Raw genomic sequence first — 502,766 nt, forward strand, 5'->3', positions numbered from 1 at the left:
CAGATGATAACATCGAATTTGTGACAAAAATTGCTTTGGAAAACTGTTGAATTACCATATGAGAAGTTGCTGAAGATGTTGACATATCAGTCAGTGCTACTGACAAGGGATTTCAAATTGATTCCGTATTTCTGGCACACAAGCAGCTTGTAGTGAAATTGTGTGCTTATGGAATATCATCTCAGTTATGTGACTGGCTTCGCGATTTCATGTCAGAGGTCACAGTTCGTAGTAACTGACCGAAAGTCATCAAGTAAACCAGTGTTCCCCAACGTAGCGTTATATGCCCTCGGCTGTTCCTTATCTATATAAACGATTTAGGAGACAATCTGAGCAGCCATCTTAGGTTGTTTGCTGATGATGCTTGTCGCATATCATCTAGTAAACTAATTGGATGATCAAAAAAAATTGCAAAATGATTTAGAAAAGATATCTGAATGGTGAAAAAATTGGCAATTGACCCTAAATGATGAAAAGTGAGAGATCATCCACATCAGTGATAAAAGGCATCCGTTAAACTTCAATTATGCAATAAATCAATCTAAAAATCTAAAGGCCATAAGTTCAACTAAATTCCTAGGAATTACAATTACCAACAGCTTAAATTGGAAAGGACACACAGAAAATGTTGTGGGGAGGGCAAACCAAAAATTGTGTTTTATTAGCAGAACATTTAGAAAATGTGACAGACGAATGGAAAAACTGGTGTAAGTCGAGCTCGGGGAAGATCAGTTTGGATTCCATAGAAATGTTGGAATGCGTGAGACAATACTGACCTTACGGCTTATCTTAGAAGAAAGATTCAGGAAAGGCAAACCTACGTTTTTAGCATTTGTAGACTTAGAGAAAGCTTTTGACAATGTTGACTGGAATACTCTCTTTCAAATTCTAAAGGCAGCAGGGGTAAAATACAGGGAGCGAAAGGCTATTTACAATTTGTACAGAAACCAGATGGCAGTTATAAGAGTCGAGGGACATGAAAGGGAAGCAGTGGTTGGGAAGGGAGTGAGACATTGTTGTGGCCTCTCCCCGATGTTATTCAATCTGTATATTGAGCAAGCAGTAAAGGGAACAAAAGAAAAATTCGGTGTAGGTATTAAAATCCATGGAGAAGAAATAAAAACTTTGAGGATCGCCGATGACATTGTAATTCTGTCAGAGACAGCAAAGGACCTGGAAGAGCTGCTGAACGGAATGGACAGTGTCTTGAAAGGAGGATATAAGATGAACACACAACATAATTCTTCTTGTATAAAATGAAATTTACTTTGAAAGCAATGCTTTTCATACCACCATTCACACTATTTCCTACGACCTGTTAGATTTCATTCCAGTAGTTGCCAGTGAGCGGCAGAAAACAGGTGTTACTTCGCCTGCACAGCTATGACGATGTAGGCAATCCACACGTTCACTCTCATATAGCATTAACCCGGCATTGAGCATTGAGGAAGTGAGAAATTGTTACACCAGTTGTGACGTGGTTATGAGATGCCCGAAACTCTGATGACAAATTTTTGATACAATAATTGTGTATTAAGTAATTTTTTACTTGTGATATTAATAATGGTGTCTGTTAAATAATATGAATACGTAACATACTGTGTTTATGATACAAAACCTTTTTTTTGGGGGGGGGGGGGGGGGATTAAATAATGAAGTGCCTTTTTCTCAGGAAAAGTACAAGTTTTAGAAGTTAAACATTTTTTCATACAAAATCCAAATAAAATTACAGTTTCTTTGATTAATTAACATAAAAATATTATCTTCTAATCATAAAACAGAAAATAAAAGGTCTTGTGAGATCAATTACCTCAAAACCAACATTACACCTACATATCAGTACACAAAAATCGTGTGCTCCATAAGTATTGGCTTCTCACACTTCGAACAACAATGTATTGTTTTCCTGTCTTTCTTTCTTTTTTTCTTTCTGTCGCCACACCTGACATACCAGTCATTTTCTTTGGAACTGGCGATGAAGTTTCTCCCAACCAATCAGCAATCCTCTTTCGAATTTCCCTTGGAAGACATATGTTTTCTTGTCTAATGCGAAGGCTATCATTTATCAGATTCAAACCTAAATTACAAATGAAATCTCGAGACTTCATACGTGTTTTGTCTGTTATTTTCTCTGTAGACTCTGCTGGCATTTATGGCAGCCATATTCAGTATACCATAAAAAATTGTCATAGACCAATGTTTGCTGTTGCGTACCCGCGAAAGGCAAAGGTACCAAGTTCGAGTATTGGTTCGGCACACAGTTTTAATCTGCCAGGAAGTTTCAAGTCAGGCTTCATTTGAATAATTTTACACCTGTTGCATCTATTTCCCATCCTTCTTTTCGATCCGAGCTCTGGACCGGCACTGGCGAAGATAAAAAGAGATTTACATTTTTTTTTTACATTTTTTAGTAAGTCATTCAGAAGTGTCAGTACATTTTCTCAGATTTAGTTCCCAATGATTAGTAATGATTCTTTGTATGGTAAGTCTCAAAGCAGGGTACAGCACATAATGGAACATTGCAAGTTTTGCATTGGTATCCAGCTTCCCGGTGCACTTTTCTGTTTCGTGCAAACCGTGCACCTGCGCATTAGCATACTTTTCTATGAATGTTCACTCACAATAACAGCCGCAAAATGTCTCTCAGTGAATCGCAGAGGATTCTCGTCATTGTAGCACCTTCCCCTACCAGCTTTTTTGTGTTCTGTAGCATATTTTTCTACAATCTCTATTACGAGAGAAAGGTGAAACTCTGCGAGTGCCATTTTTTGTCCTGTGACCGACCGGTGGAGAGCATGAGCATTTAGAATGCACAAATCCAGAATGTGAAAAAAATATTTCTTGTACCATTTCACAGTCTTGCGCACTGATCCCTTTGAGCTCAGTAACATGTCACAATAGTCAACTGCACCCATACTAGAATTGTAATCTACAACACATTGTGGTTTCTTTATTTTTTCGCCAGTATGTCTGTCAGTCTTCTCTGTTTCGACCATTTGTGTTGTGTGACTTGTGGTCAACATGCACACCTCTCTCTTATCGCACCACTTGATAGCAAGGACCTTGTCAGTGGACTTAAACTCAGCTTTTCCTCATTTTAATTTCTTCTGCAGTTTTGGCATGTTGCGCCTGTTCTTACAAACAGTGCCACATGCGGCTGTTCCATGGTTGTGAAGCGAGAGGAACAGGTACGGCCTGGAGTACCAGTTATCGACATACAGAATATGATCCTGTTCCAAATACAGTACCGTAAGAGTTGCCACTATGTCGCCACATTTTCCCAAATTGTGGAACCCAATTTCTGTTGTTACGCCTGTGTATGTATATACAATAAAATTCAAAATATACCCACTCTGACAGTCACACAGTACAAATGTCTTTATTCCGAATCTGCTTCGCTTTGTTGGAATAAATTGCTTAAAAGATAATTGTCCTTTGAACGGCAAGAGACTTTCATCTAAACAAGGCTTGTGATGTGGGCAAAATGAATTATGAAATGTCTTATCAACTTTGTCATCAATTGTCCTAATTTTAAATAGACTGTCGCCTCTAGTACTCGCAGAGTTATCACTGAAGTGTAACATTCTCAGAAGTAGAGAAAAACGGTCTCAGGACATAATATTGCTGACTGGTGTGTTCAAAAGTGTATCTCCGGACAAATAATAACTTAATTTTAACTTCTTAACTTGCGCCATTAGAAGGCAAATAGCAACAAAACAATACATTTCCTCAAATACAGTGTCTTTCCACTTTGACAGTCGAGAATTCACAGATTCTGTAGTATTTCCTCTGGTGTAAAAGTAAAAATGGTTTGTTTCGTCTGCAATTAATTGCAGCAGTTCTTGAGACATAAATATCACAAAAAATGAAAGAATGCTTTGGTCAGTATCTTTTAGTATCTAATTGACATTTGCGTCCTGAACTCGAGTCATCGAAGTAATGGTGTAACGGCTGGAAATCGGTTTCTTTCCAGCCAAATGTGTCACTTAAGCACGATCTTTTCCAAACCGTTTCACTATCACTTTCTGATTCCTCGGATTCAGAGGAACCGATGACTGTGTAGGGGTAATTTCACTACATAAAGGAAAACGCTTGCGTGGATTCTATACTGGGAATAATCACTTTTATTGTACCACACAAACACAATACATACATACGTGAACGCGGGAAGCGAATACACTGTTTCCTCCAAAGAACCTCACCCGCTAAAGAATGTTTCAGTGTCCTGTCGACTATCGACTTGTCACTCCCACAACTGTATTTCTTGCTCTCCCTTCTGATGTAAAGGGCTGAGGACTACAGCTTAAAGATTCTGTTGAAGACTCATCACTGCTACCAACTGCTGAAGACTCATCAATGCTACCAATGTCAGATAACTCCCACTCACTGTTGCTCTTAGTGAGCATATCCAGGATTTCTTTATCTGTGCAACCACGGTGACGTGACAATTCTCACATAGAAAACTGAAAAAAAAAACACAGGAATCGAATTCTGAAAAGAGGAAACACAGCAACAAACATATACGGACTCTTGAACTATACAGTCAGACCACTGAACAGCTACTGGAAAAGCGGGGCAGAAAGACCGCTCTGCATGTTTAAACATCTGTAGCACTCAGCCAGCTGTGACTCAGCGCGCCTAAACTCGTCCCTAGTGGTGGAAAGGCTGGTGGAGCAGCACGCGTCAACACGTTCTTAGTGCTGTAGGGAAGACCCGAGGGCAGCGCTTATGCATGTCAGGCACACCAGGGGAACGGCGAGGCATGGCGAGTTAACACGTCCCCAGCAGTCAGAGGGTTAAAGAATCAATTGAAAAGTGCCCGTTTCCCTATGAAACACGCACAGTCACAGAGTTAGCCACTTTTTTTGACCCACGCTTCAAGAAGTTAGTGTTCCAATCTTCCCTGTGTGCTGGAGACGCGAGAACTATGGTGATGTCAGAAATACAGTGCATCTTGAAGAAGCAGGAAGAGAAAGTTGCACAGACTGTGCAACCAGTTGCTGGCTGTAGTTCCTGGGGTGCAGGATTACTAGATTTTATGGCAGACAAATTATAGACCCAGAGGCCATCATCAGCTGCAGTTCATGCCACAATTTGTGTATATCAGTACGTCGAGAATCCATGTATGCCTCAGACGACAAATCCTGTGGAATACTGGTGCTGGGAAATCGCACAACAGGGCTAAGCGACAATGCCAAGTGGTACTTGAGCATTCCAGCCTCAACTGTACCAGCGGAAAAGGTATTTTCAAAAGCTGGAAAAAATTATTTCTGACAAGTGTAATTCCCTTCACCCAGAAACAGCCAGAAAACTATTTTTCTGAGCGGAAACAATAAGTATTTATAACTTATTTGGAGTTTAATCAATTAAACATTATTATTTAATGTAATTACTGTTAGATAAAACAAAATTATTTTTCCTTTTATATGAAAAAATATATTGGCCTTTCTTCGTTATTCTCATTTTCCCTTGCTGCCTCCCATCACTCCAGACTCCACTTCTTAATAATGATTGATAATTCTGAATAGAGGAAAGGATAATAATTACATGTAGGGATAGCTGCAACGCTTTCTTTAGAAATTGTTTGATGTAACTAGAACAAACAGAGCAACAAGAAATGATGAGGAAACAGAACACTAACAACACCCCCTTGTTTCCCACATATATACAGTTTTTGGAATCACTGCTGTGGACAGACTAATCAACAATGTAATAGAAGGTCTAAAGTAGCTTTGAATGTGCTATTTTCGTATTTAATGTTGTGATGTGGATACGCTTGTCTCCGGTTAGACTTCCTTCACACAGGCCTGCTACACTGTCTGTGTTCCCTATCCTCAATTGAGTTCACAAAACAAGTGACAAATTTAAATCAGGATGGGACACTGTGCAGACAGTAACTTGATAGTTTCTAACAGAAAGCTATAAGGACAGCCCTTGGTAAAAGGTATAAAACATGTGCAATAAAGCTTTACAAATATGTTACCTTCTAGAGGGGAAATAAAAGAAAAAAAAGCCACCCTTTTGTAGTAGAAGTTTGAAAGAAAAAGACATTTTAAACATTTGTGGAGAATGTTTCCCATTGGGTGGAATCAAACTCGGAACCTTTCACTCCACGATCTACAACTCTACCAATAACACTACGATGCAAGCCGCTTTATAAGGTCCAATATTTGAACGTCACTCTCCGTATAAGGCTGTTGTACAACTTTTATCAATAAATGTGCAGTTTCACAACAAACTCCTATTAGAAAACTTCAATCATTGTTTGTGCTCATAGAATTTATGCCCGGAAACAGCGCGTTTTCATGCTATGCAAATTCTACTGTAAAATCAAACAAATACGGCAAGATTCATCTGCAATATGGCGTCTCCTCAATTTGACTTGTCGAAGCGGAGGAAGCCAGAGGCTCCGAATGGTATGGTGTGAAATCTCCATCTCCAAAACAACCGCTCCATTACCAGCACTACGTGTTGGTCATCTTTTTTTTTCGTCCAATCTGAAATACTTGCATCTCGTAATTATAAAATTCGTAGTCATCCCTTACGAATAATGTATGTCTTCATGTTTCTAATTACACAGTCCACACAAAATTCCTGTTTCCATTTCATATATAAATTCTTAATTATTGTTATTTTATGAAAGATTGTTAATAAAGGTTGCTTCAAGTTAACGGATTTATCGTCAGGAATTATAACAATGTTAAGCTGCCACACGTACTGGAACTAACGCACGCAGCTTTTACACACGTCACTGCTGAACGCTGGTGGGATATAGAATGGCTCGTCATAAAGAAGAGGAGAAAATGCGACACCTGTGTGGCTTCTGTTGTTGATCAACTAGTTATCAACGTAGCAGATGACTTGAACTCAAATGTATAAAGAGCCAAGAGATTACCGGACGACTGACTGTAATTAATACCTTCAGCGGCTTCAGTAATCAACAATACAGTGAAATCTGCAGTATGCTGCTGCACCACGCACAGCTCGCTCAGAAAAATTACCGCATACTTAAGACAGGAATTTTCACTACTTGTTTGCAATTACAATACTGCATTACGTGAGAACGGGAGCATTTTATGCTTTCCATCTTGTCACCTAAGAGGTGTGTGGTAGTGCTGGGGTTTGCAGATTATTATTTCATTCTCTTTAAAAAATAAATGTCATTCGAAGCTATAGTCTTGGCTCATCCCTTTTACGTCTGAATGCAACTGCTGACATCACTGCTGGTTGGTTGGACCAGCTGGCCGGACAAAGTCGTCCAAGTTAAATGCGCTGGTAAGGCAGTTGTCCTGCATTATGCCTCAGTCTATGTGCGTGTAACACAGCATAAAACATGTACTTACAATTGTACTTGATTACACTTGACACAGCTTGGCTTTTGCTCCACGTGAAACGAAATCCAGTGAGTTTCAACCAAATGCAGAACAACACACGCTGTGATGTTTACATCAGGTTTATTCTTATGATGGTCACAGTATGGTAAATTTCGTAAAATCGATTGATAGTACCAAACAAAACTTCCAAAAAATAAAGTTTACAGTATTGAAAACATGATGAACTAACAATTCAAAAGCCAAAAATTAATCGATAGTAAATAACATACTGCCAATGCAGCAAAATACGAACTTCCACAATTCCAGTAACACTCAGTCCAATACCACACCAACATCAAACAATTTAGAAACAGACAACCCTACACGCCCTTCGCAAACAATCCATTTCACACGCCGCACCTCAATGACATCACAGTTGTCACGGGTAAAAGCAGACGAGTGAAATCGGACCCTTCCATTGACCATACATGCCCATTCAAAACAGATGTTCATCCACATCTCTTCCTTCAAATCAGAACTGAAACAGATTTGTCAGAAAATGTTGCCCTTACAGATTGGTACACATGCTGTAGAAGTTGCTTGCTGCAGCCACCACCTGAACATATGTGCTACGGATGTTTGTAATCATATGGCCTGCAGTGACATAGATAAATGTGGGTGAATTGCAAATACAACAATGTTGTCTTGATTTAGAGTCTAATTATTTCTGAATTGATACTCATATGACTCTTAGTATCATAAATTCCCCAGGCTGCTCAGTTTAAGGTAAGCCAACTTCCGTCTAAATTTAACTTTCTTCCATGAAAAATCACACAAGTAGACCATAAATTAGTGAACATAAATGTGGTTTCTGTGAGTCCCTGCAGAACAGTTATCTGTGGTTTTTTATCGCTCCATTTTTCTTATTGCTGTTCATTTGAGTTCTACTACTACTTTTTTAAATAACATTATGATTCAAAATGTAATAACTCTGTTAGATAGTTGTTCATTTACAGAAAACCAATCAATAATTTTATAGAACATTCCATGTTTGTTTGAAAACTTGATGTTCTCCATTGTGTAATAATTTTATTGTTTATATCCTGTGTTTAGTACATGACAAAGTGATTAGGAACCGGCTAAGCATCAAGCTAACCAACTGTGAAGAGCAATTTTTCAACTACACCACTGTTTGTTAATACAGCACGTGGATTCAATCTGGTTCTAATGCATCACTCTCTTGCAAGCTAACACTTTGCTAGACCTCATATCACTCTAAAAAAATTCAAAATATTAAAGTCAAATCAAACAGTGGAAAGCAAACCAATACACACAATTCATTTGGATATAACTGAGTGGCTTTAGATGCACCCAGTTTCTAAAAATAAACATTTAGTCCTCACATGTCAATCTCGCTTACAACAGCTTCATCCCATGGACCATATATGTTATCCTTGTGGCACTGCCATTTCACAAAACATAATGGACACACTGCAGTGATAAATATCACAGAACAGATAAACAGGAAAGTCAAAATTGATGACACAGTAAATAAAAAATAAACAGTTACAGTGACCATGCTACCTACAGTGATCAGAGATCCTCTCACATTTGACAATAACATTGGAAGGAGTGCGTATAATTCAACTGCAACTGTTAACAGCACAAAGGCATGGAATGGTGAAGGCAGTCGTGACGCTAAGCATATTGAACCAAATATAGCAGCATTCAGAGACAAGGCGCTAGATACAACTGCTGCAGGCACACCATAATCGAAAAATATCAAGTGAACACAACTCATTATCGTAGTCATCGCATATATTGTGTCTGTACTAATTGTCTCGGTAAGTGTTTTCAGAATAGGGGACAGCACGTAGCCAAAGGAAAGAAATATTAGAACTGTGTGCAAATCTCCCCAAAACACTGTGCTATAATTTACACTCGTATGTACTGCTCTGAACAGCAGGTAACCTATTCCTGTCAGTATGCTGCTGCACACGAATACTTTCTCCGGTGTAATCCATTCGTTGTTGACGTACACGAATATTAGAGCAAACCATACAACGATGCATAACTGGCGTGCAACTAGTCCACCCCCTCTGATCGCCTCTCCATACGACACACCTCGAGAATGTACATTTTTCTTCAATTCTTCCAGAAACGATGCATCTGTGTAATTGTCTGGATAGCCTTTGTTTTCATACAAATTCTTCTTCCACGCAGATCTTGTTGAACTTTTCTTAATAGTCATCGAATGTCGTTCAGATAAAACGCATTTTAGTCAATGACCTCACAAAACACCAACTTCCCACCCATGACTTGTCAACACAACACACTACTGACTACACAGTTAGCTAAACGCGCATCCAAAGACCTGCTTTACACTTACCACACGCTACGTATTCATTTGTTACGACGAGCTTGTTATCTTTCGTATGAACTTCTTTGTTGTGAACTTCTGCCTGTGTGTCACATGGACTCATGGAATATTTGTAAGGGTTTGAAAGTTTGGTGGTTATTCTTGTGGAACTACTAGTAGTATATGAAATGAAATGTCTTTCTCCGTGACCAAGTGCTAATAACAGTACATAAAAAAGTGTCCCTGATATCGCAACATACCAGTAGAACAACTGTTCGGAGACACCGGCGTAAACCTTATTTTTGCAACAGTTTTAACGCAAACTTGAAGGTTTGTAAATGTGATGTAGGGAGCCTTCTGTTTGGGATAGTGTGATGTGTTACAGGTAACCAGAGATGCAAAATACAAAGGAAATGGGTTGCTGTGCTCTGAACTTTCTGCCACATACTAGCACTGAATATATGTAGTAGCAATGATAATGTTACTAACGTGTGTAGAGCCACGTAACTGTTCAGAAACCAGAATCTATAGTTCATTATATTTGAGATAACGATGCTGATTATTATAGACAAAATTGTTAATATAAACATTCTCGTATAGACAACTACAGTATGTAAACTTTTCTTGGTTGCTTATAGGAGGAATTGGGATGGATGGAGAAGAGTAGTTCTAACTACAATCTAGACTACTACTGGGAGAGGACGTTTTGTCTCAGGTTCAGCAGTCACTGCAGCCATGCTTTGTGCTACAAACAGAACATCTGCCCTCAGGGTGGGCCCTGAGCCTACTTTTTCTGTGTAGAACCGTAAACGGGGAAAACTTTGCCACAATTTTTTTTCATCCTACCGGCTTTCATAATGCAAAAGACGTATTTCAAACTAACCTAAAAGATAGGTCTTCGTCGCTAGTGTCATATTATGGTTACAGACAACAATTTAGGTATGTACTTATACACAAAACCCGTTTGGCAAAGTAATCTGACAAGTCGGTCAACTTTGTCAGCTGTTAAAATAAATGGAAATCATCAAAACACTACAGAAAAAGAAATTTAAAGCATTGAAAGCAATTTATACATTAGTAAGAAACACTTTAATGCAAAGATAATTACAGAGAAGGTTATACAGAAAGGTACACATAAAAATTCAAATCTTAAAAATTAAGTTTGACTTTTCATCAGAAAAGAAAGTTTTGCCCTATAGAAGAAGTAGATAGACTCATCACTGCTGTAATGGCAGTTGCTGTGCGTGTTCTGCTTCCCAGTCAAATCCAAGAGGTTTTTCATGATGAGCTGTAGATCAAGAGGCATTCCCCAATCTGTACAAATGAAGATTTGTTCAAGGATCTCTTCTTCTTCTTCTTCTTCACTGCACTGTGCAGTCTGACACCGTGGTCTCTTTAAATGGAAACACTGTACTTTTTTTTCAATTGTTCTTCAGGAGATATTGAACTCTTTCTGCTGCTGTTCCACTGCTCATTTCTTTATTAATCACTACAGATATAGCTGTTTTTCCCTGTTTGGGTCTAATGAGGCTTGTTATTTTAAGAACCTGTACAGAGACACAAAAATGCTAGGGGGAAAAAGAAAAAAAAGTGAAAGAGGCAAGAAAAAGGCAAAATTCTAAATTGGCAAAGTTGACCCATTTTCACCAAGCTTCCTGCTGCAACATTGCCAAGTTATATTACTATTCTACATACACCACACAATTTTATTTCTCGCAGTGATTCTGAAATGTAATTATATACTGCACGGAACAGAAGAAATAGTTTTCACTTAAATTAGAATGGATAGACAGGACAAGACACTTCTGTAGACTACAAGAAAATGCACGGTCCACAAACTGAAAGGAAGGCACCGACAAAGTACAGGAAACAATGAATAAACCTAAAATGTGCACCAGATCTGTTGTTCGTTGTTTCCCCTGTGCAATGAAAGCATTGGCACCTTTACTGGAAGTTTAAAGAACTTGGTGGGGTGCCCAGTATAATCTTGTTCTAAAAGTGACAAAATTTCTCTGCTTTGCAAAGTTGTTCCAGCTTACAGTAGTTGTTGGTTTCACCCACAATGGATTTAGTACTACCTCATTGCTCTTTCTAGCATTGAACACAACAAACTGGAATGAAACATGTATCTCGGTACTCAATAGCTCTGTGATACAGCACACAGTATTGTTTGATCATTAATGTTGTCAATGGGCAGAAACAAAATGCTATTGGTCTGAAGTCTTCTTGCTTCAGAAATTGGGAGCCCAATGCTCCAGAAAAGTTGTACAATTAGTATCCATAATAAAGTTAAAATTATACATGTATTATCTCAATACAAAGCGTAGACCATCCCATGACGCCATGAACAAAGTACGCCAATACGTCATTTTCTATGGTATGTAGCGAGGTGAGACTGAACAGGCAAACAGCCAGTGACAACTATATCCCACATAAATTAACCATGTTAGGCAACTGCCTTAGTAAAGGGTCATTCCATGTCAAAACACGAAATAATTCAAGGATTTGTAACCCTCTACCTCAGATTTACACAAAACTTTGCATATTTGCTTATACTTACAACGTAAGAACTTTATTTTATATTGAATTTTAAATGTAGTGATATTCTGATAACTGGGCTCTTCAAGAATATCAATGCAAAATGGCACTTATCTACATAAATGCCCAGATGTTTATCAAGCTTTTGATATGGATTATTCCTTTTTTTTTTAAGTTAAGTATGGCATATAGTTAACTGATATCCAGTTATTGAAGCAATAAAGTTACAAGGAATGTTTAAAAAAATATTAATGAATGTCAGTTTTCAATTTCAGGTTAATTGCGACAATGTGGAAAAATGCTTATATCACGTTTATCCAACCTGTTGGGAACCTGATTTTGGTCTTAAATAATCCCCTAGATTGTAGGTTTTCAAATAAAATAAAAATTTTAATGGGTCTTCAGCTAATTGACACACACATCTGAAATCAAAATACATTTGGCTGTGATGGAAAAGGGTCATTTTAAGTAAGTTCATCCACTCACTGCCTCAGATGCAAGGGTATTAAATTAGAATATTTAAGTATAACTCATTCTAGGCAGGCAAGTTAACTTTAAATGTGAAAATTTATTTCCTTTCATTTGACTAATTCAGTAATTTGTTAAGGACCATAATATATATATGATTTACATGGTCAGCTAGTCACCTGCTCACAGTGACCAAAAAAAAAATAAATCCTTAGACAGCAGTAGCTTTTATAGGCATAAAAAACAATGCAACAATTGCTGAAATTCGTTGTTGAGAATAACTGGCTTACAATAATTAGTCTATTTGGCCTCAGTTGCTCTTTGTCTTTCTGTGAGACAGGTCATATCTGTTTGTGGTGCGCCCCTTTCATTCCACTTGTATAAAGCATGTTTTAAGTGAATTAGTGCTCATTTAATTGCAACATAAAATGTGAATTCATGCACTGTTGAAAAATTAATAAAAACACCATGTCATTTGGCAATCTATACCTTAGTAAAAACTCTACAAAAGACAGAAGCGTTGCGTGAAAGCCAATGAGATTTGATAATTCTGCGATCCAGTATAAGCTATCCACAAGATCAAGAAACTGCTACTATATGTAGACATCAAAGATACTATTACTTAAAAGTTTTTGTAAGTCATCAAATAACTTTTTGTGATCCTTTCAAAAAACAGACAAACAGTTAAAAAGTCTTTGAGGTCAGTTTTCTTGTTGTCTAAAACATTAAGTGCTAAAAGAATCTATGTAAAACCAGGTCAAAAACTGTGCACAGCATGTCGTAAGATTTGTGAACAGAAAACTGACATCAGTGACAGAAACAGAAGTTATGCAGGTGACTTGGATGTGACATTTCACGAATCAGTACTAAAATGTCAAAGTATTGAGGGTGCAAATAAAACTTTACATGATTTGGGGTATTCTCACTTAAAACTTCTCTCCATCCCAAATCACAGGAAGGCTATTGCAAAAAGAAGTTAGAAAAAGAGAAGCATGTGTCTGCATTAGATTGCAGTATTGAAGATTCAGACTGCGGAGGAGAAAAATTTGATGATGAAATTGTTAAACAAAGGCAAAGATTCTGATGCCATGATATTGTTAATGAAAGAAAAAGTGACTAGTGTAAGAGTACCAGAAAAAATTCAAATTTTAACTTTAGCTCCACCCTCTTGGTCAGAAGAAAACATAATGTCAGAATTTAGTGTTAGTGAGAATGTGGTTTGACAAGCAAGGAAACTGAAAACAGAAATGGGTACAGAATGAGATTTTCACTCTGCAGCGGAGTGTGCGCTGATATGAAACTTCCTGGCAGATTAAAACTGTGTGCCGGACCGAGACTCGAACTTGTGACCTTTGCAAAGGTCCCGAGTTCGAGTCTCGGTCTGGCACACAGTTTTAATCTGCCAGGAAGTTTCAGAAATGGGTATTTTATCAATTCCTAAACCAGAAAGGGGGAACACTATTGCCCATGAAGTGGCAAAGATGTGACTGATTTCCACCAAAATGATGCATATACTCAAATGTTACCAGGAGCAAAAGGCAAAGTTAGCATTCAGAAGAATGTGCATATGCAAAAAAAGACTCATCCTTTGCAACTTGAGAGAGGGTACTCTTGTTTTAAATAGGAGAATCCAAACATTAACATTTTATATGCTGTTGGTGTACTTAAATCAACATCATTAAGCAGAATGTATTGCTTTAATGAAAAAGATATAATTCGTCACAGTGGGTTAAAAACAGAGATTCTCTTAAGAAGTTTCATTGATAGTTTCAGGGATCTTCACTGCTGAATATGTACTTTTTAAATTAATATTAGTGTGGCTAGAATAATTGCTGTTTAAAGATGCTAATTTGACATCCTGAATAAAGTTAACCTGTTTAATGAAATTTTTCAATTGAATTTATAACTTCTGGCTCTTTACTTTCATGAGGCAGTCTTACTGTAGGTTGTCAGTTTACATAATCTGATTTGAATGATCTTCTGAACAATGATGTGATGTATGTTAAATGAACATCAAATACCTATCAAAACTCGTGGTGCTTCTTCTTTTTTCTTTTCCTTTTAAATAATCTCAGAGTTTCGATATAAATACATCTTGTTTCAGCTGTCAGAAAGTGTTTTACAATTTGAAAAATCATTCTTTGGTCCAAAACAGCTTAAGTTTATTTTTTATATTCCCATATGTCAAGAATAGTTATTAATTTTTTTCCGTTAAAGAAACATCCCTTCTGTGACATCTGGGGAAATATGACAGTGACACATTGTAAATAAGATACTTCCTATTATTATTATTAATATTATTATTATTATTATTTTGTTGGAAGTAATGCAATCCAAATGTCAAACTTTAGTTATCATTTACGTTTGTGAAAAATTTCCATTTTTTTTCCCCCCTCAAAGTACATGAAGTAAGTACGTGGAGAAATTTTGCATTGATTGTTGCCATGCAAAAGTAACAAGTAGAAAAAGTTGTCAAAGTCAGGAGCAGTGAGTGTCAGGTGTGGATGATGCCCCCCCCCCCCCCCCCCATTTTTGCGTCCATTTGTAGAAAACCCATTAATAGTTTTATTTTTATGACAATGGGTACTGTATTGGGAAGTATTTAAGATCAATTATAAGTTCCCACTAGGTTGGATAAATTTGATATACGCATTTTACAATATGTCTGTACTTTTTCCAGAAATTGAAAAGTGACACACATTAATTTTTTTTTTTATTTTATTTTATTTTTTTTTTTTTAACTTTATGGCTTAAATAATTACATGTCTGTTAAGTATGTGCTTCTCTTAACTTATGGGAAAAAAAATTCAAGCCGGAAGCTTCATGAAAACCTGTGTTATGGGCATTTATGTAGATAAATACCATTTCGAGTTGACATTCATATAAAATATCACTAAATTTAAAATTTGATATAAAAAAAAGTTTTAGTCTGAGAGCAAAGAGAGTTTGCTCAAGTCTTATAAGTATAAGCAAATGTGCAAAATTTCATGAACTTCTGAGATGATGGGTGACTCGTCCTGTGTGATTTTATGTGAAAAAGCTAAAGGTATGAAATTTATTTTCAAGTTGGGAATGCATTTGATATTAAGATATTACCATTGGTAACACATGAAATTTGTGCCAGGCTGGGACTCGATCCCAGACTCCATGCTCTCGAGTGGTCACCTTAACCACTTCAGCTATTCGAGCATGCTTCCAGGTCCGACCCAAACTTCCGTATGTCATACTCTATAATCCCATTGCTTGAAACTTTACTTGAGTTCCCGCTACAGTGTTTCAAGGAGACAAACTTATTCAATGTTAGTATTACAATTGTCATTTTGCCTATCGAGGCTTACGCTGATAACCTCACCGTTGGGGTCCATAAGATCCCTACCGCTATCGAGGGTTGTAATTCTTATATGGAGGGTTGTAATACTTATCTTTAACAATATCTGAAGAAACAGACATTGGTTACAATCTTACAGCTGGACTAAATTTATTAAATTTATTCACAATTGTGGGATCTTTCTGACATCAGCTGTGTTAGGTATCAAGGTATTACCTATTGGTGACATAAAAATGTATGCCAGACTGGGACTTGAACCTGGATTCCCCACTTGCCACAAGCAGTCACCTTAGCCACTTCAGCAATCAGAGCAGGCTTACAGGACTGACTCAACTGATGACTGTAACACTAATGTTGAATACACTTGTCTCCTTCAAACCCCATGGCGGAATCCAAGTAAAGTTGCAAGCAATGAAGTCATAGACAGTATGACATGAGGAATATCGGGTCAGTCCTGGAAGTGTGCTCAGATAGCCCAAGTGGTCAAGGTGACCGCTTGTAACCAGCAGGAAACCTGGGTTCGAATCATGGCCTGAGACAAATTTTTACATATCACCAACAGGTAGTATCTTTATACCTAATCTTCATACCTAAACATATGAGCTATTATTACTTAGTTTTTCTGGAATTAGATGAACCACAGCTATTTGCTCGAGGGGCAAGTCACGGTGTGTAGTTTGTGGAATCTGGTAATAAAAATCATTAAACAGAAGGGACTGTTCAGGTGATATAAACATACAAATGTTAAATTAAACTAAGGCTAGGATCTGTCCAGAATAAAAGGTATCTCCCAGAAAGGCGCCTTTCAAGTGAAATTAGTACATTTGAAGATTGATGTTTTCATTCCCTATACAAAGCCTATCGAAAATGGAATACTAAACACATTTTGGTTTGAGTGCAGTGGTGTTCCCATTGAAATCTTGGCTGTTGTAACACTGATCTGTGATAACCAAGCCCTAGGCCTTGGTTATGTTGTAAGGTGAGAGTGGTGAGTTGACAAAGCCCAACAAATATAAAGGAAAGGTTATGGTAACAGATTGATCTGTAGCCTGATTTCCACATTTGTGCCATAGAAGTCATAGACAGTATGACATGAGGAATATCGGGTCAGTCCAGGAAGTGTGCTGTGCTCAGATAGCCCAAGTGGTCAAGGTGACCGCTTGTAACCAGCAGGAAACCTGGGTTCAAATCATGGCCTGAGACAAATTTTTACATGTCACCAACAGGTAGTATCTTTATACCTAATCTTCTTCTTGTGAGGTGAATTGTGAAAAACTGTAGCACATAATAGACAAATCTCTGAGTATTTTGGTGCATATCATTTACGTACATTGTGTATTGACTGGGAAAATTCAAGGGGGCACATGGTACTTTATACTGACAGTTTGTTTGTAAATAGGTGAAGACAACAAAAGTGAATACGATATAATAGTTTTCGTAACAGATATATCTGTAGCATAGCCTGAGAGGTTTGTTTTTACACTATGTTGAAGAAACTTTGTTAAATGACTGACAACTCCCCTGCAGGTGCTTTGGTTCATTTTACATGCATGGTGATTATAATTAAAGTTAAACTTTCAAACCACTGTAGGAATAACATCAGTGGTCAGAATGACATCAAATTGCAAAGGAATATTACCAGAGAAGGGGGGAAAGCATACGGCATAAGAAACCACTACCACAAATGACAAATGAGTCATACAACAATGCCTGAGATGTATGCTTAACGTTAAGCAAACTACTACTGAGGGTGCATAGGTGTGCAGGTGTGATACTGTTAGTTACGTAAGCCCATCCACCAAGGCAAGGTCATATCACATTGGATGGGAAAATAGGTTTTCAGTTGTCCTGAGGCCAAAAACTGCATAAAAAGCATCAATCACATTGGTTTTAAATTGTTCTGAGGCCTAAAACCATATAAAAAGCACCAGTCAAAATCAAATCAGATTATTAATTTCCATGTGACTGGCGCAAAATATGTTCAGTATGCTGTCCACCATTTTCTGCAACAAGTTGAAATCGAGAAACAGCATGTTGCATGACTGATCGAAGTGCTTCTGGGGTCACATTCAGAATCATTTGCACAGATCGTGCCTTCAATGCAGCTAAGTTTGCAATCGGAACACTAAACACAACATCGTTGAGATAGCCCCACAGATTAAATGGCAGCTGATAATTCTAGAATTTCTGAATGGCGGTTCAGCAGTTGCTTAACTTGATTTGCAATGTGCAGATGTGTGCCACCTTGCATTAAAATGATATCATCCACACATCCAAGCTATTGAGAGCTGGAAAGACGTGGTTGTGCAAAAGACGCTCATAGTGCTTACCAGTGATAGTACATTAACAGGACCGGAAGCACCTCTTTCGAAAAATATGGTCCTACGGTACGTGACGCCGTAAACCTGCATCACACAGCGACCTTTTCAGGATGGATTGCTATAGGTTGAATTGGGTGTGCATTTTCTGTTGCCCATATTCAAAAATTCTGTGTATTGACATATCCTGTCAGATGGAAGTGGGCTTCATCTGTCCACAAAATCTTCCATGGCCAATCATTATCCACTGCCATGCGAGCAAGAAATTCTGAAGCAAGGTTGTCTCTTGCTGGCAGGTCAACATTAGGCAAATCATGCCCACGGGTTATTTTGAATGAATAGAAAAGAAGGATGTTTCGTAGGATCTTACGCTCTGTGCTCATGGGTGTGTCCAATGTTTGGGCAATTCTTCGTGCACTACATGTTTGCACACCACCACTCGTCTCCCCCTGCATTGCTGTGGCCACTGCTTCCACTGACGCGAAACAATCTGTTTCCTCCCTCTACCAGGTTGCACACTAAAAGAACCTGTCTTTTCGAATTTCCGAATCATTTTCTCCAGACCCCATGGCAGTCATCGGACCAACGCCTTTTCTCACACCCTTCAGTGTCTGGAACTTCTGCAGAGCGATTTGTGCACAATCATCATTCTTGTAATACAGCTTTACAAGCAGAGCGCGATCCTGCATTGAGACAGTCATGGCAAACATCACGGACATGAAAGGAGGAAAAGCCGTGTATCCAGCATGTTTATACCAACTTCAGTGGTTCGTGTGCATGTCAAGTGTTTCCATTTACATGTTCTGACAAATACAGTGCCATCTCTTGATCAATTTTCACACTATTTTTTTTTCCCTTCTGCCGTACATTTTCACCTTTATCTGATAATATTCCATTTCAATTTGATGTCATTCTGACCAGTGGTGTTATTTCTACAGCATTTTGAAAGTTTAATTATAATCACCTTGTGCATATCATATATCAACTATAAAAAATGCAAGGGGAAATTGTGGTTGTTGTGGTCTTCAGTCCTGAGACTGGTTTGATGCATCTCTCAATGCTACTCTATCCTTTACAAGCTTCTTCATCTCCCAGTACCTACTGCAACCTACATCCTTCTGAATGTGCTTAGTGTATTCATCTCTTGGTCTCCCTCTACTATTTTTACCCTCCACGCTGCCCTCCATTACTAAATTCGTGATCCCTCGATGTCTCAGAACATTGTTATGAAAGTTAAAAAGTGCATCAGAAAAGCTGTGTTACGTAATATATAAACGTATCAAACAAATACTATGGTGCATATTTTGTACATACATTTACTTAAACTACAAAAAATACAGGAGCATGGAGCTGCATAACTTTTGTCCCATTTTATGTACTGCAGCACCCATGTTTTGTGTGTGAGTACTCTAAACGCAGTGCTAGAATTTCTAGATTTTAGAATTTCTTGAGGTGTCAGAAGTGTACAGTACAAAATCTGCAAATCAATGCTGGATATTGTTCTTACAAGCCTTCTCTTGGACTAATATATACTTTGGTGATACAGTTGTATCAAAATATGGGATAAACCAGGGGGCCTGCTGCCATAAGTCAGCTTTGACAAATGACATCATGCCAAACACCAAGTTGGAACACAGATATGATTTCAAAATGGCGACCAATAGCCTCAAACTTTTCCATGGCATAAAAATATAACTATCGATTACAAAATAGTATAAATTCATTATAATTAATATTGAAGCTAACTGCACTACTGCTAGAAAGTGGGTATATTGGACGAAGACATACTAAAATCTAACAAAACAACCTTTGTCGAAAAAATTGTTCATCTTTTGAAACGATCCATGAATTGATCCAATTTGTGACTTCTTCATGAGATTGGAAGTGTTGGTCAGCCATTGATTTAAACAGGTGATTGTCAGAGGTAGCAATGTCTGGAAAATATGGCGGGTGGGGTAGGGCTTCCCATTTTAACATTTCCAAGTACATTTTGACCTCTTATGCAACGTGGGGTCGAGTGTTGTCATGCTGCAAAATCACTTTATCATGCCTCTCACTGTATTGCGGCCATTTGTCTTTCAATGCTCTGCTCAAGCGCATTACTTGTGTTGGATAACGAGCACCTGTGATTTTTTTCACTTGGTTTTAACACCTCATAGTACACATCGCTGAGCTGGTCCCACCAAATTCAGAGCATGATCTTGGAGCCGTGAATATTCGGTTTGGCCATCATGTGGAAGCATGGCCGGGATATCCCCATGATTTTTTGCGTTTAGGGTTATCGTAATGAACCCATTTTTCGCCCCCGGTCACAATGCAATGCAGAAATCCCTTCTGTTTTTGCCTCTGAAGCAGCTGTTCACAAAAACACAAACAACCATTCAACGTCTCTTGGTTTTAGCTCACATGGGACCCAAGTTCCTTCTTTCTCAATCGTGCCCATAGTCTTGAGACGTTTTGAAATGGCTTGCTGTGTCACTCCCACTAATCGTGCCAGTTCTTCTTGAGTTTGACACGTGTCTTCACCCAGCAATGTCTCCAATTCTGCATCTTCGAAAACATTCTCTCTTCCACCACTATGCTGGTGTATGAGGTTAAAATCACCATTCTTGAAGGATTGAAATTACTCACGACACGTTCTTTCACTAATAGCGTCCTTACCATACGTACTTGAGAGCATTCGATGAGACTCAGCCGCTGTTTTCTTCACATTGAAATGAAACAGTAACACCTCCCTCAAATGACGAGAATTAGGCTCGTAAACTGACATTTTCAATCAAGAACAACTTTATGATGCAGACACAAATCAACTAATGTTTGAATGAGGATATGTTGACCGAGGTCCAAGCTCACGGCCTGTCGTCTGCGATCTGTTTCTTTCGACCGCTACTTACCATTGTCGCCTCCTATCGGCAAATGGTGGAAGCAAAGTTGTACACCTTACAACCAACAACGCAACACAGAAACCATAAAAATTTGCAGTAACATCAATTTCAATACACAAGATTACTTCATTGTCACAATAACTAACAAACACCAAAACATAAATTTAAATCTCCAACCATAAAAAACACACAACACTAAAAATTCTAAACCATAAAAAGAACCTATTGCCTATAAGTGCCAACACCAAAATAACTCACTAAGCAACCACCACAACCTCTTCCAGGATTACTATAACAAATAGCTTTCAAGGTGTTGAATATCAATAACAACACTCACAATTTAGAAACACAAACTTCCTGCACTAGAGTTCACCACCACTTACTTCAACAAGTCCTCTGTAATCATGATACATTATAAATACACAGTGCCACTATGACTTCACTGTTATGTCACAGGTCAAAGTAAACAAGTGGTACTGAAGTCCCAGTTGACCTAAAATAAGATCCTGACGACATGAAAACACACAACATAGCACATTATCAACTGAGTTATGTAGCTAAAGTGTATAATGTAATATGGATGATATAATAATATTGGTGATGAAAGTGCTATATTGCTAATGTCACGTAATCTATTTTGGAGAAGTGTAGAATACAATACATTTCAAATTAACTGCTAAATAATCACATCCCAACCTAACTACAGCCCTCCTCATCTGCTACATTATGAAAATAAGCTTTAGACACGGCATTTAAAAAGATGGTCCACGAATTTAACTACATCCAATAATCTATACCGCATACTGATCAAACCATCAATTCTTGATGTATTAGTTATTGTAAGCAAATTCAATCATACAGACTGTTTTCCTTTCAAAATATTTTTGCATGCCACAGTGTACATCTCACCTATTTAGCTGAAGTGAAGTTGGCAAAGCAGTTTTCGATTGTATTTAAGCGATGCATTTTCTTTACTGAATTTTTTTCATCCTTCCTTCAATTTTGATGCAATCACATTCAATACTTTCGCCATATAACTCAAGCAAATAGGGTTTATATTATTGCATATGTTTTTTACCTCGTGGCACCATTTGAGTGCATTCTCAACTGAAGCATGGAATACAATGCAGGGTGTCTTGTTACTGGCTCTAAAATCCAGGGTGGAATAATGACATCATTATGAAAAGGATAGTTGCTACTCACCATATAGCGGAGATGCCGAATCACAGATAGGCACAACAAAAAGACTGTCACAAAATAAGATTTCTCTGGCAGCTGAAGTCTGGCTTCAGCTGCCAGACTGTGGTCATCCATGTGTGAGTTGCGTTTGTGTGTGTGTGTGTGTGTGTGTGTGTGTGTGTGTGTGTATTTTGACAAAGGCCTAGTGTGCCGGAAGCTTATTTTGTGACAGTCTTTTGTTGTGCCTATCTGCGATTCAGCATCTCTGCTGTATTGTGAGTAGAAACTATACTTTTCATAATATTGTTACTTTCCATCATGGATTTTCCACTGTTAGTACTATGAAAAGGATATATTGCTACTCACCATATAGTGAGGATGTTGAGTCAGGCAGGCACATCACATTTCTTTTCGAAGAATTTCATTAGTTTGATACACTTAGGATGGAGGCACCAGTAGCCCAGTAGCCTGGTCCCTTAAACCCATCAATCCAACCCAACCATTCTTTGGCTTTACATGTACCATGTATTGTTACTTTTGTATCCAAACTTAGTCTAGTAAATAAAAGCACCCACAAAAGCGAATTTTACTATGTTTTGCATCATGCATTGCATTAGGGGGATACATAAGTGACTCCATGACAGACAGCATAAAGCAGTCTAGACCATGCTGGGCATTTCATCTGCCGTGTAGACAGGGGAGGTAGTACCAGTGACATGTTACACTCTTATCATACCATCAGATATTCCTTTGGAGCCACTTAAGAGTTCTTCATCCACAGAAGGTACTAATATATGCCAGGAGAATGTCAATATGTGTAACATTAGGGCTGAAGTAGAACTTTGAATAAATTATGTAAAATTAAGAACATTTTTCTGTATTAGCAAAATGGCTTATTATTATTATTATTATCATCTTTCCTTTCTCAGACCTTAGGTCTGGTTCGGAATGAAAGTGACGCGGACCTTGATCAAGCGTCACTTCCTTTTAACTGTACGGTATATGTTACATTGCGTTTAAGAACTTTCGGGTAATTGAACATGTATCAATAATTACGGATTTCTGAAGTTGTATATATAAGTTTGGATGTAGCTGTATTGCATTGATGTACTGGTGGATATTGCGTGGTATGACTCCTGTAGTTGAAAGTATAATTGGTATAATGTCCACTTTATCCTGATGCCACATGTCCTTGACTTCCTCAGCCAGTTGGATGTATTTTTCAATTTTTTCTCCTGTTTTCTTCTGTATATTTGCTGTATTGGGTATGGATATTTCAATTAGTTGTGTTAATTTCTTCTTTTTATTGGTGAGTATGATGTCAGGTTTTTTTATCTGTTTTAATGGTTCTGTTCCAGTATAATTTGTATTCATCATTCTCCAGTACATTTTGTGGTGTATACTTGTATGTAGGAACGTGTTGTTTTAAAAGTTTATGTTGTAAGGCAAGCTGTTGATGTATTATTTTTGCGACGTTGTCATGTCTTCTGGGGTATTCTGTATTTGCTAGTATTGTACATCCGCTTGTGATGTGATCTACTGTTGTTGTTTGCAAAGTCTGCATTTATCTGTTGTGGTATTGGGATCTTTAATAATATGCTTGCTGTAATATCTGGTGTTTATTGTTTGATCCTGTATTGCAGTCATGAATCCTTCTGTCTCACTGTATATATTGCCTCTTCTTAGCCATGTGTTGGATGCGTCTTGATCGATGTGTGGCTGTGTTAGATGATACGGGTGCTTGCCATGTAGTGTTTTCTTTTTCCAATTTACTTTCTTCGTATCTGTTGATGTTATGTGATCTAAAGGGTTGTAGAGGTGGTTATGAAATTGTAGTGGTGTAGCCAATGTATTTATGTGGGTGATTGCTTTGTGTATTTTGCTAGTTTCTGCTCGTTCTAGAAAGAATTTTCTTAAATTGTCTACCTGTCCATAATGTAGACACACAAACAAACACAAACACACACACAAAATTCAAGCTTTCGCAACAAACTGTTGCCTCATCAGGAAAGAGGGAAGGAGAGGGGAAGACGAAAGGAAGTGGGTTTTAAGGGAGAGGGTAAGGAGTCATTCCAATCCCGGGAGCGGAAAGACTTACCTTAGGGGGAAAAAAGGACAGGTATACACTCGCACACACGCACATATCCATCCACACATACAGACACAAGCAGACATATTTAAAGGGGCTTTAAATATGTCTGCTTGTGTCTGTATGTGTGGATGGATATGTGCGTGTGTGCGAGTGTATACCTGTCCTTTTTTCCCCCTAAGGTAAGTCTTTCCGCTCCCGGGATTGGAATGACTCCTTACCCTCTCCCTTAAAACCCACTTCGTTTCGTCTTCCCCTCTCCTTCCCTCTTTCCTGATGAGGCAACAGTTTGTTGCGAAAGCTTGAATTTTGTGTGTGTGTTTGTGTTTGTTTGTGTGTCTATCGACCTGCCAGCGCTTTTGTTCGGTAAGTCACCTCATCTTTGTTTTTATATATAATTTTTCCCATGTGGAATGTTTCCTTCCATTATATTGTCCATAATGTAGGTTTTTTATGTCGATAAATCCCCTTCCTCCTTCCTTTCTGCTTAATGTGAATCTTTCGGTTGCTGAATGTATGTGATGTATTCTATATTTGTGGCATTGTGATCGTGTAAGTGTATTGAGTGCTTCTAGGTCTGTGTTACTCCATTTCACTACTCCAAATGAGTATTATTATTATTATTATTATTATTATTGTTATTATTATGTGCGATTGGACCCATACGGATCACGCAAAGCTTTTCCGATTAAATTTTTTAATTCTCCAAACTTCTCTCGTTCTTTCCCCATGAATTCTCTTTCTTTCCTCTGTCCATTTTGTCCCCTGTCTCTTGCAAACTTCATTCTCGGGTTGTACTTTCCAACTATTGATTTTTTGCCTGTATACATTTCTGTTTATAACTTCTGAAGAATTTATTTGTGCATTTGCTAGATCTGTTTTGGTTTCTTGTATCCAGGGTATGGTTTTCAATTTTTCAATGTATATTAAAATTTTGTGGGAGAGTCTGGGTGTTGGGAGTCTGTGGATATGACCGTAAAATTTTAGTCTTCTTTTCCGGATGTCTGCGGCGAGGTTAGATAATTTTTCTGTAGTTTTCCGAGACTGTAACCTGTATCCATCTTCCGTTCTTTTTGGGCCAAGAATCTTTCTGATAATTTTGCGTTCCTCTTTCAGGATGCCTTCCAGTTCGCCTTTTCTATGGAGTGTGAGTGTTTCGCTGGCATATAGTGCTTCGGGCTTGATTACTGTATTGTAGTGTCGTATTTTTGAGTGAATGGAGAGACACTTTTTATTGTAGATGTTGTGGGATTTCCAGTATGCTCTTTTCAGTTTTTGCAGTCGAACTTTTAGTGCAGTTTTCTCTCCCCCTGTGGGTTCTAGGACCTCGCCTAAGTATTTAAAGAATGGAACTCTCTCAATTTGTCCATATTTTGTAGTCAGTTTTTGAGTTTCAAATTTTGAGCAGATAAATTTGGTTTTTTGGAAGGAAATTTGTAGCCCAACTTTTTCGGCGCATTCTTTGAGAATGTCTATCTGTTTAATTGCTGTGGTCTCGTTTTCTGCTAGAATGGCCACGTCATCTGCAAATGCCAAGCATGAAATTTTAATACCATCTTTAGATCTTCCTAGTTGTATAAGCTTCCAGTAATTTTGATTCTTCAGTTCTTTTTCCCATTCTCGGATGACTTTGTCTAAGACAAGGTTGAAGAGGAGTGGAGACAAGCCGTCACCTTGTCTGACGCCGGTTTTGATCAGGAAGGGCTCTGATATTTCACCCAGGAATTTTATCTTAGAAGTTGTGTTTGTGAGCGTTTCTTTGATAAGGTTTATGGTTTTCGGATCGAGTCCTAGCTCCTCAAGGATAATAAAGAGAGATTGCCTATCGATTGAATCATAAGCCTTTGCGAAATCAACAAAGGAACAAATGATCGGACTGTTTCTGACTGCTTTGTATTTTAGTGTTGTCTTCAAATTGAAAATTTGTTCTGCACAGGATCGGTGAGGGCGAAAGCCAGCTTGGTATTCACCAATACTGTGTTCGAGTTGTTCTTGTGTTCGTTGAAGAAGACAAGCTGAGAGGATTTTATAAGTGACTTGGAGAAGGGAGATTCCTCGATAGTTGTTTATATCTGCCATGTCTCCCTTTTTATGCAGTGGATGAATTAGGGCGCATTTCCAATCTTCTGGTAGTTTTTCTGTCTGCCAAATGTCTGTGATGATTTGAGTGAGTTCTTTGAGGGAATTTGGTCCAAGATTTTTAAGTAGTTCTGCAGTGATATTATCTTCTCCGGATGCCTTGTCGTTTTTCAGTCTATGAATATGTCTTTGGATCTCCTCTAATGTAGGTGGTGGGGATTCTGGATTTGTGTAGATAGCAAGTTTCTTGAGGGAATCTTGAAGAAGGTTCAGGGCAATTGAGGAGTCCGGAAAAGTATCTTGCCAGCTCCTCACAATTTTCCCACTTTGTGAGCGCTAGTTTTCCGTCTGGTTTTCTGAAACATAGATTTCGTGAGCCGCATCCATTGATTCTCCCAGCAAAGGTCTTATAGAAGTGTCGTACATTATAGTTACGGAAATTTTCTTCAATAGACTCACACTGTTCCTTGAGGTACTTCCTCTTGACTTGTCTGATTGTTTTTGCCACTTGTCTTCTAGTGTTGTGGAAGTGATCTAGATTTTCTGGGGATTTTTTACTGTTATACTTCAGAAAGGCTTTCTTTCTTTCTTCCAGCGCTTTTTCACATCCAGAGTCCCACCAGGGGTGTTTTGTGTTCTTTTTCAATGGGATCAGTTCTTTTGCCTTCTTTGTAATTTTTGTTCGAAATTTTTCCCAAGAGTCAGCTGGTTCCTTTTCCCACTCCTTCTTCAGATTGGTTTCTTTGATTGTTCGTGTGTCAAATTTCATCATGTGTGTTTTCTTTGGATAGAATTTTTTTGGGGTGAATTTCACTTTAATGCGTGTTAAGTAGTGGTCTGAGTCAATGTTCGCCCCTCTGCGGACTTGGACATCATGGATCTCTTTCTGTATGAAATAGGAGATGGCAATGTGGTCAAACTGATATTCGCCGGTCTCTTGTATGGGGGACCTCCAGGTCTTTTGTTTTCTAGGTTTTTTTCTGAAAGATGTAGACATTATTTTTAGATTATTTTGTTGGCATAGTTCAATAAATCTCAGTCCGTTTCTGTTGGTGAATCTGTGTGCTGGATATTTTCCTACAGTTTTTTGGTGTTTTTATTATTATTATTATTATTATTATCATCATCATTAAATAAATTCAGTAAAAGCTTGCTGCAAACAAAATTCATTTTTGTGATATTGATAACTGACTAGCAGACAGTCATTTCTTTGCAAATGAATAATGCGTGTCACATAAAGATAATTATGTTCTCAACCTGATGATCAGCTTGAACACTGCAGTGGGCATGGTCCTATTGGATGTGGTAAACCCTTTTAATCATCCTATCTCTCACGTGACTTACCCAACCAGTTACCTAGGAACCAGCAGGTTAATGTGGATTTGAGCCACAATGCAACACGATATTTTTCACGTATACAAATTATTTCTCGAGGTGAAATATGTTGTAAGTGACAAAATCCTAAGACCTATTGACAGTTTAATGCTGAACCTGTGGATTTCTTGTCTGACATTTGTCCACTTAGCAACTGACATAGGCACACTTAAAAAATCAGAAATTCACACAAGGTCCTGAGCTTAAGATTTGATATTGGTTGAAGTTTCGCATGTTCATGGTACCTCTTGGCTCTGATGCAATGCTTAGCAGCCATTCAGACTGTTTGTGGAGGAAATGGTAGAATCTCCATTGCCAATGTTTCAAGGGCTCTTCGAATACAGTCAGAGTCCCTTTAGTCAGCCATAGTGCCAGTAGAGTCAGTGTCGTCGTAACTGCCGTCTGCTTCACGTCTGCTGTGCAGCGAGCTACCTTAATTTAAGTATTAACTGTATTTTTCTTACTTGTCACTTCTTCTTCCGTGTGTATTTGCTTTTAGGAAGCTTTAATTGTCGAGTGCTATTAATAGTTCCATAGATTTCGTGTTTGTTTTGAATACAGTCAGAGAGAGTCCCTTTAGTCAACCATAGTGCCAGTAGTGCTAGTGTTTGTTTGCAATACAGTCCAGAGACAGGTAGTGCTATTTTCATTGTTTTCTACAAGAAGTGCCTAGCAATCACAGTTTAGTGAATAAACAGCCGCCTTTAGTGAATTAGCAGTCTAGTTAAAGGTTGATTAACTCTCTTCAGTAAATTGATTCCTTAGGATGGATAGGATGTGTGACTGCTGTGTACGGACGCAGGAGGAGCTGGCCACTGTTCGCGAACAGCTGAGCGTGTTGATGGCCGCGGTCAGCCGTCTTCAGGCTGCTGCCTCGGAGTGTAGCGGCAGTGGGGAGTCTGGTGCGTCGCAAGGTACACCCCAGGTGTTACATGCTTCACCCACTGTCCCTGCTGTCGAGACATCTTCGCGTGTACTGGGCACGGTTGGGCCACCCTCTCCCCAAGGGGAGTGGCGGGTTCAGTGGCATTCGTGGCGCACGAGGCGGAGGGTCAATGTGGAGGCTGGCCGTGTGGCATCGCCCGCTCTGCCTGTGAGTGGACATGTGGCCGCTCCTTCAGCAAGGTCCGAGCAGGCACACGGGGGGAGGGGTTTATTAGTTATTGGGAGCTCCAACGTTAGGCGGGTGATGGAGCCCCTTAGGGAAATAGCGGGAAGGTCGGGGAAGAAGGCCAGTGTTCACTCTGTCTGCTTGCCGGGGGGTCTCATCCGAGATGTGGAGGAGGCCCTACCGGCGGCGATAGAGAGCACTGGGTGCACCCGACTGCAAATTGTTGCTCATGTCGGCACCAATGACTCCTGCCGTCTGGGTTCAGAGGTCATCCTCAGTTCGTACAGGCGGTTGGCGGAATTGGTGAAGGCGGAAAGCCTCGCTCGCGGGGTGAAATCAGAGCTAACTATTTGTAGTATCGTTCCCAGAACCGATCGCGGTCCTCTGGTTTGGAGCCGAGTGGAAGGCTTAAACCAGAGGCTCAGACGATTCTGCGGAGATCTGAGGTGCAAATTTCTCGACCTCCGCTATCGGGTGGAGAAATGTAGGGTCCCCCTGAATAGGTCAGGCGTGCACTACACGCTGGAAGCGGCTACAAGGGTAGCGGAGTACATGTGGAGTGCACATGGGGGTTTTTTAGGTTAGAGAATCCCCTCCCTAGGCCCGACAAGACGCCTCCTGAGACGCAGCAAGGTAGGAGTAGGCAAAATGCAACAGGGAATAACAATATTAATGTGCTAATAGTAAACTGCAGGAGCGTCTACAGAAAGGTCCCTGAACTGCTCTCATTAATAAACAGTCACAACGCCCATGTAGTACTAGCGACATACAGTTGGCTGAAACCAGACGTAAATAGTAATGAAATCCTAAACTCAGATTGGAATGTATACCGCAGAGACAGGCTGGACAGTGAAGGGGGAGGTGTGTTTATAGCGATAAGAAGTGCAATAGTATCGAAGGAAATTGACGGAGATCCGAAATGTGAAATGATTTGGGTGAAGGTCACGGTTAAAGCAGGCTCAGACATGGTAATTGGATGTCTCTATAGGCCCCCTGGCTCAGCAGCTGTTGTGGCTGAGCACCTGAAGGATAATTTGGAAAATATTTCGAGTTGATTTCCCCACCATGTTATAGTTCTGGGTGGAGATTTTAATTTGCCGGATATAGACTGGGAGACTCAGACGTTCATAACGGGTGGCAGGGACAAAGAATCCATTGAAATTTTTTTAAGTGCTTTATCTGAAAACTACCTTGAGCAGTTAAACAGAGAACCGACTCGTGGCGATAACATATTAGACCTTCTGGTGACAAACAGACCCGAACTATTTGAAAAAGTTAACGCAGAACAGGGAATCAGCGATCATAAAGCGGTTACGGCATCGATGATTTCAGCCGTAAATAGGAATATTAAAAAGGATAGGAAGATTTTTCTGTTTAGAAAAAGTGACAAAAAGCAGATTCAGAGTACCTGTTGGCTCAACACAAAAGTTTTGTCTCAAGTACAGATAGTGTTGAGGATCAGTGGACAAAGTTCAAAACCGTCGTACATAATGCATTAGATGAGTATGTGCCAAGCAAGATCGTAAGAGATGGAAAAGAGCCACCGTGGTACAACAACCGAGTTAGAAAACTGCTGCGGAAGGAAAGGGAACTTCACAGCAAACATAAACATAGCCAAAGCCTTGCAGACAAACAAAAATTACGCGAAGCGAAATGTAGTGTGAGGAGGGCTATGCGAGAGGCGTTCAATGAATTCGAAAGTAAAGTTCTATGTACTGACTTGGCAGAAAATCCTAAGAAATTTTGGTCTTATGTCAAAGCGGTAGGTGGATCAAAACAAAATGTCCAGACACTCTGTGACGAAAATGGTACTGAAACAGAGGATGACAGACTAAAGGCCGAAATACTAAATGTCTTTTTCCAAAGTTGTTTCACAGAGGAAGATTGCACTGTAGTTCCTTCTCTAGATTGTCGCACAGATGACAAAATGGTAGATATCGAAATAGACGACAGAGGGATAGAGAAACAATTAAAATCACTCAAAAGAGGAAAGGCCTCTGGACCTGATGGGATACCAGTTCAATTTTACACAGAGTACGCGAAGGAACTTGCCCCCCTTCTTGCAGCGGTGTACCGTAGGTCTCTAGAAGAGCGTAGCGTTCCAAAGGATTGGAAAACGGCACAGGTCATCCCCGTTTTCAAGAAGGGACGTCGAGCAGATGTGCAGAACTATAGACCTATATCTCTAACGTCGATCAGTTGTAGAATTTTGGAACACGTATTGTGTTCGAGTATAATGACTTTTCTGGAGACTAGAAATCTACTCTGTAGGAATCAGCATGTGTTTCGAAAAAGACGGTCATGTGAAATCCAGCTCGCGCTATTCGTCCACGAGACTCAGAGGGCCATAGACACGGGTTCACAGGTAGATGCCGTGTTTCTTGACTTCCGCAAGACGTTCGATACAGTTCCCCACAGTCGTTTAATGAGCAAAGTAAGAGCATATGGACTATCAGACCAATTGTGTGATTGGATTGAGGAGTTCCTAGATAACAGGACGCAGCATGTCATTCTCAATGGAGAGAAGTCTTCCGAAGTAAGAGTGATTTCAGGTGTGCCGCAGGGGAGTGTCATAGGACCGTTGCTATTCACAATATACATAAATGACCTTGTGGATGACATCGGAAGTTCACTGAGGCTTTTTGCAGATGATGCTGTGGTGTATCGAGAGGTTGTAACAATGGAAAATTGTACTGAAATGCAGGAGGATCTGCAGCGAATTGACGCATGGTGCAAGGAATGGCAATTGAATCTCAATGTAGACAAGTGTAATGTGCTGCGAATACACAGAAAGATAGATCCTTTATCATTTAGCTACAAAATAGCAGGTCAGCAACTGGAAGCAGTTAATACCATAAATTATCTGGGAGTACGCATTAGGAGTGATTTAAAATGGAATGATCATATAATGTTGATCGTCGGTAAAGCAGATGCCAGACTGAGATTCATTGGAAGAATCCTAAGGAAATGCAATCCGAAAACAAAGGAAGTAGGTTACAGTACGCTTGTTCGCCCACTGCTTGAATACTGCTCAGCAGTGTGGGATCCGTACCAGATAGGGTTGATAGAAGATATAGAGAAGATCCAACGGAGAGCAGCGCGCTTCGTTACAGGATCATTTAGAAATCGCGAAAGCGTTATGGAGATGATAGATAAACTCCAGTGGAAGACTTTGCAAGAGAGGCGCTCAGTAGCTCGGTACGGGCTTTTGTCAAAGTTTCGAGAACATACCTTCACCGAGGAGTCAAGCAGTATATTGCTTCCTCGTACGTATATCTCGCGAAGAGACCATGAGGATAAAATCAGAGAGATTAGAGCCCACAAAGAGGCATACCGACAATCCTTCTCTCCACGAACAATACGAGACTGGAATAGAAGGGAGAACCGATAGAGGTACTCAAGGTACCCTCCGCCACACACCGTCGGGTGGCTTGCGGAGTATGGATGTAGATGTAGATGTAGAATGTTGCTCCCTGGTGATGGTTGGCAACCAGATTTATTTATTACTAGGCGTTACTCGCATATCAGTAGTTTTGTTGTGGTGAGTGATGGTGACCAAGTAAGCTGCTGTATGTGCAATAACATCAGCTGCCCTCGTGTGTCTGCCTGTTTGGGTAAGCACAGCGCATGACGTGCTGAGCAGTGTGTACAGAGGGGCAGGGCCAGGAGTGCACATCTATGCATCCCTGCTATTGAAGTAGTGTGAACGTATAGATTAAACACACTGAAGATTGTATTCATTACTTGGATAAGTTTCATGTAGCACATATGAACCCAAAAAAAACATTTTCACAAATATGATGAAATTCAAAAGTAAAGAGTAAATTTTTTCCCCTAATTCACGTAATATTCTTCAAGCCAATAAGTATCGTGTACTACAAACTTCCCAAAGTAGGCTGTGTTCTTCCTCAGGGTTCGAAATCGTATGTGTCATACAGTGGCATGATTTTGCAGGTACAGTACAATGACATAATTTTTCAATCACATTCAGTGATATATGTGAACATTCGTCTGCAAAATGTCATGAATACAGTTAGTAATGAAAAAAATGTCAGGTAGTTGTACTACATGAACACTGAAAATGTAAGTGATTAACTTCTTTCCCTTTCAAAATTTTGTGGCGGGTGTCAGCAGGAAAAAGTTTCGTAGGTTTGAAGTTACGTGTAAACTTTGTAGCAAGTCACCAATTGCTCTCTTTCTCAAATACTGGATGAATAAATTATGGGTATTTGTGTATCTTGTCCTACACTTCTTTTTCACCCTCCCCCCCCCCCCCCCCACCCCTTTGATAGGTAGGTAGTTCTTACCCCTACAGTTGACTTTTTCCTAACAGCAAGCGAAGTTTGTACTAAGTTTGGTTGAAATTAGCACAGGGGTTTCAGAGGAGATGTGGAACATACACTGCTGGCCACCATAAATGCAACACCCTGAAGGAAGCATCCGAATCAAGTGAAATTTACACCATGCGTTTGCAGTGATGAGATATGCAACTGATTAGAATTTCAGCGCAGACGCACATCACGCGCGCCTGTGGTGCCACCTCATAGTGCCATTTAAGGCTTGGCGATTTCGACGAGTGTACGTTCGGCACGTGTGTTTACCTTGTGGTTGTTTCACAAGACGATCAGTTATGCCTCGTAGACAACAGCGAACATCGTTTGATCAAGTATCCGAGTTCGACAGAGGAAGGATAGTGGCTTACCGAGATTGTGGATTATCATACAGAGAAATCGCTAGTCGTGTTGGACGAAACCAAACAACTGTAATGCGGATATGTGACCGTTGGATGCAGGAGGGTACAACGGACCGACGTGGTCGACCACGATCGTCGGATTCGAGTGTGGAGACACCGTGGAGAGAGGATGCTGGACAGCTGCATTATGCACCGCCGCACTGGTTTTGCACCGGGTATTATGGTATGGGGCGGTATTGGATATTACTCTCGCACGCCTCTAGTACGCATTGCCGGTACTTTAAATAGCCGGCGCTACATATCCAAGGTGCTGGAGCCAGTTGTCCTTCCTTACCTTCAGGGCTCGGCCACAGCCATATTTCAACAGGATAATGCGCGACCACACGTGGCACGCATTGTCCAGAGGTTCTTCGTCAATAACCAGATTGAATTGCTTCCCTGGCCGGCTCGCTCTCCGGATCTTTCGCCGATAGAAAACATGTGGTCCATGGTTGCTCAACGAGTGACCCAGATTACATCCCCAGCTGCCACACCAGATGGTCTTTGGCAACGTGTGGAAGCTGCTTGGGCTGCTGTACCCCAGGAACACATCCAACGTCTCTTTGACTCAATGCCGAGACGTGTGGCAGCGGTGATCTCCAACAATGGCGGCTACTCTGGCTACTGATTCTGGCAGGAACCACATGTCACAGACGTCTGTAAACGTAATCATTTGATACTTGGTCAACATGTTATCTACAAAATAAATTTTGTTGTGCTACCTCTTGTCTTTCTTAGTGTTGCATTTACGGTGGCCAGCAGTGTATATAAATTTTTATAATATGTATGGATATCTTTTTTCTGTTACCCAGTTTGATGAAGTAAAGCCTATACATTGCCCAAAGCTGTATTCAAGTTACCTGCAAAAACTGTAGTAGCTTTGGAGATAAGCATGTTCAAAGACAGACACACATTTACGAGTGTTACAGATCTGTTATTAGCATGGATATGCATTATCATAATAACTTGAAATACTGTTTATACAGTAACGTGTTATAAATTTTGTTGTGAACAAGCCCTTACGTAGCTTCATGTAAAGTTGTGTTTGTGTGACCTATATAGATAAATGATATCGCGTGACCTCACTGTTCTCTATAGACAAATTAATATATGACTTGACCATTTTTTGGCCTCATCCTAAATGGAATTTTATTCTTTATGTGGAAAATCTGTGAAGATTAGAGAGCAATACCTAATCATCCAGCTTTCAAATTAAAAATACTGTAGCCATCTGTTGTAGTAATGTGTATATTTTAATTTATAGTATATTTCTCTTTTGTTTCAGGAGACTGGTATAAGGAGGGACACATGTAAACAATTTCACATCAAGAATGATTGATCAAAATAAATTAATTGAAACTTTTGTATCTCTGGGGCTCAGTGAGCAGAAAGCAAAGGAAACAATAAAGAATGAAACAATAACGCAAAACTTGAAACAAGCAGTTGATGAAGCAGAGAAATTGGGTGGTGTACCAGATGAAAGTAAAATGCTCCTCTACCAGCTAGCTAGTAAAATTAAAAAACAAACTGCTCACCATATACCCATGATTGTGAATTACATTTACTCCAGAAAAATTGATTCGAATGAGAGACTTGATGCAGCATTAGAGTATTTACTGTCTCATCTCAAAGATGAATTAAACCTGTCTTCCTTTGAAGAAGCCTGTGGCGTCGGTGTGGTCGTAACTCCAGAAGAAATTGAAAATTCAGTTGAAGAAATCATTGCTGCTCATAAAAATGAATTATTAGAAAAGAGGTATCAGTTCAATTTAGGAATTATTATGCAAGAGGTGAGGAAACGCTTAAAATGGGCTGACGGAAAAGCACTTAGAAATGAAGTGGACATTCAGATTTTAGATTTATTAGGCCCTAAAACAGAAGCTGACTTGTTAAGCCACAATAAATCAGATAAGAAAGTTAAAAGCGCAAAAAAGGGAAGCAATTTGGTGAAGATGAAAGAAATTGAGAAGACTGCTGATGCAAAAAATGAAATTGAAAGTGCTTCTATAGGAGATATTATGAAAAAATTAAATTTCCACAAACCTGGAGAAAATTACAAAACAGAAGGCTATGTCATTACACCAAACACTTTCAACATTCTCAAAGATCATCTGAAGGTTACCGGTGGACAAGTGAGGACAAGGTTTCCACCAGAGCCTAATGGAATTTTACATATTGGTCACGCAAAAGCTATCAACATTAATTTTGGTTATGCTGCAGCTCACGAGGGTGTTTGCTTCTTGCGATATGACGACACAAATCCAGAAAAGGAAGAGGAGAAATTCTTTGTGGGCATCAGAGAAATGGTGAACTGGCTAGGATACAAGCCATTTCAGATTACTCATTCGTCCGATTACTTTGATCAGTTATACAAGTGGGCAATAGAACTTATAAAAAAGGATTTAGCATATGTTTGTCACCAGAGTTCAGATGAGATCAAAGGCATTAACGCCCCACTTTCTCCGTGGAGAAATCGGCCAGTTGAAGAAAGTCTTAAACTGTTTGAGGATATGCGTAAAGGAAAAATAGATGAGGGCAAAGCGACACTTAGAATGAAAGTGACATTGGAAGAAGGGAAACAAGACCCAGTCGCATACAGAATTAAGTTTTTGCCTCACCATAGAACAGGAGACAAATGGTGCATATATCCGACATACGACTACACTCACTGTTTATGCGACTCTATCGAAAACATAACTCATTCTTTATGTACAAAAGAATTTCAGAATCGCCGTTCCTCGTATTACTGGCTTTGCAATGCGCTGGACATTTACTGCCCTGTGCAGTGGGAATACGGACGCTTGAATCTGAATTACACCGTAGTATCCAAACGTAAAATTGCAAAGCTAATTGAGGAGGGTATTGTAAACGATTGGGACGATCCACGTCTCTTTACTTTAACTGCACTGAGAAGACGAGGGTTCCCACCGGAAGCTATAAACAATTTTTGTGCTCAGGTAGGAGTTACAGGTGCGACATCTGTAGTCGATCCTCAGATGCTCGAGGCATGTGTCAGAGATTCTTTAAATACTACTGCTCCACGAGCTATGGTAGTTCTGGAACCGTTGAAAGTGAAGATCCTCAACTTTCCATATTCTGAGAGTACTCAAGTTACAGTTCCCAATTTCCCCAGTGAACCAGACCGAGGAAGCCATTTTGTTCCATTTGATAAGGAAGTGTTTATTGAGAGAAGTGACTACAGAGAAGAGGACGAGAAAGGATACAGAAGACTGACAAATTCTCAACCGGTCGGCCTGCGACATGCCGGTTACGTTATTTCTGTGGTAAGGGCCATTAAAAATAGTGTCGGCAATGTAACTGAATTGGAAGTACAGTGTCAACCTTCGACAGAATTTAAACCGAAGGCGTTTATTCATTGGGTGTCGCATCATATTCCTGTGCAAGTTCGTTTGTATGACATGCTGTTTAAACATAAAAATCCAGAAGACCCCAATGAGGTGCCAGGAGGGTTCCTATCGGACTGTAACAAAGATTCGCTGAAGATACTGAATGCATATGCAGATGTTTCTGTGTCAAAAGCTAGAGTTTTTGACAAATTCCAGTTTGAGAGATTGGGTTTCTTTTCTGTTGACCCAGATACAAAAGATGGTTCTTTAGTTTTTAATAGGACTGTTAGTTTAAAGGAGGATGCTAATAAATCATAGGTACCATTCATCTAAATTCAATAATCTTGATGTGTTTGCAGAGTCAGTTGAAGAAGAAATAGTGACTGTACGGTACAGAGTGGGAGGTCTTTCGGGTGGAAGCAGTATGACAGATACGTGGAATGTGCGAGTGTTTACCCTTGAGTGGAGCCTCTGTCAAGCATAACTGGTGTGAATGTATTTTTGTGAATGCATGCTGGAGAGGTTAGAGATGTGGCCTGTTTGAGGAGAGGTGAGCTGACGTATAGCTCCATGGAAGAGTGGTAGAATGAAAAGCCAGCATAACAGAATTGTTAGATCAATTAAGACAAAACCAGAAACTTCCTGTAATCCGAAAGATTTCAGAAAAGGAGGAGGTAAGTTTCTTTGTCCTGTGGCTGCCTTTTGAGGACTTCACAATGGGTGTTGTGAATTCCTCCAAAAATGGGAGCTGGAGAAAAGATAGCCAATTGTGGTGAATGAAATTGATCAGCAAACCCTTGACGTGTGATCCATATTGGTCCTGATCTGTTATTACCTTTCCATATCTCAAGGTCTTTAAATCATTCACCCTTACCTTCTTTTCTGTGATCTTCTGTATTAATTACAGTTGCATATTTTAACTGACCTACCAGTTCCACTTAATTTTCTTTTGGTTCCACGCCGCTTCTCCAGAGTTCATAAGTCACCTATCCCGTCCCCTCCCCTCCCCTCCCCTCCCCTCAAACAGGCTGCAGCCGTAACCCCTCCAGCAGGCATGTTGAGTCCACTACAGTATAACTTGCGGCAGTATGGCACACGGCACTGGACACAACAGTTATGCTTGACAAACGCTCCCGAAGATCCGCCCAAGACCATACCAGTTTCGCACTCACTTAGTCCCACGTATCTGTCATACTGCTTCCACCCGGAAGAACTTGCATTCCGTACCATAAAGTCAATCCAAACACAGGTCTGCTGCAGTCACTTGGCTTAGTCCACATATCAGCTTGGCAATGCTGTTGAACAATGGCGCCAACCCTTTGGGGCACAGTAAAATCGCTCAGGCTTGGAACTGATTATTTTTGATGAAGTGGTCTGACATACGTACTGAAATAATGGAGCAGGTGATGTTTAGAACAAGTAATAAAGCACTGAAAATGAATTCTTAAATGACTTGTAATAAAAGACTAGCATTGACATAGCAGCTACTGATGACGACGGCGACACACTCACTCACAAGTGTGTTCAAATTCATACCTTGTAGAAATATAAAAAATATTTATTTGGGTTGCCTCGTGGCATAAACTGCTTGAGAAATTAAGCACCAGTGACTGGGTGTGTCATCTGTTGATCGTATATGAAAGTGGATTTTTATGCAAAAGCACCTTCTCGTCTGTTAAATAAAAAATGGTTGTTATTTAGAACAATTATTACATAAAATAAACAATTTCTTGTATGGTTTTTGTCAAGAGTGAAAATGTTTTTATAGAAACTAAAATTCCATTATTCTTGAAATTAACTGGAAAGTTATGGATGCAATAACTTTTGTAGGTGTGTCACTTATGAATGAAGCAATAAAAATCAGGCAAAATTAAAATAATATAAACTTGACATGCATTCAGTTTTATACTTTGCTTTTGGTAAATTTTATCAATTATATATATCTCTCTCTCTCTCTCTCTCTCTGTGTGTGTGTGTGTGTGTGTGTGTGTGTGTGTGTGTGTGTGTGTGTGTGTGTGTGTGTGTTTCCCAGAAAACCATGATCATTATTTATAATGCCCCAGAAGTGTGATGTAATTTATTTGTAATTGTTGTCTAATTAACATACTGAAATATATTTTTAATATGTGAAATTAAAAGATTGTAAAAGAAAACTGCCTTTGTTTTTCTATGTGGTAGAATTTTCTAGTCAATGTTAAATTTTTCTTCGCATAAAAAAGCACTTATAGTTGTTATTAAGGATGGCAAATGCAGGCACTTAGTTCGAGAATATAATCAAATACTATATCACAGTTCTGTGAAACAGTCTTGCTCCGTGGGGCAACAAACTCGACAGCAAACAAATATCTGATGAATCATAGTGAGTAATATGTTTTGTCTAAAACACTAATCATCATAGGAGAGAAAACTGTTATTACATTTTAGCTTGACTCAGATTATGATAATACAAAAGATCCATACTGAGTTGTGTGAATGCCTCTGCAGTTTGAACAATATTATGAATGTCTTAAGTCCAGTCTGCTGCTTCTTATTTTCATGCCATACAAAATTTAAGAATGAAACCCTCTGCACTTTGGAAGGCAAAAGGAGTATCTGTTTAGGAAAATAAAGCAGCAAAATTGAAATGACAGTTGCTGAAATGTCAATGCTGGCACTGTGCAATTGTGTTAGAGCATACTGTTGCTTGGCAAGAGAAAACTGAAGACCTTGGCGTGTTTCATGGATTTCCTTGGAAATGATGTTTTTGTTAGGAGCTGCATTTTCAGTGTATACTGTTTGTCTTATACTTAACAGAGGAACAGAGAAACACACAATCACACTTTGAAAGATTAAAGTTTGTTGTAAATTTTTTAGCAGCACTCAGTGTTTTTCCTTTGTCAGCAAAATTCTTCAAGGTGTGTGACCGCATTGTGTATGTATAAAATTCTCCGATGTACTAGACCCTGTTGCAAATGGCCTTCCTCATCTACATCTACACACTGCAAACCTTTGTGAAGTGCATGTCCCATTATATCACCTATTAGGGTTTCTTCATGTTCCATTCATGTATGGTGTGTGGGAAGAATGATTGTTTAAATGTGTCTGTGTATGCTGTGATTGGTTTAATCCTGTCCTCACGGGCCATATGTGAGTGATAATAGGGGTTTTAGTAAATTCCTAGCGTCAGTCATATACAGCTGGTTCTTGAAACTTTGTAAAGTAGGTTTTCTCAGAGTAGTTTACTTCTATCATCCAGTCTGTCAGCTCACTTCCAATTTCCCATGGATCGAACAAACCTGTGACCATTCCTGCTGCCTTTCTCTGTATACATTCAGTCCTGTTTGGCACCCATGTCACACACTTCAGCAATATTCTAGAATAGGTCACAAAAGGTGCTTTTAAGCAATCTTCTTTGTAGACTAATTGCATTTCCCTAGTATTTTACAATAAACCGAATTCTGCCACTTGCTTTACTCACAACTGAGCCTATGTGATCATTCCATTTCATATCCCTACAAAGTGTTACATCCAGATATTTTTATGAGTTGGCAGATTCCAATTGTGACTCATTAACATTATAATTATAGGATATTACATAATAATAATAATAATAATAATAATAATAAACTAGCAAAATACACAAAGCAATCACTCATATAAATACATCGGCTACACCATTGCAATTTCATAACCGCTTCTACAACCCTTTAGATTACATAACATCAACAGATACAAAGAAAGTAAATTGATACATGTTCAATTACCCGAAAGTTCCTAAATGCAATGTAACATATACCATACAGTTAAAAGGAAGTTGTGCTTCATCAAGGTCCGTGTCACTTTCCATTTTTAACCAGACATGTTGTTGTTGTTGTTGTTGTTGTTGTTGTTGTGGTCTTCAGTCCTGAGACTGGTTTGATGCAGCTCTCCATGCTACTCTATCCTGTGCAAGCTTCTTCATCTCCCAGTACTTACTGCAACCTACATCCTTCTGAATCTGCTTAGTGTATTCATCTCTTGGTCTCCCTCTACGATTTTTACCCTCCACGCTGCCCTCCAATGCTAAATTTGTGATCCCTTGATGCCTCAGAGCATGTCCTACCAACCGATCCCTTCTTCTAGTCAAGGTGTGCGACAAACTTCTCTTCTCCCCAATCCTATTCAATACCTCCTCATTAGTTACGTGATCTACCCACCTTATATTCAGCATTCTTCTGTAATGTCTGAGAAAGGAAAGAAATAATAATAATTAACCCTGTGGAGGCCTGGGAAAAGAATAGGCCTCTGGTATATTCTGCCAGTCTTAAAAGGTGACAAAAAAGAACAAACCACTAATAGGGCTAACCCCCCTTTTAGTGTGATTAGTTGGTTCAGGACAGAACTAATGAAGCCTCGGACAAGCGCTGTCATGTTCGGGGACGACGCTTGAACCCTATGCCCGTCCACAATGGTAACAACACTGCTAGCAACACGGAAAATGATTTAAATCCAAATAGAGGTGTTTTGCAGGATATGCTTCCTGCAACCACTCTAGAAGGAAAACAAAGACAGAGGATGAGATGGTCATATGAAGTTAACCGACACCTCCTGTTATGTTATTACCAAGCAACAAACTTAGGAACCAACACAACTGGATACAGATCACAAGTATACACAACATTTATTACCAGACACCCAGAATTAAAATTTTTAACAGAACAACGACTGGCTGATCAGATCCCTGCAATAATCAAAAATAACAGGATACCCCCAGTCAGAATTAGAAACCATCAAACAACAAGTACAACAAATACTGGAACAAAATAATGTGCAATCAGAAGAAGAAGAAAATACAGTAATGGACTCAAACATCCCAGAGCAAACAAACAAAGAACAACACGCATCAGTTAAACAATCAGAGGAAAACGAAATCTTAAGACAGCCACCAGAACAAGCACAAATAGAACATGAAGTGACACACATGTTAGGTATAGAAGAAAAATTTCAGCTGACATATATAGAATACAAAGACACAAATACAGACATTAGACCATTCTTGCATAGACCCCCAAATAACCCACAAGTCGAAACAACAATAATAACTATCAACACAATCATAAACAACAAAATAAATGAAAATACAACTATGGAACAGTTACAACTACTGGTTTATACAGGAGCACTCACTATACTAAATACACACACTAGGCGGAGATCAGAACCAACCAACACAGAAGAAACCCACAAAACCAGCATGGCAACACAGGCTACAGATCAGAATAGAAAAACTGAGAAAAGACATCGGACAGCTAACACAATTTATAAGAAATGAAATGTCAGACAAAAAACGAAAAAGGTTAGGTAAAATCTAACAACAAGAAGCGATAGAGCAATTAGATGAAAAGAAGCAGAAATTACAAGCATTGGTCAAATGACTTAGAAGGAAACAAAACCAAACATTCAACACAAACCAAAAGAAATTTTATCAGAAAATGGATAACACACACATTAAAATAGACAATCCACTAAACATAACAGGCATGGAACACTTCTGGAGCAACATATAGTCAAACCCGGTACAACATAACAGGCATGCACGGTGGATACAAGCAGAAACAGACACATACAAGATGATACCACAAATGCCTGAAGTGATAATTTTGCAACATGAAGTCACCCGAGCAATTAATTCTACACACAATTGGAAAGCACCTGGAAAAGATTAAATAGCAAGTTTCTGGCTGAAGAAGTTCACCTAAACACATTCACATCTAACTAAATTATTTAACAGTTACATTGCAGACCCATACACCGCCCCTGACACACTTACACAAGGAATAACTTATCTGAAACCTAAAGATCAAGCAGACACAGCAAACCCAGCAAAATATCGCCCCATAACATGACTACCAACAATACACAAAATATTACCTTCAGTCATTACACAGAAATTAATGACACATGCAACACAGAACAAAATTATAAATGAAGAACAAAAAGGCTGCTGCAAAGGAGCACGAGGATGTAAAGAGCAACTGATAATAGATGCAGAGGTGACATATCATGCTAAAACTAAACAAAGGTCGCTACACTATGCATACATTGATTACCGAAAAGCTTTTGATAGTGTACCCCACTCATGGTAACTACAAATATTGGAAATATACAAAGTAGATCCTAAATTGATACAGTTCCTAAACATAGTAATGAAAAATTGGAAAACCACACTTCATATCCGAACAAATTCAAATAATATCACATCACAACCAATACAGATTAAGCGTGGAATTTACCAAGGAGACTCATTAAGTCCTTTCTGGTTCTGCCTTGCTCTGAACCCACTATCCAACATGCTAAATAATACAAATTATGGATATAATATGGATATGGATATTGTACAGAAACCAGATGGCAGTTATAAGAGTTGAGGGACATGAAAGGGAAGCAGTGGTTGGGAAGGGAGTAAGACAGGGTTGTAGCCTCTCCCCGATGTTATTCAATCTCTATATTGAGCAAGCAGTAAAGGAAACAAAAGAAAAATTTGGAGTAGGTATTAAAATCCATGGAGAAGAAATAAAAACTTTGAGGTTCGCCGATGACACTGTAATTCTGTCAGAGACAGCAAAGGGCTTGGAAGAGCAGTTGAACGGAATGGATGGTGTCTTGAAGGGAGGATATAAAATGAACATCAACAAAAGCAAAACGAGGATAATGGAATGTAGTCGAGTTAAGTCGGGTGATGCTGAGGGTATTAGATTAGGAAATGAGACACTTAGAGTAGTAAAGGAGTTTTGCTATTTGGGGAGCAAAATAACTGATGATGGACGAAGTAGAGAGGATATAAAATGTAGACTGGCAATGGCAAGGAAAGCGTTTCTGAAGAAGAGAAATTTGTTAACATCGAGTATAGATTTAAGTGTCAGGAAGTTATTTCTGAAAGTATTTGTATGGAGTGTAGCCATGTATGGAAGTGAAACATGGACGGTAAATAGTTTGGACAAGAAGAGAATAGAAGCTTTTGAAATGTGGTGCTACAGAAGAATGCTGAAGATTAGGTGGGTAGATCACATAACTAATGAGGAAGTATTGAATAGGATTGGGGAGAAGAGAAGTTTGTGGCACAACTTGACCAGAAGAAGGGATCGGTTGGTAGGACATGTTCTGAGGCATCAAGGGATCACCAATTTAGTATTTGAGGGCAGCGTGGAGGGTAAAAATCATAGAGGGAGACCAAGAGATGAATACACTAAGCAGATTCAGAAGGATGTAGGTTGCAGTAGGTACTGGGAGATGAAGAAGCTTGCACAGGATAGAGTAGCATGGAGAGCTGCATCAAACCAGTCTCAGGACTGAAGACCACAACAACAACATGGATATAATATTACTGGAACATACCAACACAAAATCACACATTTGCTATACATGGATGATCTACAACTACTGGCAGCAACAACTCAACCAATTACTAAAGACAACAGAAGTATTCAGCAATGATATAAATATGGCTTTTGGAACAGGCAAATGTAAGAAAAATGGCATTATCAAGGGAAAACACACTAAACAAGATCATTTATTGGATAACCACAGCGGCTGCATAGAAGCGATGGAAAAACAGATGCCTATAAATATCTAGGATACAGACAAAAAATAGGAATAGATAATACAAATATTAAAGAAGAACTAAAAGAAAAATATAGACAAAGACTAACAAAAATACTGAAAACAGAATTGACAGCAAGAAACAAGACAAAAGCTATAAATACTTATGCTATACCAATATTGACCTACTCATTTGGAGTAGTGAAATGGAGTAACACAGACCTAGAAGCACTCAATACACTTACACGATCACAATGCCACAAATATAGAATACATCGCATACATTCAGCAACTGAAAGATTCACATTAAGCAGAAAGGAAGGAGGAAGGGGATTTATCGACATAAAAAACCTACATTATGGACAGGTAGACAATTTAAGAAAATTCTTTCTAGAACGAACAGAAACTAGCAAAATACACAAAGCAATCACTCATATAAATACATCGGCTACACCATTGCAATTTCATAACCACTTCTACAACCCTTTAGATCACATAACATCAGCAGATACAAAGAAAGTAAATTGGAAACAGAAAACACTACAGCAAGCACCCATATCATCTAACACAGCCACACATCGATCAAGACGCATGGCTAAGAAAAGGCAATATATACAGTGAGACGGAAGGATTCATGATTGCAATACAGGATCAAACAATAAACACCAGATATTACAGCAAGCATTTTATTAAAGATCCCAATACCACAACAGATAAATGCAGACTTTGCAAACAACAAAAAGAAACAGTAGATCACATCACAAGCGGATGTACAATACTAGCAAATACAGAATACACCAGAAGACATGACAATGTAGGAAAAATAATACATCAACAACTTGCCATACAACATAAACTAATAAAACAACACGTTCCCACATACAAGTATGCACCACAAAATGTACTGGAGAATGATGAATACAAATTATACTGGAACAGAACCATTATAACAGATAAAACACCACCACATAACAAACCTGACGTCACGCTCACCAATAAAAAGAAGAAATTAGCACAACTAATCGAAATATCCATACCCAATGCAACAAATATACAGAAGACATCAGGAGAAAAAATTGAAAAATACATCCAACTGGCTGAGGAAGTCAAGGACATGTGGCATCAGGATAAAGCTGACACTATACCAATTATACTATCAACTACAGGAGTCGTACCACACAATATCCACCAGTACATCAACGCAATACAGCTACATCCAAACGTATATATACAACTAGAGAAATCTGTAATTATTGATACATGTTCAATTACCCGAAAGTTCCTAAATGCAATGTAACAATACCATACAGTTAAAAGGAAGTCACGCTTGATCAAGGTCTGCATCACTTTCCATTTTTAACCAGACATAATGTCTGAGAAAGGAAAGAAATAATAATAAATTTTACATTTCTGAACATTCAAAGCAAACTGTCAATCTGGGCATCACTTTGAAATCTTACGCAGCTTCTTTCAGACAGTACTTCATTATAGGAAACTGCATCACCTGAAAAAAGGTTTAGGTTACTATTAGTACTGAGTGCAAGTTCATTCATTCATATACAACACGAACAACAAGGCTCACAGCACATTTCCCTGAGGTACATCCGGAAATACTTCTACATCTTTCCATACTGTGCTACATCCTCCTTACCGAAAAATCCTCAATCAACTCACAAATTTCACTTGATACCCCATATTACAGTACTTTTGATAATAAGCATAGATGTGGTAATGAGCCAAACATTTTTTTGGAAATCAAGAAATACTGCATCTACCTGACTGCCTGATCCGAAGTTTCAGTATGTCAAGTGAGAAAAGTGAGAGTTTGGTTTCGCATGATTGATGTTTTTGGAATCCATGCTGATTGGCATGGAGGTTATTTTGTTCCAGACATCTCACTATGTTTGAGCTCAGGACATATTCTGTGATTCTACAACAAATTAATGTCAAGGATTTTGGATGGTAGTATTGTGGATCATTCTATTACCCTTCTTGCAACAAGTGTGACACTTCCTTTCTTCCAACTACTGGACACAAGTTTTTGTTTGAGGTATATATGATAGATTACTAGGCTGCCAGTTCAGTATGGAATCTGATAAGAGATTAATTATTCCATCAGGACCTGGAACTTTGTTCACTTTTAACAATTTCATCTGCTTCTCAACACCGCTGATACTAATACTTATTTTCACTCATCTTTTCAGTGGTACAGGAAGTAAATTGGGGTAGTTCTCCAGAGTTTTCTTTTGTAAAGGAACATTTGAAAACAGAGTCAAGCATTTCATCTTTTGTTTTGCTATCCACAGATTCAGTCCCTGTCTCATTCATAAGTGACTGGACACTTAACTTTGATGCCAGCAACAGCTTTTTCATATGACTAGAATTTCTTCAGGTTTTGAGAAAAATCATTTGGCAGTATTCTGCTAGAGGATCACTGAAGGCTTCATGCATTGCTCTCTTGGCAGCCAAACACATTTCATTCGCCATCTCTTTGTCTATAGCTCTCTGTTTGTTTAGAAGTCTATTTACAGTGATTATACCAAGGATGGTGCCTCCCATTATGAACTGTTCTACTGGATATGTATCTATTCAGTGCATAGTCAACTATTCTTTTAAGCTTGAGCTATAGTTGTGTCCTGATCTAAATCAAATCTAGATCAAGTTTACTTAACAAATAAATCTTTCTACCACTTTTAGTTGTCCTTTGTACTTAGGTAAATATTGCTGCCACAACTGCCTCATAGTCATTGAGACCAGTTTCAGTGATGACATCCTCAAAGAGCTCAGGTCTACTTGTTGCCATTACATCCAATATATTTTGATCATGAGTGGGATTCTGAACTATCTGTTCTAGGTAGTTTTACAGAAGTCTCCACTGATGATTACAGTATGATAGGGGAACTTAAGTACATGCAAGCTGAGATTTTCTCTGAAGATTTTGGTTACGCCAGCAGATGAGTCCGGTGGCCGATAGAAGGATCCAGTTACAGTTTTATGGCCATCCTTGATACGGTCTTGCCCAAATAATGTCGTATGCAGGTTCAACATTTTAATGTCTCATTTCCTATGACAAATACACCATGCCAGTTACCACCAGCTTATATGTGAAATTAAATTTTCCCCAGAAATCTCACTGCCATCAATCAGCTTTTTGTGCCTACTATTATGTGAGCTTCTGGTGTTCAGGAACACTTCAAACTCTGGCATTTTGTTGCAAATGCTTTGGCAGTTAACTAGTAGCAGGATTTCATTGCTCAAATCTGGGGGGGGGGGGGGGGGATCATTCTTTTGGATCTTCCACTTACACTTCTGGATCTCGTACAGCTCTTGTTATCTGGACTGCATGCAGAGTTGCGTAATCTAAAAAGCCCTTTAGTGTACCCCACCTGGGTGGCAACCTCTCATGCGTAGTACATCCCTGACTGATTTTGGGGACCCTGCAATTCTCAAGTTCAGGATGTTGCAGCCTATCTTGGTACATGAAGCAACCTGAGAAAGGCCATTTGCAACAGTGGCTGAAACTTGGAGCATTTTATATTCTGACAATACAGTCACATACCTAGCTGTGGAAGCTAGAGTGCATAAAAATAGTGACAGACCATGAGAAGGCATAATGGTTTTATCTGATATTTAGAATGCACATTTGTGACAACAGAATTATTGACACCAGTGTGGGAAGTTACATTAAGGTGATATGCCCATTTTTTTGTCACAGAGGAAACCTTACCTAAACATGTCTGAACAGTTCCCGCTACCACAGATCAAAGAGCTGCCTCCATCCATCATCTTCCTACATGTTGGTGCACCCCCACATTGAAGTCTGCACATGTGGGACATACTGAATGACACATTTCTTGTGAAGTGTGTTTCTTTTTGCCCCCCAATGCTGGTGGGAAATATGTCGAGGATTTCGTGTACACGCCACCAGCCAGTGATGTTGCTACCCTTCGGGCACATATCAGTAAAGCAGTCAGAATTGTTGACGTTATAATGCTGATCTGTACAAGAGCAGAACTCTTTAATATCACCTTCATGCTCTGTGGTCAATGAGTGGGACATCTACTGAAATTCTGATAAACGGGGGGTGGGGAGGAACAACAAATTTGAGAACTGCTAAACATTTAACAGCAAACCATGATGCTCTCTTTCTCTAATAGTTTCCAATTTATCAAACAATGGAAAATCCAAGATGGAATGTAACAATATTATGGATGGAAAGTTACTACTCACCATATAGCAGATATGCTGAGTCGCAGATACGCACAACAAATAGACTCTCACAAGTCGAAAGCTATAATTGTGAGAGTCTTTTTGTTGTGCCTATATCTGACTCAGTTTCCAAGTTATGTTTTTTGAAAAGGTAGTGGGACTCTGTGGACACCTTGTATAAGCTGAGATATTCCCAGCAATAAGCGTCAAATATTCCTCCTCCTCGACATTGTCACCAGTCATTATGAGTGCATAGGCACAAGGGCTGTTCAATAGGTACGGTGACTTTCAAATTGCGCAGCCAATGTACATTTGATCATCGATTTTTTTTGGTACACATGTCCTGAACGTATGTTGACAGTTTCAAGTGTACAGCATACTTCATTTGTTTTTGACAGATAGAAGGGTTAGATGTGTCTTAGTGTGCTCAGCAATTTTTGATTATTACAAAAAAAATGGAGCAAAGAATTTGCATCAAATTTTGTGTGAAAAATGGAATCAAAGTGATCTAAAACACTTGAAATGTGAATCTGCTCTAACTAAAAAAAAAGTTTACGAGTGGTACAAGCTCTTCCAAGATGGCCGAGAAGATGCCAATGACTATCCTTGCTCTGGATGCCCCAGCACATCAACAACAGATGATAAACATCAAAGCTGTGAAGAAAATTGTTTTGGAAAATTGGCAAATTACCGTAAGAGAAGTTGCTGAGGATGTTGGCATCTCGGTAAGATTGTGTCGTGCAATTTTTCAGGTGCTTCGGGCACGATATGTTTGCCAGCAAAGTTTGTTCCAAAACTTCTCACTTTTGATCAGAACTGTCAGATGAACATCACTCAGGAGCTGTTGAATGACATCAATGAAGATCCTGCTTTGCTCAAAAGGGTCATAACTGCTGATGAAACATGGGTTTATGGTTATGACGTCAAAACCAAAGCTCAATCATTCCAATGGAAGCATCCCAGAGAGCCAAGACCGGAAAAAGCACACCAAGTTCGATCAAATGTCAAAGTTTTGCTCACTTTTTTTTCCATTACCGTGGCATAGTGCAGCATGAATTTTTGCATCAAGGTCGTACAGTCAATAAGGAGTATTACCTTGAAGTTATGTGCCACTTGTAAGAAGCAATCTGCAAAAAAAAAAAAGTCCAGAATTGTGGGGAAAAAAAAAACAATTCTTTCAACAACTGACTACTTTAAACAAACAATACTCTGAAGGGGACAACATGAATATTCGTCACTTTTTGCACACACAACAATGTACCCACTCAATCATCGTCACTTGAGAGATTTTTTTGCCCAAAAACGACACGACAATCATGTCTCAGCCACCGTATTTACCAGATTTGGTCTCCTGTGACTTTTTTCTTGTTCCCAAAACTGAAGAGACCTATGAAAGGACGAAGATTTTCAGCAATTGAGGAAATAAAAACTGCATCGCTGGAAGTACTACAGGTTGTACCAAAAAGTGCTTATGAGAAGTGCTTCAAGGATTGGAAGATGTGTTGGCATAAGTGTATTGTACTTGAGGGGGATTACTTTGGAGGGGACAACATGAACACTGATGAATAAATAAATATTTTTTCATAAAAATATAGTAACCTAACTTTCTTGCACACACCTCGTATGTTAGTAAACACTTCTGTCTCAATGAGTGTCCAATCCACTTCTCATACCTTTCAGTTACAACCTACAGTCGTCTCTCGCCGACCCTTTCTAACTCTCTTTCATCACTCACTCTTTCCATCCAGATTATCCTCTCCATTCTCATTCACTTCTCAAATGCTTCTACAGTTCACCCAACAGGGAAGGGGGAGTATACCAGGAGGCACAACCATTTTCCAATAATATACTATGTAAAGGAGCAAGAAGTAGTAGTCACCATGATGACAGCTACCTGTGATGATAGTCTAAACATTGGTATTTTCATCACTTATGAGATGGTTAGACATGCATTGAAACTGAAGTTTGTTCTGTGAATAAGCTATTTTGTTCATATTAACCTATTAGCTGTATTGGGCCACACTTTGCTGTGACCAAGTCTCCTTAAATAGAGAAGAAGAAAAAAAAAGAGAAAGCACACGTCTCTAAAACATATGAGAAATGGATATACATTCTTATCTCCCCTGTTTTTGTCCATCAGTCTGCCACCTTCCAGCTGGTCGGCGATGACAGAACCAAGGTGCACGCCCTGCAGTCTTTCTCAAACAACTTTACATAAATTATTCAGTAAAAATGTCATTTTTACTTTACTTATAGTTTTTTTATATGCCATTACTTGTAGATTTATATGTCAGGTTCATTACAATAAGCCATTATTTTGTCAATGGTCATAGTTATTGTGATGTTTATCTGGAAGTAAGACACAGCATGAAATTCGAAAAAGTTTGCAACGAAAAATAGGGGTCACGGTGATTTTGCATTTGGTGCATATTACATAGAATGTTACTGCGTATGAAATTTAGCTAACATATTGAATTTTCTTTAGATTTGGGTTGAGGTCTCTATGTGCCCCCAATGTTGAGCAAATTGCTCTGACATTGCACATTCATTAGCAGTCATGCCGCACCAGCAATAAAGCCAGAATGAAATATCCGCAACATTCCTGATCTTACTTTTCCTCAGTTCTCATTAATAAACCACTGTTTCAGAATTCTCTCGCAGTTGCGTCTGTGCAGCATGTTTGTGAGGTGACACTGTGTAAATTACCCACTGTATTTTGGAAAAAGAAGCAAATTTTAACATGGCAACAAGAGAAATTTGTAGATTTTTCTCAAAATTCACCACTCCTGAAACTTCTCTGAAAGTTATAAATGGTTAACAAGAAAGATGAAAATAAATTACCGCATTTTCGGTAGTCTTTAGATCTTAACCAAAGCAGGGATGACAGATAGTTTAGAATGGTCACCATCCAAGTATGGGCGTGGAGGGCCACCCCTCAATAATTTAAAAAAAAAAAAAAAAAAAAAAAAAAAAAAAAAAAAAAAAAAAAAAAAAAAAAAAAAAAAAGTGTAGGCTTCAGTTTAGAAAGGCACTTCCCCTTCAGCATTTGGCATTTCCCCTACAGCGCCTGCCCACAGACCTCATGCTTGCCCTGCTGTCTGCGAATCTACCGATCATGGTAGACACTTATTCGGGGCCACAAATTGTTGGCCAATAAACATATTGTAATAATACTTGTAAAGTGTATTTTTTGTGTAAATGTACACATTCTTAAATGGAAAATGCCTATTGACATTAACAGACTTAAAATGAGGGTAAATTAGAAAGTCAGTGGTGTTCATTGCAGAAGTCTTAGAGTCATTTGCGAGGTATTATACACTGAAAAAGTTTCCATACTGACACTTGTTGGTGCCAATCAACCTGCATAGTTGTGATGTACAATAGTACGTTTGCTTACAGTGTGCTTGTGTTTTCCTTGAGTGCATTGCTACTTTCTAGTCAGTTAATGTGTTGGACAATGGGGTTTACCAGTACATAAAAAGCTGAAATGCTCTTGGTGTATGGAGAGTTTAGGAAGCATGCGTATACAGCAAGATATCCCAGTAGACGTCAACCATCTCAGCAATTATTTATCAATTTCTTTAACCACAGACATGAAAGTAGTAGTGCAACACCTAGACAACAGAACAGAAGGAAACAAGTGACGACAGAAGAGGTAGAAATTAATGTTCTAGCTGCTGTTGCAGTTCATCCACACATTAGCTCCCACAATCACACGAGGAAGTGGCACGAGTCAGGCAAGTGTCCTACACATTCTCCATCAACATAGGTTCCACACCAACCACATCTCTCTCTCTCTCTCTCTCTCTCTCTCTCTCTCTTGCTCCCTCCCTCCATCACCAGCTGCATGGAAACAATTATGAGGATCATGTTAACTTTTGTACATGGGCATTTAGACAGGATAGTCCAGATGCGTCATTTATCTTGTTTAGTGATGAAGCCACATTTACCAAGCATGACCAGGTAAATTGCCAAAACATGCACCACTGATCTGCTGACAATCCGCATTGGCCTTGCCAGGTGCAACGTCAGTGTCCATGTAGTGTAAATGTGTGATGTAGGATAATGAGCCTTCAGCTCATAGGCCTATTTCTCACAGACGGAACACTGAACGTGCACAAGTATCTCGGCCTCCTAACAGACCATCTTCCATGGATGCTAGAAGATGTTCCTCTGCAGACTAGGAGGAACCTGTGGTGCCAGCATGATGGCTGTCCAGCCCCTAGTGCATGAAGTACTATAGCATGTCTAGTGCATGGAGTACTATAGCATGTCTTCCTGAATTGTTACCAAATCGTTCGATTGGATGCAGAGGATATGTACCTCGGCTAGCCCATTCCACGGATTTGACGCCTGTAGATTTCTTTCTGTAGTGAATGCTGAAAGATGCTGTTCCAGTGTCATACCAACTGCACCCGATGATATGCAATGACATACTACTGCAGCCTGCTCAGACAGCTCCACTGAAATGCTAGCAGCTGTGCTGCAGGCATTCAATACCAGACTGAAAGCATGTATTGCCACTGCTGGTGGTCATTTTGACCACAACAAGTGTTGGTGTGGGAACTTTTCAAAATAAGATATGTTGTAAATGACTCTCACTAGAATCCTGCAACAAACACCACTGACATTGCAATTTATCGTACTTTTAGCTTGGTAATGTCAGTAGGCATTTTTCCATTTAAAAAAGTGTATGTTTGCACAAAAAATACAGGAAGTATTATTACAATCTGTTGACTGGCTACCAATCCATTCTGCGAAAACCGTTTGCACTGGAACTTTCCATTTCTGTAATATTTGTGGTGCACATTTTAGGTGAACAAACAAACATTAAAATTTTTATTTAAAAACATGAAAAGGACAGCTGCTACTCACCAAATAGGAGAGATGCTGAGTCACAGATAGGCACTAGAAAAAGACTGTCAGAAAATGATCTTTTGACAAACAAGATCTTTGGCAGAGAGAGAATGCGCGCGCCCACACACACACACACACACACACACACACACACACACACACACACACAACCGCCATTGGCACTACCAGAGAATGTGAGCGCGTGTGTGTGTGTGTGTGTGTGTGTGTGTGTGTGTGTGTGTGTGTGTGTGTGTGTGTGGGCGCGCGCGCTTCTGACAAAGGCCCTGGTGGTCGGAAGCTTATTTTCTGACAGTATTTTTGTTGTGCCTATCTGCAACTCAGCACCTCTGTTATATAGTGAGTAGCAGCTATCTTTTTCATAATACTGTTACAGTCCATCCTGGATTTTCCATTGTTAAATTTTTATTTATACATATAAAGTTCATATGGTATTGGGAAGTCCTGACAGACATTCAAATAATGGAAGGAAAATAGGTAACCACTTACCGTAAAGTTGAGTTCCGTAAACGCTGTTGAGTCTTCGGCCTGATGTTCATAAGGAGTTATGTTGGCTAAAGTAGCTCAGCAATGTTTTCAATCTTCATCTTTCCTGTTGACCACTTGTGCCTACATTATATAGTGAGTAGTTAACTTCATTCGTTTAGTCAATATAGCTATGCTGCATTCACCACTCAGTCTCCTATTCGCCGATTTACACCAATGTCAAGCAATAAAGGAAACTCCAATGGAAAGCGCCTATTTCCACCAATGACAACACTCAATGCAAAGACCAATAAAAGAACACCAAATACCCTTCCTCCTCACCTTCATATCCAATGACTGCACTCCTCCATAGTATATATGTAACCAAATTAGTGCTCATTCAGCAGTTAGCAGTACACCCTGAGGAAGGGATCTTGCAACAGTCGTCGGAATTTTATAGTTGACAATGCGGCCTCAAACCCAGAAGAATTTTATTGACTGACAATGGCCGCAGTAGCCTACGTTTACATTTATATTCATTCCTTTAGTTACTTAACTTAAAGCTCTCCACACCCTACAGTAAATGGAGACCTTGACTTTTGTGCTTTAAGCAAGCATTTTACAGGGTGATGTGCATTGTACCTACCAATGCATTTGGCAACCCTGACTGAATACACATTGGATGCTGCGCATGTGTCAGTTGCTGAATAGGAGAGAACTATGTAATTAATGTGCCACAGAGCAGTGGCCTGTGTAGTCACAAGTGGTAGTGGCAGAAAGCTTTATCTGAACTGGTTCTGAGATGAAGGATCAGCAGCCATTGTGACAGAGCAGTAATGATAGCCACCTGGCTGTACCCAAAAGTCACAGTGTTTTCAGGAGGCTGAGAAAGAGGAGGGACAGACCAGGAAATAAGTGTGAGAAGCTGGAATGAGTTTGCATATCAGTTGAATACAGTCATAGACATTCAGCACAGCGACATATGCATACATTACAAGTGTCGTGATGTTAATTAGGCCATGTACTTAATGATTTGAAGCTTCAACCGCATAAGCTACAGGTGGTTCAGGAGTTGACACACAACAATAGAATAAACAGGCTTATGAACTGCCCTGACAGTGTTGCAGTGAATAACCGAGAGCCACTGTTTCTCCAGTGATGCAAACTTTCTCCTGACTGGGTACATTAACACATTCCAGTGGGTATGTTAACACATTCCAGCCAGCACTCTAAGAACCTCCGAGGCAGATTTCCAGGCTCTTACTTCACGATGTGTTATTTCTGAGCACTGACGGCTCGAAGTCAGTTGTTCGCTCTTTTAATACTTGAGAGAGCCGCTGAATGGATGCTCTTGCTTCCACAAAATGCCACGTCATTCAAAAAATATTACAAGCCCGATCAGTTCCTGTACTGTTGTCACTGCAGTGTGCTGTTGTAGTTGTCTCCATTGCAAAAGTTCATCGTAAAATGAAGGACAGTTTGACTGGTGAAGTTCTAGGGCTGCTCGAAGAATCTGGTTCCGAATTTGTGACGACAATTTTAAAATTGATGACAGTATTTCTGAAACAGATGGCAATATGCTTTTCTCCTTCATGTTATAAGCACAAGCCAAGCAAAGAAGCCAAGAAAGTTTACAACTTCTGGGGAACTGCAGCTGTCACTGTGGCCTGACTCGTAATGTGTTAATAAGCATAACTTCCAGTACTGGGTTTTCCTAAGACAAAGATATTTACACGAAAAGCTTCAGGTGAATCCAAAACTTGTGACACGGTGTGCAGTTGATATCCGAGATAATGCCGTCGCTCTCCCCCTTTTCAGGGACGGCACCAGACACATAGTAACAATGTGCTGCAGAATGCAGACTTTCCTCGTTGCAGGTAAGAGGACTGCTGGAAATTGTCTGGTTTCAGCAGGATGGAGCAAGAGCTCAGACAGCACGGCAGAGTACGGCTACACTCTGAAATGTTTCCAAACCATGTGATACCCCACTTTGGCAACATTACTTGACCATCCCATTCCAGAGATTTTATGGCTCCAGATTACTTCCTTTGGGGTTATGTGATGGAAAGGGTCTTTGCCAGTCACTTGCAGTCAGTCATTCCACAGGATACGTTAAGGAGTGTCAAGGAAGCCTTCCCATGGCTCCACAGCAGTGCTTCCCGATAAGTGAGGGAAGTTATTTTCAAGGTGTAATGATGTTGCCAATTGTAATCCCCAAGTATTTATTTGATTTATCATGTAATTGAAATTTAGAAGTTTCCTTCTCGTATTCCTGTGTATGGCTTCACACTTTCAATTATTTAGAGACACTTGCCACTTTTGCCCTATACAGATATCTTGTCTAAAATCATCATGTGTGTTACATATTGTAGATTAGATTAGATTAGTTTTTCGTTCCATAGATCCGTGCTGAGGAGATCCTCATGGATGTGGAACATGTTTTTTTCTTTGTTAGCTGAAATAACAATACTAATAGTATGAATACATACAATACATCATTTGTTTCTATTGAAAAATTCGTCAATGGAGGAGGAGGAGTTCGCCGCTAGTAAGTCTTTCAGGCTCCTTTTAAACTGATCTGTATCTGTAACTAAATTTTTTATGTTTGCTGGAAAATTATTGAAGATGAGTGTTCCTGAGTAGTGGACCCCTTTTTGAACTAAAGTAAGTGCTTTTAAGTCCTTCTGCAGATCATTTTTGTTCCTGGTATTGTATGTATGAACTGAGCTGTTTGTTGGAGAAAAAGATATATTATTTAGAACAAATTTCATTAAGGAGTAAATATATTGAGAGACAGTAGTTAGTATACCCAGTTCTTTGAAGAGGTTTCTACAGGACGTCCATGAATTTACTCCACAAATAATACGTATTACACGCTTTTCTTGAAGAGTTACCCCAAAATATTATACCATATGATATTATGGAATGAAAGTAGGCAAAGTATGAAAGCTTTTTCATTTTTATGTCGCCTATGTCAGCTAACACTCGAATTGCAAATACAGATTTGTTAAGATGTTTCTGCAGTTCTGTGGTGTGCTCCTCCCAATTGAATTTATTATAAAGTTGTAATCCCAGGAATTTAAGACTGTCAACCTCTTCTATCTGCTCTTCTTCATACTTTATGCCCATGCTGTACGGAAACCTCTTACAGGTTCTGAATAGCATATAGTGACTCTTTTCGAAGTTTAATATCAGTGAGTTGGCTTTAAACCATTTATTAATATCCACGAAAATATCATTAGCAGATCTTTCTAGAACTACAGTCGACATACTATTTATTGCAATACTTGTGCCATCTGCAAACAAAACAAACTTTGCTCCTGGCAGTGTAACTGATGAGAGATCATTAATGTACACAAGAAAAAGCAATGGCCCCAAGATGGATCCCTGTGGGACACCACATGTAATTTCTTCCCATTCTGATGACTTAATTCACTAGTCCCTTGCACTGAAACCCTTTGTTTCCTGTTAGCGAGGTATGACTTGAACCATTTTGCAGCTCTGCCCGTGACACCATAGAATTCTAATTTATTTAAAAGGATGTTGTTCACACAATCAAATGCCTTTGACAAATCACAGAAAATACCTGCTGCTTGTAACTTGTTATTTAACGAAGTAAGTACATTTCACTGTAGGTGTAAATAGCCTTCTCGATATCGGAACCCTACAGAAATCCAAACTGTGTTCTTGATAATATGTTATTTGTGGTCAGATGGTTGAGATGCTGCCTGTACATTACTTTTTCTAAAATTTTTGAGAATACTGGCAAAAGTGAAATCGGTCTGTACTTTGATGGTATCTCTTTATGACATTTCTTGAATAGGGGCTTAACATCTGCATATTTTAGCCAGTCAGGAAATGTCCCAGTTATAATTGACTGATTACACAGGTAACTTAGAATTGTACTAAATTCACAAGAACATGCCTTAATTAACTTTGCTGATATTTCATCGTAACCACTAAAATGCTTTGTTTTTAAAGATTTTAGTATGGAAGTTATTTCTTTTGGTGAAGTGAGCGATATATTCATGTACCTGAAGGTATTTGTAAAGGCTGGTTTCAGATAGTCAAGGGCATTATTTACTGATCTTGACAATTCCATTCTATCAGTAATGGATATAAAGTACTTGTTAAATAGATTTGCCACACTATGCCCATCAGTTACTAATGTGTCATCTACCCTTAATGCTGTTTGCTCCTGTTCCTTTCTGGTTCTACCAGTCTCCTCTTTCACTATATCCCATATTGTTTTTATTTTGTTCCCTGACATTGCTATCTTCTTCTTATAGAGCATTTGTTTAGATGTCTGAATTACTTTTTTAAATATTTTACAGTACTCCTTGTATTTAGCTAAATCGTCAGCATTGGAGCTATTTTTGGTCGACAGATACATTTTCTTTTTTGTCTTACAGGAAATCTTTATTCCTTGTATAATCCATGGTTTTATTAGACTTCTGTTTAATTTGAGTAACTTTTAGAGGAAAGCAGTTTTCAAACATAGTACTGACATTGTTCATGAATATGTTATATTTTTCAATCATGTCATGAGCACTATAAACATCTTTCCAGTTCATATCTTTGAGCAGTTTTCTAAAACACTCAATTTTTGGCTGATTGACTACTCTCCTGTACTCAGATTTAGCAGTCTTGATAATCTGCTTAGAATTTACATCTAAAACAAGGAGCTGCATGTCATGATCTGAAAGTCCATTTATTACAGGTTTTATGATATGATTTTGTTCCTTTGATTTGTCTATAAAAATGTTATCAATGGCTGCCCTTGAGGATTTAGTGATCCTAGTTGGAAAGTTTACAGTGCGAGTTAGATTGAAAGACAACATTAACAATTGCAGTGAATGTTTACTGGAAGATTGCATTAGAAAACCTGTATTAAACTCACCAGCAATCAAAATTTATTTGTTTCTTCCTGTTAAATAACCCAAAAGAGCTTCTAGATGATTTATGAATAGATTATAATTTCCTGCAGGTGCTCGGTAAATAATTACTATTATATAGGATCTGTTATGGAACTCTACTTCTGTTGCACGTGCTTCTAGATGCTGCTCTAAACAGAATTTATTAATGTCAATGTTCTTGAATTTATGGCAGTTTTTAAGAAATGTGGCAACTCTTCCATCCATATCTACTATGCAGAAGTATGAAGCTAGCTTAAATCCTGAAATGTCTAACATATCTATACCAGTGGTCACTTGATGTTCAGAGAGGCAGATTATGTCAATTTGGTTAGATGAACTCATTTCATCGATACAAATGCGTAGTTCATCAACTTTATTTCTGAGTCCTGGAATGTTCTGGTGTAATAAAGATAACTGATACTGCATACTAATGGGATTATAATTGCTTTGGCGAAGATGAACTGGCAGCTTCTGATTACTTGCTGTTAAACATTGTTTAAATGGAGGCTGTATGCTAAAATCTGACTCCTGTTCATCTGTTTTCTCAAACTGAGTGTCTGCCAATCTCTCTTAAAACTCGTTTCCTTTCCCCCTTCCTTACCCTAAACAAGGCATACCTCTGACACCTGTGACCATTGGTATTTTACCACTTGTGACAGTGTCCCCCTTACGTTTTCTGCAATCAACCCAGACAGTTTTCCCTTCCCTTTCCTATTGAGGTGAAGGCCATGCCTAGTGTAGTCCCACCTATTGATAGCATCCACAGGAATCAAACCAATATGGGACCCTATATGCGTCCTAAGCAGCCACTACAACTTCAAGTTCATCCTCCCGATGGAAGAGATCAAATAAGGCCGATCGTGGCATCTCAACACAGACACAAATCCCACACTCGTATGCTTTGTTGCTGATGCTATCTTCACCAGGTCACTCTCTATGGAATATTCAGAGTCTCTGTCAATGCTATTTCCCGGACCACCCACTAAAACCACGGCATCCTCCTCTGTGAAATCCTTGCATAAAGAACCTACATCCTATGTTACCTGACCCCGATCTGCACTAGGCTTGAAAAAGTTTGTGACCTGGGACGTAGATTTTCCTGCATTAATTTTCCAACACCGCTACCATAGGAGCTACCTAACAACAGAACTTTCTTTCTCTTTACAAATTTCCCTACCTTTTTCAAGTCCTTGAAAGCTTGTTGTGCCCTTTCTACAGCTTCAGCTACATGAGGGTCATCCGATTCTGACTGAGGCAACAGGTCAAATCTATTTTCAACATTTATGACAAAGCTGTCTGATGCTCTCCTTTGCCTGTTCCCCCTATTACCTGTTGCCACTTCCCACCTCTGTTCACCCTTCTCCCTCTTTAACCTGTCCAGATCCTCCCTTGCCTTGTCTAAGTCAGGTTGAAGAGCTGCAATTTTCCCTTTCTGTCCCAGTATTTTCCTGTCTCTACTGCAAATCCTACAATACCACTGGTGAGCCTCATTTATGTCCCCATTTCCCACGCCACTACATTCGTACCAATGAAAGAAACTACAGCACCCATCACACCATTCCCGGAACTAGCGATCCTACGGCATGTCACACACTTCTCACTCATGGTAAAAACAGAAATCGTATAAACTGATTTAAGTAGTGACTAAAACGTAAACAAAGGACCGTAGAAACTATTCAGGCATATATAAATAAATTGAAAGAGTACTGAATAAAAAAAACTGGTGATTACATATAAGTTTAAGTCACTGTTTACTTATGATACACGTGCGTGAAATTAAGCCTAAAATCCATTCTACAGGTGTGAGAAGGTAAATAAACTTCTTATCCCGTTTAATCTTCTTTAACACTTCACTAATTGCGTAATTGCCACTAATTGTGCAATCGCCAATTTATGTACTCTTGTTTCACAACACCATTAAAGCACTGCTAGCAGTCAAGATTTTCCTGTTACCACTTGAAGTTGGCAGATAGTATTACAGGATGGCACAGTATACTACGATTCGTATATCAAGATAGTACAGCCCTGTTCATTTTCCGTCGAAATTTGAACAGATTCTCAAGTGAGATATTCTCTTACCCTGTTAGAGAAAACAAACATTTTGACAGTCTCATAGTCACTTAACAGTTTCGGTGATATAGTAGTAGGTTTCATATTGGGCACATGCAATAATTTGAAATTATTTTTGTGTGTGGCCCTGTTTTGAGACATGCCCTCCAGTTTAATTAGAGGAAAATCCTTGATACAAATTGAAAGTTAACAATTGTTCGATTGCAACAGGAGTTGCATGGAGAGGGAGAGAGGGGGGGGGGGAGAGGGAGAGAGGGGGGGGGAGAGGGAGAGAGGGGGGGGAAGAGGGAGGGAGGGGGGGGGGGGAGGGAGAGAGGGAGAGGGAGAGAGAGAGAGAGGGAGAGGGAGAGAGAGAGAGAGAGAGAGAGAGAGAGAGAGAGAGAGAGAGAGAGAGAGAGAGAGGGAGAGAGAGGGGGGGGGGGGGATGAAAGGATGTCATAGAAGACCCTGTATTTGTGTGTGATTAATACTAAGGTTCTAAAATGAAATTGTTTACTTTTTCATAATGCTGAAATTTTAAATACGAGGGTATTTCGGAAAGTAAAGATACACCGTATGGCAGAGGAAGAGTAGAGTTTTGGCGAGCAAGTTGGCAACACTTGTGTTAACCTTGAACCGTTGGCTTTCTCCTCGCGGTCGTTCGGCAGTTGAACGTTGCTTCTGGTTGGAGTAGGTCGCGTTTAAAATGGCTGCGCCGATTCAGAATCCCGCCAAATGGGAAGTGCGCTCCGTCATACGTTTTCTTCATGCAAAAGGTCAGCAACCAGCAGATATTCACGAAGAGATTGTTTTTGTTTATGGGAACATTATGAATCGACAAAATGTAACGAAATGGTGTCGTCATTTCTCTGAAGGTAGGACCGATGTTCATGACAAACAAAGAACAGGTCGGCCATCTGTGATCTCTGATGCCCTTCTTCGGAGAACGGAGGAAGCGAATAGACATCTCACATTGAAAGAATTGCATCAGATCATACCGGACGTGTCAATGACAACTCTTTATGACGTTGTGACTGTCAAATTAGGGTACAGGAAATTGTGTGTGTGCTGGGTTCCAAAACTGTTAACGGAAGAACACAAAAAGAAAAGGATGGGCTTTGCACTCGACTTCCTCATATGCTATGCTGAAGCAGGTGATGAGTTCCTTGATCACATTGTGACAGGTGACGAGACGTGGGTTTATCACCATACACCTGAATCCAAGCAACAATCAATGCAACGGCGCCATTCGAATTCACCAAAAGCCAAGAAATGCCAAACGTCGATTTCAGCGAAGAAAATCATGGGTTCTGTTTTTTGAAAGAGACAAGGCATTCTTCTGTTGGAATTTATGCCTCCTGGAATGACAATTAATGCTGCTGCATATTGCCAGACTTTGAAACGTCTTCGAAGGGCAATTCAAAACAAACGCAGGGGAATGCTGACAAGTGGAGTCCGCTTGCTTCATGACAACGCTCGGCCTCACACAGCGCTCGTAACCAAAGCACTACTCAAACAATTCAAACGGGACGTATTGGACCATCCGCCATACAGCCCGGACCTTGCGCCCACTGACTTCCATTTCTTCAGTTACCTAAAGTCACATCTTGGTGGAAAATCATTCGATGAAGAGATCAAAGATGAAGTTGAAATGTGGTTCCGACAACAGGCGGCAACCTTCTATGACTGTGGGATACAAAAGCTTATGCACCGACTTAACAAATGTTTGGATAACGGGGGTGATTATGTCGAAAAATAACAAATAATCCAGTTAATAAGATGTAACTGATGTTTTCTAAATTAATGTTCTATTTAAGGACTGCGAGCCATTGTATCTTTACTTTTCAAAATGCCCACGTATATATAATGTACAAAAAAATTATGAATGCAAGATCAAATAAAATAGCTGTCAAGTTGACAAACTAGTAAGTGGTCACAGATACTCTTGGTGAAGAGTTTTATTTCGTATTATGTTTTTCTTAGCCACGAAAACCACTTGCAGTACGTTATTACAATGGAATCGGCCCACCTACTTAAATTAATGTCAGAATAAGTTACATTACTGATAACATTTCCCTGTCCCAGGCAAAAATTCCTTTCCCATTCACAATACCAAAAACTATTATTTTTGGATAAAAGTTTCCATGATGCTAACATGCAAAAGATTACAGGGGTAATTGTGGGGTTTTCCTTTTTCCACTTATGAAGTCAAGACACAGAAGTAATTTAAAAGCTGGTTTGAAAATAGTGTAGAAATCATCAACATTTTTATTTAAAAAATTACAAAACAATGTACATTACTAATCACAAGAAAGTTACATTACTAACAAGCACTCTGTGAAATGATACAAATCTTTCTTATCCCGCAACATTACTTAACTGGTGCAAACTGTATCAGTCTCTTAATTCTTCTAAGCATTGCTTCTACAAATCCCCTCTCTATGGCAGAATGATCCTAAGGAGAAAAAAAATAATTTTCAAATTATAAATGTTTAAGATATAAAACATACTATAAACAGCCATACTTTATTGTTTTACTAGGTCTACAACTTTGCTTCCACCGTTTTTTCTCAAAGTTCGGGGCTTTATTGTGAAAAACTTACAACAAAATTATGATTCATAGTATCACCCATCGCTGGCCACTACATTCTCCCATCTTTCAGATAGCATACGAATCCCGTGGCAGAAGAACTGGGTGTCTTTTGGAGGGGGGGGGGGGGGGGGGGGGGGTCCATGAATAAATTTAATTTTTCACTTGTTCATATGATCGTAAGTGTTGGTCAGCCAGACTGTATGCCTCTGATCGAAAAAGGTGGTAGAGAGCAACGTATGGAGAATACAGCGGGAGGGATAGGACTTCTCATTTCAATGTTTCCATTTATATCTTGACGGGTTTTGTGACATGGGATCGAGCACTGACCTGCTGCAAAATTGCCTTTACGTGTCTATCACTGTATTGTGGCCATTTGCGTTTCAGTGCTGGGCTCCAACGCATCAACTGCTTTCGATAATGATGTCCTGTGACTGTCTTTGCCTGTTTCAGTAGCTACGAAAACGTTCTGTCTTCCACCGCCATGACGGACTTCAATATCAAAATCACTGTTTTTAAGGCATTGAAAAAATTCCCTGCCATTCTTCCACTAATAGTTCCCTGACCATTTGTCTTGCCCAGCATTTTAAGAGCCACAGTCGCAGATTTCTTCATGTTAAAGCAGAAAATTAAAACTCCCCGCTACACAATCAAGAATAACCTTATGACGTAAACACTAATATTTTTATGGCATTATGTTTACAGATGCCTAAGCTTATTGTATTACACCTATGACCAACCACCTGAACACCACTTGCCGTTACCGCTGTCTATTGCAAAACAGTGGAAGCAAAGTTGTAGACCTAATAACTTAAACATTGATCAGTTATCTCAAACGAGCCATCACTCCACTCAAGATACACCTTCAACACAGATATATATGAACAAAATTCCACATTTAAGAAATCTTGCCTTTACTCTTACCTCAAAAGCCAATCTACATCCCTCTTAACAAAAGTGGTAACGTTGTGATGACACTGATACTGATGATGATTACCACCTTTGACACTGACTCTCATCCCTTCCTGTTATAGCTTTTGCACTCTCTCACTCTCTCTCTAAAACACACACACACACACACACACACACACACACACACACACACACACACACGTATCGTCTGATATTACCAGGGTTGTGTGCATAGAAAGTAGGTTGATGAATGATGTGCAGCAGCAAGAGGCAGAGAGAGAGTATCTTTTTCACAAGTAGGGATGAGCCAGCAGAGTCACTCTACGGCATCTGTCTGTAGAGTAAGCTGCGAGGTGTACATTGAACAATTCACAATGCGACATCACCCACTGAATGACAACTGCTTACCATCCTCACAAACTGTTTCACAGGACACTTTAATAAAATGCTGACAGATATGCTGTCAATGTATGTTCACATCTAACGAAGATATTGAGATACAATACCACATGTCACGACATTTGCATACGATGCAGCAAAGCGAGACACTACGGGCTTCACTCCATTCTTTCAGCTCACGAGACTGAAATGACAATGGATATTCGAACTGACAATAGATATACTCTCCCAGTTTCAACTGCACAATACTCAGGTGCACTATGTGAGACAGCTTGTCACCAGAAACAAAGAAGCAAGGCAACTGGCTCACATATGGACCGTGTGTGCCCTGGTGGCCAAACACAGGCCAATGAGATACAGCCCACGAGACCTTCCTGTTTGGAAAGTGGGACTACTAGAAAAGTTAAAATTAGAAGGAAGGTTCAGCGTTGGCCGTAATATTGATGTTTTATTGATAGCAGAATCGACTTTTGATCACATAGTGATCATCTTAAGTGCTGGAAGCTGTGGTGTACAAATTAAACTCTGACACTGTTATCATGTTATCAATAACCAAATCTGAGAATCGATCACAATAACTCAATTGTTCGCTTGTTGTAATCGCTTCTCAGTTTTGGTTATTGATAACATGATACCAGTGTCAGAGTTTAATTTGTACACCACAGCTTCCAGCACTGAAGATGATCAATACGTGATCGAAAGTTGATTCTGCTATCAATAAAACATCAATATTACGGACAACACCGAACCTTCCGTTTAATTTAACATATATGGTCGCCGTGCGCACAGCACTCCATGGCGTCACCAATCAATATTAGAAAAATTATTACAGCACTACACTGGGTAGTATTGGATCCTTCATCGCTTGTCAGACTTCAAATACGAAATTGAGGATTACCATCCTTTACTGAGAAGATAAAAGTGCACGTCTTCTGTATGAAGTCTTGCTTTGCAGATTGACAATGGGAAGTCCAAGTAAACTGAAAACCCACTCGGTGATCACAAAACTTCAACAGGACGGGCCACTCTGGTGTTCATCATAGTGAAGGAGAGTTAACAGTGTGACCGGAGTGTGAGGATGAGGATCCGCCAGCACTGCCATACACAGGACTCTTGACAAAATCTAGATCCAGTTTGCTAGTGTGGGAGGTGTAACAGTTAGCACCGCTGTCTGGCATGCTGCAGGTTGGCATTTCAAACCTAACCTGCAACAATTGCTTGTTATTTCGTATTTGATAGTTCTGGTAGGTTCTTGATATATCTCACATTTGTATATCTGCTAACTCAATCTTTGCAAAAATAATTGAACTCTCCACACAGATAATCGTTTCTGTTCTGGATGTACATTGGTGTCAGGAATAAATGTGCTTTCAGTTATTGTTGTACTTCATCGATAACATTCCCTTCAGATAAGAACTCAGTCGTGCTTTCAATGTGACAATATAATGTGCTACTAAAGCATGGTCCTTTCCCAAAAGCATCACCATCTCTTTCAGATTCTGATGAACTATCAACCAGATCTGTTGTATGACAAATAGAGTTACGTGCTATACCATCCAGTAACGTGTAACACATATATCGATTAGAAGTAGGTTTATATTATGTAACTGTGTATCTGCAACTATGGAGTGCGTATTCTTTGTAATTTAAAGTCATAGATTTGTGACAGGAAATTAGAGTTTCGTAATGTATACATGGAAAAAGCAAAATAATTTGTTAAAATAATAAATTTTTGTAATATATGTACGTTTATAAAAAACACAATGTTTATTGAAAGCTGGTTCATGCTTAGGGCACTTGTATTTGTTATATATAAAAGATGTAGTGAAGTCTCTCTGCGACAGAAGTGGCACGGTACGATGTAAAAGGTGGTTTTGGCGGTCGAACTTGGTGGTGTGAACGGTACGCAGTATGTGGCTACCCATAGCACAGTACACTTCGACGGTGCCAAGAAAGGCAATTGGAAGCTGTTTTGCAAAGGAATTTTGCCTTGTATGTGGATCAGGCTAATATTTGTTATTCTCGGCAAAAAGGAATTACTCTAATATGTTGAAAATGTGATGCCAAGAAGAGATCTTATAGAGCATTCGAACAACAAGAGCCGTGAGTACAGTTAGCCGCCATGTCGCTTGCCACCAAAACTTTGCCACTGCTTTACTAACTTCATACATCCAGCTATGTATATGGGCATGGACCAGTTAATTTGTGTGTGTGTGGTTTTAATAATAATCCAAATGTTGTAAATCTGTGTCCGGAACAATATTTTCTACCCTGAACACAAACCTATGCAGGGTCCTCACCTAAGTGCTACTAAAACAGAGTATCCTGTTTTAAATGAACAATTCTTGTATTCAAGTGTTCCGAAGTGAATTTATTTATTTATTTTTTGTCAAATGTAAAAGGAGTAGCAAAAGTTAAAGTTAAAACCACAAAAGTGAAATTTAATAGGATTTTGCTAATGTACTCTTAGTTTATTGCAAAGTTTAGTTTTGCAGGAATACAGTGTCAGATTCTGTAAATGTTACTGTCTAACATACCCGCTTCACATGTGGCAAAACAAGCTAAATAAGTTAAGCTCATTTTAAAAATAGTGGAGTTTTGATTTCTATCATGAATGGCTTCTTTTTTGAAATTAATTTAGCTCAGTGTTGAATTTTTTTGTCTTGCAAAGTAAATTATGAACTACTCCAAGTGAAGTGAAGGATTAGCTTTGTTTGAATTAGTCTTTTTTTTGCTGGAATAGTCATAAAGTATGACTGGTGACACTATACTAGTTTATGGGTCCCCACCATATTCTCCACATATTAGAAAGATAATTGGACTATTACTGCTCTTAAGGAAAATTGACATATGCAGAGGAGTATAAACAGTTTATTTATGATATTATATATCTTTATGTGTGCGTGTGCGCGCGCGCGCGTGTGATTGATAACTGCTGCTACACACACAGCTCAGAGTGCCCTGTGTCAGTTTATATCCTGTGTGTTATTCAAAGGGAAACGCCAACGAACCTAACTTTAATAACCAAAGTTCAATTTTCTTAAAAATATATTTCCAAATTATGTGCCTAATTGGGCTGGCGACCATTCATTTTTTCACTCACATATGAATTTTACCACTTTCATTAATTCCCAAGGTTAAAGTCCATTTAGTTCTTCTGTTAATTTCACTATATTCAAAATTACAGTCGATACCCTCGTCCATTAGATACACGTGCGGTCAAAATTCAAAATCCTCTCAGAGCTTGTTTCGTGCTATGCTTGTGCATTATACGTGGCAAGATAGTGTTATACGTGGCTTTTCCCGTGACAGGACTAAAGGTTCGGTGGGGAAGGATGACACGTAACAGGCTAGTGTTATAACTATTTTAAATACTGACAATTCTCATTGTCACTGTCACTATCACTATCTCCACAATACCTTCCCCTGGCCAAGCATATTAAACTGTAAATTTCTTAATAAAACTGAAATGTGCTCCACCCTTGTAGAGGGATGCAATATAAAAAAACAACTTCCAAATGCCAATCATAAAGAAGAGAGAGCAAGATAAAGTAAAAAATACCAAGATGGCATTGCAACAGCATACATCCAAAAGTACTCTAACTGAACAACCAGAACTTCAAAGATCTACAGGGCGAATTGGACAGAAGCAGGCATCCGCGCAACACACCAGTATACGAATGGCACTGTGTCAACACAACTCGAGGGTTTAGCAGGTAGCACAAGTACACACTATGGGAAAGACCGACGGGGATACGTCAAAGGCAGCCACAGCATACACGGAAAGGAACGGCAGATCCTTAAACCTTAACCTCGGACAGCAATATTTTCCAGTCAAGATTAAGCTCTGTAAAATTATTTATTGATCTGTCTGCTCTCACACAGTGTCTAAAATTGTGTATGTCTTACATTACTTTCTGCAATGAAACATATTATTATTACCATCATCATCATCATCATCATCATCATCATCATCATCATCATCATCATCATTATTTCTGAAAGAGATAAAGTAAGAAAGTTCTTACTGCTAGTTTCTCTGTCAATATATTTTTTGTTACAACTAATGACAAGCACTTTTACTGTCAGAAAAGGTAATTGGTAATTTCCCCATGCATACAAAATGTACCCAGACAGAACCTTCAAAACTCTTGGGAATGGTTTCTACAGAATTAATTGAAGCTGCTGAGGTGTTACATACCTTCTTTGTTTCAATCAGCTGTTTGCTGAAGCTGTCATTGAATACCGAGACCAAACTCTGTTTCAGGTTGCTTACATCATCGGCAGAAATTTGCCACGACATTTCACTAAGAGTTGACAGCACACCTGCAAATGTCAATGTGATAAAACATTTTCTAATTTAATTAAATTAGCTTTGGAGTGTATGCTGTTGTTCATAGCATTACCAGATGTAGAATCTCCAAAACGTGACCGAGGTATAGCACGCAACATATAGTAATCCAGGTGGCACCACACGAGGTAGAGACTGTTGTCCAACAGAAAAGCGATTAGTTTCATCTCCCATTTTTTGCGTCTAATTCGTTTCTCCAGCTCTTGAGCTGCGATGGATCGGCGTGTGGGAAGTGCCTTCACGTGACTCGCACCTTCTGGAAGAAACTGAAGCAAACGAGAATTACCTGTGAGGTAGCTGACTGGTATCTTGGTAACAAACAATTAGTGTAACACTAATTAATGCAGCCCTGGTACACACATACATTTGAAAAAAAGAAGTTTTGCTGAGAACTATGTGCATACAAACAAACAAACAAACAAACAATGCAGCTAACATAAAAACAGTAGTTACGATTGCAGTAGAGGGGCCACTAACAATGTGTGTCAGTCAATAAAATTGTCTGAGTGTCATAAAACTATCACAACCTAACAATTACAAATGACACAGAGTGACCTTTAAGAAATTAAATGTATGCAATTAAAGGTCAAGGAGAAGCTATGAAAACTTTGTAATTCTATCAGATGTAGCAGATGACTTGGAACAGCAGTTGAATAGATTGGGTAGTGCCTCGAAGACAGGTTAAAAGATGAACAACGCACACATAAAGAAAAAAAGTGTTCCCACATTTTCTGTTATCCAATCCCTGGATAAGACATGGCTTGTTTTTTCACCATATATCATATCACTCTTAGTGTTATGGAATAATTCATTTGTATCAGATATTATTACGACGCCATAAAAAGGCTGCAATGTAAACATGAGATAAATTTTCTATAAATTAAATGTATACGATTGTAAAGAAAACAATTTTGCTATTGTGAAGTAGATAGTGCGATAGGAAAAGCTGATGCTTCATGCATGAAAATGCAACAATGGAAAATCCAGGATGGAATGTAAGAATATTACGAAAAGGATAGTTGCTCGTCACCATATGGCAGATATGCTGGGTAGCAGATAGGCACAACAAAAACACTCTCAGAAAATGAGCTTTCAGCTAACGAGGCCTTCGTCGGATATAGAAAAAACACACACACACTCACACAAATGCAAGTGTCACACACACTACTGCAGACTCTGGCTGCTGGGGCTTTAATAAAAATAGACATTTAGGCAAGTTTAAGGCATGTGACAATGTACAAAGAAGGGATAACAATGAAAAGAGTGAAGTGATGATGTACAGCATCCATGTTATGAGCTCAGTACTCACAATTGCTTGGTGGTACTAAATTACACACACACACACACACACACACACACTCACACTTCCTTGTGACTCAAGTCTTTTTATTAGTTAAAACTGTGTCAAAATCGCTATAGTAGTTCCTGAGATGACCAAGTACGTACAGCCAGACACCATTACAAAGAATGTATATAAGGCACCAAAAAAAGTCGGTTCACACTTATTAAACTTATGTTAATTTTTGATAATTTGAACATGATACAGGCCCACCAACAAATTACAGTACACATCACTGCTTTTTATGCAAACTATCTGCCATCTCCATTAGTACACTGTTCAAATCTAGCTAGAACACTCTGACACATATGCACACACAGCTGAATGTTGTCCAGAGCGTGGAAAGCATAGTCAATGTAACCAGTCGTCTCTTAAAGAGTTCGAGGTTTCTTCCCAAAGACTTCACCTTTAGCCATACCTGAAAGGAAGAAATCCTTTGGGGTGATATCAGAGGATTATGATGGGAATTCAACTGAGTGCCCAAACATCCTTCCTTTCAAAACGTTATTGAGGTATGTCCTATGAGCTAATGTATACTGTCTACATGCTCCATCATGCTGGGAGTAGAATTGGTAACAGTTGTCCATATGCATGATGATACCTGGTGTAACACACACTAAGTACAGTCAAGAACAGTCTTCAGAGAGATATCTGTCAATAAAGTACAGGCTCCCAATTATACCACATTGCACCCCACACATTTATACCAGGTTAAATAGTGGCTGCTCCAAAACAAGAAGACTGTTTTCTGTGTACAAGTAAGTACAGTTACATCAGTTTACATGTTGTGATAACTTGAGTGTGGTCTCATTCAACTACAAAATGTTATGAAAGAAATTCTGGTCAACTCAGTACTGATTGAGCATAATTCCACAAAATTTTAGCCCCGGATCATCTCCCAGCAACTTGTTTATCAGATGTAGAATGTACCTTTTGCAGTTCTGCTGATGCAATATCCTTTAGAACGATCGATGTGTTATTTCTGGGAACTCTTTCATTAATTGTCTTGTGATCCTCTTTGGACTAATCATAACAGCCTCACTGACATTGATTTCATTATTGACAGAGCGTCCTTCCTATGTTGCTCACAGTAAGGTGCATCCAAACCAGAACCTTCAGTTTCAAATTCATGAATTAAATTGTAGAGCAGCCTTATATGCTGGTGGGTTTGACTCATAATGTTCTCTCCATTCCCTCAGTGCAGAACTGACACATTTCTGATAGACAGTCTTCATAGCAAAAACTCTTTCTTTTGTCATTAATATCTATAAAAACTGTCATTGTGTTGGCAAGACTACGTTACTATGGTTACGATTCTTCTGTTAACACTAAGTGTAATTTCCTGTTTTGCACCAGCCATACTGACTTACACAGTGCCAACCTGCACACATTAGAGAGAGAGAGAGAGAGAGAGAGAGAGAGAGAGAGAGAGAGACGAGCTTTGAACTTATTCACTACATTTTGCAGCACTGCCTCTGGGATTTGAATCATCTATCATCTCCTGCCCGATGTGTTCTTTCAGCGCAACTGAGTGAGGTGGGTGTTCCAATACATTTTACTCTTCAAGTAACCCCACAAGAAAAAGTCACACTTATTAAGCCTGGTGAGCATGTGATATCTCTGTTTCAGGAGATCATGTGACTTGGCAATAAAGCACTGACAATATTTATGCATACTCTTTGTGTGTAGGAGGTTGCTCCATTTTGTTGAAAAAATGTCTCCTTGTTAACTTTGTGCTCAGGAAATCATGGAATAAAATAGTCTTCCAACATGTCTGTGTATCTCTGTGAACTCACTTTCACAGCTTTGCTTGGATCACCTTCAAAAAAGTAGGGCCCCATATCTGATGAAGACATAGCATACCTCAAATAACGTTTGTGGCTTGGAGAGGTTGCTGATGCTGTTGTCTAGGATTCATGTCACTCCAAACCTTCAAGTTCTACTTGTTGATTTAATCAAACAAATGGATGAGAGTCTTGCCATTCATCCATAAATTGTAAACAATACCTTCATCTTCAGTAACTAAATTCAATATTTCTCCACAGAACCATCTTTGACTCACATAATCTGTTTTTCTAACAGCCTGAACAATTTCACTTTTGTAAGGACAATAATGTGCATTGTTGTGTACAATCTGTCTACCGATTCTGTTAGAAATCTCAAGTGTAGTGCCATGCTAATGAGATGAGTGACACTAACTTCTCTTGATTACGATGCTTTTGAGAAAACTTACTGTCTTTTGTTTCCCCATTTCTTTAGTATTTCTGATGAAGTCTCTTCAAAGTTCTTAACCAACTTTTTAAACAGCATAGGCAGACAGCACCAACAGATTCCGATTACTTTGAAAAAGGGTGCAGAAAACACGACATGTCTGCATGTATGAACTACAATCTTTGTAAACCGTTTGGACAGTATACAGGCAATGCTGAGATGTCCACTTCTGCACTGCTACTGAATGCTAACTTGTCAGAAACATGGCTGACTGCCTCCCCATCACCCTCCATCAGCTGAGCATCATTCCCTCAATTTTCAAAATCACTCTTTACAACCTTACTTCCAGCATGCTGGTTGGCAGCAATACAGCAACTTGACAAGATTCGACAAAATTCTAAAAACGGTCAGAGTTGCACAGAAGTTTGCCCATTTTAAAAAAAAAAAAAAAAAAAAAAAGACAAAAGTCATACGCCAACATCCATTACTTGTGAACGCTGGCCACATTATTTCACTGCATGCAGCACAGTATGGTCATTTTGTAAATAAAACATTGCCAGCATTCAATTTGTTTGTGTGTGTGTGTGTGTGTGTGTGTGTGTGTGTAATGGTTTCAGGGTGCAAAACTGCTACGGTTATTGGAAATTAGCAGCAATGGGAGCAAAACTAAAAAACATAAGGAAAGCTTAGAAAACCACTATAGAAGGGGGGGTTGTTTTCCCCAAAAAGAGCTTCAAATGACAGACGTCATCTCACTGACACTAATAAACTCGAGGACACGATCGGCTGAGCGTGTGTCATCTGCTAAAATGGAAGATATATCAGGCGACAGCTGTAGGCGGGCGCGTAGCACAGTAAAATAGGGGCACTGAAGTAGACGGTGTTTCGCCGTCCACAGTTGAGAGCAGTGGGGACAAAGTGTCACTGAAAAGATGTCTATGGCCAAAAAGACACTGCCCTATCCGGAGTCTAGTTAAAATTACCTCACAACGAGTTCGGGAGGAATAGGTCCAAGCACAGGGAAGAGCTTTCATGTCCCGCAATTTATTATTGGGAAGCGTAGACCAATGTGTGTGCCATAAAAGAGCAACATGACGACATAAAACACTCTGTAGGTTGGCGAAGGGAACCATGCAAACAGCGGGCTGAGGAAGAGAGACTGCAGCCTTTTCCGCTATATCGGCCACCTCGTTTCCACGGATACCAATGTGTCCTGGGATCCAGAGGAACGCCACAGAGACACCCCCCCCCCCCCAAGTGGAGGTAGCCCTGAATCTGGTGGACCAGAGGAGGGACAGGGTAAAGAGCTTGGAGACTAAGGAGAGCGCTGGGTGAATTTGAGCATATAATATACTGTCTCCGCTGATGGCGACGGATGTATTGGACAACCTGGAGAACAGCGTAAAGCTCTGCAGTAAAAACCAAACACTGGACGGGAAGCCGAAATCTATTAGGGGTGTCGCCAACAATATAGGCACTCCCAAGACCAAATTATGTGTTTCAGCCTACAGTGTAAATAAATGTGGTATCCTTCATTTGTGCGCATAGGGCAGCAAATGCCTGACGATAAACGGACGAAGGGGTACCATCCTTGGGAAGCTGACAAAGGTCACGGAGTAGCCAAGTTCGGGGGCGGAGCCAAGGCGGTGCTGTAACCCCAGTTGTCAAGAAAGGTTTAGGAAAGTGGAAGGAAAGAGAATGTAGCAGTTGACAGAAGCGGACTCCCAATGGTAGTAGAGAGGAAGGGCGGCCTGCATACCCTAAATCCAAGGAGGTGTCTCAAAAAAAGGGTCCTGGACCGGATTAGCAGGCAAGGAAGACAGATGGCTAGCATTACTGCTCAGTAGGACGGCTCGCCGATTGGGTAGAAGAGGGTCAGCAGTCTCAGCATAAAGGCTTTCCACAGGGCTGGTGTAAAAAGCTCCAGATGCTAAACGCAATCTATGGTGGTGGACAGAGTCGAGACGCCAAAGAATAGACGGTGAAGCAGAGTAGTAAACCATGCTTCCATAGTCCAATTTCGAACGCACTAAGGCGTGATAGAGGCGGAGAAGGACCACTCAGTCTGCTCCCCTGGAGGTATCATTCAGAACACGGAGGGTGTTGACGGAACACAGATGCGAACGGAAGGTCAACAGGGCCTAGATGTAGGGAAGGTGGAAGAAACTCTGTATGACGCCAAAAACTGACACAAACAGTCTTACTGGGAGAAATTGGAAGCCGGTTTTGATGCTCCAACAGTGGAGGCAATCGAGACATCCTTGAAGGCGTCGTTCAAGAAGGCTGGTCCATTGAGAGCTGTAATAGATTGCAAAATCGTCCACAAAGAGGGAGCCTGAGACATGGGGAAGGAGACAATCTATAATTGGATTTATGGCAATAGCAAACAGTACAACACTTAACATGGAGCCCTGGGCCACCCCGTTTTCTTGGGAGAAAGTACTGGAGAGAGTAGTGTTCACTCACACTTTAAATGTGCGCTCTGCCATAAATTCAAGAATCCCCAAGAGAACAGTGTGCGGAAGATGCCTGTCCTCCAACAGGTATCGTATGCTCTCTCCAGATCAAAAAATATTGCTACCATTTGGCGTTCCCTGAGAAAACTGTTCATGATATAAGTGGAGAGAGCAACAAGATGGTCAACTGCAGAACGATGCTTTCGGAAACAGCATTGGGCGGGTGTTAAAAGGCTTTGGGACTACAGCCACCAGGCTAAACAGCAGTTCACCATACGTTCCAAAACCTTACATACACTACTCGTGAGAGAAATGGGGCGATAGCTAAAGGGGAGATGTTTGTCCTTCCCAGGTTTCGGAACAGGAATGACGATAGCTTCCCGCCATCTTCTGGGAAAAGTACTGTCGGTCCAAATTCGATTATAAAAGCAAAGGTGGTAACGCAGACTATGGGTTGATAAATGCAGCAACATTTGGATGTGGATACCATCCTGTCCTAGGGCGGAAGAGCGAGAAGATGGGAGTGCATGTTGGAGCTCCCACATAGAGAAAACAGTATTATAGCTTTCACTATTTTGAGAGGAGAAAGCAAGAGGTCACAATTCCACTGAACATTTCTTCGGGAGAAAGACTGGCGGTTAATCTGAAGAGCTCGAAATCTCAGCAAAGTGTTGACCCAATGAGTTAGAAACTGCAAATGGGTCCACTAAGGTATCATGCGCAACAGTGAGCCCAGAGATCGGGGAGAAACTAGGCATGCCAGATAACCGTCGAATTCGACTCCAAACTTCTGAGGAGGGAGTGAAAGTGTTAAAAGAGCTAGTAAAGAAGTCTCAGCTTGCCTTCTTGCTAACAAGGATGACATGATGGCATCGTGCACATAACTGCTTATAGCAGATACAGTTGGCCAAAGTAGGATGGTGGTGGAAAAAACTAAGAGCACGTCGCCGCTCACGAATTGCGTCACGGCACGCCTCGTTCCACCAAGGAACTGGGGGGTCTGGGCAAATCGGAGGCGCAAGGTATTGAACATTCCATGGCTGTAAGAATAACTTCTGTAACATGAGTGACCTGATCGTCGACGCTAGGAAAGTGACAGTCATCGAATGTCACTAGAGATGAAAAAAGTGTCCAATTGGCTTGGGCAACCTTCCAGTGTCTCGGGCGCATAGATGGCAGTTGTAGCTGCAATCGAAGGACACATGCAAAATGGTCACTCGAGTGTGTATCAGCAAGAGTGAACCATTCAAAGCGCCGAGCTAGCTGAACAGTATCGACTGAAAGGTCCAAATGAGAGAAATTCGTCATGGAGGAAGACAAAAATGTAGGTTCCCCAGTGTTAAGGCAAACAAGATCCGCTTGGTGGAAGACGTCAATCAATAGGGAATCATTCAAAGCGCCGAGCTAGCTGAACAGTATCGACAGAAAGGTCCAAATGAGAGAAATTTGTCATGGAGGCAGACAAAAATGTAGGTTCCCCAGTGTTGAGGCAAACAAGATCCGCTTGGTGGAAGACGTCAATCAATAGGGAGCCTCGCGGACAAGGACGCGGAGATCCCCAAAGCGGGTGGTGGGCACTGAAGTCCCAATCCAGCAAATAGGGTGGGCAGGAGCTGACCACGGAGATGAAGGAGATCAGCTTTTTCCATCGGTGTGGACGATGGAATGTATACAGTACAAAGAGAGAAGGTGTATCCAGAAAGGGAAAGACGGACAGCAACAGCTTGGAAGGAACTGTTTAAGGGGATTGGGTGATAATGGACAGTATCATGGAGGAGAATCATAAGTCCCCCACGTGCTGGAGTGCCATCAGCAGAGGGGAGATCAAACCGGACTGACTGAAAATGAGGGAAAACAAAGCGATCGTGGGGATGCAGCTTTGTTTCCTGAAGACAGAAGATGATCGGCGAGTAGGACCGTAAGAGGATTGATAATTCATCCCGATTGGCTCTAATGCTGCGGATATTCCAATGGATAATTGAGATAGGGTGGACAGAAAAGGGAAGAATCTTACCACGGTTGCTCTCAACTCAACGACTGCGGAGAGCCGGTGGCCGACTCCATGAAACAGCATTCGGCCAAAGGTAGAAGATCCTGATCTATAAGTTGTTCGGGGGCAGCTCCTGCCACCAGCGGTCGGCCAGTTGATCGGCCGCCAGCAGTGCGCCTCGGCGACACAGAAGACGGCCTCGGACAGTTACCGCCAGGTGGTGCTGTAGATGAGACACGCCGTGGCAGAGAAGGAGAGGAACTGGGTTTCTTATTAGCCTTCTTGGAAACAGGACATTGAGATGAAGGAGCAATCGATGGTTGTGAAGGTGGGGTACGTAGAAAGTCTTCACGAGTAGGCTCTTTTTTGGAAGTCCGGGTGTCTGATTCTGGGGCTCGAGATTTAGCAGAACCCGAAGAAGGGTCAGCCATAGAGTGAGCAGGTGAGAGTGAGGACATTGAACGGGCGATCTCTGCGCTGGCCGATCTGACGACCATGGCACTAAAGATGAGATCACAAGTCTGCGTGGCTGCCTCCTTAGTAGGCCGAGGAGAGGCAAGGACAGTGCTGTATTTACCTGTGTGAGGCACAGTGGGCTTGTCGACTGGCGAATAACTTTTGAGCAGCAAAGGTCGACACCATTTCCTTCACTCTGAATGAGCCGTTCGTCTTTAAAAATGCGGCAATCTCTAGAGGAAGCAGCATGGTCACCCATACAGTTGATGCAACGAGGGGATGGAGGTGGACAAGCACCCTCATGGGCATCCTTGCACACGTAACACATTTGACCTGATTGGAAAATGACTGGCTGGTATGATTAAACCGCTGACACCGATAGCAACGCGTAGGGTTGGGGATGTAAGGGCAAACTGAAATCATCTCATAGCCCGCTTTAATGTCAAGAAGATAGTAAAGGTTGGAACCAAGTCCTTGTCAACCCTTTTCATGACTCGATGTACAACCGTTACGCCCTGGTCAGACAGGTAGTTTTGAATTTCCTCGTTGGACAATTTGACGAGCAAGTGTGCATAAACCACCCTGCGTGATGAATTTAAAGTGCAGCGCACTTCCACCCGTACAGGGAAGGTGTTTAGTAGTAAAGTTCGCATCAATTTTTGTGCCTGGAGGGCACTGACTGTTTCTAACAAGAAGGTGCCATTTTGTAATCGGGAACAAGACTTTACAGGACCTGCGATTGGGTCGACACCTTTCTGAATAATGAAAGGGTTGACTGTGGAGAAGTCTTGACCTTCGTCTGACCGAGAAACAACAAGGAACTGTGGCAACGATGGAAGAACTGTCCGTGGCTGAGACTCATTGAACTTACGCCTGTGAGCAGACATAGTAGATGATGAGGAAACCATTGCGGAAGTATCCCCCACGATTACCGGCATCTCCCATGGCGCACTCCTTCCTTGTGGGGGGGCCCACCTTAGGTGATTGTTCACACCTCAGGCCACACTTGCGAAGAACGGGCAGAGGGACCAAACGGCACATTCAGAAGGTACCAGCTCGGGTGATCACCCCTCCCTGGGCCTGGCCATTACCAGGGGGTACGTACGTGTCCTATCCGTCTACCCGGCACGGGGAATTACGCGTTACCTCGTAACCAGCTGTGCGTGGGAACGCGTGGGTCGGCCTTCAGACACGCACACGGAGGAAAGAAAGAGAAAGGGAGAAACTAAGAAAAGGAAAGAAGAGAGGTCTCAAATACCGCAGCAGAGAAGAGAGTAAAGAGAAGAGGCAAGGAAAAGATAAGGACAAAGGGAGGACAGAGACTTGCCAGCATAGAAAGCAAAGAAGAGAGACTGTCTTACAGTTACAAGCATCTGTCTCCGGATGTAGGCACGAAACATACTCCCATAGGGGGAGAAGGGGAAGGGAAGAGGCAGAGTTGGAAGGTATGCAGCCCGGAAAGGAAAGAGAGCCGCACTAGCTTGGAGTCCCGTGCTCGCCACGCACATATTCACAGAAGAGATGTGGACCCCGGTGGGGTGGGGGGTGGGCATTCACTCATGATGGATATTGTTAAACAACTTATGTGGATGGTTTAAAAACGAATGAAATAGTCATCAGTTACTAAAGACAAACTTCTGTGGAATTTTCATGGTTTTTGACAATTCTGTTGACTCTTTACTCTGCCTCACCCTGTATCTATAGTTTTAACATGCATTATTGTAACTGTGATTTTAATTTTTTGTCAGTTGTTCATGCATCTGTCATAATTTTGAGTTACAAAGATGAAATAATTCAAATAAATGTTCCTAGGTGTTGTCATTACTGTTACTTTTTATCAACATAACATAACAACAGGACTAGGTGATTCTGTGATTGATCCCTGTACTGATAACAGGATAGTAATAGTAAGCTGATATTTGAGTTATGTTAAGAGTCTGGCTGCTGCACAAGGAATTAAAAATCTTTACTGCCAATGGATGAAATTATAAGACAGATTATACAACAGTGGCAGAATGGCACCCATGAATTTTCCGATAGTCTCAAATTTTTTTGATCATTTTAAGAGATGTCATTTGCAAGAATTTCACATAGTATGTAAAATGACATTTTGGAAAATAGCTTGTAAGTGCATGCATGAAGACTTTGGTACTAAACCGAGTAATAAGTACCTACTCACCACACAGAGAAGGTACTGAGTTGGAGACGGGCACGTGAGAAAGAATGCTAGATCTATTCAGCTGCCGGCCTAAGTCCTCTCTCGGACGTAGAAAAAGACAGGACACACACACACACACACACACACACACACACACACACACACACACTTTTCAGTCAATTTTTTATACCTGGAGTAAATGTATTTCTATTCATAACAACAATCACTCAATCATGTTTATGACAGTAGATGACTTTCTACTTGCCTTTTGTTGAGACAAGGATAAGAAAAGCTGAGCTGATAGATACACAAATATAAATACAGTACTTCTTGATATCAAAATTTTCTGAAGTCCCTTAGCATGATGAAAACAGGGGTATCAAAGGGAAAGTGTAAATACACAGACACTACGGGGGAGAACAATAAAAACAATCCAGTTTTTTTCCAGCCTACCTGTTTAAGTTCAGCACCACTCATACTAGACAAAGAATTTTTTTGCCGAACCAGAAGTTCCAGTGCAGCAGCTTCCTTCTGTTGGTACGACACTGTCTGCACGAGCTGGTACACCATAACACCCAGTGATGGTGAACCTCCTTCTCCAATGTTTTGCAACTCTGAAAAGGAAATAGATGCATGTAAGCAATGCTTAAACACAATCACATGAAATTAACTAGAAAGTATGTAAGTCTTCTACCAACTAAGGTTCACATTTCTTGCATTATCATATATTTACCCTAAGAACCAGTCTATAACAATACTACTTTGACCATTCATTTAACAGGAAGATGAGACTAATGGAAGAGGTAGGTCTGACTAAAACACTACCTGCAACGTAATCAGATGGAGACATTCTCATTATAGTGAAAAATAGTTAATTATATTAAATTTACCACAAACATAACCAGTCATGCTAAAACGTTTTCTCAGCACCTGAAAACAGCTACACCTTAAGCGATTACTTCCACATACCAGATCATCTACATCTACAGCCTCACAACTACTCTGCAATTCACAATTAAGGGCTCACAGAGGGTTCTACTTTCTACAGTTCCAGTCTCGAATAGTGCACAGGAAGAATGAACACTTAAATGTTCCCGTGCAAACTTTGAATTATTTTATTATAATGATCATTTCTCCTTATGTAGGTGGATGTTAAAAAAACATTTCCACATTCAGAGGAGAATGTTGAACAGTGAGATTTCATGAAAAGATCTCACCACAATGAAAAACAGCTCTGTTTGAATGATTGGTATCCCAAATCACATATCATGTCCATGACACACTTTCCCCCTATTTCACAATAATGCAAAACAAGCTGTTGTTCTTTGAACTTTTTCAATGTTCTCCATCAATTATATCTGGTCAGGATCCCATTCTGCTGAGCAATACTCTAGCAGAGGACAGACAAGCATAGGGTAGGCACACTCTTAGTAACCCTGTAGTATCTTTCAAGTTTTCCGCCAGTAAAACACAGTCTTTGGTTTGCCTTTACCACAAAGTTATCTATGTGACTGCTCCAATTTAAGTTATTCATAATTGTAATTCCTATGTATTTAGTTGTAAAAGAATAGATTAAAAAATCTGCTCACTAAGTGGTGGCAGGACACACACGTAATAGAAGGTAATAATAAGGCAAGCTTTCGGAGCACGTGGCTCCTTCTTCAGGCAGAAGAGTTGAAGGGGAAGGAAGATGGGCGAAGGAAAAGAACTGGAGAGGTCTAGGAAAAGGGGTAGATTTCGGGAAAGCTACCCAGAACCACAGGCCTTGGGAGACTTACTGGGTGAGATGAGGCTTCGAGTCAAACTGAGCTCAGACAACAGATAAAGGTTTGTCAGGGGATACCTGATACTTCAGCTCTGTGTGAGAGTTTGTCAGCCATACAGGCTGACGAGCGGTGGTACAGCAGTCTCTCGACAACACACGACCAGATGTTTTCGAGAATTGGGAGATCCGGAGAACGTTCTGGCAATGGCAATGAGTAAGGTCAGAATGGCACTTACAACAAACAATGAAAAATCCAGGATGGAATGTAACAATACCAGAAAAGGAAAGTTGCTACTCACCATATAGCGAAGATGCTGAGTCACGATAGGCACAACAAAAAGATTCACACAATTAAAGCTTTTCGGCCATTAAGGCCTTTGTCAGCAGTAGACACACATACACATACACGCACACACACATTCACATAAACGCAACTTGCACACATGTCTGCAGCCTCAGAGAGCTGAGACCACACTGCGAACAGCAGCACCAGTGCATGAGGGGAGTGGCGACTGGGAGGGGGTAAGGAGATGGGTGGGTGGGGAGGGGGAGGGATAGTATGGTGCGAGTGGTGGACAGTCAAGTGTTGCAGCTTAGATGGAGGGCAGGAGAGAAGGTGTGGAGGGGGGAGGGGTTAAGTAGCTTGAAAGGAGAGAAATAAAAAGAAATTAAAAGACTGAGTGTGGTGGTGAAATGACGGCTGTGTAGTGCTGGAATAGGAACAGGGAGGGGGCTGAATGGGTGAGGACAGTGACTAATGAAGGTTGAGGCCAGGAGGGTTACGGGAACGTAGGATGTATTGCAGGGAAAGTTCCCACCTACGCAATTCAGAAACAGTGTTAGTCAATGAAATTGGAAACTGACCGGGGAATCTATAAAATCCAACAGGCTCTAATAGCCAGAGTGATCAGAAATGAGAAAGAAAAACATAAAAAAATCATTTATTGACAAATTAGACAAAAACATTACGAGAAATGAAAGTGGGAAGTTTTACAACTCTTAAAAGAAAACTTGTGGACTATAAACTATGTTATCGCCAAAAGGATGGAACAATGGCAACTTCAGATGAAGAAAGCTGCAACACTGTAGCAGATTATATTAAAAGACTCCTAAACTGTGATAACTCAAAAGCACAATTTACTCCAATGAACCCTTTGTCTGGTACCTACAGCGCAGACCACTTGACAAAAGATGAAATGAGGGGCATCATCAGATATTGTACTCTAAGGTATAAACAATATGTGATGGTCTTAGTGGACTTAGGAAAGCCTACTATTCAATATACCACATAGTCCTTAATGAATTTGGGGTTAACTTTAAACTGCTGGCATAACTACAGCCACCCGAACAGATACAAATTTCCAGATAAAGTTCCTATAATGCCTCTCACATCCCTACAAGAGCAAAATTGAAGTCAAACAATGCAACAAACTGTCTCTGAAGCTTTTCAACTGTGTTCTTGGAGGGGAAAAAAAAAAAAAACCATCATCCGGATCTGCGGAAAAAAACTGATGGAAACCGACTACAGCCCAATGAGAATGGGAACAAAGTCCAACGAAACCACGGTAGACTGACTGGCTTTTAATGATAAATAGCCATTCAGTCCCACAACTCAAAAACTGCTATGACTGCTACTCCCATCAAATGCAGTTGGTTACAAGCAGTCCAGCCTCGGCGGCCAGAGACACTGGTCACGTTTGTGTCAGTTGCGCATGTGTGAATGTGTACATGTTTTCTATGATAGAAAAATGCCTTTTGGCCGAAAGCTCAAATGTGCAGCAGTCTTTTGTTGTGCCTGTCCATGACTCAAATGTCTCCTCTATATGGCAAGCAGCAATATACCCTTTTCATAATACTGTCTTTTCACAAAATACTAATATACATCACTACGAAACAGTCCTGAAACCAGTAATTTTGTATGCAGCTGAAAACCTATCCCTAAATCTTTAGGGAAATCATGGCATCCAGTAACAAGAATGGCTTGCACCAGAAAAGGTCCAACAATATAGAAGCAGTGGCACTGGAACTGCCTGAAATTATCAAGCCTCGGACGGAAAAATTTACAATCTCTTTGAAAACGCTGATCTTTAAGGGGAAAAAAGATGCATTATGCCTGTCTCCATCATCCATTCCAATCTGTTAAACTCTACTAGAAATGACACTGTGCACGCAAAAGAAAATAAAATTTGTTGTGCTGCTGTTTCAACTGGTCCGCACTGACTGCTAGTCTCATCTCGTGTGAAAATAATTTAAATGAAGACAATAAAAAGAAATAAAAGTAAACCAAGAAAGGTATACACAAGGAAGAGTAAATGTAAAGCAAACGTAAGGAACGGGCGAGACAGCATAGGGATATTGGTTGTAGATGGGGACAGGAATAAAGATAAGCTGAAGAGTACAGAAGAATAGTTAGTGCAGTTCATTTTAGCGTCAGTTCTTTTCATCGTAAGCCAAATAGCAAAACATGTACTGGCCATATATTGCTCAACTTCCTTAATACTCCTAGACTTAGTTATCACCAGTGTACATTCCAAGTAGATGTAAAGATATTTGCATTAACCTATTTGGAGTGTTCTACAGCAAATTTCACTTTTTATTTAGACCAGTTTATTGTTGAATACAGATGTATAACCTGTTTGAAAACTAGAAAATTCATCAATAATACTTCTGGTGCACATCACAGAGTATAATTTTAGTAATACATGTATGCCCTCCAAGTGGTCTCTTTTCATATATACAAATATGTAGATTCAAATAAAACCATATGTTTCAACAACAAAAAATCAAATAAATGCACAATAAAGTAACTATGGGAAAGTGATGTGGAGTAAGAGGAATCAAACAGTTATTTTATGAGCAGTCAAAATAAGACAACAAACCAAAAACAATTTACCTCTTGCATGATGATGATCAAATGGAGTGAATCGATCCCCAAGGCTTGGTCGCAGAACTACAACTGTTGCTCTAGGATCCACACCACGGCTTGCCACCAAGTTACGAGTGTGCAGAGCTAAATGGCAAGCGGTCTGGAGGAAATGTGTTACTGCCTCTTGACTGCCCAAATCTTTTAAAACTTTTTCAGTAACAACAAATCGGGGCAGAAGTGTCAGCATTAGCTTCTGTATCCTCTGCATCTGACCAGATACTTCAACATCACTGAAATCACGTGTACCCCGAAAATCTGTTGACACAAATTTGAGATAACAAAATGGAATTAATAATCATAATGTGTATTACAAAAACAATATATTAAAAACTGATTCAGTGAATCTGATCATTTTATCTAAATTTTTCATTTGTTTTTGTAACAAATCTTTCAGTAACACTGTCTTAAAAATACAGTCACCATAAACATAAAGCTTTGGTTCGTTTAAGCTGTAACTAGATACATTAACTGTGTTCCAGCTGCTACCAAAAAGGAAAATCGCTGCATGTTTGAAAGCGAAAATTTTGTGCATGTGAAAGATCAATTTTGTGTGAAATCTGAAAGTGAATAAAAGCTGGGGAACTAAATTTGAAGGTAATGACATGGGCGAAAAAGGTGATTAGGAAAAGGGAGAAAGATGACATATGCACAGAAAAAGAGAAAGTAACTGAAGTTATCCAATTTCCACATAGCACCATGTATGAAGTTTTCAATAAACAAATCTTCTGTAATGAACGAACACACATTTGCTGACAAAAAGGTAGCTATCTTACAAACTGAAAGTTGAAAACTATTAAATGAGTTTAAATAAAAGCCACTACAGCATTCCGAATTAAAAACAGTTACATTCTTCACAATTTGCTTCGAAAGCAGATACTACAGTTCATCAGTATACAATGTGTAGTATGAAGATCTGGATAAATTTTAAGGATGTCATGGCAGACATTGCCCTGGTTTGTGCAACATACACATAAAAACTGTTTGTGCCACATTTATTAACGCAAAAATTGGAACAACAAAAAGCAAAATAGAAAGGCAGCTGAAGAATCAAAATTGCAGTCGATGTTTAACAATGTGTTAACTGAGGATTAAATATGTGTAACAGCAACTGAATAGGGGCAAAAGTGCAAAATGCCTACTGACATAAGTAAAATTATGTAAAAGAGTGACTGCTTTCCATATTTCTTAAAATAATACTTGATTACTGCTTCTCTGTCTGAAACACTTACCGTACAGAACTGATAGAAGAAATAGAGAAAATCCAAAGAAGAGTAACATATTCTATCACTGGTTCATTAGTAAGGCTAACTGTCAAGAAAAATGGCTGTCCAGCTCCAATATCAGATGCTACAAAAGAGCCATGTGTCATGGTGTGGTTTACTGATAAAATTCCAAGAAATTATGATCCTAGAATTACAATTCATTTAGTAAAATTATTTAATTGGGTAGATAAAAAATCTACTTGCCAAGCAGCAGCAGAACACACACATTAAAGACTGTTGTTGTGATTGGCAAACTTTCGGAGCCATTGGCTCCTTCAGGCAGAAGGGTTGAAGGGGAAGGAAGAAGAGTGAAGGAAAAGGATTGGAGAGGTGTAAGAAAAGGGGTAGATTTTGGGAAAGTCGCCCAGAACCGCAGGTCAGGGGAGACTTACTGTACAGGATGAGAAGGAAAGACTGATTGTTCTAGACCCTGGTGTAGGATAGGACTGCATCCAGAAACACGGAATTTCAATGTCAGGCCTTTTGGAGTAACTCCAAGGGACAAGAAGGTTTCAAGAAACAGAATGTGAGACCTTAGTTTTGACAGTGCGAAGTTTTTGTAAGGAACGGATGCAATATGGGATGGGTTCATCAAGGCAAGAGAAGACAGTTTGGAGAGTTAAAAATCAGGAGAGTTGCAAAAAATAAATAAGCAGAGGGTGAAAAAGATTGGGGGCGGGGGGGCAGGGATGGAAAGAAAAGCGATTAAAAAAGTTGGAAGAATTTGTGCAGAAACCATTAATAAGAGGTAATGAGTAAGCAATCTATACTAATAAAGAAAAATGATAAAAGGAAAAAATCAATCAGGAAAGTCGTGAAAACAGACGAAATTTTAGAAGCTGGATAAACAGAAAGTGAAAGTCAGGGGGGAAAATGTAAACTACCTAGCTTGGCAATTAATGTGACGTCAGAGATGGCAATAAAAGTCGATCACATCGATTTGCCGAAAAACAAACGCACAAAAACATGGATGAATTGCATATAAACAAGATAAGTGGATGGTGGAAAAGAAAATAGCTGTCAAATTTGTGAATAAATAAGTGAAAGACGATCGGGAGAAGACCATGCAGTGTAATGAACCATAAATTGTTGTATGCAAGATTAGATTAGAGATTAGATTTACTTTCATTCCAATTGATCCGTAGTGAGGAGGTCCTCCAGGATGTGGAACATGTCAGAAAAACAACAATACACGACAAATATTTAAACTAAAACAAATAAGCTAATGTACCATTCCACAGGTCCCAAGTGGAATGATCGTCATTTTTTAATGAACACTAAGAGTCATTTTACAAATACTATTGCACTGAATTTAAAATAAAAAAGTTTTATATTTATTTATAAGGTAAGAAACATGTAATACAACTACTGTAATACTTATTTACAATGAACACATTACTGCACTGAAATGGTGCAGAAGTTAGATTATACTTACACACACACACACACACACACACACACACACACACACACACAAATTTTCAGTGAACACATTACTGCACTGAAATTGTGCAGAAGTTATGTTGTACTTATATACAAATCAGTTGGTTTTCCTCAGAAATTCATCAATGGAGTAGAAGGAGTTGGCCACCAATAAATCCTTTAGGCTTCTCTTAAACTGAATTTCATTGGTTGTTAAGCTTTTTATGGCTGCTGGCAAGTTATTGAAAATGTGTGTTCCTGAATAATGCACACCTTTTTGTACAAGACTAAGTGACTTTAAATCCTTGTGAAGATTATTCTTATTTCTAGTATTGATTCCATGAATTGAGCTGTTGGTTTGAAAAAGTGATATATTTTTAATGACAAATTTCATTAAGGAATAAATATATTGGGAAGCTGTAGTTAGTATCCCTAGTTCCCTAAACAGGCTTCTGCAGGATGTTCTTGAGTTCACACCACATATAATTCTTACTGCACGTTTTTGTGCCCGGAAAACTTTAGCTTGGCTTGATGAATTACCCCAGAAAATAATCCCATATGACATTATGGAATGAAAGTAAGCATAGTATGCCAGCTTTTTCATTTTTATATCCCCTATGTCTGACAAAATTCGCATTGCAAACAGAGATTTGTTAAGACGCTTCAGCAGTTCTGTGGTGTGCTCCTCCCAGTTGAATTTATTATCAAGCTGTAATCCCAAGAATTTAACACCGTCCACTTCTTCTATCTTCTTGTCATCATATGTTAGACATATACTCTTGGGACACCCCTTACAAGTTCTGAACTGCATGTAGTGTGTTTTTTCAAAGTTTAGTGACAAAGAATTGGCTAGGAACCAGTGATTAATGTCTACAAATATTTTATTGGCTGATCTTTCAAAGACTACACTTGATTTGCTATTTATTGCAATGTTTGTATCATCAGCAAACAAAACAAACTTGGCATCTGGTAATGTTACTGATGAAAGGTCATTGATATACACAAGAAAAAGTAAGGGGCCCAAAATGGAACCTCTGGAATTGTTATGTACAACACGAGCAAGGAAATCGGTATTAGAAAAGACATAGGGGCAGAGTGCTGATTAATCTTGGTGATACAGATAAACAAACAAATGGGTTAGCACATAAGGTTGAAAACAGACGACCGTTTGAACAGGACAGACGACAACAAAGTCTCCCCAGAGCCACGGTTCTGGGTGACTTTCCCAAAATCTACCCCTTTTCCTAGACCTCTCCAGTCCTTTTCCTTCACCCTTCTTCCTTCCCCTTCAACCCTTCTGCCTGAAGGAGCCACTGGCTCCAAACACTTGCCAGTCACAACAGTCTTATGTGTGTGTTCTGCTGCCGCTTGGTGAGTACAGTTTTTATCTATTCAATTAAATCATTTGAATATAATAGAGGGAAACATTCCACGTGGGAAAAATATATCTAAAAACATGATGTGACTTACCGAACGAAAGTGCTGGCAGGTCGATAGACACACAAAAAAACACAAACATACACACGAAATTCAAGCTTTCGCAACAAACTGTTGCCTCATCAGGACAGAGGGAAGGAGAGGGAAAGACGAAAGGATGTGGGTTTTAAGGGAGAGGGTAAGGAGTCATTCCAATCCCGGAAGCGGAAAGACTTGCCTTAGGGGGAAAAAAGGACAGGTATACACTTGCACACACACACACATATCCATCCACACATACACAGACACAAGCAGGATGGGTGTGTGTGTGTGTGTGTGTGTGTGTGTGTGTGTGTGTGTGTGTGTGTATACCTGTCCTTTTTTCCCCCTAAGGTAAGTCTTTCCGCTCCCAGGATTGGAATGACTCCTTACCCTCTCCCTTAAAACCCACATTCTTTCGTCTTTCCCTCTCCTTCCCTCTTTCCTGATGAGGCAACAGTTTGTTGTGAAAGCTTGAATTTCGTGTGTATGTTTGTTTGTGTGTCTATCGACCTGCCAGCACTTTCGTTCGGTAAGTCACATCATCTGTGTTTTTAGATACAATTAAATCATTTTATCAATAATTGATTGAATTCATTTAGTAAGTTCAACTGTCAAGAGAAATGCTCAACTAGCTCCAGCATTAGATGCTACACAAGAGCAACATGTCATGGTGTGGTGTGGTTTACCGTTAACATTCCACGAGCTTACGGTCCTAGAAGTGTCAACCAACATATTTGTTCCTCGAATGCAGGGCTTCCCAACGTGTGGTCCGCGGACCCATTATGGGTCTGCCGGCTCTTTCTAGGGGGTCCGCGGCCACCTTTCACTAAATCGTGTAAAATAATGAGTAAAACTATTGAATAAAAATGTGAAAATCAAATTCATCATTTTTTTTTTTCGTGTGAAAAACGTGTACTGTTACTTCAGGTTGTATTCCCAAGCAGCCTTTCGGGTTCCTAAGTGAGCACGCATACACAGTTTAGTGCTGGAGAATGCTGCTTCTCTGACCGACTGTTTTGCAACAATACTGGGGTCGTTTGTGTGCCGGCTCACGGCGCTACATGCACTGAAACCTTTTACGCATGCGCGGAGCGAGTTTTGTCGACCCATCACAGTGCTCGCTGGCACGTACGCGGCCCGGCCCCAGGCATCATTAAATGTTAAACTTGCTTAGTCAGTGCACTACCTATTTCATAAGTCGATTTTTGACCAGTTTATTACTTCTAACATGGATCGGTGGCTGAAGTCAGGCATTGAAGAAAGGTGCAGTTTCTCCATTGCCTTCAAAACAAGGGAAGTTTCCAGTTGAAATGAATGAGGAGGGAGGACGACCAAAGGAAGAACAATCACAAGAAGCTCCACAGCCAGAATTATTATGTGAAAACGCTGCAAGTACTCCATTAGTTGCAATATCCTGTGTAAGTGGAATAACCAAGAATCGTAAGCACAATGAAAGCTATTTAGAAATGGGCTTTACAGAGACAAAGGAGAGTAAAGCTCAGTGTGTAATTTGTGCATGAGTCCTTCCGAACAGTTCAATGGTTCCAGTTAAATTGCGCCGTCGTTTTGCAGGTACTCACCCGGATTTCCAGGCTAAAGACATCAATTTTTTCAAAAGGAGGAGCGCTGAACTAGCTGCTTCTCAGCATTGCATGAAAACTCATGCAAAAGCAATTAATGAAAATTCATTAAAAGCCTCTTTCTTGGTTAGTTATCGAGTGGTAAAAACAGGCAAAGCTCATATCATTGCAGAAAGCCTCATAAAGCCATGTTTTAATGACATTGTTTCTTGCTTGCTAGACGAAAACGCAGTAAAGCTGGTAACTTTGGTGCCATTATCAAACAATACTGTCAAGAGTCGCATTGTTGACATGTCAAATGATGTGAAAGACACTCTTGTTTCTCGCATCCAACACAATTCATTTTCTCTGCAAATAGATGAATCCACTGATGTTGCAGGATTTGCGATTTTATTGGCTTTTCTCCGTTATGAATATTCTGGATGTTTTGAGGAGGACTTCTTATTGTGCAGACCACTACCTGTCAACACAACAGGTGCTGAAATATTCCATCTGTTGGATGATTTTTTAAGGACTAACGAAGTTTCATGGTCTAATTGCATAGATGTGTGCACAGATGGTGCAAAAGCTATGACGGGTCCTACAGTCGGAGCAATAACAAAAATAAAATAAAATGCCAAAAATTGCAACAGCAGTCATTGTGCTCTCCACAGATACGCTTTAGCTATGAAACAAATGCCTGTTTCGCTCACACCAATTGCTCCATCGCAATCGTGACAAAATGTTAGAAAAATTATTCAGCACTGAGTTTGTTATCAGCATAGAGGCACCTTATGGAAAAACAAACTATTCTCAGTTGTATAATCCTTACACTTACTTCAGGACAACATCTTAACAAGCAACAAACAGGGTGTTGGACACTAAGCAATGGAAGCGTTGTTATTATCGTCAATGCACGAAAGGCAGTTAAAAATGCAAAAACAAACACCATTCAGCTTACCAAAGTTTGTGCAGCGGGCAATAATTCCAGTAATACGAGCCACTTCACTAAGGAATGGCATTGGCAATGATGGTCCAGCAGCACGCAGAACCGTACACACCATAACACTGTGACTCAGGAGAAAATGATGGATCTGTAACAAACATTACAATGGGATTACCTACACTGAGTAACAGGTGAGTACTCTATTCAAACCATACCCAGCTCAGGTAATGTTGTGTGACTAACCTGAGAACAGCAAGACTGGTTATCTGGTGTCAAAGATGTCAGTACAGAATCGCACAAGTCGAGGGCTGGGAACAGAATCTGAAGGAAGCGTTGTGTAACAGATGGTAAAATATTTACATCTAGGTTTGGGACACTGAAACACAAAATATAAATCATTAGAAGAGATGAAGTTAAAGAAGTATCACTATGAAAGAAGTATGAGAATTGTTTCATTCTTAAAATTTTAAAACAACTTCCCCTTCACTCTACAAATTAAGATTTATATTTCCAAAGGAATTTTTTTTATTAAGGTCATTATTTATCAACAGTATTGCCAAAACTAGAAAAACATACAAGCAGACAGCAACAATATCACAAAGTTATTATTATCAATGTAGTGGTAATTGTATTTCATTATTGATTTGTACTAAAAATTCATAACAGTTCTACTAGTGTGCAATGATGAATGGTGCCAACATAGGATACAAGCACCATAAGCAAACTGTACCAGCAAAATTTCAAATTACTTGGAAATGATGAGTGGTATTACAAATAATTAACTCAATACTGCGTGATGCAGGGATGGCTATCTGTCATTGCACATACCCAGATCTGTATTACTTGACTGCTTGGGAAATTGTTTAGTTACTTCCATGCTGTAACATGACTTCGTAGCAATGAGTCTAATATTTGGTTTCTTTACTAACAATGTACTACTTATTCTACCACTGTTCTTTGTGACTGGGCAGTGTACCCATGACAAATGGGGGACATCATCTCAGGAGCTGCAACTACATATTAAATTATTCTTACAATAAGGATGAGCTAACAGTATGTAACACTATGTATCAAATTGTAGAAATCTTCCTTGTATGGAGCACTGGCACAGATATATTGTTCTACTGGATTCTCTCTTCCACTATTTCTTTCCCTCCACCCTCCTTTCCCAGTTCATTTCACTGGCTTTATCCTATTGGTGAGCCTGCTGCAAATATTTCCCTTTACAACATTAAGTGCATGTGACCTAATCGGCTGCCCAGTGTCGATAGGAGGTAAAATGAAATTGTTGTACGGCAGAAAGCTAGCGGGCCCAGGGCTCGAGGCACGCTGCAGCAGGTCCGGCCAGGTGGGGAGTCCAGGTACGAGCAGCGGCGCCGGAAATGGGTAAATACCAAAGCTGGGAATTTGGAGAGCTGTCATTCGCATGGCCTTTGTGCAAGAGATGTACCAAAAATGTCAGAGTGTCCGACAAGTCGGTTGGCTTGTGGGATTGAAGGGACCAGACTACTAGGGCCGTCGGTCCTTTTTTCCACGAACTTTAAACACGCACAAAGAATAAAAACAAACAATGGAGATGACACAAGAGACGACACAGGACAAGAAAGACAGAGACAGAGACCAGACAAAAGGAATTAAAATCACACAGACTGTGACAGTGGTTGGCCGACATAGAAACAAAAAAGGAAAAGCCAACCACCAAGAGACGCACTAAAAACCCCAGTCTAAACATCGTAGGCCAAAGGCCAGACTCAACACAAAAAAGGGACAAACACTTAGATGAAGCGATAAAAAACCCCTGCACGAATAAAACTCAAAACTAAATCTGCCATTGCAACATCATCTGATAAAAGTGCAGCAAGCATATCAGGCAGCGCGAACGACTGCCCGAGCAGAGTTAAAAGCGGGCATTCCGACAAGATGTGGACCACCGTCAAAGCTGACCCGCAGTGACATAAAGGTGGGTCCTCGTGGTGCAACAAATAACTGTGCGTCACCCAGGTGTGGCCACTGCGCAGCCGGCAGAGGACAGCAGAGTCCTTGCGGGAGGCTCGCCAGGAGGAGCGCCACACACCAGTAGCCTCCTCAATGGCCCGAAGTTTGTTGGGTGAAGGAAGGGTGCGCCATTCTTCACCCCAGGTGCAAAGAACCTCCTGCCGCAAAACTGACCTGCAGTCACTCTCCGAAAGGCCAGTCTCCGAGGCCGGTGCACCGACAGCCTGTTTGGCCAGTGTGTCAACCCGTTCTCTTTTCCCGGGATGCCGTCGTGACCAGGGGTCCACACAAAGACCACACACTGGCCGCAATGGGCAAGAGTACGGAGGGACTCCCAGATAGCCATCACCAGACGAAAGCGAGGGAAACACTGGTCGATAGCTCGTAAACTGCTCAGGGATTCACTACAGATAACGAAGGACTCACCCAAGCAGGAGCGGATATACTCTAGGGCACGAGAGATGGTGACCAGCTCGGCAGTGAAAACACTGCAGCCAGCCGGCAATGAGTGTTGTTCGTAACGATCCCCTAGAGTAAGAGCATAACCGACACGACCGGCAACCATCGAACCGTCAGTATAGACGTCAGAGCCTTGAAACGCAGCAAGGATTTAAAGAAAGCGGCGGCGGAGAGCTTCGGGAGGGACGGAGTGCTTCGGGCCCTGTGCCAAATCGAGCCGAAGGCACGGGCGGGGCACACACCACTGGGGAATACGCAGAAGGGCCCGGAAAAGAGGTGGAAGAGAGAAAACCTCAAGCCCAGAGAGAAGAGTTCTGACGCAAATCGCGACCGTACACCCTGACTGGGGCCGTCGTTCCGGAAGACGGACGATCGACTGAGGGAATGGGAGACGATAATTGGGATGCCCGGGCAAGCTACAAACATGTGTGGTATAAGCGGCCAGTAATTGCTGGCGTCGGAAACACAATGGAGGGACACCTGCCTCCACAAGTACGCTGCTGATAGGTCTTGTCTGGAAAGCTCCAGTGGCGAGTCGGATCCCGCTGTGAAGGATGGGGATGCCAAACTGTAAGCCAGGCTCCCATAATTTAGACAGGACTGAATTAAAGCCTGGTACAGCTGTAGAAGGGTAGACCGATCGGCACCTCAGCTGGTGTGAGTCAAGCAATGAAGAGCGTTAAGATGCCGCCAGCACGTCTGTTTAAGCTGTCGAATATGGAGGGAGCCAAGTCAACTAGGTATCAAAAACCAATTCCAAAAGCCGATGCATCTCCACCACAGCAAGAGGTGGGTCGTCGAGATAAAGCTGTGGCTCAGGGTGAACTGTGCGTCACTGGCAGAAATGCATAACGCAGGTCTTGGCAGCTGAAAACTGGAAGCCATGCGCTACAGCCCAAGACTGCGCCTTGCAGATAGTGCCCTACAGCTGTTGTTCAGCAGCTGCAATGCCAGTGGAGCTATAGTATAGGCATAAGTCGTCAGTATACAAGGAAGTTGAGACAGACGTTCCCACCACTGCAGCGAGCCAATTAATTGCAATTAAAAAGAGGCAGACACTTAAGACAGATCCTTGTGGGACCCCATTCTCCTGAACTCGGGAGGAACTATGGGAGGCCGCAACTTGCATATGGAAGGAACGAAGCGACAGAAAAATTTGTATGAAAATCAGGGGCGGACCCCGAAGACCCCAACCATGAAGTGTAGAGAGGATGTGATGTCGCCATGTCGTATTGTATGCCTTCCGCATGTCAAAAAAGACGGCGACCAGATGCTGATGGTGGGCAAAGGCCATACGGATGGCAGACTCCAGGCACACCAGATTATCAGTGGCACAGCGGCCCTTACGGAACCCAAACTGAGACGGAGCCAGAAGGCCCCGAGAGTCAAGTAGCCAACTCAACCTCCGGCTCACCGTGCACTCGAGCAACTTGCTCAGAACGTTGGTGAGGCTAATGGGGCGGTAGATGTCCACCTCCAGTGGGATCTTGCCAGATTTCAGCACGAGGATTACGATGCTTTCCCGCCATTGTGACGGGAACTCATCCTCAACCTAGATAAGGTTGGAAAGGTCTAGGAGGCATCGCTGGCAGTCAAATGGCTCTGAGCACTATGGGACTCAACTGCTGGGGTCATAAGTCCCCTAGAACTTAGAACTACTTAAACCTAACTAACCTAAGGACAGCACACAACACCCAGCCATCACGAGGCAGAGAAAATCCCTGGCCCCGCCGGGAATCGAACCCGGGAACCCGGGCGTGGGAAGCGAGAACGCTACCGCACGACCACGAGATGCGGGCATCGCTGGCAGTCAACCGAGAGGTGTTCGAGCACCTGACAGTGGATGTGATCTGACCCAGGAGCCGTATCAGGGCAAGTGGCTAGGGCTCTTTGGAATTCCCACTCACTGAATGGAGCATTGTACGATTCAGGGTGGCGTGTGTGAAATAAAAGGCTCCGATGTTCCAACCACTCTTTCAGGGAGTGGAAGGCCAGTGGGTAATTCGCAGAAGTGGAACTCCTAGCAAAATGCTCCGCTAAGCTGTTTGCAATTGTGTCGGAGTCAGTACAGACTGCTCCATTCGTGAAACTGCAAGTACGCTGAGGGGGATCCGATGGCCATAGAGTCGCCTAATCTTGGCCCAAACCTGCGATGGAGAGGTACAGAGACAAATGGTGGAGATACCGTTCCCAGAATTCCTGCTTGTGCTGGCGAATGAGGCGGTGGGCTCACGCACAGAGCTGTCTAAAGGCGGTGTTCCAATGAGGGATGCTGCTTGTGACACGGGAGTGCCCACCTGTGATCTTTTTTCGCTTCAGCGATCTCGGGCGATCACCAAGGCACAGCCCACCGCCGAGGAGACCCAGAAGAACAGGGAACGGTAACTTCTGCGGCAGTAATGATGCTGGTGGTGACCGAGTGAACCACCGCACCAATGGCGTCACTGGAAAGATGCTCAATAGTGGCAATGGAGGTGAACAAGTCCCAGTCAGCCTTATTCATAGCCAATCTGAAGGGGCACTCCGAAGAGTGACACTGTGGCAGTGACAGAAAGATCAGAAAGTGGTCACTACCGCACAAGTCGTCGTGCACACTCCATTGGACAGATGGTAATAGGCTAGGGCTGCAGATCAAAAGGTCGATGGCTGAGTACATGCCATGAGCCACACTAAAATGTGTGAAGGCACCATTATTTAGAAGAGAAAGGTCAAGCTGTGCCAGTACTTGGTCAACGATGCTGCCTCAGCCTGTTGCCACTGATCCACCCCATAGATGGTTATGGGCATTGAAGTCGCCCAGTAACAGTAAAGGTGGCGGCAACTGGGCTATCAGTGCAGCCAGGACTTGCTGCGGGACATCACCATCCGGTGAAAGATAGAGACTGCAGACAGTAACAGGCTGAGTTGTCCACACCCGAACAGTGACAGCCTCTAAAGGTGTTTGTAAAGGGACAGACTCACTGTAAAGAGAGAGAAGGACGTAGATGCAGACGCCACCAGACAACCTCTGATACGCTGCCCGCTTCTTATAATAACCCTGATAGCCACAGAGCATCACCAGAACCCAAGTTTCCTGAAGAGAAATGCAGAGGAAAGTGTGAAGGCTGAGAAGTTGTCAAAGCTCAGCACGGTGGTGGAAAACACCACTGCAGTTCCACTGGAGGATGACATTGTCCATAGCAGAGAAGGGCGTGAAGGGACCGAGGGGGTAGATTACGCCGCTGGGTCACCTGCTGCCACCGATTGAGTACCTACGGGAGCGAAATCCATCGTGTCTGAGGGACCAGAAAGATCTAGATCCTCAGCGGATGCCATAATCTCCACCTCATCCTCAGACGCGGAGCTGGTAGGTAACGACAATGGTGGGGGTACCACTGCAATTTCTTTCTTCTTAGAGGTCTTCGGTTTTGATTTCTCGCGCTGTTCCTCGGGTTGATCTAGCTGGGAGAGCTTCTTTGATTCAGTCTCCGGGACTGAAGAGGACCGCGAAACCCTACGACCAGCTACCTGGGGCTTCTTCAGCCACTGGCGGATGTCTGGTTTGCCACTGATAGGAATCTGGGAAGGGAGAGACCCGGACCCCTTCCTAGCAAGAGAAGCCAAAGAAAACAAGATTCTTTGGCTTCGAAGTGGGGATGGATGTCCCCGATGGTTGGGGGGTTGCTGCTCCCAAGTTAGGCGGTGTGAGAGCAACAGAGAGGGAAGTGCCCCCACCGTCAAGGGGGCAGGTGTGGTCTTCTGGCTCTGAGAGCTGACTGCATGGGGAGCAATGGATGGAGTTGTAACAGGAGTGACAGTGGCAGCGTAAGATGTCGTTTAGCCTCAGTGTAGGTCATTCAGTCCAGGGTCTTGTATTCTATTATTTTCCTTTCCTTCTGCAGAATCTTACAGTCCGGCAAACAAGGTGGATGGTGCTCTCCGCAGTTAACATATGTAGGAGATAGGGCTCATGGACTATCGGGATGGGATGGACGATCACAATCTCGACATATAAGGCTGGAAGCACAGCGGGAAGACATATGTCCAAACTTCCAACACTTGAAGAACCGCATTGGGGGAGGGATATATGGCTTGACGTCACATCGGTAGACCATCATCTTCACCTTCTCGGGTAATGTGTCACCTTCGAAGGCCAAGATGAAGGCACCGGTGGCAACCTGATTGTCCCTTGAAGCCCGGTGGACGTGCCAGACAAAATGGAGCATGTGCACGGATTGACACTATGAAGCTATTCTTTTTAGACAGAACCGAGCACAGTCCAAGTACCTAAGAGTACGAGTAACTATGGGTAAAGATGCAACTGGTTTGCTCATATGGGATGCTGTTTAGAAGAGCAACTCAGCAGCAGAGAACCATTACACCTTTCACTGTATCCTTGAATAACTGCTTTTTCTGCCATTTCTAACTTCCTAGCTTCAGAAATCTTCAGTAGACTCATTTACTTGATATATTATTTCAAGTCCTTTAAACAGCTTTTCTTCATTCGTAAGTTTTTCTATATTTGAGTGGTAACTGACAAACTAGTAAACATGTAAGTAGACTGTCTGTATGGAATTTCGGTTTGTTAACTTCAAATCCTTATTTCCCTGCAAACCAGCTTCCAAGTAACAGCAGACTACTCGTTAGATAATTTGAGACACAACTTCATAGGCCACATGCAGAGTATTTTACTAAGAGTAGTCGTGCCTCAGAACCCAGTGGATTAAGTGAAAGTTCCATGCTCTTGAATCAAAAGTCACAGTGTCAAAATCTATTATGTACCAGAATACGTAACAGCAGACATTTTGGAATACTAATATTGCAGAAGAACAAAGAATGTCATCAACAAGCTGAGAGACACTAATATGACACCCATATAGATTAAGATCCAAGAATAATTCATTCGAACATATACATCACAATTGCAGACAGAAAGTGTATCCTTTCTCAGAATATAAACAGGCCAATGAATTACATGACGAGAAGTACTTATTTAAAATTAAATACTCTTATTATTTTACAGTTGATGATTTTCACGTGCCAGAAGGATATTCACTGTAATGACAGGGGAAGCACTCATTTTCTGATCTGATTTTTTACAATTATATGGGGTTTTAAAGTTTTTGTAGAAAAACAAATCTAATGTAGAATGGAATGTGTTTTGCTGCAGTCTTCTCCGAGGTAAAAATGAAACTAATGGAATACAGAGTCTTGTGTGCTTTAATTACAATCCCTTCTTGGAAAGTGATCTGCAGAGTCCTCATGAATGCTGTACGTACAGTTTTTTCTTGAAATTTATTTGCCATCACAAACATTCCTTAACCATTCCTTTCATGCCTCTTATGAAAATATTAATAAATACAATTTATTGGGCATTCTTTTGGTTTCTTTACAGTGTAAGTAGTTTAAAGATGGAAAAAGCTACTGCGTACATACTCAACCGCACAACTCTTGGCTTACCACTCTGTAATCTTTCTGCCACACCAACCGCTACCTGGACACTGTAGTAACAAACGGTTCACGTCTCGTACAACCTGCGCCAAAAGTACTATTTCCTCTATATGCCTGGGGCTGATGCTTCTGTCACCTTCATTTCTGGCCAAGCCCTGCATACCCCACAAATCTGGAGAAGTTGGTGGCGAAGACTACGCACAGACTCCTTGTTTGCCTTCCTGCTCATATCAAATGCACAGTCAGAAACAGCATCTCCATTCTGACATTTCTCACTTTTTTCATGTCAAAAATAGCTCCCACATTGCCTTGCCACTCAGGATGACCTATGTGAAGTTCCAACACAGTACGGAGGGGAGGGCACCAGAAATATTTTACTAACAGTATTCACATCTTTACACATATCTATGTACCAATTTTGTCCGCTAACTTTCAGAGAATAAAACAGCTTGGAAACCAAGAGTCTGTCATAAATGGGAATTTTTGCCTCTGTTGAGTTATACAATCTTTGCCTTTAATTTCCATGTATATTGTTTATTCTTGTTCACAGGCAGGTGTTCTGAATATTAAATGCGTGCATTGGTGCAATATAAGGTTTCTTGTGTGCTACTTCAAACTGTGATAGCTTTACTGAATATTAAAGAAAAAAAAAAAAAAAAACAGATCGTGGGCCCAGTCTACCTACTCTGTGCAGTAAACACAGTTTGCTTAATATATAGACGTAAGTTCAGCAGTCTATTTGAAGCTAGAATTATGGCATTATATTTTATCATCATTTATAGAGAAAAACTGAAAGGAAGACAGAGCTACAATATGTGTCAGTCTGCAAATGGAAACTCTTCTTCACTATAAAAAGCTGCAAGGGTGCACCTCAAGTGAAGTGAGTGACATGTTGAAAATGTGTGATGCTAGAGCAAAAATAATATTGTCAGTCGATCCAGGAATTTATGTGTATGACAACAGCAAAAGAAAACTCTGATAAATTAAAATGGTTATATGAAGACTCACGACTTTACAAGAGAAATGATTTGCTGACTACATACTTAACAACTCGACTGAAAAACAGTACATCAGTAGAAGAATATCCACCCAAAATAATTTCCGCTTCTAATAAGTTAAATGGTCTGAATTTTGAAGTTAAAGATGGAAAGGTAGGACGCATTTTATTGGCAGCGTTACAGGACGGCTACAAATCAATGATTATGAGCCTAAATAATTTCAATATACCAGTAACTAGAGACACTGTTACAAGTAAGTTGTTGCAGGGAGTGGAGGACAAAAAGCACTGCTACTCTATAAATAGTGATGCAGTTTTTCAACTGAACAAGATGCTATAATTGTAATAAGTATGGTTATATTGCAAGAAACTGTTGCAGCAAAAACAAAGGAAGCAACAAGTCATCAGAAGGGACTTCAAATTATAAGACATTCTTCATTACAGCAGGTAAGCCATAAATAATAACTGGTAAACTGACTCTGATGCTTCAGCACGTGTCTAAACTCCTGTGTGGAATGAATTCATGGAAATCAATGTTAACTCCACAATCGATAGCAGGGAATAATTACAATTTACCCACTAGAGGAATTGGTGAGACACACACTGATGGACATATTGGTAGAAAAAAGACAGAACTTGAAGTAACAGATCATTCAAAATAATGACGATATAACGGTGCTTTAAAAGGGAAGCCCAAAATTAAACAAGACAAATCAGAAATAGCTTAATCTGAACCTACTGTTGACGACGATTCAAGATGTATTTTACCTGATCAAAGAAGCTCAGAAGATTCAAATTCAAAAGTCACAAAAACTGTGCTCCTCACAGCAAAGTCAAACATTTAGAAAATTATCAAGATTTCCAAAACCAATGAAGATGAATGATTATGTGATCTGTTACTCTACAGACAGAGAATTCAGATTGGTTTACAAAATAACTGATCGCACAGTTAGCTTCAGATCACATAGTTAGCTTCAGACAATTACAGAAGAATTATAGTCACATGTTGAAAATCGGACATTGGAAAAGGCAATAGGCACACCAAACAGATATTCACGACCAAAATGAATTTTCAAGAACATATTTTCAGATACAAAGAACAGCTAATGGTTAAATGATGTGCACAAAGGTTTTAAACTATGAAGAGACACATGCCTTAGTAATCCGCAATAATTCATTGCAGTGTCTGCTTGTTTGGCTACCACATATGACCTAGACATAAATCACTTAAACTCTAAAACAGCATTCCTACAAGGTGATTTGAAGGAGGAGATTTATATCAAAATCCCAGATTGATGTTAACACTTGAACTGTGAAGGACAACTGTATCATGTTTACGGATCAAAACATGGCAGTCGCAACAGATTCATTAAGATAAACAAAAAAACTCTTAAATTTGAACTTTACGAGAAGTACAGCAGATTCGTGTGTTTATCAAAAGAATAATAGAAATACCATATTAAGTGTTACCATTTATGACGGCGACATGTGAATTTCAGTAAGATCCCAAAAGAGAAGGAAAGCTTCAAAAAAGAAACTCAAAGAGGAATTTAAACCAAAAATGCTAGGAGAAGTGTTAAATTGCTTGTGCATCTGAATCACAGGAAAGCACAAAAGGAGACTATTACAGGTGGTTCAGTCTAGAATACAAATATTAAATAAATACAACATGAAGGATTGTAATCCAGCAATGCATGTACACAACAACCAAGTACTTACCCAAGATATGAGCCCTGAGACAGACAAAGAGAGAAAATTCATGAGAAATGTTCACGACAGAGAAGCTATAAACAGTTTCATGTATGTGAAGTTGGGAACCAGACTTGACTTCACGTGTGCAGTCACAGTTGTAAGACACTTCAAGTACGATCCGGGCATGCCTTACTTGCAGGCAGTTAAAAAATCCGTGAGGTACTCGAACAGGACTATGGATTTGAAGCTGCCGTTTTCTGGGGAAGAGAACTGGAATGTCACAGGATATAGTGATGCAGACCGGGCAGGAGACAAGGAGGACAGGCAGTCAGTCATAGGTTTTCTTTTTAAATCACAAGGCGCTGTTATTTCCTGGAGCACCAACAAACAGCTCAAAATAGCTTTATCAATTACTGAAGCTGAATATATGGCCCTATGGCCCTGGCCACAGCGTGACAAAAGAGACTCTGGCTGAAGAGGTCAAAACTGGAAATCTTTCCATGCACCAAAAATGAGCCCATTAAACTTTATTGTGATAACAAAGGTGCTTTTGATTTGTCCAAAAGAGGTTTGCATTTGCTGGTATGTTAACTCAGTCACTCACAAGTATAAGCCATCAGCAAGTGATAAAGGAATGTGGACTGATAGTACGAGGTTTTTTTTTCTTTTTTTCTATTTTTTTATTTTATTTTATTTATGTAATTTTTTTTTTTTTTTTTTAAGTGGGAGTGTTATAAATGAGAATCTATGCTTTTGCTAAGATATATGTTCTTTGTGATTAATTTCTATTTATGTTCTTTATTCTTGTTCATATGTATGTGTTCTGAGTGTTACGTGTGAATTAGTTGCAATAAAATGTTTATTCTGTGCTGCTTAAAACTATGGTCGCTTTTCTTAACCAAGTCTCAAACGTGGGAAGGAATTCTAGAAAATTACAAGCTATGTTTAACAGTTTCCCACTGGTTACCCTGTTTGTGAAAGGAAACTGTTCAACAAAGTCCTTTATTTGAATGGGCAACACAAGAAACAAGTCTCTTGATAGAATCCAAATCCAAATAAAGTTATAACAAATAAACAAACACTGTGTGGAACACTTCTGCACTTTTCAGTGTTACACCTGAAGATAATCTGCAGTGCAGATTGAAGACGGTAGTCAGTAATAAAAGAAGTGATCCAGGTGGGGTTTGTTTATTTGTTATAACAACAGAGATTACTGTGTCAATTAACAAATAAAACTGTCAACAGCACACAACATTTAAAATAAGCACTCTACACTGTGTCAATTCATTACATATGTGTTGAAATAATGATCTCTTCATTTGTTAAACAGTAACCTTAATGAAATGTTGTGGTAATGTTTACTGCACAATCAATTTCCATGTGTGTTGCATACATTAAGAGGCAATTACTTACCTCTGTCTAATATCTGGGTGCCTATCAAATATACTCATGGATGACAGACAGCCCATTAAACCGTGTTCCAACAGCATCTCTGCTCCAGAATGTGAAGCAGCAACACGGCATAGCATGGCCTGAACCAGATGTAAATGATATCATTAGGACACAATGAAAATTAACCATGTGAACTATTTAACAATAATTACTAGCTCAATAGAGTAATGAAGTCTTACCATTTTAGATTCATAAACATACAATGCTGAAACTGAGCGAGGAACTGGCTCTAAAACAGCCACAAGTTTTTCATCTGCATCAAGAAGGCTATCTATAATATACTTCAGGTAACCACGAGATGACAAATATGCAATCCAATTAGTGTGAGGGTCTAACTCAATCAGAAGCCCAATGCAAGACAATGCCAGCATCTAAAATTAGAAAGGGCAGTTTGTCAATATACATGAAACATTCATTAAATAATATATAATTACAAGAAAGCATCTAACCTTGCAAATATCATGTCCTCCAGTGCAGTCGTGGCATAGTACATCAATCAGACTTTCACCAAAACTTCTAACAATGTTAAGGCATGATGCATGCTGTGGTCCAGCATCTGTGCCAAAGGAACGATATTTTGAGCTGTCCAATCTGCTTATAAACATGCTTCCTTCAGACGGTTCTTCATCATAACTTTCAACACCATTCTGACATGTCATATGAAGGAAGTTCAACAGAGCAGCATATAAATTAGCTCTCAGCCCTTGTAATTTTGCACCTGAATGAAGAACAAAAACATCTCAAAATCACATTAATAAGGCAGTTAATTCTAATACTATGTACACTAACAATTGTGAAAATTGTAAAAACAGAACTGATGTGTAATATAAAAGAACTTTATACCATAAATTAGCTACATAAAACACATTTTATTAGGACTGCAGAACTGTACATGTGCTGTGGTAATACAACTTCATTTTGGTATGAAGCTCTCTCGTGCAGTTATTATAATTTACAGGCAGTCTATATACAAGAAAACAAAGAACAAACGGAGGTCACTCGAGAACAGTGACAAGTAAGTTTCCAGACAACCATATCACAGACATGTAGATTGAGCAACATGTGGATGTACAGGATAGGGAAGCAGTAGAAGCTTCGTTCTTTGAAGAATGCTCATACATTACTCGACCCAAGTTACTGGAGCTTGTTCTGATGAAATATGACATTGAGTTCCCTGAAAGAAGAACCACAGGCTCTAAATTCACCTCTGTTTCAGAGTTGTTGCTGAGACTGTCACCAATATGTGGGAAGATAGTGATGATGATGATTTTGGTTGGGGGGGTGCTTGACATTATGGTCATCAGCACCCTGATGAAAAGTCAGCATGCAAATCTCATGGGTGGGGACGAAGCTTGTCCCCACATGCGGAGCAGTTTATAATGTATTAAAGTCTGCCGCCCTTCCCCACCAATTTGGGCTGAGGCCTGACAGTTCACAAAATTTCACCACCCGTGTAACACTGATATCGGTATCTGAGAGGATGGTGGGCAGATGTCCATGGAGACTGAGCACTGTCCTAATCTCAGTATGTAGGGCACACATAGTTACAATATGCTGAACTGAAAGCGACATACCACAAACTTCAAACTTCACAGAGTGGTGGATCCTCCTGCCAGAGGATATTACATAGATTTTTTTTAAATGTCATAAAACTTATTTATTAAAGATGGAGTCACATTTCGTAATATTTCTAGTTGGAACACGTATGTACTCTTTTGTTCAGAAAATCATAGGACCCAGTTGTATCCATGGCAGAAATGTACCTTAAAAACAGTACGTAAATATTAATTTTAAACTTCCAACTAGAAATATTACGAAATATGACTCCATTTTTAATAAATCAGTTTTATGACATTTTTAAAAATCTACGTAATATCATACCACTCTGCAGCTGATCATTCCATAATCACATGTATATCCAGTGCCAAATAAAGTTAATTTAAGACAGACAGGCTGAATCTGGCATAGATGTATACTTGCAATCGAGTCACAACTCACATATCGATATGATGCCGCAATGCCAAAGACCTCCACAACATCGTTGACTTTGAAACCATTGTGGTAGTGCCACCTTAGCCCATAGAGGGAACACTGAGTATACATCGTCTGTAGAGTTATTTTAAAGCTTTTAATAGATATTTTATACAATATCCTGTGGTTGTAAAGAGATATTTTATAGATAACTATTTTTATATTATTACTGTACTTTGTTACATTTTGACGATTATGTGAACCCATTTTATACGGATTGGTTGACGTGATGTGGAGGGAGAAGAGGTAGGCGGAGCATCTTCGTACTTAAGCATATGCTCGTCACTTGCTGTCACCACTTGGTATCACAGCGGCTGAGAAGAGTGCTCCACCTACCATCTTCGAAGGATGCCACGGGTATAACACGTCCTATTGTATTTTGTCCTTATAACCATTTTGTCATATTTTATTGCCAATCTAGTAAGGTTTCTATTACTTTCTAAATTAAATTACATGATGGTCATGTGATATGACCGAAACCGGTCACCTATTTTCTTGTAACATACGTGGTGTGATCAAGACTGAATTTTAAAAAGAAAAATTTTAAAATATGGTTCAATTGTTACAGCTTGGGCCTCGTGTGAAAAAAGCAGGTACAAGAGATAACTTAACAGCAAGGTTACTGAAAGAGGAGCACTGTTCTGCATTTGGTGCTGTTAAAGGTAATCATGAAAAAGAAATGTCAGGATCAGTGTTTACAAAGCAATTTAAGCAAAAGTTCTGTGAATAAGAAAAATGCTGAGTGCTATTATTGTCACAAAAAGACAATTGTAATGCTGAGTACAAGAGAAGGCTGATGAAATTGTCAAGAGAAAATCAAGAACATAAACATCAAGTTCTTGAGTGCAGAAATCAGGAACATTCTGGCTCCTAAGTATGATAATGTCACACAAGGAATGGTTTTTAATGCTTAAACCACTATAGAAGTTTGAAGTTCCCCAGAGTTCAAAGTGACATGTTTTTGTGGGAAAGTAAAGCAACTAACAAATTCCCAGGACTGGGTAAAAACAACTGGCCAAGCCAGCTAGTTAAAACAACAGAAGCTGTAGCATCAACTGCAGACTCTTCAGCATCACTTACTCAATCAAATGTGGTGCAGTATACAACTCCAGTTACTGCAACACCAGGCAGTTCGGCAACTCCTCTGACTGTACGGAGCAAGAAGGCACCTCAACAGCTACCTTGACAACTAGACAGACAGAAGCCGGGTTGGGTAGTAGATCGAGAAATGCAAGATCGCCAAAGAACGGGAACACTTTTAATGCCTGGATCCAGAACTTATGTAAGTGAACCAACTCAGTGCATTTTAAAGGAAGATAATCAGAGTGACCAGTTAAAAATACCACTAAGGCTCATGCACCTAAACATACAGTACCAATATAATGGAAGGAAACATTCCACGTGGGAAAAATTATATATAAAAACAAAGATGAGGTGACTTACCGAACAAAAGCGCTGGCAGGTCGATAGACACACAAACAAACACAAACATACACACAAAATTCAAGCTTTCGCAACAAACTGTTGCCTCATCAGGAAAGAGGGAAGGAGAGGGGAAGACGAAAGGAAGTGGGTTTTAAGGGAGAGGGTAAGGAGTCATTCCAATCCCGGGAGCGGAAAGACTTATCTTAGGGGGAAAAAAAGGGAAAAAAGGACAGGTATACACTCGCACACACGCACATATCCATCCACACATACAGACACAAGCAGACGTATTTAAAGACAAAGAGTTTGGGCAGAGATGTCAGTCGATGACTTCTGCCTCGACTGACATCTCTGCCCAAACTCTTTGTCTTTAAATACGTCTGCTTGTGTCTGTATGTGTGGATGGATATGTGCGTGTGTGCGAGTGTATACCTGTCCTTTTTTCCCTTTTTTCCCCCTAAGGTAAGTCTTTCCGCTCCCGGGATTGGAATGACTCCTTACCCTCTCCCTTAAAACCCACTTCCTTTCGTCTTCCCCTCTCCTTCCCTCTTTCCTGATGAGGTAACAGCTTGTTGCGAAAGCTTGAATTTTGTGTGTATGTTTGTGTTTGTTTGTGTGTCTATCGACCTGCCAGCGCTTTTGTTCGGTAAGTCACCTCATCTTTGTTTTTATATATAAACATACAGTACCTTAGAAATAAGCTTCATATATTACAGGTTTTTGTAAATGAACAGTCACCTCATTTAGTAGTGTTAAATGAGCATGGATTAAAATCTGATGAAATTATTTACTGTAAACCAGAGGGCTACTCCTTAGCAAATAGTTATTGTAGACAGCAACATAAGGGTGGTGGTGTGGCAGTTTACATTAGTGAGAATCCCGAGTACAAGAAAATAAACTATCTAGACCAGTACAACAAAGAAGGCTTGATTGAAGTGACAGGCATTGAAGTCCACACCAAAGAGTGTAGAGAGGTTATGAGAAAGCATAAAGTTATTGGGATTTACCATCCACCAAAGGCTGATGTTGTTAGCTTCATAGACATATTTAGTAGAGTAGTGGGACATTGTGGTCCCAGTGACCTAACTATACTTGGTGATCTGAATATTGAGGCAAAATCTTCCAGTTTGTGTAATATGAGGTTAATAGATACTCTTAACTCATATAATCTCGTAAATGTAGTAAATAGTGATACCAGGGTAACAAAGTCCACATCTAGCAGAATTGATTACGTTATACTATGTAAACATATTAAAAACAGTGTTAGGGGCTGGAATATGGATTTTCACTACTCTGACCACAAATGCCAGCTTGTAGAGTATGTAAACACAAGCATCCCAAAAATAACAAAAGTTATCGAAAATAAAAGAATCCTAAACGAGGGTAACATCCTTGCCCTAAGAAATAAATTAGCTATAGAGGACTGGGATCTGGTTTACCAGACTGAAGGATCTGAAAACAAATGGGCCAAATTCTATGATACTATGCTAAGACACTTTGACAGATGCTGCCCTGATAAGAAAATACGAAGAGTGTTCACCCATAACCAAAGTGGAAAAACCAACAGACTGATACTTCCAGCAAATATGATAAAAGTCAGGCAAAACATCCAGGACCTGGATGTGTTACACAAGTCAACAAACCTGTAGGTTTTTACGGCGAAGTACAACAAAGACAAGAAAATCTTTAAGAAAGAGCTTTCAAATCTAAGAAAACAGGCTTACAGCAGTGAAATAGCTCAATCAGACAATATAGCCAAGACCTCATGGAGAATTGTAAATCAATTTCGCAAAGCCACACTGAAGCCAGAAACTGAAATTGTAAATATAAGACATGAAGGAAACACAATTAAAGATCCTAATAAAGTCTGCAATGTTTTCAATAAATACTTTATATCTGCAGCTGTTAGTCCAATTAATAACACAATTGTGAGTAGTGAGGTAAAGCTCTGCCCCTTTGAAGAGCCACCTTTTGAATTCAAACAAGTAAGTGAAAAAGAAATAGGCAGGATAATAAATAACCTAAAGAATAAGTTCTCATCTGGATGGGATGGTTTGAGTAGTATCGTGATTAAAAAATGTAATAAGGAATTAGTTAAAATAATCACCCACCTGGTAAACTGCAGTATCAGAGAACATACATTTCCAAATGTATTGAAATGGAGTACAGTTAAACCAGTGCATAAAAAAGGATCCAAGGAAGAGGTTTCAAATTTCAGGCCCATAGCAGTAATACCTGTCTTCAGCAGAGTATTTGAAGTTGTGCTGCTGACACAACTTAGTGACTATTTCTTGAAAAATAAGTTCCTGACAGAGACACAACACGGATTCCGGAAAGATCATAGTACTATCACAGCAATTACGGAATTTCTTCACAAAACGTATGGTGCCCTTGATCAAGGAATACAAACAGCTGGCATATTAAAGCCTTTGACTCGGTAAACCATGAGTTACTTTTAAGTAAACTTGAGTCATACAATGTAAATGCTGCATCCATGCCATTGCTGGCTACATATTTATTTAACCGCAAGCAGTGTACAAAGCTGACTTACAAAATCAATAATCAGATCATTAATTTCCAGTCCAAAGATGAGACAGTCACACAAGGTGTACCCCAGGGCTCAATTTTGGGCCCTTTCCTTTTCCTAGTGTACATAAATGATATAGAGCAACCTTTCAACTCCCAATTGGTAACCTATGCAGACGATACCTCACTGTTATTTCTTGGTAAACAAAATGATGAGTTAACGTTGGTAGCAACTGAGGGACTACGGCAAATAACTACTTATTTCCAAGATCAAGGTTTGAAAGTTAATATCAGTAAATCTCAGTTATTGCCATTTAAACTTACAAACTCACACCAAACCTCTATCAGTAACATAGGTGGAATTGAAGTAGTGGACACACAAGGCTGTAGATTTCTAGGTATTCACCTAGATGAAAATCTAAGATGGGTAAACCATATCAAATTTTTATGCAATAAAATCAGCAGTTCATTACATCTAATCAGCCAGTTATCAAAAGTAGTTCCACATCAGACATTAAAAACAATTTATTATGGAATCATTTTAGCACAGATTAATTACGGGATAGAGATATGGGGTTGTGCTGCCGACATACATATGAACAGAATATTAACCCTACAGAAAAGAGCAATCAGAATTATCCATGGATAAGGGTATAGAGATTCATGCAGGGAAATCTTTGCTCATCATTAATACCTCACAGTCTACTCACTGTATCTTTACAAATTAATTATATTTTTTGTGACACATCAAAACAAAGCAACAAAGTGCTCTGATATGCATGCCTATAATACAAGAAATAAAGACTGCTACTACAGACAAAGAACAAAATTAAAAACAACAGACCATAGTCCATGCATTAGTGGTCAAATATGGTACAACAGATTACCGAGCTCTACAAGGTGCCACAAAGGGAACTTATTCAAAGTGAAACTGAAATATTTCTAGATTGACAAGTGTTTATACCCTTTAAGTGAATATTAATATTAAACTAAAATAAAGTGTAAAATCTGAATATTTGTAATAGGTACGATGTAACACCCAATATTGTGCCTTATTAGGTACAATGGTACATTTGTATAATGTATATGTAATCACACATGTATATATGACTGTACTAAACTTGTAAAAAAAATCTATGACGTTTGCAAAAGACACCAGTTGGTGTCTCCATGAAAAAAAAAAAAAAAAAAAAAAAAAAAAAATATATATATATATATATATATATATATATATATATATATATATATATATATCTTTCCGCTCCCGGGATTGGAATGACTCCTTACCCTCTCCCTTAGAAGCAGACATATTTAAAGATAAAGAGTTTGGGCAGAGATGGGACATCTCTGCCCAAACTCTTTGTCTTTAAATATGTCTGCTTGTGTCTGTATGTGTGGATGGATATGTGCGTGTGTGCTAGTGTATACCTGTCCTTTTTTCCCCCTAAGGTAAGTCTTTCCGCTCCCGGGATTGGAATGACTCCTTACCCTCTCCCTTAAAACCCACTTCCTTTCGTCTTCCCCTCTCCTTCCCTCTTTCCTGATGAGGCAACAGTTTGTTGCGAAAGCTTGAATTTTGTGTGTATATTTGTGTTTGTTTGTGTATCTATCGACCTGCCAGCACTTTTGTTCGGTAAGTCACCTCATCTTTGTTTTTATATATAATTTTTCCCACGTGGAATGTTTCCTTCCATTATATATATATATATATATATATATATATATATAATGGAAGGAAACATTCCACGTGGGAAAAATTATATATACCTCAGATACTGGTATAGTACGGTAAGCTAAGATCTCTCTAGTTTCAAAGGATTCCAAACCAGCTCTCCCTGCACTACTACATGCAACGAAAGCAACAGTAATCCACCCATTTCCTAAACTTGAAGATGTAGAACTCTTCATTAAAGAGAAATTAAACCTCGCGCCACAAAACAAGGTAGGTCCATTAATAAGAGTAAATTGAGTAGTTTTACCTACTCCCCGTACTTCGTTCTTTTTACCCTTGGAGGAAGATGTCGAAGCACCAAGAGTGCCGTCCACATTTACAAGTGTTTTGTAAACAAGCAATCGTCGGCGACGACGATAACACCGTTTACGAACCATTGTAAGAAGCAGTGCCTCAGTGGCTATTCACTCACACAAGAGTGAATGCGCTGGCAGTACAGTGTGCTCCTTATATAGCATCAGTCCTGGCGCACGCAGCGGATGTGGACTTCCGGGCGCCCATTCATAAGAGCGCCCCACGTGGAATGTTTCCTTCCATTATATATATATATATATATATAATGGAAGGAAACATTCCACGTGGGAAAAATTATATATAAAAACAAAGATGAGGTGACTTACCGAACAAAAGCGCTGGCAGGTCGATAGATACACAAACAAACACAAACATACACACAAAATTCAAGCTTTCGCAACAAACTGTTGCCTCATCAGGAAAGAGGGAAGGAGAGCGGAAGACGAAAGGAAGTGGGTTTTAAGGGAGAGGGTAAGGAGTCATTCCAATCCCGGGAGCGGAAAGACTTACCTTAGGGGGAAAAAAGGACAGGTATACACTAGCTCACACGCACATATCCATCCACACATACAGACACAAGCAGACATATTTAAAGACAAAGAGTTTAAAGAGTTTGGGCAGAGATGGGACATCTCTGCCCAAACTCTTTGTCTTTAAATATGTCTGCTTGTGTCTGTATGTGTGGATGGATATGTGCGTGTGTGCTAGTGTATACCTGTCCTTTTTTCCCCCTAAGGTAAGTCTTTCCGCTCCCGGGATTGGAATGACTCCTTACCCTCTCCCTTAAAACCCACTTCCTTTCGTCTTCCCCTCTCCTTCCCTCTTTCCTGATGAGGCAACAGTTTGTTGCGAAAGCTTGAATTTTGTGTGTATGTTTGTGTTTGTTTGGTTGGTTGGTTGTTTTGGGGAAGGAGACCAGACAGCGTGGTCATCGGTCTCATCGGATTAGGGAAGGATTGGGAAGGAAGTCGGCCGTGCCCTTTCAGAGGAACCATCCCGGCATCTGCCTGGAGTGATATAGGGAAATCACGGAAAACCTAAATCAGGATGGCCGGACGCGGGATTGAACCGTCGTCCTCCCGAATGCGAGTCCAGTGTCTAACCACTGCGCCACCTCGCTCGGTTGTGTTTGTTTGTGTATCTATCGACCTGCCAGCGCTTTTGTTCGGTAAGTCACCTCATCTTTGTTTTTATATATATATATATATATATATATATATATATATATATATATATATATATATATATATATATATATATATATAATACGAGTTGTCTATGCTGAAGGTATTGAATCAGTCAAGTTAAATGCACTAGTAGATGGTGTATGGGAACCTCATGCACTGGAGGATACACTGTACATACCTGGTCTAGAGAAAAAAGAAATCTTTTTTTCAGTTGGAGCAGTACCAAGTCAAGGTTTGAAAGTCACATTTAACAATAAATGTGACTGACATATTTAGTGAGAGGCTAGTGGAAAATGGTGTAAAGGCTGTAAATCAATATTACAGAATTTTATTTTGTATGGACAATGTGAACAAGCAAATCGTGCATCATCTGACTTATCATTGCACAAGAGGTTGGGACACACAAATTTTGAAAATATGAAAAAAATGGCCAACCTTGGTTTGATTCCAGAAATAATATCAAATGCTTTAAATAAGTTTTTCTGTGAATCATGTCAGTACAGTAAACTGTATAGGAAAGGATTTAGATCAAGATTCCAGACCTTTGCCTGTGCTCCTCAAGAATTTATTCATACTAATATGTGCAAAGATGCCACACACCTTGTTAGGTGGAGCTAACTATTTTGTTGTATTTAAAGATGACTGCACTTCATATATTTTCTCAATGACAAAAGTGATGCTGCTTCTGTGTCCTTACGAGTTTCGGCAGTTATTGGAATGGCAGACAAGGAATAAGTTTAAACTTATTAGGACTGATAATGGGAGAGAGTTTATTACTGATCAACTTCATAATCATTTCAAGAAGACTGGTATCACGCATGAAACCAGATCATCATATACACCACAGCAGAATGGTAAAGTTGAATATGAAATTACACGTATAGTGGAAAGTGCTTGCACGGTGCTAATCGATTCTGATCTTCCAAATACACTTTGGTTAGAAGCTGTCAACACGGCAGTCTACACATTAAACCTAAATGTGATGAGGTGCCTTAGAGAGAAATGGTTGAGGAAGAAAACACCATTAAAGCATATAATGAGATTTGGTGCTGAATACTTTACGCATACCCCCAAAAAGTTTCAATCCACATTTCAAAGCAAAGAAGATGGTAATAGCTGGCTACAGTCATTACAGTAACAGTTATATGCTGCATGATGCTACAACAAAGATACAAGTATGCTTGTGACTTTGGTAGTGGTGTATGATAGGAACATGAAGCAATTTGATGTGAAAACTGCTATTCATATAACAGCCTGAGGATTTCATTAGTGAAAATACCATATTAGACTGCAAATTAAACTAAAGTCTTTATGGTCTGCAGCAGTCTCCTTGATGTTGGAATAAAATATTTATTTAGTTTATTAAGTGTTTCGATTTCAAAGTTTTATTTTTACATAACCATGTATTTTATGCTCAAATTTATCGCCAAGAAGTATTTTTGGCTATTTTTGTTCATGACAGTTTAATTATAAGTAAATCAACAGCAACTATAAATAAAATATTGCTACTGGTAAACTTCTTAGGGTACAAGGTTCTGGTCCACAAAACTCTTGTGTTTGTAACATTTCCCCTAGAAGTGCAGTTGACATCTTTAGAGGGATTGCCCCACTTACAAGTGCACAACAGAGAGGTTATCAGTACCTTTACACACATTAAAAGAAACTAATGGGGGAAAAATTATTAAAATGTGATCCGACACGCTAAGACAATGGAAAAGAATAAAATATGCTATAAATGAGACTAAAACAAAAGTAAAATGACAAAAGAGATTAAAGGAGGGCATCAGAAAATGTCACTAGCTAGCCACTTGCGTAAAATACGGGCGAGCCAGTCAACCTGTGAACATATTAAAACCATCTCCCTAAAATCTTGGTAAAAATGTTGGACAATTCACAAAACTTTAAAACTCTAACCATATTTGTTTGATCATTACATAAAATAGATTGCTAGTCTGTCGGACAACAAAACGCAGTCCAATAAAATGTGGCACACAGTGGTCTACACGCCACAAGCACTGCACATCGGAGGGTCCTCACACCGGAGTAAGAATCCGTGTATCACAGGGCTGCTGCCTAAGCAAAGACAAGTAACGAGGACCTCGTCCAATCAATGTGACTGGAAAGAAGTATGCCACGGACGAGTTGTGCCCTTTACGACACAGAGCTTGTTGTCAGTCACTTCCAACCACTCATCTTCCCATCGACGCACGACTTTGCACCTCGACAGCGAGGTGATAGCATGCAGGGGGATGGCACACTGAAATACCTGAGGATCGAGACACACCTCCTCAGCAGCTAGATCTGCCCTTTCGTTCCCTGCAATAACCGTGTGCCCCGGTACCCAGCAGAAAAACACCACCTTCGCCCGTCGTCGTAGTTGGAGGAGGGCATCGCGGATATTCTGGGTAACTTTACCTGCTGGGTAAAAACATTGGAGAGAGATAAGGGTACTAAGAGAATTGGAACAGATGAGATATCTAGCACTGGAAGAACATCGGATCTGCTCCAGTGCCCACAAATCGCATATAATTCTGCATCAAAGATCGTAAATTCTAGAGGCATTCAAATCTTGGGAACACGATCCAGAAAAACAACACAGCAACCAAAGGAGTCTCCCTGCTTGGACCCAACTGTAAAGACAGCTACGTAGTTGTGGTGCTCATATAAAATGTCAGAAAATATAGAATTAAAAACAGAAGGAGAACAATCTCTTCTGTACCGCACCAAATCTGTCACTCAGGGCCTCTCCAGTAATCATGATGGCAGCAGGTTAAAACCCTGGGATTATACTTGCTTGACACCAGTGACCCCAGTACATGTTACATGCAGATCCTAAACAGCATTGTGGTTCTCTGACAGTTTCATTCCAGAGATGGACGAGCAACAGAATGGTGCACGGGTGAAGTCGGCTGATGCACCACGAGGATCTGCCGCCGTACGGTGAGTGGCAGTTCCCCTGCCTCGGTACAGAGGCCAGCCAAATCCCCTCACGGTTGACAGCATAAATGATCTTGAAATAAGAAAGCCTCACTGATCCGTACACCGTGCATCTGTAGTCCACCTGCGAATGCATGAAAGTCCTATAAAGCTGGAGGACATGCACCCTGTCTGCTCCCCAAAACCTGTGGCTAAGGTACTTTAAGACATTCAGTGCCTTCAGGGATCTGGCTTTAAGGTCTCTCAGGTGTTGTAACCATGACCATTCTCTAAAACGTAGGACGGCGTCCCTCATATGCAAGTCAGGTAAATTTAAAATACGACAAGAATGATTAAAATGAACGAGCACACACGCACACACACACACACACACACACACACACACACACACACAAAGTCTTTGCAGCCCTCTCCTCTAACCTCTGCACTGGAAGTTTCAACTGACAGTTCACTATTGCTACACCGGGAGAGGAACAGAAAACAACAAAATCGTCCACAAATAACGAGCACTGTACAGGACTCCTCACCCTGGACGTGATACTGTTTACGCCTATGGCAAAGAGGGTAACACTTAAAACATTTGCTCTGAGGGACACCATTTTCCTGCTCAAAACGATCTGACAGCGAGTCACCAACTCGCGTCCTAGAAAAGCGCTGCAACAGAAAAGACCGTATGAAGATGGTAATGTGGTCACAATAGCCCCATTAATGCAGTTGTGCGAGAATACAGTATCTCCAAGTAGTACTGTATGCCTTACTGATATCAAGGAATATAGTGATACAGTGATGTTTCTGTAGGAAAGACTGCTGAATAGCCACTCTAACGGTGTCAGGTTATTGACAGTGGACCAAAATCTCTGTAATCCACACTGGGAGTGGCTAAAGAACTGCCTGGTCTCTAACAACCAGATCAGATGACGGTTAACAACTTTCTCCAGGACCTTTCCAACACAGCTCGTCAAGGCAATACTCCGATAACTGCTGGGACATGTGCGGTCCTTTCCTGTTTTGAGGAGAGGTAAGAAAAGTGCCTCTCTGTACGACGTGGGGAAGCTACCTGTCTTCGAGGAGGATTTTCTCTGATGCTGCTGCCAATGTCAAAGCATGCAGAACCGGATTTGGTCGTAACCAGGTGCAGTATCACGAGTCATACACAGGGCTGATTCTGGCTCCCACATGGAGAAAGTGTAGTTGTAAGTCTCAGAATTGTTGGACCTGAAGTCAGAGGTAGATACAGCGAGCAATCCACGATCCTCCAACGCCCACGAATTTCGATAGCAACTGCTTGCTGGTCAGTTGCCAGGGGGAGAGCAGAGGAGTGATGCGCGTTACTGACAAACAAAGCAACCCCACCCTTCGTTCTTTCCCCAGTCAGGTCATCCCCACAGCACAGAATGGTACGTCGCTTTAAAACGTGTTTCTTGTAAACGCAGGTAGAGGGGGCGTTCCTGCACTAGCAATTTCAGTTCCTCTACTTGGGTCATGAACCGGTTAACTTTCCCCTGCAATAAAGGAACCGTGTACCGTGGGGGTTGCACTTTCATCCCGTCTTCCCACCGGGGAGGGGAGCCCATAATGGGTCGGGGCTCAGTTTCAGGTCAAAACGATTGTTCCTGTCTGATATCGAGTTCCGTTATCTCTGCCAATGAGTCACGAGTGATGTAAGATAGTACGACATCGACATCGTCTAACTGTTTACTTTCCGATTCTGTTGGTGGGGAGCACTTTGTCTACGACTTTTTGTCCTGGGCAGGCTTCGGAGTGACACCCGGGCCAGTGGTAGTGGCAGCACCGGGCAACAGACCAGACTAAACCTTGGAGATAGCAGGAAGCTCCACAACATTAGTGACCACAGTCTTTTCCAACGGTTTCGGAGTACTCGGAGACTGTAAAGCAACTGCACCAGCACAAGTACATTGACAAATGCAGGTACTAGTGCTAACCATAGCTACCTCCGTTTGTATAACAGCATCAATTTCCTATACTGACTGTTTAACAACTGACACAAAGGAGGCAGCAAACATTAGGTGTCCGCATTGTCTTATCAATCTTCTTGGCCTCACCACAGGGGAACAGTTGTGTGGTTTTTGTATCGTGTACCTTCCATTCTTCAAGGAACACGGAGCAGTCCCTACTTCAGATAGGGTGAGCCACAGAGCAATTCACACACTTTGGAGGAGATGAACATCCGACTGTGTCATGGGCGGACTTTCCACATTTGCCACAAGTGGCTTCTCCCTACATCCAAGTGTGGTGTGGCCAAATCGCTGGCATTTGAAACAGAGGGACACAGGGCCATACAATTAAGCGAAGAAAATCTGCCTTAATATGTTCCAGGAGTATTGTGCTATTGAAAGTGAGGAGGAACGAGTCAGATTTAATCAGATCGCCTTCCACCCTTTTCATAATATTCTGCAACTCTACAATGCCTTCTTGGGGCCCTTCAACTTTCAGATCTTCTTTGGGTATGTCCACCAGTTTTATGCAGGTCGCAACACTTTTACTATAGTTTAATGTGGCGTGGAGGTCAGCCTCAGTGCCATATTCCTCAAGGATTTTGGCCTTCTACAGGTTTGTTACTTGTTGGGAACTTGATATTTCCGCCAACAGTGTCCCATTTCATAATCGCTTTACTGATTTTAAAGTATCTGCAATCCACTATAAACCTTTTTGTGTGGAGAAAGGTGACACCTTTTCAAAACTCCCCTCCTCCTGTTCAACCAATAAAAACACACACTGGCCAGCAGCATGCATTTTGATACTAACCCATTTGAATTCTTTAGTGTCCCTGAGTCTTATTTGATTGGGTATTAGCAACTACCAGCGGCCCACCCATTCTGCTGGGAGGTAGAGAGAAGACTTCGAAGGGTCATGTTGGCCCCACGAGCAGGTAGGGAAATAAAAAGTCCACCTAGACAGAGCCCCACATGCCTAGGCAAGCCCTGTACAACTGATGTGCGCCAAGTTCCTCACAGGTTGCTCGCTAACGACTGTTCCGCCTCAACAGCCATGCCTCCCATCAGCGCACAGCGCACCCTGAGACTGAGGTTTTTTTATATATATATATATATTTTTACCATCCCCGAGATCCAGGCGGTCAAGCCAAGATCCCCATTCCACATTTCACTGCCACACCATACAGTGGTCATTGAAGCATGCCCAGAGCTTACGGTGACAGGAGACTGGCGGCACTTACCAGTCCCTAGCTCAGGAACCCCGGAGTCACCGAGCCCGTACTCGGCAAACAAATGCTGAGCCCCTAAGGGCACCACAAATGTGTTACCAGATCTACGACAGGAGAGTACGTTGCAGCATCTGATACGGATGTCCAGAATGAACTTTCCACTCTGCAGCAAAGTGTGCGCTGATACGAAACTTCCTGGCAGATTAAAACTGTGTGCCAGACCAACACTCAAAGGTCTAAAATTCAAGTCTCGGTTCGGCACGCAGTTTTAATCTGCCAGGAAGTTTCATCTGATACAGCTGTTGAAATTACCTGGCTTAATACAGTCTACGAGGGGCTTAGTGTTAACATGGAGTAACCAGTACCACTCTTTGTGGACAACCAAAGTGCATTATAGTCAATGAGACACAACAAACATCAAAAATGACTAACATACTGATATATATATAATTGCACAGGCTTCCGCAGCCAGAGTCAGTCAACATAAAAGTTTTCTGGTTTTAGTACCGCGTCATAATGTAAAAACTACTGCTGCTATAGAAAAGTCAACGTTTCGGCCACGATTGCAGCGGCCGTCTTCCGGGTCTAATGGTGACCCAGAAGAAGGCCGCTGCAGTCGTGGCCAAAACGTTGGCTTTTCTACAGCAGCAGTAGTTTTTACATTATGACGTGGTACCAAACCCAGTATACTGATATATAGTTCCAACTCATCCATGAAAAAGTCAATGACTGTTCTATTCTTGTTTCTTGCGTTAAGCCAAAAGATCAATTGGCAGACACGTTCACACCCAGTACTGTCAAAAGAAAAGTTTCCAACTAACTGTAAATCATGATCAATTGTGTCTTTGAAGTCGGCAAACCAGAATGGGAGGGTTGCATAGTATAGCTTGTCGTATACTGATATAATGTCTCTGGATGCCTGGTGTTTTACTATCTTTGCCGTTTCCGACCAACACGCGGTCTATTATTCCTTTGCATATGCTTTCTAGGAAATGTTCTGTGTTTTGATTTTTTACGTACCTTCATTTTATTCAAGAAATACAACTTGTTCATCATACGCTGTTATAATTTAGCAACGCCCAGTTCAACACTGTGGTTTCTGGACAATGGAATTTGACACAACGGCACATGTACCTCCCGTCCAGTCTGCTGCAGGCTGCACCAGGACTGTCAAAGCAAGGCAAGTCCACATCTGTTGCAGTCCTCCCAGTCACAAGCCAACACTGTGGAAGAACCTGTGCAGTCTGTCAGAACCATGCAGACAACGTGGGATTCATCTAATGTCTTTTCACATTGCACAGTCCAGAACATGTTGTTGATGCACAGAATCCTATTCTGACTATTATTTTCACATCACTTCACTATCATAACAGCATGTGTTGTACAAATCAAAATGTTACAGTACAATAAAACTATTTTCTATTTTCTAGCATTTGAACTGTGTTACAAACTGAATAAACATTCTGATATTGATGAGGCATACCAACACTTCCTATCAGGTTACCACTTCCTTTGGTAGCTCCTCACAGAAAGCTTTATGCGAAACTGTCCTTCGCAGTCACACTAGAGAAAATGTTGCTCTATCTGTACGTGTGCATTCTCTCTGCCCTTGTAACCACTTACTGCTGCTACTTTGTTCTACACATTCTCCACATTGTAATTCATCCAATTCACTCTTCGGTGATGGTGCACGTTTCATACATATTAGTGTCTATCTGCAACCAATGTTAATTTAGGTCACAAATTTACTAAAGCTCTTTTACAATTTGATACACTTCATCTACTGGCATCAAGAGAACCTATGATAACACAACAACAAAGTTACATGAGGAGCATTTACTCAGTGTATGTGCAATCTGGCAAGACACACTTTAAGGACCTATTACAAAAAATATTTCACAGCTGACATCACTGGAGCCCTGGTCATCATCCCTATTATGACTACCCCACAGCAATTCAACACTCGGGATGCTGAGTCACCATTGCATCAACATCCCTACACGACATCATCCTCATCAGCGGCCCCACCCTCCTCGTCACACCAGAGATGCTATTTACACACACTTTTCCAGCCACCGAGGCATTGAGCCAGTGGCCACGGTAACCAGCCAGCCACCGTGCACCGTCTGGTTGAGGAGACAGCCAATCGTTCATCACTGACTGCCATGTGAAACTGTGGTTAATAAAGAGTTCACCCTACCTATTGTCATCACGCTAATTATTTCCTGCTCACACCTGATACATCTGGGTAAAGAGCTCCAGTCTCTTCCTGGTAGCAAAAGAACAGCTCCTAACCACACAAGTAGTGGCTGTACAAAAACAGAGCTCTGCAAAACCTACATATATGGAAGAGACGTTCGTTTTGAAGTCTCAAGTCTCTGCCTACTCTCATCCTCACGACAGGCAGGTACCTCTCATCTTGGGATCTACATCTAGATCTACATTTATACTCCGCAAGCCACCCAACGGTGTGTGGCGGAGGGCACTTTATGTGCCGCTGTCATTACCTCCCTTTCCTGTTCCAGTCGCGTATGGTTCGCGGGAAGAACGACTGTCTGAAAGCCTCCGTGCGCACTCGAATCTCTCTAATTTTACATTCGTGGTCTCCTCGGGAGGTATAAGTAGGGGGAAACAATATATTCGATACCTCATCCAGAAACGCACCCTCTCGAAACCTGGACAGCAAGCTACACCGCAATGCAGAGCGCCTCTCTTGCAGAGTCTGCCACTTGAGTTTGCTAAACATCTCCGTAACGCTATCATGGTTACCAAATAACCCTGTGACGAAACGCGCGTCTCTTCTTTGGATCTTCTCTATCTCCTCCGTCAACCCGATCTGGTACGGATCCCACACTGATGAGCAATACTGAAGTATAGGTCGAACGAGTGTTTTGTAAGCCACCTCCTTTGTTGATGGACTACATTTTCTAAGGACTCTCCCAATGAATCTCAACCTGGTACCCCGCCTTACCAACAATTAATTTTATATGATCATTCCACTTCAAATCGTTCCGCATGCATACTCCCAGATATTTTACAGAAGTAATTGCTACCAGTGTTTGTTCCGCTATCATATAATCATACAATAAAGGATCCTTCTTTCTATCTGAGTGGCCTGCCCTTCATTTTCAATCACACACAACTTATCCACCTCTCCTCTCCAAGGAATAAACAATTAGTTCCTAAAGCTATAGCAGAGTCAGCGAAAGAAGATTTCTGAGTGTTGAAGTGGATTCGGCATGGCCGCTTCACGCGTCTGCCTCTGACAACCACATAACACAATTTTATATACATCTCTATGGCAATGTCTCAGTGTTGTCACATCTCTACAGACAATTTGTTTTCACCTGCAGCCCTTTTGTGCTTCACATTCGGAAGCTCTCAACAGGGCTGTTGGGGATCTTCTCTCCCCAACTGTACAATAGGAAATGTGTAACTTTTACTTTCACACTTCTTTGAGCAGTATTACGTATTTTGCTTCTTGGAGGTGAGCAGCAGCTGGCAATTTTGTTATACAGATTGAATTTTGCTTTGATACAGTAACATTATATCCACACATCTTCACTTTTGACATAACATCGAAAACCAATGTCATGAAACAAAACTAACATCACAATGAAAAAATGAGGCATTAGAAAATAACACCAACATTTGGGGGGGCGGGTATCTGGAAATAACAAACCCAAACTGATCAAGAAAAAGAACTGTTTTACCTGTCCCAAGCAATAACTCAACCTGCTGCCTTTTGTCAAAAGCTTTACTTTAAAAAAGTACTTTATTTTTTGAATGATTATGATTTTCATTTATTAATATTAACAGTGGAAAACTGCTCCTATCAGAGCTCCTTCCTAAAAGACTGACTGAAAACTGCAGTACCAGTTGCCTCATTCTGCCTTCCTCAGAACCCTTAAAATTTTTTGCAAAAATATTGGTAATTGAAACATATTTACATTTTTTTAACGTTCAACTCACCTCTCTCCCCTTCACCCTAACTATAAGTTGCACACACCCACTATTTCATCGCTGTAAGTCTCTCATACGCATCCATTCCAAATTGCCCACTCTCGCTCACTCATTCGGCCAAATCATTGTCATTATCTCTTTGTGGTTCTCCAACTGTCACTATCTCCTGTCTCACACCTATAGTCATGTTTGTTCTGTCCTACAACTACTCTCTCCTCTCATTGTCACTTGTCTCCCTTTTCTTCTCACTCACTGCTACCCGCCTCATTCATTCCTTCCCATTGCCGCTGTCTCTTCTCATTGTCACTATCTCTCTCTTCCTCGTTGTCATTGTTATACACTTCTCTCTCTCATTATCACTGGTTCTCACCCACTTCCATTTTCTCCTTCTCTTTATTCCTCTCCCACTGGCACTGTCTCCTTCACTCTATTCCTAGCACTGCTCTCCCTCTGTCTACTATGTTCCACTGCCACTTTGTCCCTCTCTCTCACACACAATGCCATTGTCCCCTTCACTTTTTCTATGCCACACCCACTATCTACTGTCTTCCAGTACTTATTACTTCTCCGCCTCTTTCCTGCTGCTGCTTTGTCCTCCTCTCCGGCACGAAAAAACACAAATTAAGGTACTGAGGAAGGTAGAATGGGGCAGCTGGTACCCTACTTTCCAGTCAGAGTCTTAATAAAGAGGAGCATATTCACCTTTTTTTGTGCTCCAATACAAGCATTTTTCCACTGTTTCCCTTCTTTTCCTATGTCACACATATGAAAAGAACTTTATGGCTCAGCAAAATTTTGATAGACTGTGTATGTGAAATTGAAACAATACACAGCTAATTTTACAGACTGGATTTTATGATCATAAAAGTTTTGCGCGTGTTTTAGTACTACAATCTGAAGTTCCCAGAACCTTTCTGATGATAATGGAGGCACTTTACATAATACTTTTCTCTGTTATGGCATTTATAAACTACGTTTTCACATCACACCGCATTTTGTGGGTGTATTTTACATGCACAAGTACAGTAACTTTGAACCGCTTTATTTCAGAAACAGACAAAGATATCCAGAAAATTTTCAAAGGGTTTGAGACTGGAATCTTAGGAATATATCATAAACATTACAGCAATTTGTTGTGCATAGCCGTCTTGGAATCTGCGATTGGTATTTGGTCTGCTGTTGACAGCGAAAAAATAATGAAAAACACTTTTTCCCCCCTCAGGAACCACCCATAAATGTATGCAAATCTGCCATCCATTCATTCGTTTGTTCACGGGTATACCTGCCAGTTTAACTAAATCATTGGTTTCTCATGGGGATACTCATCGTCAATCAATTTATTTAACTTTTACATGCACATTTTACATGTATGTGTAGGGTTTCTTTGAACCTCTGTATCTGGGAAAAAGATAAGGATACCATGAAGATTTTCACAGTTCTTTCAGAGTGTGAAAATATATCATAAAAAGTTTACCCATTTGCTGTGCACAGCATCTTGAATTCCTCAGCTGTGTTTTGATCTGCTGGTGACAGTGAAAATACGATAAAAATGCCCTTTTCTGTGGTTTTCTGAGGAGCAGCCTATGAACTAATGGTGTCTCTTTAAGTCATGTCAAGCCCACGGTTGTTTGTTGTTGTGGTCTTCAGTCCTGAGACTGGTTTGATGCAGCTCTCCATGCTACTCTATCCTGTGCAAGCTTTTTCATCTCCCAGTACCTACTGCAACCTACATCCTTCTGAATCTGCTTAGTGTATTCATCTCTTGGTCTCCCTCTACGATTTTTACCCTCCACGCTGCCCTCCAATACTAAATTGGTGATCCCTTGATGCCTCAGAACATGTCCTACCAACCGATCCCTTCTTCTGGTCAAGTTGTGCCACAAACTTCTCTTCTCCCCAATCCTATTCAATACTTCCTCATTAGTTATGTGATCTACCCATCTAATCTTCAGCATTCTTCTGTAGCACCACATTTCGAAAGCTTCTATTCTCTTCTTGTCCAAACTATTTATCGTCCATGTTTCACTTCCATACATGGCTACACTCCATACGAATACTTTCAGAAATGACTTCCTGACATTTAAATCAATACTGGATGTTAACAAATTTCTCTTCTTCAGAAACGCTTTCCTTGCCATTGCCAGCCTATATTTTATATCCTCTCTACTTCGACCATCATCAGTTATTTTGCTCCCCAAATAGCAAAACTCCTTTACTACTTTAAGTGCCTCATTTCCTAATCTAATTCCCTCAGCATCACCCGACTTAATTAGACTACATTCCATTATCCTTGTTTTGCTTTTGTTGATGTTCATCTTATATCCTCCTTTCAAGACACTGTCCATTCCATTCAACTGCTCTTCCAAGTCCTTTGCTGTCTCTGACAGAATTACAATGTCATCGGCGAACCTCAAAGTTTTTATTTCTTCTCCATGAATTTTAATACCTACCCCGAATTTTTCTTTTGTTTCCTTTACTGCTTGCTCAATATACAGATTGAACAACATCGGGGAGAGGCTACAACCCTGTCTTACTCCCTTCCCAACCACTGCTTCCCTTTCATGTCCCTCGACTCTTATAACTGCCATCTGGTTTCTGTACAAATTGTAAATAGCCTTTCGCTCCCTGTATTTTACCCCTGCCACCTTTAGAATTTGAAAGAGAGTATTCCAGTCAACATTGTCAAAAGCTTTCTCTAAGTCTACAAATGCTAGAAACGTAGGTTTGCCTTTCCTTAATCTTTCTTCTAAGATAAGTCGTAAGGTCAGTATTGCCTCACGTGTTCCAGTGTTTCTACGGAATCCAAACTGATCTTCCCCGAGGTTGGCTTCTACTAGTTTTTCCATTCGTCTGTAAAGAATTCGTGTTAGTATTTTGCAGCTGTGACTTATTAAGCTGATAGTTCGGTAATTTTCACATCTGTCAACACCTGCTTTCTTCGGGATTGGAATTATTATATTCTTCTTGAAGTCTGAGGGTATTTCGCCTGTTTCATACATCTTGCTCACCAGATGGTAGAGTTTTGTCAGGACTGGCTCTCCCACGGCCGTCAGTAGTTCCAATGGAATATTGTCTACTCCGGGGGCCTTGTTTCGACTCAGGTCTTTCAGTGCTCTGTCAAACTCTTCACGCAGTATCGTATCTCCCATTTCATCTTCATCTACATCCTCTTCCATTTCCATAATATTGTCCTCAAGTACATCGCCCTTGTATAGACCCTCTATATACTCCTTCCACCTTTCTGCTTTCCCTTCTTTGCTTAGAACTGGGTTTCCATCTGAGCTCTTGATATTCATACAAGTCGTTCTCTGATCTCCAAAGGTCTCTTTAATTTTCCTGTAGGCGGTATCTATCTTACCCCTAGTGAGATAGGCCTCTACATCCTTACATTTGTCCTCTAGCCATCCCTGCTTAGCCATTTTGCACTTCCTGGCGATCTCATTTTTGAGACGTTTGTATTCCTTTTTGCCTGTTTCACTTACTGCATTTTTATATTTTCTCCTTTCATCAATTAAATTCAATATTTCTTCTGTTACCCAAGGATTTCTACTAGCCCTCGTCTTTTTACCTACTTGATCCTCTGCTGCCTTCACTACTTCATCCCTCAAAGCTACCCATTCTTCTTCTACTGTATTTATTTCCCCCATTCCTGTCAATTGCTCCCTTATGCTCTCCCTGAATCTCTGTACAACCTCTGGTTCTTTCAGTTTATCCAGGTCCCATCTCCTTAAATTCCCACCTTTTTGCAGTTTCTTCAGTTTTAATCTACAGGTCATAACCAATAGATTGTGGTCAGAGTCCACATCTGCCCCTGGAAATGTCTTACAATTTAAAACCTGGTTCCTAAATCTCTGTCTTACCATTATATAATCTATCTGATACCTTTTAGTATCTCCAGGGTTCTTCAGCCCACGGTAGACCACAGAAAATATAAAAAGAACTAACCAGTTTGCTCCATTTGCCTAAGTAGGAGGAAGTGTGTAATATTCATACTTTGACCCTGTCACTGTAGGATAGTGACACAACGATGATCCTCCTGTTGAGTACTGGAAAGGCTATCCAAAATGTTTGACCTGACCTTTTTACCACCAACAGAACCGAGTTACAAGCACTGGAAAATCCCATTTTTATGCACTGCATTTTTGGAACGTACTGCTAAGCGTGCTGTTGTATGCGTACCATATTCAAGAATTTTCTTGCGTTATGCTATTACAAATTGGAGTAAATTTATCCTACCGATGCTTAATTTGTGACACATTTATGTAAAGGCATAACATTATGTTCAGAGTTTTGAATTTAAACAACATGAATTGTGAGCATGTCTCCTTGATACTACTGTTACTGAGTGGTGCAACAGACAGCAACTGGAATACACACCTTACAATAACAACTGTTTGTTTATTAATTAAGAACTAAGCTCATTACAGTTTCTGATGACAAATGTCCACACAACACAATTATAACTGAAATGTTAGTCCTTGATAATACCTGAAAAGTGTTCACTACGATTAAATCCACAAATATCACGATGGCAATAAGCAGGGAGGCGCCCAGGGTAAGCAGCGACACACTCTCACGAGGTGGCGGCTCAACAGCACTCGAGAAGCAGGTCCAGAGGTGTGCGGCTCTCGTGAGAACCTGACAGGCATCCAGAGGCTCGAGAACGCAACAAGGGTAACAGCACTATCTGGTGGGCAGTGGAAGCAGCAGGCATCAGATCTGTAGCGTACACTGGAGCCCGGAACGGAAATGCTCTCTGAGGGGCCAAATGCTGATCTCAGTACCTATCAGTGCAGGAATAGTGGCGCAGCATCACGGGGACACGTGAATGTGCAGAAGCGAACTGGTGTCTGCAACTGCAATGCTGTTTACCATGATATGTGCATCGCATCTCTGCGTGGCACATGCTTCCTGAAGCTGTACCAGCTGTGGAATTCTCAGAGGAAAACATCCCAGTGAGTATCAATCTCCCGAACTAAACCAGGGATCACACCAGGGTATGTAAAGCAGATACCAGGCTGAGATTAATACAAAGAATCTTATGGAAATTTCGTTCTACAGTGAAAGAACTGACTTACAAACAAATGTGACAAATTCTTGATTATTGCTCATCACTCTGGGACCCTTACCTGGTTGGACAAATAGAGGGGGCAGTGTGTGTGTGTGTGTGTGTGTGTGTGTGTGTGTGTGTGAGAGAGAGAGAGAGAGAGAGAGAGAGAGAGAGAGAGACGAGTGGTGTGCTTGGTAGTCAGACAATTTAGTCGTTGGAACAGTGTTACGACAATGCTCAAAAAACTACTACACTCACTACAAGAGAGGTGTTGTGCATCACTGTCTGTGTTTACTACTGAAATTTCAAGAGGGTATGTTCCGGAAAGTCAAGCAACACATTACTTCCTTTCATGTACATCTCACAAAGTGATCACAAAGGGAAAACCCAAGGTTTACCAACAATCTATCTCCCCAGGTGCCATTCGTGATTCAGACTACGAGGTCATCGATCCCTCGTTCTGAAGGAAACAATGCCACAAGGGAGAGAATACGACAATGAGACTTACAACACAAAACAGAATGAAAGGAAAAACCACAACAGCGACTGAAGGGCAACAAACAGTTAACTGGACAAAAGGGGACAAGAAAACCACAAAGATGCAAGAAACAGGTAGAAGAGGTTAAAACAAGAAAGCAGGTTGCCATGGCTGGCTGACCATGAGGATGAAAAGGAAAAGCCAGCCACTCTGCAACACATTTAAACCTCCACCCTGAAAGCACTAGGGTGGAGGGCACAGAGCAGGAGATTATAATCTATTCATAAACCATCTAGAAGCTCTTTTGGGTTATTTAACAGGAAGAAACAAATAAATTTTGATTGCTGGTGACTTTAATACAGGTTTTCTAATGCAATCTTCCAGTAAACATTCACTGCAATTAGTAATGTTGTCTTTCAATCTAACTCACACTGTAAACTTTCCAACTAGGATCACTAAATCCTCAAGGACAGCCATTGATAACATTTTTATAGACAAATCAAAGGAACAAAATCATATCATAAAACCTGTAATAAATGGACTTTCAGATCATGACATGCAGCTCCATGTTTTAGATGTAAATTCTAAGCAGATTATCAAGACTGCTAAATCTGAGTACAGGAGAGTAGTCAATCAGCCAAAAATTGAGTGTTTTAGAAAACTGCTCAAAGATATGAACTGGAAAGATGTTTATAGTGCTCATGACATGATTGAAAAATATAACACATTCATGAACAATGTCAGTACTATGTTTGAAAACTGTTTTCCTCTAAAAGTTACTCAAATTAAACCGAAGTCAATAATAAAGCCATGGATTACACAAGGAATAAAGATTTCCTGTAAGACAAAAAGGAAAATGTATCTGTCGACCAAGAATAGCTCCAATGTTGATGATTCAGTTAAATACTAGGAATACTGTAAAATACTAAAAAAAGTAATTCAGACATCTAAACAAATGCACTACAAGAAGAAGATAGCAATGTCAGGGAACAAAATAAAAATAATATGGGATATAGTGAAAGAGGAGACTGGTAGAACCAGAAAGGAACAGGAGCAAATAGCACTAAGGGTAGATGACACATTAGTAACCGATGGGCATAGTGTGGCAAATCTATTTAACAAGTACTTTATATCCATTACTGATAGAATGGAATTGTCAGGATCAGTAAATAATGCCCTTGAATATCTGAAACTAGCCTTTACAAATACCTTCAGGTACATGAATATGTCACTCACTTCACCAAAAGAAATAACTTCCATAATAAAATCTTTAAAAACAAACCCTTCTAGTGGTTACGATGAAATATCAACAAAGTTAATTAAGGCATGTTCTTGTGAGTTTAGTACAATTCTAAGTTACTTGCGTAACCAGTCAATTATAACTGGGACATTTCTTGACTGGCTAAAATATGTAGATGTTAAGCCACTATTCAAGAAAGGGGATAAAGAGATACCATCAAACTACAGACCGATTTCACTTTTGCCAGCATTCTCAAAAATTTTAGAAAAAGTAATGTACAGGCAGCTTCTCAACCATCTGAACACAAATAACATATTATCAAGAACACAGTTTGGATTTCTGAAGGGTTCTGATATCAAGAAGGCAATTTACACCTACAGTGAAAATGTACTCAATTCATTAAATAACAAGTTACAAGCAGCAGGTATTTTCTGTGGTTTGTCAAAGGCATTTGATTGTGTGACCCACAACATCCTTTTAAATAAATTAGAATTCTATGGTGTCACGGGCAGAGCTGCAAAATGGTTCAAGTCATACCTCGCTAACAGGAAACAAAGGGTGTCAATGCAAGGGACTAGTCAATTAAGTCATCAGTCATCATCAGAATGGGAAGAAATTACATGTGGTGTCCCACAAGGATCCATCTTAGGGCCATTGCTTTTTCTTGTGTACATTAATGATCTCTCATCAGTTACACTGCCAGAAGCAGAGTTCGTTTTGTTTGCAGATGACACAAGTATTGCAATAAATAGTATATCACGTGTAGTTCTAGAAAGATCTGCTAATGATATTTTCGTGGATATTAATAAATGGTTTAAAGCCAACTCACTGACAAACTTCGAAAACATTCACTATATGCAATCAGAATCTATAAGAGGTTTCCACCCAGCATATGCATAAAGTATGAAGAAGAGCAGATAGAAGAGGTTGAGAGTCTTAAACTCCTGGGATTACAACTTGATAATAAATTCAATTGGGAGCAGCACACCACAGAACTGCAGAAACATCTTAACAAATCTGTATTTGCAATTCGAGTGTTAGCAGACATAGGTGACATAAAAATGAAAGAGCTTGCATACTTTGCCTACTTTCATTCCATGATGTCATATGGTATAATATTTTGGGGTAACTCTTCAAGTCAAACAAAAGTTTTCAGAGTCCAAAAGCGTGTAATACGTATTATTTGTGGAGTAAATTCACAGACGTCCTGTAGAAACCTTTTCAAAGAACTGGGTATACTAACTACTGCCTCTCAGTATATTTACTGCTTAATGAAATTTGTCCTAAATAATATATCTCTTTTTCCAACAAACAGCTCAGTTCATACATACAATACCAGGAACAAAACTGATCTGCACAAGGACTTAAAAGCATATGCTAGTTCAAAAAGGGGTCCACTACTTATCTTCAACAATTTGCCAGCAAACATAAAAAATTAAGTTAAAATAAAGGTCAGTTTAAAAGGAGCCTGAAAGTCTTACTAATGGACAACTCCTCCTACTCCATTGACAAATTTTTTAATAGAAACAAATGATGTATTGTATATATTCATACTATTAGTATTGTTATTTCAGCTTATAATAAAAAAAATTAAAAAACATATTGACATGAAACTTCTTGGCAGATTAAAACTGTGTGCTGGACCGAGACTCGAACTCGGGACCTTTGCCTTTCGCGGGCAAGTGCTCTACCGACTGAGCTACCCAAGCACGACTCATGCCCCGTCCTCACAGCTTTACTTCTGCCAGTATCTCGTCTCCTACCTCCCAAACTTTACAAAAGCTCTCCTGCGAACCATGCAGAACTAGCACTCCTGAAAGAAAGGATATTGCGGAGACATGGCTTAGCCACAGCCTGGGGTATGTTTCCAGAATGATATTTTCACTCTGCAGCAGAGTGTGTGCTGATGTGAAAGAAGTTTCATATCAGCGCACACTCCGCTGCAGAGTGAACATATCATTCTGGAAACATATTGACATGTTCCAAATCCATGAGGATCTCCTCAGCACGGATCTATGGAACAAAAAACTAATCTAATCTAAACCTGGTCTGCAAAATACATACTAAGTGTCATGGACACGAATGGAGGGATGCAGACCTGCATACACCATGTATAGTGTTTCCATTTCATTATCTACTTTTTCTAATTGTATTCTCATTTTATCAAAAATAACTTTCTTTTTCTCTACAGGAATATAAAAGAAGAGATGAGTCATTTTCTTATTCAGATATTATGCTTAGTGATGTTCCCTCACATTTAATTTCAGTTTTGTTTTTGAAGAGGAACTACAGTTTGCATCCATGTTTTCCTTATAACGAGCCTTATAAGAGTTTGTTATTGTAATTGTTGACACATCGGAGAAGTATTATTCCTGATCTGGTACAGAGCCATTATACTGTGATTGGATACATGATCCACACTGCAGTCTTATTTCTTGGTTGCAGCATCAGCAGTTTCTGCTAAGAAAATTCATTCTCTACAATTTTTTTTTTTTTTTAAATCACACCTCATATATTGCTTCTATATGCATACCCGGCTGCATTAAGTGGGACAACATGCATTGTATCACTATGAACTGCACAAACACAGTGATTCCTACTGGGTAAACTGTGAACTGTGCACTGTGCTTTCATTTCTGGATATACTAAGGCAGTTTTCGCAAGTGCAAGAGATGCATATTGATGGGTCACTGAGCAAAACCGTGTGTGTGCACGATATCAAATTTGAACATTATGAGGACTGTGCTTTCATGTGAATAAGCCTGTAACTGTAACACATCACTCAAACAAACTGTTTCGCAGATGCCACAGAGTAGGACAATGCGTACACAAATATACTCCTTAAATACATCAATTCCACATGTTTCAAACTGTGCACACTCAAACTGCAATCTGACAACATCAGAACCCCGAACATAGCTGTGTCAGTATGAGAGACTTATCATTATCTGGAACAGGTTATGTAATGGAACAGCAGACATTATTTTCAACACAGAATCATCAAATATCAGCACAGAATCATCAAATATCAGCACCGCACATTATCACCACCACATTATCTTGAAATCTTGCAACGACACGGGATGCAGTCAAGGTAGAGAATTTTGACACAGACTGCTACATTCGATCAGGCTCTAAATTGCAAAAAATGCGTTACTTATCACTACAGAAAAGTGATATGTAACTCTGTGTCTAATTTGCCAATGAATGGTCTTCGCGAACTATATGACGACTTAAAATTTTAATGCTTAGAAGAGATCAACTGCTGTACAAGTATTTGGTATGTTTACAAATGGCAAGTAATCTGGAGAGATGATACGTGTCTTTGAAGTGGGATGACGATTGCGTTAACTACACCAGTTGCAGTACCTGTAGGGCCATTTGTGCAAACTCCATTAATCGTCATCCCAGGTGAGAAAAGCTCATTGGCTGTGGGCCAAGACAAGGAAACATGCCTAAAATGAATAATTCATTTAAAATGTGTGTCCATTCTGTTGTTGTACATCAATCTACCAACTTGACATCTATGTTGAGACAGAGTCAAATATTTATAGTTTATTGGAGAAGTGTATTATTTATTTACGAAAGTGCAAATTTAAGTGCTATATAATCAGCATCTACTGTAGAATTGGAAGAAGCAGTACGATCTTTCCAGTATCCACAGTCAGGAAGAAATGACAAGGTGAGCTAAATAATATCAAGTAATCACAGCCCACACACAAATTAGTCACCACCACCACCACCACCACCACCACCCTATCTCAGAATCCTACAATGAGGTTATGTCCAGAAAAAGCAGATAGACTTGAAACATACTGCTAAATAGGACCCGGCTCTCAAATGAAAAAGGTGTGTATTGCTTTCTCTTTAAAATATAATATCATTGGACTTGTAATACTGTCTCAGATCAACAGTAATTTAGATTAGATTTACTTTCATTCCAATTGATACATAGTGACAAGGTCAGAAAAACAGAAATACATGACAAACATTTCCACCTAAAACAAATAAGCTAAGGCACCTTCCACAGGTCCCAAGTGGAATGATCGTCTTTTTTTTTATTATTTATTTATTTTTAATGAACACTTTATGAAAGGATCATTTTACAACACTCATTTACTATCACATTAATGCACTGAATTTAAAATAACAAAAAATGTTTTTCTATTTATAAGGTAATAAACATATAATAGAAAATTCTACTGAGAAATTCATCAATGGAGTAGAAGGAGCTGGCCACCAATAAATCCTTTAGGCTTCTCTCAAACTGAATTTCATTGGTTGTTAAGCTTTTTATGGCTGCTGGCAAGTTATTAAAAATGTATTTTCCTTAATAATGCACACCTTTTTGTACAAGAGTAAGTGACTTTAAATCCTTGTGAAGATTATTCTTATTTCTAGTACTGAGTCCATGAATTGAGCCATTGGTTGGAAAAAGTGATACACTTTTAATGACAAATTTCACTAAGGAATAAATATATTGGGAAGGAGTAGTTTGTATCCCTAGTTTCCTAAACAGGCCTCTGCAGGATATTGTAGAGTTCACACAACATATAACTCTTACTGCAAGTTTTTGTGCCGGGAAAACTTTAGCTAGGCTTGATGAATTACCCCAAAAAATAATCCCTTAATACATTATGGAGTGAAAGTAAGCATAGTATGCTAGCTTTTTCATTTTTATATCCCCTATGCCTGAGAGAATTCGCATTGCAAATAGCAGCTTCAGCAGTTCTGTGGTGTGATTTACACAGTCTAATGAATTAAGTACATTTTCACTGTCAGTGTAGATAGCCTTCTCAATATCAGAACCCTTTAGAAATCCGAACTGCGACTTTGACAGTATGTTATTTGAGATAAGATGGTTATTAAGCAGATAGTACATTACTTTTTCTAAAATTTTTGAGAATGCTGGCAAAAGTGAAATTGGACATAAATTTAATGCTATTTCTTTATCTCCTGTCTTAACAGTGGCTTAACTTCAGCATATTTCAACCATCCAGGAAATATTCCACTGATAAACGACTGGTTACACAGATAGCTTAATATGTTACTTAACTCAGAATCACATTGTGTAACTAACTTTGTTGATACTTCATCATACCCACTAGATGTTTTTGATTTTAAAGCTTTTATGGTGGACATTACTTCTGCTAGGATAGAGGGGGTCAAATTCATATTATGGAAGTTACTTGAAATGTCTGGTCTGAGGTATCCCATGGCAGCGTCTACAGAACCTGACAACCCCATCTTTTCAGTAACAGATATAAAATGTTTGTTAAAAAGTTCTGTAACCAATGTATCATTTACTCTTAATGCCATTTGCCCCTCTTCATATCTGGTTCTACCAGTCTTCTCCTTCACTATATTCCATATTGTCTTTATTTTGTTATCTGATATGACTATCTTTTCCTCGTAATATATTTGCTCTGATGTCCGTATTACAGTCTTCAATATTTTGCAATATTTCTTGTAATGTGCTATAGCATCAACATCAGAACTGTTTCGGATTGACAGATACAGTTTTCTTTTTGTTTTAAAAGATACCCCTATTCCTTGAGTAATCCATGGCTTCTTTGTAGACTTTGCTCTAACCTTGAGGGAAACATTCCACATGGGAAAAATATATCTAAAAACAAAGATGATGTAATTTACCAAACGAAAGCGTTGGTATGTTGATAGAGACACTAACAAACACAAACACACACACAAAATTCAAGCTTTCGCAGCCCACGGTTGCTTCATCACGAAAGAGGGAAAGACGAAAGGATATGGGTTTCGAGTTTTAAGGGAGAGGGTAAGGAGTCATTCCAATCCCGTAAAACCCATATCCTTTCGTCTTTCCCTCTCCTTCCCTCTTTCCTGATGAAGCAACCGTGAGTTGCGAAAGCTTGAATTGTGTGTGTGTGTTTGTGTTTGTTAGTGTCTCTATCAACATACCAACACTTTCGTTTGGTAAGTTACATTATCTTTGTTTTTAGATATATTGCTCTAACTTTGGTTAGTTTTGGGAGAAACAGTGTTCAAATAAGGTAAACACTTTATTAACAAAAGTGTTATATTTTTCATTCACGTCATGAGCACTGTAAACTTCACGCCAGTGAATGTCTCTGAGGTGTGTCCTAAAATAATCAATTTTTGGCTAATTTATTACCCTCTTGAGTTCAGATTTAACAGATTTTATAGCCTGTTCAGTATTAACATTTAACAGAAGGAACTGCATGTCATGGTCTGACAGGCCATTGACTACTGATTTCGTAATATAGTTTTGTTCATTGAACTTTTCTACAAAGATATTATCAATGGCTGTTTCTGAGCAATTGGCTACCCTAGTGGGGAACTTTACAGTGGGAATTAAGGTGGATGATAGTGTTACTAACTCAAATACATTCTTACTGGGAGAGTCTTTAAGGATATCTACACTGAAGTCACCAGCAACCACTATTTCTTAGTTTTTGGTTGTTAAATGGGCCAGTACAGCTTCAAGGTGGTTTATGAACAAATTAAAGTTACCTGCAGGTGCTAAGGGTTGTTTACGAAATTCTACTTCTGTTGCACTTGCTTCCATATGCTAAGTTCTATACAAGTAGTCACATGATGTTCAGAGAGACAGATTATGTCAGCTGGGTTTGAGGACTCGAATTTATCTATACAGATAATAAATTCACTAATTTTATTTCTTAGTCCTCGAATATTTTGATGCAATGAATATAGCCGACATTTAACACTGACTGAGTTAAAATTGGGTAGAGTTGAAATTTCTGCTGATTGTTGAAAATTCTTAACCAAGAGCTGTTTATGCTGAAGTAATAAGCTAGAACTATGTTTTTTTGTTTCTTTCTCAAACTGAAGGTTTTTAGTTTCTTTCTGTCCTCCCTACCCTAAAAAAGGGTCTTTTCTGAATCCTATAACCAGTTATTTTATCACTCATGACAATGCCTCCCCCCTTTAACTTTCCTGTCCCACAATGTGCCACACTATTAACATACAAAATGTAGTGTTTCTTCCTCGTCCCTTCCTACGACTTTTCTGAGAATTTGTAACACAGCAGTCACACATTCTCTCATCCATTCACTGCATTTAACAAGTTTCGCAGATTCTGATTACTCATGCAATAATTTAAATTTCGAAGTGGGCAGATTTGGAAACCACTATTATACAGCATGCACACAAACCTATCAAAAACGTACTTCATGGCCAGAGTCCACATCTGCCCCCGAAATGTCTCTCAGCTTAAAATGTGGTTCTGAAATTCCTGTCTTGCCATTATAGAATCAATCTTCCAGTGTCTCAAGGTCTTTTCCATGTATACAACCTTCTTAGACCAAGTTTTAGTGATGATTAAATTATGCTCTGCAAAAAATTCTACTAGGCAGCTCCCTCTTCATCCCCCCCCCCCCCCCCAAATACTCTCCAACTATTTTTCATTCTCTTCCTTTCTCAGTTATTGAATTCCAGTCCCCCATCACAATTAAATGTTCCCCTCCCTTAACTAAGTGAATAATTTCTTTTATCTTGTCATATATTCTTTAAATCTGTTAATCATCTGCAGAGCTAGTTGGCATACAAACATTTACTGTTATGTGGGTGTTGGCTTTGTGTCTATCTTGGCTACAGTAATTCATTCACTATTTTATTCATAGTAGGTAATTTCTTATCTGTTATTAGACTTACTCATCTCTGCCCCTACTTGGTTTACTAGCCTTTACTCACCTGACGGATGTCCTTGTCTTCCTGCCACTGCACTTCAATAATTCCCACTATACCTAATTTTGACCAATCCATTTCACTTTTGAAACCCACCTACCCAATTAAAGGAGCTATCATTCTACACTCCAATCTGTACAACGTAATTTTCATTGATATGATATTCTCCTGGGTATTCCTTGCCCCGAAGATCTAAATGGGGACTATTTTACCTCCAGAATATTTTACCCAAAAGGATACCGTCATCAATTAAGCACATAGAAGAGTTTCATGCCCTCTGAAAAATTAACGGTTGTAGATTCCCCTCACTTTCAACTGTACCAACATAACAAGTCCATGTTGCAAAGCCAGTCCAGTGAGTCATCCACGAGGCACTCAACCCCCCCCCCCCCCCCCCCTTGACGTAAATAACCTAAGTTGGTTTGTGTTTCTTTCCTTAGCTAAAATAAGACTGAGATGCATAAATAACCAGAAAACGCCGAATAATCAGTTAATTATTCTTTATCAAACTTTTATAATAAAATAAAATCCTGTATGTGTGGATGGATATGTGCGTGTGTGCGAGTGTATACCTGTCCTTTTTTCCCCCTAAGGTAAGTCTTTCCGCTCCCGGGATTGGAATGACTCCTTACCCTCTCCTTTAAAACCCACTTCCTTTCGTCTTCCCCTCTCCTTCCCTCTTTCCTGATGAGGCAACAGTTTGTTGCGAAAGCTTGAATTTTGTGTGTATGTTTGTGTTTGTTTGTGTGTCTATCGACCTGCCAGCGCTTTTGTTCGGTAAGTCACCTCATCTTTGTTTTTATATATAATTTTTCCCACGTGGAATGTTTCCTTCCATTATATAAAAATAAAATCTAACTTAGCCTTATTTTTACAGTCAAGTTTACCTGCTCTGAGAATCCATTCTATGATATTTGTAAGAATTAGGTCTAGCACAGCAGATTTGGTCTGCAAAGTCATTGACAGTTCATTTTGTTTTGCTGCTGTATGGTCCTCTTTCTTCTGCATTTTGTAACAACTGCGAAGATTGACTAGCAGTAACATCAAAGTCCCTGAGCTAAGGTTTGCTAGTTTTGCTGTTGGTTGAGAAGAAGTAACCTGTGGAAAATTCAGATGCCAAAGATGAAATGTAAGATTAAGCCTCTCCAAAATACAAATTTGTTTGCCTACATATTACCTACTTCATACACATATGGACTAGTGGAGACTCTCATCCCTAAATGTAAGAAAGCAGCTCATACGACCAAGTGCGTATCATTAGTTTCCAGGAGCAGTGTACTACAACTGATTAAATGAACTAACATAATAAAATATCACACCACCTGTTAGTGTAGTGCACCAACAAAAAATAATGAACAGGGTAGAAAGGTCTACGTTCTTGGATGTGCATACCAAAGCAAACTTAAAATGTGAAAAAGCCTCCTAAAACATTTACTTTTGGCATAAGAATAAGTACCACCTTGGGACATATAAACACACACACACACACACACACACACACACACACACACACACACACACACACACACACCTACCATGTGGACGGGACTATATTTTGGCAGGTGGACTGGGATGAGAGGCTGTGTTGGATGTGGTGGATAAAAAGAAAAAGAGCCAGGAAGAGGGAGAAGGGATTTACAGAATCGGTATATGCTGAGAGGATTTTAAATTATCAAATTTCAGAGAATGTATAGCTTTGCATTACACAGTACTTGAACAATGATAAGTACCCGCACATCTCCTGTGGCTTCTTGGAACATGTTAAACAGATGGTTTAAAGAACCAGTAACAGAGATAGATTTAAACTGCAACTGAAATTCACCAAGGGAAAAATTTATATAGAATGCATCAGAAAACTGCATTAGTTGAGGCAGGTTTAGTTTTCTTCAATTCTACTTAAATATTGCTTTCCAATATCTCTTACCATTCTCAAAATGTTTCAAATAACTTACCTCCACCCTGTGAACTTCCTACATGCCCCTCTCTCATTAATAGCAACAAAATAATTACAAAGCACAAACTTAACTTATAATGAAGTATTAGTTTTATGAATACAAATGTTTTGGTGACCAAATACATTCTACGTACAGGGTGTATATGCGGAGAAGGAAAAAAAATTCCCGGATTTCCCAGTTAAAAATACAATTTCTCCCGGGTTAAAACACGCTTTTTCCATTTTAAGTGACAGTATACTTTTCCTTATCAATCCTTTGAATGGTTATGGTTTCACATACGGGTGTAGAATTTTGCGGCACTTTAGAAAACGAAACTCAGAGAAAAAGACACGTTTTGGCAATGTTTTTGATGTGCAGCAACATGTACGCTGTGTATTTTCGTATTACAAAAGTATACATTGGAATTCCACCAAACACCTCATGTTACTTTGAGAACGATTGAAATAGAGGTTGCGATGCGCTTTTGTAAGCCAGTTATAGCTCATGTCACTTGATCTCGCCAGCAGATGACAGCGGATATTCAGAGCATAGGAGACGTGATATAGTCAGCCAACAGCAACATCACTGTTAAGTAGCACAAACACACAAACAGGGAAAGTTAATAGCTTAAATTAATATACATAGTGTTGCTACAAGAAAAGAAAAGCTTTCACATATAATATTGGTCCCTAAAGTTATAAAGCAGCAAGAGAAGCTAAGCTTTCGCATATAATGTTAATCTTTTTAGCATGTGTTACACTTTTAAGATATATCTCACAAATGTGCCAGTAAAATTACTAAGTAATGACATAAATGTCTGTTCTTCAGGGTTCAAAATTCTTCTGAATGGCTCGACATCAAGGAGTTGATTTTTAAATGAGAGTCAAACGCTCTGTGATTTTTAGAAATTCATGGTACATACTCGCACATAGTTCAACTTACGTAAAAGGATATTTTCAAACCACCATTCGCAATATTTTCCCGCAACCTGTTAGAAATAAGTTCGTTCCAGCAGTTGCCAGAGAGCGCAGATAACAGGCGACACCGCGCTTATGCAGCTATCATGACGTAGGAAGCCCGTATGTACATATGTGTAAGACATTGAAAGATCATACGTTATGTCCTAAATGAAATAAGACATCAAAGGATACTCAAAAGAAGTAAGACATCAGAGGATACTACAAGAGCATCGGAATTTCGTTAACCATACTAAAATGTGCGCATTTAAAGTGCATACTTAAAGTGCACATTCATGTGTCCAGATTCCCAATGAAGTAGACCTCGACCTGATATTAGGCTTTTCAGTGTGGATACAGGATGTAAATTTTCTTGGAGCACCAGTACTGTATTATATCATGTTTGGTTCATTATTATGGCATAATGGCATATGTGCTAGGAGACGAAAACGGACACTTGGAATGCAGTGAACAGTTGAAACTAGCCATTAATGTGAAATTAAACATTTCGTTTCAAATACACTGACTGCCTCTGCGGAAAATGGCAATAAAAGTCAAATTTCTTTAGCAAACAGACAAAAATAACTTCATTGTTCCACAAGGCGATTAATGCTTGGCTGTCAGAAAGGTGGAAATAAAATAAAATCTGAAACTAATGATAGTTTGGCCTTCCGTAATTATGTGAATGTATTTAACTCGCTTCATAGTTTCCGGCCACAGATATCCATTTTGTTTTCATTTGACGTGAGAATAAACGAAGGGGAAACAGCGAAATCACTAAATGTAAACACGAGTCACGTGGAGACTACCCACTATAACTCAGACTGCTCTGCACATCAGCCCCGGATCTACGATATTTGCGAACTGGGTCAATACTAAAAAAAAAATCGAATTTTCAAAAGTATGTTCATGTTGTAGCGCACATCTTTCTGAAAAGTCTGAAACATAAAACATGTGTGTTAGAGGAAATGTAAGACATATTATTTGGTCTTAAGTGTGCCAAAGTGCAGTGCCACGCCTCTTCATAAAGCATTCTTCTACTGCACGTCACTGTAAAGAAAGGACACATATCTTCAATCCTTAGCTCCTTTCGTCTCTAATCTTGCTACAGCTTTACATGGCGTGCTTTCCTTTCTGCGAAAGAATCTATTACATCAAATTTCGTCAAACTTTTGCTACATGAGAAATCGAAATGTTGTTATCTAATACTGAAAAAGCTGTTAACACAAATAATACCTGAGACTGGTGTGGTTTCTCGATCTGATTATGTCTATTTTGTCACTGTCTGCTAGATAAAACAAAATAAGCCTTTCTAATATTGCAGCAATTTTGTAACACACACCAAATAAACGAGACTGTTTTGGCACAAATGGCCATTTTTATAACACGGCAGAATATAATTCACGAAGTACCAATACCAAATGCCTATTAGGCCTACTACAAGCAAAAAGCTTCATGTTAGGCAATAGTTTCACATTTCATTCATACGCACCAGTTTCTCAAGCATGAGATGGAAAAGTAGTATTACGAAATTTTTATATAAATTTGGAATCGTCTTATTCTTCCATAATTCGTGTGATGTCCCCGGTTTTTCTTCTTCCTCGTTCTAACAATCTTGTCATCACCAATTCTGTAGCTATTCCTGCTTTTGTCAAAATTTGTTCGCCGATAAACTTCACTAACCCTGCCAGAATCAGAGGTTTAGTTATCCCGCGACTGTTTCCCGGTTAGGCGTTATTACGTGTTCGTCACACGGTTTCCGCGTTACTTCCAGAATAGAACTGAAGCGGCTGCTAGCCGGGGACTGTACAACTGGCCCTTACTAGTGTAGCTGGCAGACGTTTGCATGAGCACTGTGTGTCGTCGTTATATATGGCGCATTTCCTTTGCAATTTAAGTTATTTTCGTTTTTTTCTCTCTTTTATGTTTTATTGTTGAAGTATTATTCTGCAGTAGTGGGATATAGTAATACCCTTTGTTAGAGTATCGGTTCTTACCAGTAAAAACGACAAAAATTTAACCGAAAACTAAAACACTGAAAAATTCCCGGAATTCTCCCAGTTTTCTCCCGGATGAAAAAATTCCCGGGTTTTTCCTGGATCTCCCGGTTGTCCCGGGTCGTATACACCCTGAAGTACCTCCACACAGATTTGCTATCCTCTGAACATTCCTATGCCAGAAATAAGGAAAATTCCAATAGCAATAAAGGATGCTCCTGGATGGAAAATAAGGAAAAGCAACCCACTCACCCACAGTGCGCCAATGTGTGGAGCACAGATACACACAAAAGAGGCAGCGATCACACTAGCTTTTAAGCTCTTTGTCTATTTCTAGTAAAACACACACACACACACACACACACACACACACACACGCGCGCGCGCTGTGAGACTCAACATTATTCAAATGATATCTCATTTCATTATATTTGATCAACACAGGCAGGGGGCGGGGGGGTTTACATAGTGGAGTGCCTCCAACATCAATACATTTATGGAGGAAACATCTGTTTTAAAGCTTACTATAAACAGTTTTCTAATCAGTAGAACACAATAATTACAATTTAAAAAGTGCCTACATCTAATACATCTAACATTAGGGAATGACTGGCAAGAGCAGGGGAAAGAAATGCAGTAAAAGAAGAAGGGGTAGCATTGACAGATGAATTACTGAAGGCAGCAGAGCATAAAGTTGGTAAAAAGATGAGGGCTAGTAGAAATCGTTGGGTAACAGAAGAGATATTGATTTTAATTGATGAAAGAAGAAAATAAAAAAATGCAGTAAATAAAGCAGGTGAAAAGGAATGAAAACGTCTCAAAAATGAGACTGACAGAAATTGCAAAATGGCTAAGCTGGGATGGCTAGAGGACAAATGTAAGTTTATAGAAGCATGTATCCCTAGGGGGTAACATAGATACTGCCTACTGGAAAATTAGAGAGGCCTTTGGAGAAAAGAGAACCACCTGTATGAATATCAAGAGCTGACGGAAAACCCATCCTAAGTAAAGAAGGGAAAGCAGAAAGGTGGAAGGAGTATATAGTGGGTCTACACAAGAATGATGTACTTGAGGGCAAGAGGATGTAGATGAAGCTGAAATGGGAGATATGATACTGTGTGAAGGATCTGACAGAGCACTTGAAAGACCTAAGTCAAAACAAGGCCCCAGGAGTAGACAACATTTCATTAGAACTACTAATAGCCTTGGGAGAGCCAGCCGTGACAAAACTCTTCCATCTGGTGAGCAAGATGTATGAGATAGGTGAAATACCCTCAGACTTCAAGAAGAATATAATTATTCCAGTCCCAAAGAAAGCAGGTGTTGACAGGTGTGAAAATTACTGAACTATCAGTTTAATAAATCATGGTTGCCAAATACTAATACTAATTTTTTACAGACGAATGGAAAAACTGGTAGAAGCCAACCTCAGGCTAAGTCATTTTGGATTCCGAAAAATGTTGCAACACACGAGGCAATACTGATCCTACGACTTATCTTAGAAGATATACAGGGCTATTACAAATGATTGAAGCGATTTCATAAATTCACTGTAGCTCCATTCATTGACATATGGTCGCGACACACTACGGATACGTAGAAAAACTCAAAGTTTTGTTCGGCTGAAGCCACACTTCAGGTTTCTGCCGCCAGAGCGCTCAAGAGCGCAGTGAGACAAAATGGCGACATGAGCCGAGAAAGTGTATGTCGTGCTTGAAATGCACTCTCATCAGTCAGTCATAACAGTGCAACGATACTTCAGGACGAAGTTCAACAAAGATCCATGAACTGCTAACTCCATTCGGCGATGGTATGTGCAGTTTAAAGCTTCTGGATGCCTCTGCAAGGGGAAATCAACGGGTCGGCCTGCAGTGAGCGAAGAAACGGTTGAACGCATGCGGGCAAGTTTCACGCGTAGCCCGCGGAAGTCGACGAATAAAGCAAGCAGGGAGCTAAACGTACCACAGCCGACGGTTTGGAAAATCTTACGGAAAAGGCTAAAGCAGAAGCCTTACCGTTTACAATTGCTACAAGCCCTGACACCCGATGACAAAGTCAAACGCTTTGAATTTTCGGCGCGGTTGCAACAGCTCATGGAAGAGGATGCGTTCAGTGCGAAACTTGTTTTCAGTGATGAAGCAACATTTTTTCTTAATGATGAAGTGAACAGACACAATGCGCGAATCTGGCCGGTAGAGAATCCTCACGCATTCGTGCAGCAAATTCGCAATTCACCAAAAGTTAACATGTTTAAAGTTTACGGCCCCTTTTTCTTCGGCGAAAAAAACGTTACAGGACACATGTATCTGGACATGCTGGAAAATTGGCTCATGCCACAACTGGAGACCGACAGCGCCGACTTCATCTTTCAACAGGATGGTGCTCCACCGCATTTCCATCATGATGTTCGGCATTTCTTAAACAGGAGATTGGAAAACCGATGGATCGGTCGTGGTGGAGATCATGATCAGCAATTCATGTCATGGCCTCCACGCTCTCCCGACTTAACCCCATGCGATTTCTTTCTGTGAGGTTATGTGAAAGATTCAGTGTTTAAACCTCCTCTACCAAGAAACGTGCCAGAACTGCGAGCTCGCATCAACGATGCTTTCGAACTCACTGATGGGGACATGCTGCGCCGAGTGTGGGAGGAACTTGATTATCAGCTTGATGTCTAAAGAGGCACATATCGAACATTTGTGAATGCCTAAAAAAACTTTTTGAGTTTTTGTATGTGTGTGCAAAGCATTGTGAAAATATCTCAAATAAGAAAGTTATTGTAGAGCTGTGAAATCGCTTCAATCATTTGTAATAACCCTGTATTAAGGATACGCAAACATATGTTTTTAGCATTTGTAGACGTTGAGAAAGCTTTTGACAATTTCGACTGGAACACTCTCAAATTCTGAAGGTGGCAGGGGTCAAATACAGGGAGCGAAAGGCTATTTACAATTTGAACAGAAACCAGACGGCATTTATAAGGGTCGAGGGGCATGAACGGAAGCAGTGGTTGGGAAGGGAGTGCGACAGGGTTGTAGCCTATCCCTGATGTTATTCAATCTGTATATTGAGCAAGCAGTGAAGGAAACAAAAGAAAAATTGAAAGCAGGAATTAAAATCCATGGAGAAGAAATAAAAATTTTTGATGTTTGCCAATGACATTGTAATTCTGTCAGAGACAGCAAAGGACCTAGAAGAGCAGTTGAATGGAATGGATGGTGTCTTGAAAAGAGGATATAAGAAAAACATCAACAAAAACGAAACGAGGATAATGGCACATAGTCGCATTAAATCAGGTGATGCTGAGAGAATTTGATTAGGAAATGACACACTTAGAGTAGTAAATGAGTTCTGTTATTTGGGGAGCAAAGTAACTGATGATGATGGAAATAGAGAGGATATAAAATGTAGACTGGCAATGGCATGAAAAGCGTTTGTGAAGAAGAGAAATTTGTTAACATTGAGAATAAATTTAAGTGTCAGGAAGTCTTTTCTGAAAGTATTTGTAGAGTGTAGCCATGTACGGAAGTGAAACATGACAATAAACAGTTTAGACTAGAAAAGAATAGAAGCTTTTGAAATGTGGTGCTACAGAAGAAAGCTAAAGATTAGATGTATAGATCATGTAACTAATGAGGAGGTACTGAACAGAATTGAGGAGAAGAGGAATTTATGGCACAACTTGATAGAAGAAGGGAACGGTTGGTAGGACACAATCTGAGGCATCAAGGGATCACTAATTTAGTACTGGAGGGAAACGTGGAGGATAAAAATCAGAGGGAGACCAAGGCCTGAATACACTAAATAGATTCAGAAGGATGTAGGTTGCAGTAGTTATTCGAAGATGAAGCAGCTTGCACAGGATAGAGCAGCATGGAGAGCATCATCAAACGAGTCTCTGGACTGAAGACCACCACCACCACCACCACCACCACCACCACAACAACAACAACAACAACAACAACAACTAACAGAGCATATAGTGGTGTAAGCCACCAAATTTCTCTTAAATGTGCCTACATGTTAGACCATTGTCCTGTCAAAGGCCAAAAATATGTGAATTTTGTACAAAGTCAATGGAGTAAAGCACTTATTGGAGTATAAACCCTACCAGCTATTTCCTTCTACTTTTTCATAAAACATTTATATCAAAGTAAGCAATTTTTTCATTTGGCATTGAAGAATGCTCTTCTAATATTCATTTAATTATTTAAATCAATGGTTGCCCAAGCAGTATAATTAATGTAATTGGCAGCCACCTCCCACATTCCCTACCAAGGACACTGCATTGGAACAAACAATAACACACTATTAGATAGTTACTAATAAACTTTTCAATATAGTGTTCCCATGTGCATTAATGGACGCCTGAGTGAGATCATACATACAGTAGAGTTTTTTCAGACAGCTGTGTTTCCATATTCAAATGAGATACTGTGAACAAAAACTCAAAAAATGAAACCTTTGTTATACAGCTGCACAAACCATTTTGTAAAGACCTTTCCTTGGTGTGAATGAATGGAACAAATAAGCTAACTAGGACTAGCTGGAATATGCTACCGACTTTAGTCCAATTTCAGTACATCAAACAGGTTACAAGATACTAACCATTCACTAATTTGTAATGTTTAAAAATGCAAAATCCAGGATGGAATGTAACAATATTATGATGGGGATAGTTGCTACTCACCATATAGCAGAGGTGCCGAGTCGCAGATACGCATAACAAAATGACTGTCAGAAAATGAGCTTTCGTCCAGCAAGGCCTTCAGATAGAAAACACACACACGCGCGCACACACACACACACACACACACACACACACACACACACACACAGAGTCTGCCTACTGAGGCCACACCTGTGCTGTAGCCTCAGCAGCTAGGGACTGCAGTCATCTGTGTGTGTGTGTGTGTGTGTGTGTGTGTGTGTTCTATCTCTGATGAAGACCTCGTTGGACGAAAGCCCATTTTCTGACTGTCTTTTTGTTATGCATATCTGTGACCCAGCACCTCTGCTATATAGTGGGTAGCAACAATCCTTTTCACAATATTGCTAATCTGTAATGTTTTTAGTAGATTCTGCTACAAACTAATTCTGCTTGCTAGAAAGTAGCACAGCCTCATGGCTACAACACAACGAAAACATTTTAACCTTTTATGTGGACACCAATAAATGGCAAACAAGCTTCTACTCTTGGAACTCACTCTCAGTAAAAAGCAATTCAATATAATACTGTGTGTGAATCCAATAAGCACAGCAAACCAATGCCCACTACTACTACTACTACTACTACTACTACTACTACTACACACTATATTTTACACTTTTCTTAGGCATAAGGAACTAATAGTATTCACAAACCAATTACAGAATAAAATTAGAACTACTGATAATTGTCTTCACTGAATTTAAGCAAATTAGACAGTTTTCATTATACCTTCCACAGAAGGAGCTGCACAGCGTCCAATAAAACATCTTGTCTTGTTTCATATGGCAACACATCTAATGGTGCCGTAATGAACATCACCTCTATAACTTGCCGCCATGCGTCAACATAGTGAACTGTAGCACTACTCCTTTGTCGTTGCTTGTTTATTCTAATTGCGTATTTCAAGACCTCCTACAAGGAAAATAAAAGCATTATTTGTAGTATGTTGCTAGTATTAAAAGAAATTGTTCATTAGAGAGGAAGGTGGAATAAACTTCATTTTCAACATCCTTATGTAGATTCTAGAAACAGAGAAAAAAAATTAAGCAAATTCAACTAATATGTTAACATTAATATCTTAATCATACAAAAATTTAGAAACTGTTTGATTTCAAAATTTTCTACGTGTAATGCCAAAAACTCAACATTTTTTTTAACAAATTAATTTCATTCTCTTAGATTTTTCAAGCCTTTATCATCTGTACAAGAAACAATGGTGAAAGACTGATTACAGATGAACAGACAAAGAGAGGCCAAGAGGAATGGGTTTCTCAGAGAAAGGGTTGTTTGTACACGATTTCTCTTTCCCCATTACTTCGCCCTCATTTCTCTGCCTTCCTTTCCATTCCTTCACTCCTTCCTTCCTGCTGCTCTCAAATTCTTCAGAGAACCAACTGTACGCATTGTAAAGGTGTGAAATTATAAACATGACTTAGAACAAGCAGTGTAGTGCCAAGGCAGAATCGGGCCAAGGCAAAACTGAGCACTGGCCAGTGGAGTGCGCAGTCAGTGGCTTCGCAGCTGCCTCTGTGTTGACAGACCTGGTGTCAACATGATGTGTAATCTTCTTAATAAATACTTTCATACATACTCCGCAAGCCACTGTATCTTGCACGGTGGAGGTTACAATTTACCACCACTAATCACTTCCTATTCCAGTTGTCATCGTCATCGTCATCCAACATAAGGTGCTACTTGGGCGCCAGGCTGAGAGGGGCTCCACATGCAGCACAACTGTAAGATTTCTAAACAGAGTGTGTCACAGTTATTGATGGCCACTCGGAAGGACAAGCAGAGGGGCACCTGAGCGCAATATTTTTATCACAATTAGTAGCAAAAACTGACACACATTAAACTGTATGAGGGGAAAGGGGAGGAGAGTCCAAATGACAAGACGCTCGTGCAGAGAAACGACGTCGAAACGACTCTGCACAGTCATCTACATTACACAGATCCACACTATATACGTGGTCACCTACACTATACAGATCCACATTATACGCAGTCACTTACACTATACAGATACACTTGAAACCCTCCACAAAGTAAGGGGACCGTTGTGCGCAGAGGAACAAAACGAATTCAGATTGAACAGTCAGTTCTACGCCTCGAAGTCTCACAGCCGACGATGCCGTACAAATCTTTCTTTTTGTAATATTGATCACAATATTAGCACATACATCCTAAAACAGTAAATATGTTTTGAAAAAGGTTTCAGTCACGATCAAACACAGTTTTTTGCTCATAAACGGTTTGGTGAAATTTCACCATCGTCAAGGGGTTCACTTTATTTTCTGTCAAAGACAGGGTAAAAACTTGCATGATAAACATAAAATAAAATGATACCCACTTGTAACTTACCAACTCTTTTCGTACGCTCTGTCTTGTCGAATTTCTTCTCTGCTTTATTCCACACAGATTTTTAGGAACTTCAGCGTAAAATAACTGTACACAGTCTAGTCGGAATTTACTTTCACCTCATTTGTGTTTGTTGTTCGTAACTACCTCAGATGATCAGTTTGCTGGTCTTGTATTACACTTAATTATCAATACAGATTGGCAAGCTACATAGGCTGTAAGCCTTCAAACAAAACCAGTAAACTAAAAAACGAAACAATAATAGGTACTATTTTATGTGAGTGCAGTTTTAACATGTGTGGGGGATTTGTAGCTGGACTAGTTAATAAACTAACCAAATGTAACTGGCTCATCCAGTGCAGTCCCCAATAACCAGTCTTTCCTTCTCATCCCATGTGTTAAGTCTCCCCTGACCCAGGGTTCTGGGCAACTTTTCCAAACTCCACCCCTTTTCCTAAAGCTCTCCAGTTCCTTCCCTTTCACCCCTTTTCCTTCTGCTGGAAGAAGGAGCTACTGGTTCCGAAAGCTTACATAAGTAAAACCTTTTTTATATGTGTGTTCTGCTGCAGCTACTGGTGAGTAGATTTTTCGTCTATCAAATTACATTATATTGTGAAAAATTGATTATATTCATTGTTACAAGAAACTAACCTTCTATTTTAGTATAGTATACGCTTTTGGAAATAGAATAATTGGGGCAACAAAGCTGTAACACTGTATTTCGGAAAGTATTCCATTTTAAGAATGGGACATTCTACAAGACAAAAATTTTCAATACAAATTACTTTCGAAATATTAACTTTTGGACAAAGTAAAATGTTTCTTTGAATGATGGAAGGGGAGGGAGCTTTCAAATAAGCTATTGTATATCAAACTTCAAGCAAACAATTATGAGCAGGTTTGAATTTTAACTCAAACATAGTTCACAGTAACATAAATTATGAATATTTATTTAAGTAAAATGTTTACATATGAACTAAATATATTATTGTCATCAGCAGTCGATAAAGTAGACTATGAATAATGAAGCTTAGTGAACATCTTGCTTAGACAATGGCCAACAGCATGTACAAATTTTTATAAAATATGGAACACTTTGCTATCTGTGCTACCAGTTCTGGTTCTGAACCATCATTAATGGCAGGAAAACTATCACAGATGTATCACATGCCATACAAGTATGCTCAACAGGAATAGTACACTGAATAGGAGGGTGTCTAGGACATTATACATGACACTGATTAGACCGCTGATGACATACGAAGCTCCTGTCTGGGGATACGCAGCGTCCACACACCTGGACCGCCTTCAGAAAATACAGAACAAGGTATTACGTATCATAAGCAATGCTCCTCGATATACATGGACAGCAGACCTTCAGCAAGAATACTGACTGGAGATTCTCCAGGAGGTATTCAAAAAAACTCGCCACACGACTGTACAAGAAATCAAGTCACTCTAACAATCCTCACATCCTACACCTGGGCAACTACGATCACAACCATAGATGGAAACACAAGCGCCCAAAGACACTCCTTAGGGACTAACCATCTATGGTAACTTCGTAACTACGCAAACGACACAATGAGGCGAGCCCCTGCACATCAGCCACTGACTAGCTTGCTAGCTGAGCCTCTGCCATGAGAACTGGCAATAGCAGGGAAGCCAAACACGACTCACAAACAAACTCCCAACACATATCACACTGCCAGTTCTTTTGAGGACCATCGAACTGACAAGCCTACGACGACATAGCTATGTTACAGGAGGAGGAGCAGCAGCAGCAGCAGCTGCCCCAGGAGACATCGTCGGCCTAGCAGCAGCAGCGCTCACCTCCTCGACAGGACTGATCATTCCATGACAATCTGGCATCGCTTCTATGGTACTGATGCATGACACCCAACAGCTAACATAACCTTACCTTGCACGATCTATCGCAGATAGCAAGAAACCGCTACTGCCCTTACTACCCAACCTGACACTGTCGCAGAGGTTTTTTTCCCTTGGCACTTTTTTCCCTCTGCCCTTCAAACCGCTCTTCTATCAAGCTTGACTCTGTCGAGCTTTTCGACCACTTCTATCACCCAGATGCGCCCGTATTAATGGGTAACCCTACCCAGACGTACGGATAACATCGCAGTTCTTCGCTCCTGTGATCTCCTCGATTCTAAACACTAACAATGCAGAGGTGACAGTAGACCTTTCGAGTTGGTCACAATGTTTGTGTGAGTGTGGAGAAAAAAAACACGTGACTATTAGAGGCAGCACAGTGTTACTTCTCTCTCTCTCTCTCTCTCTCTCACACTCTCTCTCTCTCTCTCTCTTTTAATATGTAAGTTAAGTGAAATGCTATATGAATGAAAATTTGACAGTTCTGTACACAAGCTACGTAAATTGTGTGTACAGCGAAGGAAACGAACTAAATAAGTTAATAAATAAACAAAACATTGAAATTTCTTGGCAGAGTAAAATTGTGTGCCGGACCAAGACTCGGACTCGGGACCTTTGCCTTTCGCGGGCAAGTGCTCTACCTCTCAGCTACCCGAGCACGACTCATGACCCGTCCTCAGAGCTTTACTTCTACCAATACCTACTCTCCCACCTTCCTAACTTCACAGAAGCTCTCCTGAGCGCTTCTGTGAAGTTAAAAAGGTAGGACACAAGGTACAGGTGGAAGTAAAGCTGTGAAGATGGGTCGTGAGTTGTGCTTGGGTAGCTAAGATGGTACAGCACTTGCCCGTTAAAGACGGAGATCTCAAGTTCGAGTCTCGGTCTCGCACACAGTTTCAATCTGCTATGAAGTTTCATATCAGCGCACATTCCACTACAGAGTGAAAAATCTCATTCTGGAAATAAAACATTATTTAAAGAGTAGAGCTGCAGCAAATTGAGCTATTCCAAATTGCTGTCTCGCACACTAACAATGGTGAAACTTCACCGTAACACGTACGGGTGAAAAGAAGAGAGAAAAACTGTGTTTGCTCACAGCAGCATCCTTCTTCAAAACATATTTATTTGAAAACAAACAAGCACAAAGAGTGAGCTTTAATTTTGAGATACATATCCTTGTAAGGTTAGCAGTAAGGTAACGCTACAAAAGATGGTATGAAACAGTAATCAGCAATTTTTTTCAGCTTCATGCCTTACTCTGCTGTTTTACAATTCAGAAAATGCAGATGAATGATGTGATAAGATTCGTTAAAAATCAAAAAAAGGTTTTTCCTACCTGTATTTCTCCCATGACAAGTGGTCGCTGTGCTGTGTTTGATGTATTTTGAAGTATTTGCAATTGTTCCATTAACCTTTTGTGCAACTTTTTCACATCCACAAGATTTCCATTAACTGATGATATCTGACACTTTGCAATTAGCTGTTATGGGAGATAAATAAAAGAATACATTAATGGAAAAGACATTGCTGAAATTAATACAGGAAAATTCCCTCTTTTTTATTTGTTGGAATTTTACCTGTGATATCTGTGCAGGTTCAAAAAATTCCCACGCTGGCTGTGATATTCCTGGCACTTGGAAATCAAGAAAATGGAGCAGTACCAGTAACGTCTGACGACTTTTAGGCTTCTGCGTGATACCTACAATAAAAATTGTAAAACTGAAGGCTGTATGATGTAACTCAAAAGTACTGGAAATATCAAATTTTTTAACACATTTGATACATGCATGAAATGTAAAAGCAATATGTCAAAGATTATGTAAAATAAGGGAAAAGCAACTACTCGTTTATAGTGGACTGATGTGTGGAGCACAGAAACACACAACAGGAAAATGTATTCACACTAACTTTTCTGTTATGTGTATAATGCTCCACACATCATTCTGCTATACCCAAGTGGTTTCGCTTTCTTTATTTTATGTATTGTACCTTCCAGGAATATCCAATTATTATTGTATGTCAAACATGGCACACCACAACACAGCATACTACCAACCTAAGACACACTGATGACAACTGGAGGTTGGAGCAATGACACATTAGTGCCTGCTTCTGTGAACTTCAACCATCATGGCATCTTACAATGTCTTCACTGCAGTTTCAAAATGGCAACACCCACTGTTTTCTACTCCCAGTGTTTCTCAGTCCATTCTATTTTTAGAGTAATTTATTTTACATTGGTGTCTCATTAGCAACCTATACTCTTATTTATGGATTTCCCAGGTGATATATGCAGACTTATATTCTACTCCAGTTAGGCTTTCCCTGAATATAAAGTAAAGGTTTTTTTCGATGACACACACTAAGGCAATTACCATCCATATCAGCACTCTGGTAGGGTCATCTTTAGGCATAAATCACAAGAGTCTGTGAACAAGACCTTTCTGAATTCTATATAGTCCTCTACACATTTTCTAACTCCTAATTAAGAGTTTAGAGAAATTTTTCCTTGCACGACGCCTGTCCCTCTTACTGTTCTGTTTTATTGTTATTTATATTTCACTTTATCAGTCAGTCCTGATCCAGTTTCGCGCAGTGTGGCCATAGAAAGGTTGACATCTGCCATGATGCATGCTGCAAGTTGCAGTCTAACAAAATGCAAATACCAACACAATTTAGAGAGCTGGAAACGTCCTTAGGATATGTAAACATTTAAAATAGCCAATAAAAGAGACTTTTATTAATAAAAAAGGGTGCTTTCAACAGTCCAATGCAAATGGACCTATCTGTCAAAAGAATACACCATAAGAGGAGCCAAGATGCTGGTTGAAGTTCACAGAAGTAATGACATGGTATAAATACCAAGCCACTTTTAGGGTAACATACAGAACTTCAGTATGCCTGGTGAACTGGATGAACTTTCTGGCTTGTCCTTCCACATGAAAAGGGCTAAATTAGTATTTCAATGCAGAGACTGGTCATTCTACTTTTTTCCTTTGAGAGAGTGCCAATGTAGCTGTAGTGCTCTCATCCTGGGATTAAGTACGCAATCAATGTGCGGTACTGTCTTCTAGTATATACTAACCATTACCAAACTTCTGAAAATAACTTATTTGTCATAAAACAAGTATTCCTCACTAAAAAATGAATTAATGTCTCCAAATACATTCTATATAGTTACCATAGTTCATAAAACCAAAGCTTTTTTTCTCAGGCACGGGAGGGGGTCCAAAGTGACTATCTACAACAATTTTATATTTTGTTCAAAGTAATTAAATAAAACTGAAAAATAAAATTAAAATAATAAATAGATCACAGTGAAGTAACCACAATAAAATTTGTCAGTCTTCACCAGTGAGTTGATGCATTACACAGTATTTACATACCAAGTCCTTTGGGCCTGAAGAGGTATTGCTCATTTTCAATTAGCTTGTATGTTCTCACAGGCTCCTGTGTGCTTTCTTGAGGGCTACTTGGCTCACGAACTAGAAGGTCAACCAGACTGGTAAGGTGAGGGATCTGCTTGCTTGCTGCTGTCTCTCTTAATTCAATAGCTATTATTTTCAGTAGCCATGCTACTTGATTCAGCTCTGATGCTATAAAAAAATAATGAGAAATACAACATTCATAATAAATCACTAATGTTTCTGGACGAGGGTTTTCTGAAATGTAGCCTTTATAAGGCTATGAATAAAATACAGCAAACTTAAAGGAATATTAAAAAAATAAACCTATACCTTAATATAACTTCTTTACACAAACACTCTCCAGATTTAATCAGTTAAAATATCTCACAATTACTGCTACTCGCCAGCAGAAACCAGCAGATACAATCCGATAATGTCTAGCAGTTGCCCCGAGGAAATATTGTGGAAAACACAAAATGTGATCCAGCAGCAGGCCTAAGTGCCACACTGGCTGGTATCTTGACTGGCTGAAAACTTATCTCTGCATAAAATTCTGCTGCCTCATATTGCAGCCAGCTCATGACAATTTTTCAAGCATGTGCTTCAAGAGTGAGATACCTCTTGTAGCTTTACTTTGGCTACACTTTCATTATTCAGTACTATCTGCTTCAAATGATGCAACAATTCTTTTGTTTTCCTGACAGAGTGCTGTGGAAGATTGTCAAGCAACAGCTCAACATCAACAGTTAGATTAAGAGGTTCAATACAGATGTCTTGCCAAATTTATTTCATTATTTTAAAAGTATCTCACATTAGACTTCACAACTGTAATTTTATAATCCATAAAATTCAAAACTAAGTTCCTTTAGTGTCTCTAAAAAACAAGAGACATTGCTAGCTAATAGTTTTTTTATGTCTAATATGTACAAAACCTACCAAACACTGTACTTGTGATATCCATATAATGTAATGTCAGTTTTTTATTCTTATTTGGCAGTTTTAATGTGATAACTGGAAAGTACTGCAATCCAACACTGAGAACGGGGACCACAGAAGTCCTCTTTCTAAACATGCTCTTGTTAAGACCACTCTTTACGAATGATAAGGGCAAACAAATTCCAGAAATTTTTTTACAACTTCTTGGTAATCAATTCATAATCTGCTGCATCTCATGTACAAGTAGACTATCAGAATAAAATCCAACATGTTTACATGAATAAAATATATGATACAGTTACTACATGGAAACATGTCTAAAAGTAAGACACTTACAACTGTATTCTGGACCAAAACGAACAGCTGCAAGATGTCGAGCCAAGAAATTGCTGCAGGTGCGCAGGTAGTTCAGCACAGGTTCCCTGGTGTTGTTGTTGGCGCACAGGTAATAAAGCATACTGTAACAGGTTTCCAGTAAGCTTGGATGAGGAGGTACCATGTACAATGTAGTTTTTGATGTCACAGCTGCATCCATGATAGATAACATCACATGAAGGCATGTGCGTGGCGTTCCCTTCACACCTGTAATACAATTATGTCGTCGTGCCACAGGCAACAAATATAAGTTAAGCTTAATAAATAAATCAAATGGAACAAATGGGCTACATAGTCTAAATACGACCAACTATTATGCTTTTTAACCCGATATTCATTTAAGTAATACCTGTAGCAAAATATAATTTCTTCTCAACACATTTGCTGTTAGTTTATTTGCTAGCATAAATTTCTCAAAGGAAAAGGAAGATTAGAGTTTAACCTCTTGTCAATGAAAAGGTCATTAGAGATGGAGCTCGAGCTCGAAACAGACAAAAATAATCAGAAAACACTTTGACAATGACCTATGGTAAAAAGTCATCTGTCAGCAGGAAGAAGAAATGAAGGAAGATACCACTTACAATAAACTAATTAGAGACAAAGGATAAGCACAGATAGGTAAATGAAGGAGAAAGAAATTAGCAATGTCTTTTTCTTACTAATCATCTCTTAACTGTTTTAGAGAAACAATGGAAAACCTAAATTTGGATGGTACAGACAGAGATTTCAAATATGCCCCTCCCAATCTCAATTCATTGTTTCAAATGAAGAGTGCAGTTTTTCTTTTGTGTGTGTCCTCATAACAAATCATCTTATGTTCTAAATTAACTGTTAACCACAAACAACCAATCAAACATATAGTTGCAATGGCAACTATGTAAACATACTTTTAGCAACTTGTTTAAATCCAGAATGAGATCATTCTGGAAACATCCCCCAGGCTGTGGCTAAGCCATGTCTCCGCAGTATCCTTTCTTTCAGGAGTGCTAGTTCTGCAAGGTTTGCAGGAGAGCTTCTGTAAAGTTTGGAAGGTAGGAGACGAGATACTAGCAGAAGTAAAGCTGTGGGGACCGGGCGTGAGTCGTACTTCGGTAGCTCAGATGGTAGACCACTTGCCTGCGAAAGGCAAAGGTCCCGAGTTCGAGTCTCGGTCGGGCACACAGTTTTAATCTGCCAGGAAGTTTCAACTTGTTTAAATGTTCTTCAAACAACGTTTCAATATCATAGCACTCATCATGAATATGACATATAAAACTTGTGTGTAAACAACTGGGATTCTCATGTCCAGTAGATGCTGCCGTGGAATAGGTCAGATCAGTCATTACAAATAACCTCATTAACACAAACATATAGATAGATAGATAATTATTCCTACGTGGAATGTTTCCCTCTATTATAATCATAGATAGATAATTAGTTAGATAGTTACATGTTCCACACATCATTTGCGTGATCCTTTGATTAAAATTACTTGGGATTAGTTTACAGGATATGTATACCTGATTTGTGTTAACATTAATGAACAGGTTATTTTTTGTCCTACTCACACAACTATACTTAAAAACTAGTTGTTCCATAGCCTTCCAGTTTTTAAATATAAATTTGTCCATGCAATAGAAAGGAGTTGTCCAGGAGACATGACTTTCGGTTATATTTAAAACTTGTTTTGCTACTTCTCAGGCATTTTATTTTATTGCGCAACCGAAATTTTTGTTACTGCATCCTGAACTCCTTTTTGAAGCACTGGCAGCTTTAATATTGGGTAATAAAAGTAATTTTTTCCTCTAACATTGTAGGTATGGACTACTTATGACAAATTTCATAACTGAATGTATAGGGTGTAACTGAATTCCCTTTACAGATATAGAGGACATATACAAGGGGGAAACCAAAAGTAACTGGAATCGTAATGCTGCACACCGTGTACTTGTAGTAGCAGGTTGCATCGCCAGAGGGTTGTAGTAGGACCTTTGCTGAGTCATTCTGCCACGCGGTGTCACCCAACAGTGAGAAGTGTGGTTTCTTTGGCAGTTCTTTGTGCGTGCGTACAGTGCAGACGTGACACGAGGAAATGGCTAGTTCTTACGAACAACGTGCGGCAGTGAAGTTTTGTTTCTTGCTCGGCAAGAACGCAGCAGAAAATGTTGCGATGATTCAGACAGCCTACAAAGACCATGCTCTTAGTAAAATGAAAGTGTACGAATGGTTTTCTCAGATTAAAAAGGGAGAAATGGTGGTTGAAGATCAGCCCCGTTCCAGTCGACCTCCAACTGCTCGAAGCGAAGACAACATCGACAAAATCCGTGATCTCATCAGTGAAGACCAACGCAGGACAATTGACCAACTTGAGAACTTGTCCAGGTTGTCCTGGAGCTCAATTCAGCACATCTTGACCATCGATTTGGGGATGTGAAGACTGGCAGCAAAATTCGTGCCGAAGCTTCTTACCGGAGATCAAAGGGATTGTCGCGTTCAAGCCTGTCTCGAAATGAAGGACGCGTTCAAAGATGATCCACATTTTTTCAACAAAATCATTACAGGTGATGAGTCATGGTGCTATGGGTACGACCCAGAAAGTAAACAACAGTCATCACAATGGAAGTCACCTGGCTCACCTTGACCAAAACGAGCTCGACAAGTGAAATCGAATGAGAAAACGATGTTGATCTGTTTATTTGACATTAAAGGGAATGTACACTCTGAATTTGTTCCTGAATACCAGACAGTAAACCAACAATTCCACTTGGAGGTTTTGAAACGACTTCGCAGAAGTTTGTCATGAAAACGTCTGGTTTTGTGGGATTCTGGCATGTGGTTCCTGCATCACGACAACACTCCCACGCACATGGCTCTCAGCGATTGCCAGTTTTTGGCCTCAACGAAGATGACTATCTTGACCCACGCACCCTATTCGCCAGGTTTAGCACCCTCAGACTTCTTCCTATTCCCGAGGATGAAAAGAAGCTTGAGAGGAAAGCGTTTTAAGGATGTGGAAGACGTAAAACGCAATGTCATGAAAGTGCTAGCAGGTATCAAAAAGGACGAATTTAAAAGGTGTTTCGAACACTGGAATGAATGTTTGGACAAGTGTATTACTGCTAATGGAGAGTACTTCGAAGGAGATTAAGGTTGTATTTGAAAACTATAAAGTATATGCTTTCTAGAAATAAATTCCGGTTATTTTTGGGTCCCCCCCCCCCCCCTCCCCCTCTCATAGTAGGACCAAGATTGTTTATCTTAGCATTGGAACTAGTGTCTGGAAACATACAGTTTTCCTGCCACAGGCAAAATACTACAATGTGCTCAAATATCCCACACTTTTGGAGCCACTGACTAAGATATTACCAATTTCATTCACCAAGCGCCTGATGTCCAGTGCCCACCACAAGTTTGCTTACATGTCATTCAGTTGTGTTTGTGATCTGCTCAGAGAGGTTTGTACCTGCTGTTATTCTTGTGGGCTTCGTTCATATTGTACTTGTGTACAGTAGTAATAATTCAATTGGACAGATAAAAAAAATCTACTCACCAAGAAGCGACACACATAAAAGAAGGTTGTAATTAGGCAAGCTTTCAGAGCCAGTTGCTCCTCCTATGGACAGAAGGGTTGAAGGGTAGGGAAGAGCGATGAAGGGAAAGGACCAGAGAGGTCTAGGAAAAGGAGTAGATTTCTGGAAAGTCACCCAGAACCATGGTTCAGGGGAGACTTACCGCACGGGATGAGAAGGAAAGACAGATTGTTGGAGACTACATTGGGCAAGATTTGAAAACCCAAGAGCTTAAAGGTGGAAGACCGGGTAATATGCAAGGTAAAGGTTACTGCTCAAACATCATGCACGAGTTAATAACAGTGAAAAGCTAAACGCATTGTACGTAACAAAGGTGGGACAGGAGTGGTGAAAAATGGGCAGGTAAGACAATGAAAAATGCAAAAAACTAAAACGGAGTGAAGAAAAGAGTAATTACTGTGAAGAAATGCTGAGACAGAAGAAATTAATGTAAATTTATGTTTATTTCTTCATTAGTGTAAACATAGACTTGGAATAATACTGTCAGTGCACTGTTAATTGTCCTGTAGGTGTTTGATGAAACAGCGTTTGAAAATCTGAACGATGTCAAGCAGTAGTTATGATAAATATTCCACTAGAAAATCGGGAACCAGTTCAAATAAGAGGACGGTTAATGGTTGAGCTGTAGGCGTTTCAAAATCCATTCGAGCTAAGAGTCACAACATCGGTGTTGACTATAAGTGTTCACACTTAAAATGTTTCATAATTACAACTAGCACAGAAAGAAATGCTTTGATTAAAGGGTTTAATGAAATAGCATCTTATGATAAACAAAATGCACATCTATCTGGTCTAATCACTGAAGCCTATATTGCTGTTGGAGACGGGGTGCCGACTTAAAGTTTTTAAGCATTTTATAGTCCTGTGATCAACATTAAAACTTAAAAAACTGGCCTCTTGGTACCTCGAGACTCCGGTAAACTCGACAAAAGCCCAACACATTTTTTGGCTTTGAAAAAAGAAACAAAACATAAACACATACGGTATTTTCGTAAAAAGCAAATTTAATTTAGAGTAATAATCGTGCTTACAGACTATTACACAGCATTAAACATATAGCTTTGAAAAGACAAATTATATTAAATCATTAAAAGAATAAAACATACAATATTGCTGTCGCACAGTAATAGCACTTTGATTAATAAGTGAAATAGCTAATTTAAGCTTACTTTGAATAAGGCTCAGGGGTCATTAAATAAAAACAATACCTCAAAGTTGATGCTTTAACACAGTTAATAAAGTTAATATAGTATGCCCAATATTGTCAGTCAAAAAATATGTAAATAGCGGGTTTTAATTGGGTCTTACACCCTAAAAATATTTAAGTATTTGAAAATAACTATTACAGTACTATAGTAATATAGTAATACAGTATTAAACTAGTACTAATATTTCGAAACTGAAAATTTAACATCATGTATGTATTTAATTCTCTATTTTATAAAGCATTTTAATATTGCTCTAAATGCCATTATTAGGGCTAGAGTGTCTTTAGAAAGGTGCAAATGTTGACCATCTGACTGGATTACTGAATATGAAATCGCTGATGACTGGTCGGATATCCAATTCATCCAAAACATCTCGGTGGGCATGAAGAACAGCCAAGTTGTTCAAACGTTTCTGTCCCACTGTTGATAATAAGGTATGACTTCAGATGTCTAAGGGCGCTAAATGAACGTTCTGCTGTTGCTGTCATGATTGAAACTACTGTGAGAAGCTTAATGCACTTCACTACTTCACATAACATTTCTCCAACTGCAGCCTCTTGTGTAATGTACTTCTTATTTCCAAATTTGTTTCACCTCTGTCTACTAAAAGCAAGCACTCTTGTTGAACTGCAATGACCTGTGCAAGTCCAGTTGAATCAAATCGCTCAGTAATGCAAGATTGCACCGTTTCACAAACTTCAATGTAAATGGCTTTGTAGTATACCTTTGGGGTTTTGAAAATGTGCGCTGAGCTGGCTTCATCGTTTTCATACTTCTTTGGTATACTTTGATTCCGAGGAAGCGAATGGTCATTAACTTATGAAGATTTTCTTTTAAACACAATTCCCAAAAGTATCACGCCTTCCATTCAATATACAAATCAAGCTCTCGTACATTTTTTCCAGATCAGCAACACTTACATGAGGGCATTGAATTTTTTCACTGACATCCTCTACTGGGTTAAATGCATGGTGATAAAGATGTAAAAAGAAATAAGTCTTGAACATTGACTCAAGGTAGCCTGCACATTTGTAACCTGCCTCTGTTTTGTCCTCTGCAGAAAATGTTTCAAAAAACTGTAGAAGTTCTTCAAAGTTTTTCAATATTCTTAAGATACTAGAAGCTTGCATAGTCCATTGAGATGGGCAAAGGGGTTGTAGACCAGCTTGGTCATTGGCGCTCTCACAGTGTATGCTTCTGATAAGTCCCATCCTTTTGTTGGATTTCCTTACGGAGTTTATTAAGTCCTTGGCTAAAGCCATAATATAATAGACGTAAGATGGTTGAGACTGTCTACAACTGCCAAGCCTACACTGTGAGCAGTGCAGTGCACAATAACATGCTTTTGGTCGTGTATCCAAAACTAACTTTTTTAGTTCTTTGACCTAAACTCTCATATTTGAGGCACCATAATAGCACTGTCCTCTTATGTTATCCATTGACAAATCAAGACGAGCAAAAACGTCTTTTAAATTACTAAACAGAGTTTGTGATTCTGTGTTGAGGGTCTCGTATAAGCCAATAAAGTATTCGTTGATGATTAAGGAATCATCGACAGTATGAATTCAATAGGACACTTGTTCATGAATCGAAGAACCACTTGTTTCGTCAACCATAATACAAAAATGTTCAGTCTTCTTGACCTAAGCCAATACCTTTCGCAATGCAGACTTTCCTAGTAAATCAATGATTTCGTTTTGAATATCGTGGGACGTCCACTTATAACCCGATATTCTAACCAATCTTTAAACTCAAGTAAGTCATTCATTCGGAGTTCCAACAATTAAAAAAAAAATTGAGTTTACATCTTTGTGCCTGGTGAAACGTTGTGATGCCTCATGTAAGGGGGAGAAATGCGTACCATCATGTTTCCAACTTTGATAAAAGTCAGATTGTAGCCTATCACGACTGCGGTTTATCGTATCGCGACATTGGTGCTCACGTTGGTCAAGATTCAATGTCTGTTAGCAGAATATGGAATCGGTGGGTTCAGGAGGGTAATACGGAATGCTGTGCTGGATCACAACGGCCTCGTATCACTACCAGTCAAGATGACAGGCATCTTATCTGCATGGCTGTAAAGGATCGTGCAGCCACATCTCGATCCCTGGGTCAACAGATGGGGACGTTTGCAAGACAACAACCATCTGCACGAACAGATCAACGACATTTGCAGCAGAATGGAGTATCAGCTCGGAGACCATGGCTGTGGTTACCCTTGACGCTGCATCACAGACAGGAGAGCCTGCGATGGTGTACTCAACGACGAACCTGGGTGCACGAATGGCAAAACGTAATTGTTTCGGATGAATCCAGGTTCTGTTTACAGCATCATGATGGTCGCATCCTTGTTTGGCAACATCAGAGTGAACGCACATTGGAAGCGTGTATTCGCCATCGCCATACTGGCGTACCACCCGACATGATGGTATGGTGTGCTATTCGTTACACGTCTCTGTCACCTCTTGTTCGCATTGACGGCACTTTGAACAGTGGACATTACATTTCAGATGTGTTACGACCCGTGGCTCTATCCTTCATCCGATCCCTGTGAAACCCTTCATTTCAGCAGGATAATTCATGACCACATGTTGCAGGTCCTGTACGGGCCTTTCTGGATACAGAAAATGTTCAACTGCTGCCCTGTCCAGCACATCTCCAGATCTCTCACCAATTGAAAACATCTGGTCAATGGTGGACGAGCAACTGGCTCGACACAACAGGCCAGTCACTACTCTTGATGACCTGTGGTATCGTGTTGAAGTTGCATGGGCAGCTGTACCTGTACATGTCATCCAAGCTCTGTTTGACTCAATGCCCAGGCATATCTAGGCCGTTATTATGGCCAGAGGTGGTTGTTCTGTGTACTGATTTCTCAGGATCTATGCACCCAAATTGCGTGAAAATATAATCACATGTCAGTTCTAGTATAATATATTTGTCCAATGAATACCCGTTTATCATCTGCATTTCTTCTTGGTGTAGCAATTTTAATGACCAGTAGTGTATAAGGGCTGGGAAGTTTTGCCTTCTAGAAATTTCTACATTTCAGAACAATTGAGAATATTCAAGAGCATTCCACAACTTTCCAGAATGTTACACAATGGTCCAGGATGTTCTGGAATGTTGGGGAATAGTTGGGAAGATTCGAGAACGTTAGGAAACATCCCAGAACAACCCAGACCATTGTGGAACATTCCAGAAAACTCTTGAATGTTGTGGAATGTTCTGGAATACTGTTCTGATATGTCTGCCTGTGTGTGTATATGTGCCAGATGGGTGTGTATATCTGCCTTTTTTTCCCTCTAAGGTAAGTCTTTACACTCCCAGGATCGAAATGACTCCTTACCCTCTCCCTTAAAACCCACATCCTTTCGTCTTTCCCTCTCCTTCCCTCTTTCCTGATGAAGCAACCTTGGGTTGCGAAAGCTTGAAATTTGTTTGTGTTTTTTTATTGTTTATATTGTCTCTATCAACATTCCAACGCTTTCGTTTGCTAAGTTACAGCAACATGGTGTTTGCCACATCATGGCTCCTCCTTTCCATCCTCAATCAAATGGGAAGCAGACAACTAGCACAAAATTTAAGACCGAGGAAAAAAAAAAAATACATTTTGGATGTGTCACTGGAAATACGTCTTCACTGGTTCCTCAGTTCTTATAGGTTCACCATTGTTGGCAATATTAGTGTGGCAGAGTTCTTGCACGGTTATCACCATGGACTCTGCTACAGCTGCTTTGACTGACATCAGGCAGTCTGCTGGAACTGGCCAGACAATGCTCTGACCTGGCACAGCTGTTTGGACTCGTGGGTTTTGCCACCGGCCGAATGGTTGCCGGCAATAATCAAGAAAACCCACAGTTGACACATCCGTGCCATCTGCACAGCTCAGGGGAGATACTGCAACGTGTCGACTAGCCACAACCTCGAGGGGGCGGCTGTGCACCCGGTGTGCCTCCACCATCCCCACCCCATCCGTCTGCCTGGCCGTCTCCAACAGCGTGGCCAGTGTCTGGTCTTTTTCCCCGCAGCTGCCGACATTTTCACAACTGTGTCCTCTGCTGTGGGTGCCCCCTTTAGCTGTCGGAGACCCAGAGGGATCACGGTGTGGGATCACAACTCACTTGCCACTGCAGCCGACAATTCCTCCACTGCCACCTTCATCACAGCTGGCGCCACCTGTTCCACTGCCTTCACTGCAACCTCCTTCCCTGGGGTTGGACTCAAGATTTGAAATGGATCTGCGTCAGCATCACCTGTCATACCATATGGCCTCTGACCGGGGGGTGTTACGGGCTCCACACCTGTCCGCACTCCTCCGACCCTACACACTGATGGCAGTGTTCCACGACTCAATAACATACATCAACCACACGCAGAAGAAATGGATGTGAGCACAGTGCTCACTTCTCCACAAGAACACTGTTTTTTTTTTTTTTTTTTTTTTTTTTTTTTTTTTTTTTTTTTTTTGTAAAATGCATAATTTTACATTTCTGAACACTTACAGCAAGTTGAACATCATCTGCAAAAACAATGAGGTCACTACTAATATCGTCTGCAAGGCCATTAATGTATGACATGAACACTTCTCTAGAGCACACCTACAATTCCTTCCATGTTTGTTGATGATTCTCCATTCTAAATAATATGCTACAGTCTCCCTACCAGAAAATCCTCAATCTAGTCACAAATTTCACTTGGTATCCCATACACCATACACCATACTCTCGATAAGAAAGTGTAAGTGTTGTACTGAGACAAATGCCTTACAGAAATCAAGAAATATTGCACATACCTCATTGTCTTGATCCACAACTTTCAGTATATGATGTGAGAAAAGTGAGAGTTAGGTTTTGCATGATAGATGTTTTTGGAAGCTATCCTGCTTTCGTAGAGATCATTCTATTCAAGATACTTTATTTGTTTGAGCTCAGGATATGTTCCAAGTTCTACAACAAATTGATGTCAAATGATATTGGACAGTAGTTTTCCGGATCACTTCTACTACCCTTCTTGTAGACAGATATGACCTGTGCTGTCTTCCAACCACTGAGCATTTGAGGGATTTTTTTTTTTTGGTCATCAGTCTGCTGACTGGTTTGATGCGGCCCTCCACGAATTCCTTTCCTGCGCTAACCTCTTCATCTCAGAGTAGCACTTGTAACCTACATTCTCAATTATTTGCTTGACGTATTCCAATCTCTGTCTTCCTCTACAGTTTTTGCCCTCTACAGCTCCCTCTAGTACCATGGAAGTCATTCCCTCATGTCTTAGCAGATGTCCTATCATCCTGTCCCTTCTCCTTATCAGTGTTTTCCACATATTCCTTCCCTCTCCGATTCTGTGTAGAATCTCCTCATTCCTTACCTTATCAGCCCACCTAATTTTCAACATTCGTCTATAGCACTACATCTCAAATGCTTCGATTCTCTTCTGTTCTGGTTTTCCCACAGTCCACGTTTCACTACCATACAATGCTGTACTCCAGACATACATCCTCAGAAATTTCTTCCTCAAATTAAGGCCAATATTGGCCAGAAATGCCTTTTTTGCCATAGCGAGTCTGCTTTTGATGTCCTCTTTGCTCCGTCCGTCATTGGTTATTTTACTGCCTAGGTAGCAGAATTCCTTAACTTCATTGACTTCGTGACCATCAATCCTGATGTTAAGTTTCTCACTGTTCTCATTTCTACTACTTCTCATTACCTTCGTCTTTCTCCGATTTACTCTCAAACCATACTGTGCACTCATTGGACTGTTCATTCCGTTCAGCAGATCATTTAATTCTTCTTCACTTTCACTCAGGATAGCAATGTCATCAGCGAATCGTATCATTGATATCCTTTCACCTTGTATTTTAATTCCACTCCTGAACCTTTCTTTTATTTCCATCATTGCTTCCTCGATGTACAGATTGAAGAGTAGGGGCGAAAGGCTACAGCCTTGTCTTACACCCTTCTTAATACGAGCACTTCGTTCTTGATCATCCGCTCTTATTATTCCCTCTTGGTTGTTGTACATATTGTATACGACCCGTCTCTCCCTATAGCTTACCCCTACTTTTTTCAGAATCTCGAACAGCTTGCACCATTTTATATTGTTGAACGCTTTTTCCAGGTCGACAAATCCTATGAAAGTGTCTTGATTTTTCTTTAGCCTTGCTTCCATTATTAGCCGTAACGTCAGAATTGCATCTCTCGTCCCTTGTTTGAGGGATCTACGATGGATTATAGTTAGAAGAGGGGCTAGCTCAGGTGCAAATTCAGCACAGAATCTGATAGGGATTGCATTGGGCACTGGAGTTTTGTTCAATTTTAGCAATTCCAGATTTTTTTTTAAACCATCAACACTAATATCTATCTCACTCATCTTCATTGCGGTGTGACAAGTATTTGGGGCAAAACCTATGATTTTCCTTTGTAGAAGATCATCTGAAAACAGAGGTCAGCATTTCTGATTTTGGTTTGGTACCTTCAATTTTAGTTTCTGTCTCGTCCATGAGTGTCTGAACTCTGCCTTTGGTACCACTACAGCCTCTACACATGACCATAATTCCTTTGGGTTTTGTGAGAAATCCTTTAATAATATTCTACTCGCCAAACGGTGGCAGAACACACACGTAAAAGACTGTTGTGACTGGCAAGCTTTCTGAGCCAGTGGCTCTTTCTTCAGGCACAAGGGCTGAAGAGGAAAGAAGAAGAGTGAAGGGAAAGGGCCGCAGAGTCTAGGAAAAGGGGTACATTTCGGGAAATTCACCCAGAACCGTGGGTCAGGGGAGACTTACCGTATGGGATGAGAAGGAAAGATATTGCTGGGGAGTGCTCTCAGGTTTTCAAATCTCATCTGATGCACTCCCCAACAATCAGTCTTTCCTTTTCATCCCGTACAGTAAGTCTCCCTTGACCCGTGGTTCTGGGTGACTTTCCCGAAATGTACCCCTTTTCCTAGACTCTGCGGTCCTTTTCCTTCACCTTTCTTTCTTCCCCTTCAACCTGTCTGCCTGAAGAAGGAGCCACTGGCTCCGAAAACTTGCCCGTCACAACAATCTCTTATGTGTGTGTGCTGCCACTGCTTGGTGAGTGGATTTTTTTATCTATATTTTTGTTGTTATACTTTTAATAATATTCTGCTATAGATGTCATGGAAGGCTTCTGACATTGCCCCCTTGGTAGCAAAATGCGTGTCATTCAGCATTTGCCTATCTTAGACCTATGGTTTGTTTTACATCTATTATGCTGTAGTCTGTTTCTACAGATGTTTCTTCAAAGTGACTATATACCACAAAATGCCTCTCTAATCATGAACTGTTCTGCTAGGTATGCAACTATCAAGTGCATGGTCAACCATTCTTCTAAACCTGAACCACAGTTCTTCTACATGCTTCTCTCTGTGGCTAAATATTTTGAGTTCTTTATTCAGATAAGCCAATCCTGTCTCTTTATCCAGTTTGCTTAACATATAAATCACTGTAGTCCCCAGAGAAGGCATTTAGTGATGTTTTGCAGACTCTCACCAGGCCCACTACTTACAAAACAGCAACTTTCAGAACTGATTGTTGGAAGATTAAAATCTCCTCTGACGATGATAGTACGAGTGGAGAACTTACGTACAAGTAATTTTCTCTGAATTTTTTGGTTGTTTTTATGTATGAGTCTGATAGTCAATAGAAGAATTCTGTTACAAATTTACACTTGATACTGCGTCTTGCCCAGACAACCTTGCATGCGTATTTGATTTTTACCTCAGTGGATTTGAGTTTCTTATCAACTGCAGCAAATACACTACCTCCAGTTAATACATAAACATTAGCCTATCCTTTTAATACATATACTTAGATTTTCCCCAAATAGCTCACAACTATCTGTTTCAGGTTTTAATCAGCTTTGAGCACTGCTTTTTAGGAGTACTTCAATTTTAGGAGTACTTTAAACTCTGTCACTTTGTTATAAATGCTTGTGCAGTTAATCTCTAAAACTTTAATACTATCATCTGTAGGCAGCTCTTCTTTGGATCTTATACTGACTCTTCCAGGTCCCCTACAGCTACTGTTATCTAGACTGGATGGAGAGTCACTTAATCTAAAACACCTTTTGTTTTCCCACACAGTCAGTTGCCTGGGTAGCAGCCTCTGATGTGTAGTGCACATCCCCCTTTCAGGGGGACCCTATAATTCTCAAGCATATGACTCAAGCCTACGAAGTCACAGCCTCACTTGTTTCAGAACCTTCTTAGTCTCTGGTTTAAGTCTTCCACTCAACTCAGAACCAGGGGGCCATGATCTGTTCTGGAGACAATGCTGCAGATCATGAGCTTTGTTGAAACTTCCTGAGGGTTGCTGGTCTTCTCAACCTTCTCTGCCAGTCACTGGAATGATATGCAGATGACTGGTACGATTTGTTCCAACGTGCACCACAATCTACTGTTGGTTGCACCCTGTTTCCTCAATGGCTGCCAGAATAGCCTCTTCCACATGGTGAATAAGGCCTACTGGCATACACACTGAGTGTACTTGGTGTTCCTTCGTATCCCTTCTGCCATTTCAATAAGTGGTACCAATATTTCCAGGACATCTGAACTGCTGACAGTGCTACATTAAGAAAGGTTATTAAAAGGTCCAGAAACATGTGCATCATGTTTGAGATTAATACCTCTGATAACAAAATCAAAACAATTTGGAGTATTATTACAAGGGAGACAGGGTAACCAAGAGTACAGGATGACAGCATCACCATCAAAGCAAATGTAAACTTGATAAACAACAAGCCGGAAGTTGAAAACATTTTGAATAATAATTTTTTAAATGTTGTAGAGAAAATAGGATCTAAATGTTCATTGGAAGAAGCAAGGCAGATAATAGAAGAGGCCTTACCCACACCATTTGATACAATTGAAATTCCACCCACCTCTCCCTCTGAAATTAGGAAGATAATAAACTCTCTCAGGAATAAAAGCTCACATGGAATTAATCGCATTTTCAGCAGGATAATAAAAGCTTGTTCCCAAGAAATAAGTGGGATTCTTAGCCACATACGTAACAGCCCTCTGAAGCACGGTATTTTCCCAGATAGACTGAAGTATGCCATTGTTAAACCACTTCATAAAAGAGGGGATACATCTGATGTCAACAACTACCGCCCAATCTCTCTTCTGACTGCCATATCCAAAATTCTTGAAAAAGTAATGTATTGTAGAGTAGCTCCACACCTTTGTAAAAATAAAGTTTTAACAAAACGTCAGTTTGGTTTCAAGAAGGGTTTCTCAATGGAAAATGCTATATATACTTTCACTAATGAAATATTAAATGCTCTGAGTAACCGAAACTCACCTGTTGGGATTTTTTGTGATCTATCAAAGGCTATTGATTGTGTAAATCATGGAATACTTCTAGATAAGCTCAAGTACTGTGGTATGAATGGGACAATGCTCAAATGGTTTAAATCATACCTAACTGGAAGAGTGCAGAAAGTTGAAGTAAGCAGTTCACATAATATGCAAAAAACTAGTGATTTCTCAAACTGGGCAACAATCAAGAATGGGGTGCCGCAAGGTTCGGTCTTTGGTCCTCTGCTGTTCTTTATATATATTAACGACTTGCCGTTCTATATTCACGAAGATGCAAAGCTGGTACTTTTTGCCAATGATACAAGTATAGCTATTACACCCAACAGACAAGAATTACCTGGTGAAATTGTAAACGATGTTTCTGAGAAGATCATTAAGTGGTTCTCTGCAAATGGGCTCTCATTAAACTTTGACAAAACACAGCATATACAGTTCCACACAGTAAATTGAATGACACCATTAATAAATATAGACTTCAATCAGAAATCAGTAGCTAAGGTAGAATATTCAAAATTTCTAGGTGTATGCAGTGATGAGGGGTTGAAATGGGAAAAAAAACCACACTGAGGATCTGCTGAAACGTTTGAGTTCAGCTACTTATGCTATTAGGGTCATTGCAAATTTTGGCGATAAACATCTGAGTAAATTAGCCTACCACGCCTATTTTCATTCTCTGCTTTCGAATGGCATCATATTTTGGGGTAACTCATCATTGAGTAAAAGAGTGTTCACTGCACAAAAGCTTCTAATCAGAATAATTGCTGGAGCTCATCCAAGATCATCCTGCAGACACTTATTTAAAGAGCTAGAGATCTTCACTGTATATATATATTCACTTATGAAATTTGTTATTAACAATCCGAACGAATTCAAAAGTAATAGCAGTGTACATGGCTACAACACTAGGAGAAAGGATGATCTTCACTACTCAAGGTTAAATCTAACTTTGGCTCAGAAGGGGGTAAATTATGCTGCCACAAAAGTCTTTGGTCACTTCCCTAATAGCATCAAAAGTCTGACAGATAGCCACATAGCATTTAAAAGGAAATTAAAAGAATTTCTGAATGGCAACTCCATCTACTCATTAGATGAATTTTTGGATATCGTAAGTGGGTAATCCCCTCCCACCCCACCCCCCCCCCCCCCCCCCACCCCAAAAAAAATTACTATTAAGTGTCATGTAATATTTTGTGTAATATAATACCTTGTATAGACACCTGACATGTTCCACATCATTACGAAGTGCCGTATTCATGATCTATGGAACAAGTACTAATTTAATCTAATCTAGACCACTACTCTGTTGCATTTGCCTCCTGTTGACACACAAAACAGGACGATTCCCTGCGGATGAAGTCTCTCTCATTGGCTCAGTTTCAGTTTATGACAGCACCTCAATCTCGTTGGCTTGGGGCATCGGTACACCACCTTGAGTCATTCCCGGTCCTCGTCCATCCCGTGCAGGCGCCTAGCCCTAACATTGATGACACGACACTCATAGCCAAGTGGACAAGTAGTGAGAGATCTCATACTTCCTGTACAGGAGACAGGATCCACAGAAGAGGACAGTACTTGAGGCAGCACTGGTACTTCTCGTACGCGAGTTTTGACAGCCCTCTAAACATTACCATTCACAGCAGATTCCAATCCTTTGGCTAGTCAAGACAATTTCCAGCTACTTGTGAATGTCAACTAGCTCATTCTGTGTTTAAGAACAGCAAGTCAGACAGCGTTGTAGCTCAAGTGAGGCTTGTCAATTTTCTCGGGACAAACTGAAGATTGAAGGTGATTTTCATCAAAATATGAAAACTACAATGTCATCTGCTATGAATGTAGAGAGGGGACATACTAGAAGGATATACCCAAATAAAGTGCTAGTGTATGCTTCAGAAGTACAGCTAAAGAATTGTATCCGATTTCTTGTCCAATTCGCATCTGAACTACAATTTTTATCAGACATGTGGTTCCAGGTTTTCACTAATACATAATATCCACCAGCAGATTGTTTTCTGGAAGGATACTGGAACCTCACACTCGACACACACTGCACTTTCATTTATGCTGTCGACGTACTGAACAAAAATGTGCAGCATGGAGTATTTTGAGTGAGATTAGGCTAATTTCATTTCTTTCCACCTTCGTCATTACATGCACACTGTAGTGATTCGAGAATTTGTGTGTTAATTCTAGAACCACTCAGCCTTCTACTGTCTCAAACACACGATATTCTGGATATGGTGAGGGATGGTACAATTCTACCTACTGCACGTCACATGTTTGTGTGTGCAGGTTTAAAATCAGTCGCGGGAAGAAAGACGCGGTGGTCGGACGGCACCGGCAGTTACCTGTCGGGCAATCCCTAGATGTTTTAGTGAGTGTCTAAGGAAGAACCATGGAGTTTATATGCAGCTCCGTGCTTATTGTGTCATTGACTATTGTTATTAAAACAAAAACAGTTGAAAAAAGGTACTCTTGCAGTCTCTTCACACAACCTTGTTAGAGGCAACACTCATTTTATGATTCATGTTAAGAAAGGTCATGGTATCCAAGCCAACTTTCTTTCAACTGTAACTCAATTTGTTACAAACGTCCAACTGTACGAGAGACTTGCAGGAAGTTACCTATTCATGTGGAAAGTGAGATTTTTGTTGTGTATGGAGGTCAAATACACCGTAGTCGACGAAAAGTAAAGTTTGTATGCCTACTTATGTCATAAGTAGAAAGAGTCTAAAAATTACTGTACCTAGCGTTAGTCGACGGAGAAGAAGTCAAGAGGGTTTCCAGCAGCCGGCTATTCGGTAAAGAAAAGTGGCTTCAAATTCCAAATTAAGTCACCTCGTAAAGAAGTGGAAGGTGGTTTGGAGGAATAAGCTGATATTACCCAGATCCATACTCACACTAAATTATCAGAACATTAGAACATGACGACCTGTGTGAAAGGATCGAGAAAACAGGAATTTTCAGTCAAAAACGAGAGAAGAAGCTGTTATGTGTTGCCACAGTGACCAAACATCATAAGGCACGGGAATTACTCCGAGACATTGGAATATGTTCAAGTACCCAATGGAGCAAAATTTAAATGGAAAAACATGGAAGAAATGAAAAATTCACAATGATAAAAATAGCAAAGAAACATATTTGTCAAAGAAGAAGTACGCATAGAATGCTTCAGCTAATAACATCCAGTGCAGGGAGTGTACTGCTCTCTCTCACATCGCGAGGACGCAGACGCGGAAACCAACAAACATCCGACGCCGCCGGCACCAGCTGCTGTTCACCAGTGCTGACCTGCCTCCACATACACTCACCTACGCAACAAGAATTCTACTTGATTACTTTAGTACAAAGTGGTACAAGATACTGTTGAGTGAACTGTTGTTGTGTAATTATCATATTTAAAGTTAGTTTTAAATTCTTGCAAGAGCTAAGGCATATAAAAGTATGGAAAGTATACAACAAGTTGGGGAAACTCAAGACCCAGCTATGGCAATGAAGATTAGCAAAGAAGTGCCTGACTGAGCTGAGTTGATAAATTTAATCAAAGCTCAGAGTCTTAAGTTAAACTCATTAAATTCTCAATTAATTGCTCAAAGTGTGACTAAGTAAAGAATTAGACTTGGTAAATTCTCAATTAAATACTCAAATGATAATTTAGGTCTGTTAAACACCAAAGTCGACTCTCAAAGCAAGGAATTTAGTAATCTATGCGAAGGCATGGGTGCTTTGAAGACTGACTTCAACGCCATAAGTAATAAAGTAGAGAATTTAAAAGTAGATTTAAAGAACGAGTTGACAAATTCTTTGACTACACAAATAAATTATATGTTTACTGACCTAAATGATCCAATTTTCAGAGCTTTTCCAAAATTTTCCAGGAAAAAAACTCTATACGCCTCAACTAAAGAGTAAAATGAGATTCAATGACAGCACCGAAGTGTGTGCACTGCCCCATGTTTACAGTGCACATGTGTTGAATGTTAAGTCCTGTTCTTAAATCACAGAGACATCTTTTTACTTATTACCAACATGTTAAGGTAATGATGATCACACACAAACAACAATAATTCATGGTTTTTATTAAATTGTGCCTATCATATAGCTTTAACTTTGCCTGACTCATTCAATTAATAAACTTCAGCCTACAACTCATTTTAAAAAGTAGTACATAACAATTTACTCAAAATATACAAAAACTGCAATACGTTACTATATGATACTAATATAAACCAGAATACGTCGAAAACACAACCATGGGCAGAATCAATTAAGCACACTAAATGAACAGTTACAGCTATTAATAAAATGTAATATCTGTATGTGACACACAAACTTATATACTGTGTTTAAGTAAAGTGGCTTGAGTAGCATTAAGAAATTTACAAATGTCATTCATAATAAACAAATAGAACAAACCTGCATGATGAAATATTGTTTTCTTAACATTCTTCTTAAGGTCGAATCCAAAAAGATAATGTGCTAGGTTGGGCTGAGGATGACAAAGGCACTGTTGCAATAATTTAATAATTGTCAGTTTTGTCTGTGCTTGTACACTCAAAACCTCTTCACCATCCACATTCTGTGGAACAAAGAAAATATGACATTCAGCAAAAAAGTATACATGATATTTTTAATGTATGGGAGATTCTACCATATGCATTTTTGAACCTCTACAACTCAAAAGTAGAAATTAATGAGACTGTAGTAGCACTTTTCTGTTTCTGTGGAGGTGGAGGGAAGAACAAAGTTGGAGGAGGGCAGATGAAGTAGGGGGAAGAAAAGAAGAAGAAGGAGACTAAAATGGAAAAGTGGCAGAGATGAAGGGAAGAAAATCATCAGCAGATTCTTACTGGACTGTGCTGAGCAACAAGTCCACAAGATCTCTCTCTTACCAATATGGAGATACTTATTCTCGTTTTCTGTTATTAAATGGAGCCAGCCTCATTATGCCAAAATAGCCAAAGCAACAAAAGTGTAAATAATATATTTTGTATTTGTTATGGCTTTTGCAATGATCAACAATGAAACAACAAATGAAGAATCATTACTGTTCCAAGCAATGAACTGCACCATACAAAAAGGAATTACTGAAATGTGTAACTTTTTCTTTGCTCTAAAGTCTTGTTAATCTCAATAAACTGGTGAAGTAGCAATACTGATTACACAAAACAATGGGTGGTAGAGGGAAGGGGGAGGGGGAAGGTGCAAGCAAAGTCCAAGTCCAGTTACTCTACTTGTGCTTCTAGCAACTTCAGCTTTACACAGCTTTGTGATGTGCGCCAGGGAACAGTCATTATGTGTGCACACACGTGGGTAGTAACCGATACAAGTCAAATGTGTCTACTTAAAGATAGTTTGAATGCCTGTGTAACATTACAGTAAAAAGAAGCCGTAGATAAGTTCACGATCGAAACCCTTCGAGACAAGTGAAGTCGGGAAAAAACTAAAAGCAGTTCTTCACTTGTCACTGGACTGACACTTCTGAATGTCAGACGCTAGCTGTCACACTGCTTTGCATGTGAAACATGCTCACCATTCAGTGCAACTGTACACACGATGTACTCCCATAACCAATAAACTAAACTAACTACGCCCCATCTGAACAGGCCTGAAGATCCAACAGTTTGACCAACCGCTGTGCCATCCTCAGCCAATAGGTGTCACTGGATGCAGATACAGAGGGACACGCGGTCAGTGCATCGCTCTCCTGGCCGTTGTCAGCTTTCGACTGGCCTCACAGGGGCCGAGTGTGCCCCGCTTGCCGACAGCACTCTGCGTACCCAGACAGCCCCCCAGCCAAGTGCTAGCCAAGGCAGACAGTGCGTAATTTCGGTGCTCTGGCGAGAACCAGCGTCGTCACTGTAGCCAGGTGGTTGGCCCCGTAAATTATACTGAACGAAAAATTGTTTGCTAGCTTTCGGGAACTGAGAGGCACGGGGTCCCGTTCTTTTTATCTTCCTACAGTTATTGGGAAGTCATCAAGACTGCTTACAAAATGCTTATTAAAATACATGTTGCTGTGTATTCTTCTCAGGTGCAGCATTTGTTAAGTGTATTCATTCCCGGACTGGTGACGTTCGACAGCCATCGCCATCCTCACAGAGGAGATCTGCCCCTCAGTCAGCAAGTAGCCACACCTTGAAATATTTTTTTGAATGTCCTCTCTTCTTTTAATAACCACTGAAACATTGCATAAACTGTTAATCTTTCAAGTCTTCAACTGGAATCCAGTCCAGTCAGATGCCATCTTCTTTCAGCCCTGGATTATGTCAGTCTGTTAATCAATCGAACCTGATTGTATATTTGGGAATGTAAATTTAGTGTCTATTTCATTATAGACAAATTACAGATTAAATGTCCATGTCTGCCCAAGAGGGTCGCTAACGCTTCGGCAGGACTGTTAAACTACGAGATGGTAGAAGTTTAACTATATACGCTATTGCATTTCTCTGGCATTTTTCAGCTTAAATTTGAGAAGCTTCTTTATGTGTGTGTTGTGGTCTTCAGTCCACAGACTGGTTTGATGCAGCCCTCCATGCTACTCTATCCAGCGCAAGCTTCTTCATCTACAAGTAACTATTGAAACCTAAATCCTTCTCAATCTGCTTAGTGTATTCACCTCTTGGTCTCTCTCTACAATTTTTACCCTCCACGCTGCCTTATAATACTAAATTGATGATCCCTTGATGCCTCAGAACATGTCCTACCAATCGATCCCTTCTTCTAAGTCCAGCTGTGCCACATATCCTTCTTCTCCCCAATTTTATTCAGTAACTCCTCATTAGTCACGTGATCTACCCATCTAATCTTCAGCATTCTTCTGTAGCACCACATTTCGAAAGCTTCTGTTCTCTTCTTGTCTAAACTAGTTATCGTCCATGTTTCACTTCCATACATGGCTACACTCCACACAAATACTTTCAGAAAGCTTCTTAATATGTGATAAAATCTTGCCCAGAATCCAGGTACCGAACTCATTAACTACTCTGTTTGAACACACAATGCTTTATCATTACATTTAATAAATCTGAAATGCACATAAAAATCCATGCCAACAAGCTTACTTGTCACACATCTGATTCACAAAATCGAAACTCTGGCAGAGTTCGATAAGGTGTTTGTCATTTACCTCTGCCAGGGACGATGAGAAGAGGCAGGTTACAGTTTAACTTGTAATAGCAGTTGAAGACAGGGAGTAGTTGCTTGTTTTTGATGAGAAAGAGGCATAAAATCAGCTATACCTTGTTGGAGTGCCTTTTCTAGCACTTATCTGAGGTGACTGAGGACACGAATGTTGGACGTTAATCAGGAAGACCCGGCAGAGATTTGAACATTGGTTCAAATGGCTCTGAGCACTATGGGACTCAACTGCTGAGGTCATTAGTCCCCTAGAACTTAGAACTGGTTAAACCTAACTAACCTAAGGACATCACAAACATCCATGCCCGAGGCAGGATTCGAACCTGCGACCGTAGCGGTCTTGCGGTTCCAGACTGCAGCGCCTTTAACCGCACGGCCACTTCGGCCGGCTTTGAACATTGCTGACGCAAATACCAGTCCAGTGTTTCTTCCTAACTTGGTGGAAGGCAGCAGTTATGTACAGCCTAAGGAAAGCTGCACAGACAGTGAGCTAATTATAAGGTTCTGGTCTGTAAATGAGAGCTCATTTTCTTTGGCACTGTCTTCCTTGTAACTAGGTGAAAATGAAATAGCCTCTATACTTAATAACTAGATAAAACAGACTTACAAGAAGTAATAAATAATGCTTAAACTAACTGTTTAATGGTGAATGACAATTTTATGTAACTGAACTCAAAAATAAAAGTATTATTAGAACTCTCACTGAGGCAACTATGATTAAGATGATGTGCAATGAAGGAGAAGAAAGATAAGAAAAAAGTAAAATGTCGATTACCAAACTTTCCTCTTCATTCGCTTCCAGGCATTCAACAAATCCTTGTCGTATTTCTGCTGTCATCGCAGCTGTTGAAGTAAACTGGGTTACCATTTGATTTTGTGAAGACGGTTGAGAAGTCATCGCCAAAAGAATCTTCACAGCAGTGTTTGCATGTTGAGGTAGCCAGCTGTTATATGTGACATACCTGAAAATTGTACATACAAAAGTATCAGAAACTGCTGTTGGTTGTAATATAAAGGATGAATACAAATTACTGGTAATTTGGTAAGACTATATGCCAATTTTCCATTAGGTCCCCATAAAAACTCTCCCCCTTCCAACCTTGTTTGAAGTGAAACAGATTAACTGAGGATTTTCAACCTAAAATCTTGATTACTATTAGAGATGTATCATCAGTCAGCTCCTTATTAACTCTCAGACTATTTTGATTTCATTGTTAGATTTATTAAAGTAGAGAAACAAATTTTCAGATTTCTCAAGAAGTGTACTTAATATTTGACACTGTTCTTTGTAGTGGGTAGGATAATCTGCATTTTTGATACAATATCCAGCTCTCAACTACCTGTCTGAAGATTTTATCAGTGACGATACGCATGTTTTCGGTGGATTCTTTGATCTGTGCACCAGTTCCGTACAAGTGCTTTCAAACATTATTGCTACTTCATTACTAAGCAACCTGCCCTTCCAAGTTGACTTTGTCTACGTAGTGGCAAGGCGGGCTCCAATCTGCTTCTTGGAGACACAACTCAATGGCCAGGCTCGTTTCCTCATGTACTGTTGTACAGTAACCACTTTCCAAAAGAATTTGGACTCACTAATACTTACACTGTTAACTGTAAGACTGTCATTCACTGTCAGAGAGAACACTCAGAACTTTCATAATAATGACATCATCTATTTTAGGATTGTGTAGAAATGCGTGTTTTTGAACAGTAAATTAGTCTAGTGAGGAAACCAACTACGTGAGCATGGTTATACATGGCTGGCACAAAAGTTTGTCTAAGCATTTTCTGTAGCAATATCACTTTCTCTCTCTCATGACTGTTCTTTTCACATATAGCAACAATATATATGGTTCGTTGCCTTACAACAAAATGATGCTGCTAAACTGCAATTATTTATCAACTTGGTGCTTAGTAACACAAAAAACAAGGGTACAATCTGCAACCTTTCATTCACACATACTGAGCATACTGCAGAATGCTACAATAGTGTTATTTTTGACAGTTTTTTTAAATTAAAAAAGCACTTTCGCAGTTTTCTAAAAAAAAAAAAAAAAAGTACTTCTGAATTACGATCTGGGAGAGGCATCTTTATTTTATGCCCAGTAAGAATTGGCCCCGAGTGGCCTACTCGCACTGAGTGAGTGGTAAGAAGCAGCCCTGTCATGCTTCTTGCTAGCCATTTGTGTAGAATGCATTGCAAGAGTTCACTGTCTTTACATTATTTTCCTATGTTTATGAGGCCAGTCTATTCAAGCACATTGGATTTTTTAGGGTACGTACTCTGGCCACTACAAGAAACGAAGTCACTGACTCACTCATTAGGCACGGACTTCACGTTACGATTTTCTACTACATCTGCGCACTTCAATAATGTGCAAATATTCCAAAAACTATTGCTGATTGTTGCATAATGCATATTTGTAGTTCTGTTGTTTCATTAACACTGCAAAATTAAACTGCACACTTGGGGAATCTTTCACTTGGTTCAGAGCTATTCTTAAGGCATTACCAGCACGCAAATCTTGTTTGAATCATTACAGATCGTAATGTAGTTTACCTTCACTGGGTAATGCAAAATACTGTTTACTTTAGGGAACACTTTATCAATGTGAGCACCCAAGGTCGAATAACCTACTAAACTTCATTTAATTACTGATATTTCTTATTCCTCGAGCAGCCAGGCTAATGAACAATGTAAAGTAAATCTTACATACTGCATCCTTCTACTTCTCTCAACGGAAGTGAAAATTGTGCATCGAGGACAGTGCCCTATTCCACATCTGCTACAAATAACTTCTTCGTGTATTTGTAGTTGCAGAGTGGATGCTCTAGCCATGATGTGGAATTACACTGCAATTTGCTTTTTGTCTCCTACCAATGCAGGACATTTCAACAATTATATTAAAAAGTGAGGAGGAATAGTGCAGTTACACATCAAGAATTATATTCTTACAGTGTACTTCCTGCCTGCACATAAATGACAACTGCTCTTTTGATTTCACTATGGTACGACCGCACTGTATTTTGCACCAGATTATCCTGCACGTTTCAAACCGATTCCTCTGACGGGTACAGCTGCTGAATGGCTTGTAAACTACGTGATGAATCTGAGCAGATGAATTCTTCCTCTGACAGCATCTATCATCCTTTCTGGAGCCACACTCCTGCAATTGGATACAGTTCAGAATCCAACAAAACTCGCTGATTAAGTAAGACAATCTTGCAGGCACTGTTTGGGAAAAATAGCCAAGTAACAAAACCTGTTGCCATGCTGGGATCCACAGTATACACCACCTTAGAACTGTAATATTTGCTTAAAATTCCACTAACTTTCATCTATATAAAGCAGTCAACAGTGCAGGTGTACCGGAACAATACCTGCGAGTTACACAGTGCAGAAAGCTAGATCAGAGTCAGAACTCTACCACGATTCCATGATGAAATGTACCATTTCTTCTGTGATTGGAAGAAAATTGTACTCTGTTTATGAGAGTATCACAATCACACAAGGAGATACAATCTGGGAATTTAGTTGACAAACTTTACAAGATCCTTAATCTGTGGGGTTCAGTCAGTATTACTAAACACATGCTCTAAAAAGGCTCTCAATGAGGTGACCAATGGAAGGTGTCAAATTGATAGAAATTGAGTGACAGGGAGCACTCCTGGTTGTTTTCTGGTCAATGTCAACCTTAGCCAGCAGAAAACACTGTGCCAAATGCATCTACCTCTACAAAAGCAAAAGTGATGAACAGAGTTAATAGCTGGTGAAATGTTATATGTAACTTGAGTTTGAAACAATCTAACATTTTAGACCAATTAAACAGCCTTGCCTGTTACTTAAAGTTGGTAAACAAATGGAAAAGAGCCAATACTGGTGGAAAGCACACAACTCTCATGGATTCAGCTCCTCCCATCAACCACCTCACTGAGGGCCTCCTTAGTGTGTCAGTTTTGTAGGTATAAAGAATTAACTAATGCAAAACTGGTCCACTGAAGGCAGTGACAACAGCAAAAACTATTGTCATCAATAAATCAAGCAATTACTGGGAAGAGTATTTTAAAAGTACAAGGATCCCACCTTCCACTCTTTTGCCACTGCAGTTGTCTTCTCTACAGATTGCATTAGACGAGCCTTTCTTGCAATCGCAGTATCACATTCTCCAGGTGAACATTGAGGTCACTTACATTCCAGTGAAGAAAGGCACTGCTGTAATGGTGAAGATTTTATCAGTTTCATTATTACATTCAGTGGTTGATTTTATAACGTTATTGCTGGGATGACTTGCTGTATCCTCCAGATGTAAACTTAGTTCATCTCTTGTTCAGGCATAGTTTCAGTTCTATGGCAGAACAATATTCAATGGAGATGACCACAGTTTGACTTTCAAACATACTGTACTCACAGTTTTTTTATTTCGATATTTTTGTACTGGTCTTCCCCAATGCTGAGAATATTTTGGTTCTACTGCTGGAGATATTTCAGTTGTCTACTCTTCTGTCTTCCTATTATGAGCTTTGTTCTCATGTTTTGTAATCAATTTGCACTTACTTTAGTAGTCATTGCCCGAATCTGTCTGTCTGACCAGGTAAGTTTACAACGCACACCTGTTTTGTTAAAAGTTCAAGACTACCAGTGCACTTAAATATTCTGGTGTTGGCGTTGGTATCAGATAGCACATGGAGCACACACAAATTTCTTACATTTCTTACTTTCAGCAAATTGGAGGGACTTGAATCCAAGCTCGATAGTTATCTGAGCACACTTTCTGTAAATCATCCATCATTTTCGCAGTCAGTTGTTGTGGCCAAACTATGATACTGTATTCACAACATGAAAATAGTTTTCTGTGAAAAGTCTTTTTCAAGCTGAGTGAACTGTCCTTAAGCTCTTCAGGTGAAATTGGCATGATAAAATTTACTATGAAGGAAGTTATTTTTCTCTCCAAGGCACTACCTACCATTCTAATTATATTTGTACCATCATCGAGTGCTCCTTGCACCCCCTTCCCTTCCCCTTTTCACAGCACTGCTGTATCTATATCCATAATACCAATAATGCATACAATACAGGAATGCTCTATCTAAAACCATAATACCAACAAGTCGCACCTCGTGTCTACCAAAATAGCTGTTTGTGGCACACAAGGTAAACACATAATAGGAGTAAAAACAGTTTCATGCTCTCTTTTGCCAGGAAAAACGCCAAAAAATCACTAGAAATTTAAATGATACTATAATATATTATTCTACAAACCTTTCACTTTACCTAAATTTTTTTTTTGAGATTTCAGTGATGATGATGTTTGGTTTGTGGGGTACTCAACTGCACAGTCATCAGCACCTGTACAAGTCCCAATTTTTTCACATTCCAATTCTGTTCACTGTCGCGAATGATGAGGATGCTGATGATGATGATGATGATGACAACACAAACACCCAGTCACAGAGTTCAGTGTTGCAGTTAAATACTACAAATCTTTATATGAATATAAATGAGATGCTTTTCAAAGGATTCTCCCTCTTGTTTTATAGCAACAAATGCCACCTGCACTAGTGCACTACTCCGATACCACTACTAAGTGAAACCTGATCAGGAGCACAAGCCATCCATTCTCACTTGGGTAACTGGTTGTGATCACAACCCAATAATCCTGTGTCCTGGACAGAGAGTAACTGAGCCATACAGCCCAGCAGGGTGCATGGTTGGTTGGTTGTTTGGGGTTTAAGGGACCAAACAGCAAGGTCATCAGTCCCTTGTTTCAAATGTGGTCCATTCCGCTAATGTGACATCTCAGGAAAGTCAGGACAATAAAAGGAAAAAGGCTAAAAACATAAAAGGGCAGTCATGTTGTCAATGGTAAACACAAAACGAGGGAAGCCAGCAAGAGAACGAACCCAACGCTATGCTGAAGCAGCATAGGCAAGACCACCTGCGACTTAAAAGGTGCAACCACTAGAATGTAGAAGTACGTATGGGAAAAGGAGACTAAACAATCCTTAAAAAAAGGGTAAAAACAGAGTAAAAGGGGAAGAAAAGAGTATCTCGGTCAGGGAGGTGAGTCAGGAATCTCCAAACACGGCTTACAGTGGGAGACACCCAAACACTCACCGCCCTGCCCCAACACCAGAGAGAGATTAAAAACCTTAAAACTGAGAATAAAAACCACTTTCCCGGAGGAAACCGAGAACCAAAGAGACCATCCGGGAATCGTCAGCCAACATCAAACGTAAAGTGTGGGGGAGTCTGTACTTAGCACGCAGAGCCAAAAGAAGGGGGCATCAACCAAAATGTGGGCTACTGACTGGAAGGCTCCACAATCACAAAGTGGGGGTATCTCATCACGCAAAAGAAAACCACGGGTCAGCCTGTTATGGCCAATGCAGAGACGACACAGTGTGGTCGAGTCCTTTTGGGAGAGGTGAAAGGAAGAACGCCACGGGCCTGGTGTCACCTTAATCGCACGAAGTTTAATAGACATGGGGGGTAGCCTCCAAAGAATTGGCCCATGACTGTGCGAAGTGGGATTTGATGTGAAGCCATAAATCCGCTGCAGGAGGGGTTACAGAAAACGGGGGGTAAGTGACTGCTCCCCCAGCCAAACGATCAGCGAGCTCATTACCCGGGATACATGGCCAGGGACCCAAAGGAAGTCAATGGAACAAGCAGCACGGTGAATATCAGCGAGATGGTCATGGATGGCAGAAACCAAGGGATGGCACGAAAAACATCGGTCAATAGCAAGAAGGCCACTCATCGAGTCCGTACATAACAAAACGCGGTTGTGTTGGGACTGTTTAATAAAGGTAAGGGCCTGGGAAATTGCCATCAATTCCGCAGTAAACACCCCACATGTAGGTGGCAGCAGATGATTTTCCGCTCCAACAGAGGATGTGAAGGCATACCCCACATGATCAGCAGATTTAGAGCCATCAGTGTAAAAAATAACAGCATCCCGAAACTCCCATAAAATTTGGCGGAAAAAGGAACGGAACACCATGGGGGGGATGGAATCTTTCGGACCTCGGCGGAGATCCATCCAAATTCGAGGCCGAGGAACTAACCAAGGGGGGATGGAGGGGAGGGAGCGAGGAAGACAGGACAAAGAAGGAAGCTGAAAATCACGGCAAAGAGACGCAAGGCGGAGCCCAACCAGTAAACCCGCCCGAGGGCAGGAGTTGGGTGGGCAACGTCCATGGTCTGGGAACAGGATAGAATAGGAAGGATGAGTGGGAGAGGAACGAATAGCGAGTCCATAAGACACCAGAAGCTGGGACCACGGAGCAGAAGGGGGGGGGGGGGGGGGGGGGGAATCCCAGCTTCAACCAGGAGACTATCAACAGGGCTAGTAGGGAAGGCACCGGTGGCCAAACGGATACCACAATGGTGGACTGGATCCAGCACGTGCAGTATGGAAGGAGCAGCTGAACCATAAACTTGACAACCGTAGTCCAAGCGAGACAGAACTAGAGCACGATAAAGACGGAGGAGGAGGGAACGGTCCGCACCCCAAGAGGAGTGGGCAAGAAAGCGAAGGACATTGAGTTTACAGAAACATCCTACCTTCAGAAGTCTAATATGGGGCAGCCAAGTGAGCTTGTTGTCGAAAAGAAGACCCAGGAAACGAAACTGTGGGACCCCAGGCAATCGTTGTCCATCGAGATAGAGCTCTGGATCAGGGTGGATCGTACTACGGTGACAGAAGTGGACCACCCGCGATTTTGAAGGAGAGAATTGAAACTCGTGTGAGAGGGTCCATGCAGAGGCATGCCGTATAGCTCCCTGGAGCTGCCGTTCTGCAGAGGCCATCGAAGAGGAATTAACCCAAATGCAGAAATCATCCACATACAGGGCAGGGGCGACCAAAGCACTGACAGAGGCCACAAGTCCATCGATAGCAATGAGGAAAAGAAGGACACTCAAGACAGAACCCTGTGGGATGCCCGTCTCCTGGGTCTGTGGAGAACTAAAAACAGTACGAACTCGAACTCTGAACGACCGATGGAACAGGAACTGGCGGATAAAAATCGAGAGTGGACCCCGAAGACCCCACTGATGAAGGGTAAGTAAGATGTGATGGCACCAGGCTGTGTCATAGGCCTTGCGAAGGTCAAAAAACACTGCAACCAAATGGTGGCGCTGCGAAAAAGCCTGCCGCACTGCGCATTCCAAGCGAAGTAAATGATCGATTGAAGAGCGTCCCTCTCGAAAGCAACACTGGTAAGGGGAAAATAGATCCCGAGATTCGAGGACCCAATTGAGCTGATGGGCTACCATCCGTTCAAGTAACTTACAAACAACATTGGTCAAACTAATCGCCCGATAGCTGTCAACAGATAGGGGATTCTTACCAGGCTTATGGACAGGAACCACGATGCTATCCCTCCACTGAGAAGGGAAGTCACCCTGGAGCCAGATACGGTTAAACACCCGAAGAAGATGTTGCTGTTGTGGAGCACTGAGATGTTTAAGCAGTTGGTTATGAATGGAATCTGGGCCAGGGGCCGTATCATGAGAAGCTGGCCGTATCATGAGAACAAGGTGTAAGCTTCAGCCCGCTGTTTCTGGCAAAGGAAAGCAGCTGGATAGGAGGCTGTTGCTGATGTCACTACAAAATGGGTCGCAAGATGTTCTGCACGAACTAATGGGTCCGTACAAAGGCCATCTGGGAGGTGAAGGGCTGGGAGGGTGGACTGCTGATGGTAACCTTGGAGAGAGCGAAGTGTAGCCCATACCCATGACAGAGGGACAGTGGAACCAAGGGAAGAAACAAATCGTTCCCAACATATCCGCTTGCACTGTTTGATTAAATAACGGGCTTTAGCACGGAGGCGTTTAAAGGTAGTAAGGCTGGCTACAGATGGGTGCCTCTTAAAGTGTTGCAAAGCTCGACAGCGATCATGGATGGCAATGGCAATGGCCGTACTCCACCACGGAACTTGCCGGCGATGAAATGGTCCAGATGAGCGCGGGACAGCAAGGCTAGCAGCGCGAACAATCGCGTCAGACACGTCACGTAGGACGTCATCAATACAACCCGACAAAGAGGGAGAAAACACGACCTGTGCAGTGTATAGAGGCCAATCGACGCGTTGGAAAGACCAACGAGGTAACCTGTCCATCGGGGAGCGGGAAGGGAGCGAGATAATCAACGGGAAATGGTCACTATCACAAAGGTCGTCGTGTGGCGACCAGTGTAATGAAGGGAGGAGAGAGGGAGAAGAAAGAGAAAGATCAATGGCAGAAAAGGTGCCATGACCGGCACTGAAATGAGTAGGGGAGCCATCATTAAGAAGGCACAGGTCGTGGTCTGCAATAAATTGGTCTATAAGAAGACCTCGTCGAGATGGAAAGGCACTGCCCCACAAAGGATGATGAGCATTAAAATCCCCAAGGACGAGGAAGGGAGGAGGAAGTTGCTGAAGAAGGGCAGTTAAGGCAGCAGGTGTAAGAGTCCTGTCAGGAGGGAGATAAAGATTGCAAACCGTCACCTCAGAGTCTAGGTGGACCCTAACAGCAACCGCTTCCAATGTAGTTTGAAGAGGAATCCATGTGCTAGCGATGTCTGTACGGACCTACGTACAAACGCCCCCAGAAGACCGCAGGGATCCGACCCGATTTCGACAGAAAACACGGAACCCACGGAGGCTCAGTGAGTGAGCATCAGTAAAATGAGATTCCTGGAGAACCACAAAAGCTGCAGAGTAAGACGAAAGAAGGGATTTCAATTCCGGAAGGTGACGATAGTATCCATTACAGTTCCATTGGAGAACCACAGAACGATGATTTAAATGGGGGCTGAACACGCTAAAGCCAGTCATACCGCCGGGTCCCCACCCGTCACTGACAAGGAGGGGGCGACATCCATGAACGACAGGTCAGAATCCGGTTGTGAAGTCGGGGATGGGACCTCCGGTGACACCAGAGGCTCTTTGTCCCGGGACTTATGTTTCTTCTTCTTTTCAGGCTGAGATCGAGGAGGGCATAAAGGAGCCAGCTGCAGCAAGATCAGGAACAGAAAGAGACCGGGCGACCTGGGGGCCGACAGACCACGGCTCTCGTGCTCGTTACGTGGCAGCAGACCTTTGGCCTGGAAGGTGCCGGGAACGGGCATCCCGGGAGAGGCGCCCTCGACCGGCAGATGCCGAAGCAGTGGGACACTTCTCCGGCTGGGGAGGGGGAGCAGCGCCCAGAGGAGAAGGTGTGGGAGCTGCAGGGGTGGGGGGGAGGAGAGGGGTCCAGGATGGGGGTAAGGAAGGGGGAGGAAGGGGTGAAGATGTAACCAAAGCGTAACTAGATGTCATGGACACAGGTTGAAGACGTGTATACTTCTTATGGGCCTCTGTGTAGGTTAAACGATCGAGGGACTTATACTCCTGCATCTTCTTTTCCTTCTTATATACTGGGCAATCTGGTGAACGTGTAGAATGACTGCCATGACAATTTACACACACAGGAGGGGCAACACATGGATTTCCCTCATGGAGTGGATGACCACAGTCACCACAGAGAGGGGCCTGTGAACAGCGGGAAGACGTGTCCAAAACGCAAGCACTTAAAACACCTCATAGGAGGTGGGATGCACGGCTTCACATCACATCGATTAACCATAATCTTAACTTTCTCAGGGAGGATATCCCCTTCACAGGCCAGGATAAAGGCACCAGTATCAATGCGATTGCCTTTAGGACCCTTCTGAACACGCCAAACAAAGTGAACACCCCGCCATCCGAGATTGTCCCAAAGTTCCTCATCAGTTTGAAGGATGAGGTCCCTAAGAAAAATCACACCTTGAACCATATTTAGAGACTGGTGGGGGAGGGGGGGGGGGGGTAATGGACACAGGAATTGTGCCAAGATGGGTACAGGCACGAAGGGCCGCAGACTAGGCAGCTGAAGCAGTATTGATCAGCAACGAACCCGACCGCATCTTGCTCAGGGAGTCCACTTCGCCAAACTTGTCTTCAATGTGTTCCACAAAGAATAAAGGTTTGGTATTGGTGAAAGTATCTCCATCAGTCCTGGTGTAAAGTAGATAACGGGGGAAAGGTTTCGCCCCTAGCCGACGGGCCTGACCCTCTTCCCAGGGGGTAGCCACGGAAGGGAAGGCCGAAGGGGCAAGAGAAGCAGCACTCTAAGAATCAGTTCCGCGCAGAGAGACGGCCGCAGAAGAACGGCCAGAGTTCTGGACCCGTATGCGTTTCATTTGCATAGCATCCGCCCCGATACCACCCACTCCGATCAGGGGCTCTCCTCACGGGCACCACCCAGCCACAGCGAGGGCCGTCTGGCACGGCGGCCATTGCCAGGAGTTCCGATGCTCCAGGATGACGAGCAACCACTCCGAGGCATGCATGAGGAAGTCACAGCTCAGGTATCAGAAGTGTGATCCCTGTGTTTCCAGGGGGCTCAACCAAAAGGGTACATAGCGACCCCACCACACGGGCTGGCTACCGTGCTGGCTATGCACCGTAGCATCAGACGACGACGTGAAAGAAAAGGTGGAATGTACTAGGAGGGCACACGTTGGAGACACTAGGTAAGGTGCTCTTCCCCTAATGGCTCACACTAAAGAGGAGAAATTTAGGAATGGAGGTCAAATCCCAGGGGGGAGCAGGGAATGCAAAAAGGAGGAGATGATTACGCAACAAAGCCGAATTGTAAAACCAACAGAACCAGGAGGATAGCAGGGACCAACACAAGCAAGGACACCAAGAGGGGGAGAGGAGGGGGAGAGGAGAGGGCGAGGGGAAACAATCAAGGAGGGGAAAGGAGGGGAAGGGGAAGGAAATGCAGCCCCAGAGAGAAAGAAGGCTGCAATAGGTCGGGGCCCCGTGCTCGCCACGCACGTATCCACGAAAGAGTTGTGGACCCCATGGGGGGCACGGTGCACGGAGTAACAGTTCCCACTGAACTCCAGTTTGTTGTTCTGCAGTAACTCCGTTTAGCTACACAAGTAAGCAGTCCTCACAAGGAACTTGATAATGTGGACATGGGCACAATTTCTGCGGAACAGCTGACCCATTCGTCTACAGCACACAGCTATGAGAGAAATGGCAACTTTAAACCTCCACCTGCGAGAAGACAGGCGAGATTGCTCTCCACCGAACACTGCTGTCTGTGGGGTGGCTCCGTGCATACGTGCCAACGGAAGATGCTAAATTCACTTGACCTCACTGCCCGTGACCATTACTGACTGGTTCGCCTTTTAAACAGCCGGACTCATACTTTACCCCCACCCCCTCTGTTCAGTGCATCTAAGATTTATCATCATTACTATAGAAAATTGTGGTGAGAACAATGCACTGATCTAGCCAAACGCTGTTAAATATTACTAATATTCAGAAACTATCAAAGTGTATCAGTATTAAAGAGTACTTGTTTCCATCAAGAACATTACTCTCATTGTACATAACACAGCACCACAGAACGACCTAGACCATTCAAAGTTAGTGTGCATAGCGTAAATAAACTTATTAATGTGTTATCTTTTTGGAGATGCCTGACTGTCTTTATTAGCCACCTCTACTGTTGACACATCAGTTTCTATAGTCCGATCCACGAACGATGGCAGTTCGCGCATGTCAAGGCACGGACAGGGATTACACTGTTGACGATTCCGAGCGTGCGTTGCGGTACGTGCATCCACGTGCTTTCTGCTTGAAGAAAGCGTACATCCCATAAATTATGTCTCTCTCTTACTTACGCAGACTTTATCACTTACCACCACAATCAGTAATGACAACTCACAACAAATGGAATCTTATTTCACTAACAACAATTACGATCACGTTTAATGCTCGAGTTAGCTACAGCATTCACAGCAGACCGCTCAGAATGTACGAAACGTTCATTGGCTGTCAGCACGCATGACATAGGTGCGCAGAACAAGCCTTAACTCTACTGCCATCGGTCAAGGCTCCCACTACAACATCGATGGCGAGTGCTCAGAAACAATCACAGCTGATTTGCCACCATAACACACTGTTGGGAGTTGTTGGCAACATCTGGAATAGCAGTCATAAATAATTTGTTTGAAAAAGTTTGTGCATTTCAAATGTCCGAGTTAAATTCATTAGCAACTCCAAAAAATGTGTGGAGAAAATTGTAAAGAAGACTGTGGAACTATCAAAGGATTCAGAGGTGCTTACCATATTTAAAACAGAGCTTTAAAATTTTTTAATTTCCTCGAAGACAAAATGTGTCTGATAATATATCTGAAAAAGCAAACTGAAGTTTCAAAAATAGTGAAGAACTACAATTTTATCTCTGTGTGGATACCGAAGAAATCTAGAAGGCTATATACTATCAAATATGTCGTGTGTGCACGTAACACAAATATCATTAAATTTTGTATTTCTAATTTGTTTGCATCCATAACTACCAAATTCATCTGAAAATTTTATTTCCATATCACGAGTGCCGTGCAAAATCTTGAGATGTCGACATTCCCAACCTATATCTTTGATCTTAAGAGGTATGGTAACACTTTTAATCACAGACAATGTTTCTTGAAATTATACAGGGTGTTACAAAAATGTACGGCCAAACTTTCAGGAAACATTCCTCACAAATAAATAAAGAAAAGATGTTATGTGGACATGTGTCCGGAAACGCTTAATTTCCATGTGAGAGCTCATTTTAGTTTCGTCCACCTACGCTCAGTGGAGCACGTTATCATGATTTCATACGGGATACTCTACCTGTGCTACTAGAACATGTGCCTTTAGAAGTACGACACAACATGTGGTTCATGCACGATGGAGCTCCTGCGCATTTCAGTCGAAGTGTTCGTACGCTTCTCAACAACAGATTCGGTGACCGATGGATTGGTAGAGGAGGACCAATTCCATGGCCTCCACGCTCTCCTGACCTCAACCCTCTTGACTTTCATTTATGGGGGCATTTGAAAGCTCTTGTCTACGCAACCCCGGTACCAAATGTAGAGACTCGTCGTGCTAGTATTGTGGACAACTGTGATACAATACGCCATTCTCCAGGGCTGCATCAGCGCATCAGGAATTCCATGCGACGGAGGGTGGAGGCGTGTATCCTCGCTAACGGAGGACGTTTTGAACATTTCCTGCAACAAAGTGTTTGAAGTCACGCTGGTACATTCTGTTGCTCTGTGTTTCCATTCCATGATTAATGTGATTTGAAGAGAAGTAATAAAATGATCTCTAACATGGAAAGTAAGCGTTTCCGGACACATGTCCATATAACATATTTTCTTTCTTTGTGTGTGAGGAATGTCTGGCCGTACCTTTTTGTAACACCCTGTGTATTATAATGAACTGTACAAAAACATGTTTTTGATGTGTCTTTAAAGTGAGAGTGCCCTCAAAGAACATATTTGTACAATTTTCAAGTTCTAACTATTTACCACCATAAACAACACTTAAAGCTTTGTAAGCTGCTCCCTGGTATGATGCCTGTGGGTTCAGCATGTGATGAAGAAAGTAATCTTGCAACTTGTCGGTTTACGTTCCCATAGCCTGTTGCTGGAATCCAAAGACTTACTGCATTTTTTTTTGTTTAGATTTATTTGCATGAATGCTTTTCAATGTGCAATTCAACGTTGTAACATCATAAAACTCGCCACATTGCACACTTTCACATTAGCTTTCCCATCTCTGTGAGGACTTCTGATCTGATGGGACAATTGAGACAGTACTGTATTGTGCTGGTAAGGATACTTTAGACTTAACCAAACTCCTACTGTCATGATAACCCTCTCTTATAATAAGCTGGGTTCCTTTGATCATTTTGTCAGTTGTTACTATCATCTGCCATGTTGTGGACTGTTGCACCATGCAAATATCATACTGTGTAGTATCAGATAGAGAAGACAATCCACATGGACCAATAACAGTGTTTGTTTCACACTTTGTTGGTACTATTGAAATTCCATGACATGGTAAAGAAAGTATGGTTGTACAGAGTTTCTCTTCACTGAGCATGTCCCACAAAACTGCACAACACACATTTCCAATTAAATGTTCCATTTATACAGCCCTTCAGCATGCAGTTTACTTAAGAGGGAGTCTATCCCTGTAAGAGCAGTTTGTACCATCCTTGCAAGCTGTTTTAGCAGGTGTTACAGCATCCCCATCTGGATGGACATACTAAATAATGTTAAACAACGAAAATAATCAATTTTTGGCAATATAATGTAATCAGTAAAATTACAAAAATTTAACTGAAAACTAAAACAATAAAAATCCTCAGAAATCTAAAATATTTCAGGCTTCTCCTGGATGAAATAATTACCAGGTTTTTTCCAGATTTCCTGGTTGTCCCGGGGTGTATAAACCACGATGATGCATTTTATCTTACACGCAATCCATGAGAATTGTTGAGAAATAGGAAATTTATCCATGACGAGAACAAATATTTAATACAAACAACACTAAGAAGAGGCTTGCAGATTTTTTGGAAAATAATAATAACAACAGGGAAGAATATTGAAAATGATATGTAAATAAGGTAAGGTCAACAGTACCTGCACTCATTTTTGCATATGATCTGAGAAGCGATAGTGCATCAGATTACTTGTGGTGAATAATAAATTTTCGAGGTATTTTGCATTTAAGTCCACTATAACACCTTACAGACATCTTAAATACATGAAAGCTAGAGCTTTTACTATCTTGTATAGGCAAGCAAGTTGGAATGTTTTTGCTGAGATTCTACAGTTAAACATCCATTCATTTTGCAAGTAGTGGCTGTTCCCTTATTCATGTGATCATAATTTTTGTGCAACAGTTAAATACCCATTACATTTTGCAGACAGTGACTGTGCTCTTACTCAAATGATTTTAATTTTTGTGCATGTGTACAGTGAGAAATATTTCAACATATAGTCAGATATGGTACAGCTAGGCAGAAAAAAGGAATACACAGCTATTTCAGCCATGCTGTCACAAAGGAATACTCCTGATTAAGCAATGACGAAAATGACAGTGCAGCCTCTGCTACAGCAAATGTATTGCTGTGAGCAGTTGGCATGAGCACAGTGGAGACAGTTTCAACCATTGATAGTCAAAGAATGGAAGAAACAGATCCCGTAGAACGCACGTCAGTGAATGTTGAGCTGCATACCGACACGATAGAGACTGTGCCTATATGTTCATCTATATCACATCCATTTGCAGAATCTTTAAGGCAGATGGGACATAAACTAGCAGAACAGGTGGGAGAACATGAACAAAGACAAGTAGAACGAGATAGACAATCAGAGCACAAGTAAGCCAAAAGTGAGCAAACCTTAGGTATTCAAATAAAAGAACTAGAAAAGATTCAAAAGGAAGTAGCTGAAACGAAAAAGGCGTAGAACGTTATGCCAGCACACATGTAATGAAGGGTGATGTGCAGGCATTAACAAACCAGTTAGAGAACTTTATCATATCTAATATCCAAGGAGACACAGCACTGTGTGCAACAGAATGCCGACAGTTGTTACACTTGTGAACAATTTCAGAAGGTATTTTTGTCGAAATACTGGTCGCGTTGCATACAGGAGCATCTTAGAAAAGAGTTACACAGTCTCAAAGCGTAAAATGCCAAGCAAACGAGCCTATACAAATACGTTAAAAGATATATAAACAAGACTGGGTAATGAGACAAACTGATCTACTGAAGGCACAATTGCCGAATGATATGGAAGTAAAACTGATCAATGTACTCAAACATGACTTAGAACACTTTTTATCCATGTGAAGACTCAATAGGTCTAGTACATGAGGATACAAAACAAAGCAAACGGAAATAGTCATTCATTTCCGCATAGGAACCATTCACCCAACTAAAACAACAACAATAATAATAATAATAATAATAATAATAATAATGAACCCACTATCCAACATGCTAAATAATACAAATTATGGATACAATATTACTGGAACATAACCAGACAAAATCACACATTTGCAATACATGGATGATCTAAAACTACTGGCAGCAACAAATCAACAACTCAACCAATTACTAAAGATAACAGAAGTATTCAGCAAGGATATATATATGGCTTTTGGAACAGGCAAATGCAAGAAAAATAGCATCGTCAAGGGAAAACACACTAAACAAGAGGATTACATATTGGATAACCACAGCGACTGCATAGAAGAGATGGAAAAAACAGATGCCTATAAATATCTAGGATACAGACAAAAAATAGGAATAGATAATACAAATATTAATGAAGAACTAAAAGAAAAATATAGACAAAGACTAACAAAAATGCTGAGAACAGAATTGACAGCAAGAAACAAGACAAAAGCTATAAATACTTATGCTATACCAATACTGACCTACTCATTTGGAGTAGTGATATGGAGTAACACAGACCTACACTTACACGATCACAATGCCACAAATATAGAATACATCGCATACATTCAGCAACTGAAAGATTCACATTAAGCAGAAAGGGAGGAGGAAGGGGATTTATCGACATAAAAAACCTACATTATGGACAGGTAGACAATTTAAGAAAATTCTTTATAGAACGAGCAGAAACTAGCAACATACACAAAGCAATCACTCATATAAATACATCGGCTACACCACTGCAATTTCATAACCACTTCTACAACCCTTTAGATCACATAACATCAATAGATACGAAGAAAGTAAATTGGAAAAAGAAAACACTACATGGCAAGCACCCGTGGATGAGAAAAGGCAATATATACAGTGAGACGGAAGGATTCATGATTGCAATACAGGATCAAACAATAAACACCAGATATTACAGCAAGCATATTATTAAAGATCCCAATACCACAACAAATAACTGCAGACTTTGCAAACAACAAATAGAAACAGTAGATCACATCACAAGCGGATGTACAATACTAGCAAATACAGAATACCCCAGAAGACATGACAATGTAGCAAAAATAATACATCAACACTTGCCATACAACATAAACTAATAAAACAAAACGTTCCCACATACAAGTATGCACCACAAAGTGTACTGGAGAATGATGAATACAAATTATACTGGAACAGAACCATTATAACAGATAAAACAACACCACATAACAAACCTGACGTCACACTCACCAATAAAAAGAAGAAATTAACACAACTAATCGAAATATCCATACCCAATGCAACAAATATACAGAAGAAATCAGGAGAACAAAATTGAAAAATACATTCAACTGGCTGAGGAAGTCAAGGACATGTAGCATCAGGATAAAGCTGACATTATACCAATTATACTATCAACTACAGGAGTCGTACCACACAATATCCACCAGTACATCAATGCAATACAGATACATCCAAACTTATATACACAACTACAGAAATCTGTAATTATTGACACTTGTTCAATTACCCAAAAGTTCCTAAATGCAATGTAACATATACCGTACAATTAAAAGGAAGTCACGCTTGATCATGGTCCACATCACTTTCAATTTTTGACCAGACATAACGTCGGAGAAAAGAAAGAATAATAATAATAGTAGTAGTAGAAAGAACAATTATAGCCAGAATAATGGAAGACAACGTTCCATTAGAACCACTGACAGCCTTGGGAGAGCCAGCCATGACAAAACTACCATCTGGTGAGCACGATGTATGAGACAAGCAAAAAACCCTCAGACTTGAAGAAGAATATATTAATTCCAATCTCAAAGAAAGCAAGTGCTGACAGGTGTGAAAATTACCAAACTATCAGTTTAACAAGCCATGGCTGCAAAATACTAACACTAATTCTTTACAGACGAATGGAAATGCTGTAAGAAGCAACCTCGGGAAAAATCAGTTTGGATTCCGTAGGATGTTGGAACATGTGAGGAAATACTGACCCTACGACTTTTCTTAGAAGGCAGATAAGGGAAAGGTAAACCTACGTTTCTAGCATTTGTAGACTTAGAGAAAGCTTTTGACAATATTGACTGGAATACTCTCTTTAAAATTCTGAAGGTGGCAGGGGTAAAATACAGGGAGCGAAAAGCTATTTACAATTTGTACAGATACCAGGTGGCAGTTGTAAGAGTCGAGGGGCATGAAAGGGAAGCAGTGGTTGGGAAGGGAGCGAGACAGGGTTGTAGCCTCTCCCCGATGTTATTCAATCGGTATATTGAGCAAGCAGCAAAGGAAACAAGAGAAAAATCTGGAGTAGGAATTAAAACTGTGGAGAAGAAATACAAACTCTGAGATTTGCTGGTGACTTTGTAATTCTGTCAGAGACAGCAAAGGAATTGGAAAAAACATTTCAACAGAATGGACAGTGTCTTGAAAGAAGGATAGAAGATGAATATCAACAAAAGCAGAACAAGGATATTGGAATGTAGTCGAATTAAATCAGGTGATGCTGAAGGAACTAGATTAGGAAATGAGACACTTAAAGTACTAGATGAGTTTTGCTATTTGGGCAGCAAAAGAACTGATGATGGTCGAAGTAGAGAGGATATAAAATGTAGACTGGCTATCACGAGGAAAGTGTTTCTGAAGAAGACAAATTTGTTAATATCAAGGACAGATTTAAGTGTCAGGAAGTCTTTTCTGAAAGTATTTGTATGAAGTGTAGCCATGTATGGAAGTGAAACATGGATGAGAAGTAGTTTAGAAAAGAAGAGAGTAGAAGCTTTTGAAATGTGGTGCTACAGAAGAATGCTGAAGATTAGAAGGGTAGATCACATAACTAATGAGGAGGTACTGAACAGAATTTGGTAGAAGAGAAATTTGTGGCACAACTTGACTAGAAGAAGGGATCAGTTGGTAGGACACGTTCTGAGGCATCAAGGGATCATCAATTTAGTACTGGAGGGAAGCACGGAGGGTAAAAATCAGAGAGGGAGACCGAGGTATGAATAAACTAAACAGATTCAGAAGGATGTAGGTTGCAGTAGTTACTCAGAGATGAAGAAGCTTGCACAAGATGGAGTAGCATGGAGAGCTGTACCAAACCAGTCTTTGGACTGAAGTCTACAACAACAACAACAACAATGGTCACCCTCAGTTTAACAGTGAACATAGGCATGATGACAGGTTCAATGCAAGTTACAATGGTAACACTAAATGGATACACCAATAGTAGAGTGGATATCCCATGCAGTGAAACCAAAATCAGGGGTCACCTGTAAATAACAAGGGTATGACTAGGAATGACAACAGTAACCAAGCACAAGTTAAAAACTAAAATGCTCAAACTTGGCAGAATCAGGGTAATAGAGGTGACAGACGATAGCCTTCCAAGTTTCTGGCATTCAACAAACTAGACCGACCACAATAAATTCTTTATTGTCGGTCATGGGACACTTAATAACTCCAATGAACTTACAGATACGGTGAGGGTCAATGAGGGCACCGGTACAGAACAAGAACTGTTGGTCAGAAGTGGAACATGTAAAAAACACGATGCTGTATTAGAGCCAGCTGTAGCCGAGGCAAAAAATATTAGCCATACCTGGGACTACAATTATTGATGCAAGGGCATCCGTTACTGTGTTAAGTTATGATTTTTTTCAAAAAGGTAAGTCAGGCCCACAAACTACTCACATTTCCAGGGCAAAATTGTAAGGTGACAGACTATTGGTGCTTAGTCTCAAATAATAAAGAACCAAGTGAAAACTAAGGTAATAATTCAAAAAGAAGCTCTATTGTGCACTTTTCTGGTAGTGAAAGGGGCTGGCAATAACCTGCATCCTGGGGCGTGAATTCCTGTGGGAGGGAGAGGGTAAGATATACCTCTCAAGCAGAGAATTCAGGACTGAGAATAGAGGAAAAAGAACAGTACTGGAGACGGTCAAAAAAAACAAAGGAGATACATGGCAAATACAGTCAACGTGTCCAGGTGAGATGCAAGTCAACAAATATACTGAAAATTAGCAGCGACTTATCAAACAGAGATTATCATTACCCGAAAACAGAATATGAAGACTACCTAGAGAGCTCAACTTCGTTAGCTCCAAGGTGAAAGAATGTGACCACTTAGCCATGAAGCAGCAAAGTGAACTAACTCTGTTGTTAACTGGACAGATTAACGTGTTTCCTGAACTTTCAGGAATAATAAAAGGGTATATGTGTGATATTAAGGTAGCACCACACAAGACATTGTCATGCTACTTACTCCATCCTGTGACTACAAGGATTTACAAAAATACATCCAATGATCAACAAGACACTACCCAAAAGCAAATGTTATCTGTAAACAGATCTTTTAATTTTTCTTGTATTTTTAAAATTAATAACAACTGTGTAAAGAGGTTAGAGAGAGAGTCATTTTTTAAATTGATACTGCACATAAGCACTACGCACAACACTACTTGTCTAAGGATTTAGAAGCACTGAGTCATCTCATGTACTGTCGTAGAAAAAAAAGGATGTGATAAACAGAGAGTCATGCCTTTAGGAGCATGCTAAGCTTTCAATTTTTGAGGATGAAATAAAAACATTCTCAAGGGATAAGAACAGTAATGTGATTAGAATATGTAGTGAAAACATGCACTGCAGTCCTATAAAGTAATATTACTTAGAAACAAAAAATATATTTTATTCTAATTGTTAATTAAATCATAAGACTATTGTAAAAGAAGGCCAGAGGCTGAGTGACAAGTCCTGAGGATCAGTTGCTTCAAAACTGTGACATGGAGTGCTGTGCAGGAAGGAAGTAATGTACACACAGAAGATATACCATAATGTAGATGAGATTATGTAAAAAGGAATTTTTAGTTTGACAAGTAACAGGAAATAAAATTATGTGCTAACATGAACTTTGTACAAAATGTGATAGTGACATAGTGAACAAGGAAATTTTGTTGTAACTGCAACTGTTTATGAACAGTGGTTAGTAACAGCAATGTGTGATATTGAATTTTCATCAGTATGTCAATATAATCACAAAAGGAATGACCGTGAAAAGCAGTGAAGGTTTAAAAACAGTATCCACTGACACTTCTGCTTAAATCTGGGACACGAAAGGTGTAATATAAGAGTGTAATTAAAACAAATTAAACATAAAAGGCAGTGGTATTATGGACAAAAATCCACAGTCAGTACTTTTGGAATAGACACGAGTTGCTATGCGAGCAACAATGTAAATTCCTGCTTCACGACAGATGTTAAAAGGATGAGCAAAGTGCAAAGACGGTGAAAGATACATTCAGAACAGTGTATAGCGTGCAGTCATTCACCCGTACTTGGTCACTAATGCAGTGGCTACCAGTGACAAAACTGTATACTGCTGAATAGGAATGATGAACATATGGGTACACGGCAAACTGTGTAAGCATTGTCATAGCGAGTGATCACAAGCAACAGTACCATGGACTAAAGAGGAAAGTAAAAAGACATGAAATGTGACCAAATACCAACAGGACTGGCACTGTACTTAACAATAACAACTAACAGTTATGTGTTTTTATTCCCTTGCAAGAAAATATCTGTATTTTGCCAGAATTTAATACTGCCATGTTAATTCAATTACACGTATGTATTGGGAGAAGCTGTCCTACCGAGCAGGACACCATCGAGGGAAAGGACGTCTAAATGGCTAGGGCTTTTAGCACCCTGGTTAAGCAGCTACACGTCTGACAGTCCTGACATCACCACTCAATACTGTGTTCCAGCCAGGCGTACCTTGACTCTGTAGCGACGTGTTCCAGACAACGCAGACAAATCGGCAGCAAACAGCGATAAACAGCTGTTGTATACGCTGACAAAAACCATCTGCCATTTAAACTCAAAATTTCTTTTGTGTAAATGATCAAAGATCAAATACCTGTTTCGAATGAGAAAAATAGTATTTTATATGACACGAAGTATTGATTCGAAGATTTATCACTCCGGGCATGAGAAAACGTCTTTAAACATTTCTCTACAAACAAATAATGAACCCTAACATCTTAACTCCTACCAAAACTCATTACTAAAGCAGCAAAACTGCTAGAAATATGTTTCTTCTAAAGCACTGACTTAGTCACTGTTTCAGGTATTTACAAATGACAAAAGGTTTGAAATATTTCCTTTTTTGTATATTTGAAACGTATGAAGTATAAAAATTAAATTGGGATAGTCTGTTGCTCTGTCCTGGCTTTTTCCTTGGGCTTTCCAGTGACCTTGCTCACATGGGAGAACAGAAAGCCAATATTAAGCCCAAGAAAATGTATAATGATACATACTATACCCACAATTGCAATAAAGTAAAGATAAACTGCAAATAAAAGCAACCAGTATGCAGTCACAGTGTCGAGTAAATACGATGCAAAGACTTATAAACGTATATTTCTTGTAATGGCACCATTACCTATGTGTAAGCTAACAATATGTGAATGAACATTCTAAAATGTGAACACTAGTACAGAAATGAACTATGAATCAAAGTGTAACAGGTACTCTAGTATAGAATGCGAGTCACAAACATGAGAAACATAGAATCCTACCATTCCACATGGCATTTATTTATTTATTTATTTATTTTGAATTTACAAAGGGAGATGATCTGGCTAGTACTTACTCTGACAGGACACAAATTACAATACAACTATTGAAACACCCAAAATAACATTTCTTTGTCCATTTCACTGGTTGCTGAGCTTTGTGGCTGTAAATTATATTACTTTAAGGATACATGGTACTTATAAATGGTGGAAAAAATCGAAATTTTTTATGACTTTATTAAATTCTATAGTCTTTCCTGATTTCATTGGTATATACATTTATACCAAATTTTAAAGTTACGGTCGTGTATGCTGCCACAACCCCTTTATTTCTGTAACAGAAACCAGTATTATTTCGAAAAGAACTGTGAACTTTCTGTTTCCGGTGATTATACGTATGATATATTGTATATGTTGGTAACAGTGCAAGTTTCTAGTGTCTGTAAACAATGTTCACGTGTTACTGAATGACACTGTTTGCAGAGGATTTTTTGTTGTTGATGTGGGCATCTTATCTTCTTTGATAAAGGAAGTGGCGAAATCAAACAATGTGATGGTGTAGACTGTCTGGAAATAACTGAATAAGTAGCAGGAAGGGTTTAGCGTCAAAATTAGTAGTTCTGTGTAGATCCTGCAATAAATCTACCTCGAAAATGACTTCGAACACTATGTATAATTCATATGATGTGAATTTGAAGTTAATGCATGCAATGCACACAATATGAAAAAAAGGAAAAAAAGGCTGCTCAAACGTTTTTTGGTTTGATGGACCTTCTTCCTCCTCCCAGTAGGTTCAGGAAGTACATAAAAATATTTTTAGTTGCCTTGAAGGTTGTGTCTAAAGCATCTATGAAATGTGCAGTAGAAGAAACTGTAAATATTAGTGGAATCAGGGACATCACTGTTGCACTTGATGGGACATGGCAACGTTGAGGACATTGTTGCTTGAATGGTGTAGTAAGTGCTACTTCTTTCTCTGGAGAATGGAAAAGTAGTTGATGTTGAGTGCTTATCTAAGTACTACCACACCTGCCATGGTAACACTGAAGGACATATTGAAGGACAGATTGGACATCAGTGTTCTAAGATATGATTGTTACAGTGGAGGTATGGAGTGTGATGGAGCTCTAAAAATATTTCAGAGGTTGGCGCCCATTTATAACGTTAGATATATGAAGCACCTAGGCGATGGGGACTCCAAAGCTTTCAAAAAAATTAATGAGTTCAATGTTTATGGTGATGCCTTGGTAACAAAACTAGAGTGTTGTGGACATGTTCAAAAGACGACGGGTGCTGGACTGAGGAAGCTACAAAGAGAAATGAAAGGAACGTGGCTATCTGATGGAAAATCTCTGTCTGGCTGAGGCAGATTGACAGAAACTGAAATATACCTTCATCAGAGTAATTATGGACTGGCCATTAGATGAACTGCACCTCTGAACGATGTTACAGCAATGAGGAAAGCTGTATGGGCCACCTACTTTCATAAGTTGTCCACAGATGACCATCCTGTTCATGGACCTTGCCCTAAAGAAGCAGATTCTTGGTGTGGCTACCAAAAAGCAAAAGAAAGTGGTCAAATATACCATCATAAGCATTCTCTTTCTGAGCTTACTATGAATGAAATAAAAGCAATTTTTAGATACCTGAGTGACCCTGTTTTGCTTAGTACATGTCTTCATGGGGGGCAATCAGAATACAAATGAAAGTTTTAACCACTGCATATGGGGAAGATTACCCACGAATGTTTTTGTAGGACTAACTACATTAAAAGTTGGTGTACTAGATGCAGTTATATATTTCAATGGCCGAAGTCCTGAGAAATTTAGGCATAAAACGTGGCTCTAATATGGAATATCAATTGCTTGCATATGACAGACAATGGGTGCCTGAAGCTGAAGATTAGCTCTTCAAGTTACCAAAGAAGCAAGAAGTGCTAACTGGAATCCCAAGAGGAAGATATGCTGCAGGATGATGACTATGGTTCAGGAATGTTCTGAGGCACAGTTTAATTGGACTCATATCTTCATTCGCAATTTCTCGCAAGTTGTATTTTTCAGGATTCAGGTACAAATATTTGCTGAAGTTCATAATGCATTGCTCTAATTTTTTTCTGTAGCTTGTAATAGTCCATACTTGTGTAGTAGACCTAAGCTTTATTGCAGAATCAAATAAATTATAGAAACAATAACATTTTCATTAGTAAAAAAATATAAAAATTAAAATGTAAGATGTGATATTTTTTATCGTTGTAAAATACATAATAGGTGGAATTAAATAGGTCTAGTACCTCAGCCATCATGTCATGCATATCTGGTAAAAATTTGGTCTCCTTCAAATGTACAACATTGGATTAAATGGTACCTCAATTTGAGGAAGCATTTTGGAAAAAAAACTGCATCAATTTCTTTGTATTTTTTTTTAATAACCTTAAGCAGGTTCAAAAATACTCAAAATACTTTTAATTTCTTTACAAAGTGTGCTGCATTACCTGATATCAACAAAAAATCTGTAAAACAGACATTATAAACGGTGCATGAAAGAAATAGGGGTTGATTTTTACATAATATCGAGCCGGAAAAGTACCCTGCATCCTTAAGAAATACAGCAACCAATCACTTTTTTAAGTGTCTTTCCATTTATTCCAATGTGTGTCTCAGGCTTTCACCCACCTTCAGTTGGTATGATTCATTTAAATCTGCAATTAGCACACTGTTAAAAACTGTGATGCAGCACGTGAATTGCAGCCAACGTTTTTAACAATGTATTAAATTAAGTTTTAAATATGTATTACATCAACTGCAGATAGACAAAATCCCAAAATGGCTATCAGTATGAATAAAAGTACATAAAAAAGTGATTGGTGGTTTTAATTCTTAAAGTAACATACAAAATCAATAAAAAGCAGCACTCCTAAAACATTTTCTGTTGTTAAAGCTGTGTACCAGAATGGGGCTTAAACTTGGACCCATGTGTTTCACAGGCAGTTTGTTTCAGACAGCATTACCACAATCGTGTTTTACAGACTGACTCAAAGAAGCTATCTTTCAGTAGCTCCTGCCCAAGTGTTTCAAGCAGGTGAACTACCCACGATCACGTGACACCTTTTTCTCTAGGTTTCTGTCTCTTCCTTCTCATAACCCACCACCCCCTTAACCTAGATTCTGAGTAATGTGCCTCCTACCCCAAAGGTTAACTCTTTTCTCTCTGATGAACTAACATGTGGTCCTGAAAGTAGGAGTACTTTTAACAATATTATGAAAAGGAAAGTAGTACTCACGATATAGCGGAGATGCTGAGTCACAGATAGGCACAACAAAAAGACTGTCACATATAAAGCTTTCAACCAGTAATGCCTTAGTAAAAAACAGACGACACACACACACACACACACACACACACACACACACACACGAGCGAGCGCAAATGCAAATCACACATGCAAATGCAGTCTTGGGCAAATAAAACCACACTATGAACAGCAGGACCAGTGCACAATGGGATTGGCGACTCGGTGGGGGTAAGGAGGAGGCTGGGGAGGGGAGGGGGAGGGATAGTAGCGTACAGGTGGCGGACAGTGAAGTGCTGCCGGTTAGACAGAGGGCAGGGGAGATGTGGGGCGCGGGGGGGGGGGGGGGGGGGGTAGCAGAAATGGAGAGAGGTAATAAGACTGGGAGCGGTGGTGGAATGAGAGCAGTATAGTGCTGGAATGGGAACAGGGAAGGAGTTGGAGGGGTGAGGACAATGACCGTCACTCCCAGTCGTTTTACTTCTCTCCTTTTCCGCTAAGCCCCCTCCCCACCTCTCCGCTGCCCTCCGTCTAATCTGCAGCACTTCACTGTCCACCACCCCTACCCTACTATCCCTCCCCCCTCCCTGCCCCAGCCTCTTCCTTACCCCCATCCAGTCACCAATCCCATCATGCACTGGTGCTGCTGCTCGGAATGTGGTTTCAGTTGCCTGAGACTGCAGACGTGGTGTGTGTGTGTGTGTGTGTGTGTGTGTGTGTGTGTGTGTGTGTGTGTGTGTGTGTGTGTGTTTTTGTTGTTGTTGTTAACGAAGGCCTCGCTGGCCGAAAGCTTTATGTGCGACAGTCTTTTTGTTGTGCCTATCTGTGATTCAGCATCTCCGCTATATGGTGAGCAGCAACTTTCCTTTTCATAATATTGTTACATTCAATCATGGATTTTTCATTATTTGATAGGAATACTTTTATCTATTTACATTAGCTGTAATGGAAAATGTGTCTCATAAAAATAAATTGAAAGCTTGTACTCACTACAACATTCAAACTTAACACACCACATTTCTAGAAAATTTTTTATGACTCACTTGGTTATCAGCAACAAATAGTCAGTCTGTCCACTGCGTGGATTCACATCCAGAAGTAAACGGCTTAGACCAGGAATAAGAAGAGGAGTACATGCTGTACTCAGTAATGCTGAGAAAGCAGGTTGCAAAACCAAAGTTCGATCAAGTAAAGCTAAACAGCTTTCCAGGCTTGCTTCCAATGCTTCTTTTCCAGGGAATGGTATGAATGAATCCAACATTTGTACTCCCTCTTCAATCAGAAACAGTATCTGCGGACAAGAGCAAAGCCCTGCAAATAAATGCCTTGAAAAACATTGTTGTAAACTAACAAACAATATTCCTTACTGTCGTTTTCTTGAAACCAAAAAAATTAAAATTATCAAAGTAATGAGCTCACACATGTTATCTGTAAAGTACAGCTGTTTACATATGAGAGGGGGAAAATAATAAAAACATCTCCAAATCAAAATCATACAAACAACTAAAACAAAAGTGAATTACATTGTTGACATGGTAGCACTGCACAGAACTCCCATATGCAAATAAGATCCTTAGCAACCCAGCAGCGTGATCTGTAAAAAGTAAACAAATTATGTTTGGCAGTGGGACTGGAGTTAGTATTGTGGAAGTGAGAAAGATATACAAGCGTAGGCCTCCGCAGGAAGGGGCACTGGCAAACCGCCCCCCCCACCCTCCCCCCAATTATTGATTACAGAATATTCATAAACTTCTAGAAGTGAGTGGACAATCAACAATTCTGTGGGATATAATACATTTTTCTGGCACCTACAAAATTTATTTCTTGTGGCATCACATGTATTGGAACTGACCAACTCATTTATATAAAAAATGGCAATTTTACTGGTATTTCAATGAACAGCAGTTCAAAGACATACTGACATGCTGCTTACTGTAGACTACACAGTGCCCAGGCAATCCACACAGAGCAATGACCAGTGTGATTTATTACATGTTTTTATGTGTACATATATATGTGTCACTACGACAGTAACAGTAATTTAAAGAATCAACAAGTACGGAGAGTTGTTCTGATTCGTGTCTACTGCAATAGGGGTTCCATATTACAGAGAGAGAGAGAGAGAGAGAGAGAGAGAGAGAGAGAGAGAGAGAGAGAGAGAGAAGTTTCCACCACTTCTCATCAAGTACTTACTCGCTGTAGCAACTCAGTCTTGGAATTCAAATTAACCATTAGGTGATATCCAGGGGGCGGATTAACTTGTGATGAGCCTCCAGACTGAAGGTCTACATATTGTGGCGAGAAATCTTCTTCTTGTGGTTCATACTGGGATAAGAGTTTCACAAATAATTTCACACATCCTTTAGCCACTTCCCACTGAAATAAAAGAACGTGTATAAAATAGAGAGAACAGAAATATTTCTTCGAACTAGTAGCTACTGTAAAAAGAATTGGCAGAGCATTTGTACAACTCACCTTCTCTTTCGGATTTTTATATATGCGAGTATTGAACCTCAGAAATACAGAGTTGATGACAAAATTCAAGTACGGGTCAAAGCCTGGAGCCCTAGTTCCTAAGCCAAGGAGCCGAGGGATGGGCACGTCGGTCAACACGTCCAGAAGACTTAGAAGGGCCCGTGTCAGAGGGTATTCTTCATTACGGGACTCGATCTCCTCCAGTTCAGTCTGAAAAACAAATTCCACAATATTCAGTTTTTGCCAAGCAAGAAAGCAACTGTCTTTGTTTTTGACATTATTTGTCATTATCAGTCGTGCAAGATAATTGAAAAATCAACGCTGAAAGGCAACACTTCACATAAATGTCGAAGTCACCATTCGTGCTACTACACATTCAATCTACATAAGACTCTCACAGCACTGTGGCTGAAGAAAGCAACCAAGTCAACAGAAATTCAACAGTCTTAATTGGTGTTGATTGTTTTCCAATTGCTACCGATTTTTAAGTCAACACTACGTTTAATGGGTCTAACAGGTCAACACACAGGACAATTTTGGACCCAGTTGTATGCAACGTTTCAGTGATCATTAACTCAGTTTGCCAACTCTGATTCTGTAGATGCAGATGCACTGAACACAGAGTTATCTGCTAAATCAAATCAGGAGCTGTCAGGAATCACTCAATATCGGTCAATGTCATTCAGTTTCTGTCAAGTAAAGTGTTCCCATCAGCCATCTCACAACCTTCTTATACTGCACATACAGCGCACTGACTAGCCAGAATGCAGTAATTGTATCACCTGTTACTCAACCACAACATTTCGATTCTACAACAAACTATGTATTCTTCTTCTATTTGTTGATTGTTACTTGGAAACAAATGTCAGATTCAAAGAAATTGATAACATTTATAGCTTCTCTTAAAACTGAACAAAATCTCATACTTCTTGGCAATCATTCAATTTCTTGTATGAACGCACGGTCTTGCAGTGATGCGAATTTTTAAAATCTCCTCATGTTTCCAACAAAGCCCAAGGAGGTTTTTTAAATTTAATTTCTCGGTTCAACAATTCTTTGTTAAGAAGAGAAGAAACTGTCATGCTGAAGACAGGCTGAAACGTACAAAAATAAAGCTGAAATGAGAAGACTCGAAGAAAGCAAACTCGCTAATTAGTGAAGAATACTATTTCATCAGTGAATTCTTAACAGAAGCATTCAAATTACACTGAGGTGAAAAAAATCATGGGGCAGCGATATGCACACATATTGGTGGCAGTAGTAGCATTCACACAAGGTGTGACAGGGAAGAGCATTGGTGCAACTGTCATTTGTACTCAGGTGATTCATGTAAATAGGTTTCCAATGTGTTTATGGCCGCACGATGGAAAATAACAGACTCTGAACACGAAACACTAGTTGGACTTGGGGACATGGGACATTCTGTTTCAGAAACCATTACGGAATCCAATATTCCGAGCGAGATCCACAGTGTCGAGAGTGTGCAGAGAATACCAAATATCATGCATTACCTCTCACCACGGGCAACGCAGTAGGCGGCAGACTTCATTCGACAAGCAAAAGCAGTGGCATTTTTGCAGAGTCGTCAGTGCTGACGGACAAACAACACTGCGTGAAATAACCACAGAATTCAATGTGGGATGTACGAGGAACATGGCCGTTAGAACAGTGAGATTCAATTTGACATTAATGGGCTCGGCAGCACACAACCGGTGCGAGTGTCATCGCTAACAGCACGACGTCGCCTGCAGTTCCTCTCCTGGCCTGGTCAGATGAGTCCAGATTTCCTTTGGTAGGTTCTAAGCATACTGCAGACCCCATGAAGCCACGGACCCAAGCTGTCAACATAGCACTGTGCAAGTTTGTGGTGGCTCCATAATGGGGTCGGCTGTGTTTACATGGAACAAACTGGGTCCTCTGGTCCAAATGAATTGATCACTGACTGGAAAGGTTATGTGTGGCTGCTTGAAGACCATTTGCTGCCATTCGTGGACTTTATGTTCCCAAACAACGATAGAATTTTTGTAGGTGACAGTGCGCCATGTCACCGGGCCACATTTTTCACGATCGGTTTGAAGAACACTCTGGACAGTTCAAGCAAATGATTTGGCCACCCAGATCACACGACATGAATGCCCTTGAACAGTTAAGGGACGTAATCGAGAGGTCAGTTTGTGTACAAAATCCTGCACTGGCAACACTTTCACAATTATGAATGGTTACACAGGCAGCATGGCTCAATATTTCTGCAAGTGGTTTCCAACAATTTATTGAGTCCATTCCATCTCGAATTGCTACACTATGCAAGGCAAAAAGAGGACCAACACGATATTACATTAAATTATATTGTATGAATGGTCCAACAAACACAGAAAGGATTGTTAGGAACTGCACAATAACTACAAAATATGATGAACAATGAAATTAAGATTGCTTTTAGTTTCTGCCATACCCCCCCTTCAAAATTTTGTCTTCTGTAGCTCTCCTAAGCAATGCACGATCTTCAGGGGACCACACCGTCGTACAGGTTGAAAATAATCGATTTTCGGTTTTCATCATATTTCAATAGATTATGGTTTCATTTAAGTACTCTAAAAGAATTTTGCTGGAAAATTTTTTTTTCGAGCATTCAAAGAGCATTTTCCTACCACGTGTGTTTATGTGCCACACCCACTTTTCTGCATATATTTTAGATCTTTATATACCCTACATTGCACGTTAGTTTTTTTTTACTCCCGAGTGTGTTGGCTATCCTTGGAATGCAACGGTCGGTATTCTTTTGTTTCTGCTGTTTGTAAACAACACGCTTTCAAACACGTGGTTAGTTTTGTTCAAGTGAGATTGCAAATAGTTGTTATACTTACGTTTGCACTGCTTGTTTACGTGTGTTTTGTTGTGTTTATTGAAGATGATGGAACGTAAAGGCATTTTCAAGAAACGACAATTTAGAGGAAACAAGTTTAGAAAGCTTTCTGTACAAGAGGTTATGTTGCCTGGCAACAATGTTTCTAATTCTAATTCTTCAACAAGTGCATCATCAAAGAAGCTCTCACCATTTCAAGAGAGTTACAACTAATTTACCGTAAGCAACAAGGGTTGCAGTAACATTATCATAAATTTGAGAATATTATCAGATGTAATTTCCAAATTTGTACAAGTAGACAGTGTGGCGAGTCATAGAGTGTGAAAATTTGTGAGAGTGCCAGTGGGAGAAAAGGCCTAGCAATTGCCTTGGATTTAATTTGCACTAAATGCTCTGCTGTGATTTTTTTTTGAGTTCTTCAAAACCAGATGCAAGTGGCCCTCATGAAATCAATACTAGATTAGTTTATGCCTTATTGGGAAGGGCATGGCTGCAGGGAGAACATTTTGTTCAGTGATGAACATACATCAATCACCAAATAAATTTAAAAAACTTACAGCAATATTAGAAAAAGCTGTATGTGAGGTCAGTGAGGAAAGCATGAAACTGTCTGCTAGAGAAGCAGTGGAAGAAAATGATGGATGTTCGGATATTGCAGTTGCACTTGATGTAAGTTGGCAGAAAAGAGGACATACTTCTCTGAATGGAGTAGTGACTGCCACGAGTGTAGACACCAGTAAAGTGTTAGATGTCGAGATAATGTCAAAATATTGCAAATGTCGTAAAGTCAATGAACATGAAGGACACAACTGTGTGGCTAATTTTAGAGGAACACGTGGCGGTATGGAAGTTCATGGAGCATAACAAATATTTCATCGCACCATAGAAACAAAGAGGTATACGGTACACCAAATATTTGCGTGATGGTGACAGTAAGGCATACAATAATGTGGTGAACTCTAAGCCATATAGAGATGCCATTATTAGCAAAATCGAATGTCTAGGCCATGTTCAAAAACGTTTGGGAACAAGGCTGAGAAAACTAACTGTTGATATGAGAGGAAAAAAATTAGACGATGGAAAATTTTTGACCGGACCGGGTCGGTTAACTAAAACTGAAATAGAAAACTTGCAGGTATACTATGGGCAGGCAAATGCGAGAAATAAAGAAAATTTGGAAGCAATGAAGAGAGATGTTTGGGCCATATTCTTCCATAAGTCCTCTATTGATGATAAGCCTTGTCATGGATTGTGTCAGGAGAAAAGTTGTGGTGCAAATACAATAGGGCTCAGGCAACTGGAGAATCTTATTCTCACCAGCATTCTCTTCCTGCTACTGTTATTACAGCAATTAAACCTATTTTCAGAGACTTGGCTCATCCTGACCTTCTAAGGAAATGTCTGCATGGGCAGACACAGAACCCAAATGAATGTTTCAACAGCATAATTTGGAACCGCCTTCCTAAAACTGTATTTGTAGGCATGCATACAATGGAACTAGGAGTTCATGATGCTGTTAGTACATTCAATTGTGGTAATATTGGAATGTGTTGGGTTCTGAAAAAGCTGGGAACTAATCCTGGCGAAAATATGAGCACTGGGTTGCAACACTGTGATAAAATGAGGATAGTCGATGCAGACAGGTCTGTATCAAATATGGTCAAGAAAGCAAGAGAAACATCCAGGAAGGTAAAAAAAGAAGAAAAGAAGCTGGAAGACCTGCTAGAGGCCAAAGAAGGGCCATCATATGCAGCAGGACAGTTTTAATTAACTGTAAGTAACAAATTTTTAAAGTTTTTTCTTTAAAGTCAATTTCCCGCAAACTAAAATTTTCAGTACACATGCCTCATTATATCAGAAACTATCATAGATAAATGAATGAAATTTTCAGAGACTCTGCATAACATAAAAAGCCACCTCTGGTACTACACTCATTAATATTCCCCCATTAGGAAGTTTTAAAAAAAATATTTTCTGCAGAAAAAAATTAATATATTTTGTTAATCAATTTAAAAAAGCATTTCTTAAAAACTATAAAATGGATAAAGTAGATTTTAGTACAGTTGACTATTAGAATGATGTAACATACAGTAAAACTATTAAGGTCTGCATCAGTTTTTTTCAGAAATGGGTCAAATACTTGCCTAAATTAACATGGGTTAGATATGCAGGGTGTGGTCCCCTTAACACAATTTTCCAAGATGCCAAATATGACCTCCCTCCCCACCACAATTTCATCACTGATGGATTGATCTAGAATCGATGACAAGTGAGGAGTTACATCTTTAGTAACAACAAACTTAAGCAAAAGGCTTCTCTGTTTCATGCATTCACTAACTACAAAATTCGTGAACAAAGAAATGAATTCTTCTGTATTTATACCACTGTTGTTGGTTGCAGTTATATTTGCCTTTTATTAATTTGGTTTTTTTTTAAAAACTCTGCATTATGCAAACACAATGTATTTCTTTTTATGCACCTAGACTCATTTTGACACCTACGTGTCACTTCTGTGTGACAAATTTATTTCTGTAAAATGTAATACAAAATTTATGGTCATTTATCTACTGAAAGCCAAAAAATTTTGACATGTGCATTTTGTCTGTTTATTTTGATTGTTCGCCTGAAGATTACATTGCTAGTGAAAATGCATTTTTACAGGTCTTTTTTGTGCCCCTTACTTATTATTCTGACAGCATGTCATCTGCCAAAAAATTATGAAACAACTAGTGTATTTTTGAAATGTTTTTTCATGGGTAGTGGTTATGTACGTTACTGTACTTGTACCTTCTCTCGATATCATTTTCTACTGCTATTGCATAAGCTGTTTTCACACAGCTTTTTATTTTTCTTATTTTTTCATTTTTATGCAATTTCACTCACACCTTTACTTCATATAATTTCACTCACACCTTTCCTTCATACACATTTTCCACATTACAAGATTTGAGCAGACACTTACATATTCACGCTCACTGAGAGGTGCTAAGATATTGTCACTGCTCACTTGTTGTCTTATGTTTAGTGTGGCACTAATTTTGAATGTTTCATGAGAACTACTGTGGTGTGTGTATGGTGAAAGATACAGGGGCAGGGGAGGGGGATTGAGAAACAGATGTTTTTGGATATTTGAGGGTGTTTGGATACTATGTTTTAATGTGGAGAAGTGTCTTTGTATACTGCCTGAGAAAATGGGAGGTAGGAAACAGGGGCGGTAAGAAAAAACAAAGTTTCACGTGGCGATTACAAATGTACAGAGAATGTGGTAAAAATTTCTTTATGGGACTACCTTCAGCTACATTCAGGCTGTCTATGACTCCTTTGCAGCATAAAAGGACTTCTTCCTGGCCTACCCATTGCACTGGATACATCACTAGATAGACATGTATGAATAACAATAACAGGAAATTTGTCTCCTACTACACTGCCACTAACTACTTAGCAAATGTGATTTTTCATCCTTGAACTTCTACTCTGGCCCATAAAAAATGAATACCCTCAAGGAGCCATCTATGAGCCAGTATTTTCAGGTGTAGACATTTTTGAGATCTTAGAATATGTTCTGGAAGTAATTGGTATTGTAGCATATGCTGACATCCCAATGTTAAGAGTTTCAGTAGTCTCCGTAGCCCAATTGGAAAAGAAGTTTATCAACTGCCTCAGTTTAAAGAAGACAAAATCTGACCATCAGACAATTAGAGCAGTTCTTCTCAGGTCGCTACTGTGACAAAGCCTTCAAAAATGTGTTACCACCTAAAAAGACAATGCATAAAAAATACATACAATGCTATGCCAATTAACATCATTAAAAAAAGTTTTTTAAAATCATTTTATTTAACAGGCTACCAGTTTTTGAATGGAAATCCATCCATGAGATAGAAGGTGTCATCCACGAGAAATGATTTTAGTTTAGATTTAAAACTTGCTTTGCTACTTGTCAGACATTTTATGTTATTGAGCAAATGATCACACACTTTTTCTGCTGCATACTGAAATCCTTTCTGAGACACTAGCACCTTTAATAATGGGTAATAAAGGTATTTTTTTCCTCTAGTGTTGTATGTGTGGCCATTACTAATCATCTCAAATTGTGATGGTTTATTTGTGAATTTCATTAGCGAATTTACATATTGTGATAGTGCAGTTACAATGCTTTGAAGAGGTATCTACATGACAACCACAGGTGAACACCACAGATTATTTTTATTGCTCATTTTTGTGCAATCAATACTTTCTTTCTAAGTGGAGTTACTGCAAAAAAAAATTTCCATAATTCGTTATAGAGTGGAAATATGCAAAATATGTCAGAAGGTTACTTCATCTGTTTCCAAGACTAGCAATTATACAAATAGCAAACACAGCTGAACTGTTTCAGGAGCTCAGTAACATGCCCTTTCCAGTTCAAGTTTTCACCAAAATGTGTACAGAAAAGTCTGGAGCACATTACCCTATTTACTGACTCCCTTTCATATATTACATCAATTGTCAATATGACTATTTGTTGTACAGAATTGAATTAAGGGAGTACATTTTTAGAGGACAATTTAATAAATCTGTGGATATCACCATTAACAATCTCTTCTGTTATTTTCTCACTAATGGTATTTATTGTATTAGTATCACCTGCAGAAAGTACCATTCCTGCTTGCTAAATGTCGAGAGAATCTGAATGTTGCGTGCAAGATCATTCGCATAAATGAGGGTTCGGAGTGAACCCAAAATTGAACCCTGTGAAACTCTCTTTGTGACTTCTCCCCAGTCACTAAAATTTTCTGTCTTTCCAATATTGTTTGAATTATCCAGCTCAACTTTTTTGCATCCTGTTTGTTATTTGTGAATCAAACAAGCTGCATCTAAGGTGATCAATTCCATAAAATGCAAGTTTTCCGAAGTGTGTAACATGATCTACAAAATCAAATGCTTTGGAAAAATTCCAAAAAATACAAACTGGCAACTTTCATTATTTAAACCTTGTAATACTTGGTGGGTGAATGTATAAATAGCATTCTCAGTCAAGCAATCCTCCTGGAATCCAAACTGATATACTGCATTTTTTGAGAACATTTTTTGTGCAGAACAGTGGTTATTCTTAGTGCTTTAAAATTAACAGAAACAGTCTCGCCCACAAGAAACCTTTATTTTTGTGGTTACCGGTTTCGGTTTGTTACTGACCGTCTTCAGACCTCATACCATAAGGTAGGCAGTGGCGGTGAATGAAGCAGGTGTTGGCATTCGTGGAGTTTGTAACACCTGCTCCATTCACCACCACCATTCTACCAGCATGGTATGAGGTCTGAAGATGGTCAGTTGAGACTGTCTATGTTCATTTTAAAAAATAAAATGAGATATGCTAAGCAAATTGTTTCTACTTAAATGTCAGGCTACCCTCTGCATACAACACTTTTTCAAATATTTTGGAAAAATATGTCAATAAGGGAACTGACAATAATTATCTATGTCTGTCATGTCATGTCACCTTTCTTATGAAGCTGTTTGACAACTGCACATTTTAACATGTGTGGAAAAATTCCCTGTGCCAGTGATGCATTACATACATCACTGAGGGCATTAATTGTAAGTTACAACTACTTTTAAGAATTCTGTTTGAAATTCTATCAACTTCAAGTGCATTTTTTTAAAATAATTTTATTAATTTCAGTGAAAGATGTTGGTGCTACTTCTAGTTGCTTGAAGTTTCATGGTACGACATCTTTCTAAATATATTCTCCTTCTTCTTGGACTGAACTATTTAATTCTCTTTGATACCACATTTATAAATAGATTGTTAAATGCACCTCTAACATGCGAATTATCGGTCACAATACTGTCATGTAGTTTAATTTTTATCGTCTTGTACGCTCACTAGCATATTCCTGTCTCCTATTTGACAATATCTCAATTAATTTTAATCTTATTATTTCTATTATTTCTTCCATTCAGAGCATCCTTCCTTCTCGACACTTTAATGACTTCCTTTAAAATAGCACAGGATTTTTTGTAGTATGCAAATAACACCAGATCTTTACTTATTCTGGACTGTGTATAAATTTCCTTCTTTCCCTTACATGAGATTTTAATTCTCTTAGGTAGCCTACGCTTACTTGCTGTTTAAATGGATTTCTTTAGCAACTTTTTAGGAAAGCTACTTTCAAATATAAACACAAAGCCACCGTGGAATAAACTGAATCTGACATTAGCACTTCTTTCTATACACACATCCACCCATTCCACTTCTTAACATACTCTTGAAACACTGTAGCCTGTTCTCATTAATACGCCTCACTGTTTTATATGAACCTGCCTCAGGGCTGGAAGGTGGTGTATTGTTTATTTCCATAAATTGTGCATCATGGTCAGATAGTCCATTAACAATTGGATACAAGTTATTGATTCAGCCTGAGCACTATCTATAAATGTTATTAAACACGTACGAGGTTGGAGAAAATGATATCCCTTATTGTGTAGGGGCTCATATGGCATTCAAAACTGCTTGAATTGCCCTGACAACACATGTTTATAAATCATGACTAATTATTCCATTCCTAGCAAAGAAACTTCCCAATTCCTTGAGGGCACTAGAGAAGAATGATGACTATTGATTGTTTATCCAATAAAGACCTCATAAGTCAGTGCTGAGATGCACCGATTGTTGAAACCAGCAAAGACACATTATTTCATGCTCAATTCAGAAAAGCCATATTGGACATTTCTAGCCATGTGACGGGGACATTAGAACTGTGAAAGATGCAATTTCCTGATGGAAATAATGAGAGCACCCATTCAATGAATATGGTCACCTAAAATGATTCGCTGATTTATCAGTTATGTTCCTTTATAGTATGTAGAAAGTATCCTGTGAAACCATAATGACCATCCAAACCATTACACAGTCTACAGTGTTTCATATACAGAGAAACTTCATCTGGCGTTCTGCAACCACATACATTCTTGACATTTTTAAATTGGAGAAATCTCAAGCTGACATCTTTAAATTTATCACCCAAAATAGAGGACAAGAGTACACACCAATGGCACAAGATTCCTCTCATTGATAATGATATTATTATTATTATTATTATTATTATTATTATTTCTTTCTTGTCTCAGACGTTATGTCTGGTTAAAAATGGAAGGTGCCACGGACCTTGATCAAGCGTGACTTCCTTTTAATTGTACGGTATACGTTACATTGCATTTAGGAACTTTAGGGTAATTGAACAAGTGTCAATAATTACAGATTTCTGTAGTTGTATATATAAGTTTGGATGTAGCTGTATTGCATTCATGTACTGGTGGATATTGTGTGGTACGACTCCTGTAGTTGATAGTATAATTGGTATAATGTCAACTTTATCCTGATGCCACATGTCCTTGACTTCCTCAGCCAGTTGGATGTATTTTTCAATTTTTTCTCCTGTTTTCTTTTGTATATTTGTTGTATTGGGTATGGATATTTCGATTAGTTGTGTTAATTTCTTCTTTTTAATGGTGAGTATGATGTCAGGTTTGTTATGTGGTGTTGTTTTATCTGTTATAATGGTTCTGTTCCAGTATAATTTGTATTCATCGTTTTCCAGTACATTTTGTGGTGCATACTTGTATGTGGGAACGTGTTGTTTTATAAGTTTATGTTGTAAGGCAAGCTGTTGATGTATTATTTTTGCTACATTGTCATGTCTTCTGGGGTATTCTGTATTTGCTAGTATTGTACATCCGCTTGTGATGTGATCTACTGTTTCTATTTGTTGTTTGCAAAGTCTGCATTTACCTGTTGTGGTATTGGGATCTTTAATAATATGCTTGCTGTAATATCTGGTGTTTATTGTTTGACCCTGTATTGCAATCATGAATCCTTCCGTCTCACTGTATATATTGCCTTTTCTTAGCCATGCGTCTTGATCGATGTGTGGCTGTGTTAGATGATATGGGTGCTTGCTGTAGTGTTTTCTTTTTCCAATTTACTTTCTTTGTATCTATTGATGTTATGTGATCTAAAGGGTTGTAGAAGTGGTTATGAAGTTGCAGTGGTGTAGCTGATGTATTTATATGAGTGATTGCTTTGTGTATTTTGCTAGTTTCTGCTCGTTCTATAAAGAATTTTCTTAAATTGTCTACCTGTCCATAATGTAGGTTTTTTATGTCGATAAATCCCCTTCCTACTTCCTTTCTGCTTAATGTGAATCTTTCAGTTGCTGAATGTATGTGATGTATTCTATATTTGTGGCATTGTGATCGTGTAAGTGTATTGAGTGCTTCTAGGTCTGTGTTACTCCATTTCACTACTCCAAATGAGTAGGTCAATATTGGTATAGCATAAGTATTTATAGCTTTTGTCTTGTTTCTTGCTGTCAATTCTGTTTTCAGTATTTTTGTTAGTCTTCGTCTATATTTTTCTTTTAGTTCTTCTTTAATATTTGTATTATCTATTCCCATTTTTTGTCTGTATCCTAGATATTTATAGGCATCTGTTTTTTCCATCTCTTCTATGCAGTCGCTGTGGTTATCCAATACGTAATCTTCTTGTTTAGTGTGTTTTCCCTTGACTATGCTATTTTTCTTACATTTGTCTGTTCCAAAAGACATATTTATATCATTGCTGAATACTTCTGTTATCTTTAGTAATTGGTTGAGTTGTTGATTTGTTGCTGCCAGTAGTTTTAGATCATCCATGTATAGCAGATGTGTGATTTTGTGTGGGTATGTTCCAGTAATATTGTATCCATAATTTGTATTATTTAGCATGTTGGATAGTGGGTTCACAGCAAGGCAGAACCAGAAAGGAATTAATGAGTCTCCTTGGTATATTCCACGCTTAATCTGTATTGGTTGTGATGTGACATTATTTGAATTTGTTTGGATATGAAGTGTGGTTTTCCAATTTTTCATTACTATGTTTAGGAACTGTATCAATTTAGGATCTACTTTGTATATTTCCAATATTTGTAGTTACCATGAGTGGGGTACACTATCAAAAGCTTTTTGGTAATCAATGTATGCATAGTGTAGCGACCTTTGTTTAGTTTTAGCTTGATATGTCACCTCTGCATCTATTATCAGTTGCTCTTTACATCCTCGTGCTCCTTTGCAACAGCCTTTTTGTTCTTCATTTATAATTTTGTTCTGTGTTGTATGTGTCATTAATTTCTGTGTAATGACTGAAGTTAATATTTTGTATATTGTTGGTAGGCATGTTATGGGGCGATATTTAGCTGGGTTTGCTGTGTCTGCTTGATCTTTAGGTTTCAGATAAGTTATTCGATGAGTAAGTGTATCAGGGAATGTCTATGGGTCTGCAGTGTAACTGTTAAATAATATATATAAAAACAAAGATGAGGTGACTTACCGAACGAAAGCGCTGGCAGGTCGATAGACACACAAACAAACACAAACATACACACAAAATTCAAGCTTTCGCAACAAACTATTGCCTCATCAGGAAAGAGAGAAGGAGAGGGAAAGACGAAAGGATGTGGGTTTTAAGGGAGAGGGTAAGGAGTCATTCCAATCCCGGGAGCGGAAAGACTTACCTTAGGGGGGAAAAAAGGACGGGTATACACTCGCACACACACACATATCCATCCATACATATACAGACACAAGCAGACATATTTAAAGACAAAAAGTTTGGGCAGAGATGTCAGTCGAGGCAGAAGTGCAGAGGCAAAGATGTTGTTGAATGACAAGTGAGGTATGAGTGGCGGCAACTTGAAATTAGCGGAGATTGAGGCCTGGTGGATAACGGGAAGAGAGGATATACTGAAGAGCAAGTTCCCATCTCCGGAGTTCGGATACGTTGGTGTTAGTGGGAAGTATCCAGATAACCCGGACGGTGTAACACTGTACCAAGATGTGCTGGCCGTGCACCAAGGCATGTTTAGCCACAGGGTGATCCTCATTACCAACAAACACCGTCTGCCTGTGTCCATTCATGCGAATGGACAGTTTGTTGCTGGTCATTCCCACATAGAATGCGTCACAGTGTGGGCAGGTCAGTTGGTAGATCACGTGGGTGCTTTCACACGTGGCTCTGCCTTTGATCGTGTACACCTTCCGGGTTACAGGACTGGAGTAGGTGGTGGTGGGAGGGTGCATGGGACAGGTTTTACACTGGGGGCTGTTACAAGGGTAGGAGCCAGAGGGTAGGGAAGGTGGTTTGGGGATTTCATAGGGATGAACTAAGAGGTTACGAAGGTTAGGTGGACGGTGGAAAGACACTCTTGGTGGAGTGGGGAGGATTTCATGAAGGATGGATCTCATTTCAGGGCAGGATTTGAGGAAGTTGTATCCCTGCTGGAGAGCCACATTCAGAATCTGATCCAGTCCCGGAAAGTATCCTGTCACAAGTGGGGCACTTTTGTCGTTCTTCTGTGGGAGGTTCTGGGTTTGAGAGGATGAGGAAGTGGCTCTGGTTATTTGCTTCTGTACCAGGTCGGGAGGGTAGTTGCGGGATGCGAAATCTGTTGTCAGGTTGTTGGTGTAATGGTTCAGGGATTCCGGACTGGAGCAGATTCGTTTGCCACGAAGACCTAGGCTGTAGGGAAGGGACCGTTTGATGTGGAATGGGTGGTAGCTGTCATAATGGAGGTACTGTTGCTTGTTGGTGGTTTTGATGTGGACGGACGTGTGAAGTTGGCCATTGGACAAGTGGAGGTCAACGTCAAGGAAAGTGGCATGGGATTTGGAGTAGGACCAGGTGAATCTGATGGAACCAAAGGAGTTGAGATTGGAGAGGAAATTCTGGAGTTCTTCTTCACTGTGAGTCCAGATCATGAAGATGTCATCAATAAATCTGTACCAAACTTTGGGTTGGCAGGCCTGGGTAACCAAGAAGGCTTCCTCTAAGCGACCCATGAATAGGTTGGCGTACGAGGGGGCCATCTTGGTATCCATGGCTGTTCCCTTTAATTGTTGGTATGTGTGGCCTTCAAAAGTGAAGTAGTTGTGGGTCAGGATGAAGCTGGCTAAGGTAATGAGGAAAGAGGTTTTAGGTAGGGTGGCAGGTGATCGGCGTGAAAGGAAATGCTCCATCGCAGCGAGGCCCTGGACGTGCGGAATATTTGTGTATAAGGAAGTGGCATCAATGGTTACAAGGATGGTTTCCGGGGGTAACAGATTGGGTAAGGATTCCAGGCGTTCAAGGAAGTGGTTGGTGTCTTTGATGAAGGATGGGAGACTGCATGTAATGGGTTGAAGGTGTTGATCTACGTAGGCAGAGATACGTTCTGTGGGGGCTTGGTAACCAGCTACAATGGGGCGGCCGGGATGATTGGGTTTATGGATTTTAGGAAGAAGGTATAAGGTAGGGGTGCGGGGTGTCGATGGGGTCAGGAGGTTGATGGTGTCAGGTGAAAGGTTTTGCAGGGGGCCTAAGGTTCTGAGGATTCCTTGAAGCTCCGCCTGGACATCGGGAATGGGGTTACCTTGGCAAACTTTGTATGTGGTGTTGTCTGAAAGCTGACGCAGTCCCTCAGCCACATACTCCCGACGATCAACTACCACAGTCGTGGAACCCTTGTCCGCCGGAAGAATGACGATGGATCGGTCAGCCTTCAGATCACGGATAGCCTGGGCTTCAGCAGTGGTGATATTGGGCGTAGGATTAAGGTTTTTTAAGAAGGATTGAGATGCAAGGCTGGAAGTCAGAAATTCCTGGAAGGTTTGGAGAGGGTGATTTTGAGGAAGAGGAGGTGGGTCCCGCTGTGACGGAGGATGGAACTGTTCCAGGCAGGGTTCAATTTGGATGGTGTCTTGGGGAGTTGGATCATTAGGAGTAGGATTAGGATTATTTTTCTTCATGGCAAAGTGATATTTCCAGCAGAGTGTACGAGTGTAGGACAGTAAATCTTTGACGAGGGCTGTTTGGTTGAATCTGGGAGTGGGGCTGAAGGTGAGGCCTTTGGATAGGACAGAGGTTTCGGATTGGGAGAGAGGTTAGGAGGAAAGGTTAACTACTGAATTAGGGTGTTGTGGTTCCAGATTGTGTTGATCGGAATTTTGAGGTTTTGGAGGGAGTGGAGCTGGAAGTGGGAGATTGAGTAGATGGGAGAGACTGGGTTTGTGTGCAATGAGAGGAGGTTGAGGTTTGCTGGAAAGGTTGTGAAGGGTGAGTGAGTTGCCTTTCCGGAGGTGGGAAACCAGAAGATTGGATAGTTTTTTGAGGTGGAGGGTGGCATGCTATTCTGATTTACGGTTGGCCTGTAGGAGGATGCTCTGAACAGCCGGTGTGGATGTGGGAGAGGAAAGATTAAGGACTTTTATTAAGTATAGGATTTGACGGGTTCGTTCATTGGCTGAGTTGATGTGTAGGTGAAGGATTAGGTGGGTGAGGGCAATGGATTGTTCAGTTTGGAACTGGTATAGGGACTGATGGAAGGAAGGGTTGCAGCCAGAGATGGGAACTTTAAGTGTGAGGCGTTTGGGGGTAATGCCAAATGTCAGACAAGCCTGATAAAATAGAATATGGGAGCGCATGTTTGCGGAGGGAATGTAAATAAAACTTAATGGGGTTGTTGTGGGGGTGTTGTGAGGGTGACATGGTATTAGAAGGTGGAAAGTGTAACATAAGGTGAAATGAAAATGAAAATAAAAATATATGGGGAGAGATAAAGGTGAACCGGAAAGTAACTGGAGATCTGGAATGAAAAAAGGCGAAAAGGTGTTGGTTACAGCTGGGCTATGTTGGACTTGGGTTGGTAGACAACGATGTGCATAAAGGTTAGGTGGTTGTGTTGCCGCCAAAACACGTTAAAGGACGGAGAAATTCGGGAAAATTTCGAAAAAACTGCGTGTAGTATATTAAAAGGAGTGGTTTTGTGGTGGCAGATTATGAAAATGAGGCTAACAATGGTCTGACGAAGAAATAATGACGTAAAAACCTGTGGGAAGCGGCTAAAAATTATAAGTGATGTGAGAAAAACGGAAATGGAAATAAAGCGAAAGTTATTAGAACTGGCTGAAATGGTTGTTTAAAAATTGAAAGGAACTGTTTGTGAACTAGAAACGGTGGATATTATAGTGGCGGTAGTGCTGAAAGCGGCAAAAAATTTTTTTTTTTTTTATGGTTAGGAAGTGGGTTACGTATTATTGAGTATATATAGGCAGGCTAAAATAGTATAGCAGATTACGGTAAAAAGGAGAAGGTAAATACAAAGTGAAACTACTGGCAAAAACAGAAAGAGGAAAATAAGACGACAGAAAAGATTTCGAAATGCAACAGTGACAATAACAAACGTAATTGTTGGATTCAAATTAATGATATCAATATAATAGAAGGAAACATTCCACGTGGGAAAAATTATATATAAAAACAAAGATGAGGTGACTTACCGAACGAAAGCGCTGGCAGGTCGATAGACACACAAACAAACACAAACATACACACAAAATTCAAGCTTTCGCAACAAACTGTCCTTTCTCAGTTTTTCTATTCTGATCTGTAGCCCGTGTTGCCATGCTGGTTTTGTGGGTTTCTTCTGTGTGTTGATTGGTTCTGATCTCTGCCTAGTGTGTATATTTAGTGTAGTGAGTGCTCCTATATAAACCAGTAGTTGTAACTCTTCCATAGTTGTGTTTTCATTTATTTTGTTGTGTATGATTGTGTTGATAGTTTTTATTGTTGTTTCGACTTGTGGGTTATTTGGGGGGTCTATGCAAGAATGGTCTAATGTCTGTATTTGTGTCTTTGTATTCTATATATGTCAGCTGAAATTTTTTTTCTATATCTAACGTGTGTCACTTCGTGTTCTATTTGTGCTTGTTCTGGTGGCTGTCTTAAGATTTCGTTTTCCTCTGACTGTTTAACTGATGCGTGTTGTTCTTTGTTTGTTTGCTCTGGGATGTTTGAGTCCATTACTGTATTTTCTTCTTCTTCTTCTTCTTCTTCTTCTTCTTCTTCTTCTGATTGCACATTATTTTGTTCCAGTCTTTGTTGTACTTGTTTGATGTTTTCTAATTCTGACTGGAGTATCCTGTTATTTTTGATTATTACACGGATCTGATCAGCTAGTCGTTGTTCTGTTAAAAATTTTAATTCTGGGTATCTGGTAATAAATTTTGTGTATACTTGTGATCTGTATCCAGTTGTGTTGGTTCCTATTATTATTATTATTTTTATTTACTGTATAAACAGGCCTTTAAGGCCTACATCAGAAAACAAAGTAAAAACTACACCGCAAACGAAAATCAAAAACTGCACACTATAAAAAATTTATGAAGGAACAAATTACTACAAGCACAATAAAAAGGAGGCCAGTCAGTCACAATGGAGGAAATGTCTACTGCAGATGGTGGTCCACCGTCGCCAGTCTCTAGCTTCATGTTCCACCGCTGCCGGGTCCACTTGTTTAAGTATTCTTAGTAATAAAATACTTTCAAGCAAAATGCAGTGGGTAGGCTTGCTTATAGCAATGGTGGATCCTAAGTGCATCAATGGCCTATGCCTTATTTAGAGCCCACTTCATCTTAATTGAACAGCTGAAAGGATTTACATACAACCATGTCCTGATATTGTGCTTCACCAGTTTTGGCTTGGTAAGCTCCACTTCAAGTCGCTCATATTCCCAATGCTACAGGATCCTACACCTCAACAATGTCATTAATATATAGGATGACAATTAATGAACTATATGAAATAAAATCATCATACCTTCTGAACAGTTTGCTTTAGGGTGCTCAAACTGCACGGTTGGCCACGGGGCATAATAGGAAATATTGATGTAAATATGGTTTGGTTAAGTGACAATGCCCACTTTCATTTGGATGGATTCATCAATAAGCAAAATGGGCACATTTGGGGAACTGAGAATCCGCATTTCGTGATTGAGAAGTCTCTTCACCCTCAACAGCCAACTATGTGGTGTGCAATGTCCAGTCACAGAATAATCGGTGCAATATTCCTTGATGGCATGGTGACTACCAAACAGTATGGGAAGGTTTCGGAAGATGATTTTGTCCGCATTATTCAAAGCCCTGATTTCACCAAAATGTGGTTCATGTAAGACGCAGCTTGGCTCTATCGAAGCAGGAGAATGTTTGATGTCCTGGAGGAGCACTTTGGGGACCGCATTCTGGAATGGGCCTCAAATGGCTAACATATTCTCCTGCTATGAACACACGGGGCACCTTTCTGTGGGGCTATATTAAAGCCAAGGTCCACAGAAATAACTCCAAAACCATTGGTGAACCGAAAACAGAAATTCTGAAGGTCATCTGTAGTATCAATGTTCCAACACTTCAGCAGGTCATGCAGAATTTCAGTATTCACCTGTGATACATCATTCCCAATTATGGCAAGCGTATCGAACATGTCATAACCTAAATCTGAATATCTGTAGTGACATTTACACATTGTATAAAGTGTGTGCACACCGTAATTAGTAACTAATTTACTTTTTTTTCCATACAGTTCAATAATTGTGACCAGGTATGAAGTGGGATGGAACACTTTTGTTATGGCACTTCCAAGCAGCTGCAAAACTAACTATGTGTGTTTCACTGAATTCCTACTTTCCAGCAGAATGGTACTTACAAGCAGGCCACATGCAACTGGATTTTGTAATTTTTTTTATACTTGTGGTATGTGTACTCCAGAGCTCAGAAATCAATATCCCAAGGCGGTTTGAAACAATTCCCAAAAATTCTCAAGAAAATTGCCTGTGAAGTTTTCCGAGTGTCTTTAACTCTCGAAAGCTAAAACAATACCTTGATGGGATGCATGGTTCTGTCGTAGCATGTTTTCCTGTCCTACAGGCAATTCAGGTTTGATTTCCAGCAGATGCAAATTTTTAATCAAAGATGCACATTCTAAGATCATATCTGTGAAGTGTAAAATAGTTCACGACTGGTAATCACTAGTTCTAGTCTCGTTTTGGTCATTACTTTTTTCATTTCTTTCTGCCAATTAGAATACCTACACCATTTAAATACAAAATTCATTGAATATATGCTAATTAATGCATCTAATTACCATTTTTGTGAAAATTCCATGAGAATTGAGGGGAAATGCAATAAAAAAATGTAACATCTGTATGTTGTGCTCAATGTCATGAAAAATCATTGTTCTCCATATTTTTATGGTGCTTATCACTCTGGTTCCTGTAAGACCACATCTGTGATACTCAACAACACACACAGTCCAAGCAAAGAGCATCTGATTTTTAATTTTTTTTCATGTTTATGTATTTTATGCTTCACAAAAATGCTCATAGGACATGCACCTTTGTTTAAAAATTTGTGGCGAATCGAACCCAAGCTGCCCACATGACACGCAAGCATTTTACCACAGAACCGTGCAGCCCACAGAAAACAGTTTAAATTTTTGTGAATTAGCACACTCAGAAAAATTCAAAGTCAATTTTCTAGAGAATTTTTGAGATTTGTACTCAAGGAATAGAGATGGGTTGATTGATTGAAATGTGAGGGTAATCTACCCTGGTGACATGAGAGAGAAACTATACCTCTGAGTTGCAGGCACTGACTTCATCTGGTTCAAAGATCTTGAGGAATACAATGTGGAAAAATGAGCATGACAGCATAAATCATTCTCCTCCCTACAGCTACTAGTGTTTACAGCTACTCATTTCTGTTGTCAGAAAAGAGTTATTTCAAAACATAATTTATGTGAGTCTTCCTAATACAGCAGCAAATGTAAAATTATGCCGGGCCACTCACACAACCAAAGTGTCAGTCAATTCCAAATACTTACAACACATCAAGAGTTGCCAGATCAGAGTACCATGTCTACCCATGTTATATGTGATAGCAGTTCTATAATGAGCCTTCCAACAATACAGACTACAGGTGACTGTGATACAGATACAACTCTACGATGCCTGCTGTGAATGTGTGTTAAGTGGCAGCATCAAGTTCAGAGGCCGGTCACAAAGCCCTCACATTGTAGTAGAGGAAACTGCCTATCTTCATATAGACAGGTCTTTGCAATTTGTACGTTATCTACTATAATCCACCAACGATAGCACAAAAACGACTTTAAAATGTTTATTCGCTTCAGGTAACCTGCTTTCAAAAAACTCAGGTCCAGCAAAAAAAACATCTTATAATCAATGAATCTGTTAAACAAAGAATTACATCTCACATTTTCAAGCCAAGTGAAAACCCGAAAGTATTTACCAGTTGTTAATTTGTAAAATTGTGGCAGCAAATGGGTCCACTGACTGTAACAATGAAACTGAAAATAAGCTGCTTAATTCCAGTGACCACTGATTATAAAAAAAATCAGTGAAATGAAGCAACATGAAAAAACATTTGTGCTCTAGAATGAAACAAGTAGTGGTAAATACAATTTATCTACTTCGGATCGTAACCCACGCGAAAAATGTACTGCAATTTACCAAAAATTACTGCAAATAAACATAGTGTGTTCAATAATATAGCCACAACTACTTAGCTGATAACATTGGGAAAAGAAGCTGTGACTTGTTTTCACACAGAAAGTAAAATTCTCCGAATATTATTAAAAATCACAATCCTTCAGAAATTAGGTAACTGTCATTAATAATTTTATCCCAAATAATTAAATACGTGGAGGAGATACTTGCAGCCTCCTATTCAGACCATTATTCACAATCACCATCATAAATATTTGTTGCTACCTACAAGTGCTGTAGTACATTTAAATCTGCCTTCATATCTCAAAGGAATGGGAAGGAAAAAAAAAAAAAAAACACAAAGTAAGTTGGAAATGTTTCTCATGAGCCTCTTCCTCTACTTTACAAATTAACTTTCCGCCAAAAAAATAAATAAAATTAAATGCGCACATGCCCCCCGCCCCTACACACACACACACACACACACACACACTTCTGTTTCATCATCAATCTCCTAAGATGGCGTATAACTCATATTTTGGATTTTTCAAATTTACAGAGCCATGGCATGCAGTAGCCATAGATGATACTTTAGAAAATATCAAAATGAACCCACAATTCGTCCTTCCCTTATCTCAGGTGATGTTGCCCGCAGCTGGCAACGAAACGTCAGGGAGAAGTATTTCTACTATTGGACCATGGCCTCTTAGCCCAGAAGTTTTAATTACTGAAGACGCCGGCCGTGAAAGCCTACACGCTATGAAAACCCTACTTGGTTGTGTTACCTACCAAATAATAACTGTAAGTGTGGTACCACAGAGCGATACCACTCTCACCAGCGTCCCACGGTTGGCAGCAGAAACGCACATTTCCGACACACGCTGATAGCAGCCACGCGGGGCCCACGGGGTCCAATGACTTGTGCCTGCTGAGCCACGGCTTCAGTGGCCCCGACTAAGAGTGACATCTGCCGCTGCGATGTAAGCTGGCCGGCAGCAACTACAACCCCAGCCTCAGTCACAGTCTTCCAGTCAGTCTTTTGACAGTTTGTTCGTGCATTAGTTGCAGGAGCCTCACATTGCATGATGCTCATTAGTTGTTTCTTGTAATATTTGGACCTTCTGTTTGTTTTTTTGTAAAGTTTCTTTGAAACACTTGGAGAAACCTACACTTAAGTAAAACTTCTGTTTACTGTATTTGCGTGTTCACTAATTATTTCTGCTCCCGTTCAGCTTCGCTACGACGACAGCAGCTGCACCACTCCATAGCCCATTTCTCCTTACTATTCTGTATAAGGTAGTACATAACAATAAGGACTGGAGTCCCGTGTTCATTTACTTCTGCCTTTACTCAACTATCCACATTCTCTCAGCATAACATCTAATTCCAAAAAGACCTCAAGATATAATACCGGGTTTCTTAATATCAAACTGTGCTCCAGCTTCAGCTTTTAATTACTTGTCATGCCCTTTCTTACAGAATAAAACACAAGGTACGGAAGTAGTACTTACTTGGACCCCTCGTGGCTGATAACTGCTTGCACTTGGAATTGTGGACAGAATCTGTGATGTTTCAAAGTTAAACCACAAAGTAATAGCAGTATCTGGTGAACGAGCTAGTGCTGCCAACGTTCGAAGCAAATCTGCTTTCAAAGGTATTGGTACAGAGCAAGTAACCAAACCAAGTAAAATGCTCAACGGTTGCCACTGTGTGTTCTCACACAGTGCTACTCGAGAGACACTGTCATTTTCTGAAATAACAAACCAATACAAATTGATTACTATTAATTCTTACTGTCATTTTTGGCATTAAACCAAATTCTTGAGCATACTATTTTGAAGATTAGTTTCAAATAAGTAAATATCACACAACACCTATTAAACATAAACGTGATTGTTTTCTTACCAGCTACTGTTCTAACAATATCCAGCACAGCTTGCAGACCGTGTATTTCCTGAGGAGAAATTCCACGAGGGTAGCTACGTGACTGATAGACAGTGTCAGTTGTAGGTGGCAACTCTTGTCTTAAGTTGCTATAATATCTAGAACAACAATAAACATAATGACCCATACTATATTAATATCAAAATTCACAAAACACTTTTTGAGATGGGGAAAAAGGAGTAGTTAGTTTGTGTGTGTGTGTGTGTGTGTGTGTGTGTGTGTGTGTGTGTGTGTCAGATCCTTAGGATTTAGGTAGCAAGACCAAGGTAAACTACATTCAAGTAGGAGGAGGACTGAAAAAGTAAAAAGAAATGTATTACAGTCATTACACTATGGAGCTGTGGCTTAATAATGTGAATAATTATTTATTTTTGCACATCTATTGAGTTTATAAGTCTGAGGCTAGCTCTCAAGTTTGACAGGACAGCCTCAATTAAAATATGTTTACAAATAGTATTATAATCAGCTGAAGGTTAGAACCAATTAAAGTGTAGAAATCAATCTGACAAGCATCCATGGGTTGGTTCGAGCTGTTCTCAACATTTGTGCAATGTTCAACTACTTCACACAACGAGATATTTGGCAGAAAAACTGACTGTACAAATATTTATTTTTGCGAGTAGTGTAACTGCTTTCTTTTAATTATAATTGACTATACAATAGCAAACAGATTTCCTGTACGCTGAAACTATTTTGTTCCCTGACTTTAACAAAGTTTCAAAAGATAGAAATGATCTTATGGCTATTTGTGCAACATACAACCTGCTCTCAATTATAAAGTACCCTAGCAGCGTTACAAGTGTATCCATCACCACTATTGATATGATACTGATAAATATGGAAAGCCATCAATATGCAGCTAGAAACTTCAACACAGGTTTCAGTGACCACTTGCACAGCTTCTTGAAATATCTTCAATGCTGAACTTAAGTAAACTAACAGAAACAATGAAAATAGGAAGAACCTTCAGCCATCAAAACACTGAATACTTTAGGAATTTACTACAGAAGGAAACACAGACTGAAATGTACAAATACGAAAACACAGACGAGAAGTTCAACATATTTATGGATACATTTACACATTATTTTAACATGTCATTTCCAGCTAAAAATCGAAAAATCAAGTGTAGTAGGCTGAACAGAAAAAATTGCTGGTTGACAACAGGTATAAAAAAGTCATGTGCTGAAAAACGAAGATTATATGAAATGTCCAAGTCTTCCATAGTATCCAACGAATTCCTCGCAATTTCAAGAATTATAAAATGATACTTAAAAAAGTGATCAAAGAAGCTAAAGTAATGGCAAATGCCTGCTATTAAAATAACTCCAATAACAAAATGAAAGCCATATGGAATATAGTGAAACAGCAAACTGACAATGTTTCTCCTCAAAATTCCAATATCAAATTGAATTGTAACGGCAAAGAAATTAATGATCCTAAAAAAATAGCAAATGTGTTCAATACTTATTTTAGCAATATAAGTGAGCAATTAATAGCTGAAATCAAACCTTGCATAACAAACTGCCCAGTATCATCTGTAAATACCAACATAAATCCTACTTCACCGTTTCTCTTTTCAACAACCCAGAAAGAAGTCCTGTCAGTTATCAGAACTTTAAAAGTGAATCATTCCACTGGAATAGATGATATCCCAGACAGACTTATTAAAAAATGTGGAGATCTCATTATTGAACCATTAGTTCCTTTCAAACCGGAATTTTCCCATCATGCCTAAAAACAGCCAAGCTCAAACCACTATTCAAAAAAGGTGAAATGGATGAAGTGAATAACTACAGGCCCATTACTCTACTATCTGTATTTTCAAAAATCACAGAAAAAGTTTTCAAAGAGTAATAGATTTTCTGGAAGAGCACAAAATACAACCCAGAGCACAACATGGTTTCAGGAAAGGCCAATCAAATGATACAGCAATTTTTGAACTATTAAGTGAAGTACTTCAGAAACTAGATAACGGCGAAAATGTCATTGGAATACGTCTAGATCTCTCTAAGGCTTTTGATATTATAGATCACACAAAATTACTGCCTAAGATTACAGGGGATTAGAGGAACATCTAACAACTGGATAAAGTCATACCTAAGCGGTTGGAAACAAGTGCTTGAAGTGCAACATCAAAATTTCATCAAACTCACTCACCACTATTCAAACTATGGAACCATTAAATATGGCGTGCCACAAGGTTCAGTTCTGGGACCTTTTATATTTCTGTTATACGTGAATGACATAAACAAATTCTGCGAGATCATCATCCAGTTTGCTGACGATACAAGTGAGCACATGAGTGGGAAAGAAATGGAAATGCTTCAGAAGTCTACAACAGAAACACTGAACAATATTGAAAACTGGTTCAGTCACAACAAATTGGTAATAAATGCAAGTAAGAAAGTGACACTCAATTTCTATAATGTGAAAAAAGGTGAGCAAACTGTTCAGATTCAGATATCTGACAAAGACCTTCAGAATGTAGACAACATTACGTTCTTGGGAGTATGGCTCCAAGATAATCTTAAATGGGGGCCGCATATTGATAAAGACTGTAAGAAATTAAGCACTACATACTACTTAATGAGAACATTGGAAGGATGCTACAACAAAAATTATCTGAAAACTGTATTATGCTATATATACTCAACTGAAATATGAAATTCTTTCTGGGGTAACTCTTCACTTAGCCAATAGCTCTTTAGGCTACAAAAAAGAATTATAAGAATAATGGAAGGTGTAAAATTAAACAAAACCTGTAGACCGCTCTTTGAAAAGCTATAAATCCTCCCACTTCCATGTATATATGTGTATGAGATAACAGAGTTTGTGGAAAAATATTCAATGGAAAATCCCACTCTCTTCCAGAAAAATGAAAATATCCACTCCTATAACACCAGGAAAAAAGGAAATTTTTATTTAGAGCCCACCATCACCACCATGAATAAAAAAGGAACCCTGTATTATGGGAAAGTTATTTATTATAACCTTCCCCCACAAATTAAATCAATAAATGACCTGGCAAATTTCAAGTCAACTGCTAAGGCATATTTGACTCCTCACTGCTTCTATAGCCTCCAAGAGTTCCTTCAGGAAGCTCACAAACGATTTGTGTCTTTGCCTTAGTGATGTATCACATAGAAGTTATTAGTACTTTAATGATTTACCATGTAAATGTTGCTGTAATACAAACATTAATCTGTCAGTACAGTACATGCTCTTTCTGCTTTAAAATATCTACTCTTTACCAATATTTGCTATGTATATTGTAATTCAGTGATCATTTAATGTAGAACTAATTAAATTAATGCAAATGTAATATTATATTTTGTTATACATTGACTTATTCTACATCAGAATGTACTATCTGTGTACTATACGATTACCAGGGCCAAAAAAACTCTACTCTACTCTATTCTACTCTACTCCACTACCATTCATAAGTATAGTCAGAGCTTTTACTGGATTTTAGGCTGTAAAATCCTGATCTTCCTTCCTACCTCCAGGCTGAGAATTAGGTTTTGCACCTAACTTGATACTGCTTATATGTAATCATTCATTCATGACATCTTTGAAAAACAGAATCCTAAGCACTAAGCTCAACCTGAACACATAAAGTGCATTCTTTCAAGATGACTCCTCATTTTCAAACTAAACCACTTTTCTCTCTTTTAAAGGTAACTATCTGCACTGATTAAAAAATGCAACTTTCTTATGTTTAAAAAGAAGTCAACAGTATCCAGTGTCTTGATGAAGTTAACCCAGATGAAGTGAACCTAGATGAAAGCGGTCTCTCTGAATCCAGTGTCTAATCTTCAGTTGCTCTCATTACCACACTTATCAGAGTCAATGAGAGTCAACTAACAGTTGTTCTGCCTCTAATGACCTTACCACTTGTAGAACACTAAGTGCCAATCTTTCTTTTTCAATGTTTATCATTTAAATAAGTAACTGAACTTTGCCTCTATGCCTAAGTGGCTAAAGTTCAAGCTGCAAATACAAAAGCCCAAAGGTACAATGCTTTGTCAGTCTGAGAATTTTTTTTCCTCACCCTTATCAATTCCTTCAACTCTAGTAATGATCTGTTAATGTGCAAAATACCAAGACGCAAAATGTCCCAAAGTTTGCAATGAGCTGTAGTTTTCCCTGTAGCTAAATACTTTTGTATTAAAGAAAACCACTCACCAAAAAGAAGCAGTGTGAGATGTAAACAAGCGGGCGCAACCCCCCCCCCCCCCCCCCCCCCCACACACACACACACACACACAGAAAGAAAGAAAACTTGCTAGCTCTCAGTGTAATCCTTTCCCAAGCTAGAGGACACACACGCACAAACACACGCCTGCACCCTCACACACACATACATGCCCCTACACGACGCCCTCTGGACGCACAAGCTGCATTTTGGGAGGTGAACTACGTTGTGGTGCAGATTGTGTCAGGTGGGGTGGGTAGAGACAGAGAGAGTTGGGAGGCAGGGAGAAGGGTTCGGTATGTGGGTGGCTCACGGCTCAGAGGGTGGCAGCCGGTCTGAAGGCTACGAGTGCAGGAGTAAGGGGAGGCAGGTGCGCAGGCTAGGCACGTGACGAACGGTTGTCTGGGCCAACAGGGAGCAATGCACGTCGAAGGTGACGTGAACTCAGAGGGGGTGACAGTACTGAGGAAGGAGAAACTTTTGGAGGAAGGGCGTGGGGACAGAGGGTTACCGGAGGTCAAAGCCGGGGCGATCGCAGTAACGAAGGAAGTGTAGCGAGGATAACCCAGACCCGCACAGTTCGGAGGATCTGGAGATGGAGGGAAGGATCGAGATGGCTCACGTTGTGAGGAAGCCACTGGTGGTGGCCATTCATCCTGGTGGACATATGGTCCGTAATCGTACCAACATAAAAAGCTGTGCAGTGTCTGCAGCTGGGTTTGTGTACGACACAGCTGCTTTCGCAGGTGGCCAACCACAAGCAAGTCCACCTGCCAAAATGCTGCACTGTGCATCCAGCTGGCACCCTGTAGGGACATAGCAAAGTGTGTGTGTGTGTGTGTGTGTGTGTGTGTGTGTGTGTGTGTGCGCGCGCACGCGCGGGTTACTCCAAAACTAGCAAGTTTCCTATCTTTCTGTGTGTGCCTGCTGATGACTCAACACTTCTGCTTTTCAGCCCACAACTATAGTTCAAACGTCAGAGAAAGGCGAGGACCCGCATCCTCCAATAGTGTCATGCCTGGTGAAGCACTGCAGTGTTATAGCCAACCTTTGGGCAGAAAAAGGCTTTACTCAATTAATTCATTAACTAGCCACAACCAGTAAATGTAATCAGTTAGAAATCACAGGGATATAATTATCTAGTCATTTATTTTGCTGTTACTGTTGGAAATGTATATCACTAAGCTTATTTTCATTCAATGGGATGTGTGACAGAAGAAAAGTTTCCATCATGACCGTGAGCAAACTTTTACCAACACTACCACTTCACTTCATAAGATATACTTTTGCCATTGTGATAAAGAAACATGACTACTTCAGATATGTGGCGACTGATTATTTCTGAATAATGCATTCCTCTCCTAATAGGGTTACTACTTCATTCACTTTTTTATTGGGTTCTGAATAATCACTGTCTCGATATCTCAAAATAATATTTTAACCTGTACCCGTTGCTGTAGCTGTCACTGTTTCATAATCTCTTTTCCCTCATCATAGTTTTTTATTATCGAACATCTTGATCCACTCCAAAAACCTTTTAAATTATTCAAGCTGGATGGATGTCAGGTTCTCTCTCAGAACTTTCTCTAAAGGTATGTTTACATCTGGGATTTGTATTGCCACAAATATGTGCGACATGTACACACATATCCAGGACATTTATCACAACTTGTACGAGCGCAGTTCATGTACGATCATGCATTTACATCTGGCAATTTGTATTTGTGTTGTTGGTGGTGCAGAGCTGTTTGTAACTTGTGATGGATTCCCATAATGATGTAAAAGACTTTATATTTTTATGTGCTGGTGCATTTGCCCTATTGGACAAAGAAAGAAAACGCATAAAACCCAAAGAATACAACAGACTCCAAAGAACACTCAAAAACAAATTGGCACTCATAAACAAATATGGTGGCATGGCACTAAGGAAGAGTGATATCGAGCGTGTGAAAGTTCTGTGACTTGTATGCATAGGAAGGTCTGCAAACGATTGGGTGAACTTTTGTACGAGGTGGTGTATTGCGACATGTCAAATTGACATGAAGCTCATACAAGCTGTGATACATGTATCTCAGTGTAAATGTACACTTTGATCACAGAGACTGAGAAAGTCACTTACTGAGTCTTTTATCTTCTTTTCCTGCCTCTTAAACAGTCAACACAAAATCTGAACCCCTACCTGTTAATGCTTCACAGTATTTCCGCTAAAGGATATTGCAACTTCCCTCCCATTTCATCCAACAGTCAAAATAATGATCTGCAATCAGTGTATCAGAAGATAATTATGGAAGTACATTAGTTTACCATACCCCACCAGATTATGCAAGGCACATTTTACCTACAACCCGTTTTTTTAATACCAGTTATAAAGTTAAAATTTGAGAAAGGGTGCTATACTTGTTAGTGGCAACTAGCTTTGGAAATTGGAGGAATACCTACAAAATATGACATCGTGAGTGTAATTCATCCACCACCCCTTCCTACATGAAAGCTTTGTTGAGGTCTGTCAATGACAGCCTAGGATTCATGAAACCAAGAGTCTACCACATCCCAAGCCAGTGTAGGAAAATGTATGTAAGGCAGACTATCTGGATGATACAGGATAGATGCACTTACTTTAAGCATCACATAGATAAAGAACAAGTAACAAAGTCAGAAGTTGTAGAGTAGCAGAACTCAAAAGGACATATCAGAATAATAGTTGCACTACCCAGTTACAACAGACTAACACACTTTACAATTCTCTCTAGAATACAAGCTACACAATGAATACATATCTAGTTTCCAACTAAGTCAGTCCAGAGTCCAAGCCCTGAGATGCTCAAAACGCAATTAAAGTGTTTGTGGGCAGATCCACTTATGTCACGTGAAGTGAAGAGCTAAGACCACATGGAGTAATTGTATCCCCTCTGCTCCTCTAGCATCCCTGTGGTAACAATTCTGAGACTTGGAGCTGTGGCTCGTGCCCCAACAACATGTCCCCTCACTGCTTCAACAGTGTCGGTATACCCAGTGTTGGCAGCGGATATACGGGAAATACACAGCGGAAGGCAACTGGAGGTCATCAGGACTGCCCGAGGATTGCAACTAGTCAGACTGATGAAATCTAGTAGCATCTGAGCAGCACCACCCAGTTGACTACCCAAGAACAGCTCAAGAGGACCACACCGTAGTTCAGGTAAAAAATAAATAAATAAATAAAAAATAAATAAAAATAAAAAAATCGATTTTTGGTTTTCATCATATTTCAATAGATTAAGGTTTTATTTAAGTACTCTGAAAAGGATTTTGCAGAAAAAAAATTTTTTTTCAAGCTTTTAAAGAGCATTTTCCTACCACGTGTGTTTATGTGCCACACCCACTTTTCTGCATATATTTTAGATCTTTATATACCCTACATTGCACGTTAGTTTTTTTTTACTCCCGAGTGTGTTGGCTATCCTTGGAATGCAACGGTCGGTATTCTTTTGTTTCTGCTGTTTGTAAACAACACGCTTTCAAACACGTGGTTAGTTTTGTTCAAGTGAGATTGCAAATAGTTGTTATACTTACGTTTGCACTGCTTGTTTACGTGTGTTTTGTTGTGTTTATTGAAGATGATGGAACGTAAAGGCATTTTCAAGAAACGACAATTTAGAGGAAACAAGTTTAGAAAGCTTTCTGTACAAGAGGTTATGTTGCCTGGCAACAATGTTTCTAATTCTAATTCTTCAACAAGTGCATCATCAAAGAAGCTCTCACCATTTCAAGAGAGTTACAACTAATTTACCGTAAGCAACAAGGGTTGCAGTAACATTATCATAAATTTGAGAATATTATCAGATGTAATTTCCAAATTTGTACAAGTAGACAGTGTGGCGAGTCATAGAGTGTGAAAATTTGTGAGAGTGCCAGTGGGAGAAAAGGCCTAGCAATTGCCTTGGATTTAATTTGCACTAAATGCTCTGCTGTGATTTTTTTTTGAGTTCTTCAAAACCAGATGCAAGTGGCCCTCATGAAATCAATACTAGATTAGTTTATGCCTTATTGGGAAGGGCATGGCTGCAGGGAGAACATTTTGTTCAGTGATGAACATACATCAATCACCAAATAAATTTAAAAAACTTACAGCAATATTAGAAAAAGCTGTATGTGAGGTCAGTGAGGAAAGCATGAAACTGTCTGCTAGAGAAGCAGTGGAAGAAAATGATGGATGTTCGGATATTGCAGTTGCACTTGATGTAAGTTGGCAGAAAAGAGGACATACTTCTCTGAATGGAGTAGTGACTGCCACGAGTGTAGACACCAGTAAAGTGTTAGATGTCGAGATAATGTCAAAATATTGCAAATGTCGTAAAGTCAATGAACATGAAGGACACAACTGTGTGGCTAATTTTAGAGGAACACGTGGCGGTATGGAAGTTCATGGAGCATAACAAATATTTCATCGCACCATAGAAACAAAGAGGTATACGGTACACCAAATATTTGCGTGATGGTGACAGTAAGGCATACAATAATGTGGTGAACTCTAAGCCATATAGAGATGCCATTATTAGCAAAATCGAATGTCTAGGCCATGTTCAAAAACGTTTGGGAACAAGGCTGAGAAAACTAACTGTTGATATGAGAAGAAAAAAATTAGACGATGGAAAATTTTTGACCGGACCGGGTCGGTTAACTAAAACTGAAATAGAAAACTTGCAGGTATACTATGGGCAGGCAAATGCGAGAAATAAAGAAAATTTGGAAGCAATGAAGAGAGATGTTTGGGCCATATTCTTCCATAAGTCCTCTATTGATGATAAGCCTTGTCATGGATTGTGTCAGGAGAAAAGTTGTGGTGCAAATACAATAGGGCTCAGGCAACTGGAGAATCTTATTCTCACCAGCATTCTCTTCCTGCTACTGTTATTACAGCAATTAAACCTATTTTCAGAGACTTGGCTCATCCTGACCTTCTAAGGAAATGTCTGCATGGGCAGACACAGAACCCAAATGAATGTTTCAACAGCATAATTTGGAACCGCCTTCCTAAAACTGTATTTGTAGGCATGCATACAATGGAACTAGGAGTTCATGATGCTGTTAGTACATTCAATTGTGGTAATATTGGAATGTGTTGGGTTCTGAAAAAGCTGGGAATTAATCCTGGCGAAAATATGAGCACTGGGTTGCAACACTGTGATAAAATGAGGATAGTCGATGCAGACAGGTCTGTATCAAATACGGTCAAGAAAGCAAGAGAAACATCCAGGAAGGTAAAAAAAGAAGAAAAGAAGCTGGAAGACCTGCTAGAGGCCAAAGAAGGGCCATCATATGCAGCAGGACAGTTTTAATTAACTGTAAGTAACAAATTTTTAAAGTTTTTTCTTTAAAGTCAATTTCCCGCAAACTAAAATTTTCAGTACACATGCCTCATTATATCAGAAACTATCATAGATAAATGAATGAAATTTTCAGAGACTCTGCATAACATAAAAAGCCACCTCTGGTACTACACTCATTAATATTCCCCCATTAGGAAGTTTAAAAAAAATATTTTCTGCAGAAAAAAATTAATATATTTTGTTAATCAATTTAAAAAAGCATTTCTTAAAAACTATAAAATGGATAAAGTAGGTTTTAGTACAGTTGACTATTAGAATGATGTAACATACAGTAAAAATATTAAGGTCTGCATCAGTTTTTTTCAGAAATGGGTCAAATACTTGCCTAAATTAACATGGGTTAGATAGGCAGGGTGTGGTCCCCTTAAAATCATTATACGTCAGGAAAATAAGAAATCAAATCTCCCAGAAGTACCTGGCGAAAGAAAATTTATGCAATAACACATCTCTGTAATGAACTAAAGACACAACAGATGTGCTTCACCATAAAGCTTACAAATCTCTTCAACTGCCAGAGGCATTCAATATTTTTACACCAGTTTCAGTATAAAAAAGAAAACCAAGCCACTTGAGGCTGTGTTATCTGGGGATGGGGCACACACTCATACTGACAAGAACAAATGACATCACATCTAAGACACCAACTCAAATCACATACTTTCTTGCGCTTGCTGCTAAACATAGCTGCAAACAAAGATCAACACTGTGGAAGGACAGTAAATGCAATGAATAATCCTCAGGGCACTAAAGAAGACTCCAACAGTACTCTGCTTCCTTCAGTCTCTGTAGTGATTATTACTTTGTGCCCAGATAAACTCAATCTATGCAGCAACCGAACCAAAAAGTAAAGTCATTGCAAACCTTGTCATGAAACTCTTGACAAATTTCTAAGCTCTCCTGATTCTGGTCAACATTCCAAGTGAAGCCACAAACTGAGCAGAACTTTTAAAATATTCAAGTAAATTCTACAGATAAAAGTTTATTTTGAAACCTCCTATATGTCATCCCGTATTATTATCAAAATAAATATCATAACAAGTTACCTGAAAACACATTATAATAATGGCACAAAAAGGAAAAAACAAAGTAGGAAAAGTAACATGTGGGTGTCAGAGATGATTTATTCCTGTCTGGTGCTTTAATTTTCAGGGTTTCTAATTACAGATATGAGTACAATTACTAGCTGTGCATGCAAATCCATCACCATTATTCAGCAAGTACAAACCTTTCAAGGGATTTGAAAAAGTGATTCCATGACACATTGCTCGCAGAATTATTTTTCAAGTAACTGAACGCATAGCGGGCTGCTTTTGGTGTCGATGCCAGACTGCAGAGCATCTTCATGTGTGGAACAAATAATGATGGCAACAACTCGGTTCCACCTTCGTACACAAATTTTGAAAGCAGCATCTGTAAATCAAAACATTACAAAAAACGTGAATTTTAAAAAATTAAATAAAAATGCAATATCTGTTAAGCACTGCAGTAATGTGCATTACTGTCCACATGAACAGAATTTCATTATTCAGTCTCATTTGCGTTCATGTTGGTACATAAACTTAAGAACTATCACAAATCAGTCATTTTTTTATCACAAACATATACACTAAGGTGATGTACGGAATTTAATAAACACAAAATTAAAAAAAATTCAGGCAGTGGCATTGGGAACAGGCAGGCGGTAGGATAGCTAGCAGGGGGGGAGCATGCAGTCTGACAGTTTTGTGTTGTCCATCAGCAACAGATTCCAGCTGGGGGAGCTGACGGGAAGGAGACTCAAGTTAAAGAGTAGCAGTAAGAAATATGTAGAAGACTCTGACCATGACTAGCAGGAATAGGAAGAGCAACAATGTCAGGAAGAAGAGAGTACTTCTGCTCAGTTGCAGTCATTGCAGACGTGTAGACCCTCATTCACAGACGTTAGGGGAGGGGTATCAGGTCACAAGCATTCTCAATCTTAGTGCTGAGCTAAATCAAGGCAACTGAGGGTTTACGGCCTTTGTGCGAGTACTTCACAAAAGACGATCAGGTTGTGACAGTGGGTGGGGCAGGGAACATCTTGGGTAGGGACGAGGCATACATCATATGTAGTTACTTGAGTAAGACAGACTCCCTAACTTATGGCACCAACTTGAACACGGTCGAGCTCCTCTGGCGGCACAATCGGCCTCATCTTGGCAGCGACGTACAGTGAATCTACGCAGAGCTGGAGATAGCAATAGCACTGACGACTGCTGGCTAGGTGTACACTGAACTGGTGCCCACGGGGACTATCAGGAGCTGGGCTACACTCTGTACGGTCGTCGCCAACAGTTCTGGGAAAGGGAGGTCGGTGGAGTTCGTAAGTGACGGTATAGGAGGTGGGTGTGGAGCCACACACGGTCAAACACCTGTTGTCACGGATAGGACGACGAGGCCTTTTTTAGGATAAACCGTGACAACACTCTAAAAGAAACAATTCCTCTAAATTTTTCTATACTGCAGTATGCTGCTGATATGTGCTTATACCGATCTGATTCCATAGAGGATTCTACAGTCAGCAATCTGATAGCAGGTAGTAATAGAAGAGGACAATTTTACAAATGCAAATGGCCCTGAAATATCTTCTGTGAAGTCTTCGGTTATTATTTGTTCGAGACAAAATGTGAACCATAATGAAATTCACACAAGGAATTAGTCATTCCGTGCTAAACCATCAGGCAAATTCTTGGGAATGTGGTTCAATTCCAGGATAAGCTGGACTTCTTACATCAATTCCATTCCTAACACTTTCTTCTAATTGTTAACTTTACAATACAGCTGCATCTGGACTTGCCTTGGGGCAATGAGATCAAATCCTACAAACACACTATAAGTAGGGGCACTGGAAATGCCTCTCATTTTATGCAGCAATGAGCTTGCAGGCAAATATATACAGGGAAGTACAGTGCCAACAATTGATCCAGTAATTAAGAAATGTGGAATACTACAAGCTCTTTTCGATAACAAAACATTACAGTGATCCCCAGAATTTTTTAGTACTTTTCATATGTTGAAAAATCTATCCAAAAGTATCATAACAATGTGAAGACTTCCTACATATGAACTGCCTTTTCGCCTCTACACATCCTCTGCTCCGGTATTTTATTTGAAATTTAGTGTACACGCTTGGAGCAACCTTAACCTGACAGCCAGTTCTTACCTCTGTGAAAAAGGTAACATTGGGTGTGCTCTCTGGTGTCCAAAAACAGGTAACTACAATCAGCATAAGCTTCCATTATCAAACTTTTCTTGTGCAACAGAAGCAGTGGCAACCACGGAGACCTCCACATACTTTAACAAACGACAAAAGAATTTTGATTATTTCTGATTCAAAAAGCATTCTCAGGGTCACAGGGAGCAAGAACTGGCATAAACAAAGCAATAAACTTGTTAATGACACAGTTCAGAAAATAACAAAATGCTCTCGAGGATAAAAGCTGAAGCAGGTATTTTGCAAAGCGAAATTGTAGACCAGTTGGACTGGAAAACTGCTGCTTGTACACCTGGAGCTTACGTAGATTTTCAGATACCAATCACGGACCTCTTACATCAAGTAGAAATGGAAGTCAGATTCTAGTGGGAAGAGGAATGGCAAACATCAGTTGTAAATAAAAGAAAATATTATGGTTGGATACAGCCCCATATACCCTGCTTCTTAAGGTTTCATAACATGTTGGTACATCACAGAGCCATCTGTATAATCACTCAGTTTGGAAGGCAGGAGACGAGGTACTGGTAGAAGTAAAGCTGTGAGTACCGGGCGTGAGTCGTGCTTCGGTAGCCTACTTGGTAGAGCACTTGCCCGCGAAAGGCAAAGGTCCCGAGTTTGAGTCTCGGTCGGGCACACAGTTTTAATCTGCCAGGAAGTTTCACTCAGATGGGATTTAACCATGGCAGCTTTCCATCTCATTTGTTTCATCTACAGCTCAGAAATTAGACATGTGTGGCTACAACAACCAACCATTATGTCTTCACTTGTCCCAAGTTCTATCAAAACAGACAACACTTTCAATAATACATCATTTTTTGGGAGTGCATCCGGAATGTTATTAACTGGTGTACCAATAATTTGGCTGACAACCTTTCAGCCATTCTCAAGGGGAGTCAATTGCAAGAATTTTAACACACTTTACTCTGCAGAGTAAACATGCACGCATAAAAGATAATAATATTGGTAACAAGAGCGTCAGTCACAGACAAGACTTCACTTCTCCAAGAGTAATAGAAAGCAAGTGCAGAGTCGATGAAGCCACAGTGCTTACAAAGTGTGTGTTGTTTTGGCCATCCATAATAATCAACCAAATATTTTGTAAGCACTGCAAATCTGCATCTACATCTACGCGATTACTCTGCTATTCACAATTAAGTGTCTGGCAGAGGGTTCAACGAACCACCTTCAAGCTGTCTCTACCGTTCCACTCTCGAATGGTGCACGGGAAAATAAGCACTTAAATTTTCCTGTGTGAGGCCCGATTTCTCTAATTTTATCGTGATGATCATTTCTCCCTCTGTAGGTAGGTGCCAACAGAATGTTTTCGCAATCGGAGGAGAAAACTGGTGATTGAAATTTTATGAGAAGATCCCTTCCCAATTAAAAAAGACGTTCCCAATGATTTCCACATATCATGTCTGTGACACTATGTCCCCTATTTAGTGATAATACAAAACGAGCCACCCTTCTTTGAACTTTTTCAATGCCATCTGTCAGTCCCACCTGATGCTGATCCCATGCCACACAGCAATACTCAATGAATACAATTGTGAACTGAATTGGTGGGGGGGGGGGGGGGGGGGGGGGGAGGGGGGGGGGGGGGGGGACGACAGGTGTGGCACAAGCAGTTTCTTTAGTAGATCTGTTGCACCTTCTAAGTGTTCTGCCAATGATTTGCAGTCTTTGATTTGCTCTAGCCACAACATTATCAATGTGATCATTCCAATTTAGGATACTTGTAATTATAATCCCTAAGTAGCCTTCAGATTTGTGTGATTTGTTGCCCAATCGAAATTTAATGGATTTCTTTTAGTACTCATGTGAATACCTTCACACTTTTCTTTATTGAGGGTCAATTGAAACTTTTCGCACCGCACAGATATCTTATCTAAATCATTTTGCAATTCATTTTGGTCATCTAGTGACTTTACAAGACGGTAAATGACAGCATCATCTGCAAATAATCTAAGAGGGCTACTCAGATTGTCTCCTATGTCATTAATATATATCAGGAACAATAGAGGGCCTATAAAACTTCCCTGGGGAATGGCAGATATTATGTCTGTTTTACTCGATGACTTTTCATGTATTACTGCGAATTGTGACCTTTCTGACAGGAAATCACGAATCCAGTCGCACAACTGAGGCGATATCCCATAAGCACGCAGTTTAGTTAGAAGATGCTTGTGAGGAATGGTGTTGAAAGCCTCCTGGAAATTTAAAAATATGGGATCAATTTGACATCGCCTGTTAATAGCGCTCATTACATCACGAGTATAAATATCTAGTTGTGTTTCACAAGAACAGTGTTTCCTGAATCAGTGCTGACTGTGTGTCAATAAATTGTTTCCTTCGAGGTAATTCATAATGTTCGAATACAGTATATCTTCCAGAACCCTACTGCAAATCGATGTTAATGACATGGGCCTGTAATTCAGTGAATTACTCCTATTTCCCGTTTTGGGTATTGGTGTGACTTGAGTAATTTTCCAGTCTTTAGGTACAGAACTTTCCACGAGTGAGTAGTTGTATATAATTGCTAAATATCAAGCTATCGCATCACCATACTCTGAAACGAACATGGCTGGTATACAATCTGGAATGGCAGTGAAAGCAAATGGCCAACAGCCGGTGAAAGCGCATAGAAGAAAGCAAAGACCATTTGTCACCTGGTAAAGTTATAGCAACTATCTTTTGGGATTCCCAAGGAACATTCCTTATGGATTACCTAGAAAAAGACACAACCATTACTGGACCACATTATGCTTCATTGTTGGTTCATTTGAAATGTGCACTGGCTGAATAAAGACCTAGGTTGGCATGCAAAAAAGTGCTCTTTCATCTGGCTAATGCACCACCCCATACATTAGCGATCTTTCTTTCTTTCTTTCTTTCTTTCTTTTGCTTGCGCCTTTTTTCCCGCAGATATGCAGGGTCGGCATGGTTAATCGGATGTGGCAATGTTAGTGTAAGGGGTAGCCAAGTGCCCTTCCTGCCACCACCCCGTACCTCCAGGGATGGAATTAGTGTACCCCAACTGTCTGCAACGAGTGTAATCCATGAAACAGTGCGAAAGTGTTCAGATGTCTGCGAGCCGTGTAACTGAGGCGGGACATGGGGACCAGCCTGGTATTCACCTAGGGGGATGTGGAAAACTGCCTAAAAAACACATTCAGGCTGGCCAGCACACCGGCCCCCATCGTTAATACGCTAGGCGGATTCAATCCGGGGCTGGCATGCCTACCCGAGTCCAGGGAGCAGCGCGTTAGTGCTCTCGGCTAACCTGGCGGGTCCCATACATCAGCGATAACAATGGCAAAAGTGCTTGAGTTGGGCTTTGAACTGGTTCCTCATCTGCCCTATTCAACTCACTTCTTCCCGTTCCTTGACTTGAAATAATGGCTTGCTGGGAAGAAAGTTTCAATTAATGAGGCAGTGATAGTTGCAGTCAACAAGTATTTTGCAGAGTTTGACATAATCTATTTCTCCAATGGGATGAAATACCTGGGGGATCACTAGACCAACAGCATATCTCATATAACAACATTTTTTTCTCACTTTTTACCAGACTTATCAAACCACCCTTGCGTCTAAAAACTGGCCATCCTTCCTGCACCGAGTGAGTACCTCTATCTACCAATCTGCAGCACTTATCAGGGAAAACACTACCAAGTATTTCACTAGTGGTTCAATACATAATCATGGAACAAGAGCCAGTTTGGGCTAACATTTGCCAAGGAAAAAGAAACAAAAAACTTAAAACAACATTTTCTGTTATGGAATAGGATTGCGTAATACACTGCCCAAGGAAATGAACGAGATTACTAATATATATATCTGTTCAAGAAGGCAGCTAGATTACTAGTATGTATCTCTTCAAGAAGGCAGCTAAGACATTTTTCATAAGTAATTCATACTACACAAATATAGACTACTTGGAAGACTGAGATAAGTGGTTGATAATGAAAGGGGATAACTACAACACCCTGTTTCATTTCAATACATATTCACAGTTCATTGCTTCCACAAGAAAATCAAATGTCAAGTTCTAAATTGCATGATAGTAATGTACCATCATTCTCCTGAGTACATCATCACTCATCCTGGGGTGGATGCGGACTCAGTTATTCAGATGGTAAAATGAAATGTCATGTGGCTAGGCCCTCCCGTCGGGTAGACCTGACACCTGGTACAAGTCTTTTGAGTTGACGCCAATTTGGCGAGTTGCATGTTGGTGGGGACGATATGATGATGATGATGATGATGATGATGAAGACAACACAACGTCCCTGAGAGGAGAAAACCTCCAACCCAGCCGGAATCGAATCCGGGCCCCATTGCATGGCACTTGCGTTGTGCTGACCGCTCGGCTAATGAGGTGAGGCGAACATTCAGGTGGTCAAGGAAAGGACAGGAAGATTTACATGGAGCGTAGTTGGATGTTTGCAGCCCTTGTGTTAGTTTCCCGAACAGATTGAAGTTAGTGCAAGGGGCACAGCAGCATCTTCATTGCCAGAAGACATCAGTGGGTATCCTAACTGTGTGCGGCGATAATGTGAATCAATATATATTATTTCTCAAGTCAATACCCCTTTTTCTCACCACATACTAATCATACAGGGATGTATCATGTATCGCTAGAAAGGTTTTCTAACCGGCTTCTGATATCACATATCGATTTTGCACTAAAACTTACTATTTGTGGAAAATTGTAACATAAAAGAGACTTTTAACTTACCACAGGCAAAAGGGCATCATACCTGTACTTCATGAAGCTCAGTGATTATTCATGAATAACTGACTCCTTTTTCATATTACCTTATTACAAGTAGTATTTTATTTGAAACTTCCTGGAAGATTAAAATTGTGTGCCAGACCGAGACTCTCGAACTCGGGACCTTTGCCTTTTGCAGGCAAGTGCTCTACTGAAGAGAAAGGATACTGTGGAGACATGGCTTGGCCACAGCCTGGGGGAAGGACTGATTTGTTTTTTTGACACTTGGGATATGATGCATAAAGAATTTGTTCATCCAGGACACACTGTCAACCAATTGTTTTACAAAAATGTCCTTGAGAGACTCAGAAAAAGGGTGAATTTGATTCTGGATTATTTTATTTGTTTTAAAATACTTCTTAACTGGACAATTTGCATACAGCACTGTCAGACAATAACCATGACCACTATCATAGTCCATCTCTGCCAAACATACAAACTGACTTTTCTAAACGAACATATTTTCCAAAATGACAAACGTCCTGTAGAATTCTTACACTGATTAGATCCATCAGGATTACCACCACATTAACTTATACTAAAGAAAAACACTATTGCGCTGCTGATAAGAAACCTGAACACTAGACAGGGCTTAGTCAATGGATCACACATGGTTGTAAAACAACTCAACTTATTTCCGATTAATATTCAGCTCATTGACACTGGGAAAACTGTTGTAATACCACGGATAAATTTCACACAAACAAACATGCCTTTTCAACTGACAAGTAGACAGTTGTCTATTAAAACTGCATTTGCGATCGCTACAAACAAATCACAGGGGCAAACACTTCAAATACTGGGACTGTATTTACCAAATCCCGTCTTGGGTTGTGATCAATTGTATGCAGCCTTTTCACTGGTGACTAAATCAACTAACTTTTTTATATCCTTTAAAAAAATAAAAAACAAAAAGTACACGAACATTACATTCTGACGTGAAGTATTGTTCACAACAAGGAAGTGTAGTGCTCTGTAAAGAATTTTGTTTAAAATTATGTGTATGGAAATGTGTGAGAGAAAAGTAATAAGACTGACGACACCGTGTGCGATCTGACAATGCTTTGCTGTTCTTCTAGTGCAGACCAGTGTGTTCATCCCTTCCAGATACTCAGTATGGGTTTCAGCTCCATACAGCCATCACATGATTTTCGAAAGGGCCATCACTCAAGTTGTTTTTATTGTGTGCTACGAGAATGGAACAGCAGAATTTAGAGGAACATTATGCCATCAATTTTTGTGCTAAATTCGGCGAATCTGTGAGTGTGAGCTTTGAAAAATTGAGAAACAGGCCTATGGGGAACATTCCTTATATCAAGAGCGCAAGTGTTTCACTGGCACAAATCATTTTTGGAAGGCAGAGAACATAGTGAAGATGAGCCTCTCTCAGGGAGACTTCAAACTTCAAAAAACAACAAACAGGTGTATGCTCTTGTGAGATCACACTGATGTTTAACAATAAGCACGGTGGATGACCTGTTAAACACTTTCACTGTACATCAAATTTTGACCACAGTTTTGGCCAAAATTATGCCGCAAAACCTCACAACCGAGCAGAAAGGCAATCAATGAAACATGTGTTGATAATCTTGAGAGGATTGACAATGAGCACGAGTGGTTCATTCATGTGACCACAGGTGATGAATGCTGCATTTTTTATTACGATCCTGAGATAAGGTGGCAAAGTGAGAAGTGGCACAATCAGACATCATCTCAGGCAAAGCAAGCTCGAATGAGCAAATCAAAGATCAAAACAATGCCGATTTGCTTTTTTGACAGTCGGGGTATCATGCATAAATAATTTATTCCCACAGGACAAATGCCAGCCAAGTGTTTTGCAAAGACATCCACGTGAGACTCAGGGAATTTTTGACCGCGAAAGATATTCCTGTTGTTCCACACCCCCCATTCAATGATTTGAGACCTCGTGACGTTTTCTTTTCCCAAAATTGACAAATGTCTTAAACGGATATATTTTGGGACTCTCGAGAACATTCAAAAGAATGCGAGTGACATGTTAAAGACCCTACCACGGGAAGCCTCTCATCACTACTATCAAGACTGGGATTGACGACTCCACCAGTCTACAGCTGCTGAAGGGAAGAAGAGAAATACTTTCAAGGGGACAATATTGTTGTTTGAAAAAATAAAAACTCTGATAGATAAAAAAACAGTCATTACTTTCCTCACACCCCTTGAATCATAAATTCTTGATTTAAAACTATAAAAGTGCGAAAGTTTCCCATGGGTCCCCTGGTTGTATGCAAATCTAAAAACATTGTACACAGGTACCAACTGTATGAGGTACTTCAGCTTGTAGCGGTTCACCTACTTTTATTTCTTCGTTTGTTGTCCTCAGTGTCAATGTACTGCGTTGCTACACTGGCTGAAAAATAGGGTTTGTAATTTGAACAATGACTACAGTAAATAATGTAGTCGACAGGTGCACAGATACGTTTCACAGATGTTTACTTTCATTTTTCACAACCTCTCATATACACATTTAATATGGCCAATGCATTATTGTTTAACTTTCCATAAGCCTCATTAATAGTTTGCAGGTGAACATCCACATACTGCTACAATAGTTTACTGTTGAACATTAATGAGCAGTAAAAACATAACCACAAATTCACAGTTTTTTCGGAATAATCAAGTATGTATGGAATAGATGCTGTCATTGCTTTAACACATGGCCTATTAGTGTAACATTTATTTCGCTGTTAAGTTGATGCACTGTCGTCGTTCTAACCAACACACAATCCTCGTCTGAAACTTGGTCATGGACTGACTGTCTTGGGACCAAAAATTGGGCCCTTACATATCATCACAATAATAGGTACTGAAACTATGCAATGTTTAAAGTTAAATTTACAGAAATTACAATTAAAACTTAACTTATTAAATTAACTCAATGCATCAAAAAATTACGGCTTTTTAACAGTTTCTTCTACTTCAAGAGTTAGGCCAAATTATTTGTTTAAATGATGAAATTAACAAGTATAGTTACTTAAACAATACTTCTGACAAAACTGTTAATTACTTTGGAATTAATAAAGGTCTGGCTTTGCTAACATGTTTTTGAACAGAGCCAAATAAATACTTTAAGAATACTTTTAGTTGTTCCTCCAAATGCTTATAACTAGTACAGAATCTATATTTGTTAATAAGTCAACAATAGAATTTAAGTTACAAAACGATTACTGATTTCACCCAATAACAGAAGATACTAACTAGAAATAGTTAAAATTAGAAAATCAATCATTAGAAAATCAATTATATACATAAAACTAAGCTTGAAATTAGACCTGGTGTTATCTTCTTTAAAACTGAGGGGCCAACATTTCTCTTTTATGGAAATGCAGATAATATTCACGTATGTTAATGTTAACTTGTTAAAATTGAAGAATGAATTTTTAATTTGTCAGATGGCAAAACAAGAGGGGAAGTAAAAATATCCCAGCTTGCTTCGTCACAAGCTGTAAAGACATTAACCTCATATTCAGGAGGTTGAAGTTCACTGTGCAAAGCCATTCTCATTTTGGTTTTCTCTTGTTTTTCCTACAACACTTCAGGCAAATGCCAGGACAGTAGCTTCCTCAAGGCTACCATCAATCACCTGTCCTATCCTCCGAGAGCTTGTATTCTGTGTATACTGAGCTTCTTAGTTTTGTTGTATTACCACAACAAGTACTATATCATTGTTAGATGATCTCTGGGTGAATAAAAATGAATAAAATAACTCAAAATAATTACCAGAAATGTCTACTCCCCAAGACACTCCAATACACGGTATGTCACATGGAAAAGAAATCGCTCTTTGCTGTCACAAGATTTTTCCGACGTGAATTTCAAAGGGAGCCACCAGGCATTACGACAATTAAGGCTCGGTATGACAAGTTCCCAGCCCCTGGGAGTGTAAGCAGATAGTCATGTTATGGCAGAAAATGAGCATCTGATAAAATGGCAGAGCACACCAGAGAGACCTTCCAAAGAAGCCAATCACAGTCAGTTTGCAGAGCATCACAAGAGTGAAACATCCCTCATTCACCAATTTACAAGATGCTGCATCAATGACTTCACTTTTAGCCTTTCAGATTCCAAATTGTGCAAGAATTGAACCAAGATGACTTTCACCTTTGCCATGTATTTGCTATTAAGGTGCTGAATCGGGTTAGGCAAAGCCAACTGTATACAAAATGTTTCATCCTCTGATGAAGCAACCTTCCACACACGTGGGAAGGTTAATAGGCACAGCACTTGCATCTGGGGTTCAGAAAACCCACACTGTTTTCAGGAACTTATCGGAGATAGTGTAAAAGTGAATGTGTGGCGTGCACTGATGAAAGGTAGCACAGATGAGACCATATTTCTTAATCAAGCACACGTTAACAGAAACTGACTATCTGAACTTTGTTGTCCCTCAGCTGCTTCTTCTCCAGCCAAATGTGATCTACCACCAGGACTGCATCACATTACTGGAGGATACATGTTCATGGCTTCCTGGACTGAACATATCCACAGCAATAGACAGGATGTGATGGATCAACTGCAATCTCCAGACGTATCCCCTCCAGATTTCTTCCTCTGGGGCTATGTGGAACATACTGTGTATGACTCATCTGTATGTGACCTTGGCATAAGAACTGTGGCTGCAACAGTCTGCATCACTGCAGAGGTGTTTGTGCGCACACAGGTAGAGACTGACAACCATCTACACAAGTTATGGGTTATGAAAAGAGACCAAGTAGAAGTGTATTAATTTTTTTAGTTACATGAGGCTGCAAACTGCAACAACCTAAATCTCATAATTACTTTTTAATTGCCTTTGGTAATCAAGGAGACTTCATGTGGATATCTGTACATCACATTTGTTTCAGTGTCTCCACAGAGTGAAAGATCTCTATTTCTTCTACATATGAGGGTCATTTCACCCAAGTTCTGCACACTGAAATATAGAATTGAAGAAAATAATTTATTTTACAAAATACATTTACAGGCCTTCAATATAATCTCCATTTCATTGTTGAGCTGTCTGATTACTTCAGTCACCTCACTGGAGGCTTCATCAGCTGCATCAAAATGTTTTCCATGGAGTTGTTCCTTCAATTTGGAAAACAAATCAAAGTCTGGTGGGCTCATATCAGGACTGTATGGTGGATGAGGAAGTATTTCCCATCCATATTTGTCAAGCATTTCTCTTGCTGGTAGGGCAATATGTGGTCTTGCATGAGGACACCAGCTGCTAGAACGTAGGCCTTCTTTGATGAATTTTTGGGAGCAAAACCTTTTGCAAAAACACCTTGTAGTACATGCCTATTACAGACATCCCCTGGGGTACTATTTGTAGCTATGGCCCCATTATGTCATATGCAAAAACTTATCAGTTTCACCTTTGACTGTTGGTGGTGGATTTTTTTTTTTTTTTTTTTCCAGGCGTGGAGGGTCAGGACCTTTCCATTGTGGCAACAACTTCAGTTCTGGTTCAAAATCTTGTATTCCAGGTTTCATCAAATGCAACAATCCTTTTCAAAATATTTTCTCCTTCTGTTCAATGAAGCTGAAGAATTCTTCTGCAACCTCCTTACTGCTCTTCACTCAGATCATGGGGAAACCTTCTGGCAGCAACGTTTCTGGATAAAATCGTCTCGGTTTTCAATGTGTGTCAATTCAAATAAAATTCTTGAGCTTTCAATGACTAGCTCCACCATTGTCAACAGGAGTAAAACTTCTGACTGCTGGGGTTGGCACTATTTCCCGCTTATATACCTACGATTACAGCCACTGGCACTGATCATAGAGGGCCAAAACAATGTGTGCGTTGAAGCCAAGTTGGGCAGCACACAGCAACTCTGGCCCATCGTGCGATCGAGTGACCGGCAGGTGGCGTGAGGGGCTGGCACCACGTTTGAAACTGCTGCCCCAGCCTCCCTACAAGTGTTAAGCATCCACCATTGCTTCCTTTCAATTTCCAAAGCCTTCCTCCATCCTCTACTCAGTGTGTAGCCCTGGTCTCGGTTGAAATTGTTACTGTTCATTTTAATCTCAATCACCTCTTTTATAACGGAGTCTCAGTATGTTGATGCATGAGCCCAGACTCTTGTGTCCTTAAATTTAGTTGTGTGTCAATTTTCGAGGCAATGCTCCGCTATGGCCAACTTGTCAAGCTCCCTTTGCTTAAAATGTCTCTTGTGTTCAGTACAATGCTCTGCAACTGTGTGAATTGTCTGGTGTATATAGATGCTGCTGCACTCGCCAGGGACACGAAGAGCTATGTTGTCTTTAACGGGGAGCAACATATCTCTTAGCTAGAACACTGGTCTCAAGCCACATGTCATGAAAAACACGTCCTAACTTGCCGCTCGTTGCCCCACAGTACGGCAGGAAAGCCAGTGCTTAGAACGAAGGTGGCATTTCCTTTGTCGGCTACTGAAGACTACCACCTGAAGATGCTAAATTTATCAGTAGATGAAGGGTACCAGAAGGTTAGTCGTGATCCGAAACAGGCCATAGTCAGGAAGATAGGGAAGTTATTAAAAGAATCTGGTTTACCATATGAAGTGGTGAAGAAATTAATGCCTCATGTCACCAGACCTCCCAGACTTTATAGCCTGCCGAAGATACATAAGAAACACACTCTTCTTAGGCCTACAGTTAATGCAATCTGCTCGCCTACTACAGACTGGCAAAACATCTTGCAGAATTATTAGTGCCAAAACAGGGTCACTGTGAACATCATGTTGTAAACACGCTGACATATGTTGAAATGCTCAAGAAAAATGAAAATACATCGAAATGACGTAACAGTTATTCTGGACATGGTGTCACTTTTTACAAGGAGGCCAGTACAAGACATGCTGGATCTTTTGGCTCAACAGTTTCCACCTGGAATTGTCACGTTGTTCTGTCATGTTCTAACAACAACGTACTTCTTGTACCCTGACAAATATTATGAAATGACAGATGGCACAGCAATGGGCTCGCTACTGTCTCATGCAGTCGCAAATTCCTCCAAGGAGCACTTTGATGATGATGATGATGATGAAGGAAAGAGATCAATAAACTGGAAAACTACGTTTGATCCTATCACAGGAATCAAAGCAACCCCAACAAGGTGAGCTTCAGAAAAGCCCATAATAAAATACCAGCAAGACACAGTGGGATAACTAAATAAAATCATGGATAAAATACCTGTAAAGATACTGTTAAAAAAGGGGCAAATAACTGTGGCTGGATGATGACTTAGAAATAATATGTGACCCAGCAACTCAGTGACACATTAAGATCTCATACCCAGTATTTTTGGGAAGAATTCCAGACACAACACAAAATCTTAAGACACGAACAAGACTCGTCTCGTTATCAATTAAAATAGAGGGAAAATCCTGTGGGAGACCCAGTTCAACCCTCAGGTCACCATATAAAACACATTCAGTTAAAATATGTCATACTGACACCCGAGTCCTGCATCTCTGACATGCTGTGGGCTCCTCCCAACGTAAGAGGAATCTATGCGTCAATGGCCAATGTCCCACTCTGAGCTGAGAAAGGGCTACTTCTTCACATCGTCACCAGCAGAAGGAGCTAATCCACGGTTGCACTAAAGACTTAATGGAATACAGTTCATTATTTCTCACTTCCAGCCACTGAGACTCCGACCAACATATGGCCTTCCTGGCCACAAATGAAGTGACAGCCCACAGAGGCACTGAACAGCGAGCAGGAGGAGGAAGGGAGCAAGCGTCCTCGGCAGCAGCATCAGCGAGTTCGTTTCCCTGGAAGCCTATGTGCCCTGGAACCCAGCAAACGGCCCAGGATTTCCCAGTTAAAAATACATTTTCTACCAGGTGAAAATACCCTTTTCCCATGTCAAATGACAGTATACTTTTCATCGTAACTGTAAAACTTATCAATCATTTGAATGGTTATGGTTTTATACACCGGCGTAGAATTTCATGGCCCTTTAGAAAACCAAACTCATTATAAAAAAAAAGAGGTTTGCAAAGATCTTTGATGTGCAGCAAAATGTACACTGCATATTTTCGTATTACGAAAGTATAAATTTGAATTCCACCGAACACTGCACGTTACTTTCCGAAGCACTGAAATCGAGATTTAAATGTGCTTTTGTAAATCAGTCATAGCTCATGTCATGTGATCTCGCCTGCCGATGATAGCCAATAGCAATATCACTGTTAAGTAGCGCTTATACCCAAATTGGAAAAGTTAATATACATATACATAGTGTTGCTACAAGAAAATCAAAGCTTTTCACATATAATAGTGGTCTCAAATATCTATAAGTTGCAAGAGAAGCTAAGCTTCCATATATAATATTGATCTTTTTTGTGCATGTTACACTTTAAGATACATCACACAAATGAGACAGTAAGATTTTTAATAACAACATAAATGTCAGATCTTCTGGGTTCAAACTTTTCTAAATGGTCATCCTCAAAGAGTTGATTTTTAAATGAGAGTCAAATGCTCTGTGATTTAAGAAATTCATCGTACATTGTTACACATCGTTCAGCTTGCATAAAAGGAAATTTACTTTGAAAGTAACGCTCTTCAAACAACCATTTGCAATATTTTCCCACGATCTGTTAGAAATACGTTACTTCAGCAATTGCCAAAGAGTGCCAGATAACAGGCGTCACCGCGCTTGCGCAGCTACGATGACACAGGAAGCCCATATGTTCGCACATGTAAAACATTAAAAGATCTTACATTGTGTCATAAAAGAAACAAGACATCAGAGGACACTCCAAGAGCATCGGAATTTCATGAACCATACTAAAATGCATAATTCGGCTTACAGTGCATATTCATATGTCCAGATTCGGATGTAAATTTTCTTGGAGTACTGTAACACCATAGCTCTAATGCTGTATGGATTTATTTTGCCTTTTGCTTTGGTTTAATGTTATAACACTGAGTATCTGTAAATGTGTTTGAATCGATAACATAAAATTGTATACTCCTTTCTTTGTTAAAACTTTGATGTCGTGGTTTGATTCTATGCAATGTAGTATATCTGTCATTTAAATTCTTTGTCTCATTTGGAGGGAGCAAAACTTACTGTGTATAATTGTAATTTCTGTGTGAATAATTTTATTGTAGAAATGTCAATATGTGCAAATGTTCTGTTTTATTTAATGTGTTTGGTTGCTGTTATGTAAACTGCTGATCCTCACTTAGGGTTCTTAGTTATTTAGTATGTAAAACGTCTTGTAGTTTCCCTCGGGAAAAGAACTGTGTAGCGCGCGCTAATTGTGGTTGGCCTAGGTAGAAAAGGTGGAACCAAGAGTCAGTCGAGGACAAGCTACTAAACTGTGCACTGCCAAGTAAAAGTTGTATATTGTGCTGGTTCCAAGAGAGGCTTTTTCTGCCACTTTCCACTGCCTCAGATGGATGGATAAATAGCTGGAACAATTCTGGAATTGGTATCCATCATTGCCACCAAGAAGGGACAGAGTCCAGCAATTCTGCCTGCAAATCCACCTACCAACATGCAGTTGCCACCACATTGCGCAATCACTGTATCGGAATGCTATAATAATGTACAGTGAAGGATCAGCTTTTTAGATGTTTTACTGTGCAAAAATATAAGGTAACTTATAACTGAATTCATGTACCTACCTTGAATTTTTCCTTATCACAACACCTCTCAGGTTCCTCTCCATTTGAATTATGATTACCGAGTGTCCTAGTTTGTGGAAAAAATGAAAGCCTCAAAGCCAAATAATTTGTTGTTTGATCTTTGGTAAGAAGGGAATATTCAGATTTACAGTGGATTCAGTGAAATTAGGGGAGGTAGCAAATGTAGTTCTGTGAAATTTCAGAGACACCTATTTAATCATTTATTTGAAGGCAGAAGACTGTAGTAATAAAGACAATTTGCTGTAGAAAGATTAAAAGTTCTTAAAACTGAGGCTCGTAAAGTTTTGCTTAGTTAATGATCATAGTGCTGCCTGTAACAAATTTCAAAAGGTGAGTCAGTTTCTTGTAAATTTGTCAACATTGTGTCTCACTGCAGTAAAAGTGGAAAACTGCAATAGTGGATAGTTATATATTCATATTTGCTAAATGTTTGTCTCTCTTGTGTATTGGAAGTGCATATTAATAGTATAACAGGATCCACAGTTTGTCTACTGTGCTAATGCTAGATAACAAATAGAAAGACCACTATTTATGAGAAAAATAATTTCTTTATTCAAAAGACAGTGAGAAGTAGCCTGCTAGTGAATTCCAATTAACTTTCTTTTTTAAATAATAGTCAATAACTGAGAGAGACTTAAACTGTGACCAATTGATAATTTTGCAGTGAACTACATTTATAATTTTATGTCAACTAGGAAAGTGTTTGAAAAATAATCCTTAACCTGTGTCCAATTTATGATTCTGCAGTGAATATTAATAGTAATGTTATAAAACTTATTCAGTTTGAATAAGTCCTGAAAGTAATATTGTGTTCCGTTATCTGTTATATTTATGCAAATAGTCTGCCCTGCTCTGTCAGCTTCCCATCTTAACCGTGAACATATGCAGGTGTCAGAGTTCATTGCACTCGCGTGTGGCAAAGTATAGGTTGTATATCTAAAAACACAGATGTCAATATAATAGAGGGAAACATTCCATGTGGAAAAAATATATCTAAAAACAAAGATGATGTGACTTACCGAACGAAAGCGCTGGCAGGTCAATAGACACACAAACAAACACAAACACACACACAAAATTCAAGCTTTCGCAAGCTTTCCGCTCCCGGGATTGGAATGACTCCTTACCCTCTCCCTTAAAACCCACATCCTTTCGTCTTTCCCTCTCCTTCCCTCTTCCCGATGAGGCAACAGTTTGTTGCGAAAGCTTGAATTTTGTGTGTGTGTTTGTGTTTGTTTGTGTGTCTATCGACCTGCCAGCGCTTTCGTTCGGTAAGTCACATCATCTTTGTTTTTAGATATAAAAACACAGATGATGTGACTTACCGAACGAAAGTGCTGGCAGGTCGATAGACACACAAACAAACACAAACATACACACGAAATTCAAGCTTTCGCAACAAACTGTTGCCTCATCAGGAAAAAGGGAAGGAGAGGGAAAGACGAAAGGATGTGGGTTTTAAGGGAGAGGGTAAGGAGTCATTCCAATCCCGGGAGCGGAAAGACTTACCTTAGGGGGAAAAAAGGACAGTTATACACTCGCACACACACACACATATATCCATCCGCACATACACAGAGACAAGCAGACAGGTTGTGTTTGTCTGTTGAAGTTACTCAGATCTAATTTCTTTAACAAGAATGTTAATCATTCTCTTGCCTAATTAGGCTGGCGACCGTTTTTCTTTACTGTCTAAACAGTGTAGGTAGGTAAAATACTATTTGTTACTGTTTAAATGTTTACGTAATTCTGACTTTCACTTCTGATAAGCCACCTCCATTAGGTACAACACGGTCAACATAACAAAATTCCTCTCAGAGGGTAACACTGCTCTGTTGCGTTATACCATAATTGCTTTAACAAGATAGTTTTATTTAACAACCTGCCTTCAACTTTAAGGTTATGGTATAGTAGTAGCAGGCAGGTAGTGTTGTGGTACCAGTACTGTGTTATCTCATGTTTGGTTCTTTATTATGGCATAATGCCGTAAATGCTAGAAGATGAAAAGATGACCTTTTGGAATGCAGTGAACAGTTGAAACTAGCCAATAGTGCAGAATTAAACACTTCATTTCGAATAAATTGACTGCCTCAGTGGAAAAGATTAATAAAAGCCAAATTTCTTTAGCAAACTGGCAAAAATAACTTCATTGTTCTGCAAGGCAATTAATGCTTGACTGTCAGAAAGTGGAAATAAAATAAAATTTTAATCTAATAACATATTTTAGCCTTCCATAATTACGTGCATGTATTTTAATTCACTTGATAGCTCCCGGCCGCAGAAATCCGTTTTATTTTCATGTGACGTGAGAGCAATAAACGAAGAGGAAACAGCAAAATCACTAAATGTAAACACGGGTCATCACACGGAGACTATCCACCTTCCCACTACAACTCAGACTGCTCTGCGCATCAGCACCGGATAGTGGTGCCCCACCCCCCACCCCCTCCTCCCTCGAGCATTTGAGATAGATAGGATGCCAAAAATTTTAAAAAATAGACTTTTCAAAAATATGTTCATTTTGTAGTGCACATCTTTCTGAAAAGTCTGATACAGAAAACGTGTGTTTGGAGAAATGTAAAACATGTTATTTGGTCTTAAGTGTGCCAAAGAGCAGTGCCACACCTCTTACACAGCATTCTCCTATCGCAACGTCATTGTATTTCGCTCTGTGGAATTCAAACGTATAATATTTTGTAATGTAATGGATGCCACCAAACTATATTCAGAGCAGTGGAAATTAAAATGTCCTGTGGTGCCTCTCCTGCACCCAGTTGGCCAATTTGACATTCAGCCCCCCCCCCCCCCCTTTTTTTTAATAAAAAAAACCTCACATGTAATATTGGATGGAATTATTTGTAACTTGGAGAACATGAACTCATAGGAAAATTTGCACTCTTTATTGTCTATTAGCTAACAACTTGCTTTTTTTGTGTAATATAAAATTCAATATAGGATACAAGAAACCAATAAAGACAAGTTAAAAGCAAGACAATACACATTTCTTCAATCCTTAAGTCCTAGCATTTTTCCCCCTCTCTAACCATGCTACAGCTTTACATGGCATGCTTTCCTTTCTGCAAAAGAATCTATTACCTCATCATACTTCTTCAAACGTTTTGCTACATGAAAAAACAAAATGTTGTAGTCTAATACTGAAATAGCTGTTAATACAAATAGTACCCAAATCTGGTGTGGTTTCTTGATCTGATTACGTGGATTTTGTCATGGTCTGCAAGATAAAACGAAATAGGCCTGCCTAATATTGCAGCTAATAAATGAGACTGTTTTGGCAAAAACGGTCACTTTTTTTTTAATACAACAGAATATAATTCACGAAGTATCAATATCAAATGCATGTTCGGCCTGCTACAAGCAAAAAGTTTTTGTTAGGAAATAGTTTCACATTTCATTTATACGCTCCAGTTTCTCAAGCATGAGATCAAAAAGTAGTAGTACGAAATTTTTATATTAATTTGGAATGGTCATATTCTTCCATAATTTGTCTCATGTCTCCGCTGCTTCTCCTTCTTCATTCTAACAAACAATCTTTATTATCAGGAGGACTAGCCTCCCTCATTCTTTTTGATGATTGGGTGTGAGTACTCCCCGATAGTACACCCTTCCCGCCGGGAGGAGAAGAAGAAGATTTCAAAGGTTCCATCTCCGTCCCATGAGCAGGTAGGGAAATAAGGGTCCACTCAAGACAGAGCCCCGTGTGACTGACTAAGCCTCATACAACTGGCGTGCGGCAGGTTCCCCAGAGGTTGCCCACTAATGACTGTTCCACCTCAACAGCCACGCATCTAATCAGCACGCAGAAAACCTCGAGACTGAGGTTTTCTTTATAGAGGTTTATTCCATCCTTGCGATCCAGGCAGTCGAGCCAAGATCCCCATGCCCTGTGACTCACAACGTTCCACTGCCACGCTACACGGTTGTCGCTGAAGCGTGCCCAGAGCTTACGGTGGCAGAGGACCGGCGGCTCTTACCGTTCCCCAGCTCAAGAATGTCAGGATAGCCTAGCCCGTACTCGGCAAAAAAAATGGTGAGCCCCTGAGGGTTGGTGCTCTTTGAGGAGCGGGCTCTGAACTCTGTGGTGTCGCATACATCTTGCTTCCTTAGGTAAGAGAGTCATTCAGAAAGTATGGAACATTCTGGTATTAAAAAAAATTAAGTACAAGAAATACATTTTATTATATGCATCTGAAAGAGTGACCGACATACTACTTTTCCACATAGTTACCAAACACATTGAGGCACTTATCACAGCAATGGACAAGATTTGAAATACTTTCGTCGTAAAATTCTGCCGCCTGAGACTTCAGTCAGTGAGTGGACGTCAGCTTTCCTCAGCGTTTGTTTTGAACTGCTCTTCTAAGGCTGTGCAGAGTTTGACAGTACTGGACAGAATTTATTGTTTCTCCTTGTTCGAGAAAATCAACAAGAAGCACACCTTGCCTATCCCAAAACACTGTTGCCATCAACTTCCTTGCTAACAAGGTTTGCAAACATTTTCTTGTTTTTTTGGGGGGGACCTTTTGTGCCCCCACTCCACGGAGGGTAATGTTGTCTCGCAACTGACGTGTTTCACCCAAGTCTCATCACCAGTCGCGATTCGATCCAGTAATGAATCACGAGGTTTGTGGTAGGCCTCCAGAAATGTCAACATTGCCCCCATTCGCTGTTCTTTATGATACTCTTTAAGCATTTTGGGCACCCATCGTGCACAAAATTTGTGGTAGCCTAGCTTTTGAGTGACAATTTCAAACAACAAAGTCTGTGAAACTTGTGAAAAAGAAAGCGAAATCTCCATTATTGTGAAGCGACGGTTTTTAAGAATCGTTTTGTCAACTTTAGCGACCAGATCGTCAGTCACAGAGCTCAGGCGTCCACTATTCTCTTCATCGTGTTCGTTGGTTCGGCCATTTTTAAATCGAATGCACCATTTCCCGGCAGAACATTCATTCATTACGTTCTTTCCGTACACTTCGCACAGTTCACGATAAATTTCTATACTTTTTAGGTTTTTGCCAACAAAAGCCATGTCACAGGCCACATCTCACAACTGGAGGGATTTTAGATTGCAGCGCACATTTCAAATTCGAATATCGAAAAAACCAGATGCACAGACGTTCCTGCTGTCACAGATGGATGCCGACTGAGCTGCCGAACAGGCACATGCCAAAATATATGTGATCAGTGTGCACCTAGCGGCACCAGACGGAAACATTCCCTACTTTCTGAATAGGTCTTGTACACTGATGACACCTTCCTGATATAACCTCACGGTGAAAATACACAGCAGCAGTTCGTGTATCACATAAACTGTGTCCATCCCAACATTAAATTTACCATCGAGATGGTGAAGGATAGCAAGCTACCGCTCTTAGATGTTTTAGTTGAGCGGAAGGCAGGAGGCCAGCTTTGTCGTTCAGTGTAAAGGAAACCAATGCACAACAATTGATATTTGCACTCCAGTAGCTTTCTCCACCCTGTACACAAGAAAGCGGTCCTGAACATGTTAATACACAGAGCCAAAGTTATTTCTGATGACTACCACCTACAATCTGAGTTGCAGCACTTGAGGTACATGTTAAGGGGAATCGCTACAGCAGAAGAGAAATTGCAAATGCTATCAGGTGTCACTGAAGCAGGACGCCTCGTGAATCAGTAGAAGAAGCAAAGTCAGCAGTTTTCCTGCCATACTATAGGGCAGGCTCGTCCAAACTGTGCCCCTGTGGCGTTAGCGCCCGCGATCGCCTGCGGCCAGCGCCCCGGGCGAATTCGTACGTTGCTGCAGTAGCTGAGCCCTGCCACTTAGCTGGCCGTGCGGACCGCCCGAACGCCAGCCGATAGATATATTTGTTCGCCCGTTTTCCCTTCGGCCAGTGGACGTCTCACAAGTGCTTGAACTAGAGCTGATTGACCTACAGTGCCATATCAGCCTGAAGGACCGCTTTCTTATGTGTAAAACTTTGGATGACTTTTACAGCTGTCTTCCACGAGAGAAATATCCTCTTTTGCACAAGCACGCGGCCAAAGTTCTCTCAATGTTTTGTTCCACGTATATTTGTCAGCGCTTTTTCTCTCTTTTGAAGCTTGCTAAAACTAATAACCGTTCATTCTATGGTGATAAAAATTTAATCAATTCTTTGAGGTTAGCAGTCTCACGGAATATTGTACCGAGCCTAGACAAAATCGTTTCCTCGAAAAAGACAAAGTGTAAAATGTTAATTGTCTTCTTTAACAATGTTGACTGTAAGAATTAAAGAGTTTTATAACCTTAATTCTATTTTAGTTAGTTTTCAAACTTGGTCAGTTAAAATTATTACGTACAAAACAGAAAACTAAGGATCCGATTTCTAAACTCTGAAAAGGGATACAAAAAATTGTAGCACGAAGTATAACAAAAAATACTTACTTGTAACTACAAACAGTAACAAGGAAGCTCTATATCCCTTACATAAAATTAATTCTAAAATAGAATACTTTGTTTAGGTTAGATCTGACCGCAGGACAGTCCAGCGCAGAGCAGTGCTGTGCAGTCTCTCTCTCTCTCTCTCTCTCTCTCTCTCTCTCTCTCTCTTGCTCCTATGCCAACACTAGCGACACACGGTCGCGGACGGGGCGCTGAACTACACTGTCTTGCGCCCGCGGGGTGCGGGAGCGCCCGCCGGGCACAATTCTTGGATGAGCCTGCTATAGGGCAACCAGCACCAAGTCAGGACGTGTACTTCAGAGACATGGATTGAGACCAGTATTCCAGCCCGCCGCCAAGATACAAGATACGTCGCGCCCTGTTAAAGACGACACAGCTCTTTGTGTGCCCGACATGTACGGTGTCCCTTGCAAGTGCAGCAGCATCAACATAGGCCAGATAATTTGCACATTTGCGGAGTGCTGTACCAAGCACAAGAGACACATCAAGCAAAGGAAACCTGACAAGATGGGCACAGCTGAGCATTGCCTCAAAAACAGGTACAAAATACAATTTGAGAACACGAGAGTCTTGGCTTATGCATCAACATACTGGAACTCCGTTATAAATGAGGCGACTGAGATTGGAATGAACAGCAACAATTTCAACAGAAACCAGGGCTACACACTGAGTAGGGCATGGGGACGGGCTTTGGAAGTCAAACGAAGCAACGGAGGATGTTCAACACTTGTAGGGAGGCAGGAGTGGCAGTTTCAAACGTGGTGCTGGCCCACTCGGTCTGCTGAGGAGCTTCCCGACCTGCCTCCTGCGCACGCATCATTTCGGCCCCCTCCGACTGGTACCAGCGGCCATAATCGTGGGTGTACAAGTGGGAAATAGTGCCGGCCCCAGCAGTCAGTAGTTTTACCCCTGACAATGATGGCAGAACTAGTCATCAAAAGCTCAAGACTTTTACTGGAATTGACGCGGCTTGAAAACCGAGAAGATTTTATCCAGTCGTGCCGCCACAAAAAACTCCGAGGACACGTAGCAATTTTTCTCGTCTAACTTTTCAGTTACGATTCAGTAAACTGATATGAGTGATACTGACATTCTTACTTCATACGCAATTTCCTCATGTTTTACATCAATCGTCTCTCATAATGTCATTAATAGTAATGTGAAAGGCATAGTCCATTGCAGCTGATGCCTTCCACTTCTTCGGTTGTCCTCAGTGCTTAACCGACCTTCACAGAAATGAACAGCCCACCATGATACTGTGCTACAATTCACTGCACTCTTCCCACACACCTCCCTCAAAGCATTGTAAATTTCTGTCGGATTCTATGCGTGTAGCGAATCAATTTTGATGTAGGAACATTGACATTACACGTAATGCGACCTGACCCCATTTTACCTTCCATTTTAAAACTGAATTACTCTTGACACAGCCAGACAAATCAGTAATCACATACACAACCGTCACACCCCCAACGTCTCACTCACAACTGACATGAATTTCACAATGATCATGCAGCAGAAACGGTTGCACATGCACAGTGTGCAGGGCTTTTGACCTGAACCGCATACCTTCTGAGCATAGCTCTGGATCCCCCAAAATCTAAACAAATATTCAGTATCTTAGAATGTACAACACTATGATTATTAGTATCCTATGGCGCCCAACAAGCAGGGACATAAATGTGTAAGAGGTTCACTTTTATACAGTAGCAAATTTTTCTTTCATCTCTTCATTCCTATTAAATAATATTAAACAGAAACTTCAACCCTCTGTTTCACCCTTCTTAACACACAGCTCAATTATTTCTTATTTCAGTTACTAAACAATGGAAAATATGACAATATTATGAAAAGGATAGTTGCTACTTATCATATATCGGAGATGCTGAGTCACAGGTATGCACAAGAACTAGACTGCCAGAAAATAAACTTTCGGCCATAAAGATCTTTATCGGCAACACACACACACACACACACACACAATATGACAGTCTCTGGCTGCTGAGGCCAGACTGTGAGCAGCAATTTTAATTATTCCCACTAAGCCTCCGTAAACACAGAAAGTCCCTATTACTCTCTTCATAATATAGAGATTGTATTAAAACGGCTTTTCCTGTATCTAAAAATGGTAGCATGTATTCCCTCAATTATTTATGTTATCACCAAGTTTTTACTTACCCAATGTATTTACCTTTTCTGAAACATAAAAATTGTTTCCTCTATAGCTTCAGTTGTTATTCTAAACCACTCAAAAAAATGTTTTCCATCGCCTGCATTCCTTCAAATTTATGTAGATTTGAATTAAAGGGGAGCAGGGAAATAAGCCTTGTGTAAACTTTAAAAAATAGCCTTACTGCAAAATAAAAACAAAATAATAGCCAAAATATAAAGGCAGTTCTTCAAAAGTGCACATCCGTGAAACAAATGTGCTGATAGGTAACATTCAATATTGAATCAATACAGGTCCCCCCCTTCACATTGCACCATGTTATGATCCTCGTCCACATGATCTACAGAAACACTTTGCTACTCAGGCCTGTTCCACGCTCCAACTGCACTCCATTAATCATCCAGTATGTGAGGAGGGTTCCTGAAATAATGCAATGCAAGTTTCAACTGGTCATAAGTATGCTCAGTTGGATTATGTCAGCAGATACTGCAACCCGTTCATTCAGTCAACTCCTGCCTGTAGGAGGAGGCTGTTCACATGGTGGACATAGCTTGTTCTTGCTTTTGTCATTTTTAAAGACTAAGCATAACTGAAAGGTTAGCTTTAGAGCGAATCAAAAGACAAACCTACATTACACCCAATGGCGTCAGTACATGATAAAGATCCAAATTGTGACTGGCTACTTCCCTGTTGGACCCATGGGACTACACATCAATTTACCAGGGCCTTTTTAATAATAATAATAATAAAAAAAAAAAAAAAAAAAAAAAAAAAAAAAAAAAAAAAAAAAAAAAAAAAGGTTCCATTCTGGCTGTTCCCTTGTCCACCTTCTTCACCGACAGTTGTGTGCTGTCTGGGTGTGTGTTGGCTGCGTCAAAACAACTCAATCAATGGTCTCCACAACGAAAGCACACAATTCTGTGCATTCTCCTCAGGATACTTGTGAATCATAATTTGTAAGCAATGTTCACCAGCTGGTGGTGTTGACTGCAGGCAATCATTAGGAGGGAGATCATCAATTTTTAGTCTCTCACAAACGGCTGTTGAAAAACCAAATAACGTCACAGTGGTTTGTAGGCACCTTCCCATGCTGATACCACTTCTGATGTGAAGTGACAATGAGCACACAGTCTGAGCCTGAAATGAGTCTCTGAGATATGCTGATAGACATAACAGTGTACATAAGCTGCACTCTCCTGTTCATGACAGGAGGGGGAGACAACGTACTCAACTGAACTAAGAGTTTGCTTTTCATTTCATGTGCTCAAGAGAGTATTGATACAGAGGTTTACAACAACAAAAAATGCAAGTTGTGAAAGTGTTGTAAAACGTTTGATCAGTTTTATATGTATATAAAAGCCATTATTTGCCAATTTCATAGCTTCACTGGTTCAGAATCTTTTGAATCTTCTTGTTATATTTTACCTTAAGAATTTAACAATCTACACAATCCTTTCATTTTGTGTATGGCAACCTGTTCCTTGTGGTTTACAATTGCCCTATTAACTATTTTTTTTCCTTTCCTCCCCCCCCCCCCCCCCTCCCTCCTCATCCTCCTCCTCCTCCTCCTCCTCCTCCTCCATGTGACAATTTTGGAATAATCCTACTAGTTCAGGGTCTGCATATAACACAATCCTCTTTTAAAGTAACAAATCAGTTAATATTCTACAGTTACCAACCTTTCGAGGGGTACTACGGAATGGAAGGATATTCCCTCTGTTTTCTTCTGGAGGATTCCAGTATTCGAGGACAAGTTCCTGTTGTAATCTATCACAATGATACAAACGAGCCATGGCTAGTAACATATGCTCATAATGATGTGGAAGTCTTGCTGGAGGCTCTAAACCTTCCTGCAATAAGAATATGAGAAAGGCAAATTAAAACACTGTTTATTTGAAAATTGCAAAGCAAAAATACAGTAAAAAACCTTAAATATTTATATACTTATTTTTGTCTATCAAAGTAACTTTATATAAATGTTAACACGGTACACAGTCTAAAACAAAAGCTTTAGAAGACAGTGAGTAGACGGGAAGCAACGTGTCACAATCCCAACATGCACATATATGTTCCACAGTAATAACTTCAGATATGTAATACTTGTATTGGCATTTGAAGAACTAAACTGATTATCATTATCATTTACTTCATTTTCAAACTCATCAAGACATGAGAAAGAGTGTTCAAACAGAAACTGCAATAATTTTGTTTTGAAAATGGGTTTCCAATTCCATTCTTAGCTTTTTATAATCACTGAGACGTAAGTTTAATAGTAATCAAAACTCCTTTGTACTAACTAATGAGAGAAACGGGAGGGGGGGGGGGGGGGGTAGATGCTCGACAACAGGGTTTTTAGTGCCTTTACTAACATGATTAGAGACAAATAACGTTAAAATGTGTAAATCAAAATAATTGTATTAAATACAATTTTCATTGATTGAAATTACACTCTGACTGTCCAATCTCTCTCACAGCCAAAGCAGAGAAATAAAAAGACTGAGTGTAGTGGTGGAATGACGGCTGTGTAGTGGTGGAACGGGAACGGTGAAGGGGCTGGATGGGCGAGGACAGTGACTAACGAAGGTTGAGGCCAGGAGGATTTTGGGAATGTAGGACGTATTGCAGGAAAAGTTCCCAGCTGCGCAATTCAGAAAAGCTGGTGTTGGCAGGAAGGATCCTTATGGCACAGGCTGTGAAGCAGTCTTTGAGACGAGGGATATCATGTTTGGCACCGTGTTCAGCAACAGGGTGGTCCACTTTTTTTTTGGACACAGTTTGTTAGTGGCCATTCATGTGGACAGACAGCTTGCTGGTTGTCATGCCTACATAGAATGCAGCACAGTGGTTGCAGCTTAGCTTGTAGATCACATGACTGGTTTCACAGGTAGCCCAGCCTTTGATGGGATGGGTGATGTTAGTGACTGGAGTGGAGTAGGTGGTGGTAGGAGGATGTGTGGGACAGGTCTTGCATCTAGGTCTATTACAGGGGTATGAGCCATGAGGTAAGGGATTGGGAGCAGGGGTTGTGTAAGGATGGACAAGTATATTGTGTAGGGTCGGTGCACGGCGGAATACCACGATAGGAGTGGTGGGAAGGATAGTGGGCAGGACATTTCTCATTTCAGGGCACGACGAGAGGTAATCGAAACCCTGGCAGAGAATGTAATTCAGTTGCTCCAGTCCCAGATGGTACTGAGTTACGAGGGGAATGCTCCTCTGTGGCCAGACTGTGGGACTTTGGGAGGTGGTGGGAGACTGGAAAGATAAGGCACGGTAGATTTGTTTTTGTACAAGGATGGGAGGATAATTAGGGTCAGTGAAGGCTTCAGTGAGACCCTCGGTATATTTTGAGAGGGACTGCTCGTCACTGCAGATGCGACAACCACGGGTGACTAGGCTGTACAGAAGGGACTTGGTATGGAACGGATGGCAGTTGTCGAAATGGAGGTATTGCTGGTGGTTAGTAGGTTTGATATGGATGGAGTTACTGATGTAGCCATCTCTGAGGTGAAGGTCAACATCTAGGAAGGTGGCTTGTTGAGTTGAGTAGGACCAGGTGAAGCAAATGGACAAGAAGTTGTTGAGGTTCTGGAGGAACGTGAATAAGGTGTCCTCGCCTTCAATCCAGATATCAAAAATGTCATCAATGAATCTGAACCCGGTGAGGGGTTTAGGATTCTGGGTTTTTAGGAAGGATTCCTGTAGATGGCCCATGAATAGGTTAGCATAGGATGGTGCCATGTGGGTGCACACAGCCGTATCGCAGATTTGTTTGTAGGTAATGCCTTCAAACGAGAAGTAATTGCGGGTGAGGATATAGTTGGTCATGGAGACTTATCCTCCTACCACCACCTACTCCAGTCTGGTCACTAACATTACATATCACATCAAAGGCAGGGCTACCTGTGAAACCAGTCATGTGATCTACAAGCTAAGCTGCAATCACTGTGCTGCATTCTATGTAGGTATGATAACCAACAAGCCGTCTGTCCGCATGAACGACCACTGACAAACTGTGGCCAAAAAACAAGTGGACCACCCTGTTGCTGAACACGCTGCCAAACATGATATCCCTCATCTCAACGACTGCTTCACAGCCTGTGCCATATGGATGCTTCCCACCAACACCAGCTTTTCTGAATTGTGCAGGTGGGAACATTCCCTGCAATACATCCTATGTTCCCATAACCCTCCTGGCCTCATCCTTCGTTAGTCACTGTCCTCTGCCATCCAGCCCCCTCTCTGTTCCCTTACCCCTCCCCCTCTGCACCTTCTCTCCTGCCCTCCATCTAAACTGCAACACTTCACTGTCCGCCACTCCCACTATACTAACCCTCCCCCTCCCCACCCTAGCCTCCTCCTTACCCCCACCCAGTCGCCACTCCCATCATGCACTGGTGTTGCTTCTCACAGTGTGGTTTCAGCTCTCTGAGACTGTAGACACGTGTGCAAGTTGTGTTTGCATGTGCGCGTGTGTGTGTGTGTGTGTGTGTGTGTGTGTGTGTGTGTAAGGTGAATAGCATCTTTCCTTCTCTGATATTGTTACATTCCAACGGGGCAAGTTTGTCGCACACCTGACCCAGACGGCTTAACGGCACTGTGAAATGTGATTTATTCATCTAATTACATATAATTTTCACAATGTTTGATTTGATTTATAGGAGTCATGTTATGATGTACAATAAGAACATTTTAGGAGAATTACAAAAATTTACATTATTTTATATAATTTCTGAGGTATAGCCACAAAAATACTTATCATAGTTTTCAGTACACAAAAATAAAACGTATTGTTCCCTTATTCAAACTATGAAACTGTTCTAAATGAATTCTTTAATAGAATAATAGCACTTTTCTACCAGAAGAGTAAAGAGCAATCTTTTCAGTGAACCAAGCTCTGTGCTAAATATAGTGTGAATTTTTAATTCCATATACTTTGGTGTTTGGGCATAAGAGTTTTAAATGTTGTACTGTAAGTTTAAAATCATCACTATGGTGAATGTTGTGGTTGTGGTGGAAATGGGAAGTGTCGAAGATATGTTGGTTTTTGAATAAGAGCACCTCAAACAAAAAAATTTTTAACAGTGGTCAACATGATTGCCACTGTTTGGCAACACACATATTCCTTTTTTTTTTTTTTTTTTTTTAAATACTAGGAGCCTTGAGACACTTGCTGAATTTCCCCAGAAAATTATGCTATAACCAACAACCAACTCAAAGCAGCTATAGTAAACTACCTTTCTGGTGCCTATGTTTGTGTTATCTTATGAAATAGGCACTGAAGATGCTCACCTACTAAGTTTGTTTGCTAAGTAGTCAATGTGTACCTTCTAATTTAACTTTTTATCAAAATTTAGAACCAAGGACATAACATGATTTGCCTCTGTGATATTCTAATGATTGTAAGTTATATTCTTTTTACTCTTTTCTAATGATTTAGTTTCAAACTGCATCATTTTGGTTTTAGTTACATTTGGGTTTAGTCTATTTTGATGGAACCAAGATTCAGGTCGTTCTAAAATGTTTTGGCACTTTCTGGAATTCTTCCAGAAATCTCATTTTCAATTAGGACTGATGTATTAGCAAATAAAGCCAAATTAACATCAACAGCAAATAGTAGGTCACTCATCAAGGTACATGCTGCCTCCTAAGGTGACCCAAGGGCTTCAGCAGCATGAAGGAACACACTACGTTATCCACCCATTCATGGATCCTGTTCAAAAGTCCAGAAACAGTCAGCTCGCTCCACAGCATACAGTTGGCTCTGCTGATCACTCATCTTGGTAGCTCCCTTTCAGGGACTGCTCCATTTGCTAGCTGTATCAACAATGGAACATAGTTACCAGAGTGTAGGTCATCAACCTACTCACTGATCAGAATCTGTGACAGCAAGTAAGGAGAAAGAGGGACCCATGGCTGTGGATGATTGAGATAGTGCCAGAGATGGTGTATACAGCTCCTGAGACATCACACAGTCCTCCGACACCCCCAAGCCTCATTAAACATTGGGTACACTGAAGTCTCCCAACAAGAAAAATGATCAAGGGTATTGTTCTCTAAGGTCTTTTATAAAGACTTGTATCTGACTGCCTCTTGTAGCAGCTAGTAGTGAGAGCATACTATAATCTACTGTACCGCACACTTTCAACTGCAGCTGCCTGGTAATCGATAACCGAGGATATAGCAGAGGACTTGTGTGTATTATTTACAAACAAAGTTACTCCTCCTCCTGTCATTTTCCCACTCATGTCATCCTTGCAGTGGATTGAGCAAAAAGCTCAGTAATTTCAAAATGTGTCTAACAAGCACAGAGATCTACCCTGCACTAGAAATTTCAGTTCTTCCACATGTGTCCTGAAACCATTAATATTTCACTGCAACAAGATGCAACCGTAACGGTGAGGCTTGTCTTGCTCTTCATCCTCATTCTTCCACCGAGTTGGGAATCTACACCACAATGCAGACTCATGATGGGCTTGATCACCCTATTGGACAGACTTCATAGTCTGTAGTATCTGTAGAGCTCATGTCAAATCTATAAGATAATACTAGTGTTGAGCGATCTGAAAGCTCTGAACTCTCTCTTTTATGTAGTCTTGCTTTTATTTCCTCACTAATCTTTTGATTATGAAGATGGGAATTTAACTGTTGTACATTCGTATGTACATATTTTTTATTTTTCATTACTAGTCTCAGTATGTGTCAACATGTTAAATCTTTGTGCCTTTTTTCCACTGCAGTCATTAATAATATAGCAAGAATAGCTGTTGTGACTAAAATTGCATCCATGCTAAACCCGCTCCACCATGCAGTGCAGAAATGCTCAGAGGCAGGGACATTGAACAGATGTGCAGGACTATAGACCCATATCTCTAATGTCGATCAGTTGTAGAATTTTGGAACATGTATTATGTTCGAGTACAATGACTTTTCTGGAGACTACAAATATACTCTGTAGGAATCAGCATGGGTTTCGAAAAAGACGGTCGTGTGAAACCCAGCTCGCGCTATTTGTACACGAGACTCAGAGAGCCATAGACACGGGTTCACAGGTAGGTGCTGTGTTTCTTGACTTCCGCAAGGCATTTGATACAGTTCCCCACAGTCGTTTAATGAACAAAGTAAGAGCATATGGACTATCAGACCAATTGTGTGATTGGATTGAAGAGTTCGTAGATAACAGAAACCAGCATATCATTCTCAATGGAGAGAAGTCTTCCGAAGTACGAGTGATTTCAGGTGTGCCGCAGGGGAGTGTTATAGGACCGTTGCTATTCACAATATGGCTTTTTGCGCATGATGCTGTGGTGTATCGAGAGGTTGTAACAATGGAAAATTGTACTGAAATGCAGGAGGATCTGCAGCGAATTGACACATGGTGCAGGGAATGGCAATTGAATCTCAATGTAGACAAGTGTAATGTGCTGCGAATACATAGAAAGGTAGATCCCTTATCATTTAGCTACAAAATAGCAGGTCAGCAACTGGAAGCAGTTAATTCCATAAATTATCTGGGAGTACGCATTAGGAGTGATTTAAAATGGAATGATCATAAAAAGTTGATCATCGGTAAAGCAGATGCCAGACTGAGATTCATTGGAAGAATCCTAAGGAAATGCAATCCGAAAACAAAGGAAGCAGGTTACAGTACGCTTGTTCGCCCACTGCTTGAATACTGCTCAACAGTGTGGGATCAGTACCAGATAGGGTTGATAGAAGAGAGAGAGAAGATCCAATGGAGAGCAGCGCGCTTCGTTACAGGATCATTTAGTAATCGCGAAAGCGTTACGGAGATGATAGATAAACTCCAGTGGAAGACTCTGCAGGAGAGACGCCCAGTAGCTCGGTACGGGCTTTTGTTGAAGTTTCGAGAACATACCTTCACCGAGAAGTCAAGCAGTATATTGCTCCCTCCTACATATATCTCGCGAAGAGACCATGAGGACAAAATCAGAGAGATTAGAGCCCACACAGAAGCATACCGACAATCCTTCTTTCCAAGAACAATACGAGACTGGAATAGAAGGGAGAACCGATAGAGGTACTCAGGGTACCCTCCGCCACACACCGTCAGGTGGCTTGCGGAGTATGGATGTAGATGTAGATGTAGGCAGAAAGCTGTTCATGATCTCGGTGCTGATTCCAGTTAGTGTGCACGCACAGCTACAGGTGGTGAACAAAAACTGCCAATAGTAGATAACCTTAGTATTGAAAAGTAGGAAAATGGATGGGAAAAATTATCTTTAGAGTCACAATACTAGAATGAAGTCATTATTCTTCATTACCTTTATATAAAATACCATTTATGAGGAACTGTAACTATTTGTTTATAGTTTTTGCTAGTACGAACTCACATGTGTACACGGTAAAAGATTTACTAGACTCATTTGACTGGTTCAATGATTAAGTAAGACAGCAGAAGAATGAGCAAGCCTTATACACGACAGCAGAAGCAGGAGGAAGCCCTATACAACGAGGATTCAGCAGGTGCCACTGTGGCTGCCTGCTAATGAATTTTTCACCTAAACAGCCAGCACCCAATTAGCATTTTTCATCCTCGCAATGCAGATCATTAAGGCCAGAACCCGTGCCAGCTCCCTACGACAGACAACAATCCACTAATGTGCGTATAGCAGTTGCTGAAACAGGCCCAGAGCTTACCGTTACAGAGGACTGGCAGCCGCCATCAGTCCCCAGCTAAGGTATCCCACATTCGCCAGACATATACCGAGCTGAGACGGGCCGTGTTCCACGAGATGCTCACCATTTGGTATGACTCTGTCACTGTCATCAGTTTTAACAGTTCATTGAGATTTCTGTGTCTTACACTTCATCAGAGGCTGACACAGTTACCACACCTGAGATTATAATGGCTAAAATCCTAGTCACTGAATATATTAAAATGCCTCAGCCTCAGCTGATGATCAGACTGAACATGTCCACTCCAGTTCTTAGAGGCTTTTGTGTGTGCCTGCCTTCACTACGAATGTACAGTTCCTGACTCATCTAGGCCATCACATCTTAAAATCGCCAGTGCTGTTCACTGTGAGGGGATTAGGTTAGCAACAAAGGCATTTACGACCAGTCCAATTCCCAGCCTCTGTGTAGAGGCTGGTGAGCTCTGTGTAGAGGCTGGTGAGCTACTACTTGTCGTCAAGAGGAAGACCCTCAACATGTGACATGTGTGCAGCCTACTTTCAACCCTGTGGTCACTGGCATTCAGTACTGTTGCTCGCTCTCCAACAATGTGGGCATTTGTAAACAGGCTACGAGCAACAAGGTCATTTTGGATTTATACCAAGTCAGACATCGTGGCACTTAATCAGGACCCTATTACTGTGATTTATCAAGGGTCAAGATGTTCGCCAGTCTGGCTAATAGGGATATCTAGAATTACTTTAGAGTTATTAGGGTACATAAAGAATTTTACCCAAGACTTCATTTTAAAATCCAAGTTTTACGGAATTTTATGTGGCATCTAAACGGGGATTCATTGCTTTTGCAGAGGACATTACGGCTGTATCAGTCCTCTTTCTGGCTGCTGAGCCAGGAAGAACTACTTTCGATGTGCCTGCAGGTAGGGCACTGTGCTCTGATGCAAGGATTTCTCCTCCAGTGACTGAGCACACCAGTGGAGAGCGATTGTGGCGTACCGGTATATACAGACGATGTAACAGGATGTGTTTTGCATTACCAGATGATCTGCCTCCATGTAAAGAGATGATGAAACTAGTGTGGTCCATGTTGCGAAAGACTTACAAACGTTATTACAACATTTTGTGTATGTTAGTGTGGGTGGCTCAAAATATTTTTTTCTTTTTTTCTCAGTGATCAAAAACTGACAATCCATTCTTACATTATTTTAGCTATAGTGTAGTTATTGTATGTGTATTAGAATAATCAATTCTACAGACTGGCTCACACCCTATTCTTACGTCATTTGCGCTTCTGTGCAAAGGGGAATGGAGCGAAGTGAATCAGATTTCCATTTCGTATTTTACCTTTCAACACAAAATTTTAAATATTTTTGCAATATTTGTCTTAAATTAGTTTAGTAACGGTGCCAAGCAACTCGACACTGAGGGCCACATACATACAACATACTAACCGACCGAGCAGCCAACAGAAGTGTTGCTTATTAAATGTCATGAATGTGGTAAGCATACACCTCTGAGCTGAGTATAAACTTTTTAGTGTTAGTGGAAACCATTTTTGTGTCTGGTGCCACACTTTTAGACTTTTGCAATTTCTTTTGTTGAGAGCAGGGTTTTTCAGAACAAATCAAAATATGTATTCAGAAACAGTAGTTCTGTACTCCAGATTGCCTAAAAAAATGTGCAAAAATATGTACCGGACATCAAAAATTATAACAACACTTTCTCAGGCAATTAATATTTTCTGAGACATAAAAGAGTTCCTCAAAACATACTTTTATAATATAATGGAGGGCGCATGGGAAAAGGATACTCCCACTCACCTGCATATACACTTGCATCGTACGGGCAGTTTCATCTGCCCGATTTCGAAGTTCTTTGACCTTGAAAGGCATGAACATGATGAAGTCTGTAATCAGTGTGTGTAATCTTTGCAAGTAGAATGCCTGTCAACAAAAAAGAGAAAGTATTCTTATTTAAATCTGGATTAAGTTACATGTAATACAAGAAACAATTTGTGAAGCTTCAAGCAGGCAATGAGACTGCTTAAAACATTGTGATAAAACTGGGGCAGAAATGCTGGCCAGTACTTAAATTCATGACATGAAATGCGCATTACTTCTGACAGACGCACACGATAATATAAATGGCACATCACCTACATTTCAGAACTAATAGTTCCTCCCTCAGGGAGGAAAAGAGAGTGCATTGTGGGAGGGTCTATTTTTCAGACCCCACGATGACTGGAGCCAACTGGTTGCAGGAGGGTCCATGTCCTCTCACAGTACATGTCTGTAGGAAGTAATGCACATTTTGTCTCCTAGAGTTAAGTACTGGCCAGACATTCTGTCTCAAATTCATTAGTTATCTTAGCTGATTTTCCTTTGATAAAATAGTATCTCTGCTAAAGCACAAAAGTCTTTGATTAAAGCTGATACAGACATGAAAGGTATACAGAACAGGAAAAAAATCAATACAAACAGACAAAAAGTTAGTGACACACGAGCTTATAAAGGTGTCGAACTTTTTGCCCCAAAAGGAAAGGGAAGAGAGGAGAGAGAACTACAGAAACAAAACTTATGAAGTGTTAAACTGAAATAAACTTAGCTACACCAGGTAAGAAGGAATGGAAATTATAATTAGCAATCTGCAACAGACCACATTTAATAAATTCAAGTTCGATACGATGAGGAGGATAGCTAACTAAACATACCTTCATTGACTGTGTACTTTACACTTTCTTGCAGTCACTGTTAGATCACAAGACAACACTGTTTGCCTGTGCCACAATCCAGACTATTTACTTTAATTTCTGTGCCACATTTTGTGCATTGTTATTTCAGCACTCTTATCTAGCACTAAGAAGTGTGAGCTAATTCTTGAACACATTTTGAGTTTGAAAACAATAAATTCCCCTGAGACAGAAAAGCTTCTGCCCACAAATCAGCAAAGACTTAGAAATCACAGCTGTGTGAAATTCAGCTTGCCCTTATCTCATATGATATCTTATGAACCATGGACGGAGGGCAACAGGCAGATTCTAAATTCCTAGATTTCTGTAAAGCATCTGACATGGTGCCCCGCAGCAGTACGAGCATACAGAATAGGTTTCCAGGTATAAGAGTGGCCTGAAGACTTCATAAGTAACAGTACCCAGAATGTTGTCTTCGATGGTGAGTGTTCATCAGAGACAAGGGTATTGCCAGTAGTGACCCAGAGAAGTGCAATAGTACGAGGATACAAGATTACAAAGTTTCTAGTTGGTGTGATCAGTGGCAACTTAGTCAACACCTAGAAAAATTTAAGTTAACACGGACGATTATGAAAAACAATCCCGTATCGTTTGAATACAGCACTAGTAAGGTGATGTTTGTCACAGCTATATCAATTAAATATCTAGGTGTAACACTGCAAAGTTATGTGGAATGGAATTAATGCATCTTGGTAGTAGTGAAGGTGAATGCTTGACTTCCATGTTATTGGAAGAATTCTGATAAAGTGTAGCTCACCCATAAAGTAGATGGCGTACAGGATGTTAGTGTGACCAATTCTTGTGCACTGTTCAGGTGTTTAGGACCCTCCCTGGTGTGAGTAATGAAAGACAGCAAAGCAATTCAGAGGTGTGCTGCTACATTTGTTACTGGTAGGTTAGATCAGCACGCAAGTATTATGGGAGTGATTTGGGAACTCAAATGAGAATCCCGGGAGGGAAGACAATGCTCTTTTAGTGAGGCATTGTTGCCAAAATTTAGAGAACCGGGATCTGACTACTGACTGCAGAATGATTCTACAGCTACCGACGTATATTTTATGTACGGACCACGAAGATACGGTGTGAGAAATCGGGGCTCGTACAGAGGCTTTTAGACACTCATTTTTTCCCTTGCTCTATCTGCAAGTAGAACAAGAAAGGAAAGTACTGGTTGTGGTATGTGGTACCTTTTGCCATGCACCGTATGTTGACTTGTGGGGTACATATGTAGATGCAGAAGTTGATAGTCTTGAGCCACGTTCTACTGAACTGAGTTGTTATCTTTTGTTGTATTAATTTGCAGGGGGGAATTTTTCTCGCATATCGAGAAATGACTGACTAACAAAGTTTCTGAAGTATAACATGGATCATAGTGACAGAGGCCTTTTTAGACAGGTACACATCTATTGTTTTACCATTACTGACAGTAGTTGAAATTTGGGGGAGGGACTGTTTAAGTAATTGCTGTGAACTGTACTTGCAACAAACTTGGCTGTGCTAGGAAGATTACAAATCTGCCTATTAATTAGGCCTACTAACAAGGCGGATTTAATTATTAACTGTGCAAGTGCACCTTTGCTGAAGCCACATGTAACAAATGTTATAAGGCACATCTGTGTGGGAAAGATTGCACCCTTAATGATATACTTTTGAGCTTATGTAAGGTGATTCAAAAAGCTTACACACAAACTATAGCAAGCAACAAAGAAGTTGAAATTTCCAGGTTGAAATTCGAAGTTATTCTAAACCACCTTTTGTGTCCGTGAGAGCAAGTTTTAACTTTACTTGTTTTCATAATCACACAAGAAATTTTGTACTGTCATCTCATTTATTAGTCATTATTCCAAATTCAGCTAGAATATACAATTTTATCAACAATTTTACAAGTTACACACTCCTGAGGTATCTCTCTCAATTCCTTCATAAGTGTTGTCCGTCAACATTTAGTGTCACACCATGCCGCTGTCTAACTACTATACTATGTATGAAACATTCGCAGGAACATGCTTTTAACTTTTGTTGGTGGAATGTTACATCAACAGACTTTGATAGCAATGATACATCACATTTCAAACTGAACGAGCTGCACATTAAGCCCACTGTTCAGAATGGAGTCACATGGGACCAAAATTATTTTCCAAATTGGATCAGTTTCCCGATTACATAAAACACGCCAAGCTACGCAAAATTTGTCAAGTATCGTGCACAAAAGTACAAGATTAGAATTATGTACATATTCACATACCTTTACTCCTGCACAGCAGATGTTCATTTACTGTATATTGTACACTGTAACACCAAAATTGAAACAGCATAACACGATCCTCGACAGCTCGCAATGCTGTTGCCAGCTTTCAAATGCAAAGCCTTAAGGCTGCATGCGAAAGCAGTAGCCATCTACACAGTTGTGACAATACTGAACCACTGCCATAGAGGTGTTTGCAAAATCACGTTAAGTTATTGGCTGAGGTAAGCCAACAAAGCTGCTGATCCAGCTCCTTGCAACTGTCAAGGATCAACTTATGCTGACTCAACTACAGACTGTTACACTTAATTGATACATAATATGGTATGTCTGTATTTTTGCTGTAACTTTAAAATTTGTTTATTGTTGTACATACATATTATTGCTGTTTATTTGCTTTAAATTTCACATTTTTGACACATATCAAGGAGGAAAAGTTGTTTGAATTTCCTGTTCGAAATTTTTTTTCTACGAATTTTTTCCACTATACCATAGTTCCAACAGCTTGAGAGAATTTGTGTTTGCTGCAAATTGTGTATCATCATTTATGAATGCAACTGCTTCTTCAGGCACATTAACTTTTATACATCAATTTGCTGCTCCTGTCCTTCGTTTGTTTCCTCATCACCATCTGTGCTGTGGATTTCTATTAGATCCGTTGGCGAAGTGGAGACAGTTGACAGAAAATCATCACACCAAAAGTAGTCATATGGATGGCATGAAATATTTTGCATTTGGATTAATTCACCAACTGCTCCTGCATTTTACTGAGCTTTGGTAAGTGCAGAAGCATCTTCTTCTTCACCTCCAAAGCCCACGTTGTTGAAAAACTTTGTGACAGTTTTCAGGCTTTGCTTCCCTTATTCCCATGCCAATCCAAATTACTGCATACACATCAGAAAATTAGCATGCAAGAGCTAACACACTTTTGGCCTCTTCAACACTAATAATAAGAGAGCGCATCAATATAATCACCTACAGTGGGACTTAATGAGTAAATACTTCCCTGGCTCATGGGTTGTATGCGGCTATTTGGTAAGTTGACTTTAGGGTGGCAGTTGCATTACTAATGAAAAAGAGAAGTTGCCTACTTACTTTTTTTTTCATTTTGGCACTGAAAGAGCCCAGCCATTCTGCTGTAAGACCACTCACCATCCACACCGTTTTACTGCTTCACCACGCAACTGGAAGCTTGCTTACATCTATGTTTTTGGAACAACAGGTTTTTGCTGCTTTTGCAATCACCAGTGACTTCTCCATTTCACGTAACACATTTCCACACAGCAGTATAGTAAGTCTTTCCTTGGTCATTCTTCCACCTCTAACCACTAGAGATTATGAAGGCAGTGCACTATAAGAGAGACCTGTTTCATTGGCACTGAACATGTTTTTCGAGTCATAATTTGCAGTCAGGTTGTGCAATATTGTCTTCCATTCAGTTGCTACACTTTCCTGCACATTCTTAGGTTTCCCCACACACTTTGTCCCATACAATGTAGTGTCTTTCTTTGAAACTGTCCAGCTATCCTTCGGCTGCCTTAAACTCAGTATTCTCTTTAGTATCACTCTGCAGCACGGGTTCAGACAAACTTATGTTTTTTAGCACCTACACTTATGATCCTTTCCCAAACTATTCTTACAGTTCCAGATATTTGTGTTTTACCACATTTGAAATGCAATATTATTTAGCACCCAAATAGTGTCTTTCGCACTCACCAGGATTACCTTAACCTTTTCATTAAATGTTAGGGAAACATACTTTTTGTTCAACATCATGTGCTACACATCACATCAACTGAAACTGACAGAAAACAATGGAGATAGTGCATTTCTTTTGAATGTTTGCTCTTGAAAGTAAAACCATTGTTTAATGGAACAATACTCATGTCTTTCACATAATGGCATTGTCAGGACTGTACAATCTTCATGTTGAAATTAGCATCCTTGTAAAGACATGAATAATTAAGACACACAGTAGTAGTGTGTAAGTCTTTTTCTGCATTATACAATGAATAATTAACTAAGTCTTAAAATTTGAATTCCATTTCCACAATAGGCATGTTCAACTTTATTAAAAAAAATTTATCAAAGGGCACTGAATGTGTCTGGACTGAAATATTTGAATGGTTTGGCCAGATTTCCAAATTACATATGTTCTGCTTTTACAGAGATCTGTGTTCAACACGATTCTTTATTTATTTATTCCTTTCCTCTCTACTTTTACTATTTACAGTTTCCATTCCTCTGTTCCCATGTTTTTGACATCTGTCTACATCTTTGTCTCATGGTACTTCATTTCCTTGTTTCTCTTTTCTGTACCTGTGGCTTCTAACTTCTCCAGTTTGCTAATGATTTGTTATTATCAAATTGTTAGTTTCTTCTTTCTATCTCTGCTGCCCCAGCTGTTCTTGTCACATGCTAGACACATCTTGAGAGCTGTTTGTCATCTTCAAATATACAGAACCTACATTCTTTCTCTTTTTTAGAAGGAGTAACATTACAAAATGGTTCAAATGGCTCTGAGCACTATGGGACCAAAGTGCTTAGGTCATCAGTTCCCTAGATCTCAGAACTACTTAAATCTAACTAGCCTAAGGACATCACACACATCCATGCCCGAGGCAGGATTCGAACCTGCGACTGTAGCGGCCACGCGGTTCCAGACTGAAGCGCCTAGAACCACTCGGCCACTCCGGTCGGCAGTAACATTTATAATTCAAAATGCTCATGTGCACAAATTTTTATTTGACAGTTGATTCACTTTATTATTTTCTTGTAAATAATCCATTTCAATAACAGTGCAACTGAAATACATGCAAACAAAACTATCCAAAATATAAGTAGTTCTTACCTCATTATACAAAGAATCATTGATAAGGAAGGTCTGATGGAGGAAATCAAATACATTAAGCTCTATTGCAGAGTCAACAAGAATTTCATCCTCTTCTGAAAATGCTGCAAAGAAAACAAGATATTGAGACTGACTTTTCCGCATAAATTCTCAGGTGACAATGTACAAAAATCCCCAACAATGATGACAAGAAACACCTCTGCAATTTCACAGCAATGATTTTAATCAACACAAACATACACAATAAGTAAGGAAGGAATATGAAGAGGGAGGGGTATGTGGACTACAAGACTGGTGGCACCTCCCAGGGACTAAAAATCGCATTTGTTGTTAAAAGTAATGGCAAATGACCACATATGTTCTGTACATACTTACACTAAAAATATACTGCATTTATATTAAAACAAGTAAATACGGGAAAAGATAAATTTCTTACATGATCAAATGATACAGTTTTGCAATCTGGCCAATTTCAAGATTACAGAGCAAACACACAAATTATATGACCGTTATAGTTTGTACATCTGCTACTCTTTATTTTATTATCACACTGTTAAGTAAAAATGCTGAAACAAGTGAAAAATGGAAGACAATTCAATTGCACTAACACAAATTGCAAGTATCGGAAATACATATGTAGAGTTCAAGATAAATCTGTCTATGATATTGCAGTAAGCCAGTTCTTATATTTTGTTCATAAGAAGATAGTAATACCTCCTTAATCAACTTGTGGCTGCAATTCATAATCAAATATCATCTCTAAACAGCAACAGAAAATGTTGACAGGGGATGGGGTATGGGACAAAAGCTTGTAATGGGAGCTGGGAGAAGTGATGAGGTGTCAGTATTTCAATTTAATCGATGCAGTCGCATCATAAAGAGAGATTATACAAAACACACACTATTACAGCATAAGTTACGTGCTGTAACTTCGGAAGAAAATCTATCAAAATTACAACAATATCAATATGAGAACTGTAGATTCTCATTATACTTAGTTGAAATGTCAATTCCATCAGATACAAATAGCATTAAAGAAATAAAAAATCTAGTTGAATATCATGTACATTTACGTATCGTATAAGACAGTATGCTAAACACCCAGCCGGTGAATACTATGTAGGCAACAGAGTAATTACATGTTTAACACACGAGACAGAGCAGCACATAATTTATCTTTATTACCAGTCTTGCAAGATAAACCACGTGCTCCAATGATTCTCTTATGCCGTATCACATTTTTTATCAATCTGTGTACATTTTGGTACTCAACACTTTAATGAAGTGACCAAGGCAGCACACTAACAATACAGTATTGAAACCACAGCAGAATTAATTTCATATCCTAATCACTAGCAGACAATAGCTAACATAAAATAAAAATTACATACATTTTGTCATTCTCACAGGAACACAAGAAACATCAAATTCAGTGAAGCACCTCTCCTACGCATTTCACAAAACATTAAAAAAATTGTGTAAATTTTGGTAAAATGTAAATGGTGGGTAATTAGTTTATAAGCACAAGTTATACACTTCATGAACCTATTGCTATTTACACTTTTTGAGGATAAAATCCAGAATTACATTTGTTTCATTTTCTTCTATCTGATTGTCTAGTTGATAAATACATTTGAAAGTTTTCCACGCGCACGCGCACGCACACCTGGTCACCCAATGCCAGGGTCGCAGTTCAGCAGGTGGACTGCGGCTGGGGGTTTTGTCAGGTGGAGTGTGTAGAAGGGCAAAGAGGTGGGAAGCAGGTTAGGAATGGGTAGCTAGATGCTCAGAGAGAGGCAGCAGGTGTGCACGGTAGTAGGGACGCAAGAGGGAGGGGTAGCAAGTGAACGTGCTTACAGGCATGTGACACACGAGTACCAGAGCTGGAGAGCTGCGGCATACTAGGAAGACGGCTTGGAGGAGTGGATTGGGAAGGGGTCAGATGACAGAGGGAGGTGTCACTGTTGGGCAGAGGATGTGAGAACAGTGGGTTAGCGGAGGTTTAGGCCAGGAGGATTATGGTAGAGAAAGGATGTTTTGCAATAGTAAATCCCAACTATGTAGTCCATAACAGCTGGTATTAGAGGGAAGGATCCAGGTGGCAAAGCTTTACACACACACACACACACACACACGTCTGCAGTCTCAGAGAGATGAAATTCTGAGACTGCAGACGTTTGTGCAAGTTGCATTTGTGTGAGTGTATGTGTGTGTATGTGTGTCTACTGCTGACAAAGGCCTTACTGGCTGAAAGCTATAATTGTGTGAATCTTTTTGTTGTGCCTATCGCAACTCAGCATCTCCGCTATACGGTGAGTAGCAACTTTCCTTCTCTGGTATTATCCATTACACATTTAATTGTGTTTGTATTGTAATTTTTTTTTACAAAAGCACAGCTACCTACATATGACGTGCTTCACTGCAGTTACCACTAGACACTAATGCATTGTTTAAGTTTAAGTTACTTGAAGTATCAACTACATTACATAAATTAACCTGCGTAAGACTATTAGCTGTTAAGCCAGCTTTTTCTTGTTTAGGGCTGCTTGGATGTTGGTCTATGCTACCATTTACTCTAAAAAAAAAGCATTCATAATACCTCTGAAATTTAGAATTTTGTTTAAGTCGCCTTTTTCTGCAATAATTTTGCTTATTTTGTCACACACAAACTTTTTGCCTTCGAAATTTAGGTGCAACCCACTAAAATCTTGTGTGAAAGTATAAATATCATGAAATATTGACAAAGAAAGAATCTGTTTACTAGTGACGTGCCAGACTTAGTGATAATATTGTAATGTAGGTCATCAGCGCCTAAGGTTACGTACAGATATACTGAGACCAGCTTATTGATATATTATACAGATGAATGATTCATAAAAATACAAACTTCAAAAATATTAGAAGTTTATACTATCCACAATACATCAGTGGGACCAGATGACAATTCAAGACAAGAAAATCTGTGACTCTAGGTCTGCCTTTTATTACACCAAGATGGATAGAATGTGATCATAGGAACCACTAAAGATATATGTCTACAAGCACACTTAAAATTCATTGCAACAATACTGCACACAGAAAAAAAATATTCTTCTGTATGAAAATCATTAAGTTGATCTCTGTGTGTAATCTTGACACACTGATGACCTATGATAATGTTTGTAGTAGCCTCTACTTTTATTCGATGCATGTGTTGAAATTATTTTTACAAGGGTAATCCCAAAAGCAAGGTCTTCTATTTTTTTTTATATGTACATAGACCTGTTTATTTTTACAATGGTTTACATCAGTTTACAGCTTTAACATTTAGCTATTTTTCGACATAATCACCATTTCTGTTGATGCATTTTTGTTGATGCTGTAGCAGTTTTTGTATGGCCATGTCATACCAGCTCGCCGCCATGCTGTTCAGAAAGTTACGAACCTCTTTTTTCATTTTGTCATCGGAGCTGAATCACTGGGACCACAATTAACGTTGACAGGTACTGTGAGACTCTGAAAAAACTCAAACGCGCAATTCAGAACCAGAGGAGAGGAATGTTGAGCAAGGGCATACACATTCTCCATGACAACGCTCGCCCAGGGTGTACACATTCTCGATGACAATGCACGCCCACACATCGCACGGCAAACAATTGCTTTCTTGCAAAAATTTCAGTGGAACACAATCACCCATCAACCCTATAGTCCTGAATTGGCAGCCAGTGACTACCACTTGTTCCCTAGGATAAAAAACATTTGGCCGGAAAGCAATTCAGCTCTGACGACGAGGTGAAAGAAGAGGTTCATAACTTTCTGAACAGCATGGAGGCGAGCTGGTATGACATGGGCATACAAAAACTGCCCCAGCTTCTACAAAAATGCATCGACAGAAATGGTGATTATGTCGAAAAACAGCTAAATGTTCAAGCTGCAAACTGATGTAAACCATTGTAAAAATAAACAGGTCCATGTACTTATAAAAAAAAAAGGAGACCTTACTTTTGGGATTACCCTCGTACCTGTATCTGCCAAACATTGCTACTTGGTTCAACACTTTTTTCTTTGCCTAATTTGATTTGTGCTGTGTGGTTTGCTTAACGTAAAATACATGTACGTGGTTTTCAGAAGAATGTTTTCTCTGTGTGCAATATTGTTGCAATGAATTTTAAGTGCGCTCTTAGACTTATATCTTATAAGGTTCCTATTACCACTTCATACAAATCTTGGTGTAACAAAAGGTAGACATACATTCACAGATTTATTTGTCATAAATTATCATTTGGTCCCACTGATCTATCAGAATAATAAAAACTTAAAATATTTTTGAAATATGTGTTTTTATGAATCACTCATCTGTACAATATGTCAATAATCTGATCTCCGTATATCTGCATGTAACAGCAAGTCACTGATGACCTATGTTACAATACTTTCATTAAGTCTGGCACACCAGTAGTTAACATCTACTTTCTCTGTCAGTATTTCATGATATTTACACATTCATATATGATTTTAATATCCTGCAAAGAATATAGTATGTGACCTTTGGTCACCGATTTCTGGGTCGACAATACTTCACGTAAGTCTGGCATGCCAGTAGTAAATGAAATTGCACATAACTATCAAAAGGATTACAATGTTTGGAAGTAAGTGCATCTTTGACAATATCGTAACAGCTGTTTTAGTTGTAATGCTGCAGCACTTAAAGAGTATGTTAAGATGGGATACCACTTATGGTTTTATGTATGTGACATAAAAGAATGTGATGAGCACGATACGTACTGCAGGACATAGCAAATGTAAGTAATGTTATTGCACTGTTAAATCTGGTTATTTTAATGTGAGTTATGGAATGCTTTATATATAGGTGACGATCTGTGCAGACATGTGACTTCTTCCATATCTGTTAATTTCATGTGTGTGATAATGGTTCTGGGCTGAAATAGCTAACAGCATGATTTTAATACAGCACAATACATCATTTCCCTTCAACTTATTTCACTGTATTTTTCCCAGTACATGTCAGTTTCATACTTTGTCTTTTTGCTCGAAACACAATACTGAAACCATAAGCATAGGAATGATAACATTAAGTTACTAAATTAAGTTATGTGAAACAATATCAATGGTGTCTTTAATTAAAAGTCTTATTTAACTGTGCAATATTTCAATGGAATAACACTGTATATTTACGACAGTATAACAGGTACATAGCTATTGGTGCAACTAATGAAAAAGCAAGTGGTAATAATCCCAGAATTACTGGAAAATCAACCCCAAGTTTGAATCAATAATCGTTTCCATGAAGTATAAAATGAAAGTGGCAAATAGCTTTCATACAAGATTGATGCTATGAAATGACAGAAAAAGCAGTTATCAAATTGTCACATACTACAGTTACAAGCATCAAGTGATTCAATGGACCTATCACTGGTCCGAAAAACAAAGTTATGAGTCCATTCCTCTCTGACAACCAGGGCTAAATTAAACTGTGTGAATGGTTTTTAACAGTTGATGGCTCAGCTCACGTCTATAGAGCGATTACACACCATTTGCATTATCCAATATGCTATTCTGTTACTTTAAGAAAATTTTTAACCAAATTGCAAGCAAGATAAGAATGATGGAAAATAACTTTACCTGACACAGTGTGGTTATAATTTACAAAGTGCAATTGTTTACTCCATGTCTGTTTATGATGTGGTGGTGTGATGACAGACTACCCAGCTTTTCTGGTTACAAACAATTCAGTCTCCAGTTCAAGTTACATTAATGTTGTAAATGGTGGCAGCCGCTGAGACATTCCATTGGTGGTGCCAAAAAAAATCTCAGTTTGGTAGTATCGATTCTATTATGGAATTTTGTCAATAATTCACATATTTCACAAGATATTATTTCAAACAAAACATATAGGGAAACAGAAATGAACACTTACTACAACAGCGCCCATCTTATGCACAGTCACAGTAAGACTCTGATACATTCCTGGAGAACATGACAGCATGTGTATGTATGAGAGAGAGAGAGGGAGAGAGAGAGAGAGAGAGAGAGAGAGAGATAGGGAGAGGGGCGGGGGGAGGGGGGGGGGGGTGTGTTAGCTATCTTGCACAAAGAAATACAAGCACGCGCACACACATCAACAGCACAATTCTTCATTGCTCGCAGGGTATGTGAGGTCATTTTTATGTGGAAGTCTAAAATTATTTATGTGCTCCACTTTGCCTTGAGTTGTGCTTGCTGGTTGTTTCCTTTTCTTATTTTGAAATGAGTGCAGAGAGCAATCATGCTCCGTCACAGGGTTCGAATACAACTCTCATAAAACCAGATGGAATCAGCGACTTACGCTGCCAGTCCTGTGAGAGGGAGGCGTGGTTTGAACCAGCTTTTTCAACTGTAGAAGATAGTTTTATGCTCTCGCTTGTTTCAATGACTTCCATAACAGTAATAAGATTTTCCCTGTTTTTGAAAACATCTTTACTACTCGTGAATAACAATTCCATCTCTTGACACACGCACATGCGCACGCATGCACACAGGGCAAGCTTTTTTGAATAATTCTATGCAATACTTTTGATCTCTGTGGCGAGTTAGAAAAGAAAGAAGAAATACCTGAAAGATGTGCAAAGAAGACACGGGCTTTGCGATTAACAGATACTTTCGTAGACATAATAAGGTTGAACTTGTGCGCATAATAGTGGATGTAGTTGCATTTCGGTATTTGACTTTAATTTATGGGCCCCATTCAGCTTGCCATTCATAACATTGGCACCATCATAACTCTGAGCTTTTAGTTTTGATCGGTCATCGCCCATTAATGGTTCAATTTCTTTCAGAATACTCTCAGCTATAGTATGAGCATTCTGACTTCCTGGGTCAACAAAGTTCCAAAATCTTTCAACAGGTTTTCCACCAACAACATAATGCAAAACAATAACCAACTGAAATTCGCAAAACACATCTGTGGTTTTATCCGCGATTATTGCAACACAATCGGCACGTTTAATTTCTTTACGAACTTCATAATGGTACACTTCCAACATGCACTGCCATAGTTTGTTCTGGAAAGTCTTAGAAATGCCTTTTAACACTGATGCTTGATTGAGATGAACTTGAAGATCTTCATTCAGTTCTGCACTGAACTGAATTAGCTCACGAAAAACCCCCTTATTTTTAGAGGCATCAGATTCATCGTGGCCTCTGACAGCCAGTTCCAAAGCACTACAGAACCAAATACAGTTTACAATTCAGTTCAATATATATATATTCTTTTCTTCACGTTTGTTGTGGCTGTCAATTGTTTGTCTATATTGCAAATCTAATTTCTGCTGAATGTTAGTTTTGCCTAGAAATGACAGACTAAGCACATTATTCATGTGTCGCTTTGACATTTCACGTACTTCCACTTTAGACCATACAATCCCAGTACCAGTTATTCCAGTCTTACACCAAAGAACATCTCCCCCAAATGGCAAACATCCATTTGTTCTTTTGGTAACTTTCTGGACTGAACTTACGGTACCTATTTTTTGTTTGCTGCTGCAGATTCAGATTCGGGAGTGGCCTACCTAGTGGTTTTTATCTGATTTTTTTTCACTGTGAGTCCTGTTGCTAAATGGCGTTTTAATCACTCATTTATTCTGGTCATGTCTGCTGTTTTCACAGTCAACTGAATTTTTGCTTACAGATAACACTGTGCACACAGCTATATACGGTCAATTGCCTGCCGTCACAATACTACAACGTGTTCGTACAGAGCATAGCAAGTATAAACAGAAATACTACACTGTTTTTTGGAAAACAGTTGCCCAACGCATGGCGAATATGTTAGTTTTTTTTTTTTTGTTCTGTAGCAATAGCCCTGCTGCTGTGAATTATACCAATTCTGAAATAACGCCTATTAGTTTCAAAACCTAAGGGCATAATTATAATCAAATTATATATAGCTATTTATAATGATATTTAAGTGTATTATTTCTGTATTCGATTTAATTAAGCATAAATTTTTGTTTAGGAATGCATTAGCATTAACTTGCATAAAAATTGTTTAAAACTGGATTACAAGAAATTTGTGCCCCGATGTATTCTAACACGATTGCTAGACGGCAGACCATGCTTCTATACGTTTTGCACTTTACTGCTCTCTGGCGGAAGGAATGTAAAGCTCTGAGTCAGACCAGCTGTGGCTCCATCCCCACCATAAGCAGCGTGCAGACACCGACGGCTGAGCCTTTCACACAGTGCTTACAATGGGAGAAGGTGCTAATCTCTGTAGTTGGCTCCAAACTTCAGAAAACTACCACAAGAGAGCGCGCAGCAAAACGCACCTCTTCAAATCAGAAAATACATACTCCGAAACAATGTTTTATGCGAAATTCACATAGATTTCTTTCCTTCTTTTTCATTCAAGTGGTACCACGGCACAGCTGCACTACCTCAGAAGCCGCCCCTGGTTGTAAATATGGATCAACGTTCTGATCAGTCTCGGTACAATGGGAAATAGAAGTACAGCCATTCAGTGGTTTCCAATTCAAAGCCAGCGGTAAAAACTAGTCTGAATCCACAAACGCATAGGAAACTTTTCCGAGTCCTGACAGCAACACACCACAAATGTTTCACAAGTTCAGAGAAAAACTCCATATTTCAGAATTAACAGGCCACCAAACCTACTGTGAAAATATTACTAAGTACCACAAGCACTCACATTAAAACTTTCAAAAATTGCTAGGGCACAGAAAAGAAAACTTCTGCTGCATACACACAGCAGAACTGCTGCCTTCCCAATGTGAAGGCATTGCTAATTACGCCTATAAAAATTTTTTTCGTGATTTTCTTTAGATTTCTATTCTTTTTCTTTTGTTCATATGGGCATTTCTAATTGTGATTATGTAAGATTCTACTGTGGTTTTTAAATGTAAAGATGTAATTGTGATTATTTCGTTTGCCAATGGATAAATAGGTTTCCTGCTTTGTACCTGTGGTAAAGTTTCTAAAGTTCTCTTTTGGAATATTATTAATTGTGAAAAATGCAGTCAATAACATTTATAAAGGTTTATGTAATTTACGATAACGATATAACATCTATAGACAGGGGACAGCGATAGTGATATCGAGAGTTGAAAGGTTGTTGCGTAGTAGAGGGGATGGTGGATGGCGTGTCTGAAGCGTGCACGGGAAAAATAGTACTGCGTTCCATGAAAAGCATACGTAATTGTATGGACAGTGATACCAAACTATCAGATTGTTAATTCTCTTTGCCACTGCGGTATGTAATGCCATCGCCAGCGAACTTTAAGAGCAAATAAACCGGACTGTGAAAGTGCCGCTAACATTACTTTGTTGTGGCCGACACGAACTGTGCCTTTATTCGAATGAACTTTGCTGGTATTGGTTTTGGGTGGTGGAACTGTTGTACATCACATTCTATCAAGCCATGAAAGTGAAGACTAATTAACTGTGCAATATAAATGGCTTTCAGTGACGTTGTCGAAGTTTGAAATGCGAGAACAGAGTGGACATTGTTTACGGTATGCTTCACATACATGAACAATTCTATGAACTGTGTATTTGTGGCTAAGACCATATGAATGTGATGAACCGTGTAATTATGGACGATAGCGTTACGGACAGTGCATAAAGTGTAAAAACGAGTGATGTCTACGTCATGTACTTTGAAAGAGAGGACATGTCAACAACGTTCGTATACTGGCGTCTTGTGGTTTGTTAATCACCACGGGGTTAATGATACAGCTGTGCCGGAATTTAATTTGCGTTTCGCCGGAGAAGATTAACCAGCGGAACTGTCTGTATCCTGCTCTCATCATCGTAACCCGCCGACATTGTGCTGCCTAACGCAACGCTTCGTATGCAACAAAAAGTTAAGGGATTTCGCTGAACGCTATCCCCTGACCTAGAAACTTTCTTTCTCTATTAAAAGTATAAGAATTACAGACTCTGTTTAATTAAATTCTTTGTTTAGTTTGTCTGCTTTCTGCTAGCGAAAATAAAATTACAATCAGCTAATTAAAAGTTGCCTGGTAGTCATTGTTGAAACACCAGTAAATATAAACTTCTTCCTCTCATTAGGACTAATTCTCCTTGCATGTCAAAATTATTGTAGTTATTTTATGTAGTTTTATGTATTGTTATGAGACTAGATATATGACAGTAAAGAGTATTTTGTCACGAAATATGGCTTCGCGCAAAAATTACGGCAACTGCCATAATTGCTTGCATTCTGACCAATAATGTAAAAGCTGCTATTCCCGTATTGGTGCTTTTCCTGATGTGAGCGGAATTATAAATGTCAGCTGTCAAATCACGTAGTGACTGTTTACCCAGTAATAAAAGTTTTTTGATATTGTATTGCTACGAGTCGTAGTATTAAGAGACACTGGTTATACTCAAAAGTGGGTAGATGTATGGTGAAACCCCCCAGTGTTCATGCGATTAACAGTATTGTGTGTGATTCACAAAATTTTGTCACTTTTTCTAATTCCTTTGAAGTTTCAGAGAATATATACACAATTTTGTCAGTTCAGGTTAATTTCAGAGCAGTTTCTCGTGAATATTAGAGTTTTCAGTTCATAAACAAAGTGGGATCGTGACCAATTGAGAAGTATAACAAGGAGTGTGGTTTTCCGACTAGAATTTTGGATGACTTCACAGTTCAGATTTTGATGATTATTTTTCCTGTGGGTTGAGGTCATCACACCAATAGAAACAGTTACTTCATGCACAGCACACTGCATCAATGGCAGTGGCTCTGAGTGCTATCTGCTACAAACTGACAGCTCAAAAACACCACCTCCTCTTTTTTTCACAAAGTTCACTATTGTGTTAAGATTGACAGAACTGTCATATGCCACTTCTTGCCTTATGTTTATGACACTATATTGGTCTAAAAAGGATCAGTAACAGACCTGTTGACAGTCTAGAATATACCAAATAAAAAGGTTACTCTTCAGGAAACATTACTGTTTCAAGTATTGAATCTCTCAATAAGTTTTTTGACAAGAATGACTTTTTTTCCTTTTTTAACACAGTAGACAATTACTTACCAAATGGCTGTAGATTTTGAGGAGCTCTTCGCAGAGTCGCAAGACTCAGAGAAACAGCAAACTGGGTCAAAGCCTGCAGTCCTGTGCACTGCCAAACCTGACCACCAGAAGGCGTGAGTTCCCGTACCAGCTCACGTAGAAAATCTGCTTCTGCCAAGAGTGGTAAATTCTTCACTACATCTGTTGAACGATATGAAAGCATTTAGTCCCACCACACGTTAATCGTCCCGAGAAGATAACTAATTGTGTAACAATAAGGAACACAAGACTATGAGTTTACACCTAAGTAATAAATCCGTTACAGAAATGTGAGAACCAAGTATTGTATGAGAAACAAAATTCACTTGAGAAAACTGTAAAATTACAAAAAGACAGAATGGCTGACCAATATTTTTATGACAATGTGGCTTGCAGTCATGCAACACGTGTGGTGCTATGCATGTGGAGAATAAACCATAATGAAACTTTAACTAGCTTTCTTACTAGTACAGATACTGATTATTTGGGGTAATGTGGGGTAAAAGATGCAGGAAAACAAAAATCGTAAAACATAAATAATCGAGATTTTTATTAGTACACTAGTAACAGTGAGAGTGAATGCTTTTAATAGCAGTTAATTTATATTTTCATTGGTTTCCTCACTACATACCAGAAACCAAGTGACCACACACATTTTAGAATATCAGGCCATTTTTTACATCCCCATCTATTGCTCAACATAGCTTTCTTTACTCATATCATTATCTATACTCTATCTACAATTGCCAAATGTCTCGTTAACAGAAATAAATTAAATCATCAGCAACACGTTAGAATTACGCATTACACCGTGACGTGCTCTCGGATCCTTCTCTTTTGCCAGCAGCACCCTACTAATAGTGGTATTCGAGCACAACTCGCAGACTGGCTCAAAGTTTCAATTTGCCCCAGTTTCCAAACTCTAAACGAGCTCTCCCACTGAGCTCCTGGAATATCATTTCCAGATGAGAGGATGTAACACACAAGTCACATCACCACTGAGATAACAGTTTTATTCTTGTTTCAATGATCACCTGTAAAAATCCAATTTTTCGGATGTTGTCCATAAAATGTAAAAATTCAAATTACTGTACATACACAAATCTAAGTCGCACATTTTTCCAATTTTCAGGATTCAAAACACTGCCTGTTGCTGAGAATTGAGTATACAACTATTAGAACTTCTGAAAACTGGTGCTAGGAGCTGCCACAACTACCTTTTGCCATTGCATATAAGCAGTGCTGCACATGCAAGCTTTGTCGGTGGGAGGATATATATTGGCGATAAACCTTTTGAGGAGGAGGGAGAGGGGGGCACAGGGAGGGGAGAAGACGAGTCTACTTTTTTTAGAATTTTGACTGTTGGATTTTAATACTTCATCCAATGAAGGAAACAGAATTTCAGTATTGCTCATCTTCAAATGCAGCAACCTCTCAAATATTCGCAGCAACAAAAATAAAATTATGTACATAAATACCAACAATGCATAAGGCTTTAGGATTCTTGTAGGAGTTGGTAAGCTGTGGTTCATTCTGATTCCACACATTGTTTCGTAAAAATTTTGTGAAAGCTTGCATTAGTGAACCATAATGAAGCCCTTTCGTTATAGGGCCTAGAGAAGGAAGTTATTTCTTTTGTGGAAAAAGTTCTAATCGTGCTTGCACGTCTGCAATACAGGATTGATAAGAGCAAGTCTCTCTACGTCCATCTTTTTAGCGATGGTTGCGGGACTCTGATGTTCAATAGAGGATGTCAAATTAAACACCTTTCAGGCCTATTTTATTAGGCAACCAGTTTTGGCGTTTTACTACGCCATCTTTAGGCCCCTGACTGACGTGTAGGAGTAATCGGCCTCGCTTGTGATCAAAACAGGGGCCAGCAATACTGGTATTAGTAGATATTTGCTACAGTGATCACTTCAGCCATCACCTGAACAGTAGGCAGGCGATGGTTGAAATGGTCACTGAAACAAGCGTCTACTAATAATAGTATTGCTGGCCCCTGTTTTGACCACAAGTGAGATAGATTATTCCTACACGTCGGTCAGGGCCAAAAGATGGCGTAGTAAAACACTGAAAATGGTTCCCCAATAAAATAAGGCTGAAAACTGACAGCTGAAAGGTGTTTAATGTGATATCATCTGATAAGAGCAACGTCAGATGATGGCCGACTGCAAAGACACAAATTATTTCAATGTTCCTGTAGCAATCAAGTCGTTAGTGGGCCACAATGTGGCCGATATCATGCTCTTGAAGTAATTTTGAACGAGTTTGTTAAGGAACAGTGTCAGCAATGCCTGCCTGTGAATGCTGAAATTAAAAATTAAAGCACATGAAACTGCTCAAGTGCAACTAAAAACTAAACTCCGCCTGAACGGGCCACGAAGGTCCAACAGTCGACATCGGCCGCCATGTCATTCTCGGCACACAGGTATCACTGAATGCGCATCTGGAGGGGCATGTGTCAGCACACCACTCTCCCAGCCATATGTCAGTTTACGAGACCGTAGCCACTACTTCTCAATCACGTAGTTCCTCAATTTGCCTCACAAGGGCTGAGTACACCCCACTTCCCAACAGCACTCGGCAGACCGGATGGTCGCCCACCCGAGTGCTAGCCCAGTCCGAGAGCGCTTCGCTTCGGTGATCTGACGGGAACCAGTGTTACCACTGCGTCAAGACCGTAGGGCTCTAGCCGCAACTCGATTGATCATTTTATGAAACGCTGCGGTCCTTCACTTCGGAGGTGAATTTCAATTGCGCAGAAGCTGCCAAAAAATTATGGAGAAAAACTTGTGGAATTTCAGCACTTCATATCAGGTGGCTAACTGAAAACCACTGCCCGTTACGTAATGCTGACCCATGTGTTCTGACGCACTGCCAAATTATACAGTGAACACCAGAGAAAAGAAAGGTAAGTATTCTTACACCAGCAGATGAAAAACACAATGTATGTCCCATTATACTTGCTCACACAGCTCATGAACGTAAATTACCCCCATTCATAGTTTTCAGGTGGAAGACTTTACTGAAATCAGGAGTGTTTCCCAAAACTGTAATTGTAATAGCAAATGAAAATGGCTGGTTTTCAGACGACATTGTGCTGGAATGTATTAGGCTTGTACAGGATTGTCATCCTGGTGCAATGATTGGTTTGTAATTTCTGCTGGTGTTACATGCATACGTAGGCCTTACAACACTTACAGTAAAGCAAAATTGGCAGTAACTTCAGGTAGGATGACATGAATTCTCGAACTATTTGACGTCTGTTTGAATAAACCATGCTTAAATGCATGTATGCAGACTGGCCTTCAAGAAATGACAGACAACCGACACCAACAGGACGTATAAAATGAGCAAGTTTATCACAAGTGCGCCAATGGATTGATTATCCGTGGTAGTATGTTCCAAATCAGACTGTGCAACAGGCATTTAAAAAATGTTTGATATTGAATGAACTAGATAGGTGTGATGACCGTGGGTGGCTAAGACTGTATGGAAGGGACTTTTTGATATGGAATGGATGGCAGCTGTCAAAATGAAGATATTGCTAGTGATTGGTGTGTTTGATGTGTATGGAGGTACTGAGGTAGCTATCCTTGAGGTGGATGCCAACCATTAGGGAAAGTGGCTTGTTGGGTTGAGGAGGACCAGATGAAGCAAATGAGAGAGAAAGTTGTTGAATTTCAGTAGGAATGTGTCCCAACCTTCAATCCATATCACAAAGGTGTCATCAATGAATTAAAATCCGGTGAGGCGCTTGGGGTTCCGGGTGATTAGGAAGGATTCCTCTACATGGCCCATGAATAGGGTGGTGTAGGCTGATGCCGTGCAGGTGCCCATTCCTGTACCAGAGATCTGTTTGTAGGTGACGCCTTCAGAAGAGAAGTAATTCTGGGTGAGAATATCATCAGTAATGGTGACCAGGAAGGATGTTGTAGGTTTGGAGTCATATTCAATGCAAAACTATGCGCATTGAGGATGTTAGTCTAGAGGAAGGTTGAGCCAATATTGACAAGCAGGGCACCATGTGGTAAACAAACAAACTGCGAAGAGTTGGCAGAAGAAATGTTTGGTGTCTTTTATATAGGAGGGCAGGTCCACGAGAGCAGAGATTCTCTCTGTGGAGGCACAGTGACTGGATACAATTGGACATCCTGGATTGTTGGGTTTATGGACTTCACGAAGCACGAAGAAGTAGTGCGGGGAATGGTACAAGTGTGGAGACAGACACACTTAGGAGAGAGGTTCTTCAATTGACATTACGATTTGAGAAATGACAGGAGATGCTGTTCGGGTTGTGGCAGGATTTGTAGGTGCACGGACCTGACAGCTAGTGTAGTCTCCTCTGCCAGGTAATACCAGCAGATCAATACCACAGCAGTGAAGCATTTGTTGGAACATAGGATTATAAGGTCCTGATTAGGTTTTAGGTGGTGGACCGTGGTTCTTTCAGGGGATGTAGGGTTAGTCCTCACATTCAGAGATTTGGGGGATAATGTTTAGCCAAAGTTTGAGGTTAAGAAATTCTGGAATATTATCAGGGGCTGATTTTGGGAGCAGTGGTGTGTAGATCAAGACTGAATGGAGTCGTGGACTTAGGCAAGGTTCAATATTGGTTTTGGGTTGAGTGTGGTAGGGTTTGTGACAAAAAAGTGTTTCCAGTAGAAAAGGTCTTTAACAAGTCCAGTATGGTTCCATTTTGGAGTGAGCAGACTATAAGGTCTTTGGAAATAGCTGATGCTTCTGTGGGACAGAGACTTTTGGAAGACAGATTCATGACTGCGTTCTGGGTCTGTTTAGGTTCTGGATTCCATATGGTGGTGGGAAGGAGTTTCTGAGGGTAAGGTATATGCAGTAGGTCTGCAAGAAAGGACTTTTCGGCTATGAGAGGATGTGGGGGATGGTTGGAGGCTCTTGGAGAGGGTGAGGATAGCGGTAATGCAAGATGGAAGTAGGGAGTGACTAGGTTCGAAAAGTTATTGAGGTGGCAATGTGTGCATGTTACTCTTGTTTCAGGGGATGGGGGGGGGGGGGGTGTTTTAATGTGAAAGATTGGACGCAGGAATTTGGAAATGAAGAGAGGGAGAATTTTAGGAATGAAGAAGAGATACAAGAGGGTTGGGGCCTGATTTACATGGTTGTTTAGAGCTAGGTTGGTGAGGGCTGTAGACTAGCAGAATTTGAACAGATATGAGGTCACTTTGGAAGGAGGGGTTGCAACCACAGATGGTTCAGGCTATTTTTTTTTTTTAGATTGTGTGTATCCCTGAACCCAAGGTTGCTTCGTCAGGAAAGAGGGAAGGAGAGGGAAAGACGAAAGGATGTGGGTTTTAAGGCAGAGGGTAAGGAGTCATTCCAATCCCGGGAGCGGAAAGACTTACCTTAGGAGGAAAAAAGGACAGGTATACACACACACACACACACACACACACACACGCACACGCACACGCACACGCGCACGCGAGTGACAAGTGATGTACGAGGGGCGGCAACTTGGAATTAGTGGAGGTTAAGGCCTGGTGGGTAACGGGAAGAGAGGATATATTGAAGGGCAAGTTCCCATCTCCGGAGTTCTGATAGGTTGGTGTGAGTGGGAAGTATCCAGATAACCCGGACGGTGTAACACTGTGCCAAGATGTGCTGGCCGTGCACCAAGGCATGTTTAGCCACAGGGTGATCCTCATTACCAACAAACACTGTCTGCCTGTGTCCATTCATGCGAATAGACAGTTTGTTCCTGGTCAATCCCACATAGAAAGCTTCACAGTGTAGGCAAGTCAGTTGGTAAATCACGTGGGTGCTTTCACACGTGGCTCTGCCTTTGATTGTGTACACCTTCCGGGTTACAGAACTGGAGTAGCAGGTGGTGGGAGGGTGCATGAGACAGGTTTTACACCGGGGGAGGTTACAAGGGTAGGAGCCAGAGGGTAGGGAAGGTGGTTTGGGGATTTCATAGGGATGAACCAAGAGGTTACGAAGGTTAGGTGGACGGCGGAAAGATACTCTTGGTGGAGTGGGGAGGATATCATGAAGGATGGATCTCATTTCAGGGCAGGATTTAAGGAAGTCGTATCCCTGCTGGAGAGCCACATTCAGAGTCTGATCCAGTCCGCCGTCCACCTAACCTTTTTGTGGATCCCCGATCCCTCTCTAGACCAAGTCGTAGCTATCTTGGAGAGTAGAGATGCATGTGACAGTGCTCAAAATAGTTTTGACTTGCCTACCGTTTGTCGCGTGTCGGACGGACATTGTATACAACAGACCAACCGTCAACAGGTGCAGTTGCCACGCACACCACGTGCTCCCAATCAGCAAGGTGGAAGTAGCTCGCGTCCCCGCCAACAGCTTTTGCGTCAAAACAGACAGTTTGCTTCTTTGCGGGCACCTTTGAAATCATGCCCGAAGTGTCATGTGCGTCACAAATGCGAAAATTGCCCATCGCGTAATTATTCTTGCTACAATTGTGGACGGCTTGGACATGTACAATCCGTGTGCCAACAGCGTAAATGGAACTGAATTGCTTCTCGTGCTTTTGGACAGGCACATTCTGTCCATGCTATTAGTTCTAAAGGCAACAGTGTTGACAACAGTGTCCAAGCAAATGGTTTGCATAGTAGTGTCACTGTAGTTAATAGTGCTTTGCCGCCCTCTGTGCAACGCCGGGCGAACAAATTGTACATTTAGTTGCACATTGCTTCACATAGTGTGAAATTTCAGTTGGATACAGGCTCTTCCGTTACACTGATAAATAGTCGGGTGTACGAATTGCTAGGGAAGCCTAAACTTGCTCAACCTTCTGCTCCGCTTACGGCATATAGTGGCGAATGTATTATAGTACTGGGTACATGTAGCATGCCAGCACAATTCCATAATGGGACCAGGACAATTCAATTGCACATTGTCGCCACACGTCCGTGTGAAAATATTTTTGGACTGGACTGCTTTGATTTGTTTGGCCTCAGCATCCAGGACCATGTGTTAGCTGTTAGTGAATGTCCTACTCCTGATGCTGTTGTTCCTCTTTGAGAAGAGTTCCCTGAACTGTTTGGCAGTGGTTTGGGCTGCGCACGTGATTATGTTGCACACATCATGCTGAAGGATAACGCCCGCCCACGTTTTTGCAAAGCAAGACCAGTGCCTCACGCATTGCGTGACCAAGTCGCAGAAGAACTCCGTTCTTTGCAAAATGAGGGAGTCATTGCGCCCATTAGTGCCAGTCAGTGGGCCTCCCCTTTAGTTGTACTAAAGAAACCCAAAGGTTCCTTGTGTGTGTGTGTGTGTGTGTGTGTGTGTGTGTGTGTGTGTGTGTGTGTGTGTGTGTGGACTTCAAGAGTACAGTGAATCCACAGACAATTGTCGATAGCTATCCTCTCCCTCGCCCTGAGGAATTAATGGACAAACTAGGCACGGGCCGATACCATTGCAAGACTGATTTGCGGGATGCATATTTGCAAATTCCTTTAGTTGAACCGTCCCGGGACATTTTTGTGATCAACACTCCCTTGGGCCTCTTTAAATATTTGCGACTCCCCTCCAGCAGCTCCCCCGCTCCTGCCATTTTTCAGCGCTACTTGTCGCAACTGACTGCCAAAGTACCTTTTTGCTCAAATTATCCGTACGACATTGTGGTTGCCGGTCGTACTCCAGAGGAACACTTGCAGAATTTGCGTCGCTCATTTACAGTGTTGTCGGAAGCAGGGCTCAGAGTGAACAAGGAAAAGTGTGTATTTTTTCGTACGGAAATAGAATATCTCGGACACGTTATCAACGCACAAGGTGTACATCCCTCGCAGTCGCACCTTCGTGCCATTGCCGGCCTTCCTTTGCCTAAGAACTTGTCGGAGTTGCAATCTGTGTTAGGCAAGATTACCTATTATCATAGGTTCATACCCAATGTTGCGCAAATAGCTGCCCCCTTGCACCGATTACGTCAGTGCAACGTTCCGTTTGTGTGGTCGGCCGAATGCCGAGCGGCATTTCAGAAATTGAAAACAGCACTGTCGAGTGATCGGTGCGTTGTACATTTCGACCCTCCTAAACCAGCTGTTCTCGCTGTGGACGCTTCATCCTATGGGTTAGGTGCAGTGTTGTAGAATCAGCTGATCGTCCAATAGCTTTTGCTTCCAAATTGCTCACCCCCACACAACAGAACTATTCCCAACTTGAGAAGGAAGCCTTAGCCATCATATATGGAGTAACAAAGTTCCACGAATACTTGTATGGCACGAAATTTTTTCTTGTGATGGACCATAAGCCGTTACAGCCATCGTTCCATCCTACAAAGCTGGTCCCCCCCGGACCTCCATCGCCACCACTTCACATGGGTCATCATCACCGTTACCCGAGGCTACATCCCCGTCGTCTTCGAGAGTCGGGGCGCATTAGTTGGGTCCGTCGTGGCTGCTGTGAGTTGCGTCCTTGGGGCTGTTTCGGCTGGTTCCGGCTCTAGTGCAGGGCGAATGCCGGGATGACCCCCAGCCTCGCTACGTTGGCTCCCCATCGCCTCACAGTAGCCCCACCCCCCTTCGTCGTCAGGCCCTTGCAGCATGTTACGTCTTCGTGGCCTTTCAGGGTGGTAGGAATGTTGTATCCACAGACCCAACCAACCAAACAACCAACCAACCAACCAACCAACTCGTGCACACGCGCGCGCCCTGGCCGTGACATCACTGGCCACAGTTCCTGTCGCGGCCGTCGGCGTCTCAGGGTGTTACCGCCGACATAAGAGGTCGCGCCACGGCTGAGCTCGGGTACGCACCACCCTGTGCCTTTTGCACATAAGGAGGAGTGCTGTCGCCGAAACTGACAGTGTATTGTCGATTGTCCATTGCTATACTTTCATGGAGTTTATAGCGTAGCCATTGCAGCGTGTGATCTGCTATTGTATTCGACTAGGCTCAGTACACGGATTACTCTTGGATATTACCTGGACTTGTATTGCTGGTGCACGTTTCATCAGAAATAAAGATAAGTTATTTCTTCATTCTAGCTGGCGCAGTTCTTGTCATTAATTATTTTTCGGCCAACAGACGTACCTACATGCTGGTCACTACCCACGCTTTATACAATTTGTGGTGGCTGCCCCAAAAGTACCGCCGAGGACCTTGAGTTTGGGAGCCGTCACAAAACAATCAAAATCATCTGAGCTAATAAAAATTAGGAACATAGGGAAGCAGGTTCTGTCAAATTCCTGGGATATTTAAAGGAAAAAATTGTCCTGATGTTCTCATGTAAGCTACTAGGCAAACAAGCCACACAGTCTTGCATTTGCAATGACAAGATCGTCCTTTACACGACATGGACACTTGGAAAGTTGTTTACCACAGCTAGTTTAAATCTATTGTAAGATATGGAAAGTTTTGTGGGGGAATGCTAGTAGTGTAAATACAATATTATCACTCCACAGAACTACTACTGAAAACGTGCGTGTAATATTAAGCCTTGAGATTTATAGAGACCTTTATTCAGGGACCTAAAAATTTTAATTAATCTATGTATTTACATTTATGAACCATTTATCTTTCTCCGTACCAATCCAGAATTATTTATATGGAACAATTTTCAACATATATACGACACGTAAACCAAAGATAATTTCATGTTACCATCTTATAGATCATACCTCCACTCCCAGACCCCTCAATACATGGCTATTAATACTTTGTAGAAAATAAAAGTGAAAAACTTTCAGTTTATGGGACTAGGTATATTGAAGACAAAATTACACATCATCTTAGCATAGAAATGAGGATTATTTCTTTGTAGATTAAAGAAATACAGCTGTAATGATTTTTTGTAAATTAAGATTAATTTTAGTCTCTTTTGACTCACTGTATGAGTATCAGGTACAGTATTTATATTGATGAGTCTCCTGTACTTTAAATCAATTATTTATGTACGTACATAATGAGAGAATAAAATTGTGATTCTGACTGGAGGCAGTGTTAGCTCGGAATAGGGCAAGGACAAGGTAGGTACTCAACACTACCTTTTCATGGAACCATGGAAGTATTTGACTGAAGTGATTTAGACAACAAAAGAAAACTTAAATCTGGATGGGGGTTTGAACTGTCACCCTCTTGAGTCCACGACATTCTCATCAACACACCACATCACTCACTATCGAACCTACTAATGCCAGTCACAATTCACTTCTGTCACAAAATTGTAGTTCCAACACTGAAAGTTTCATACAGCTAAGAAATGTATGAACCATTACTTGCATATTTCTTCATTTTCATTTTAATGTGCTGTTGTCTAAGAGAGACATTACTTGTAATACTATGCACACTAACTACGGATACAGACCTTTAAATATATTAGGAGTTTCTTCACAAAACTCTAATACAAACTTCCCATTTTAGGCTTTCACATTCCAATTCAAAAATTCACTCTCAATCTCATTAATTATCTCACTCTTTCTGATCACTTACATTCATATCTGAAAGAACGGACACTGTTAACGAGCCACAGCTTAAAGAAATATTTTCAAAATTAATTCGATGATTGCGAATTCCTTGATGTCAGCTGTATTAGGTACAGATGTGACATACGAAAATTTGTGCCGGACTGAGACTTGAGCCCACATTTCCTGCTTATTGCCAGTGGTCACCTTAACCACTTCAGCTATCCATACACACTCCCCACATCGATCCAGACTTCCACGTCTCACTGTCTGTATCCTTATATCGTAGTCCGTACGGAAGGTAGCACGTGCACGTATAGCCGAAGTGGTCGAGGTGCCCGCTTTCTGGTTACATTTATGGGCAAAGTAGTAAAGCAATGTTACAGAACATACACTGCACCACACAGGTTAGATAACATACCCTCACCATCTTCACGTTTCTGAATAATGCTAAGATCCACAGCATATAGTAAGGCCATTTCTAAAGCTAAGGTAACACTGTCAATTCCTCCTGCCGGATCATCTTCTATCTTCAAATTTTTAAGCACTCCCATTAAACTGCAAATGAATAAATATTTTCCAAGATTAATGACAGTTTTGGACTTGATAACTGAGTAAGAATACATTTGTCAATTAGGCTATTACAGAGCTGTGTGTGTGTTAAAGAGACATGTGTAAAATATGAATTCACTTCAAATCGACAACAGTTACAAAACACCGCAATTTTGATGAATTAGCAAATACCATATACGAGATAATGTATTAAAGAAGGATACACAAGGGAAACAGCATCTATTTTGCAAACTTACAGACACTTAAGAACTCTATAGTTATATGAACAACAACATAGTTAAAAGTTATAAAATTATTAGACAAAAATGTGCCCAGCACTTAATTCAAGGTATAAACATCTTAGTACCACCAACAAACAAATAAAAATGCCTTTTCATCACTGTCGGCAATGCTGTCCCATTATTTTACAGTTTTCTCATGTGAATTATCCTTTTGATGCAGTACAGTACCCTATTTCCTTGTGTGTCACAAGTGTGGACAATGAAAGAAGCAGATGCAAACAACTTAAGGGTTTTAACTTCTGTTGTCCTATTTTCTAAGTTGTGTGTGATATGTTGAAGTTATGTCTATGAGCAACTGAATAAAGCCAATTTCATCATGCCACACGTATTTCACCTTTATTTTTGAAAGGCATCACCAGTGGCATGGTTTGTGGATGCTGCTCAACATATGTGCTTGCTTTGTTGGTTTTAAAGCTGCTGTCCTGCTTTCAGTGTTTCGAAATGGCATTAGCATAGAACTGAGAACATGAAAACATATTTTAATGTCAGATTCTCAATGCTGTGCTAGTTTAATTTTAAGAGACTGGAAGCAGAACAACAGCTTTCAAACCAGCAAACCAAGCACCCATGTAGAGCAGCAGTTGCAAATCCATCACTGATGATGTGTTTCAAAAAATGAGAGTAAAATATGAATAGAATGGTAAAATTAGATTTATTCAGTTGCACACAAACGGAACATGTGACTAACTAGCTAAATAACTGACAAAATCTGAACATTATCAACCTAAGAGCCTCTGAAGAAAAATCCTGAGAAAAATCTTAAGAGCTTGTGACAGACATAACACTGGAGAATAATATAACCATGTATTACAGGAACTTGTACATTTCACTGGTTAGGACATATGAAGAGTATAGCAGAACAAAAGGGAGATGGTATTCCACCAGAAGGAATGGCTGACCAAGAGCGAGATGGATGGACAATGTGTTCAATGACCTTGCCAGAATGGAGGTGTGCCCATCAATACCTGCAGTGAAGGTGAAGAAGAAATGTCATGTAAAACACACATCTGCAGTCGAAAATGTGCCAACTGCGAAAGTTATTTGAGACTATAGGATTGAGACAGCACATACTAGTCTCATTATCAGGCCTTTAATAAAAAATTAATTGAATGTAATGTGTTGTAGGTAGCAGGTTAAATCCAAAACAGACAGGTATCAAACAATTATCATGGTTGCGAGGCCCATATGCTGAAGGAATGAAACATCGACATTAGATGATCAAGGCATTCGAGGTGGAATCCAAAATTTTCGGGATAGATGCTGCCATCTGGAAAATAGGACAGAGTGTCTACGTGTACAAGGAAAAAAAATTCCCGGATTTCCTGGTTAAAAATACACTTTCTCCCGGGCGAAAATACACTTTTTCCATGTTAAGTGATCGTATACTATTCCTTGGCACAGTAAAACTCATCAATCCTTTGAATGTTAATGGTATTATATACCGACGTAGAATTTCCCACCACTTTAGAAAACGAAACTCAGGGGGGAAAAAAAAACACGTTTTGAAACACCTTTGATGTCCAGCAATATGTACGCTGCATATTTTCATATTACAAAGGTATGAATTCGAATTCCACCAAATACCGCGTGTTACTTTCCGAAGCATTGAAATCGAGATTGCAATGCGCTTTTGTAAGCCACTCATCACTCATGTAACGTGATCTCGCCAGCTTATAACAGTTTAGGACATGTGATGTAGTCAGCCACAGCAAGATCACTTTTAAGTAGCGCGACAATACAAATAAGTTAATGGTTTAAATTAATATACGTAGCATTCACATATAATATTGGTCTCCAAGATTAATAAGCTGAAAGAGACGCTAAGCTTCCACATATAATGTTGATCTTTTCTGCGCGTGATACACTTTAAGATACATCACACAAATGTGCCAGTAAAATTTTTAATAACGACGTACATGTGTGATCTTCTAAGCTCTAAATTCTTCTAAATGGCCGTCCTCAAAAAGTTGATTTTTAAATGAGAGTCAAACGCTTCCTTATTTACGAAATTCATCGTACATTCTTGCACATAGTTCATCTTGCGTAAAAGGATATTTGCTTTTAATGTACGTAACGCTTTTCAAACCACCGATCGCAATATTTTCCCGCTACCTGTTAGAAATAGGTTCGTTTTAGCAGTTGCAAGAGAGCGCCACATAACAGTCATCACCGCGCGATGATGCAGGAAGGCCATATGTTCATACGTGTAAAACATTAAAAGATCTTACATTAGGTCATAAAAGAAACAAGACATCAAAGGATACTTCAAGAGCATCGGAATTTCGTGAACCATACTAAAATGCATAATTCGGCTTAAAGTGCACATTCGTATGTCCAGATTCGGATGTAAATTTTCTTGGAGTACCAGTATTGTAATATCTCATGTTTGGTTCTTTATTACGGCATTATGTCATACGTGCACTTGAAATCAGCGAACAGTTGAAACCAGCCAACAGTGTGAAATTCAACAGTTCATTTCAAATAAACTGACTGCCTCAGCAGAAAAGATTAATAAAAGCCAAATCTCTTTAGCAAACCGACAAAGATTACTTCATTGTTCTGCAAGGCGATTAATCCTTGACTGCCAGAAAGGTGGAAATAAAATCTGAAACTAATGACATATTTTAGCCATCCGTCATTATGCAAACGTATTGTAATTCATTTGATATGTCCCAGTCACAGAAATCCATTTTATCATTGAACGTGAGAGCAATAAACGAAGAGGAAACAACAAAATCACTGAACATAAACACAGGTCACGTGGAGACGACACACCTCCCCACCACAACTCAGATTGCTCTGTGCATCTGGGCCCAGAGTTACTATATTTCTGATCCGGGGCAATATTAGGTAGTGGCACCAAGCCACACTTCTGTAACAAGAAGCGGGAGAAGGTACTACTAATATGAGACTCAACTACGCATGCCCAAGAGCCCGTCCACAACTGCTCAAAGGAATCTAATTTAAACAGTTGTCAAGTCACGCTCATTGGAGGCAATTTGTTGTTATGAAGCATTGCATAGTCTTCCAAATTCTTTGACACATTTTGCTGTTGGCAGACACTTGTATGAGCACCGTGTTTTGTTGTTGTATACGGCACATTTCCTTTGCAATTTAAGTTTATTTTACTTTTTTTTTTGTTCTCGTTCATGTTTCGTTGCAGCAGTGTTATTCTGCAGTAGCGGGGTACAGTAATATCCTTTGTTAGAGTATTGGTTCTTACCACTCAAAATCACAAAAATTTAACTTAAAACTAAAACAATGAAAAATTCCCGGAATTGTAAACAATTCCCGGGTTTTTCCCGGTTTTCTCCCGGATGAAAAAAATCCCAGGTTTTTCCCGGATTTCCCAGTTGTCCCGGGTCGTATACACCCTATAGGAGTAGTAGATCTTTGCACCGTTAGGTGCTGAGAGCTGCATATCTGATGAGTCAGTGTGCGGAGTGGCATTCAGCTGGGAGGACGTGTTGCTTGCCCACAGTGATTTCCATTTGTGGTGATTTTACATTGGATCCGCGAACAGAACAGTGCTTGTATATCAAATTATGTGTGAATCTCGGAAAAAGTGCTACAGAGACCCTTGCAATGATTGAACAAGTGTTTGGGAGACAGAGCACGAGCCGTACGCGTGTGAGTGGCATGCTCAGTTCAGGGCTGGCCATACAGACGTCGAAGATGATGCTCACACTGGAAGAGCAAAGTGAAGAGCATGATCATCGTTTTCTTTGATACGAAGGGAATTGTGCACAAAGAATTTGCCCCACCCAACTAAACGGTGAATTCCACATACTACTGTGACGTTTTGCGACGGCTCCGTGAAAAGGTGCGGCGACAACGGCCCAAACTTTGGTCTCAAGGGAACTTGCTGCTGCATCACAACAACGCGCCCTGTCACACGTCCTTGCTTACCAGGACCTTTTCGGCAAAAAAACAACATGGCAGTTGTACCCCATTCACTTTACTCGCCAGATTTGGCACCTTACGACTTCGCGCTATTCACAAAACTGAAACTAAAGTTGAAAGGCCGTCGGCTCGACACTCTAGGGAGGATTCAAGAAGCATCACTGGCAGTAATAAACACCCTCAAAGAACAGGACTTCCAGAAAATGTTTGACCAGTGGCAGAAGTGCTGGGACCGGTGTGTACATGCAGATGGGAACTACTTCGAGGGTGATGGTGACCATTAGCCCAAAGGCAAGGTTTTCAACAGATGGCAGTACCAGTCTTGAAAATTTTGGGTAGCACCTCGTACATCTGAAATCTGGTTCTAGTTTCCCATTGTTACTGACAGCAATGGTTCCTTCTGTTTGACATCTGAATAATGGTGTGCCCACAGCCACTGACACACACAGAATCAAAGCACCAATAAGGTGCTATTCCAGGAAAGGCACAAATATTCTGGCAAAATCTTACAATATTTGTGCACATTCAGAGTGATTGTTTTGGGTGACTTGCCACTTATTTTAACCCAATTCTCCTGACTTCCTGTTAACTAATTCAGCAAATGTCAAAAATTTTGGTATAACGGATAATTAATTCAGAATATGCGATATGTATACAACGGCAAATGAAAACACAAGAGCGACAATGTTTTAAGAAAGAATACGGAAAACTCTTCAGAAGTATGAGGGGCATTCAAATGAAACCCGGTCACTAGTGTAAAGTAATAGTAACGATTTTATTAACTCAAAAATGTAGTTATACACAGTACACATACTCAAAAATAATTGCCAAAACTGTTGGCACATTTCTCCCATTGCGACACTAGCCGGTCGATTCCACCCTTGAAGAAATTAGCAGGCTGCTGTCGGATCCAGGCCTGGACCCAGTCACACACTTCATCGTACGTTGTGAATCGATGACCGCGAATAGCTTGTTTTAGAGGTCTCATCCATGGCGATTCTGCAGTTGTCTAAGACTAAAGCATTCACTTCCACAACAATTTCCAGTGTGATGACACAATGAGTCTGCCAGAACGAGCGTCGTCTTCCAGTGTCTCGCGCCCCTCTAGGAATCGTTTGCACCGTTCCAAAACACTAGAACGGCTCAGACTGTACTCACCGTACACAGCCTTCATCCGCTGATACATTTCACGGCCTCTAACTCCCTCTGCCACCAAAAATTCCAATCACTCCTCATTGTTCCTGCTTACTAGCCTGCATGTTCGGTAGTGGATGATAATTTGTGTGAGCACCTTCTCTTCGGTGTGAAACCACACTGGCACTATACAACACCAAACTGTGCACACGCGTCAGTCTCTCTACCAATAGATGGTGCCACCATACCTGCAGTTACATGGTTCCACCTTATGTGTAAGGCAAAGGTAGACGCACTGACCTGATTTCATTTGAATGAACGTTATAATTCTCCGCAGCTTGTAACACCTTTCACAAACTATGTTAGGAATATATTATGTATAACAAAGAGGAAAAACCAATAAGTGAACAGACAGCATGCATAGGTAGTAAAAAGTGAGAAACTAATAGCACTGTCAGAAAAAAACTATCTGAAAATCTTTCTCTGATATTTTATGAGCAAGAAATATTAGCTGCACTGTCCGTCATGACAAGCCGTAGATAAAATGACTAAGGCAAGACAAAATATGAACATCAGAGATTGAGATAACTTTGTACGATTATAGACAAAATAGCATAATAAATTTTTATACAGGGTAACAGACAGACATTACAAAATAACTGTAATATATTTTTACTATTTGTTTCTTATATATTGTGGTCAAACTAAAAAACATAATATTTTACAGTAAAAGACCAACCAGACTGTAGACAAAACCCCTGTGTAACATTAAGAATATTATCTGGTGCATAAGAAAAGAAATAATCAGCAAGGGGCTCAGTCTCAAGAGTACAAGGCAAATTACATTTATTTAGACTATGTTTTGCATAATTTAACTTCAAGCTTCCTAAAAGCTGATTTAGAAACTTGCCAAATGTCTTATGGTACTGTACAGAAATGTCTTTCCTTGATGAAATTGCAATGCACTAACCGAAATGTTGGTTCACGAGGAAGTCCACACTGAGCAGCCCAACAGTAGACAGTATCAGCCAAACCCTGCCGAATATCCTGGAACATATCCAGGATCTGTCGTTGGTGCCTTGGACCCCCAATAGCACGGTTTTGTTGAAGTAATTCAAGTTCACTGGTCAAATCCATTGTTTCTAATAAACCTGTGAAACAGACAAAAATGAAGATTTCAGAAAAGCAACAAAACTTTACAAATGTTAATATGTACTCTCGTGTGTGTGTGCATCAGCTTGAGTACAGTATAAAAAGAGTGAACATTTAATCTCTACCATGTGTTAACTACTTAGCATTTTACTATAAAAAAGTAATACATAATTACATCTGGTGTCCCAAATCAGTGTTTTAATACTCAGTTTAAACTATGAACACCACCACTATTCAAGAAGTGTTACAGCCATCGTTTCACGTACTACAGTCGATAACTGTTCCAGAAGCCACAACAAAAGTGCTGCGACTTCACAAAAATAGGCCCTAACAGTGATTCCTGGGATGTTTTGTCAACAACCTGGACACTGCTATCTGTGACAGCATATCTGTAGGTCTGTCACTCCACTCAGGGGTAGCTGACCCTACTCATGTAACTTGTCATTTGACCACAAAAAATGTAAGAGGTGGCACACTTCTGCCTTGCAGAAGTTGGAAGTGCCACAGGCTAGTTGTTCTTGCTTTGGCATGTTGCCCTATTACATTTTTCATCCCATTATCTGAGCTCAGAGAAAACCTTAGATATGTACAAGCACAACATTGAACAGAATGAGCCCAGCAGCAGACTGTAGCTATGGATCAAGGTAGTCAGGTAGAGGCAGTATTTCTCGATTTCTGAAAAACATTTGGTTCTGTACCACACTTACACTTATTGTCAAACATACAATTGTATGAGGTATAAGACAAAATTTGTGACTGAATTGAGAATTTTTTATTACCAAAGATGCAGCACATTATCTTGGATACAGTGTCATTGACAAATATAGAAGTAACATCAGATGTGCCCCAGGGAAGTGTGTTGGGATTGATGACCTTGTTGACAATATTAACAGTAACCTCAGACCTTTCACAGATGATGCAGTCATCTACAATGAAGTACAGTCTGAAAAAAGCTGCACAAATATTCAAACAGACCTTGATAAGAATTCCAAGTAATGCAAAGATTGGCAACTTGCTTTAAATGTTCATAAATGCAAAATTCTGAACTTCACAAAATCAAAAAACATAGTACCCTATAAACGTAATATCAGTGAGTCACAGGTGGAATCTCAAACAAATATTTTGCTCATCCACACCTCTACTGCATACAATGCACTCAGCTTTCAGTTCTTATTAATTCGTGCACAATGCTTTCCCAGTAATCTCTCACCAGTCCTTTTCATTCACCTCTCTTCCTTCCCCTTCAACCCTATCTATTGTCAGGAGGAGGAGCCACTGGCTCCGAAAGCTTGCAAATTTCAATACCTTTATAAATGTTTTCTCCTGCGACTACATGGTGCGATTTTTTTTATCCACACAATCATACTATACTGTCAAATATTGATTACTTTTGTTGATATATTAGCTCATGCAGCCATAATTCTTTCTTATGTAACCCTCTTGCCAGTCTTTGTTCTCATCTACCTTGTTCAAGCTATCATCTGTTTCTGACCTTACGCACTACTTTGCTCGCCTATTTATCTGTACCATCTGTGTTGACCAACATCTTATGCCTAAATCTTTTCTATCACCAATTTCTGTGCACACTGACCGGTCCATGGTTATTTATGAATTTGTGAACAACTGTTTGTTTAAAGTTCGCTACAGGTCCTTCTCCTGGTCATCTTCCGCCAATTTATTTGCAAATTTGACAGCAATTTTCTTTCCCACCCTCCACTTACCTTGCTTCTACATAATTCATTTTATTGCAGTTGTTTTTCACAAACAACAATGATCAACTTTTACTGCCTTGTCCTGTGTTGCTTTATTTGCCAAACACAATAGATTATGTTTTCACTAATATCTTCCTCTTTCCATCTGCACCGTTTTTAAAATTTCATCTGTTTTCACAACTTTTCCAATCACTTTTTTTCTCATAATAATTTTTTCGAATTGTTGTGTCCAATTTTCTGGTGATAAATTCTCATTCAATTGATATTTCTTGTTAACCCTTGTCTGTTCTCACGATTTTCATGCAAATTTTTATGATTTTCCCATCTTTTCTCTTGCTTTCCTTCCTTTTTTCATATTTTCCTCCTCCTCTCTTCCTTTTTTGCCACTCCTACCATCCCCAACACTCCAAAGCCTTCTCTCTTGTCATGATGAACCTCATTTACATATTATAAGGGGCGTTCAAAAAGAAATGAGCTGGAGGTATAATTACAGAAACCAGCACCTGTATGTTAGAAGTATTTACCCTGGTTCTGTGACCCAAGGTGGTGAATAGCTGTCTAATAAAATTCCCGGGGCTGCAATGTTAACCAGTTCCGCACGTGCAGCTGGATGTCATCGTCCGAGGTGGATCGTTTGCCCAAGGGCCTTTTTAAAGGGACCAAAAATGGTATAATAACAGGGAGAGAGGTCCGGGCTGTACGGAGGGTGGCCGAGAGCCTCCCATTTGAATTTCTGCAGGAGTGCCACAACTGTGTTGGCCGCATGAGGTTTTGCATTGTCATGGAGCAGAATGACACCACAGGTGAGATTGCCTGTTTGTTTTGATTTGATCGCTTGGCAGGGGTGGGCAAGGTTTGCGAGTAATACTGTGCATTCACTGTTGTCCCGTGCTGCAGGAAGTGAATCATAAGGGGGCCATCTTGGTTAAAGAAGAACGTCAGCATAGCCTTTCCTGCACTTGTGTGGATGGCCTTGGCTTTTTTTGGTGGTTGTGACCCTGGATGCTTCCACTGGAGACTTTGCAGTTTTGATTCTGGTTCGAAGAGATGACACCGTGACTCGTCTCCAGCCCCCACTCGTGTCAGGAACGCATTCCCTTCCCGAGCATAGCGCTGCAGACGAGAACGACAGTGGGCCAATTGACATGTTTCCTGGTGTGGTTCAAGACTGTGGGGCACCCAACACACACACACTTTGTGCATGTGCAGTCATTCCTTCACGATGGTGTAAACACTTCTGACGCTCAATCCGACCACGGTGGCTATGGCTTTCACTGTTACTCAGCGGTCCTGGGTAATGAGTGCATCCACCAGCTGGACGATGTCATTGGTAATGCAGTGTGGTGCTCCAGACCGCGCATCATTGGCTAACGACACCCGACACCCGTCCTTCCCTGAAGCGCTTGTGCCAAGCCTCGATCCTAGCAAGGGACATGCAGTATTCGCCTTACACTTGTGACATTCGTCGACGAATATCCATTCCTCCTACTCGTTCCACTGTCAGAAAACTAACAACACCTCTTTGCTCTTCTCTTGACACCTCCATGCCACTGTTTACAATGGGACTGGGAGTGTTGGACGACCGATGCATACTACCGCTAGCTCTGTATAGTCACGTGACGTGCATCGTGCCCTCTAGTGATGGGCTGTGAAACTGCACACTCTGGTTGACTTCGTTACACGTGCCATAATATTACCCTCCTGTCACCGGTTTGCGCACTCCAGACTCCGGCTCGTTTCTTTTTTAACACCCCTTATACATTCAGTCCTTTCAAAAACATGCTTTTGCATTATCAAAACTAAGGTCCCACATTCCGTTTCTTGAAACTTGCTTGTCCCTGGGCGTTACCCCCAAAGGCCTAACACTGAAACTCTGTTTCTGGACATAATCCTACTCTACACCAGCCCCTTTTACAGTTTCAAATACAGCAATTCTTGCAGTTACCCAGCTAATCTGTGACCTATGTGCCTCATCTGCAAATTTCGAGTCCACCATACTTATCTTCTTTTACAAAACCCAGCAGTTATCTGCCCCCTCATATTTCCTTGGAGGGTATCATCTGCCAAGCCAATTTCAAACTGAAACAAAAGGTCAGACTTCACACCAAGCAGCTACCCCACCTTCTCCTAAACTACCTCAACTGTGGTGTTGCCCTTCATGTCCCTCTCCACCGCCCTAAACAGCCACACCATCAACCACCACTCCTCTGCTGCAAACCAAGTTTGGCCAAACTTCTTAACACACACCGACCTTCAACACTGCCCGCCAGAAAATGATGATGATCACAAGAACCAGTCACAGGAGTATAGTGTTCTCAATCACTCGACATACACTCCCCTCCTCCTCCTCCCCCCCTCCCCCCTTAATTATCAGTATTATCCCAGTGTCTCCCTTTCAGGCCTAAACCTGCATTTAATCAAGGACCTAATTTCCTCAACACGTAATATCAATTGGAAATATCACTTAGCAGCACAACCTCTACATACAGCATCTGCCATCAAAATCCCATCCTTGTGATACAAACTGACCTGTAGTCTGTCCTTGAAATCTCACACCCCTCATTAGGTCTCATACCTCAATCTATAGAACTTCTTACCCACCCAAAACATGCACCCCCACCTTTTACCTTCTTCCTAAGAGCCACAAATATAATCACCCTTACCATCCCATAGTTGCTCGCTTCAAACCACCCACCAAACATATATCTGCCTTAGTTGATCAACACAGAACCTATAGTAAAGAGACTTTGCTCCTCTATTAAGACAGTAACCTTTTTCTAGACTATCTGAAATCTGTCCCTGTCCCACTTCTACCACACTACTGATGCCACTTCCCTCCATACCAACATCAACCATGTACATTGTGTATCTGTCACTGAACATTTCCTGATTCTCCACCTGATTGCAAACCTATGACGTCTTTCCTGCTCAGCTTAATCAGCTTTGTATGTGGTGTCTGTTCTTTCAGAAATGTCCACAAGAACAGACATTATTTTGATACTACAGCCAAAATCAATAAAGGCACAAAGGAATTAAGACATTAGCTGCCAGTGGGCATGTCCAAAAGAACAGACACCATATACATAATTAAGGTGATAAAGGCCAATGAATCCTTCAGGGCAGATGCACGTCAACATCAAACTCGTACGGGAACTGGCAGATGCCGTGGCTAATGAGCAGAGGCACTACATCAGCAGTGTGTGGTATAAGTTGAGAATTTGGGTCTGACGGGAGGCATGCTAGGGTAGTCTGTGCAGATGTGGAGACCACTGTGCCTGGATGGCATAAAGCTCAGCGCAGCTGCCCGAGAAGCTGGTGACCCAGTTTCAAATCCTGGTCCGTCACAAATTTTCAACTTGCACCATTGATATCAATCAATATCCACAGTCAATTCCTCTGTGTCTTAATCAACTTTATATTTACCAACAAATACTTTTGCGGGGAAGACCTACAAAAAGATCAGGGGCGCAGCCACAGGAACCACGATGGCTCCTTCCTATGCCAACCTTTTCACGGGTAGCTCGGATGGGACCTTCCCGAGATCCTTAACTCTACAGCCCCTGGTCTGGTTTGGACATGTTGATACCATCTTTGCCATATGGACTCGTGGTGAGCCTGACCCGTTAAAATCCTTGGACACTTCATTTACGTTCTCTCAATTAAATTTCACATGCTAATATTCCGAATCCCATGCCACTTTCCTTGATGTTGACCTCATCCTCGCTGAGGGTCAGCAACCCACTTCTGTTTGCATTAAACCTAACAACAAACAACAGTACTTATACTCTTACTTTTGCCATCCTTTCCATATCAAACTTTTCCTCTGATACAGTGCTTAGTACTGTTCAATCTGCACCACGTCAGATTAAAGGAAGACATCCACCACATCAGATTAAAGGGAGACATCAAAGCAATTCAGATGCGGGCTCCTAGGTTCGTTACTGGCAGGTTCGAAGAATGTTACCGGCAGGTTCGAAGAACGTACAAGTATTATGTAGGTGGTCTGGGAACTCAAATGGGAATCACTAGCACAAAAGCAACATTCTGTTCAAGGAACACTACGGACAAAATTTAGAGAACCGGTACTTGAAGCTGACAGCAGAATAATTCTACTGCTGCTAAAGTACATTTCGCATGAGGCAGACAGGGCTCATGTGGAGGTATATAGAAATTCGTTTTTCCCTCACTCTATTTATGAGTGGAACAGGAGAGGAAATGACTAGCAGTGGTACAGGGTACCCTCGACCATACACCATACGGTGGCTTTGGCAGGCTCTTTAAGATAGATGTAAACTATCCCCAGAAAGACTACTAACAAAGTTTCAAAAACCAGCTTTAAATGATGACTCTGGTAATATGCTACAAAACCCTACATATTGCTCCACAGGGATCGTGAGGACACGATTAGACTAATTACAGCATTCAAACAATCATTCACCCACACTCCACAAGTCAATGGAATGGAATGGAAAAAAGTCCTAATAACTGGTACAGTGGGACATATCCTCCTGGCACGAACTTCACAGTGGTTCACGGATTATAGATGTAGGTGTACGTGTAGCTGCTGCATCTCATGACCTTACGGGACTTCTAGACTTCTCGGGAGTCCACTATTTGTCACGTCTTAAGTTCTCCGTGAAATTTTGCCAGACAGATTCGTTGTCACCTTCGGGTGGTCCCTGATGACTGCTGCATCACTCTTGTCTGTGTCCTACATACACTGGCCATGCCCCCTCCATCACTCCACTCACATCGCCACCAGTGAGGATGCCGCAACGGGTGTTGTCATTGGTGGGAATAGTGATGCCCGGCTCCCGAACATTCACCTCCGGCGTCCGTGCTATCGCTGCCAGGTGTGGCTCTCTCTGTACCGGTACGCCTTTCTTTTCCTAGGCGCAGTGTAGGGTTCCGTGTCTGACTCAGTTGTATGTCACTAACTATGATAATTAGACAATTTTGGATTTGGGTTCGTTTTATCTTAGGGCGCCAAAACAACGTGCCGACATCAGAACTGTAGACCACTAAGCCAAACAGAGGAGTTAAAAATAACTACACATTAATCCCAAATGACACAAGAGAGGATAGCTAAAAACAGAGACGTGGAGAAACGTTTATAAAATGTGCCATAGAGAAACGGATAAAAAGTAAAACACGGTTGATAGCCCGCACATCGTTCACTAAAACGGCTGATAACTCAGACGGCAAACACAAACTGAGACGTAAGCGGTTAAGAAAAGGGCATTCCGTAAGAAAATAGCAGAAAATCAAAGGTCGAGTGCAATGAGCACAAAGTGGTGTGGGAGCACCATTTAACAAATGGCGATGGCTAAAAAGACAGTGCACGGTGCGCAACCTACCTAAAATGATCTCCTCGTGGCGAGAGGGCCAAGAGGAGGTCGGTCAAGCTGCTGGGAGAGGCTTAACAGCCCAGAGCTCGTTCCCGTGAAGGGAGCACCAGTGGTGATGGCAAAGGGACACCGCCTCCTGACAGATGGCAACACAGAGATCATCAGACGGCAAGTAAGAACTAGTGGGCTGAGGTACGTGGACTGCAGCCTCGGTAGCAGCATTAGCAGCCTCATTTCCTGTTAGACCAATGTGGCCAGGAACCCACATAAACATCATACTAGCTCCATCAAGAATGACCAAGTGACAGCTTTCCTGGACCTGTTGCACTAAGGAATGGACAATTTACAGTACACAGGGGCACTAAGGTAGCTGGAGCAGCTGACACAATTGAAAAGCCCGTGTCACCAGATGTACCGCACGGCCCGATACAGGGGAAAGAGCTTTGCTGTAAATACTGAGCAGTGTTCCAGAACCCGATACCGAAAAACATCGGTACCAATGGCGAAGGCACACCCGGCACCACGATCAGTCTGAGAGACGTCAGTCTACACAGAGGTACTACGGCCAAGTTCCGTGCGAGGGTCGTGAAACTGAAGGTGATGGAGCGAGGCTGGAGTAGTGTCCTCAGGAAGAAAATTAAGGCCGAGGTGAACACGGGCCGCCGCACAAACCCAAGGTGGTGAAGGGTTCAGACCGTAAAGTTAAGCTGCCGGAGCAAGAGCCGAAAGCGAACTTTAGGAGGTAACAGAGAAGAGGGACACAATCAAAGGAGTCGTCAAAGAAGGAGGTACAGGATGGGTGGCCACGCATGGCAGACAAATGGCACGCATATCTGCTGAGATGAAAGTCATAGCAAAGTTTGAACAGATAAGGAACCAGTACAAACAGAGGAAGGTGGTGTGATCTGCTCCCCAGGAAATACCACTGGGGAAAGACAGGATATTGAGGGACCACATATAGCAGGCTGCCAGGTAATAACAGGTGAGAGGACCAAGAAAGTTTCCTATCGAGCATGAGCCTCGGGAATTTTGTAGTTTTAATGGACAGAAGAGCAACAGGCCCAAGATGTAAAGATGGTGGAAGAAACCAATTGCATCACCAGTAATTCATCCAAACTGTTTTGTTAGTGGAAAAATAAAAGCCACTGTTGATGCTCCACGAGTGAAGACGATCGAGACACTGCTGAAGGTGTCGCTCAATGAGACCAGTCCGTGGAGAATTGCAACGGATGGCAAAATCTGTCAACAAAAAGGGAGCTGCAGATGCCCGGTGGGAGATAGCAAAGAGGACAACACTCATGATGGAACCCTGAGGCATACTATTTTCCTGGATAAAGGTATCCGACAAGACAGAACCCACACGTACCTTGAAAATTCAGTCTTTTAAAAATTCCTGAAGGAAACAGGGCAGGCAGCCACAGACGACCCACATGAAGAGAGTACGGACGGTACCAGTCCTCCAGCAGGTGTTGCAGGCTTTCTCCAAATCGAAAAACATGGCCGCAGTTTGGGATTTCTGCACAAAACCATTCATGACATGGGTGGGTAAAGTGACAAGATGCACAACTGCAGAACGGCGCACTTAAAATCCACACTGTGCAGTAAGTAAATAGCAAGACTCGAGCCACCGTACCAGCTGGGCATGAATTGTTTGTTCCATCACCTTGCAAACACAACTGGCAAGAGAAATTGGGTGGTAGCTAGAAGGAAGGTGTTTGTCCTTACTGGGCTTAGGTCTCGGTACGACAGTGGCTTCACGCCAGCATCTGGGAAACTTGACCTCTGCCCAGATGCGGTTGTACGTATGAAGCAGAAAGTGCCTGCCTGCAAGAGACAGGCACTGCAACACCTGAATGTGAACATCGTCTGGCCCTGGGGCAGAGGATCGGGATGAAGTGAGAGCGTGATCTAGTGACAGCATGATCTAGCTCCCTCATAGTAAAGGCAGCATTGCAGCACTCACGATTCTGAGAAGAGAAGGGTAGCCACCTGAGCCTCCTCCACTCATTTCTGATGGAGGAAGGCAGGGTGATAGCAGGAGAAGCTCAAAATGTCCACAAAATGACAGCCCAAGGTAGTGGAGACAGCAATAAGATCCACTGTGACATCGTCTGCTACTGTCAGGCTGGAAATTGGTGATTAAATTTTGGTCCCAGAGAGCAGTCAGAGATTGGCCCACAGTAAGAGAGAGGGAGTGGAACTGTTACAAAGAACTAGTGAATGAAATCCAGCTAGCTTTTTTGCTATCCCGAAGAACACGATGACACTGTGCAGCTAACTGTTTATAATTAATGTAGTTTGCCATCGCAGGATGGCAGTTAAAAATACGGAGAATAGGTCTACACGTGTGAATTGCTTCGCGGCACACTTCTGCCCACCAAGGAACCGGGACATGGCGCAGTAAAGAGGAAGTGGGAGGAGTAGAACGTTCTGCGGTGGTAAGGATAACGTTTCTAAGATATTCTACCTGGACATCACAACTGGGGAAATGCTGTTCATCAAAGGTCGCCAGGGAGGCGGCTCCCTGCCGCCGTTGGCTAAGCAGCTGCAGCAGCAAGTCGTATACTCTTAGCTCACTTAGTTTAATTCTTAATTTCTTTGCGTGTTTTTGGTACTTGCATTGTTTAATTCATAAATTTCGGGCGTATTTTAGTATTTGAGAGTGTAGCATCGCGTTTTAGTACCTGAATAGTGTAAAATCGCGTAGTCTCCTTCCGCCGCCGAGCAATGTGTCAGCAGTGCACAAGTAGCAGCATTACTGCACCTATTAGGCAATCTTGTATTTTAATAACCGTTTAAATTTTGTGTCGAACTGTTTGTGCGCTCTGTAGATTAGTTCAGACGTTCTTTGCACAACAGTTTTTAGTATGGATAGGGACTGCAACTGCTGTGATCGGATGCAGGCTGAGTTGGCATCCCTTCGCTCCCAGCTTCAGGCAGTGTTGGCTTCAGTCACACAGTTTGAGGCTGTTGCCAATGGGCATCTCTGTGGGGGTCCGGATGGGGGTTTGTCGAGGACAGCCAGCTTGTCCTACGCATCCCCCGATCGGACTACGACTGTGGCTGCCCAGGATACTGCCCACATTGAGGCTGATCCCTCACCTGTGGTAGAGTGGGAGGTCGTCTCGAGGTGTGGCAGGGGGTGAAAGACATTCCGGAGGGTTGAACAAAAGGCCTCTCCAGTTTGTCTGATGAACTGGTTTCATGCTCTGTCTCAGGCTGATACTGATCTTCGGCCGGACATGGCTGCTTCTCCTGTTCCAGAGGTTGCCCCTCAGTCTGCAAGATCCGGGCGGTCGCAGAGGGTGGGCTTACTGGTAATTGGGAGCTCCAATGTCAGGCCCTTAGGGATATGGCAGCAAGAGAGGCGAAGAAAACCAATGTGCACTCTGTGTGCATACCGGGGGGAGTCATTCCAGATGTGGAAAGGCTCCTTCCGGATGCCATAAAGGGTACAGGGTGCACCCATCTGTAGGTGGTCGCTCATGTCGGCACCAATGATGTGTGTCGCTATGGATCGGAGGAAATCCTCTCTGGCTTCCGGCGGCTATCTGATTTGGTGAAGACTAGCGGGATGTAAGCAGACTTCACCATCTGCAGCATCATCGACACAGGACTGACTGCGGACCTTTGGTATGGAGCTAAGTGGAGAGTCTGAATCAGAGGCTGAGATGGTTCTGCGACCATGTGGGCTGCAGATTCCTTGACTTGTGCAATAGGGTGGTGGGGTTTCGGGCTCCGCTGGATAGGTCAGGAGCCCACTACACGCAGCAAGCGGCTACACGGGTAGCAGGGGTTGTGTGGCGTGGGCTGGGTGGTTTTTTAGGTTAGATGGCCTCGGGCAAGTACAGAAAGGGCAACAGCCTCAAAGGGTCCAGGGCAAAGTGAGGACATGCAGGGACCAAGCAGCAATCGGTATTGTAATTGTAAACTGTCGAAGCTGCATTGGTAAAGTACCAGAACTTCAAGCGCTGATAGAAAGCACCGAAGCTGAAATTGTTATAGGTACAGAAAGATGGCTGAAGCCAGAGATAAATTCTGCCGAAATTTTTACAAAGGCACAGGCGGTGTTTAGAAAGGATAGATTGCATGCAACCAGTGGTGGCGTGTTTGTCGCTGTTAGTAGTAGTTTATCCCGTAGTGAAGTAGAAGTGGATAGTTCCTGTGAATTATTATGGGTGGAGGTTACACTGAACAACCGAGCTAGGTTAATGGTTGGCTCCTTTTACCGACCTCCCGACTCAGCAGCATTAGTGGCAGAACAACCGAGAGAAAATTTGGAACACATTTCACATAAATTTTCTCAGCATGTTATAGTCTTAGGTGGAGATTTCAATTTACCAGATATAGACTGGGACACTCAGATGTTTAGGACGGGTGGTAGAGACAGAGCATCGAGTGACGTTATACTGAGTGCACTATCCAAAAATTACCTCGAACAACCGACTCATGGAGATAACATCTTGGACCTACTGATAACAAACAGACCCGAACTTTCGACTCTGTAAGTGCAGAACAGGGAATCAGTGATCATAAGGCCGTTGCAGCATCCCTGAATATGGAAGTTAATAGGAATATAAAAAAATGGAGGTAGGTTTATCTGTTTAGCAAGAGTAATAGAAGGCAGATTTCAGACTACCTAGCAGATCAAAATGAAAATTTGTTCCGAAATTTGACAATGTTGAGGGTTTATGGAAAAAGTTCAAGGCAATCGTAAAATGCGTTTTAGACAGGTACGTGCCGAGTAAAACTGTGAGGGACAGGAAAAACCCGCCGTGGTTCAACAACAAAGTTAGGAAACTGCTGCGAAAGCAAGGAGAGCTTCACTCCACGTTTAAACGCAGCCAAAACCTCTCAGACAAACAGAAGCTAAACGATGTCAAAGTTAGCGTAAGGAGGGCTATGCGTGAAGCGTTTAGTGAATTCGAAAGTAAAATTCTATGTACCGACTTGACAGAAAATCCTAGGAAGTTCTGGTCTTACGTTAGATCAGCAAGTGGCTCGAAACAGCATATACAGACACTCCGGGATGATGATGGCATTGAAACAGAGGATGACGCGCGTAAAGCTGAAATACTAAACACCTTTTTCCAAAGCTGTTTCACAGAGGAAGACCGCACTGTAGTTCCTTCTCTAAATCCTCGCACAAACGAAAAAATGGCTGACATCGAAATAAGTGTCCAAGGAATAGAAAAGCAACTGGAATCACTCAACAGAGGAAAGTCCACTGGACCTGACGGGATACCAATTCGATTCTACACAGAGTACGCGAAAGAACTTGCCCCGCTTCTAACAGCCGTTTACCGCAAGTCTCTAAAGGAACGGAAGGTTCTAACTGATTGGAAAAGAGCACAGGTAGTCCCAGTCTTCAAGAAGGGTCGTTGAGCAGATGCGCAAAACTATAGACCTATATCTCTGACATTGATCTGTTGTAGAATTTTAGAACATGTTTTTTGCTCGCGTATCATGTTGTTTTTGGAAACCCAGATTCTACTCTGTAGGAATCAACATGGATTCCGGAAACAGCGATCGTGTGAGCCCCAACTCGCTTTATTTGTTCATGAGACCCAGAAAATATTAGATACAAGCTCCCAGGTAGATGCTATTTTCCTTGACTTCCAGAAGGCGTTCGATACAGATCTGCACTGTCGCCTGATAAACAAAGTAAGAGCCTATGGAATATCAGACCAGCTGTGTGGCTGGATTGGAGACTTTTTAGCAAACAGTTATGCCTGGGTGTCGACAGGACCCTCAAGTGTGGTTGTAACGATGACACCGGTTTGGAACGTACGGTCAGAATGTGATAACTTCACAGCCTGCTTTGATCTTGGATGCAAGCAACACTCCATTAAAGGTGAGAAAAAGAGTGAGTGTGGGCACTAAGGATGAATCTACCTTTTCATCACCTGACGGTCGGTTATGACACCCTGATCAGAGAGGTACGTTTGGATTTCCGTCTCGGTCAGACCACTGAGTAGCCTAGTGGAGCGTAAATCACAACACGGGAAGAATGCAGAGTTCTACGGCCCTCGACACAAACAGGATAGCTGTGGAAAAGCTAAACAGCTAGCAGTAGTTGTGCTTGAAAATCAGAAGTAGTCTCCAAAAGCAAAGCACCACTGCATAAACGAGAGCAGGATTTCATAGGGCCAGCAACTGCATTAACACCTTTCTGAAGTAAGAAATGGATTTACCATTGCAAAGGACTGACAGTCTTCAGTACAAGGAACTGTGGTGCAACTGGGAGGGTCTCTGAATTGGGAGCTTCATTCCATTTACGTTTGGTAGACGTGGACTGTGAAGATGACAATTGGCCGATTGCCAGAAAATCCCCCACGATTGTCAGTGTCTCCGATGGTACACTCCTTCCGGCTGGGGACCCCACTCAGAAGGCGCCTCCCTGCCTCGGGTGACAGTTCACACCTCCCGAACACCTGACATCGAGGACCAATCGGGAATTTTGGACGGTAGCAGCTCAGGCAATCATCCCTCCCTGGGCCTGGCCTGTGGCAGGGGGTATGTGCAAACCCTACCTGTCTACCTCGGGTTGGGAATTACATGTTACCCAGTCACCTGTTACGTGTCAGACGCGTGGGACAGCCTTCAGTAGTGCACAGGTAGAAAGAAGGACAAATAGGAACCTCAAATGCCGAAGCAGACGAAGTAAAGTAGAAGGTGAAGAAAGAAAGGAAAAGGAACGAAAAACAGTGGTCAACAGCTGAAAATACAGAACACATTGTCAAAAACATCCCAGACATGTTTCCCAAGCGAGGGGAAAAAAGAATAGCAGGAGGACAGACATGCAGCACGGAAGGGAAAAGATGGCGTAAATGCTGGGGACCCGTGGTAGGGAAGCACAAACCCACCAAAAAGCGGCGAGCCCCCTGGGGGTAATTAGAGCGTCTTGGACACTAATAAGTGAAGTACAAGATCACTAATAAGTGAAGTACAAGATCACTAATAAGTGAAGTACAAGATAACCTAATAATTGGTGTCAAGATAGTACAATTAACAAAGATAGTTGGCTTACAACTGAGTCAGGTGTAAAACCCTGTACTGTGCAAAAAAAAGGGTTAACATACAGTAAGGTCTGCACCTGACAATATAGCAGGGACACTCCTCAAGGCCACAGATCGTAGCCAGGCACCACTAGCAAAAGAGCAGATCAGTGGAGGGGGTAACGGCAACATATCTAGGATGTTTATATGAATGCATGGTGTCTATTCTTTCGGAGATATCCGGAAGAAGAGACACCACGCAGGATCCACAACTGTGATTCGTTGTAGTTGGTTGGTTGGTTGGTTTGGGGGGATGAAAGGGACCAGACTGCTACGGTCATCGGTCCCTTGTTCCAAAGACAAAGAACACCCACAGAGAATAAAAACGAGGAACAGAAGAGATCACAGACGATACAGAACAAGAGAAACAGACAAGGACAAGACAAAACGAACTAAAACCACACAGAGCGTGACGGTGGTTGGCCGACCATAGAAAGAGATAAGGAAAAGCCAACCACTTAGAAACACATTAAAAAATCAGTGTAAAATCATAGGCCAAAGGCCAGAATCAACACAAAACGATAAAATAAAACAGAAACACTCAGAGTAAATGATAAAATCCCCCTGCCCGAATAAAACGTAAAACTAAGTCAGCCATAGTGGAGTCGTCTGTTAAAAGGGCAGGGAGCGTAGCAGGCAGCGCAAATGTCTGCCTGACCACTGCTAAAAGGGGGCAGGCCAGCAAAATGTGGGCCACTGTCAAAGCTGCTCCACAGCGACATAGAGGAGGGTCCTCCCGGCGCAGTAAATAACTGTGTGTCAGCCGGGAGTGGCCAATGCGGAGCCGGCAAAGAACTACTGAGTCCCTGCGAGTGGCTCGCAGGGACGACCGCCACACAGCCGTCGTCTCCTTGACAGCACGGAGTTTATTGGACATTGTCAGTTCGCGCCATTCATTGTCCCATAGCGCCAAGATTTTGCGGCGGAAGACTGCCCGCAAATCAGTCTCTGGGAGGCCAAGGTCCAGAGATGGCTTGCTGGTGGCCTCTTTCGCCAGGCGGTCAACATGTTCGTTACCCGGGATACCGACATGACCGGGGGTCCATACAAAGACCACAGAGCAGCCGCAACAGGCAAGAGTATGCAGAGACTCGTGGATAGCCATCACCAGACGAGAACGAGGGAAACACTGGTCGAGAGCTCGTAAACCGCTCAGGGAATCGCTACAGATAACGAAGGATTCACCTGAGCAGGAGCGGATATACTCTAGGGCACGAAAGATGGCGACCAATTCAGCAGTGTAAACGCTGCAGCCATCCTGCAAGGAACGTTGTTCGGAACGGTCCCCTAGAGTGAGCGCATACCCGACACGACCAGCAACCATCGAACCATCAGTGTAGACAATACCAGAGCCCTGATACGTGGCCAGGATAGAATAAAAGCGGCGGCGGAAGGCCTCTGGAGGGACTGAGTCCTTCGGGCCCTGTGCCAGGTCCAGCCGAAGGCAAGGGCGACGAACACACCATGGGGGTGTAGGCAAAGTAGCACGGAAAGTAGGTGGAACAGTGAAAACCTGAAGCCCAGAGAGAAGCTCTTTGACGCGGACCGCTATTTTACAACCAGACCGGGGCCGACGATCTGGCAGATGTACGACCGATCGCGGGAACAGGAGACGATAATTTGGATGCCCAGGCGAGCTTAGAACATGGGCAGCATAAGCGGCCAGCAAACGTTGGCGTCGGAACCGCAGGGGAGGTACACCTGCCTCCACTAGTACGCTGTCCACGGGGCTGGTGCGGAAAGCACCAGTGGCAAGGCGTATCCCGCTGTGGAGAATTGGGTCCAGCACCTGTAACGCAGATGGGGACGCTGAGCCATAAGCCAGGCTCCCATAATCCAGACGGGACTGGATTAACGCCTGGTAGAGCCGCAACAGGGTAAAGCGGTCGGCGCCCCAGCGGGTGTGGCTCAAGCATCTCAGAGCGTTTAGATGCCGCCAACACGTCTGTTTCAGCTGCCGGATTCGTTGTAGCTAAACTGGAGGAGGGGGAGGGGGTGGGAGAGAAGGAAAGGGAAGGGGAGGGGAGGGACTACCTACATCTACATCTACATTGATACTCCGCAAGCCACCCAACGGTGTGTGGCGGAGGGCACCTTACGTGCCACTGTCATTACCTCCCTTTCCTGTTCCAGTCGCGTATGGTTCGCGGGAAGAACGACTGTCTGAAAGCCTCCGTGCGCGCTCTAATCTCTCTAATTTTACATTAGTGATCTCCTCGGGAAGTATAAGTAGGGGGAAGCAATATATTCGATACCTCATCCAGAAACGCATCCTCTCGAAACCTGGCGAGCAAGCTACACCGCGATGCAGAGCGCCTCTCTTGCAGAGTCTGCCACTTGAGTTTATTAAACATCTCCGTAACGCTATCACGGTTACCAAATAACCCAGTGATGAAACGCGCCGCTCTTCTTTGGATCTTCTCTATCTCCTCCGTCAACCCGACCTGGTACGGATCCCACACTGATGAGCAATACTCAAGTATAGGTCGAACGAGTGTTTTGTAAGCCACCTCCTTTGTTGATGGACTACATTTTCTAAGCACTCTCCCAATGAATCTCAACCTGGTACCCGCCTTACCAACAATTAGTTTTATATGATCATTCCACTTCAAATCGTTCCGTACGCATACTCCCAGATATTTTACAGAAGTAACTGCTACCAGTGTTTGTTCCGCTATCATATAATCATACAATAAAGGATCCTTCTTTCTATGTATTCGCAATACATTACATTTGTCTATGTTAAGGGTCAGTTGCCACTCCCTGCACTAAGTGCCTATCCGCTGCAGATCTTCCTGTATTTCGCTACAATTTTCTAATGCAGCAACTTCTCTGTATACTACAGCATCATCCGCGAAAAGCCGCATGGAACTTCCGACACTATCTACTAAGTCATTTATATGTATTGTGAAAAGCAATGGTCCCATAACACTCCCCTGTGGCACGCCAGAGGTTACTTTAACGTCTGTAGACGTCTCTCCATTGATAACAACATGCTGTGTTCTGTTTGCCAAAAACTCCTCAATCCAGCCACACAGCTGGTCTGATATTCCGTAGGCTCTTACTTTGCTTATCAGGCGACAGTGCGGAACTGTATCGAACGCCTTCCGGAAGTCAAGAAAAATAGCATCTACCTGGGAGCCTGTATCTAATATTTTCTGGGTCTCATGAACAAATAAGGCGAGTTGGGTCTCACACGATCGCTGTTTCCGGAATCCATGTTGATTCCTACATAGTAGATTCTGGGTTTCCAGAAATGACATGTTCTAAAATTCTACAAGAGATCGACGTAAGAGATATAGGTCTATAGTTTTGCGCATCTGCTCGACGACCCTTCTTGAAGACTGGGACTATCTGTGCTCTTTTCCAATCATTTGGAACCCTCCGTTCCTCTAGAGACTTGCGGTACACGGCTGTTGGAAGGGGGGCAAGTTCTTTCGCGTACTCTGTGTAGAATCGAATTGGTATCCCGTCAGGTCCAGTGGACTTTCCTCTATTGAGTGATTCCAGTTGCTTTTCTATTCCTTGGACACTTATTTCGATGTCAGCCATTTTTTCGTTTGTGCGAGGATTTAGAGAAGGAACTGCAGTGCGGTCTTCCTCTGTGAAACAGCTTTGGAAAAAGGTGTTTAGTATTTCAGCTTTACGCGTGTCATCCTCTGTTTCAATGCCATCATCATCCCGTAGTGTCTGGATATGCTGTTTCGAGCCACTTACTGATTTAACGTAAGACCAAAACTTCCTAGGATTTTCTGTCAAGTCGGTACACAGAATTTTACTTTCGAATTCAATGAACGCTTCACGCATAGCCCTCCTTACGCTAACTTTGACATCGTTTAGCTTCTGTTTGTCTGAGAGGTTTTGGCTGCGTTTAAACTTGGAGTGGAGCTCTCTTTGCTTTCGCAGTAGTTTCCTAACTTTGTTGTTGTACCACGGTGGGTTTTTCCTGTCCCTCACAGTTTTACTCGGCACGTACCTGTCTAAAACGCATTTTACGATTGCCTTGAACTTTTTCCATAAACACTCAACATTGTCAGTGTCGGAACAGAAATTTTCGTTTTGATCTGTTAGGTAGTCTGAAATCTGCCTTCTATTACTCTTGCTAAACAGATAAACCTTCCTCCCTTTTTTTATATTCCTATTAACTTCCATATTCAGGGATGCTGCAACGGCCTTATGATCACTGATTCCCTGTTCTGTACATACAGATTCGAAAAGTTCGGGTCTGTTTGTTATCAGTAGGTCCAAGATGTTATCTCCACGAGTCGGTTCTCTGTTTAATTGCTCGAGGTAATTTTCGGATAGTGCACTCAGTATAATGTCACTCGATGCTCTGTCCCTACCACCCGTCCTAAACATCTGAGTGTCCCAGTCTATATCTGGTAAATTGAAATCTCCACCTAAGACTATAACATGCTGAGAAAATTTATGTGAAATGTATTCCAAATTTTCTCTCAGTTGTTCTGCCACTAATGCTGCTGAGTCGGGAGGTCGGTAAAAGGAGCCAATTATTAACCTAGTTCGGTTGTTTAGTGTAACCTCCACCCATAATAATTCACAGGAACTATCCACTTCTACTTCACTACAGGATAAACTACTACTAACAGCGATGAACACTCCACCACCGGTTGCATGCAATCTATCCTTTCTAAACACCGTCTGTACCTTTGTAAAAATTTCGGCAGAATCTATCTCTGGCTTAAGCCAGCTTTCTGTACCTATAACGATTTCAGCTTCGGTGCTTTCTATCAGCGCTTGAAGTTCCGGTACTTTACCAACGCAGCTTCGACAATTGACAATTACGATACCGATTGCTGCTTGGTCCCCGCATGTCCTGACTTTGCCCCGCACCCGTTGAGGCTGTTGCCCTTTCTGTACTTGCCCAAGGCCATCTAACCTAAAAAACCGCCCAGCCCACGCCACACGACCCCTGTCAGTTGCGTCGGGACTTAATGCGGAATCAGCGGCGGCGGCGAGTGAAAGTGTGTGCCAGACTGGGACCCAATCCCAGGCTCTCCTGCTTACTAGGCAGTTGCGGTAACCACTGTGCCACCTGCACGCAGAGTTTATTGCGACAGCCTCTCGGCCAATCCACACTCCCACCTAGTGCTACATCCCCAGTCCCTGTCCGTGTCCTCCGTGCTCACTTCATTCAGATTCCCGCAGGAGGTAGGACATAACTGAGCATCCGCACTGAAGAAAATGGATTCATTGCCCATTGAGGCGAATCAATTATATGAATGCATGGTGTCTGCTGTTTTGGACATGTCATGTGGTGCGCACCACACCTTCATATAACTGATTCACCTCAATGGGCAATGAATCCATCTTCTTCAGAGCGGTTGCACAATTATGCCTTCGGAAATGTCATACAAAGTTTACAAGCAGACAAGGAAACAAAATTCTCAGATTTTTATCGGATTTCCCAGTTAAAAATACTCTATCTTCCACCTGAAAATATACTTTTTCCATGTTAAGTGACAGTATACTTTCTGTCAGAATTGTAAAACTTATCAATGCTTCGAAGAGTTCAGGTTTTACGCATCGGCTCAAACTTCCCGGCACATCAGTAAACGAGTGCGAGTGAAAACAAAGAAAATTTTTGATGTGCAGTATTTTCATATTACAAAAGTATACATTCAAATCCCACCAAACACAGAACCGTTAGTTTCCGAAGTGTTGAAATTGAGACTGCAGTGCACTTTTTAAGTCAATCATAGCTCATGTCACGTGATCTCGTCAGCCAATGAAAGCAGATATTTAGAGCATAGAACATCTGATGTAGTCAGTCAACACCAACACCACTGTTAAGTAGTGCGAACACACAAGTAGGAAAAGTTAATGGTTTAAAATAATATACAACTGTGGCTACAAGAAAAGCTACACTTTCATATATAATACTGGTCTCAAAGATCAATAAGCCGCCAGAAAAGTTAAGTTTTCACATATAAATTGGTATTTTTTTGCGCGTGTTACACTTTAAGATACATCACACAAATGTGCCAGTAAAATTTTAAATAATGACATAAACGTCTGGTCTTCTGTGCTTGAAATTCTTCAAAGTGGCTGGTCTCAAAGAGTTAAGTTTTAAATGAGAGGCAAACACTTTGATTTAAAAAATTCATCACACATTCTCATATGCAACATAATTCCTATTACTTAATGGTAATTTACACTGAAGTGGCACTTTTGAAACCACCATTCGCAATATTTTCCCATGACCTATTAGAAACAAGTTCGTTTCAGCAGTTGCCATTGACCGCCAGAAAACAGTCATTACTGAGTGTGCGCAGCTACAATACGTAGGAAGTCTGTATGTTCACACATTTAAAGCATCAAGAGATCTTACATTGCATCGTAAAAGAAACAGGACATCAGATGATACTCCAAGAGCATCGGAATTTCGCAAACCATACTAAAATACATATTTCTGCTTAAAGTTCACATTTGTATGTCCAGATTCACAATGAAGTAGGCCCCAACCTGATATTAAACCTTTCAGTGTGGTTCTTGGGATGTAAATTTTCTTAGAGTAAAAGTACTACATTATCTCATGTTTGGTTCTTTATCAAGGCATAATGCCATTTGTGGCAGAAGATGAAAACGTGCACTTGAAATCCAGCAAACGGTTTACACTAGCCAGTAGTCTGGAATGAAACACTTCATTTCAAATGAATTGACTGCCTCAGCAGCCAAATTTCTTTAGCAAACCAACCAAAAATAACTTCATCATTCTGCAAGGCCATTAATACTTGACTGTCAAAAACCTGGAAATAAAATGAAACAGAAAAACTGAGACTAATAACTTATTTTGGCATTCTATAATTATGTGAATGTATTTTAAATCAATTGACGGCTCCCGGCCACAGGAATTAGTTTTGTTTTCATTTGACATGAGAGCTGTAAACGAAGAGGAAATAGCAAAATCAGTAAATGTAAACACTGTGTGTCAGAAAAAATTTTCCGAGTAGCATACGGCCGCTTGCTACAGCTGATACAGCCAACAGTCACACTTCAAGTAGCCAGAAGCGAGACAGTGTACTGTTCAAATGCGAATCAACTGCGCAGGCACATGAGCCTGGCAACTGCTCTAATGAAGCTAATGTAAACAGTTGTGGTGTCACGCTCATTGCAAGCAGTTTACTGTTACGAAGTATTGTGTAGTCTTTCGTCCTAATGCCTTTAACACACTTTGCTGTTGGCAGACCCTTGCATGTACAATGTATTTTGCTGTAAATGGCGCATTTTCTTTGCAACTTAAGTTTTACTTTATTTTTTTCTCTTGTTTATGATTTATTGCTGCAGTATAATGTGTGCGAATTCCTAAGGGACCAAACTGCTGAGGTCATTGGCCCTAGACTTACAAACTAGTTAAACTAAATTCTGCTAACAACAACAACAGCAACAACAACAACAACACACACACACACACACACACACACACACACACACAGAGTACTCAAACCTCCGGCGGGAGGGGCCGTGCAATCTGTGACATGGCGCCTCAAACTGCACAGCTATTCCATGAGGCTGCTGCAGTATAATTCAGCTGTAGTGGGACACAGTAATATTCTTTGTTAGACAATCAGTTCTTAACAGTCAAAATTCTAAAAAATTAACTGAAAACTAAAACGCTGAAAAATTCCCAGAATTCTAAAAAATTCCCATGTTTTTCTCCCGGATGAAAAAATTCCTGCATTTTTCCCAGATTTTCCGATTACCCCAGGGCGTATACACCCTGTCATAGTAGCGAGCATGAAGGACACGAACAGGGACTGCAGATAGGTGGCACAAGGTGGGAGTATGGGTCGGCCAAGATGTGTGGTGATACGGTCGGCACAGTTGCTGTACGTATTGTATCTGGGTGGCGCACTGGTTAACACAGCTGTCTAGTAAGCAGGAGATCCCAGGGTTTGAATCCCAGTCCAGCAAATGTTTTCACTCGTTATCACAGACATCAAAAGTCCCTTCCCTTTCCTTCCCATTCTCCCCTCTACCTTCAATTTACACACAATAGTATATACAATTCTGAAAAGTGTGGAGCACGAGTCAAGAAGGACCGCCTGGAGATGGCAACAACTCTGCCAAAATATTGAGGAGAACTTGCAATGATACGGATTGACATCCGAGAATTCCTCAAGCTACATGCTGTCTTTAATTATACATAGTGTCTGCACATACTTAATGTGTTATGTCAGAGCAAGAATCCCACAACCAATAGACAGTGGACCAAACTAGAGAACTCAGATTATTCCCCACGACTAAACTGCAGGTTCAGCAGTTGCACATAACCTCTCATCATAACATAAAAAGTAAGGCTATTCTGCGTCTCACGAAAACAGAACAGCTATTTAGCAATGCCATTGCCCTGTTCCCTGTTCATACAGCAGAGGCGGCAACAGGATTAACTGCACTGGGAGCATATGGAAAAATCACTGCAACTGCTGCCCCGACAGATTATCAGGCTCCAACCTACGATCCAGCCACATGAACAATACGTCAGCATAATCTTTTTTTCTCTTCAGAATTCAAGTTAGCAGCATAAATTAGGATACATATATCACGTGGCTCTGCCTAAATTTTCATGCATATGATATAACAGAAAGCTAGTAGCAATTAGAAGGGTGCCAATTATTCCAAAAAATATTTCCCCTTGACAACATTATGTTACGGAGCTACAATAAGTGAAGGTGTAACTTTCTCAGTGCTCTGAGCAATGAATCTACATAGCAAGTGTACGGCTTACTTTCCAGCAGAATAGGGAAGGCAGTCAGTCTTATTCTTAGCAGGTGCCTGTTTTACAAGGCACCATGACAGATTTGAATACAAGATATGGCTGATCACACTCTGATTCAATGATCAGATATATCAACATTCCATACGTTCCTGATGGAGGTACTGATGCTGCCAAATCCATCATTGGATGAAATAGTAGCCATCACTCAGATCTACAAAGCTACTTTTAGGCCGGCAAAATGCGTAACTCGTGGGCACTTGTGCAAATTCAAGCTCCACCTGCTGAATCAGCAGGGCCTACATTTCAAATCATACAAAACTGTGGACACCTGCATCCCCCATCCACTGCAGAGCTCAACGGCATTGCTATGCTTCAGGAGACAGGTACTGAATCACTGCAGAGGTCACAACTTCTCTGCTGACATCCGTTACTACTTCCTCAGTAGTTCACCGACCCACAGCTGCCATCTTGACATAGTCATCAACAAATATTCTCATCGTCTGGCCCACACCTCTGGACGCCAGCAGATTTTCTGGGTCTCCCCAGCCTCAGATGATTTGACATCCCAGTGCCATCATCATCACGCCCACCACCACTGCATCAACCGAGATGGTAACACCTTCCACTTCATATTGGTCGCTTACGTGAACAATTGTATTGTTTGCTGGTGACCCTTTCGAGCTGTGTGGCTGTCGACCATGAAATTTTGCATCCCTTACGTTTCATCCAGAGCTTTGTTGGACATCTGCAGTGCTGCTATCAACAAGACTCAATGCAACGAGGAGCACCTCTGAAGATTTCCAACACTGACTTAGACGAAATGTTAGAAACAAATAGTTTAATGGACCACGACTGCACATCAGGAAGATTCACCAGCAACCTTCCACTTCGACCCAGACAACCATCACCCTTTCTTTCCTAGCAGGAAACACATACACTCCATGTTCTTTTTCTACGGCCTGCTAACTCATGAGCCTCTTAGGGATAGATGAGAAGTGATTACCTTTATATCGGCCGGTCATAATAGGTACAGTTACGTTCCTTTGTATTTTTAATTGTTCGTGCATTGATAAATTTGTGACATAATAAGGGCTTTGAACATTCCCATAAGACTATCATTATAAGAAATATCAAAGTAGTTTTCCAACACAGTTACAAACAAACTGGGGTTGCCGCACAGCCACAGTCATCAAACTATGATGAAAAGAGGTAGTAATGAGTGAACAGTTACACTGTCATTTTAACATACTTTTCAGATCTCTTCCCTTAAGGTATAAGTGTACAGAAGTTTAAGAGAGGAGAATGACTTTCACACCAGTGAATCACAAATTACTGAGGAACTTCTGTACAAGTTACAATACATTCAGCTAACTAAATGTCAGAGCATTATCACTTGCACTTACTCTTATATTGATTCATTCTTGCAAATACCTACAATATGAAACAACAGCTAATTGTTACAGATTTTTTAAAAGTGCCAGTTTTCTGTCCCGCTAAATACAACTTGCTTTTCTCAAAGACAAAAACCTTTTTTAATATTGACAATTCAGCACTTTATTAACACCATGAACACAATAATAATTAATGCAAGGAATTCATTTGAACTTTTGATATTCATAACATTCATCATCCTTTAGGTGCATTTTATTGAATGTAACTGAAAGATTTTTAGCTACATTTTAAATAGGTGTAACAAATAGTTTGTTCTGGTGTGAGAAATGTGACACACAGGTAAAGACAAAGGCAAAGATAAGTGAAGAATGTACAAATATATGATGATCTAGCTATATACTCAATATTTGAGTTTCACTGCCAATGAACTGATATTGTAGACATATAAACCTGCAGTCCCTCCAAAATATTACCTCTGTTTTCAATTACAGCATGGTGTATTAAATAGTTCACGTTATTACATCCGATTGCAATCACATCTTCTGCGTAAGAAGCATCACAAGCAATATAAAAGTGTACAGCTCACCCAGTATCCGATTTATTACACCATGATCCATCAGCTCCTGGGTATAACGCGTGATATATCTAGTGACCTCCTCAGTTGAACTCACAGTCCACGAAATTCCATTTCGAGCCTGCACTAATGCACGCAAAGCATAGACTAAGGCACGCCTGCCATCATAGTACAGCAAGACAGCAACCAGTCCTCGAGGCAGACCTGGGTGATGAGGCATGCGCTGCTGAGCTACAAGAAAAGGAATTCGTTAGCAGGATTTCTCTTACAAATAGCACTTACAATGTTCTGGTTGGAAAAAATTAGATTTGACTGTAAATATACCATTAAACACATATATCTGCATCTGCTAGTAAAATCAAATTTTAAAATAAGACTAATCAATATTATTAATGCATTATGAAATTTAGAAATATTTCAACCAGGTTTTTAAAGAAAAAGGTCAATGCAGCATTATTATTATTAATTTTTTTTTTTTATTTTATTTTTTTTTTTTTTATGCTAACACTGGCTCCACTTTCATACTGTAATAGATAGATAGATAATATGCACATAACTGTTCTCTCTTCTTCTCCAATCTTTCACTGAGTCTCGAAAATATCCTTAACATTCTGATGCAAAAATACTGAAAACCATACTGCATATTATGTTTTTTTTCTGACTGATAATAAAATGACAAGAAAGCACAAGAAGAGAGGATTATCAAACAATGGAACAATTATTATTGCTTTTCCACTTCTTTAAAATCCTAACAATGGCTCTATACTACAGCCTTAACTTCTTATTTCTGCAAAACAATTTTGCTGTCTATGTTCTCTCTTATTTTCTTTCACACACATTCCTTTATAAGGAAGCTCTCTACGCTTTAAAAACAAAAGACTATTTGGAACATCAGTCAAACTTTCATGTAGACACAAGGATCAATCAAAAAGTTTTGATATTCTGTGTATAAAGCACACAGTCATACACCAATCAAGGAGGACTGCTGTTAAAACTTCTGTTTATATGCTTGCTGCTCGCCATATATTGGAGACACTGAGACACAGATAGGAACAAGAGAAAGGCTGTAAAACAAAGCTTTCAGCAAAACAGGCCTTCATCAGAATCAGACAACATCCACACACAAATTCATGCAAATGCAACTCACATGTGTAACCACAGTCTCTGGCTGCCAAAGCCAGACAGTCTGGCCTTGGCAGCCAGATTGAAAGAGAGAGAGAGAGTGTGTGTGTGTGTGTGTGTGTGTGTGTGTGTGTGTGTGTGTGTGTGTGTGTGCGTGTGTTCCTGATGAATGCCTGTTTGGCCGAAAGATTCGTTTGACAATCTTTCTGTTGTGCCTATCTGCAACACGGTATCTCTGCTGTATGGTGAGTAGCAACTACCCTTTTCGTAATATTGTCATTATTCCATTGTGGATTTTCCTTTATATATGATCTGGTTTTGTATCAGGAGCTCCACAGTCATCATAGAGCACATTCACCATGCTGCACACAAAGAAACCACCAACACACAAAATATACCAGGTCCTGATATTTGGCAAGCATCTTATTAACCCAACTGGTGGGTGTGTGTGTGTGTGTGTGTGTGTGTGTGTGTGTGTGTAGGAGGGGAGCGTGAGCACATGCGAGCGTGTGTGCACCTCCAAGTGTTCAGATGCGTCTTGTTACTATTTTCGAAAATTCTGTGTAGGCATCATAATTTTACATATAGTGTTAAAAGTTTGTAACTAATGGTAACTAATAGCACTGCTACTTCTGCAGCTTCAAAAACATCTATGATACTCTGTGTAATGTTTTCATTGAAAAAACTGCCTATCTGCACCTCAGTTGACATCAAAGTGGAATATAAAATTTATTTGATAATCTTTGGAGGTCTCCAGAACAGATATCTGCAACAGCAGTGAAGCTGACCTCTATGCTGTTGCTAGTACATATAATAGGCTTAGTAATAATTAGAATGGTTGTAGTTCTGACTGACCCAGAATAAGTAAATATTTAATTTCATAAAAATAAATTTATTAACGTTACAAAACTTCCAGCAATTGTCACATAACGTTCCAGTAAACTGAAGTTACCATACCTGTGCACAGTAAGTCAAGGGCGACGAACTCGTTAAGATCGTACATGTCTGAAATTATTATTGCTTCATCCACTATCTCCTTCGACAGAGTTTGATGGCCAATGCCTGGAAGCATTATACCTTCCGTAATTCCTTTTCGTAGCTCTTCTCTATGCTGGGAATTCTTTGGCTAAACAGAAAAGATGACAACCAATCATACTTCCAATAACTACCTCAAAGTCTTAAAATTACGGTGAGTGGTTACTAGAGGAGCTGGTGACAAAGCGGGATTGAAAGCAAAGATTTCCATAAATATAACAAAGTTACAAAAACAAATGCTGTATTCTGATGCATGTAACACAAGACAAAAAATGAAAAGTCATACACAATTGTGAATGAGGATCAGTCAGAAAAGCAACAAAACTTAAAAATTATTAGACCAATGTGAGAAGCATAGTGTAAAAGGAAATTTACTAGCATAAAAGGGGTGTTTTTGAAAAGATAGCCTATAATTGAAACCTGGCCAACTTTTCTGTGCAGTACTTATTTACTGCCTCATATTGTCTTCCATGGTGGAATCTCTTTACAGATATCAAAATATAGCTCAGAATAAATAATTTCTTACCAAATTTCATAAGAAAAATTCTGCATTTGTATTTTCTATGACACCGTTTATCCTGCCGATGATGTAAACCATAAAATGTTCCCAGGAAAAATTAAAATATTGTGGCATTATTAACAAGTTGGCATATTTATTGCAGGAAAGAATTCAGTCAATAATGTCTAGCGATGCTATTGCGGATTCAGAAACTGAATTAATTTGGGTGAACTTAATCAGCAAAAGTGGGTCAACTATGGTAATCAGGTTCATTTATAGACCTGAATCAGGAGCTGTAGTGGTAGAGTGCTTTACACAGAACTTGCAGAATTTCCTGAATACGTTCCCTGATAATGTTGTTGTAAGAGGTGGTATCAACTTGCCACTTAATATGAGGATCAACCAATAAGTAAGTTTCCCATTTTATTATTCTGCAAAATAAATTGAGGCCATGACATCTGAGGGCTGGAGAGTTCAACTGGTGTGTGTTGACAATGCTCTCACCAGCCTGTGGTGCATACTGCAGTATCTTGCCAGTAGGCCGTCAGTGAACACGGAGTTACCACTACAAAGTGTGTCTGGTTGTGAGCTGCCTCTGTCATTTGTTTTTTATCGCAGCAAAACGACTATCCACTGTCAATATCTGACGGAAGTTAACGTCTGTCTACACGGAATGCTGTACGAGCATTCAAATGTGGATAAGACCTGGGTCCATTGCTCGAACCTTGGCACAAAATGCCAGAGCACGGTGTGGAAGAAACCTGACAAAAGTGCTCCAAAAAAAGGCAAAGGTCACATATTTTGCAGGGAAAGTTACAGAAACCATCTTTTGAGATCATCAGGGGGTGTTAGTCATTCACTACTGCTGCCTCGCAACACCGTAATGAATACAGAGGTACTGTAATTTCTTGAGGAGTCTGCCATTGAAAGAAAACGTTCTAGACTTTTGTCTCACAAAGTTCTCTTCCTTCTGGGAACTGGGCTTTTGCCTTGCAAAGCTCTCTCTCTTCTGGGAAGAATCAGACAACATACTGCTTGCTCTCACTGTCAGGTGGCGTGCAGAGTATTAATGTAGATGAAGAAGGATCCAGAAACATAACAAATGGTGTCCCATACTGTTCAGTGCAAGTTATTAATTTACATAAATCACCTGGCAAAATCTTTTAGAAACAATGTTTGCTGACAATATAAGCGTATTATCAAGAGTCAAAGATTTATCCACAACACACAACCAAGATGAAGTTAACAGTTTTACAGCAACCAGTTTACAAGAACTCTCATTATGCAATTTTAAATAAATAAAAGTTGCATAGTTCAAAGAAGTAGACATTAATTGTCACATACAATTGACATATTGGAGTAACATTACTTGCCTTCCAGATTAACTAAAAATTAAAATTCAGCAAACTGAAGGACAACCATCTTTCACAGACATTTGACAGTCACAACAATCTGGGCTGATTTGCAGATGATAGTGCTAGATTACCAAGCACATTTTCACTGAACATTGTTCTACAGAATTTCCATGAGCTAATTACAATAAATTTCAAAAAACAGCAATAAGATATTATTTGAATAAGATAACCAAACATCTTGAAGATGTCTTTATTACAAACATTGCCAAATACATGTAACTGTTATTAATTTTACATCTACATCTAAATCCATATTCTTCAATCAACCATGAGGTGCAAGGCAAACAGTAGATTGGGTGGTTGGTATAAAGGCGGCAGAAGGGACCATACTACGAGGTCATCGGTCCCTTATTCCTAATAAAACAATGCCACAAGTGTGAGAATAAATCAGACGAAACATATAACACAAAACGGAAAGAAAGGAAAAGCCACAAGAACGAAGGGAAGGCAACAAACACTAAAAGGAACGAAAGAGGACAAGAAAACAGAGATGCTAGAAACAGAAGATAGTAAAACACGAAAGCAGATTACAGTGACTGGCCAACCACGAGAATAAAAAGGGAAACCACGAGAATAAAAAGGGAAAGCCAGCCACTCTGCAACACACTAAAACCTCCACCCTAAAAGCACTAGGGTGGAGGACACAGAGGGACAAAGGACATGCGCTAAAACCTACATAGAAGTACAAAACCCACTCTCATGGATAAAACGTAAAACTAAAGCTGCTGTGGAGGCATAGTCACCCAACACCAAAGGCAGGGTGCTGGGGAAGTTAAAAGTCTGCCGCAGAGTGGCTAAAAGTGGGCAGCCCAGCAAGAGGTGGATGACTGTCATTTGGGAGCCACAGCAACATTGAGGTTGGTCCTCGCGACAGAATAGGTAATCATGGATTAGGCACGTATGGCCAATGTGGAGCCGGAAGAGGACAACAGATTCCCTGAGAGAGGCCTGCACGGAATACTTCCACACATTCAGTCCCCTTAATGACACGCAGTTGTTGTGCTTGCTGTTATGCCATTCCGTCTCCCAAAGCCGTCAAAACCCTGCGGTGTAATACAGAACGCAGGTCAGCTTCGGAGATGCCTATCTCCAGAAGCAGTTTCCGTGTCCCCTGTTTGGCCAGCCTGTCGGCAAGTTCATTGCCGGGGATTCCGACGTGTCCTGGGGTCCGCACAAAAAACACGGAACGGTGGGACTGTTCCAGGGCATAGATGGATTCCTGAATGGACGCCACCAGAGGGTGGTGAGGGTAGCACTGGTCGATAGCTTGTAGGCTGCTCAGTGAGTCAGTACACAGGAGAAATGACTCGCCAGGGCATGAGCAGATGTACTCAAGAGCACGATATATGCCACCAGCTCTGCAGTGAAAACACTGCGGCCAACTGGCGAGGAGTACTGCTCAATATGACCTCCATGAACATATGCGAAGCCTACGTAACCATCAGCCATTGAGCTATCGGTTTAAACCGCTTCAGAGCCCAGGAACATGTCAAGAATCGAGAGGAAGTGACAGCGGAGAGTGGCGGGGTTAACTGAGTCCTTAGGGCCATGCAAAAGGTCCAGACAAAGCTGTGGCCGAGGCATACACCATGGAGGCGTACGTGAACAGTCCGGAAGTAGAGGTGGTAAAGGGAAGGACTCCAGGTCGAAGAGAAGGGACCGCACGCGAAGCGCAATCGTTAGCCCCGATCTGGGCCGCCGATGCGGGAGATGGACTGCCGCAGGCACGTAAAGGATATGATAATTCGGATGCTCAGGGGAACTATGAATGTGTGCTGCGTAACTGACGAGCAGTTGCACTCGTCTGATCTGCAGTGGAAGGACAACAGCATCCACCAGTACGCTGGTCACCGGACTCATCCTAAAAGCTCCTGTCGCTACTCGAACCCCACAGTGGTGCACAGGGTCGAGTAAATGCAATGCTTGAAGGTGCTGCCAAACCATAAACCACACTCCCATAGTCAATTCGGGATTGGACAAGGGTTCTGTAGAGCTGCAGAAGCGTACAGCGATCTGCACCCCAATTGGTGTTGCTCAGGCAATAGAGGGCATTGAGGTGCTGCCAACACCTCTGCTTAAGCTGACGAAGATGAGGGAGCCAAGTCAGCCAAGCATTGAAAACCAGTCCTAGGAAATGATATGTCTCCACTACAGTGAGTGGATCATCATTAAGGTAGAGTGCGGGTTCTGGATGAACGGTACGACACCGACAGAAGTGCATGACACACGACTTTGGGGCTGAAAACTGGAAGCCGTGGGCTAGAGCCCATGACTGCGCCTTGTGGATGGCTCCCTGGAGGCGCCGCTCAGCAACAACAGTACTGGAGCAGTAGTACAAAATGCAGAAGTCGTCTGCATACAGAGAAGGCGAGACGGAGGGCCCGAAAGCTGCTGCTAGACTGTTAATGGTCACTAAAAATAGAGAGACACTCATTACAGAGCCCTGCGGGACTCCATTCTCCTGGATATGGATGGAACTATGGGAGTCACCAACTTGAACACGGAAAGTACGGAGCGAGAGGAAGTTTTGGATTAAAAATCGGGCGTGGTCCCCGGAGACCCCACTCATACAATGTGGCAAGGGTATGATGTCGCTAAGTCGTGCCGTATGCTTTACATAAGTAAAAAAAAAACGCAATCAGGTGTTGCCATCTGGAAAAGGCTGTTCGGATGGCAGACTCGATGGACACAAGATTATCAGTGGTAGAGCGACCCTGGCGGAAGCCGCCCTGACATGGAGCCAGCAAGCCACGTGACTCCAGGACCCAACCCAACCGCTGAAATACCATACGTTCCAGCAGCTTACAAAGAACGTTGGTGAGGCTGATGGGCCTATAGTTATCCACATCAAGCGGGTTTTTGCCTGGTTTGAGCACCCGCCACTGCAATGGAAAGATGCCATTGCACCAGTCAGTTGAAGATGACAAGAAGATGTCGCTTGTAGTCAGACGAGAGAGGTTTAATCATCTGGGTGTGGATGCGATCAGGCCCAGGAGCTGTGTCAGGGAAATTTGCAAGGGCACTGAGGAGCTCCCACTCTATAAATGGGGCGTTATAGGATTCACTGTAGTGTGTAGTGAATGAGAGGATGTTTCCTTCCAGCCGCTGTTTGTTTGTGCGAAAGGGTGGGGGGTAATTCTCCGACACAGAGGCTAGAGCAAAGTGCTCGGAAATCGCATTTGCATTGGTACATAACTCGCCACTTATGGTAACACCGAGCTTGGTACCCGAAAAGACGTTTGAACTTTGCCCAGACTTGGGAAGGTGGCGTGTGGCACCCAATGGTGGAGACATATCTCTCCCAGCACTTCTTCTTCCATTGTTTGATAAGGTTGCAAACACGGGCACGGAGCCGTTTAAAGGCTATGAGGTGCTCCAGGGAAGGGTGTCGCTTATGCCACTGTAGAGCTCGCCAATGGTCCTTAATTGCTTCAGCGACTTCCGGCAACCACCAAGGGACTGCCTTACGCCTCGGACACCCTAAAGAGTGAGGGATTGTGTTTTCTGCCGCAGAAACAATTGTGCCAGTCACCTGCTCAACCATCACATTGATGTTACCATGTGGGGGAGATTCAGCGGTGACAGCAGAGGTGAAAATTCCCCAGTCTGCCTTGTTTGAAGCCCATCTGGGCATGCGTCCATGTGTCTGACGCTGGGGCAGTGGTCATTACCACACAGGTCGTCATGTGCTCTTCAGTGGATAGATGAGAGAAGTCCTGGGCTGCAAATTGATAAATCAATGGCCGAGTAACTACCATGAGCCACACTGAAGTGTGTGGTGGCCCCAGTATTTAAGAGGCAGAGGTCGAACTGAGACAGTAAAGTTTCGACATCTCTGCCTCAGCCAGTAAGCATGGTACCACCCCACAAGGGGTTATGGGCATTAAAATCCCCCAGAAGTATGAAAGGTTTAGGGAGTTGATCAATCAGTGCAGCTAATACATTCAGGGGTACTGCACCATCTGGAGGAAGATATACATTGCACACAGCTATTTCCTGTGTCGTCATTATTGTGACAGCCACTGCTTCAAGAGGGTTTTGAAGGGGTACACGTTCACTACAGACCGAGTTTAGGACATAAACGCAAACTCCACCTGACACTCGATTATAGTCGCTACGGATCCTGTAATAACCCTTATAGCCACGGAGGGTAGGGATCCGCATTGCTGGGAACCACGTTCCCTGGAGGGCAATGCAGATAGCAAGTGTAAAGCTTAACAGTTGCCGTAGCTCAGCCAGGCAGTAGAAAAAACCGCCACAATTCCACTGGAGGATATCATGAGATTGAGAAGGCGTGGAACATTTAATGAGGCAGTTTACGCCTCAGAGTCACCTGCTGCCACCGATTTATTGCCTGAGCAGGCCATATCCATTGTGTCCGAGAGTCTGGCAAGATCTAGGACCCCAGCGGACACCAAAATCTCCACTCCATCCTCAGCCGCAGAGCTTGTAGGTAGCGGTGGTGTGGGTGCCACCGCAATTTCCTTGGTCTTAGGGGTTTTCTTTTTGGATTTCTCTCACTGTTCTTTGGGTTTCCCTTGCTGGGAGGACTTCACTGGCTCAGTCTCCAGGACTGAGGATGAGCATGAAGCCATATGACCAGCTGCTTTTGGGCTCTTCAGCCACTGGCAGGTGTTGTCTTTCCCACTAGAAGAAACCTGGGAAGGGAGTGACCCAAGGGACCCCTTCCTAGTGAGAGAAGCCAAAGAAGACTTACGCTTCTCCGGCTTAGAAGTGGGGACGGATGTCCCCGATGGTTGGGGGGGGGGGGGGGGGGGCTGCTCCTGCAGTAGGTGGTGCAGGAGCATCAGGGAGGGAAGTACCCCCACCGTCAAGGGGGCAGGTGTAGTCTTCCAGCTCTGAGAGGTGACCTGAGATGGAAGAGCTGATGGTGCCAGAACTGTTGTAGTGGTGGCGTAAGACGATGTCATACACACAGGATGCAGGTGATCAAATTTTCTCTTAGCCCCAATGTAGGTCAGTCGGTCCAAGGTCTTGTACTCCATGATTTTCCTTTCTTTCTGGAGAATCCTGCACTCATGTGAGCAAGGCGAATGGTGCTCTCTGCAGTTGTCACAGATGGGTGGTGGGGCACATGGATTACTGGGATGTGATGGACGTCAATAATCTTGACATGTGATGCTGGAAGTACAGCAGGAAGACATATGGCCAAACTTCTAGCACTTAAAGCATCTCATGGGGGAGGGATATAGGTCTTTACATCACACCGGTAGACCATCACCTTGACCTTCTCAGGCAATGTATCACCCTCAAAGGCCAAAATGAAGGCACCAGTGGCAACCTGATTATCCTTCGGATCCCGGTGGACACGCCAGACGAAAAGTACACCTCATCGCTCTAAACTGGTGCCCAGCTTATCATTGGACTGCAAAAGAAGGTCTCTGTGAAAATGATACCCTGGACCATATTTAAGTTCTTATGGGGCGTGATGGTTACAGAAACATCCCCCAGCTTGTCACAAGCAAGTAACTCCCGTGACTGGGCAGAGGATGCTGTTTTGATCAAGACTGACCCAGATCTCATTTTGGACAAGCCCTCCACCTCCCGGAACTTGTCCTCTAAATGCTCAACAAAAAACTGAGGCTTTATCGTCATTAAAGATTCCCCATCAGCTCTCAAACATACAAGGTACCGGGGTGAATAAGATCTGCTGCCATCCTTAGCCTGACATTCCTCCCATGGTGTGGCCAAGGAGGTGAACTATTTGGGGTCACACTTCCATGCGTTGAATTGAGCTCGTGATCACTTAGAGACTGCTGGTGTTTCACCACCAGCAAGAGATGATGGACTACGCTTCATCGCATGTCATCCACCCTAATGCCACCCCCTCCAACCAGGGACCCTCCCCGAGGCACCACCCAGCCGCAGCAAAGGCCACCTGGCAGGATGGCCATTGCCGGGAATCCCAATGTCCCAGGGGGATGGGCATCTACCCCTTGTCACAAGTGCAGAGTTAACAGCGCAGGCATCAGCAGAGCGATCCCTGTATGGTCAAGGGGCTACAAGCAACAGGGTACATACAACGGACTGGATATAAGGTGCAAAGAAGTCCACAGTCATCGTCGACGCAGAAATTGACACTGCATAGTGCATGGTGGAAAGTGCACCCATGAAGGTGTCCTCGCCCAAGAGATGGAGAATGGGCAGGACTGCAATGCGACGATGAGAAAGTGGGCTAAGGATCTCAATGCACGATGGACATGATGTACCTTGTAAGGTGCGCTTCCCCAATTGGCTCGCTCTTCGGAAAAATTTTGAAGAATGAAGGTCAAAATCTACAGGGGACCATCACATAAAGGCTGAAACGTGTGACCTTTTAGTCACCTCATACAACAGGTAGGAATACCTTGGGCCTATTCTAACCCAAGGACCCACGGGGGCGTGGGGAAGGGTGGGGGGGGGCAGTAGATCTCATTGTACCAGTTATTAGGGTCTCTCCCTGTTCCATTTACATATGGAGCATGGGAAGAATGATTTGTTGAATGCCTCTGTGCATGCAGTAATTATTCTAATCTTATCCTCACAATCACTATGTGAGCAATATGGAGGGGGCTGTAGCATATTCCTAGAGCTATCACTTAAAGCTGGTTCTTGAAATTTTCTTAATAGACTTTTTCAGGATAGTTCACGTCTATTTTCTACATCTACATGACTACTCTGCAATTCACATTTAAGTGCTTGGCAGAGGGTTCGTCGAACCACAATCATACTATCTCTCTACCATTCCACTCCCGAACAGCGCGCGAGAAAAACAAACACTTAAACCTTTCTGTTCGAGCTCTGATTTCTCTTATTTTATTTTGATGATCATTCCTACCTATATAGGTTGGGCTCAACAAAATATTTTCGCATTCGGAAGAGAAAGTTGGTGACTGAAATTTCGTAAATAGACCTCGCCGCGATGAAAAACGTCTTTGCTGTAATGACTTCCATCCCAATTCGCGTATCATATCTGCCACACTGTCTCCCCTACTACGTGATAATACAAAACGAGCTGCCCTTTTTTGCACCCTTTCGATGTCCTCTGTCAATCCCACCTGGTAAGGATCCCACACCGCGCAGCAATATTCTAACAGAGGACGAACGAGTGTAGTGTAAGCCGTCTCTTTAGTGGACTCGTTGCATCTTCAAAGTGTCCTACCAATGAAACGCAACCTTTGGCTCGCCTTCCCCACAATATTATCTATGTGGTCTTTCCAACTGAAGTTGTTCGTAATTTTAACACCCAGGTACTTAGTTGAATTGACAGCCTTGAGAATTGTACTATTTATTGAGTAACCGAATTCCAACGGATTTCTTCTGGAACTCATGTGGATCACCTCACACTTTTCGTTATTTAGCGTCAACTGCCACCTGCCACACGATACAGCAATCTTTTCTAAATCGCTTTGCAACTGATACTGGTCTTCGGATGACCTTACTAGACAGTAAATTACAGCATCATCTGCGAACAACCTAAGAGAACTGCTCAGATTGTCACCCAGGTCATTTATATAGATCAGGAACAGCAGAGGTCCCAGGACACTTCCCTGGGGAACACCTGATATCACTTCAGTTTTACTCGATGATTTGCCGTCTATTACTACGAACTGCGACCTTCCTGAAGAGGAAATCACGAATCCAGTCGCACAACTGAGACGATACCCCATAGGCCTGCAGCTTGATTAGAAGTTGCTTGTGAGGAACGGTGTCAAAAGCTTTCCGGAAATCTAGAAACACGGAATCAACTTGAGATCCCCTGTCGATAGCGGCCATTACTTCGTGCGAATAAAGAGCTAGCTGCGTTGCACAAGAACGATGTTTTCTGAAACCATGCTGATTACGTATCAATAGATCGTTCCTTTCGAGGTGGTTCATAATGTTTGAATACAGTATATGCTCCAAAACCCTACTGCAAACCGACATCAATGATATAGGTCTGCAGTTAGATGGATTACTCCTACTACCCTTCTTAAACACTAGTGCGACCTGTGCAATTTTCCAATCTGTAGGTACAGATCTATCGGTGAGTGAGCGGTTGTATATGAGTGCTAAGTAGGGAGCTACTGTATCAGCGTAATCTGAAAGGAACCTAATCGGTATACAATCTGGACCGGAAGACTTGCCCGTATCAAGCGATTTGAGTTGCTTCGCAACCCCTAAGGTATCTACTTCTAAGAAACTCATGCTAGCAGCTGTTCGTGTTTCAAATTCTGGAATATTCCATTCGTCTTCCCTGGTGAAGGAATTTCGGAAAACTGCGTTCAATAACTCCGCTTTAGCGGTACAGTCGTCGGTAACAGTACCATCGGCACTGCGCAGCGAAGGTATTGACTGCGTCTTGCCGCTTGTGTACTTTACATACGACCAGAATTTCTTCGGATTTTCTACCAAATTTCAAGACAATGTTTCGTTGTGGAACCTATTAAAGGCATCTCGCATTGAAGTCTGTGCCAAATTTTGCGCGTCTGTAAATTTTAGCCAATCTTCGGGATTTTGCGTTGTTCTGAACTTCGCATGCTTTCTCCGTTGCCTCTGCAACAGAGTTCGGACCTGTTTTGTGTACCACGGGGGATCAGTTCCATCTCTTACCAATTTATGACGTATGAATCTCTCAATTGCTGTTGCAACTATATCTTTGAATTTGAGCCACATCTCGTCTACATTTGCATAGTCAGTTCGGAAGGAATGGAGATTGTCTCTTAGGAAGGCTTCTAGTGACACTTTATCTGCTTTTTTAAATAAAATTATTTTGCGTTTGTTTCTGGTGGATTTGGAAGAAACGGTATTGAGCCTAGCTACAACGACCTTGTGATCACTAATCCCTGTATCAGTCATGATGCTCTCTATCAGCTCTGGATTGTTTGTGGCTAAGAGGTCACGTGTGTTTTCGCAACCATTTACAACTCGCGTGGGTTCGTGGACTAACTGCTCGAAATAATTTTTGGAGAAAGCATTTAGGACAATCTCGGAAGATGTTTTCTGCCTACCACCGGTTTTGAACAAGTATTTTTGCCAACATATCGAGGGAAGGTTGAAGTCCCCACCAACTATAACCGTATGAGTGGGGTATTTATTTGTTACGTGACTCAAATTTTCTCTGAACTGTTCCGCAACTATATCATCGGAGTCTGGAGGTCGGTAGAAGGAGCCAATTATTAACTTAGTTCGCCTGTTAAGTATAACCTCCACCCATACCAATTCGCACGGAGTATCTACTTCGACTTCACTACAAGATAAACCACTACTGACAGACACAAACACTCCACCACCAATTCTGCCTAATCTATCTTTCCTGAACACCGTCTGAGATTTCGTAAAAATTTCTGCAGAACTTATTTCAGGCTTTAGCCAGCTTTCTGTACCTATAACGATTTCAGCTTCTGTGCTTTCTATTAGCACTTGAAGCTCAGGGACTTTCCCAGCACAACTACAACAATTTACAACTACAAGAGTCTTCCAGTTCAGTTCCTTCAGTATCTCTGAGATCTCTGTGACACTCTCCCACGGATTAAACAAACCTTTGACCATTCATGCTGCCTTCTCTGTATATGTTCGAACATTACGAAGTACCTGGAAGAAAAAGATTTATTGACACATAGTCCGCGTTCCCTAAGGAAGTGTTATAGGCCCTCTATTGATCCCGATCTATATTAACGACATAGGAGACAATCTGAGTAGCCATCTTAGATAGTTTGCAGGTGATGCTGTCACTCACCATCTTCTAAAGTCATCAAATGAGAAAAACGAATTCCAAAATGACTTACATAAGATATCTGTGTGGCGCGAAAAATGGCAATTGATTCTGACTAAAGAAAAGTGTGAAGTTATTCACATGATTACTAAAAGAAATCCGCTAAATTTCAACTATGTGATAAGTCACACAAACCTGAAGGCTGTAAATTCAACTACCTCCTTAGGGATTACAATTACAAATAATGTAAATTGGAACAATGACATAGATAATGTTGTGGTGCAATTCCCTGGCAGAACACTTTGAGGGTGCAACAGGTCTACTAAAGAGACTGCTTACACCACACTTTTCCACCCTACCCTGGAGTATTGCTGCGCAGTGTGGGATCCACATCAGGTGGGACTGACAGAGGATATCGAAAAAGTTCAAAGAAGGGCGGCTCATTTTGTATCATCGCAAAATAGGGGAGATAGTGCCATAGACATGATACACGAATTGGAGTGACAATCATCAAAAACGAAGGTGTTTTTTGTTGGAATGGGATCTTCTAATGATATTTCAATCACCAGTTTTCTCCACCAATTACGAAAACATTGTTTGCACCCACCTACAAAGGGAGAAATGATCAACACTATAAAATAAGAGAAATCAGGGCTCACACAGAAAAATGTAAGTGCTCGTTTTTCATGCACGCCGTTCGAGAGTGGAACAATAGAGGGACAACTAGAAGGTGATTCACTGAAGCCTCTGCCAGGCACCTTATTGTGAATAGCATACTCGAGTAATATTCTAGAGCTGGTAGCATGAGTGATCTGTAAGCAGTCTTTTTTGTACACTGATTGCAGTTCCCCAGTATTCAACCAATAAACTGAAGTCTACAACCTGCTTTACCCATGACTGAGTGTGTGTTCATTCCATTTCATACCCCCACAAACTGTCACACCCAGGTATTTGTAAGAGAAAGCTGATTACAACAGTGACTCACTGATATTATAGTCATAGGCCATTACATATTTTCATCATGTGAAGTGCAAAATTTTACATTTCTGAACAATTTGGGCAAGTTGCCTATTTCTGCACCACTTTAAAATCTTATCAAGGTCTGATTGAATATTTATACAGTTTTTTAAAGATATTTCATTATAGGTAACTGCATCATCTGCAAAAAGCCTTATTTTACTATTAACATTGTATGCAAGGTCATTAATATACAATATGAACAGCAAGGGTCCCAACACACTTCCCTCTGGGGCACACCCAACGTTAGTTCTACATCTAAGAATGACTCTCCATCCACAACAACATCCTCCACCCTTCCTACCAGGGAGTCCTCACTCCAGTCACAAAATATGATGTACCTTTGACACTAAGTGTAGATGTGGCACTAAGTGACATGCTTTTCGGAAATCAAGAAAAACTGCATCTACCTTACTGCCTTGATTGAAAGCTTTCAGTACGTCATGTGAGAAAAGTGAGAGTTGTGTTTCACATGATCAATGTTTTCGAAATCCACACTGCTTGAAATTCAAGGGGTCATTCTGTTCAAGATACCTCATTGTATTTGAGATCAGAACAAGATTCTACAGCAAATCAATATCAAGGCTATTGGATGGTGGTTGTACGGATCACTTCTACTACCCTTCTTGTAGACGGTGGTGACCTTTGCTTTTTTGCAAGAACAGGGCAAGGCTCTTTCTTTGAGGGATTTATGATAGACTATAGTTAGAAGAGGGGCTAACTCAGCTGCAGATTCAGTACAGAATCTGACAGGGATTCCATAGGGCCCTGGAGCTTTGTTCAATTTTAATGATTTCAGCTGTTTTTCAACACCGCTGGTTTCCTAGGTGCCTTTCTTTCTTTCTTCTTCTTTTTTTGCCACTAACAGCCATTACATACAACCAGAATTTCTTTGGGTTCTGTGAAAGACTACTTGACAATATTTTGCTACGGTAGTAATTAAAGGTATTGCGTATAGCTCTCTTGACAGACAAACACGTTTCATTGGGCAGCTCTCCATCTATAGCCCTATGCTTCATTTTACACCTATTACACAGTAATTTCTGTTTCTTTACAGCGACTGTATACCATGGAGGTTCCCTCCCACTATCAACTGTTCTAGTGGGTACATATCTATCCAGTGCGTGGTCAACTATTCTTTTAAAACTGCGCCTGTCCTCTGCTGAAAGTTTCAAGTTTCTCGCTGAGATATGACACTGCTGATTTTTTATCTCCCCCCCCCCCCCCCCACACACACACACACACAGACTTCTTTCAGTTGTCCTTTGTACTTTGGTAGCCATTGTTCCCACAATCACAAGTAATGGATGGCAATCAAATTTATTATTAACTGACTCTTAATAGTAACAAACAATTTCTCATGACAACTGCGACTCAAAACAAAAATAATATATCCAAACATACTTCATCTCCTTGATTACAAGTGAGAAAGAGGAAGATCCCTGTGGTTGCTGGTGTCACAAGATTCAGGAACCCTGTTTTGAAAGTAGTGAAAATGGCAGAAGAGCCCCACAAAATGCTTACCAATGCACAGAAAAGGTTAGCTCATTACATCAAAACATTAGAGAGTTGAGTAATAATGTAGAAGAGCTTCTTGTCTGTTTGAAAAATTTAGAAAGCTCTGAAAAAATAGACATCCTTTGCCTGTCTGAGCACCACATAACCACACGGTTAGATAAATTATATATAAAATATTACACAATAGTACTTACTCATGCAGAACTAATATGGGAGAAGGAATTGTTACATACATTAAGACAGAATACAAGTTCAAAAATGTTGAAGCAAGTAGATTTTGTATGATCAGCACATACAATGTGCTTGTGAATTAACAATGAAAAATAGTTCCCTTTTTATAATTTTAACTGTATATAGATCCCCAGTGGGAAATTTTGAACTGTTATAAGAGGAATCTGGATTCCTTACTATGCTATTTGTCTGGCAGCAGCAAGCAATTAATAGTCTGTGGTGACTTCAATGTATATTTCCTACAGGATTCTAACAGGAAAAATATTTGGGAAATCTTATTTCGATACTACGAGTTGATCTCAGAAATTAACTCTCCAACATGGGACGTTAAACACAGTAGGACCCTAACTGACAACATTTTCTTTGGTGAAGATCAAAGAAAGAAAATAACTGCCTACACAGAAACAAATGCTCTCTCTGATCATGATGTGTGGTTCGTTAGGATAAATAACACAGTGCCATACAGCATGGATACTCCTCAGTGGAATTTAGTAAGAATAATTAATGACCCCAGAACAATTTTTTTTTTTAAATAGTATACAGGAGAAGACCTGGGATGAAATTTATGATGAACCAAATGCTAACAGTAAATTTATTCTATTCCATGATAAATTCATATCATTATTTGAAAATAGCTTTCTACACAAGCTAATCAAAAAGGACATAAAACAGCCATGTAAAAAACCATGGATCACTAGAAGGATTCAAGTATCTTGTGGAAGGAGAAGGAAATGTATCTTTTGCAAAGAACAAGTAGGGATCCTGCAGTAGTTGCACACTACAAAAACTACACAAAAATACTATAAGGTAATTAAAAAAACTTGGAACATGCCCATAATGTCAGAAATCAGTAACTCTGACAACAGCATTAAGGCTACATGGAATGCAGTGAAATGAGAGACAGAAAATCCAGAACACGATAACATCACTAATGAACTGAATGGAAGGGCTACAAATGATGAGTCACGGGTAGCGAAAGTGTTTAATAACCATTTCTTAAGTATAATAGAAAGCCTAAGGAGAAACAGTTCAAGAGAAAAATCAGACCAATATGTTGAAAACTTAACTCTCGTAAAATTCAATCATATGAATGAATCACAAACTTCTCCATTTGAAACTAAGACGATTATACATTAGCTCAAAAATAAAAGCTCATATAGTTTTGATGGCATTCCCAATAGAGTACTAAAGATTTGTTCCCATATAATAAGCCTGGTCTTATCTCAAACATGTAATGCATCACTAATTCAAGGCATTTTTCCAGGAGGACTGGAATATGCCATTGTTACATCCCTCTTTAAGAAAGGTGATAGAGATGTCAATAACCACTGACCTGTTTCACTGCTGACATCATTTTCTAAAATTTTTGAGAAGGTGATGTATTCTAAAACAGCAACAATAATATCCTCAGTAAGTCATATTCTGAATTTCAGAAGGGTTGATCTACCGAGAATGCCATTTACATGTTCACTCAGCAGATTTTACAAGCATTAAATAATAAAATAGCACCCATTGGTATTATCTGTGGCCTATCTAAGGCATTTGACTGTGTGTATCACAGTATTCTCCTAGATAAATTAAAGTTTTATGGGATTGATGCTATAGCCTACCAACGGATGCCACATCCAGGGTTGCCACAAGTTTCCCCAGGTGAAATTCCCTGATTTACAGACAAGTAAGTATTTTTCCCTGACAAATTTTGACATCTCAAGGGTAAGTAAAGACATAAGATGACAAGAAACTGCAATTCTGTATTTCTTCCCAGAGTGAGCAAAAATCTTGAGTACTACCATCAACATCCCCTAGAATAAGTTTTTAGATGGAGAAAGCAAGCCAAATGGTACATGTTTTTCATTAAGACCACTGACGTGATTTTATTTCACTAAAACTACGCAAAAATACGCATTTCATTGGAGTCGCAAGACACATTTGAAATATCTTCACTGATGTCAGAAATAACCTCAGAAAAAAGGCAGGCCTCCTGAAAGAAGTGTATAAGGCAGGGAAGAGTTGTGTAAACCAACACTATACCTGTAGGTGACTGCCAATAAAATGTTGGTTCCACTATGTTCGTTGTTGTCATTTATTACCCACTTTGTTATGTCTATTATTTCACAGGTATCGTGTGATTTTTCTTTCGAGTAATATACGAGCAACTGCGACAATTTTCTTCTTCTCATCATCCATACTTTCTAACATATAAAAATGTCTATAAAACACCGCACTGTGCTACGTATTTGTGGTGAGACAGTTGCAATTCTCAAAATCCATCGGCCGTGGCCTCTGGCCTGCCAAGGAGCACCGGAGTCCCGGTCCTCGGATAAACCACGAAAACCCACTGCACTATGCCACACACAAAGAGACCCAACCTGTGGGCAGATCGGCGAGACTAGATCCGACGGGCAGGGCTTGCACATTAGTGGGAAGTGATCGGCTTCAAATCAGAAGGCCCGACCCACTACACACACCTGCAGAAATTGCCTGCAGTTTTGATCTGTCACGGAAGTCCACTTGTGTGGCCCGCTATTCACGTGTCACAGATACCGTGTTGATGAAATGAGACCACAGTGATCAGTCCACGTAACAGATAACTTGCGCAAATACTAATGAGGATAGGTAGCAACTCATCGCAAAGACGATCACGGAGCTGTAGACAGGCACGTAGAAAACACAACCACATTCTCACAACTAAATTTTCAGCCATAGCTTTTGTCAGAAAACAAGAGCACACACATTCACTTAATCACTCAGAGACAGCTCACACACAGACGATCGCCACCTCCGGCCACTGCATCTACAGTCTCTCAGAATCAGATCCAAACAAACTACTGACCGCACCTCCCGGCCTCTCACCGGCAGCTGCTATACTGGCAGCAAGAAGAGGTGGCAGCACTGGGAGAGGTAGGAAGGGGAGAAGCAGTAAGAATAAGGGAATAGGGAAGCAGTGCACTTACTCAGCTGGACCCAGCCAGCAACAATGCACAACATCTCAGCAGACAAACTATTTCATCTACTGAGACGATAACAAGACTTTTCCCGTGCTTTTTACCAATTTCCCTGATTTTCCTAACAAGTTTGAAATTCCCTGGTATTCTCTGACTTCGCGGATTTCCAGAACTTATGGCAACCCTAATAGCTAACCAAAAGAATGCACAAAGTTGTACTTAGTAATTCAACCAATATACCCCACAGACACAATTCTGACAGGGGAGAGGTTCCCAAGGCTCGATCTTAGGTTCATTATTGTTCCAATATTACAAGAAGGAAAGTTGCTACTCACCATATAGCGGAGATGCTGAATCGCAGATAGGCACAACAAGAAGACTTTCACAATTAAAGCTTTCGGCCATTGTCAACGATAGACGCACATACGCATACAGACACACACACTCGCGCAAATGTAACACACACACACACACACACACACACACACACACACACACACACACACACACTACTGAAGTCTCGGGCAACTGAAACCAAACTGACTGAATGTGAAACCGTATAGCCTAAGACTACAATCGCGCGTGTGTGTGTTGCGTTTGCGTGAGTGAGTGTGCACGCACGCACACGAGCGTGTATTGTTGACGAAGGCCTCAATGGCCGAAAGTTTTAATTGTGAGAGTCTTTTTGTTGTGCCTATCTGCGACTCAGCATTTCCGCTGTATGGTGATTAGCAACTTTACTTCTCATAATATTGTTACATTCCACCCTGGATTGTCCATTATTGTTCCTCATATATGAACATGACCGTCTATCCAATACACAACAAGCAGAATTAGTTCTTTTCGTGGCTGACACTAGGACTGCAATCGATCTAAACATACATACAGAAACAGAAGCACAATTCATTAGTTTTCTGTTAATGCACTCACCCTCAGTTTTAAAAAGACAAAACATTTTCAGTTCTGCACATCTAGAGGTAATACACAAATGATAAGTGTAGCTCATGGTGAGAACACAATAAATAGGGCGGAAACTTCCAAATACTTAGGTGCCCATACTGATTAGGATTTAAAATGGAAAGAGCACATTTTGAAACTCCTTGACCAACTTAATTCAGCCTCATTTGCATTAAGAATCACTGCAAATGCATTTAGAATCATTGCAAATCTTGGGGGGAGAGAAATCAGCACGCTGACACATGCTGCATATTTTCATTCAATAATGTCAAATGAAATAATGTTCTGGGGTAACTCGGCTTTAAGAAAGAAAACTTAATTGTCTAAAAACATCTGTTTAAGGAGTTGGGCATTCTGGCTACCGATTCAAAGTGTATTTATACCTTCATGAAGTTTGTTGGGACTAATCCACTACAGATTTTACAATACCAGAAGGAAAATTACATTCATTACTCATATTAAGGTTGTCCTTAAAAAAAAAGGCTGCAAAATGCTGCAACAAAAAATTCTGATCACTTACTCAGTGATATAAAATGTCTGACAGACAACAAAGTGAAATTTGAAAACAAACTGAGAAAGTTCTTCCTTGACAACTCCTCTTATTCTGTAGAAGAATTTCTATTACTGTAATGTGCAAAACGTGGTGGGGTACGACTTACCAACTCACATTATCTGTATATATTTTTCTTTTTTCGGAGAAAAACTTAGAAATGTTTAGAATGTAACCAAATGTACAAATTAATTTGTGATGTGAACATAAAATTACTCATTCCACATCGTTACAATCTCGTGCTAAATGATCCATGGAATGTGATACTAACTAACTAAATAACTAAGCAGTCGGAGCTTTATATTCTCTCGTGCAGAGGATCACACATAGCACCCAGCAGATATATAGCAAAAAACTTGTAATCCCTGGCAATTCAACAGAACATTTAGAAATATTACTTGTCACTCTTCCACAAATTATCCGATTACCCAGATTTGTACACAAAAAACATTTTTTAGAGGCATAATAGAAAATAATGTTCACTGTAAACAGGTCTTAGCCTCACAGCAGAGTAAAATGGACACAAAATGATTTCCACCTATTGATATCTCTGAAGGCTTCAACAAAACAGATTCTGTCGATTATAAAGTCTTTAAGTGTTTGACAGTTCATTTTTTGTTGCCAACCATGTTTTCTGCCCAATGAGGTGATATCTTAACACTGAGCAATTCGGGAGTATGTACATTCACAAACACACAGAAGGTATCCAGAAAGCAGCACATGGCATTCTATTACAAGTTCACAGGGAGGTTTGGCATGTAATCTCCTTAGCATTTCATTTGTGATATGTTTTTGGTATGAGACACCAAACATTTTTGTATGACAAGACTGCTGGAAAGCATATCTCTCTTTGAAGTTCTATTTGTTTTGGTGTATTTAAGAATGTAACCAAATCATACCTATCATCTAGGGGTAGCATATTTGATTAGTAATCAAAATGTCCGCAGTCCTTGGTTCAAAACTTACTACTGCTTAATTTTGATCAATAATCAGCATTGGCAGCCAAAGATTTCCAGCATAAGAAGTCACCCTCATTCTGCCAACAGCCTTGTCAAAGAGGGTGGAGGAGTGGACAGATGTTCAGGGCACTCTCTTGTCCTGGGGTAGGCAACTGCTCCTGAAGGCAGAAGAATCAGCAATGATCAACAGAATGAGGATGCAGAACACAATGGAAACCACTGCACTAAAGAAACTTAACGTGCATCTGCAGGACATGTTGCCTATAACTGAAAAAGTGTCATGATAATCTCTCCATTGGCAAAAGATTCCAGAATAGTCACCCATTTGGATCTCTGGGAGGGGACTCCCAAGAGGAAGGTGACCATGAGAAAAAAACTGAATAACCAACAAAAAGATAATATTAAACGAGTTTGGGCATGGAATATCAGAAGCCTGAATGTGGTAGGGAAGCTGGAAAATCTGAAACGGGAAATTCGAAGACTCAATCTAGATATGACAGGCATCAGTAAAGCGAAATGGAAAGAAAATGAGGTTTCTTGGCAGATTAGTATAGGGTAATATCAACAGCAGCAGAAAATGGTATAACAGGAGTACAATTCTTTATGAATAGGGAGGTAGTGCAGAGAGTATGGTCCTGTGAACAGTTCAGTGATAGGGTTGTTCGTATCATAATCGACAGCAAACCAACACTGACAATGATAGTTCAGGTATGCATGCCGGCATCGCAAGCTGAAGATGAAGACATAGAGAAAGGATATAAGAATACTGAAAGGGTAATACAATATGTAAACGCAGATGACAATCTAACAGTTATGGGGGACTGGAATGTGGTTGTAGGGGAAGGGGTAGAAGGAACAGTTACAGGAGAATACGGACTTGGGACAAGGAATGAGAGAGGAGAAAGACTAACTGAGTTCTGAAATACATTTCAGCTAGTAATAGCAAATACACTGTTCAAGAATCACAAGAGGAGGAGGATACTTGCAAAAGGCCAGATAATATGGGAAGATTTCAGTCAGATTACATCATGGTCAGACAGAGATTCCAAAATCAGATACTGAATTGTAAGGTGTACCCAGGAGACTCTGGATCACAATGTAGTAGTGATGAAGAGTGGGCTGAAGTTTAAGTCATTAGTCAGGAAGAATCAATATGCAAAGAAGTGGGATACGGAAGTACTAAGGAATGACGAGATACACTTTTAAGTTCTCTAAGGCTACAGATGTAGCAATACGGAATAACTCAGTAGCAGGTACAGCTGAAGAGTAATGGACATCTCTAAAAAGGGAAGTAACAGAAGTTGGAAATAAAAACATAGGTATAAAGAAGGTAACTGTGCAGAAACAATGGGTAACAGAAGATCGATGAAAGAAGAAAGTACAAAAATGTTGACGAAAATTCAGGAATACAGAAATACAAGTTGCTATAGGGGTAAGCTATGGTGAGAGATGGGTAATATACAACATGTACAAGAGCCAAAAAGGAATAATAAGAGTGGATGACCAAGAACAAAGTGCTCAGATTAAAAAGGTTGTGAGACAGTGATATAGTCTTTCGCCTCTACTGTTCAATGTGTTTAACATAGGAGAAACAATGATGGATATACAGAAAGGTTCAGGAGTGGGATTACAATTCAAGGTGAAAGGATATCAATGATACAATTAGCTGATGATATTGCTATCCTGAGTGAAAGTGTAGAAGAATTACATGATCTGTTGAATGAAATGAACAGTCTAATGAGTGCAGAATATGGATTGAGAGCAAATCAAAGAAAGAAGAAAGTAATGAGAAGTAGCAGAAATGTGAACAGCGAGAAATTTAACATCCAAATTGATGGTCACAAAGCAGATGAAGATAAGGAATTCTGCTGCCTAGGCAGTAAAATAACCAATGACGGACAGAGCAAGGAGGACATCAAAAGCAGACTAGCACTGGCAAAAAGGGCATTCGCAGCCAAGAGAAGTCTACTAGTAACAAACATAGGCCTTAATTTGAGGAATAAATTTCTAAGAATGTATGTTTGGAGCACAGCATTGTATGGTAGTGAAACATGGACTGTGGGGAAACTAGAACAGAAGAGAATTGAAGCATGAGATGTGGCGCTACAGACAAATGTTGAAAATTAGGTGGACTGATAAGGTAATGAATGAGGAGATTCTGCGCAGGATCAGAGAGGAAAGAAATATGTGGAAAACACTGAAAAGGAGAAGGGACAGGATGATAGGACATCTGTTAAGACATCAGGGAATGACTTACATGGTACTAGTGGGAGCTGTAGAGGGCAAAAACTGTAGAGGAAGACAGATTTGCTACAAAGGAATGACTCAAATATTACCTTATATTTCCAGGTTCTCCAGTACAGTGCCCCGATTTTGAAATTTAATTACATAAAATCAAAGTGTTAATTATTTTCTAACTAGACTATAAATAATTAAAACTTGTATAAAACTCACAAAAACTATGTTTATTTAAACAGTTTTATTTTATTCATTTTAGACCATTGTCATAACTGGTATTTCAAATGTAATTTAACAATCTTATAAAATGTACATGATTTAAAATAAGCAACACAAAAATAAGCTAATGACTTTTAGTATGAACTAGCACAAATTAAAATTCTATTTGGTACATTAAATTATTGAAGATTTTTACACTGCTGATCAGTAGCTTGTATTTCGGCTAAAAGTTTAGCTCCTTTTTATGCCCCTCCACCCCCTGCCCCCCTATTTTTTATTTTTTTTATTCTGTTATTGTAATTTTTTTATGCTCAGTTTTTTCTGAAAATTTTTGAATGCAAATTCAGTAAGAACAACTTAGATACTTTGGAACATCAAGAGTTGCAACATCTCCATTTGTTTTGTTTTGGGTAGTCATATATTAATCCTTAAGCAAATAAAGTTTCATTATTCATACTCTCAACTAAGCATTCTGAATTGACCGAAAAACCCCTTCCAGTATTAGTTTTGGCATGAGATAAATCATAACTAGTTTTAACAGTTTTATTGATGAATGTTGATTGATGTGTGTGAGAATTAAACCATTCCAAAAATGATCTAAGTGTCTGTTAGCCCATGAATAATTTCTGAGAAATTGTGCCAAAGATTGGGAACATAAATTGAAATCTCCTGTAATTTAATTGGCTGCAGTACCACTAATACAACTATTTTCATTCACAATACTAAGCAGACGCTTCAATCTCCCACATCCGACTTTAGGAAAGTGTCCAAGACCTGGATCCAAACATGAGACTTTTAGTAACCTTATATAGTTAGGATGGTTGTGTCAACAAATTTTCTCTAAAAGCTATGGAAACAGTAGCAGCGCCTTTTCTAAATTGCAAAATCATGAGATTGGTGACTTTTTTATTTTTAAGTCTCTGACAGCTCTTTTAGTACCAAATCCTAAGTCTGTTTGAGTATACAGCAAATTGTTTTTATCAGTTAAGTCTCTACTTGATAAGGAGTCAACAGACATCAGCACATCTGCTTTGATAACTAAAGAGCTAGGCATAAATGGTGCCGTAGGAGCATAGTTTGATATTCTTGTACGAACAGTTGTGACTCAGCTGCTAATGACCTAAGGATTCTAATTTTGCTGGCAGAAAAGTATCTGAAAGAGCCCTCCCTGTGGACAAGGCCCAAATCATAATTATTGTGCAACGTTTCTCGGTGACACGGAACAATCATATTGTATTCTTTCACATTCTGTGTACGGATAGCAGCATCAAGAAAATGGCAGTTTCTCTTGGATAAGACTTTCAAAATAGCTTCTAATTTACAGTGAAATGATGATAAAACAGAGCTATGCATGCCGCGTGGGTGGCAAGAAAAGCGTATAAAACAAAGCAAGCTATGACCTACAGAGTTCCAAGGTAATGGTATAATTTTGTAGCTGGTCCTAGTCAGTTCCTTTTCATCACACTGTAAACCCTTCACCATTTTTTTAAAGATTCCAAATAATTTCACTAGTGCAAGCAGCAACAATAAAGACTTGATCATGAATACTCTGTTAATTGAGCACGACGAGTTGGTACATTTTTAATCAAATAATAAACTGAACAATATTCCCGGTAGTGGCTTCAGTTCCACATTTAAATGCACCATGGAAGATATGAAGACTGCTACTGCCCATATCAAGTATCACAGTATCATAGTTTCTTCAATAGACCGCAGCTCAGATTTCAGATTTGTGATAAATTTATAGTTAACATTTGGTCCATCCACTGATTTTTGTAAAATTTTATTAAGGCATATAAGAGGTAGATGCATTTCCTTGAATGACAGAAGAAGATCAGAAGCTCTTGTACAATAAAGAAAAGTAGACATTAACCCTTTAACTGGACATGATTTGTTAACGTGCACGCCTTTGTACCAATGCCTTTGTGCTCTGAACGTGTTCATGCGCCACCAGTCCTTCTACCTGGTACTCTAAACATTTCTACACGTAGACACGTTCAGAGTACCAGGTAGAAGGACTGGTGGCGTGTGTAAACAAGTTCAAAACACACATGGACAGGTACAAAGGCGCGCACAGAGCAGTTAAAGGGTTAAGTATCGTGCACAACTTTGTTTTTCATTGCTTCTAAATCAGATATTTATATCCATTTGACAAACTTTATAAAGTGACTCATTAAATCCTACGATATAATGATCACAAGACGTAACACATTCCTTCAGTATACCTTTATAACAAGGAGCGATCCCGTAAAGAACTGAGTAAGCAATTTCAGTTCACTGTAGTCACATTCTTCTGACTAGTTCACTACTGTTGAACAATTTTTTAAATAATTATATGTCACTTCCAGTTGAGCACACTGAGAGTCATCAGTGTCTGCATACGAGGACATATTTCTGCATGACTAACTACTTCTTCAAGAAGAAAAGAGCTGACAGTATTTTGTGATTTCCGAATTTGCAGTTCATTTTCTTGGTTTATGATTTGATGAGAAATGGATGATTTTCCTAATGAATTATGCTTAATTATCTCAGTACTGGTATGTTGTAGGCAAGTTAAAAAAATTTTGAAGAGGAGTGGTATTTTTGTAGATTTTAACTCTGCCAATATGTTTTAATCCTTTAGGATGACTTTTGACAGTTGTTATACCCATACTATTTGTTACATTCCACGCATTTTTTTTTTTTTTTTTTTTGTAACATTGCAAAGGTTGCACTTTGTGCTCTTAGAATCATTTCTAACTTCTTCCACCCAAAACTTTCAAATCTGAGCCAGTAAACCAGTAACTTTGAAAACATCCTTTCATGCTGAATGCAATAGCCTGATAATAAAAAAATAATAATTTGACATATTTACTGTTATTGCATTTACCCAATGCTATAAACAACACACAGAAGCAACAATGATTTTCCAAAGCACATTACAAAGTTGGTCCTTCTTGGCACTGTACTTATTTGTAACACAAAATATGATATTAAGCAAGTGGGTCTACACAGTCAAGAAGCCTCACAGCAGTTCATAAATGTACAGGATGTTCTAAGATTTTGAGTGCTGAACTAATAAATTGTACATAAAAAATAAAGTATGGTGTCTGCATTACTTCAAGAACACTGCTATATATTCACAGTACATTCCACAACTCAAAGTTTCCATGAGAGTGGGGAGATGGGGGCAGAGGGGGAAACGGGGGGAGGGGGGGGGGGGGGAGAAATCTCATGATACTTTATGAAATTCCTTCCCTCATATTTCCCTGTTGCATGAAATTCTTTGATAATTCCCGATATTCCCCACTTATGGCCACCCTGCAAATAGGCAAAACTAGCTGAAATAGAAGTGACACAGCCTATAACAGCAGCTATTTGCTATAAAAGTAGTGGCACCATCACTACTTTATTGTGATCATAATGCCATGTGATGAACCAGCTTTTACAACAGGCAGGATCCCTCTCCTATTACTACTCCTGCAAACACTGTTAGTAACACAACAGTACAAGCCGAAAGATAATTACACGTTTGCCCATTTATAATTTTTCACAGTTCTATCAGTACATCACATTGTAGTTAGAGCCACAACAGTAATTTCAGACAACTGTTTTTCTCCATTAATATGTTCTTTGAATCATCCCTAATTACACACGCCCTCCTTCACGATGGTGTCTACACAACTTAAAGTATGAATGACAGAATGGTTGATTGATCATAAAAAAATTTTTGTCACCATACCCGTGTAGCTGCTATACCTGTACCCGATATCTACTTATAAGTGTATGCAAAGTAAGTTGTTCTTCCTTTTCCACTGTCTCTCATGTTAGATTTTTAACATCCTAACTCACAAGAGCCTGAGAAATACCTCAGTTGGATAAGTGTGAGTAAACTGACATGCTCTTATTGAACAATTTTACCAGTATTCAGCTGAAGCGATACCTTTCACGAACCAAAAATACAGTATATCTAAAACAAGATAGCAGGGACTGACTAACTACCCCTTCCTGTGGACAAGGCCCAAATCATAATTATTGTGCAACATTTATCAGTGACACGGAACAATCATATTGTATTCTTTCACATTCTGTGTGCGGATAGCAGCATCAAGAAAATGGCAGTTTCTCTTGGATAAGACTTTCAAAGTAGCTTCTAATTTACAGTGAAATGACGATAAAACAGAGCTATGCATGCCATGTGGGTGCCAAGAAACGAGTATAAAACAAAAGCGATCTATGACCTACAGAGTTCCAAGGGAATGGTGTAGGGATAAGGAATATAAAGCACACATACAAAGCCGACATGTTTTGTAGCAGAGCACGCTCTGCAGCAGATTATTGAATGACGCCGGAATAAGCAACCTGTTTACAGCAATTGACTTTTCCAGCAGTTTTTGGTAAAATATTTTATAAATTATTGATTAAAAACACATGACAGTAGTATAATACTGAATTTTCATTCGAGCTGTTTCCATTTATTCTTCAACATTTATTGCTTTGTAGTCATCACGCCAGCATAAAACTGAGAAATGGTTTAGGGTCAGCTGGTGTACAATGGTAGTTCTCTCTCCAGTGACTTTCCCGTTGACAAAAAATCTTACAACATGAAATTGGGAGCGTACAATGGTAAACCTTGAAGTAGCAGCTGTCACAAACATTATGATGAAAAAAATATCTTTTGCGGGTGGTGGCAGCAGCACACAGGGTGTTCACCTGGATGCTGTAGAGATCAGAACACAACAAAAAACTTATTCTAGGCTGTATGGATTACTTCTAGAATTGCAGCCTTGACATACAAGATTATTGGCCCAGTCCAGAGCAGGATAGTATTGTGTGACAAGTGGTACATTTGTTGGCCATTTTTATGAAATGAACTAACAGTAACGGGACTAGCTGCAATGCATGGGAACTCTGCTAGAAAACTAATCTTGTGGAATAATCATGGGAAGCAAATGCAACAGAGACCTAATGTCAATTTGTGTTTTGAATCAATACATGAACAGATATGTTTAACATACATTGAAAAGAACAGCAACTGTCCAAATATGAATAATGTCATTTGTAATTTGATTTTAGAATCCTTGTCTTACAGATAAATTCTTATTTAACTACATACATACCGGATTTTTCAGCAATGTCAAAAAATTCTGTTTATGTTTCCTCAGCACTTCTTGGACTTTCTGTAAAACTCCATGAATGGGCTGTGAGACTACGCCCTCAACAAATGACTGAAGCTCCTTAAACGGTGACCACATATCTTCATTTTTTAGAAGTTCTAGAATTTTATAAAAGAAAAATATTGTTAGAAAACATTATATAACATGAGAAACTGATATTCGACAGAAAAATATGTAAAATTCAAATGCTAATACACATTTTTCTTGTTATCGGAGAGAAAATTTTCTCCTAGATGAAATTGTGTGTGTGTGTGTGTGTGTGTGTGTGTGTGTGTGTGTGTTTTACTGACGCAGTTTATTAGTGAAAATATCCAATTATAACATAAATATGGTCATTTAATTCTGGTCTTCCCTATCTATCTGACTTTTGCAAAAAAGTGTGGGTCAAAATCTCTCCATGTTTTTCATTGTTGTTCAACGGCTTGCTCAATGTAATATTATTCACATCCATGAAGTACACTGCACAATTAGGGGACTCTGCCCAATGTTATTCCTTATCTATCATAACAGCTGATCAATTTTTCCTAGAGACAAAAAGTAATTTTACTGTGTTTCTCAATACACTGAATGATGAGGCACACAACTGGAGTGCGCACGCACTCGTCTGTGTGTGTGACGTGTTAAAGGTTTACCACAGTAAGTCAAACATTATTGTCTGAAATCATATGTACCTCTTGAGGCATTGTAGCACGCAGCACACTAATTACACAGACTATATTCACCCAGTACTTGAGAAAGAGTGCATTTAGTGACTTCTAATAACTCTTAAACAAAATTTCAAATGTCTATGGGTGACTAAACCGAAACTAATAAAATCAACATAATTAGGGTTTTGCATCTTCAACCATAAAGATTTTACATGCTTAACCTCAAATGTTTAACACACTAATTCATTTGTAACTAATAACAACACACCAGAAGCCGTTTTATACATGGGAGTTCAAGAATCAAAATGGATGGGGTCACTGTAGTAATGTAATTCAGTAACGCTTCGTAATTTCAATCTTAACCACCTGTTAATTGAAGAATGCACCAACTTGGTCTAATCCTAATTTGTTTTGATGACATACAAAACAAAAACATGAATGAAACACTGAAGGAATTAAATACAAAATATGTAATTTATTGCAAGAATGAAATTTTCACTCTGCAGCAGAGTGTGCACTGATGTGAAACTTCATGGCAGATTAAAACTGTGTGCCAAATGAGACTTGACTCGGGACCTTTGCCTTTCGCAGGTTAGTTTTCTACCATCTGAGCTATGCAAGTACGACCTACGATCTGCCAGGAAGTTTCATATAAGCACACATTACGTTACAGAGTGAAAATTTCATCCTGGAAACACCCCCCAGGCTGTAGCTAAGCCATGTCTCCACAATATCCTTTCTTCCAGGGATGCAAGTTCTGGAAGGCCTGTAGAAGAGCTTCTGTGAAGTCTGCAAAGTAGGAGACAAGGTACTGTCGGAATTAAAGCTGTGAGTATGGGTCGTGGACAGCCCCCAGGCTGTGGCTAAGCTATATCTCTGCAATATTCTTTCTTCCATGCCTGCTAGTTCTGCAAGGTCTACAGGAGAGCAGCTGTGAATTTTGGACAGTAGGGGACGAGGTACTGGCAGAATTAAAGCTGTAAGGACAGGTAATTTACAGGTTTGCGCATGCTTTGGATAGAATGAATGCAGAAACTCTTCAAAGGCGCTAGAGAAAACTGTACTCATATGACGGGCTTTAGGAAGATAATCCAAAATTTTGAAAACTTTACACAAAAGGTAAAAAGAATTCCAGATCTGAAACCATGGGCATAATGGATGAATGGGTTGCTGCAGACGATTTGCAAGAAACCACAGACCAAGAAATTGCATGAACAGTGTTACAGTCACATGCAGATGCAATGGGAGGCCCCGAAGTAGATTTCGTGGCTGATATGGTGACAGCTGACACTGGTTTTTTGGCACTCAAGGTAAACCTGAATTACAAATTTATTATGTTTCAAGAACCTACTGGGTGCAATATAACACAAATTACAGTACATGTGTTATTGCTATTTGAGATTGTCCTACAATCTGTTGAACAATGCATTGAATCATCTTCGCTAACCTCATTCTAATGAAAAGATGGCGTGACACTGTTGCTCAGAAACATTTGGAGGGATGCAAGAAACATACAAAAATTACGGTGTTTTCTGAATGAGTGATTCATATGTTACAAACTCACAAGTACAGTACACTGTACACTGATTTACTATAATCCTAATAGAAGTATTTGAATTTGACCTTCTCAACCTTTCAAAACTACATATCAAAATTACAATACAAAGCACTGTAGTAGATGTTGACAGCTAAAATGAAAAAAATGTTATCCAAAACAGCCCCCCCCCCCGCACACACACACACACACACACACACACACACACACACACACACACACACACACACACCTCCAACAGGTGGGTTAACCAGAGAAGTACAGTATATCAGAAGTGGCACGCATTTTAAAAATAGGCCACATTATGATTAATGTTGATAAGCATTTCTGGATATCAGCCAATGAATTGACAGAGCTTGACATTCATAAACAGCTATTTATACAATGTGTGTACAACTCTTTAACAAATTAACTGAGATCTGTCAAGTTCTCAGTTCCCAAAATCAACATAATTTTATGTAAAGAGATAAACATAAACACAAACACAAGTTTAACACATGAAATTAATAACGATTACTAGCTAAAAGCAGACTTAGAAAAAATTAAAACTACATGCACATAAAAGAATATTCTCTAAGACTAAAATACATGATTTCCCATGCATACCGGGAAACTTAACCTGAGGTGAAGTGTCCATAAAGAAAACAACACACACAAAAAATTCTCTAAATTCTGAAAACTGTACAAACTAATTTTTGAGCAGGTATTACAAAAGTTGCCACTACAACAGAAGCAGCAGCTGCTGAGGAAAATAAATGGTTATTAGAAAGTTCTCCCAGAATAAATTACCTCACTTCTTTACAAAATCACTGAACTAATTCAGAAGTCCCTCATTACACATTTAAAGATATTCGGGAGGTAACACTTGATGTAAAAATCATTTAATGACAAAATGATATACATATTGCAAAGAGAATAAGTAATGTAGTATGGGACATCATAAAACAAGAAATCAGACACCACAAAAGGCAGACATGAACACAATAAATAAAAATCAAAGACACAATTAGATTAATTGGTAAGTTCCAAGAACTAGTACATTTTGTAAATGATTATTTTTTGGGTATTGCAAAGAAGTGCCATAAAATTTCCATAATAAGATGTGCGTAGCACCCAAAATAAACTATATGGTCAGCACAATGATAATGTTTGCACAACAGAGCAAGAAGCCAAGACGATGATACAAAAATTAACAAACAAGAAATTATCCTGTGCCGGTCTCCGATATGAAAGCATACATGGTCAATATACATACTTGATTAACAAATATAATAAACGAGTCTTTTAGTTCACGTATTAAAGCAGCGCATTTAAAGAATTCACAAGCTGTACCTCTACAAAAGGATGGTAATTGCCACTCCAAACAATACGAGACACAGAAGAGTACAGAGTTGCCTACAACTCAGGTGCAACATAAAGTCTCTCTCTCTATCTCTCGACCTTACATCACAAAAAAAGTTTCCAAGTGGATATCCACCGCCCAAATGTGATTATAAACAGACAAGGCCCCTCAGCAGTGTACAAGACAGTAGCTCAGGAAAGTGTTACAGTGAGTGCTCAGGACTCACGTATAATCACCACCAAGTAGAGCCAAACTGGACATTATACAAGTCATATTAGTCATAGTTCACTGCATATACGACTATACCAAGGTTTGAAGACAGGTCAGTGAAAATGAACACTGATCTATATCGCCACACACAATTTTCATACTCCAGCAAAGTAATGTGAAACTTCTATTAATACATCATTGTAAACTGTTGCTAATCTGTGACACCACACGTTTGTGCCACAGCTGTTGCCTAACACCACTTGCACCCTGTGACAACCCTGTATAGTCCACGCCAGATACATCTTCGTGGTACGGAGTTCACGCCAGATACATCTTCGTGGTACGGAGTTCTCTTCCTGCCACAGAAGTATGTTTAATATCAGGTTGTAGCAACCTTAAGGTAATTTTCTCTCTTCAGAATTAACTCTATCAATGCAGGTCCCACCGTTAGTGAATCACTTGATACCACTTTTTGTTGATGTTTGTGTAATTCTTGGCTTTTTCTGGGATGCTACTTTTCATTGTATTAATTCATTATTTCTATTTCTTTATCCTACTGGATAGTTATGGAAATATTCAGTATGCTATGTGCACGCCAAAAAAACTAGTGACCCAGGTAGTTTTAATCTCAACATAAAACAAAATCCGATAAAAATGTTATTAATGTCAATAGAAATTATATTTCACTTTAACAAATGAAACCCTATTTTTCTAATGTACTAAATTAATGCCACAGAATCAATCAATGTAGCTTCTTTCAAAAATCATCTCTAACACATGGGGTGGTCTTTGGCTGTAAGTTGATTCAATGTGAACAGTCTGTTTTTTCTCTCTGAGTGAGTCTGTGTTAAGTTATGGTTATGACACCAGCCCACTTAGTTTCTCTTCAGATGATGAGGAGACTGAAAGAAAGGATGATGAGAAAGTAAATTATTCAGATAGTTCAAGGAGATGAAAATTTAATTGTGATTGGTGATTGGAATTTGATGGCAGGAAAAGAAAGAGAAAGAAAAATACCAGAATAACATGGACTGGGGGAAATGAATGTAAGTAGAAGACACCTAGCAGAAATTTACACAGAGTATAACTTAATCATTGCTAACATTTCTTTTAAGAATCACGGAAGGAAGTTATATGCGTGGAAGAAACCTAGGGACACTGGAAGGTTTCAGATTCATTATATGAAGGAAAAACAGTTTTCGAAACCAGATTTTAGAAAAACATTTTCAGGGGCACATGTGAACACTGCCAAAGGTATAGTGGAAGCATCAGAGGTTGATGGGAATTTTTAAGTGAGAATTAAATAACAATTCACTGAAAATGGCAAAAGAAATACAACACAACATACGGGTAGCTACTGTATGAGAACTATAACTTGGCATGCGGGCCCCCTAGTTCCAAATCAGAAACTATCGGCAGCAGTCGGGAGATTTTGTGGCATGGTGATTTCTACATGTCGCCAACTGTGCAGTGTACACTGCATATGTGGTCTGCTATGTTGCCTGGTATGTCGGTATCTCAGCTGTGCTGTTGCCATCAGTGTGTAGTAGCTGCATTTTCACTGTTTCGAAAATGAGTGATGATCCAGTTGCTGGCCCATCGTGGGAGTTACCGTCGACTACAGTTCGGAAAAAGAATTCGGTTATAAGGAGCGCTTGTCGTAAAATAATGATGAAGTAGTGAAGTTCTGTGATGAAAAAAAAAAAATAAAAATAAAAATCAAAAATCACTGTAAATGTCTTTATTTAAATGTCAGTATGAACAGCGATCTCAATTTCAATAGCATAAAGTATTTAACTGACGATTAACTCTATCCTACACACAGCTGCTTTTGTGGAAGTTTGAGAAACACTATTATGTTGCCTGCACTGTGCGCTTGCAGTACACAGAGCCATCCCCGCCTCCCCCCTCAGGAGCCCTCGTGCTTACTCCCAACTCCCCTTGCTGGTAGATGCCAAGTAATAGTTCATGTATAGTAGCAGATATGAAATAACAAAGGCAGTGAGTGTATATATAATATATGAGTAACTTCGTTTAATATTTATTATTACACGTACTTCTTCATTACTACTAAAAGCGAAATGGCAGCTCTACCTCTGAATTCAGGTTTTCACTTAAGGCAGCTTTGTCAGGATATGTGCATGTAAACAGTAGTAAGTGTCAAAAAGATGCTACCTGTAGTGGAAATGTATGCTGTGTTCATGCCAGGAAAGTGGTTTTCAGGGACAATTTGTACAAATCCAAGAATTATGTCAATAACTATGACTCAAAGATGCTAAATATGTTTCTGGACCGAAAGGCACTTCAAAAGTTGTTGCTAATCAAGTAAATGTGAATAATTATTCAAGCAAGTAAACAATGTTGTGTCCCTGACCATACTTTACATGAATTCATCTGACAGTGCGATGGCAAAAATGTTATGGGACATACTTTCATTGTTTACGTGCTGTAGCAATGCAACATTTACATTACTTTGATACTGTGTTGGATAAAAGATTAATTTTTGACGTCATTATACTTTATTACTGCAAAATCAGTACTGGAAATCTTAGTATCATACACTAAAACAATTTGTGCCTTTTAAATTCATATTTTTGAGAGGTTTCACAGTAATGTTTCATTAACTTGCCCAGCAAGAAAACAATGGTAACTTAATGCTAACCCGCAATATGTGCACTCAGTTTGCAGGTAAACAATGTAAAGTACCCATTGACATATTTTTAAGAATAAAATTTTGGACAGAATTTACAATTTTAAAAATATGTCATTACTCGAGAAATATTTGAAAATAATGACTTACCTGAATAAAAAGTCACAATGGATTAACTTGAAATATCTACAAAATTTTATTGAAACTTTAATGTGAATTTTCTCAAACCAACCAATGTGACCCTTAGCATTGTTTACAGAAAAGGTGTTCAATTTGACAGAACACTGAAAGATCTAAGTTGAAACAAGGTCCCAGGGGTAAACAACTTTTGCTCATTATTACCGAGACCCTTGGGAGAGCCAGCCATGGCAAAACTATTCCACTTTATGATCTAGGTATATGACACAGGCGAAAAGTCCTCAGACCTCGAGAAGAATGTAATAAACTTGAGTCTAAGTAAGGCAGGTGCTGATATCACTCAACCACAACATCACTGCACCTGAGAGTACGGGCACTTCAGTCGCCTCCTTGTAAGTTTTTAATCATGTTATTTCACAAGAACAAACTGAAACACTTGCTAGTATATGCACAACTGTCTTGAAGTCTTTCACAGTGAACTGTATTTTGCTTAGTCATAACTATACTTCTTTACCGTAACATCGCCATGTGTTTCTAATACTGGCCACACAAGGTCGAGTGCACTAATATTGTAGTTCGGTGGGAGGTGTGAATATTACTGAACTGTCAGTTTAATAAGCCATAATTGCTAAATACTGACAAATTATTTACAGAAGAATGAAAAACTGGCAGAAGCTAACCTTGGGGAATATTCGTCCGAATTAAGGAGAAATTTAGGAACACACGAGGTAGGTTTGACCCAAAATTTAAAGCTTTTGAAAATTCTGACAGGTATACACTCTCTGGAATTCTAATGGTGTCAAAATCAAAATACAAGGAGTGATAGGTTATCTAAAACTGGTAAAGCAGTTATATGAGTTAAAGGACATTAAAGGGAGCCATTAGTTGAGAAGGTAGTGAAATCTGTAGCCTTAACCTGATGTTATTCGATCTGCACTCAGAAAGCTGTGAGCGAAAACAAACAGAAATGAGGGAAAACAAACAGAAATTTGGAAATAGAATTAAAAGTTGAGCTTTACTGACACCACTGTGATTCTATTTGAGACAGCAATTTACTCTGAAGAACAGACGAATGGAAACGAAATGTGAATGTGGTTAGAGTTGGTCACCTGATAACAAGTATCTTTAACTGACATCACTCTGGTGACTTGCGTGTCAATGAAGATGAAATAATGATAACACAACACCCAGCCTCTGACCTGGTCGAGAATCGAATTCGAGCCCCTTACGTGGCATTCTGCCGTTGGATGCTCATTTATGGAGGCAGGCAGCTGAATGGAATACACAATATCTTAAAAATATATTATACAATGAATTTCAACACAAGTAAAGCAAAAGTAATGGAAAGTAGCCAAATTAAATTGAGCAATGCTGAGGGAAATGGATCAGGAAATGGGACACTAAAAGTAATTGATGACTTTTACTATTTGGAAACCAAAATAACTGACAGTGGCAGTAGTAGAGAGCATATAAAATGCTGACCGGTAATAGCATGAAAAGTATTTCAGGAAAACACAAATTTGTTAACATCAAATATAAATTTCAAAGTTGGCAAGTTTTTTCTGACCACATTTGTCTGGAGTGTAGTGTAGTTGCAAACCACTGATGACAAACAGTTGCAGCAATTAGCCAGAGATGAAGAAGCTTGCACAAGATAGGAGCGTGGAGAGTTGCAACAAATAAATTTTCAGACCGAAGGTGACAATGATGACAGTTGTACAACGTAAAAGATGCTTTTGTTAAAAGGGCACGAACTTTTTTAAATTTATTTATTTGCAGTTGGCGTGCATTCTACACAACCAGCACTGTATTATATAAGACCCTGAAGATTAAGACAAATTTGTTTTAAAATATGCAGAGGAAAGAGGAAATGGTAATGATAATATCAACACAGCATGGTAAAATACAACTGTTACAAATCTTTTAAAATATTTGACGCGGGAGGGGCGGGCGAGGGGGGGAGGAGATGACCAGTACACTACAATAATTTCTTCTGAAGTGATATTGTATCTATCTTCTGGTTGTATGACAGCTTCCACGAGATGATGCAGTATGTCAATAGAGCACAATCCCCTGGCAGAGCATGGTACAGAAGCTCTCCACAGGAGCAGACACTATGAGATGTGAAGGTTATAGTCTCTTAAAAAGAGTATTTTCCAAGTTCTCACATTTTCTACTGTAACAACAGTCATATGAATGGTATCACTTACACAAACAGAATATGTGATTTAAAAAATGTTATAATGTCAAGTTAGTGTTTATCCTACAGAGGTGACGCGGTAATTTCATAAGCGCATCACTAGGACGGATTTTAGTAATCGAGTATCTCATTTCCAACTGATAAACAACTCTTCTTTCCATGCATTATATAATATCCCTTTACATTCAGTGATAAGGTCGGATGCACTGAAATCGGTAGGGGTAACTGCCCATCAGGCACTGCATCTTTCGCGACGAAATCCACATGTTCATTTTGCAGGAAGCCTCGTTATGGTGGTATCCAGAGTAAGTTGAGTGGTGTTCCACACTGCTCGAGCTAAAGCACCACCTGCTTTACATTTAAAACGCTGGCAGGTTGAATAATACTTTTGAGAGGTATGAGGGGTGAAGAGAGGGGGTGGAAGGTTCTCAGTATTTTGACCCGTTTCATAGGGTCCTTCACAAGTGCCTCTCCTGTATCAACATCTTCACCTCATAAACATACTTCTACCAAACGTACTCTATTGTTAGTGAATATTCAGGCTTAACCAGAGGATCTGTTGCATATACACTTCTCGGGTTTGCCACTGGAGCTGGTTTACACTGAGCAAATTTCACAATATTTCATTCATACAACTAGTTGACATCTTCAGGTGGTGCTAACTGCTGTCATCACTGCTACAAGACATGACTGGTGCATCCTGTGGCAATGACTACAGCAACTGCCACCACCTGAAGGTGTCAAACAGTGGTATCAATGAAATATTGTGGAACTTGCACAATGTTGTCCAGCAGCAAACCTGAAAAGTGTATTTGTACTTGATTATTTGTTAGATATCTCCGTTTCCCTTACAGTTTTGATTCTTTAGTGCCATATTAGTGTCTTAAGATGTCCTATCACACTGTTTCTACTTCTTGTCAGTGTTTTCTACATGTTCCTCTCCTCACCAATTCTGTGGAGAGCGCAAATGCTTTGATTCTCTCAATTTCCAGTTTTCCCAGAGTCCATGACTCACATCCGAACAACGCTGTGCTCCAAACAAACTTTTCCAGAAATTTCTTCCTAAACATTTGATGAGTCAGATATGATCAAATTCTAGGCCTGATGAACTTCAGAGCTTGGATGATGTCCGCTACCTCTGAAGTAAACATGGAAACATTCTGAGAAATGCTGTATGGTTGTTCTGTACTTAGATAATGACAAAAGTTGCCACTATCTATTTACTTTTGAAGTTATTTTTGATCGAGCAGTGAATAGCATAAATGTATCTGGCCACTACATTCACACAGTTGTTGTGAGTATGATATCAATGTTAGGAGTTTCAGATACGGGATGCAGGTGTATTTTACGCAGAGAAAGTAGCCGGAAAAAATGTACATTAATGTGTGGGTTTGTCTAGCGAACTGGGTAGTAGGAAACATTCATGTTAAGTAACGATTACTTTTCAGCAAAGCACTTTTTGTTGCACCAGAGAAATTGTGATTGTTTAAAAGAACTCCCTGTACATTAGTGTTCTTTCTGAACAAGATGAGACTCCCGACTTCAGCTTTTCTGCATTAAGGAACTAGCATTCAACACGAACAGGCACTTCTCATGATTCAAAGAGCAAAACAATGGTTTGTGTTGGAGACTTAATGCCAAAACATTCCAATGCAGTGGCGCTGTATTTCATCTAATTTTCTGAATGCCAACTTTATGGCATAATGGTAAAAAGCCACACTATAACTGAGGTCACACTAGCGTCTGACACAGTGCAATTATTGTTTTGGGATTTGTGCCCCACCAACAAACAGTCCAATGTATGGGGGAACATTGAAAATTTGATTTAGCCTCAGAAGGTGTCAAATTTGGGCATATTCAGTATGCTTTTAGTCTTAAATTGGTCCCGAGAATCAAGTAGTCAAGAGTTGCTGGTTTTATGTGGTCTCCAAACTTCATGAATGGAGGAAGATGCTGTACATGCTTCCAAGTAAACAGCAACAAGTGGGACTAGAAAGATGACATTGCTAGACCAGTTTTTAATAGTGTGGTAGTACAATCTAACATATAACAGATAGTACGGAGAGTAGTGGTCATTGAATAGAAGTATATACCATCAGCATGTTCTAACAGTTTAACAGCTGGGGACAGGGAAGTTTCAGTATCAATTCTATATAGTATACAATACTGAGGTGAGGACCACACCTTAAGGGAGACTTGCAGTGTTCAGTATTTGCCCGCTATATTTTTGTTCAACTAAGTGTATGCCTCACAGAGGCGAAGCAACCCAAATACACCTGTGAGGAAGGTAACAAATACTGTGCAAATGTAGCTTATATATTAATAAAGCTATTCATTCATTATAATAGCCAGAAGAGATATAGAAGAATATTGTAGTGAGGAATCTGCACTGGCCAGAATGATCCAAAATGTCAGTTGTTAATATTGCAATTATTAATTTTAGGTTCCGCTCCCATTTTCTGAAGCCGTTTTTGGATGTATGACAGTAAGTAATTATTTGTGGTCTCCAAACTTCATGTCTAGTTGTGATTTAACCTTCCCCCCCCCCCCCCAGTTTTGCTCATGCATGAAGTTAGAATAACTGGCCTCTAGCACTTGGAGCAACTGAGCTCATTTTCCTTGATTCAGTGCCCATTTGGCAGAGAGATTCATGTAACTCATGTTGTTGGGAGTAATTCCTGGGGTCAAATTCCATTAAGGACGCTACTATCTAAACTGTAAAGAGCGGTCATCGAGAACCAAATGTTGTGAATCGCAGAGGCAATTTTAAACGTTTTCTGACTGTCAACTAAAGGTTTCTCAAGTAACATGGGCACATATAAAGTGATCCTGCAGTGTGAGAACCAATAAAACTGAGGATTAAGAAAAGGCAACAATCCTTGCTCTTAGTTTTTTATGGGAATACATACACCACTCCCTTGTGATTCACAGTAAAATTGTACGAGAAATATTCAACCAATAAAACTGACGCAAACACTACATATTGTCACAGCACACCTTTTCAACTCAGGCTCACCATTGATCAAATAAACTGCCCAGCCTCCCTGGAGTACCACCTGCTCTGGGCAGTTCCTTTCCATCTCCTAAACTGAACGTATCGCATCTAACAACAATTTTAATTATGCATAAAGTTTGGCCTGAACATCAATATCTGCAAAGCCACCAACTGCCTTGAACTTTACTCGGAAATTAAATTTTTGTGTCATTATATCTTTTGAGCTGTTTATCACAGGTCCTCTTAAATAAAGATCAAACCTTAATCATCAAATTACGGTGAAACTAGATTATGTAATCTCAACACTACTTCTGTCAGATAATGAACCTTAATTATCACATCAAGTAATGACTTTATCTACTCAAGAAACTATGATCTGATGAAATCAAATTGAAATAATATGTAAACAATGTTGATTTTTTTCATATAGAACCGATGAGGAGTGAGAAGCTGACTCCTTCAGTCACTTGCTCATTCAGATTTAGCGTGTACAATACCAAATTATTTACTTGTATATACTGAATACAGAGGGGGGAAAAAGACAAATAAACAAACTTGAAACCACACATCAAAATAGCTATTTTGTATACCTTTCTACACACATCAGTGTGACCCAACTTCAATGGTGTTAAACTGTAAAAAAATCACCTGAGCATCCGAATTCATAGTCACAAAAGAATATTGAAACATTGACATATCTTCTACGTTCGAGTAGATAGGACCTTGTAACTACATGTAGCACACAGTATTAAGTGCACTATATCATCTCCATCACATGCACACAGAAATAACAGGCAAGGAATGGTGGATGAGAAACATATACCCTGATACGATAAACACAATACAGATTGTCCCTTTTGCAGTGGATGCTAGGACCATAAACACAAAATTGCCATTTAGCTTGTGGACTGCTGCAGATAAGAGAGGGTGGGCAGTTATAAGGAAAAAAGGCTCTGCCCTTTTTTTCGCACAGCATGTAGCACACTGGAATAAACATTAGATTCACAGTGTCAACAACGATGCTGCGGTGTGTTGTATTGTTTAATACTTGAAAGACGGCAATAGGTAGACACATCCTGTACTGGCCCAAAATCATCCAACATCCACGAATTCTTTCACTCCCAGAAAAGGACCAAATTATACTCAGCATACAGCACTGTTTGTTAACAACAATGACAATTTCAGTTCTCTCTCATCACATAATCACAGCTCTGGATCGCATCTTCACTATATCGATTGAATTCAGCTTATATCAGGAGTCTCCAAAGGTGTGAAAACAAAAGTGTTACAAATTTCAGGAACTCATATTAACTGCAAAGGTAACTGTCAACATAAAGACACCCTTTGCATACAGCACCAATAACAATAAATGCAAAAACAAAATAAGAAAGAGCCCTACAACGTGTAACACTGCTCGCATGGCTGGCAGTACTAATAATTGCAGATATGTATAAAACTTCATATTTTTCACAGGACAGTAGACATTTACTTTAAGTTTCACATTCAAAGAATTCAACTCATTCAACAGGTGGACACTATCACTGCAAGAATGATGATGATTTGCTGGGAATGACAGTCAGGGGAAAATGCTGTCTTGACAGTAAAAATGTTTCAAATTGCTCTATAGTTTTCTTTTAGTTATTTACATCTGTCAACTTGCACATAAGGCCACTAGTTTTAATATGAGCACCGGAAATGTGAATCATTGCCGCTGTCGGTTCTGTAATAAATCTGAAATACGGCAAACAGCTGTTCACCAATAAAGTCAATATAACGACGATCATGATTATTAATGGCATGGCCGGTCAACAGCCCTGATATATTTTTTCCCCCAGTTGTAGGAGAGCTATAGATATCTTTTCTGCTGGTCTGAACTATTTGTTGAGGGCAGAATGTTAGGATGAGCAACACATACTGTGATGTAAAGGAAATTTGGAAGGATTCGTTTATGCCATGATTTCTCTTACGAACATGAATGACAACACACGACACAACTCGTCAAATAACATCAAAGTCAGAGCAACAGCCAACTTAATTACAACAATTATCTTCAGAACATCACTGTTGTTATGCTTTGTAATTACCTCTATCCATCATTAAGCGTTATACTAAAGAAACAGTTAGCAAAAATCTTCCCACACTAAACTCACTATTTCAAACAGAAACCACACACACCAAGATACTATTTTACAAACAATGACAGGGCGGGAAAACAGTACTGCCAACTGTATAAACTAAAAAGCAGCTGGAGAAGCTGCGTACCAACCTAGAAGGTTCGAATCTATGGAGGTTCCCTAAAGCCTGCCGGATTTTCCCCGGAGCAGGAATTTTACCCCATGCGAACATGACGCAGTGTTTTGCGTCGGCAAGGACACAAAACCTAAATACGTTGAGCTATTGGGTTTTCCCAGAAAATGAAACCGGAGTGCATTAGCTATTCAGTCCATACATGCTGCCTGAGAAGAGTGTTCAAAGGAAGTGTTATTACTTTAACCAAAGTCCCAATATACTCACAAGTTGTCACTATACAGTACAGATGTATCGCGTGAGAGAAAAGAAAACTCCACGGTTTCCTAATAGATATACTTATAATGGGCAATGATGGATATGATTATTTGCTCCAGTATTACGCGAAGCTGTATGTCTTTGACACTGCGTACAATAACAGTTCATCTTCCTCAAAACAGAAGATCACTTGCAGTTCTTAGAACACTTTTTAGCCATTATTCGCACGACCATTACATGACTTAAAGCAGTTTCGTCATCAGAATGCAGCGTACAACAAAGCAGACAGCTGTAGGAGACCCAGAAGTATAAGTGTAAGATCCAAAAGAATCTCCCCCACAAGCGACAATACCATAAACCTAGAAGTCAACTGCCACAGCATAAGCAACAAAGTGCCAGAGTTTGAAGCATTCCCGGAAACAATGGTAGGTATGGAAAGCTAGTTGAAACCTGAAATTGATAGCAGTGAGATTTTTAGGGAAAATGTAAGTATTTATCGATAGAATAGGCTAGCGGAAAATGCAGGTGGTGTATTTGTCGCAGTAGAGAAGAAACTCAAATCCACCGAAATAGAAATCGAACCTTAAAGCAGATTGTTTGGGCAAGACCCAGTAACCTAGAACGGATAGTTCGAAATCCAGTTCGAGGTGGAAATATATATAGATATAATGGCAACAAACAGAACTGCCATCTTTGAGGATGTCCACATCGAAACTGGTATCAGCGACCATGATGTAGTGTGACAACAATGATTGTCAAAGTACAAAGGAAAACTAAAACAAATAGAAAGATACATATGTACAGTAAACTAGATCAAAAAAGCAGTAGAATCGTATCTCAGTGAGGAACTTGAAACTATCAGCACAGGATAGAAACACGCAGAGGAACTGGCTTAAGATTAAAAGAATAGTTGACCAGGCACTAGACACATACATAGCCAGTGGAACAGTTCATAGTGGGAGAGATCCTCCATGGTATACACTAAACGTAATGAAACTTCTAAAGAAACATTGACTACTGCATAATAAGTATAAAACAAAGCACAGGACTATAGATAGATAAATGCTAAATGAAATCAGTTTGGCTTCAAGATTGATTGATTGATTGATTGATTTTTATTGCCCAAAAACAAAACATTTACACGGATGTAAAGCTTGTATAAGCAACGTCAATAAATGTACAAACAACAATGACAATAAATACACAAATAATTAATCTATGTTAGAAATTATGCTCACAGAAATCTTCCATTGTATAAAAACAATTTTGAATTAATAAAGTTCTTACAAATATCTTAAATTTTTTTAGCTCCAGACTCTTAACTGACTCTGGTAGTTTATTAAATAGCTTTACATATGTGTGTTTAGATTAGATTAGATTAATACTAGTTCCATGGATCATGAATACGATAATTCGTAATGATGTGGAACGAGTCGAATTTTCCAATACATGACATAATTAGGTTAATTCAACAACATACTTAAGTTAATATAACAACTTTATTTTTTGTGTTTTTTGTTTCTCTTTATTTTTTATTTTTATTTTTATTTTTTTATTTTTTTAATATTTTTGTTTTGTTTTTTTTTCTTTTTTTTCTTAATTTATATCTAAAAATTCCTCTATGGAGTAGAAGGAGTTGTCATTCAGAAATTCTTTTAATTTCTTCTTAAATACTTGTTGGTTATCTGTCAGACTTTTGATACTATTTGGTAAGTGACCAAAGACTTTAGTGCCAGTATAATTCACCCCTTTCTGTGCCAAAGTTAGATTTAATCTTGAATAGTGAAGATCGTCCTTTCTCCTAGTATTGTAGTTATGCACACTGCTATTACTTTTGAATTGGGTTTGGTTGTTAATAACAAATTTCATAAGAGAGTATATATACTGAGAAGCTACTGTGAATATCCCTAGATCCTTAAATAAATGTCTGCAGGATGATCTTGGGTGGACTCCAGCTATTATTCTGATTACACGCTTTTGTGCAATAAATACTTTATTCCTCAGTGATGAATTACCCCAAAATATGATGCCATATGAAAGCAATGAGTGAAAATAGGCGTAGTAAGCTAATTTACTAAGATGTTTATCACCAAAATTTGCAATGACCCTTATTGCGTAAGTAGCTGAACTCAAACGGTTCAGCAGATCATCAATGTGTTTCTTCCAATTTAATCTCTCATCAATGGACATACCTAAAAATTTGGAATATTCTACCTTAGCTATATGCTTCTGATTAAGGTCTATATTTATTAATGGCGTCATACCATTCACTGTACGGAACTGTATGTACTGTGTCGTATCAAAATTCAGTGAGAGTCCGTTTACAAGGAACCACTTAGTAATTTTCTGAAAGACAGTATTGACAATTTCATCAGTTAATTCTTGTTTCTCAGGTGTGATTACTATACTTGTATCATCAGCAAAGAGAACTAACTTTGCCTCTTCATGAATATAGAATGGCAAGTCATTAAAATATAATAAGAACAACAAAGGACCCAAGACTGACCCTTGTGGAACCCCATTCTTGATACTTCCCCAGTTTGAGAAATGTGCTGATTTTTGCATGTTACGAGAACTACTTATTTCAACTTTCTGCACTCTTCCACTTAGGTATGAATTAAACCATTTGTGCACTGTCCCACTCATGCCACAATACTTGTGCTTGTCTAGCAGAATTTCATGATTTACACAATCAAAAGCCTTTGAGAGATCACAAAAAATCCCAATGGGTGGTGTTCGGTTATTCAGATCATTCAAAATTTGACTGGTGAAAGCATATATGGCATTTTCTGTTGAAAAACCTTTCTGTGTTTGAAGCTGTTTAGAGTTTTGGTATATGTGCAGTAGTCTTTTGTTACATCATTACAGTGTCGTGTGTTATAACTATGTACATCAGAATTCCGATCAAAACTTGACAAGTTCTTTTTAATGTATACGAGAGATTGAAATATGTGTATACATGGCAAGGTGATAATACTAAGTTTACTAAGTAATTCTCTACAGTGCGTTCTAGGTGGTACTTTACATATCAGTCTGACAGCTTTTTTCTGGGGTGTAAATAAGCATTTTGAGTAGCAATTGTATCCCCACAAGATTGTCCCATACGTCAAATGAGAGTGAATATAAGTATAATAGACAGAAAGCAAAATTTTCTCATCTATTGTTGTTGTAATTTTCTGAGCATAAATGCTCCATTGTATGAATCTTTCAATAACCACTACAGCAGAATACTGTCACATGATCTTCCACAAGAAGCCAAAAAATTCTGGTTGTATGTAAAGGCTGTTTGGGGCACCAAAGTCAGTGTCCACTCACTCTCGAGTGAAACAGGAACTGAAATTGAGGGTAGCAAAGCATTAGATGTAATGCTTAGCTCCGTTTTCAAATGTTCTTTTAGAGAGGAAACATAGCAGAACTGCCCCAATCTAATCCTTGTACACTGGAAAGATGAATGAATAAGTATTCGGGTCAGCAGTGTTGAGAAACAGCTGAAATCGTTAAAATTGAGCAAAGCTGCAAGGCCCGATGGAATCCGTATGAAATTCTATACCCTCTCTTCCAACTACAATCTATAGTAGCTCTCCTGAACAACAAACCGTTCCCAGTAGTTGGAAGAAAGTACAGGTCACACCCACTTAAAAGAAAGCTAGTAGAAGTGATCCACAAATCCACCATCCGATATCTGTGACATCAATTTGTTGTAGAATTTTAGAACACATTCTGAACTCAAAAATAATGAGATATCTCGAGCAGACTGACATCCTCCATGCCAACCATCTTGAATTCCGAAAACATCGATCGTACGAAACCGAATTTGTACTTTGCTCGCATAACATACTAAAAGCCTTGGATCAAGGCAGTCACGTAGATACAGTTTTTCTTGATTTCCGAAAAGCATTTCACTCACTATGACACCTACGCTTGTTGCCGAAAGTACGATCATATGGGGTCTCAAGAGAAATCTGTGGCTGGATTGAGGATTTTTGGAAAAGGGGAAACAGCATGTTAACTTGGTGGAGAGACATCATCTGGGACAAAAGTAACTTCGAATATGCCCCACAGAAGTGTGCTGGGATCTTTGCTGTTCATGTCGTATATTAATGAACTCAAGGAGAATATTAATAGTAACCTTTAACGTTTTGCAGACTGTGGAAGCTGCGTAAATATTCAACCACATCTTGATAATATACCAAAGTGGTGCAAAGATTGGAAACTTGCTTTAAATGTTCAAAAATGTAAAATTGTGCAATACACAAAAGGAAAAACGTAGTATCCTAAGATTATAATATCAATGAGTCACAGTTAGAATCAGTCAAATTCTACAAGTACCTCAGTGTATCAGTCTGTACAAATATGAAATGGACTTATCGTATGAGCTCAGTTGTGGATAAAGCCGGTTGTAGACTTCTGTTTCTTGGTAGAATACTGGGGTAGTGCAATGGGGGCTACAAAGGAGATTGCTTACAAATGACTGATGTGAACCATTCTAGACTAGAACTCAAGTATGTCGGACCCATGCCAAGTAGGACTAGCTGGGGATATTGAACGTGTACAGAGAGTAGCACCATGACTGGTCACAGGTTTCTTTGACACATAGGGATGTGTCACAGTGTTGCTGAAGAAACTGAAATGGCAGACTCTTCAAAATAGACGTAAGCTATCCCAAGAAAGCCTGCTTAACAAGTTCCAAAAAATGGCTTTAATGATAACTCTAGGACAGTGGTTCTGAAACTTTTTGAGCTTTAGGTGCATTTAAAAGGCTTAAAATAATTGTGGGAGCACTATAGGCATATTTCTTAGGCATACTGTGAAAAGGAAAGTTGCTGTTCACCGTACAGTGGAGACGCTGAGCTGCAAATAGGCACAACAAAAATACTGTCACAAATATTGCTTTCGACCAGTAAGGCCTTTGTCAAAATTAGACGACCAACAAGCATATACACACTCACGCAAACTTAACACACACACCATTTGTGTTTGCGTGAGTGTGTATGAGAGCATTTGAAGTCTAATTTTGACAATGACCTTACTGACCTCAAGATACATCTGTGACAGTCTTTTTGTTGTGCCTATCTGCGACTCAGCGTCTTCGCCAAATGGTGAGTAGCAACTTTCCTTTTCACAATATTGTTACATTCTGTCCTGGATTTTCCCATTGTTTCATTTCTGAGGAATATTTTATAGTAGTCAATACAGAAAATAAATACCGTGATAAAATAACACTTAAGTCATTTTATTTTGGATTTCACGTCCAGACTACAGAAAGTACAACTTATGTTTTAAAAAAATACATTATCACAATATGACAAATAATTTCTGTATAAAAATGTGAGATATTCATGAAGCACGATTGTCACCCAAATGTGACGGCTGAGCACTGTGTTGCCTCCTAACCTGCCAAGACGAAAGGCAAGAGAAACTATTAAGTGAAACATATTGAAATGAAATAATGCAATAAAACAAACGATTAATTCAAATTATAGAGAAAAGTAATAATGAAAAACAAATGAAATGTATCTTGTGTCTACTCTTTCTAGTGTTCATGAGAAACATGAGCCTGATATGTTCTCGCGATTTCTTCAATGTTTGGAGGTATATTTGAAAGACAAACTCTCTTCTCCTCGTCAATACATTGAAGAGTTCCACTCTTTTTACATTTAATTGCGATGAGGGCAGGAAATCCTAATTCACATAAATCTGATGTCGAAAACTAGTAAAATCTTCAAGGCCTTTTTAGATATCGACTCAGACTCTTCTTTTATAGAAATCCAAGAGGCCCCAAGAGACTACTCCTCTCACCTAATCATCAGTCCACGCTCAGAGATATAGCTGCCAATTCTTCTTTTTCTGTTAATGTTAAGCTGAAGTCATCTGAAATTTCCATGAATGGATTTTGAATCCAATCGTACTGTTCAGTGTTGAAGGCTGGAAAATAAGAACTCAAGTTCTCTTTATTAATTTATTTATATACACGTCAAGTTCCGTAGGACCAAAATGAGAAACAAATCTCCAAGGTCATGGAACACGTCAGTAATATATAAGTATAAAATATAATAAAGTATAATATAATATAACATAACATAATATAAAAGTAATAACAGATTAAATAAAATGTTTATTTATGAACCAGAAAAAAATCAAGCAGAAAGTTTAAGTAAACACAATCAACAGTACAATAAGTATCAGCTTAATTTTTCAAGGAACTCCTTGATAGAATAGAAGGAATGACCCATGAGGGAACTCTTCAGTTTCGATTTGAAAGTGCCTGAATTACTGCTAAGATTCTTGAGTTCTGGTGGTAGCTTATTGGACATGGATGCAGCAGTATACCGCAAACTGTTCTGCACAAGAGTTAAGGAAGTCTGATCCAAATGCAGGTTTGATTTCTGCTGAGTATTAACTGAATGAAAGCTGCTTATTTTTAGGAATAAGCTAATATTGATAACAAGAAATTACAATAAGGAACGTATGTATTGAGAGGCCAATGTCAAAATACCCAGGTGTCGATAAGAGCTTTGTGAACTTACACCACTTATTGTCCGAACTGCCTGTTAGTTTATTTTCTACAAGCCATGAACTTAGGTCATGAACCGCACTATTTGAAACAGAGCCAGTGTTGCACACAACATCCTTTACTACCAAGCTAGTGTCATCAGCAAACAGAAATATTTTAGAGTTACCTGTAATACTAGAGGGCATATCATTTATATAAATAAGGAGCAGGAGTAGCCCCAACACTGATTCCTGGGGCACCCCCCACTTGACCATACCCCACTCAGACCCTACATCACAACCATTCTCAACACTGTGGATAATGACCTTTTGCTGTCTGTTGTTAAAGTAAGAGGTGAAACAGTTGTGAGGTACTCCCTGTATTCTGAAATGGCCCAACTCCTGGAACAATGTTTTGTGATCAACACAATCAAACGCCTCAGTCAAATAAAAAAATATGCCTAGCATTAGAAACTTCTTGTTTAATCCATCCAGTACCTCACAGAGAAAAGAAATACAGCATTTTCAGTTGTTAAGCAACTTCTAAAGCCAAACTGTACATTTGATAGCAAATCGTGTATATAAAATGATCAATTATCCTTACATATACAGCCTTTTCAATAACTCTAGCAAACACTGATAGCATAGAAAAAGTTCTAAAGCTGTATATATTATCCCTTTATCCCTTTATATAAAGCAGCTTTACAACTGAGTACTTAAATCATTTAGGAAAGTGACCATTCCTAAAGGAAAATTTACAAACAGGGCTAAATACAGGGCTAACACGTGCAGCACAGTACTTAAATATTCTGCTAGGCACTCCATCATATCCATGAGAGTCCTTAGCCTCAGTGATTTAATTATTGACTCAATCTCGCCTTGTCTGTATCACAGAAGAGTATTCCAGACATCAATCCTGGAAAGGCGTTTGCCACGAGAGTTGTACAATTCCCTGTAGAAACTAAATTTTTATTTAATTCAACAATGTTCAGAAAATGATTCTTAAATATATATATCTGTACATATATCTGATTTGTCAGCAACAGAAATATTCTTACTGCAAACTGACTTTATATTGTCAGCCTTGTGCTGCTGACCAGACACTTCCTTCACAACTGACCATAGGGTTTTAATTTTATCTCTGAATTAGCTATTCTATTTGCATATCGCATACTCCTTGCCTTCCTGATAACATTTTAAGCACCTTACAGTACTGCTTGTAATGGGCTACTGTAGCTAGATTGTGACTACTAACATTTTGATATAATTCCCTCGTTGTTCTACATGATATCCTTACCCCACATGTCAGCCACCCAGGCTGCCTTTTACAACTAGTACACCATTTAGAACATTCTAATGGAAAGAAACTCTCAAAGAGCGTGAGAAATGTGTCAAAAAAAATTCTCTGTTGCAGTTGGATTAACTTTCTACATAATTTGTAATTATATATGACAGTTTTTTAGTACAAAAGCGTTTTAGTGTTAAAATTGGTGTTTCATGGTCTGAAAGGCCATTCACCATTTTACTAACAGAATGCCCTTCTAGTGATGAAGAATGGATAAAAATATTATCTATGGCGGTACTACTGTTCCCCTGCACCATTGTTGGGAAAAACACAATCTGCATCAGATCATTTGAATTTAGGAGATCTACCACCATCCTTTTTCTTGCACCATCATACACAAAATTTATGCTGAAGTCACCACATATAACTAATTTCTGGTACTTCCCATAAAGTGAATCAAGAACCCTCTCTAGCTTGAGCAGAAATGCTCTGAAGTCAGAGTTAGGGGACCTATAAACAACATCAACAATTATTAGTTTCAGTAAATTCAACTGTCCCTGCACAACATTCAAATATCTGTTTGGTGCAGTGTCGTGTTACGTCTATGAACTCAAATGGGATACTGTTTTTTACATACTTGATCACTCTCCCACCCCAAAAGGAACTCCTTGAAAAACAGCCAGCTAATCTGTATTCTGGCAAAGGAAGCCTCTGGATTGTCAAATTATTTAAGTGGTGCTCCAAGATACCAATAATTTCAGAGTCAACATCTATCAGCAGTTCATTAACTTCATTTCTAATACTTCTCATATTTTGATGAAATATTCTAATTCCTTCTCTACTTGGAAACATGACGTCCTCTGAAGGTGAGACCTTACTTAGAGGGACTTCCTTTAAGCAGGTATACCTATCAGCTGAATTCAATCTAAAAGAGGTGCAGCTCCGACACCAACTACTGCAGGAATTTTACCATGATTGATGCCACTACCACCTATAAGCTTTGCCAGACTCCCATTCCCATACCTATTGAGGCGGCGGCCGTGCCTAGTGAAACCCGATCTATCGACAGACCCAGCTGGCACCACTGAAATGTACCCCATGCCCTCTGCCATTGGTGCCCTCTCCAGCCCCATGTTAACGCGCCTAACAGCCACATCAGAATGAGGCCGATCATGGCGCTGAAACAGTAGCACGCAATGCACATCAATGCCACCAGTTTCAGTGGCTATGATTAAATGATCTATTAATGTTGGAAGTACACTACTGGCCATTAAAATTGCTACACCACGAAGATGACGTGCTACGGACGCGAAATTTAACCGACAGGAAGAAGAAGATGCTGTGATATGCAAATGATTAGCTTTTCAGAGCATTCACACAAGGTTGGCGCTGGTGGCGACACCTACAACGTGCTGACATGCGGAAAGTTTCCAACCGATTTCTCATACACAAACAGCAGTTGACCGGCGTTGCCTGGTGAAACGTTGTTGTGATGCCTCGTGTAAGGAGGGGAAATGCGTACCATCACGTTTCCGACTTTGATAAAGGTCGGATTGTACACTATCGGTTTATCGTATCACGACATTGTTGCTCTCGTTGGTCGAAATCCAGTGACTGTTAGCAGAATATGGAATTGGTGGGTTCAGGAGGGTAGTACGGAATGCCGTGCTGGATCCCAACAGCCTCGTATCACTAGCAGTCGAGATGACAGGCATCTTACCCGTATGACTGTAACGGATCGTGCAGCCACGTCTCGATCCCTGAGTGAACAGATGGGGACGTTACCCTTGACGCTGCATCACAGACAGGAGTGCCTGCGATGGTTTACTCAACGACGAACCTGAGTGCATGAATGGCAAAATGTAATTTTTAGGATGAATCCAGGTTCTGTTTACAGCATCATGATGGTCGCATCCGTGTTTGGCGACATCGCGGTGAACGCACATTGGAAGCGTGTATTCGTCATCGCCATACTGGCGTATCACTCGACGTGACGGTATGGGGTGCTATTGGTTACACGTCTCGGTCACCTCTTGCTCGCATTGATGGCACTTTGAACAGTGGACGTTACATTTCAGATATGTTATGACCCGTGGCTCTACCCTTCATTCGATGCCTGCGAAACCCTAAATTTCAGCAGGATAAGCACGACCGCATGTTGCAGGTCCTGTACGGGCCTTTCTGGATACAGAAAATGTTCGACTGCTGCCCTGGCCAACACATTCTCCAGATTTCTCACCAACTGAAAACGTCTGGTCAATGGTGGCCGAGCAACTGGCTCGTCACAATACACCAGTCACTACTATTGATGAACTGTGGTATCATGTTGAAGCTGCATGGGCAGCTGTACCTGTACACGCCATCCAAGCTCTGTTTGACTCAGTGCCCAGGCATATCAATTCCGTTATTACGGCCAGAGGTGGTTGTTCTAGGTACTGATTTCTCAGGATCTATGCACCCAAATTGTGTGAAAATGTAATCACATGTCAGTTCTAGTATAATACATTTGTCCAATGAATACCCGTTTTCATCTGCATTTCATCTTGGTGTAGCAATTTTAATGGCCAGTAGTGTATTTCATTTATGCATGTGCTCCTTAGCAACGGGAACATTTCCAAGTTACCTTGAACAGCTTTACTTTTTTATATTTGTAGTTTTCTGTGGAATGCCTAAATTTTGTACGTGAATGTGAGGATATTTTCTTCTTTCCCTTGCATGCTAGTGTTCAAAATGTTGAAGTGCTGAACTATATCGGCCAAACACTGCAATCTGGCAATCCAAAATTCATTCCAAAGGAGGTTGCAAAAATGTAAATGTTTCATTTCTTAGAAAAAAACACGAGTTCTTGTCGTAGCTCATGCACTCGGGCAAGTACTTTCCCCCTCGACAACTATCTGACTTCTCTTTGTAAAAGCAACCGTCTGTGTTCTAACTCCATACCGACACAAAGTTTTTGGGATAAATGGAGTCTGACAGGTCTTCTTTTAATAAAATTTACTATCTGAACAACTTGCTCTAAGACTTCTCTCAGTTTTTCTCCCAATGTTTTTGCTGTTAAGGTCTCCCTACGAAGAATGCAGTGAGTTATGATAACATCTTAATTGTTTTTACAAAAGAAATAACACGCTTAACACAGCCTACCAATGAGGGTCGCCATCTGTACAAATGCCTGCACACGACGGTCATGTTAACTGCACCTTATTTAGATAATCATTTAAAATGTTGAAAACATCCTCACCTTTACTAGACACACTTAGTTCCTTGCAAAAAAGACGCTGATTTACTATTTGATCTTGATTAATGAAACGGAAAAATGCTAAGCGTTGCGATTGGTTGGTAATATCTGTTGAGTCATCAACTTGCAATGCAAAGTTTGAGTGCTTAATTTTATTACTGCATACATTTCTCAATATCAGTAGACATTTCTGCAATATGGCTGTGAACTGTATTATTCGACAAAGGGATCTTGCTCATTTTCATAGCTGCTTTATCTCCTAGCATCCTCACGACCTTTTTCTGCAAGCAGGCAAAATAAGTGACTCATCTATAGTATGAGCTTTCATACTCTTTGCTATTAGTTCAGAGACTTGGTAGGAAGCGATCAGAACTTTGTCAGAAATTCTTTTAAAAGAATTTGCCGCCCTTTTTTGTTGTGCAGATGGTCTGTTGAAATAGCTTACAGGTTTATCTTGCAAATGTGAATGTGTTGTTTTAAAATGTTTGCTCAGTTTACTAGGAAGCAGAGATTCAGTTGCCATTTTATACCCACATACTAAGCATAGCCGGAAACGATATCTTCACCCCCAGTCCAAAGTGAAACAATAGATTATGTAGCTTTCATTGCACTTACGACTAGTCCGCTGTTTTGCCTCTTTACTTGTACTTAGCGTTTGTTCACTTCCAGAATCGCATTCTTTGACGGCATGCTTGTTCTTCAGAAATCTGTCCATTTTATTTTGTTGTATTTTGCATATAGTATTCACTTCTAACACTTTGAAATTAAGCAGTACGCTGTACACAGAACATGAGCACCACATATGCTAACAACACCTCACTGCACATATCAATACCACCTGAAAGCTCTGCGATAGCGTCTGACCCACAACAAAGGAATAGTGTTTTAATTTTGGGCCTGGAGTCTTGTGCCTCCATGAGTTAACAGAGCTGCCAACGATACTTTTCAAGTTCTGTTAACCTTGCTGGGTTTCTGTCATGAATCCGCTGGATCACTAAACTGCAGTGGAAATGATGCTCAGAACTAGCAAGGCTTCATGAACAATGACGATCATGTTCACTTCTGCTACTCACCTGTAGCAAAGAACATGAAATGAAATTCTTTTAGTCATGGACAGCTCGAGGTCAAACAATAAGCAGCTCTCATAGATAATTTCCTCTCCCGGTTTCTCTTTTCAATAATATTTCATTGACAGGAGAAAGGTATGCATTTTCAATAAACTATTATTAAAAAGTGACTGGTTGTGGATGTTATTTATAATTTTTTGATACACTGTCACGGTACCTACATCTATCTATATCTACATGGGTACTCTGCAAATCACATTTAAGTGCCTGGCAGAGGGTTCATCCAATCTCCATCACAATTCTCTATTATTCCAATCTCATATAGCGTGCGGAAAGAATGAACACCTATATCTTTTCGTACAAGCTCTGATTTCCCTTATTTTACCGTGGTGGTCGTTCCTCCCTACGTATGTCAGTGTCAACAAAATATTTTCGCATTTGGACACTCTCTCCCATATTTCGCGATAATACAAAACGTGCTGCCTTTCTTTGAACTTTCTCGATATACCCCATCTGGTCCTATCTGGTAAGGATGCCACACCACACAGCAGTATTGTAGAAGAGGACGGACATGCGTAGTGTAGGCGATCTCCTTAGTAGGTCTGTTACATTTTCTAAGTGTCCTGAAAATAAAACACAGTCTTTGGCTAGCTTTCCCCACAACATTTTCTATGTGTTCCTTCCAATTTAAGTTGTTCATAATTGTAATACCTAGGTACTTAGTTAAATTTATGGCTTCTAGATTAGACTGATTTATCGTGTAACCGAAGTTTAACGAGTTTCTTTTAGCACTCATGTGGATGACCTCATACTTTTCTTTATTTAGGGTCAACTGCCACTTTTCGCAACATTCAGATATCTTTACTAAATCGTTTTGCAGTTTTTGTGTTCTTCTGATGACTTTATTAGTCGATAAACGACAGTGGCATCTGCAAACAACCAAAGATGGCTGTTCAGATTGTCTCCCAAATCGTTTATATAGATAAGGAACAGCAAAGGGCCTATAACACAACCTTGGGGAACGCCTGAAATCACATCTGTTTTACTCAATGACTTTCCGTCAATCCTAAGTAGGTCATAAAGGCCAATAATAATAACATGCAGTTCACTGCCCACGTGCTATTGCAGGGACACTCAGAGTCAGGTGGAACAGGTTCGGAATCATTGGGAACGACACAAAATCTGCCAAACTCTATGAACAAGCTCAATCTCAGCGTGGCTACCATCATAAAAGAAAAACGTCCATAGGAAAATCAACTGCGAAACAATAGCCCAAGAAGATCAGACAATATCCGTAAGAGTTTCCATCGGAAAAATCTGTCAATCGTCAAATATTTTTCATCCTTTTGTCCTCAGTCTGAACGCTTGGATCTGACCAGAAATCCATGAACGCTTGACAGCAATGTGGATTAACCCAATGATTATTTACAAACCTTAAGAGTGACTCAACTGTCGTACTGTTTGGTTGCCGAAAGAGGGCAGGGAACGAGGAGTGCGAAAATAATTTGCACAGCGCTTACACGGCGAACGGTGGTGAGAGGGAGGAATGGTTAGGAATAATTTCATGACCAATGCTAGTCATCCACGGATGCCCGTGTGCCTGGTACCGACCAGCGATTAAGGTAGTTATATTTTTCACACAAAAGTGAAAAGGGTTCCCTAAAAGCGCCTTCTTTCCCTCAAAAATTGTAAAATTAAGGTAACGCTGTTGTAATTCAGTTCTAGTGCAAGGAGTTGAAGAAAATGGCAATTGAAGCATTTAAGGTTATAAATGAGCATGAAGCATTATGTTGCAAGAAACTTGTAGTACATGGTTGCAGTCTTGGACTGCAAGTTTTTTACGACATATGAAATATGTTACTGTGTCGTCCAGGCCAAAGTTTACCACAAATAAAGTGTTACATTTATAATCATAGTTACACTCATTATTAAATGAATTAATCACTCCCACCACTGCATATTGTTATGATTGTAGCAATGTGACAGTTACCTGAGAGTTCTGTTTCTCCAGACCGCAGCATTCTGCCAGCGAAATAATTATTTTTCTTGCCCCACTATGAATTAGGCCTACACTTCCCTAGAATTCCTTACACCTCTCGGTAGTGTAAGGGATGACCTTTATGGGCCAGCAATGGCTTTGTCATCACTCATTATTTTGAAATACCTCTGCCCGGTTCCCAAACAGCCGCTACTGTTAGATAGCTAAGGTTAGCAGCAATGGAGAGAGAAGACAGTCGGCATGAAACGTTCCGAATACTGTCGACTCTACAAGGAGAATAAGCTAACTTATTTCCTTAACCAAACTGAACCATTCTATAAAAGTTAAGGACTCGTTACGTATTATACCTGTCGTGAAATGGATAAAATTAACTATACGTTCTTTCATATTTGGCCATATGTTTTCCCAAAACATTGCAGGGCGTACCTTTGAGAACCACTGCTCTAGGAAAATACTATGTACGAGGGTAAGTCAAGCCAATTATTATCCGCAATTTAGTTATATTTTTGTTTATTTTGGTATTACTGTCGTTTTACGTTGATGAGACATGCTTTGTTTATTTGTTGTTATAACCTTTGCAATTTTAAAATTGTAGGTTACTTTGATTATCGCTGCCATGGTGTTAATCATCGCTGCCCCGCTGTCTATTTGCACCAAAGAAGAGCAACGTTCAGTGATCAGTTTTTTGTGGTCCAAAGGCGTATCAGGGGCCAAAATTCATCTAAGACTTTCGGTACAGTGTGGGAACAGTAATTTCAGTGTTTTGCCACAACGGAGTGTCTACGAATGGATTGAAAAATTCCGAAATGCTCGCACAAGTATTACGCATGATGAAGGAGCTGGACGACCGTTTACTGCCACAAATGAAGAAACCATTGAGCGTTCACGTGTATTGATTCTCTTAGAAAAACGATTGACTACTGACAAAAGTGGCACATCGTCTCCAGCATAGTCATGGTTCAGCCTACGAAATCATCTACAATAGACTTGGATTTCATAAAGTTTGTGCAAGATGGGTCCCAAAACAACTCACACTGTTGCATAAACAAACACCCTTGGACATCTGCAAAAGACATTTGGATCGCTATGGTAACGTAGGGGACAACTTTTTATACAGTGTCACTACTGGTGACGAAACATGGATCCATCATTAGGAGCCGGAGAGTAAATGGCAGAGTGTGGAATGGAAACATCCAAATTCGGAGTGCAATTAGAAGTTCAAGACCCAACCGTCCGCAGGAAAACTAAGGCTTACGGTTTTTTGGGATACACAAGATCCAGCACTGGAACATTATGGGGAAAGGGGCGTAACAATAAACAGTGTACGTTACAGTGAGATGCTTACTGCCAGGCTAAAGCCGGCAATGCGAAGCAATCACCGAGGATAGCTGTCAAAAGGTGTTGCCTTGTTGCACCACAATGCCCGTCCGCATACTGCTGCCTACACTCCTGAAACGCTCCAGAATATCAAATTTGAGTTACTGGATCATCCTCCATATAGTCGCGATCTTTCCCCTTCTAACTATCACTTGTTTGGTCCAATAAAACAGGCATTAAGGGGCTATCGATTTGCCTCGGATGAAGCAGTGAAAGAAGCAGTGCAGCTCAGCTGAGAACTTATTTTTATGACGACATCAGGAAGCTTGTACAATGATGGGCCAAGTGCGTTGAAACGCAAGGAGACTATGTGGAAAAATGATGTTCTTGTAAGTTTCCTATTTGATTACAATAAAATTTTATAAGTACTTTGCGGATAAGAATTGACTTACCGTCGTATCACCCACTTAAGGATCTTGAGGACAAGATTAGAGTTATTAAAGCATGCAGAGAGACATTTAAAGAATCATTCTTCTTGGGCTCCATATATTAATGGAACGTTTAGAGACCCTAACAACTGGCATTGTGCGACGTACCCTCTGCCATGCACTTCACAGTGTTTTTCAGAGTATACATACAGACATAGGCTAGAGATGGGCGCAGTGTGGCAGACTGCACGCAGGCCGGACGTGTGGGCAGTTTGCAGTCCGAGGCTCGGCCTGTCTCGGCTCTGCTCAGTCCGGTCCTCCTCAGAAGTGCGCAGTGTAGCGCGACGTTCCATCCAGCACTGGGCTGTGGCGTATTAGGATCTGCATGACTGTCTTCAGTTCGGCAGATCCGTGGTGTCCGTGCTGTCTACCCATAGTCTACTTTATAGTGATACGATGGGTGTGCACGGGTCAAGTGGCCGTTTGCGCAAAAAGTGCCAACCTGGTGATCTATCGTCACAATCCTTTGAAAATGAATGCAAATGATAGAGAGACGAGAATTCTCAATGTCTATTATGCAGTTGTATAATCTATGTGTACTGCAAATGTGCTATGAAACGACATTGCAACACCATGCAAAAAGATCTTAAAGAATTATTTGACAATGAAAGTGTAACAAATTGCAGCGATCAGGAGACAGGGTTCACTGTTCTGTACGTCAAGTAGCACTTTGTGAGAATTTCCAGGTATGGAGTATATGAAGAAATCGAATTTCTGAAGTCACACGCATTAATCCACTGTCTGTTATAACAGTTTTCGGTGGAATTGAACAGTGAGTATGTAGACTTTATATTCTGCTGCAATGTGTGTTGGTTAAGTCAAGGGGCCTGCTTGGAACGATTTCTCGAGTTAAAATCCGCTATTGTTGAAGTTATGAAGCAAAAAGAAGTGCAGGAGCGAAAATAAAAAAAAAATCTGGAAAGGATTACAGACCTCGCATTTTATGTGGACTTTCCTGCACACTGCCCCCAGTAAGACACTGAAATTTTTTAAACAACTTATTTCTGATTTCATGGGGACGCATTTAAAAAAAATCGCGTTGTAGAAGGGACAAATCTGGCATAAAAGAAAATGCAAGGATTAAAGAATTCTTTGTGGCCTTTGAAGAACTATAAGGATACTTTTGTAAACATTTTGGACACACCGCGTCTTACCTCCATCTTTGATGGATGCATCTGCGGTTTAATTCCTGTTTTAAAGAAAAACCTTTTACGCTACAACTGTCCAGGACGGCTACATTGTTTTTCTCACGAAGACTTTCCGCTTCTCCGTAATAAGTTTGCAAACTTGATAAAATATTCCGATCTACGTACGAGTGTGAAAGACTTTTCTCGATTATGAAACAAAATAAGTCACTATTATGTAGCAACGTGAGCGCGAAAATCTGTGAAATTGTTCATGTCTGTCCGTATGGAGTAATTCACAGTTAAGACAAGAAGTATTCATTGCACAAAAGCGTGTAATAAGGACAGTAGCGGGAGCCCACCCAGTGTCGCCTTGAAGACATTTATTTAAGGAACTAGGGATATTCATAGTACCATCACAATACGTATATTCACTTATGAAATTTGTTATTAATAACTTGCCCCAAATCAAAAATAATAGCCCATTGTATAGCTACAACACTGGAAGAAAGGATGATCTTCACTATTCTGGGTTCAATCTGACTGGCACAGATAGAAGTGAATAGTGCTAACCCATAAGTCTTCGGTCATTTGCCAAACAGCATTAAATGTCTGACAGATAGCATTTAAAAACAAATTAAAAGAATTTCTGAATGACAAGCCCTTCCATTCAGTAGATGAATTTTTGATATGAAGTAGTAAGTGTGAAAGAGAAGTTGTGTAGAAACCTTATGTGAACCTGACACATTACACATTATTACAAAATGTTTCATTCATGATCTATGGAACAAGTACGAGTGTAATGCAATGTATGCCACGAGTTTGTATAAGGTAAAAACTGTAATATATCTTCAAGTACACTAAAAACAATTAAACAGTACTGAAAATTTGAATCTTTTGTGATGTATGTTCTTGAGAACTATGGAATTTTAAACCAGGTTGTAAGCAGTGCGGTTGCAATGCCTTCCAAACACGGCGCGTTGCCGCCTACCCCTCTTCCCCCACCTTCCCGCTCAGGCAGCATGCCGTGTGGCTCAGCGCTGCGGCACGCGTGCCAGGGCACGCCTCACGAGCCGAGCCGTGTTGCAGGCCACTCCTCCACTGGACTCCTCTAGAACCAGTTGGCCGATTACGCCTGACACTGAAGCACTGTCTTACTATGCATTGTGTTCTGTCACAAAACACCTACACTATCTCGTCACTGTCGAGGCGACAATGCACTACACCGGGCACATTATGTACTGCGTGCAGCAAATTTCCTGCTCCTACGAAAGCCCGGCTTAAACAAGAAGTAAGCGACTTATGCACTCTGCCATATGTTTGAGACCAAAACACTCCACGTAGCATTGTGTACTGTAGTGCTATCCATCAAAATAAAAACGTGATTTTGTGCAAAAATGGTTAAGCATGTTACCTATGTGTGCACAAACAGAAGCAGAAAGTCTGCTGTTACCTGCTACATCTAAATACTTTAGCTAGAAGAATACTTTGGTTTAAATATGGACTATTGGTTAAGATGTTTTCACTCACTGTCTTCAAACTTTTATGTTTGCAATATGTAGTTTCACGAGAGGCAGCACAAGGAAAAGTTGTGGATAAAGGTGTTGCAAAGAAATTTAGAACACCAATAAAAAACAGCACAATATGTTCAGAACATTTCCATGAAGTTCATATTTATTGAACTTCATTGTAATGTATCCACATCAGAGTCTTGAATATTCTTCATCATTTCTCTCGTAGATGCAGAATATAAGTTGCACTAGATTATTCATAAATGATTGTAATGTTTCAGTGTATGATAGCTATCTGTTAGACTGGATTTGAAGCAAACTTATTTTCCTATGATGTTGGAAGCTGGTATCACAACAACTGTCTACACATTGTATATTTTACTCAAGTGTTTACATTTGAAATAATTTAGTGAGTGACAAGGCAACAAATTATTTATTTAAAATTTTCAACTATTATTTCTTGTTTGTGCGTATATGATTGTTCTACTCTGTGCCAATTGTTACGTTGGAAGGGTTTTCTTTATTTTGCGAGCAGTTCCAGTTTATGTGAATCAAAAACTTTGACATTTAATTCTAGTTCTATACATCTGTTTGTTTTCTAGCATTGCTAAACAGTGTTCCTCTCAACCCAGATGCACTTCATCATTTCACTGTTGTTCACATCAAGACAAAGCTGTATGGCAAGCAGCACAACAAGTAGAAAATCAAGCTTCTTCAGTAGCCAAATTATGACATGAAGCAGCGAAATATTCATTTGAATTGCGTGATAAGGTCTTGCATAAGAAGAACTACATAGATAAGCGTATTTAAGTGCTTAACAGCGTATCCAGTATAAATGAAGAGTTTCACATCAGTTTGCAGAGAAGAGGAGGAGATTTGTGTTTAATGTCTCGTTGGCAAAAAGGTAATTAGAAACAGAGAACAAAGTCGGATTAGGGAAGGATGGGGAAGGAAATCGATTGTGCCTTTTCAAAGAAACCATCCAAGCATTTGCCAAAGATATTCAGGGAAATTACTCACAACCAAAACCTCGATGGCTAGACACAGGTTTGAACTGATGTCTTCCACTGATGTCTGTTTGGCAAAAAAAAGAAAAATGGTCGGTTTTTACAAAATGTGACTCAGCTTTGAGCTCTCTGGCATCTCTATTTCGAAAGATGTCAGACCTTCTGGCTCATCCACGATATGTAGAAAAGCCATTTGGATAGTTCCATCTTCCATATTTATCGACCATCAAGTCTCTTTGCCTATCGAACTTCGCTTTCCAAGACACAATCTTGTCTGCCTGATAGGGTAAGCGAACTGAATGGAGGCTCTGAATTTGCATGTGAGGAGCCGATATGTGCATGAGTAGGAAAAGCCACCTCTTGTTCACAAAAATATTTCCTCTGGCTCTCCTGCAGAGCAGGAGAAACGAGACGGGTGGACTCAGGGCAGCTAGCGGTGGGCCCCATTCCGAATGTGCAGCAGCACCCTGGCCAGACAACAGACACTGGAACCTAAGTGTCGGCGTGTGGCGAAGGGATTGTGATCTCCCCCACCCACCGGCGGTTCCTTTACAAGGCTTGGACGCCCATAATCCTGACGGCTCGCAAAATAGCTTTCCATTCACACTGCAAACGCTGTGAAACCAAGGCTTGATATGTAAATACACATACTGTCTAGTACCATCTCGTAGCGGCAATAAGAAACTGTCCTGACTGATAAAATCAGATTTCAGTAGCTGCTGAGGGTCTCTTCTGATATAACCTTGATAATTTCTCCATCTGCATATGCTTACAAAACGCTTGTTCGTCCGATTCTTGAGTATTGCTCATCAGTATGGGACCCTTACCAGGTTGGATTAATAGAAGAGATAGACATGATCCAGCGAAAAGCAGCGCGATTCGTCATGGGCACATTTAGTCAGCGCGAGAGCGTTACGGAGATGCTGAACAAGCTCCAGTGGCAGACACTTCAAGAAAGGCGTTACGCAATACGGAGAGGTTTATTACCGAAATTACGAGAGAGCACATTCCGGGAAGAGATGGGCAACATATTACTACCGCCCACATATATCTCGCGTAATGATCACAATGAAAAGATCCGAGAAATTAGAGCAAATACGGAGACTTACAAGCAGTCGTTCTTCCCACGCACAATTCGTGAATGGAACAGGGAAGGGGGGATCAGATAGTGGTACAATAAGTACCCTCCGCCACACACCGTAAGGTGGCTCGCGGAGTATAGATGTAGATGTAGATGTAGATGCTTGAAAGAAGGATAGAATGACCCACATCCTAAAGGACTTACACAAACCCTAATCCTAAATTAAAATATGAGGCAAAATTTTGTATGTACAACAATTAACCCAAAGAAAGCTAGGAGAACCTATTTCTAAGGAAGTGAAGTTCCATGTGGGACGCCTATTCCACAAAATGCTTCATGTGGCAGCCGTGGTGGAGCGCTGACTTTTTTGTCTTCAGGGACTCCAAATCCATTGTGTTTTGCACGAGCAATCCTTTGCACCCAGAATGGCCCATTGTAGACCGAGGAGAGTTTGGGGCACTTCTGTTTCGCCTTACTTGGAAGTGAGAAGGACTCGACCAGCACCTCGTCACTGACGTCGAAGCCTCGTGCCCTTGCTCTGCGGTCAGCTCTCGTCTTCCTACTACGACCCGCCGCCTGAATTCTCTTCAGTGCAAGTTCCACGATTTTCTTATGGTCCTCTAGTGACCTTGGCGGGAAGTCCACAATGCTTCTTACTAAGTCTTCCGGTTGCTTGTTCCTGAGCACCCTTACTGGCGCCATTTGCGTCACTCCTCGTGGAGACCCCAAGTGGTGTGTTGCTTGCTGCAGTCTACCCTGCATAAGAACCCAACTTTGTTCATCACATGTGCTGTGGATTCGAACTTGGATGGTGGGACGAAATGAAAACTGGGTCAGTTTTATGTCCTTTCATCGTTTCCCTCCACAACGCCAATCGGAATTGCGGCCCGTTCATTTTCTCAACATGACCGACTCGTGGAAGGAAATCATTTTTAATACCTGAGACACAGTCAGAGCTGTGGCGCATTTCGGGGGCGTGAGTGTGACGAACTTGGAGGTTAGTTCGATAAACACAAGACACAAAGCTGTACGCCTTCTTGTTTATGGCAAAGTCCCCATTAAATTGGTAGCTCCTACGTGTTTAGCTTCTTTGGCACAATGCGGTACAGGAGCGCCTGCATAGAATACTCGCGTGCTTCGCCTTCTGTCAGGATTCGCGCGCTAACAAGTTTCTTCTGATTTTTCGTTCCATATCGTTAAAGTGCCCGACATTCCTCACTTTCAGGTATCACTTTCTTGGCCCAAAAGACCCATAACTGTGGTGAATATGCCAGATCCCCTTTTCTGTCAAATGTTCAGGAATACACACCTGCCAAGGTGATTCTTCAAAGCTCCCTCTGTGAAACAGAACGCTCTTTCATAGCAGGTAATACTACATCAAACCAGCCTCTTGTTTGTCCTACCATTTTGATTTCAGTCTCAGGAGCCCAACATCTTTGTCCTATTCATTCTTTATGAATTTAACGTCGTGGTTACATTCTCCTCAAATGCAACTTTGTGCATATTATAGAGACTGAAGTGGTCCCCTTCTAGTTCCTCTTCAGCAGTCTACAAAGCCAATAGGCGAGTGGGACAGAGAGTCAGCAATGACGTTGTTGCTCGCTTTTATGTGTATAATTTCGAAGTTGAACTCCTGAAGCAGGAGTACCCAGCAGAGAAGCCGCCTGTGGGACAGCTTCGCCGTAAGCAGAAATTCTAGAGCTTGGTGGTCCGTGTACACGGGTGTCTTTCTTCCGTGTAGGAAGTATCTAAGCTTGTGGAATGCCCAAACCACGGCGAGCGTTTCTCGTTCGGTCACAGAATATTTCTTTTAACTTTTGCTCAGTACCTGATTCCCAAACGTTTTGGTCTTCCATACCACACTTCCTCTTCCCACGTACTTCTGGAAAATCACGACGCCTAAGCCAGTGAGTGCACAATCCGTAATCATACAGAGGACCTCTGCTAGATTTAGATGTGACCATACAGGTGCCTGTAGCAGAGCTGTTTTGAGCGCCTGGAATTGACGTTCTGCCACTTCATACCAATCCAAAGGCGTGTTTTTCCCTGTGGGTTCAGTGAGGCGTAGACAACTGAGAGTCTCTGTGGGCTCGAACTGTTGATAGAAGTTGATTATTCCAAGGAACCCGCACGACTGTCTCTTAGTTGCCATTCTTGGGAACTCCGCTATCGCCTGAATTTTTTCGAGATTTGGTGTTATGCCATCTCCAGTAACTATGTGTCATAGAAACTTGCACCTAAAAGACGATTTTTCTGTGGCTACTGTGACGCTGTGTTGTCTAAACGCAGCCAACAATCATCGTAGTACTTGACAGTTGTGATCCTGCCACGTCTTCCCCGCAATTAGCAGGTCATCAACATAACGTGTCACGCTCTCCTTCAGAAAATCTGCCAGAAACTGCTCCGCATGTCAGTAGAGGAGAAAACGGAGACACCCTGAAAATTCTGCAAAAGTTCTGCCAACCTGTCCGTCCCCATGTCAGTGATCGTATTGATCTGACAAGAGTCAAGTACTAGCCATATTGACCCATCTTCTTTCTCCACACCTTTGATCAGGATGTATTAAGTGGATCTAGAACGTTCCATCACTCCATCAGCTAACACTTTTGTGATCTCGGCTGCTACTCTGTCACGGCAAATGTGAGGTAGAGTGTATGGCGGGACGAAAAACTTTGTGTGGGGTCTGACTCTAAACTCATAAACAAAGTTATTGACCATGCCAGGTTTGAACACAAACACTTCCTTGTCCGCCAGTAGAATATTTTCCAGTTCTTCTTGCTGTTCTGGCTCATTGTTTTCTACGCAGTCTACCGTCTCTTTTCTTACGTCCGTTATTTGTTCTTTAATTTTGGCCTCTATCTTTTCACTCTCTTTGTTGGGTGTACCAGCCGATCGTTTATCGCCCTTTTTCTACTCGTCTGTATGGCTTGTTCCTCGAATATAATCCCGACTGTGGTCTCCTTATTTAGGGTGACCACGCCCTACCGAGGTCGAGTACGGCCTGCTATTCCCGCAGAAAGTTCCTGCCGATTACTGTTTCAATCGACAGGTGCGGCACGACCAAATATTCATCTCTAGGTGGTGCAGTTGGCAAGAAAACACTAATCTAGTCCGCACGTTTACTTCTTTACCCCCAATTGTACCTCCTATCCATGTCTTTCTCATGATAAGGATAGGCTACTTCCCTTTTTTTTAGCCACGTCGAAATGCCTGCTCTCGAAGTGTCACTGCTGCTGTCGATGAGGCCACGTAGTGTCGCGTCACCTGCTATTGACTAAATCGCGGGGTGTAGATTCTTCCTCCGACTTCATCTTTTTCCTCTATCAGATTTTCGCAGGTATCGTCGTATCCAATAGTGTGTATTCAGCCTGTTCCGAAATTGTGGACGGAGCGCTTTTGGCCCTCTTCCGCCCGCCTCTGGCGTTAGTTGTGGGTTGGAATTCGATTTCGCTGACTTTGCGGGAGGTTCGGACTCCTAATCTCACCTCTTTCGCCGCTCTGCTGAGGCTGTAACGTCTTCCGCCAGCCATTTCCCTCCTACTGGCTAGGTCCCTGTTCTCGTCAGTTCAGATCTATTTGGTGTGTCTTATCCTGACTGAACCGTTTATTCCTGTAACTGTTCTGATCGGTTTACCCAGCTTGTTTGGTCAGTTTTTATTATTTCTTTTGTCATTGTACTTTTTCGCCTTGTGACTATTCTCATCGTTTGTTCTCCTCTTGTCCTTTGGCTGCACTTTTTCGCGAGCTGCTTCCACTTGGAACAGCAGGGTTTTTATATTTCTATGTCCTCACCACATCTATATGTTAATCCTACTTGGTACTTTGTCGGTAATTTGAAATAACAATAGGAATATTCGGTAGGTTCCAGGGAAATGGCTCAGTCCAGGCTCATGCGTGGAGTGAACCAAGTTACCTGGAACCTACCGAATATTCCTACTATAGTCCACAATTTTAGGTCTAACTCACATAATTTCATTTAAAAATGTCTATTTCATATTCAATTACTTAGAAAATTAATGAAAATAAATATTCTTTCTTATCACATTCATTTATTATAAACCAGTTATTTATTCATACTAAAGGTGAATATAAGAAAATAAATGTAATATATTTTTATAAAGAAAATAAGGAAAAAATTTAATTCATTCTCACAGAGAATAATTTATATTAAAATTTTACTGGCTCTCTAGTTCAGTGTATATTATTATTTAACTGGGCAGTTAGTATTAATTTAAATAAAAAATTTGTTCTCAAAAAGTTCAAATTTTCAGAGAGTGAATTCCAGAGTATGAAATTCATTATTTTTTTAAAGTTTCTTCATTCCTTAATATTTCAGTTTCATATGCTCTTTTCCAACTAATTGAAAATCCCACTCATTAATTAATTTAGAAAATTTATCAGGTAAAATAATCATAAACTCATTATTACTCTTCGTACAATTTATTTCTCTATATTAGTATTTAAATATTCACATCCAGTAATATTATACAAAACATTTATCTCTAACTCACTGAATTTTTTATCTCTTTCGAGACACCTGCATTTTGAGCTTCTGGCAGTTTCCGGTGATTAAGGGTGGCAGTGTGGTACTGGTATGCAAGACTCCCCCTTGGCTATCGAACTTACTTGGAGTTGTTTTGCCAATCTTCTTTTTATGATAGCCTGCGGCGATGTCTTGCACAACTTCTTCTCTGGAGATAAGATGCTACTTTGGAGGAATTTCTTATACTTTTAAAATAACTCCATAAACTTGAAAATACTTTGAACTCAATCTCACTGTATTTTCATCGCACTTAACAGTTTTTGTACAATCAAAACATTGTTAATAAGCTCGACACCTTACAGTCCTTCAGAAACTATCACATTCATTTTCCATAAATACAGTCTACAAATCTCTCCAAGTTTAACAAGAGAACTGTCTAGACATTACGAAATTAAGAGACTGAATGAATAAGTAATTGTCTCTTCTCTACTTTCCACAAAATTCAAATGTTTACACAATAATGTTTGATTTTACACGGAGTACGAGCTAACATGTAACTTCTTAGGTGGGCTTGGCGACTACCTGCCCACGCCAATCATCCGTCCAATACACGTCCATCCTGCACACACATAATTGTGGTGCTGTAGACACAGTTCTACTTTACCAAACCCATCTCTACAATAACGCATATTCGAGACTGAGGAAATACGATAGTCTCTAGAATTTACCCCGAAATTCTCGAGGCACTACAAGCTTCGTGATTGGGGTCACCATCTGAAATTTTTATTAGATTTTTTGTAATTTGTAATGACCATATGGTAATGTATCTATCTCATTTTCGAAAACATCTTTTGCCATCATGATGACACAAGGCTTTCTTATTTATATCAACTGTGTATATTCGTATTTTTCACTTCGAATCATATTAATTTTTCTGTACTGTTCTCTATTATTAAACAATCTTTATAATCTACTAAGATTATTCTATTTTTAACAATACATTTCTTAACTCCTTTGGATTTTTTCTATTTTGTTACCAACTTTACAAGCATATATTTATGCTCTCGAACCACAAAATTCTTCCATTATTTTACCATTACATTCATCTTTCATTTCTCCTAAAACTTTCTTGTGGGCTACGAAAATAGTATTTACAGGATAATCACTAGTATCAAATTTGTCAATCATCAGTTTCATCTCTTTTAAAAAAAATTCAGTTGTTGTATTGTGGATATAATTGTCTGTATCTTGATAAAATAGCTCAAAATTTTTTTCGTATTTTGGATTTATTACATTATAGTGTAAATCATACATCAGTTATTGAGAAAAATCAAGTATATTCATACGAACACAGATGAATTTATTGCACACAATTTTTGTTTTATTCACATGAATAGCAACTACATTTTCATTAAATGTAGTTCTTCCTTTAAAGTTTGCTTTATCTAAAACATATATTACATTTATATAAATGTGACACTAATTTTATAGCCATTCTCTCTCCTATATTTTTCCAAACACTGAATTATTCATTAATTTATAGGAACTGTTTCAAAATCATTTTTGGCTTTAACTCTCGTATCTGTATTTACATCTATACATATCTTCAACCAAACTGATTAATTGAAGTTATAGACTCTATGTATTTTTGGTAGTTTCATTCCGAGAGACAGATGCTGTTTAAGATGTCTATAGTTAACTACATAGTTGTTTCTCATTCAGAGTAATCAACAACATGCTCACTTTAGTTCCCAGTACATATTTTCAGGAGCTAACGGTAAATCATTATGTAAATCATGTAATACTTTTGGATATTCTAAATCTACTTCAAAAATATTTTCAATATTAGCCATACCTGATATTTCACTTATTTTTGTACAGTCAAAATTTTTTTGTTCATCCCATTGAAATCCACCATATGGTAAATATTGACTCATAGCATAACCATACAAATTATTTGCATCTAAATATGCTAGATAGTTTGATATCTTTTTACTATCAGAATCCTTCATATATGTGTTGTTTGGTTTACCATATCTCTTACAGCACTGTGATATTCCTCCTCTTATTTCTCTGTCAACCATTAAAATCATATCATGTTATAAATCATATCATGTTGTAACTCAAGTGGATATTCAGTCACTTTCAAGGTTGAATCTCAAGATAAAACAGGTGCTGTAAAATACCACATTGGATGGAAATCATAAGTTTTTAAACAAGTTTATCTAAAATTTTCAAACATATTTGCCAATTCCAATACATCAGTTTTAAAATATAGATCATGAGATTCATCAAGATTTTAATATTAAATTTTCCCAAACTTATTTTGCATGTTTACAATCTTCATGACTTATTTTACAGTCATTCAGTTTGCTGTAAAATTCCTCCTTTGCTGGTGGTTGTGTCTCTTCAATTTTTTTCAAAGAATCCATGTAATCATATGGCTATACACCTTTTCTGATCACTAGATTGAAAGCTCTTCTGAGAAATCTATTTACTATTTTTTACTTGTCTTTTTTCAAATTTGTGGAAAGTTGTCAAGTGATAAAGCCATAAATTTAAATTCATAAATAAACCCCATTTCCAAACTTTCTGTACTCTTACCAAAACTAATATATCTGTCTTCATTATTTGGTATTACATCTATTTCTTTTTTATCATAACCAAGTTCTTTTACAAACAGATGTGAATCATATCCAGATATATTATGGAGACAAATTGGTACAAAACTAGGATGTTTTAACTGTAAATTGAATTACTACATAATGGGTTTATAAGATTTCTGGATAAATGATCATGATGACCAACCTTTTTATTTTTCTGTGAGTAATGAGAGTTACACAAAGTACATTATTTCTATCTTGCATATCTTGATTGTTAATGGTCTCATTTCTTCAGTTTCAGAATAAATTCTTAAAATTTATTCTACTTCTTGTTTTATACATTCAACAAATTTCTTATCACTATTTGGCCCTCTATAAACAAAGGATCTTTATAATGTCCATTTATATATTTAATATAATACCAGAACCACTTGTTTCGTGTTTCTGATATTTCACTGCATATGAATTTTCTGGCTTCCTCTGACAATTGTCCATCTTAAATAACCAACATTCAAAATCAGAATAAAAAACAAATGGAACATTTTGTGTATGTTGATAATTTATAATACAAACATATGAATCTTTCTTTCCTATTTCTACTTTTAATCATTTGATAACTATACAGTTTGATGTGCGATTATCTAAATTTTCTATACTAGTGAATCGGAGTAAACATAAATTTTAAAAAAATTTTGGTTCTTCATGTTTACTAATTTGACTGAAAACAAGTCTCGATAAATTTGTTATGTAACAATAATTTGAATTACTCCATCCTTGAAACAAAGGACATTTACATGTTCCTCTCTCTTACATTTTGTAATTCTTAATGTATACATTTGGTATTTTCCATCAAATGACTACACAGCAACATATACATTAATCCTACACTTGATTTTTGGAATATTATCACCTACTAAAGGAATTTAAAAAATTTTTGATTACGATCAATGCCAACAATTTTTTTTATTTTGTAATTCTTTCTGAATTTTTATCTACTGGTCTATAACGTACATTTTATAGCCCTCACAAAACAAGTTTGATCATAATTTTTTACAGTAATATATGCTTTTTAATTTTTATTTTATTCAGTAATTGAATGTAAGCCAATGGCCTTGCTGCAGTGGTAACATCAGTTCCCATCAGAACACCTAAGTTAAGCGCTGTCAGGATAGCTAGCACTTGGATGGATGAAAATTTGATCTCCTGAGGGCTGTTGGCTAGTGGGGTGCACTCAGACATTGTGAGGTAAACTGAGGAGCTACTTGATTGAGAAATTCGGCTGGGCGAGCAGTATGAGGACCACATGCCCCTCCATATCTACATCCAGTTACATCTGTGGGCTGAGGATGACATGGCGGCTGGTCGGTGCCTATGGGCACATAGGGTCTTCTCAGGTATATATTAGTTTAGTTTTTTTTAAATTTTAATGTAAGATGATCCTCTAAATGGAGTGTATCTATTAATTCCTAGTTCCTAACCAATAATTCTATTTAATGAGCATGCTATTCAGTGTGCTTAGACATTGATGATACAATATTTTCAATCCAATCATATATTTTTGTGATCCTACAGTTTTGTACTTGGAAATTAAATTATTTTTTAATAACATTTCTACACGATGGACAAATAACTTTTTCTTTTAACCATTCATCAATAAATTCTTTATGAAATATAAGATTCCATTTTGCTTTTACAAACTAATGATTTTCATTACTTAAACATATAGAACATTCATTACCTTCAGATTGTTCTAGTAGTTCTTAAACTTTAGATATTTTTTGTTTGAATGATTCAGATAATTCTTGATATTATAAAATATACTCTCAATTTAATTTACCTTAAAATTCTATTATAAAATCTTTAGATAATATTTGTATACTTAATATTTCAACCCAACGTAAGTTACTTTTTAATTCTCTAATAAAATTGTTGGACTGTTTTTGAATATGTGATTTTAAATGCCTATTGACTTTACCTTGATATTGTCTTGAAAAATCTTTAGATAATATTTGATCAATTGATATATGTGACCAATTTAAATTATCTTGAAATTCTCTTTCGAAAGCTACTGATAATTGTAGACTTTCTGTTAAATATTCTCAGTTTAATTTATCCTAAAATTCTCTTATAAATTATACACATAATTTTTCTTTAATTAATATACTATGCAAATCTAATTTGTCTCGAAATCCTCTAATTAAGTTATTAGTTAAATCATGATGTGATATTGCATCCCAGTTTACTTTATCTTGAAATTCTCTTATAAAATGTCCGGACAATATTCGTGTATTTGGTAAAGATTCCAGTCTCATTTATGTTGGATTTCTCTTATAAAATCTCCAGATAAATTTTTCTTAATATTAATGCAAGATCCCAATCTAAATTATCTTAAAATTCTCTCATAAAAACTTCAGTGAATTCATAACGCCCTGATATAGATGTCCATTCTCTATCATTATAGTCACTGTTGTTTTTAATATAGTCAACAACATTTTAGGTGTTGTAAATAAAATTTATATAATTCCTTTTTCAGTTTGTAATAACCTTTTATTCCTAATTCTCTTCCTTTAGCTTTCAATTCTTTCGAAGTATAATTTTAGAGTTCATTGTTGTTGTTATTACTCATTTCATTGTTAACGTTTTTGGTAACAAATTCAGTAACTTGTTGTTTTCTATGTTTAGAATATTCATTAATTCCTAATTCCTTTGCTTTAATATTAATTCCTTTATTGGATAATTTTACACTTCGTTGTTGTTATATATTTCATTGTTAATATTTATGCCTAATAAGTTCAATAAGCTATTGTTTTCTCAGTTTAGAGTAGCTTTTAATTCTTTATTGTTCTGCTCTAGATTTAATTCGTTGACTTTTAGATTATTTAGACCAGACATTTATTAGATAAATTTTTTATTAGATTTATCAAAGGGATTAAAAATGCATCATTTTCCTTACAAATACTCCATTATTTTAACAAAAAAGTATTAATTATAAATGATATTACATTTTTTCTGTATAGAATTCCAGACTGAAGAAATTTCCCACCTGAGAAATTCATAAAATGTATAGAACAGAAGTGTAGCCACTAACCACACTTACATTCAGATACTAATTTCATATATGAAACTAAAAAATCCAAGAAAAATTACTTTTAACAAAAGGCAGCAATTCCAAGCAAACCTAGTGCAGTTGCTGAATTTGAAAGAACGATTGATAAGAAATGGTTCAAATGGCTCTGAGCACTATGGGACTCAACTGCTGTGGTCATCAGTCCCCTAGAACTTAGAACTACTTAAACCTAACTAACCTAAGGACATCACACACATCCATGCCCGAGGCAGGATTCGAACCTGCGACCGTAGCAGTCACACGGTTCCTGACTGCGCGCCTAGAACCGCGAGACCACCGCGGCCGGCAACGATTGATAAGAATGGGGGATAGAAATACAGTACAAGAATAATGGGTAGCTATGAGAAATGAAATAGTGAAGGCAACAGAGTAGGTAAAGAGACAAGGCCTCATAAAAATCCTTAGGTAACAGATGAGGTATGAATTTAATTGATGAAATGAGAAAATGTAAAAATCCTGTAAATGAAGCAGGCAAAAAGGAATACAAACTTCTCAAAAATTAGATCGAAAGGAAGTACAAAATGACTAAGCAGGGATGGCTAGAGGATAAATGCAAGGATGTAGAGGCATATATAACTAAGGGCAAGATAGATACTGCTTACAGGAAAATTAAAGAGACCTTTGGAGAAGAGAACACCACTTGCATGAATATGAAGAGCTCAGATAGAAAACCAGTAGTAAGCAAATAAGGGAAAGCAGAAAGGTGGGGGGTCTATACAAGAGCGATGTATGTGAGGGCAATATCATGGTGCTGGAAGAGGATGTAGATGAAGATGAAATGAGAGATATGATAATGTGTGAAGAGTTTGACACAGCAGTAAAAGACCTAAGTTGAAGCAAGGTTCCGGGAATAGACAACATTCCATTAGAACTACTGATAGCTTTGGGAGAGCCAGCCATGACAAAACTCTGCCATCTGGTGAATTAGAGGTATGAGACAGGCGAAATACCCTCATTCAAGAAGGATATAATATTTCCCATCCCAAGGAAAGCAGGTGTTGACAGGTGTGAAAATTACGGAACTATCAGTTTACTAACCCATGGCTGCAAAATACTAACACTAATTCTTTACAGACGAAAGGAAAACTGGTAGAAGCCGACCTTGCAGCTAATTGATGTGCTTAATCAGCTCGATGTCTAGATCCGAAATCTTTATTGTCTTTGTAGTCAATATCATATTTGTTACAAGCTTCATCTAATTTATTTTCTGTATAACCAGGAACATGCATTTCAAATGGTAATTCATTAATCAAAGTGTTTATTAAACCTCTTCCAAATTTTTCAATTTTCCAGAATGTGTTTGGTAAATAATTCAAAAACAAATTAAATATGGAATTATTTTCAGATTATCAATTATGATCTCTCTAAATTTATTTGTTAACATGTGTGCTATGTCAACATTTTCATTATGATAATTTTTATTTCCAGCTGTTTTTTCACCACCAATTACTCCTAAAACATTGATTAAACCTCTAACATCATTCATCAAAATATATTCAACTGGTTTTTATGTATATTTCCCTACCACACCTGTACTTTTTCTCAGATGACCTTATTTCTGAATAATATGAAGAATATATAGTTGATCTTCTGAAACTTGGGAAAGTGTCATCACCAATTTTTTACCAAGTATTTATATTTATTGCTTCTATCGTGTTACTATCAGAATAAAATACACCTTAATGTTATAATATATCTGCACATTTAGTTCACATAAACAAATTTTTCACACATATCATCTACAATAATCTATTTTTCAGTTGAAAGATCGATTAATCTTCCTGTTCATTCATACGTCTTTTTGCCAGTGACTAAATTTGAATTCAGCTAGTAAATGAGCAACCTATTTAAATATATCAAAAGGCCTTGATCCAAAAACTTTTGTCTTGACTATGATTAATATACTTCAACATTTATTTATACTTTAACCATATAGTTATTATTATATTTATTTATTTTCAACATTTTGCGGCCCTGTCTGCAACTGTATAAATTTTAATTTTAATTATGAACAGCCTCAGTTGCACTGTTTACCTAGAATTTACCTAGGTTTCAGTCAGGATAACCGAACCGTCTTCAGAATAACAGAGTCTACTGTTTGTCTATAGTGCATGGAGTCAGTGCCAGATAAGATTTTATGGATTTGTAGTTTTAGCTTGACGATGTCCACTATGGACAAACAGTAGATACTGCTATTCTGAAGAAGGTCAGGCTATCCCAAGTGAACCTAGTTAAATTCTAAGTAAATGGTGTAACTGAGGCTGTTCATAATTAAAATTAATACTATATTGATACTTTATATACCTCATACTTTATCATTTATATACTATATACTATATATACTATACTATATACTCCTATATACTATACACTATACACTACTATAACTATACTATATAGATATATATAGACAATACACCATATATATAGTATATATACAATATACTATGTACTATATACTATACTATATACTTTATTTATACTATATATTATATAATTTATATTTATACTTTAACATTACAATATACTTAAACATTTATTGGTTGGAATCAGCTTCCATTATTTTTTAACAGTACCTGTCTTGTTTTTCCTTTAGTCTCTTCTTCGTACTTCTTCATACATGATGTATTTCTGATTCACTTAATGTGAAATAATATTCTGGATTATCATAAGATTTAATTTTTGGTATAGCTCCAAAATCGTCTGTGTGATGACAATAGGGAATCATTTGTTTTTCAACTTCTCTAGTTTCTTGAACAGCTTTTAAAACACTATCACCTGATCCTTCAATTCCTTGTTAACTAGTTTAACAGCATCGATTTATATTTTTTATATTATGTTCTTGTTTGTTTTTTCCAAAGCTTGAATTGTTCTTTCAGTTCTTCAGCTATCCTTCTATTTCGTTTACCTTTTTTAATAACTTCTGGATCATATTTTGCAAACATTTATTAGAGATGAAAAAACATGAATCAAACATTTTTTGTTCAATGTTTATGTTTAACATACTTCCTTAACATTTATCTTGTGTTTGATGGTTATCTTGTTATGAAATTCTGTATTTTATTTCGGAAATTACCTTCATCTGGTTTTGTAGTTATGTCTATTGTAAGAAATCCAAATTCATCATTCAAACAGTTACTACACACTAATTTAAAATTATCACATTTTTAATCATCTCCAACAAATTCATGATAAACATAATTTAAATTTGTGTCATTTTGTCTGAGAATATTTAAAAAATCAAGATTATCTCTAACTAATTATTTTGGTATTTTTGAGTAAGTTTGAACTAAATAAAAACAATCTGTTCCTTTATGTCCCCCTCTCGTAAAATTTTCTTTAACTGTATCCTGATTTTGAAGAATAAATTCAGCAAATACTACTATAAAATTACCTAGATATTGATCTAATGAAATAATTCATCTTTATTTTCAAGAAATGTAGCAATTTTTTCGTTATGCTTATTTTCAATCTTTTACACATTTTTATATTTGGGTTGATCTTTACTTTTGGAGTAAACATACAAATGATTAATTCTATTCCAATTCAACCACACTGGAACTAGAATATAACTGTCAATGATTAATTTAGTTTTTCCATGACCACTTGGACCTATTACCATACATCAAACAGAATTTGGTAATAGTTTACTATGTTTATTTTTTGATTTCTTTTCTGGCATTTTAATTTTTAGTTCCCAATCTGTCATTTATGCAATAAAATATTTTAATAGTAAATGAAACATAGTAGATTCTTTCAGTGAAGTGATAATTCATCTATTGTTAAATAAATTGAATAAGAGAAACTTATAAAATTATTTCATTAGTTGGTTTTTACTCCTTTTTTAGCTGCAACTATTACATCGAAAAATAATAAATTATATTTCCATGGAGACACAATAGAAATTCCTGCTGGTCAATATAGTTTGTAAAATTTAGAAAAACATTATTCAATCGAAAAACCCAAATATTCATATCAAAGCACATGACTGAGTTGTTATTGAAAGTGGTGTTAAGTTATTTATGGATAAAGAAGGTTTTGTTAGTCAAGTTTTAGGAGTTAGTAATCAAATTATTAGAGCTAATCAAAAACTGTTGCTAAAGATGTTTCTGAAATTATTCCATTTGAATTAGTTAATATAAATTTTAATTTGGGTGAAGATATGTTTGTTTAACAGACTGATCATTTTCATAGAGAAACTAATATTATTGCTTCATTTCAACCAAATGCTGAATTTCGAAGATCAATAATTTATAAAGCATATTATCCTGTAGACATGCAATTTTTGATCCTATACCAGAATTAAAGATTACTGTAACTGATTAAAATGATAATCTGATTTACTTTAGTGGTGTTTATGTAACAACTGTTTTTAAAAGGTGTTAATAAATTTTGTCCTTAACAAATCATGAACAAAATCGAGAGTTATCAGTTTTACTCATTCCCTTTGAATGAGAAAACAAAAAATAATTTAAGTCCACCCAACAAGGATACAGAGATTGAAATATATATTGGTGATAGATGGCTTCATCTGATCATGCACAATTATACATGAGCTTTATAATTGTTATAGCTAATCCTGATGGATCAGAATCAGATTATCCAATACATGGTGGAATATCCAATAAAACATTAATCGATAATTATGTGGCAAATCTGATTTTGTGACCAGAATGAGAGAAAATAATATTTTATCTGGAAATGAACATTCTTTTATTTCATCAACAGTTATGTCATATTTAACGTGATCTGTTCTAAAAAAAAGCATAGACGGACATATTTTCAATCATGGAAAAACGTGGAGTAAGAAAAGTGGAGTATTTCATCCATTTGGACTACTTGTTGGATTTTTTAAAATTCTAAATAAATTATGTGGGAAGAAGACTTAACAGTAATTTTTACATGGTCTTCTAGTTCTAAAGATGCATATCCCTAGATGGTCTGATTATAATGATGCTGGAGTTGAAATTGCAGATGCACTTCCTAAGGAAGGCAAAATTGTAATAGAATCGAATGGAAATTCGTGTACCACTGGTTAAATACAAACCAAACTACGAGTAAGAAGAGTATGAAAATATTCTGAAAAATCCAAAAATTCCAGTATCTTTTTAAGAACTACAGCCTATAGAAATTGCAGCATTGCGTGGTAAGAGATATTTTGAATTTGATATCACAAATTACTGTAACTCTGTAGAATTTGATATGCCATATTTTGTATTTGTTACATTTCAGACAAAGCATAAAAATAATCAGTTACTTGACTGATTATTTGACTACAATAGTCTACAGAATATATACTTGAAATATGGAAGTAACAAAATTTTCCCATAGGTGATGTAGAATATTAATAATCCCAATAATTTCTCAAAGCGTACAATGCATTTCTCGATTTTAAACGAATTACACTACTCAAATCAGACACTGACAGAACTTCATATAATTTCATTTCAAATTATCCAATCTATATCATTAACATGACTCGTAGAAAGAATATTGTTACTTCACAGAAAGCAACTATGAAAATGCACACAACTTTTAATGAAGAAATTCCTTCAGATACTTTAGTGTATGTGACATCATATTGTAAGAAAAATTTAACTTGTGATGCACAGCAAAGAACTTTTACTGAAAATCTTTAACTACGTAAGTGAATAAAATGTTAGAAAAAGTTATAGAAGTGTTAACTTCACGTTTACGTATCCTTTTGAAGCATTTTCAGAAAGATAGAGGAAATTAAAAATGAAAAAAATTAGTATGTCAATTAATATTTGATATTCCATATAGATTTTGTTATGGATAATTTTGAATTTTCAAAATTGGTTAATATTTGAGTGAGATCGATGTTTGTTCCCCACTCTTCTACACAAACAACATAGGTCTTGCCTATGTAAGCCTTCTCAGGCAACTGCCAGATCTGGGAATTACAGCTTGTATTTAGCCAGCAGTGTGTGGCCTTTACATTAGATAATACTGACCAACTGTAGCAGTGTGATCAGTGCCAGCATCAGAGGAAATGAGGTAATGGCACATGCTGGATTTTTTCTGTCTCACTTACGCCTTCTTTCTGCGCCATTCACTAAGCAGTTCATAACTTCATTGCAGAGATGTCGCTGAAGCAGTTGCCATTTAGAACAGTAGGGGAATATACTTTGTTTTTAACATATAATATTCTTTTTAAATCTTATTTGGTGTGTTGTAAAGAAACATCACATGTTATTTACATTTCATCTCTTCAAATAAAATACGAAAATGTGAAGAAAATAATTTATTTACATCCAAAATATATTTATAAAAATAATTTTTTTAGAACGTACTTTGTCATTCTGACTTCAACTACATTTATACAAACTGTGATCGAATATATTTGCTCCCGGAATTCCCCAGGCTGGCAGTGGACTGGTCACCCAAACAATGGGTATCATCGATAATCAGGTCGCTGATGTTCGAGCTCTGGACCCTCAATTAAAGATATCAGTACCTGATGCAAAGGACAACTACCTGAACTTCTAGATGGACTTCAAAATAAACCCAGAGGGTAAAATCAAGGAAAATCCCTACAGGTTTTCTTCATATAGCGCCGAAGGTTCTTCAACTTTTAGAGAACAGATTTTTTATTTAAGTTAATTCTAACTGCCCAGTTAAATAATAAAATACACCGAACTGGAAACAGTAAAATTTTAATATGAATTATTCTTTGTGAGAATGAATAAAATTTATTTTCTTACAATAATAAGTGAATATGATAAGAAAAATATTCATTTTTATAAATTTTTGTGACGTTTCTTAAATGAAATTATGTGAGTTAGACCTAAAATTGTGGACTATAGTAGAAATGTTTGGTAGGTTCTAGGTAACTTGTGTCGCCCCTGGCGTGAGCCAGGTGTGAGCCAAGTAAGCTACAACATACCAAATATTTCTACTAATAATAGAGCTGTGTCAGCGGTCTAATATCTGATTCTTTCGAAGTAGGGCTTCAAACACCTTTACCTTTACCTTTTGTAGCCCGACTCTTCGAAGTCCACCCACACGAAAATCTCATGTCTAATCCTACCTTGCATTTCCCGTGACCAATACGTCACAAGAAACGCTTCCTTGAATTCTTCAAACGACCGGGCACTGTTCGCAATGTGGCCCATTCTTTCGGCCTCTTGCCCATCCATATATCCGCATATAAATTCGAGTTTCGCCATGAGCGGCCACGAATTTGGAAGGCTGTTTTCGAATTTTTGGATCCATATCTTAGGGTGTAACCCATTTCCCGACTGCTTAAAGGTTTGAAACTTCATCAGGAAGAGGTATTGCTTGTCGTCGAAAGTGGGTTCGATCCTCACTGCCGAGCAAGTCATTGACATCGATATCGCTGCATTCCCGATGTGTTTCGATAATTCTTGTGGCCTGTTGCTGCCGCAACGACCAGAAACATAGCTACATGTGTTGCGAATTCTTTTCCAGGATGGTCGCCCATTCACGCAAGAATGCACACAGCTTGTACATCTGTAGGGGTTACGTGAATGACGGTTCCCTGGCCGTTTGCTCGCGGTGGATATCGCTTCCCATGCCCGGGTTCCCGGGTTCGGTTCCCGGCGGGGCCAGAGATTTTCTCTGCCTCGTGATGACTGGGTGTTGTGTGATGTCCTTAGGTTAGTTAGGTTTAAGTAGTTCTAAGTTCTAGGGGACTGATGACCATAGATGTTAAGTCCCATAGTGCTCAGAGCCATTTTAACCATTTTTTAGTTTCTTTGCCCCCGCTGACGGAACTCTAGCAAGTATTGCGTCTCTTTTTTGCACCAAGTGCGCACTGCTGAGCTTTCGCACACGTCCATGCTGTTTCCGTCGTTCTCTCTCCTAAATCGCTTATCTGGCCAGTAGTAAGATTCTCCTGGTGCTCTTTCAAATCCAGTTTTCTCTGTCCTTCTGCGTCTTGTATTCGTTTCTCTATTCGCAACACTTCGTCTTTCCTCTCTATCTCTACGTATTCGAAACGATTTCGGAAATTCATTTCCTTCTCTACTCTTTGCCTGCCTCTTCTGCGTCATTAATCTTTCTTCTACCTCGTCGCTCTTTTCCTTATCTTCATAAGTATGGACAGGGTGGAAGAGTCCGGTAATTCGTCAGTCTTATTCATGACTGGCGATGTTACTGCTAGCATGTCAACGGCTTATTGATCTGCCTACCGTCTGATCGTCACGTAATACGTCTAAATTTTCAGAATCACCAAGGGTCTGTGTTTCCCGCCTGTTTTTTGTCTCCAACGGGTGGTAATTATCAATTTACGTCTGTGAGTGCTTCGCGGTATCGCAAGTTAATTCTTGCCCCGCTAAGCCTTCATGCTGACTGTCACTGCCTCCCATTTCAGATGCGATTCTACGTGATCCGCCATTTGTAGTCATTGTGCCTTACTGCGTGTCAGCATTTGTGCACGAAAGTACAAAGCCATGTCCTGTTTGACGAATCTCTAATGCTATATTTGCGTTGACAAGTGACCATTTTACTCCTTAATAATGGAATATTATGGAGAAAATTATTCTTCCCACAAAAATTTTAGCTATGTGTTATTTCACCAATAAGACAGAATGAAAACAGATCGTCAACGCTATTGTCAAAGCAGAATATCGTCAGTAAATGTGGGGCAAAACCATAAAACCACTGAATGACATGAAAGATAATTTGCTGTACAGCGAAAAGAACACAATGACTAGCGAACACTCGCACTAGCACTCACAATCTAACGCAAAACTAATACTGATATAAGAAATGAAAGTAGGAATGGAGAAAAAATATAATTTCTGAAACTTTTATAAAATATTAAAACGGAAATTCTGTATTCCTAGCTAGAAAATTGCGTGGGAGACATATACTTGGGCAGGGTCGCAGTGTGTAAGTTAGCCTATGGTTAGGGTCTGATGTCACTAAGTATTGTGGGCCACCTTCCACACCCCCCTCAGTGTGTGCTACCTTGCACATGGTAATCTGGACTGTCAACTACAGCTGTGTGTGAGCTGGCTAACTTAACACAAGTATGATTAATTTAATTTACCTACTGCCTACCCATCGATTCTCCCCTCCAAAAAGAAGACGGCAGAATTCTATAAATTCATTAATAAACAATGACACTTTCACGTAAACTGTACATAAAGTTGGTTACGATTAGAATATTTTCTAGAAACACAATTTATTCAACGATACCTAGTGACTTCAGATATAGTGGCAATACTCCTAATTGGGTCTGTCACGCCTATAATATCAATTAGAAGCACTCGTTGGTCTGCAACAAATTTTCTACCAACCGAAACTCTTCTCACCTTTAGCGCTGGTGGCCTGATTCTAGTGCTGATGCATACGTTAAAAGGGACAATCACGACCTGAGCCAGAAGAGGGCATGGGACACGTCTCTAGAACGTTCTGTGCGACACTGTGGCGCGACTGAAGGCACCAGCTTGGTGGGTGCGACTCCCTAGAAGTCGTATCACTGTGTCTCATTGTATCAAGCACGGTTCCCCATCCGACTTCTTTGACACTGGTCTTTGTTTCACAGCGTTTGCAGTGTGAATGGAAAGCTATTTTGCGAGTTGCCAGCATTATGAGCTTGGAGCCTTGTAAAGGAACCGCCGGTGGGTGGGAGAGTTCACTATCCCCTCGCCACACGGCCGACACCTAGCTTCTGGTGTCTGTTGTCCGACCAGGGGTTGGCTGCACATTCGGAATGGGGCCCACCGCCACCTACTCCGAGTCCACCAGTCTCGTCTCTCTGGCTATGCGGCAGAGCCAGACGAAATACTTTTGTGAACAAGAGATGGATTTTCCTACTGATGCACATATAGACTGCCCACATATAAATTTGGAACCTCCGTTCACTCAATTAATCTATCAGGTTCACCAGTTTGGGCCTTGCAAATCGGAATTCGATAGGCAAAGAGAATTGGTTATCAAAAAATAAGGAAGATGGATCAACCCATAAGGCTTTTCCACATCTTGTGGAGGAGGCAGAAGGCTTTCTATTTTCCATAACCACCCCGCTTACAACAGACTTTTTGTGCAGAGTGTATAGCGTAATGGGTTAAGGTGGTGGTAGCACAATACCAGCAAAACGGATTATAAAACAACGTGTCAAAATAAACTGGACAGGACAGAATGGTCAAAACAAGTGAGGACTACTGCCAGTGTACATCTTATGCAACTAACCCCTCTCAACACTCATACACTCGCAGGTCATGTGCTATGTCACATTCACTCACCACCTTGCATGGTGACTGGCACTAGGTTGGAGGCCATTAGCATGACGCTATTTTGAAAAGTTGGATCCTTGGATGCTAGCAAATAAAACATGAATGGAAAGTTGGATACATTGGTGATGTGACAGTCCAACTCCAGACATTTCATATATAAATTTTGCGATCCAGAACATTGTTCTGTAAGACAAGGGAGTTAGTTGATGTTTGCAGGTCTGCAGACTTTTGTCATTGCTCAGCAAGTTTGTGACATATACACCTCACGCACACATGTAAATACAAAAAAAACATAAGACTGATAATAGATTACAAGTAATCAGCCAAGCAATGTAACCACCCATAAAACATAATAAATAACAAAAAATGAATTAGCACTGTGTCATACTAAAACAAAGATTAGATGAAGAAATTTTATTTTTTAAGTAAGTATGAGTTGATTGGAGGCCAGCAGGAAAAAGGTATCAGTATGTTTTGTTCTGAACTGGACTTCACGTGGGTACCTAAACTCAGTGCACTTACATCACACACAGGGATCCCCCTGTCAGTGGTGACGGCAGTGACTGGGCATGGTTCGAGGCTGGTGGCGACTGAAGTGGTGCAGAAAGAAGATGGTCAGATGAATCGTCCCCACACATGAGTGTCGTATGTGGCGTCTGTAAGGTATGATGGGAGAGGGCCAGATGGCCCGCCAGAGAGCAGTGTGTTGTTGTCGGCCCTACTTGTGTATGTGGCTGGGCGCTTACTGCACTGAGAGCGGGCGTGGCAGCTGTGTGGGTTCCCCTGAAATGACTTCTCAGTGTGGCTACTCCGGACTGCCTGGACACCATCCCTGCAGATGCTGAGACCGGCTTGTGCCTCCGTGGATAAGACATGGCGGCAAGGCAGGCGAAAGCCCCTACGATGCCCCCCTGCTGCTGCATACACACCGCCCTGGAGATGGCGTGCACTGTGGATGCGTGGCTGACAGTGGGACCCGGCACGACACTGTGCTATCTGCTAGCCCCTGCCTGTGGCTCAGGGGCTGCTCACCACTGAATGACATGCCGCCCCAGCTCCCACCACCACCCCATCTGCTGTGGCGGCCAGAGTTTGGGCCGACTGCCCCAGCTGGGTGAGTGTTTTGGGATTCCCGGCGGCCTCGACGCGGCTACGGTCATCTGCCTCTGGACAGTCACCCCAGCTTTCACTTGGCCCAGCTGCCTGCCAGACATCAGCCTCCCCTCCACTGCTCGGCACCCGGCCGACTTGTGCAGGCCTTCATGGCTGCCTCTGGCACTGTCTCTCCACATTACTCCTTTCTGCTTGACTATTGCACCTATGATGATTCTTACGAAAGTGTCCAGTAGAGAGAAATCACCTTCTTTAAACCTCTGCAATCACCGCTGGGTACTGCTGCGATCCACTGTGTCCTCCCGATAAACAGGGAGCAACTTCCTGCGAATCGATGTGGCAGAGTCATCGGCGGTCTTGAAGAGAAACTCTATCACCGACTGTTGTCGCAACCTGACATCTACTTCATGGCCCATTATGGTTCACCTGTAAATAAAAGAAAATACTTATTTTTACTAACCTATAGCTAAATGTTCCAAGTATGTTCACAAAAAATTTTTTTCTCCTTCTGCAAAAAAATGAAAAAATTAGAGACAACTGTGCAAAACTTTTTGAACAGCTTTGTATGGCAAAATATAAACAAAAAGTTATTCATGTAGTAAAATAAAATTGTTGATAATCGTAAAAGAAATTGAACTAAAGTAACATGTACAAAAATATAAACAGACAGCAGTACATATAATGAAAGAAAAAAATAGAGACATTTTATAATTGGAACTGCAGCTAAATCTATGGTTACAGCCTAAAATATTTCTATTGGGGGCCGCACCATGCCCTATGCGACCGCTAATACCTAATTCTGAAGTAACTCACTCATACCCTCCATCTTTAAGAGTTTCATATCCTAACGTTAGCTTAACATGCATAAGCATATGACTTAAAACTAATATCCAAGATTTCTTGATTTAAACATGACAAAATGTGAATGTGTGTGTGGGTGTGTGTGTATGTGTGTGTGTGTGTGTGGTGTCTCACATATAAACCTTCCCAGTTTCTAGTCTTCCTTTCCATTGTCATTGTGAATGCACCACCTGCAACTTGATTTAGGAAGACAACACAAGTACGTTAATACAAAGAAAATTGTTGCAAATAGGTTCATCAGTGAGTTTCTGTAATTTACGGGTAGTCCATGTGATGATATATCAGACTTCTCTTCATCTACATCTACATCTACATCCATACTCCGCAAGCCACCTGACGGTGTGTGGCGGAGGGTACCTTGAGTACCTCTATCGGTTCTCCCTTCTATTCCAGTCTCGTATTGTTCGTGGTGAACAGATGCTGCAGACATCATGATGAGGTGTTTGGACCCTATAAACACCTTGTCATCGACAGGAAAAGTCACATTGAGTGTCAGCTTGTAACCTCCCACAAAAAAATTCCGTAACCTCCCAACAGTAAAAACAATATTTCATTCACATTCACATTTAGCGTAACCTCCCAACAGTAAAAAATAATAATAACCTCCCCACAGTAAAAAATATAATTATGTATTATAGCATTTATTCACATTCAGCATAACCTACCAACAGATAAATTCTGTACCTACCAATAATACAATGTGACTAATCTCTCAATAAAATTGTGGCTCACTTATATAACCTATCAATAAATGACTGTGAATTTAAACTGGTAAATTTTGGACGTCAACAGTGCTGCATCATGGCCCTGAAAGATCATACTGAATAAATTGAAAATTCTTACCTCAATAAAGTCGCCAAATAACGCATATGTATCTGCTCTTATAATAAATTTTTGTGGCACATCCCAGTGCAAAGCTGGCCGATAGATTTGTCATGTATAAAAAGAACAATTGAACTTTTCTTCACAATAATCGGGATGACCATGGATTGGAGAAATTAGTAAATTCTTTAAATTGAGATGAATGATTGTCAGAAGTTACTTTTTATAAGAAAGATTATTATTAAGAGATTATTTTGAAAAACATTTACATGGGACTTGATATTACAAAAGTGCATATGCACAAGGCTGCTTTTACCTTATAATATATCGCTCAGGCTCCACCATTGCTCCCCATGACTGGCCCAGCTAACTTCATACACACGACAGATCGGTTGTCCTTCAGTGCCAGTGCTACTGCATATCCAGAGTTCTACTCTACAGCCTGTCCTAGAGTGTTTGGACTTCGTTATGGGGTGCAATTCTCTTCTTCTACACTTCCAGTTGTCACTATATCTCGCACTGACGCATCTCCACGTGGCGGGCGCGTGATTCGAACACTAATTGCCAGCTTAGCACCTAACGCAAATTTATGCTGAGTTCGGCACACCCGAAAAGTTGGAGCTGCCCTTCACTCGTGAGCAGATAAAAGTTTCATGAGACCCTATGTAGGAGCAGCAAGAATGGGCCTGGTTGCCACCTCAGTTCCACATTATCTGTGTGCACCGCGGAAAACGGCGTAGCGCAGCTATTGCGCGCCCACCCGTGCGTATCGTTGCTCGGAACATTATCAGCACCGAGCTTTTCTTGTGTGTGGCACAACATGTTCTTGTCACTTGCTACATTGCGCTTATTAATTTTAATAAATTATTTTTTAAATTTTTTAATTTTCAAATTTTAGTTAAGGATTAATTTTAGTATAAATGGCTTTAATTAAAATAAAAGGAAGCATTAATTATTCCTAGAGGCACAGAACCTTGTGAAATGGACGTATGTCTTTCTATAACCAAGGAAATTATAGAAAGGGAACGATTTTTCCCATTATTTAGTTACTTAGTATATAACGTTTACCACATTTGTTGTGCAGATGACAGAGATTTAATTCATCTTTGTAATATATTTGGAGATTATTATATTTGTAAATATACAGCAAGTTGTCTTCGAATTAATTTAGAATATCCAAAATTAAAGTTAGACTTTTTAAAAAGAGAATTGTATAGTTATTCCAGAAAATTCGATACAATGACAATAGATACGTAAATAATTACACAACAAATACAAGATTTCTTTGTTCTTATACTGCATTGTTTTTATCTTATCTAATTTAAATTTAATCTTGTAATTTAGACTTACGTTTTTGATTAGAATTTCTTCTTACAACCAATAATTCCAACAATAACAATCTTTTACATTATTGTATTTAAAAATATATCTATCTTTTCCATGGTAATTTTCAATGGTTATATTGGAAACAATTAAATATAATTCTTCTTCTGAAGTTTCTAGTCATTTACAACAATTTTTATGTTCCTTAAAATTTGTCCCATTTTTATATTTTCGATTCTTTTTTATCTTCTTCTTTATACAATTATTCCTTTTTGTTGTTGAACATACATATCGTGTTTAAATATGTTATAACAACTATTTTGTAATGAGCCTGTTAATTTTAATCACATTTGAGATAGTGGAACCGGTTAAAAAGGAGCTTTCACGAAATATTTGCTATTATTTTTATTAGTTATAAACAAGCTGTTAATGGATGGAATTCTTGTTCTTTTGGAGAGCTGGATTAATATAATTATAAATTTTTGCTTCTAATCTTAGAAGAAAATGTTTCCTTTAATCTTTTATCTGGACAGTTATATTATGTATTATACGATTGCGAAGTTGTTTATTAATTCCAGGGCTCATTAATTGACAGATAAATTTGTTGTAGATTTTTACTTTAGAATTAGAATTTACCCAAGTTGAGCAGTGTTTTCCAAGAGCATTATTGTTGTTATCAATTACATCAAATCTTTTTTATATTCTCCTTGTACTCGAAATTCAAATTTTTATGTTCAGTATCCACACATTTCTTCTTTATTAAAAACACCTGCAAAATATTGTATTATATCTGAATCCAATAAATAATTATGTTCTTCTTTAATTTCTGTTAAAATTTCTGATAATTCTCTTAAAAGTACACCTAATTTAACACCAGCTAATTCGATTTTATATGAAGTAGCAATAGGATTGTTATAGTTTCACTTAATAGTTTTTATATCTTTATTAATAATTTGTTTAATACCATTAAGCGTTTGTACAATTGAACCCAATAAATAAGGAATTTTTACTGTAACACCATGTCTAGTCAAATGAAATTTACAAAATCTAGATCTAAAAAACTATTAAAACTGTCACATACAGATTTTCTTTCTTATTCATTTCTCTGTCACAATCTACATCTACGTGATTAATGTGCTATTCAAAATAAAGTTCCTGGCAGATGGTTCAGTGAAACACCTTCAAGCTGTGTCTACACTGTTCCACTCTTCACTGGCGAGCGGGAAAAACGAGCACTTAAATTTTTCTGTGTGAGCCCTGATTTCTTTGATTTTATCGTGATGACCATTTCTCCCTATGTAGGTGAGCGCCAACAGAATGTTTTCACAGTTTACATCTGCATCTACATCTACATCCATACTCCGCTAGCCACCTGAAGGTGTGTGGCGAACGGTACCTTGAATACTCCTATCTGTTCTCCCTTCTATTCCAGTCTCGTATTGTTCGTGGAAAGAAAGATTGTCGGTATGCCTCTGTGTGGGCTCTAACCTCTCTGATTTTATCCTCATGGTCTCTTTGCGAGATATACGTAGGATGGAGCGATATATTGCTTGACTCTTCAGTGAAGGTATGTTCTCGAAACTTCAATAAAAGCCCGTACCAATCTACTGAGCGTCTCCCTTGCAGAGTCTTCCACTGGAGTCTATTTATCACCTCCATAACATTTTCGCGATTACTAAATGATCCTGTAATGAAGCGCACTGCTCTCCGTTGGATCTTCTCTATCTCTTCTATCAAGCTATCTGGTACGGATCCCACACTGCTGAGCAGTATTCAAGCAGTGGGCGAACAAGTGTACTGTAACCTACTTCCTTTGTTTTCGGATTGCATTTCCTTAGGGTTCTTCCAATGAATCTCAGTCTGGCATCTGCTTTACCGACGATTAATTTTATATGGTCATTCCATTTTAAATCAGTCCTAATGCATACTCCCAGATAATTTATGTAATTAACTGCTTCCAGTTGCTGACCTGCTATATTGTAGCTAATTGATAATGGATCTTTCTCTCTATGCATTCGCAGCACATTACACTTGTCTACATTGAGATTCAGTTGCCATTCCCTACACCATGCGTTAATTCGCTGCAGGTCCACCTGCATTTCAGTACAATTTTCCATTGTTACAATCTCTCGATATACTACAGCATCATCCGCAAAAAGCCTCAGTGAACTTCCGAAGTTATCCACAAGGTCATTCATATATATTGTGAATAGCAACGGTCCTACGACACTCTCCTGCAGCACATCTGAAATCCATGTTACTTCGGAAGACTTCTCTCCATTGAGAATGACATGCTGCGTTCTGTTATCCAAGAACTCTTCAATCCAACCACGCAATTGGTCTGATAGTCCATATGCTCTTACTTTGTTCATTAAACGACTGTGGGGAACTGTATCAAACGCCTTGCGGAAGTCAAGAAACACAGCATCTACCTGGGAACCCATGTCTATGGCCCCCTGAGTCTCGTGGACGAATAGCGCGAGCTGGGTTTCACACGACCGTCTTTTTTGAAACCCATGCTGATTCCTACAGAGTAGATTTCTAGTCTCCAGAAAAGTCATACATAATATGTGTTCCAAAATTCTACAACTGATAGACGTTAGAGATACAGGTCTATAGTTCTGCACATCTGTTCAACGTCCCTTCTTGAAAACGGGGATGACCTGAGCCCTTTTCCAATCCTTTCGAACGCTATGCTCTTCTAGAGACCTACGGTACACCGCTGCAAGAAGGGGGGCAAGTTCCTTCGCATACTCTCTGTAAAATCGAACTGGTATCCCATCAGGTCCAGCGGCCTTTCCTCTTTTGAGCGATTTTAATTGTTTCTCTATCCCTCTGTCGTCTATTTCGATATCTACCATTCTGTCATCTGTGCGACAATCTAGAGAATGAACTACAGTGCAGTCTTCCTCTGTGAAACAGCTTTGGAAAATACATTTAGTATTTCAGCCTTTAGTCTGTCATCCTCTGTTTCAGTACCATTTTGGTCACAAAGTGTCTGGAAATTTTGTTTTGATCCACCTACCTCTTTGACATAAGACCAAAATTTGTTAGGATTTTCTCCCAAGTCAGTACATAGACCTTTACTTTTGAATTCGTTGAACACCTCTCACATAGCCCTCCTCACATTACATTTCACTTCGTGTAATTTTTGTTTGTCTGCCGGCCGCGGTGGTCTCGCGGCTCTAGGCGCGCAGTCCGGAACCGGGTGACTGCTACGGTCGCAGGTTCGAATCCTGCCTCGGGCATGGATGTGTGTGATGCCCTTAGGTTAGTTAGGTTTAAGTAGTTCTAAGTTCTAGGGGACTGATGCCCACAGCTGTTAAGTCCCATAGTGCTCAGAGCCATTTGAACCATTTTTTTGTTTGTCTGCAAGGCTTTCACAATGTTTATGTTTGCTGTTAAGTTCCCTTTGCTTTAGTAGTAGTTTTCTAATTTGGTTGTTGTACCACGGTGGCTCTTTTCCATCTCTTACGATCTTGCTTGGCACATATTCATCTAATGCCTATTGTACAATGGTTATGAACTTTGTCCGCTGATCCTCAACACTATCTGTACTTGAGATAAAACTTTTGTGTTGAGCCATCAAGTACTCTGAAATCTGCTTTTTGTCACTTTTGATAAACAGAAAAATCTTCCTACCTTTTTTAATATTTCTATTTATGGCTGAAATCATCGATTCTGTAACCGATTTATGATCGCTGATTCCCTGTTCTGCTCCCTATGCCGCCGGTAGGGCCTCCTCCACATCTCGAATGAGACCCCCCAGCAAGCAGACAGAGTGAACACTGGCCTTGTTCCTCGACCTTTGCGCTATTTCCCTAAGGGGCTCCATCACCCACCTAATATTGGAGCTCCCAATCACTAATAAACCCCTCCCCCGTGTGCCTGCTCGGATCTTGCTGAAGAAGCGGCCACATGTCCACCCACAGGCAGAGAAGACGATGCCGCACGGCCAGCCTCCACATTGACCCTCCGACTCATGAGACGCAAACGCAGTTGAACACGCCACTCCCCTTGGGGAGAGGGTGGCCCAACCGCACCCGGTACCCACGAAGATGTCTCGACAGCAGGGACAGTGGGTGAAGCATGTAACACCTGGCGTGTACCACGCGATGCACCAGACTCCCCACTGCCGCTACACTCCGAGGTAGCAGTCTGAAGACGGCTGACCGCGGCCATTAGCATGTTCAGCTATTCGCGAACAGTGGCCAGCTCCTCCTGCGTCCGTACACAGCAGTCACACATCCTATCCATCCTAAGAAATCAACAATTTACTGTAGAAAGTTAAGTAATCAACTTTTAACTAGACTCCTAATTCACTAAAGGCGGCTGATAACTGACTAAACTGTAGATACTAGACACTTCTTGTTGGAAACAATGAAAATAAGCGCTAACTGCCTCTGGACTGTATTCAAAACAAACACGCAATCTATGGAACATTATTACTAGTACTCGAAAATTAAATCTTTCTAAAAGCAAAAACACACAGAAAAAGAAGTGACAAGTAAAAAAAACACAGTTAATACTTACATTAACGTAGCCGGCCGCTGGTGGCCGAGCGGTTCTGGCGCTACAGTCTGGAACCGCGCGACCGCTACGGTCGCAGGTTCGAATCCTGCCTCGGGCATGGATGTGTGTGTTGTCCTTAGGTTAGTTAGGTTTAAGTAGTTCTAGGTCCTAGGGGACTTATGACCTCAGCAGTTGAGTCCCATAGTGCTCAGAGCCATTTGAACCATTTGAACTTACATTAACGTAGCTTGCTGCACAAGAGATGTGAAGCTGACGGCAGATACGACGACACTGGCAGTACTCGCAGGAGAAAACTGGTGACTGAAATTTCATGAGAAGATCCCGTCACAATGAAAAACGCCTTTGTTTTAATGACTGCCACTCCAACTCACGTATCATGTCTGTGGCACTATCTCCCCTATTTCGCGATAATACAAAACGAGATGCCCTTGTTCGTACTTTTTCGATGTCATCCATCAGTCCCACATGATGCAGATCCCACACTGCAAAACAATACTCCAGAATAGGGGGGACAAGTTTGGTGTCAGCAGTCTCTTTGGTAAACCTGTTGCATCTTCTAAGTGTTCTGGCAATGAATCGCAGTCTTTGGTTTGCTCTTTCCACAACATTATCTATCTAATTGTTCCAATTTAGGTTATTTGTAATTGTAATCCCTAAGTATTTAGTAGAATTTACAGCCTTCAGAATTGTGTGACTTATCGTATAATGGAAATTTAGCGGATTCCTTTTAGTACTCATGTGAATAACTTCACCCTGTGCTTTATTCAGGGTCAATTGCCACTTTTCGCACCATACAGATATCTTATCTAAATCATTTTGCAATTCGCTTTGGTCGTCTGATAACTTTACAAGACGGTAAATGACAGCATCATCTGCAAACAATCTAAGACAGCTACTGAGATTGCCTCCTATGTCGCTAATGTAGATCAGGAAAAATAGAGGGCCGATAACACTTCCTTGGGGGATGGCGGATATTACTTCTGTTTTACTCGATGACTTTCCATCTATTACTGCGAAATGTGATCTTTCTGACACGAAATTACGAATCCAGTCGCACAACTGAGGCGATATTCTACAGGCAAGCAGTTTGGTTAGAAGACACTTGTGAGGAACAGTATCGAAAGCCTTCTGGAAATCTGAAATTATGGAATCAATTTGACGTCCCCTGTCGATAGCACTGATTGCTTTATTAGTATAAAGAGCTAGTTGTGTTTCACAAGAATGATATTTTCTGAATCAGTGCCATGTGTCAATAAATCATTTCCTTCGAGGTCCTTCATAATGTTCGAATACAGTATATGTTCCAAAACCGTTCTGCAAATCGATGTTAATGATATGGGCCTGTAATTCAACGGATTACTCCTACTTCCCTTTTTGGGCATTGGTGTGACTTGAGCAATTTTCCAGTCTTTAGGTATGGATCTTTCTGTGAGCAAACGGTTGTATATAATTGCTAAATATGGAGCTATTGTATCAGCATACTCTGAGAGGAATCTGACTGGTATACAATCTGGATCGGAAGCCTTGTCTTTGTTAAGTGATCTAGGCTGCTTTGCGACACCGTGGGTATCTACTTCTATGTTTCCCATCTTGGTAGTTGTTCTTGTTTGCAATTCAGGAATATTTACTTCTTCTTTAGTGAAGGAGTTTCGTAAAACCGTGTTTAATAACTCTGCTTTAGCGGCATTGTTATCAGTGATCTACATCTACATGGATACTCTGCAAATCACATTTAAGTGCCTGGCAGAGGGTTCATCGATAGTATTGATTGTGTCTTGCCACTGGTGTGCTTTATGTATGACCAGAATCTCTTTATGTTTTCTGCCAGATTTCGAGACAGAGTTTCGTTGTAGAAGTTATTAAAAGCATTTCGCATTGAAGTATGCACTATATTTCGAATTTATGCAAAACTTTGCCAGCCTTGGGGATTTTACATTCTTTTAAATTTGGCATGCTTGATTCTGCAACAGCGATCTGACCCGTCTTGTGTGCCATGGGGAATCAGTACCATCACTTATTAATTTATGTGGTACACATCTCTCAGTTGCTGTCGATACTATCTCTTTGAAAACATTCCACAACTTTTCTACACTTAGATGATCAGATCAGAAGGAGTGAAGACTATCTCTTAAAAAGGCGTTAAGAGCATTTTTATCAGCTGTTTTAAATATATATACTTTGCGTTTCTTTTTGATGGTCGTAGGTGTTACGGTATTCAGCCAAGCAGTAACTTCCTTGTGGTCACTAATCGCTGTATTGGTCACAATACTCACTATTTGTCCAGGATTATTTGTTGCTAAGTGGTCAAGTATACTTCCGCAACCATTTACGCTTCGAACGGGCTCATGAACTAATTGTTCAAAATAATTTTCTGAGAAAGCATTCAGTACAATTTCGGATGCCGTTTTATGCCTGGTGCTGGCTTTATACGTAGTATATTGAGAGTGTCACCACTGACTATAATTGTACGATTGGGGTACCTATTCGAAATGAGACTCAAGTTCTCTTTGAAGTGTTCAGCAACTATATCTTCTGAGTCGGGTTAATAGTTTAGTCGAAGTGTCAAGTATAACCTCTGCCCATACTATTTCGCAGGAACTATCTAATTCAATTTCGCTACTAGGCAAACTACTTCTCACAGCAATAAATACTCTACCAGCAACTGTATTTAACCTATCCTTTCTGAACACTGTTAGATCGTTTGAAAAAATTTCGGCTGAAGTTATTTCCGGCTTTAGCCATCTTTCTGTACCTATAACTACTTGAGCTTCAGTACTTTCTATTAAGGCTTGGAGCTCTGCTTCTTTTCCAACATAGCTACGACAATGTACAACTACGATACCTATTGTTTCTGCAACTAACTTCCTGTGTTTTACCTTCCCCCTTTTAGACAGACGCCCTTTCTGTGGTTACCTGAGACGTCTAACCTAAAGAACCGCCCAGTCCCTTCCCACTCGTGTAGCCGCTTCCTGTATGTAGTGGGCTCTTGGCCTATTAAGCGGAACCCAGAAACCCACCAACTGCTGGCGCAAGTCAAGCAATCTGCAGCCTACACGGTCACAGAACCACCTGAGCCTCTGATTCAGATCCTCAACTCGGCTCTGCACCAAAGGACTACAGTCGGTTCTATCGACGATGCTGCCGATGGTGAGCTCCATCTTAATCTCACAAGCAAGACTGGCAATCTTTACCATTTCAAATAGCTGCCTGAAACCAGAGAGAATCTCCTCTGATCCAAAGCAACATATGTCATTGATACTGACGTGAGTCACCACCTGCAGTTGGCTGCACCCCGTACTATTGGATGGATGGATGGATATGGTGTTATGGGCGCTCAACAGTGTAGTCTTTAGCGCCCGAACGGAAACAATAGCGGACAAGTGTCACTAAAATGCAGCAAGTGCAAAAATAAGACTAAAATTAAAGGTGACAGTCTACATTGGCAGTGTGCACGTCAACAGTAGCAAAGTGGAAATCATTATGTAAAGAGGAGAACTGCAAAAGGGCGTAGGGGAAGGGGTTAAAATGAAACGCATAGCACATGTTTGGAACTGGCCTATTACAAGAATAAAAAGGAGTGGTCAGCCACTCGGCAACACACTAAAAATTCCAACCTAAAATTTTAGGCTGAAGCCCAGAAACATCACAGCACCTTAGAACTTTCTTGACACACACCTCGTCACCGGCTAAAATCGAGGGCAGATCCTCACTAATATTAACTTCCGCCCTGACAGAACTGTACTATTCATGGCATCTGGAAGCACCCTTTCCACATCTGGAATGACTCCCCCTGGTATGCACACGGAGTGCACGCTGGCTTCCTTCCCCTTCTCGGCAGCCATGTTCCGAAGGGGCCCCATTACGAGCCTAATGTTGGAGCTCCCAACTACCAGCAAACCCACCCTCTGTGGATGCAGAGACCTTGCAGGCCGAGAAGCTTCCTGTGGAACAGGGTGGATGACTGCATCCGGCTTAGAGACATCGTCAGCCACAAATAACGCTCGAAACCTGTTCTTAAAACGATTGGCCCCTCAGAAAGTTTTTCGCTGCCTGCCAGACTTTGGAATGATCTCCCACTCGACCACAGGTGAGGGGTCAACCTCAGTGCAGGCAGTACCTGGCGCGGCCACAGCAGTGGACCAATCGGGCGACACATGGGACGTGCTCTGGATGTCCCTCGCAACCCCATGTCTGACCCCCACAGTGATTCCCCGTGGCAGCAGTTCAAGCTGAACAATGGAAGCCAACACAGCCTGGAGCTGTGAGTGAAGGGTCACCAACTCAGCTCCCATCTGTACACAGCAATCACAGTTCCTATCCATTACTGCAGTCGCTCCTGTTTGAAGCTCATAAAAATATATAACAAACGAACAGTATACGTGCCTTATTAGCAGCAGGAACACGGGGTGCTCTGTCTTTGATGGTCTATCCAACATTGAGCTATACTAAGCAAAACAAAGAAAAGCCTGTACGATTCGAGGGTCGATATAAGGGTCGTTAACAACGGCGGTACTGTACACTACACTGTTATTAAAATAAAAGCTTGTACTTAGTAAGCCCTTGAACATGCAAGAAATTACCAGAATAATCTATTAACTACACAGGTATCTGTAAATAAGTCGCTCCTGCTGGAAGCTCGTAAAAATATATAACAAACGAACAGTGTACTCGCTTTATTAGCATCAGGAACACGAAGCGCTCCATCTCTGATGGTCTATCCAACACTGAGCTACACAATTTATAAATCTGTTATTTCATTTTAAGATTCATCATGTTCTCGCAAAATGGTTCTGTAATTGTTATGAATTCCTCTAATTTTTTCCTGCTTTTGTGTAGTTAATATATCCCATATTTGTAATAATACTATTGTTTTTTAAATCTTCTGCCAGTAGCCATATGCCAAAACTTTCGTTATTTGCCTTTTTTTCCATGAGGTTCTGTTATAGAATATCTATTTTTGTTTATAGTACACATTATATTTTGAGCTTCCATTTATATAGAAAAATTTTTAATTAGATTTGTGTAAAAATTGTTAAAATTACATATGTAAAAATATTACAATAATTTAACTGTTTTCAGAAAGGAGTTGAAACTGAGTAGCTGAAAGCATTGTGATATGATTTACTTACATATTTGATTGCCTGGAATATAGCTTGGGAATCAAGGAACATATAGTTCATTTATTTTTTATGGAAAATATAAATATAGCAAATGTGAATTTTTTAAAAATGAAAAATAAAAACCTTATAAGAGTTTAAAAAAGAAAAAATATAAATTAATAAAATTTAAAAGATTCCAGTTTTTCTGAGGCATATTCTTAGGTTTTTTAGCATTTTATTTTTTTCATGTGAGTGAGAAGCTGGCCCATGTCACCAACATTATTTAAAATCCATATAGAGATAAGTCTAAAGACATGGTCTTGTAAATGCAATGGGACAGGGCTAGTAATTAATGATAGAGTTTATTTACATCATCTGCTTTAGCTGATGATCAAGTAGTTGTAGCACAAGATGGGGAGGATGCAACTTATATATGTTACTATTTTGCAATGGAATACAGAAACTGGGGATTGAAGATTAACTATCAGAAAACAGTATACCTCACTAATATTCCAGATGAAGAAAATTAAGAAGGTCAATACTTTTTGTTATTTGGGATCCATGTTCGAGTCGGTCAGAAAATCAGAGGTACAACTTAATATAAGAATTAGCAGTAGAAGGAAGGTCATTGGGATGCTCAACTCAGTCTTATGGAGCAGAAATGTAATAAGCTGAACCAAGAGAATCTTCTACAAATTGTTACTAGAGAGTATAGCTATGTATGGAGTGAAAACTTGGACTACTAATATTAAACATATTAAAAAGCTTCAAGCAGTAGAAATGGACTTCTGGAGAAGATCAGTATAACGAAATAATAAACAGAATGAAGTAAGAGAAAGAATACATGACCCAATTGTTAGAAGGAAATTACAATGGTTTGGGCACTTAAGAAGAATGGAGGAAGCCAGAACACTGAAAATGATGCTGCAATGGGAACTGGATGGAAAGAAGAAGATGCCCTATGAGCACCTGGCTCCAAACTGTACAATTAACAGTTAAGAAAACTTGTCACAGTGGAACAAGATCTATAGGATCAAAGCACCTGGAGGTACATCCTGAGGAGATAAACTAAGGTCTTATGTAACAGAGGCAATGAATTATGGGTATTTGTTATGTTGGAGAAAACATTCATATAGAGGAAAATCTTAATAAAAAATCATAAATAAAAATATTTAAAAAATTTAAAAATTTTAAAAACTTTGAACAATTATAAATTTAAAGTTTATAAATATGTGAGATGTTTAATTGTTTTATATTCGATTAAAACTAATAATTTTAAATGATATAGTTATTGATGGAATTCAGTTATATTTTAATTAATAAACTGGATTGAATGGCCCCAATTTTTGTTAAGGGGAGGTACAAAAAATTTCTGACTGGGTCCAAATTTAGGTCCACGTGAGCAATTTCCAGCTACTTTTATCTTATGTGCAATGCATAAATGCAGTTTCAAAAAATTGAGGATCTCTCAAAAACGCGTCGGTATTGGTAAAATTTTTGAAACAAAATTACGATGTCGGTGGTGTGTAACACAGGTAAACACACTCAGAAATAAGAACTTAAAACTTCTTTATTATATCATTTTATAAAACGTGAATTGCCATGTTGCTTAGGCAATGATACATTTTACAGCACTCAAAAACAATACAATGTTCTTTAGTCTCTTGTGATATCACAGAACATATAGCTCTGAAGCCAACTTTGTCGATGTCAGAACACTCACTAACACACCAAAACACTATATGGAAGAGCAACCTGCTCCCACATCACCCCCTTCTCAGTAAGACGGTCACAATTCACTCTACCACATCCACTAGTCTTGTAGGAAATCGAATAACGCGACTGGATCTTGATGTTCGTGGTTTTTTGTCTTCAGGTTGTTTGCCCTGGGTGGTGGTGAAACTGGAGTATCTTACGGCAATCTAACGTCTTCATTCAGCAAATATGCAGGTTTCAATCGGTCGATGGAAATGTTTTTTTCTTGGTCTTTAATTCTGCGTCCCAAAAACTTTGGTGTTCTTTCGACGACTTTGTATGGGCCTTCGTGTGGAGGCTCTAACTCTGTCAACCCTTACAAATACGTTTGTTGAAGTGCTGAGGTCCTTATATACAAATGATGTCTCTTTTACTTTGTGAGCTATTTGCACAGGTTTCAGCTGGATCATATATTGCTTTGGTTGTGAAACAAATTGGGGTAAGTCTGAATCCCTTTTTGTTCTGACTTCTTGGGAAAAATCACCAAGTATCCTGATGGGTGAACCATAAACCATTTATGATCGTAGCATTCGTGTTTTCTCTGATTGAGCAACAAAGACCAAGAAGGATTACAGGTATCGTTTGAGTCCATTTTGTAGGTGAATGTGAACAGATTGCTGCTTTAAGTGTGTGATGAAATCTTTCTATTTTTCCATTGGATTGAGGATAATATGCAGTAGTTTGAGTTTGATTACAACCACATATATTTGATAGTGCTTGAAATAACCCAGAATTAACATGTCTTCTGCGATCGGTTACTGTTTGATAAGGTGTGCCAAATCTAGTAATCCAATAATTGAAGAATGTCTAAGCTACAGCTTCTGCTTGTTTATCCCATAGTGGTATTACCTCTGTCCAATTCGTAACTCTATCAATGCATGTTAAGCAATATTTATATTCTTCAGAAGGAGGCACTGGCCCTATCAAATCCAGATGAATTACTTTAAACCATTCATCAGTGTCAGGAAAGTGTCCTATTGGTGAATGTACATGTCATGATACCTTGTTTTTTGACAAGCATCACATGCTCATAACCATTTTGCAATGTCCTTTTCATTATTCATCCACACATATTGATGTAATCATTTTTACAGTTGTCTTCATACCTGGATGATCCAAATTATGATAATGTTGAAAAATAGCATAACAAAATTGTTCAGGAACATAAGTTCGAATACTTTGTGTCGAGACATCACACCACAATTGCTTTCTTGTCTGAGTCAAATAGTATTTTAATTCAAGCGAATTATTATTGCCAGATTGCAGTTGATGAAGCTCTTCGTCCTTATCTTGTGCTTGGGCTATCTCTTCATAGTTAATTGGAACCAATTCTTCAAGCCTTGAAAAGCTATCAGCCACAACATTTGCTTTACCAGAAATATGTCGCAAAACTGTTGTGAACTGTGAAATATATTGGAGATAACGTAATTGGATTGACGTTACTTTCTCATTCTTCTACTTGAATGCGCGTGTGAGAGGGGCATGATCAGTGTAAATAACTACGTCTCTACCCTCTAACAGATATTTGAAATACTTGACAGTCATATATATACTATGTAGTTCTCTGTCATATGTGGAATACGTTTTCAGTGCATTCGTGAACTTTTTGAAAAAAAAAATCCAATAGGTTTCGATTGTTCATCTTACCCCTGTTGCAACACAGCACCAGCTGCAAAATCGGATGCATCCACAAATAATGCAGGTTGGCTGTGCAAACCCGGAAATGTTAAAAGCATTGTGTTTGCAAAATATTCTTTACATATTTGGAGCTGAGCAATTGCCTCTTCTGTCCAGTCAATATGTCTTTGGTTATTTTTAGTTGTTCCTTTTAGGTAATGATTCAATAAGATTTGGTTTTCTGCAGCATGTTCTACATATCTACGATAAAAATTGATGATTCCTAAAAATTTTCGAAGTTTGCGAACAGTTTCAAGTCACTTGTAGTTCGATAGCGCAAACACGTTTTCTGGATCCGGCTTAGTTCCTGAGGGTGTGATTAAATTCCCAAGCATGTGAGTTCTTTCACTCCAAATACGAATTTTGCAACATTTATTACTAGACCATACTGATTCAATTGTTTAAAGAGTAAATTTAGATGCTCAACATGTTGTTCAGGAGATTCTGATGCTATTAAAATATCCAACGGAGAGCAGTGCGCTTCATTACTGGATCATTTAGTAATCGCAAAAGCATTACAGAGATGACAGATAAACTCCAGTAGAAGACTCTGCAAGAGAGACACCCAGTAGCTCGGTACTGGCTTTTGTTGAAGTTTCGAGAACATACCTTCAGCGAGGAGTCAAGCAGTATATTGTTCCCTCCTATGTATATCTCGCTAAGAGACCATGAGGATAAAGTCAGAGAGATTAGAGCCCACACAGAGGCATGCCGACAGTCTTTCTTTCCATGAACAATACGAGACTGGATTAGAAGGGAAAACTGATAGAGGTACTCAAAGTACACTCCGCCACACACCGTCAGGTGGCTTGCAGTGTATGGATGTAGATGTAGATCCAAATAGGGAAAGCAGAAATCCAGCTCTCTCACAACTTCGTGTATAAACCTCTGAAATGTGCTAGGTGCATTTCGAAGTCTGATGGGCATATAATTAAATTCATAGAGACCAAAAGGAGTAATAACTGCTGACTTTGGTTTGTCTTCTTTGGCTAAAGGTATCTGATAATACGCTTTTAGTAGGTCAATCTTGGAAAATATCTTCTTATTCTGAAGCATCAAATTTACGTCATCTACTCGAGGGACTGGACACTGGTCTGGGAGAGTCCTGTCATTAAGACTACGATAATCTCCACAAACTCGCCACTGACCATTGGACTTCATAACAAGGTAAAGTGGGCTAGCCCATTGTGATTCTGATGGATGTATAACACCATTATTCAGCAGAAACTGAAATCCTTTCTTAGCCATTTGAAATTTATGTGGGCGATTGTGATTTTTAGTGGTCCTGTAAATTACCTTTTGTACAGATATGTACTTGTAACATAGGACAGGTCATTAGGCTTACAATCTAGATAATATGAAATATAAAATTACATAAAATACCTTACACATTAAATATACATAGGAACCTTCACAATATTACATTGTACACAATGACTTACGATGCAGTATATTCATAATATTACACAGTACAAAATGACTTATGATACATACAAAAAAAATTATTTTGTGAGATACAATTAGCTTATATCATACATCAGTGGTTCCTAATTACAGTTAAATTCTTTAACTCTGATTTCTGTTGCTATGTCTTTTTATGATGTGTGAGATTTATCACTCACAGGATGAACTTTTGATGACTGTTTGCTAATGTAGTCAGTGACACTATAAAATTCTCCTTGTATCAGAAACTTTTTTAGAGTTGTGGGGAAAGTTTTCTCAGTTTTGAGGTCTTGTAATTCTCTTGGCATTGCTTGTATTTACTTGATGTCTTGGGTCCTTTTTCAAAACTCTTAAGTCTATGTGGAATGCACTGCAGTTGTTTTCTGTTCCTTGTGTTGTGTGTATGAACAGTCTCATTAGTCTCCAGTTTTGTGTGATCGCGTAATGCATGGTCTTGAATATATACAATGATGGAAATGTTAGAATATTTAGTTGTCTGAAACAACTTTTACACGATTCTTTTCGCTTCTTTTTCAATACAATTCGAATGGCTTGCTTCTGTAATGTGAATATTATCTTCATTCCTGTGATAGTTGAGTTCCCCCATACTGTGATTCCATATCGCATGTATAGTTGAAAAAGTCCATGATAGAAATGCACAAGAGATCTCAGTGAGTATACTGAGCCAGTTGTCTCATTATAAATATCACTGAGGTTAGCTTACTGGAAACAGTATTTATCTGCTGTTTCCAATTTATCTCACTGGCTATTATAATGCCCAAAAACTTAACTGAAGTTACTTCTTCCAGTCCTTTTTCATCTATGAAAACATCTATATGTTCTTCTTTTTGTTTATTTTTGAAGACCATGTACATAGTTTTTTTTAAGGTTAATAAGTAACTCATTTTCAGAGAGCCATTGTGCTGTACTACTGACTGATATGAATGTATTTTGCTCAAGTGCCTCGAAATTGTTGGAAACATTTAGCACAGTCATATTATCTGCATAAATTATTTTGATTTCATTTTCACATGTCTGTATATTATTCACAAATAAATTGAAGAGAACAGGTCCCATTACAGATGCTTGAGGTCCACCATACTTAACGCTTCTAACTTCAAATCTGTACAAGTTATTAATGGCTACATATTGCCTCCTGTTACTTAGATATGATGTTATCCATTTCGCTGCATGCCCATGAATATCAGTATTCACTAGTTTTTTCACTATGACTGTATGATCAACTGTGTCAAACGCCTTGGATAGGTCAAGAAAAACTCCAGACACTACCATCTTGTTGTGCATGGCCTATATGATTGATTCTGTTAATGATTCAATTGCTGTTTCCGTTGATTTCCCTTTCTGGTCCAACCTACAAGCTTTAATAAAACCGGTGGACCACTAGAAGCAGTGATATAATGCTGTACTTTATGCTTTAACACCTTTGGTGTTATAGATGGTTTTGTTAGCTTAGGAAATTTCCCTAACAGCTTTGAAAACGGACATTTTGCATAGCGTGTGCTTCCTGAATCGTTAGCATCCACAGCAGTTACCAATGCCGAAATTTTTGACTTAGTAATGTTATCTATAAGCTTTTTATTTTTCAAATCTATGAGTAAACCAAAATTACGAAGAAAATCTACTCCCAATATTCCTTTTGATACATCTGCTACTATAAATGGCCATTCAAATTTACGCTTAAGACCTAAATCAATGGTTAACAGCTTTGACCCGTAAGTTTCTATTTCAGAACCATTTGCAGCATAGAGGCTAAATTCAGAGAGTTCAAGCTTCTTAGTTTTTGCCACTAGTATAAGAGACAAATCTGCACCGCTATCTACCAGATAAGATCGTCCACAAGTTCAGTCTTTAACAAATAACCTATATTGGCGGCTTACTGTAGGAACTAGGGCAGAGCCGCTTTTGAATCTTCCTTTCCTTGTTTTCCTTATTTTTCCATTGGCAAGTTTGTACACACTTTTCAGGTTTACACCATGAGCCAAATTTGAAGTGATAATATCAATATTGACCCTTTTTTTTTTTAACTGTGTTCTGTTTCTACTTCTGCTGCACGACCTGGATCTATTTGATTCTCGCAGCGTCTTAACTTCATTTTCTAAGTCTTTAATTTTTAAAAAGAATATCTTGGACTGAAAAGGATGTGGAAGGAACTGATAGGGTAGGGATGAGGTAATTTGAAGCTCCACAGCATATTGCATCTCTGCTGTACGATCGGCAATCTGCGCGATCTTGTCCGCCCTTTCTTCTGATATCACTAATATACTTCGAATATTACTATGAAGTTTATCGAGCCACAATGTTTTTAAAGTGTTCTCCGAGAAGTTGGTACCAGCATAGTTTCGCATTTTTTGTAATAACTGGCTAGGTTTCATATTGCCAAGTTCCAACCCACTCAACAGGTTTTTTTTTTTATTTTACGCTCTTCACTTTCCTTGAAAATTGTTGATAGTCGTTCTTTTGCCAGAAAATATTTATTATTTTCGTCACTGATTACCAGATCCCAGATGTTTTCGACATATTTCGGTTCAAGCTGGGCCAGCAGATAACTGAACTTAGTTGCTTCCGTTGCTATGGCAGCGATTGTTAACTGAGCCTCGGCTTGGCAAAACCAAATATCGGACTTTTCTACCAAAAGGGAGGAAGCATTACGCTTAAGTTAGTCATTTCTGGAGTACTGACAGGATTGTCCCCGTCAAGTCCACTTCCTGATTGCATTTTGAGTATTTTATTGAACACCGTCTGCGCCGAATTCCAGCAGATTCCGCGTTGGACAATTCGCCGATAATTGCGTTGCAGGGTTTCTTTTGTTGTCTCGCCGACCACGTCGGAGTGACCAATTTGTCGGTGGTGTCTAACACAGGAAAACACACACAAATAAGAACTTAACACTTCTTTATTATAACATTTTATAGGACGTGAATCGGCGTGTTGCTTAGGCAACGATGCATTTTACAACTCTCAAAAACAATACGATCCTCTTTTGTCTCTTGTGATATCACAGAACATATAGCTCTGTAGCCAACCTTATCAATGTCAAAACACTCGCTAACACACCAAAACACTATATGGAAGAGCAACTTGCTTCCACAACGGAAAACGTCAGATTGGTGGTCAAAGATGTACTTCAGTTGAAGACATTTTTGTTTGCTAAATAGTGTCCTAAAAGAACTAACTAGGTCGTAAATTTTCTTTTATGCTTTATAGATGGCAGAGACTAAGCTGCCTTTCAATTATTTTTCAAATGTGTCATTCTGTTCTACGCTTTCTATTCTGAGTGGTAGTTTGTTTTGTCAGATGTTCAACAATTTTGAATACTTATTCCCATTTACGTGTTTCATGCTTAATCTGTAAATTACTAACAATGACAAATCACTCTTGAAACAGATGGATAGAGAGAGAGAGAGAGAGAGACAGAGCACTCTTATATTTACATAACATCGAATATCGGAGAACGTAGTTCTATTAATAAGGCACTCCCAGAAACTTACCATTATAGAAAAGTACGGTGAGAAAAAGTTTCAGATACGGCAGGACGCATACCTGCTGTATAGCTACACTGCACTCTATAACCCGACAGTTGTGACTGCTCAACATGATGAACCACCGATAGCTTGCGTTTTGTGCTGTAACTCGGATCTCATGAAGGCCTTAACCTCCAATGCGTCATTATGTGACGTTTAATTATAAAAATCGTACCAAGAACGACGTGTTTTTCTAAATCTTCAATGTACCACTGCCTTGAAATTGCACACTTTCATAACACGCAATCGAGAACGGTGTTTCCCAAGCACCCATCATCGAATCTTAACGAAACTCGATGGTAGTTCCGGCGGTCTTCAATATGTTCGTTTCATGTGAAAATGAGGTCATGTTTCCACAAAGTCTCGTGGATTTTAGGTTACCGTCCGATGCAATGGTCATCCATGTTGCGTTTACAGAGATGTATTACCGCCGTTGCCGTGAGTCTACTGTCTCATGGCTTCACTTCGAAGATGGCACTGTCATTGTGACTTCAGGGCTGTTTTAATGATAGCAGTTCACTGACCAATAATAATGTGGCTGGTTGTTGTGTTCAATATCACACCTAATTATTTCCGAGCATGAAAGTAATGTGTAGTCAAAAGTTTATGTTCTGCAAATACTCTATCATTGCGTGTGCCTTATTAGTATTTATTGGTTGCTGACCAGTGGGTAAGTCACATCTTTCCTCACCTTACTCGATTTGACCTGTTTGTTGATTGCGTTTTAATTGAACTGTTGTAATTTTGTTTAGTTACATGTACAAAATGTAAGTGCTTTGCACAACAAAATAATCAATGTAGTATAATTATAACACTCTTCTGAGATTGTGAATATGGGGTAATGCTGTGACTTTGGTAGCTATTCTTGTTCACGAATTAAAGCGTATCTTCGTTTTCTACATTCATTGCTATTTTTCAAGCTATTGTTACCGTCTGTTTCTTTAAATGTGAGAACCTGTCAACTACATACTCATTATTTAGATAATTATGTATTACAACAGTACTTCACAATACGCTTCCCCAATGGTAAAAGTCTGCCGGTGGCGAGAAGTAAGTTCTAATTTGTGAGAAAAATTACAACCTACAGCAAGAAAATGAACTTCTTCCTTTGCACTAGAGGGTAACTGAAATAACGAGAAAAACCAGCAGCAGGTATATTACATACCAGTGCCAGAAAACATTTCATCTGCAGGTATACAAGAGGTTCTTGTTTGGAAAGGAGTTCTCCTAAAACAAAACTAGCTTATAAAATTTCTCTTATACTTTACAGACAGCTGAGACTAAGTTACTTTTTTATACTTTTTCAGATGTATCAGTCTTTTCTGTGCTTTTTATTTTGAGTGGCATATAGATCGATTTACCAGATGATCAACGTACTTAGAAGATTTACTGGCATTTTCATTCTTAATTTGTAAATTACTGACAATGACAACTCACTCTTAGGAGAGAAGCGCTCTTATAAGCACATAACGTTAAATACACGGTCCCAGAATCTTTTACAAAAGTGAAGGGAAGAAAACACCAGCAGGATGTGAACCCACGCACAAGCTAAACTTTTGTTCATTACCCGACATTCTTTCGACTATGCAACGGTGTAGACAGGGGACTTGTTATCCTATTTAGACGCTCTGTAGCGTACAACTGCCTTATTTTAATTATAACAAATCATACCCACGACGACGCGTTTTCGAGAGATTCTCAATATATGAACACCGTAATTCATAGCACATATGCTGTAGTTTAAAACTTATCAGATATGGCTTCTGCCACTTCTCAGAACATGATATGACCTCAAAAGTCGATAGATCTCCCTGACGGTCGAAACTGGGTATGCAGATGTCTAAGTGACACAAACAGATAAGTGTTACAAAGCTGAATCTTTGCTTTGGCCAAAGATCATAGAGGTGACAAAAGTCATGGGATAGTGATATATATACATATACAGGTGGCGGTTGTATTATGTATACAAGGTATAAAATGGCACTGCATTGGTAAAGTTGTCATTTGTACTTAGGAGGTTCATGTGAAGAGGTTTCCAATGTGATTATGGCCGCACGACGGCAGTTACGGGACTTCGAACACTGAATGTTAGTTGGAGCTAGAGGCACTGGACATTCCATTTTAGAAATCGTTAGGGAATTCAGTATTCGGAGATCCACAGTGCCCAGAGTGTGTCGAGAATAACAATTTTCAGGCTTTATCTCTCATTGTGGACAACGTAGTGGCCGACAGCCTTCATTTAACTGCCGATAATTTGGTTCACTTGAAGTTCACCATCTGGACGGCCTTTGTACGTCGTTACCACATTGTCCCTGTCTTTTTCGACCCACAGAAGGCTTACAACGCGTCATGGTGCCACCATATCCGTACTGCCTTCTATGAGTAGGGTCCGCAGGGTAAACTCCCGATTTTTATCAAGAATATTCTGTAGCACAGTATCTTCCAGGTTCAAGTGTGTGCTTCAGTCAGTACCCTCCACATCCAAGAGAATGGGCTCCCACAGGGCTCTGTACAGGACGTCCCCCTCTTTCTGGTGGTCATCAGTGGTCTAGTGGAGGTTGTAGAGTTCTTCGGTATCGCCCTACTTGTAGGGTCACGATTTTTGCTTTTATGTTTGCTCCTCTAATACAGCCGCCAAGACTCGTGTCATGCACTTCCATCGCCATGATAGTGCCCACCCACACCCAGAGTTTCACCTAAATGATCAATTACTACTTGTAATTGAGACACCACTTTCTGGGACTAGTCTTTGATTCCTGACTGATGTGGCTTCACCACCTTCACCAACTTAAGTGGAAGTGCTGGCGACACCTCAGTACGCTGCCCCATTAACTCTAGCCAGGGTGATGCACATCACTCAACCCTTTCGTGGCTCTACAAAGCCCTGATTCAGTCCCGTCTTGACTACAGGAGTTCTGCGTATGCTTCTGCGTCACCCTCAGCATTGCAGATACTGGACCTCATTCATCATTGTGGGGTCCAACATGCAAGAGCAGCCTTATGAACTAGATCTGTGAACAGCCTACTAATCGATGCTGTCATTGAAGGAAGCATAGGACAGGTGACCAGGCATGGCAGACAAATGGCATGCATATCAGCTGAGGAGAACATCACATTGGTATGACAGCAGTAGTTTGGCAGCAAGTGCGTAGAGACGCTAGTGTAAGGGGCACCAGTGGCCAAATAACCACCTCACGTACCATTACATGGCATATAGTCCACAGCGGCAGAAAAAGCCTTCAGCTGTAGGTCAGTATATTTTAACTGGTCAGATTCAAATTCTCTAACGGTTATGTGGTTAATTCCAAGTAATAACACTCGGCTTGTCTTTTACAGGACCTTACATTGGAGTCAAGAAGAGAAGATCCAGCACTTCCCTGCAAACAAATCTAGCCGCAACCTGCAGGATGACCTGAACGACTTCCTGGCCCTCATCCCCCTCGACGAAATCGTCAACATCGTCCTAAACTACGTCGCCAACGGCGGTGAAGTGCAGGCCGCCCTTCAGTACCTCGTGTCTGAGGAGTTCGAGAGCACTGTCGTCTTTGGCGACCAGCAGCCCGAGCTGTACGATGTAAGCATCACTCCATTTGACACGTCAGAAAGCTATGAGGTATTGCATGACAAAGTTTTTGATTGCTCAAATTTTTCCACAGCTGCTCAACTTCCTCAAGGACTCAGGCCTTGACCCCTACGGATTCATCAACATGGTCCACGACTTCCTCAGCATTCCTCAGATACGAAACCCGCCAGCCGAATGAGGAGGAGCAGCAGGAGCCTCAAGTCCACGCTCAATGAGATCCTCGCCATCTTCACAGTTGACGAGCTGAAGGCTCTCTACTGTGAGACGCTGCAGACCAGCGGCGACTTTGCTGAACTCATCAACAGGCTCAGATCAGACGAGTTCCAAGTAGGCAGTAATCCTTTCATACCTACCGTATGGCTTTAAGTGTGCAATAATGTTATATATTGTCACCACTCTACTTGACGTGTAACCAGAAGTGATGCTGGATTGTATTTGGATGGCGTAAGATGGACAGACGTGCAGATGCATAACGAAACGCCCATATTTTAGTTTCAAACTGACAAGGGATCGGTACAAATGTAGTAGGGTGGTCCGATCTCCTCCCCAGGAAGTACTGCTTAGGAAAGAGAGGACATTGAGGGACCACGTACAACCAGCGGCCTCGTAAGACTCCTGGGAGGTCCAAGAAAGTTTTCTATCAAGCAGAAACCCAGGAATTTTGTAGTTTCAGTGAACAGAAGAGCGACTGACCCAAGATGTAAAGACAGCGGAAGAACCCCAGAAATTCATATAAACGGTTTTACCAGTGGAAAAGCGAAAGACGTTGTCAATGCTCCACGAGTAAAGACGATCGAGACATAGCTGAAGACGCCGCTCAAGAAGACAAGTTAGTGGAGAACTTCAATAGATCGCAAAATCGTCAAAGAAAACGTTGCCGGAGATGCCTGGCGGGAGACAGGCCATATTAGATATGTGGCTACAGCAAAGAGAACGACGCTCAAGTTGGCGCCCTGAGGCACTCTGTTTTCCTAGATGAAGTTGTCCAACAAGGCAGAAACCACACCTACCTTGAAAACTCGGTCTTTTAAAAAAACCTGAAGGAAACAGGGCAGGTGACCTTGGAAACCCCACGTGTATACACCACGGAGGATACTAGTATTCCAACAGGTGTTGTAGGCTCTCTGCAAATTGAAAACATGGCTTCAGTCTGGTATTTCTGCAGAAAACCGTTCTTGACATGGATTGACAAAATGACCAGATGGTCAACTGCAGAATGGCGTGCTCAAAATCCACATTCTGCAGTGATCAGTAAATTGCAAGACTCGAGCCACCATACCAGCGAAGCATAAATCATATCTTCCATCACCTTGCAAACACAGCTGGTGAGGGAAATGGGGGAATGGCTAGAAGGAAGGTGTTTGTCCTTACCAGGCTTCAATAAGGGTATGACAGTTGCTTCACACCAGTGTCTGGGAAACGCATCATCTGCCTAGATACAATTGCACACATGAAGGAGAAAGCACTTGCCCACAAAAGAATGGTGCTGCAACATCTGAATGCGAACATCGTTCGGCCCTGGGCAGAAGATTGGATTGCAGTGAGGGCATGATCTAGCTCCCTCATAGTAAAGGCGGCATTGTAGCATTCACGATTTTAAGAGGAGAATGGTATCAATCAGGCCTGCCCCACTCGTTTCCGATGGAAGAAGGCAGCGTGGTAGTGGGTGGAGCTCGAAATCTCCGCAAAATAGCGGCCTAAGATGTTGGAGATAGCGGTGGGCCTGACAATAACATCATCTTCTACAGTGAGCGCAGTAATTGGGGAATGGACCTTGGTCCGAGAGAGCCATGGGAGACTGGCCCATATAGCAGAAGAGGGAGTGGAACTGTTAACAGAACTAGTAAATGAAATCCAGTTAGGTTTTTGCTATCCCAAAGAATGCAACAATAATGTGCAAATAACATTTTATAACGAATGCAGTCGCCAACGTCTCCACGCGCGGATTGCGTCGCAGCGTGCGTCAGTCCACCAAGAGACCAGGACACAACGTGGTAAAGGTGAAGTGCAAGGAATAGAACATTGTGCGGTGATAAGGATAACATTTGTAAGGTATTCTACATGGTTATCGGAACTGGGAAATGTTCATCGAAGGCCGCCAGGGAGGAGTGAACCCTCCTGTCAGCCTTAGAAAGATGACAATTGGGTTTTCACGTAGGCTGAGTAGAAGAACAGACCACTCGAGATGATAGGCAGGTTAGGCAGTGCCGAATGAGAGGCCCAGAAGGGAATAGGTGAGGGTGATGTCTGAAAGGAATGTGGGTGTTCCAATGTTAAGGAAAATGAGGTTGAGTTGATTGAGAAGGTCAGCGAAGAGGGCACCTCTGGTATGGGTTTTGGAAGAACCCCAAAGGAGATGGTGTACATTGAAGTCACTGAGCACCAAAAAGGAGTGAGGGAGTTGCCAGGTAAGTCTGCCCTGTTGACACCAAATGATGGAGGGATGTAGACAGTACAAAGAGGAAAGATGAAGCGACGAAGGAAAATGAAGACTGCAACAGCTTGCACACGAGGATGCAGTGAGATGGTTTGGCTATGGACGTCATCCTGAATAAACAGCATGACTCCTCCCATTAGATGGAGTGGCGTCCTCGGGGGGCGGGGGGGGGGGAGGGGGGGGGGAAGGTCAAACTGGACTGGAAAGAAATAAGAGAGGTCAAAATCAGTCGTAATAACGGAATTTTGTTTCATTTGGTGCAGAAAACGAGTGGACACTGTGATTCCAAGAGCAGTCGTAACTCCTCATGGGATGTAATGTCACAAACGTTCCATTGGAGGAAGTCATAATATGGAAATGGGAGGTGGGAGAAAATGAAAGGTTGTCACTTCAGCAGCTGTCGAATGCCAGCATTCGAAAACTCAGTGCTACAGGGCGCTGAGGCTGGAGGATCCTGTTCCATGAATCTACAGAGGTCTCAGCATTCTCACTGGGTCAGCCTGTATAATCCAGGGGAGAAAAACGGTTGGCTGTGTGCATGGCGAAATGGAGGTCAACCGGGTGAGGGTATCACATGGCGACACTGTTAAAGAGGAGAAGACCATGTGTCACTGGTTTTTTGGAGCCTTTTCGGTTGTCACATGAAGACTTGGAAGCTTCATGGTTGGAGGAACATAAAAAGTCTTCGCTGGAATAATTCTTCAGTCCTTACTAGCTTGCCAGTTGTGAAGCAGATGATTCGGTCGCTGGAGGCCAGGATTTGGTGGCTTTTTGCACAACTGGAGGAGAAGGAGACAGGGCTGCTACCGTGACACTGGGTGATTTTACAACCATGGTGCTGAATTTGATGTTGCAAGTCTGCATGCCTGTGTCCATTGTGGAGTGAGATGTAGCAAGAACGGTACTGTAAGTGCCAGATGGTAAAATGCAGGCCTTTCAGCTAGCCAACGGCTTGCGAGTGACAGGGTAAGGCAGTTTTTCCTTCACCTAGATCTTCAGAATGCCTTGCTCATTGAGATACTTGGGACATTTTCTGGTTGAGGCTGTAACATCACCATTGGAGTCGATACAGTGGGGAGAAGGAAGTGGGCAATCATCCTCATAAGTATCCCTACCACAAATAACACATTGGGCAGTGTTTCAACAGACATTCGAGTGTGCTTGTAACGTTGACACCGGTAGCAGCACATCGGGTTTGGAATGTACAGTTGGACTGTGATGACTTCATTGCCTGCTTTGATCTTTGATGGAAGCAATACTCTATCAAACGTGAGAAAAAGAGTGTGTGTAGGCACTAAGGCTGCATCAATCTTTTTTGTTACATGATGGACTGCAGTAATGCCCTGGATGACCTCCTTCAGTACGTGATACCACAATGGACTGAGATGCAGCTAGAAGAGTCTTGGAATTTTTAGCCTCATTCAGTTTACATTTAGTAGATGTAGGCTGAAATGGTGATTGGCTCATTGCAAGAAAATCCCCCATGATTGCCAGCATCTCCAATGGCACACTCATTCCAACTGGGAGCCCCCCTCAGAGGGGGGCTAACTCGGCTTAGGTGATTGTTCACACCTCAGGTCACAGCTCCTGAACTGCTGCCAGAGGGACCAATTGGTAATTTGGGAAGGTAACAGCTCAGGCAATCACCCCTCCCTAGGGTGGCCTGTACCAGGGGGTACGTGCAAACCCTACCTGTTAACCCAGACTGGGAATTGCGCATTACCCAGTCACCTGTTAGGCGTCAGATGGGTATGGTGGGCTTTCAGGAGCGTACAAGGAGGATGAAGAGACAAATAGGACACTCAAACGCAGAAGCAGGAAAGGATAGGAGATGGAGAACAAAGAAAGATAGAACAGTCAAGGAAGTTTTCCGATGTCAGGCTACTAAAACTTCATAACACATTCCCAAAACTATGCCAGACAAGTTCCCCAGGGGAGGGGAAAAAGAATAACAGGAGGATAGATATACAGTACGGAAGGGAAAAGATGCTCCAAAGACTGGAGCCCTGTGGTACTCAAGCACGAACTCACCAAAGAGCGGCTAGCCCCCTCGGGGGAGGGGACGGGGGGGGTGGGGGCTATCAATTGTGATTTCAGATATCACGTTTTTTAGTGTAAGCAGTGCTCCAACATGGAAAAGTCCAAATTTCACCTTGATTTAACACAAGCAACAAGTTTAAACGGTGAGCCTCCAGGAAAACTGTTCCAATTTGAATTTTTTTATATTTGTCTGTTTGCATAACACTCCTTTTAGATCAATTCACTATTTATCGAACTTTATATGTTTTAGTGCCAAGTATTTTAAAATCTCATCGGCAACGAAATTTACTGCATGTGTGAAGGCTGCTAACATAGAACTGACATTATTTGTCACAACATGACGAATTTTCTTTGTGATATACTCCTGTTATCAAGAATATCAGGAAGTGTTTTTGATACATGTGGAGCTGTGCACCATTCGATAGCGCCCAAGTGTCTAGGTATAAAATATGCATTTCGCCATTTTATAGAAAATGGACCATCACACCTAAATTATCTAGTTCATTCATTGTTGCAGTCCCAATATCCAGTGTGAGACAGATATTGTGTATTTTTGGCAATCTAGATCTAGCTGTAGCCAAATAAGCATACACTGCACGATTGCAAAGCACAACAGCCGACAAGCCCAGCCGATGAAAAGAGAAGGGGGGGGGGGGGGGGGAGGGAAGTGCAGAGTGCAGTACATGGAGGGGATTCTTAATTCCATGCTCACTCACTATTAGGATATGCACATAAAATAGATTCAATATAAGTACTTTTCTTTCGAATCGAGTATGTATTGAAAGAATTATTGGATTCTCGAAGTAGTAGTTTTCGAAATGAAGGTATCGAATGCTTACTTGTATTGAAACATACTACAAGTGCATACCATCTTTTCATCTAGAGTTTACTAAATGAAAGCTGCAGTTTCATCTGAATGAGTCAATGCTGTCAAAAACAAATCCCACGATGGCATATGCATAAAGGGATGGCGGAGCTAGAATCCCAAGATGACTGAACAATGGCCTGCATGAAGTTGGCAAACTTACACTGCATGTCAGTCTGACTGCCCTTTTCTGAGCTAAAAATATTCTTGGCTGGTGTGCAAGTAGCCCCAAAATATTATTTTGTACGAGATAATAAAGTGAAAGTGAACAAGCCTTTGTGTTTCAGTGGCAGTGACATTAAAAATTATTCTTGTAATGGAGGTAGCAGTGTTCAGTTCTAGGACAAAATCTTGAATGTGACACTTCCAAGGAAGTCTCCCATTTACCCTCTGTCCTAAGAATTTGAAATAATCAGCTTTATTGGCTGTTTGACGCTTGAGACAGTAAAATTTCGCCTTTACAAGCGTTCCGTGTCAGAAACTGGGTGCATTGTGTTTTGTTGCTACGAAGCGTTGTTCTGTTCTCTGAAATCTATGTACAGATGTTACTGACTACTATATTAGATACATTATTTATATTATGTTCCATGTCTTCACGGTAATAGCTATGTCATCAGCAAAGAGGAATATTCTTGAGTCAAGTGTCATGTTTAGTGGCAGATCCCTTGATATAAATTATCAAGAAAATCTATACTTCCAAAAGTAAACCCTGTGGCATTCCTCACTTTAAGTGAACCAGCCAGGATCAAACAACTTCCTCATTTGTTAACACTGGAGGACAACCTTTTGCTTCCAACTTTTCAGATACGAGGCGAACTGTTACTGACGTTTTTACCTAATCCCATACTGTCTGCAACTCTCATGCAGATGTGTTGCATGGCCCACATGATCAAATGCTTTTGCTAAGTCAAAGAAATTACCTACTGCATACACATACCATTTAGCCCTGATAGTGACTTACACACAAAATGATAAATTGCATTTTCTGAGGCTACTCTTTTCCTGAAATCAAACTATGAGTCTGGCAGCAAACTGTGTGTACTGAGACGAGTCACTACTTTGCCTATGCATTGCTTCCTCACCAACTTGTGGAAACACTGGTAGCAAAGAAATTGGCCAGTAATTGTCCACGTTATCTCTTTCAGCCATTTTCATTCAGTGGTGTCACTGACGAGTGTTTGAATTTGTCAAGAAACTGACCAATCCTGAAATACATTGCACAGGTGACATAATACAGAACTAATGTAAGGAGCAGTGACATTCATAATCCTTCTTGAAATTTCATCATACTCACAAGATTCTTTACTATTTAACAATGTAAAATGGATTCAGTATCATCTTGGTTGTTCCCTGTAACTGAACACCAGCTTTCAAGAGTTCTGCATATTTACTTGTACCAATAAAATTTTAATTTAACTTGATGACTACTGACAAGGAGTGATGATTAAGTATTTTCCACGTCTCTGGTGGATCACTAACAGTTTCACTGTCACATAAGACAGGTATAACTTGTTGAGCACCCACATGCTGCACTGGTATATGTTTCGCAGCTGACCATATAGATCTACGATGACCATCGTGTGGCTGTGGCTGCCAGTGGTCACAGCATGTCTCCAACATGGTGGTGAAACGTCCATCTCTAAGTGCACAGCGATCAGTGCGTTAATTTTAATAAATCTTAATGTACAGCATTGTTTTAGCCTGCTTGATAACACTTGTCAGTACTATTCAATATTGCCTGTTATCATGTCCTGACAGTATTTGAGGTGAAAACTGTAAATCATTAAAGATTCAAGTGAAAACATTTCCCATTCTTGGAACAATTAAAAATAATAAATTCTCTTCTGTCAGGTATATGGGACTTATTGCGTATATTTCTCCACAAATGCTGTTTTTGGTGCCATTATTTTCCTTCTTCCCTATGAAAACTTAACTTTCATAAATGTATGTAATCTATGATTCAGCATTCTGCTTTGCGAGTCAGGGGCCACAGTGACGTATGGTGCAAGTTCCCATGTACATACAGAATTTTTATGTACAGGAACAAAATCAAAAATTCCACTTTTCATTATATTTTAGGCAACCTTAAGTGGGTGTTTGCAGCTACGGTTCTTTGTGGTGCTTTATATTAGCTATTTGAATGAAACAGTCACAACATGTCAGTGAATAATGCAACCAGGCTCAGATGAAGATCCAGAAGAAATAAAATCGATCGAGTCATTTCTTACAATATTTTTTGTTACTGTGATTATATAGTTTTGATGTTAAAATTAAATTTTTGGAATTAGAATATGGTTTACTGTGAAGAGCCAAAGAAACTGGTACACCTGTAGGGGCCCTGTGAGCACACAGAAGTGCAGCAACACGATTTGGCATTTCTGAAGTAGTGCTGGAGAGAACTAACGCCACGAATCTTGCAGGGCGTCCATAAATATGTAAAACTACGAGGAGGTGGAATTCTCTTCTGAACAGCACGTTACAATGCATCCCAGATATGCTCAATAATGTTCATGTCTGAGGAGTTTGGTGGCCATCGGAAGCATTTAAACTCAGAAGAGTGTTCCTGGAGCCACTCTGAAGCAATTCTAGACATGTGGGGTGTCCATTGTCCTTCTGGAATTGCCCAAGTCCGTCGGAATGCACAATGGACATGAACAGATCAGGTGATCAGATAGGATGCTTATGTACATGTCACCTGCAAGAGTCATATCTAGATGTATCAGGGGTCCCATATAACTCCAACTGCACATGCTCCATACCACCAGCTCGAACAGTCCCCTTCTGACATGCACAGTCCATGGATTCATGAGGTTGTCTCCATACCCGTACACATCCATCCGCATGATGCAATTTGAAACGAGACTCGTCCGACCAGGAAACATGTTTCCAGTCATCAACAGTCCAATGTCGGTGTTGATGGGCCCAGGCAAGACGTAAAGCATTGTGTCGTGCAGTCATCAAGGGTACAGGAGTGGGCCTTCAGCTCCAAAAGCCCATATCGATGCTGTTTCGTTGAATGGTTCACACACTGACACTTGTTGATGGCCCAGCATTGAGATCTGCAGCAGTTTGCGGAAAGCTCGCACTTCTGTGACGTTGAACGATTCTCTTCAGTCATCATCGGTCCCGTTCTTACAGGATCTTTTTTTCCGGCTGCAGCGACGTTGGAGATATGATGTTTTACAAAAATTCCTGATATTTACGGTACACTCATGAAATGGTCGTATGGGAAAATCCCCAAATCATCGCTATCTCTGAGATGCTGTGTCCCATCGTTTGTGCGCCGACTAAAACACGACGTTCAAACTCACTTAAATCTTCATAACCTGCCGTTGTAGCAGCAGCAACCGATCTAACAACTGCGCCAGACACATGTTGTCTCATATAGGCATTGCCGACCGCAGCGCCGTATTCTGCCGGTTCCCATATCTCTGTATTCGAATACACATTCCTATACCAGTTTCTTTGGCGCTTAAGTGTAGTTCACAAGTCTGCAGAAGATCCAAGTGAGGAAGCACCTCCTGTGAACAAAGATTAGTCAATCGTTGGAAGGATTCTGGGCATGAAATAATGTTGACCATATAGCAGACTCGTCTGGAGCATCCCAAAATTCCTGTTAAGCCTGTACCATCATAACTGAAGCATTAATGACTGATTAATAAAACAAGAAGCTGACACAATTTTATTTGAATCTCACCAACGATCTATCATTTGACTCCCTCCTCTTGACAATTCATTTCCAGTCATTCACAGGTTAACAATTCTCCTCAAAGTTTATCTGTACCAGAAATACAAAAACCCCAACTCGGTTCAACACATGGATATGTCACAAGATTTGATATCAATGAAAAACCAGCATACAGAGTGCATATTACAGTTACGATATGATACTCACATAACTGTTGGTCAATCAGAGGTGCACTGCCAGTATACATAATTACTATGGTTAATAGTTTGACATACACATATTGAACTTGTCAGACCAAACAAGAAAAGGCAATACCGTAATATGTGCTAACTTGGCCAACTGGGGTAATTTTGGCCAGTAGACTGTCAAATCTGTTTTTATTTTTATTTTTTGTGCTGCCATTTATTGACTTCATGGATTAACTATTTCTAAAGGCTGATACAAGTCTTTGACATCTTCATTGTTTCTCTTGACTTTGCGCACTAAAACTGCCATGCAATGTTTGTTGATTTCTAGTCAGTGCAGAATAACGCAGTGCTGAAGTGTGAAAACAAACTTCTGTACAGCTGAAATCTTATTTCGAAAACCATTACCTCTTTAACGGAACTGCTATATAAATATCTCTCTACACACACAGGCAAAAACTATACTTAAACAACAATTAGATTTAAGGCTGCCAGTGTGAATTTTCAGGGTAACTTCGGCTCTGCCAAAAGCACGTGAGAAAAGTAGGAGGGCACACCTTTTCTAATTACAACCAGGCTGATTTACAAAATGCATTATATCCTTGTGTCCTTTGTGTGGAGGGATGTTAATTTTCATGTTACTGTTCTTAGAAATTTATACGCCGAAATGTTTGAATTTCATGACATACCTTTTCAACAGCATGAAAGAGAGTTTGGAAACATTTTGAAATACCGTAGTAAAATGTAAATACATTTATATTTTTATACTGTAATGTTTGCAGTTAGCGAACTGAAGGTCGTATGATAGAAATAAATATATTTACGCCAGAGGCTATGATGTACCAACTTCATTTTCAATAAACTGTATAATAAAATTATTTGTGTATTTAACTTCCTAATACAAAATTTAGTTTGAGTAAGTTAGAGGAAATAACTGTGATCTTACAGAGTTCGTTTACTATATACTATAATGGTACAGCCTCCCCAGGACTCATATGAAATGTCCGATACCATCTTTTATTTGTATGCATCCGAAAAGTTATTAAACAATTCAGTGCTTTCTAAGGCCTTGTATGTGTGTCTATATATGTGTCATTCTGACCTATTTGATAAAAAACTTGATATTCATTGTGAAGGGATGTGGAATGTTCTGGAAGGACGTGTATTGTCGTAATTATCGGTGGATTATTGTCCTTGATACAATTATGTACATATACTAAATTAAGTAACCCATCAAAAAATTGAAGTAATAAGTCCTTAGCAATAAATAACTAGAGACTGCAGAGATGTTAGCATGAAAAATCAATGCTTCTAATTAACAAACTGGTAATCTAAAAATCCAGTATCAGAAAACCACACTATCTTAAGAAACAGCTTAAAAGTTACGTATTTTCATTTGTTATTTATTTTTATGTCTTCCTCTGTAATTAATATTCTTTGTAATTACATTTCTAATTAACTCTCCAATTGTTTACATCTCACAGTTTTCCAATTTCCAGAATTTGAGGCCTTATTCGTAGATTCTATGTATTTAATCAGATAAAGCACGAGCTCTGTACTAGCATTACATGTTAGTAACCAAATCCAAACTGTAATTAATCATGTAACTAAAATAATATGAAATATATTATTGTAATTATAGTTCAGAATGATTTTCTTATGGAGAACTAAAGATATTACTATAAAAGACTGTCATTGAACATTGTATTTTATACCTTTTTCAGCTGTAACATCAGTTTGTTTACATTTTGTAAATTTTAATTGTACAAAATTAATAATGCTTTATTTTGGAAACTATTGTTAAAATTCTATATAATGCGATGCAGCGATAAGTCAGTTTTAAAGTTACTTTTGGAAGTCAAAGAGATCAGTGAAGTGTGTTCGTGTTTTGTTTACATGACGAGTGTGCAGTTCGGATGTCAATTAATGTCAATAAATTTTGTGAAGCATGAAAATTTCGCATTTTTTCATCAATCGACTAGGCAGAAGAAACTTAAGTAACATTCTACATGAATTGTTACAATAATACAAAATTTAGTTTGAGAAAGTTAGAGGAAATTACCGTGCTCTTACAAAAGTGGCCAGAGCTAATGCAGGAGGGTATAACTGTGTGTTTCCATAATATTTCGTTGCTGGCTGAACTTACCCCCTTACCTGGAAAACTTCGGCCAAAAATAAAAATTTTATATAGCAAACAAAATGCATCCTGACAGTTATCTTTCCTCATGATTGTGTGTAATATACTATGTAGAATGGTCTCTAATTTAATCCCAAGGTTAGTTGTAATCTTCACATTAAAATTCAGAAAAAAACTTCAAGACTCAAATCAGACAGTTGCTGAACAGTTCAAAGAAAACTTAAGTCTCATTTCAAAGTTGTACCTCACTCGTACAATTATAGTTAGTTGTGACTCCAATCTACCATCGATGTATTGACGCTAATACATGTTAGGAGTCGTTGGTAGGCATAAAATGTCGTCCAAAATTGTACTGAACTCTCTCAGAAAATGTTTTTGAATAACTAGTTCAGGAGCCCACTCGAAATGTAAATGGCTGCAAAAATATACTTAACCTCTTAGCAGCACATAATCCTAACCAAATATGGTGTATCATGACGGATACATATTTAGTGATCACAAGGTGATTATAGCTATACTGAATACCATAACATCTAAACCACCAAAAATAAATGCAAAATACATGTACTTAAAAAGCAGATAAAAATTCGCTTGACACCTTCCCAAGTAACTGTCCACACTCCTTCCTACCTGACTATGTATGTGTAGATCAGATGTGTTTTAAACTCAAAGAACTATTGTTGATGCCAACAGATATATACCAAATAAATTAACAAGAGATGATAGTGATCCTTCATGGTGTATAAACGTGTCAGAACGTTGTTGCAGAAGCAATGAAAAAAGCATGAAAAAATTAAAAGAATGCAAAATAGCCAAGACTGGAGAAGTTTTACAGAAGCTCGAAATTTAGCATGAACTTCAATGTGAGATGCTTTTAATAATTTCCACAACGAAACCATGTCTCCAAATCTGGCAGTAAACCCAAAGAGAAACTGGTCATACGTAAAGTACACGAATGGTAGGAGACAATCAATACCTTCACTGCGCAATAACAATGCTGATGTTATCGATGACAATGCCACTACAGCAGAGATACTAAACACGGTTTTCCGAAATTCCTTCACAAAAAAAGGCGAAGTAAATATTCCAGAATTCGAATCAAGAACAACTGCCAACAATAGTAAGTTACAAGTAGATATCCTCGGTTTAGCGAAGCAGCTTCAAGCATTTAATGAAGGAATGGCCTCCGGTCCAGATAGTATACCAGTCAGGTTCCTTTCAGAGTATACTGATAAAATAGTTCCATACTTAGCAATCATATACAACCGCCCAGTCGTGGAAAAATCCTACCCAAAGACTGGAAAGCTGCACAAGTCACACCAGTTCCCAAGAAAGGAAATAGGAATACGATAAATTAGAGACCCATATCGCTAACGTTGATTTGCAGCAGGATTTTTGAGCAAATACTGTACTCGAACATTACGAATCCCCTCAAAGTAAACGATTTATTGACAAATAGCCAACACGGATTCAGAAAATATCGTTCTTGTGAAACACGACTAGCTCTTTATTCTCATGAAGTAACGAAGTTTATCGACAGGGGATGCCAAATTGATTCCATATTTTTAGATTTCCAGAAGGCTTTTGACATCATCCCTCATAAGCGACATCTAATCAAATTGTGTACTTATGGAGTATCATCTTAGTTGTATGACTGGATTTGTGATTACCTGTCAGAAAAGTCAATTTCGCAATAATTGATGGAAAGTCATTGACTAAAACAGAAGTAATAAGTGCCATTCCTTGAGGAGGTGTTATAAGCCTTCTGTTGTTAATCTACATAAACGACCTCGGAGACAATCTGAGCAGCCCTCTTAGATTGTTGACAGAGGAGACTCATTTACCGTCTTGTAAGGTCATCAGATGATCAAAACGAATTGCAAAATGATTTAGATAAGACACTGTAAGGTGCAATATATAATGAAAAGTGTGAAATCATCCACCTGAGTACTAAAATGAATTCGCTAAATTTCGATTACATGATAAATCACACAAATCTTAAGGCTGTAAACTCAACTAAATGCTCAGTGATTAGACTTACGAATAACTTAAACTCGAACGATCACTTAGATAATATTGTGGGGGAAGTACACCAAAGTCTGCGATTTATCGACAGAACACTTGCAAGGAACCCCTTGAGTGCGAGGTCACAAAAGGCCAATGATGTTTACAGCATTTTCTGCGCCACATATTGTCTGTCATCCAACCACAATATTGGCTGCTAATGGCAACAGCCCCCCCCCCCCCCCCCCCCCCCCGCCCCATGAACCATGGTCCTTGCCGTTGGTGGGGAGGCTTGCGTGCCTCAACGATACAGATAGCCGTACCGTAGGTGCAACCACAACGGAGGGGTATCTTTTGAGAGGCCAGATAAACGTGTGGTTCCTGAAGAGGGGCAGTAGCCTTTTCAGTAGTGCAGGGGCAACAGTCTGGATGATTGATTGATCTGGCCTTGTAACACTAACCAAAATGGCCTTGCTGTTCTGGTACTGCGAACGGCTGAAAGCAAGGGGAAACTACAGCCTTAATTTTTCCCGAGAGCATGCATCTTTACTGTACGATTAAATGATGATGGCGTCCTCTTGGGTAAAATATTCCAGACGTAAATTAATCCCCGATTCGGATCTCTGGGCGGGGACTACTCAAGATGACGTCGTTATCAGGAGAAAGAATACTGGCGTTCTATGGATTGGAGCTTGGAATGTCAGATCTCTTAATCGGGCAGGTAGGTTAGAAAATTTAAAAAAGGGAATGGATAGGTTAAAGTTAGATATAGTGGGAATTAGTGAAGTTCGGTGGCAGGAGGAACAAGACTTCTGGTCAGGTGACTACAGGGTTATAAACACAAAATCAAATAGGGGTAATGCAGGAGTAGGTTTAATAATGAATAGGAAAATAGGAATGCGGGTAAGCTACTACAAACAGCATAGTGAACACATTATTGTGGCCAAGATAGATACGAAGCCCACGCCTACTACAGTAGTACAAGTTTATATGCCAACTAGCTCTGCAGATGACGAAGAAATTGAGGAAATGTATGATGAGATAAAAGAAATTATTCAGATAGTGAAGGGAGACGAAAATTTAAGAGTCATGGGTGACTGGAATTCGAGAGTAGGAAAGGGAGAGAAGGAAACATAGTAGGTGAATATGGATTGGGGGTAAGAAATGAAAGAGGAAGCCGCCTGGTAGAATTTTGCGCAGAGCATAACTAAATCATAGCTAACACTTGGTTCAAGAATCATGAAAGAATGTTGTATACATGGAAGAACCCTGGAGATACTAAAAGGTATCAGATAGATTATATAATGGTAAGACAGAGATTTAGGAACCAGGTTTTAAATTGGAAGACATTTCCAGGGGCAGATGTGGACTCTGACCACAATCTGTTGGTTATGAACTGTAGATTAAAACTGAAGAAACTGCAAAAAGGTGGGAATTTAAGGAGATGGGACCTGGATAAACTGCAAGAACCAGAGGCTGTACAGAGTTTCAAGGAGAGCATACTGGAACAATTGACAAGAATGGGGAAAAGAAATACAGTAGAAGAAGAATGGGTAGCTTTGAGGGATGAAATAGTGAAGGCAGCAGAGGATCAAATAGGTACAAAGACGAGGGCTAGTAGAAAACCTTGGGTAACAGAAGAAATATTGAATTTAATTGATGAAAGGAGAAAATATAGAAATGCAGTAAATGAAGCAGGCAAAAAGGAATACAAACGTCTCAAAAATGAGATCGACAGAAAGTGCAGAATGGCTAAACAGGCATGGCTAGAGGACAAATGTAACGATTATCTCACGAGGGGTAAGATAGATACTGCCTACAGGAAAATTAAAGAGACCTTTGGAAAAAATAGAACCACTTGCATGAATATCAAGAGCTTTGATGGAGACCCAATTCCAAGCAAAGAAGGGAAAGCAGACAGGTGGAAGGAGTATATAGAGGGTCTATACAAGGGCCACGTACTTGAGGACAATATTCTGGAAATGGAAGAGGCTGTAGATGAAGATGAAATGGGAGATACAATACTGCGTGAAGAGTTTGACAGAGCACTGAAAGACCCGAGTCGAAGCAAGGCCCTGGGGGTAGACAGCATTCCATTAGAACTACTGACGGCCTTGGGAGAGCCAGTCCTGACAAAACTCTACCATCTGGTGAGCAAGATGTATGAGACAGGCGAAATACCCTCAGACTTCAAGAAGAATATAATAATTCCAATCCCAAAGAAAGCAGGTGTCGACAGATGTGAAAATTACCGAACAATCAGTTTAATAAGTCACAGCTGCAAAATACTAATGCGAATTCTTTACAGACGAATGGAAAAACTGATAGAAGCCGACCTCAGGGAAGATCAGTTTGGATTCCGTAGAAATGTTGGTACACGTGAGGCAATACTGACCTTACGACTTATCTTTAGAAGAAAGATTAAGGAAAGGCAAACCTACCTTTCTAGCATTTGTAGACTTGGAGAAAGCTTTTGACAATGTTGATTGGAATACTCTCTTTCAAATTCTGAAGGTGGCAGGGGAAAAATACAGGGAGCGAAAGGCTATTTACAATTTGTACAGAAAGCAGATGGCAGTTATAGGAGTCAAAGGGTATGAAAGGGAAGCAGTGGTTGGGAAGGGTGTGCGACAGGGTTGTAGCCTATCCCCGATGTTATTCAATCTGTATATTGAGCAAACAATAAAGGAAACAAAAGAAAAGTTCATAGTAGGTATTAAAATCCATGGAAAAGAAATAAAAACTTTGAGGTTGCCGATGACATTGTAATTCTGTCAGAGATAGCAAAGGACTTGGAAGAGCAGTTGAACGGAATGGACAGTGTCTTGAAAGGAGGGTATAAGATGAACATCAACAAAAGCAAAACGAGGATAATGGAATGTAGTCGAATTAAGTTGGGTGATGCTGAGGGAATTAGATTAGGAAATGAGACACTTAAAGTAGTAAAGGAGTTTTGCTATTTGGGGAGCAAAATAACTGAGGATGGTCGAAGTAGAGAGGATATAAAATGTAGACTGGCAATGGCAAGGAAAGCATTTCTGAAGAAGAGAAATTTGTTAGCATCGAGTATAGATTTAAGTGTCAGGAAGTCGTTTCTGAAAGTATTTGTATGGAGTGTAGCCATGTATGGAAGTGAAACATGGACGATAAATAGTTTGGATAAGAAGAGAATAGAAGCTTTCGAAATGTGGTGCTATAGAAGAATGCTGAAGATTAGATGGGTAGATCACATAACTAATGAGGAGGTATTGAATAGGATTGGGGAGAAGAGAAGTTTGTGGCAAACTTGACTAGAAGAAGGGATCAGTTGGTATGTCATGTTCTGAGGCATCGAGGGATCACCAATGTAGTACTGGAGGGCAGCGTGGAGGGTAAAAATCGTAGAGGGAGACCAAGAGAAGAATACACTAAGCAGATTCAGAGGCATATATGCTGCAGCATTCTTCTGTAGCACCACATTTCGAAAGCTTCTATTCTCTTCTTGTCCAAACAATTTATCGTCCACGTTTCACTTCCATACATGGCTACATTCCATACAAATACTTTAAGAAGCGACTTCCTGACATTTAAATCTATACTTGATGTTAACAAATTTTTCTTCTTCAGAAACATTTTCCTTGCCATTGCCAGTCTACATTTTATATCCTCTCTACTTCGACCATCCTCAGTTATTTTGCTCCCCAAATAGCAAAACTCCTTTACTACTTTAAGTGTCTCATTTCCTAATCTAATTCCCTCAGCATCACCCGACTTAATTCGACTACATTCCATTATCCTAGTTTTGCTTTTGTTAATGTTCATCTTATACCCTCCTTTCAAGACACTATCCATTCCATTCAACTGCTGTCTCTGACAGAATTACAATGTCATCGGCGAACCTCAAAGTTTTTATTTCTTCTCCATGGATTTTAATACTTACTCCGAACTTTTCTTTTGTTTCCTTCACTGCTTGCTCAATATACAGATTGAATAACATCGGGGATAGGCAACAACCCTGTCTCACTCCCTTCCCAACCACTGCTTCCCTTTCATGTCCCTCGACTCTTATAACTGCCATCTGGTTTCTGTACAAATAATGCATTAAGACATTCACATACGATTATGGCGACTGTAAATCTGGGTGGCAAATTGGCTTGAAAGTAATTTACTGTGCTGTGAAATTGAAGGTACTCTGCTCCTGTGGTTCTTTCTCATGTGCGCGATCTTGTAAGGGCAGTAGGGAATATTTACGCCACATCAAGCAAGAGTGGGGAAAATGGGCGCTAAGAGAACTACAGCTATGGTTTGAGCACTGCTTTTGGCCAATAACTGGTCAAAATAACTTGCTTTTGTTTGATTCCTGGTTTGCGTATAAGAATCATACACAATTAGAGCGAACTATCCCTCCTGAACTAGGTGTGGCACTGCGGTTGTGCTGGAACCACTGTACAAATTCAATCTCTAGATGATAGTTTTTTCCGTGCTTATAAAATATATTATCAAATTGTCTGCAGCCATATCTTAAAGGATCGCCAGGTTCACGATAAGCTCCAGAACAGATCGTTTCGCATTCGGTTGCATGGCATCATGTTACATCAGTTCTCACCATCCCATTACATCAATATGGTCCTATAAGCATTCTTTAAGACTGGATGTCTAGCTGAACGTCCTGCACAGTCTGTAACGCCTAAGGAGCTCGTCTTTGATCATGACTGTGAGAACCTTTGAAATTACTGCGGCGCGCTGTTTTTCACTCGGTGTTGGTGGGACAAGTTCGTGGTTTGTTCTAAACCCTTGTTGAATGCCGACGATGCCCATTTTGTGAAGTGTAATACATACATTCCATCGAAGGCTGATTACTGCACCTCCCAGACACTTATTTTCTGTCACCCTCTTGATGTACATCTTGAGTCATTACCAGCTAATGTTTTTTTCTGCCATAAGCATTCACACAACACTTTCAAATGAGTTTTAATAAAAACTGAACTCACGACCTCACACTCGTGGAGTTTCTTGTTAGAAAATGTAACAGTTCTACTAAAAAGACTGCTTGCATTACACCTGTCCGCCCTCTTCTGGAGTATTGCATTTCGCAAGGAGAAACAAACAGTAAGTCAAGTGAAAAAGATGCAATAATTCCATAGTAGGTAGTACCACTGAACAAACTTCTAGTTCTGGTAATACAGTGATAGTACTAACACCACATATATATTTAACTGTGCGGCAGCTGAGTGAAGAATTTCACAGCACCAGGATGGCAAAATTTCATGAGGCTTTGGAAATAATTACATTTTAGGCCGAAAATTGGATAAAATCTAAAACAAAGAACGGAATTGTTCGAGTTAGATTGCAGCAAACAGAAGATAACTGCATGGCTATTATGTGCTAGCCAAGTCAGGAATTCCGAAGGTAAACATGTTGGGATCTCACCATTGATGATACGAAATATCACACAAACGAGACTCTTCAGCCATGATATGAGTTGAGGCCTCTTGCAGGGAGGAACATTATTGGTTCTCTGGCCTGACTGAGTTCGCTATGAACAATTGTTCCATGCACACTTGTTTCTGTTGTACATCTATTGTTGGTAATAAATGTGTTAACCGCATCTAGTAGCGTTTTGCTTCATTATGTGAGCATTCCCCAATGAAATCACTACAGTGGTGACCCAACAACAAACAGCAGCGTCTACTCAATTGTGAGAAGTGTTCTACATCAGACCATGTTTGCTTCGACAATGGATCTGTTCCATTATCGCCATCTTTTCAAACAATTTTGACAAAATGGTTCCTTTCAAAGTGACTGGCATGATTTTTTTCACCCGGATCAGTCTACTGTTTGAGTGAAATATGAAATTGACGTTCTCGTCTGTTTTACTGTGAACGACAACAACAATGGTAAATGTGTGCATGGACAATGTGTAACGCATTCTGAATTCCTCATTCATTCCAGTGACGAGACAAATCTTGCCTCACATCAGCAAGACAGTATTCGGGCAACTAATTCACGTCTACATGACAGCACCTCATGCGATTTTACCATGCCGACTGCATCAGCAATGATCCATTGAAGTCGTTCGTAAACCATTGTGGGGCTCAGCCGACTGGGCCACCTGAGAGCACCTGGTTTTCCATCTGCGCCGTACATGGTCCACAGAATCTCGTCTGCCCACGATCCTGCACTGACAAGTCGCAGCACATCCACAACAGGACTTCTGTGGAACACATATATGACTGGGTTCTCAATCTTAACTACATACCTTCCAACGGGAACATGGTTCAGTGTCAGTTAGTACTATGCCATTTTGGAATCGTAGACAATACTTCCAAGTTCGTGGCCCTAGTCAGCACCTTAGGGGATCATACCCACATTATTAGTGACACCATAGAGGCCCCTGCAGCCTAAGGCAGTTTCAACATTCCAAAAGCACCGTTGCTCCACTGACACACGAGGACACCAGAGCAATAACTACGACAAGTGTTACCTTGTTTGTCAACACCACTTCATCTTTGGAACTGTTGTCCTCCTCTTCTAGATCTCATAATGTTTTCCTTTATTTTCACAAAGTGGCGTTGTTTCTTTGATAAACTAGTTTATTATGAGAGGGAACTATTAAACACTTCCTGTAATAATGTCTCCAAAGGTAATAAATTTTTTTAATGTGGAACCTTTCTCACTAGAGAAACAGGCTACTTATGTCTTCATGTTAATACAGTTTTTTTCCTTACTGCCTTATACTACATAAACAAAGTCGGAGTGTGTGCACTAATTATTCCTCTTAATTTTATCTGGTTTTACTTCATTGCTGTTGTACTACACTGAAGAGCCAAAGAAACTGGTACACCTGCCTAATATTGTGTAGGGCCCTTGTGAGCACTCAGAAGTGGTACATCACGAAATGGCATGGACTCGACTGTCTGAAGCAGGTGCTGGAGGGAATTGACGCCATGAATCCTGCAGGGCTGTCCATAAAACCCTAAGAGTACAAGAGGGCAGAGATCTCTTCTGAACAGCACCTTGCAAGGCATCACAGTTATGCTCGATAATGTTCATGTCTGGAAAGATTGTTGGCCAGCATAAGTGTTTAAAGTCAGATGAATTTTCCTGGAGCCACTGAATTCTGGACCTGTAGGGTGTCACATTGTCCTGCTGGAATTGCCCAGGTCCGTCGGAATGCACAATGTACATGAATGGAGGCAGGTGATCAGACAGGATGCTTATGTACGTGTCACCTGTCAGAGTCGTATCTAGATGGATCAGGGGTCCCACGTAACTCCAACTGCACATGCCCCATACCATTACAGAGCCTCCAACAGCTTGAACACTCCCCTGCTTACATGCAGAGTTCATGGATTCACGAGGCTGTCTCCATACCCGTTTACGTCCATCCACTCGATACAATTTGAAATGAGACTCTTCTACCAGGAAACATGTTTTCAGTAATCAACAGTCCAATGTTGGTGTTGATGGTCCCAGGCAAGGCATAAAGCTTTGTGTTGTGAAGTCGAAAAGGGTACAGGATTGGGCCTTCAGCTCCAAAAGCCCATATCAATGATGTTTCATTGAACGGTTCGCACGCTGACACTTGTTAATGGCCCAGCATTGAAATCTGCAGCAGTTTGCAGAAAGGTCGCACTTCTGTGACGTTGAACGATTCTCTTCAGTCATCGTCGGTCCTATTCTTGCAGGATCTTTTTCCGGCTGCAGCGATATTGGAGATTTGATGTTTTTCCAGATTCCTGATATTTATGGTACACTATTGAAATGGTCGTACACGAAAATCCCCACTTCATCGCTACCTCTAATATGCTGTGTCCCACCAAACGTGCTCCAACGATAAGACCACGTTCAAACTCACTCAAATTTTCATAACCTCCCATTGTAGCAGCTGTAACCGATCTAACAACTGCGCCAGACACTTGTTGTCTCATACAGAGTGTTACAAAAAGGTACGGCCAAACTTTCAGGAAACATACCTCACACACAAAGAAAGAAAATATGTTATGTGGACATGTGTCCGGAAACGCTTACTTTCCATGTTAGAGCTCATTTTATTACTTCTCTTCAAATCACATTAATCATGGAATGGAAACACACAGCAACAGAACGTACCAGCGTGACTTCAAACACTTTGTTACAGGAAATGTTCAAAATGTCCTCCGTTAGCGAGGATACATGCATCCACGCTTCGTCGCATGGAATCCCTGATGCGCTGATGCAGCCCTGGAGAATGGCGTATTGTATCACAGCCGTCCACAATACGAGCACGAAGAGTCTCTACATTTGGTACTGGGGTTGCGTAGACAAGAGCTTTCAAATGCGCCCATAAATGAAAGTCAAGAGCGTTGAGGTCAGGAGAGCGTGGAGGCCGTGGAATTGGTCCGCGTCTACCAATTCATCGGTCACCGAATCTGTTGTTGAGAAGCATACGAACACTTCGACTGAAATGTGCAGGAGCTCCATCATGCATGAACCACATGTTGTGTCGTACTTGTAAAGGCACATGTTCTAGTAGCACAGGTAGAGTATCCCTTATGAAATCATGATAACGTGCTCCATTGAGCGTAGGTGGAAGAACGTGGGGCCCAATCAAGACATCACCAACAATGCCTGCCCAAACGTTCGCAGAAAATCTGTGTTGATGACGTGATTGCACAATTGCGTGCGGATTCTCGTCAGCCCGCACATGTTGATTGTGAAAATTCACAATTTGATCAAGTTGGAATGAAGCCTCATCCATAGAGAGAACATTTGCATTGAAGTGAGGATTGACACATTGTTGGATGAGCCATTCACAGAAGTGTACCCATGGAGGCCAATCAGCTGCTGATAGTGCCTGCACACGCTCTACATGGTACGGAAACAACTGGTTCTCCCGTAGCACTCTCCATACAGTGACGTGGTCAACGTTACCTTGTGCAGCAGCAACTTCTCTGACGCTGACATTAGGGTTATCGTCAACTGCACGAAGAATTGTCCATTGCAGGTGTCCTCGTCGTTCTAGGTCTTCCCCAGTCGCGAGTCATAGGTTGGAATGTTCCGTGCTCCCTAAGACGCCGATCAATTGCTTCGAACGTCTTCCTGTCGGGACATCTTCGTTCTGGAAATCTGTCTCGATGCAAACGTACCGCGCCACGGCTATTGCCCCGTGCTAATCCATACATCAAATGCGTATCTGCCAACTCCACATTTGTAAACATTGCACTGACTGCAAAACCACGTTCGTTATGAACACTAACCTGTTGATGCTAGGTACTGATGTGCTTGATGCTAGTACTGTAGAGCAATGAGTCGCATGTCAACACAAGCACAGAAGTCAACATTACCTTCCTTCAATTGGGCCAACTGGCGGTGAATCGAGGAAGTACAGAACATACTGACGAAACTAAAATGAGCTCTAACATGGAAATTAAGCATTTCCGGACACGTGTCCACATAACATCTTTTCTTTATTTGTGTGTGAAGAATGTTTGCTGAAAGTTTGACCATACCTTTTTGTAACACCCTGTATAGGCGTTGCCAACTGCAGTGCCGTATTCTGCCTGTTTACATATTTCTGTATCTGAATATGCACGCCTATACCAGTTTTGTTGGGCGCTTCATGTATTTCATTTTGGTAGTAACTTAAATTATATTTTTGTATAAGGTATTACAACAATATGTCGCTGCACAAAAAGTTAAATATTATTTAACTAAGTGTATATTACAGCATCAGCCCACAACATACACACATCAAAAAAAGTTCTGCATCACCTCGGTTCCGAGAGTTCCGGAACCTGGACAGAAAATTGGAATAGAGATCAACATAAACATCATTTCAGCCCCTTTTATTGCTTATGAAAATCACACATTGCATGTTGTACCACCATACAATGAGACCTTCAAAGGAGGTGGTCCAGATTTCTGTACACTCTGGTACCTCTAATACCCAGTAGCACGTCCTCTTGCATTGATGCGTGCGTGTATTCGTTGTGGGATACTACCCACAAGTTCATCAAGGTACTGTTGGTCCAGATCGTCCCATTCCTCAACGGCGATTCAGTGTAGAACCCTCAGAGTGGTTGGTGGGTCATGTCATCCATAAACAGCCCTTTTCAATATATCTCAGGCATGTTCGATAGGATTCATGTCTGGAGAACATGCTGGCCACTCCAGTCGAGCTATATCGTTATCCTGAAGAAAAGTCATTCACAAGATGTGCACAATGGGAGCGCGAATTGTCGTCCATGAAGACGGATGCCTTGCCAATATGGTTGCACTATCAGTCGGAGGATGGCATTCACGTATCGTACAGCCGTTACGGTGCCTTCCATAACCGCCACACGTCGGCCCCACATAATGCCACCCCAAAACAGCAGGGAACCTCCACCTGTCGGCACTTGGTGGACAGTGTGTCGAAGGCATTAATCCTGACCAGGTTGCCTCCAAACACGTCTCCGACGATTGTCTGGTTGAAGGCATATGTGACACTCATCGGTGAAGAGAACATGAAGCGAATCCTGAGCGGTCCATTCAGCTTGTTGTTGGGCCCATCTGTATTGCGCTGTATGGTGTTGTGGTTGCAAAGATGAACCTCGCCATAGATGTCGCGAGTGAAGGTGCACATCATACAGCCTATTGCCCACAGTTAGAGTTGTAACACGACGTCCTGTGGCTGCACGAAAAGTATTATTCAACATGGTGGCATTGCTGTAGGGTTCCTCCAAGCTATAATCCGTAGGTAGCCGTCATCCACTGCAGTAGTAGCCCTTGGGCAGTCTGAGCGAGGCATGTCGTCGACAGTTCGTGACTCTGTATCTCCTCCATGTCAGAACAACATCGCTTTGGTTCTCTCCAAGATACCTGGACACTTCCCTTGTTGAGAGCCCTTCCTGGCACAAAGTAACAATGCGGACGCGATCGAACCACGGTATTGACCATCTAGGCATGGTTGAACTACGGACAACACGAGCCATGTACCTCTTTCCTGGTGGAATGGCTGGACTTGATCGGCTGTCGGACCCACTCCGTCTAATAGGTGTTGCTCATGCATGGTTGTTTACATCTTTGGGTGGGTTTAGTGACATCTCTGAACAGTCAAAGGGACTGTGTCTGTGATACAATATCCCCAGTCAAAATCTTCTGGAGTTCTGGGAAATGCGGTGATGCAAAACTTTTTTTGATGTGTGTAGTATACTCTATGCTAGTATATAAATACTGCAGCTAGCTGCTCTCTACTTAGTTTGACGTTTCTGTGTTCAATAACTACATCTGTTTTTAATCTTACATTTGCCTGGTTCATTCCCCTTAGAGCAAAATTTTGAGTGCTGTTGTCTCTGAACTCTGTTTTTTCAGTTTTAGCCTCATGACAAGTCTGCATCTAGCTGAAGCAATAACTCAAATTCGACGAAAGTGACTTACCTGGTTTTTTCCACTGACCCTGGAAATACTGGTTTAATTGTCCACCAACAATCATTTTCAGCCGCAGAGTTAACAAGATGTGGGATGGATAAAATAACAAATCACAACTTGTATCGACACGACACAATGGGCCACTTTATTGTTAGTAGAAATCTAAATATCCATGTGTATAAGAGAGAGATCACCATACCTAAAATATGAGACTAGTTATGCAAGTCTCTTCAAAATGTATACTGTAACTGTACAGCTATTTGCATATAGCAGTATTGTACAGTTTCAGGATAATTCTTGGGTTCAGTATTTAACCGTTTATTTTCAGTTTTATCTTTTAAATTAATGCATTCTATTTTCATTTTCTCTGTGCTATGGCGTAAATCAGACTTAATGACATGTGCTAATTAAATGAGCAGTAGTAAAATGGTCAAAGTCATGTTGCAATATTGCTCTGACTTATAGTGCCCAATTCCAATAATCAGAAGCAGACACTTCACCTGTGAGCAGTATCACTGTTGTCATACAGATACACTGAGACAGGCGAGTTGAGGTTAGTCTACTGTGAAATAAACTTCCTGAGCATCGATCTTGACAGTCCCCAATATAAAATGTGCCGTGAAGTGGAGTGACAAAAAAAAAAGTAACTTAAAAAAAAATTCTGTGCTATCATGTCGGAAGACAAATGGGAATATCATTCAAAGGTTGGTTTGTCTAGGTTGGCACTGGACAAATGTAACTGGGGAAAGATGAATTTCAAAGCTGACGATATTGTCAGTTGATGTTGTGCTAACACTCTGAAAAACATCGGTTGTGGTGCTGAATTTGCTTTGCTCAAATTTTATTTGCAAGTACCAATTTATAATGTGTTGTTTTAATTTGAGTACATAATAAGCAAATTTGCAATCCTGTTTCATTAACTAAAAGTTGAGAGGGTAGCTCCTTTGCAGTTCTTGGGGATGGTGAGAGCATTAGCGGTGTGCGAGGATATGGCATGAGAAATCTGTTTGTGGAATAGGTTTGAGGGACCAGTGCCTGTCTGTAAAGACCCCTTGAGATCTCCAGTAAATTGGACAAAGGAATTCTCATCTGCGTATATACGTCATCCATGGGTGGCCACACTATATGGAAGCAATTTTTTGCTGTGGAATGGATGACAGCTGTCAAAATTGTGGTACTGTTGACAGCCAGTAGGCTTCTTGTGGTCTGATGTATAGATGGAATTTTCACAGATGTGAAGGTCAATGTCCAGGAAGGTGGTATGCTGGGCTGCAGAGCGCCAGATGAAGCAAATGGGAGAGAAGTTGTTGCAGGTGAGGGAGGAATGAGGACTGTTGGGAGGAATGAACATAAAGATGTCTTGGCCCTGGGTGCAGACACGACAATACCTGTACACCTGAACCAGACATGGGGTTTGGGAGGATAGTCCTCAGAATGGGACAGGAGGTTGCCATATGGGTGCCTGTGGCCACACCTTGGATTTGGAATTATGTCTTCCCCTCACAGGAGATGATGATGATGATGATGTGTGTGTCAGGATGTAACTGGTAAGAGATACTAGGAATGAGGTAATGGGGTTGGAGACAAAAGGACACTGGGAGATGGCATCAACACTGACTAAGAGAGATCGAGAAGGTATTGTGGTGTGGATGGTAGACAGTCAGTGAACGAAGGGGTTTGGATCAGTACGATAGGTTATGCTAAAAGCGTTTGATTGAGAAGAGTAGAGATTCTTTCAATGAGAACACAGTAACCAGCTACAATGGGATTGATGGGTTTGTGGACTTTTAGAAGCGTGTCTTACCCGGAGCCTTCACTTAATATGCTTCAGCTTTCTTTCTTTGTCTACCACAAACAAGTTATAATCTGTATCAGTATCTGTGCTGGGGAAGGTTGCCGCCATTTTGGTATGATTTTGGAATTTTTGGATAGTTATAATTAAAATCTATCTGGCACCTTCTGGTCTAAACAGGAGTTTGCCATGTATATAGTTGTTCATAAGTCAATATTCTACAACTACTTTCTTCTGTTTACCCTTTCCTAGTAGCTTAGTCCAGTCTTCCATCACTATAGATTTTTGTTGACTCTCTACAGGTCCTCACTGTCCATTCACATATTTCATCTTCCTCTGTACTTAAATTTGAATTATCAGGACACACACAGGAATGTACAGCAACTTCATTGTTTGCACTCTTTCAGTGACATAACTTTACTTATATTCTCATCTTGATTTTTGTTGCACATTAAACCAATCTCATTTGATTTTTGTTCTCCTCCTTTTGAATTTTAATTTATAGTCTCTATATTCAAATTATTTCTATTGCACTTCACTTATGTTGACATCTTCATCTACATACATACTCCACAAGCCACCATGCATACAGTGCATGATGGAGGGTACCCATCACCACAACCACTTGTTTCCTTCCCTGTTCCACTCGCAGGCACAGCGAAGCAAAAATGATTATCTATATGATTCTGTATGAGCCCTAATTTCCCATATCTTATCTTTGTGATCTCTATGTGAACTGTACATTGGTGGCAGTAGGATCGTTTTGCAGTCAGCAAAATGAATGTCTTCTTCCTTCCTGAGATACCCACTTGAGCTCCCAAAGCATATCTAACTCTTGCATGCTTATCGAACCTACCAGTAACAAATCTAGTAGCTCATCTCTGAATTGCATCAATGTCTTTTTCAATCCCACCCGGTGCAGATCCCAAACACGCAAGCAGCACTCAATAGGTTGTACTAGCGTCCTATATGCGGTCTAAAATTCTTTCCTAAAATTCTCTTAATAAATGAAAGTTGACCATTTGCCTTCCCTACCACAATCCCCACATGCTCATTCCATTTCATATCGCTTTGCAGTGTTATGCCCTGATATTTAAATGGAGTGACAGTGTCAAACTGGACACTGCTAATGCTGCATTAACTTATATTTTTCTTCATTAAAAACCGGTTGCCATTCATCACATCAACTAGAAATTTTGTTTAAGTCATCTTGAATCAACCTACAGTCACTTATCTTTGACACCTTCCTGCACACCACAGCATTGTCAGTGAACATCTACATCTACATCCATACTCCGCAAGCCACCTGGCGGTGTGTGGCGGAGGGTACCTTGAGTACCTCTATCGATTCTCACTTCTATTCCAGTCTCGTATTGTTTGTGGAAAGAAGGATTGTCGGTATGCCTCTGTGTGGGCTCTAATCTCTCTGATTTTATCCTCATGGACTCTTCGTGAGATATATGTAGGAGGGAGCAATATACTGCTTGACTCCTCGGTGAAGGTATGTTCTCGAAACTTCAACAAAAGCCCGTGCCGAGCTACTGAGCGTCTCTCCTGCAGAGTCTTCCACTGGAGTTTACCTATCATCTCCGTAACGCTTTCGTGATTACTAAATGATCCTGTAACAAAGTGCGATGCTCTCCGTTGGATCTTCTCTATCTCTTCTATCAACCCTATCTGGTACGGATCCCACACTGCTGAGCAGTATTCAAGCAGTGGGCGAACAGACGCACTGTAACCTACTATTTTTGTTTTCTAATTGCATTTCCTTAGGGTTCTTCCAATGAATCTCAGTCTGGCGTACTCCCAGATAATTTATGGAATTAACCGCTTCCAGTTGCTGACCTGCTGTATTGTAGCTAAATGATAAGGGATCTATCTTTCTATGTATTCGCAGCACATTACACTTGTCTACATTGAGATTCAATTGCCATTCCCTGCACCATGCGTCAATTCGCTGCAGATCCACCTGCATTTCAGTACAATTTTCCATTGTTACAACCTCTCGATATACCACAACATAATCCACAAAAAGCCTCAGTGAACTTCCGATGTCATCCACAAGGTCATTTATGTATATTGTGAATAGCAACGGTCCTACGAGACTCCCCTGCGGCATACCTGAAATCACTCCAACTTCGGAAGACTTCTCCCCATTGAGAATGACATGCTGTGTTCTGCTATCTAGGAACTCTTCAATCCAATCACACAATTGGTCTGATAGTCCATATGCTCTTACTTTGTTCATTAAACGACTTGAGGAACTGTATCAAACGCCTTGCGGAAGTCAAGAAACACAGCATCTACCTGTGAACCCTTGTCTATGGCCCTCTGAGTCTCGTGGATGAATAGCGCGAGCTGGGTTTCACACGACCGTCTTTTTTGAAACCCATGCTGATTCCTACAGAGTAGATTTCTAGTCTCCAGAAAAGTCATACATAATATGTGTTCCAAAATTCTACAACTGATAGACGTTAGAGATACAGGTCTATAGTTCTGCACATCTGTTCAACGTCCCTTCTTGAAAACGGGGATGACCTGAGCCCTTTTCCAATCCTTTCGAACGCTATGCTCTTCTAGAGACCTACGGTACACCGCTGCAAGAAGGGGGGCAAGTTCCTTCGCGTACTCTCTGTAAAATCGAACTGGTATCCCATCAGGTCCAGCGGCCTTTCCTCTTTTGAGCGATTTTAATTGTTTCTCTATCCCTCTGTCGTCTATTTCGATATCTACCATTCTGTCATCTGTGCGACAATCTAGAGAAGGAACTACAGTGCAGTCTTCTGTTGATCCACCTACCGCTTTGACCAAAATTTCTTAGGATTTTCTGCCAACTCAGTACATAGAACTTTACTTTCGAATTCATTGAACACTTCTCGCATAGCCCTCCTCACACTACATTTCGCTTCGCGTAATTTTTGTTTGTCTGCAAGGCTTTGGCTATGTTTATGTTTGCTGTGAAGTTCCCTTTGCTTCCGCAGCAGTTTTCTAACTCGGTTGTTGTACCACGGTGGCTCTTTTCGATCTCTTACGATCTTGCTTGGCACATACTCATCTAACGCATATTGTACGATGGTTTTGAACTTTGTCCACTGATCCTCAACACTATCTGTACTTGAGACAAAACTTTTGTGTTGAGCCGTCAGGTACTCTGTAATCTGCATTTTGTCACTTTTGCTAAACAGAAAAATCTTCCTACCTTTTTTAATATTTCTATTTACGGCTGAAATCATCGATGCAGTAACCGCTTTATGATCGCTGATTCCCTGTTCTGCGTTAACTGTTTCAAATAATTCGGGTCTGTTTGTCGCCAGAAGGTCTAATATGTTATCGCCACGAGTTGGTTCTCTGACTGCTCAAGGTAGTTTTCAGATAAAGCACTTTAAAAAATTTCACTGGATTCTTTGTCCCTGCCACCTGTTATGAACGTTTGAGTCTCCCAGTCTATATCCGGCAAATTAAAATCTCCACCCAGAACTATAACATGATGGGGAAATCTACTCGAAATATTTTCCAAATTATCCTTCAACTGCAGACTGTGGTCCACACTGTCTGCCAGATCATTTATGTTTACAGAAAATAACTACAGTCCTCTCACACTTCCGTGAGGCACTCCTTATAGTACTCCTGTCTCCGATGAACATTTTCCATCAAGGACACCATACTGGGTTGTATTACTAAAGAAGTCTTGGAGCTAGTCACATATCTGGAAATCTATTCCTCTAAGCACATACCTTTGTTAAAAGGCTGCAGTAGGGTACCGTTTGTTTTATGGCACAAAAGAAACTAGGGTCGTAAGTGCCCATGTCAGAATCGCAGAACATGAAGATGAAAGAGGAGTTGAAAACTACTACACATTAAGCCCACTCGATGGAAGGAAAGGCATCTAAAAATATGCCAAACAGAGGTTCTGAACTAAAAATTAAATGTCCTTCGCCACATTTCTATGACAGAAAAAGAGTAAAATGTGGCCGACAGCCCGCATGTTCACTAAAATGGCTGATAACTCAGACGGCAAATGTAAATGAGAACGTAAGTGGTTGAAAATGGGGCATTCCATCAGAAAATGGCAAATCGTCAAAGACTGACAGCAATGAGCACAAAGTTGTGGGGGATCGCCACTTAACAAATGGCGATGGCTAACAAGACAGTGCCCAATACGCAACCGAATTAAAATGATCTCCTCACGGCGAGAGGGCTGAGAGGGATCGTCCAAGCTGCTGGGAGAGGTTTAATTACCCAGAGCTTGTTCCCATGACGAGAAGACCAGTGGTGATGCCGACATGACACCACCTGCTGACAGACGGCAACACAATCACCGAAAATATTCGAAGAACAAGCAGTCCGAGGTAGAAGGACAGCAGCTTTGGCACCAGCAGCAGTGGCCTCGTTTCCCGTCACTCCAACATGACCAGGGACCCACATTAACATCACAGTTGCTCCCTCAAGAATGAGCAAGTGAAAGCCTTCCTAACCCGTTGCACTAAGGGATGGATGCACACAGAGGCTCTGAATGCCATTGAGAGGCTTGGAGTAGTGTCACTTGTACTGTGTTGCCCGATACAAGGCGAAGAGCTCTGCTGTAAATACTGAACAGTGTTCTGAAAGCCGATAACAAAAATGGTCGCTGCCAATGACGGGAGGCACACCTGACACCATGGTCAGACTGAGAGCCATCAGTGTACACGAGGGTACTATCGCGAAGTTCTGTGGGAAGGTCGAGAAACTTACGGCGATAGAGCGAGGCTGTCGTAGTGTCCTTAGGAAGTGAAAGAAGTTCAAGGTGGATATGGGCCACCACATGAAGCAAAGGTGGTGAAGGGTTCACACCCAATGGAACAGGTAGCACGAAGTTAAGTTGCCGGAGCAACAGCCAAAAGCGAACTCCAGGAGGCAACAGAGAAGAAGGATGCACCCCATATTGATTATCGAAGGAGTCATCGAAGGAGGCATAGGATGGGTGGCCAGGCATGGCAGTCAACTGACATGCTTATCTGCTCAGGAGAAAATCATGGCAGTGTGGGAGTGGTAGTTCAGCAGCTTCTGCGTAGACTCTCAACCAGGCTAGTGTAAAAGGCAGCAGTGGCCAAGTGGATGCCACGATGGTGGATTGTACCGAGACAGCATAAGATGGATGGATGGATGTGCTCACGCATACACAAAACACCCATAGTCTAGTTTCGAACAGACAAGGGTCCGGTACAAACGGAGGAGGCTGGTCCAATCTGCTCCCCAGGAAGTACCGCCGAGGACACGTAGGACATTGATGGACTGCGTACAACAGATGGCCTGGTAAGACGCGTGGGAGGACTACAAAAGTTTCCTATTGAGCACGAGCCTCAGGAATTTCGTAGTTTCAACGAATGGAAGAACTGGCCCAAGATGTACAGACGGTGGAAGAAACCATTTGTGCCACCAGAAATTCATACAAACATTTTTGTCAGAGGAAAAGTGAAAGCCACTGTCAATGCTCCACAAATGACCATCAGGCCAACACCAAAGGCACTAAGGAGACAAGGCTGTGGAGAACTGCAATAGAAGGCAAAATTGTAAACAGAAAGAGAGAAAGGACATAACAGTGTTAATGGCGATAGCAAAGGGGATGATGCTCAGGACGGAACCTTGAGACACACCATTTTCCTGGATAAAGGTGTCCGACAAGCAGAAGCCACAGGCACCTGAAAACTCGGTCTTTTAAAAATTACTGGAGGAAACAGGGTTTGCAGTGTCGGAAGTCCCACATGTAGACACACACCAGAGGATACCAGTCCTCCAGCAGGTGTCGTAGGCTTTCTCCAAATCGAAAAACATGGCCACAGTCTGGTATTCCTGCAGAAAACCATTCATGACTCGAGTTGACAAAATGATGAGATGGTCAACTGCAGAACGGCGTGCTCAAAATCCACACTGTGCAGTGGGTAGTAAATTGCGAGACTCAAGACACAATCAGCCGGGTATGAATCACATGTTCCATCACCTTGCAAAAACAGCTGGTGAGAGAAATGGGGCGGTAACTAGAAGGATGGTATTTGTCCTAACTGGGCTTAGGTGTACGTACGACAGTGGCTTCACACCCGTGTCTGGGAAACGTGCCCTCTGCCCAGATGCGATTGTATATGAGGCAGAAAGTGCTTGCTTGCAAGAGAAAGGTACTGCAACATCTAAATGTGAACATCGTTCAGGACTGGGATGAGTGAGAGCTTGATTTAGCTCCCTCATAGTAAAGGCGGCATTGTAGCACTCACGACTCTGAGAAGAGAAGGGTATCGCCCGGGACTCCTCCGCTCGTTTCTGATAGAGGAAGGCAGGGTGATAGTGGGTGGACGTTGAAATCTCCACAAAATAGCGGCCCAAAGTGTTGGTGATAGTAATAGGGTTCACAAGGAAATCATCTACTAGGGTCAGGCCGGAAATTGGGGAATAGATCTTGGTGCCAGAGAGCCATCGGAGGTTGGAACAGTTAAAAGAACTAGTAAATGAAATCCAGCTAGCTTTTCTGTTATCCTGAAGAACACAATGACACTGTGCACGCAACTGTTTGTAACAAATGCAGCTGCAGTTGGAGGATGATGGTTTCAAATGCAGACAGCACTTCTCCAAGCACGAATTGCTTTGCAACATGCCTCAGTCCACCTAGGGACCAGGACAAGATGTGACAGAGGTGAAGTGCGAGGAATGGAACATTCTGCGGCAATAAGGATAACAATTGTAAGGTAATTCTACCTGGTCATCACAACTGGGGAAATGTTGTTAATGAAAAGCCACCAGGGAGGAGTACAGCCTCCAGTTGGCCATAGAAAGCTGCCATTTGTGTGTGCAAGTAGGTGGGGTAGGAGTCAGCAAACAGATAACAAATGGGAAATGGTAGCTCGAGTAGGAGTCAGAGAGAATGGATCACTCTAGACAAGGGGCAAGCTGTGCAGTGCAGAAGCAGATGTCCAAATGGAAATAAGTGTGCATAGAGCCTGAAAGGAACGTGGGTGCTCCCGTGTTAAGACAAAGGAGGTTAAGCTGATTGAGGTGAGCCACCAGGGCAACTCTCGCTCAGCTTCTGGGATAACCCCAAAGGGGATGGTGCACATTAAAGTCACTGAGCAACATAAAGAGGTGAGGGTGTTGGCTGATAAGCTGGAGGAAATCTGCCCTGACGACACCAAATGATGGAGGGTTTAAATGTTACAAAGGGAAACGGTCAAGTGAACAAGGAAAGTGCAGACTCCTCCATGAGATGGAATGCTGTCCTAGAGGGGAAGGCCAAAGTGGACTGGAAAGAAATGCGAGATCTCAAACCAGTTGTGAGGATGCAATTTTGTTTCCTGGAGGCAGAGAACAAGTGGACACTGCATTCCAAGAACAGACACAATTCCTCTTTGTTGGACCTAAGGCTGTGAACATGTCATAGGAGGAGAGTGATGACGAGGAAAGGGGAGGAGAGAAAAAAATGAAGGAGTGTCACCTTGGTGGCTGCCGAGTGCCAGCCTTTGAAGACTCACTGTTACAGAGCGCAGAGACTGGAGGATCCTGCTCCATGAGATCTACAGAGGCATTGGCATTCTCCTTGTGTTGATCTGTGGAGTCCAGGGCAGAAAGACTGTTGGTGGTGCGCACCAGTGACATGGAGTTTGAAAAGGTGAGGGTACCACATGGCAACACCATTGAAGATGATCTCCGAGTCGGTGAAGGAGAAGACCGTTCACCTCTGTTTGACTTCTCAGAGCCTTTCTGGTTGGCAGAGGAAGACTCAGATATTTGGTGGTTGGAGGTACGTACCAAGTCTTTGGGGGAGTATTCCTTCTGTTCTTTCTGGCCTGCCGGTTGTGCAGCAGGTGACTTCACCCCGTGAGACGAGTTTGGCGGCTTGTTGCACAGCTGGAGGAGTAAGAGACGGGGATGCTACCGTCACACTGGGCGATTTTACAATCACGGTGTTGAATTCAAGGTCGTATGTCTGTGTGGCCATGTCCTTTGTAGAGCAAGATGTAGTTAAGAACAGTACTGTAAAAGCCGGTTAGTAAAAAGCAGTTTCCCATTATCCAACAGCTTGCGAGCAACAGCATAAGGCCTCTTTTCCTTCACTCAGATTTCCTGGATGGCCCGCTCATCAAGATACGTGGGTAAATTTCAGCAGGAGGCTGCACAGTCGCCATTGCAATTGATACGGTGGGGAGAAGGAGGTGGACAATTACCCTCGTGAGCATCCCTACTACAGGTTACACATTTGGATGGGTGTTGACAGGACATTCGAATTGGTTGTAACGATGACACTGGTAGCAGCACATCTGGTTTGGAAAGAACAGTCAGACTGTGGTAACTTCATAGCCTGCTTTGATTCTTGATGGAAGAACTACTTCATCAAATGTGAGAAAAAGATTACATGTGGGCACTAAGGATGCTCCTACCCATTTCATCACCTGATGAAATGCACTGGCGCCCTGTTCAGAAAGGTACATTTGAATTTCTGCCTCGGTCAGACCAGTGAGCAGCCGGGAGTGAGTAATACCACGTGCAGAATTCATCGTTCGATGGGTCTCGACACGAACAGCATAGCCATACAGGAGGGAAACTGCAAGCAGTTGTGCATGAGAATCAGAAGTAGTCTCAAAAAGCAAACTGCCATTGCCTAAATGAGAGCTAAATTACACAGGGCTGGCAATGGCATCAACACCTTTCTGAATAATAAACAGATTTACTGAAGAAATGGACTTCAGATGGTGAAACTATGAGGAACCGTGGTGCAGCTGAGAGGCTCTTTGAATCGTTAGCCTTGTTCCATTTACGTTTCATATACACAGACTGTGAAGAAGACGACGATTGGCTCATTGCAAGAAAATCCCCCATGATTGCCAGCATCTCCGATGGTGCACTCCTTACAACTGGGAGGCCCCCTCTGAGGGCGGAGGGAGGGGGGGGGGGCACCCGCCTTAAGTGATTGTTCACACCTCAGGTCACATCTCACAAACACCTGACAGAGGGACCAATCGACAATTTGGGGAGGTAACAGCTCAGGCAATCATCTCTCCCTCGGTGTGGCCTGTATCAGGCAGTATGTGCGAACCCTACCTGTCGATCCGGGACTGGTAATTACACGTTACCCAGTCACCTGTTATGCATCAGACACATGGGATGGCCTTCAGGGACGCATAGGGAAGAAGAAGAAAAACAGGAACCTCAAACGCTGAAGTGGATAAGGATAGGAAAAGGGGTGCAACGAAAGAAAAAAAGGAACAAAAAACAGTGGCGAGACTGTTCTGAAATCAGGCTACTGAAAACGAACAGTTTCCCAAAAACATCTCAGACATGTTCCCCCAAGGGAAAGGAAAAAAAATAGCAACAGGATAGACATGCAGCATGGAAGGAAAAAGATGCTGCAAAGGCTGGGGCCCTGTGGTGGCCAAGCATTAATCCACAAAAGAGTGGTGAGCCCCCTGGACGGATGGGGTACGATGTCGAATGTTTTTTGGAAATCTAGAATTATGGACTCTGCATGATGCCCTTCATCTATAGTTCGCAGTATATCATGTGAGAAAAGAGAAAGCTGGGTTTCACATGAGCAATGCTTTTTAAAGCCATGCCGATTCGTGGACATGAGCTTTTTTGTCTATAGGAAATTCATTATATTCAAACTCAATATTCTCTAGAATTCTGCAGCAAATCAATGTTAAGGATATTGGTCTGTAATTTTGTGGGTCTGTTCTCTTACCCTTCTTCTGTATAAGAGTCACCTACGCTTTTCTCCAGTCGCTTGGCACTTTGTCCCAGTTGAGAGATTCGCGATAAATGCAAACTAAATAAGGGGCCCATGACATAGAGTACTCTTTGTAAAACTGAATTGTGGTTCCATCTGAACCTGGTGACTCATTCGTTTTCAAATCTTTCAGTTGTTTTACTACGCCTGGTTTGCTTATTAATATGCCATCCATATGGGGCTCTGTGCGATGGTCAAATGACAGTATATTTGCATGATGCACCCGAGTGAACAATTTCTTAAACGTGAAATTCAAAACTTCGACTTTCCTTTTGCTATCTTCTACTGCCAAACCAGGCTGGTCACTGAGTGAGTTGATGGAAGCCTTAGACCTGTTCAGAGATTTTACATAGGACCAGAATTTTTTCAGCTCCTCCACTAGATCTTTAGCAAAGGTATGACGGTGGCAGCTGTTGTATGCTTTGCTCTTAGATCTTTTCACAGACGCATGAATCTCTACTAATCTTTGCCTGTCATCATTTGCACATCCTCTTTTGAACTGAAAGTACAAAACATTTGCTTCCTCAACATTTTCCAAATTTCGTTATTAAAATGTGGTGGGTCTTTTTCGTCCCTAATCCATCTACTAGGCACATACCTGTCCTGAGCATGATTTACATTCTGTTTAAACCTTCCCCATAATTTCTCTATGGCCATCATTCTGGAACTAAACGAATGCAGTTCATCGACTAAGTGAGATGGGAATGACTGTTTATCTGCTCTTTCTAGCAGAAACACTCTTCTACCACAAGGTCAAAGATACTTCTATTGTGTGTGGCCTGCCAAACTAGCTGCTCAAGACAGTTTTTGGAAAACGTGTTCAAAAGTACTTCACAGGACTGTCTCTCCCCTGCAATGAATCCATACATGTACCAGCCTATACTTGGCAGGTTAACATCGCCAGCAACTAGTACTGCATAACTGAGGTACTTACGCACAACTGGTCACAGACTTTCTTTGAATGTCTAACCGTCACAGTGGAGTTGGGTGGTCAGTAAAAACATCAAACAATTAACTCGGCTTCACCTGGACCTGTTACACACAGTCAGATGACTTCACTGTCACACTTAATTTCAACCTCACTAGAGACAATATTTTGGTCAACTGCAATGAACACTCCACCTCCACTGCTAAATTTACCTTTCCAATAGCCAGCTCTTAATACCAAGAATACTTTGAGGTTGGAACATCCCTGGAGGGCGGTAAATTCGGGAACTTTGTTACAAATACTTCGACAATTTACTGATAAAATTTTTACATTCAAACTGTCTGTACTCTGAACGTGGTCTGTTCAAGAAGAGTACCTCAAACTACCACCTAGCCTAAAAAACCCCATGTGCACTCCACAAGTGCTCTGCTACCTGACTAGCTGCTTTCTTTGTGTAGTGCATCACTGACCTATCAATGGGAGTGCTACAAATCCCCACCCAATAATGCAGGTTGTACTGGTTGTTATCATTCTCGTTTCTTAGATAACTAAAAAAATAGTTTGAGGAATCTGACCCAGTATATTGAGGTAGGACTACACTCTCACCACATGTTTTTGAATGGGAATAATACGACCAGTTCCAGCACCATTTCAGCAAGACTTATTTTTTAGTAGCTGCTGAAAGATTACACACTGCAGATCTCGTTTGTCTAGGGGGTTCTCTTGGTTTTGTCCACAAAATAATCATTCCAACAAGCATGGCCTGGGTTTTCTTCTTGTTTAAAATAAACACCACAGGATCTGAATTACTTTCAGCTAAAAATTATATTAATTTGTACTTTTTGTTAGGAACTACACCATTTTCACTATGAACATTGATAATCTAAATCCATTATACTACACTTGTCACATAAGCACGTCTCCCTCCCTCCAATACTGACAAAGAAGTGGCGGGCAAGCCAACATGTGCCCTGAAGTTGCAGACATTCCCACTTCCTAGATTCTTTGGTCTACTGAGCTTATAAACTCAAAAACAAAGATGATGTAACTTACCAAACGAAAGTGTAGGCATGTTGATAGACACACAAACAAACACAAACACACACACAAACACAAACACACACACAAACACACACACACACACACACACACGCACACACACAAAATTCAAGCTTTCGCAACCAACAGTTGCTTCGTCAGAAAAGAGGGAAGGAGAGGGAAAGACAAAAGGATGTAGGTTTTAAGGGAGAGGGTAAGGAGTCATTCCAATCCCGGGAGCGGGAAGACTTACCTTAGGGGGGAAAAAAGGACAGGTATACACACACATCCATCCTCACATATACAGACACAAGCAGACATATGTAAATGCAAAGAGGTTGGGCAGAGATGTCAGTCGAGGCTGAAGTAGAGGCAAAGATGTTGTTGAATGACCGGTGAGGTACAAGCGGCGGCAACTAGAAATTAGCGGAGGAAACTGTCCATTTGCATGAATGGACACAGGCAGACAGTGTTTGTTGGTAATGAGGATCACCCTGTGGCTAAACATGCCTTGGTGCACGGCCAGCACATCTTGGCACAGTGTTACACCGTCTGGGTTATCTGGATACTTCCCACTAACACCAACCTGTCAGAACTCCGGAGATGGGAACTAGCCCTTCAGTATATCCTCTCTTCTCGTTATCCGCCAGGCCTCAACCTCCGCTAATTTCTAATTTCAAGTTGCCGCCACTCATACCTCACCTGTCTTTCAACAACATCTTTGCTTCTTTACTTCCGCCTCGACTGACATCTCTGCCCAAACTCTTTGCCTTTACAAATGTCTGCTTGTGTCTGTGTATGTGCAGATGGATGTGTGTGTGCGCGCGCGCGCGAGTGTATACCTGTCCTTTCTTCCCCCCTAAGGTAAGTCTTTCCGCTCCCGGGATTGGAATGACTCCTTACCCTCTCCCTTAAAACCTGCATCCTTTCAGCTTTCCCTCTCCTTCCCTCTTTCCTGACGAAGCAACCATTGGTTGCGAAAGCTAGAATTTTGTGTGTATGTATGTGTCTGTTTGTGTTTCTATCGACCTGCCAGCGCTTTTTTTATATATATATATATATATATATATATATATATATATATATATATATATATATATATATATATAAAAAAAACACGTTTTCTGGCAACATAATGAAATTACCTTAACTCTTTACTGTGGGCATCATACTTTTCGCTTCGGATAAACTTAATCTCCGACAGTTGATTACCTTACAATAGCCCACCAGGACTTGCAAGTGTACCCTGGTCCACTTGTGAGTCCGATACAGAAATTGCATCACTGTCTTGGCTTGCATACAACTTTTTATCACAACTCTAGTAAATTGTTCATTCTTACATCACCCATTGACTCTCTCCTTTGTCTCACAACATAAATTACATAAACACACATATCAGTTTGTTGCCCAGAAATTTACTATAAAATAATACCAAAGTTAAAACATTTTCTCATATTAGAATAAACGTAGCACTAACTCCTATATCATCACTGATGTTACAAAAGTATTTCAGTTCAACAATACTATTCTCTCATGAACCTTGTAGATTATATGATATATATCAAGATTAAGAGGTGAAATAAGCCAACATAAAGTATCAGAGCTGAATAAAAATGGTTATTCATTGTGAGCATGATGTAAAGCAAAAGCACACTTGCATATACAAGAAAGTATAGTCTATTAACTATAGAACATATTTTATAAGCATTATGGTCTATGTAAGTGAATGAGCAAGATTTCCAAAATTATGAGATTTGCTATTCTCAAACTGTAATGGTGAGTGACATGTATTGTCTCCTAGCATTATCATTAAAATAAAATCCCTCATTTATCAAGTTTACATATTTTGCAATTCATTAAATACTGTATAATTACTTAAACAAGCACATTGGAATCATAGCATCTAATCTTATAACAGAATTAAGTGACAATCAGTCTCGATACAACATCATTTTGCATGAGATATGTTACATGGCTTAGTATGGTGATTGCAATTTGTTCCTGTGACCTTATCTCACAGCATTTCGTTTTTCCAGTACAATTCTTTCCAAATAAAGGCATGTTTGTAGGCTCAATTTGTTCTTTTATCAATATACGGTTTCAAAGAAATTCATGGGATTTCATTAAGACATGGTCGCCTGCTCTGAATGTGGTATCCTTTATTTTCTTATCGTGTCTGTTTTTCCTAGCTTCGCCTAGTTTGTTCATGGTTTTCTTTACAATCTCTTCACTTTCTTTCATTGATATTAAGGCACATTGTGTAAAGTCTATTAATTCAAAAATAAGATTCGCTGGTCTGAGATGAAACATAATTTCATATGGTGAGAATCCAGTAGAGCTATGCTGCAAGCTGTTCATAATGTCCTCAAAGTTGTTTACATGGTCAGACCAACTAGGGTGTTTGTGACTTCTATATGTCCTGCATCTCCCTATTTCCCTCATGTACCTTTCTGCTGGGTTGCTGGGTTGTATACAGATATCAAGATGTGTTTTGTTTTAGTTTTTCCATGAATGCTTTCCAGTTCTTTGAAACAAATTGTGAACCATTATCAGATAGTATGGCTTTAGGTTTCCCTACACTCTTGAAGTAATCTCTTTCAATCTTTGTAATGATCTCTTTACTCATCAGTTTAATTAACTTGGAAAATACATCAACCATGACGAATATAAAACAATGACCACCTTTGCTTTTAGGCAAAGGACCATAAAAGTCTACAGCTACTAAATCTAATGGCTTATCTGGAATAATGTTCAGCATTTCTCCCTGACATCTTCTGTTGCTTACTTTTCCTCTTTGACATTTGTCGCATGTTGATATTTCATTCCTCACCTTCTTTACCATGTTATAAAAGTAGATATTTTCTTGTAACTTTTTTACACATTTATGTATTCCACAGTGACCATAACTTTCGTGGGTGTACTTTATTACCTTGTCTGCCTCACACTCTGGCCAACATAGCTTCCAACTGTCAGTCCACATCTGTTCTTCTAAAGAGTGTTCCCTTAAAGACCTTATAGTATTTGCCAAGTTTATCATCCCCTCTTTTGCCTAAACAGTCCTTAACCAATTTCCAATTAGGATCGTTATTTTTTCCCCTCCTGATGTTATTGCATAGTGTCCTTATGAGCTTTCCATCTTGGATTCCCTTCATGTATCTTATTTTAAATTCTTTTTCTTCCTCTTGATCAAACATTTCCTCATTTCCTCCTACTGGTAACCTGGATAAAGCATCAGCTACTACATTTTCTGGCCCCTTAATATACTCAATTTCATAGTCAAATTGTTGCATGAACATTGTCCACCTGGTTAATCTATTATGATATAGTTTGCACTCCTGTAAATAACTTAAAGCTTCGTGGTCTGAATACACTTTTATCTTGTGTCCTAACAGGTATGTTTAAAATTTTTTATAGGCCCAGTGTACCACGAGTAATTCTTTTTTTTGTGACTGTGTAAGTTCTCTCATGATTATGTAACATTCTACTGGCAAACGCAATAGTACAATGAAGATTTTTTTTTTCATTCACAACTTTATCCGGAAATAGTTCTGCTCCTAGTCCGTAATCACTACTGTCAGTGTGAAGACAAAATGGCAAACTAAAATCTGGTATGTGTAAAAGACTGTTCTTACAAAGTTCATTCTTAATTTTATCAAATGCTTTCTGACACTCTTCGGACCAATTTCACGTAGCATTTTTTCTAAGTAAGTTACTTAAACATGTTACATTAAGGCATAGTCCATTTATATATTTTCGATAGAATCTACAGATTCTGTAAAAAGATTTCAATTGTTTTCGGTTTCTAGGAGATGGAAAGTTTACGATAGATTTTATTTTCTCAGGGTCTGCACTTATCCCTTCCTTAGTAATGACATGACCTAAAAATTTGAGTTCTGACACACCAAATTTACATTTTTCTAGTTTTAATGTCATTACCCCTCTTCTGAGTTTTTCACACACCCTTTTCAATAAGACTCAAATGATCCTCCCAGTTTCGATTTGATACTAATATATTGTCTACATAAATGGTTAATTCTGACACAACTTCTTGGCCAAGTACATAGTCTAGTGCTCTTGTAAATTCTGTGACTGATCCAAAAGGCACTACACAATACTGGTAACATCTTCCATTGTATAAGAAAGCACTGTACTTTCTAGAACTAATTGCAACAGGTACTTGATGAAAACCTGAGTTAGGTCAAGGCTTGACATAATTTGGATATTTTTAAATTTATATAGCAACTCATCGATGTTCTCTGGGTGGTCAGTTTCTCTGTATAAACATTTAACTGTCTGGAATGTAATACTAATCTGACTTGTCCATTAGGTTTATTTACTGTGACCAAGGGATTATTATACGGGCTTATACTCCTCTCAATGATTTCACACGTTTCCATCTTTTGTAATTCTTTCTCCACTGCTACCCTATTCGACCCCCCCCCCCCCCCCCCATGAACCATGGACCTTGCCGTTGGTGGGGAGGCTTGCGTGTCCCAGCGATACAGATAGCCGTACCGTGGGTGCAACCACAACGGAGGGGTATCTGTTGAGAGGCCAGACAAACGTGTGGTTCCTGAATAGGGGCAGCAGCCTTTTCAGTAGTTGCAGGGGCAACAGTCTGGATGATTGACTGAACTGGCTTTATAACACTAACCAAAACGGCCTTGCTGTGCTGGTACTGCGAACGGCTGAAAGCAAGGGGAAACTACAGCCGTAATTTTTCCCGAGGGTTTGCAGCTTTACTGTATGGTTAAATGATGATGGCGTCCTCTTGGGTAAAATATTCCGGAGGTAAAATAGTCCCCCATTCAGATCTCCGGGTAGGGACTACTCAAGAGGACGTCGTTATCAGGAGAAAGAAAACTGGCGTTCTACGGATCGGATCGTGGAATGTCGGATCCCTTAACCGGGCAGGTAGGTTAGAAAATTTAAAAAGGGAAATGGATAGGTTAAAGTCAGATATAGTGGGAATTAGTGGAGTTCGGTGGCAGGAGGAACAAGACTTCTGGTCAGGTGACTACAGGGTTATAAACACAAAATCAAATAGGGGTAATGCAGGAGTAGGTTTAATAATGAATAGGAAAATAGGAATGCGGGTAAGCTACTACAAACAGCATAGTGAACACATTATTGTGGCCAAGATAGATACGAAGCCCACACCTACGACAGTAGTACAAGTATATATGCCGACTAGCTCTGCAGATGACGAAGAAATTGAAGAAATGTATGATGAAATAAAAGAAATTATTCAGATAGTGAAGGGAGACGAAAATTTAATAGTCATGGGTGACTGGAATTCGTCAGTACGAAAAGGGAGAGAAGGAAATGTAGTAGGTGAATATGGATTGGGGCTAAGAAATGAAAGAGGTAGCCGCCTGGTAGAATTTTGCACAGAGCATAACTTAATCATAGCTAACACTTGGTTCAAGAATCATGAAAGAAGGCTGTATACATGGAAGAAACCTGGAGATACTGACAGGTTTCAGATAGATTATATAATGGTAAGAGAGAGATTTAGGAACCAGGTTTTAAATTGTAAAATATTTCCAGGGGCAGATGTGGACTCTGACCACAATCTGTTGGTTATGAACTGTAAATTAAAACTGAAGAAACTAAAAAAAGGTGGTAATTTAACGAGATGGGACCTGGATAAACTGACTAAACCAGAGGTTGTACAGAGTTTCAGGGAGAGCATAAGGGAACAATTTGCAAGAATGGGGGAAAGAAATACAGTGGAAGAAGAATGGGTAGCTTTGAGGGATGAAGTAGTGAAGGCAGCAGAGGATTAAGTAGGTAAAAAGACGAGGGCTAGTAGAAATCCTTGGGTAACAGAAGAAATATTGAATTTAATTGATGAAAGGAGAAAATATAAAAATGCAGTAAATGAAGCAGGCAAAAAGGGATACAAACGTCTCAAAAATGAGAACCACTTGTATGAATACCAAGAGCTCAGATGGAAACCCAGTTCTAAGCAAAGAAGGGAAAGCAGAAAGGTGGAAGGAGTATATAGAGGGTCTATACAAGGGCGATGTACTTGAGGACAATATTATGGAAATGGAAGAGGATGTAGATGAAGATGAAATGGGAGATACAATACTGCGTGAAGAGTTTGACAGAGCACTGAAAGACCTGAGTCGAAGCAAGGCCACGGGAGTAGACAACATTCCATTAGAACTACTGACAGCCTTGGGAGAGCCAGTCCTGACAAAACTCTACCATCTGGTGAGCAAGATGTATGAGACAGGCGAAATATCTTCAGACTTCAAGAAGAATATAATAATTCCAATCCCAAAGAAAGCAGGTGTTGACAGATGTGAAAATTACCAAACTATCAGTTTAATAAGTCACGGCTGCAAAATACAAACGCAAATTCTTTACAGACGAATGGAAAAACTAGTAGAAGCCGACCTCGGGGAAGATCAGTTTGGATTCCATAGAAATATCGGAACACGTGAGGCAATACTGACCTTACGACTTATCTTAGAAGCTAGATTAAGGAAAGGCAAACCTACGTTTCTAGCATTTGTAGACTTAGAGAAAGCTTTTGACAATAATGACTGGAATACTCTCTTTCAAATTCTGAAGGTGGCAGGGGTAAAATACAGGCAGTGAAAAGCTATTTACAATTTGTACAGAAACCAGATGGTAGTTATAAGAGTCGAGGGGCATGAAAGGGAAGCAGTGGTTGGGAAGGGAGTGAGACAGGGTTGTAGTCTCTCCCCGATGTTATTTAATATCTATATTGACCAAGCAGTGAAGGAATCAAAAGAAAAATTTGGAGTAGGTATTAAAATCCATGGAGAAGAAATAAAAACTTTGAGGTTCGCCGATGACATTGTAATTCTGTCAGAGACAGCAAAGGACTTGGAAGAGCAGCTGAACGGAATGGACAGTGTCTTGAAAGGAGGGTATAAGATGAACACCAACAAAAGCAAAATGAGGATAATGGAATGTAGTCGAATTAAGCCGGGTGATGCTGAGGGAATTAGATTAGGAAATGAGACACTTAAAGTAGTAAAGGAGTTTTGCTATTTGGGGAGCAAAATAACTGATGATGGTCGAAGTAGAGAGGATATAAAATGTAGACTGGCAATGGCAAGGAAAGCAATTCTGAAGAAGAGAAATTTGTTAGCATCGAGTATAGATTTAAGTGTCAGGAAGTCGTTTCTGAAAGTATTTGTATAGAGTGTAGCCATGTATGGAAGTGAAACATGGACGATAAATAGTTTGGACAGGAAGAGAATAGAAGCTTTTGAAATGTGGTGCTACAGAAGAATGTTGAAGATTAGATGGGTAGATCACATAACTAATGAGGAAGTACTGAATAGGATTGGGGAGAAGAGAAGTTTGTGGCACAACTTGACTAGAAGAAGAGATCGGTTGGTAGGACATGTTCTGAGGCATCAACGGATCACCAATTAGGTATTGGAGGGCAGCGTGGAGGGTAAAAATCGTAGAGGGAGACCAAGAGATGAATACACCAAACAGATACAAAAGGATGTAGGTTGCAGTAGGTACTGGGAGATGATGAAGCTTGCACAGGATAGAGTAACATGGAGAGCTGCATCAAACCAGTCTCAGGACTGAAGACCACAACAACAACAACAACAACAACAACCCTATTCGAGATTGGAACACTGCACGGCTTTGTAAAGAAAGGTTCATGTGACTTCAACTGCAAGGTACATCGGTATCCAACTACTTTACCTGATATGATGCTAAATACATCACTATATTCCCACAAAAATAATTTCAAATCTTGTTTTTGGTTCTCAGTTAGTTCTCTAGCTTTGGCTACCTTTTTATTTACCAAGTTTTCAAACTCTATCTCATCTGTATCAGAATCTGTGACATAGCTTTCAATGTACTTACCTTCTTTTGTAAATTCAATACTGTTCACAGTCTTATTCATACACGACACATTTGATGTAAGAAGTTTCGTAGCAATGACTTCACCACTTGGTAGAGTAATCATTAATTTCTGTCCTACCCAATCAAGTGCTGCACTAACTTTTGTTATCCAAGACATGCCTAGGATAAAATCCTCTGTGAGATCAGGAATAACGAGGCAGCCATATGACCATGATACTCCTTCAATTTCAAAAGTAATAAAAGCCTGACTCCTTACTGATTTACTGTGCCTCCCGGTAATACCTCTTATTTTAATTTCTACTACAGGTAACATAATCCTTATTAGTTTTCAGTTTTTTACTTAATGATTCTGATATCCCAGATATTTGACTTCCTGTGTCCACTCAACACTTTCCTTTCCATGATCCTACCTGTACATCAATAAACGGACTGGTTACATCAAAGTCAATTTTTTTTTATTAATATTCTCATGTAATAAGTCATCTTCAATTTCACTAAATGCATATTCCTTTCTAGTGCCCTTACCTGTATCATTACTACCACAGTTATATGCTGTTATTATCCTAACTGCATTGTCTTTGGCCTGATTACTATTCTCGAATATTTCATTAATCCAACTAGGGCCTACATTCATTTGTGCTATTGTGCATCTCTCCTTTATATTTATCTCTTAACATTTGTGCAATGTGGTACTTAATTCTATGCCACCATTCTGGATACAAAGTTTCACATATATCAAGTGTTATCTTTCTGAAATTTTCATCATTCTTAATGGCACTACTGGTAATGCATAAGTTAAACTAAAACTGCTCACTATCTGACATTTCATCATCTACTCCCCTAATGCTGTTAAGATTACCTGCTGTCAATTCCCTCTCACTGTTTTTCTTACATGTATTAAGATCAAATAGCACACTGAACAAAATTCTGGTATCCTTATCATTCAAATTGTCAACTGTGTTCATGTGTACTTCGCTAACTTCATTACTATCCTCTTTTATATTAGTAATCCCTAAAGCTTCCAACTCCTCACTTACACCAATAAAACATCTTTATTCACTACTATCCTCAGTCTCCTTTTCTTCCCAAACAACATCACAAAAATTATCCTCTCAATCCTCTGCACCCTTACCTTCAGTATGCAGATACACATTTAAATCATCTTCACTAGGTGCAATTTTCATTCCTAGCCCACCAGACTCCTCCATAAGTTCTCTAATTCCTAATACACTTTGATCATTTGAACAACTATTTTCCAGCAAGGTGTCCCTCTCAGCCCACTCACAGAATAAATCCAAGTTTAATTCTTCTTCAAAGTTCTCTAAGCAATCAATGTCTTTAAAGAACTTACCTTTTGTTTCTGGTTTATTTGTATGACATATATTATTTGTAACAGAAACCACATTAATGGGATAACACTTCTCTCTAAAATAATTACTCATTATGTCATTGTTATTTTTCTCTTTAGTTTGACAGTTTGGGTTGGCCCTTTCCATTTGTGTATAAGCAGCTCCTACCTCGCAGACTGCCAATGCAGCCCTATTCAGTTTTTTAACTACTGTATAGTTTCTTCTTCAGTTCTCCCAATACCATTATGACTATGCCACTCCTTTGGTTTATTTCCAAAGTGTCCTTTAGCAAATTTGTGATGATTATTTCCATATTGACCCTTGTAACGAAAATTGTTTCCTTGTGATCTCTTGAAGTTGTACTGGTGATTTCTCTGATGGGAATCATTACTTCCTAAATTGTTTGGTTCCTTTTTGTCGTGTTGTGTGTTTCCCCAATTTGTATGTCCTGTCTTTTGAAAATGGTTTTGACTATGGTGTGATGGTTTACCCGTTTTCTCAATAATTCTGTCTAGTTTCTCTACATACTTCAAAAACTGATCTATTGCATCATCAGGTCCATAGGCTAACTCCCACTGTAATTCATACGGTAGCCTTCTTTTTAGTGCATCGATTTGAGTGAGTTCGTCGAAAGGTTTGTTTAGGTGAGTGAGTTTCCTTAACTGATTTTTGCAAAATTGATTAATGCTACCAAACTCACGTTTATAAACAGGTCCATTCAAGAATTCGATTTTCATTGTAGCTTGTTCTGCCTCTGACCATAATTTACTTAAGAACCTCTCCTCAAATTCTGCAAAAGCCCTTCCCTCAATACAATAATGATTAGTCCATGACAATGCTTCATCTTCTAGAAATCTTTTCACAAATTTAATTTTCAAATTATCATTCATACTTGGAAAAAAGTTATCTTTGCAATGCTGCAGGAAATCTACCGGATGCATACTGCTCTCATCTGAAAAGTTTTTTACTGGAATGTTGCACCACATAGGGCCAGCCAATATTGTTCGTCAAACTATTGGTGACCATATTGCTACTAACGCTTTCAAGTTTCTTAGTGATGTCACTTATACTATTTTCTAAACTCTAGACTTAATCTTTGCTTATTTAAATCTATTTTTTCAGTAATCCTTCCTATCTTTTGTTCAAATTTGCCTTCTACTTGAACAATTTTATCATCTACAATAGAAATACGATCAGATACTGCGTCTTCTACATGTTTGATAGCTGCATGCACAACTTTAAACGCATTATGGATTTTCTCTCTACCTGTACTAATTTCAGTTTTCAGATTTTTTACTTTTGCACCTACATTTTTACCCTTTCTCCCGACGTAATTGACCTTACCTGTGATCTTAACCATATTATGACTCAAACTGGAAATTTTTGCTTCTACTTTTTGAAAGTGATCGTCATTTTTCTTTTCATATTCCTTGAACTCTTTTTCAAATCTATCACTGATGTCCTTAAGATTCTGGTCTAACTGAGCTGCGTTGGTTTGCTCCATTTGTTCCAAAGGAATCTCATTAGCATCGAGTCTGTCTTTAATATTTCCTAACTACTCCCTGTTTTGTCTGTTAGTGTCATCAATTGCCTTAAATTTTCCCTCCATATAATTCATTATTGTTGATAACACGTCTTTAACTTCATCCTGTCTTTCCGTACGAGTTTCAACTTTCTCTACAGGATCCAGACTTATTCCTGTTGCAGTCACTTTCGTATGATAAATTTACATCGGTACTAGCGTTTGGGTACCGTCGTCAATACTTTCCTCTTTTACAATCGTCATCTTTTTACACAGGAATAAACAAACACAATAAATTTATCTTTGCTAAAGGATACTAAATTATCTTACTCACAGTTTACTGATTTTCTCATCTTATAACATCTTCTTTGTTGATTGGTGCCTGATAGAATTCACAACACTGAAACACTACACTTATATGAATATTGCTTTTTTGTTGCACAACACTTTGCACTTTTTTCTTCTTTCTTGGCTTATTGCGCCATTATTCTTGCTCCAGTAACTGCATTTCGTTGTCTTGAAGGTATCAGCATATGACTTTCTTGAACATTTTCATCCAGGATGTACGAATTCTGTCGTCTTCGCAATTTCGGTGGTAATTTATTTCGATAACTTTTTCAATAATCCTGGACGACGCCACCATATTGTACTGGTTGTTATCTTTCTTCTTTCTTAGATAACTAAAAAAATTGTTTGTATAATCTTACCCGGTATATTGTGGTAGGACCACACTCTCACCATGTGTTTTTGAATGGGAATAATACGACCAGCTCCAGTACAATTTCAACAAGACTTATTTTTTAGTAGTTGCTGAAAGATTACACACTGCAGATCTCATTTGTCTAGGGGGTTCGCTTAGTTTTGTCTGCAAAATAATCATGCCAACAAGCATGGCCTGGGTTTTCTTCTTGTTTGAAATAAACACCACTGGATCTGAAATACTTTCAGCTAAAAATTATATTTATTTGTACTTTTTGTTAGGGACTACACCATTTTCACTATGGACATTGATAATCTAAATCCATTATACTACACTTGTCACATAAGCACGTCTCCCTCCCTCCAATACTGACAAAGAAGTGGCAGGCAAGCCAACATGTGCCCGGAAGTTGCAGACATTCCCGCTTCCTAGATTCTAGAGCATGTAACATCTTAAACAAGTCCATTATTTATCATAAAAGAAAATATTCATAATTAAATAAATTAAACATGTGAAATTACCTTAACTCTTTACTGTGGGCATCATACTTTTTGCTTCAGATAAACTTTATCTCGAACGGTTGATTACAGTACAAGGTCCAGAAATCTGCAGCCAAGACCGTCACAGAGATGAATGAGCCTTTGGTTGAGATTCTCCACTCAGCTCCAAGCCAAAGCACCCCATCAATTCTGAGAACAATGCCGCAAATTGCAAGCTCTGCTCGTACCCCGCGTGCAAAGCCGGCAGTATTCACCACCTCTGCCAGCTGCTGGTAAGAACTGAGGATGGCCTCGGAGCACACGCAACAGGCATTGTCGGTGCTGATGTGAGCTGCAACTTGCAGACGACTCCACCCTCTACATTCGAAAGCTGCAGTGAAGGCCACCTCCACATTTCGAATGAGGCGCCCCGGCAGACATACCGAGTGCAGATTGGCTTCCTTTTCAGCCCTGAATGCTATCTTCCTAAGGGGCTCCATAATTTGCACAACATTGGAGCTCCAAATAACCAGTAAACCCCTGCCCATGTAGTCCTGCTCAGACCCTGCTGAAGGAACGGCCACCTGTTCACCCACAGGCCGAGTAGGCAAGGCCACACGGCCAGCCTCCAAACTGGCCTTCAGTCTCGAGTGACACGAATGCATTACCACCCGCCACTCACCCTGCTGGTCTACCACGTGGTGTACACTAGAAGGTGCCTCAGCAGTAGAGCCCACAGGTGAAACAAGCGACACCCGAGGTGTCCCGTGCGGTGCTCTAGAACCTCCGCCACCCCTACACCACGAGGCGGTAGCCTGAAGGCGACTGATTGCAGCCAAACCCACATTCAACTGTTCACAAACTGCACCCAGCTCCTCCTCCGGGCGCAGACAGCAGGCACACATTTTACCCATTCTAGCAAGATTAACTGAAGAGTAAACAGTGAAAGCTGGGAGAAACCTAGATAAGCAACTTGTTACACACGTGTGAACTTTGTAGCTGGCTATCCAGGAGAAATGTCAACTGATCTACGGACAGTCTGAATTTACAAAAAAAAAGCGAGACTGCACTTCCTAAATACCAAAATATGCAAGCAATTAAACAAATACATACTATTAAGCACACACAAGAAAAGCTAAATATGTAACTCGATGCCCTGGAAATGTGTTACAGGTGAAAGCTGGCACCGAACCGAGTAGCTAACTATGCAAATTACAACAGGCACTAGTGTCAAAACAAACAGCTGAGTAACTACTGCACTACTGACTGACTGAATATACACTTACAAAATGCGAGACTAAAATCTGAGACTCTGAGGCTGGAGGTCTACTGAACATTTACTATTCGCAAGGTTCGTGGAATCAAGCAAATAAAGCAGCAGTAGCAACTTCTGTGGCAGAAGACTACACTAGGGTAAATTCACTCCAGCAAAAGATTAAGAATTGCAAATTCTTGCAACAAAAATATATAGCACTACTAAAAACAGCTAGATATTCAGCTACTGTTCACTTCTGCTCACTTAGTTCTAAACTATAACTGTTATACCTCTTCATGTCTCTTACCACATTTTTCAGTTTACTCCTCTATTTTTCTTTCTTACATTCCACATTCCAATTTTGAAACACAATACTTTCCTTTTTCTCTCATTATTATTCTTAACATACAATACGCCTCTCCTGACAAAGTACCAATTTGGAGATTCGAGAGTGGGTATATTACTCCAAAATCATCTTCTCAGGACCTGCCATGCTTGGATTATTCATATAGGGAAAGGGTTACGACTAGGGTCTTTAATGTTGTGTTTTCCTATTGCCTTTGGCATCTTGTGGTGTTGACCATAGTAGATTTCCCATTGAAGGGCCACCTTACTTCCCCTCATCCAATTCAAAGAGGCTGTTGGCACTTTCCTGACAGAAGAGACTTCCTTGTCTCAGGAGATATTTGGTCCCTGTGTCCTCAACTCCAGCCACTAACTCTGTCACTGAACCGTGACCATATTAATAAATTGCATGCAAGGGGACTGTGCTATATTGTGTATTGGCAATTACAGATCACCTTCAGTGGAATACCACTTAACTCATTTCTGTTGATTTCATATGAGCAAGTTCTCAGCAGGCTTAAACTTCCTCCCCTTGCTTCTGTAATAAAGTAAGCTTGTCTCTGGTGCTATGGACACGCTTTTCAGGTACGTACAATTTCCAGATAGCCTGAAGAGCTAACAGAGGACTGAACAGATGTCAAACTGAAAGCTGAAATCACATATAGACCATTCCAATATGGTGTAGAAAACTGTAATTTCTCTTAGAAAACAAATTCTGAATATCTGTACTGGAAAGAAATTAGCAGTTAGTGAAGTACCCTTGTTTTGTTCCACATGAGTATACAACTCAAAAATTTTTGTGCCTATTTAAGATATGATGAAACAAATAAACTTTCTGCATGTCACTATTACGAGGGCTATCCATGAAGTACATTACATTTTGGAATTAAAAATAAATAAAGTATTGGAATTTTTTTTTATTATATACAGATGAAAGCCACACTTAAATACTACTTTTCTACATAGTTGCCATTTAAATTAAGGCACTTATCGTAGCGATGGATGAGCTTGGAAATTCCTTTGTCGTAAAATTCGGCCACCTGCGCCTTCAACCACGTGGTTACCTCTTCTTGAAGCTGTGCGTTGTCATCAAAACGCTGCATTGCCAACCACTTCTTCATTGCTGGGAATAAGTGGAAGTCGCTCGGTGCCAGGTCGGGACTGTACGGCGGGTGAGGAAACAACTCCCACTTAAAATATTCGAGAACTTCACAAGTGGCATTTGCCGCTTGTGCCCGGGCATTGTCGTGAATCAGCAAGATCTTTGAGACCAACTTTCCCCTGCGCTTGTTTTGTATTGCTCTTCTGAGGTTGTGCAGAGTTTGGCAATACCTTTGAGAGTTTATTGTAGTGCCTCATTCCAGGAAATCCCCAAAAATCACACCTTTTCTGTCCCAAAAGACAGTCGCCATCACCTTCCTTGCCGACATTGTCTGCATGCATTTCTTGGGTTTTTGGGGGGAATTTATGTGCCCCCACTGCATTCACTGCAATTTTGTCTCGCAGTTCACATGCTTAACCCATGTTTCGTCACCAGTAATGATGCGATCAAGTAATGAACCGCCATCTTTCTCGTAAGCATCCAAAAACGTCAACGCTGCAGCCATTCGCTGATTTTTGTGAATCTCTGTCAAGATTTTTGGTATACATCTTGCACAAAACTTGTGGTAACCAAGCTTTTCAGTAATGATTTCGTGCAACAAACTTCGTGAAATTTGTGGAAAACTCATAGAGAGTTCCATTATTGTGAAATTACGGTTTTCACGGACCGCGGCATCGACTTTTTCGACAAGTTCGGCAGTCACTATGCTGGGTCTTCCACTTCGCTCTTCATCGTGAACGTTAGTTCAGATATTTTTGAATTTTATGACCCATTGACGCACTCCACCTTCAGTGATTATGTTGTCCCCATACACTTCACAAAGCTGCCGACAGATTTCTATCGGTGTACAGTTTTTTGCAGTCAGAAACCTTATTACAGCACACACTTCACACTTCGCGGCATTTTCAATTAACGCTGACATTTCAAACTGTTACAGTAACTCAATGGAGTACAGCACAAACCTCTCACTAGCACGGCAGGATGCCAACTGAGCGGCGGAATGCCACGACACCAAGATGGCCACGCTAGCCCCGCCCCTAACGGACACAAACAAAAACGTAATGTACTTTGTGGATAGCCCTCATATTAAAAGAAAAACACAGTCTGTGTTGTACTGTGAAATTGAACTGCGGCACGGGCTGCTGCAGCAGCTTTGCTCTGGTGCCCGCTATTCGGCCAGAGGGTGCGGTCGGAGTCGTCTGAGCCTCAGCAGCACTGCACCGAGCTCAGGTTCAGCAGCACGACACAGAGGAGGTAGACGAAATTGAAATTCTGACATTATCTGAAATTGAGCATCAAAGTAAATTCAATGGCAAAAGGTGAAAATATGTGCCGGACTGGATCTCGAACCCAGACTTCCCACTTCGTGCAAGTATTCGTCTCGGCCACTTCGACTGCTGAGCATACTTCACATCTAACCCAAACTCCCAACTCGATACACACTACATACATAGCATCCCCTGTTAATTACTCTCACTGCTTTCAGCTTCACACTAATTCCCACAGGGGGTTGGAGAAAGAGTGCATCTGCAATGAACGATCATTAATTTCCGTCAAGGCAAATATATTTGTGTGTGTGGTGTCTGTTCTTTTGGACACACCACACATATAAAAAGCATCAGTGAGAAGCAGTAGACATGCCCCGGGCGCATCGTCGGGACCGAGGATCGGCGTGACGGCCGACGTCGTCTGTGTCAGCAGCAGAATGGGGAGATGCAGTGCAAACTTCAGCCCCTGCTGGAAGCTGCAGCGGTAAGCAGAGGACAGATCGTGGGGCAGCTCCGGTCCTGCTGTGGTTTGCTACGTGGACTCGTTTACGGTGCAGTGGGGCTGACCCAAGTTGTCCTCACGGGCCACAGTTAAAACTGGTCAGCAGTCGGCCGGTGGCCAGCAACCGGCAAACGTGTCTTTATCGAGTGGTCGGGGATGGTGGAACCTGCAATTAGGTACGGAGAAGAGTGGTTTTCTTATTGCTGTAATATATGGAGCACTAGGAGTATACTTAGTGGCCTGCAGTGTCTGGACAATCGACAGCTGTCAGATTGGACTTACTGCACAACGAGTACTGTGTACGGCGAGGACACCCACTGGCTCGAGTATGTGCTTTGAGCGTGAAGAATTCTTTTGAAGTTTCCACAAAGGAAATTCCAGGTTGGAATATCAACCGTACTAGTAAAAGGACAGATTGCTACTCACCATAAAGATGATCCATTGAGCTGCAGACAGGCATAATGAAAAGACTGCTACACATTATAGCTTTTGGCCAAAGCCTTCTTCAGCACAGGAAAGACACATACATTCACAGAAACGAGCACATCCCTTGCACACGACCACTACCAACGGCAGCTCCAACTGGTTGTCAGTTGTATGGTGAGTAGCAATCTATCCCTTCCCTAACATTGTTTTTCTTTACGAGTTTTGATATTACAGGGCACGGCCGTGGGAGTGCTTTGGTATTGTGCCTTATCTCCGAGCTGAGGGTGCGTCGTACTGCCGCACAAGGGAGAGTTCTACATCCTGTTTGTAATCGCATTGAAGGCTTGTTTGAGTATGAAGGCATGTTCGACTATTGTACATATCCAAAAGTTTTGTAATTTTTATGTTGCTGTTGATGTCCATAGACTACTTAACCTCGGTAGTTCTGCTGTGCGTAGCAATAGTAAGTTACTGACAGACGTACTGGGTAGTAGAGGCAGATTATGTCGTGATTTTATTCATTTATCACGTTTTATGCGATCACATGACTTTCGAGTGGGATGTGCGAAGAGTGTGAATATTGTGCTTTCTATTTTGTTGTTCTTAGTTAGTGCCCACTGTGTCTCACATAGGCTGAAGCTCATTTGAGTCACACCTTCGTGCTTGGGCAAAATACTGTTGATTTACTATAAATTGCCAACACTGGTGCCATTATGTTTCTGTGAAAATACTTACATTGTTAATAAATGCTTTTATAAAAATAAACCCAGACCTGCACAACCCCAGAGACAAATCCCATTCGATCCAACACCCTCGCTACAGTGTACAATAGCCAAATGTGGTGAACATCTGAACCTCTACGGCTAATACTCTCTGATCAGTTCCTGCTCAGATCCCTAATGGTTTTGTTACTGATTTGTTGTCACTGAAGTCATTCTTCTGCATAATCAACAATGTCGAAAACAGGAGAAGTTCTACACACTTGTTTTTAATCCAGTTTCATAAACATTCTCTTTCTGATCCTTAAAATGTGCAAGGCATATGTACACTTTTCTTAGCAATTTTATTTTTACATGAAATCCTGTACTTAATCTATTTTTCTACATAAATCCCATAAATATCTCGCATGTTTAAATTTATCTGTGAGTGTTTGAAATGCCTCCTAAGATTGAGAATCACACGGATTGTGAAATATATTCTGTCATCCATTTTCTTAGTACATGAAAGTGGCTGTAATTCATCATCAGATCAGTAAAACGTGTGGAGAAAACGTTATGAACGATGGGATGGTATGGAAATGGGTGAAAGCTTTTATAGATGGCTGCAAGAAAGTGCATGATGAGGAATGAAGTGTGCAACCCTCAGTCATTACTGACTATTTGGTGCAGGAAGTTTATGAGAAAGTGAGAGAGAACAGTTGCTTTACAATTTTGATGTTATGTGATGAGTTTCCTCAAGTGTCAAGAAGTGTGGTTTATGCAACTGTTGCCTAATCTGGGGGCAGATTTCTATGAGAATGGTATTCAAAAACTAGTTGTAAGATACGATATGCACCTCAGTACTGCCGAGTATTAAAAAAAGTAGGTTAAAGTACAGGCTTGCACAAGTTTTAATGTAAAAATAAAATTGCAATGAAATGTCTACTTGTTTTATCCTTATTTCAATACAGTATTACTTAAAAACATGCCTCATATTTTCATGTTCCATTTCATTCTGAAAGTTTCTAGCACTATGGTAGAAAGTTCTTAAGCAAAAGGAAGGAAGGTAAACAGAGAGGAACAAATGCTAAAATGTGACAGGTTAACATCTGAACGAAATCACTTCTGTAGTGTGAGAAGGATAGTGAAGGAAATCAATCAGAGCCACTTCAAACAAATCATACCATTCACTTACTGCAATTTATGGAAATCTGGATTTGAACAATAACAATTTTCCTTCTGAATATGAATCCAGTGTTTTAACACAATAACACTTCACTCAGATATCCATTAATGAAATCACCTGAATTATTTTCCACACTATGATGAAGACCGAATTTTTTTTTTGTCATATGGTGGATCGTTGAGAGATGCCAATTCCCCTTATTGAAACAATCTTGAAATGTGCTTGGGAGAATGGAAAAGATTTCCCCGAGGGATTTTTGGCATCTGGCAATATAATTGCAGTTAATTCTTGATAACAAAGATAGACATAGTTTCAGCTGTATCTTAGGCTCTAATAGGGATCAAAAGACATCCAAATAGTTGTGAAGTTTAAGAATTATCACTGAGCTTCAAGAGAAATTGTAGAGATAACAATATAGTTCTACCAGGTTAAACATTAGTGTTTTTATAATTTGAATCCTGAGAGCACTATTCTTTTTAGTTGTGCAATACGGACTAACCAGCAAAGAAGTGCAGAATGTGAGCCAGCTTATAAATCTGAACCTGTGTATGTTTCAGGGGCTTTTCGATAATGATCCACGAGATCACAGGATGAAGAAGATTTGATCTAAGGTAACTGCTATTCTATCTCCTGGATAATAGAGATGCTGGATACACTTACTAACATGACAGTGAGTAGACAGATCTGAATCTGCCACTCCAAGGCACATCTGACTTGCGACTTAATCATATTCTACCAGGCAGCTTAACATTGGGGGGGAACCACAAATGATTTTGGAATGTCATTAGCTCCGGTAGCTGGGTGGTCAGTGCGAGATAATGTCAATCCTAAGGGCCCGGGTTTGATTCCTGGCCGGGTCAGAGATTTTCTCCAATCAGTGACTGGGTGTTGTATTGTCATCATCATCATCATCATTTCATCCCCATCAATGCGCAAGTCGTCGAAGTGGCATCAAATCGAAAGACTTGCACCCGGCGAATGGTCTAACTGTAGGGAGGTCCTAGTCACACGACATTTACATTTATTACCAATTCAGTAAGCATTCAAAAGACAGCAACATTGCACAGTTCTGATGTATAAGAACACACGTTAAAATTGTAGAGAAGTAGAATAACAATGTAAAAACTTTATAAAATAGAACATATCACCCTCTTGCTCCATTTTTTATCTTCCCATGCTGGCCACATTCATTGCCCATAATCTCAAAAGCCTTTCGCTGCCAGATATACACCTTCATAAATACATCACAAGCCACTGTACAGTCATGGTG

At 40.2% G+C, this 502,766-nt stretch overlaps 4 protein-coding genes across 5 annotated transcripts; 2 read left to right on the top strand and 2 right to left on the bottom strand.

Moving 5' to 3' along the window:
- Positions 1-7,437: 7,437 nt before the first annotated feature.
- Positions 7,438-9,667, bottom strand: LOC124612635 (phosphatidylinositol N-acetylglucosaminyltransferase subunit C). Its single transcript, XM_047140932.1, has one exon. The coding sequence runs from the start codon at positions 9,562-9,564 to the stop codon at positions 8,713-8,715; it is 852 nt and encodes a 283-aa protein (XP_046996888.1). The 5' UTR covers positions 9,565-9,667; the 3' UTR covers positions 7,438-8,712.
- Positions 9,668-9,756: 89 nt separating this feature from the next.
- LOC124612578 (probable glutamine--tRNA ligase) lies at positions 9,757-39,978 on the top strand. Of its 2 annotated transcripts, none has more exons than XM_047140864.1 (2): positions 9,757-9,805; positions 35,059-39,978. In XM_047140864.1, exon 2 carries the CDS (start codon positions 35,105-35,107, stop codon positions 37,436-37,438), a length of 2,334 nt encoding a protein of 777 aa, XP_046996820.1. In that variant the 5' UTR covers positions 9,757-9,805; positions 35,059-35,104; the 3' UTR covers positions 37,439-39,978. The 2 variants fall into 2 exon arrangements, with proteins under 2 accessions (XP_046996820.1, XP_046996818.1); XM_047140862.1 differs by having other exon boundaries at positions 9,767-10,002.
- A 23,458-nt stretch (positions 39,979-63,436) lies between these two features.
- Positions 63,437-377,444, bottom strand: LOC124612680 (nuclear pore complex protein Nup205). Its single transcript, XM_047141009.1, has 34 exons — positions 377,347-377,444; positions 363,469-363,623; positions 336,050-336,218; positions 333,983-334,201; positions 308,968-309,148; positions 302,528-302,664; positions 291,681-291,860; positions 280,642-280,745; positions 274,617-274,739; positions 265,819-265,989; positions 239,084-239,268; positions 228,250-228,386; positions 227,856-228,094; positions 206,158-206,367; positions 205,876-206,058; positions 204,726-204,973; positions 177,763-177,949; positions 174,264-174,426; positions 155,693-155,938; positions 154,400-154,609; positions 152,591-152,712; positions 152,350-152,493; positions 147,495-147,677; positions 138,055-138,265; positions 103,866-104,134; positions 103,596-103,787; positions 103,378-103,496; positions 91,635-91,767; positions 91,407-91,539; positions 84,712-84,999; positions 80,507-80,667; positions 69,499-69,709; positions 69,294-69,418; positions 63,437-63,646 (listed from the first exon to the last, which is right to left on the bottom strand). Exons 1-34 carry the CDS (start codon positions 377,357-377,359, stop codon positions 63,563-63,565), a joined length of 5,835 nt encoding a protein of 1,944 aa, XP_046996965.1. The 5' UTR covers positions 377,360-377,444; the 3' UTR covers positions 63,437-63,562.
- A 42,411-nt stretch (positions 377,445-419,855) lies between these two features.
- LOC124613861 lies at positions 419,856-444,741 on the top strand. Its single transcript, XM_047142587.1, has 3 exons — positions 419,856-419,926; positions 444,317-444,593; positions 444,637-444,741. Exons 1-3 carry the CDS (start codon positions 419,856-419,858, stop codon positions 444,739-444,741), a joined length of 453 nt encoding a protein of 150 aa, XP_046998543.1.
- Positions 444,742-502,766: the final 58,025 nt, after the last annotated feature.

Source organism: Schistocerca americana, chromosome 4, assembly GCF_021461395.2.
Source record: "Schistocerca americana isolate TAMUIC-IGC-003095 chromosome 4, iqSchAmer2.1, whole genome shotgun sequence".
In the NCBI taxonomy this organism is placed as follows: domain Eukaryota; kingdom Metazoa; phylum Arthropoda; class Insecta; order Orthoptera; family Acrididae; genus Schistocerca; species Schistocerca americana.

Coding starts and splice junctions, on each gene's coding strand:
- LOC124612635 (XM_047140932.1), bottom strand. CDS start 9,564: ATGACTATTAAGAAAAGTTCAACAAGATCTGCGTGGAAGAAGAATTTG.
- LOC124612578 (XM_047140864.1), top strand. CDS start 35,105: ATGATTGATCAAAATAAATTAATTGAAACTTTTGTATCTCTGGGGCTC.
- LOC124612680 (XM_047141009.1), bottom strand. Junction 174,427..177,762: donor CGAATGAAGAGGAAAGTTTG/GTAATCGACATT, acceptor TTTGTTCCACAG/AATGTGGATGGTGAAGAGGT. Junction 152,713..154,399: donor CTTCAGGCCCAAAGGACTTG/GTATGTAAATAC, acceptor TTTTTATTGTAG/GTATCACGCAGAAGCCTAAA.
- LOC124613861 (XM_047142587.1), top strand. CDS start 419,856: ATGCCGCCCCAGCTCCCACCACCACCCCATCTGCTGTGGCGGCCAGAG. Junction 419,927..444,316: donor GGGCCGACTGCCCCAGCTGG/GTGAGTGTTTTG, acceptor TGTCTTTTACAG/GACCTTACATTGGAGTCAAG. Junction 444,594..444,636: donor ACACGTCAGAAAGCTATGAG/GTATTGCATGAC, acceptor ATTTTTCCACAG/CTGCTCAACTTCCTCAAGGA.